At 42.9% G+C, this 576716-nt stretch overlaps 9 protein-coding genes, 2 long non-coding RNA genes and 1 pseudogene across 18 annotated transcripts in view; 4 read left to right on the top strand and 8 right to left on the bottom strand.

Annotated features, from left to right (window-relative positions):
- Positions 1-210182, bottom strand: part of RPTOR (regulatory associated protein of MTOR complex 1) — a 325607-nt gene extending 115425 nt beyond the window's left edge. For both annotated transcript variants that reach the window (XM_081180842.1, XM_081180843.1), the window contains exons 1-10: positions 208569-210182; positions 180118-180220; positions 173922-174004; positions 104139-104297; positions 99992-100138; positions 86549-86724; positions 61367-61426; positions 31959-32059; positions 31223-31367; positions 6063-6138 (exon numbers count right to left, since the gene is read on the bottom strand). In XM_081180842.1, coding sequence (XP_081036968.1) covers positions 6063-6138; positions 31223-31367; positions 31959-32059; positions 61367-61426; positions 86549-86724; positions 99992-100138; positions 104139-104297; positions 173922-174004; positions 180118-180220; positions 208569-208730 — 1212 coding nt within the window. In that variant the 5' untranslated portion in view covers positions 208731-210182. The remainder of the gene's footprint in view (positions 1-6062; positions 6139-31222; positions 31368-31958; positions 32060-61366; positions 61427-86548; positions 86725-99991; positions 100139-104138; positions 104298-173921; positions 174005-180117; positions 180221-208568) is intronic.
- Positions 35932-36585, top strand: LOC308579940 (cytochrome c pseudogene; annotated as a pseudogene). The gene has a single exon. The product of its transcript is annotated as a cytochrome c pseudogene (transcript).
- Positions 210183-249314: 39132 nt separating the features above from the next.
- Positions 249315-259278, top strand: NPTX1 (neuronal pentraxin 1). Its single transcript, XM_081181180.1, has 5 exons — positions 249315-249867; positions 250249-250456; positions 251484-251728; positions 252832-253011; positions 255285-259278. The coding sequence occupies exons 1-5, from the start codon at positions 249355-249357 to the stop codon at positions 255504-255506; spliced, it is 1368 nt and encodes a 455-aa protein (XP_081037306.1). The 5' UTR covers positions 249315-249354; the 3' UTR covers positions 255507-259278.
- Positions 259279-260706: 1428 nt separating this feature from the next.
- Positions 260707-282770, bottom strand: LOC308579915. The gene is made up of 2 exons (XR_014004634.1): positions 282574-282770; positions 260707-261377 (listed from the first exon to the last, which is right to left on the bottom strand). It is a non-coding gene; the product is annotated as an uncharacterized lncRNA (long non-coding RNA).
- A 23563-nt stretch (positions 282771-306333) lies between these two features.
- Positions 306334-323878, bottom strand: ENDOV (endonuclease V). Of its 2 annotated transcripts, XM_081180957.1 has the most exons (9): positions 323605-323732; positions 321963-322134; positions 321367-321501; positions 320111-320150; positions 319073-319185; positions 318027-318095; positions 317015-317143; positions 311218-311288; positions 306334-307417 (listed from the first exon to the last, which is right to left on the bottom strand). In XM_081180957.1, the coding sequence occupies exons 1-9, from the start codon at positions 323664-323666 to the stop codon at positions 307387-307389; spliced, it is 822 nt and encodes a 273-aa protein (XP_081037083.1). In that variant the 5' UTR covers positions 323667-323732; the 3' UTR covers positions 306334-307386. The 2 variants fall into 2 exon arrangements, with proteins under 2 accessions (XP_081037083.1, XP_081037084.1); XM_081180958.1 differs by lacking the exon at positions 306334-307417 and having other exon boundaries at positions 311257-311378; positions 323605-323878.
- A 1643-nt stretch (positions 323879-325521) lies between these two features.
- Positions 325522-417692, bottom strand: LOC308579837 (E3 ubiquitin-protein ligase RNF213-like). 4 transcript variants are annotated; one of them, XM_081180797.1, is made up of 68 exons: positions 417533-417692; positions 413150-413296; positions 410857-411047; positions 410511-410642; positions 408917-409621; positions 403817-403992; positions 401494-401652; positions 399493-399689; positions 395426-395718; positions 393518-393774; positions 389875-390084; positions 388612-388807; positions 386448-386503; positions 385776-385929; positions 383540-383668; positions 381905-382003; positions 380225-380347; positions 379397-379580; positions 378779-378952; positions 377484-377642; positions 376600-377177; positions 374620-374782; positions 372618-372835; positions 371598-371738; positions 370979-371140; positions 369086-370220; positions 368342-368535; positions 368018-368170; positions 362008-365604; positions 360664-360800; positions 359996-360091; positions 359566-359684; positions 358634-358762; positions 358430-358509; positions 356549-356696; positions 355861-355996; positions 353993-354184; positions 352907-353046; positions 351725-351879; positions 351101-351319; positions 349975-350156; positions 349073-349193; positions 348274-348374; positions 347263-347445; positions 346924-347081; positions 346733-346835; positions 346386-346500; positions 344784-345000; positions 344418-344614; positions 343717-343839; positions 342927-343037; positions 342397-342639; positions 342078-342159; positions 341012-341046; positions 340606-340700; positions 339581-339740; positions 338368-338548; positions 336565-336656; positions 335326-335574; positions 333658-333787; positions 332792-332875; positions 331010-331190; positions 330677-330878; positions 330471-330548; positions 329562-329759; positions 328114-328203; positions 327835-328013; positions 325522-327697 (listed from the first exon to the last, which is right to left on the bottom strand). In XM_081180797.1, the coding sequence occupies exons 3-68, from the start codon at positions 411004-411006 to the stop codon at positions 327544-327546; spliced, it is 15489 nt and encodes a 5162-aa protein (XP_081036923.1). In that variant the 5' UTR covers positions 411007-411047; positions 413150-413296; positions 417533-417692; the 3' UTR covers positions 325522-327543. The 4 variants fall into 4 exon arrangements, with proteins under 4 accessions (XP_081036923.1, XP_081036921.1, XP_081036922.1 ...); XM_081180795.1 differs by lacking the exon at positions 417533-417692 and having other exon boundaries at positions 410514-410642; positions 413150-413281; XM_081180796.1 differs by lacking the exons at positions 410511-410642; positions 417533-417692 and having other exon boundaries at positions 413150-413281.
- A 59-nt stretch (positions 417693-417751) lies between these two features.
- On the top strand, positions 417752-420992 carry LOC308579901. The gene is made up of 2 exons (XR_014004618.1): positions 417752-418421; positions 419606-420992. It is a non-coding gene; the product is annotated as an uncharacterized lncRNA (long non-coding RNA).
- On the bottom strand, positions 419885-504250 carry LOC308579838 (E3 ubiquitin-protein ligase RNF213-like). The gene is made up of 61 exons (XM_081180799.1): positions 504145-504250; positions 501286-501482; positions 499937-500208; positions 498236-498507; positions 497314-497523; positions 496458-496653; positions 495270-495325; positions 494573-494726; positions 494269-494424; positions 491442-491540; positions 490161-490283; positions 488870-489047; positions 487374-487547; positions 485962-486120; positions 484054-484643; positions 478119-478284; positions 477751-477968; positions 476329-476469; positions 474900-475061; positions 473461-474595; positions 472105-472298; positions 471562-471714; positions 466035-469631; positions 463423-463559; positions 462702-462797; positions 461769-461887; positions 461149-461265; positions 460573-460728; positions 458156-458291; positions 457281-457472; positions 456727-456866; positions 455975-456120; positions 454428-454646; positions 453520-453701; positions 450604-450718; positions 450178-450278; positions 448726-448908; positions 448072-448229; positions 447876-447984; positions 447479-447593; positions 445473-445689; positions 444812-445002; positions 444157-444279; positions 443339-443449; positions 442893-443135; positions 442587-442668; positions 440574-440608; positions 440186-440280; positions 439149-439308; positions 429897-430077; positions 427736-427824; positions 425721-425972; positions 424639-424771; positions 424135-424215; positions 423434-423614; positions 423103-423304; positions 422897-422974; positions 422439-422636; positions 421622-421711; positions 421328-421506; positions 419885-421203 (listed from the first exon to the last, which is right to left on the bottom strand). Exons 2-61 carry the CDS (start codon positions 501422-501424, stop codon positions 421050-421052), a joined length of 14040 nt encoding a protein of 4679 aa, XP_081036925.1. The 5' UTR covers positions 501425-501482; positions 504145-504250; the 3' UTR covers positions 419885-421049.
- Positions 504251-506456: 2206 nt separating this feature from the next.
- On the bottom strand, positions 506457-519518 carry LOC308579794 (uncharacterized protein). The gene is made up of 5 exons (XM_081180728.1): positions 519181-519518; positions 516105-516193; positions 514780-514964; positions 507921-508070; positions 506457-506583 (listed from the first exon to the last, which is right to left on the bottom strand). The coding sequence occupies exons 3-5, from the start codon at positions 514936-514938 to the stop codon at positions 506548-506550; spliced, it is 345 nt and encodes a 114-aa protein (XP_081036854.1). The 5' UTR covers positions 514939-514964; positions 516105-516193; positions 519181-519518; the 3' UTR covers positions 506457-506547.
- A 7640-nt stretch (positions 519519-527158) lies between these two features.
- Positions 527159-547316, bottom strand: SLC26A11 (solute carrier family 26 member 11). Its single transcript, XM_081180887.1, has 17 exons — positions 547210-547316; positions 545518-545891; positions 544826-545018; positions 543690-543775; positions 541988-542067; positions 541004-541146; positions 538297-538472; positions 537057-537129; positions 535824-535874; positions 535531-535591; positions 534509-534564; positions 534226-534366; positions 530431-530558; positions 529891-529996; positions 528985-529118; positions 528290-528362; positions 527159-527699 (listed from the first exon to the last, which is right to left on the bottom strand). Exons 2-17 carry the CDS (start codon positions 545707-545709, stop codon positions 527608-527610), a joined length of 1785 nt encoding a protein of 594 aa, XP_081037013.1. The 5' UTR covers positions 545710-545891; positions 547210-547316; the 3' UTR covers positions 527159-527607.
- A 52-nt stretch (positions 547317-547368) lies between these two features.
- On the top strand, positions 547369-555394 carry SGSH (N-sulfoglucosamine sulfohydrolase). The gene is made up of 8 exons (XM_081180901.1): positions 547369-547505; positions 549020-549180; positions 549297-549402; positions 551076-551229; positions 551617-551773; positions 552218-552299; positions 553134-553337; positions 554203-555394. The coding sequence occupies exons 1-8, from the start codon at positions 547394-547396 to the stop codon at positions 554760-554762; spliced, it is 1536 nt and encodes a 511-aa protein (XP_081037027.1). The 5' UTR covers positions 547369-547393; the 3' UTR covers positions 554763-555394.
- A 169-nt stretch (positions 555395-555563) lies between these two features.
- Positions 555564-576259, bottom strand: CARD14 (caspase recruitment domain family member 14). Of its 2 annotated transcripts, none has more exons than XM_081180857.1 (21): positions 576115-576259; positions 571247-571481; positions 570295-570432; positions 569642-569967; positions 568060-568230; positions 567429-567548; positions 566664-566789; positions 564703-564846; positions 564066-564194; positions 563720-563847; positions 562941-563035; positions 562239-562284; positions 561243-561432; positions 560830-560956; positions 560126-560363; positions 559915-559978; positions 559381-559492; positions 559004-559177; positions 558236-558339; positions 557960-558075; positions 555564-557008 (listed from the first exon to the last, which is right to left on the bottom strand). In XM_081180857.1, exons 1-21 carry the CDS (start codon positions 576154-576156, stop codon positions 556801-556803), a joined length of 3033 nt encoding a protein of 1010 aa, XP_081036983.1. In that variant the 5' UTR covers positions 576157-576259; the 3' UTR covers positions 555564-556800. The 2 variants fall into 2 exon arrangements, with proteins under 2 accessions (XP_081036983.1, XP_081036984.1); XM_081180858.1 differs by having other exon boundaries at positions 562941-563032.
- Between the last annotated feature and the right edge of the window lie 457 nt (positions 576260-576716).

The following is a 576716-nucleotide window of genomic DNA, read 5'->3' as shown; positions in this document are numbered from 1 at the left end:
ATAATTTGAATTAGCTCCGCCTATTATTTTTCCCTAGGTATTTTCATGGAGGTTGAAACTGTTCTTTGACCTTGGAAGACTTGCTATGACAATGTTTAAGAAATCCTGTGTGAGAACATTTGACATCTGAGATACTGACTCTGACGTCTGCCAGCCCAGTTACAAAACCGAATGACTAACCTTAATAATACTTAAATTCTCTCCCCCCCTCGTGGCGAACGCTTGAGCCTCCATTAAACCACAATTTCTTATAGGATTACCGCTGGCTGGCAGAAGCTAACTTAGTCTGCTGCACAATAATTCCTGATAGATTGGAGAGCAAAATGTTGATTAGGAAATGGGGGTTAGGATCTAGAATGTTCAGTCATGTTCAATTCACTGTGTGTAAAAGCAATGTAATAGAAAACTAAACCCCTCAATTTTACAATACACAGAGTTTTAGGATGCAGCTGTAACGCAAAAGCTGACTAACAGCTAGAGGCCAGCAAAGCCAAGGATTTAATGGAAAGATGAACTTCTTTCCTAGTCTATGTAGACAAGCAGGAAACAAATAGGAGTTGGCAAAAATGGATTAAAAATGCAATCCAGTGTTGAGCTGTTTGTTTACTTTTAAATGTCCACCAGTCCTTCAAAAGAGAAGTAAAGAGAAAAATATAAATCCTTATGCAAAGTGTGTGTGTGTGTGTGTGTGTGTGTGTGTGTGTGTGGTTGGTTCAAATCTGGTGGTTTGTTAACCACAGAGAATATTTAGCAATTGTGTAACATTATTCTGTAGTGGCTGAAGGACTGGAAACAAAGTGTCCCTGATGAAAGCAATGTTCAAGCACAGACGATAAAAACTAGAAAAGTAAAGGGCAGTACTTATTCCAGATTAGCCAAAAGAGTAATTTTTGAACACATTTTTGTGAGTTCTGCAGTCAGAAATATAAGCAATGCAGATGCCATACTACAAAAGCTTCGGAAGGACATACTTCTCGTTCAGACATTACACAGCTGCTCTAACAAATCACAGTTTGTTGCATTGTGTCTGAACAAGCTCAAGCATTCCTTTTCCCAATCTTATCTCCTCCTCCTCCTCCTCTTGCATGCCCGACTTAAGTGGAAACTTGATTTGTTAAATTACAGCTTCCGACGATGCTCACACCAACCTGGCATTCAACAACAGCAGCCACAGACCTGAGGCTGGCTGATATGACAATCACGATTCCCAAGTTGGAGGAGGGGCTGGCACATGGCACAGTCACTAACTGCCTGTGCTGTGTGCCTCTTAATATTAAAACTATTATTTAACAAACCAGAATGTTTCCTCTGATGTCAGGCATGCAAGAGGAGGAAGGAAGCGAGCCCTCACACTTACTGTCTGTTCATATAAATTTGGATACACTAATTTATTATAAAATGTTCGTTTTCTGAGAAATTTCATTTATTCAAATTATCCAATATTCTCTCCAATGGTTTGACTTCGACCCCAAAGGCACACTCCTCCATTGTCTCCTGAGACAGATGGATGCCAACAACTCAAGTAAACTAAAGGTGAATGCCCTTACTTTAAAAGGCCTAGTAATATTCTGAGTCATACTTGTTTCTCACACAATTAGGCAAGCCAAGTCACATTAAAACACTTGCTACTGGCAAATCCCGAAACAGCTTTTTCAAAGCTATGTTAAATAAATGATGCCTAACAAACACATTTGAACAAACAGACAAAGATCCACAGCTGTTTTTAGAGATTGTGAGGGAGAGAACACGTTTTATTCCTGTAACCAGAGTGCTACTCTCTTTCAGCCACAAAAGGCAGGAATATTATGTGCCAAGTACAGGTTGTATTGAGGAATCTTTAAGAAATGTCAAAACACTCTCCAGTAGGTTACACATTAGTTTTTCCCTCTGGTCATTAGCTTCAAGACTTTAATCATTTGTATAGGAATAATTCATTTTTATGGCCGTAGATGGTTGCTGTCATTGCGAGAGAACTTGACTGCAATTTTTCCCCACTCCAATAAATTTCTATTGGGCTCTCATCCAGTCAGTGTAATATATCTAGATACATTTGTCCAAAAAGCTCAGTATTGCAATAGCCACCAAGATGGAGCTTATCACACATACATCACTGCCTTGCCTGTAGGTGGCTGCCCACCTCAGAGTTCTAGAAACTGAAACAGACTGAGAAATCATTTTCACCCCTTCAGCATTCATAGAGTCCTTTGTTCTATAGTAATCTATTTCTATGGGCCTTCTTCACACCTACCTTTATACTATCAGACACATTCACAGCTCTGACAGTCTTCCTGGCCTGCTGCTAAGACTGAGTCACCCACTCTCCTAAACTCCGGAATGATTTCCCTTATTATACTACCTTCGTTATTATTCCCGGCCCAATAGACAAAGGCCTCGGGTCTTACATATTACAGCATTCTGCAGGTGATGCCAACCATTATTGACATTTCTCTCTCAAATACATTTCTTGCTGTGTCAACAGTAATATAGATATAGCGTGGTCAAATGACTCAATAAATTACGCATTCCTACCCACCAAAGATAGCCACAAACAAACATTGGCACACTGCCATCTCATCAGATTGGGGGGGGGGGTTGTTCTCATGATGCTTGCCTGGTGACAAATGCACCTTCCTCTTGACATTAATATGCCCACTGCTCAATTACCTAAAGATCAACCACAACAGTCCATCTGACAAGAAGAAAGAAGTGATGAGAGTGTATTTGCAGGTGCTTATGTTGTAGAGCTCTGAAATACAGATATACCACTTCAGACTGTATGTGAAAAAATACTTGTTTAGAGCCTCATACTAAAATCTCCCTCTGTGTGGAAAGATGTACATACCAACATCACATAGAGAGAAATGTTGACTGGGAAATAATTCCAAATAAGCAAGTCTCCACATAAATTCTGAGGTGGTAGTGCCATGTGAAAGGAATGAATACAGTGGTACCTCGGGTTGCAGACACTTCGGGTTACATACGCTTCAGGTTACAGACTCCGCTAACCCAGAAATAGTACCTCGGGTTAAGAACTTTGATTCAGGATGAGAACAGAAATCGTGCGGCAGTGGCGCCGCGGCAGCAGGAGGCCCCATTAGCTAAAGTGGTACTTCAGGTTAAGAACAGTTTCAGGTTAAGAACAGACCTCCAGAACGAATTAAGTTCTAAACCCGAGGTACCACTGTATGTGAGATAAAATTTTGTGAATTGAATATTTAGCTATAACAATTGCGTGAGTTTGGGGCCAATTCAGTTTTGCTAAAGTATTCCATTAAAGAATAATTTGCATAATACGTTATTTCAGCCTTGGGAAACTGGCAACCACAGTTTAGGGTGACACCAAGCATGGTAGATTAATAGCCTACTTCTCTATTATGAGTCCCCTTATGGCACTCTTCAGTCAAGTTCTAATAGTAGAACTGGGCTCAGAGAAAAGAGCTGGGGAGGAGTGACTATAGCAGGCTTCCTCAAACTCGGCCCTCCAGATGTTTTTGGCCTACAACTCCCATGATAGCAGGACCAGTGGTCAGGGATGATGGGAATTATAGTCTCGAAACATCTGGAGGGCTGAGTTTGAGGAAGCCTGGACTATAGGCTCTCTTCACTATGTGGCCCTTTTGCTTTTAAAACAGACCCCCTCCCTCTTTATACGTAATTGAGGCACAATGACATTTTAAGACACCAGTCTGTCTGAAATGGGACAGCTTACTTTGGTCACTTACTTTTTTTTTGGAGAGGGTATGACAAACTAAACATTACATGCTTTGCAAATGCAGGTTTATAAACCTCAATATCCACTTTGTTATGAAAAGGCAGCTTTTGGAGAAACCCATTAGAGTGGAGAAGAAGCAAAGTAGGTGCTTTAACCATTTCTCTGCTCAGAATTGCTCCCCTGGCCTTGAAATCGTGTTTCTCCCCCTAGGGCAGAACTTTCCAAACTATGTGCTGCAATACTTTAGTGTGTCAGCTGCAGCATGAATGCTCCTGGGGCTGGAAAGGTTTAGTTTAACCTCCAGTTTACTAGTAAAACTGAGTTGCTGTGTCACAAAATGATGCAAAGCTGAATTACTGTGTTGCGAAATGATGCATGTCCAAAAAGTGTGTCACCAACTTGAAAAGTTTGGAAACCTCTAGAAACCTGTGGCAAAAGTAGCTTAGGGGGGAATGAAAAGGTGCAAAATGCTAGCTGACAAAGCATTAAACATTTCTCCCACAGTAGCTTCTCCATTGCAAATCACACTTCCCAAAGCTGGTTTCCATTTAAAAAGTGGTGTGTGTGTGTGTGTAACACAATTTTTCTGCATGAAAGAATGTGGAGATAAATGGTGAGGACAGAAAAAAGGAGTATCGTATCTGAGTATAGCATTCTAGGTAACAACTAGTTATATGGCCAAACACAACTTGAGAAAACAAAACATAGGTTTTCCATTTAAAGCATCTTTAATGGAGTTGAGCCCAGAATCTATCAGAGTATTTGACCAAGTAGGCTAATGAGCCTATAAAAGAGCTATAATTTAAATGGTTCTGTCCATAAGATGGTAAAGAAATAGCCTAAGGCATCTGATGCTTGAAGGGATAAATAACAGTTTTCTCCTTCAAAATCACTAAGCCAAAACAGAGAGGAACAATTTCTCTGCATGAGATCATTCTAAAGAACAAAGCTAGGTGTTCCAACTTTCCCAAAATATAATTCTTCAATGCAACAGTTGTAATCATGCACGTTTCAGGAGCGCTAGTTTAAATAAAAGCTTCTACTGTAAAATCTTGGCAGTGTAGACTTGTTACAATAGTATGGGCCTCTGTGAGCACATAGCATCATTATACATGATTATTTCAGGAAGCCAATTCTGTTCAATAACAAGAATTCACAATTTGCTCTCTCCTTTTCTCTCTCGGAGTTAGCAGTAAAGAAAAACAAGTTCTCCAACCAATTCTATAATGCTCTACATTTTATGGTGCACTCACCACAAACATATGGTAGAGATATCCAAAAACATACCATTCAATCTTCTCTGTACCCAAGTTAATCTACCAGTTTTAAGTGCTGGTTAGCTCTAAGAAGCCAAATGTGACAAGCTGCTAGGAAGTCTAGTTCTTGGTTTGTTTGTTTTTCCTTTGTACGGAAAGAGCATCATCACAACATAAATTTCTGCAAACCACTGTGGCTTCAGGTGCATTTCTAGCCCTGAGAAACTACCATAAGCAAGAGAAAGTGTTTATTCTGCTCTGGGACTGGGAGAACAAAAAATTGTGGCAGATGGGGGAAGAAAGGGTAGAATTCAATGTCACACTGATCATTATGTCAGCACAAGTATTTCTGCTTGTCAGATCGAACAATCTCTCCCCTCCTGCCCCTGCATGCTGTACTGGAGGTTCTCCTGATCTTGAGCAGATTTGTGGGACATTGTGGGGGTCTGCAGGGGGCAGGGAGATTTTTTTGGGAGGGAGTCCTGTTGCACTAGTGGAAGTCCTTGCACAGGCTTCTACTAGTGTACTTGGTTAGCTAAATCCAGCCCAAAACAGTGGTGGCAGAGGGATTGCATTTAGCCTCTTATGATGAAAGTCACATTAAACAATGTTACAGTAACTAGTCATTATGGACCGTAACCCTCTATTTCCCATGTCTTTCGGTAACTAAACCTAAGTACATGGAACTGAAATAATTCCACACACTTCTTCTCACTAACCCTGCCTTTCCTACCCTCCTCGGTTGTCTTCTGTATGTAGAATTTCAGACTGTAACGTTCTGTTCTTTTATACCATAAAAAGTAGGAACTATTCCTCCCTTGCAAGCATAGCCAGTTTTCTAATTCTTAAGAAACAATACACAAAGATGATTTAAATTAGACTAGACTCTGTATTAGCTATGCAATCAGAATTGACTCCTCAAATGTTGAGCAGCTCCAATCCTCCATTAATCAATAACTTTGACTAGAACTATTTGCATTTGCTGGGAAACATCTTTGGGTATAAGAAGTCAAGAATGAATATGAGGTTTGAAGCACTAGCTGATTCCTCTGGAATGGCCCGTGTATGTTTCAAGAGAAAAATCAGTAACTCACCCTGAATGCAGTTCCTTCCTCTATAATGGTGGGCAACTGAGAAAGGCAGATATCCACAGCGAGGTCCCAAGCTTGCCTAAGGAAAGATAACATGACAACATCAGAAGTCTGACGTAAATGATTGTATGAAAACGTGTGTGGAACCAGAGTAGCAAATTGTATTTGAAGGCGGTGGTCTTCAACAAACCTTAGTTTGGTATTTACTTACTTGCTTCCAATGTATTTATACCCTGCAGTCCTACCCTAAAGGGCTTTCTAGACCAGCAAACAATTTAAAACCAAATAATTTGAAAACTGAATTAGAAGATTAACATTATTGAAAATCCCATGTCAGTAAGGTATCACCCATGTATCACGCATCTCAAACAGGTAATGGAAATATAACAAGACTGGAGTCAGATGATTCTCTCTGGGGAAGAAAATCTAAAGATGGGGTGTCTCTATTGAAAATGCCCTTTACCACCTGTGTAACCTTAGAAAGTAGTGGGGCGGGGGGGGGGGGAGAGAGAGAGAGCCTGCAAATATGATCTTAGGAGATGAGTAGGTTTGTGTGGCAGTAAATGGTCTTTTCAGGAAGTTCCAACAAAACTAATGGAGGCTGATTCTCTTCCTATATGTACCAACCCTGCAATTATCATTTCAGGTCTTTCTTCGCATGCCTCCTCCACAAGAGCTCCAGCGAGTGGCAACACAGAAGCGTGATTTTTCTACCGTGGCTCCTCGCTTGTGGAATGCTCTCCCCAGAAAGCCTCACCCGGCACATTCAATAATATCATTAGGTGCCAGGCAAAAACATTTGTCTTCTCCCAGGCCTTGGCTAATTAAAGAATCTATGTCATTTTAAACTGTATGTGGGTGTATTGTTTTTGTTTGCTACTACAGTGGTACATCGGGTTACAGACGCTTCAGGTTACAGACTCCGCTAACCCAGAAATAGTACCTTAGGTTAAGAACTTTGCTTCAGGATGAGAACAGAAATCGTGCTCCAGCGGCGCAGCAGCAGCAGGAGGCCCCATTAGCTAAAGTGGTGTTTCAGGTTAAGAACAATTTCAGGTTAAGAACAGACCTCCAGAACGAATTAAGTACTGAACCCGAGGTACCACTGTATGTCATATATTTTGTGTTTCTATATTGTAAACCACCCTGTGATCCTCGGATAAAGGGCAGTTTAGAAAGGGCAGTATGGACTTCTACACTAATCGAAAGCCCCCCACAGCTCCAGAAATAAATTTTATATTGGGAGATATACCCTGTGGCTGGTTAGAGATACACCAGATTATACATGTTCTGAATCACCCAAATATAAGGACTCAAGCATTATGCAGTTTAAACAGTTTTGAGCAACTGCTTCTCAACCCACCCATCGGGAAAGGGAATCAATCATCTCCCAACTATATAAAATCCTCACACAATTGGCTCCCCTTCCCCTCACTTCATTAAGACTAAATGGGGAAAAGATTGTGGAGAAGAATTAAAGGAACAACTCAGGGAACACATTTGGAACAAACTACGATTTGAATCCATCTCAATTAGAACTTGAGAAAAAGCTATAAATGCTGGTACATGTGCCCAGCGCTATTATATAGAATTAACCATAACACATCCAACCTTTGCTGGTAGGGATGCAATTTACCTGGCTCTCTAGTATATATGTGGTGGTTTTGCTCCTAAATTATTCCCTTTAGGGAAAAAGTTTTCAAACAATCAAACAATACAGCCAGACCCAAAATTAGCCCTACTGCCTTATTTTACTCCTCACATTTTAAAAAAATAACCAATAAAGATCTCATCCTCCATTTATTAACTGCAGTTAGATTAGCGATTGGGGAAAAAACCCCTGGAAAACTTTAAATGCAAATCTTTTTGAAGCCTGGATTTTGCAAGTATGGGACATTGTGCTTAAGGACAAATTAACCACTTCACAAAATAATTATCGATCGGAGAGGCGAAAGGCTCACAACTTCTTCATGACATGGTATCCTTTTATTGACTTTGTTAAGACAATCAAACATGGTTTTCACCCTCCATTGACTCGTGGAACCTTATGGAGAGACACTTTCATCTTATTGCCTTTCTTGGAATGTTTAAAATTACAACCATCAGCTGCTATTTTTCTTTCTTTTCTGTACAACTACTAAGCTCTGTTTTCCTTGTATGGGTGTGTTTTGATACTTGATACTAAGAATCAATTAAAAAACAAAAATAAGAATCAGTAGACCTAAAGATGGACCTTTTGAAAGCTCTACTCAGATGCATGGGGCATATTCAATTAATTTCTTTGTGCTAGTGCAACAGGATTCTCCTCTCTCCTTCCCCCCTCTTCACTGTCCCCAGAGGGTTGGAGAAACCCCTGGAACCCAATGTGGCTGGGGCAACCCAGTCAGATGGGCAAGGTACAAATAATAAAATTGTTGTTGTTGTTATATTTAAGGGGCATGTGGGGGGTGAGAGAAGGTGAAAGAACGGTAACAGAGAGCAGTTGCTGAACAGCTTGGCAGGTTTCTGGAGGAAACATTGACTTTAGAGCCATTTCAGTCCAGTTTCCGTCCTGGTTTTGGGACCGAGACGGCTCTGGTTGCCCTAACAGATGATCTCCATAGACAACTGGATTGAGGCGGGTCGGGACTGCTGGTTCTCTTAGATTTGTCAGGAGCCTTTGATATGGTCGATCATGATCTTCTGGACCACCACCTCACCAATGTGGGGTTACAGGGCATAGCCCGTAAATGGCTGTGCTCTTTTATCTCTAGTCGGGGACAGAGGGTAGCGCTAGGGAGGGAGATGTCGCCGCGCCACTCCTTGGTGTGTGGAGTGCCGAAGGGCGCAATCCTCTCCCCAGTGCTTTTTAACATCTTTATGTGCCCTCTTGCCCAGAATGTCCAGAGCTTTGGGCTGGGTTGTAACCAATATGCTGATGGCACTCAGCTCTATCTGCTGATGGATGGCCACACTGGCTCGGCTCCGGACACACTGACCAGATGCTTGGAGGCTGTGGCTGGATGGTTTCGTGGGAGCCAATTGAAACTAAATCCTTTGAAGACAGAAGTCCTCTGGCTGGGTCAGGATGGCATGGGGATGAGGGACCAACTCCCTTCTCTTTCGGGGGCCCAATGAGTGCCAGTGCCTTCCATTAAGAGTTTGGGTGTAATCCTTCTCAAATATTGTTTTTACTTTGGAATTATTCTAACCAATTCACTCCCCTCTCTTTTAATTCTTCAAACTTCTTCACTGTCGGGCAATCATTTATCTCTTCTATGAGTTCCCTATATCTGTTAGCCAACTGTCTTTCATATTATTTCTATGCATGGCTGATGACTCTATAGGCGATAGCCACCAGGGAGTTTTGGCTGTTACTTTTGTTTTGTTTCTTTCCCAAACTTCGAATAGGGCCTTTCTCGCCAAATGATTAGTGAAGCCTCTATGTGCTTTTATTTTATCATGAACCAGGTAACCATGCCACCCAAAAACTTTGTCCCAGCCCTCCAGGTCTAGGATTTCCGTATCTGTCAATAACTTCAAATCTTCCATCCATGTCATGCATGCGGCCTCAAAATACAGCTTGAGGTCTGGGACCGCAAACCCGCCCCTTCCTCTAGGCTCCATCAATACTTTAAACCTTACTCTTGGCTTCTTACCCTGCCAAATAAATTTAGAAAGATCGGGCCAGGGCCTTTTCAGTGATGGCTCCGACCTGGTGGAATGCTCTGTCCCACGAGACTAGGGACCTACAGGACCTCCTTTTGCCAGGCCTGTAAAACAGAGCTATTCCACCTGGCCTTTAATTTGAATTCAGCCTGATCTTTTATTTCCCTTCTCTTCCCTCCCCCTTCCCTTTTATGAAGATTACCCACTCTGGGACCCCACAGCTAATTCTCCCCTGGCCTCCTTACTGGCCCAAGTAGGACTAATTCAGCCAGCTAGCCCTGGTGACTATCTAATGCTTATTGGTTGGATTTCCCCCAAATTGATTTTTGAATTTTATTGTTATTCATGTTTTTATACTATATTTTATGCTGCTTCTATGTTGTATTACAATTAAGTGTTTTAAATTTGTGTTAGCTGCCCTGAGCCCAGTTTTCTGAACTGGGAAGGGCGGGGTATAAATAAAAATTTATTATTTATTATTATAACCTTGGGCTGGTGAAATGTTCAGGGTAGTTGATTGCAACCCTTCATATTTCATATGTAAGGCTTCTTAAAAGACACCCATCCAAATATAGTCCAAAGCTGCAACCCTAACTTCACTTACCTGGGGGTAAGCCCAAATGAATTAAATAGGAGTTACTTCAGTAGGAATGGCTAGGATTAACAGAGTGAACCTTAAATAGATCTGCAATGTACTGTAGTTCACAAGTTTCTTACAAAAATAAAATGAAAAGGCTGAAAGTCTTTCTGGAGAGAATTGAACAGAATTCCTTCAGCACTTTGAAAGAAGGACCACAGTTAAGCAGCCTGCTCTGCATATAGAAGGTCCCACGTTCAATTTCCAACATCTCCAGGTAGGGCTGGGAATGCTCCCTGTCTGAAATCCTGGTGAATGCCTGTCAGCGTAGACAACACTGAGCTGGATGGGCCCATGGACTGACTCAGTAAAAGGCACCTTCCTATGTTGACGCACATGCAATGAATGCATAGGGTGAAGGGAAAGGGAAAGCAGTGCAAAATCATGGCACAGCATTAACAGGTCTGAACATGTTCTGTGTCACTGGAGGCAGTCTGACTCTGAGTGTCTTGACATTGTCTCTGAGACACGGAGCATGCAGGAAGCTAGTAATACCTACCCTCTGCCAAGCAGCGCTTCACCTCTCTCTTCAATCTATGCATTCTGTATTCAGCTGCCCCTGTGCTGAAACTGCTGTGTTTTAATTCAGATGCCTTTCAAATACCTTCTCAAGTGTTGGCCACAAAGAGATAAAAATTGGTAATCTCCAACAAGCAGGCAAACTACAATAGTTTAGGAAGCATTGCATGAATAGTCTGATGCACAGTTAATCTCTTGAGGGGGGAAACGTTTATCCCACACTTGTTAAAAGCCTACTAGCTTGACCAATTTGCACAATATTTTAAATTGCACGTTGGTTTAATTGTCTATTTTAATTTGTGTTATATGAAGCAACTGAACTGGGTGGAGAATGAGGAAAGCAATATAAACATGGTTTTTAAAATTATTATTGCTTCCCATGAGGCATCCTGAAACAATTTACAGTTACATATTTTAAAGGAGTTTAAACAACTGCATATATAATTTTGTAAAAAGAAAACAATAATATAAAAACAGCTTAAAACATATACATAAAATCAAGTCAATTCCAAGACAGATACCAACTGGGACAACATTTTAAAGGTCTTGTTGAAAGAGGAACATCTTTAGCAGATGCCAAAAAGAAAACAGAAACGGTGCCTGTCTGATATGCAATGGAAGAGAGTTCCAAAGGGTTGGTGTTGCCACACTAAAGGCCACATTGCGACACTGTGCAGAACTGAATTTTGTGTAGAATGTTATCTGCAGGATACCCTCTCTTGCAAAGTGTAGTGATCAGTTGGGTATAAAAGGGATGAGATATTTTAGGTATCCTAGTCCCAAGCTGTGTAGGACTTTGTACACCAATGCCATCACCTTGAACCTAGCTACCGTAATTCTCAGTCAGTGTAATTCTTTCAGCAGCAGCATAATAGGATGGTGATAGTCTGCTGCAGTGAGCAGTTGAGCTGCAACATTTTGCACTAGCTGCAGCTTCTGAGTTAGCCTCAAGGGCAGCCCCTCATAAGAGTGCATGGGGATAATCCAATCTGGAAGTTACCAGCACCTGGACAAAAGTGGTCAGGCTATCCTGATCCAGAAGCGTCTGCAGCTGTCTTGCCAACGCAAAAAGGCACTCCTAGCCCCTGAGGTCACCTGGGCCTCTAGCAACAGGCTGTCAACTTGCTCCTTCGGGGGAGTACAACTCCATCCAAAGCAGGCAATTGACCAGTTATTTGGACTCAGAATCCACCCACCCACAGAACCTCTGCCTTCCCAGTTTACTGGGCATCATCCTGTCCACCACAGAGTCCAGGCACTGGTCCAAGGCTTGCACAGCCTCTCCTGATTTAGATAAACTAGGTTGGGTATCATCAGCATATGATGACGCCTCACTCTAAATCTCCTAATGTCCACTCCTGAAGTCTTCATATGTAGATACTAAACAACACTGGGGACATGATGGCACTTGATAGCACGACTGCCAGGGGGCTAAGAGGCTAATCACACAATATTGTTATCTGAAACTGACCCTGGAGATAGGAACAGAACTACTCAAAAGTGGTGCCCTTAATACGCATCTCAGGAGGCTATCATGGTTAATGGTATCAAAAACCCACTGAGAGATCAAGTCAACTAACCGGGTTGCTCTTCCCTTTGATAAAGGTCATTCACTAAGGTGATAAAGGCCTATTTACTCCCATAACCAGGTGTGAACCCTGATAGGAATGGACTAAGATAATCGGTTTCATCCAAAAATATTTTAACTGTCATGGCACAACTGTCTCAAGGACCTTTCCAAGAAAAGTGGTATTTGCGCTATTACTAAGCCTTATTTTCTAAATCTCTTTTATTTGAAACACTTTCTCTTCCAAATACTCTCTGCTGCAATAAGAGAAAATAAAGAACTCTCGCTTTTTCTGATTTTCTAAATATTTCGGATGCTTCCTCTCTACACAGCCACAGTAACGTTAAGAAACACTGTTCAGTAGCACTGACTGAAGAAAACAAAATAGCAAAATATGTTTGCTCTGTATTAGAATCATAGAATCATAGAATCATAGAATTGGAAGAGACCACAAGGGCCATCGAGTCCAACCCCCTGCCAAGCAGGAAACACCATCAGAGCACTTTAGGTTTCTGGACAGGTTTAAGTCTACATGCTTCCGTAAAAGGTACAATGAAAGCTGATATACTAGGATATATTAATTTTGAACTTAACATCAGTTCTGCTTCACACGTTACAGATCAATTCACCAAACACCACGGAACTATTGCTGATATGCCCAGGAGCCCCACCAAAAATCTGGAGAGGTTGCACCTCCACAGGCACATACCTCCACATGTGGTGGGAATGTCCCAAAATCCAACTCTTCTGGAAATCAGTCATACATATGCAAAATAACTGAGCGAGTATTAGAAGTCACCCCAGAACTGGCCCTACTGAACATCTTCCAAGATAATAACGCTCACTCACATTACAAAGAGCTAATAACCCACATACTCTCAGCAGCCAGAAACATTATAGTCAGACACTGGAGAGACCTGTCAGGAGTAAATATGGACCAATGGTATCAAATAGTATGGGAAACAGCCTTACTAGAAAAACTAACCAATAAACTGAAACTGACACGGGGACAAATAGAAGAGACGCCTTTACGCCGGCATGGTTACTCTTTATCATGTATATAGCCCAACAAGGCAACAACAAGAATCCGCCGACAGCATACGAATCAATATAGCTAATCTGACCCCAAAATCCTCCCCCACATAAACAAATCTCACTACAGCCAACCAAAGACAATCAACCACACCCTAGGAGGCCAAGCACTCTCACCACCAAGGAAATAAAACAAGCAAATTGAAAGAGAACCCGTACAAGTGACACTGACACCCCCCCCACTAAGTAGAAGAATAGAAGCACTGCCACCCAACCCCATGCACCATCCCCCTCTTTCCCCTTCATTTCTTCCCAACCTAACACAGTGGTACCTCGGGTTACAAACACTTCGGGTTACAGACTCCGCTAACCCAGAAGTAGTACCTTGGGTTAAGAACTTTGCTTCAGGATGAGAACAGCAGGAGGCCCCATTAGTTAAAGTGGTACCTCAGGTTAAGAATGGTTTCAGCTTAAGAACGGACCTCTGGAACGAATTAAGTTTGTAACCAGAGGTACCACTGTACTGCATGCCACACTAATGTCTTAAATTGATCTGTAGAAAACACAGCTTGAAAAAAGAGACAAGGCATGTATTTTTGTAAACTAAGAAATCTTTAATAAAAATATTAAAGATTCACAAGAGTTCCTGCTGTGCTAGCACAACACTGAGCCTAGGAAAATGCCAAGCTAACATAGGAATGGGAGTCCACATGATCTTGCTGATGTGCAACAGTGTCAGTTGTTGTGACAACTGATCCACGTACTTGCCTGGGCTCTACTCCTATAAATAAAGGTGTCGTCACGAACCAAAGTTCCTCATGTAGATTTAAAGAACAGGTTGGTACTTTTATGGATGTCCCTTCTTACAAAAACTCACCAATTTTTAAATGCTTGCACAGTGCACATGCCCCTCTGAATCTCAGGCAAACTTTTAATTAAACCAACACACATAAAGTGCACAACTCAAATAGAAAGTTTACAACTCTATGATTCTATGAAAATGCTAACTACAAATGCATTGAAACAGTTTTGCCAGTATACCAGACAAGTATTTATATTCACTGAAGCTTAACCACCTTTTGTCTCTAACGATCATGAACTTAACTCTCGTTGTTATCTTAACATACCGTAATATAATGTAACAGGATTGTGAGCTACACATCACCCTTTTGCTTTAAAGGAGCAGGGAGGGAGCATTACCTACATGCAATGGATTGGAGCCATGGAAATAAAAAGATGTTATTTCCAAGAGGCTTTACATACTAATATAGTACATAATCAACATACAGGGCTTTAGCTGCTTGTTTGAATACCTCCATTAAATCTTAATCAACTGTGTTCCACCCAAGAGACTAGCTACTGCAAAGCAGCCAAGTAACAGGATTCAGGCTGCAGATAGAAAACAAAAACTACACACAAAATAAAGGAACAGCTTGCAAAACACACAATTTCTTCTCTACTGATTCACAGCATACACTTTGTCTCATTTGCTCCCTCACCTCCTCATCCCCATGGCTTCTTCAGTAATGACCTTCACAATAGGCTGCCTATATAATTATGAGGTAATCAGGGGATAATCAAAACAGCTTCAAAGCAAAAGCAATAAATGGCTCCCGCGTGCTCAATAAACGCCCAGGATGCAGGCAAAATGGTTATAGAGAACAGTTGTGGGAGATATTTATTCCAGATTGTGACAAGAGATAAAGTCAATTATTACAATTAAATCTATATCCTATTTCTGAACTCTGCCTGCAATGCTGACTTGATGTGAAAACATTTAACAGAGGCTTGGCTCATGCTTTTATGGATGGTTCCCACTCTGCAGATATATAGAAAAATAATTTGTGGTGACAACTGGCTCCCCAAAGGTTCCACCAAGAGACTCATAGAATTGAAACTGAAGCAGCTGTTACTACCTCTGAGCTGACTGATGACCCTGAAAAAGATCTGGCTTCTTCCCTAGAGCAACAGAGTAAATCAAAAACACCCAGCAGTGCTGTTACTTTCTGGGTGCTAGTTTTACTGGCCATGAGCTAGGACTATAGAGGAGGCCCAGCTACTAAAGGCAAAATGAATCTGCTCTCCGATGCTCAATGTTGGCTTGGCTTTGTTCAGCTCCTGCCTGCAAAATTTAATCATAGCATATCCTTAAGCTAAAGAACCAGGGAATCCCTCTCATACAATCTTGGAAGGGAACGGACACTTTATTCAAGCCACTCCGATAGCTCTTGTTATAGCCTTTGGTTCTCTGGTTGGAAAGTAGGACAGCAGTAGGAACCTGGATGATAAAACAAAAACTCAGTTCCAGAGATCGGGCTTCCACTGGTCTTCTGGCTTGGACACACTGAGTCCCAAATGGGGGCTGTGAATAAAACTTGCTTGCAAATCTTTTGAGGCTTTACTACTACATTAATATTTTTAAACTTCTGTCGAAGGACTAATAATATTACCCAACTTTCAGGCCAGAAAACAAGGAGGGACAAAAACTTGCAAAAGAGAATAATATCTCAATAGTTTGTGAGAGCCAATAACACCAAGGGCTTTGAGATGAATGCTATTTATCTATACTTTATTGCTTAGAGGTGAAGGAGGGTCATGGGAAGAGACACATTTACAGTCTTGATTTGTGCTACTTGCAAATTGCAGGAGACACCAGTGTAGGTCATTAGCCGATAGAGGCAGATGTTGCTAAGATGCTTAACTCCTCAAAGGCATTTCAGGTAAAAACCACAAAGTCTTCTAAAAAGAAAAGAGAAAAGAAGCAGCCATTCCTACAAGGTCAAATCTTGGAACGCTTTAAAAGAAACGTTTATCAGAGAGAAACTCAATGGTATTTGAAAAGAGATTTCAGCAGATTAAGGCCAAATCTCTTTTCCTACTTCTACAAACACATCATTAAAAATCAATGTGGTCATATCAGTCAATATTATTCACCCTTTCCGAAAAGCATAATCACCATTATCAGAATGTAATATGACTGCCTTTAGCAATGTAACGAGTCAGTGATTAACCTGAATTGCTCCACAGGCGCTGTTCAATCCATTTTCTTACAGTGCTACCTACCCTCAAGAACATTTTCTCCTGCTTTGTTGGGGAGGGGGAAAGCACTGCAAAGCAGGGCACGGCTTGCTAATATTTCATCTGTGTTAGTGTTTAGAGAACAAATGTTAAATACTTATACAAACACACAAGTAAAATGGGCCACTGCCCAAGAAAAAGCACTGTAAACACTCATAAAAAGAGAGCAGGGGAACAGAGCTATTCAAATTCCACCCAAAGGTAAAAGTGAAAGGTAAATTAAATGATGGCAAAACAGGAGCCAGGAAGGAAAGCCACCGTTCTATCTTCTTAATTCACACGGAGGAGGAGAAGATAAAGGCAGGGGTTCCACTTCAGAAGGATTTCATAAGAGCAAGACCGTGACAATACATAATATTTTATTAGATTAGTCTATTACATAACATTTGCATGGATACAAAATCTTGTATACATTAGCAGAAGAGCTCTCTCTCTCTCTCTCTCTCTCACACACACACACACACACACACACATATATACACAGACATAAAATCACTGTGGAGGGATATGCAATTCTTCAGATCATTGTACGGTGTGGCACAGGCAGTTTAACCAGAGGAGGGAAGAGATTGCAAGTCATCTGTGCACTAATGGAGCTTCCCCTCATGCCAGATGATGTTTGGATCTGTAGAATTATTTTGCAGGCTAACTTCTACTGCCTGAGAAATAAGGAACGCTAGACAAAAGATTCCATTGTTTTTTAATTGTAAGTTTCCTAAATAAATACCTGCAGTTGTGAATCATAGTCAGCCTTATTTTAAAATACCTCGCCAACAAATAGAAAGCATAAAAGCGTCGGAGAGTCCATCAACAAGTTTTGGGTATCCATCACGGATTTCATGCTTCAGTCTTTGCTGCTGCCTCATCGTCTTGTTCTGAAGGACAAATGTGATTCAGTGCAGAGTCACTGGTACCCAATCTTTGGAGAAGGGGCATTCTGAATCATTTCGGTCTTCCGTGGTAGAGAAACGGTTGCTGCCCAGAAAAGCAACAACCGAGAAATATTGGGAAGTAGCACGTCCACACAAAAAAGTTGGCACCAAAGACGTTCTTCTAACACAGGTTTAATTTCAGGCGCGCGCGCACACACACACACACACACACACACACACAGTCATTGTTTCAGCATTTGTAAACATTAAAAAATACCCTGCTGATGCAAATGAGGTCCTTAATTAGCATACACATATATGCAAGGGCATTGTGGGTGATGAAGTATAAGTTACACCAGTCCTGAACAGTAGCTCAGTATTACCGTATTCTCATGAATCTAATGTGCCATCAAATCTATCACGCACCTCAATTTTCACAGTGTTATTTGGCAAAAAAAGGTGTGCATTTGAGTAAATACGGTACTTTGTATTACATATTGGATGTTGTGATGAGGAGAAAGAGCAGTGTATGAGAACCATGCAATGTAGTATCCAGACTCATGCCATTTTTTAAAAAATATTTTTTAAAGAGGGAAATTCAATTTTGGAGGCTGTTAAGTTACCTGTAGCAGCAACATGGTGGGGGGAGAGAAAGGGAGTGATTCCCATGGCGGGGAACAGGAGGACTTTTTCCTTTGACACAAGCATTCGAGTGGGTATGATGCATGTCAAAGGCTTAAATATGTTTTGCTCAAAAGAGAAAGGGCAACTATTTGACCTGCGCTGATAACACTGCTGTAGTTATTATGAGGTATAAATAAATAACCACAACATATGCTCTTAGAATATACTATCTGCTTTTCAATAATTCAGTACTGAATTTATTCAAGCATGGGCATTTGAACTTTGGTAAGATATACATCTTAAATGTAAGATCAACGGATGAAAAATGTACAGTAATATAGCTAGTTTACAACCAACGTATGAAACTTAAGTTCTTTGCAAGCACTAGGGTTACATTGGGGAAGAGCAGGGCTCTTTTGTCTTTAACAGCTGTGTGGCAGGCAGAAATTTAAGAGACTTAGCCTTTCTAGTATAGAAATACAATTATGGGGACAACTTCAACTGTTCCTATCCCTGCCTTCTACATATCAAAGCAAAGGTCATAATCCTTCCTAATATGGTGCCTTGCACTGCTGTTTAAATTGCCTTGCACTGCTATTTAAATTATCAGATAAGGGCCCATCACACTTTTATCTTGATTCAGGTAGGTAGCCGTGTTGATCTGATGCAGTCGAAATAAATTAAAAAAATAAAAAATTGTCCAGTGCTACTGGACAATGTTTTATTATGACAGTAGACATACCAGATTAATCTGCTGACCCCCCCCCCACTCCTTGAATGGAAGTGCACACCTGTTTTCAGCCAAGCTGAAGACATATGAGAGCAACAGGGAGAAGAATATGCCAAAGAGGGTTGGGAGAAGAACACAGCCCTGTATCATACTGTTTATAGGGAAGGCTTCTGAGGATGAGCCCTCATATTGGACGGTGCCACACATGTTCTTGTGGAAGGACACAAACATCTTGCAAAGCTTAGGTGGACATCCTGTTTTCTGGAGCAGTGTGAAGAGTCCTTTTTGGCTGGCGAAGTCAAAGGCCTTCATCAGGTCTATGAAGGCAGCACTCAAGAGGCGCTTCTGCTCTCAGCATTTTTCCTGCAGCTGGTGCAGTGAGAAAATCACGTCCACTGTTGACCTCTGAAGCCGCATTGTGGTTTGGGACAGACCCTGTCAGTGAGTGGTTGTCATCTGTTGAGAACTACACAGGCAAAGTACTACACAGTACTCAGAAAGGAGATTCCATGGTAGTTGTTACAGTCATGGTGGTTGCCTTGGTTCTTGTAGAAGGTCGCAATGCTGGAGTTTGCTGTGTGAGAGACTATGTTTCCCCTCAAGTACAGTTCTTGATAGTGCTCTGCCCTTTGCTGCATCTGCTTGCTGTGGTCTGTGATGATCTCTCCCGACAAGGTTTCAGCAGTGCACTTTTCCTGACTGTGTCGGGAGCTGGCTTCAGGCACCAGGCTTGTTGGCAGACCAACTCTATGTTACAACTCTACATTTGCAGATGTCTGCAAATGTGACATGAAGGCTGGTAACATCAACCCCGCTGTGTGGAAATCCCTTGTAAACAACTACAGTGCCTGGGGAAAGTCAGGTTGTGCATACAGATTAGTGACTAGAGGAGGAATGACTGCTGGGAGGAGTGCAAAGAGACGAAACTCCATGGTCCATCTGCAGCAGCACAACTAGACGCCTTCATCTGCCCCAGCTGCAACAAAACATGTCTCTCCTGTATTGGTCTCTACAGCCACAGCAAGTGTTATAAACTTCCAACAGTTCGACTTCATCCCCAAAGGCACATTCCTCCATTGTCTCTCAAGACAGATGGATGTCAACAACAACAACTTCTAAAATTTTCATCTATACATGTAAATTAGTATATGCAAATTTGTATACCCTTTCATGGATGGGGCAGAGGGCCCAATTCACACGTGAAGCACTAAAACCACAAAATCCTGTTAGGACCTCTGCCTCATGCAATGATTGACTTATTTTTTATTCCGGCACTAAACAATATATAAATCAAAACCTCATTATCCAAAGAACGAAGACACTAAGGGAAACACCAAAAGGAAAGCACAAAAATCTAGGGCTGCACCAAAGAGGTAAGGGAGTATTTTGTGGAGGAGAGGGGATTTTTCAGGGGAGAGGCTGTGATTAGGGTGAAAATGTTCACCTATTTAGATTGAGGGTAGGAAACACCCTCTTCACTGTGTCATCACATAGAAAATTTGACTGGCTACATCACATCACAAGGAAGCCAGTTCAGAGTGAAGTCCCTGAATGTGAATTTGACTTCATTGTGTTGTACCATATCTGACTAGCCACATGACAACTTGATGTCACTGTACTGATTATATGATATCTGACTAACTGATGATCACTTCTGAAAAAGACCATTAAAGATGGTACAGAAACTGCAGATTGCTGAAGGAATAAGCTCCAAAAAGGACACCCAAAAACCTATGAATTTTTTTTTGGTGGGACTTAAACTTCCTTCCTGAAACCTACCCCTTTGGCCTGATTTTTCTGTTGCCAAAAATTTAGTAAAGCCCTAGGGAATATGTTTGCACTTATTAAGCAGCCAAATAAGGCACTGTGAATGAAAATGTGAAATACAGGGTATTACTCTGTAGGAACACTGGTATTTTAGAAGGCAGACAGAATGATTCCCCCATGACTTCACATCAAAAATGAAAGTATGGAAAGGCCTCTGTGATTCTTGTCATTAACTCCCCACTCATCCCCTGGAGAAAATGGCAGCAATGTTTTACTTTAAAATATAAAGTGTTTATTTCCCCTACTGAAATTCCATCTTCCTTCACTCTATACAGCAAAAGTATAATATACTTCTGAATAATTTATCCCAATCTCCTCCAACTTGCCTCTAGTTTAAGTCTCTTGAGGTACAGCAATGCTTGACTTTATAAGTAAGAAAAGGAAGGCAGAGAACTTCTAGATTTCCTTAAAGACCACTTTATTATGCTGGCTGTAAATTGTTCCGGATTGTAAACCTACACTACTATGATCTCAAAAATGAAGCACAGTTACAAAGGCTCACTTTGGTCCTCACTCTTTCACATCGAATTTTGGAAGATACCGTGTGGCTTTGCTTTAGTTTTCTGAAAATGCTTTTAGTACGACTCAATGTTTTGGCAAAAAATTACTTATTTCTTACTCCAATGTTTTCTACTAAGTTTCCTTCTAAATACTGGAATAGGTTCATGCTACAGGAATGTGAATGCAAGGCACCTATATTCTGAGAGCAATGTCACTAGTCTGTCTTATTGCATGATAGATTTTGTAAAGAATTTGAGCATTTCAGTCTGTACTGAGTACACCGGAAAAGTTCTTACCATGTTCGTTGTTTCTGCAGCAATCCATCTGTGCTCTGTCCTATTTGGTTCCCCACCCCCCGCCCTGAACTGGTCAATTACATACTGGTATAAGTGCAAATCCTGCTGTGGGCATGTGCACACACTTACAACCCAGAAAATCTCTGTTCAGATTTATGATGGTGGAATTAAAAAGTATGTGAAACAGGTTCAGGCAGTGAGTTTGGAATTATCTCTGGGAAATCACCTGCTATTTTTAGGTGTTTTTGCTGTTTAGTCGTGTCCGACTCTTCGTGACCCCATGGACCAGAGCACGCCAGGCACTCCTGTCTTCCACTGCCTTCCGCAGTTTGGTCAAACTCATGCTGATAGCTTCGAGAACACTGTCCAACCATCTCGTCCTCTGTCGTCCCCTTCTCCTTGTGCCCACCATCTTTCCCAACATCAGGGTCTTTTCCAGGGAGTCTTCTCTTCTCATGAGGTGGCCAAAGTATCGGAGCCTCAGCTTCAGGACCTTTCCTTCCAGTGAGCACTCAGCGCTGATTTCCTTCAGAATGGATATGTCTGATCTTCTTGCAGTCCATGGGACTCTCAAGAGTCTCCTCCAGACCATAATTCAAAAGCATCAATTCTTCGGCAATCAGCCTTCTTTATGGTCCAGTGCTCAATTCCATACATCACTACTGGGAAAACCATAGCTTTAACTATATGGACCTTTGCAGGCAAGGTGATGTCTCTGCTTTTTAAGATGCTGCCTAGGTTTGTCATCGCTTAATTAATTGATGCATATGCTGCCTTTGTGCTGACTTACCGGAAATCACAAGAACATGAGACACCGCCTTATACTGAGTCACACACACTGTTCCATCCAGTTCAGGGTTGTCTACACCAACCAGCAGCTACTCTCTAGGGTTTCAGGGCAAGGGACATGCACAGCCATACTTGGAAGATACTGAGGATTGAACCTGAGGCCCTCTGCATCCAAAGCAGATGCTCTGCAACTGAGCTATGGCCCCTCCCAAACCATCTAGCTCCCACATCAAGAAAAGAAAAAAAGAATGCTCTGCTACCTATAGTTTGTAAGCTAAAGAAATAAACATGAAATCAGATGCTTCCATGGTTCATGCATTTCTTCTTGCTGTTGCAGTAGGCCTTGCCCCTTGGTAGCGCAGTTTGGGATGCAAGAGTCCTTTTGGAGGTAGTGATGGCAGCAGCTTTTAAATCATGCAGCTCTGTTCACTTTGATTGTGCTCAGAGGCCCACAGTCTGCTGGGCAGGCGAGGATCACAGGCAGATAATAAGGGAGCAGTGTCCCATAGAACATCATTTTTATCTTAGCAGCAACCAAACTACACATACAGGTAGTTTCCCTTTGGCTTTTCCTGTGTCTGCCCACCTCACGGGAAGTTAAGGTCAGCTAAGATCATGTTGCTGAGGCCATCTTGATCTGACACAGCTTCTTGAGGAGCAGCTTTTCCTCCTAATTCGAGCAGCTGCTGTACAGGGGCAGAGCTTATTTAGAGCTGAATCGGAATTTGTGTTTTCATTGGAAGCAGCTCTCACAGCTGTAGGAGCTATTCCAATGCCACTTTTCTTACCTCCCTTTCTGACCAAAGGTGGGAGGGAGATGGGAGCTTTCCCAAGGTGCAGGGAGCAGCCAGCATGTCTCTACAGGGAGGTTTGTACTAGCATTTCTATCTCTCAGTCACCCGCTTTTCTTTTTATTATGTATCCTCTACCAGCCATGGAGCAGCATGTCTGCTATAAAACTGGAATGCTCCAATGCAAAGTTTTTGATAATAACTAAACAACTTTTTTACTCTACAGTCATGCTGTAGAGTCAAGCAGTCAAGCAGTAACTTAGGAAGCCTGCTCCAGCATTGTATTGAGAATAGCCACCGCTAATAAGGTAATGATCACCATCTGCACTTCAGCATTTCATTTCCCTGAAACCTCACTGCTTACACACCCACATCTATCCACCCATCCATCAGTCCATCCATCCACCCACACACTTCTGTAACTCAGGACAACACTTCATGCATATGAAGTAAACTGTAGTCCACAAAAGCTAATGCCTAATAACCTTATTATTTAAATGTGCCAAAAGACTCTGTCACTTTTGCCAAAACAGATTAATGTAGCTACCCCTCTGGAAATTGCTCCAGAGCCCAAGAGACCAGCAGCTCACACAGATCCTCCAGCTGACGCATCCAATGTAAACACAGAGCTGCTGCCCCGCATGACAGCAGTGTGCAAGCAGCTCACAAACCTGACCTACTGCTTGGACCTGCCACTACTTTGCTACATGCCCTGCAGAAAAACCCCTGAGCAGGAAGGGTGGCTAACCACACAGATTTGGGCAAACAGAATGGTTAAGTAGCAGTAGAGGGCAGTCGTGATAATTTTAGGAATTTCCAGCTACGTTAGCCTAGAAAGACAACAATAGGCTTAAAGACTAACAGATTTTACGATGACCTTTGTTCATAAAGCGTAACCCTCAGTTGAAGATATAAATATACTAAGTGGAGGTGGGGGTGTTGTAAGCAATGAGGTCCGAGAGAAATGCAATGCAAAAACACAGGTATTGACAATTCAATTACATATAGAGTGCATACAAGGTAAGCACAGTGACTCTTTACAACAGTAGTGATGCAACCATCAATTTGGCAAAGCTGAGTTTGTACTAGGGAAGAAAACCGTTTCCTCAATTCAGACCCAAACAAACAGCTTTAGGGAACAGGATGTTTTAAGATTATAAATGGTGAAGGAATCACAAAAACTAAGATTCCGGCAGGATACACGTTATTAAATAGGAACTGAGAAGTAAGGTGAAGTAAAGCCATCAAAGGTAATCTCAAGTGATTTGTACTGAAAGTAGAGAGAGAAATCCCTTCTGCATTGTGAGTGAGCAGAAAGGAGATAATCCCCTTTAGGCACATATTGATACACAAAAACAATAGGGTGAAATGGCTTCCATCCAACTTCTATAAGGGGGCTGCTATTATTATTCATGAGATAAAGAGATGCTCAAGTCAAGTGGAAAAACATTCACAGCATATGTACATCCCTCTAGCACCCTCACAGCTGAACAGCAGACTGTCACAATAGGCTGTCAACTGTGCTATGTTTTCCTTTTCACAAAAGCTACTAAACAGCATCTAACACAGCTCTGGAACTCAGGCAGGTGGCATTGGAGGAGCAAACAGGAGCTAGAAAGAAGTTGGTGGTCCTGGTGAGGATCATAGAATAATAGAATCGTAAAGTTGGAAGGTACTCCAAGGCTCGTCTAGTCCAAGTTCCTGCAGTGCAGGAATCTCAGTCCCCCATCCAATTTAAAATCAAGACACCAGAGCAGTAAAAATGACATTATACAAGCCCCATGTGTATTAATTCTGCAGTATGTTTCAGGCAGCTTCCCAAGAAACAATGCCTTTTGCAATCTCCCATGTTGTGGGAACACAGCGGAGCTGAGCTGTTCAACTACATTCAAAGTTCAAAGAGCCCTACTTGCCAGCACAGCCGTGTCATTTTATATAGCAAGCACAACTCTCTGCAGGAAGAATCCTACTCTAGCAAAAAAAATGCTGCAATCTGGATAGTGGGCAAATGTGATATACCTGGAAAAGAGCCTGAGTGAAAACATGTGGAAAATATGCACCTACCAATGCAAAACAAACATGTGCCACCTGTATCGTGAAAAGCCCATTTTGTAATACTACCCTGAAATAAGTCAGATGATGGGTAGGTATGCCCATCATTTAAATTTTTAGTGAATGAATCACTCTCTGAATGAAGAGCAAAAAAAGACGAAAGCAAAACAAGTATCTGTGATGGAGCATTAGCCACCCATTTCAATGGGAAGGGATGCTGGTCCCTCAAGACTGAAAACAAACAAAAGATAAACTACATTTTTCCCCAGGTCTTAATTGCAATGCCATATTTCCTTAGCATTAGCAAAAGGATGATGTTGCATTTGGCTTCACTGCATTTGAAATACAAAGCTTACATGCCCCACACTAATATACACTTCCAGCAATGTAGAGATGTGCATGCTTATAACAGACAATGCAGTTAAAATAGAGGCACACCATCAGAGGCAGAATCAGTGGTTTGGCATGCACTAGCAAGAGATGTGGCAATTTGTGTACACAAGAAAGAGCCATATGATCTTATAAAACACTGCACCAGAAAGATGTCGAACAGGTGAAAAGAATATAATCTAGAACAGAGATTTTTAGCACTGGGCTGCTAAAAATGATGCCTCATCTGCAACTGAATTGCCAGATACAGTGGTGCCTCGCAAGACGAAATTAATCCGTTCCGCGAGTCTCTTCGTCTAGCGGTTTTTTCGTCTTGCGAAGCAACCCTATTAGCGGCTTAGCGCTATTAGCGGTTTAGCGTCTGTTAAAGGCTTAGCGGCTATTAAAGGATTAGCGGATTAGCGGCTAAAAGGCTATTAGCGGCTTAGCGGTTTAGAAAAAGGGAGGGAGCGAAAAAAAATCGGAACACTTGCAAGACGTTTTCGTCTTGCAAAGCAAGCCTATAGGGAAAATCGTCTTGCGAAGCAGCTCAAAAACGGGTTTTCCATCTTGCGAGGCATTCGTCTTGCGGGGCACCACTGTAATAGCAGCGTGGGCTAGGGAAAATATATTGACAGGACTGATATGATTCTGAGGTCATGTGTTACCTATCCTGCTCTAGAGCGAAGACAGAAAACAATAGTTCACTCAAGAAGGCATGCTGGGATAACCACCCTCCAATCTACAAATATATTTTATTTTATAAAAGATTGTATATATAAACACACATGAAAGAGCAAGGGGGCAATAGGAAGAATAGAATATCTTTACATCAGATCCCCAAGGAAAGCAGATTAATGTGTTGTAAACATAACTGTCAGACCAAATTACCCATTTATACTGTAGCAGAGAATAACCATTCCTCATGAGAGAACTAGCCGCATACCTGCAGTGCTCCTAAGCATTCAAAATGCAGTGGGCTCAACAAGCATGATTTGGGCTGCTGTTGGTTGTTTTCTGTTTTTGCTGGGTTTGTTACTCAGCAAAAGAAAAATAAGGTTTAATATTTTCCCAATGTGTGGATAAGGAAGGAGGTAGAAGTGAGAGAACTCAATTTCTCCCTCTCCCTGCTGGAAAAGGTAGCCCAAACAGTTAAGGCAACATCTAGTGAAGCCATCCCCAACACACTGCAACCCCAGAGTCCAACTTCACGGCTAATCGTCTGGGATGATGGAATTTGTAGTCCAGAAACATCTGGAGTGTGCCAGGTTGGGGAAGGCAGGTAACACTGCAAAGTTAGCATTTATTCACTGCAGGTAACCAACCGTGTTCCAATTATTCTACATTGAATAATATATTATTTTGGGTATACTATAACCTTAAGCGGGGTCGAAACTAGGCTTTCTATCACGCAGGGCAAAGACCCAGTTTGTCACCCCCACCCCCACGTGCGTTTGCATACACACACACACACACACACACACACACACACACACACACACCTACCTCAACACACTTGTTCATAAAGGGCATAAAAAACAGTTTGAAAGACGATGGAGAAGAGATAGTTTCTCCAAATAGTAAAATTGTGTATTTATCTGACTTTCATTCAAGCTTAAGTAGATCTCCTCAGAGGGTAATAGATCGTTTGAGGAATTATAAGAAGCATTATGACTATAGTAGTAGTAGTAGTAGTAGTAGTAGTAATAATAATAATAATAATAATAATAATAATAATAATAATAATAATAATAATAGAAACTGTGATAGTTATCAGGCACATACCAACGAGTAAGTCCTATTGAACTCAGTGGGACTTATTTCTGAGTAGTAAAGGCTCTAAAGAATAAATACTGTGCAAGTTTCCTTTAAAAATTGCTGGCTGCTGAACCATTGCAATTAAAGAATTTAAAATGGATCGGCTACATTTTCCTCCCAAATTACAGGAAGGGATAATATATAATAATAATAATAATAATAATAATAATAATAATAATAATAATAATAATAATGATGATGATGATGATGATGATGATGATTTTTTATTTATACCCTGCCCATCCAGCTGGGTTTCCCCAGCCACTCTGGGTGGCTCCCAACAGATTAAAAACAGAATAAAACATCAAACATTAAAAACTTCCCTGAACAGGGCTCGAATGTCAGCATCATATTTCTTTCATTGCAGTTATTTTATTTTCAGTATAAAGAGGACTCAGTTTTTGTAGCTGATTGTATGCCCTCTTTATGTATTCACATGGTGTAAATATGTATGTTGTCCTCACACACAGAGACGGGGGGGGGGGGGCGAGCGCACATATTATAAGCAAACAATACTCCAAAGTGCTTATCTTGTGAATTTGCCATTTAAATTGTTTAATCATAAGAAAAGCACCAGTTCCCAAAAAGGACAGGAGGTGGTGTTCTGATTTCTTCACCACTTTTATAGTGGTGCCTCGCAAGACGAAAAGAATCCGTTCTGTGATTCTCTTCGTCTAGTGGTTTTTTCGTCTTGCGAAGCAAGCCCATTGACGGATTAGCGCATTAGCGCAATTAGCGCTATCAGCGGCTTTTAGCGGCTTATCTGCTGATAGGATCAGCTGATAAGCGGCTTAGCGGCTTAGAAAAGGGGGGGAAGGGAAAAAACCCGCAGGAACTCGCAAGGCATTGTCGTCTTGCGAAGCAAGCCCATAGGAAATTCGTTTTGCGAAGCACCTCCAAAACGGAAAACTCTTTCGTCTAGCGAGTTTTCCGTCCTGCAAGGCATTCGTCTTGCGGGGCACCACTGTAATTGATTTCTGAGACGTTGAGGGAAGCAAAAGAAGAAAGCAACAAAACTTCCCATTTTCAGTGGTTGCCCTCTAGGGGCTTTACCCTCGGCTGAAACCCTTGCTAGCCTCCTGTTAGCCACGGCCCTGCTTTAGATAAGCTATTGGGATAGGGTGGGGAAGAAATCTAAATAAATTAAACTGCACACCATCACTACAGACTTTGCCAGAAGTTGGATTGACTTGCTTCTGAAGGAAGTACGGTATGTCTGTTTTTTTCATAGTCACATTTCTAGCGTCTACCACGCTATTCAGCTCAATTGAACTCCTGTTTCTAAGTTGCTTCCAAAGTTCTCCACCTCCCTTAGCATAGAAAAAGACCACACATTTGGTAAATGGATTGCTCAAAAACTTTTCAAATGTCAGATTCATGTGCTTTTCCATACAACATTCAGAAAAGACAGACAGTGAAACTTTGGTTCCAAAGCTGTAAATGTTTCTAAATTACTTGTATAAAAACACAAAGTTGGCTTGTTTAAGCCATATGGTCTAAGCTTGGAGCATCCAGCTTAGACCTCCTTCCTGGTAGGGCTCACATGGTGGAATGGGGAGAACAAAAAGGCTTGATAACCCTTCCTCTCAAGGTGAGGGGGGCAGCTTACTTACTCTATGGTCTTAACTCCTCCATACATTAATTAGACTTAAGCATGTTGGTTATATAAGGCTGAGTATCCCAAAGCATTCACATGTGCTTCCTGCCCGGTGGCTTACAGAAACAGATCCCATGTCAATGTGCATACATATGACTGCTACTTGACAGCAGGGATGAGGAATCTGTGGCCATCCAAAGTTGCTGGGTGCCAACTCCTACCAGCCACAGTAAGCACAGTCAATAGACAGAAATGATGGGAGCTGTTGTCCAACAGGTTCCTAACCCTGCTCCCCAGGGAAAGGGCCAAGTAACCCATAGTAACTATCACCTTCTCCAGAATTTAAAGCTTTTTGCCTTCATTCTCATTATCAAAATAACTCTGCTTTCTGTTAATGTTTACTTTCATTTCTCTCTGTCTGCTGCCTTCTGAAAATGATTAATTAAGGACACTCACCATAGCCTTTCCTCGTTATATCCCCTCCCCCCCATTAAATCAAACCTCACATGATATGCCTCCTGCTTTTCATCACAGGGCTTATAATGCACTAATTTTGTCATTCTTCTCAACAACTGCGTCAGAGAGATTCTATCAAAATCCTCTTTGGAAATCAAAGTAAACAGCATGTCCTTGAATAGTGTTATTTATTGCCCAGAAACCTTTCCGCATATGACAGAGCTGTGAAGTTTATTTTACTGCAACCATGTTGCCTGGACCTTCCTAGGTTATATGGTTTGTCCAAGCATTGAGTTTTTATGGCTGTAATTAGAGAGGCTTCGGAATCAGAAAGATAATTGCTCTATCTAATCACCCCCACACTTTCATTTACTGAGTGTTTGCTAATAGAAATTAATTTAAGAGACTCTTGATAATAACTGTGCCATTTACATTCTGATCCATCATATTAAAAAGGAGCAGGATGACAGGAAACAAATGCTGTGGACAACTCCTCTGCATTGCTTTACCCCCACATGAGACTGTTTTAGAAGCATCACAAAGCCAGATGCTCTGGGCCATTTTTGAACTATTTTAAAGCAGTATCATGGGAGGTTTTCCAGCTACCCCACTCTTTGCCCTTGGAAGCCTTGCAAGTGGCAGCAGGAGAGGGACTCACAGCAACAGCATGGGAGGGGTGTTTCTAGGACTAAGCTGAAACTGCAAAGCTCCCTTGTTATTTTTGCTACTGGGTGCTGCATGTTAAGCAATCTTGTTATATTTATAGTACTGGAATGTGGTTTTCTTTGATACGTTATTTTATTTGCTATTGCTCTGCTGTGTTATGTTATTGTTTTGCTATGTCATTATGAAATAGTTTTTGCAGTGTTTGTTTGAAATGCATCCCCGTTTCTTTGTTGTAAGCTGCTTTCAGGCATAACTCCCTTTTTTTGTAGAAAAGCAGCACACAAATAAAATGAATGAAATAATGGATTTATCCTTTATTTGTGTACATTTGCTCCCAATATTTTATTTCTGAAATGAAGGATGCCAGGGTTCAAGAGTTCCCAGAGTTCATGTCCTGAGCTCACCTATAATTCCAGAAAACTATGGAGAGGGGAAAACCCTTTGCACATGTCTGAAAGCATATTCCATTACCAGGACTCAGGCATGGCTATTGGCTATGCTTAAGGAAGGCCAATGGGATTTGGGAGCCCAGCAGCTCACAGGATTCTCACCACTGGCTTAAGCTTTGGTATTCTTTTATCAAAATAAGGGGTGATATTCAATGGCCATGTCCCATCAGGCAAGGATTTCTACTTGTGCAATGGGACCTTCTTTCGTTCTCTATGCACCCCACAAACACCTGAATCTGCTCCAGAGGGTTTGCAGAAAACCTTAGAACAAATTGAGTGAGGGAGGGAGAATGACAACATTTCATTGTGTAAGTGGAAATCCTTGCACTGACAAATTGTTAACAGATTGTTACATTGGATACAACCCATCGTCTATCAACTGGACATGAGCAATTGCTCTAGTTAAGGAATGCCTAACTTTTAGACCTAGCAAAATGTGATGCGACAATAATTCTGTTTAATTGGAAACTGAGGGAGTAAAGTGAAAGTTATGTCTCTGAGGCCTTTCTTAGAACCACAGTTTACTACATCCAGAACAAAAACACAAGGACAGCAGTAGCTGATACAACAGAAAGACAGGATCTCAGTCCCAAGAAAATGGAGCATCTGTACCAGGAAAATAAGACACATATCTAATAATATGATCTAACATATCTAGGAAAGAAGACATTTGGAGATGGGTAGCAGGTTCCCACATCTTCTTTCATACTTGATCCATGTATTAATCACAAAAAGCATTAAAAGGATTCAGGCAACAACATTTTGTGACAATAGCACCTGAAATTTCTGCTAAGCATCTGTGTAAAACCTTTACATCATGAGGGAAATTTCGGGTAGCAACTTACCACATGGCATGCATGTAAGTCGGAGGTAGACGAGGGCTGCTGACAGGTGTGCAATTGTAAGACCTCATTATCCTTTCTGCCAATAAAAAGTTTCGAAAGAGGCTTGCCACCAGTAGATCCTGCCTGAAGAGCTTTTGGAAAAGATCTGCAAGAAAGACAGAAAGATGGATGGCACCTATAAAGAGCTGGAAAGTAATAAAAAGCATGGGGGGGGAGGAAATGGGACACCTGAATAAATCCATGTCCTCTGGCAAGAATCATTATCGCAATAGTTAGGCCTGCCGTTGTATATTTAGTTTTAAAGCACACTAATAGATTCTGGATGAGCCTTCAACTGAGACTTTACACTTAGGAGTCAACATTTATTTTTTGTTTGCATAGTTTTAGTAGTGGAAATAATATCCACTGAATGTCATTCTGATACCTGCCATGCAATATCCTAAAGCCTCCAGAATGAGAACAGCTGTCAAAGGGCAGAACTATAGCATACCACAAGGGGTTAAAAAAAGGGGGAAATCAAAGCACACAAACACAAAGACACTTGACATGGCAAGGAAATGAAGTTTGGTAAGATCCTACTTTATCCGTTCAAAATGTTCTCCCTTTTTTGTATCTCAGTTCTCACTGCTTCCTATTTCCCCTCATTAGTGCTTCATTTCATACTCCTGCTCTCTTCTATTATGATCAAGCTATATATATTGCCAGTAATTCTGTAGCTTATATGCCATAGCTTTACCTCTGGGTAGGACGTTCCATGCAATTGTATCTGTGATGGCTGTAAAGATCCAATTCAATTCTCCCAGAGGCGTTCTTCTGTCATTGAGCCTCCCAGGAATTCTGCAAGGAATAACGAAATATTATTGTTAAAACAGAAACATGCTAATCTATTCCAATGCCCACAAAAGTGCTGCAAAAGGAAGCTATCCTTTATCCTTACGTTCTAAATGTAAAATGTACATTTTTTGGGACTTAGGCTACAATCCTATGTCTGCTCAGAAGTAATATTGTAAGTAAGCAGACACATGCAAAGCCTGTCTGACACCTGGGGCGGGAGTCTTGACCATGAGACGCTCTGCCGTGGCACCACTGCCTGATCTGATCTGACGCTACACGCTAATACGCAGTAACACAGGTCCATATTTTACTATCGAAGCCTTGCGGTGCATAAGGACAGCCATGGGTGTTTCGTCCATTAAGTCCTCAGTAGGCTGGGAGGCACAGGGTGTCCTTGGCATGACTGCAAAGTCTGTCAGGTCTCTGGCATGGCCCCCTAGCTAGCTTAGCCCTTTGAGGCCTTAGGGCAAGTGCACCCATCTGCCCCCTGCCTCTCCATGGGCTTGTAAATTAGACAGTTCAATGGGGTTAGGAATGCAGCCTTAGTTGACCCCTGAATATTTTCTTTCACATGGTCGTTCATCTCACTGTTCCCATCTCCCATGGCTTCTTGCCATCTCACAGTTCAAATAGTGAACTAAAAAGGCTTGAATTTTGAACTATGTTAAAGAACATAAAATTACTGGAAGCAAAATCTCCTGGATACTTCAGAATAAATGCTAATAAGCAAGTGGGGAATACTTTTATGATCTGTTTTCCAACCCCAACCCCTAATTATTCAGTAAGGATGAACTACACACTAAATCATTGAATGGATTGACGAATAAACCAGTGAATTTTTTTGAAAATGAGCAGCTTAGAAAATGTGGGGAAATTTAACAAATCACAATGCATAACTAAACATCTAAATGAAATGGCATAGTTGACTATAACCATCCCTCCAATAATCCAACTATAAAGTTACTGGATGAAGAAGCATAGTATCTTCCTGTGAAATAAAATTTCACAATAAAGGTCCTAAGGAAAAGTTGCACAAATTATTCTTATGAAAATAAAGCAAAGCAAAACAAATAGCTTCTTGTGAAGATCAAATCTTTGGTCTAACTTCATGTTATCTAGTGTTCTATGTCCTTACTCAAATATTCCATTAAAGGTCAGTGATGATTTCCCCTGATATTAAAAACAATCCAGTAGGCAAATCTAATGGATGCAGTTGGGACTGCTAATGTTTGCTAAGGAGGCCAACTGTAAATATTTGTAGTAGTAGTACAACTAGTAAGAATTATTTTAATAAATTTTAGTTTTATTTAAGGTATAGGAATGAATTTTGCTTTACTGCTGTATTCATTTATGATGTAAGCCATCCTAGAATTGCAGATCAGATCGAAGAAAGAAAGAAAGAAAGAAAAAGAGAGAGAGAGAGAGAGAGAGAGAGAGAGAGAGAGAGAGTTAGTTTTCTGTGCAATATGGCAGCCAGTTGTGAACATCATTTGATGCATAACCAAAATTACATTGAAGGAAGCTCCACTGAAATCAATGGGATGTTGTTCTAATGAATTAGCCCCAGGGAATTAAAAAAATTGCCCCCAGTTATTTAATATTTCATTTACTGTATTGCATTTTAATCCCATCCTTCGTTCAAGAAGCTCATAGTGGCATACATAAATTCTTATCCACTCCAAGTTTATCCTCACAATATATTCTGTAAAATAGGTTAGGTTGACAGAGATAGGCTCACAGTCACATACTGAGCTTCATGGTTGAGTGTGGATTAGAATAGTAACTGACACAGTTTGCTATCCAAGGTACTCTCACCTGTATTTTAGAGGTCATATCAAATTTTTAGATAGATACAAATTGCTATGCCTTGCAATTACAGATGCAGAACTGCATGTTAAAAAATAGTGTCAGGTGGGATCAGATAGGAATATTGTAGCACATTCCTACACCACCCATCTCTGTTATTCAGATTATATAACAGCATTTTTCTGGGTAGGTAACTGACCAATCAGCTAACATTTAATTGCTCATACTGCATCTGTAGTTTCTCAAAAGGTGGCATAGGTACAACTAAGGGATTTCAATATCGTAGATATCAGCACTCTAAGAAAGCATTAATGTAGATGGAACATTAAGTCCTTCACTAATGTGTAAAGTTTTAAAATACATATAACCTTCAGGGACATCTTATGAAGGAGACTGTATTCATTAAAAAATATTAGATTCATCAAGACAAGCAGTTCTCCCCCCTCCCCAAGTTTCAGATGCAAAGCAAATTTTACAGAAGATTCCCATTTTCCCTTCAAAGATTAATATAAAATGCTCCTTTTTCTCGAAGAAACTCTCAAACACTTCAGGGCTTCTGGAACACTAACATTGTAGATCTGGTGTCCAAACACAAGCCAAAACAAATGATTAGCAAACATGGTGAGCACTTAAATTAGGCTTAGCTTTCAGGAGCAGTATGCTGTAGGATGATGGAGAAGATACACCCATATGAGACTTAGTTTCAGCTGGTATTGGCTGGTTCTTAGATAAGGTTGTATCCACAAAATAATCTTGTTAACACAAGGACTTCTGCTTGCACAGTGGAGCTTCCCGTTGTTCTCTTTTGCCTGCGTACTGACGTCCGTTCTGGGGGTTCTCCCCACCCTCCGGAGCATATTTGGGTGGGTGTGGGGAGAGAAAACTGTACGGACATTCCATTGCGCAAGTGGAAGTTCTTGCACTAATGGGATGGTTTCATTGGATATAACCAATAGTGTTCTATTCAATTATGTCCCTCCAAACACTGAAGGCTCTTCAATTCAGTGGCGGTTTCCATGGACAGAAGGTGGGTAGAGCAGTGATTTTTGTTGATTCCCCTTTCCCTCTACAGACTGCTGTGCTCCCAGGGCCACATCTGTTCCAGAAATTTGGGGAACTCTAGGGAACAAGATGGAAGTGACATACGGCACAGCAGGAGAGGAGGAGGATTTTGAGGGGGGTTTTGTGAAAATCACCATCCTTCCTTGAGGCTTCTGCTGAAACCAAGAGTCTTCCATGAGTAGAGAAACAATTGAATACAATCCATATGAATTATTGTTACAGTGGTACCTCAGTTTTCGAACGAAATCCATTCCGGAAGGCCTTTCGGCTTCCAAAATGTTCGGAAACTGAGGCATGGCTTCCCGTTGGTTGCAAGAGCTTCTTGCACTCAGCGGAAGCCGTGTTGCACGTTCAGGTTCCGAAAAACATTAGAAAATGGAAGCATTTACTTCCGGGTTTTCGGCATTCACGAACTGAAACATATGACCACGGAGGCTTTTGGGAACTGAGGTTCCACTGTACTACTATATTTCTGCTGTTTTAAGGCTGAATTGGACTGAATAGTTGTGCCAGTGGAAACTAGCACAATGGGGCTTTCTACCCCCTCTCCTCTCCTCTCCACCCCACACCCTCTCAGATCAGCTCTGGGAAGTTGGAAGAAACCCCAGAACAAGCTGCGGGAGGAGAGAGGAGATTGTTGTGTCTGGCAAGCAGAAGTGCTTGCAAAGATGGAACAATTGTAACCGTGCGATGTTGAATTCCTCCCTTGGTTGTGTTTTACCACGTTGTATTTAATTTTATTGCAGGAGCAAGTGCACGTGCTTGATCTGAAAGGTGGAGTATTTAAAGTTTTAAATAACCAATTCTATACTACTTGACTAAAAAGATGGTTGTGAAAGTGGAGGTGGGAGTCAATTGACCGATACTTTTCTTTGTGGAATTATTTTCAGGTTTAGGAACCGCCCTACCATTAGGCTGAGTGAGACTATTGCCTTAAGCAGCTGATTTTGGATGTTAGGAAAGGGGAACAAATTGATGGACTATTTCATTTATAAGGTGTAGGGCTCAGTCTGTGGAACTCTTGACATGAGAACGCGTGGCGGCGGCTTTGCATCCCTCCCTCTACTTTGTGTGCAGTGGCCATGGGAGACGTTGAGAAGGGCAAGAAGATCTTTGTTCTGAAGTGCTTGCAGTGCCACACAGTTGAGAAGGGAGGCAAGCACAAGACTGGCCGTAACCTGCATGGTCTTTTTGGCCGAAAGACTGGTCAGGCCAAAGGTTTCTCTTACACAGAAGCCAACAAAAGCAAAGGTATAACCTGGGGAGAAGATACTCTGATGGTTTACTTGGAAAACCCCAAGAAGTATATTGCAGGAACCAAGATGATATTTGCTGGCATTAAGAAGAAGGGGGAGAGGGCAGATTTAATAGCATTCCTTAAGGAGGCCACTTCTAACTAATGGCTTCTGCTGCCTTATTTATTTCACCATACAAATGGAAATGACTCTCTGATGAGATTGGTTTTTAAACTTTCTATTTTTACATCTATCATATTGTAGCAGCTTCAAAAAGCCTCCTCGTCAGCCAGAGAACTTTTGATCATGCATGGTCCTTAACATATGTACTTATTCTTATATTATAATTTATAGAATTGTGCAATCAGGCTTGAATAAGTACAGTCAGGGTGACTGTAGCGTTTCCTGATCATGTAATTAAAAAAAACAACAACCCCTGTAAAAAAAAGAGAGAGAGAAGCAAGGTGTAATGCAGTCTAGAGACTCCTCTCCTCTTCCCAGTAAACTTCCAGAGTGACTCCCCTTACCTCTGCAAAATTACCATGGGTCTCCATTTCATGTTCTTAAAGAAAGAGAGAACAAAGTGACACTAATCAATTCCTAACTTGGCAGCTTCCCAAGTAACAATCTCTAGCCCACACTGTTCACATCCCTTGAGGCTTGGCGGAAATGGCACTAGCACAGATTCACAAGCTTGAGCAGTTGGGGTAAGAAATCAATTCAAATCCCTGCAAACAGTGAAATGTTTACCCAGTGACCCTTTCGTCAGTGAAGCAGAACTGACAGTAGCTCAAAGTAAGTTTAGTAGTTGATAAAGCATCCAATGATTCTGCAATTAGTTTGCTGGAGATTAGAAAGGCTATATCATGAGATAGTGTTCATTAAATGCTTAATAGACTGTGCATTCTCTGCAAATCACTACTGTATATCAAAAAGTGCACATGCAACAGAATGAACAACCTCCTTTACTGGTAGAACAGGTTCCATCCACTCAAGGGGACAAAATAAAAACCTGTGCTTTAAAAACCTCTACACATTTTTTTGGACAAACAGGCCACTGTCAGTCATTAAAATTGTTCACCCCTCCCTTCACTGTTTTGCCATTTTGGGCAGGAGCAAGGTTAAGCTTTGCTGAATAGAGGCACTGATTTTATAATGACCTATCCCAGTAAGCTGTAGGAAGAAATGGAACTTTTATTAAACTGCATTAACAGAAAGATTTTAAATATATATTAATGTATAGACATAGAGCTAAAACAAGCTCCTGTCCAAGCTCTAAGCCGATGCTAGGGGGAGCAGCCACTGAATGAAACTTCCATCCTTCCTTCACTTTTTTTTTTTTTTTTTTGAGGTTGTAGCAGAAGAGAGCAGCTATCCTATAACCTTGACCAAATAATCCTTCCAACAAGCCTGCAGTTTCAGGAGGGACACACATGGAACGAGCCGTGAGAGGAGAAAGGGACACCAGCCTAGCCTAGCTGAATCAATTCTGATGATCAGTGGTCTGAGATGTCGCATCCAGATCACCCTAACATCCTAAACACATAATAATAATAATAATAATAATAATAATAATAATAATAATAATAATAATTTATTATTTGTACCCCGCCCATCTGGCTGGGCCTCCCCAGCCACTCTGGGCGGCTTCCACAGAAACCAAAAAACACTAAGATATCATACATTAAAAGCTTCCCTGAATAGGGCCGCCTTAAGATGTTTTCTGAATGTCAGGTAGTTGTCCATCACCTTGACATCCGATGGGAGGGCATTCCACAGGGCGGGCGCCACCACCGAAAAGGCCCTCTGCCTGGTTCCCTGTAGCTTCGCTTCTCGCAATGAGGGAACCGCCAGAAGGCCCTCGGCGCTGGACCTCAGTGTCCGGGCAGAACGATGGGGGTGGAGACGCTCCTTCAGGTATACTGGGCCGAAGCCGTTTAGGGCTTTAAAGGTCAACACCAACACTTTATTATTATTATTATTATTATTATTATGCATGAAGGGAGCTGCTCAAGCCATTTTCAGCAACCCATAAATTGAAACGAGACAGCCTAGAGTTTGCATGGATTAGCTGCAGACTACTTTTGCTGTGCAACTCCACTAGAACTGAAACTGTTGCTTGCAAAAGTCTTGTTCCACAACAACAAGCTTCTGACTATCAAATGGAATGACATCAGGGCTATTGTTGCAATAATATACACCAGATTTTGCTGTGGGATTGTTCTTTAAATGGATGCACCCAGATGGTTCAAGTGCAGGGAGTCCACCTCTGTTACAGAGAACGGTTGATGTGTACGTTTACACTGCCTTAATGATCCTGTCCACTCTCTCCTGCGTTCCCCCAAATACTTCATGTCACTAACCTGCTTCTCATGGAATTGGGGGGTGGGAGAGCAAAAAGCAAACTCATTCAGAAATTGTTCCATGCTTTTATATCAAATGCTTGTGACCTGGCTCAGAGCTAACACGGCATGGCATCTTTCTGGATACTGTTTTCTCTGTTGAGAAAATCTCAGAGATTAGCAGTGCTAAAAGCATGTGAAACATGCATTCAGTTTGGTTAATGTGTGAATGCAGAGATAACAATGTAAATTTACCTCATTACAATAATATGCACTACAATGGCTCTTTTTGGAATGCAATAAAAAGGCAGATGGGAGGCTATCCTGGCGCTTTGCAGCTTAAAGTGGCACAGTCAAGCACTTTGCTGTCAGAAATAAATCTCTTTATAGGTTGGTCTTGTACTATTATAGCACTGTAATCAGTGGAACCATCCTCCGAATGGACCAATTAAACATCGCACAAAGATGTTCTTAGAGTTTAATTTCAGCAAAATCTCATTTGTTTGCAAAACTCTCTTAAAAGCCAAAGAACAATGTTCCTTTCTCCAACAATTATAACACCCTCCCTTTCAGTTTGGCAAGCAATATGGTTCCTCCAGTTCAGGGCCAAATTTTTTTGGGGGGAGAGAACACAAGATTATGAAAGCAAACATTTCAAATGAGTAAAAGGTAAAGATAAAGGACCCCTGACAGTTAAATCCAGTCGCGAACGACTCTGGGGTTGCGGCGCTCATCTTGCTTTACTGGCCGAGGGAGCCGACGTTTGTCCGCAGAGAGTTTTTCTGGGTCATGTGGCCAGCATGACTAAGCAGCTTCTGGCAAAACCAGAGCAGTGCACGGAAACGGCGTTTACCTTCCTACCAGGGCAGTACCTATTTATCTACTTGTACTGAGAGCCAGTGTGGTGTAGTGGTTAAGAGTGATAGACTCGTAATCTGGGGAACCGGGTTCATGTCTCCGTTCCTCCACATGCAGCTGCTGGGTGACCTTGGGCTAGTCACACTTCTTTGAAGTCTCTCAGCCCCACTCACCTCACAGAGTGTTTGTTGTGGGGGAGGAAGGGAAGGGAGAATGTTAGCTGCTTTGGCACTCCTTCGTGTTGGTTTCTGCTTCCTCACTGAGCAGCGAATGCTTGTCACAAGACAATTGTTTACATTCGACAGTCGGAGTTACTGTTAGGTTCCCACGGGAATGGGAGACTGGATGTGACGTACACTGGTTTCCTATTTTTCAGTGTTTTCTCGGTTTCTTTGTGTCGAGAGGGAGTTGCTTCTCTGCTCTCACAGAGGCAAGATGTATGCTCTCAGCATAGCTTGTAAATAAAAATTAGCATGTAGCACATACTGCCTTATCCTTTCGTCTGCGGATCATGCTCTGCTTGGGCTCAAGATAAGACGAGCCTGTACCAGCTCCAGATGGGCCGGAGCTGGTCGAAATCTCACACTTCGGGTAGTGATAAAGCGGGATATCAAATCCAAACTCTTCTTCTTCTACTACTACTACTTTTGACGTGCTTTTGAACTGCTAGGTTGGGCAGGAGCTGGCACTTGTCGCGGGGATTTGAACCGCTGACCTTCTGATCGTCATGCCCTAGGCTCAGTGGTTTAGACCACAGTGCCATCCACAGAAAAACCCACTTTAAAATAATTTTAAAATGCAACACCCAAGAAAAGTCAACCATCCACTGAAATTTCAGTAAAATCAGTTAAACTGATTTCAATGACTATACAGTATCACAGAATACAGTTTAAACAACCTCAAAGGGAATGCAGCATTGTCTAACTCAATCTCATTCAGAAGTCATTCATATCCACAGTCAGTAAATCAAGAAGGCTAGCTACATATAGATTGTGGTTCATATGAAGGGGGTGGGATTTTGGATCTTGAGCTCCATGATCACTGCAGATGGTGACAGCAGTCACAAAATTAAAAGATACCTGCTTCTTGGGAGAAAAGCGACGACAAACCTAGACAGTATCTTAAAAAGCAGAGACATCATCTTGCCGACAAAGGTGTGTATAGTTAAAGCTCCATTTTCACTATCTTGATTTCCCTAGTTTTTTGTTTTTATGACAACAAATTATAATCTCTATGGGTAGGGTCCTTTTGTTTCACTTCCCCCATCTTTAGATGCATTTGTTTGTTTCCTCCTCTGCCCTTTCTTCCATCTCTTTTTAATTTTGTTTAACTTAATATACATTCAACAGCTAAACCTTAAAAAAATAAGATTTTCCACAATCTTTCACACAAACACAGTCAAACACATTTCTACCTACATATCGCCATACACCAGTATATTATAAAAGGGTTGTGAAAAAGCCGCTTCACATGTTCCATGTGGCTTAGAGTCTTAACAATCTTATTTTTCCAGATCTCCTAGCTCCCAGACAGTCTATATCTTCAATTTGTCCTTTACTTTCTCAATAGTCTGTATATTTTTCCCATCTCATTTTCTTCCATATCTTAAAACTTCCCTGTTGCCATTTTAAAGTGAAATGCTCATTTGCCAATAAAGATGCTAAATGCAGAGATGGGGGGGGGGGAATCATTGTTTATATTGATCCCAGATTCCTAAACAAACATTTACTACACAGGATTCTTCTATGTAAACTGTTTTCCTAATCTTCTTATCCATTTGTCTTCTGCAATTTTCTTCTATGTTATACCACTGCCTTATACATGCTAGACCAGCAGCATCTACGTAATAGCTCCCTCTCTCCTACATCTTAGGGTGTCCAGCTTGTATTGCCTAGACACTAATATGTGAAAAAAATCACAATGAAAATGTAAACATAACCATTGCACTATCTTAATTAATCTGTAGCAAAGGCTTCACTACTACGAGAGCAATACGATATAGATGTTTTCGAGCAACAGCATGAGATTCTTCAACATTTTTTAAAGGAACTGGGCATGCTTAAAGTGGGCATGTTAAAAAAGATAACAAAGACATTAGCATGTTCTCTGCTTTTGATTTTGTGTTTCCCAGTTCCATGCTTTTGGATATACGAGCCATTCCTGAACATATAAAGGTGTGTGATATATATAGATACAGATATACAGATACAGATATATAATCAAGTTTTTGTGTTGTTGTTTTGCAAAATAATATGGCTGCTTCTAAAACACAGCATGATACAGTTACATGTCTAAGGCTGACAGCAAATTACAACTGGAATCTATGCCATATTCTGACATACTTCAGCCTTCAGAAGAGAAATGTAAAAGTAATCTAATTTGATTTCTCACCATGAGAATGTCTATGAGAAGTTCTTATTTCTGCTCCTGCTAAAAAAATGAATTAGCCTTAAGTCACAGTTCTGTACGAGCTTGTATTTTTTGAAAAATGTGATTTACAGTAATTACCTCTGCAAAGCAACATCAGACTGCCCCCCTTATGCTTTTGAAGTTCAGCCATTCAGAAAAGCCAAAGAGAACATCCTAGTCAAGTATATGACGAGTGGGAAAGGAAAGGGAATTGATTTTGTTTCCCCAGATATTACCTTGTCATTCACAGGAAGGTTTTTGACACAGAAGACCAAGTAAAATGCACTGGCCATGGAACGAGAAGAAAGAGGCCAGATTGACTCAAGCCATAAGGTACACTTTAATTATGCTGCTTCACTTCCATTTTTTAGCAAGTATTCCTGGCAGTCCTCTCTACAGAGCTCAAGTTCGTTGGAGACCATTCAGAGGTAACAACTATGGAAATGTCAGGGTCACTGAACAGCTTGTGCCAGGTGTCACAGACAAAAGATCCTCTTTGAAAACCTAGCAACTTTGGATGACTCACACTAATAATTGTAGAAGCATCTGACATCAACCAAAAATGCCTTTCTTTCCTTTATCTGGACACCACAATTGTCCTGGCTTCATTTGCTGTTGTATATATAAAACTATAACAGTTGCACAATGCTAGAAGTACTTAACCCAAACCAGCAATTTATTCTAATTAATATTATCAGATGCATCCATACCTAGCAATGTGCATGATTTAATAACCTTCTGCAAGAACTTTTAGCGATTTCTCTTAGGCCAATTGCACTGTCCCTAATGCCATTCACAACACAGTTTATGGTCAGAAACTTAGACTAGAAATCTGATGTCATGGGACTGAAGGCTTCTGGGACTGAGGCTAGTAAGCTAACAGGGACCATGTGCACTCAGGCCACAAAGTCCTTGGGGGGCACAGAAGGAAATACTGATGGTAAACAAATAAGTACAGGTGGGTAACATCAGCCGCTGCAACTGACAGACAGTGTGAAACCCGTGGAGTGACTAGGCCTGGTATAAATTCCTTCAGATCAGAGCATTGTCTTCTGCCTGAGGCGCCTCAGGCTTCAGCCCCAGCAACTACCGTAACTTTAGGGCCTACGGGGCAGAGAACATTAGGATGGCACACTAACCACAGTACCACCTCTGATACCTACCTACACTGAGAGAGAGAGAGAGAGAGAGAGAGAGAGAGAGAGAGAGAGAGAGAGAGAGAAGGGAAGGGTGGTAAGGTCAGTGGTAGAGCATGTACAAAAAGCCCTATGGGCAGGGCTAGGAAAAAACAAGCCCCTAGTTATTTTGGTGGTGGCAGCAGAAAGAAAAAACGGTGTTGAGAACTGCCCCCTTAATTATTGATTCAATCATCTGCTGGGTGAGAAGGGGATGATAATCCCCTTTAGTTGATCGGCTTGGATTAGCTTGGGGGGGGGGCTACATGTTTGTCCAGTGTGGACAAGAGTGTGCATACCCACCAATGGTACGTGGCCTCCAAAGGGGTGGCCAATGACGAATGTGACCCTCTGGTGAAAAAGCAATCACCATCCCTGGTGTAGACAATATGGACCTAGATGGCTCAGTGGTATAAGGCCGTGTTCTTAAGATTCTGCAGGCACTTTGCCAGATACACACAAGTCATAGTGGACTAGCAAGATCAGCACTAAGCCCACACTACTACTAACTCCCCAACACATAGCTTTTAGCTCACTAGCCAGTGTGGTGTAGTGGTTAAGAGCGGTAGTCTCCTAATCTGGGGAACCGGGTTCGCGTCTCCGCTCCTCCACATGCAGCTGCTGGGTGACCTTGGGCTAGTCACACTTCTTTGAAGTCTCTCAGCCCCACTCACCTCACAGAGTGTTTGTTGTGGGGGAGGAAGGGAAAGGAGAATGTTAGCCGCTTTGAGACTCCTTAAAGGGAGTGAAAGGCGGGATATCAAATCCAAACTCCTCTTCTTCTTCTTCTTCTTCTTCTTCTTCTTCTTCTTCTTCTTCTTCTTCTTCCTGTTTAGTACTACAGAAACTATAGTCTAGAGGCAGCCCTAATTCTCTGCAAATTGCGCTGAAGAATAAGATATCTGCAGCTTCTGTCTCCAGACTTAAATCAGCACCAATTTATCTACTAACACACAGGAGGATTCCAAGAAATATTGAACTATAGAGTTCAAAAAGCAGGTACTTCAGAATTCTGTAGTAATACTGTGCTACATAACAGCTAAATGAAAACCTAAACCAAACCTAAAATCGGGGAGTGGGGGACTAGATTTGTGACAATCTTGGACCTGGCCAGCAGGAATTATTTTCAGAACAGCTGAGGAAAGGGCCGCTTTGCCTATGGGCACAATGATCGTTCAGTTCACACATTCCATTTGTACATGGGAATGAAGAATGGCCATATGTTAAACAGTATATCGTATGATCCAACTCTTAGTGGATCAATGTGGATCTATTAAAGCTATTGAGTGCATATATATCATAGAGCAGATCAGAAATTTATCAACTATACTTTCAAAGCTAACAAACATGCCACATTCCGTGGCTCAGTCTATGCTTTAGGTCTCTGCTACTGTGTTCTCAGTTGGCTTTCTTGATTTTACAGCAACAAAGAGAGTTGCTCTTCCCTCCCCTTCTTTGCTGGGTATTCTCAACCCCCACTACTCTCGCCCTATATTTCTGTGGGTGGTCTCTCAATAAACTGATAGGCTTTCAGTACCACTTATAATACGTAGACACCCCACTATATCTTTCTATTATTTTCTCTCTGTCCAACAGGTATTTCTGTGTGAATGTCCCCTTGATGTCTCAAATTCAGTATGACTGGACTGCTTATATTCCCTTCCAACTGTTCCGCTCCTCAATAACTGCTACACTTTGACATCGCCACCAGCTTTCTGATTTCTCCTTTGCTTTTGCTCACCATATTCACTTTGTGCCATAGCCCATTCAGCTAACACAGAGATGGATGCTCAACTCCCACTTTGACATCTGCAAGCATGCTAGCCTTTCCTTATCACACCAGAGTTGTCTCACCTCCATCCATAACACTGCTTATAGTATTTACTTCTCTAGTTGTTCAGATCATATGATACCCCTACTCATATCGCTTCACCAGCTTCCCTTTTTTCTGCATTCTGCACAAGCTTTGTCTTTATCTTAAAAACTGCATTTTTCAGTGCTTCCATGACACAACCCCATATGTGATCTTCACTCCTAAAATTCCACCAGCTACAGACACCAGAATGTTTTCCACACTCAAATGATTTCGTTCATTCTCTCTGTCTTCTCCTTGTGCTGTGAAACCCCTCCAGTAAAACATATGTGGTTCCATCTTGCTATTTTCATTAGAATCGCTCCTCAAAACCATGCTTTTGTACAGAGCCTTTAGTATGACCCCTTAATCCCTTTCCTTTCCAGAAACAAAGCCTACCTTCCTGTAGCTTCATGTGCTGACATTCCTTGTTCATTTTGCCTTTCTCGTCTATCCTACAACATCTTTTCTTATCTTTCCACAGTCAACATACAGCTCTCTTGGGGACAGTGGCCTTCTTTTGTTTATTCTGTACCTCTGTAAAGCCCTATATAAACTAACAGTGCTGAATTAATATAACAAGAACCACCCCCAAAGTAAACATCAAATTAATGTCCTTTTCCCCTCTAAAGTGGGTGCTACAAAAATAAACAACCCTTAACAGATTTTGGCTGCATTTCAAAACCTGCCCCCAACCTAACTATGCTCCACAGTGGCCCAAGTATTTATTGTATAGGAGCCCCAAACTTGAACGCTTGTTTTCAACCATGTCATTAATTTATATGAGGAAATGGAACAGTGTTGCCATGAAAACCATCTTGTTGAATGCAATCCTTATTTTGCGTATACAATAGGCTCTTCTCAGAGCCTGGCTCCCTCTGTAACAATGGCAATAAAACTAAGTGCACCATTTCAATAAAAAAATTGATTTATTGCCAGACATAAACCTTAGAGAACATCATCCACAAAGCTGCCTCCCCACTGAACCCGAAGCATTAACAAGGTATGTTTTACACTGGACATTCGCCATCACTGCCCCCCTAGCAGTCAAAATGTAAACCCCTAAAATAGGTTTAAGCAAACTTCTACTGCGTTTTATTTAAAAGAAATTTACCAGCTTATTTAAATTGCCCTTTATTAGTCATGAGACTTGAGGGAGGTGCCCTCCCAAGGATAATAGTATTTCAGTTCACTTGGTTTTGAATTTATCTTAAGTATGAATGACTAATTAAGGTAATAAGCTCCCTGGGGCTGCAATGTTGTTGTCTATATACAGCGCTTAACCCTTTGGCGTAATTAAAATATACTCCCATAGCTAGATACCCTGAGGAATGTTACATTTATCTGCAAAATGGGGAGGGGAGTCTGCATAAGGCACATAATTATCTAGTAGGAAACATATTACTAATAAAGAAGCATCTAGATTACAGGGGTCTATGGAAGTGCACACTCAATGGGTGACAAGAAAGATGACAAAGATGCACCAATAAGAGTGACATATATCCAGAGTCTATTCTCATGATCTATACCTTCCTCCAGTTCAGGGTTACCCTCAGAACCTTTTGGAATCTGTAAGGAAGCAATTGCTCCCCACTCCAAAGAAGGTGCCATTTGTGATGGCAGGGGCCCATTACAGCTGCATGAAGCCTATTTTCAACGGAATCTTGCAGGAACTTGACATAAATGTTCTGGTAGGAACTTGTAAGAACTTAACAGCAGTGTCATTTAGAAGACAAGAAAAACCCTCCTCTTTAGGAAATCTTTCAGCTTTGTGTTTCTCTTTTTTTGTGGCCTTTAATCAGTGGCATGTGGTGAAACTTTTCGTAGGGGAACAGTTAGGGGAAATTGCAAGGGCAATTGGGGAAGGGAACATTGCACATGTGAGCATCATTCCTCCCTCCCTAAGCAGGGCAGAAGCTTCCCGGGCTTTGGGAAGGAGGCACCAGGAGAACATTTAGGGGACTAGCCTAGTCCCCTTAGTCCAGTGACTGCACACCACTGGCTTTAATTTGTTTTAACTATTATGTGGGTTTGTGTTAATTGCATTTACTTTTGGGATTTGCCTTGAGTTGGGTCTTGCCTAAATGAAATTAACGACAACAACAACAACAACAACCATCACCCCCACCTCCACCCACTGGCATTGATCAAGTGGTTCTTCTGTGCAATCATCTTTGGGGAAAATATATTGCCCTAGGCACTAGTAGTTAGCACTGCTGATTCTGCAGTGGTATGCGGCAGCTGAGCACAATGCATGGACTTTTCAGCTAGCACTACAGAGAGGACTATTGTCCTTGCAAAGCTCATACAAAATGTTCTCTGCAGTGGCTAGTGCAGGTGTACTTAAAACTATAGTGGAACATGAGTAAAACATTCCTAATTTTGATTCGCATATTCTGTTTACTGATGGATGGATGGACGCCTACCCAATACTTTTACTGTTTATAGATAACCATCCTAAAGCAAAAGCTAACCCAAGAAAAGTTCTGGTATTTTAAATTCAGTTTAGTGCCTGGCCTTCCCCTCCAGAAGATGCTTCTAATAATGACAAATTGCAAGGAAAATCTGCTGTGCCAAAAAAAGGCTATGAAGGAACCAGCAAACTCTGCTTGAGCAACTGACCCACATATACATTTTAATCCAATTCAGCAGAGGTGAAGTGCTGAGGTCTCAGACAACGACATCCCTCAGCCTACCTTCCAGATCTGCTATGATAAAAAGCAATGCTGCTTAATTACGCACCTCTGATGGTATGCAGGAGAAATTGGTTATTTCGTAGCACTGCAGTATGATTTTCACATTTTCTCCCAATTACCCACATTGTTCCTCCTGTGCAATCTCTGGGGATTTTGTTTTCCCCATTTCATCTCTAAATTAGCTCCTGTTGAATCATTACTCATCTTATCAGTGACTGGCAGACATTAATGAATTACTGATTTCCAGCTTGCCCCCCTCCATGATAGCTATAATAGAAACAAAGTGTAATTTTAGCATCAGACTTCTTATTTTGAATAATTTTAGGAAAGTGAATTTTGTGCTGGTAAAAAGTTACTGATTGACAGCATTAGATAAGTCCCCAATGAATGACTATAGCACAACTAGGAGCAAAGCTAGTGCTCCTTAAGTTACTCCTGCATATATAACCTTGGGACCTACAGCAATTACTTCTAGAAACTGGAAGTGGAATGCACATATTATTTTCCCCTTTGACATTGCTGGTCTTAACACACAGCTAGCAGTGGGCCATATGACCAAAATATGGAGGCAGATTTTCACACTACTCATGTTTATAATATTGGGTGGAATTCAACATCACACTATGTTGAACTTTACGTCAGTGTAAGCATACCAGCTTGACAGATGGAATAATCCCTCCCCAATGCTGTTCTGGGGGTTATTCCTACTCCTCCAGAGCTAATTTCAGGGGGTACAGAGGGTTACAGGCAGGGAGAGGAGAGAGGGACATGCCTCATTGTTCCAGTGGAAGCAGGGCTTCTGTAGATGGGGCTCGTTAGTTGCAGCCTGCCCACTGTAGTTATAATATCATGCTACCCAAGTTTTGAATTGCTGCGAGCACAGATTCATTTTGCAAAGAAAAGGACACAACTAGCGGACAGCAATAACATGTTTGAAGCTTTACTGGTAATACTCAAAATGTCCAACATCTCAAAAACAAGGATATTTTGGTCACTCCACCAAAGGACTTAAAATAAATCCACATGGCAGCTCCAGCAGCAGCGGAGGCAGCATTAACAACATGCTCATTCTGCCAGGCTGCTGGGTTAGCTTGGATAATGAGAAATTTCATCTCTTCAAAGAAGGTGCAAGGTAATTTGTTCAAAAAGTCTGCAGCTTAATTGGAAAACAAACTCCTTCTCAAGATTTTAAGACAGCTAAATTATAAATTACAATAGACATGTGTTGCCTTAACTGCCAATCTAAATCTTGTCTTCAGACTACTGAAGAAGAAAAACACGTGTCCTTTATAATTAATACATATAACAGATTAAGGTGAAAGAGGTTCTTTACATATTAAATTTTGAGGAAGCTTACTTCAAACAACTTTTAATGAATATATCTCCTTTTTACATTACAGTGGTACCTTGGTTCTTGAACTTAATCCGTTCCGGGAGTCCGTTCAACTCCTAGAACGGTTCAAAACCAAGGGGCGGCTTCCGATTGGCTGCAGGAGTTTTCTACAGCCAAGTGGAAGCCGTGTCAGATGTTCGGCTTCCAGAAAACAGTCGCAAACCAGAACACTTACTTCCGGTTTTGTAGCGTTCGGGAGCCGATTTTTTCAGGAGCCAAGCCATTGTAGAACCAAGGTACCACTGTAGTACAGTGGTACCTCGGGTTAAGTACTTAATTCATTCCGGAGGTCCGTCCTTAACCTGAAACTGTTCTTAACGTGAAGCACCACTTTAGCTAATGGGGCCGCCTGCTGCTGCCGCGCAGCCAGAGCATGATTTCTGTTCTCATCCTGAACAAAGTTCTTAACCTGAAGCACTATTTCTGGGTTAGCAGAGTCTGTAACCTGAAGTGTATGTAACCTGAAGCATATGTAACCTGAGGTACCACTGTATACTTTGTCCTGATCTGGCTACTTCTAATTGCCAAGCTACTGCCCTGATTACTGCAAACTATGGATATGTAGATAAGGTAAGCTTGGCTGTCTAGTACTAATGTTGCAAAACAAACCTTTCCTACAACTGGAACCAAAGGAAAGAAAGATGCCCCAAGAACTAAAAATTTAGCCATGATTCCATGAAACAGAGAGAGCATTACAAGTCTAGGCTCATTCAAGGTATCATGCTGGTAGCTGATATTCCTGTGGCTCACGTTTCTGTCCAGCCAGACTGGTTGTTTCTCCAAATTTGCAGTGCTGGCATTAATTCCCATTTCACCTATCTCTTTACAGGATTTCAGAGGATATGTGAAGGCAATACAAATTTCCACAATTACTTAATTTTTGATTTTTTAGTTCACTCAATCCCAGTCCCTCTGACTAAGTCAGTTGCCTACTTATCCAGAAACAGTGTATAGTCCCCGTCCCCCCCATGTTTGAAGAGACACAGTTGGGAACAACTGCTTTAAAGTTCAATGAAATGTCCAAAGGATATGCTGAATGGCGAGACAGATTTCTAATCTATCCTACAGCAAAGAGAAAATGCCCCATGGGCTGTAGTGGCCACAGTAAAAAGATCAAAAAGCCAAACCGCTCTTTGATCTTGGGAAGGTCGACTCCCCACACATCAACTTCAGCAAAACCCATTTTGAAAGCCTAAAATAAGAGTAAAATAATTATCAAAGTCACTGCAAAGCAGAGACCATCAACTCTGAACCACATGGTAGAGAATGATTATATAAAGCCTGAAGTGATTCCAAGATATCAGAACAAAATGAGAAACTTTGGGAAGGGCAGAAGCGTTGCACATGGTTTTATTCCATTTACTTCTTCTGTCTTCTGTCCTGCCATTGCTGCTGTCCTGAAGACTAACATGCTCAACACTTAAGCGTGCCTGTCTTAAACATAACAGCTGGCTCTTCCAAGCTTCCTTTCTAACCCTGAAGCCCCCCCCCCCGCTCCATATTAGCTTTCGACTACAATGCTACTACTATAATCCTTTTCCAAACTGATCTTTATACTTCCCCCCACCCTTGTAACAAGCTACAACTATTACTTGTAATTTGCAAAGGCCCCACAGAATCTGGTGATGGTTTTTGTTATTCCATTCTTGTGCTAATAGTAGTGTCTAAACTGAGAGGCAGTTCCTCCTCTGAATTTCTTTCTTCATTTACACTTTTTTTGGAATCCAAGCATATACAAACAAATCCTAATTACCTGCAAGACAGTGACTCCAACACCATCTGATAACCATTGATGAGCCTAATGTGGTTTGGTATTCAAATTGTACCAGAGGAAAACAAACCGCTATTCAATTTCTGGTTGGTTCCTTCAGCATTCTACTAACACTGACTGTGTGTATGTTAAGAGTTATCAGTTTTTAAAATATTATTATTTAAAAGCATCATCACCATCAAGAACATTAAATTTATTGTGTGTAATCCATGAACATATCACAGATACAATATTTTAAAAATAAATATTGAAACAAATTACAGCCACAGGAATAGGCTAGGCCATAGCTGTCAACCTTCCCTTTTTTGTGGGAAATTCCCTTATTCCAGTGCCATTTCCCGCTGCTTCCCACTGCTGTCCCAGATTGTTAGATATCCTGTCCCCAGGACAGGTGAGGCTGCTGATCCCTTATTTTCAAATCTGAAAGTTGACAGCTATGGGCTGGGCCCATGTGTGCATTCCCCTATCTGTGCAAGTAGGCAGCTGCTATTTGTATATGATGTGTTGTTTTTAAATTTCATTCTTCTACGATCAAACACTTTTTGTGATATTTAAATTAGATGCATTTAGGGGAAAATATATACCATGGACAGCTACAACTTATAGCGCATGCTGCATTTGAAACCTGCTGAGCCATGTAAGTACAAAATCAAAATGATTTACTGCTAGCATAGTGATTCTTTTTAACATTAGGTTTTAACACTGCAACCTTTCATAGTGTCCATTTAACTCCATTAATCTTTAGAGAAGGCTCAATGAATGTTTTGGTGCCACTGATTACTTCAGTGGCCCAAATTTTGCACGGGGGTTAAAACAAAAGTAGCAGGTAAAAATCACTCCTTTCCCAAAGCTGAGCTTTCCTATGCAGGCTAACATACTTTGACACTGCTTATTTCATTGTTTAACAAGGTTCTATTGCTGCATCCATGAGAATGATTGGGAAGAAACAGAAGTTGCAAGTGTCCCAGGTGGGCTAAAATTGATGTTGGGAGAGAGAAATCAGTCTTGTCTGTTTTAATAAAAAAGAGTTTTAGAAGGACTTCTTGGTTCAATCTCTGGGTTTTTTGGAGGGAGGAGGGAAAGGGGGGGGAATGACTGCCATAAGGACATACAGCAAGTCCCCCAATTACACAATAAATCCAGTTTGGCAAGTGCCCTGACAGCTTAATCAATACTTGGTGGTTTAATGATGAAGCTCCTCTCTTTGCTCTCAATGTACCATTTGGCAGCCTTGAGAATATTTTCAACCATAATGGCTATTTATAACACAAAAATGCAAAAGAAAGCTGCCCAATTTACACAGCATTCCCTGCACAAATACATTTTCTGTTGATTTCATTGGTTCTGACACATACCCACACCAACACCCACACCCCTGAGAAAACCGTCGAAAACCTTCAATTCCTCTGTCTAGAGAAGACCACTTTAAAAACACATAGTAGGATAAGCACTTCAATTATGGACAAGATGAGATAAGATAAAGAAGATGTTCTGAAGCAGCTCTTTCATCCTTTAAACTACTGCTGCTCACTTTATTAATAACATACTATTATGAGTTTGTGGGTAACTGGACTTCGCTTCTAATTTCTGACTCCCCTAAATTCCTGGGTGTCAGATCCTCCCCTAAATTCCTGGGTGTTTAATCTACGCTTGCACTAATGAGATGGGTTGCCAAACGCTGGATTTAACAGTGTCAAACCAGTTTTTCCATGCTCAGGATATCGCCTAGGAGAAGAGTCACCATGGAGAGCCAAAGGAAAGTAATGGGCGATTAACAATGCAAAGACTCTGTGCCAGCCAGAAAATGGAGGGAGTTGTTTCCTGAGCTCTGATATAGTGAGCAGAGCCAAAAGGGGGGCAGTTGTTAAGGACTGCAGTGGTGATGATGTGACCGAGGGAAAAAGCTTTTCAGTCTGTTATACACAGCAAGCTGAGCAGAGGGATAAAGAGCCTTCTTTTCTTTTCTTTCTTTCTTTCTTTCTTTCTTTCTTTCTTTCTTTCTTTCCTTCCTTCCTTCCTTCCTTCCTTCCTTCCTTCCTTCCTTCCTTCTTTATTTCCTTCCTTCTTTCTTTATTTCCTTCCATCTTTCTTTCTTTCTTTGATCCAAGACTGCAGCAATGGGAGAAATAGCACCCTCTTGGACTGTAATACTTTGAACCCCTCCATCATAGGCTCAGGTCATATGTATGTGTAAATAAACCATATATCAAAAAGACACCACAGTCTCCACTGTGCCTCATTTCCAAAAGGAAACACGAACCCTGAGTAAGCACTTGAAAACTCTGGAATCTCGCATGGTTCAGATTTTTTTTTTTGGGGGGGGTGTATGTGTAAAAATACATAAGGAGATGAAACTGTTACAGCTGCACCAATACTTTAAAGCTAACTATTCTAGAGTCAGAGCTAAATACTTAATAATCAATCTTTCTTCTGCCCAGGTGCAAGAACATTCCTTCCCCTCAGGAATATTGTAATCAAATGGTAACTCTTTCAGTCTCCATCATCACCAACCCAGGTGTGAGGGGTGAGTGCTGCCAAAGCCAGCATAGATAAAACTCCAGGCTCGCCGCCAGTTTCTGTCTTTTAGATTTATTTACAAAGTTCAAACGGTTTCCAGAGCTTCAAAGCATGTCCGTCCCTGTCTCATTAGATGCCTCGAATGGTTTTTTCTTACTCCTCCTTTCCCAGCAGGCTAATTGTCGGAAGCCCCGCCTCTTACTTCCTCTGTTCAATGAATAGCTAGTTCCGGGCTCAGCATCCCCCCTCCCTGTCTCTTCTTCACTGTCAGATGAGAAACTGCTAATTAGCTCTTTCGGCTCTCTAGAAGTGCTGGTCTCCCCCCTCGGCTCGCTAGCCGTTTGGACTTCCCTGACGCCAGGTGCTGCCCAAACAAGTGCCCAAACTCCAGCATGATTGAAGAGTATGTGCACTTAGATGCACTGAAGCCAACAATAGTCTCAGTACCGCTCCCGGGTCCTGACTCTCACAATGAGCTTGACATGCCGCCTCAGATAATGCATAGAACCTCAGGTGAGAGACACAATTTGGCATCCCCACAGAAACATGAAATGTATTTTCCCACTGTTAGTCAGCCCTGTGCTCACCATATTTAGTAATGCAAACTCACCACATAACACAAGAAAAAACAGACACCCCAAGTCTCTAGCCAAGGAGACTTCAGTGGAAATTCTTGCTAATTCAAGATGAATATTGGTGATACCTGAGACTGTGAGACTTCAACATTAAACAAACAACATTCCATGCAACCATGAGCTAAATTCTGTCCCCCAAAATGGAATTCAGGTGAATTAAATTATGTGATTTTAATATTAATGAGTTGTAGTTAAGAACAAGTTGTAAGCCACCCTGAGCAGGAGGAGATACAAATATACAAATATTTTAAATAAATGAATGAATTTACACATTTTTTCCTGTGTGTAGTTTCCTCTGTTGTTTTCACTGTTTTGCAAGACCTGCTTCTGCTATTTAAGGAGCTAGAGTGGGGTGATGCATGAAACTGTTCCTCACCCCCTGTGAATCTTACTCAGCAAGTCCTCTGGCTTCTGAGATTGCAAGTTTCAATCACATCTTTACTAGACGCTTAACTTGTTCCCTCTCTTTCTTTAGGGAGAGCTGAAATTCTTTGCTGTATTCTAGGTTTGTTAAAAAACAACAACAACACTTCCACAGAATACCAATATACACAATGCCTGGCTGTAGTCTAAATCCAAGACCTGCTTGCTGTTTCCTATCCAAACAAACAAGAAGATTTTTACAGTGGTACCTCAGTTTACGAAGTCAGATCAATTGTACATCCAGTATGGATGCTGACAAGCTTTTTGTAAACCACTTTGACTTTTTGTAAAATAAATAAGCAGCTGCTCCCCAGGGTTTTCTGTAGCCCTACTTGTAGATGTCGGGGGTTGAATCTGGGTCTTCTGTATGCAAAGTTGATGCTCTACCACTGAGCTACAGACAATAGGTGCAACTTACTTTTGAGCATAGGATTCACATCTTGTCCAATATGGGGAAGCAGAAGCTGCTGTCTCACTGAGATATATGATTACTGAAACCAACTAACGGTTATTGGGAAAACCTTCCCTGAGCTGGCTGAACTCCTCAATCACAAGACAAGAAAGAGGGAGGTACAAATCAGTTGCCTATAAAAGCAGATTATTTCAGGATTGCAGGCATTTCTCCCTTAAGCCATGCTCAGCTTTATGAGTTATTTAACAGCACATACTTTTAATTCTACAGTCTGAAATACAGATTGCAAAGAAAAAATTGCTGGAACCGTCAGAATAAAACACCAATGCAGAGCATGCAGTATGCGACCTAGATTACTGTGATGAAAAATACATGAAGCATGCTGCAAACAGCAGGAAAAATGAATTCTGATGTGCTCAGTGGTGGCATAAGAGAAACAAAGCCTGAAAAATCTACACAGCTTTTAAGTTAAGGGCCAAAGTTCATATGTAAAGCAGTCCCCAAGACAAATGAAAGAGCTGCAGTCACTCTGCTCTTTTCTTATTTACTTTACCAAACAGATTTGCAAGCCTGACTTAGCAGCAATCTTCTTTTTCAAATGTGGCGAGCCAAAGAGATTTCTCTTTGTCTTTTCCCACATAATCTGCCATTACCAAGAAGCCTTATTTACCCTGCCAGGTTCAGTCAGTCTGGGCAGGATTTGTACTAAGCAACAAGCAGTCTCTGTTATATAGATTAGCCTGTGCTGTGCAGGTCATGCAGTATCAAATCCAGGTCTAGGTATCCAACAGCAGACCAATCCAGTTCTTTTCTTGCAGTGTACAGCTGGGAGCAGACAAAACATTCCATGTAAGATTGTTTTGATTCATAAGTCCTGAGCTTGCTTTGAATATTGATCTACCCAGTCAAAAACTTCACAGCTAATTTCTCAGACGGTGTTCATATGGAATCGGGAAAGGGAGAAGATAAATGGAAGGGTTGTTCTGTTCTGCTCTGAGAGCCAGTGTGGTGTAGTGGTTCAGAGCGATAGACTCGTAATCTGGGGAACCGGGTTCACGTCTTCGCTCCTCCACATGCAGCTGCTGGGTGACCTTGGGCTAGTCACACTTCTCTGAAGTCTCTCAGCCCCACTCACCTCACAGAGTGTTTGTTGTGGGGGAGGAAGGGAAAGGAGAATGTTAGCCATTTTGAGACTCCTTCGGGTAGTGATAAAGCGGGATATCAAATCCAAACTACTCTTCTTCTTCTTCTTCTTCTTCTTCTTCTTCTTCTTCTTCTTCTTCTTCTTCTTCCTCCTCCTCCTCCTCCTCCTCCTCCTCATCTGCCAAGCCACTCAACACATTCTCAGCACACTGCTTTGGGAGTGAAGGAGGGCAATAGGGGGAATGACTATTTTCCACTTTCCGCCTGACCTTCCTACCCTTTTCTGGTGTTTGATGCAAATATCACTCAATGGGTACAGATTGCACACTGGATGTCAAAATGATAGTTGGAAAAAGAGTGTTTCATCTAAGTCACTGTGAATTTGGAAGCTCTCTTATACTGAAGAAAGAACAGTTATGGCTGGGCTTCCAAAGCTGCATTTGAGAAGATGATCATGTTATTACAAGCATCCAGTCTGCAAGGGTGAACAAATGTTTTCTTGGCTTTGTGGATGCACAGGGGATAGAGATGCACTCACATACACATGAAGCTTGCATATAAACCTTTAATTATGCAACTAAGTATGAACGCATCACAGACATACAGCTCTTGTATACTTGTAAATGCGGTTTTTAAAATTTCCTAGGCCATTGAAACGCATTTTACTCTACTTTCTAGATGCCCTCCAGTAAAAAGGAATGCTCCAAAGGCAGGGCTAGGGAAGAGGTCTGGCACAGGGCTCAAACTGGGTACAGTGGCCCAGGCATGGGCCCTATTCTTAATTTACCCCTTCAATCTCAGATGGCAGTACGGTTCCACTTGAAAATCTGCACAAGTCTGACACAGCTTCATTTTTGTCAAGGACCATTCACAGAAGATTTACTGATACTGAAGTAGATAAAGCCATTAAGGCGACAGCTTTCCATTTTGGAACTTGTTCTGGAACGAAATGGACAAATTGTTCGACAGAGATCTACTTGAGCAAATCAGCAAGGCAGAACTTGACATTTTATATAGGGCAATCCAATCTTCACTGGCATTCTTAGAGGTGCGCACAGCATTAGTTGTGGTCTGTAGGGTCGACTGCCAATGAATTCCTGGTGGGGTGCCAGTTTCTTCCTTCCATCCAACCTTAGAATGGTGATGCTAGGGCAAATTAGTGCCCAGTGCCATTTACAGAGAGGAAGATCTTCACACAAACACACACACCCATCCTGGGGTAGGAGGATATACCTTCTACTCCATGAGCGCTGGTGGTGGCAGTAGCAAACAATCCAGATACAGAGAACAATCCCTGGGTGCCAAGGCTACAGGAAAATTATGGTTGCCCTTATGCTCCGAGTCCTAAGCTGTTTCTTGGTTGCAGCAAACATCCTGGAATCCAGAACACCAATGTGCTATGTCTGGCAGTCGCCCCCCCCCCTTCCTTTTTTCCTTCTGTCTCAGAAAGGTACCATGGAAACAATCTGCTTATTTTATTTTATTGTTTTATGTATACATCAGCCTTCAATAGGCCGCGAGGGTAGCTTACAAAGAGTTAAAATTGTAACCGAAGAAACAAAATCATTCACACACCACAGCAAGAGCGGTTTTAAAAGCAAGCAGAATGAAAAACAAACGGAGCACGAAGACAGCAATGTGGCCGACTCTGGGGTTGCGGCGCTCATCTCGCTTTATTGGCTGAGGGAGCCGGCGTACAGCTTCTGGGTCATGTGGCCAGCATGACTAAGCCGCTTCTGGCGAACCAGAGCAGCGCACAGAAACACCGTGTACAGAGGATTAAAATGCCAGTGGGAGGAGGTAATAAAGCCTTTGCTTGGTGCTGAAATGACATCAAAATAGGAGGCAGGCAAGGCTCCCTAGGGACAGCATTCCACTGTCAGGGTGCCACTACCAAGAAGGCCCACTGCTCTGTAACCACCCAACTTAGCTCTGATGGTGTGGGTGCCAAAAGAAAGATATCCGCTCAACTTTGTAGTACAGGAGCAGCCACATGTGGAGGCAAGTAGTACTTGGCAGTCACAAGCCCTGAAGTTAAAGGCAGTGACTCACCAAGGTTTGTATTCCATTACAAACTTCAGCATCACTCTGAATGGCTCGAAGATGCAGTTTCAGTTGTGAATGACTGTGATCCCCCGATCAGCTAAATTGTTGCTGGCTCAGTTGAGGTTGAAGTCAAACACAAAGTAGATTGTTGCAAGGCTGAAGTTGGTCCACATTTGTTATTTATTTTAGTATTACATTTCTATTCTGCCTTTCCTCCAAGGTGCTCAAAGTGGCATACATGGTTCTCCTCCTTCCCATATTATAATTACAAGAACCCTGTGAGGTAGGCCCAGCAAACTTCATAACTGAGTAGGGATGTGAACCCTGTTCTCCCACATCTTAGTCCTGCACTCTAACAAGTCCTCCATACTGGCTCTATCTCAAATAGCAATGGTAAACCAATTAAGACGGCCTGCCAGTGGCTGCAGCTCTGGAGAATCCTCTTAACTAGAAAACCAAGAACAATGATCTAAAGTGGAAATCTTCAACAAAACATTCTAATGTCACACTTAAAAGCAACAACCCAGAAGATTGTGTAATGCAAGGAACTAAATTATGCAACAAGAACATGATTGTTCAATTATATTACTTTGTTGTAAATCTTTTAAACTGAATGAGAATGGTGACAGGACAGAGTCAGATGCGGCAGAAGAAAGGACTGGAAAACCAGAAGCACAATTTTTGTGGCAGGAAATTGCCAGGAAAGTTTGGACTACCCTTTAGAAATATCTGCTATTTCTAGTCAGTTATCTGCTATGAAGCTACTGAGTCTCAGAAGATTTGGGCCGGCTGCTGAGACTTAGTGCTTATTGAGTTGCAGTCACAGCTATTTCCTGCAGAAACTCTTTGAAAACTGTGGTATTTTGCATTAGCTGCCAAATTCTGCTGTGAATATCTTCTTTTTGCAGTAATAAAGAGAACTGAAAGAGGGCTAGAGCAACTGTTGTATCTTAGGAATCCTTGGCAAAGCATTTCAATTATGCCCATGCACCTGCACCCCTATTCATTACAATTATAATGCATCTAGGTGTCTTTGCTACAAAATTTTAGCCTTGATAGGTGGAATGGGTGGGTGCGGGGAGACTAATTGCTTTTGAAGAGGCACATCAGAAACCTAAATGAGTCCACAATATGTTCTTCCCATTTATCTTGCTTGACAGGAAAAGCTTCTAAGGGAAAGACATATTGAAAATCAAATTATCTCTTATTAATTGCTCCCACTCAATTGTACTTCGATACAAAATAGAAGTATAAGGAGAAAAGGTGCAAATCATCACTGAACCAAGATTCAAAAGAGCTCATCTCTTTCTGCACCAAAGCAACCTACAGGAACATTGCAAAAATGCACATGCGGAAGGTTTTAGTTTAACCTTTCCATATCCAGGTCAGGGTTGCATAAATCGAACCATCTTTGGGGAAAGAAAACCATATCTGTTTTTTGTCAGCTTGCCTTGAAATGTTTTTATGATACCGTGCAGCTTGGGTGGTAGGTTAACAGAGCCCAAAAGAGTGCAGCTAACCGATGAAAAAGAATAAGCTGTTGTTTGCCTTTTCACAAGTTTTTGGCAGATAGTCAAGATGCAGGAGGAATTTTAGACATTATAAGAGAGAATGATTGCAGTGGCTGAAAAGAGTCGTTGCTTAAGCAAGCACAGTGCAAACTTCCTTCTGTGCATTGCTGCAGCTATGCAACCCACATCATGATCTATGCCAGTGCACTTCATTAGGCCTCCGGCAATGCCATGCTACTCCAGTACTGGATAAAGGGCAGAGCTCTATCAATGCATATTCATCTGCAGGCATGCTGCAGTGCCAGTAATATCAGCTTTTCTTAACCCAAGCTTTCAGAAAGTACTAACACTGCACTATCTCACTACTTAACACTTTCCAGGCACCTTTGCGTACTTTAAAGGCTGGCCATTTTCCAGAGGCTAAAAGAAATGTGGTAGGGAAACACAACGTCACCCCACCAAAATCAATTTATTGGCAAGCAGAAACTTCGGCAAAATTCTTGTACAAATTCCTTAATGTCAACATGGACCCTTTTAAGTTCTGTGTTAAAAAAAGTCAATGCACACAACAATAATAAATATTCAATTTTCTTAAACCTCTTCTATGAGCGTTGTTTAAGCCTCCAACAAATAGTAGCTTCACTTTTTTTAAAAAAAAGGTCAATGTTGTATTGAGCTATACTTTGCAGTAATAACATAAAGCGACAAATACTTTAAAGTTGCAAACAAGCTAGCGTATGTAATTTTGAATCTCTGTGCATTTGATAAGTCCAAGGTAGTCTAACTGAACAATGCTAACCCTGGCTGAGGAGCCATGAGCTCTAAGGGGGAAAAGCCAATGTATACCAAGCCCTGGATCTTATGCCGGTCAGGGTGGAAGGTTGTGGGTAGTTTTGCTGTGCCAAATCCAAGCTGATGCGACAGAGGGAGCTTCTTGTGAGATTCATTTGCCTTTGGATGCAGCAGATACAAACCTGGAAGGATGGATAGTCACTCACCACATTCACCAAAGAGAGGCACCATCCTTAAAAATACTCAGGACACAATAAAGTGATGTTGCCAAATAAACAATCCTTCTGCTACCATAGCACTAGGAAACTCTCCTACCAAAAGGCTTAATGGGTTGCCCCTCTGCTGACAAAAAGCTCTTGGATCTAGGCAGAGCCTTAGCACAACAGGGACAGAGGCAAATTTCAGAGGTTCTCCCTCCCCTCCCACAGCCTCCTCCAGGCAACCGCCAATCTGCTCCAGAAGTCCGTGAGACCCTTTGCAGCAGCATGAGAGGTGGTGTTGGGGCTGTTGGGAGCCGCGAATCCCTTAAGACTGCCTTGGTCCCTGTTCCGCTGACAAAAGGCCGTCCAAAGAGCTGTCCAACATAGAACCGTAGCGCATGTCCAAAACAAGTGTGCCATCCGCGAGGGCAAATACAGATAAAAGAATACCATGCCTCTCAGTCACATTTCCTTTTTGCAATAATAAAGAGAACTGAAAAGAGGGTTAGAGCAACCGTGGTGTCTTAGGGTTTCTTGGCAAAGCATTTCAATTCTGCCCATGCATAATTATGCCCACCCTCCAAAAAGAATACTGGTAATGACTGCAGAGGTGGGTAGGGATCACCCCTGCAGCTGTGCTGTGATTCCTAGCTCTTATTGAAGGCCAAAACACACAGATCACCACCACTACACGTTGACTACAAAATGTAGCCTTACAACAGAGAAACACAATTGTGGTGTGTATCACGCTTATCTCTTCCTCTTTATTTTACTTAGTCTCAGGATACCTAAGCTCTGCTTTGGCTCATGTCCCTGCCCCTTTCAGAAAATAAATAAGCAGGTGTCTGACCTTTGGGGACTGCCTTTTCGCTACAAAAACAGCCTTTGTATTTGTGAGGTTGCTTTGACGAAACAGCCATATGGGATGGATGGACACACTCCAAGAAACCTGAGAATCTCCAGTTAAATAAACTGGAAAAAGTAAAGTTGGGCAAATAATAAGTTTTTAAAGGTCTCTGAAATCGTGCTTACTTCTCTATTAAATCCAGCGTGACTCCCGGTACCAGTCTCACACTCTTCTGCATACAAAACCTGCAGATGAAAAAAGAGAGAGTATATAAGTAAATCACGCTAATTAAACCTATAATGACAGGCTACCCAAAAGGTTCCATGGCAGTAATTGAGTTTCTCATTATTAAAACAAAACAAAACAAAACAAAACAAAGCAAGTTTGCTACAGCATAGCAGGAAGGAGCATTTGCTGCACTTGTGATTCTGCAGTGGTTTCCATCATTAGTGTCAAGCCTATGTGCTTCAACTACCATAGTGACAAGTTTGGAAGAGGGAGGGACAGCAAGAGGAGGAGAAAGTTTTGGTCATTTGCCACAACTTCTAGGGAGCATGGACAAAGCATTGAATAAAACTGAACTAATAGAGTAAAGTGGTTTGGTAGCTGGAGTTCCCCAGAGAACAGATGCTGAAAGAAGCAGCACTGGGGAATGAGTCAATAAAGAAATGCCTTTCTAAAACCCCTCCATTCATAGAAGAGTTTGCTGGGAAGGGACCAATAGAGCATTTATTGTAATTATTCCCTCCAATTTCAACAGTTTAACCTATTCAGTCCAGACAACAGTGCACCACACTGGGAGTGAACAGATGCTTCCAAATGACTCACTCAAGCAAAAAACACGTAAGATATGGCCTCCGGCCAAAGATTTGGCAAGTTGTTTCAAATCAATATGAACTTCATCTCTCCCTCCTGCGCCTTTCTCTGATGCCCTCACTACTCTAGAGCACTTCTTCCAGCCAGTACAAAAAAAATGTCCAGGTTCAAGCCCAAATAGAAACAGCAACTGTTACCAAGAGGACCTCATTCAATGGTGAGAGAGATGAATTCTGAACCTTCTCAGGGTCACATTCATCTAGTCTCACTTTATAGTCTCCAGGATTAAAGACTGAAAACAAATTTCAGGGTTTAGCAGAAGCACAAAGCAAGCTCTAGTTCCAGCTCTCCATTGCTCTACCCCCCCCCAATTCTCCCAGCTTCCTTTCGCCTGCTGCCAACTCAACCTTCATCTTCTACCTTTCCAAGACCCATGTTTTCTTTTATTTCCTTTTGTTTGCCACACCCCTCCATCTCCATAGAATCAAAACTATGATAGAGACCCTTCTATCTGCTCAGACCTTTTGTGTGTGTTTGATGTTAGGGCAGCTTAGCCAAATACTGCCAGTGGCTTCACCACCTTTGCCAAATACCTAATTGCATTACAATATACATATTGATTTCTCACTTCATCGTAAATGCAGCAATCAGAGCATTACTTCTGCTCTTTAGTATTTATTTTACACTAGTCATGCACTAACTGCTTTACAAAACATAAAGCCAATGCCATTCCTGTGCAGAAGACAAAAAAATTGTTAAGTGGCAGCCTCTCTGTCATCAGATGTATGAATTTCTGTACATTATAAAAGTGTGTATCTACTTTGCATTAATGCATAATATATTGTCCCTGCTTTGACTATATATCACCCGCTCTGACTATATATTCCATACCCTTCCAATTTCCCTTCTCATCTGGCTGACCTTGAAATGCTATAAAGCATTTTTGTGAGTGCAGTGATGACCAGTATACATGATAGGGTCTTTTAATTTTCTTATCTATGTGCATCTTTCACCATATTATTTTGTTTCTTATGTCCAGTGTTAGAAACTCAGATATATAAGCTAATCTCCATATGGCACATTAAACCTAAGTTGCAGTCACCACAATGGAATTTCTAGGCACCACTTCCCACCCAGTGGCTATTGTTGTTATTATTATTACTAGTAGCAGTAGTAGTATTTTAAACAACAAATCTCAAAATAAATAAAAAATCCAAAGTAAAACAAATTCAAGCTTCAAGGAAAAATATTTCAGATTCTTCTCTAAGTGACATTTTGCTTTCCCCAGTCACCAGCCTGGCATCCAGAGATCTCTGCGTGGTCACAGTTGGACCCGTGCCAGACACAAAATGTGCCTTGCACCTGGCTAATTTTGAAGACTGCTTATGTCTTTAGCTATATTTATACACATTTCTTGGGGAAAAAATAAAATTTATGTTTTGTTTTTGACAGCCAAAACTGGGAGAGGAAAAAGAGATAGGATGCAGACAAATGAGTAGTGAGGCTAGGAAGAACCAAGGCTGGCTGCTACAACAAGTCACATCCATTTAGGGAAGAGAACATAGCTTAGTGGAATAGCATCTGCTATGCATGCAGAAGGTTTCATATTCAATATCCAGGAAGGGCTGGGGGGAATCCTAGTGTGGTGCTGCCAGTGAGTGTAAACAGTACTGAGCTAAATGGACTAATGGTCTGACTCGGTATAAGACAGCTTCCTGTGTCCACGCCTATAGTTTTCCTTGATTGGTTTCTGATTCCACAGTACCAGCATCCATCTAATCCATGCTTTCCTCTAACACCATCCATTAAATTTCTGCCTTCAACCTACCACTCTCTACAGAAAAGATAAAAAAATTCCTTCCAGTAGCACCTTAAAGACCAACTAAGTTAGTTCTTGGTATGAGCTTTCGTGTGCATGCACACTTCTTCAGATACAGAAAAGATTACCAAGCAGAAGAATGTAGGTAACCTTTGGCAAGGATCACAAATGATGCATGTTCAGTGTCCTGAAATTTAGCTGCAACGTTGACAAGGATGTACTAATTGATATGCAGCTATAGGCACTGGCAAATGTTAAAGACCAGCTATTTGATGGTCAATGACACAACGGGAACATAGTATTTCCATGGAAATCTTCAGTCACCTATGACCTTAACTCACTCAGCTTATCTTTTGAAATCTGATGGAATGGCCTTAAAGGGGTACAACAGTTTCTGGCCGCCGTAGTTGCATTCTCTTTTATTAGGGCCCTTGCAGCCTCTTCCAAGCTATACCTCCTAGGCCTCAGGATTGAACGGCAGCCACCTGCCTCAATCCAGACAGCCCTTGTCATGAACTACCAAAACTTATACCTCGATTCAGTAGGCTTTTGATTAGGATTTGCTGGTTCAGCTTTGGCAGGCCTCCCATGTACCTAATGGAGTGGGGAAAGTGACAATGTGTCAAGTGCATCATTTGGTCTCTCTCTCTCTCTCTCTCTCTCTCTCTCTCTCTCTTTCTTTCGTTCTTTCTTTCAAATTATGGTGCACATCTGGGGTCAATGATATTTTCACACAAACTCTGCACATTAAAAAGCTGTCATTTTGTTCTGCCCCTCTAGGGCACTGAACAAAAGCGTATGAGCAGGATGTAAATAAAGCTGACTTCAGAAATTTCAAGGGGGCTTTCAGCTTCTTGAAGGAAACATAATAATGAATCAGGTCACTCTGCTTTTGATTAGTAAGGAAAACACCCTTTCTGGGGCATAGTCAGTTCACCATGGTATTCAGCATAATGGCACAAGCTCAGCAAGCACTCGCAGCTTTCATGTTCAGAGGGCTGCAACTGCCATGGGTCTGCTATCATACTTCAGAATAGATTAGTGGAGGAAATGCTCTTAGTGCTCTCCTTTAATGAGCCCCTGCTGTCTCCAGACTAAATCTTCACATGGCAAACTAGTTTATACCTGCCACTCTGTTAGGGACACCCTGCATTTTCTCTCAAGACAAAACACTTTTCTTGTGTTCCTTCTTCATCCATAGCTACTTCTGAAATAACCAGCTATGCAATAAAACAATGATGTGCTAGCATGACAGGAGGAGATAAAAAAAGGTCTAAGTGTTGTATAAATATCGCGGTAAACATGGGTGACTTGGAAGGCACACAGAGATATCACTCAGAAAAGCCTCAGGATAAAAACCTATATTGGCAATGTTTTTGTTTCAAACTTCTTAAACAGTACACCAAATGAAATGTAGAACTTGCCTTTCAGACCACTTATCTAGAGTACTTTAAAATGCAGACACTCAGCAAAAATTAAATTCCAAACGCTTCTTTTTACTAGTCATCAGTAAGTGGCTATAGGGAAATAGGGCTGGTTAAAAGAAGAAGAAAATAGTAAAAGTCAAAGTACTGAAGAAGAGAGAGAGAGAGAGAGAGAGAGAGAGAGAGAGAGAGAGAGCGAGCGCAGGGTCAGGAGTAAAATATATACCGTATTTTTCGCCCTATAAGACGCACTTTTCCCCCTCCAAAAATGAAGGGGAAATGTGGGTGCGTCTTATGGGGCGAATGCAGGCTTTCGCTGAAGCCTGGAGAGCGAGAGCGGTAGGTGCGCACCGACCCCTCTCGCTCTCCAGGCTTCGCGGACCTCTCCCCAAGCAGCGGGAATGCTCCCGCTGCTTGGGGAGAGTTGCCGGCATCCCGAAGCCTGCGCGCGCTGATCCCAGCGCCTGCAGGCTTCGCGGATCTCTCCGCAAGCAGCGGGAACGTTCCCGCTGCTTGGGGAGAGTTGCCGGCATCCCGAAGCCTGCGCGCGCTGATCCCAGTGCCTGCAGGCTTCGCGGATCTCTCCGCAAGCAGCGGGAACGTTCCCGCTGCTTGGGGAGAGTTGCCGGCATCCCGAAGCCTGCGCGTGCTGATCCCAGCGCCTGCAGGCTTCGCGGATCTCTCCGCAAGCAGCGGGAACGTTCCCGCTGCTTGGGGAGAGTTGCAGGCATCCCGAAGCCTGCCCGCGCTGATCCCAGCGCCTGCAGGCTTCGCGGATCTCTCCGCAAGCAGCGGGAACGTTCCCGCTGCTTGGGGAGAGTTGCAGGCATCCCGAAGCCTGCCCGCGCTGATCCCAGCGCCTGCAGGCTTCGCGGATCTCTCCGCAAGCAGCGGGAACGTTCCCGCTGCTTGGGGAGAGTTGCCGGCATCCCGAAGCCTGCGCGTGCTGATCCCAGCGCCTGCAGGCTTCGCGGATCTCTCCGCAAGCAGCGGGAACGTTCCCGCTGCTTGGGGAGAGTTGCAGGCATCCCGAAGCCTGCCCGCGCTGATCCCAGCGCCTGCAGGCTTCGCGGATCTCTCCGCAAGCAGCGGGAACGTTCCCGCTGCTTGGGGAGAGTTGCAGGCATCCCGAAGCCTGCCCGCGCTGATCCCAGCGCCTGCAGGCTTCGCGGATCTCTCCGCAAGCAGCGGGAACGTTCCCGCTGCTTGGGGAGAGTTGCCGGCATCCCGAAGCCTGCGCGCGCTGATCCCAGCGCCTGCAGGCTTCGCGGATCTCTCCGCAAGCAGCGGGAACGTTCCCGCTGCTTGGGGAGAGTTGCAGGCATCCCGAAGCCTGCCCGCGCTGATCCCAGCGCCTGCAGGCTTCGCGGATCTCTCCGCAAGCAGCGGGAACGGTCCCGCTGCTTGGGGAGAGTTGCAGGCATCCCGAAGCCTGCCCGCGCTGATCCCAGCGCGTGCAGGCTTCGCGGATCTCTCCGCAAGCAGCGGGAACCACCGCTGGGCTCCCACGGCTTGCAGAGAGCTGCCTGTTTGCGGGCTGGGGTCGGGGGAAGCTCGGGCTGCCCCAGCCCCGCGCCTGGGGGGGAAATAATTTTTTCCCTTTATTTCCCCCCCAAAAAACTAGGTGCGTCTTATGGGCCGGAGCGTCTTATGGGGCGCAAAATACGGTAGATAGGGTTGAAATCAGAACCTCTTTGTTCAAATCTCTACTCCACAATGAAGCTTTTGGGGAAGATGCAGTACACTTTTGCCCACAATGCAAAAGCAGGATATGAATGATTGGCATACACCAGATGACAGCTACTTTGTTCCTCCCACCATAGAATTCAGCATTTAAGCATAGTTTCCTGTTATATGTGTGCCTGGAAACTATGGTTAACAGCTTCAAAATAAGTCAGGATAGTTAGTCAACTTAAAACAAACATCCTGCTTTATTTTTAAGTCATTGGTCATAGGGTGTTAGGGGAGGGGTAGTACCTCTGGTGGGAGACACATCGTACTCCTGCAGTAGCTTGTCCACCTTTGGTTTCCATTCTGCACTCAGCTGTCACCTGTGGTTCTAAGAAGCCACCAGCACGTAACAGCAGCCACACCCCAAGAAGTGGCTTCGACTGGCTGGCTAAACCAGGTGAGGGTAGCTGATGGGTTTCAAGCCCTCAGTGAATTAGGGACTTCCCTGCATGCGAAGACAAGTTCCGGTGGATTGAGCGGATGAAAACAACAGGGGGTCCAATGGTCGAGAAGGAACATGTTGTGGAGGGAAATGTGGAGCAGATGGAACTCATCAGCCTGGGGAGGCAGTCACCTAGGAGAAGGAAAATTCTGACCCTAAACCAGGCTTCCTCAACCTCAGCCCTCCAGAAGTTTTTGGCTTATAACTCCCATGATCCCTAGCTAGCAGGACCAGTGGTTAGGGATGATGGGAATTATAGTCTCAAAACATCTGGAGGGCCGAGGTTGAGGAAGCCTACCCTAAACCTCTGCTTGCCTTGCAGCTATACCCATTCATGAGAAAGGCTTCGGGAGTAAACCCTGAGGAAAAATCTATATCCACTGCATGGTGGGACATCTTTGGGAGAAGAAAGGGCTAAGAAGTAAACACTACACAAATCTGGAGTGGAGTCCCTAGGATGGAGTCGTGCACACCTCCTTTCAGCAACTCCTGCAACCAAGTTGCTGCCAAATGTATTTCTCTGCTTTCATTTCAACCAAGGCCGAGGTGGGGGTGTCTTGGTGTCTGGTCAGCCCAGCACTTCCATACACAATGCCCAGGTGTGTGTCCTGGAAAGGTCACTTCGGTGCTGTTAATGCAGTGAAAACAATGCAGGAGACAGCAGTTACGAGTTATCAGTATCTGCAGACACAGCAGGCGCTGTGATTCTCCAGTAGCTCAATTTCACCCCTGGAGGTGCACTCCATTGTCTCTCAACGACAATCACAGCTCTGGGTTAACATGCAATGGGAAGCTATGGTGAAGTGCTGAATCCAGGCTTGTTTAACCATTCATGCAAAGGGAAGAGCAAAGAGGCTTCAAAGGAGCTCTGTGTACCTTTACATAGTTTCATGCATACACTTGCTTACTAAACCAGGATTTTAGGCTTAGTATTATGTATGAATATGGTTTCTGTCTATCAGTTGATTTTATTTCACAGTTTTTCTGTGATGATAAATACAACAAAAGCTATAAGAGAGGCAAATCACTTTGTATCAAAGCAAGGAAACTTACCTATGGTTTTTGCTCCCACCTACCTGCTACCATAACCACTGCTCTTTTCCACCCTATAGTTCAGGTGGCCTACTGTGGTTTATAGCCAGTCATGGTTTACAGCTAGTCATTCCAGTTAGTAACATGAATTATGGAACATATTTGATTTGAACTAATGTTTTGGGTTTTTTACCTTTACAAGTACTCTGACCACAGTACAGTACTGCAGAATTCTGCAGTTTTGATATGTCTAGAGGGTGATCCAGTTAAGTAATCCGCCTTTACATCTGATCCCAACAAATTCTTTTTGATCACCAGAAACCTATACTTAATTAATAATAATATTAAAATACTGTGATACATCAAACACTAAAAGTTTCCCTAAACAGGGCTGCCTTCAGATGTCTTCTAAAAGTCTGGTAGTTGTTGTTCTCTTTGACATCTGGTGGGAGGGCGTTCCACAGGGCGGGTGCCATTACCGAGATTTCTGCATGATTATTATTTTTTTTTGAATTTTTTTTTGCACCATATATTTGCAAAAGGCAGACAAAACAAGCTACCAATTTTCACTGCACCACCAAAGAAGAAAAGACAAAATATAACGGCAGCATAAGCTCCCTTTCCCTTTTAATCAGAAGTGACAACTTACGCAGATTTGACGCCCTTTAAAAATACAGGGATATGGAATCATGCTGAGAGAAGCAGTGCTTAGGAGTTAAACAGCCCGCTCAAGTACATTTTATACTGCTGTACCATGCAAAATGTCCTCACATGTATCATTTCCAAAACCAGTCATTAAAGAGGTCTGAAGCTGATGTTATTGCAGAGCTTTGAATCTCAACTTGCCTAGTGGCACAAAGCCAAGCCCCGACTCTCCTTCCATAATGCCAGTAAAAGGAGAAATCAGCTAATCCTGGGTTCTTGCAGAGCTGCAAAGAATTTTAAACAGGACTAGAAAACTCAGCACAAACCTAGCATTGCTGGTAGGCCTTTCATAATCAAAAAGCATCAGCAGGAAAGGAGGGGAAGAAGTATCTTTTCTCTTGCAAATATATATATGGATCTTATTTGTCTCTATTCTGAATCCCAATAAAATTTCCCTCTTAACAAAACAGCAACTGAAAACTCATATAACACAGAGCTTATAATAATCTTCATGTTCTCCTGTCAAATTCAGCCCAAATGGGAAAAGTTCTACACATTCAGCATTGCACACAAATGAAAAATCATGTAGATATGCTTAAACGTGGCTGGATTATGTCCTATATTACCAGTCCAAAATCCTGAAAACATTGAATTGAGCTGAAACTCAGCTCAAATTCAACTTGTGAGCCTGGCTAGCAGAAGCCAGTGCAAGGACTTCCTCTAACTTACTCTCGTGTAAGTGTACACAGCACTGCAACTTTAATCTATCAGAGTTGATCTGGAGTGGGGGCGGGAATGTTGAATGGTAAAATGGCAAGACTTCACAAACTAAAACAAACTTATCATTATGGAACTACAACTATATGTTACTTCGGTGTGGAAGAATCTTAGGAGTTCCTTCAAATTTCACCCAACAGAGGAACAATCAACAGTATAAGGTCCTGAGAGTGATGAACTGTCCCAGATTTCCTGTTCATATTGATTTCAGGCAAGCTGACATGAGGAAGGGGCAAGGGCCATGGAGAGGTGAATTAAAGTGGCAGAGAAGGTGACACGGGGCAGAAAAAAGAGAGCAAAAAGAAAAGGAAGTGGAGATGGAGACAAAATGCACTACTAGTAGGTGAAAGGAGGTACAAGAGGGTGAGGGAGGGAAGGGGAATACAAAAATATTTGGGAACATAATAGAAGAGGAGAGGAAAATGTGATAGCTTGACCTATGCCTTCGTAACCCTTTCCCTCAACTCATGCTAATACCTGCAGGGCTAAGAATGGGACTCATTTTAAGGCTTAGTTCAGTTGGGGAGCTTCCGTTCCTTTGCTCCAAAAGTCTGAGAGCTTCCATAAAATGTGTGCTGCGGGCACTGTTCTCCGGAGGTGTAAAAAGCAGAGAAGCACCTTTGTTGTTCAGTTTGCTTTACTGTTCCATGAAAGGTTCTACCTCATCAAGCATGCATATTTTGTCGCAAAAATCGATACTAAAGAAAATTTGGCTCAATTCTACTGAAAAACAAAACAAAAACAAAACCCCAAACCCATGTCCTTTCTCTTCCATCCTGCCCCCCCCCCCGGCCAATATTAATCATTGCCCTTGGATATTCACAAACTACTCTTTTCAAGGCAATTGCTTTAGATAAAATCTGCCTTTGAAAATTTGCCATCTCCTGTTTAGGAAGGGGAATATCAAGTTTTCACTCATTTTCCCTTGGTAGTTACTTCTTCAAAAGTTGATATGTATATTTGGTTTTGAAATATTCTCTAAAAAAGTAACAAAACTTTGCTTATCTCTTATCATATGCATGCCATTGCTCTTTCTTCATAGAAGTTTGATAAAAGTTTATAGGAGTAAGTTCAATTTCTTCTAATGTTAAAGAAGTTCCTATTCTCATGCTATGAAGCAGGAACTAATAAACCCAGGGGGCGAACAAATCATACAGAGACATTTACTGGCACTTAGCAATTAAGTATGAGGCGGGAGTTATTTTGGACTTTTCCAAATTAGATGCTAGCAATTTTACACAATCCTGAAAAGGGAAGACATCCTACAGGTGTCTCTCAGGCTGTCATTTTAAAGTTCTCATAAAACAATCAGGGGGTGGACTTGTGAGTAAGTATAATGGGGGGGGGAACATAATTCTGCTTTTTGCTGCAGTGCTGACTATACAAGGTGAAGCTCCAACAGTTTGCTGAAGTTTGGTCCCAAGGGTTGTAGCCTGAACTGCAGCTTATTAAAGGAAACAGCATTCCTTTCAGCAGGGTTTTTTTCTAGTTTTGCAGCGTTTTTACAGGGTGAAACTGAACAGCACTTTATTCAGAATGCACAAAATCATAGCAACTGGAAACATTGCAAAATTTATCATTGGTTATCCACATGACTTCTTTTATTTTACTGTGGTGCCTCGCAAGACAAAATTAATTCGTTCCGCGAGTTTTTTCGTCTAGCGAATTTTTTGTCTTGCGAAGCACGGTGTCGGAAAAGTTTTGGAAAAGCTTCAAAAATCACCAAAAACCTCAAAAAAGGCTACCACACCGCGTTCTATGAGTTGCTCCTCGAAGTCAAGTCGCAACTGTATTAACGGTGTTAAGAAAAAGGAAACAAACTTGCAAAAAACGCAAGACGTTTTCGTCTTGCGAAACAAGCCCATCGGGAAATTCGTCTTGCGAAGCAGCTCAAAAACCGCAAAACCCTTTCGTCTAGCTAGTTTTTCGTCTTGCGAGGCATTCGTCTTGCGGGGCACCACTGTACTTCTTAAAGATATCGGTTCGCAATCTTGTTACAGTCTCATCATTAAGTTGTGCTGAAAAAATGGACTTTCTCTTGAAGGCACACTAGTATATAGCAATTTCCACTAGTCTAAAAAACAGTAGCCCACCTCCTAAATTTGGTAGACAACTAAAAACATACCAAGTTGCCTTCCTTGGGCAATTCAAATCTTGTGGTTGCTACCTAAGGAGCTAGGCCTGTAAATAGCCATTCACCTTTGATAAATAAGAATTAATTCTAGGGGACTGGAAAGACACCTTAAAAGGGGGGGGGAGGGGAGAGGAGAGGGAGAGGGAGTGTCACTTGTGACCTAAAAGGAAACAAACAGAGATATTAGTCTGAACAAGTAACAAATAAGATTTTATAGAGAACTATATAGATATATAGTGGGACGCAGGTGGCGCTGTGGGTAAAACCTCAGCGCCTAGGACTTGCCGATCGCTTGGTCGGCGGTTCGAATCCCCACGGCGGGGTGCGCTCCCATCGTTGGGTCCCAGCGCCTGCCAACCTAGCAGTTCGAAAGCACCTCCGGGTGCAAGTAGATAAATAGGGACCGCTTACCAGCGGGAAGGTAAACGGCGTTCCGTGTGCTGCGCTGGCTCGCCAGATGCAGCTTGTCACGCTGGCCACGTGACCCGGAAGTGTCTGCGGACAGCGCTGGCTCCCGGCCTCTAGAGTGAGATGAGCGCACAACCCTAGAGTCTGGCAAGACTGGCCCGTACGGGCAGGGGTACCTTTACCTTTACCTTTATATAGATATATATGGAAAGCCTCTTAGGAGCAAGGGGTTGATGGGTCCACCCCATCTTCACCTAGAAATGATGTTAGGCCCACATGGTGCAGGTCAGGTGTCTGGGTCTGGATTGTGTAAAAGAGGAGCCATGGGTACTAACATAGCAGCATCTTCTTTCTGCCACAACTGGAGATACTTGTGAGCTTTATAATTGCTTAGTTCAGAATGCAAACTTCAGTTACTCATGTCTGCCTCAAATACCAGGCAAGAAGAACAATTCCCCTCCCACTTGCAAATTTTCAGCCCTTCCTCCACCTGCATCTACTCGCTGCTTCTTCTGTGAAAAGGGTGGGTGATGGACTCTGTTGATCCATCAACTGGAGAAACGGTTGACTCCGATTTACGCAGAATAAACTGAGCTATTTCCTGGTGCATTAGGGAACCATCTTCCAATCCAAGGAATACTATGGGAAGGGGGTGATTCACTCATTGCCAAACACAGCTTCTGTAGCCCCCTTCAGCTTCACAAGAAATAACAAACAGCAGAAAAGCTTTTTCTCAGAAAGAGAACACTCTGTGAAGCCACATCTCTCAAGATCCAAGCCCAGCCCTCCAATCAATGAATCACACTTGTTTGTGGATTGTATTATGTAGTTCGCTGGAATTTCAAGCTCTTTGAGCACAGCATGTTACGCTTATATGGAAAATGGAGACACACACAGCTTGGTGGAAGCAGTATTTTGATTGATTCTTTCCACTTAATAAGAGGGGAATTTCAAAACTTAACATTCATTGCTTGGTATGCAGGATATTCCTCACCCATTGCAACTGCAGTATCTTAGTGACCTACTTTTAGTAGAGATGGAGTTTATGCTGTGAGAATTTAGCACCAAATGCTTTGAAATGTCTACTGAAAGGTCTGTAGCCCATGTTATTAATGTGCATGCCATCCAGGCATGTGATAAGCAATGATCTTTATATACTAATCTCAGAGTGATGCAAAATGTAAATGGACCTCCAGCCTTACAGCAAGCTGTACCTGCAGAGAATGACTCTGTTGCAAAGCACTGAATATTAAGAGCCTGTAGCATAACATGGAAGAGAATGCTTTTCTCTACCAGAATCAGTTCATTTTGGTGTTACTCGGTCCCTGCATGTCTTTCAACACCAGAAAACAATAGCCCAATTTCAAAATAAAAGCTAGGCTTCCGTACAAAGATGAACACATTAATCTGGGAGATGCACTATGACCCCTCTACCCATCCTAAAAATGTCCAGTTTGTACATTTTTTTTACTGTTTTCTGAACACCTGATTTCTTTGCAGTTCAATGATACCAAGGACAGAAAAGTACTTTTCCAGAGACACTTTCTATGCCTCTGGTTGTGAGCTACGAAGCCTAGATTGGAGCGTGGGCAGCTTGACTCAATAGCTGTTAAACTCCCTTACACAAATAATAATCTTTTATAGCATTTTCAAGTTTGGAAGAGAAAGAACTGGCAAGGGAACTGCACTCCCTACCTTCTGGTTCCTTTGAGATGTACTAGGTTTATTAATTATTTATTAATAAATAACATAAAATAAAAATAAGCATTCAGTCTGCTATCATCAATACGAGGGAATTTCACCTTTCTGCCAACAGCTTCATCCTCCTCTCTCCAATCAATCCAGGCCTTAATTACTAAATAGAACAGATCCACCAACACCACCCCAAACTTATAAATTCCAAGAAAAGTTACATTTCATTATGTTATATACACGGATACATTCAATACAAATAACATACCTCACTGCAGAGTTGCACAAAAGAGGACTGATTACTACAAACAAGGGAGGATTGTTTGTTTGACATTGATCCATTCCTTGATGCTTCTTGTAGTGAATGCTGAGACAGGCTGGCACTAAATGTTTAGGGTTGTGGGGAGCAAGACCAAGATGATGATGATGATGATGATGATTTATACCCCACCCATCTGGCTGGGTTTCCCCAGCCACTCTGGGTGGCTTCCAACAAAATATTAAAAATACAATAAAACGTAAGACATTAAAAGCTTCCCTAAACAGGGCTGCCTTCAGATGTCTTCTAAAAGTCAGATAGTTGTTTATTTCCTTGACATCTGATGGGAGGGCGTTCCACAGGGTAGGCACTGAGAAGGCCTTCTGCCTGGTCCTCTGTAACTTCCCTTCTCGCAGTGAGGGAACTGCCAGAAGGTCCTCAGAGGTGGACCTCAGTGTCTGGGCTAAACAATGTGGGTAGAGACGCTCCTTCAGATATACAGGACCGAGGCTGTTTAGGGCAGGGCAGGCAACCTAAGGCCCACGGCTGGATGCGGCCCAATTGCCTTTGCAATCCGGCCCACAGACAGTCCAGGAACCAGTGTATTTTTACATGAGTAGAATGTTTTATTTAAAATGCATCTCTGGGTTATTTGTGGGGCCTGCTTGGCGTTTTTACATGAGTAGAATGTGTCCTTTTATTTAAAATGCATCTCTGGGTTATTTGTGGGGCATAGGAATTTGTTCATCCCCCCCCCCCCAAAAAAAAATACAGTCCGGCCCACCACATGGTCTGAGGGACGGTGGACTGGCCTACGGCTGAAAAAGGTTGCTGACCCCTGGTTTAGGGCTTTAAAGGTCAGCACAACACTTTGAATTGTGCTCAGAAACATATTGGGAGGGAGGAAGTCAGCAGACTTCCCTTAAACAAAGGCAAAATGCTCTTGGTGGGTCCTCTTATAAGACAGGGACAAAGTCACTCTCTCCCAGCCTAAGCTGCTCAAAGGTCAAAATAGGGAAGGGAAGAGCAAGTACCCTGCCTTGAATTTTTTGAAGGAAGGGCAGGAGACAAATGTAGCAGATAAAGAAAAGCAGTATCTGTTGCATTAAAAAAAAATGCAGATTCATTTATTCACTTAAACATTGTGGGTTGTAGCCAATGCTCTGTGGGCAGAAGTCCATTTGCACAATGGGACTTTCCTCTCCACTCCTCCGTACCCCCCCCCCAAAATCTGCTCCAGGGGGTCTGCTAATCCTCCAGAACTGATTTTGATGGCATGCAGGGAGTTACAGGGGAATGGAGAAGAGGAAAAAGTTCAATTATGCAAGCAGAAATATATTGCACTAACAGAAAAGTATGGTTGGATAAAAATTAATTAATTTATGACATATTCCCCCCCCCTTACCTTCCTCAATAACATGTAACAACCACTCATTTTGCACACATATTGAACACAAAGCAAAATGCTCCAATATCCATAATAAATCAGGAAAAATAAGCAGAGACTTTAAGGGTGTTTTGAATATTGCAGAATCCAGCTACAATCTAACTCCCCAATGTATTCCTTGAGCTGCAGAAATGTGCTCAAACAAGCTGCAGACTTAGAAACAATGAATATGGTAACTAGGCTTAAAAATTGTCATGGTTTATTTGCTGTGCTGTATTGACTCAGGCTCTCGTGTATAACACAGTATTATTTGCTCACTCTTCATTCACTGAATGATGTCAAAGCAAATTGAAGTTATATAAATATCATTAAGGTTGTACCACAAAACAAGACACAGAAAAGGAACAAAATATTCCATAAGACTACCTCATGTCGTACTAGAATGTTGCTGAAGTCACTGCGATGCTAGAGGTGTTATCTTTCAGATGATACAAACCCAAACCCCTTATCAACCCCGCCATAGAATCAAAGAATCAATCACAAAATCACATGAATTTATAATAAATGCAAAATCCATTTCTCAAACTCAAGGCTACCACAGAAGTATCCCTCCTTAAAAACATTATGGCGCTATTTCATTTATGCCACATCTTTGGATATAGATTGATATTTATGTTTCTAAACTGAAGCCACTAAATACAGATTTCTACCAAGGACAAAGGTTTTGCTGAACTGTATTTGTACTTATGCTTAATTTGGTGCACTAAAAGTCTTAAGATAATTATATGGGTTTTGGAGGAAAGAAAATCCAGGTGGGTTTTTATTCATCCTATTTGAGTTCCACAGAAATATAGCCATGAATTTCCTTCCTTCTTTATACAAAGAACTTGCTCACAGAAAAGAAAAATTTCCCATACATCAATCATATAACTTAAAAGGTCTCTCTAGAATTGCTTTTCAAAAAAATTACTGTATATATGATTTCCTTATAAGCACAGACCCATTTTATTGTTCCTTGTTTATTTCCCTCTCTGGGATGGGGTGTATAAAAACAGTCTTGCAAAAAAGTGACTGATACTGAGCAACCATCTCAAGGAAGTGTTAATATGGTAAAAATGGCAAAAGCGTTTGCTGGTAATAGTCTATCAATCCACTCGAACAATCACCTCCTACTGAACAGGTTAAGTGAAAGCAAACAACTGGTTTACTGTTCTGTTATTAAAATATTATAAAAACTCGCTGAATCAGAACAAAAGTCCCATCTAGTCTAGCATTCTGTTCTAACAATGGCCAACTAGATACCAATGGGAAGTCCAAAAGCAGGACATACCGTATTTTTCGCTCTATAACACGCAGATTTTTTCTCCTAAAAAGGAAGGGGAAATGTCTGTGCGTGTTATGCAGCGAATGTGTGGTCCCTGGAGCCGAAAAATGAGGCAAAAATCAAACCGCGCTTCAGGGAGAAGGGAGCTCCGTGAGAGAGGAAGTGGCGGCATTCCTGCATTCTGCCTCAGGGTCTTACTGCCCACCCTCTCTGTTTCGTTACTGTGTTTGCTCAAACGGAACAAAGAGCAGGGAAAGCCCCTCCCCTCCAGGCAAGAAGAGAGGAAAGGAAAGGAGCGTCCTTCCTTCTATCCTCTCCCTGCTCCGGAGGGAACAATGTTTGTGAAGGGAAGAGAGATTACAGGTTCGGCTTAAAATTCTGATTTGACTTCCTGCTTTTTGTTTTTGGAGATACACAGCATTCAAATATGCTTTCTTCCATTTAAAAGGATGAAATCCTTAAACAGTGTTTTGCCTGTAAATTCATGCGATCTGGAAGATTACAGTGTCTGTACCTCTTAAGGGATGGCAAAGCTTAGGTTTCGCTGCTAAATAGTTCTTAATGCAGTTAAAATGCTTTCTTCTGTCATGCTGGTGGGAGGGAGAGGGAGGGAGGGAGAGAGAGAGAGAGAGAGAGAGAGAGAGAGAGAGAGAGAGCACGCTGGCTGGCTTGGGTGGGTGGGTGGGGGGAAACTTTTGCCTTCCTTTCCTCACGTTATAGCCCTCTCCTGCATTCTTAGCCTTCTGTGTTTTTCCTTCCCTCCCCACTTAAAATGTGGTTACAAAGCATGGATCCACATGGATCCTCAGGATCTTTGCATTGGGTCACCCCAAATTCACCATCAGAGCACATGTCTGTGGCCACAGCATGAAGCACAAAAATGATACGTCCACTGTTTCATTCAGAATATTTTTTCCCTTGTTTTCCTCCTCTAAAAACGATGTGCGTGTTATGGTCAGGTGCGTGTTATAGAGCGAAAAATACGGTGAGTAAAATAGCATTATCCCACTCAAACCCCCCGCACCTGGTACTCAGAGGCACCACACCATCATATGGGAAGTAATATCAAGTAATTGAGGCTAGTAACTTCTGATATAAAATGTTAATATAATGAACAACGACTAACACATATCTATTATATGAACTGTGTTATCATTTTTAATGGCTTCATAAAAATTATCAGGGTCTATTGTAGGAAAGCAATAGGAAAGCATGAAAGAAAACCCTGGCCTATATATTATATACCATGCAACCACTCTATTCAGGTATTATAAATGGATTTCTACATTTTGAATCCTGAGACCTCAAAAACAAATTTTGGAGAAGTCAGGACAGAAATGTAAAATGATAGGACGATTGACACCGATGGTGAAAACAGCACATACATTACATTGGCTAGTTTATACACTAATTCATGTTGTCAGAGCTGCTTCCAGATCCTAGCTCACAGAGGATCACGCTAGCCAGCGATCATTAAGTAAAAGTCTTTATTGAATTACAGTTTCCATTTTCAAGCTGCTGCGTGCAACTCTACGTCTAGTGGCTAGATCGGCGAAGCTCCGTCTGAGTCTCCACCCCTTGTGCACCAACTTAATATCCTAGCCCTGCTCCACCTTTTCCGCCTGACTGTTCTCCTCTGGGTCCCTCTGCCCCCCGGGGTCTCTTCCTTCCTGGATGCTTCTGACGCCGACCCCCCGGACCCTCCTGTCTCCTTGCGCCGGGCTTTAGGACCTGGCTCTCTTTCAGGGCTGCCTACTGCGTCACTTTCCTGTGCATTTGAACTTGGCGCGCGCGCCCAACCTTCCACTTTCCGTCTGACCGTTTCTTCGCTCCCCGATGGAGGTGTGGCCACTCCTGACTCATGCCCTCCCCCCTGTTGTGAGCTGCCAGTGCTTGATCCCTGGCTCCCTTCCTCTTCCCTGCTCTCTGGTGGTGACGCTGGTCCCGATTTCCAACTGCTCTCCTCTGAGTCCCCTCTGGCTCTATCTTCCTGGGGTGCCCCCCTAGACTCCCCCCTTGCCCTGGCCACTGGTGCTCCTTTCTGTGAATCTTCTGATTCACTGGAAAGACTCGGAGATCTCGGGTCGTCGTCATCACTCATCTTTTCTTCTGCCTCCTCCCCCTCGCTCTCTGTTTCCTCCCTTGCTCTTGCCTCTGCTCCTGAACCCCTGACATCCATCCCCCCCTCGAAGCCCCCCGTTCCCCCCTCCCCTCCTTCCGGTGCGGGAGCTGGGTGCTGCTGTGTCAGAGGGACGAACGTCGGATACAGTTCGCTTCCCGTGGCGGGCCTCCATCTGAAGTCTCCCGGTTCTTCCTCCCTGCTCTCATCGACGACGGTCACCTCCGCTTCCATCTCTGTGCCGCCGTGCTCGAAACCAGGGTCGTCCCCGAAAACGTCCATGTCCGTCTCTCCCTCACTTCCTCCTGGCGGCGTTGCTCGTCCTGGACCTTCCTGCCACTTCCTGCGCCACTGCTCCTCTGGTCTATCGTCCCACCAATACGAGGGTTCTGAGGCAGATCCCGAGGGTGACCCCTCCGGGGAACGGGCGTCTCGTATCGGGTCCTCGTCCGAGTCGAACCCCCGGAACGTGCTGGCAGAAAGCGTGGGCGTGAAAAGCCAGTCGTCGAAAAAGTCTACTGGCATTGGTCTATGTGGGAAGAGGGCATGAAACTCGTCTTTGAGCAGAGGTTCGTCCAAAGCGTAGCCCGGCACCCAGCTGTTCGCACTGGCCGGGGTGCCCTCCTTGGCGAGAAGGTATTCTACCCCCTCTTCCCCCCATCTGGAGTCCAAAATCTCCGTGACTTCGTTGATGCGTTCCTCCTGTGCCACTCCCGCGTGCCCGGTTCTTTCTCTGAGCGGACTCGGTGCCGTTCCGGGTTCCTGAAACCTGTGCGGTGCCTTGTAGGGAGTGAGCACCGATCTGTGGAACACCGGATGCATTCTGGAACCCTCCGGAAGCGCCAGCCTGAAAGCCACCGGGTTGACCTGCTCTTCGACTTGGTAGGGCCCCAGTTGCTTATGCCCTAGTTTCTTCTTGGCCAACGACCTGGCTGGCACTGCGTGGGCTGCTAACCAGACCCAGTCTCCCACATGGATCTCTTCGCCAACCCTTCTGTGTTTGTCCGCTTGCACCTTGTATGCATGTTTGGCCAGCTCCAGGTGCCGCCGCAGCTGATCGTGGACCTCCTGCAACTCCGACGCGAACGCATCTGCTGTCTGCGGCTCCCCCTCCCCCATCCTTTCCAGTCCCGGGAAGGTCCTGGGGTGCCTCCCGTTGTTGGCGAAGAACGGCGTGACCCCCGTGGACACGTGCTTCGTGTTGTTGTAGGCGAACTCGGCGAGCGGCAGGTAATCCACCCACGTCGCAGGCTGTTGATTCGCATAACATCTCAGGTACTGCTGCATGATGGCATTGACCCGCTCCGCTTGCCCGTTGGTCTGCGGGTGTCTCGCCAACGCCAGGTTGATCTTGACGTTCAGGAAGCCCATCAGCTTCTGCCAGAAATTCGAGATGAACTGCCGCCCCCGGTCGGACAGAATAGACCGTGGCAGACCGTGAACCTTGAACACGTGGTCTATGAACAGTTTGGCGGTTTGCTCCGCCGTGGCCACCTTGGCACACGGAATGAAATGTGCCATCTTGGAGAATAAGTCCACCACCACCAGCACGGCCGTCTTGCCCCTCGAGCTGGGCAGATCCGTGACAAAGTCCAGGGCCACTCTCTCCCATGGTTCGACCGGAGTTTGCAGCGGTTCCAACAGTCCGGCCGGCGGTCTGTGCACCGGTTTGGCCCTCTGGCAGGTGTCACACCTCGCCACGTAGTCCGCGACCTCCCCTCTCATTCCGGGCCACCAGAAGTCCCTGGCGACTAATTCCACCGTCTTCTCCTTGCCAAAGTGCCCGGCAGTGGGCGCGTCGTGCAGCTGCTGCAGTACCTTGGCGCGAAGTTCATCTCCCGGCACGTAGATGGCCCCTTTACGGATGAGCAATCCATCTCTCAGCTGGAACCCGTCGGTCGCTGCCTTACCCCTTTGCACCTCTGCCATCTTTGCTTGCGCGAAGGAGTCATCCTGCAACGCTCGTCACACCGCCTCCAGGTCAACTGTTGCCACAGCGCACGCCCACACTGTTGGTGCGAAGATGTGCATGGCGGCCGCTGGCGTGGCGTCCTCCAGATATTGTGGCTTACGGGAGAGAGCGTCCGCCATGATGTTGGTGTCCCCCGGGACATACTCTATTCGGAAGTCGAAGTTCGCAAAGAACTCAGCCCAACGTATCTGCCTCTGGTTCAGGAACTGTGCCGTGCGCCAGTGCTCCAGATTCTTGTGGTCCGTGCAGACCTGCACTGTGTGCTTGGCGCCGATCAGGAAGTGCCTCCACGCTTTGAATGCTGCATGAATGGCCAGCAACTCCCTGTCCCAGATGGTGTAGTTCTGTTTGGACTTGCTGAGCTTCCTGGAGTAAAACGCTCCCGGCCGCCAAACCCCCTGCGGGTCTTTCTGCAGCAGGACTGCTCCCACGGCTCTGTCTGAGGCGTCTGTCTCGACCCTCATCGGCCTGCTGGGGTCGACATGCAGCAGCTGCTCTTCCGACGCGAAGAGACGCTTGAGTGCCTGAAAGGACTGCTCCGCCCGCTCTGTCCAGATGAACTTTTTTCTTGGAGCTAAGCATGTCCGTGATGGCCGCTGTCTGCATAGCGAAGCCTTTGATAAACTTGCGATAGAAGTTCGTGAAGCCGACAAACCGTTGGACCTCCTTCCGGTTGCGTGGGCTTTTCCAGTCCAACACCGCTCGAACCTTGGCGCTGTCCATGGCGAGCCCCTTGTCAGACAACTTGTAGCCCAGAAAATCCACCTCCGTCACGTCGAATTGGCACTTCTCCAGCTTGGCGTAGAGCCTATGCTGCTGTAGCCTGCTTAGAACTTCTTTGACGTGTCTGTCATGCTCCTGCTGCGATTCCGAAAAGATCAGGATGTCATCTAAGAAACAGACGCACGTCTTGTAGAGGAGCCCCGCCAACACGTGATGCATGAACGCTTGAAAAACGTGGGAGCCATTTTGCAATCCAAAAGGCATAACTCTATATTCGTAGGTGCCCAGTGGCGTGAACATGGCTGTCTTCCACTCATCTCCTTCCCGCATGCGAATGAGGTTGTACGCCCCTCGCAGGTCTAACTTGGTGAACACGCTGCCCTTCCGTACCTTTGCGAGGAGGTCGTCGATTCGGGGCATGGGGAAGTCCGACGGCTTGGTCACACTGTTTAAGATGCGATAGTCCACTACAAGTCTTTTTTGGGGCGTGTCCTGCTTCTTAACAAAGAATACAGGACTGCCCCCCGCTGCCTTGGACTCCCGGATGAAACCGCGCTCCAAATTATGATCTATGAACTCTTTGAGTTCCTGCAGTTCGTCCTCAGACATGGAATACAGCTTCCCTTTAGGCAGCGCCGCCCCCGGCAGCAGGTCAATTTTGCAGTCATATGGTCTGTGGGGGGGTAGCCTGTCTGCCTCCTTCTCGCAGAAAACCTCCAAAAATTCTGCGTACTTGTGGGGAATCGCTTGCAGCGTGCCTAGCAGCAGCTGTGACTCCTCTTCCTCTCCTTCTTGCCGGGGCACGATGCAGTGTTCAGCACAAAAGGAAGAGCCGAAGGTCAGCTGCCTCTGGTACCAAGCCAGCGTCGGGCTGTGCTTGTCCAGCCAACTCATGCCCAATACAATGGGCGTGTCCGATAGTTGAGTGACGTTGAAGCTGATGATTTCCCTGTGATTCCCAAGTCGCATCACCATCGGTGGCATCTGCTTCACCACTTGCCCCCCTAGCAGCTCCCTGCCATCCACCGTGACCACCTGCAGGGGCAGCGTGGCAGGCAGCAACTGTATAGCGTGCCGGTTGACAAAGTCCTGCCCTATAAAGTCCGCATTGCTTCCCGAGTCAATGGTGAGCGGCACGTCCACGGCGATTCCATTGGGCAGCTGGAGCGATGCGGTGAGCCTCACTACTGGTTTGGGCGGGAGGGGGTCCATGGGCTGTAAAATCTCCGGGGACTTCTTCACTGACACGTCTGGCTGGGCCCCAGTGCCTCTTACTCCAGCCAGACATCGTCGTTTCCCTGCTGTGGTTCTCCTTGCTGCGTTGCTGCAGTTACCATTGCTGAAGCTGCAGTGTGCTTGTGGAGCCTCTGGGGACACTCTTTCGCCATATGCCCTGGATCCTCGCAGATGTAACACTTCCTGTTCCCTCTAGGAGGCTTCGCTTTCACTGTTGTCGGTGCTAGGGCTCTGGCTGCTGACTGAGCCCTTGCACTTCCAACCTCCATAGGTTCCGCCCCACCTCCTGGCGGAGGCGTGGATTGCGCACACGCTGCTTCTCTGGGAAGGAAGGAGGAGCCCCTGGCTGGTTCGCGCCCTCCACGCCCTTCGTCCCTGCTCCATGGACGTTCTTCCAGCCGCACCCCCACCGCCAGCGCCCTCTGAACGATCTCCTGCGTGGTCCGGGGTCTCTCCCCCCTCGCAATTTCATCTTTAACAGAGCCGTGCAATCCCTCCCAAAACAGGTCTCTTACAGGAGCCGAATCTCTGTCCCATTCTAGGGCACTGACCAAAGCGAAAAAGCGGGCATGGTACTGCCTTACGCTGGCCCTCCCTTGCTTCAGTCCATGTATCTGCTGCCGAGCAAGATCCACGTCAATGCTTGATAAAAAACACCCATCCATCGCTTTAATAAAGGCATCCGCATTTTGGAGCGCCGGATCATTATCCCTCCATAAATTGCGCAGCCATGCTTTAGCATCCCCATGCAAATGGGACATGATGAATCCCACTTCCTCTTGCTCATCTCTAAAGTCTTTATTCAGCAGTTGCAGTGCGCACATTACATCTGCTCTAAAGTTGGGGTACTGTTGCAGGTTCCCATCGAAGTGAGAGACCAAACCGCCTGTTCGTCTCGCCAACCCAATTCCCTCCTGTCTGGGTGTCAGTTGCCCTTGCTTCGTAAGCATGTCCAACCTGACCTGGAGATCCCTGCAGGCGGCAGCTGCCTCCTCCTCTCTCTTCCTGGATGCGAGAGCCTCGGCATTCAGTTGTGACACTGCTTCTCTGAGTTCCGCTATCTGCTGTTCAGCCGTCATGTTGTCTGCCGTTCGTGAGCTCGCTAGTAGGCACCTGCTTCTCTCCTCTCCTCGAGGCTGTAGATGCCCACAATTAGGAGACGGAGCTTACTGTCAGAGCTGCTTCCAGATCCTAGCTCACAGAGGATCACGCTAGCCAGCGATCATTAAGTAAAAGTCTTTATTGAATTACAGTTTCCATTTTCAAGCTGCTGCGTGCAACTCTACGTCTAGTGGCTAGATCGGCGAAGCTCCGTCTGAGTCTCCGCCCCTTGTGCACCAACTTAATATCCTAGCCCTGCTCCACCTTTTCCGCCTGACTGTTCTCCTCTGGGTCCCTCTGCCCCCCGGGGTCTCTTCCTTCCTGGATGCTTCTGACGCCGACCCCCTGGACCCTCCTGTCTCCTTGCGCCGGGCTTTAGGACCTGGCTCTCTTTCAGGGCTGCCTACTGCGTCACTTTCCTGTGCATTTGAACTTGGCGCGCGCGCCCAACCTTCCACTTTCCGTCTGACCGTTTCTTCGCTCCCCGATGGAGGTGTGGCCACTCCTGACTCATGCCCTCCCCCCTGTTGTGAGCTGCCAGTGCTTGATCCCTGGCTCCCTTCCTCTTCCCTGCTCTCTGGCGGTGACGCTGGTCCCGATTTCCAACTGCTCTCCTCTGAGTCCCCTCTGGCTCTATCTTCCTGGGGTGCCCCCCTAGACTCCCCCCTTGCCCTGGCCACTGGTGCTCCTTTCTGTGAATCTTCTGATTCACTGGAAAGACTCGGAGATCTCGGGTCGTCGTCATCACTCATCTTTTCTTCTGCCTCCTCCCCCTCGCTCTCTGTTTCCTCCCTTGCTCTTGCCTCTGCTCCTGAACCCCTGACACATGTGAACGAGCTACACTCTGACATTTCTTCTTGGGACTTGTCAACTAAGCACTGGTTTCTTTTAATAAATAGTAATTATTATTATTATTATTATTATTATTATTATTATTATTATTATTATTATTATTATTAGGTTTCCCCAGCTACTCTGGGTGGCTTACAGCATATCTAAAAACATAATAAAAACATCAGTGTTAAAAAGCGTGTAGGACCTCAACATCCTTAACATTCTAATCCTCAAACTACTCCCCCCCCAAAAAAAAAAATTCCAAATGAACTTAAGACCACTTCACAGTAAATATTTTGAGTTCAGTGAACATAAAGACATAGCAGGATAAGGCTTTTAACTTCTGTTTATAGCAGACTGGCAACTTACCATGTGGGACTTTCACAGCTAAGGAAAATAGACATTGCAGATTTCACCAAAGGGCTGTTCCACACAGCACACCTGATTGCTCTATGCTCACCGGCACTACAGCACTGTTTCCTGAGAAAATATGCTAAGTGTGGATGGCATACCTTCACCTTAAATATAGCCATCTGGGAATCCTGACTGGACCAGAGCTCCCCACAACTATTTAAAAATACATGCATGCTGTTGTCCACACTTTTAAAAGTTTGCTACCAAAAGCAATTGGGTTTGTCATGTAAAGTGCAAAGCTGTTCAGAATGGAAAGCCAGGATATGCATACAAAACTGACACTGCAACTCAACTGCAATAATTTCACAAATACTGCAAAAGCAGAAGAGCTGACAAAAGAATCTTAATTCTGCAGTGTGACATGAAAAACAGAAAGAGGAAAAGAAAGCACTGGACACTCTTTCTATTTACTAAAGCTTTAAACCTGTTTGTGCATCAGAGCTATTAGGTATCTGGTGTTCCACTTGTTTTGGTAGTGTAAACTTCTTAGAATATGCTTTCATCTCTTTCCGCCTCGGCAGAAGGCCACATCACTTCAAATTATCTTCTCTTTTGTTTATGCCTGTGAATTTTTGTACTCCATGCTATTGCTTAACTAGCTTATTTGAAGCATTTTTGTAACATATGGGATTTACACCCCAATCCTCAAAGCGTAGTACCACTGAAAACCTCCTGTGGAATAAACGAAATATGCACAAGTAGAAGAACTTGAGGATCAGCGCTATAGCTTGTCTGGAAAATGGTCTACTGATATAACATTGTGTTGTACCATATGGTATTTCTGATTTGTGAAAAGGCAGACTATTTTAATTTCCAGCACAGTAAGTCCCTTAATCTGAGCAAACCCAAATATCCAGCTAGAATCCAAAACGTAATAAACAGAAGGATAATCAAAGCCAAGAAGGTGAAAGTATGCTTAATAAGATACTCTCCCAGATGAACACCTCAATCCTTGTAATTTAGTACTGCAGTGATATTTTAGAGCAGTTGAAGTATTTGGGTCAACAAGTCTATCAGTCCAACAGGCAAGGCTCATAGAACATGCAATATTCCTCCAAATAGCAGACAAGTCACTCACCATCTCAGTGCAATCTTGATTGGTGTAGTAAGACAGGATGTGAACAGGTCAGCTGGCAGGTCAGGGATCATCGGTAACAGCTCACTGGCTTCACATGCTGCCAGTTGAATGCAATTTTTCATTGAAGGAGGCAAGGGCATCTGAGCCAGTGGGTGGTTAGGGTTAATTGCAGCCACCTTCATAGGAAATTAAAACAAACAGCAGTTAAGTCTTCCTACTGATTAACTACCAGTATCTAGAAAATCTTCTGGAAACAAAACTAGTTAGGAGATGCCAAAGCTCAGAGAACCATTCAACTCATCAACAATTAAATTACTAATGATACTGGTGCAGATTGTAAAGCAGAAATGAATAGTTCTAGCCTATCCAAAGGGTAACTGCTTATCCAAAGGATGCCTTCCTATACTCTTTAGTCATGGCACGGGTCATTTATCTCAAAGGCACTACCTTAGTGGTTGCAGGAAGGTGGCTGCATGAGCTGCACAGCCTGAACTTCTGCCTGTATTGGCCACACGGGCAACTGAAAACCAAGATAGGGTTTAGAAATGAAGCCTAGGATACAGGCTGTTCAGGTGCCTTAAGTGGTATGTTATTTAATATAATATTTTTCTATTCTACCTACACATCTTCAGTGCCCAAGCTGGCTAATAGACAATAAACTATGAAGTTACAACAATACACAATAAAGAAGCATATTATAAATCACAAAATAAAATATAAATTCAGCGTTAATTTTACTTTGCTTTTAACAGAAGGGTTTGGGTTTGTTTGTTTGTTTTTGCATATTTTGTTGTGCCGAAGGCCTAAAAAAAGCATTAAGAAACCATTAGGGGGGAAATGAGGAAAGCATTTAAAGATCAGTCAGTTGGATTGAATCCTTTGAACCCTCTTTGCTAGCACCATCATCATACCGTAATGCCTAAGACCAATCCATGACGTCTCTACTCGTTTTTCCTTCATCACCCTGATTTTTTTAAAAAAAATTGTTTAATTTGAGACTATGATAATTTGATCCAATTTCCATCATAAAGACGTTGCTTGAGTACAAGTTTCTATAGGATGCTCAACAAAAGACTGGACCACCAAATTGGCCATTCAATGAACTACTGTAGATATCACCACCTCATTCATGAACAGTGTTATTATAACCTGAAGTAGCTCAACAGTATAAATATTAATTGGCTGAAAATTATTATGAAAGAAAAACTTCTCTGTCATCATTTGAAAATGCTAAGAAAACATACTGAAAACCAGTTTAACAGCCTTTCATGAAACTGTCTATATCTGATGCACAGTGTCTCTCCGAGAGAGTGAAAAAAGAAGTTTCTGGTACCTCATGGGATTTCTGGTGTTGAAATTCTGGCTGCAGGGAAGCAATTGTTCCAAATTACAAATGTGAGAAGAAATAGTGCTTCCAAACCTCCACAATGGAGATCAGAAATATTAATTAGCTAGGAAAGGTCTGTATAAACTAGCCCTTACTCATATTCATGTGCAAATTAGAAATAAAAAGGAGAATTGCAAGAAGATAAAACATTACGCCTGAGGGAACAGGGCAGAAGGGAAAGAATCCTTATGGGAAAATGAATACACAGAGAGAGAAAGAAATGAAAGGTCTTCTTTAACTGCTAAGATTGCATGTAGGCAGTTTGTATGGATCCTTTCTCAAAGCTCAATTTTAAAATGGGCCTTTGATGGTAACCAGCTTGGAAAAAAGAAAATGTTTTTTCGGAACACTCCACAGCAGTTGGTCACAGGAGAAATTTCAAAGCAAGTCCCTAACACTTCAGTAACCAGAAGAAGAGCCAACATAGTGAAACTACTCCAAAGCAGGAAATTGCTTCCCAAGGTCTGGATGACATCACTGGTATGAATTGAGAACGGTTCATTCCCTGTTTGCCATGAAAGCTGAGCCACAATGAGAGACAGAAATAACAGAAACGTCAAACAGCTTGCACATACTGATGTTCGAAACAGACTCTTATCCTAGTAACAGTGCTGTCATCATCCAACCAACCAGATTTCACTACAATACAACAGTTACTGAGAGCAAACAAAGCTAGGCAACGTAGCTATGCCTGCTTCCCAAAGGCCAAGTGCTGCTAACATTTTTGAGCCCAAGGGCACACTGGGAATTTTGAGAGTCAGCTGTGGGCATCACCACCTCTGGTTGCTTCTCCTCACCCTTGATCAATGTCTCCGACCCACAGACAGAGAGAAAACACATTAACATGATTGCATACATGTTTTTGGTCTCGTCATGTTTAAACAGTAAAGGTAGAACAAGTACCAAAGTACATATTTTTCAGTATAAAACTATTTTGAAGAGCAAATTTCTAATTACCCCTATGCATTTAAAGACATAAGCATCTTAAACCACTGTCTTTTCAGCAGTAGATATTACAAACCAGTGCAGTTATAGAAAAGTAAATATTAAACCTGCTAATTTAAAGGACATAACTCACAATAATGGCTCACTTAAAGAATTAAGCATTTTTCTGCAATGTGCTTTTATATTACTGTTAGGGAAGTAACCCCAACCGCACTTTGCTCGATCTTTACTTAAATAGTTTCTTAACCTGACTTTCAAACAGTAACAAGTAGCGTTGTTCCATACTAAGCTTGTAATACAAAGCAAACTCAATGAAAAGTGACTTGTTCCTATGGTGAATATTCCACATTTACAACTTTGCAAGGTTCCGAGGGAGATTAATGGTGGTAAGAGGATGCCGCTGAAACTGAAGAATGGGATTTGGGTGAGGTGGTAGCTAACTTGCATGTAGTGCTATGTCATGTAACCCACACTGCACTCCACTACGGAAGCATACCTTTATAGAGTCTTAAGGCTGCTCTCTGTAGTCAACCATCTGTTCTCCATGTTGGTCTTATCTGATAGCATCCTAAGTGCCAACACATTGTAGGTAAGGTACCTCTTGAAGACAGCATCAGATTCTCTCACAGCTGATGCCATGGTTTCAGCCATGTGTTCACATGCGCACTATGTCAAAACTTGACAGTTCTGAAATCTCTGTTGAGGTTTTCGGTCATCAAGCCCATAAAAAGTTTATGCAATTCTTTTTCCAGTGTCCTTAGTGGTCTTAACTAAATTCTTGGCAAGCTGCTGCTGATCCACCTTCTTCCTGTTCCTAAGCCTAGCTGACCTAGGTCAGTGGGCCTCCTTTGCAAAACTAGCGCTGCCTCCTCTTCAGCATGTTTCTCAAGGACAGTGCACTTCTCAGGTTCTTCTTGTTCATCTATGATACCTAAAGATCCTGTAAGAAAGAGGATAATGAAATAATTAGAACTGAGGGTGCTTCTGAGATGATGGTAAGTTGTTCTCTGGCAGTCAGCATCCCAAAGATGACTTTAGATTGGGAATGGAGTAAGCTTACCTTGAGAGAAATCCCTAGAGCGAGTATGCTCCAAAGCAGGAATGGCTCTCTGTTCAAATCCAAAGGTGGAGGCAGGGGTTTGTCTGTCAAGGCCTGCTGGATGTCAAGTTTTGCTGAGTCAACCATCTGTTCTCCATGTTGGTCTTATCTGATAGCATCCTAAGTGCCAACACATTGTAGGTAAGGTACTTCCAGTGGGTTGCCTTCTTGAACTCCCTTTTCCCGATACCAAGTCCAGCAAAATATGCTGATGTTCCTCCTGAGTCTCCTATGGCTCTCTCTTTTCCTCTTCATACTTTTAAGATAGAAGAATGTTGAAGTCTTCATTCTGGAGCAACACTGTAGACCCGATTGGTGGTAGAGCCCTTTGATACACCATCGCGATGTTTGACAGTTGCTCTTCTGATGGTATTATCTTCATATCCTCAGAGATAGAGCTTAGACTAACCTTGGGCTGCAGACATGTTGTCACCCTACACATGGTCAAACCAAGCAGCTTTGTCCACTTTACATGAAAAAGCCATGATCCAGGGACTGCTTTTGACCGTACAATCACAAGGCTTGAAGTTGTAAACGCTGAGGGACCGGAGTGCTAGGCAGTGTTGGTCTATGCAGAAGTGGTAGCTCTCCTTGGCCAGAGAATCCTAGGGTGGGAAAACGGGTCTGCCTTGTCTGGCCAGAGGATAATGGTGCAGTGATGGGGCTTGATTGAAGGTTTCCTTTGCAGTTGTTCTAAAATTAGCCCTCTGACACTTGATTGGGAACAATGTTGTCACTCCATGAGGTGTAGCAGAGTCACATCTTTCTTGTCTATAGAAGACTGCTAATCACTGAAGAGCATCATCCTGGACCCCACTCCTGAGTGTTTGCTGTGGGTAGTGATTTCCTTCTTTCTCAAGGCATTCATTTTCTTCCTATACTAGACAGCATTCTGATTGTATCCTTGCTAGCACATCTCATTGGAGAGCCAGATGAGCACAGTATCCTTCCTATACCAAGGAACCAATTCCTCTAGGACATGTGGAAATGGCCACTACCACCTTCTCTTCTATCCAAGATTTTGCTCTTAGCCTCTGGGAGGCCATCTGTTGTTGAGAATCCAAGGGTGTAAGGGACTAGGTTTCTTCATCCATCGTGGAGAGTGTCTGCAACTCATGGTATTTACAAGCCATAGCTGAGATTCACTGATGTGTCCTTGGGGTTCACTTGAGTGTGTGTGTGTAAAACAACAAAAACAAAAAACCCCTACCAGTGGCATAGAAACACTGTTTGAGAAAACCAGAAACAAATGAAAGCTCACACCAACATCAGGTGAGGGGTTGTCAAATAACAGACATCCCTGCACCAAGTGAATTGTTCTCTAAGTTCTTGAACAAAAGGTGCTAATTATCCTTAAGTTGCAAAGTGTAATCAACAGGTATGAAGGATGGGGGGAGGTGTCAGGCTTTGGTGCTGATTGAAAGTACAGTGGTGCCTTGCAAGATGAAAAGAATCCGTTCTGTGAGTCTCTTCATCTAGCGGTTTTTTCGTCTTGCGAAGCAAGCCCATTGACAGATTAGCAGATTAGCGCTATTAGCGGCTTCTAGCGGCTTATCGGCTTAGCAGATAAGCGGTTTAGCAGCTTAGAAAAAGGGGGGGAAGAGAAAAAAACCCGCAGGAACTCGCAAGACATTTTCGTCTTGCAAAGCAAGCCCATAGGAGATTCGTTTTGCGAAGCACCTCCAAAACGGAAAACTCTTTCGTCTAACGAGTTTTCTGTCTTGCGAGGCATTCGTCTTGCGGGGCACCACTGTATTCTTACCCTGCTAGGATTTCATGGTGCTACTTTCAGAAGTACAAATGTTTAAACCTTAGTAGTTTTAAATGTTTTAATGACTGCATTACCTTCACCCCAAAAGCTATTGTTTCATTTCCCTCTAAGCAGCTTTTAATAAAAGTACTTTTGGCTAACTATCATTATGCATGGTTCCATTGTGACCTGCTGCTTTCTTATTCATCCTTTTATAGATGCTAGCTGGACAGAGGTCCCTTTGCACCACAATATGAAACTGTCTGCCTTGCGGGAAAGGGCTTGTCATGGAGAAGTGGAGCAGGGAAAAGCAACTGTTGTTAGGCAGAGTTCGGAGTAAAGTCTTCTTCAGGCAAAGCACTACAGAGAGCAGCTTCATCTTGGGAGTGGTTTAGTTTTCCATTCCTTTCTTCTTTGCAAATCTGCAGCTCGGCGAGCAACTTGAGTGCAATGGCTGAACACACCACACAGTTTACATATCATGATAAGCCACAGATAAAAGTCAGAAATTGTAGGCCAGCAATAAACCATGAATTATTATCATTGTTTGTTTGTGCTTAACAAACCATAGTTAAACAGCTAGGCGTGAGTCAGAAAATCGAAACAAACCATGGTAGAATAACCCTGGCTGAGTACTACATACGAGCCAGGCCATTATTGTTCTGATCAATCAGAAGGCGAAGAGTTTGAAATAAAAGACACATAATAGGGCTGATTTTTTACAAGTGTATGCACCTATTACACATTAACCAAGATCCTATTATTCAAGTGAAAGTAATTATAAAAATAGGGGCACACATCCATTTATCTGTGAGCAAATTAGTATCCCCCATCATAATGTAAAGAGCCAATACTGTGCAATTCTAGCACTATTTGACCCTTGAATTAAGGGAGTCCTGATTCTTGAGTTTTTTTCTCACTCACCCAAACAACAAGCAATAGATAACATGCAGAGCAAAAGTTTTGCTCAATAGATGAGTTAACAGGCAAAATGAAGTTGAAAGCACATGCCATAAATACTGTAGTGACAACTCCTGGATTATGCTACTAACAACATCAATACATGAAGGCACTTCTAGAAAGCACATAGCAATCCTAGCTGAAAAGTAACCTATATGAAACCTGCTCACATGCCTGGCAGGGGCAAAACACAGCTCTGTAAGAGATTACCACTTTTATAAAGGCAACTCTCATATTACAAAATCAACACATTAACTACCCCCGCTAAAAGGAGTGGCACTTCTAGGTTTATTTTGTTATAGTAAAAATCCTTGCTATTTGTAAATATGAAGCTACCACCTGATGAGTTTTTAGCAGTTCAGAATCTGGAATCAGCCAAGTAGCTGTGGCATTTGAACTGAGAGGGAAAGGCTTTCTGATGAAACAAAATCAGCTGAGTAGCTCTGGGCTAAGATGAGGGAATAGTATTGCCGGCTTTCCAGGACAAGTGTTGACTTTGTCTGGGCAGCCTTCCATTGGATAGAACAATCTTCATTCTGAATATATAAAGACCAGAAATAATCTGGAGGGAGTTATACGCTTAAAGCACAGAAGCTAGCAGGACTTACGTACATTTAGATTTATTTAGACTGTGCATAGGATTGGAATTAAAAGCTATTTAAATACTCTTGGCTACTGCGCCTCAATTTTGCTGCTTCTCTAGTCTTTTTACTTTGCAGACTGCAGCAATTTCCCTTGCTAATCAGCTGACTGCCTGGCAGCTAATCAGTAGATCAGTGAAACAACACACATCTGATAATCTCATTCATTACAAGTGACAAGTAGCAGAGATGTGAATGGGTCAGTGATCTAGCATACACAGCTTCACTCTATGGTTAGGGTCCAGGAGTTGTTATTATTATTACTATTTTTGCAAAGGACTCTTGCACAGAGAACATTAATGCTGGCTGTTTCTTAGGATTTGGGGTGTTTAAAGTTTAAATATTGTGTCTATATTACTACTGTACACAGTTCTCTGCTTCGTGAGGATATTCTCATAAAAAGCAGGTTAAACTTCTATTAAATGTGTTCAGGTTCATGCTGAGTTTGACTGCATCGGGTTGTTTCAGGCAGGGTCCCCATTTTCATACATGATGTTTCCCACATAGGCAAGCACTGGTATTGCAAAACCAACATACATTAGTGTACAATATGCTCCGTGAAGGTGACACATGTGTATTCTGATGAGGAAAGTGCACTACATTTGGAAAATGCAGCTTTCCAAGTGCATATTTAGCAAAACAGATACATGCGCGATCTTCACACAGGTGTATGCCAGGCACGAGGAACATTTTTCTATGGAGGGCCACTGACTAATGAGAAAAGATAATGGGTGACTCTGAGCTGAAGAAGGGTGACATAGGCTTGGCTCTATGCCTTCCAGGCAGTTGGAGCTACAACAAGCACAGGGGCTCCTCAATATGAGAAAAATCTATTTGCCTAGGGACAAAAACAGACTCAAACAATGCTTCTTTATTTTTCCCCCGGTATAAAAAACAAAAACAAAAAAACAAAGTAGACACCTGAGACTCCACACCTATCAATGAACATGTTTTTCATTGGTGTACGAAACTGAACATGTTTTTTCCTACACCAGTATATTGTATTGGCCCAAATAAGACGCATCCGCAAATAAGCTACACCTTTAAAATTCAAGGCTTATTTGTGGGTGCAGTCCGCCTCCTGGCTCTGCCGCCCTGAACGGGGGGGGGGGGGCAGGAACCCACATCTTGACACTACCACCTCCTCCTGGCACTCCCGGCACTCCCTCCCCAAGCACCAGAGAGGCTTGGGAGCGGTGGGCAGGCTGTGCACTGTTGCCCTGCGTTCCTCTTTGGGGAGGGGGAGCCACGCTGCTTGGTCAGCAGCCTCCCCTGCTTCTCCTCGACGGCTCAGGGGAGGTTTGGGAGCAGGGGGCGAGCTATGCACCATGGCCCGTGCTCCTGGACTGCTTCCTTGGGGTGGGGGGGAACCACGTCGCTTTGCCAGCAGCATAAGGTCGCGAATATAAGCCGCCCTTTATCTTTTCACTGTCAGAATTTGGAAAAAAGTGTAGCTTACATTCGGGCCAATACAGTACATATTTAGGAGAAAAATCAAGTGCATTCAGATCCTCTCACTTGTTGCTGTTTAGATACTGGCTTTACTGTGCTGTTTTTGTGTGTTCTGAACAAGGGAAGAATTACTTATTCCTTGGCGTGATAGTGTCAAAAGTATTGGACGTGGAGGCTTGAGGCTACAATTCCCATCATTCTGAATGCTGGCACGGCTTGGTGATTTCTCAGAACCGACAGCATCCTGATCTTCTACGTCAATGTACTAACAAAGGTAAAGGAGAACAATTTCTTCTTTCCAGAAGATGATAGATTAGGAAAATTCCACACACCACTGACATATACCGTAACAGTGCTCTGGACTGTAACTTCAAAGATTCATCTGTGCTGAAGACGGAAAACAAACCAAAACTGCAAATTTGATCTCATTAGTTCTGATCAGAAGCAGTTAGTCATGTACCGTACTTCTGGCTAAAGGAACAAGCACTCCCACAGTAGCATTTAATTCCCACACAGAGAAGGAATAAACACAAGAAATTCTACTGCTCTAACATAAAATACCCTAGAGACTGAAAAAAGGACATGAAAATAAGGCTGTGGGGAGACTAAGAACCTAAGGCTCATATGTCACTATTAATTTATATACAGCCTGAGCAAAGTCCTATGATATGCACAAATTCTCCACCCCACCCTCTTTCCAGCTTCTCTTGACATGTAATAAGGCATTTCAGATATACACAATTATGTGGGATGACACAGGAAGATTAAGCAGCCTTTTGTTCCAACAGTGCACTTGAGCAGCTCATTTAGCTATCCAGAATTATGGTGTGTTTACAGACACACTCTGAACTCAATGAAGCTAGTTAATTAGATAATTGAGAGCTATAACAGGGTGGCTTTAGTCCTCAATAAGCGCAGCCAAATGACTGGAACACATGCACTATTTATTGTCTGAACTGCCCCAGCACCTGCCTTCAGAGTCTTTCCCAGAGTCATGCATTTATACATGCGTCTGGTCAAGCCTTGAGAGACAACACTGATATTCCCTGAAACTGCCAGTGTTCACTGCTAAGAGTCAGCATGAACAGACCATATATCTAAAGTTCAATCTGGTTTTCAAATGGCCACGATAAGTCTGAGGAAGAGGTCAAGACAAATGTTTAACAACAGAGACTGCTGCTTTTATTATTAATTGGACCACACAGCTTCAACAGTCATTTTCAGTTACCAGGGCAGTAAAAAAAATCAGATAAAATAAAAGTACAATATTGAAAGTATTAAAATAACATACAAAAAAACCACAGCAGCAGCAATTCAATTACGTTCCCAAAATGAGCAATCCTTCAAGCCTAAAAGCAGGCATAGGCAAACTCAGCCCTCCAAATGTTTTTTGGGACTACAACTCCCATCATCCCTGACCACTGGTCCTGTTAGCTAGAGATGATGGGAGTTGTAGTCCCAAAAACATCTGGAGGGCCGAGTTTGCCTATGCCTGCCTAAAAGACATCGATGCAAGTGCCAGGTGGGCTTCCCTAGAGAAGGCATTCCAAAGATAGTCTCTCTCTTAATTGCAACCCATCCAAGGGTGGCAAGGCACATTGGCCAAACCTCAAGAGGGCTTGGACAAAAGGATTATTGGAAATATTTGGAATCTGAAGTCCAAAGTTTCATGAGCGACCTATGTCAAACATCATGGTATATAAATTAACCATGGAAATACAAAGTAATTAAGCAGTCTCTGACCTTGCTTCTGATGGTAGAATATATTGCTTATAAGCAAGGATACCATAAAGTTTCCCCCTAATAGGATTTTGGGTATGATTTCCAGCTGGAATGGAATGGTCCCATTTCTTGTGGGTTTGAGATCTGACCCAGGAACAGCATGGCCAATGTTCAGGGATGATAGTAAATGCAGTCCAACAGTGCCTGGATGCCACCATGGTGACTGTCCCTGTTCAACAGTGTAAATCCACACAAAATCTTAATGAAGGGCTGGGGACCCGTTTCTGTGGGCGGACACAGTTTCTCAGGATACTCCTTCAGGGGTCACAGGGGTCACTATTCTCTCTCATATGGACTGACACACTCGCTCTCTTTCTCTTTCTCATATCACTCATTTACTCATCCTCCCCTCCCAAGAGGCTACTTATTAGGGGAGGAATAGTTTGCTGGTGTCAGAAAATTTCAGAACCATTTCCCACTCAAGAACTGGTACTGGCTGCCTGTTTCAATGGCTCATTTCATCACCGGAGACAGAAGAAATATATCTGAGGTATTGGTCTCTTGCAACACTGCCCTACTGTCCTATTAACTTGAAAAGGAAAAAAAAAATACGCCTGTACTGTTTGCACACCACTGAGTGGCACATTGCATCTTTTGTTTAGGGTCAGAACATTGCTAGAATCTTAACACAGAACTTTGGATTGTCCACTGGGATTCTGTCAAGTCAACAAGGCATTTTATAAAAGTGAAGTCTTCCCTTCTGGCTGATTAGAAGTGGAGTAACAAGGAAGATGTTCTCATCTTTGGTTTAACAAAACAGTACAAAAATAGCTGAATTGGCATTTAACATTTTCAGAACACTGAACTGGCATTTCTGCCCTTCATCTTCTTGTCCCTCAGGAGCACTATTCATGCTGAGGAAGAATTCCTCCTAATTGCAGCCTTCCCATTGAGGTTTAAAGACAAGAGCAAACGTTCCCAACCTGCACCCACAGAGGAAGCAGCTTCTTTTCATAATGCTGACAGGAACATGCTTGTGGTATGAATTCAAACCCATAATGCAAAAATTGTTTCCTATGAATCATAGCAGATGATGTAGTTCTCAACAGAGAGAAAGGTCTACATACGTGTAGTTGATAGCTAATATGTGAGTGAAATTCATATTCCATTTACATTGGGGGGGGGGCGAGCCTTAAACTATCACAAGTTTGGAAAACACTGGCCTATACTTATGAAGACATCTAAAATGAATAGAAGAATCCTGAACTGAAGAGGCCTCCCAGGCTGTTTAGCTCATTGATTAATGACTGTTAGAAGCAACAGGACAATCTATATCATAAGCTTCACATTGCTACTATTTCATATTTTTTAAACACCATTTATACAACTATTTCTGAACTGCCAGTTCAACACACCATCTGGCAATCCCTTAATCCTTACTACTATCACAGGCCAAAATTTTAAAAAGTATGTCAAATTACTCCATGAGTCGATAATCCAGTAGGTCAATCCCTTTTTAAAGGAACACAGAAAATAAATTTCAAACAGCACTGAATAAATGCAGCTTATAGCCTCCAGTCTCCACAATGCATGGGCTGCCTTCATCTAAATTAGAAGTATTTATATTTACCAAAAAATATTTACAAGTGATAACCATGGACATGTTTTGTCTTTTTAATATCCGTTATTTATACAAGCAACCATCTGAACAATAGCCAATAATATTAAGCCTAATGGGAGGTGGGAGGGAGGCGGAGACAGACAGGCATTTCTTCTTTTTAATTAAAAATAAAGTACCAAGATCAAAATCTAAGTTAATTATGAAACCTATAGTGCACTTTTACATTGTTGCACATTTGACATTTTTTTAAAAAGTGCAATCCTTGATCCACTTTTAAAAATTGCAGTGTGCATTTTTAACAGGATATGTAACATTTCCTATAAACAGTATACTCTGAAATTGAAAAGCACATTTCTTAGCCAGTTAATCCACAGCAATACTTGGCATGCGAAGGCTGAAGGTTATTGAAATCTAAACAGGCACCAAGAGGGAAATGTTGGATTAGCAGCCAGAGAGCAAAGGTTTTCCATAAACAAAGCAACTTACAAAAACCAGTGGATTAATATTAAAATGTTTTTCATCAGGCAATGTATAGATATTGTTTATCCCTCACCGTAGAAAGGATTTGTTCCCAGCTTTACAGTAGGTCAGCATCAAAGGCCGCACACATTTCCCTAGTTACAGTGGCTGATCAACCAAAGCCCCTTTTGGCCAAGTCCTGCCCTTACCTGCCTCATGGACAGGTGGGCATGGCTTTCTCAAAACAACCTGGCAGGCCAAATTTGGCCCACAGAGTGAAGGTTGCCCACCCCTTATTTACAGTAATGCTCTACAAGAGACCAAAGAGGTTATTAAAGTACCTGAGTCACTGCACATCTCTAAGATTTTTGTGTATTTTAAATTATAAAAGGATTTGAGAAGGAAAACTCCAACAGATAAGAAGATTATAGATAAATTGTGATGGACTGGAGCACTAGAATCATTAAGTGCTGTTACACTATGTCTACAAATTCTATGGGGAGACAACAGCCATTATTAGGTAGAAATTAAAAGGCAAGGAAGTCAATAAACATTCATTTAGCAAGGACTAGCTTTGGGAAAAAATGTAGTTTTGTTTCAGTAAAATATTAGAATCATGGACAACCTTGATAGAATCCCGTTTAGATCTGTTTGGCTCAGCTTCTAGCATTCAAAGTGAGAGTTTAAAAGATGGAAAGGAGTTAGCAACATAAAAATAAGAAATTGGTTTCTAATAAGGCATCTCTGGCAGTTACAAAGTACAGAGAAAATATTCAGCCAAATTCAGTGTCAAAGGCATAAGTGAAAGCTTCTTGAATTTAATGGCTTCATCTTCTGCTATTCACATTTGCCACAATAAATTTAATACTAAAACCACAAAATGTCGCCTTTTATTAACACCAGGGCACTTCTTCACACTGCAAAATTAATGGCAACAACAGCAAGTTCCTTCTTTGTAACTCTTTCAAGCATTTAGTTTAGTGGTTGCACATTTAGTTGCAAGAGTAAGGATACTGTAATAGATCTCTATGCAGATCTAAGTACGCAATGTGTAAGAGATATATAGACCTACTTCAACCTTGCATTCATCTCCAATGTAAAAACCATTAGGGCATAAGCAGATTCTATTAATGTTATCATTTAATTAACAGTTCTATTAATGGCCAGGGTTATACTGTTGGAAAGCAAACAGAAACAGAACTAAATTAAAGCTGCAAGACTCTTCCCAAATTAGTTTCTTTTTTCAGCTCAGTCTCCTACACGTTTGTTGCTAGACGTATCTTTCCATCAAGCACAGTATGATCTGCTCTCACTAGCTATGATCCCATGGTCCTTCCCCCACTTGATCCTATTAAAGTCTAAAAGAATAATGCCCTCTTTCACAATTTCACATTCCCACAATCTCACCTCCAGCTCCTGCTCCCTCTGCAGGGCAAACTGTTTGAAAGATTTGACAATAAGGCCAGCGTTTGAGCAATCATACACGAAGATAGAGGGACTGCCCATCCACGTCTGTAGATCATATATGGATAAAGGGATGTACTGCGTATAGTTCTGCAAAACAAACAAACAAAAAACCACATATATTATACTGCACAGTGAACAGCAGCCTTTGCCTACAATACTCAGAAGGATTAAACAAGCTACTTCTGTTTTCAGGGTTAAGAAGCAATTCCAAATATAATGAAAATAAATGATGCTATGGAATCATCATTTACCATCCCATAAAGTAATACAAGAGTTCATCCAGTGTGAAAATGTTCTCAAATTTACTCTGAATTCTGCTCACTTGTCACTTACTATGTATTATTATAATGCACGTATCAGAGATTGTGGTCATAAAAAGAGTCAGGATTTGAGAAATAAGCTGAACATGTTGTAATGTTAGGTGAAATTCTACCAAACACAGTGTGTGAAAATAATATATGTTAACTATTACTAGCTGTTTATACTGGGTATGTCCCTATGCATATTTGTACTAAGCAAAATAAATTCACATCCTTGTACGGAAAATGCATTGTTTCCTGAATCATGAACGAGAGACATCTTATCTCAGAAGACTCACTGAATTGTCATCAATTTTGCAAACTTATGGTTGCCTTGAAAACTAAGCACAAAGATAGAGCTGAGACCTCTGGCAAGTAAATGAATCACCACTTCTTTTAACCTAATTACTGTATAACCTATGAAGTTGCTGAACCTATCAGAAAACATGGAACAGCTTCCAGTTACTTACATGGTAATAAAACAGATTTCTGCCTTACAGTTTAACTTAATTTGCAAATTCTGTGCACCTGTGGTACTGTAGAATTGCTTGGCTACTTTCTGAGTGATTAACAAAGATTACCAACAAAAAAAGCAACCAAGGAAAAAGAGCAACCATTAATATTTCTGGTGTGCCCCCCCCCCCCGGCAGTACAGTGCATCATTTTTCTTTAATATACAAATCACTGGCATGTACCTGAAATACTGTAAAGCCAAAATAACAACTTTGAGGGTTTCTTGACTTTACGGTCAAAAATTGTGATTTTAATGGAATCATAAAATATAAAAGAAAGCAGCGGAGGGGGCTGGGAGAATGTCAATTTTCTTTTTCTGTGTAATCCATTAGCATCTCATTAGCTGCTTTCCTTTGTCTGCCAAGTTGCAAAGCAAATTTAGAGCACTGCAAGTCTTCAAAAGAGTGGGAAATCATTTTATCATACTGCAGTGGAACATTGGTCTTGTTGCAGCAAGAGGTGAATGGAAGGAGAAGAATGTACCAATAAATGTTCTCCAAATCCTTTTGAGGTGCTCTCTCCTCCTACATGTGCTGAAAGTACTGTACCAAAGTGAAGTCCTTGAAGACAAACAGTACCTTTGATCCCTAAATGCCCCATCTCAAAGCAATATAATCTGGGGGCAGAAGAGGAGAAGAAACACATTGCAATTGTCTCTCTTTCTCATGCTTAAATATACAGAGGATGAAAAGCAAGTTCTCCTTCCAACTAAGTGAACATAGATGCGCTGCAGATTATTTATTTATTAACTTCCTCTTTATCTGTCAGACTAGATTAAACATCCAAAAACTAGGCTTGCTTTATAAGGCAGTCCTGAAAAATTAAGCTAGCCACCACATTATGCAAAACATGACAAGAGGAATAAAAAAAATCAAGTTAAGGGGGGATGCATGGCAGAAAAGAGTGAAGTGTGTGTGTGTGTGTGTGTGTGTGTGTGTGTGTGTGTGTGTACGCATACAGAGAGAGACACCAACACACACACTTTTTTTTAAAAAAAGATCAACTCAATTTAATGATTAACTTTTTTAAAGTGACTTATTCAAACTATGCCACACAGTCCTTTTTCACTTGGATCCCTGTGGAAAATAGAGTCTGCTTAGTTAAACAAAACAACTGAGACCTGGCTTTTTGGCTGAAACAAATCAGACAGAAATAATACTTCCTGAAGGGTTTATCCTTTTTAATCTATGTATCAGAATATATTATCCTTAATCTCTTATAAATATAGCACAACTAGAAAATGATGGGTGCTTAGACTTGCACAGACTCACTGAAAACTCACAGGTCTTCCACTGAAGGGCAAAGAGATAATTTGCAGAGCCTCTGATCAGAAGCAACAATTCTACAGCTAAAAAAAAAAAAAGGTCACAACTATATCTCGACCACCAAGGGCATCTCAGGGACACTCCGTAGTAGGTTGATCCAATTGCTAGTGAATGTGCAGTCACTGGATTTTAATGCACTACCTAAGAGGACCACTGGGAGAAGTTATATTTTTTAGAATTCGTCTTAAAACAAAACAGTGGCATTTACTCTGCATTAGAATCTTTGAAATTTCAAGCTGTACAGAACATAGCTGTTTGGAAGCAGAGGGCAAGAGCATTTCCTCCCTCCCTTGTCTTGCTTTCTTTTTGTTAGAAAGAAAGCACACTTCCCCTTCTGATAGGGAAATATATCATGTTTCACATTCCACCTATGCAAATCCAGTCCTCCTTCGTAACATGGGCTACAAATCTTTAAGACATCTCCTAATAATAGACAGTGGAGTCTTCATCAGATTACCCCAGCTGATAAGGCAAGATAGCTGGCAAAGGCACAATAAATAAATACTTAATAACGCTGTTGGCACAACATCCAAATTTCATTCATCAGTAATTTATTTCCCTCATTCTTGTAGCACATTCAGCATCACATTATTTCTATCTTATTTACCGTTCAGAACTCATTAAGATCTCTTTTTATTGTTTTTAAACACCAGATCTAGATTAAATATTTGGTGTTGTGTTGGGATGAATGTTAATTGAGTTCTGAGCTCTATTAGGAAGGAAGTTGCCTTATACCAGGTAATATGCTCCAGTATAGTCTTCCTTCAGCAGACAGTGGCAATTCACTACCACCTATTTTACTGGACCTTTTTAACTGGAATTGACTTGAATTGAACATGGGGACATTTTGCATGAAAAAAACATGATCCGTTTGCTGCCAAATTACTAGCCAGCATCATTAGTAAACTATGACATAAGTCCTTGAGGCTACTCCATAGAAGGAATGAAAGAACCTAAGTCCTCTCCTCCACACAGGGCTGAAATGGTAACTTTTTGCAAAATGCACTGCAAACTGAACAACTACATTTTTGTACTTGGAACAATAAAACAAAAAAATTGAAACTGAACTGACCATATAAACATCCAAGAGCAACTCTCCCTCAGCTATATGGAACCAGCTATAAAACACAGTTAGGAGCAACCCCAAGGCGGTAAATAAACTGCTGAATAAAAGTCTCTGTTTCACTATCAGTCACCTGTTGGAGGTAGTAAATGTGTTACTTAAAAGGCAAAACACATTTGGGTAAGTGCAACTCGTAATCAATCATCATAACCTATCACCCACTTCTCATCCCCATGCAAGTGAGAAGACATCTTGATGTCTAGTACAAGCTCTTGTGGCAGATTTGCTGTCTGGAGTAAGGCTAATAAGGATTCTGAATGCAAAGTGGGTTACGGCTTCCAACACCACAAAGGCAAGCTGAAAATCCTGGCAATGCATTTCATGTTTCATACATTTATAGCATACACTGCAAGATCATAATGACCAAAGCCAAGTGCATTAAAAGGTATGCCACTGAAGACTTGTTCAGTGTTGGGGAGGGGGAATTTTCCTTAGAAGGTAAGGTACCATGCCCATTGCTGGCTCTGTGTAACAGTGTTTTATTAGCTTATGGAATTTGAAGAGCAATTTCTGGAATCCTCTTCAGGAGGAAATTTGGACATGCACATTAATTATGTATCTTAGCTAGCATCATTATTATCTCTGTAATCTAGCTCTCTTTATGTGCACACACTAATGCAGAGAGAGCTCCTCCAGAAGGACTGCAGGTACCCTTTCAAAAAAAGGAGTTACAAGAAGTACATAACAACTTAATGTGGGGGTACATAAAGGTGTGAACAAACTGAAGCTCTAAAATCAAACATTAGCAATAATGCTTTTATTGGTAAGTGTTGAGCAAATTTGACATGAAAGGGACCATGATTTAACTCCATCTGCAAATCGTGTACCTTGTTGAAGACCCATATTTCTCCATTTACTGTTGGTCTGGGGACACCATGCCCATTGTAGTGGAAGAGAACTCTCTCTTCCTTGGCATTTCGACGCAATGAGGTGCATAGCTTTTTAACTTCATCCACTGTAGGATCAAGACTCTGCTTGTATCGGGCCTGGTTGGAGAGAGGAAGGAGAGAGAAAGAATATATTACATTGTTTTATTCTTGCATACGGATGAGAATTAACAATAATTTGACATTTTTCCTGTATACAAGAATGAAGCTCACTTCCATTTAAATAGAGCACATAAATCAATAAGCAGCATGTATCTTATAATGTTTAAACTACATTTGTGTGCCCCCTTTGACAATTTCCCATGAAATCTTGCCTCTTACTCATTATTAAACAACTAAATAAACTTGGACAACTTTAAAATATCCACCTGCTATAAAAGCATCTCTCTCTTCATAATGCATAAACCCTCCTACAAATTATATTGATACCAAAGGAACTATCCGCAGTCCTGAAATGATTACAGGGTATAGCTAGAGATGCTGCAACAATTTAGACCTAGACAATAGGTCATTAAACATTCAAGAAGATAGAAATCCCAGATGAAAGCCTTGTTCAAATGAAAGTTTATTGTAAGTTAAGCCCCTAATTCATTTTTCAAACTCACTAGCAGACAATAGCCAGGGCACAAAGAACTACTTAGGCTCAAGCAAAAGGTATATACCATTTTCAGACCCACCCCTCCTTTGAGTTCTGCTGGATCTAACAGCAGCCTATAAGATGTCTCTTGGAAAGCCCACAAAGCAGGGCAAGAAGACAAAAGATCTCCCTGATTTTTGTCCTAGCAAGTGGTATTTAGTGCTATACCGCCTCTGAACACAGAGGTTCCACTTAGCTTGTGCCCTATACTCATGTATACTACTCGAAAGAAAACTATGTGCCAGTTTCATGTAAGAAACCAGAAAATCTACCATTGACACAGTATGTACAGAAGATTCATGCCCCTCCACAGATAGCTCCAACTTTATTCCGCCACTTCTCCAATAACGTGTTGCTTCTTATACATCTACAGTGCTATTAATATGAAACCTCACTGAAATGCTTGAAAACAGCTAATAATTATAACAATAAAATAATAATAGAACTTGCTTATTAAGGATTTGTTCATAACCTGAAGACAAACAAAATTTAAAAGACAGGTATGCACATGGCATCACTTGTGATAATATTCTCTTGCACAACTGCCACTGAAAGCTAGTGGAAACTACAACAAAAGTGCAGTGCCAATTCTAACACATTTTTCTTCCCAAGATGAATATCACAAGCACAAGTGCCTGTTCACTGACATTTTCTGCACTCGCATACTCTTAATGTAATGTTTTTCATGTTTGCCCCCCCCCCCACCGCTTACTGAAGAAAGGCAGAAAAACACTGGTACATAGCAAAGTTCTTGTATCAGTCCATTCATTTCAGCAGAGCTTGAATCAAAACAGAGAACAAACGTCCTTTAAATAACTTCATTAGGAAGGCTTATAATAGGGACAAGGGGAGAACAACCAAGCATAGCTACAAGTTTAAAGGGTAAAGAGCTACTTCTAAACAAATATATACTGTATAACCCCATTTCCTGTTTTGTACAGTGTCCTTTCACACTGTTTTTTGAAAATGCTGTACAGTGTCCTTTCACATTTATTTATTTTTTGCAAACTTCTAAAAGGTACTGCAGCATTTTCCCGTAAGAAATAGTAACCTTTCACTGCCTGTTTTTCTTTCACATTTTTTGTGGGTTTTTTACAGGAATAAAGCAGCAAGTTAACACAATAGTGGTTCTTGGCAATTCAGGGTGTTCTGTTAAAACTGTGCCTTGCAGTGTAATATTTCATTCCACTCATCTGTGTTTATGAGCAAGAGACAAGCAGCTGCAGGAAAGATGCTGCTAAAGTCTGTCACTCAAGAATGCTGCTCACAGTAGACTGCATTAATGCAAGCATCATCTTCTATCTCACTATCATATCTTACAGTGCCGTTATGAAGGTGCTGATTTGCAAAATGCATGCCTTAAATCACATTCTGCCTGTTGGCGCATTTACAAGACGCTATAACCAAGCCCTTGAGTGGTAGGCAATTTTTCAATTCTCACTTTGAAGAGGGGGTAGGGGCAATTTCCTTGCTGGAATCTCCGTCGCATCCCCCTAGCATAGCTATTAGACTGAGTTCATAATTAATAGTGGTGAATGGAAAGAAGAACTCTACATAGAACACCACTTTCACATTTACAGAGCTGAGTTGTAGTAGGAGGAAACAGGGGGGAAAACAAAGAGCCACTAAATAAGCAGTTATATACCTATCTGCCAGGCAAGGAGTTTTAGCCTTCACTTCCTTTTTTGGGGAAGTTTTTAATATTTGATGCTGCATTGTTTTTAACACTTGATTGGAAGCCGCCCAGAGTGGCTGGGGAGACTCAGCCAGATGGGTGGGGTATTAATAATAATAATAATAATTTTAAAATAGCATTCTGATGTACAGACAAGCCAAATCTCCATTCATGTTGTCCATGATGAGAGGTGTAACCAGCAATTTGTTTTGTTTTGACAACACTGTAATAATATTTCCTTTAGAGAGAAACAGAGAAAAAGCAGGAAAGTGATTAGGGAGAACTTTAAGGATAAGCTTGCAAACATTGCCAGTTCTTCTTTGTTTGGTTGTGTTGCATACTATGAGGTTGTATTCAGCTCAGGGGCAGAGCATTCAGTTTCATCATTTGAGGTGAAATGAAACATGCCCCACAACCCAACAAGCCTGTGTGGCAGTGCCAGCTCGTCCGGCAAAAACTTGCCCAAATCTCATGAAATCTCACCGGAAACTGGTGCTGCTGTTGGTGCCACTTCTCTGGAGACAGCAGAGCGCCCACGGGAATGCTACCTGGTGGGTTTTCTCTGCTTGAGGTGGTCACCTAATCTTGTCTCATGGACAGGCCATACCTGATTCAACTAACTTTTTACTCCAGAGTAGTAGTCATGGCCACTAATAGCAGTGGGCCTACCAAGAGTAAGCTGAATACACCCCTATATTTTTATCCCACTTTTTAGAAAATTATTTTCTCTTAAAGGGGCTCTCAGCAATGAAAACGGGTTCACAAAGACACACAAGGGAAGCAAAGTGTGAGGTAAGAGTTTTCCATGGTAGCAGGGAACAGTATTACTGGCTGGGCATTTAGAGTTTGACCTGGCAACATCCTGGGCTGGGACTAGATCTGACAAAGAGTCCAGTATCAAAAAACCAAATGTGTGTGAAATCGGTGTGCCTTGACATGTCCTGCCAAGTGGTGGAGACAGCTAGATCAAACTGGGTTCAAGTACAGTATTGGCCTGAATATAAGCAGGACTTTCCCCACCAAATTCCGACTGTGAAAAGTTAAAGTGTGGTTTATATTCGCAACTTTACAGTATTCAGCTAGAAGCGTGGGGCAAACAGCGCCAGGAATGTGTCGAAGGGACACTTGCTCCGCACATTGTCCCCCATTCTCTCCCCCAAGGCTGGGAAGGGAGAGGGGGGGAGGGGAAAGGCTGCCGGCGACGCAGCTCTCCCCCCCCCCCAGTATGCAACCAGGAGCAGCGAGGAAGGGAGTGGCTTATATTCGGCTATTTTTTCTCGCCCTCCCTCCAATTTTAAAGGTGTGGCTTATATTCGGGTGCGGCTTATATTCGGGCCAATACGGTATGTTCTAAATATGTATATATTTATTGGGTAGAATATCACTATAGGACCACTAATGCTATTGGGATCAGAGAGATGAGGCATTGCCTCCATTCAGAAAAAAACTAAATTCCAGCTTCAGAATTTTGTCCTTAGAAACATCGGAAGTTGTCTTATATTGAGGCAAACCATTGGTCCAAAGAGCCCATCTACACTGACTGGCAGGAGCTCTCCAAAGTTTCAGTCAGAAGTTTTCCCCAGGTCTACCAGCAGATGCCAGGGACTGAAGTTGGGACCTTCTCCATACAAAACAGATGTTCTACCATAAGCTATGCCCCTTCCTAAAACAGGCTTCTCAGATTTCATCAAAAATATTCTCTCTTTAAGCCACAGTTGCAACTCTATAGTTAGTCTCTAAAAAGATTTGATCACATGCCTCACTTGTCAGCTTCATTAACTAGCACAGGTACATCATTTAAAGATTGTCTGGCTGTTACCACTGCCCCCTTCTAGAAGGCAAACCAAACCTTATGTTTTGACTATTTACATGCCCCCTGTGATTACAACACCAAAGAAAAAAAGCAATGTGAAGAGCACAGCTTGGTTCTTTTGATTCATAGTTATTTCCCCCCAGATGTTACTCTGTCAAAATGAGTTCTCTAAGACAGCATTGACAGCTGTTATGCCATTTTAATGACAGTACAAACATTGTGCAAACAGTAAATCGGGATGCAAGATTCCTTATAAGCAAAAAATAAAATAAAATTGTGTGTGTGTTTAAAAAAATATCTATCTGTCCTGTTTTCATCTCATGAAACTGCAGGTAAAAACTGCATTTCCTTCCAAATGAATGCTATCCTGTGCCATAAGCCATTTTGGTTGCTTTGTGTCTTAATACCCAATCAGACCTATTTCCTGAAACTACTGCCTATGATCTTATTCTTCTCCCACTCACTGTACTTCCCTCCCTCCTTCAAATCAGCTATGAAGAATAGGCAATACATCTTGAAGAAATGGCAGTGGGGATTATATTTGTCTCAGTGCATACAAGAAAGAGTATGCAATACAAAATGCTTACAGGATTTCTACAAACTGAGGGTGTAATTCAACCCCCCTCCGAGCTGTGCTGGACTGAATGGAGGTGTCCCTCTGCCCAGCCCACTGACAACAGAAAGACCCAAAATTAAGCATTCAGTGGCAAGGAGCACCTGAGCTGCTCTGGGATCCACTGGATCCCATGATGGCATTGGGCCTGATAGCTGTGCCAGCTACAGGTAGATACAGTAGTCTGTCTGACCTCCCTTCTTTCCCAGCTGGCATACATGGCAGAGATGTAGCCCTGATGTTGTTAAACTCTGCTGGGCAGTGACCGGGTTTAGGATTCCACACTTCAAATTTCCCATTATTTTTCACATATGTATCACACCCCTTCTTAAATGAACTCAAAACATGAGATGTGGAAGTTATTTTATGCTCACAACAACTTGAGGGCACATTTATTTTTAATTTTATTTGTTTTATTTGTATTCTCCAAGGAGCTCAAAGTGGCATACATGGCTCTCCCTGCTCCTCATTTAATCCCCACAACATCCCTGTGAAGTAGGTTAGTCTATGAAGCAGTGACTGGCTCAAGGTCACTCAGTGAACTTCAAGACTGAGTGAGGATTTGAGCCTTGTCAGACTAAACCACATAGGCTGAAGAAATGGTGGACAGCCTGTCTCACTTTGCCACTAAACTACAAGCAGGGCCAAGCACTTACCTGAATTCACTATGCATCTCACCCCACGTGCAGCATGATATCTGTGTCTTATGTACCCAGTGCTCCCATTTACATAAAACTGATTATCTATGTGTTTCAGACGCCCCATAGGTCATTTAAACAAAATGGAACATTCTGCATACATGTGGGAAGATTCTAAGGACTATCACAGAAACAAGAGATCAAAGAAAAACTTCAAGAAACAAAAGCACAGACTGGTAGGTCTCAGTGCATTTGGGGATTGAAATTCAATGAAATTTAATTTCTAGTTCCCTTAGTAAAATTTATTTAGATTTTTTTTATGGTGCAGTGTTAGGAACTGCCAAATTGTGCACAGCCTTTTTGTTTCTCAACTGTAAAGAGTCGTTCCACTCTTCAAGACTACACAATTTCAGAAAGACCATGTCTTGCTAACACTTGAAACCCAGAGCACAAGATTGTTTCTAAAAGTCATATTGATTGATTGATTGATTGATTGATTGATTGTATTCCAGAGTAATTATGAGATAAAAAGGAAGCACTTTCCCCAGCAACACAAGGAAGAATTGCTCAATACAGTTTGGGAGCAATTACAGTGGAAACAGAGTACGTACCTTCCCTAAACAGAAAAGCAGTAGTTTCTACAGGAGTTGCCAACTAAATTGCTTCTGGAAAAAGGTACATCAAAACAGATCCTTCAATTGACAGAAAACTGACACATGCTTAGAAACAGATTCTAGCAAAGAAGCTATCTTCCACTGTCAACCACAACACCATTATCGGCGCTAGACAGAATATCCTGCTGGCAGTATATAATCAAAAAGCAGCAAATTGCTTGCATGGAACCTGAAATGGGCAGATTACTCTACAATGCTAGTGGACAGTACAATTTCAACTCTGGATCCCTGTAAACCACTGTTCACAAGTTGGGAGTCAGCTTCAGGAATGCATGCTGTTTCCTTTGAAATTTGTGAATGGACTCTTCCTCCTCCTGTCAATCTTAACCAGAGTTTAGTATAAAATTGTCACCATTGCTAACCATGATAAATGCTAAACAGTGTTCCCTTCTCAATCAGAATTTGAAACCAAGGTTTGAAATGAGCTTGCATCTGGGTAAGATGGGAACCATGGTTCATATTAATGTACTTGTAATGCTAGCCCACATTTAAGCTTAATAACAGCAGGAAGTGAAAAATTCACATGAGAGGAAAAGGAATGAATGCACAGTCTCAAGATTAACTTCTACAGTGGTGCCTCGCAAGACGAAATTAATCCGTTCCGCGAGTCTCTTCGTCTAGCGGTTTTTTCGTCTTGCGAAGCAACCCTATTAGCGGCTTAGCAGATTAGCGCTATTAGCGGTTTAGCGGCTATTAAAGGCTTAGAGGCTATTAAAGGCTTAGCGGATTAGCGGCTAAAAGGCTATTAGCGGCTTAGCGGCTTAGAAAAAGGGGGGCGGAAAAAAATCGGAACACTTGCAAGACGTTTTCGTCTTGCAAAGCAAGCCCATAGGGAAAATCGTCTTGCGAAGCAGCTCAAAAACGGAAAACCCTTTCGTCTAGCGGGTTTTCCGTCTTGCGAGGCATTCGTCTTGCGGGGCACCACTGTAATTCGTAAAAGAATGGTGTGCAGAGAACCAACATTGCTGTTGCCTTAACTATATGTAGAAAACAAAATCTAATACTCTCTTGCTGAAGGAATGGGAAACCTGAGGCCTTCCAGTTGTTGCTGAACTACAACTCCCATCATCCCATCCATGCTGCCTGTGGCTGGTCAGAAGATGAGAAGGGCATAGGTTTGTCAAGACTACAGTTAAAAACATATCATGGGTCACAAGTGGTCCACTGCTGCTCTGAAAATATAGTTGTTTCCCCTCTGTATGCATTATACCTGGAAAAATAGGCTACCATCAAAACTTTCAAAAGGAACTTAGAGAGACCTTAAATTGAAAGGCCTAGCACAGGGTAGCAATTTCTCACCAATGTCAGTAGTAGATTCATATGACAGCAACCGAGAGGAGAGAAACACATCATTTCACATGAGTAATTCCTTTTCTCCTCTGTCTCCACACCCAATCTCTCACATAAACTGCATATTCCAGCTCTTAAAGGAAGAAATCTGATGCATTTCATAGTGAAACCATTCTAATTTTCAGACCACATAGCTTTGGGGGCCCAAAGCAGCACATCTTGTTCCTCCAAACTGCCCTGCATTTTTGCTGTGCCACTCTTTCAAGCTAGTAGCTGACAGATTTACAACTTTACCCTCCTCACACGAAGATTTACCAAGGGCACCAATGCACAAGATCATATTGGTTTTGTTAAGATTAAGTAGACTGAACCATATCGCTCCTAGGTACTGGGAGAGTGCTTAAAGTTGATTAGCTTTAAAATGTTATTTTAAATCACAAACAACTGACACCTAAATGAATTTCCTCTATTGGTGTTAAATGTAGCTTTTTGATAGTAGAAAGACCTCACTATGCAGTCAAGATTATGGGTTGTATCCAAGTCATACTTTCTGTTGAAATTAATACACAAGCTAGTAATGGCTAACAATGCCGTTTATTTCAGTGGCTCTACGGACTATGAGTGAGTCAGATACAACCACATGTTTAATTTTATGACCTTTCTTTTTGTCTACAAACTGATTTGCTTACTTCCCATTAAAAGTGTTTAATGCCAGTGTTCGTTCCTTTCATAAAGCCTTTTTTATTCCATTATATCCTCTGTTTGTTGTCGGTGTCAGTTATTTTCCACTGTTAGATGTTCCTGTTCCACGTTTTCAAGGCAAAATATCTGCTTTAGCTGAGGATGAGTGCAAAACTAATGGCATCTCTGCAGATGTATAGATTGGCTTTTAATCCTTCAACAACATTTCACTGTAATAAAAGAGCAATTAAAACTTTAGTGGATAAGGCTGCACTAGCTTCTTTTTGCCACCTACTAGCTGCAGAGTAGGGGGTGGGGTGGGGGAAACAACTACTTACAGCAAACTCTACTTGACCTAGCAAATTCTTCTTGATTTTTTATATAACATTTCCCTCCGTATTTCTGCCTGGTCCTTGGCAAGAAAGCTTTCCTTCTGATTATGGTTATCAGAAAGGACACTCTCAATTACAGCTCCTTTGCTGATGGTATTCAGCTGTATCTGTCATTCCAAAGCTGACACCAAGCTCAGAGTTGTCAAAATGCCTTGTTGATGGGCACCGCAGGACAAGCATGAAATTGCTGGTGGTGATGTCAGTCAGCTGCTTCAGTGGTGAGGATCTGATTTTTATTATCGCTTTAGTGTGAGACTCAAGACGTTATGTCTACAAAAAAAGCCTTGGGGAACTCCAAATTGGGAACAGTCTCAATTCCACTTACAAAATTAAGACAGAACACTTCTTATTTCTTTCAATACTGCATCCATCTGAAATCTGAGTAAAGATGATGACAATACCAATTAATTCATTTCTTCCTATTGATTAGTTGTAGACAGTACTTCAAACAATCTGGAATAAATGCAAGTGTGACTATTTACACAACAAAACAAAACAAAACAAAACAAAACAAAACAAAACACCACTACAAAGGATTAAGTAAATTTTTATTTGTGCATTTGAATGCCAAATCTAAAACAATTATAAAACAACAGGAACTTAAAAGTAGAAGTCCAGGGGTTTTTTTTGCATTTAACTGGCTATGATTTAGAATAGAAGAAAACTCAAAAGCTGCAGAGTTTTAATCAAGACTATGAAGCCATTTTTGCAAATCCTTATTATAATATGCATAACCAATTCTTTTGTTTCTCTTGTGTACCAGTACAGCTGTCAGGGATTTCTGTGGCAATTTTATTTTGATTAAAAATGCGACAAAAATATGAGAAAGATAACTAACATAATATCCTGTTATTTTTCCAGAATAATTTGACTTTTTGTGTTACATTGCCACTCTAATTGCCCTATGCAGGTTTCAATATGCCAAAAGCTTTTTCTTATAACAACATAAACATATGAAGGGGGAAATCGCTTGACACTGAGATTTTCCAAGGCTGTGGAGAGATGACAAGAGGCGCCTCTGTCACAAGCGGAGGCATGAAAAGCAGCTCACGGTTTTTTCAGCCTTTGGAAAAACAAAAAACTGCCATTCAAGTCAGTGAAATGAATACATAGGAAAGAATTATGCATGCAGGTGGAGCAGCACTTACTCTTCCTGCTGCCCCTGTGGTTGCATCTGCAGTTAACTTCTTTGAATTACAGACTAAGAAAATACTTCATTGGTCTAATTTCAAGCTATCTTCCAGGTATTCTCCAAAGGTAAAAAAAAGTAGCAAATATTTGGTGCAGAGCAGGTATGCCGTTTCCCCTTCTTAAAGAGAGTAACGGGTACCCTAAAGCAAGTGCCAAACTGCCCAAGCTTTGCACACAGCCAATAAAGCATATTGTGTGCACGAGAGAGACAGAAAATGTTGGGATCTACCCTGTCGGACTGTGTGCGCAATTCTTCTGTCTTAAGGGCTGTGAGAACCAGCAGGAGCCTGATTGAGCCAGAGCTCTCAGCTTTGTTTCCCAGCCAGGAATATGCAGCAGAGCTCTGGAATTTGCCTGTGTCTTCTCCATCTCCATCACCCTGATAGAGAGGGAGAATGTGGAGCAGCGACAGGGCAGAAAAGCAAGGGGATGTAGATGAGCAGAGATGGAGATGGGTGTCCACCACTGTTATATTACATTGAGATTACTGGAGAGTGAAGGCTTTAACCTACCTCAGCAAACCCAAAGCAGCCCAAAGCACAGTCCTTGCACTGCAAAGCAGCTGCGTTTCCTTCTCTCTATAAGCTGCCTCCAGCCCACTGGTATGTGGCCCTCAACTACCTACATGTGGCTCTTGGGGGACCAAAGTTTACAAGAAATATGGTGGGTTAAAAAATAAAGTCCTGTTGCAGATTAAATATTAATAAAAGGTGTATGGTAGCCAATGCTTTCCTTTCGAAAAAGTAGAATTCATTTCAACCTGTGCATGCATGGACATAGACATGGCCCTGGAGACAAAAACTGGGTGGAATGGCAACAAAATATAAAAAATTAGTTTGACAAAATTCTAATCTATGTTAAGAAAAGTGGTTGTTCAGAAGAGAAATTACTGGCAACTCTGCTTTAATAGACTAACACTGTTCTCTTCTGAACAATGCATAAAATCTGTTTTTCATCAACTGCATCACCATTTCCCCTCGAGAAGGACCGAGGTTCTACCTTCTGTCAAGCACATAAAAAGAAAATAATGAAAAGTATGCAACATTTATTTTAATTCAGGATTTAAAACATTTAAACAGTATCACTAAATCAAGAATTTGTGTAAACTGTGCAGACACTCAGTGTCAATTATTGATGTAATTGAGAAGTTCTAGCTCACTGAAATATTTTGCATTAGACCTGCAATCAATTGCCAAGCAGCAATGTTTTTATCTTATTCCCAGTTTGCCACACATCCATGTCAATCGTCCTTTGTTTCCAAGTGCTATGACAGGGAGCCCATCCTGATGACAAGCCATAAAGACAACATCCCATCTGTCCTCAGCATCTAAAATATGAATCCTCCACCCTGCTTTATAATTTAGAAATGCCTGCTTACAGCATAAATATTACCGTATTTTTTGCTCTATAGGACGCACCCGACCATAGAATGCACCTAGTTTTAGAGGGGGAGAACAAGGGGGGAAAAATCTCTCCCTCTCTGCGCAGTGCCCCTTCAGCGAAGCTGCAGGAGAAATGGAGCCCCTTCCATTTCTCCTCCCGCTTTGCTGAAGGGGTGCTGCACAGAGAGGGAAAGCTGTGCAGCGCCTCTCCAGCGAAGCGAAGCCAGGTGCGCACCGACCCCTCTTGCTCTCCATGGTTCAGCAAAAGTAACGCGAAGCCTCCGGAGTGCGGTGGGAGCGCTCCCGCTGCGCTTCGGAGGCTTCGCGTTGCTTTCACTGAAGCCATGGAGCCTGCATTCGCTCCATAAGACGCACACACATTTCCCCTTCATTTTTGGAGGGGGAAAAGTGCGTCTTATAGAGCGAAAAATACGGTAGTCACTGTTCAGTTAGGCAGGATATAGGATCTGAGCAAGACTACATCATAAACAGGAAAAAAGCATGTGAACATACAGGATGGAATCCAAATGGTGTCTGTGCTGACAGAAAAAGGGGAGGGAATTTTGCTGATTTCATGACCCCCAGCAGCCTCCTGAAACTCAACTTGGGAAACTTAGGAGTTCCTCCAGAACAGGGTGGAAGGTTAGCAAAGAGTGGGCTGCAGGCGGAAAGAGGAATATCAGCAAAAGATTCATCTCTTCATCTTTTAGCAGAGCTGTTCACTGGACCAAAAACACTTCCATGGGAACAAGGGCACTAACTGGATTCTACCTGTAGGGTTGGACCCAAACTATGTTAATTGCATTTAGTTAAGTCAAGGTTAAACCAATGGCAACAAAGTGCAATTACAAATTTGGATCCAGTCCAGACTTTGCAAATCAGAATCCTAGAAACTATATTGTGTACTAGACTTAATCCTCAGAAAAAAACATAATCAAATTATGACATAACTATAAAACTGGAGGGCTAGAAGGGAACCATGAACACGGTAAGATCCAAACCCCAGACAGAAAGGATTGTATAACAAAAACTAAGACTCCCAAATGTGGCACTAGTGAGGACCTCTTCAGTGCAAAAAACACAAATACAATTATGATGGGAATGTGTCTCTTTCAAAAGCAGATTTCCCTTTTAAAAGGCGTGGAAGTGTGAGCCCAACTTTAGCATCTCATAATATCTGTATATGTTGCAGGGAATAGATAGCTCTTGTCTGTTGTTATAAAGAGAGGGAGCCTTGTGTATTTATTTTGCCTACATGTATTTTGAAGCCAGGTACCTTATTTGAAAGCAAAGGATCTTGCAAGAAGTGGTGTAAGACAAGTTGACAGTTACTTCCCACATTACTTTTAGCTGACATGTGTGCATGGAACTCCATGAAATAGAACCCCTGGGGAACCAAAACAGGTTTCCTTAGCAGCTATCAGGACCATCTATTGTCTTAACAAAGAAAGAGAGGCAAAGCAATGTGCATTGTCCTGACAGTAAGAAGTATGATGGGGTAAGCACTTACCCAATGAAGGATTACAATCTACATTACTAAATGCTAACCGTTTGGACCCAGTTTTCATAAAAGAGCACTTTCTCCAAATTTTCCTGCTATGATTCCTAAGACTAACCCCTTAACCCTGAAACTCATTGTCTTGTAGAATCATCTTTTCAAAGCACTGTTTTCTCTTTTTTAAATTGATTTCACATAATGCAATAAATGAAGATCCATTTTAACATTTGTTGCATTCTGTTTCACTCATTTTAACTAACTATTGTTTAATGTTTTCAATGAATTGGTGCTCATCCAAAGTCTTTAGAGTGAAGCAATTTAGAAATCTTCAGTATATAAATTATGAACTCCTTTCTAGTACTGATTTTGCTGCCAGAATGCTGTTCTACAATCAGTGCCTTTAATTAACCCAAATAATTCAGATTATTTGGGCTCATTAAAGTCCCTGATGATAGAAAAAATTGGTTTTTATAAGAGGGTTGGCCTCTCACCTTCAGAAAACTCTGGCATGGGAGTTCCATGATCCTACACCTGCCAAGCCTCAGAGGTACATCTCCCATGTGGAAGTCAGTTATTTAAATAAAATTTTGAACCATGTTCAGGAATAACAAACTCTAAATGTTGGAAAGTTTAATTTTCCATTTCAATTCTGCTTTCTCTTCTATTTAAAACTTTCAAAAGAAAAAGTAACAAAAAGAAACAGGAAGCTAAACTTGTACTTGCAATTTCATTCTTCTCATGACAAAACAAAAGAAAAAGAAAGTAATCTACACAGGAGATCACACCTGCCTCTCTGTAACTTTTATATCTCCAATCTATGAATATAGATACCTTTCCTCCCCTAGAGAAGTGGGGCCACCATGGCATTACACACTGTGGGTTTTGGCACTGAATATTTTATCTACAGCATGTCATTTCCTGTCACACTTCATCAACTCACTCACTCAAGAGAGACGCTTTTTGTGTTTGTGCAGGCTTCCATTTCATCATGCTGATTGTGCTGGAGAAGCCACACACAGCATTTCTAAACCAATTAACAGGTCAGTGAAAACAGCTGCTGAAAGTCTTGAATGGGCAATAAAGCAGCCTGCTGGTAGATTAGGTTTAGCTAAAATCCACAGCAAACGTAGCAGTGCCACTCCATGTCCCATAACACAGCATCCCTATCTTTTCTTTGCATTTCATTCTTTCAAAAGATAAGGGAAACATTCACATCTGCAATAATTAGTTGGTGAAACATTCAGTTCACCAAGGAGTACTTTGCAAAGAGGAGGAAGCAATTTCAACCTCTGAACTACAGAGATATGCCCCTGATTTCACTGGCCATACAGCATAAAACCCCAAAATCAATGGGCTTATTAGATTTTAAATTCTTACTCTGGGGTAGTCCTCGGAGGAATCTGCCTTATACCAAGTCAGGCCACTGGTCCATCCATCTCAGGATTGCCATCCTTCGCTGACTAGCAGGCGCTGTCCAGTGTTTCAGACCTAAATATTTCCCAGTCATACCTGGACACACTTGGGATTGAAATATGGGACCTTCTGCATTTAAAGCATTGGCTCTGCCACTGAGCTACAACCCCTTCCAGGTAAAGCTAAGTGGGTGCAGCTGAAATGCCTGTAAAACTACTGCATGGTTGGGGATGTTCATGTGAAACAGCTGCAGGCCTGGTAAGTGTGAGACTAGTGCAGAAATACATCTTGTGAACCACTCCAAACACATTATGGCTTTTTTTTCTGAAGCACTCAGGTAGACCCTTTAATGTCTGAACTGATCTTGAGGTAGTGCATTTAAGATCTGCTGCCAGGTCTTAATACTCTAAAAAAAATGATGCCCTTTTCTCAGCCTTAGGGTAGGGAAAAACAAATGCAAGTTTAAGTAGACTATTAGATACAAAACAATCACTTTGTTCTGACAAGGGATGCAAGGAAACCACAGGAGAGCCAAATTGAGACATCTGTTATAAACGGACAATGTATGTGGCCATTACTGAAGATGACAAACTTATTCCAACTCTTGCTTGTCTAGTAGATCTGAACCTTACAAATGCTGCAAGGAATTCATCTTAGTTAACTATAATTCTTTCCTCTATCACGTGACACTGATCAGCAGAATTTTTCCAAGCAGGGCAAAAAAAGGAGCTAGCAGCTGAATCTTCCTAGGCAAGGTGGACTGCAATGTGCATGTTTTCAATATTGCAGCCAATACATCCCCTTTATGTTTCCCCTAAAAGCTTCCCCAGAGGGTCAAGGGCAACTACTGAACCTTGTGTGTCTTAAAAGCCTGCAGTGGGGGTGGGGAGATAATAAAAAATCAGATGGAGGACTCTTGAACAGCTTGGGCAAAGTTCCTTATTTTTGGCAAATTTCTCCTCCAGTTACAGCCCTAAATGTTCCGTAAGCCTGTTTTGCACTGCACAGGGGTGGGGCACAGGAGGCTAGAGTGGCAAGGAGAGAAAAGATCACTTGTGTGAGTTTGTACTCCATAACACAATATTGGATGCAATCTTGATGTACATTTTTTTTTTTGCTACAGAACAGCTTAAAACTGGAGAGCAAAGGAAGGCCCAGAGGACAAAACATCAGAGAGCTGTTCAGACACATTTGGCAACTAGTTCCCAGCTCTCTGTCGCTGTGTGGATGCCTGTACGGTGCAATAAAGAGAGGAGTTAAAATATGACACAACCACAATGATCTAAGTGAGTAAGTTAAGCCAGCTGTAATTGTTGCTAATTGCCTTGCACCTGCTTTAGCCTTGTTGTCACTTCTTGGGCTGGGATCTTATCAAGAGAGCCCATTGCATCTGGATCTTCAAAGAGGAGACGTCTAGTGGGCACAATATATCAGAGCTGGTGGTATTTGACATTTAACCCCCAGCTCTCTGCAGGAAGAAGAGGAGTTCATGTGCAACACAACCATGTTATTTAAGTGAGTGGAGCCGGCTGTGATTTTTATTCTTCTTTCATTAAAAAGCCTTGCACCTGACTCATCCTTGGTGAGACTATCAGAACTGGAACATTATCAAGAGACCCCACCATGTGCAGAGGCTATACTGAATTACTGCAGCTGATGGATTTCTGTTTATTACTGCACTATAACATCCATATTACTCCCCTTGAGGTTTAGAAAGTGCTGGGTGGTTTTCTTCCTTCCAATACTGTGTCTACAGGGATACAACAAGGAGGGCCACAGGAGCGCTTCTATAACAATGATTCTGGGCAGAGGGAGGCATTGATACAGAAGGTTGGAGTATTATTCCATAACAAGACAGCTCTCATTCATTTAACTGCAGGTGAAGGAACCCACCTAGCATGAAACACTGAAGCCTGGGTGAAGGAGATGCATAGGGGGGCATGTCTGTAACAATTGCATCTGCCCCAGAATTCAGTGCAGTACCATGCCAGGTTTGAGGGGCAGGATTAATCATTGCCCATAAGGGAATAAATTTGAAAGTACTTGACACGGAATCAGAGAGACAGAATAGGGATGTCACTGGTATACCACACACACTGCTGGCCAGCAATCTATCATAGCTTGTAAGGGTGATCTAAGAGGTGTTGGAGAATACCCAGCAGATTGTTCTGAGTGGCTTCTATACCACACAGAGGCCCCTTCGGGTGGGCTGGCTTAGACATTTCTGGCCACCATGACAACTACAGGGCAGGCTCAATGCACTCCTGCTCCCAGTGCATAATGTGGATCATGCTTTAAATCTAGTCTTTGCTACAAGGTGAATGACCGATGGTCTGTAATTGAGAGCTGGACAGTGAAACAGGCCAGACAAGGGCTGGAGTACAAGTGGTATAATGCTTGCAACAAGAATAGCTGAATAGTGGTGGAGCAATAAAATTGCTAGCACATTTGCAAAGCTAAGCAAGACCGCATGATCAGGTCTACTACATGGTGGCAAGTGTGGCAAAGAAAGCTTACTTTTTCACCTCCATTGCAACCTCAAATATCCTTCCAGCAGAATTGCTCCAAGCAGGAAAGACCTATTGAGATATGTGATTTATTGATTTATTTATTCAAGCAGTTATATACTGACCTCTCCCAGAATTTCAGGGCAGTGCACAGCAATATTACATATTTTTAAAAGCAACATTAAAAGCAGTACAGAGCCATCATTAAAATGACTGGTCACTCAAGAAAATTTTAAAGCAATTAGATCAGCATGTGAGCATAAAACCAAGTCTTCAAGAGATGCCTGAATGCCAAAAGGAAGAGTGCTTGCCAAATCTCTGCCAGAAAAGCTTTCCACAACATGGAACTGGCAACATTAAATGCCTGACTTCTACTTGAGGTCGGTTGGGCCACTGTAATATAGTCCATGGAGTGTGGTTTGGAACTATCAGGCTCCTGTTGTAATAAATGTGTGAGACACTTCAAGAGTAAAATTGCTCATTCATGTTGAAAATGATGTCTTGGCTGACTCTGAAGTGTGGTATCCTGCGCACTGTCTGGTCAGATTCTATGAGGCTCTTGTGGCCTGAGGATGTGGACAAGGTGTTCAGCCAACCATGAGTTCCCTCAATCATTGCCCATCTTGGTTGATATGAGTCCAACGTGGATTTGAACACATATTTGCATGAGGAAATGGTGTCTATTGTTTTAAAGAGGCAGTAGTGTGACCACTCCTAAAGGTCCACTCCTTGGATCCCAAAGTCTGTAACAGCTACCACCTAGTTGCAAATATCCCCCTCCTAGGATGCTTTGGAAGATGCAGGTTATTTGGACTGAGAGAATAAGAGAGAAAGGGGAAGTAAAATCCCATTATTTCTCCTTGTTCCCTTGATAGCTTTTGAAACAACCAACCACAGCATCTAGGTGAAGGCATAATGAACCAGTGCTTCCACTCTAACCTGCAGGACCAGTTCCAGAAGGAAGCATTGGAGAATTACAGCATAATGGCACTTGAACTGTGGGGTTCCAGCCTGCTCCCCATGCTTTTTAACATCTACATGAAGTTAGTGGAAAAGGTCATCAGGAGATTTGGAGGAAGCAACCATCAATTTGGGGAGCAGTAATTGGGCCCAGAAGTAACAGTTGTTTCCTAACTTTTAAGAAAATGACCAGCCAAGCCATTGTAGGTTCATTGAACAACAACTGAAAACAAGCTCCCCTTAGACCTGGAGCAATGTGCAAAACAAAGTTTAGACAATAACAACCTCAGGGTGATTCATCCTAAAATTGCTCCATTTTTTTAAACAGGCATTTCAATCAGCTTCTAGATTAGTTTTGAAGTACTAGAAAGGAATTTACCATAAGTGGTTTCCTTCTGTCATTGTAAAGCTGCAGAGATCACAAATGTCATATAGACTGAGCTCAGTCCTCCCAAAACAAGTAAAGACACTGCAGAGGGTTGTACAAGCTACATTGTGTTGCATAGCAAGGGACATTACATGTAAGACCAAAAGCTTAAAAACAAAAGAAAGTCCCCTGCAGAACTTCTACCAAGACTCACACTGCTATGGAAACAAATAGATGCAACTGCTATGGAAACAAATAGATGCAACATTTTCTCCATTGAAACAATGACACGGTGGAGAAGCATCAATATCGCATGCAAAAAGAAGCTCGTCAGGGTTATGGATGAAAATTAGAACATAAAACAAAACATTCAATATTTATATAGCATTCTTTAGGCGTTCAAAGTGTTTCAAGTACATTATCTCAGTAATCTTTATAAGCACCAAATAAAGCAGTACAGTAATTATCCCCATGCCACAGATTTGAAGTATGTGGTTGAGAACAAGGGATAGTAGATTGGTTAAGATCACCAAGTAAGTTCATGACCAAGCTGAGATGTGAACCATGCATTTCCAGCTCATAGCTCACACTGCTGCCTAGTGTTATAAAAGCATTTAAATTTTTCTTACAATGCGTTTACTAGCAGCAAAGTTGAAGCTGTCATTAGAAAACTTCCAAACAGTAAGACTAGCACTGGCAAGGAAGAGGAGAATATATGTCAGACCCAGCTCTTATGCAATCAAGATTGGATGGTAGCAAAAAAAGGAGGAGGAGATGAACAGGAAAATTGTGAACAGGAAAATTCCAGCCTGACTGGAAGATCTTATATGGGCACAGGAAGTAAGTCCTTCTCCAACATTCCTCAAGATGTGAGTTCAAGACCCAGTGCAGACTCAAGTCCTGACAATAAATGCTGAAATGGGAAATACTCCATTCCACACACTTAAGTAACTGAAATAGCCATAGGTCATTCCAACTTACACACACACACACACACACACACACACACACACACACCGTATTTTTCTGTGTATAAGACTAGGGTTGTTGTTTTTTACCAAAAAATTTGGTTTAAAATTGGGGCTCATCTTATACACAGGTAGTGCTGAGGGATGTTTTCTTAATTTGGAGTCCCCCAAAATAGGGGGCGTCTTGTAGATGGAAAAATATGGTATATATTGGATAACTTTCAAAACAAAAAGTCATGACGTAGAGTGAAAATTTCTCCAGTACTATAATTTCCCATGGATTTTTTCCCACTTTTAGAAGTGCATTATTTCATAAGAATCATTAGTAGCATAATGAATGAAAAAATATAAATCAAATTAGGCATTTGGAATATAAAACACACACATCAAATCTAAAATTCAAATAAGGAGGACCAGTGGTCAGGGATCATGGGGATTGTAGTCCAAAAACAGCTGGAGACCCAAGTTTGGGAAACTCTGCTTTAAAGGATGGTATTCAGCAGAGACCCATTAGAATTAATGGACATGATAAGTTAGGTCCATCAATTTCAATGGGTCTGCTCTAAGTGAAACTTAGTTCAATACCATCCAGTGAAAGAATTTTATTAAAGGTATCAACACTATTAAAATATACTTGTTCTTCAAGCAACAACGTGATTAGATATGCACTGTACCTCTCTCTCCTTTAAAATGCAATTATAAAGATTTCTAGATGTATTTCTAATGAAAAAATGTCCTGTTCTCTTCAGGCCACAAAGGGGACATGAATACCTGCAGGCAAGAACACTCACAAAGGGCACAGTGGTTTAATTATAATTACCTCTAGGAACCTTCTAATCACTTGTTATAAATTATTGTGCCAGCTGAAATAATGCAGACCTTCTTTCCATTAAAAGCTGCAGTGCATCATGCACTACGCTTTGTGCTGCAAATTGTTCTAAGATGCAGTGAGAACAGAGTACACTTCAGCAATGCCACTGCCAACAGGCTCTGCATCAGGGCAACCTGAGCTACGGATTGAAACTTTGGATACAGAAATTTTCAACCTGGATAAGAGGTCTAGGAAATGTTTCACTGCTGTAAACATGCAAACTCCTAGGAGCCATGCACAGCCAGCCAGAAGATCAGAACCACTCTCAAAATCCAACGGCAGAATAGAGTGAGCAATCACAGAGAAAGACTTTAAGCTGAGGTGATTCACACTCCCCTTACACTGATTTCATTTGGATCATAATCAAGACCCTATTGTCTGTGTCACATCATGAGAAGAAGCAAACAAGTAATTAACTGCATCGTGTGTCAAGTAAACTTAATTTTAAACCAAGTTATGAACAGGAGACGAAGGAACATATTTACCTAGAAAACAGAACACAACTGCAGGATCTCATCTGAGGATAATCTTGTACTGAATAGAGTGCTCAGACAAAATACAGGGTGATATAGGACCATGGAAGAGTGGGAAGAGCAGCTCAATATACCCACTGGTTACTTGTGATTACATCTGTCCCTGCCTGGCAAAGGGATGAAGAAGAAGAAGAGTTTGGATTTGATATCCCGCCTTTCACTCCCTTTAAGGAGTCTCAAAGCGGCTAACATTCTCCTTTCCCTTCCTCCCCCACAACAAACACTCTGTGAGGTGAGTGGGGCTGAGAGACTTCAAGGAAGTGTGACTGGCCCAAGGTCACCCAGCAGCTGCATGTGGAGGAACGGAGACGCGAACCCGGTTCCCCAGATTACGTGACTACCGCTCTTAACCACTACACCACACTGGCTCTCAATGCAGGAGGTTGTCTTCTCATGTAAGAAAGTCAATGTCAAGACCTAGATTTTTTTAGACCACAGATGTATTGAGGGAGTTGCAGTGGCAGTACCTGAAAGCAACTATTGGGAAGGTCACAGAAGGGGCAAAGTGCATTTCTGAGCATGTGAAAAGTGCTTTCCCTTCAGGTAATCACAGGAAACCTTCAATCAGAGCAATGGGGAGCAGGGACTACTTGTCTGGGAGGATGCTCAAATCCCTCCTTCCTCTCCTCTGTGGCACTACTTATGGGCTGTTGCCTAATCCTAACCATCTAGAAACAGAAGAAACAAAGTAAGTTTGAAGGTCTATTTTAAAACATTCAGAGAAGGTGATGAAACAGCACAAAGAATCCCAGTTATTCTGTATTATTTGTAGACCCAGAGGAAGGCTGGTGGACAGCAAACAGGTATTCATGGGTTGATTCAAAACCCCAAAGAATGGGGGGGGGGGGAAAGCATCTGATCAAGCACTTATTCTTGTCCATTAAGGGCCTGCTCAGTCAATTTGTTTGAAGGAAAATTGGGATATCCGTTTATATAAATCTTTGCCATAATTCTTCCCAGAAAGTATGAAAATAAAAACGCACACATGCATATTCTGTGTGGGCTGCAACACATTTAGCAGCCGGGAGTATGTCAAAGCCAAATGGGCAATTTATCATTGTTGGCACCACAATAAGGCAACATCACCTTTTGAGGAGGGGGAGGAAGGGTGAATCATTATACCATATTTAATCACTGTTGCTATTGAAAAGCCGGCAATTGATGGAAAGGTTGCTACAGCCTACAACTTCGTGCTCTCCAGATGCTAACTCCCAATGCCCTGGCCAGGATGGTCAACAGTCACAGATGATACATAGCCTAAAAGCTCAACAACTTTGGTCAATCCAATGGGTGGATCACTGCCAGTTTTTTTATAGTGGGAGTAGATTGCAGTCTCTTGGGAGTTGGACATGCCTGGCCTAAAACATCTGGAGGGCACTAGGGTGGGAAAGGCTACACTAAATCCAGCTTTCCATTAATTTATTATAATATTATCTCTCTATACATGTACCGTATTTTTCGCCCTATAAGACGCACTTTTTCCCCTCCAAAAATGAAGGGGAAATGCGGGTGCGTCCTATGGGGCGAATGCAGGCTTTCGCTGAAGCCTGGAGAGCGAGAGGGGTCGGTGCGCACCGACCCCTCTCGCTCTCCAGGCTTCGCGGATCTCTCCCCAAGCAGCGGGAACGCTCCCGCTGCTTGGGGAGAGTTGCCGGCATCCCGAAGCCTGCGCGCGCTGATCTCAGCGCGTCCAGGCTTTGCAGATCTCTCCCCAAGCAGTGGGAACGCTCCCGCTGCTTGGGGAGAGTTGCCGGCATCCCGAAGCCTGCGCACGCTGATCTCAGCGCGTCCAGGCTTCGCGGATCTCTCCCCAAGCAGCGGGAACGCTCCCGCTGCTTGGGGAGAGTTGCCGGCATCCCGAAGCCTGCGCGCGCTGATCTCAGCGCGTCCAGGCTTCGCGGATCTCTCCCCAAGCAGCGGGAACGCTCCCGCTGCTTGGGGAGAGTTGCCGGCATCCCGAAGCCTGCGCGCGCTGATCTCAGCGCGTCCAGGCTTCGCGGATCTCTCCCCAAGCCGCGGGAGCCACCGCTGGGCTCCCACGGCTTGCAGAGAGCTGCCTGTTTGGGGGCTGGGGTCGGGGGAAGCTCGGGCTGCCCCAGCCCCGCGCCTGGGGGGGGAATAATTTTTTCCCCTTTATTTTCCCCCAAAAAAACTAGGTGCGTCTTATGGGACGGTGCGTCCTATAGGGCGAAAAATACGGTAATTATGTTTCATGTATTACTGCAGTTATACATTCTGCAATTTTCAACAGGGTACAGGGTAAGCTACAAATATAAATGAATAAGTTTTCCAAAATAATTTTTAAAATAGGACCATGACTTCAAGCCACTTGTACACTTTGAAGGCTGTATTCTGAGATACCTTTCCTGTACCAGGGCAGGAAGACATTTGAAATTATCATATTTTTTGGGATAGCACCTTTGCCTTAGAGAAGTTGGTATAGTCATTGGAAAACTGGTAGCCTATGCTTAAGCAATGCATCTTCAGCCTTGCTGGTACAAAATTTATTTAATTATTGATTTCCCACCTTTTTCTCAGTGGAGCTCAAGGTGGTGTACGTGGGTCTACCACTCTTCATTTAATCCCCACAACACCCCTGTGAGGTAGGTTAGGCAAAGAGACTGTGACTGGCCCAAGGTCACCCAGTGAGCTTCATGGCCCTGGTGGATTTGAACCCTGGTCTCCCAGGTCCTAGTCCAACACTATAGCCACGACACCAGATTGACTCTGCAATACATGCTGATGAAGTTGTCTTAGTCATAACCCCTGCAATGTATGTGTCAAGACCACAGTCCAAATCTAAGCTTAGCTGTCATTATGATACATTATCCACCTACGTTTACTTTGTTTTTTATTTCCCATCATCAAAAAAGCTTCAAAAAATGTTTTAAAAAATCAAGTCAATCTCATTATTATGAGGCAGTTTGTATATTAAACTCAGCTAATCATTTGAACTAAGAATTATATAACTTGTTTACATTTTGTCCTACAAATGATATTAAAGCAGAGTGCAATTTAGAAACTGAATTAATGTAGGAACACTGCTGATTTTCAATCTTCAGTGGAACAGAATGGCTTCACCACACAGTACAGAATGGCTTCACCGTACAGAGGTGTGCGTGTGTAACACATCACACACAAAGGCCAGTGTCATTGACTAAATGAATACTAGGACCAGTTCTGAATGCAAGTCCCACCTCTGACATGCACTAACTGGTCAGGTTTATATGTTATTTCTGCAACAGCTGCTGCCAAAACAAACCACTTGTATGACTGTCACAATGGGAACAAATAGACGCGCCAATCATGAGTGGATGCCTGGATCATGAAGCTACTTCAATAAGGGCTAATAGCAAAACACTCACTCTAAGTCTCATTTGCCCATCCATAAAGAGGGAATAATAGTGCCCTATCTCACAATGAAAAATATTCAGCAATTCAAACAATTAGTACTTGTGGGAACTACCTGCTACTTAATATATGTAACAAGATGTAAAAACATCTATGAGGAGGATTCATGACTGTTTTGCTCAGCGTTTGGGACACATGCTATTTAAAACAAAAACTAAATATTTTTTTATTAGCAAGAATAAATGTGGTCCCTTGCTTTGAGGAGGAATTGATCAAGGCATCTTTTACAATGTTTATACAGTACTGACACATGGCCAAAGCAAAATGCCTAAGAAATCGCATAATGCTGATGTTCTACAAACCATGATTTTCAAATTGAGATACTGCTTCAAGGATGTTATCCCCTCTCCCTTGACATTAACTACGGTGTTTTGTTTTTCATACACTGACACTAATAATGGTAAAAACTAATCAGTTTCCCCACAAATCACATGTCAAATCATAGTTTCAAATGACCATTAACAAGGGAAGCATTGACTCTGGCTGGGCATGGTGCATTTGTAATTTTAAACCATGGCAAAACAATGCCAAGGGAATGGGGAAGGAAAACGTCTAGGGAGCGGAGAGGAAAGAGAAAGAGTCTACAAGGCCATCTCCCAATTTGTAAAACAAGTGTCAATGTTACATTTCAGGGGAGGCCTATCCAGTTTTGCCACCTGAGGCGAAACAGGAATTGCCCCGGGGATAATCAATGACGTACACCGGAACACCTCCCTGTGGTGTGGGCAGAGCCTCTTGCACTTCTGCCGCTTGAGTGCTCCACTGATATGTTCCTTATATTCTGTCATAATAAAAAGCTTTTGCAAGAAGAAAGACCTCTACAGAAGAAAATGTTTTAATAACGACAACATTTATTAAAGCTTTAGATATCACTCTTCATCTTTACTCAACAGCAAATGTCACAACATTGAATTTTAAAGGATTTGGAAGTTAAGCTAACTATATGGACTCTCATTCATTTTTAAAAATAAGAACCACAAAGCAGATACAACAACTAATGGAAGTGTGCCAACATTTCAGTAGAAACAAACTCTCTACCAGTAAATCATTGGTGATGAACTTTTTTAAAAAACAACAGGGGTCATAATTTGAACTGTGGAAGGGCCAGCAAGATTGGCCCCTCCATTGACATTTGAATGCGAGCTGTGCGACAGGCAAAGGTCTCTTGCACACTGGGGGAAATGGTGCAAACAGTATTAGGCTGCTATTCTACACCCACTTACCTGGACAAGTAATGAGCTCAATGACACCTAACTTTGAGTTGACATTATAAGAGAATGCTGTTAGAGGGCTTAAGCCAGTGGTGTCCAAACTTTTTTCAAAGAGGGCCAGAAAATATACTGCCACAGGGGTTGGATTAAACCGGCCAGCAGGCCAGATTATGCCCTTGAAATGAACTTTGGACATGCCTGGCTTAAGCAGAGTAATCCCTCCTTGCCACTTCAGTTACTCACACCTGGGAGCCAGACCTGATGCGTATAGAAAAGGGAGAGCTCTAACCGAGAATCTTTTGCTAGTCAAAACTGAGGAACAGGGAGAAAAGAAGCTTTCCCCTGTGTTTTGTCTGGGAAGAGAGCTTCCATTATATGAATCTTCAGGACCAGGAATATGCTGAGGGGCTACATTTTACCCTTTGGGCACTAGTTGCCTGTTCCTACTATATATATATATATATTTTAAGGTGATTTCTACTAAAATAAAATCATTCTGGTAAAGGAGGGAGAATCAGGTCTTCTGAATTTTCGTAATACAAATTAAACTTCCAACATTCCATTTGTAGGAAGTAGCTGGAAAATTAAAGTATTTCACGTAAAAGTTTTGAACAGTCTTGTGAAACATATACTCTCACATTCCTGTGTGATCACATTGTGCTGGCTTTCTGCAGTGGCCTCTGCCCTGAACCACTTTCTCCTTCCCCATTTCTCTTGCGGTATACAGGGGCAGCTCAGTTCTTATGCATGACATTGGTTCAATCCTGCCGTTGTCTGATTAGCATGTTGCTGCTAGGATGCTTGTGCTAAGTCAAGTGAACTATGCAGGTAAGAAGAGGATGAAGACAGTTCCAGTTCTTTGATGGTAGAACTTTCAGGCAAGTTCCTTGAATGGGTGTGTGTGTCCCAAGTACAAATCTTTTCCAATGAAAACTTATCATATCACTACAGCTCCTGTTATCTGTAATTTATGTAGGTCAACCAGGTCAATAGGTAGGCACGGAGCACTATTGTGTACTAGGTGCCAATCTCTCTCTTGCTCATGTTATGTAATCAACACCACCTCCATTGCCTCAACTGTGTTTATTGTTAACCTAACTGGATTATATTTTATTGGCATATTATCCAAGTTATCCATAAACCTTTGCACCCTGCCCTATTTCAAAGGGGACTTGCTTAGAAACAGGTAAAGCACATATATGAGATAGAACTATTAAAAGTCAATTGAAATAATGGCCTGTGCATGAGCCACAACTAAGAAGTCCCATAATTGTGAACAATCACCCTATCTCTCTTCTCCTGAGAATCAACACAATATATAGATGATAATACTTAAAAGATACCAATAAAATATTATTGGTCAGAGTAGATCATATGAAAGGAAATGGTCTCTAGGTATGTTTGACTCAAGATGGCTAGAGCAAAATGAACATCTTGCACCGATACCAGAAAGCAGGCTGCAACACCAATATAAAAGATGTAAAGTTTATGCCAGTTAAGGTGAGTTCAATGTCATTTTAGGGATTCCTCTTATACTCCCACTGTGCTGAAATACTTAGGAGCAAGACTTAATGAGATTGACCAAGAAAAAGAGAGATGCATCAGTGCTTTTATATCAGAAGCTCATTCTCAAGGGCAGCTGCATAAAGATTCTTATATGTATTTTCTGTCTTTTAGATGCTCCACATATCTTGACAAATAGCAGCACTGCTGGGTTCTCTAGCGTGTGTGTGTGTGTGTGTGTGTGTGTGCGCGCACACACACACACACACACACACACACAATCAATTAGTAATTCAATGATTCTCAAAGCAGCTGTGGCCCAGATTTATATCTTTATACAGAAACCACATTCTTTATTAAAAATCATGTAAAAAGGGCCATGGTAGAAACCCAGAGTGCACCAGCTGGCCCTATTTTTTTCCACTTGGAGCTGAGAGGTAAAGAAAGTGGTGCTCTCTACACATTGTTGGACAGCAACTCCCATCAACCCTAAAACTTTATCAATGCTAGTTGGAGGTGAAGATCTACTACAGTTTTTCCTTTAGCTCACAGTCATGCAAAGCAAATCTCTCAGAAAAATAAAATTTGTTTAAGAATAAAAGTTTAAAGGCATCCTTTTATGATGATATAGCATGGAGCAGAATGGAAGAAATCCCTGATGATACTTTTTTTCTTTAAAATCAAAAGACCATTTGATCAGAAAATCAAAATGAATGTCAAAACATTTGAGGACAAACTGTGCTTTACATACAAAGCACTGCTTACTTCTGATGTTGCGAAAAGGCTGATAAATGTGTTCTCTTCTGAGATGACAAATGCCAATTTATGCAACTGTTTCATGCAATTAAATTCCTGATTGATGCTCCCTTTCATTTATTTTCTTTAGGTGAAACATTATAGTGGTAGATCAGGGGGCTGCAGATGACAAGGAATCAGTGAAGTACATCAAGATCAGCAGCTCTACATAAGGGTTTCAATGTCCACATCACAGCCTGAAATGAAAAGGGAACGAAATATGCCAATGGCGGTTTGCAGATTTTCCTTGGCACATTTTATTGTGAGCTGCTCTGAACTTATTATACATTTTACTTCCCGAGGAAAACAGGAATTGCTCTTTATAGTGAAGTCATTTTGTTTCTGATAATTCAGACAATGGTAATGATGTGTGGTCCCTTTCAAGCTCATTACACTAAATTATATGATTTTCCCCTTTTCCTTCCCTTTCTAAAAGCTTACAGAAAATCTGGACTCAATGCAGTATCTGGATTTCTTGGTCAATCCACAATATTCATTCACATGTGATTAGTGCCGGAAAAGCTTTGCGTCCTACCATAATTCCCACAGCCACAGGAGCATCATACGTGCCCTCGGCTTTCATTTGAATCAAGGGAGGCTTAAAGACATTAAGGTTTTGAGAGGGGAGCCTTGAAAACATAAGTATTTACCAAAAGGATCAGATAAAGAGAAGCAGAAGCACTTCCTGGTGGATGCAGAAGAAAAATGTCTCCCTATTGGGCTTGCTTTGATAATTTCAGAATATGTACTTTGAGTACACTGGTAGAGATGTGTTACACAGATATAGTTAAGAGCAAGCAAAATATAACTTGAGCTACTAGACATTGACTGGGCTGCTGGGATGCCATCTAAAGTTCACAAACAAACACCAGGCTAGCAGTGTTGGAATCTGAATGAAACACTGACCTTACAGAACCTTTTTGTGATGCTCTCAAATCATTCCTGTGCTCTCTTCTATATGGTCCTCTGAGATGGAGGCAACAAGCTCCACAAATTATTCAGGTTGGTGAAAACTCAAGTGCACTGCAAAGAGCTCCAAAAGGATCTTTTTGAACTGATGCATGCCAGAGCAAAAAAAAAAAAGTAACTTCAAATGTACACTAATGGGATATGAACTAAATCTGAGCTGAAACACACACACACTTTTTTTTCTGAGGGGCAGTGGAACAAAATGGAAAGCAGAAACAGCCTATTCTCTTAGCGTGACAGAAATAAACTCTCAAAATTATTGAGGGCTTATAAGGAAAGCGTGTGGTGGTAGCGCCTGTTTTCTTCTTCTCTTCCTTCTAGTTTTAAAATTAATTGCTCCATTGTACCTTGTAATGGTCAGTGGCCATTCCTTCCCTCCCTCCTTCCCACAATTTCACACAGATATTTATGGAATGTATAGCACTTGAATGTTGCTATGGCATAGCATAATGTGGAAGAACATGGTGGTCCACATGGCCACTGTTTATGGAAGCAGTATAATGAAGTTTAAAAACAGCACCCCTTGCCTCCCAGTGAGATATTCTGAAATTCTTAAGCATTTCTCTCACCCACACAAAATGCTTTAAAGTGCTTTCCCATTTTCACAGCATGCAAAGGTGGAGAGGAATTCTCAACTCAGTGTTAGTTTGAGCTCACAATGACTAAACAGGAAATGATGAATAGCTCACAACAGGAGATATGACTCAAAGGTACATCCAGGTTCCCATCCAATATCACAGGTGAATATTAACCTAGGTAGTATATTTTGGTGCTAAGGATGCCTTCCTTGCATCTTCTGAGGGATTCGTATCAAAGAGAGGGAGAGAGACTCATGTTACACATATACTTGGGTACTGTTGCTGGCATCCATCTTGAGAGACAGTGGAGTGCGCTTCCGGGGGTGAAGTCAAACCACTGGAGAATCACAGCGCCTGCTGTGACTGCTGAGATGGGTAACTTGTAACTGCTGCCTCCCATGTTGTTTTTGCCATGTTAGCAGCACCAAATTGACCTCTCTGTGGTGCAAGCCTGGGCAGTGTGCATGGAGTCCCTTCGGTATAGCCTTATGAATACAGTGGTACCTCGGGTTAAGAACTCAATTCATTCTGGAGGTCCATTCTTAACCTGAAACTGTTCTTAACCTGAAGCAACACTTTAGCTAATGGGGCCTCCTACTGCCACTGGGCCGCCAGGAAACAATTTCTGTTCTCATCCTGAAGCAAAGTTCTTAACCCGAGGTACTATTTCTGGGTTAGCGGAGTCTGTAACCTGAAGCATCTGTAACCCGAGGTACCACTGTATACGTTTTGGCTATATTGCTTAACTCAAATTATTTGAGTCACGCCAGCTTCTCAATGCCCCTCTCATGTACATCCTACCTGTCACTGTTTTCACTTTCTGTTCAATTACCTTCTTTGGATCCAATCAGCAACACTGAACCCAAAAAGGTAGGCAAGGCAAGTTTTCCTTGCTGTTCCCACACTTGGGATACTGGCCTCAGGAAGTGCTCCACAATGGCAACCCCTGGCACCAGACCTGTAATTGAGGCTTCTAGGAAAACCTTTGTTGGCTCCTACAAGCCCTGGGTTTTCTTGCAATACTATTTTCTTTAGACATACAACATTTACTCACTGGGTGCGTCAACCCTTCTTTAATGTACCATGTCATTCTGAGACAAGATTAAAGACACCACTGGTGGCATCTCTGAATGCCTTATTCTGTTCAATTTATGGAGGCAACGCAGAAGTTCCTTTCAGTGGTCAGGGTTCTTTTCCAAAAAGCTTATACAAGAATCCATCCTTGCATGCTGCCTTTATGAATATTCATCGAACAGAGTACAATTCACTGGAAGATGAGGCAAAAAGCCATGGCCATTTGTTGAAGAGACCTTGTTCCCACAGCTGTGCCATACCTTGAAAGTGACTTACTGTGCTACAGCTCTTTGTGGGGAGGCGGTGTTAAAAGCCAGCCAAGAATTGTATTGGGTGAATTACACCACTGGTGGGGGGGAGAGAGTTTTCCTGTCAGACACAGCTAAGACAAAAGAGAGGTAATAGAAGGTCTTCTTCACAGTTTTCAAAAGAGGAAGAAGGAAGAAGGAACTAACCCACCACTGGAACCTACACTGGATACAAGAAAAATCTAGCCAAGAGGAGGGGCGCCTCATGCCCCTGTCTAAAGCTTTAGCCAGAAACAGGAGAATGGCCCCAAAGAACAACTAAAATAAAAGAAAACAATGCAAAAGTAATGAAAACCTTTATTCTCATGAATTGTCTGTAGCATTTTGTGTTTTGTCAGTTTCCCATCCCACAACCCAAAGATGATTTTCATTGAATTTGGATTCTTGTGCCAACAAGATATTTCCAAATCATTGTTGGGCAATAATGCAAAAAAGCAGATGGAACTTTCACTTCCATAAAGCTCCAGGAAATGTTTGGAGAAAGTCACTATTGTAACTGAGGTGACTCCCAATCGAGCAAAAGTCAAGGCTCCCTGTGACAGATTACAAGCTTCACGTGAACAAGGCTCAGTCTCCGACATCTGCGGTTCAAAAGAACTGCAGGGACAACAAAAAAATAATAATGCCCGAGACTCTGGAAAGCTGCTGCCAGGTAAAAGAGTATGTAATTACTAGTTAAACACACCAATGAGCTGCTGAAATATAAGGCAGCTTCACTGCAAGATTCCATAAAAGCATTTATACAAAACTAAAACTTGCAAGTCACACAGATTTGTTCATTTATAAATTTAAAATACATGCGTAGGTTTAGAACTGGAAATTCTGCCAGTAATGTTATTCTAACATGAATCTAAATCATTTTACAACAAGGAAACCTGCATATTGGGCGGGGGGCAGGATAACTGCTATTTTAGATCACTATAGAAGCATTAAAATTTTCACCACGTTGCAAATATTCCTGTTCAATACTACAAAACTGTTAAGCATTTTTAAGTTCCAGTTATTGTAATGGAAAGAGATTTAAGCTTAACACTCCCACTGAAGTTAATGCAGGTGCTTAGCTTGGCTGGATTGCGACCTTTGCTGTAGGGTTGTTGTTTTTAGCAGCATTTCAATAAATAATGTACTGAGATTACTAAATTTTTAAATGGTTTCTGAAGGCTGCAACTCTAAGCACTGGAGAGTAAGCCCCAGTGAAAGCAATGGAACTTACACTAAAATTCTAAGCATTTTCATGCTGAAGTTAAGTCCTTAACTTCTACCTCATTTTGCTTTGTAAAGGAAATTACTAAACCACCACCACAGTTATCAGGGAGCATTAGCAAGGTTGTCACATGTCTGTTTACAAGGACTAAAAAGTCTTGTACAGTATGTCTCCCACAAGTTCTCTCTATTCTATGCCCACTATAATGCCTTCCTCTAAGACTAAGCACTCCAGTTCATCCATCTTGGCCCAGAAGCTACTAGCATTAGCATATAAACACTTGTATACAGTCTCTCTTTTCAAGTGTCTTTGGCACTTAGACTGTGGCCTCTCTGAATTGCTGTACTGCGCCCCTGTACTCACAATCAGTGTTCGAAACTCCCATTGTTCCAGGCACATTTTGCGACAGGGACTGTTGCAAGCACAAGCAGTTTCTGAGCTCTGGGCACAGTACTACGCCTAAGATTTCAAATTAAAACTGCAGAGTGGAAGGAAAGGAGGACCTTTTTCTGCCTCCCACTTCCAGCTACTCTCTGAAGGCTGGAGAAAAGACCCTGTTAAGAATATTAGAGGGGTGGGCAGGGAAAGGACTAGACCATTTGAAAAATGAACATAATATTTTAGCTGCAGTTCATTCATTTTCAGCTTTGTATGCTTGTTATAAAAAAGTGCACCTAGACTTTCCGTTGTTGTGCCCATAGGTAAAGGTAAAGGTACCCCTGCCCGTACGGGCCAGTCTTGCCAGACTCTAGGGTTGTGCGCTCATCTCACTCTAGAGGCCGGGAGCCAGCGCTGTCCGCAGACACTTCCGGGTCATGTGGCCAGCGTGACAAGCTGCATCTGGCGAGCCAGCGCAGCACACGGAACGCCGTTTACCTTCCCGCTGGTAATCGGTCCCTATTTATCTACTTGCACCCAGGGTGCTTTCGAACTGCTAGGTTGGCGCTGGGACCGAACGACGGGAGCGCACCCCGCCGCGGGGATTCGAACCGCCGACCATGCGATCGGCAAGTCCTAGGCGCTGAGGTTTTACCCACAGCGCCACCCACGTCCCTGTTGTGCCCATAACCTAGGTTTAAGGTGCCATTTAGCTCCTAGCTTTCATATCTCAGTTTCTAACACTGTTCACCATGCCTAGTTCTACGCTTCCGTATTTTAATTTTCATCAGTTTTATCACTCTCATCCCAGAGGAGAACTTTGTTCCAAACTGGACCCTCCTCAGCTCCTGTCAGCTCCCCCCCCCCAAGATCAATTTAAAAGTTGCTCTACCACTTTTTAACACTTTAAATGCCAACAGTCTGGCTCCATCTTTGTTCAAGTGGAGCCCATTCCATTAGTAAAGCCTGGCTTGTCACAGGATGCAGGATGTCCCCAATGCCTAACATATCCAAACCCCTCTTCCTGACACCATTGTCTCATCCATGCACTGAAACTACAATGCTGCGCCTGTGTAGCTGGCCCTGCACATGGAAAAGGGAGCATTTCAGAGAAAGCTACCCTGGAGGTCCTGGCCTTCAACGTCCTTCCCAGCAACCTATATTTTGCTTCCAGGACCTCACAGCTACACATTTCGCCATGCCAATGGTGCCAACATGTACCATGACCTCTGACTTCTCCCAACACTATCTACCAGGCTATGTAGGTGACAGTCAACATCCACAAGCAATTCACCCTGCATTCATGCATACATGCTTTGTGCTTTACCATACAGGATCAGATTACTAACACAACTGTATCCCTATTCAGGGAAGCTTTCATTGTTTGATGTGTTTTTACTCTTCTGCTGGGAGCTTCCCAGAGTGGCTGGGGGAACCCAGTCAGATGGGCGGGGTATGATGATGATGATGATTGTTATTCATACACAGTTTTACCATACCCCCTTATATTTTATCTTCAATTAGTTATAGAAAAAACTTTTAATTTATGCATCAAAAATTAAATTCCCCTCTATCACTTCAGCATCATTAAACATGGCCAATCATCCCCTTCATTACTAATAATTCATCATAATGCGTAACTTTTAGTGAAAACAAGTCATCAGGTTGTCCCATAATAAAACAAATGTGTAGAACTTGAGTCAGCGCCCTTTCCCTAACGAGCAGAAAAACTTTCTTTGCTGTGGCCACAGTGAGACACATCAACATTCAAGTAATATTTCATTCACATTTTCATGAGTTTATATTATTAGTGCTTTCTAACAGCTCTTGGAAAGTGTCATTATTCTCACTATATAATTTCATAGGGCTGAAATAAATAGTTAATGGGGCACAAAAATAGAAATAAATCTTTATAGAAAATGCTCTACATTAGCCAATTTAATACTGTGCCTGGTATGTTGCCATTTGACTAGAGAGCCTATTATGAATTCTGATGCAGAAACAGCAATTATAGCTCAGCATTAGAAGTGCTATAATTGCCAGTTTAGAAATAACATACACAGATAAATATTATACTATTAGTAATTATGTGTAATACCAAAGCATTCCAGAAAGAGACTAAACATGGAACTAAGTTCTAAATTTAGTAATGGGGGAAGGGAGAGTTGGATATGCAAGTCCAGAAGTATTAACACAATTCAAGCAAGTGGAACTTCAAAAAAGCTTTATACAATCTATAAGTAGCAAGTTCTTATTAATTTAAGGGAGACAATTATCCTTTAATACTACTGATACAGGTAATAATCATCAATTGTTTCATGCCTTCTTGCATGTTTAACTGAGATGTGTAGCTAAGCCAGATTATAGAGTTAAATTGTAGGTGCCTGAGGGATGAGGCAGGCAAATTTACTACTTGTTATATCTTCCAATCATCTCACATTACAGTTTAAATTAATCTACAAAATTAAACCAAGTTTCTTTTTCTGTATGGCTGTGAATTCTCTTTAGATCACCCCTTCAGAGACTCCAAAGCCAGAGGGAAATCTTGCTTAAATGAGTTCAAGCTAATTATCCAAGAGAGTGAAAATTAGAAGGAGCAATGGAAACACAGTAAATGCTTTGGATTTTTCCCCTTCACTAGGCACACAGAACATCATGGTTACAGAACAGAAGCAGGCAAGGAGGCACTTTTGTTGTAAGGATATATTCTCTAACCCAGAAACATTGATTATTCCACAATACGTAGGAGAAATAGTAAAGGTGTTTGCACAGCAGAATCCAATATAGTTCCATGACCTTCCCCTCACTGCTTAGTCATGACATGTATATACTTAATCAACACTGGCTCAAGAGAAAGTAAAAGAACAAAAGGTAACTAGTCAACTGACTCTCTCTTTTAAAGGGTTGATTCTTTACTACAACATTATAAAACCGTTCCTAGAAACACGTGCTTTTTCTAGCTTACAACACAGTGGGAACAAGTTCACTGGGATAGCTTTTCTTACAAACATTTCTGTTCGACAGTGAGCACAATTCTCTCAAAAGCAACATAAAATAATGGTGATATTCTGCCACAGTGAGCATGCAAGTCACCACACTGTGCACTAGCTGCAGCTTCCAGGTCATCTCAAGGACAATCCCAAATAAGAATGCAGAATTCAATGTGGAGCTTATCAGTAGATGGACAATAAATAACTGGCCAGGTTAAGCCAGTCCAGAGAACCTCCATAGTTGTATTAACCAGTCAAAACTGGTAAAGGGCACTTCTAGACACTGATATCACCTGTGACAAAGATGCATCCAGATGCACCCCACTGTACAAACCTGTTCTTTCAGGAGAACAAGACCCCAACGAAAGCAAGCAGCTGATCAATTATCTGGACTTGGGAATCGCTCACCCACAGTGCCTCTATCTTGCCAGGACTCATGAGTCAGTCTGCTTGCATTTCTCAAACATCACAAACGTCAAACTACTTTTGAAGGTCAGGAAGCTGTAGTTTTCAAATGCAATTTGTTACATGGCATGGTGTCTGGTGTTCCCAGAAATAGAAAAAGAATGTTCTATATAATCCAAGGTATAAATTAAATGTAGTACTATGCATTCCCCCCCCCTCTGTGGTCTTAATAATCTTTAGGATGTGTAACCTTTACTTTGGAAAAAACGTTACTGATTTAATCTGTAATATTATTAATACAGTGGTGCCCCGCAAGACGAATGCCTCGCAAGACGGAAAACTCGCTAGACGAAAGAGTTTTCCGTTTTGGAGGTGCTTCGCAAAACGAATTTCCTATGGGCTTGCTTCGCAAGACGACAATGTCTTGCGAGTTCCTGCTGGTTTTTTCCCCTCCCCCCCTTTTTCTAACTCGCTAAGCCGCTTATCAGCTGATCCGATCAGCAGATAAGCCGCTAAAAGCCGCTAATAGCGCTAATAGCGCTAATCCGCTAATCCTTCAATGGGCTTGCTTCGCAAGACGAAAAAACCGCTAGACGAAGAGAATCGCAGAACGGATTCTTTTCGTCTTGCGAGGCACCACTGTACAAAGATTAGTATAAATGATAACCATCTGTTATAATGGAATAAATTTTAAAGTTTTTGTTTAAAAGAACGGTTTAAATGCTTGCTTTTATAGCTGTCCCTTCAAACATTGTGCATCACAACAAATTTATTTGAACATCTTCAAAGGACTCCTTCCTTGCCTCACATTGTTGCCTCCTCTGATGTTTTGTTTTCTCCCATTGTCTATTTTTCCTTCTTTCTTTCAAATAGACATTTCAATTGACCCTTGGGCATACAAATGTTACATGAGGTTTTAAATACTCCTAGTCCAAACTGTAGGCAAACCATAGCAAATTCTACCATTTCAGCCTAACCTCTACCAAAAGTTTACCCCATAACCTTCACAGAAGTAATTTGGTATGTTTTTTGGATGACTTTGTCTATGAATGTGAGGATAATTTAGTAACCAAATTCAGATACCTACTAAGACAATTCTGGCTACTCAAACTTTCATTAAAAAATCCAAGTCATTAATGCACTATTTTAAAGTATAGGGAACACTCATCAATCGGACCAATCTTGCTTAATAGCATCTTGTGATTGACTATAAGAGCCAGTTCTCATTAACTCACTACTTTTAAGTTATTGTTCCAAAGAACACTAAAGGAACTTGCTTCCACTTCACTATACAATCAAACTGAATATTTGTACCAATTGTATTTGGCTATTGACTCAGAAACACCTTAAGACCCATACAACTGCCCTTTCCCACCAACAGAAAAATGAATAAAGTGCTGGCCACTCTACAGTGATTTGGATATTACAGTTATGACATGCTTCATTAAATCAGGCTTGTAGATGAGCCCACAAAAGTTATAGCTGGGAGATGGCAGACGACAGACTGAAGCTGCATTTCTCTGTTGGGCATGAAACCCGTCTGGTTTCTATGCTGGGTGCAGTGGAAGGGGCAAAATGTTCCACCCCTCCTCCAAAATCTCATTCATTCACCTGTGTGGCAGTCCATGAACTTGCTTACATGTGATGCTAAAGACACGTGTAGGACTGAAGAGACAGCCTATTACTGTTGCAAAATTCGATGGGAAACAATAAGTAATCTATATGGAGGGCAGCACACATAGCTTTTTGGCTATATCATCTTTTAGTATTTAATGTAATACCCTAACCTTATTAAAAAAAAAAAACTTCTGATAGCAGACACTGTGTTAAGAATTCATCTGCTCTATCTTGAAAGACGCTGCAATTCCTGTATCTCAAGAATTCAAGGTCTAAATTTGATAGCACGGCTGAAAACCATTTATTTAGTTCACAAACCATATTTGCAACATAGAAAAGGTTAAGGAAAGTTCATTAAGACCTGGGTTGATGCCCATACAAAGGACCTCTGAATCCATGTCTGAAGCGATTGCTTGATATGATAAATTTCTCCCTCTATGAGCAAAGGATATTCCTGCAGGAACCTGCAGGAATCTGCAACAATAGGGGAAAGCTTGTAGGTCTCCCCAAAATGTTTTATTTGTGCTACCTATAAGTCCATTTTTTTCTTGTTGAATGAAAGATTACCACACCAGATTTTGAAGCCATATATGGCCTGAAATTTGAATATATGTGAACACAGAGTAATTTCTAGGCAAGACCATGCTAACGTTTTATCAAGGCCAAAAGATCAATTGGGCTAAAGAGGTAGTAAGTCAATAGGCAGTGTGTACCAAGTAACTCAGCACCAAGAGACTTAAAATTTAATCAGTTTACTTCCAAGTCTCAGTCATGATATCTGTGAACATCAGCAATGTGATGTGTTAATATAGGCATCACCTACAAATTCTTATTAGGAGTGCAAACAATTCAAACTGAGCTCTTATTTACTGCCATTTGCAGGTGGGAAATGGACATAAAGCATATGTGACTGCAGAAAAATAAATTGCTTTATCTTACTCAGATTCAAAAGTACAAATTGATGTTACCTGGATGGTACATGCAATAAGGCACTTCCAATAATCCTCATCCCAAATATGATAAATTTCTCTTTTCATAGCAACTATTTTTCTGTCTTTTTTGTGATATGGAAGAACAAAGGAGCAAAGCAATACATTATGTTATATAATTCCATTCATGTTTGTAAAATCCTTATCACATGCAGAATTGTCAGGGGCTATTGCCAGGTTTACTATGGTATGGCTTCAGCTAAAAGATTCTGCAGCTTTCTCCTTAGCAACCCTCAAATCCTGCCTTTCTGCTTTTGGTAAACAAAGCAATTTTTCAAGGCCTGACACAATAAATATATTTCTTTCTTTCTTTTTAATCAAGCAGGGGAAGGGGGACAAACTACAGAATCTACTTCTCCTGTCTCATTATTCTCTAGTTCCTAAGACATTTGGGACCCTTGGAGGGATATATAACATGAAACACCATAACAGGATTTTAAGTACACACCAGGACACAACTTTAAAACCTTCTTAGTCAGTACACTGCATAATTGCCACGCAGCTGTGACATTTTACCCTTCCTCTTTTATTTTTCTATTTTAAGAGCTCTTTAAAGTTTCAGGCTACATGTGGCTCCTCATTTCCTGAATGTAAACTCATCAGTACTGTAGATTCAGTTCAGGCTGTGAGACTGCATGCAGCTTGATGCAGACACATAGCTCACCGGGGAGTCATTTTTTCCTCCTTAGACTGCAGGATGGACCAGCCGTCACCAAGGAACACTTCTAATTAGAATTTGCTTCAAAAAATGCACCTTATCATCAATGCTAGAAATTTTACAATAGCTGTGTTAGCAATCTACAAAATGCAAAAATGATAAAAAAATATTTATATACCACTACAGCATATAAAATATCAAAGCATTTTACATTATTATCTCTATATGCTAAAAACACATACAAATAAAAACTCAGAGTTGTAGGGGAGGGTCTTGAGGGTAGCTATAGTGGGAAAATGTACAAATAAATGGAAAGTAATTAGGAGACAAGCAAAGAATGATTACTTTGTAGGAGAGTGATATGATTTTATTACCTTTGTTGCTGCTAAAACTAATGATTTATCTCCTCCACGTAATATGATGGTTTGGATGTCTTGAAGTAAGCTGCTCTTTTGATACATTTTGGTATGCATTGTGATTTGTATGTAAACTGTTATTTCTTTGCCACACTTATCTGCTGAGGAGTAACAGGGCTTTCAAAGGATCTGTTGGTAGCAGGGGGAGGAAGGGGGTCTAGTTTTGTTTCAATTATTTTATTTGTTTATTTGCTATAGTAGTTTATCTGTATATGTGTGTTTGCTGAGTGAGGTAAGTATAAATGATGCATTGCAGTTGTATCAACGTACTTTATTGAACAGATAACTTCCTCTGCTTATGTATTTACTTATTCTTGAAAACCCAATAAAATTATTTCAATAAAAATAAAATAAAAACCAGAGACCCTCAACTAATTATTATGGAAATATGCTTGCATAAGTTTGCCAGAATGGAAATGTTTTCAGCAGGTGTTTAAAGGTGTCTGCTGATCCTCAATTGGCAGAGCATTGGCCCTCAATTGGGCCAATTACACTAAAAGGCTCTACTTCACGTTGATGTCAAATAAGCCTTGCCAGCTCAGGGGACAACCAATGAAAATCCTGCAGATGATCTCAGTGGTGAGGCTGGGATAGAAGGGTTTTTGGCCATGGGTAGGCAAACTAAGGCCAGGGGGCCGGATCCGGCCCAATCTCCTTCTAAATCCGGCCCACGGACGATCCAGGATCAGTGCGTTTTTACATGAATAGAACGTGTCCATTTATTTAAAATGCATCTCTGGGTTATTTGTGAGGCATAGAAAATTCGTTCATTCTTTCCCCCAAAATATAGTCCAGCTCCCCACAAGGTCAGAGGGACAGTGGACCAGCCCCCTGCTGGAAAAGTTTGCTGACTCCTGGTTTAGGCAGTCCTGGGGTGCCCTGGACCTAAGTTTCTTAGGGCTTTGCAAATTAGTACAAGGAATCTGAACCTGGCTCAGCAAGAAGTGGGCAGCCAGTGCTCATACATGGCAATACTGCAGAAGAAAGAATGCCAAAGGCTGGATGAAGTTTAAAGACAAAAGCGCATTACTGATGTCGGAATAAAACAACAAATTTAAAGAAACAAACTTGGTGGTGGCGACAGGAGAGGGGGGGAATTATATTCTTCAAATATAACCCCCCCCCAAAAAAAAAACACAAAAGAGGGTAACAGAGGAAACTGTAGGTCTCACGAGCTTTTAAAGCAAAGGAAGTTGAATAATTCAGTCCAAACTTTGCTACCATTTTCTCAATTAGATTAGTAGAAATCAGCATAAACATTAGGTAAGACTTCAGAGGCCAGTACACAAAAATGGTGACTAATGTTACTGGAGGTTTGAAAGGAATCCAAGATAGCAGAGCCTGATAAACTATACTTTCAATGTGCTAAAAGAATTCAGTGGATGAAAACATAGCAACAGCTATTAATGCAATCAATTTTTAAAGCCTTTAGTGACTAAGTATTTGACCTGACACGGCTCTCTCCCTCCTACCCCTCGGATACTCTGTGCAACACCAGTTCAGACGAGATGGGGGGGCTACATTCAGTATTGGGCCCAATGTAACAGAATTCCCTTCTAGGTGAGGTCAGACAGGCCCCCAATTTCTGCATCCTACTGAAGATAGTTTTTTCCCCAGCAAGCATTCTAACTGAAGTTTGATCATATAGTTTTAACAGATTTTTACTTTTTCTATATTGCATTTTCTGCATACCACATACAGATTACTGCAGTTAAGTGGTATATAAATTGTTGAAATCAATCAATCAATCAATCAATCAATCACAAAGTATGAGTAACATAGCAGAATTTTAGGTCAGCTTTCATAACTCTCAAAATGTACATTATCCTAGAAGGTTATAGAGGACTTTTGGGGGAAAGCTGAATGGACATTGGTCATAAATGGCTCAGTTGCAACAACTTGGCAAGTTCTAGGGTAAGGGTTGGGTTAAGTGAGCTCATCAGTTCTCTAAAAAAGGTATATTCAACCTATTCAGACCGAGGACCCAAACATGAATTTGGGGGTCCATTGCTTAATCTTTTGCCATATATTTGCATGTTGGTACGGCTCCTGTTGTAATCCACCTATAACCCACTAACGGATCTCAGCCCATTTGTTGAAGACCAGTGCTCTAAACCACAGTAGAAAGGAAAAGCATGCACATTTTCTGGGGAGAAAAATCCCTTGTGCTGAGTGGGGCTTAATTTCTGAATAAAGACATACAAGAATCAGCTGCACACCTAGCTGGGATTTTTCATAGCATCAAAGGAACAAACAGCTTCTAGTGCCCATTCCTATTTGAGTAGTATTTAGTTTCATTTACCCTAGTTGGCTATTACACACACAAGTCACAGTCAGAGTAGCTCCACACCAAATACATATTTCACCCACAGTTTGCTTTGAGACCTTCTTTTGCCACAAAGCAAAAGTGTTTTAAAACACTAAGAGGCTGGAGTATAATTACAGGAAAATGTGGATCAGATTCAAACTACTTAACCCTTTCACTACATTCTTCTGATATTAAGCCTTTCCACGTGTCTTCACAAGTGCAGAGTGCAGAACCACACAGATATGCCCTCTCAGCTGAAAATCTTGATTGGATATCAATCCATCACTGTCCCTGACCACTAAAAACAACATATTAGCAGCTTTATAATGAGGCAATTTATTACAATGAAATCTTAGGTCCTTAACTCAGCAGCCTCCCACTTACACATTTAAATCAACCTTTGGTCAACAAAAACAGAATCCCAAGACCAGTAGAAATGAGTATTTCATGTACATAGTGGAAACTGTGATTTACATTACTAAATTTTATGACAGAAGACAGTACTGTACAATAAATAACGGTTACTCTAGCCTGATTATGCCTTCTCTGAAGACAATCCACTCTTTAGGGCTTTATAGGTTAAAAAACAACAATAAACTACTTGATTGCTATTGCAAGAAAGCATGGCGGAACCTATTGCACTTACCCTGGATAAAAAAAAACAACTAAAAGAACTTTAAGAATGACTACTTAAAGACAAAACATAGTTGTTATGGTTTAAGCATTTGTGGACTAGAGTCCACTTCAGCCAATGTATCTGGTGAAAAGAACTGTGCTCCCTGAAACCTTATACAGTATCATAATAAATTTGCTAGTCCTCAAGGTGCTTCAAGACTCTTTGCTTCTGCTGCAGTAAACTAATATGTCTCTGGAAGTTCTTCTTAGAATAAACATGTCCCACGTACCCACGTGCCAGCTAAGCTGTCAGAGGCCCATAGACTAGCCCAGAAAGCAAATGTAATTGTGTGTAGCCTAAATGGTTGAAGAAAGCATCACATCCGGCATCCTGTTCTCACAGTGGCCAACTAGATGCCTGTGGGAAACCAGCAAGAGGAACACGAGAACAAAAGCATTCTCCCCTCCTGTGGTTTCCAGCAGCTGGACAACAAATATTAAACTGTTACCTGTACTATATATGCAATCTTGACCTCAGCTTTTATTAAGAAATAACTCTGGAGAATTTCAAAACCTCAGCACTGTAATGATTCAGCTGTTTTATCCAAAGGGAAAGCACCTGCAAGATATAGATGGGTCAGTTCTGAGTATCCAATAACTACTTTAGTGGTTTACGTTAAAGTGCCTTTTAAATGCTATTATGCTTGCCTCCCAAATTCCCTTATACGGAGCTTTCAAATTCTAACAAGAATACTCAATTCTTTAAACCAGAAAAGCTAACCCCAAACAAAACTCCTTTCGAGCCTGGAGAACAATGACTTGTGGTTATTGGTCACTCTGTCCTTTTAGACTTTGGCACCAAACTTCCTCTTTGCCCCAGATTCTTCCATCTCAAGGTCACTTTGCCTGCAGTGCTTGCATTTGTCAGCTGGACAGCAAACCAAGAGGATTTTCCCATTAAAATGATTTTGCAAGTTTCTTGGTTTGGTTCTAAGATGTCATATCATTGCTGTAGAATGCATGAAAAACAGCACACAACAGCCCAATGGCTATATTTCACTCTTGTCCAGCTCTTTCCAATAAACCCTCCAGAAATGCTTTCCTTTTTTGATTATGGAAGCATGCCTATATTGCAAGATTTCTAGTTCTACATTTTAAGCAGTGTTTCTCAGTGCACATTCAACATTTTAGTTTGTGTGTGTGTCCCTCACCCCCATCTAGCATGTACTTTCTTTTTCACAAAAGTGAAAACACAAATGTAAACACAGCAATGCTCTCTAAATGTTCTCTCTTATAACAACTCAGATGTTACTGGAGGCACCTCACTATATTACCGTGCAGGGGGGAGAAACCCTGCTTCAGCTAACTTAGTTAAGAATTATAAATAGTACCAGAGAAATAGTACTAAAAAGATCAATATATTAAGATCTTGCCATTGAATTGGGGGGGGGGTCCATTTAGCTATCCTGGCTCATCACCATCAAAAAAGCTATTTTATACATACATACATACATACATGAGAGATTTTCCGATATCATTCCAATAACCGCCTCATTATAACAATACCAATTTTATCCAATTATTATTATTGATGTCAATTATTCGAATGTCAAATTATACAATTAAACTGGCCCCCTCACATGTTATAGTTGATTAGTTCATTCTTCTACATTTTTTCTGCATTCCAAAATTTTAATAATTTCCATTCCATTCAGATACAAATTCCTTCCAGTAGCACCTTAAAGACCAACTAAGTTAGTTCTTGGTATGAGCTTTCGTGTGCATGCACACTTCTTCAGATACACTGGTGTATCTGAAGAAGTGTGCATGCACACGAAAGCTCATACCAAGAACTAACTTAGTTGGTCTTTAAGGTGCTACTGGAAGGAATTTTTTTATTTTGACTATGGCAGACCAACACGGCTACCTATCTGTAACTGCATTCAGATACAAGAAACCCTTATATAACAGCTACCATCTTGTGATTTCAATTTGTGTTGGTCGGTAATTTATAAAGTTTCAAGTGAGGAACTTTAGCTGTAATCCTTATTCTTTCCTGCATGTGACAATTTTTTCCATGTTTCCCATCCTTATATAGTATTGTATCCTTTATTCCTGCAACTGTTGGCGGTTATTTGATATCATGTCTCGGGAGAAGCTGTTATCCCACATTTTCAAAAAGTCACTGCATCGCTTCATCCCATGATTTGGCTTCTAATAAACAAGCTGTCTTCACCATTTTTTCGGCCTGTTCTCCATGAGTTTGTTTAATCCACTTTTAAAGCCATACACTATAGGCCAGCAGCAATCATAGATTTTTGTGGTAAATATGTACACTAGCTTCCTGTCTGCTCCCAGATCCAGTACAGTGGTACCTCGAGTTACAAACGGCTCAGGTTACAAACTCCGCTAACCTCGAAGAGTTACCTCGAGTTGAGAACTTTGCCCCAGAATGAGAATGGAAATTGTGTGACAGCGGCACAGCGGCAGCAAGAGGCCCCATTAACGAAAGAACGCCTCAGGTTAGGAACAGTTTCAGGTTAAGAACGGACCTCCAGAACGAGTTAAGTTCGTAACTAGAGGTACCACTGTACTTATCTTCAAAACCCTCCATACCTTTCCCCTCTCCTTTATCTCTCTACTCTTATACATCAAGATATGTCTATCCAAGGCCTTCATTCCTCCAGCTCCACCACTTTCCATCAAGGGACTGTTCTTTCCATGTTACTGTCCCATATGCTTGGACCCAACTCCCACAACAATGCTAAGCCATTGTTTGGAATTAGAAGTGAAACCTTCCAATCTCTTCCCATCCACTCCAGAGGGGAGTGGGGAGAACAGAGCTCCTTCCCTCTTCAAAGAATTACCTGCACACAACCAGATAGATACCCAAAGGCCCCAGTGGAGCTCTTCTCTATACTGTAACCTTGCACATTATGCTAGTCATTAGCCAGAATGGAATGTTGAACTTCATTTTCCATCCAACCCAGTCCTCGCTTTCCAATCAAGAGCATAGGACAGAATCTGATTAGAGCTTCAGGGTTAAATGAAATTCTAACTGGAGCTAGAAGGCTGAGTGGGGCCACAAAATTTGGGGTAATGGTTGGTACATGCACACATCCTACACTGCCATGCTAAGGGAGGAGAGCTCCACTGGGACTCATAGCAAGTGCTCCATGCTGCTACACCCTCATGCAGCAGGAATCAGACTCTAAATTGTTCATTTGGTATTAAACACTTAATAGTGGACAGACATAGAAATGGTGCACTGATTTAAATGGGATAGAGAAGTGATGCATTTACTAAGGCTAGTTCTTGTGTTTTCGAAAGCTAGTACGAGTCTTTTGAATACGTGTGTGATTGAATACTGAAAGTTCAAATATTGGGAGCTTTAAATTTCACTAGGAAACTTGTGATCCAATATGGGAAATTGCTGAGCTTTGGCCAAGCCTTGCACTGAAAGTTTTTAATCTAACATGTACTTAATTCAAAACGTCAACCTTGGGAGAGAGTTATTAGAATGGAGGTATATGCTGAAAATCTTTGAAAAGAAAGCCATTTCATTTCCAAACCATGAACATTAGGCTGATGGAAACATTTTCCCCAGCATATTTCCCCCTTTCTTTTACAACAGTAATTAGCATTTGCTATAGCTTTAAAAGCAAAAACCCTGCAGAAATAAAGGAAAAGCAATGGCTTGGAGACTATCCAATAATTAGGTCATGTGTTCAATTAGCTTTCATGCTTAACTAGTTACTCTTTAGGAAATGCTCAGCCTTTGATGTACAGTAGGCAGTACACCACTTAATTAGGAAGGAGAGGGGAAATGCAAGAGAGCAAAACTTCAGAAACCATATCAAAGTCCACACCGATATCTAATAAGGAGTACAACAGCATCAAGAGAAGACAACATGTGGAAAGGGGAGGGAAGTGACTTTTCAATATACAGTAGATGCTTCAAGCAAAAAAGAAAATCTCAATTACTTCTGATATTAAGAAAACATTGGTGAGATGGGAACAAAGAAGATATCTTGATGGATAAATGCATAAGCATTTCCACTGAGCCATGGTGCAGGCAACAATGCAAGTTTATACATATTATAGGACACACTGGAGTTCCATAGAAACAGGGAGTTACAATGCTACTTAGCATTTAGATAGCACATTTCACCTGTTTCAAGTGCTTCACACGCATAATCTCTGCAACAACCTTGTCAAGATAGAAATTTCTTACCTACCTTTCACAGCTAGGGTGACTGAGACTTAGGGAACTGTAGCTTGCCTAAGCCCACCAAGTGAACTCAGGGCAGAGCAAGATTTAAACCAGGGACCTCCCTGCTAACAGCTCTTGCGATTCAGTACTTTGCTACACCAGCTCTCAGTTGGTGAAAGCAAAGAATGCTGGCAGAGTCAGACCATTCACTGATCTAGCCCAATATTGTCTACACAGACTGGTAGGTGGCTGTTCAGGCTCTTGAACACAAGTCTTTCCCAGCTTTACCTGGAGATGCCAAGGATTGAAGGGGGGAACATCTGGAATGTTTGCGATAGATTCTAGTTCGAGGCAGAAGATCACTTCAAATGACATTGGCTGAGAAACACATTATTTTAAAATTTGCAAGTATAACCGTATGAAATTGAACACATTTGCCAAGCTGGAAACTTTTCCAAAAGGTTTTTATGCATAAGAAGTTAACTGTATCAAGTTTCACAAAACTTGTCAGCAGAAAATGAAAGCCTGAATACTGTTAGCCTTGATCTGTTTACACATCTAAAAACACAGTGTAACACATACTCCAAATACCTTCACTCCTATACTAAGAATTAAGTTGCTTTACTTTCTTCCATTTCAACTCTATGACCAGGTTCAAATATTAAGGTTAGGCAATGCTTGTAATAACAGTATGATGGCCCCAACTGTACTCTCTGTATCCTATTCCACCAATACCTCATTTGCCCAATTTCTCCATCTTAAAAGCATATAGAAGGTTAGAAACATGTAAAGCAGATATCTACATAACAGGGCATTCATAGGTCTCAATAAGTGAAAGCTCCCAGCATGGAGGATAGAGAAGACTTCTACCATGCTTAGCACCTCCCATCACTCAAAGTATGAACTGGAGCCACATTACAGAGAATAACCAACACAGTTTTGAACTGGCCCTATCCAGTCATGGATGCCAACAAAGGTCCATATAGTTAAAGCCATGGTTTTCCCTGTAGTGATGTATGGAAGTGAGAGCTGGACCATAAAGAAGGCTGATCACCGAAGAATTGATGCTTTTGAATTATGGTGCTGGAGGAGACTCTTGAGAGTCCCATGGACTGCAAGAAGATCAAACCTATCCATTCTTAAGGAAATCAGCCCTGAGTGCTCACTGGAAGGACAGATCCTGAAGCTGAGGCTCCAATACTTTGGCCACCTCATGAGAAGAGAAGACTCCCTGGAAAAGACCCTGATGTTGGGAAAGATGGAGGGGCACAAGGAGAAGGGGACGACAGAGGACGAGATGGTTGGACAGTGTTCTCGAAGCTACGAATATGAGTCTGACCAAACTGCAGGAGGCAGTGGAAGACAGGAGTGCCTGGCGTGCTCTGGTCCATGGGGTCACGAAGAGTCGGACACAACTAAACGACTAAACAACAACAAATCCAGCCATGGAAGGAACACTTCTGATAGTTAACTCTTTAATGACAAGAAAAGCACTTACAGCCACTTCCACAGTGCTCCAAATACACATGCATACACGCTTCTAGGTTATAGGCCGCTGTCCATATGTCTAGGCCCTGCAGAGCAGTTGCATCAACAGGGAAACTCCACCTCCCTGCTAGCTTATATACCCTCCCCGATGGGCTGTGCCCCATAACCTGAGACTTCCTGGTTCCAGGAGACAGTGGAGCAGGAGAAGGTGGGGAGTCTACTGGCCTGTCTGTCAGCTGAACAGCCTCTTCTTCTTCCGTCACATCTGGCACACCTACCTCCGTCTCAAGACTGCCCTGACTCTCCCTTGTCCCCTAGCTCCTGCCTTGCAGGCAGCATCTAACCCCATAAATCACTGGTACCCTCTCCTGGGTCACTCTCCTGTTCCCTAGCCTCTGCCACACACACTTCAGAGTCCTGCCAGCTAGATTTCTTTTACTGTATAGCATTTACCCATTCTTTTTAGTCAAGTGATTATTATAATATGGATTTTGTAATATGGATTTGTACAGGCATGCTTCTCTGGGTCTGCTTCAAACATGACTAAACTCTTACATGGAAAGCACTTGGAAACAAACAGCGACATAAGCATCACAAACAACATTTACATGCATATTATGAGTTGAGAAGGAACAATAAGATATGGTTTTTCAGGATAGTCATCTGCAGCAAATCATGCACATTTGCAATCACACAATGATTTACTGAGGCATGGAATCAGCTGTGTTTCCTAATCTCTTTACCCAAGGAAATTTGTTTTTTTAGCATGTACAGTGGTACCTCGGGTTAAGAACTTAATTCATTCCGGAGGTCTGTTCTTAACCCAAGTTACCACTTTAGCTAATGGGGCCTCCCGCTGCCACCGCGCCGCCAGCGAGCGATTTCTGTTCTCATCCTGGAGCAAAGTTCTTAACCTGAGGTACTAGTTCCAGGTTGGCGGAGTCTGTAACCCGAAGTGTTTGTAACCCGAGGTACCACTGTATTTCCAAACGTTTAAAAAGCCATCTTCAGGAAGGTGGAGCAAGCTTGTTTTCTCCTGCTCCAGAGGGAAGGACCAGAACAAATGGATTCAAGTTACAAGAAAGGAGATTCTGACTAAACATCAGGAATAACTTTCTGACAGAATGAGATGTTTGGCAGCGGAATAGACTCCCTTGGAAAGTCATGGACTCTCCTTTATTGCATGTTTTTAAGCAGAGGTTGTAAGGCCATCTGTCATGTATGTCTTAGTTGACATTCCTGCATTGTCAGGGTCCCTTCCAATTCTATGATTCTATGATCATGTTACGACCTTAGCTGCACATTGTTTCCTACACAGAAGGACATTCCATTGAGAAAACTAGTACTGTTTGAAGCAGCTCTTAAGCAGCTCTTGGTCATCTCTCTCTTCCTTTCTTTACTCCTAGGCATTCAATCTCTGTAATAAAACACTGTATGTTACTAATACGTTGAGATGGGGTGGGGGGGAGATGGCTAACAGACCAAATAATTGCTCCTGTCACTCTTTCCGGATGAATCAGCTCTGTTTTTATATTCCTTGTCTATCTTTTGTTAACAAACAGCAAAAGCAAAGGGGCATTACTTAGCTATTCAAATCTATATAAGATCAAGCTGAACAGAACATACCCACATAGAAATGTTCTGTTCATTTAGCCCTTTCTGGAACTGTTCCAGAATGCAAGCTTATTAAGACCGCGATCCATACTCATGTACCTGGGAGTAAGCACATGTAGACATGTGCAGTCTTGCTTCAATAATCTGTGCAGGCTTCAAACAACTTTATTCTGAAGTAGCAAATTTCAATCCTCTGTCCCTCTAGTTCTTAACACTGCCTCCTTCCAGTCATGCTTACTAAAACCAGGTTGTGATGAATGAATGTGCTCCAAAAGGGACTGAACTAATCTGGTTCTGCTGAAATGTTACTTTCAATTTCTCAGTATTAAGTTAAGACTGTAAATCCTTTAACATGGCCACACAAAAGTAGCAAAAACGACATCATCTGAATAGTATGTTAAATGCAAGAATATTTAAAGATCTTGTAAGGGCTTGACAGATTTAAGACGAGGGCATCGAGGTCCTTTTATAGAATGAGTTTAAAACTAATTGGGGACATTGCTGCTGCTATAGTTGCTGTAAGAACACAAACGACCTTCAGAGCTCCTAGCTTGGTGCTACCAGAGAGGAAGATGGAATGCCATAGATTTTAATGCGCTTAGATCCCAAAGACAGGAATCTAACTTACCTCTCCCACTTTCTACAGCAAATGTTTATGCAGTGCAGATGCTAGTGCTGAGCATGGTACAAACAGAGTAATTTTAAATTAAAAGGACATATGTTACAATTGTTTTTAGCCGCTCTCTCTTTGATATGCCATAAGAGATAAGGAATACCAAAACATCAGTTATACAAGACTCCAGCATAATGTTGTGTGCGTTTTTTTAATAACACAGAATCCTCTCCCCTCAACAGGGCATAATATTGTTATGCAAATAATAATGTCTGATATACTTGGCCTTTTCTCATGTGCAGAGAAGGTTTCATTCAGAGCACAGTTGAGACTTTCAGTACTACTGTTTCTATTGTCTTTCACCTTCTGCAGATAGGAAGGTGGAATCCAGACATATAAAAAACGTGAAAATGCTTTTTGTAAAAAAGTTTTGAAAATTATATTGAGTTTTCCATATCTCATTGTTGCTACCTAGTGTCACATTTGTATAATGCACTTTACAACACACTTAAAACGTTTTATTTGCAGCTGTATAGCTGAGTCCGAAGTCTAGTGTCTCCCAGATTCAAATCTCTCTCTTTGCTAGAGTCATCTTTGGAGCACCATTTGCAATAGTCACCTGCTGCTTTTGTTCATTTCCACTCACTCAGCATGGGAAGTTCCATCATTTTCCCACATGAGTAACACAGTAATGAACTGTGAAGCAGGACACTGCAATGTCTTGCTTGCTGAGCACTTCAAACCTTTCAGCAACTCATTAGGTCAGAACACCTTTCCTTATCTAAAGTCATTCAAGCTTCATACACTGCATTTTACTACACCTTTCTATGTAAGGGAATTATACAGAAATCAGACCGGTGGCGTTCGTGCATATAGCTAAATATTTTTAAGCATGAAAATTATAAACATCTGAAGCAAGCAGCACTTAAAACAGTGTTTTACTTCATCCTAAGAAATCTGTAGTCAAATACCTAGAGAACCTTTGCCAAATGACATATACAGTATAGTACATCCAAACGACACACATAAAATAGCTACTATGTTGATGGAAATGCTCAGGTTGACCACAGGGATCATTCAATGGATACAAATAGCATCTTGGGCTCATAGAAGAGAATACCAATGTCTATCCATATTGGGAGCTCCGTGGTATGTACTGCTGGAACTCAGTCAACATTTCCTGGCCTCAGATTTCCATTAATAAAGTCAATAGAATATTTGTCACAAGATTGGGGGGGGGGGATGAGATAAAGCTTCTTGAGCACACCACACATTTAAAGGTCCACTGGAGATTTGTAAATTATTCCTACAGTGCCTCTTTAAGATTGTGGTAGTACTTGCAATCATTGTTTTTTTTAAAGTTTGCCAAACTTTCTTGCCATAATATTAACCAATCAATTAATTAACCAGCTAAAACGTATTCTCTCATCTCAACACAGGCTATATTTTGGGGATATTTAATTACTATAACAGTTTCTCTTGATTAAATAACACAGGCAAATAATTTATTCTTTGGAAAGCCATCTCAAACACATTGCCTGACTTCAGGGATGTACACACATTGTTTATGAAACTGCTATCAGCACTGAACTTCATCAATTAAAATCCAATTAAAAATCCACATTTAAAACCTATGATGAATGAACTAACTGATTAGTTGCACCAATTAATTTGCAAATGATTTCAGACTCGAACACTACTGAAGGTAGCTTCCCAACACAAAGAAAACACTCTAATGTTAAAAAATAATAATACATGAGATATAACTTTTTTTCGCTGCACAGATAGCCATAGTGGAAAGTGCCAGTAGGGCTTGCAATTTTCCCAGTGCTGGATCTACAAATTTTTCCATAGAGGGCAGTCTGCACTGCTTTCCTCTACTCCCTGACTGTGAACTTCAAGTGATGAATGTTATGTATCACTACGATACCAAGGCACATGACCACATTAAGAGCAAAAACCTAAAAGCAAAACATGTTGTCACAGGATATTGGAAAAAAGAACAAGCTTTACCTTACAGCTTAGGGGTACACAACATGGCAAGCTATAACTGCTATTCAATGCTAGTCATAGACAGAGTAGACCCATTGCAACTAATAGGCATGACTAACTTAGGCTCATTAAATGCAACGGGTTTACTCTGAGTCTTCTTCTTTAGCGATCACTCTCAGGTGCCACTTTTTCAGGGCCTCATGTTCAGTTTTTGAGGGTCAAGCAGACATTTGGGAAAGAAGGCCTGGGCCCCTGGCAGAGTATGTGGAAACGGATTCCGTGATGAATGGCAGAGTAGTGCATGGGAGTGGAGAGGTAAGGACAGAGAGGTGGTAAATGTGTGTGCAGAATGGGAATGGTACAACCTAGGCCATCAATCCTGATGGGTTTTTATCCATTTAGTTATGAAAAATTACAGTTGGTAAAATGGGCCTCATAATTGATGATAGGAATGCATATAAAGATTAAAGATAGCCTAAAATAATTAAAATGCCAAGTTTATAAAGAACTGTCACTTGAAGAAAATTATTATGTTAATATATTAGTCAGTGTTCTGTTTGCACTATTGTTCAGTAGCTTGATTCAATTTTTTCTTTGGCAATTTCAACAACAGGTAGAAACCAAGCACACTGTTTACTTTTTTTGAAGCAATATGAAGAACTGAAATTCTTTGGTGCAAGTACTTAAAAGACACATTACAAGTAGTTTCAAAAAACTGCAACTGCATACTCAAGCCTCAGATGTTCTATTCATGATGATCAGAATTATACAACCATCAAGCACTAATATGTATAAAAAAAATATTGCTCAAGTAATTAATGGAGTATTTCCTATTCAAGTTATTAATAAACAAGGACCAATTAAATGCCAACATACTTTCGTTTGATGATCCCCTCATGCAGCTGAATAAAATGTGCAATTGTAACTATAATAGCTATACTCCCGACATTTTGCAGCCATTCTGTTGAATTGGGAATTTTGCTGATTTCCCATTATTTAGCAATGAATGTTCTAGCTACCATTAATAAATTTAATATTATCGCTGTACTTGAGTAACAAAAAATTGTTTGAATAAGAGTACCATCTTAGGATCTCCCATACTGACCAACATTTCACATATAACAGGATCTTGCTATGCATGAGTGTGTGAGACTGCAGATGGGATATTAAAGAGTCCAATAGCAGGACCCAATACTAAGGATGCATGTACATGCCTCTAATTGCTCCTTTTCCTGATAGGAACTGGACTAGGACTATAAATCCCAACAATGCAAGTGAAGACATGATTTTCTACATGCAATTCCCACATAGGAATGAGGAGAAACTGAGGATGCAAGGACATATAGCCTCAAATCAACTTGTGACTCCCCGCCATGGGAAAATATGCTCTTCTCAAACTGGGAGTGCCTTTGCCTTCCTCTTGGACCCAAGATACACTCCTAGGGAGTGTTGGGAAGAGGAGGCAACAGCAGCTTGCAAGATATTGGAGAGCAAAGCCCTGATCAACACCACACACACCCTTGATCCAATGCTTGAGACCATCTCTAACAATCTCTACATCTGATCCTGTAAATTTAATATCTGATGAAACCTTGTATATGATCAATGATACACCCATATCATCAAAGTTGCATTTATGATAACACTCTTTCTTCATGTCAAATCATCTATGCATTGTCTGCAATTAGACAGGATTACACTCATCCTGATTATCTGTTACCGAAATCTGGCACTGCTGGTAGATGGTTAGGAGGTGATCAGGGTACATGACTATCAACTTTAGTCATAGAGTAGACCCACTGAAATAATGGACTTAAATAACTTGAGTCCATTAATTTCAATGGATTTAACTGTAAGTATGACTTGGTTGAGTATCACCTTTTAATTCAAATCTACTTGAAATTCAACTGAGGCATGCTATCAACTATCTTAATTCCTTTTTAAATAATGATCTGGCTGAAAATGAAGACTGAATTTCATATAAGGCATGTTCAAGCCTACATGTTTCTTACAATTGAACCATGAGCATCACATTATCTTAAAGGCATACCAAAAAAAAAAAAAAAAAAAGAACCACAGGGAAAATGGTTAGGAGGTGATCAGGGTACATGACTATCAACTTTAGTCATAGAGTAGACCCACTGAAATAATGGACTTAAATAACTTGAGTCCATTAATTTCAATGGATTTAACTGTAAGTATGACTTGGTTGAGTATCACCTTTTAATTCAAATCTACTTGAAATTCAACTGAGGCATGCTATTAACTATCTTAATTCCTTTTTAAATAATGATCTGGCTGAAAATGAAGACTGAATTTCATATAAGGCATGTTCAAGCCTACATGTTTCTTACAATTGAACCATGAGCATCACATTATCTTAAAGGCATACAAAAAAAAAAAAAAAAGAACCACAGGGAAAATATCTGCCTTCTGAGATAAAACATTATGACACAGTAAGTCATCTATTTATAATGGTGGGTTTCTTACTGAATTTGTAGTTACTGAACTGTTTCTCAATGAGATATAAAGTCAATGGTCATGGTGTTTGGTTAGCAGAGTGATAATTGTTTTTATTTTAAGGATTGAATAGATTGCAGAAAAAATGCTATTTTAAAGGTAAATATCAATAGTGCAAGATCATACATATGGGCACTCTATATGTTGGTGATATATAAGATAGCATCCTATGTGAAAATGTGCTAGTCTCTGGGCTCTTTCTTTCTGAAAGTTCAGGAAACAATCCTATGAATGTTTAATAAAAATTAAGCCTAATTTTCTTCAGTGGGCCTTACTTCCAAATAGTAAAGGTAAAGGGACCCCTGACCATTAGGTCCAGTTGTGACCGACTCTGGGGTTGCGGTGCTCATCTCGCTTTATTGGCCGAGGGAGCCAGCGTACAGCTTAGTCATGCTGGCTAAGTCACTTCTGGCGAACCAGAGCAGCGCACGGAAACGCCGTTTAACTTCCCGCCAGAGCGGTACCTATTTATCTACTTGCACTTTGACATGCTTTTGAACTGCTAGGCTGGCAGGAGCAGGGACCGAGCAACGGGAGCTCACCCCGTCGCAGGGATTCAAACCCCCGACCTTCTGATCGGCAAGTCCTAGGCTCTGGGGTTTAACTGACAGCGCCACCCGCGTCCCTTTTTACTTCCAAATATTTTTTTTTTTTTATAAAATTTTTATTGGGTTTTCCGCTTTTATAAAGACAATACAAACACAACAATAACACAAAACACAAACATATATAAATTCAGCAGATCCTCTTCTCATAACCTTGTTCCCGGACTTCCCCCCACCCCCCCTCGTGCATCCCAATTCCCAAGATTATATCAGCAAGTTGGTATTTCTCCTCTTAACCATCTTATTCATTTTGTTGCCTCTTTTCCAATAGAAAAATTTGATTTTCCTAAGTTGGACTTAAGTTCTCTTCCATCGATTTTTCATTTTGTCTTGAATAAAAGTCATATTAACCAAACATGAAAGTCTTAAGAGTTTTTAAGAATCTCCTCTTCCCTCCCTCCCATCCCCGGTTTTTGTCCCTTCCCAATAAAAGTCCAAAGTCAAGATTCTCAGCCTGGGTTCCTCACGTCCGAGGCTTTCAAGTCCCTTTCAGTCCCTCTCCGGCGGTCTCGTTGGTAGTCCTTTATGTCAGTCGTCGAGTCTGGAAACAGATCTTTCACCATCAAAACATATTCTCTTCCCACAAGGAGATTTGAAAGCAACTGCTGGAGTATTTCCACAAAGCCTGTATCCTCAAAGTCAAAGTCCAAACGGAGGCCCCAATCATATTTCTTTATTTTAAGTTCCTGTACATATTGTCCCAGAACCTCCTCCTTCTTCTTCTGCATCTTTCGCAGACTTGTGGTAGATGTGTTCCCAGAGTCTCCTTGCTTATGTTCCACAGATGTCAGCTTTTGACTGTTGCTTCCCAAGGTTACTTTCTCTTTTTCTTGTTTAGTCTCTTCCACCTCTGTAGACATTGTTTCCCATTCAGCTGTGGATTCTTTCTCATTCAAGTCCTCAATACAAACAGCAGAGTTGCCTGTTCCCAAGGTCATAATGTTAAGTTGTTTATTCATGGCTAAGCTCTGCTCTTGTAAGATTCCCACCAATTGAAACATCCTTTCGATTTCCACTAGTAACTTTCCATCCACAGCCATTGTATCCATTGTAGTTTCACAGAATTCCCCCTAGAGGGAATCTGGTTACTTATTAGTCTTTTCTCCAACAGTCCTTTAGCTTGTTATTGTTACTTTGTTTCCAACAATTTTAACTCAATTATAACTCGTCTTAATCCAGAGGGATCTTAAATAGTGATTTTTCCGCTTTAAACTGCCCGTTTGACAGCTTTGACAGCTGTCAAACTCCGCAGCTCTTACACAGGCACGAAGGCAGGACGTTCCCGAGCCCGGGAGGGGGGATTGTTCAAAACATAAAGAGGGTCTCCAAAACTCCACTCCAGCACAAAATTTCCTTTAACTAAATCTTGGAAGTTAGTGTCCTTTTTAACTCACCCCACCAAGGGTAGGCTCTCCAGCTTAGCTCTTATGTCATTGCTTAGATCGTCTGCAGGGGGGGGGGGTGCGGACTTCCTTTTAGCACACACCCCGGTCGTCTCCAATTCAGGGAAGAATTTTTAAAGTCCCAATCCGTCTTACTCACGGGTAATTCTTTCAGTCCAAATTTTCAAGGAAGCAAGTCAGCGCTCTTCAGCCATGGCACACGGCTTCGCTCCGCTGGGGTAGCGGTTTACTCTCAGCACCACGCCACTCTCCGTATCCTCTCCGTAGCCTTTAAAAAGGCTCTTCGTGAATCGGGGAGGGCGCTTAAGGTGCCCACCGAGTCACCAGGTCCTCAGGCATCCGCGCCTGAGGTTTTTGAGGGTCCCCGCGTCGCCGTCGCGGCAGGACCCGTCCCCAGCGGAGCCGATTCCCTCCGGAGCTCGGAGGGAATCCGCCATTAGCTGTCCGCGCCAACCCGGAAGTCTTTTTACTTCCAAATAAGTGTGGATAAAATTGAGCTTTAGGCATCGGGTGATCGTGCTTTGTATCCCTGTATGTGTTCATAGTCAGCAAAACATAAACCTGCTTTTCCCTAAGCAGATGTAGTTCTGTAGTGCCTGTGGGCTGCATAGGCAAAGATTTTGGATTATGTTCATAGACTGCACAAATGCTCCATTTAGCTGCAAACTAATTTTTGTCATTCTACTCAGTTTTATTTATAAATGCATTTCTATACTGCCATACCATTAAATATCAGGGTGGTGTACAACATTATGGCATAAAACACCATTAAAACAATACAGACAATCATTAAAGTGAATGGCTAATGAAAAAGTTAAAAATTAAACAGCTGCAAAGGCCTGTCGTTAGTATGCATGGTTCATATTAAAAGATCTGCAGAGGTGTTGAGCCAGTAATTTCATGTTATTGTTCTGCAGTTAGGGAACATTTTGCCAAAGAAAGCCACCTGGCACTGTCCTGCTATTGGTGCTGGAAACACATTTATGTTTTTAGCCAGGTACTTGGCACTATTTCAATGTACCAATAAAGAACTTAAGAACAACCAGCTTCTGGGAAGCCCCAGGGCATTAAGGCAGTCGCTCTTTTTACACTGTTGTTCCCTCTCCCCAAAAACTGATGTCCAGTGCGTCCTACCTGTAAACACGTAAGTCACTGACTGCTGAGTTCACCACTAGGTGCCTATTTCTAGTCCACTTCAATTTTGCATGTGATCATTTTGATTTCATTCCAACCAATTTCTGCATTGAGCAATTTAAAAAACAATATTCACAAAAGTGCATGTTCAAATACAAATGTGCAGTGTTACACAGTGATCCAAGGACCTTATTTTAATAAATTTTCCCATATTGATTTACAGGTTAGTAACTGCTCTAACTGGCAAAATAAAAATAAAAAAGGCTTGACAGGAATCACCAAAGATTCCATGAACTATTTAACTGGCTGGGGCAACCCTGTCAGATGGACATAATGAAATTGTTATTGTTCAAATTGGTATTACTATTATTATTATTATTATTATTATTATTATTCAGACTGGGGCCACAAATGCCACTATGAGTGACAAGAAGTGATAGCATGCTATCCTTTCTAAGGCCATTTTACACACACACACACACACACACACACACCAAGATATATGATCCGATTAGGGAGCCCTGTTCCACTACTGCAAGTCTTCTCTGGCTCAAAATACTTTCAAACACTATTGGATGCAACACTTTTTAAAAATTCTAATCAAAATTATTTATTGTGAAACACTTATTTTTAGCCACCCTCCTCCAGAATCAAGGATATGACGTCTACCACTTAAAAGTAGCCAGCACCACACCATAGAACAAACCAAGGCACAGATGGGATTGGCTTTTCTGCTGTGGACAGTCAGTTCCCTTTCTACATACTTTGCAGTGGCAGCATGAAACCTGTATCTGAAAATAGGTCAAGCCACACATTCAGATGATTTAACAATTTTAAAGATTTACGGGGGTGGGTGGGTGTCTGAAGCGACAGCAGGGAGACTACCAGGGGTGGGGGTGTATTGGTCAGGAGTTGCTGCTAGGGTTAAGATTTAGTTTTAGAGATGCATTATTTTTTGTTATTATCTGGGTTGTGGTTTTGCATTTTTATTGTTGTACCGCATTATGAATTGTTTAACTTTGTTGTTCTTTGCAATGCAAGAATCCTGCTCACACCACAACCATTCTTGGGTGGACGATGTGAACCACAAACCTTCTGGTTAGCAGCCAGATACACTGACCCATTGCGCCACCTGAAGTAGATGTTTTCATTAGCCTACCATGACGTATTTAAATTTTGTTGTGTCTTGCACCCCTCTTGAATTATGCAACCACTGTGTTGTTGTGAGTCACCTTAAGCGTGGTTTACCAGAGAAAGGTAGTATAAAAGTAAGATGATGGTGGTGCAAAACGCAAGCTATAATGTCCCCACTGTGGAAGGATGTGTGGATCCAGAATTGGCCTCCACAGCCACTTATGGACTCATTGTTAAAACCGTGTTTGCGGAAGACAATATTACTCGGCTACAAGTGATTGCCAAAGAAGAAGAAGAATACTTAGTAGCATAGTTGTGTGTTCAACTTTGAATTGTCTCCAACAAGGAAACATCAATCTCAAAGCCCACTTCCGTAGTGCCAAGTATTTTTTAAAAGCCTAATCCTCCTTTATTATTGATAAGATCTTGCATAGATTTTTAGGAGCCCCTGCTTTTTTACCATTCTAAATGCCCATAACCACCAATAGCAGCTATTTCAATGCTTTAAAAGCTAGCAAATAAAAGACAAGTAACTAACCAATATGATTATGAGCCACACAAAATTTTACTGCTGCTGCTTAATTTTAAAAATTGTTCAGGCCACCTTAACAAAAAGGAAATCTGATTGCTCAACAGCATTATAACAATTAGCAATAAAATAATGAAATGCCCCATAATATTTTCCGGTTCTAAAGAAACAAATGAAGAACTCTAGAAACTGCTGAACCAAAAACAAGGAGTGAATTTCAAAAAAACAAAAGTTCTGTTCACTTAATTTAGTCACCCACCCACTCACACATACACACACTGTCAGCCCTGACAAACAAGAAGCTGGTGCATATATTCCAAGCCTAGTTATAAAATCACAAACTAAGGATATTTTTAAATCTTTGCTCTTGGAGCTGCTAGATAATCTTTGTAATAAATAGGTCTCAAACTTTTTCCATTGCCAGAGGGAAATTCAACTTCTGAATACAGTTTCAGTTTATTAAAAGAGGGACAAAATCCCTATAATGTCTCCAAAAGAAAAGTTGCCCAGCCATTCATCATTTACATTAATACGTAGGTCTTCAGCACAATCCTGTGGTCTGCTGTGCACCATTCGTTCACATGCTAGATTAACAACACCTTGTCCCCACTGCAGACCTGAGAATTACCTTTCTGGTCAGTGCTTGGGTTAACTACCACCAATGGAATCAGATTCAAAAGTTCTTTGGGAAAATTCTGGAGCGGTACAGCTTTTCAACTGTTGCCACAGAGCACCAAGGATGTAAAGAAGGGTTACAGTAATCTTTATCACCTTGCTCCACATGTTTCAAGACATCAGAACAACCCTTTGCATAAAGCACTTCCTAGGCGCTACAGATTCTGGGGTGGAGAACTGAATCAGTCTAGTAATGACAGATACCAGAATGTGGAAAATTAACCTGACCTATATTCAGAAAGACATACTGCCAGCAATGTAGTCTTTGTAAGGGCTATGCCCTAAGAAGTATCCTAAAAATACTCTTATAAAATAAAAACAATTGAACTAGGGAGAATTGGGAATGTTCTAGGATCAGAGTTAGATCAGTGAGAACATCCATAGTGTCATTCAAAGGCAAAACTGGTAGGAACAAGGAAGGGAGATTGCTAAAGCTAGAGAGATATTTAAACCTATTAGTCAGGGCTGGCCCAAGACATTTTGGAACCTGCCACCTCACCTTGCCTCATGGGTGGGCCAGTCCTGCTATTAGTGAATTTATATAGAATCATTCAGTTAAAATATTTTGGATAATGAGGAGTTAAAATGAAATTGGAGGTGGGTGAAATCATCAACCAAAAGCGGGGGGGGGGGGACTAATTTCATACAAATTTAATGAGCATATGCTGCAAAGTACTTCACACCAGATTCTGAATTATGTAAACTGTGTGCCATCCAGCCTACAATTTTGCCTTTGGCTACACGACCTCATTTGCAGTTTGTCACAAATACATAAACAACACGAACTAGGCGAAAGCTCAGAGTCCAGGGGAAAAGGAAGCCAGGAAGTAACCATTACAACTAGAGTCAGGGATGATATCTGGCTCCCTGTCAATGACCCTGGGAAAGATCTATAGCAGGGAAGCTTTTGTTGACGGTTCCATGCTAAAACTGCCAAAATATGGAAGGAGGAGCTAATGTTTTTTGGAACAAGGCACTCTAACTCAATTCCAACTGGCTGCAGAGAAAATGCTGGTGTTCTCTAAAGCCAGAATACTGGAAATGAAACACTGGCATGTAAAAGCACAACTGTACCAAGCAGCTCCTGTGCTTCATTTCCCATGTGACTCCATTGCTCCAGGAGTACCTTTCATGACCCGTGGATGCCTTCTAAAGCATCTTCTCTTATTGCACTAGACTGTTTACAGATGGAGGGGCATACGGGAGCAAGAATTGTTTTCACACTTTTGTAAACAATTACACTGTTGCAATACGGGAAATAAATCAGCAAGTTCCCAATTCCTCAGATAAATCAGTGTCTCAATTCCTCAGACACACAATGGTTTTCAGAAAACGTAACCAAACTGCTGTGTACAGACAATTTACAACAGCACTGACAAAAATATGTTGATGAAAAAAAGAGCTTAATCTATTAAAATTAAGATATGCTATTTTATTCATTATTTCTGACATTTGGTTATTCTAGCATTTAGAGGGACAAGAGCAAGAGTCTATTTCCCCACATTAATGAGGCAACGGTGAATACACAAAATTTGTATCAATTTACCCAAAAAGCAAACTGGGTAAACCAAAATTTTATCTAAGAGTAAGCCCCACTTCAATGGAACTTCCAAGTATAAAGGATTTAAAAGACTACTAGCAGAAGGCTGCAAACATAGCATTTATATATAATGCACATGAATCTTTGCCTTGCTGTAGCGGACTGCTATGTTTATCATCTGGTCAATGAATACAATCCACAGTCCAGTGAAACAAACAGCAAATATATACAACAGATGCTAATGGATTATGACTGCATCCAAAAAATATTTATTAAAGGAACAAAGCAGACACGTGGCTTGGAATGGACTTCACCAAAACTGGCAAAAGCCAAAAATAAAGCTTCATCAACTGCCTCTGTTGACTAGTGGTTTATTTCTATGAAAGGAATAATAGGACTAGAGTCCACCTGGAAGCCCTGGCCTCTAAAATGCAGGAGATGTTGCCACAGTTTATCTCAAGGAACACAGAAATGCTTAAATGTAAATTGGTGTGTGTACAATATTCTGCATTTCAAGGACGTGCTACACCTCAATCTATCCATCCACTTTTAAGGGAGACTGGAAAGACATAAAACACAATGCAATCAGATACCTAACTGGAGGGCTGAGATCAGAATGAAACAAACTACGCATATTGAGACAAAATGTAAAATATATTGTAATGCTACAAATTACAATCTAGTAGAATATATTGTACTACAATATATTGTAATCTTGGATAAAGGCGTCAAAATGGATGTCAGGGAAGACAGGAAACTGCCTTATATTAAGACTACTGGTTCCATCTTTGTCCGTATTTTCTACACAGAATGACATTGGTACTCGGGGGTTACAGTCAGGCTTCCTTCCCAGTTCTACCTGGAGATGGCTAGGATTGAACCAGGGGTATGTGCTCTTAGACGCCACTGAATGCTCAAGACAATTCTATATTTTATGTTAGTGCTCAAGTACAACCATACATACCTGCTTTTAGCTGGCCTAAAAACAAGCGATGCCTCTTACGCACGGGGCTTCATTAGTTACTGCCATGCATTTACAAGGCTGAACCCCATTCAAATAGGAGCTGGAGCTGCATCCTGGCTTAAATTATTATATTGTACAGCATAACTAGAAAAATACTGAATTGTCATCTCATTGATCCACCTGCTTTGAATCTGTCAGTCCTGACTGATGATTTCATATAACCAAAAGTCTTCAACCTTGTTTGCTAATAATTTTGTTGACTCTTATGAGAAAATTGCTAAATGGACATTGAAAGTTTTCATAAATTAAAACCAATCTACTTCCTATTATTATTATTTTATCTTTGGCAATCTTCTCTTTCGATAGTAATTTACTCCCATTAAATTTAAACTAGACTATCTTCCTCTTCTTGCAAATTGTTCCTCAAATCAATCTTCTGTAGACAGAGCTGCATAATCCTCCATATTAAACATACCTGAACACAAAAACAGTGCAATACCAAAAGTAGTTTCATAAAACACTTCAGCGCTTTGCTTGACCTCTAGATGTCATACTGCTAATGAAAAAAGTAAGCTATGCTCTCTACTACAATTAATACCCTGAAGCCACATGGGTCCTCTCTACCTTATTTAAAATTATGTCGCTATGACCTTTCAGTGTTCTTTAGATCAAACAAAAATTTCAGGTAAATACAGTGAGCCATGTGAAATACCAAAACAAAGGGACCTCTCAAAATATAGTAAGGTCAAGCACAGTCCAGTAATACGTGGGCTTCTTTGATGGTAGTGTAGTCACATAGCTTTAGGCCTTTACTTACAATTGCATTTCCATTGCTCAGACATAAAAGTAGCTAGTTCTGAGGAACAGACTTCAGCCTATTTGTACATTTCCTACTTCTAAAGGCATTTGCACAGGAATGAGGATACAGTGGTACCTCGGTTTTCGAACAGCTTAGTTCCCGAACAACTTGGAACTCGAACGCTGCAAACCCAGAAGTCAATGTTCCGGTTTGTGAACTTTGCTTTGGAAGCCGAACATGCTCCTAAGCTTCCATTTTCACCGTTGCGCTGCTAATTCCCCCCCCCCCAATTATAATCAAAGCCTTCCATTTCTGATTGCAGTGTTCTGAGCTGATATTTGGTGCTTTTGTTTTTGCTATTTTTTGTGTTTTTGTTTGTGTGGCTTTTCCGTTTTTGTGACTGTGACTTGTTCTTCGTTTTATGATTGATTGATTGATTGATTGATTGTGTGACTGTGGAAATGGGTAAAAGCCCCCCATCCAAACAATGACTATCATCAGTGCAGGTAAGGAAAAAAAGTAATTTTAATTTTTATCATCTACAATACTGTCTTATTTATTTTATAGTACAGTACATTGATTATTGCTTTCATTTTATGGATCAATGGTCTCGTTAGATAGTAAAATTCATGTTAATTTGCTGTTTTGGGGGTTGTTTTTAAAAGTCTGGAATGGATTAATCCGTTTTGCATTACTTTCTATGGGAAAGTGTGCCTTGGTTTTGGAACGCTTTGGTTTTGGAACAGACTTCCAGAACAGATTAAGTTTCAAAACCAAGGTACCACTGTATACAACTTCTCAACCAAGATTATCAGATATTAGTGCCCCTTCGTGGCAACTAGTATTCCTAAATAGTCTCTCATATGTGTGTGTGTGTGTGTGTGTGTGTGTGTGTGTGTGTCGCATTGAAGAATTTCTCATGCTTGATTGCAGAAATCTAATTTGTTTGAACTTTCTAAGCCTCTATACTTGCTTCCCAATAAACAATAATAATTTGAGCCTTGTAAGAAATGGCTTACTTAACTGCATGATTCTGCAGATGAAACAGGTTGAAGCATTTTTCACCCTTGCAGCACAAGAATTTATATAGCTGTGCAACATGAAAAAATATTTAATTTTTAGAAAACGTGTAAGTAGTTACAAACTAAAGAGGCATCCCATTCAAGCATGGAGCAGAGTTGGTTTTGGAAACTGTCAACATTGTTTCTCAGATTCCCTCCAAAATTACTTCCTAAAATCTTTGCACTTACCCAAGCAGATATTTCAACTAATGTGTTTACTGAACAAATCCTATAAGCAAGATTGCATTAAACACTGAAGCCTCATTACTCCACATCTTATTGGATAATTATTCCAACGAAGCTCATACGCTCAGTAGCAATTTTCCAATAATCAATACTTGTCATGAATTCATGATAAACTATTTCTAAGCTCTGACCCTAGCCTGGTTATTTCAGTGCCCTGGCATGTGGTTCTCTTCAGCCTCATAGACCATTTAAGCAAGTGTCTGGGGGTGGTGGGGGTGGGGGGAATCACAACCAAAGTAGGTCTATTAGTATTTACAGCAAAGGTCTAGGAGATTCAATCATTCTCCTATTGTTTTATTGCAGATAGCCCAGCAACCTCTCTTTATTACTGCAGGAAAAACTCAAACGCTGGCTGAATGCAATCAAGTAGTACGTGTTCAGCTTTGCAATGTTTCAAAGGGCAGTGATTTACCGCTACGAACCAAGTATCTTGCACACAAAACATCTGAGCTCGGTAATTGCCTCATGTTTTGTACAAACTATACAAGGCAGCATGAGGTCTGCCCACACGCAGAGTACCTGCTGCTACCCGAAGCCAACTCCCCTCCCCAACCCACCCTCTTCCCCCAATTCCATGGGCTCTGTCATTAAACAGCAGAGAGACTCGCTTGTTTTCGTTGTGCCCTGAGGTTTTACTATACCTTAGGTTCCACATGCTGTGTTAAAGCCTCATGTCAGCCAGCCAATAGGCTGTGTTCCACGGGATTCATTATTCTTGTTACTGCTGAAAAGAGAAGGGCTCTGGAATGGCACGTAGCATGGATACGAGAAACTGCATGACTCATCAGTATACGCAGTAATGTGGTATCATTGCAATTTTACTCGTAAAATCCATTGTGGCCTTTCATGCTCTCATAGATGTTACCACTAAGGAAATCAACAATCTTACAACAAAGGTATTTACAGAAATTACGTTTCCTAGCTATATATTTGTCCAAATATGCCAGCAGAAATTGCCAGGTCTGCTGTATCTGGACAGAAATAATTTGAGTGGAAGTGAGAAGGTATCAACCCTTTCCTTTTATCTTCAGTACTTCCATTATACCCAACAAGAGTGTTTCAAAACTGAAGAAACCAACATTTTATTATGGTTTATCTTCTTATGCAAAAAAGTATGTCACTAATACATGGTTATGCAATCAAGCTTGTATTTAAACCGAATCTCCCCTTGAATTCACATTGTTGTTTTAAAAAAGTCACTGGTTTGCTTGTTTTTAACCTAGTGGCTTATTCAGTTCTGCTTTCCTTTTTTATCACTATAACACAATCTCACACATGTCTACTCAAAAGTATGCCCCACCGAGTTCAGTGGGGTGCACTTCCAGGGAAGTATGTATGAGACTGCAGCCTCGAGCAACTTTCCAAACGCATCAAAACAGAAACTAATAATCTAGTGGCTCGTCTTGTTCTTTTATTTCCTACTTTCTTTCTTTGGGGGGGGAGGCCATCAGAAAATGATAACAACTGTGAAAAGTGGTTAGTTTTTATGTTTAAAATACAGATAAATAAAAAATAACCCTCAAAAAATTAAAGAATCCAAAACTGAGCCATAACTGAACAATTTCAAAACAATTACAGTAAACAAGTTATCATGCTGAAAGAAGGAAATGCCAGTATGAAGAATTAACTAGGACTTAACTAAAACAGGGTACCTTTTGCAAAACATTTCAGTAGCAGCAAAAGGCATCAAACCTGTGATTGGGGGTGGCGGGGTGCTACAAAGGGAATGCGATGCTGATTCAAGAAGCATTGCTCTTGCTCTCAATTGGCCTTGCGTTACCTACCACGTAGGCAAACCTGAATGTACGGCGCCTCCTATATCCTCACCACATGATCCCATAAACTATTATTTGTAGGAGCTGACTGACCTGGTTTAAAATAAAAGGCTGCTAAAATAGCAAATTGGGGGAATATTTTTGTCCTCCCTAAAGGCACTACGGTGGTACCTCGGGTTACAGATGTTTCAGGTTACTACGCTTCAGATTACAGACTCCGCTAACCCAGAAATAGTACTTCGGGTTAAGAACTTTGCTTCAGGATGAGAACAGAGTGTCTTCAAAGCCCATATGACACCTTTGGTAAAGGCTGTTCTCCAATTGTAGTGCTAGCAGGCAAGTGTTTCCCATTTGTGGGTGTTTATACTACATTTTTTTAGATTTACCTTGAGACAGTCTTTAAACCTCTTTTGTTGACCACCAACATTACGCTTTCCATTTTTAAGTTCGGAATACAGTAGTTGCTTTGGAAGATGATAATCAGGCATCCGCACAACATGACCAGTCCAACGAAGCTGATGTTGAAGAATCATTGCTTCAACACTGGTGATCTTTGCTTCTTCCACTACACTGGTATTAGTTCGCCTGTCTTCCCAAGTGATGTGTAATTTTTTTTAGAGAAACCATTGATGGAATTTTTCGAGGAGCTGTAGATGGTATTTACAGTGGTACCTCAGGTTACAGACACTTCAGGTTACAGATGCTTCAAGTTACAGACTCCGCTAACCCAGAAATAGTACCTCGGGTTAAGAGCTTTGCTTCAGGATGAGAACAGAAATTGCACGGTGGCGGTGGGGCAGCGGAGGGAGGCTCCATTAGCTAAAGTGGTACCTCATGTTAAGAACAGTTTCAAGTTAAGAATGGACCTCCGGAACGAATTAAGTTCTTAACCCAAGGTACCACTGTATAAGTGGTCCATGTTTCACAAGCATACAGTAAGGTTGGTAGTACAATAGCTTTGTAAACAAGCATTTTGGTTTCCCTGCAAATGTCCCGGTCCTCAAACATTCATAATCTGGGGAAACTATATAAACAAGTTCCTACTTTCCTTCCCAGATCTAGGCTAGAAAGGGCATGGTAAGGACAGGGTGCTCATCCCTGTTGTGTTGAGATTCTCTGAAGTCAATGCATGGTCAAAGAGAACCATCATTCCTCAACAGGCTGCGGTCAAAGTACTGTAAAACTGAGTTTATCAACCCTGCTACACAAGATCCTTTTCAACCAGAGAAGCCAAGTTATATGCAAAGCTAATGCCCGTAGCTCTCTCTCCTGACTTTAGCACGCTTCTGAAGCAATTCACATCCCACGCTTTAATATTCATACCATCACAAGGATATTAAATCCATATTTAAATCTGTTCTGATAACTAATCATCTTCAACGAAGATTTTATTCTGAACTGCTCAGAAAGAGATGCTGCCTCTCTCTACTCTGAGCTCATGTTACCAAAGAAAACGTTTGCTGTGGCAATTTATTATCCTTATTGATTTTATAAATTATACGGGAACAAATAAATTAATGATGAAACAGCCACCTGTCTCTGTGTAACCAATTTCACTTGAAAGTAGAATGACTAGGAATAAATTTACCTAAAGGTATTGCTATAGCCAGGACAAGCTAGTTCTCATCTGAGCTCCCTGCTTGGGAAAGGAAAAGAATACTAAGATGGTTTTCAAAATTCTGGAGCATACCCTACAGCTGTCCAGTGATCAAGATTTCAGGCAGAGAAGATTGCTATCTGTATTTGCACATGTGACAATAATACTGTAAGTTCAACAGAACAGAAACACAGGAGTTCTCTTGACAATCAACAATGCATGTGAAATCCAAAACACAGTTACTGATCAGAATACTGAAGGTGAAAAATGGAGGAATAAAAAAGAGCCTTGGAGTTTGAAAGGTTTGTGAGATTATAGATAAGATTTCCCCCCTTTTTATTATTGTATATTTTTCTTGTAGTTATTTTTTTTAATACTTTCTTGTTACATTTGTTTCATAAAGATTTTTAAAAGAAAAGAAAAATAGTCTACCAAATCTTATGCAACCGGCAGAAAAACACACAAAGCACGCGGAAACCTCAGGCTGTAGAATATGCACACGCAGAATTAGGTTCAACAGTAAAATGGCTTTAAACCTAAGCCAAGGGTTCAGAAGCAACATCAAACCATAGTTTGGTATTGTATTCCCAAACCTGGATTGAACCTACCTCTCACACAATCCTTTAGCCTTCCTCACACATGGAGATGCCCTATTCATTTTCCTGATTTGAGCAAACTATATTTAACAGTTTAATCCCATTTGGTCACAGGTTACAAACCATACTTTCATGGCTCAGACAAAAGAGCAAACTATGGTTTTCCTCAAACCAAGAAGTCATGAACTGCCACACACAAAAGAGAGGAAAGAAAAGAGCCAAAGACATACTCCAGTTTTGTGCACAACAGGGCAGTCCCAGATGGAACTCAGGTTACAAGGGTGTTCAAAGGATTGATGGTCCTTGTGACCATTGTGTACATCAGTTCTCATAGCTACTGTAGCCTTGTACCTGAACCACCACTATGTGTGATAAAGCACAGCACACATTCCATATACGGAAAGTATTGGGTCGTCTTAATTGTGCAAAGGAGTTTTTGCTCCAAGCTTGCAGGTACTTTCACCAGGACGTTCACTCACACACAACAGACACACACACCAGCATGGTGAGAGTAGCTTGAACCCATGCATGTACATTTAAAAACAATGAGCTCAGCCTGCAGGATTCAGAATTAAGTAACCTAAAGATTTTGAATTTAAGTCACCAATGTATCAAGAATCTTCAAAATGTACCAAAGCCAGAAAAATGATATAGACAGAGCATGTTAAGTCTGCTCACATCTTCCATCCCCAATATGTGGTCACAGTACAGTGGTACCTCGGGTTACATACACTTCAGGTTACAGACTCCGCTAACCCAGAAATATTAGCTCGGGTTAAGAACTTTGCTTCAGGATGAGATCAGAAATCGTGTGGTGGCAGCGCAGCAGCAACAGGAGGCCCCATTAACTAAAGTGGTGCTTCAGGTTAAGAATAGTTTCAGGTTAAGAACGGACCTCCGGAATGAATTAAGTATGTAACCAGAGGTACCACTGTACTTAAAGAGTGACTGTGCCCCCTGAATATTTATGAACAGAATTACTTGAAATGATTATTTTGTACAGAAACCGAATGTGCCAGCTTCAGACATATAATGTTTATGGAGCACAACAACCAAAAAATGGAACTGGGTGATAATCTTTCCATATGAGAAGACGTTTGTAAGTAGCAGATGCCCACACGGGTACAACAATTTTAAGCTCACTGAGCATGGTTTTGCTACCATAATTAAAACTTCCAAAGCCGTGGGGGCATTACACAAATTGCCACTTCCATGGAAAGAAGCTAGTGTAATCTCTGTTTCTGGCAATTACCGTACCATAAATCTAAAGTCTAACAGTCATAAACAGCATAGTTGAGCCAGTCAAGATTGCAGAAATTCACCAAAAAACTGATGGTGTAGAAAAGACCCCAACCTACACAGAAACTAACTACTGAATTCCAACTACTCAGAAAGTTATATCGATGGGAGCCATGTTGAATACAAATGGCAGTATAAAAATCTTGACTGAAAATTATTCCTGTTTCAAAGTACATTCACCCAACCAAAGCCTAATAGCTTTTGAGAACTTGCAAGGTTCTATCCACACGAATGGACAGACAAGTTATGAATATTGGCAAGTCATTAAGTTATATAAGGGATGTTCCATACTCCAAGCTGAAACCAGGGTTTTTTCATGTAGTACAAGTAGTACACACAATTGATTGGAAAAAGGAGGCATAGAACTCCTCTCTAACACAAAAATTCTACTTACCCTTGGTTGCCAGTTTTCATACTGTTTCTGCAGATTTGCACCAATAGTTTCCAAAGCTTTCTGTGGCCCCATTGACAGAGGATCTAAAACACATAAAAGAATCATGAGATTTTTGATCAGTTCCTCAAGAATATTCACATATTTTCTACTTCAGCCAAATGTGTATGGAGGGAAGGGTATTTGAATACAGATTATAGCCCACAACGTTACTTTGCACCAACCTTGCGCAATCTCCAAGGATGTAACGTAGCAAACCAGGCAATTTGCATAAATTCTGGATAAAAGGCCCTGGAGCATGAGACAGCTGCTTCCTTTAGGACACTGATAGAAAGGGAGCGTGGTGCAGAGACACTAACATGCTTAGCATTTCCACCAGTCTTGCCCTGTCCCAGCCAACTGAAGACTGCTACCTTAAAACAGAGGTAATCAACCCAGCAAGGTGCCATGGCACCCATGAAAGCTTACTTAAGTAAAAACAAGTATATAGCCCCCCTAGAAAGGAAGTTACGGGATAAAATGTGCAGGTACCTTCTAAGTGATTTCTGTGGAATAAGATTATGATGTGGCCATGTAGTATATTTTTCGTGGTACTGTTATTAGACAGCAACAACACGTACGTGTGTGTGTGTGTGTGTGTGTGTGTGTGTGTGAGAGAGAGAGAGAGAGAGAGAGAGAGAGAGAGAGAGAGAGAGAGATCTCCACAATCCAGACCAGCAGGTCATAGCTGTCTTCCCATGGTAAGCATAAAAGTTATCAAGGTGGCTGTCTCCCTAATTTTCATCAAGCTCAGCTCAAATAGAGGATTTTTCACAGATAAAAAGCTAATGCCCATCATCACACAGCAGTGCTCTCTGCTTAAAACGTCTGAAAAGCTGTATTTGAGGTTCTCTAACAATCAGGGTTTAGTGCAGTGAGATACAGGAAATTATATTTCAGCACTACAGCTTCAGAACATCAGGATTTTGATAGGCATGAGGATCACCAACAGAAGCGATTAGCATTTTTATTATAGTAGCTGATTTATTTATTTTCAAAATAAGAAAAGAACAGATAGGTAAATGGCAAATGCTTGTCCAAGACCAAATCAAAATATTCCAAAAGACACACAAAGAAAAAGTAATCCCTTCAGCTGCTCTGCTCATCTTTTATCAAAACAGAGGTTTCTGGAGAAGCATGTGGTCAGTTGTTATCAAGGCTAGTGCAGTTCAAACACAGAATTGAGTATCAGAGTAGAATTTAGTATTCTGAACATTTATGGATCCCACTTTTCAATAAAGGAACACTCACAAAAAGAAGTTCTCAACACAGTTATGGAGAAAAACTGCTGAAGCTGGGGAGGAAGTAATGATTTCCAGTAATAGCAATTCCTCAGAATTCTGCAATCAACTTGTTGCCCTCCAGATGCTGTTAACTCCCAACTTGCATCAGCCTCAGCCAGCACCATCAATTGCCAATGAGACAACAGATACAGTCATTTCCAGATGTTGCTAATGTAAGCCAAAGGGAATTCAGCTACTTGCATTCACTCATGTGTTGAGCCCTAGCTGTACCTATATTAAAGGAACAGGCTTCCCCATTTGGGGGAGAAGAATATTGCCCCACAACACTAAAAACCAACATGAAAAGTTCTCACCTATTTTTAAGCAGAAGATGGGTAAGCTAGCATTTTTGTCTCCTGACACTTAGAATACACAATTCAGACAAAAGCTTACATCTCCCCACTTAACTGCCTGTATCTTCCTCAGAAGGCCCTTCTCATTCTTTAAGAACCGAGCTAAAAGCATCCTTCCAATACAGTACCATGCTTTTGGCAAAGCTAGGGCTGAAAAACTGGGTCATTTCCAAATTACTCCCTGAAGCACCAAGATTAATTTGTAAAAAATGCATGCAAAGAAAGACTAATGAGTTACAGTGCAAGTCCACCCAGGGAAGAATCATGTCCTTGTGGAATGCCAAAGGAACATTTGCATGCTTAATGGAACCCACCTGACACTATGGACAAAAAGAATAACTCTAGTATCGACTGGTGAAGCAATAGCTCTAAGGTGAAAAGAACTAAGAATGGGTTAGACATATTCCCTATTCAATTTTTTTACAAAAAAAATACTATAAAGAATTATTGCTTTCTGAAGCCTCCTATTAGTCAATGCTTTTAAAGCTGGCTTTGGACTTGACACAAAGATAACACCCAAATCAGTAACCTACACAATCAACACAATGCTCAGCTGAGCCAATCTCATTCTTCATGAAAACATTTTTCATCCATAAATGTAGTAGCTTAATACAGTTTAATACTGTATCTCCCAATCACCAGCATGGTTTGTAAATTCATGGAGTGAACTCTGACCAGTCACTGTCTCTCAGTCTAAACTTACCTCACAGGACAGTTGTGACTCTCATCAAGAGGCAAATACTTTCAGGCATTTTGTCTAGATAAGCAAGTTGCACTATGGAACACTGTTTCTTGGGTTACACATTCAGAATCAAAATGTTGGAATAGCCTGCTCTATGCCCTTGTAGTAGACCTCCAAGGTGACCCAGAAGTGATTATCAAGCACATCTTCCAGTTGCTTAACTCTGATGTTTTCTCATGCATCCTTTCAGACCCACTAAAATGCCCAGGAAGGATCCAGCAAAAGCACCAATAGCAAAGAAAAGTAGTGGTAAGAGCTCACTTCAGACAAATGACTGAAAAGATTGGAGAAATAGAAAGCTGTGCCACTGGCAAAATCAAAAGGAAAATGAAGGGGATAATAATAATAAAAAAAAAAATAGACAGCTGTTGTGTAGTTCTTGCTATGGCTACTCAAAAGAGCAGCTGCTTAAGACGGGCCAGAACCTCCAAGGCTCCAATGGAACGGCTAGTTCTTGTTAGCCTCAGAACACGTGTTCTGGTTATATGGGATTCCTTTACCATCAATTTTATTGTACTGAAATAATAAATGCATTGTATCTGCTCTTACCCAGACATGAAATGCTATCTTCATCAAGTATAGGTAAAGGACCCCTGAATGGTTAAGTCCAGTCAAAGGTGACTATGGGGTTGTGGTGCTCATTTTGCTTTCAGGCCAAGGGAGGTGGCGTTTGTCTACAGACAGCTTTCCAGGTCATGTGGCCAGCATGACTAAACAGCTTCTGGTGCAACAGAACATTGTGACGGAAGGCAGAGTGCACGGAAATGCTGTTTTCCTTCCCGCCACAGTGGTACCTATTTATCTACTCACACTGGCTTGCTTTCAAACTGGTAGGTTGGTAGGAGCTGGGACACAGCAACAGCAGCTCACTCCGTCATGGCGATTTGAACCACCAACCTTCTGATTGGCAAGTCCAAGATGCTCAGTGGTTTAGACCACAGCGCCACCCGCATCTCTTTTACCTATACATCATTATTACTGGCTGGCATGGTTTCCAGACATAGTGGAGAAGTAACTGTCCTGGGATTGCTGTTTTCCCTTTTGCTAAAATTAACTCTTAATGATGCATTGTGGCATTTGGATCACATTTAGGGGGAAAGAACAGTCTTATTTTACAGTTAGTCCATTTCTAGGGACTGTAACAAACCATGTCACATTTCCTGCCTTGTTTTGATGCACTGCCTCCATTAGGCAGTGTATAAACAGAGAGATTTCAGTTGAATTACATTGCTTCTATTCAGTATTCAACTCATTTACACTACTGCTATAAACAGATCCCCCCCCCTTTGAATGCTACAGGGCATTCATCTTTCTTAATGACATTTTCTACACACTTATTGTGACATTTAATGCCAGGTCATAAAGCAAAACCAAAATAAGAGACAGGTGTCATTTTTCTAAGAGAAGATAGGAAATATTACAGGAACACTGTCTATTATCTGGAGTGAAAGCAGTACACCTAACAACCGTATCTTCTCAAAAATGAATGTACTAGTGCTTCAAAGCTCATTCAAGGCAAATTACAGAAGATATGCACACCTATTCTTCACTCAACCTTCAAAACATAACCGCATTTTGTTCACTCCAGTTTTAATCCCAGGGAGACAGATTTAAGGTACAGCAAAAGGAGAAGAGTGCAAAAACATTACTTAGTGGCTATTAAAATATCACTGTGTTTTTTAAAAAGTATAAACTGTGTGGGGCTCACATATATAAATATCACACACAGTGGTACCAGGTGACAAAACAGGGAATGCTCAATTCATACATTGTTTCACTGCAGGGATGCAAAGCCCCTTCCTTCTTTCTACCTCCCAGTTACTCAATATGTAGAAGAGTCTAGAACACAGAGTGCAGGGGGAAAGGCTGTATCACTTCTCACTATTCATCTTTCAGTGGCTTGCTGCGCTGCATGTGTGGGGAAGGAGATGCAAAGTGTTACTTCTTTCAACACTTCCATCTTCTTAGCAGTGCTATAGCAGGAAAACCTATGTATTTCTGTAGCTCTCTGCTGCTCTGGCCAGTAAGCAGCAGATTGGAGCAAAACAAGTTCAGGCTCTCCTGGACATTGGAAAAATCATGCCTGGGTTTTCCTGGTCCTCTGCTACTTACAAATCAGACTGAGCAAGCAAGTGGAAAGTACCCCAGTACGAAATGCAGACAAGAAATGATTATAAAAGTGTGATGTCTTCTCAGCTAGTTGGGAATGCCAGCATGCTGAGTCAAATGGAAAAGCACGACTCCTCACAATTATTTCCTATACTCAGTGCACTTATTTCTAAGAAATAAAATAAAATACACAGTTGTTGTAGCACCTCAAATACTAGCATTATACCACGGCTGTTATAATACAAGGAGAAATCATCCATACTTATCTTCACATAACTGAACATGCATGCAAACATAAGTCTTGGTTAACAGCTCTGCAGTAAATGCTGAAGTCACTTTGTAAAACCTTCTGTCTTCTTAGCAATTAAACCTGACGTTGCAGCTCTTTTATAGGGTAAGAAAATACCCAGACAATACCAATATGAATGCCTCTGGCTTTTTGTTCATTTCAGACAAGACCTTTCCACTGACTGCAATATTCCAAAATGTTGGAGCAATCCAACATTTCCTAGATTTTGTTTGTCCATTAGAATACATGCTCTTAAGAAAGCCATAGACCCACACAGAACAAGTTAATTATGCATACAAATCACGGGCACTGGGAAATACCTGATGTGTGTGGGGACAGACTGCATTCATACTGAATATGTGACATTATAAATGACATTAAATTGTCATTTAGACAACAGCAGTGCACAGAAAGTTTTATCTCTCCCTCTCTCCACCAAATTCAATTTATCAAAATTACTGTCAGAACCCATACTTTTGTGACATTTGAACTAAACTGAAGTTCTGGCAAGGAGCTGCTGCTTTAATGAAACATTTACATACACAAAGCACCCCTGTTCAATTACAATTAGGGTCTATTTGTCAACAAACAAGAATTAATGCCCAGTCTCAATTAAGATACCAGGAAAATGAGGTGGACTAACACAAAAAGAAACGGAAAGAATTATGGTTGTGCAATTTCTTCAACAGACATTTCAGTTTGAGAATTATTGCCCCCAGGGTCCAGTCACTCGGCCATGTCAATATGTCTTCTCAGCAGTCAAAAATCACAATGTAAAATTGTAAGAAAATAATTTGGCTTGGGGTTTTTGGTGACCTATATCTAACCTGCATTATGAAACCTCTTTCTAGTAAACAATGAAATGCAAAATGCATACTATTACACCCAAATCCTTGCAGATATCAAAACTTCACTACATTAACTCCAGTTATATCCAGGGACATACACAATAGAGGGACTATAATGTACAACTAATCACACACTATTCATAACAGGATATTCAAAGTGGCCCCGAAAATGTGTTGCGGCCCATGTGCCTCTGAAATCCTCTAGAATAGATCAACTATGAGCAGCATGTTTCTGGTTTCACACAAATAAAAGTGGCCATGCAGAGAAGTGTTCTTGGGATCTGCTCCACAATTCTCCCCTGCAAAGCTAGCCTGAGGCTGAATCGCTCTCAGACAGATAAGCCCTTTTACACTAGGGTTGAATTTCAGTGGCTTAAAATTAAGCTGCCAGGAGGAGGTAGTGTGGCATTTAGTAAATCAACCTGCTTTAATCTGCATTTTAACACAGGATTTGTGTTTAATGTGCTGTTACCTGCCTCCAGTCTCAAGACAGGGCTGGTTAAAAGATTAAACAAATAATATTCAAATGGACTCACCTATCCAGCACTCAAGACGGGCACATGGAGTTGTCTTCACCACATCAGGAGGGTCCACTCCGACATTTAGACACAACACTAAGGCAACACTAACCGTCTTCATCTGAAAAAAGGAAGAGAGATGATCAGTACATTGTTTTAGACAATCCTTTAGCCTTTTCAGACCAAACATACATTTAGGGACCAGTTTCTTACTGTTTTACCATATAATTGCATGGTGGTAGTGCTGCTGTTATGACCCACATCAGATCAGGCCACGATCACTAGTAGGTCCTGACCCAACAGTGCTGTAGCATACATGGCCTAAAAACTCATGTATATATCTACAAATACTAACAAGAGAAGATAAAGGCATCTTTACTGCAATTTTGTTTCATCATGTAGGATAGCCCTCTGAAAGAATATTAGCAGGTAATGTAATTGCTTAAGCTTCTAAAATGAAAGGTTTTGCCCATTAATCTCTGTTCTAAGCAACAACTGGTGGAGGGTATTTCTACTGCAATTCTTTAAGCAAGTTTAACGGCCTGCACAAACAATAAGTAGACATTTCGTTTGCTGTCACTGTAGGAAACTGAGTCCAACATTCAGCATGAAAATGTGTTCCCGTTCTCCAATGGGAAATTCCATCTGTGCAATGATTGCTGTGATTAATATGCAGACAAAAGCTTCTCAGTTCTGCTATAGCATCTATAAGAACCAAATTAATTTATTAGACAAGTTAGCAAAAAGTATGGATAACCTTCTGCACCATAACCCCAAACTCCCAAATGCACTCTCAAAGTGCTTGTGCTTGTATCTGTACCAAGTATTTAAAAACAGGCACTTGCCTGGTAACCTTTGTCAAGAAAAAACAATTTCCAGCTGTATAGGTAAGAAACCTTTTGTAAGTAGAAGAAAACTGCTTCTTTCAGGCCACTGATGTGCACAAACAACTAACATGGGTGGGTACACCAGCACAAATGTTTGCTTGGTTTGCTGATTTGTTTTGTGGACTTATTGGAAAAGCTGGTCCTACCATTCTGAAATGTACAAATTAGGGAAAAGGTGGCATAAAATATTTACAATAAATTTTAAAAATTTAATTGCAACAATTTTGCTGAAACGTATTTCTACATGGTTTTAGAGAAAAGTCAAATGTTGTTTGTGGCAAATTGCTGACTGACCCTATTTCTAATTATACTAAGGAACTATTAAATACAATGTTGCACCCTAAACACTCATGTATTGATCTCCAAATCTGTTTCTTGATTAGGGAAATCTGCCTCAGGTTATCTTTTGTTCAGAAAACACATCCTGGGGCTGCATATGTGTCTTAAATTCCTAAAGCTGCTGTTTCTAAAGCCCTTAGTGCAGTTCCACTGAAGACTGATTGCCAGTGGATCTCTGCCAAACTTCATGGATTAGGCAGAGTCCAACAGAAATGCTTTATTAAAAAGTAATGGAAACACATTATTCAAGATTTGCAAATCAATAATGCAACATAGCATGCCTTGCTTTAAGTGACCACTCAGGAAGCCAGATAAACAAAAAGAGCCTTAAATGTGTTTTGGATCTCTTAAAATAAAGCTCATATATTGCAGGTAGATCACAAGACACAGTTTCACCATACATGTTATCACTGAATAAAGGAATTTGATTCTAAGCATACTACATGGTTTGTGGTAAAGAATATCTGCGCAATATTCTTACTGCAAAACTGGGTAATTGCATGCTCTCCAAAATATTATACTTTAAGAACTCCCACACTGTACAGGGGCCAAACTATACCACTTCAATTTGTAGCTGTCTAATAATAGCTGTGGGACTTATTACAGTGGTGTATGAGAAGAGTTAATGATGCCCTTAGGCTCATGTTGTCTCAGTCCACTATTACAACAGCCTCTTCTCCCCACTCTTTCCTGTTCATTACACATCTTGGCTATTCCAGTCTCACAGGAGCATGCATATATATATATATATATATATATATATATATATATATATATATATGCAGGTTTTGGTGTCTTCGGGTGTCTTCCCGTGTAAGAGTTGGGGTGTCTAGGCGACGTTTCGACGAGGTCTCACTCGTCATCTTCAGGCTGGTGCTTTCGGCTTCTTGTTACTAGAACAGAGCAGGATCTCAGTGTTTGAGTTCCTATAAATACTGTTGAGGGGGTGTGGTGTATAGCCTCCAACGTTCTGGGCAGAGAGGGAGTTCCCAGGTTAGTGTGCCTTTTCTTCTTTTGTTCCTTAATTACTTGAGGGATATCTTGAGTGATTTCTTGAGTGATATTCTGAGTACCACTTAGGAGGGTCATTAGGTGTGGATTAGTTGCTAAAGCTTTCGTGTCTTGACCTCTTGAGCTTGTGAAGAGTTTTTCTGAGAAGATGGCTGTACTGCACTTAGTTGTGCTCTGGCTTGGCTTCGTGTATAGGGGCGAGCTGTGGTTTTGTGCCCTGTGCCAGCCAGATCTGTGTAGGGATTGCAGGGGGGTGCAGCATCCGGAGGTGCCACTATGGTTTGGCTACTGGATGGTGTCTGTACTTTATCTGTGGAGAGGGTCTGGGTTTGGGTCTGGTGTGGTTGATTGGAGATGGCGTTCTGTGTGTCTCTGGTTCTGGTGTCGGTTTTTGTGGGGAGGGCTAATTTCCAGATGTCTGGCAGGCGGGACGTGTCGTCACGCTTGTTCATGTTGTGAGGGTGTTTCTCTATCTCGATGGCTTCCATGATTATTCTCTTGTGGTGATGTTCCATGTTAAAGAGCAATTTGGAATCTGCAAAATTAATTTCGTGTCCTGTTTCTTTCATGTGTTGGTAAAGAGAGGAAGTTTTTTCTTCTTTTTTGACGGCATTCTTGTGTTCTGCGATACGTGCATTTATTCGTCTGTTTGTTTGTCCAATGTACGTGGCTGGGCAGACTTTGCAGGGTATTTCATAGACCCCTTGGTTTTCTAACTGGATTTTATCTTTTGGGTTTCTGAGGATATTGGCTATTTTTTGGTTGGTGCAAAAGGCTGTTTTGATATTGTGTTTATGGAGGATTTTGCTAATTTTATCTGTAGTGCCCTTGATATAAGGAAGGAGGGCCATGCCATTGTTTTCTTCTGTGTCTTGGTTTTTGGGGGGTGTTTCTTTTTGGATTAGCTTCGTAACCCTGTTTTGTTGGTATCCGTTGGCGATTAACACATTTGACACACATTAACACACGAAATTAATTTTGCAGATTCCAAATTGCTCTTTAACATGGAACATCACCACAAGAGAATAATCCTGTACCCTAGAAAATCTACGAAAGCAAATATATATATATATATATATATATATATATATATATATATATATATATATATATATATATATATAAAAACTGGGACATTGACAAGAAAACTATGGCCAAAGAATTGCACAGGGACTTTGGCCTAATCCAATATATGCAGACAAAAAGCAGAAGAAGATGTTACATGATGAATCTTTTGTAAGAAGCATGAACAAAGACAAATAATACAAGTTCAGTGCTGATACAGCCTGAAATTCCACAAACCAGACATTTCACCTTCTTTTAAACACAGCCTCTGAGCAAGAAACCTCAAGCTACTGAAGATAAAGTACCTGACTCAGTAACAGTCTCAGAGTTGAATTACAGAACTCCAAAGCAATAAAGTGTAACAAAAAAAGCTGAAAAGGAATAAAGCATTTCATAATTTCATAATAAAAACCCAACAAGAAAGGTGTGATTAAATGATGCCGCCAAGGACCAAAGGCAAGTACCGTAACAGTTTCTGCAGGGAAGGTCTACTGCGGTCAGTCTAGATATGATGTAACACATGCAATAAAACAGTAACATTACAGCCCGAGGAACAAGACCATTATAAAATACAGAATACAAAAAAGTGGATATTTTACTAATTTTAGAACACCAAGGAAGTTCAATTGTCAACCCTATCTCCTTAGATTTTTCCAGTGTGATAAAACTTTGCTGAATAAACTACCGCCATAAGAATACAAGATGAAGCCAAAGGTCCATCTAGTCCAGACATAGGAAAACTTGGCCCTCCAGATGTTTTGGGACTACAACTCCCATCATCCCTACCTAACAGGGCCAGTGGTCAGGGATGATGGGAATTGTAGTCTCAAAATATCTGGAGGGCCGAGTTTGCCTATGCCTGATCTAGTCCTATGCTTTCACAGTGGCCACATGGGAAGCTCAAAAAGAGGACCCAAGAGCAAACAGGATGAGTGTGAACCTCAGCAACTGGTAATCAGAGGCATGCTACCTCTGACACCAGAGGTAGAATGTCGCCATTGTGGCTAATAGACATGGGCAACCTTATCGTCCATGAATTGGTCTAGTCCTCTTTCAAGGCAATCTGCACCTCTTGTGAAAACAAATTATATTTTAACCACAAGCTGTGTAAAGAAATACTTTATTTTGTCTGTCCTGAATTTTCCAACATTCAGCTTCACTGGACATCCCCAAGTACTGCTGTTAGAAGAGAGGAAACAAAACTTTATATTACTGACTTTCCCCATGCCATGTATAATCTTATACACCTTTATCGTGTCACCCCTTACTTGCATTTTCACTAAACGGAAAAGCTCCAAATGTTGTACAGGCAGCAAACGTTTTACACGGGGGTTCCATCCCCGGCCGCCGCAAGCAGCAATGGAGCATGCATAAGCACATTAAACCCCATTACCGCCCCCTATCTACCCTGTTCCGGGTCCAAAAAGACCTGCGCATGGGTGATCACGTCAATTCAATGTGCCTAAAATGGTCACTGCCTGTAACCTTCCCTTGAAAGGGATTTGCGCCACACCCCTTGATTCTTCTTACTGTGCTTTTCAGAACCTTTTCCAGCTCTAGAACTGTACACAATGTTCCAAGTGCAGTCTTACCATAGATTTGTATAACTCCATTTGTTCAAACATGTGACCCAAAAGCAGAATCAGATATGAGCATTTGCATCCATTCATAAAACATACATGGAAGTACAACAGGTTGCATGGATACCATGGTAGTTCCTTTCTCTTTGGAAAAAGAATGCATTAAATTATAAAGTTTATTCTGTTTGCACTGTGATAAGATATTAAATATAGAGAACATTTATTGGATGCTATCCTTTGCCTCTATATATTTGTACTACGGGCATTAAGTGTTTTAATTATGAAGATGAAAAGCTATTAAAATGGGCTTTATTATATAATAAAGCAAGATTTGTAGTGTCGAGTCAAGAACTGCCAGTTGGCTTCACATCTCTGTCTTGCCTAGGGCTGCTAATTCAATGGCAACAGAAGAAAGTTTGGATCAAATACATGCATTCTGATATATCCAGGGCAAGGAGCGGGAGGAAAAAAATCAAAGATCAATCATTAATAACACTCTAAAGTTGCACAAAACATATTTCTGGGATGGTATCATTCCTTGATTGTTGTTTACCACAATTCCTTATTTTAAAGTTGCATATATAAGGGACCTCCTCTCACAAATATTTACATAAATAGTACTCAGCATTCCCATGCCTTTCTAGAGGAAAGCCACCTGGATCTCCACATCCCTGGGGTGCTCATTAAGATTCAGAGCAGGAAAAAAACTTTCAGCAAAGCTGAAGCCATACAAATGTATAATTTATAGAGAAAGCTAGAAACTGGAGCACACAGCAGAGAGACTGTATGAAGAAAGAATTGGAGGGTGGGACCAAACAGGGAGAATCCCATGTATTTTTAGAGTAAAAACCCTGCAGTCTCTACTATCGCCTCCCTCTCCCTCCATCCAAAAAGCTTCCTGCAAAACACGTCAGCACAGGGGCTACATCCCAAGGCAAATTGTTGATCAAAATGCATTGCTATCATAGACGTTATGCATGTTTCACATTTCCTCATTTTATGTTATCAAGGGGTTAAGTAATGCTTTCTAGGATACAGGAGGAAGCTTCATGATTTCTGAAGCAGTTCCTTCTATCAGCACTTTACAGGAATTCCCAGAGGACTGAACAGCCCTTAGGAAAGGGGAGAAAGCAGTTTCACAGTTACCAGGTATTTCAGTTTAGAAGCTTTATTGTGCAACAGAGAAAAAGAAAAATTGGACAAAGTCTGATTCTATCTTAACACACATAAATGTGAACTATGTTATGTACAGGCATTTAGCCCTATGGGAATGCACTTGGTAGTGTAAAGCAGAACGAAATGCTATAGTCTTGAATTAAATTCTGCCCCAACTAGCTCAACTCTTATGCTGCTTGCACACAGAAGATGACAGGAAGCCAGACCATGGTACTGAGAAAAGCAGGGAACAGACATCAAGTGCTCACCCATTTCTGAACAAAGATGAGTAAGGGTCTGGAGACCAAGCCTTATGTGGAACAGTTGAGGGGGTGGGTATGTTTAGCCTGGAAAAGAGGAGACTCAGAGGAGATATAATAGCCATCTTCAGATATCAGAAGTGCTGTCACATGGAAGATGGAGCAAGCTGGTTTTCTCCTGCAGTGAAGGCTAAGACCAATGGATTCAAGTTAAAAGAAAGGAGATTCTGACTAAACATCAGGAAGAACTTTCTGACAGTAAGAGCTGTTATGTTGGTTTCAAATCGTGCTTAGCAGCTATGTCATTTTTAGATTTTTTTCTGTTTAAATAATTGTATTTGCTGTTTAAATTCTGATACTGAAGCAGTAGGACCCTATTGAATTCCCACAGTAAAATGAAGTTGTCTGGGGAAGAAGCAATGACTGTATTCTCTCTAATTTTGTGTTGTACCACTGGTCCCTGTGAGCCATTTTGTGACTAGTATCCATGACACTTTCTCAAAATTCAAGAGGTGCCCACTGGTCCTTAAGAGTGGCAACCTTCTCAACTAAGTGATCCGTATCAGGGAACTACCAGAAAAACACTATGAATAGGAAGGAATACGAATAGGCTTTTTTAAAGGGCTACCAGAGGCCATTCTCATATAGTCTCAGACCATACAAAAACATTACCAGTTCTTCACACTCCTCTTAAAAGTGTGTTTTTCAACCTGGGAATGGACATTGATAAGCTTTTGAGCTGCATGCATATTCTTGCCCATGTATTAAAAGTAACATGGATAACCACCCTATTAATCCTTTTCATACTAATTTACTGCTGGGTCTGGCTAATCTCTTCAGGACTGAAGGCATTTCTAGTTCTAAACATGGTCTAGACACTCAGTTTACAATAATAACTTTTGGTTAGAAAACTTGAGTGTCATGGGAGATTTTTCCAATGATTGTCTTCTAATATGCAACTCATTCAGCAAGAAATAAGAAATCTGTCTATTTTATCTTCGATGTAGTTACAAAACCACATTCCTTAGGCAAATAATTATTTTAAAAAAAAAACAAATGCAGAGAAAAACATACCTAAGGCAAAAATCATAAGAAACTATGAAAGAAGAGAATGGCATTTTTTCATCAATTTAACTATTGCGCAAATACTGAAACCTTTGGGAACAATCCACAGAATCAAGCTATCAAGACGTTGAAGCAGCTTAGTCAATAGTGAGGAAAGCAATACAAATGAAAGGCGTACAGTATTCCACTATTATCCAGCCATACAGCAAGCCGTCCAATGAAGGAAGCAGCAGCAGCAAAAAGGTACTGCAGATAAAATATATTAGCTGCATAGACTGCCACTTGCCCAAAGGTGAATAGCAATTTCTTCTGAGAAAGAAGATTGCCTGGATTATAATTCAAGCCTAAGAAAAAAAACAAAGATTGAGAGGCTCCTGGCAGAGATGTCCTCCAGCGGTACAAACACCGCAAAAACCAATGTATCACAGCAAGGCTGTTGACCTTGATAAATTCTAAAACCAGTCTGTTCATATCCTAACCTGTGACAGCAAGGCAACTCCCTTTACCTGCAGAGCAGCAGCACCAAATAGGGAATTATTCCCACGTATTATAGCCCAATGTGTATTGAACCCTGAGAGAATGATATCCTTTTGCCTCAATTTATAATTGTTTATCAGAGGTAACAATCAAAAAAATTGAAAATATAACCCCACACATAATCTCCCCCTTTCCTCAGGAAGGGACATGGGTGGTACTGTGGTCCAAACCAACCGGCCTTCCAATCGAAAGGTCAGTTGTTCGCATCTGCCCAACATGGTGAGCTCCTGTTGCTTTGTCCCAGCTCCTGCCAACCTAGCAGTTTGAAAGCATACCAGTGTGAGTAGATAAATAGGTACTGCTGCAAGGAGAAGGTAAATGGCGTTTCCATGCACTCTGGCACTCATCAGTGTGTTCTGTGCGCCAGCAGTGAATTAGTGATGCTGGCCACATGACCTGGAAAGCTGTCTGCGGATAAATGCCATCTCCCTTGGCCTGAAAGTGGAGATGAGCACCACACCCCAAAATCGAATTCAACTGGACTTAACCGTTCAGGGGTCCTTTACCTTTACCTTTCCTCAGGATTCCAAGGTAACACAAACTTCAGGGTCTGTACAGGATCTGAGCCTCTAAGTGTATGACCCAGAAAATTCAAGCCCCTTAATATTTACCAACCATCATTCCTTGTTACAGATTACATATCAATTTGAAACCACACTGCAAGGATTAAAAAGGAAAAAAGTATGAGGAATGAAGATATTTATTTACATCAAACTGTGTTCGGACATATATTCTCATACTGCTGTATTTTACTCCAGCAGTAAAGCTTATTGCTTATTTTTTATGTTTTTGTATCCTGTTCTTCCTCATACATGGTTCAGGACTGCCAACATCTCATATACTTGACTTCTGTACTGCCAACTGATTTAATGAGAACTACATTACTGATAGTAGGGGACACGGGTGGACTTGCCGATCGCATGGTCGGCGGTTCGAATCCCCGCGGCAGGGTGAGCTCCCGTCGTTCGGTCCCAGCTCCTGCCCACCTAGCAGTTCAAAAGCACCCTTAAGTGCAAGTAGATAAATAGGTACCACTTTATAGCGGGAAGGTAAACGGCATTCCATGTGCTGCTCTGGTGCCGGTTCGCCAGAGCAGCTTCGTCACGCTGGCCATGTGACCCGGAAGTGTCTGCAGACAGCGCTGGCTCCCAGCCTCTAGAGTGAGATGAGCGCACAACCCTAGAGTCTGTCAAGACTGGCCCGTATGGGCAGGGGTACCTTTACCTTTACCTTACATTACTGATAAGAGTACCCTACTGCTGTTTCACAGCATGGATGTGAACAAACCCATAACGTCTACTGATAAACTTAAGATAAGCAACAGAAGTGTTTAGCGGACTCATATGGACATATGATCACTTTTTACTCATTTAAGATGTACCCTAAAGCATCCTGGCTCCCATCGCAATGCAATGACAGAGGTTCTCACATACACATAATAAATAAAGCTTTATTCAAGGCTTACTAGTACGGGTACAGATCACCGGCAGCATGGCTAAGTGTTCAATAAGAACATCGGGGTCTGAAACTGAACCAAACCTAGGATGATGTCTCGACAGATGGGCATGCTCCCCTCACCAGCTTTTAAAGGCAAGAGATGATGCGCTCACTTGCAAGACTCTTTCTCCCTATGAGATTGGAGGCATGCACTTTTCCATGGGGTGTGTGTCTCCCACTGCAAGGGAAACCCTTTGCTCCAGAAAAGGGAACTAGCAGGAGTGGGAGGGGGGAGTGCGTCCTCTCCAGCCCCTCCAGCATCCTTTCCACTCTCCTCCTCTGAGCCAGTCAGACTGACAAATCCCACCCTGAGCCAGTCAGACATGCCCTTTCATTGCTATGAATTGCCCTCTCTTATATTGGCACCAAAAATGTGTGAAAACAAGTTTCCTATGACTTATGTCCAGAAATGTGGGGGTGATCCTTCTTTTTGCAATTTAATAGCATACTCAATTCAACACAGCACCACCTTAGCATGGAAACAATTGCAAATTAGACACAAATGACATCTAAACAATTCCATGTTCATGCAAAAGCCTGAATGAGCTGCAGATCTCCCTTTGTGATTTCACACTCTGTCAAGGTGATCCCATGCTGCACAGCATTTAAAAAAATATTGCCTTAATTCTAGACTGTCAAATTGAAAATAATGGCAAAATACACATTATGATTTATTTGCAATGAGCTCTAGTTTGTGACAAAGTTGTTTTAATAATGTCAATGTAATTGATTCATTTATGCACTCACACAGCAGGATGCATCAAAAAGAGTGACTCAGCTGACAGTGAAAGATCTTTCCAAATCAAGGATATATTACTACAGGATTATTAAAGATGAATTTCATTTTCCTTTTAAACTATTGTCACATTAACAAACAAATGCTATGCCCTGACAGAAAAAAGGAACACTTTTTGAAACTTTCATAACCGTCTTGCATACATTTATATCGTTCTCCAAAACAGTAAATGAAGGTAATATTTGCTAGAATACAGATTAGGTTTCCAACTACGCTTACTGGAAATTTGCAGAAAGAGCTTTACAAGTGCTTTATTTGTAATCAAAACCATCATTTAATAAACAGCCACAATTCTGCTCTCAAAGGAAAGAAATGCATGGAGGAGAACAAAACAGCTATAAATTACAGGTATGGTGCAAGAATCATGGGATTAAATTGTAGACACAAAAAGCACACTGTAATGGCACAATAACACCATAATAAACTAACCACTGTTCAGTTCCAAAGGCCAGAATGGAAATGTATAATAGCAGGTTCTATAGCTGCATCAAGTATGCAAATTTTAATTTGCCATCGATTGGAAACTCAATAGTAAAAGGCATCACTGTGCCACAGTCACACTTAATTTAAAAATCTACTAAACCTGATTGTAAAAGATTGTGGAATGTATCCAATGCTGAGCCAGCAAGCTCCATTGGTGCAAAGAAATTGCCATTTATTGTACTGTATTCTGCTTCCACCTGTACACCCCCAACCCCCAAATCCGCTTTGGAGAGTCCATCAAACCTCCAGAACTGATAGCTGATTTTGAGGGTGCATAAGGGGGCTGGAGGGGACAGGAGAGGAAACAAAAGTCTCACTGCTTGAAAGTTCCTTGCACCAGTGAACCAGCCGTGTTTGATGCAACCCTATGACTTGCTAGTAAAATGCAGATGAGAGAGAGAGAGAGAGAGAGAGAGAGAGAGAGAGAGAGAGAGAGAGAGAGAGAGGAGAACTTGAACACTGAAACTAACTCTTGGATCCTTTGAATGCACTCTGTACCAAGCATGGGTCTCTAGATGTTGCTGGAGTACAACTCCCATCATCCCTGATCATTGGCCATGCTAGCTGGGGCTGATGGGAGTTGTAGTCTAAAAGTGGCTCACAATTAGCTAAAGGAACACCAATGAATCAAACATGAATCAAAATTTATAAATTTATTGATTTTAAAAAATATTTTAGCATTCTTTTTCTATTCTTTACCTTTTGGTTGGGTTGAACCATGTATGATATTGAAAGGCTTTGTTTTGAACATTTTGCAATGTTATTCACCTGTATAATTTCTCTTTTATAATTCAATAAACAATATTATTTTTTGAAAAAAATAATATTTTTTTAAATAATAATAAAAAGATGGAAAGGCAATTCACTGGAGAGCATATCTGAAATTCTATGCCAAACTCTGGAGGCAGCTGAGAGATCGGTTCTAAAAACCTTCCTGAGACTTCTTGGTTCAAGAATTTAAAGTGTTTGTCACCACAGCTATTATGTTTTCTCTTTTGCTACAGTGTTTCCCAAGAGTCAATGCCCGCCCAAGCCAGCAAGAAGGCAAGCAACATTATAGCTTAATCACTTTTTAATTAACACTCAAGTACATTACAACTTGGCGGTTTATTCTTACTAAAGAAAGTGTGATGGTCTATGACTAATACAGGCTTGCTTTTACTAACGAGCTGCAGTGATTTAGTACAGCAGGAACATAATGCAATTACAGCAGCAAAATCCAACAACCATGTCTCACATCCAGTGATGACTTGTATTCACTAGCAAAAAATACCCAAAGACATTTTAATAGATAAAAATTAAATCTTCTAAAAAGTTTTGGTTCTAAAATATCTATCTTCTGTGCAAATCAGAATCTTACTTTAAATTAGTGGACAAATTACTATGTGTACTCATTTTTTAAAAGGTACTGCTAGGTAACAAAAGAAGTTTGTTTTAGTACTGATTCAGTTAAATAGATCAATTTTTTAAAAAAATAATGCTTTCCCATTCCTACCAAACTAGGAACTACACTACTGAGATCATAGACATTCTGAAATAATTTAATAAAGGCCTGGCATTGATCATTACAAAGGCCAGGATCCAAAGACGCTTTGTGTACCCAAAAGCCTATAGATGAGTTTCTACAGAAACGGGCCTTTTCTGCAGTGGCTCCCCATTTGTGGAATGCTCTCTCCAGAGAGGTTTGCCTGGCATCTTCATTATAGAGTGGCTGGAGAAACCCATCCAGGGGGGCAGAGTATAAATAATAAATTGTTGTTGTTGTTGCATCTTTCGGCACCAAGCAAAACCATTCCTCTTTAACCAAGCCTTTGGCTGGCTGATATCCAATGCCCTTTTAAAATGTGTTGGAGGGGTGGTTGCTATTTGGTTTTTTTTTGTTGTTGTTTTTTTTTTGATAATGTATTTTGTGCATTTATATTGTGATTTCATCTTGTGAAGTGCCCTGAGACCTGCGGGTATAGGGTGGTAAACAAATTTAATAAATAATAATAATGTTTCCATAACAGTCACTCCTTCCTCCGGTACCACACAAACTGGAGTTTTTTTAAGGTCGAGTTTAAAAGGTAGTTTATGATATTGCACAATGGTTAGTTATTTACATTATAAAAAACCTCTAAATTCCTCTGGGCTAGGAACCTTGAAATAGTTAACCTCTTCACCTTTGTAAGCACCAAGGCCCTAAGCTGTTATTTGGGTCCATGCCAGATTCCTATAAGTGATTTCTTAGTTATCTGCAGATGCTATCTCCATTGGGCCATAGAATCATCCCAGAAGTAACTTCTTAGTAAAACGGATATAAGCTATATAGAATACTAATCATATTACCAATAATGGCCCAAAAGTTAGAAAAAGCTAATTTATCCAACATTACCAAATTAGGTTTGATACTAATGTTAAGAATCGAAGACTAGTACCTAGGTGTGAATTCAATGGTTTTGTGAGAGAGAGAGCAGGATGCTGCCGTTATTAAAATATTGTCTCCCATTTCACCTGCTGATGCAAACTTTCAAGCCACAGAGAATCTGTGTGTGTATCAAAGGAACCCCCTTAAATTAAAAGCTGGCATGCTTCCATCAATAGAAGACGGTTCAATATTTTTTATCTCATACTCTCAGACTTAAAAGGAAACACTTGTAAAACAAATTCAAGTGCTATATTTGTTGAGATAATGTTAGCATTCTCTTCCAGTTAATGTAAAACTGCCTTTGCATGCTTTTCTATCAAAATCCTATACAGTAAGGGAAAGCAAGCTATTGATCACCACAAGCCAATTATGGGAAATTAGAACACAACAAAGGACTTGCACCAATTAGCCATTTTACCTGCATGTAATTTGCATGAAGTTACATATAGTTTTTGAAGCTGCTGTAAAGAAAGGCTCGTTAACTTAAATATATTATCTACTGCTAACCATGGACAAATTTAGAGGAAATAGATTTCTAAACTACTTGTGAAGGAACAGTTTACATGTCAATTTCAGAAGAAATGTGTCATTTTATTTTTATCAAAGGCTCAGCTTAAACATAACAGAAAACTATTATAAAATTCTTTTTATCAAATGGTTATATATGCATGATCGTATAAGATCTATAAACAAGGAACAGATCAATGTTGGACCAAGTGCAAAACAAATGCAAATGATAGACTTGTCCTAAAATTACACTGTTGTGGAAGAGGACTAATTATACAATTTAATGCAGTATCCTTAAGCTGCCTCATAATGTTGTTGTTAGGATACTTCAAGGACAAACCATGAATTGGCTTGGAATTTATAAGCCACCACAAAGATAATAATAGCTACTAATTAGAGAAATAACGAGGTACCACCACTGAAATTATGTTCAGCTAAATTGTAAAGCATAGTAAGGATGGCATAGAATACTGATTGTATCAAATGAAGAAGAGGTGAAATCTGTACCAATAAAGCTGTATCAATAGCATAACACTGCACATGTAGGCATATACTATACCGTAATCAGTATCAGCTGGAGCTTAAGCACATAAATGTAGAAAGGGGCAGTGCTATTTCATAGTAAGAAGCTAGATCTGCCTTAACAGAAAATATAGGAAGCTTAAAGTTAGGCTTCAGCAAAAATAGGAAGAAAGGAATAAAATGGTACATGTATATTGTGTTGAAGAAGATGTTATTGTCTGAAACAAGTAAAACAAGAGAAATGTCAGAGAACAGGGGAGTGAGGATTAGGGTTCAATTGAGAGGACACTCATGTGCATGTTCAGGTCAAATAAAGGTGGAGGACTATATCTATTGTTTCAAATGCCCTTCTCTTCCATTTTCACTTTTATCTCTATCACCAACAGGTGAGGACCTTCAGGGAAGACAATATAAATGAAAATCAATATTCTTAGGACACTAACATCTGCTCACTTGAACCGAGATACCCAATGCCTCCTTTAAAAAAAAAAAGACATACTTTATTTCAGATCACAAGTCACAATGGAAATCACATAACTCCAATTCTACAGCACATAAATAAACATCTTACATATGCAGTGTCCTTTCTTCTTGAAGTTTTAATATGGCAATGCTCATTTATGTTGCTATGCCAATTTAAAATGGAAATCAGATTAATACTGAAGGTTTTGTATGAAACAAGGAATGTAATGCGAGAACTTCAGGAGAGAGTACTTGTTGAAGAACATGGTGCCATGTTAGCCATGAGCTTTCAGGAACATCAAGCTGCCCTTGAGAATAATTTGCAATTCCACTACAAGAGTAGCATACTTTAACTATCCCAGCTCCTGCATCCTGGTCCTTAACACATTTACCATGGAGTATTGCTAAGTTCAAAGAAACACATTCATTATGTGGCAGTGGATAGTCTGCTAACATGTGCTGCCCACAGCATAAATCCAGTGTTTTAAAAAAATCATCACTGGTTTCTAATTTGTTTCTGGATACAATTCAGAGTGCTGGTTTTAAAGTTTAATTCCCTAAGCAGCCTGGAGTGAGAATGCTCAAAGAATTGACTTCTTCCACATGAACTTCCCTACCCATTAAGATAGCACTTGAACAAGGGCCTCTGAAGACTATCAGCTTTTGAGTTCAGGTAGGTGGAAAAAGAAGCTACTTTTATGTAGGTACACCGAAAATTATGTAACCCATTCACCTGACTCCATCTCTTAACTTCCATTTATTGATTTAAAGTATTCGAATCTTGCCCTTCATTAAAAAAAAGAAAGAAAGCCACACGGGCATATATACTATAATAAATCAACATAAATACATTAAGATTATAAATACAAAAGCCACAGTAGAGGGGAAAATCACTGAAAGCTTGATATTAAGAATCAGCAAATGCTTGGGAAAATGCTGGATCACAACCAAGCTTAGTGCTTGTCTTATCTAAGGCAAGATTTTAGGCTCCAAAGGTTATCCTTTGCTCTCATACTTTGCATTTATGGTGATTTAATGGATGCAATAGTTTTTATCTGTTAGTGTGCTGCTGTTCTCTATGTGACTGTGGCTTATTATTATCTAAATGCTTATTCTTATTATATCCAAAGTTGTCCTTGTGCAAGCTCATTCATGAGTGAAGTCTCATGACTGGCGTCCCCTCCCCCCCTGCAGCCCCCATGTACCTGCATAGTCTGCTCCACAGGGTTGTGGGAAGTCTGCTTGCGCAATGTTGGATTTGTCTGGTTGTTGCTTTTTTATTATGTTTTATTACTGTGAGCTGCCTTGAAGCCACTCATGGTAAAAAGTGGGATGTAAATCCCACAAATAAATAAAATCTCAACATTCTAGAACATGGATTCTCTTCTAATCACACTAAATTGTCCAGCTTGAGTCAAACAGTAAACAGGAAATGTGCAAGGGATGACCCACTCTGACGACATCTTCCGTGAGTATATTTTACAGTCATCATCCAAAGATGAATAAAAAAAGTAACACTTGGAGATCAACATAAACTGAATCAGATCCAGCTAGCTGGTGTTTCATACCACATCCTCCTCACCCTGAGATCAAGTATGAACATTACTCTCCCACAGTCAGTTTCAAAATACAGACTGTCTATAATGCCTGCTACAGTTACCTGCAATTCCAACTTTAGGATACAACAGATTTTAAGCAGCTTATGCAGCTACAGTCACTATAAATATGTTAGAAACTAGTGAGTGAACACAGAATGTATTTCTTCAGGCATCAGATTCAAATTCTGAAGCAAGCAGGATGATCTGCATCACCTTCAGCAGCACATGGCTCAAAAGAGGCACCTTGGAACCAGTTTGGAGAGTCCAAGGAAGAGAAAGCAGTAAAAAGAAGAGTCAGTGTGCTAGTCTTGGATCTGAGAGATCTGCTCACCACTAAACTCACGGGGCCATCTAAGAAAGGTCAATTCATTTCTTAAGCCATTTCTACACAATTGCTTCCCTGTACAAAGCTAGACAAAACACTTCCTGATCAGGAATCCCTCACCTTTGTCAAGCAACCCTTTGTCAACATTTCTTCCAGTCTTGTATTCTGCTCAGATTTCCAAATGATAACAAACACAGTGAGCTGCCTCTACTAGTTCCTTTTGTTTAACTGTTTTGCTTATCAGGTTAGATGTCTGTTGACTTCCAAGGCATCCTCCAAACATTATTGACTCAATTTAGCATCCCACTTCTTAGTCTTGTGAAGATGACAAATCAGCAGTAGGGAAATCCTCACTCCTTTTATCAGTTTCCATGCTAAACTATACCAGACTTATTATACTGAAAGAAAGGCAGCCCAGATCCTATATTCTGCCCATAAATTCTCTTAAAATCCTTCAACACATTATTTTTTAAAAGGGCAACAGTTTCTGTTACTAAATTAAACAAAAATACAAATAATTTGGTAAATAATCTCATTTATAACCACCACCACTACTAGTCTTTTTCACTACTTCAACCCTTGAACTACAAAAGGCAGGTTACTTGTTATAAAAAGGTCTGAGTTCTTAAAAAGGAATCACAGTGGGGAGGGGGGCAGAGCCGACTCTACCTATCCCTTTCCACAGATCTTGCCAGACATGCAAGGGACACTATCACCAATAATCCTATTACCAGGTGACAAACCCAGTTCAGGGAGAATTACTCCATCCACCCCTAGAATAGGATTATATTGCACTCTTTTACATAATTGAAAAGCATAACCCAAAGCAAAAAGACTGCAAGCATGGTAGGGAGGGTGTTAATAAAGTTTAATCATTATGACGAGTCATTCAGGACATGAAAGACCAATAAAACCCATCATACTGGAAACCAAGAGCCATTTCAAAGGTTAACATGTGTGCATTGTGGAACACAAGTATTGGGCAATCTGCTAGGAAGGATTAGAAGTGCTTATTGTACTGGTTTTTATCTGTTAAGCAATCTTGCTAAACAAGAATGGTATGAGTTCAGACAGTCTAAGAGAACACTCTGTTGGAGAACATTAGCATATTACAAGTAATAATATACTGGGAAAACTGCTACTTAAAACCTCACAAGGGGGGGGGGGGCTGCCTGTTACATGACAGATCTGCCCATTGAGACAGATGACAAGCACAAATAATTCTTCTTAGAGAAAGCATGCTGCCAAATAGTATTTTCTTCCGCCCCCATTTATTTGCTACTTTTCCTTTGTGGCCTAACACTGCCTTATCTTTCAATATTTCACTTCAAGTGCCTGATCTGTGACCAGCATTGTGCATGCCAATATTTACTGTCTATTCCTCAGTTCCATGTGTTTTAAAGCAGCATTTTTTGCTGAAAATTGACACCAAACTGGCATGGATAAGCAATAGTCTAGCTGGCTGTTCCTGAAGACTAATAGGGTTATTTCCCTTCTGTGTTCCCCGCCCCCAACACACACACACACACACACACACACACACACACACAGTATGGGACTCCACACTACAGCTATTTAACTCCTTCAAAATAAATCATTCTGCTTCAGTATATATTACTCACTTCGTACATCCTTTCATCTGATTCCTTTTTCCAAGGTGCTGAAATATAATAATTTCAAGGAAACAAGCTGAGGCAACAAGAAAGCTGCTGCTTACAGATTCTGAAGTACTTTTCCAGATATAATAGCCCTAACAAATAAGAAAATGCATTTATACTTTATGACTCAAATGTTGGCAACATTCTGGAGCAAAATTCCTTCTTAAAAGCATATTCAGATGGATAGGTTCTACAGTTAGTTGTTAACACAACACTTCCTGAATGCAATTCCTTTTATAGCAAGCATTATTCGTAGGCAGAATAAAAAGAACTATCAGGCTGGGACCAGGTGTAGATTTTTACATTTTTAAAACAAAACCAATGATCAACCTCCAGCAGAGGCAGCAGCTGTCTGTGCAACATCTGGACAGGAGCTGCAGAAACAATGGCTTGACTAAGAGCAGGGTGACTAATCTTCTTCAGCCCATGGCTCAACTTGAAGGTTTGGCACCTCTCCAAGAGCTGCATGCCAGCAATGGCAATAGCCAAAGTGTCATGAACACACATACACACCACACACCTATAGCTATACAGTGGTACCTCGGGTTACGCACGCTTCAGGTTACATACACTTCAGGTTAAGAACTTTGCTTCAGGATGAGTACAGAAATCGTGCTCCAGTGGCGCGGCGGCAGCAGGAGGCCCCATTAGCTAAAGTGGTGCTTCGGGTTAAGAACAGTTTCAGGTTAAGAACGGACCTCCAGAACGAATTAAGTACTTAACCTGAGGTACCACTGTATATGGTATTAGATACACAAACACAAGGAAAGGGGAAGTAGGTGTGCAACACAGAGCAGTGGCAGGACGCAGACAGTTGAAACTCAGAAGCTGCCTTTGGAAGTGCAAGGAGGAAGGCTATACCTCTCCAACACATTATCTCCCTTTGCCGTCATCAGATTAGGGTGAAATACAAACTTGCTTTTATATATTAACAAATACGTGATCTAGTCACCTAATCAGTCAGTTAATATTTTACTCAATTCATTACCTAACTATTTACAGTGATACCCAGTTGTAATCCATTTTGCAACAGAATACTCAATTTAGCAGCACTTACTTTGTTCCAACTCTGTTAACTGTACATCATTTACAAATAATAGCTGTCCTTAATCAAAGGAACAGTCTTAACCCTTGCTGGTTAAACCACCACACAGGCTTAGTTGTGTTCTGATACCTCATTTCCTTATGTGTGCTTTAAAAACTTTCTTTCTAGGGCTTCCATAAAGCATAGCTTCATTTCTTTACAGCCTAATTATCTGAAGTCTTTTTTTCTAACACCCCCGTGTTCATATGATACCTTTTATTAGTTTGTCAACTCAAACAAGCCATCATAAGAAGTCTGACAGTTTAGTTCTGTTACACTAATTCCTAGTTAACATGATTTCACAGCACCATGCACAAAGCCAGTCAATGGATATCAAAGATGCTTACAAAGTTTATCGCAAAGCGTAAGACAGGGCTATTTTTTTGAACTAAAAAAAGGACAGCGAAAATAGGATGGGTTCTGCTGAAGCTGCAAAGTCCAATTTTTTTCCCCATCCAGCTCTCCCAAATAATTAACATCCCAGAGGTCCCTGGAATAGAATACAGAATTTTTAAAGGAATCTTCATTCCATGAGCCTCTTGGGTCTTTTCACTACAAAGGGTTGCTAGGGAACTCCTGCCATTTTAACTTGGCAAAGCTTTATACCCAACTTAAGGAATTTCAGTAGTAGATAGGTAGCCGTGTTGGTCTGCCATAGTCAAAATAAAAAAATTCCTTCCAGTAGCACCTTAAAGACCAACTAAGTTAGTTCTTGGTATGAGCTTTCGTGTGCATGCACACTTCTTCAGATACACAGATATCTGAAGAAGTGTGCATGCACACGAAAGCTCATACCAAGAACTAACTTAGTTGGTCTTTAAGGAATTTCATTCTAGTGAAAGTGTCGATACAAGACAAATCAACAAATTTGCAAACCAACAAGTCCTGACCTTCCCCAGGCTTCTCTATCCACAATGGCAATGCCATCAGGCAAACATATACGTTCTGCTATTTGGCCCTGACTCAAGTCAAAGAGGTTTGTATGCTGGTCCAAATAAATAACAACATTCTATTCTTAACAAAGCATTAACGAGTATTTTCAATTAACAAAGATGTTCACATAAACTCTATCTGCATTTTACTCAGTTGTTTCCGAAAGAGCTCGAAAAAAATCTGTAAGAGGCTTAGATAACATTTAAGAAAAAGGAGATCAAATATTTCAGCATTGATGAATTAAATAAGAGCATAAAAAATGAACAAAACCATGAAAAATATTAATAATTCACATGACTCTTCAGGTAGTCCACAGCCACATGTATCCTGAAAGGTCAGTTCTCACTGTGGCTATGGTGACAATGTGCACTAGATTCCTCAATCAGCTGCTTGAGACTGCTTGGTTTGCTTTTTCAACCTCCACATTTCATAATAGGGCTGGGCGATATTAGGTTTTCAGCATTGTGGTGTGTCACCAGCAAAAACATCGCGGTTTGGCAATAAACCGCGATGTGGAAAGAGCTGCATTCACCCCAGCCTGCAAGGCCCCGGGTGAAACTGCTTCAACAGGTGTTAAGGTGCTTTCACCCCAGCTCCTTGTAGATTGGGGCCAACGCAGCTGGTCCCAGCCTGCTGCTCAGCTGGGGGGTGCAAAGGCTCCTGCTCCCTAGCTGAGCTAGCCCTCCACTGCCGAAGACGGAGGGAGGCCAGCGTTGGATCTTGACAGGCTCGGTTTGCAAGCCTCCCTTTGCCTTCGCCTTCGCCAGAAAGGTGCAAGGGGCAGTCAAACAGCCTTCTTTTCTTGGGAGAAAAAGGCTGCCTGCTCGCCAACCCCCCTTGCCAGTGAAGACGGAAGGATTCATGTGAATGGAGCCTGTCAGGCTCCGTTCACAGGGTTCCTTCAGCTTCGATGGCAAGAAATGGGGAGCCTTTTTCGTAGGAGAAACAGGCCACTTGCTCCCCCCCCCCCTCGCCAGCAAGACAAAGGAAGCACTGCGAAGGAACCTGACAGGCTCCATTGTCAGGGCTCCCTTCATCTTTGCTGGCATGGCCCTTTCAGCCAGGGAGCACGAAGGCTCTGAGCAAAATCTCCGTCCATCCAGAAGGACAGGGTCTTATCCGCACACCTAAGCCTGGGAGTGCAAAGCCTTCTGCTCCTCAGCTGAGGGAGCCCCAATTCTTCTCCCACTTGCATACTAGCAGGAGAAGGATTAGGGCTACCTCTACGGCTCTGCGTTCCTCTGCCTCCAGCAGCCAGCTGCAGCTTGTTTCACCATCACTGCGCTGGTAGCAATGGGACTCAGGAGCAGCAGCTGCTTCACTAGTGATATACCACTGAGCAAAACTACCATCACCGTCTGCCCCCCCCCCCCAATTCCGGTCCTGGGTGATATATCAATACATTGCCCAAGCCTATTCCACAGAATGTTTAGCTTTCAGGAAATTGCATCATGGACATCCAAGTGCACCTGCCTTCCAAAACTCCTGACTTCATTCAGATGACTAAAACAAAACAAAACAAAACAAACAGCTAAGCAATGCTCAAGTACAGACCGTAATGCAAATATTGCTCCTGATAAATGGCAAAGCTGATAGATTCACCATTTACTAAGCAAGCACTTATCTGAACAAGCAATCAATATTGAAACTATATTTGTATATATGCTTTCCATTTTCTGGCTCCTGCCCAGCAAGTTGCCCATTCTTGAAAATATAAAAGACAGACTGAACCACTACGCTCAGGAAAGTTCACCATAGTTGTGTAGAGTAAAGCAACACATCAGCAATGAAGTTTGTCTCTTCCTCCAGAATAGCTAAAGATCATTAGGTCTTTTTAAAAAAATATCATTCTATAGTAGGAAGAGTTTAAAAAGCAACAACACACATATTCTACAACAGAATTATAAAACTACAGTGGTACCTCTGGTAACGTACTTAATTCGTTCTGGAGGTCCGTTCTTAACCTGAAACTGTTCTTAACCTGAGACACGACTTTAGCTAATGGGGCCTCCCGCCGCTGCTGCTGCGTGATTTTTGTTCTCATCCTGAAGCAAAGTTCTTAACCCGAGGTACTATTTCTGGGCTAGCAAAGTCTGTAACCTGAAGCGTCTGTAACCCGAGGTACCACTGTATAGTCTCTTCAACCATTTTGCAGTGTATAAAAAAACCTGCTTATTCATAAGTAATATCTGCATTTTTAAATCTTACTTCAAAACATAAGCCAGGATTGGTTTTTTAAAAAATATTTTGCCTACCTTTACCTTAAAAGGCAGCTTATATGACCCGAGCTATCTCTAAAATATCTCACAAGAAGAAACACAATGTATTGACAATGTCCTGACTGACAATTTATAAGCATGTTTTAACATGAGTTCCAGCTACTGTTATCAGCTACCTCAATGGAATAACAGAGAAGGTACTTCTGGGATAGCTCCACTGGTAGAAGAAGAAGAAGAGTTTGGATTTGATATCCCGCTTTATCACTACCCGAAGGAGTCTCAAAGCGGCTAACATTCTCCTTTCCCTTCCTCCCCCACAACAAACACTCTGTGAGGTGAGTGGAGCTGAGAGACTTCAAAGAAGTGTGACTAGCCCAAGGTCACCCAGCAGCTGCATGTGCAGGAGTGGAGATGCAAACCCGGTTCCCCAGATTACGAGTCTACCGCTCTTAACCACTGTACCACACTGACAAAGAGACTCTTAATCTTGGGGCTGTGGCCTATATGTACCATTCTATGACCAGGGGACAAGAAAAGCTGGCACTACAATGCATTATCCAATCACTGACTGGAGAAGGGTAGAGTACAGCACAATATATATTTGGGGGGGGGAGGGAGGGAGTAGGCAGCAATGATCCTTAAGAAACACCTGCCTTCCTCCATACAAAATTGTTGTACCGCTCTCCCCCTTGCCAACAGTATTTGAACAAGTCCAAAAACCCCAACCAAAGGTACAACAGGAAGACTTGTACTGGCCAGCAAGGAAGGTCAGGCTATAAATCAGCAGGACTATTATAACCTTCAGCAATAATCTTTTGAAATGTGAAGGTTTCTATTCATAGTTCTGATACTGAAATGGCAGGTAAATCTATCCATTATGGTTGGCTCTAAGGAAGATGTTGTGTCATTCAGACACCAGTCAGGTCTATTAGTCCATTAAAGCAGCCCTTTCTATTTTTTTGCTTTCCCATAGAAACCCACGGTCTGCCTGTTCCCATGAAGGGAATATTTTAATTCTTACTTAGGAGGTAAGTAAGGCAACCGGCGGGGGAGGGGGGGATTGTTAAAATGAAACCACTACAACCAAATTTTTTTACTTCCGATCTGTTTTAAAAATCAATATAAGTAAATGTGGCTCAATTTAAAAGCTCTGACTTTGGTAGCATCTTGTCAGTAAAAATCCAACATATTCAAGACCCTTTTATTTTAATGAAGTCTTTGCTACCAGAACTATGAGATTTAATTCCACATTCAAAGTGAAATTCCTACTCTGTGTGATAAAAAAAGATTCTTTGAATAAATAATAGATCAAAGGAGTGTCATTCTGATCGCATACAGATACTTTGGATCTAGGCTACGAAGACCAAACCCTCTGCTAAGTTACAGAATTCTGGGCAAAGAGTAGTGAATACTTAACTATGTTGTTTAGATTTATCAATGACTTTTTCTTAAAATGGAACTGTGCCACCAAACAGCAGCACAATGAAAAATTATTACATAAGGTTTCAGGTTATTTGTCAGTCAGGCAAAAAAACACTGCTAAACTGACTACAGTAGTGCCCCGCAAGACAAATGCCTCGCAAGACGGAAAACTCGCTAGACGAAAGAGTTTTCCGTTTTGGAGGTGCTTCGCAAAACAAATTTCCTATGGGCTTGCTTCGCAAGACGAAAATGTATTGCGAGTTCCTGCTGGTTTTTTTCCCTTCCCCCCTTTTTCTAAGCCGCTAAGCCGCTTATCAGCTGATCCGATCAGCAGATAAGCCGCTAAAAGCCGCTAATAGCGCTAATCCGTCAATGGGCTTGCTTTGCAAGACGAAAAAACCGCTAGACGAAGAGAATCACAGAACGGATTCTTTTCGTCTTGCGAGGCACCACTATACCACCATTTCAAGAAAGTATTACAATTTATTGTCATGAGGCTGGTGTTATAGCATTATCACTGGATTGCTAACAGTTTTACTCAGAATCTATTATATATGCAGAATTACATATGGGAGGATTAATCTAATGAGGGGCGGGAAAGGAAAATCTGTGGCCATAGATCCACCCAATCAAGAGAGCTGCCAAGAAGGGGAAGCAGTACAACAAGGCTGGCATTCGTCTCCCCCATCAAGGCTGTGTGCCAAAGGAATAGGAGAGCTTTGGATCCACTTGATCCAAAACCTCTTATGATATAACCCCAGAACCTGGATTCTGCCCTCTCTGCAGAACACCAACAGTGGTGTCATTAAACATTTTAAAATTATTATTGGCAGTAGTAAATTAAAAATGGTGTCTTCCAAATTGGTGCTATATAAACTCTGGATTATATTCCAAATAAAAAATAGGATATAGTTTATTTTTAAAATCAAATGTATCAACTATCGCAGGGTTCGGCAACCTAAGGCCCATGGGCCACAAGCAGCCCATGGGGGTCATTTAACAGGTTCATGGACCCCCATGCCCGCTCAGTAGGCTCCCATACACTGCGCTAAACCGGCGCAGAGCAGAACGAGGATCACCTTCTGCAACGCTGGCCGGCTTCCCATTGGCTGCAGGAAGCTCCTGCGGTCAATGGGAAGCTGCACACGCCTCCTCCGCACCAGAAGGAGTGCCGGAAATAGCGTTTGCGCATGCGTGCATGCATGCGCACTCCAGCCCACCACAGCGCCTGCAGGACCATGAACCAGCCCAAGCCACAAAAACTTTGCCAACCCCTGAACTAGCTCAATACTCAGATAATTTAATCTTGCAAAAGAGCACAATATAAAATTACCCCATAACTATTCCAATATTATAACCAGGGTCTCATATTAATTATTTCACTAAAAGATAAATGTAGCTCAAGTATAACCTAAAGGCTAGAGAGAATTCCTAAATCAAAGCTTACATAGGTTTCAATGTGTCCCATTATATCATAGCTCTAGGTTGTGACCCTTCCTCAACAAAAAACTACAATGCTACAATTACATGAGTGGCAGAGATATAAACATAGGAGAAACAAAGTTTTCAAGAATCCACTCAAAGTTCTACTCCAGCTCTAAGCATTTGTATCCATGAATCTACCCATGACTGACTAAAGTAATATTTTTTTAAAAAAATAAATACTGTACTGAACTAATAGTTAATGCCTGCCATGTGACACTCTTAAGGATAAGACAATTAAAATGAAATATAAAAGAGCAATGGAAATAAAACAAAACAGCTAAATACAGGGAATCTTCCTAATCATAGGCTCTTTATGCCAATTAAAAGTCAGAAATGAATTAGCTGTAATCCACAGAGAAGCAAGTTAGTAGTCGAGATATGCAAAAATAAGCAGCAGTGAACTGCATCTGTGGACTCAATTCACACTGATGTCACCTAAATTCTAACAAAACAACCCACCACACATCCCAAAATAAAGATAGCATGTTCCAAGCTGCAAAGTTCCAATGTCAACGAGATTTCTTTGGGCTGGCAGGTTGATGCTACAAAGAAATTTTGTTTGCTTTTATCTTCTTATACTGTATTACAAAAATATTTCCCACACTATAGATTCCGTGTGTAAGTTTAAGCAAAACTTGAAATGTACCCTCAATTTTACCCAAAGAATGAAATGATCTTACAATAATCTGCTTACTAAAATTGTGCTTCATAAATGAAACAAGTGCTCAGGTAGCATAAAAATGACAATGATTTCTTATTGCTTTGGAACCCATAGCTTAATCTATACTTTTCAGATAAATAGCAAAAACGTAACTTTATCATTAACTAGTCATCTGAGCAATCTTTAATGCTGAATGAACTCCTCAGGTTTTTATTTATTTATTTTTATTAAAGATTTTCTTGGTTTACAAAAGTACATGCACTGTCTCTTTTTTCAGGTTGCACAGTCTCTCTTACAAATCAGTTACATTTGTTGTGAGACATTAGTGTTGAGTATGGTATAAGGTTGGGGGGGAGAGGGGGGTGGGGTGATGAGGCTTATATTATTTTGTATGGGGTTTCATGTCAGCTTCAACTGGCTAGTTTCTCTTTCTATTCGTTTTAATACAAATGGACCCATTGTTTCGTCTCATCTTCTAGAATAAACAGGATTATGTGGCGTACTTGGTTGGCAATGTAACATGATTCTATGTTGGGGGTTCACCCCATTCTCCTTCTGAAGGGAGGTGCAGGTATTGGGGGCTTATTCTTGGCTTTTTGTGTGAGAAAATAAACAAGTGTAGTTTTTTCTGCCACTTCTGGAGTTGGTTTGGGGGAATCCAGATTGGGAGGATTTGGAATAAATAGGCTAGTTTTGGGAGGGTGATCATTTGGATCATGGTTGTTTTGTCTGAAAGGGTGAAGTTGGTGTTGTTCTATTTCCTCAAGTCTCTGTTGATTTGTCACCACAGGGACTTGTAATTGTGGAGGTATAGTTTGTTGAGGTTTCTGGTTATTTGAACCCTTAGGTAACTGAATTTGGTGCAGCAGAGTTTTATCATTGTGATGCTGGTGAATTCCTTTTGAGTGTACGTGGTGGGGTGGGGTGTTGAAGCACATAGCCTCAGATTTTGCAAAGTTTACTTGTAGGCCTGACACCAATGTGAATGTGTTGAGTTCTTTAATTAGGGTGGTTGCTGTGTTATGGGGTCTGGTGTTGTGACCATCAGGGCATCTGCAGAGAGCCCTAGTTTGTAGGTTTTACTTTTTATTTCCGCACTCTTGATATCTGAGGCTGCTTGGAGTCAGATTGCTAGGAGCTCCAGGGCCAAGATGAATAGGGATAGTGGGTATCCATTTTTTGTGCCTCTTTGGATTGCTATGGTATTGGAGTCCACATTGTTAATTCTACATTTTGCTAAGGCTTGGGAGCAAATTTGTTTGAGGGTTTGTAGGAAGTTGGGGCCAAATTTCATGTTAGTTAATACTGCTAACCGATATTTCCATTCTAAGCAATCAAAAGCTTTAAGGATGTCTAGGGACATGATCATCATTTTGCTGTGTTCCATCAGATTCAGGGGTTTCCTAACAGGGTCTGTTATGTTGCAACCAGGGACAAAGCCTACCTGGTCCGGGGTGATTAGTTTGTTCTGAAAGATTTTTAGGCGGTTAGCTAGGATTGATGTGAATATCTTGTAGTCTTGGTTTATCAATGAAATTGTGTGGTATGATTCTATTTTGAGGCTATCTTTCAGAGGTTTAGGGATAGAAACTATTTTGGAAGAGGTCCAGGTTTTGGGGATAGGGGTCCCTTTTATGATGTCGTTAAATAGGTGGGTCATGTAAGGCCTTTTTATTTTAATCTTCTCATAGAAAAAAATCTACCTTCTCACTATCACTACATCTTATTTCTATCTTTTATTTTTTTAGATTCCAACACCTCAACATTTTTAATTATTTAAATAAACAGTTATGTGTAACCTGATTATTACCCAACTGTGGAGCTTTTTCTAATGGACCAAGGGTGGAATTCAGTGTCACACTACGCTGAATATCCTGTCTGTGCAACTATATCAGTTTGTCAGATGGAAAAATCCCCACGCCCACCCCGTGCAATATTCTAGGGGTTCTTCTGACCTCCCTGAGCCAATTTCAGGGGGCTTCCACTGACAGTTTTTGTTAGGTGAAATCCCCCCAAGACAGCTAGCTATGTTTCTTTTATGCATAAGACTACAGTGGTGCCCCGCAAGACAAATGCCTCGCAAGACGAAAAACTCGCTAGACGAAAGGGTTTTCCGTTTTTGCGTTGCTTCGCTAGACGAATTTCCCTATGGGCTTGCTTCGCAAGACGAAAACGTCTTGCGCTTTTTTAAAAAAGCCGCTTGAAGAGGCGCAGTTGCGATGGACCGTGCTTCGCAAGACGAAAAACATCGCAAGACGAAAAGACTCGCGGAACGAATTATTTTCGTCTTGTGAGGCACCACTGTATAGACAAATGACAAACAATTTAAAGCATTATTAAACCAAATGCATAATTTATCAACATGACTGTATCAATTTAATAAGTATTCAAAGCTAAACAAAATTATAATGGTCCAGGGGTGTACCCAAGGACAACGTGCAGACTTCAAGCAAGCAAAGAATAAAATTAGAATCTCCCTTTCAAATAAAATTTGCTACTATATATCTTTACCCGGTCTTTCATCCGCCAACTCTGAGCCAGTGACTTAGAGCCCTCAATTTTCTCACAGTGCCTCTTCTTCATGAAGGCCAAGGGCAGATTCCAGTCAGTCATGTCCGACTCATCTTCCTCCCCAAGCCCTAGGAGGGGGGACTGCAGCATGTCAGATTCCATCAGAAGAAAAGGAACTAATGTAACCAGGGATCAGAAACCTCCACTCCAACACAATGTCCAGAAAAAAGTAGTTGGAAGGACAAAGGAATCTGGCAAGTCTTGTTCCCAGAAGATGTTTCCTGGGAAGGAGCTGTTTGCAGGGAAGGAGCTGTTTTCAAAGTGGATTTGCAAGTGCTACTGTTCCAGAGAGTTTTGCAATATTCCCTGCTCAGCAACTGGGGGTTTCCTGTCTGGGTTGAGAAAATTTAAGGAGTGCTGCAACCCCTAAACAAGGGACAACTAACAGTATCTGATAGCAAATGGATTATCACCCTCTAGCTTCATGGGTCAGAGATATGTATGTAAATCCTTTGTTGTTGTCGTTGCCTTCTTCAGGAATAAGATATAGTTCACTGTCACTGTTATCTCAGAACTAGGGAGATATGTGGTTCTTGGTTGCAACAGAAATTATGACATAACCCAGCAGAAATGATATCAATGAATATTCATTCAGAATAAAGTTTTAGAAGATGGGCATAGAACTATTTTCAGTAGAAGAATGTGACGTAAGATTGGGAATCTAGCCAAGTGGTCTAAACATTGCAAATCAATGGGCAAGATGCAAATACTACTATAGTTGCAGGATGTTTGGTAGTCTTGTTTAGGTTAAAGGTGGCGCCTTATACCACACAAAGAGACTGCAGGCAATGTAAGAGACGTTGAGTGACAAAAGTTCTTATCCAGGGTAGAGAATCAGATTAGGAACCTCTTGTATCTCTAGCAACAGTAGAAGTTCTTTGTGGGAACTGCTGTTCATCTAAGTCCTCGTTAAGGCAACATTTGCAGGGGGATGTACAGAGTTTCAGCAGGTCTAATTTGGATTCAAATATGGAGATTACTAGCACAGGATTCTTGCCAGAAGGGAACCGTCAGAGCGGGATAGGCTTACAACGTGGTACCCTGTTCAAGGCAGAACTTTTGAGAACGTGGGGTCGGGATGTCTGTCCTTTTACAGACAAAATAATAGGAAGCAAAGATGGAGCTTGCAGCTTTAGCCAAAGTCGCCTCTGCTCCAGGCGCGGCTATCCCTATCCTCGGAGAGGATGCAGGGGAAAGGGGGCTCACTCACGACAAAGTCCAGCCCTTGGCGGTGCAGTCGGGCTCAGGAGCAGGGTCTGGGCCTGTTTCCGAGAGCTTATGGTCTCCGGTGGCCGAGAAGGAACGTCCTACCCCCGTGGAGGTACTTGCCCTGTGCCCGGCTGCCGCGACGGGCGCCCACTTCGTCCCATCGTGTCCCCCGTCTCGGGACAGCTGATGGCTCCTCTTCGCGTAAAGAAAAGTCCCCCAAGACAGCGGGGTTCGGGAAGCTTAAAAGGAAAACGTCCCGGGTTGCCGGACAGTCAAACTCCCCTCAGCAGCAGCGCACCAAGGAGGCAGCCATTTTGCCGAGGCCCAGAATGCATTGCGGCGACGGGCCGTCGGCCGGCTCATATCGCGTCAGGCGCCTTTTAAATACGAAGGAGTTGGAGGCAAAGGTGGTGGGAGGGGCCGAGAGCGCAGGGGTTGCCGCGGCAACAGACGTGACGGCGTTCAGCCGCGCGAGCTGCCGCCTGGCGCGAAGACCCGCCGCCGCCGCCCGCAACAGGCAGAGCTACGGGGGCGGCACAGAGGAAATAGCCTTGGCCCAGCTTCAGAAATAGGGCAGCTATTACTGGGTGATAGATAGATTAGATAAGGCGATGAGATCACCGTGATCTTCATAATTTAATATGGTGGGGGGGATTTGTCAAAATGAACCAAAATTCGTTTAATTATCCTTAATTGGGGGAAAAACATGCCAACTTCCCAACTTAACTGAAAACACGCCAACATATTTTTATTTTATTTTTATTGTAGTGCTGGTTAGAACAATGCATCTCTTTCTCTGTACATTTTTTTATTGTTCCATGGCAATAGTCAAAGTTCCTTTGCAGGTGTATCTTTCCGAGGCATGTATATTACAAAAGATGTGGTGAGCTCCAATTTACTTTTATCGTAAAGTCACAAGCATGGGCGTAGCCCGGGCAGGGGGGGGGAGCAGGGGGCTAGCTGACCCCACCAAATCAAATAAATAAATAAAAATACTTAACTGACCAATTGCCCTGCAGATAACTCAGTTCTGCCCCCACCCCAACATACAGCCTGCCCTCTCCCCCCAATAAATCCTGGCTATGCCCATGGTCACAGTCACACCTGTTTGACATTCTGTTGAAGCATCAAATTGCTTTAAATGATATTTTTATTTTGTCTATAACTTGTGTACGTGTAAGACTTACCCTGCCAGGATTCCTAGTTCAAGGAATAGAGATAGTAGGTATGTTTGGGACTGTTTAACAGTGGAATCTGAAACTACATTGTGCCAAAATGCCTGGCTTCAAGTATCAGTGTTTAAAATTAATTCTTCAAGATCAAGGTTTTGTTTTTGTTTTTAAAAAGAAGCCTGAATAAAATGATATTATTTGGAATTGCTTGAGCCACTTAAAATAAGTACAGTGCTGGAAAAAAATAAAAAGCTCACTGTACCTCCAAAAATCAAGAAGTTTGATGTAACTCCCAATTTTTGGCATTTTGCAGAATGAAAAATGATGTTCCAATTTTTCTCATTTGAAAGCAAGGCCTTCCAGAAGCTCACTGGGTGATCTTGTGCCAGTCACTGCCTCTAAGCCTAACCTACCTCACAGGGCTGTTGTGAAGGTAAAATGAGGAAGAGGAGAATCATATGCACCACCTTGAAGGAAAAGGTGGGATATAAATGTAATCAATCAATAAATGATATTTTTTAAAAAATAAATTAAAAATTAAAATGCTCACTTATCATTGAAGATAACCTAAAATATACCTCAAGCATATGGCAAGAAGGAAACAAAAAGGCCAGTTAAAAATAACCAAATAACACCTCTAGAAACAGCAACCTACAGAACTATGTAAATATCTTTCAAACCCTTTCACAACTCTCAAGTTTATCCTAATATATTCTCAAATTCAATAAACAACCAGTAATATCTCTGAATAACTTAAACAAATTCTCACTTTCTCACCACAAGAATCATCCTTTAGCCTATCCAATAATTGACTAGATGTTGTCATGAATTTCATACTTGGCACTGCTAGGACTGGAATAGAATTTTTCTTGTTCTCCTGAGACATCATTTTTATTAGCTTGTGCAACTGACAGCAAGGAGCAATGAAAACTTTTGCCAAACCCAAGGAGCTCCGAACAGTACTATCTACTCTCTTGTACTTCTTCAGCTACTAAATACTTAACTGATAAAGGATATGGTTTACCTGCTTTTCTACAACACATTATAAATGACATACTAGAACTGGAGAAGGTTCAGAAAAAGGCGATAAAATTGACCAGAGGTACAAGATAAAATTGACCAGAGGGACGCGGGTGGCGCTGTGGGTTAAACCACAGAGCCTAGGGCTTGCCGATCAGAAGGTCAGCGGTTTGAATCCCCGCAACGGGGTGAGCTCCCGTTGCTCAGTCCCTGCTCCTGCCAACCTAGCAGTTCGAAAGCACGTCAAAGTGCAAGTAGATAAATAGGTACCGCTCCAGCAGGAAGGTAAACAGTGTTTCCGTGCGCTGCTCTGGTTTGAGAGCCAGTGTGGTGTAGTGGTTAAGAGCGGTAGTCACGTAATCTGGGAAACCGGGTTCGTGTCTCCGCTCCTCCACCTGCAGCTGCTGGGTGACCTTGGGCCAGTCACACTTCTGTGAAGTCTCTCAGCCCCACTCACTCACAGAGTGTTTGTTGTGGGGGAGGAACGGAAAGGAGAATGTTAGCCGCTTTGAGACTCCTGAAGGGGAGTGAAAGGCGGGATATCAAATCCAAACTCTTCTTCTTCTTCTTCTTTGCCAGAAGCAGCTCAGTCATGCTGGCCACATGACCCGGAAGCTGTACGCCGGCTCCCTCGGCCAATAAAGCGAGACGAGCGCCGCAACCCCAGAGTCGGTCACGACTGGACCTAATGGTCAGGGGTCCCTTTACCTTTGCCTTACAAGAAAAATAAAGAAATGTCAGCTGAAAATGTAAGACAGCACAAATGGTGGGCCAAAAGGAAGAAGCAACTAAATTAGCTTTCATACTAGGGTTGCCATATTTCAAAAAGTGAAAAGTTTCGAGCTATTTTTATAGAAATTTGCCAAAATCTACACTTCTGACATGGGTTGCCATATGTCCAGATTTTTATTAAATTATTTTCCCAGACGTTAAAGTGATTTCCACCCGGGCACTGTTTCCGACGGCCAAATCCCGGCTACATCCTGGAAATTCTGGATGTATGGCAGCCCTATTTCATACACATTTAGGGATGGACGTTCCTCACAACATTTCAAATCTGGTACGATGAATATTTCTAAGGGGCACATATGTCTCTAGCCAATTCAATGGTTCTACCATGTCTTCTTCTTGTGGAAAAGTAGGAGCATTTAGCTAGCTATTTTATTTTTATATCGCATGGTAACTGCAGCAATGTTATCAAACTGTCACTTTCTTACATAAAAGGATTGGCATGTGTATCTAGGACTTGATCCCATCTCGTTATCAATATATACAGGAGCAGGAGCTACTGGAGCTTGCTGTGAATCTCACCCACATCACTAAAATCTCCTTGTCCCTCCCCTCTGCTGAAATCTGACTAGAGCTGCTTGGACACAAACTAGGCACTTTCAGATGTGTGTACAGTTGCTCTATGTTATGTGAAGCACAGGTGAATCTCGTTTGGAGCATCTGCATAAGCAGTGAAGTTTTATTCTGTTTTTAATGTTCTGTTGAAATCATCATCATCATCAAACCAAGGTTTATCTAGCCCATCATCTCCCCCCCAAAGCAATAGGAAGCTACATGCCTCTGGCATGAAGACAAGGTCCCTGACCTATTGTTTATCCATAACAGTGGCATAGCATGGGTTGCCAGTTCCGGGGCTGTGTGAAGGGGGTGGGAGGGAGGGAAATGGACAGAGTATGCATGCACATTCAACTATCTAATGGCTTCCGTGTCACCCAGGAGATTGCAACTACAAAGATTAGAAAAGAAGAGTCGTTCTCTTGTCTGGAGAGGTCATTTCCTGGTCCACATAGAGAAACCATTTTCAATGGACCCCAGTGACACAAGCACACAGCTGTATTGAGGCATCACTGGGTGTTGAAATTTTGCACCCAGGGCAACCACCTCTATGTCCCCCCACATGCATGCACACACTACGCCACAGATGCCAAGCATCTGATACTTACAAGTTTACAGCTTTGGTACATGGAAGGTCAAATATCAGGACCAATAACTATTGACAGATGCAGCCTCCATCCAGTTTTCTAGGGGTTTTTGTTTTTTAAAGAAGCTACCTAAGCTAGCAGCAATCAACACATGCTGTTGATTCTTTAAGTTGTGTGAAGTGCTTTCTTTTGTTTGTCTTGGACCTATTTCCAGTCCATTTTACTAGATGACCCTGACTTCTCGTATTACAAGAGAGAGACACAATTCTCTCTAGTTGCTCTCTCCCATGTGCCCCTCAAGCCACCTTTTTATGAACTAAAAAGCCTCAAGCTCTTGTGGTCATACAAAACAGTCATAAGTGTTCTGTCCCAATTCAGCACATCACCACAAACTACCTTGAAGTAGATTTGAGCCTTGGGCACTGAAAAGCAGCTTGTGTTTGTGAAACAGTATTCATACAGTTACCCTTCTGGGAATACACTTGAATCCCCAGCTGTCAATGTGACACAGAAAAGGGTAGTCCACTATCTGCCTACAAATGGTATAAATCAATGGGTACCAAGCATTAATTTTTGACTGGCAGAAACTTGCAATGGATGGTAGGAGAATTTCATTTATGCTTTCCCTTGCCTATTTATCTAAAGCATTTATATCTCACCTTTAAATCTACATAGATGGCAAAAGTGGCTCATGTAAAAACAACAACACCAGATACAATATAAAATTAATATAACTTCATAAAATAATATACTAAATTGAGTTCTAGAATTCACCTGGAGAAAGCAGAGGAAGTTGGCCCAATAAAAAATCTTTTGCGTACACCTTAAATGTAAACTTTAAAATGTCTCTTATACATCATTCAAATTTAGTGAAGACCTGTTTCTTCAGCCTGTGACTCTCATCTGAATCCTAAGCACATTTACTAGAGAGTAATTCATTTTGCTCTCAGCAGACTAGAGGGCAGAGAAATCCAAACCTCAGCCTGGCATCAGCGGGGCATGATGAAGCAGCATAGCCACTACCACATCTGCATCATTCACACCAACAAGGGATCAGCCTAGAATTGGTATAGTGACTGGGCATGGATGGCAGCCAGTGTTAGCAGTGGCACCAGCCAAGGATCCTGTGGATTTGGTTCTGTCTCAGCCTGGAACACCCTGCTTGGGGGTCGTCTGAACTACCACCCATGGGAATGCCGGCAGTGGTGCTGCCACCTACCTACATCTTTTGGTGTGTCAAACAGGAAGCTCCATGCCCAAAGAGTGGCGCTTGTTCCCTCTGCACTAGAGTAGTGATGCTGCAGAGGCAGGCAGAGCTGTTTTGGGCTTGGCAGAGAAAACCCTCCACCCCATCCAAAACAACAGCAACAGCACAATGGATCAGGGCTCTGAACGGCAGCCTAACCCATTTGCTCAATGCTTGAAAATTATGAATACTTGGGGTGGGATTCAACTAAGAACAGATCAATGGGCTGAGGAGTCTTCAAATAGCTTTTACATAATTGGTTCCACTCCTCTGTGTCTGCAATCTCCCTCTTCAAAGCTTCACCTTCACAAAATGCAAGTCCTTTACCTTATTTGTTTTGGCTGGAGATGATACTCAAAGAACTGCTGTTTAAATTTATTTATTTATTCATTTACTTATATTACTCAATCCTTCGTGACACCATCTTTGTATAAAATAAAACTCCTTGACTCAGGATTAGCAGCAGCTCTCTCTCTCTCTCTCTCTCTCTCTCTCTCTCTCTCTCTCTGTGTGTGTGTGTGTGTGTGTTGTGTGTGTGTGAGAGAGAGAGAGAGAGAGAGAGAGAGAGAGAGAGAGAGAGAGAGAGAGAAATACTGAAATCTCCAACCCTCATGTTGTATTATTGTGTTACTCAGTCTGAATATTTTGTAATGTCTTCAGGCCTTGCTAGTTTTTGAAGTTTCCTTGATTTCTGAAGCTTCTGGACTGATGAAGATGCACACAGCCATAAAGGTGTTTTTCTCTCTAACAGGTTTTTATACTCCTCCCAAACTCTCTATATATTTTTCCTAATAACATACCATAGACATGCATGCCAGCCATGTTTCATACCATAACCTTCCAAATCTAATAACTGAATGTTGGCCAAATGTCCTGTAAAAAAGGGGGGCATATAGACCTTTTGCTAAGATTTCCCATATCATCCTTTTGAGATAATGCATTGCCTCTAGAATGCCTATGTTCTGAATCCACAATGAAAAAGTAAAATCCTTGATAATAATGAGTTGACTTGGTGAATTGGTGCCTGATGTTCCCATAGCAAATTTTCCTTCTGAGTTGCTTGGCCACATAAACCAGGCTGTGTCCTATGCAACAACGGAGCTACTGCCAATTCACATGTTCCATCACAATATCTCATCTTCATAAAACTCTACAGCCTCCTAAATATGCATGCAGCATATGGTGTAAACACGTGCTTGTTACATCCTTCCCTCTGCAAAACTAATGCTTGTACTTTTGTTTTTATGCTACCACTGTAGAAACATAAATCTTACTTAGAGTCAATTACCTGAACATATATGGGATTTACAAAAGGAACAGAACTAAAGCTAGCCGTGCTCATTCTGCCTTCAGGAAGGAATGTGCTATCTTGGATTCCTTCAGCAATCCAAAACAGCAGCAGCAAAAAAAGAAAAGAAAATAAAGTAAAGGACAAATTGAGAAGGGAAAAAACTGGAAAACTAAATGTTAAAACGAGGATGCAGTGTTGTTGTTGTTTTAAAAAAGAAAATGAGAAAAATAACCTGCCTTGAAAATCAAACCAGCGAGGACTTAAGAGCATGGGTTAGTGCCAGACAAGATTGTCAACAACCTTCCTTTGCGCGTCTCTGCTAATGCATCTCAATTCTGACCTGCAGCACTTCTTTCTCGCTGAGATATATGCTCCCCTTGCAGCTTGGCAATATTCCACAGTCTTGACCTGGAGCTGTATTCCAGCTGAGAGGCACACTGTTCTACCAATGCAACTTAATCCTCATTTGCACTCTTCCCTCCTATTCTGGCCTTGGACTGCACCTCTCCCCAGCTGTTCCTTGCCACAGGCAGCAGGCAGTTCTATCCATATATATGCTTCTGCTGTCTTGCTAGTCCTTGGTGTCTATGAAAGTTGGCGAAAATCAGCTGCAGTCCTTAAAAGGAGGGGCAGAACTGAACAAATGTAAGCAGGGTCTCCAGTCCAACCTTGCCAGATGACCCAACCCCCTAACCCCCTAAGTATCCACTGGGCCACAGCTGAACTAATATTTTTTTAAAAAACCCCAAAACAAAACAAAACCTTGCCAGCTATATAACCTTATGGGGCTGTGCATCCATGCTTATTTCCTTAATGAAAAAAAATACTTTTACATTGGCTATAAATGGTTTTAGTCTATTTTGAAACTCAAAACCGCATTATGCTTTAAGGAGAAGTGAAGTGTGTGTGTGTGCACGCGCATACACTTGAACAAATGTGCTTTACTGGTAAAGTAGCCAAATTAGAATTCCAAATATAAGTGACATTTTGGAGTTCTTCTATTTGACATAAGATACATCAATCATATTCTGTGGGGTAGAGATTTCTGGAATAAGGAATAAAACCAAGGCTTGATTTGAATCCTGGTTTTGTTTGACTCAAATAACTTTAGTTTACACTGTAAGACCCAAGCCAATTCTCAGTTAACAGTCACCACACTCCTTTTTCTATCTTTGTATGCTGGATCCTCAATTACATACAAGCTGTACAAAACAAGAAGATACAGGAGAACTGTAAAATTGTACTGCTGGAGCGTAAAACCTCTGGTATTATTATTCATTAAGCAGGATCCGGGATCTATGCAAATAAAACCATAAACAGGTCCTGCTGACAGGTTTACACTCTAAGGAACAATTTGGCATCACAGAGTGATGATTTAGGGCAGTGAATCAAGGACAGCACATGTTGCAGTTGAGCTAAGCTGGTTGGTCAAAAAAGAGGGCTTTGCAAGAGCTCAACTGTCTTGTAAATTAATTCACATAACCAGCTAATACTCCAGGCCTAGTAACGGGAAAATTTGAAGATGCATGTGCTGAAATTAATGCGCATGGACAAACTAGTATCCCTTCCTGCCGCCTTTAAAGAGAGAAGTGGCAAGCCCAGAATGACTGCCCCACTGTTACACCTTGCAGATCATACATTTGTTACAGGATAACACCTCAGGCTTTCAGGCCCAGGTATATCCCATGGTGTGGTGTTTGGCCTCCTAAAACAAGAATAAGAACATGGAAAAAGATAAAACATCAGTCTGAAAATTAGCCAGAAAACATTGCTGAAGAAAAAGAAACAAGCACCAGAAGAATGGAAAAGAGCAAGGCAATCTCTTCACACCACAAACTTATATATAATTCACTCAGTTATCCATCCAGTCTCGCAGTCCAGGCAATGAAAGAAGATTGGCTGTTATGGGACTTGCTTGGCACAGGCAGTGTTTTTATTCATTCCTGTAATGGGTGCATACCTTCCAACATTTGACAGATGAATATAGGTACATTTGTTTCACATTAGGCAAGAAAGTAGCTCATGGTGCACAAGGGACCAAGAGAAATGCATAGGCTAGTTCCTTGCCTTTCCAAAATGCCAAATAGTTTGTTCCTACAAAGAATTTTTGAAGTGTCACCTTCAAAACGTAAACTTCCCCACAGCCTAGAGAGCAGATGTTGAGACAATGAGATATTACAAACCTGCTTATTTCTAATTGCCAACCACACAAAATACCACACTCAAATGTCAAATTGTTTAGAATTTCAAGCACAATCTACCAAATATTGATCCCACAAAAACCCTATTTGTTTCAATGGATGTTTGTCGGGAGTAGCAGCAGTCAGTGGGTTATAGCCTTCAAGGTTTTCCATGGGGGAAAGAATACTAGAAAAGATTAGAACAAATCTGGTACTAGGTTAAGACAACCAGTTGGACAGGAAGCTGAAGTATTGGGTGCAAAATGCAGCGAATGTGAACAGATAAACTCACCAGAGTGTATCCAGTCCACTCAGGGGAGATCAGCAGTCTAAATCCTGCAGTACCACTTCAGTAAAATAATGTTGCTGCAGCACTCTTCAAGCTGAGGAAATAAACTAGTGCCAGGCATGGGGGAGTGAAGGCAATGGGATGTTCCTCCACTATTGCCGCTGTCTGTCTTGGCTAGTGAGAGAAGCCAGCACTGGCCCCCGATAACTGCCACCTTGTGCAAAACTTGAGGTATATAGGCTGCCATCTCTCAGCAGCAAGGACCGGCAATAGAATCACTCAGTCCTTGCACTCATCTGCTTCCAGTCAGCAGGACTGATCTCTCAGTGGTGCAGCTAGGTCATTTCAGAGGCCTCCTTAGACAGCCATGTGTATTACTTCAGTTATGAAGCATACAATGGGCATTTCTTGCCTCACTGTCGTTCCACAGAGCAACAGACAAAGCATGTGCAGTTTTGCACTTGAAACATACTTAAATCACGGCACCATTGTTAACAATAGGAGTAAAATGGGGCTCGCCTCTGTTGATAAACACATTTACTTGGGAATAGGCACCAGTTTGTTGCAGTTAACATTGCTATATTTTTGAAGTCGACATAATAAACAAGCTTCTGTAACCATGTACATGGCAAACGGGTTTCCCCCTATTAATTAAAAACAATAACAAGCAGAATGCTGCAGCAACTAGCATTAGCCCCCAGGGCCCTGGCACACCAATGTTAGTCCAGGTGCAGACACCAGACTTATGTGTCATCGCCCTCATTATCTCTGGCACTCTGGGTGCTCATTTGAGGGCCTTAGCGGCAACACGGTCTCCACTATTTAATGTCCCAGGCAAATCAGATACTCTGGTTAAGAACTTAATTCGTTCTGGAGGTCCATTCTTAACCTGAAACTGTTATTAACCTGAAGCACCATTTTAGCTAATAGGGCCTCCTGCTGCCACCACCCTGCCATTGTGCGATTTCTGTTCTAATCCTGAAGCAAAGTTCTTAACCTAAGGTACTATTTCTGGGTTAGCAGAGTCTGTAACCTGAAGCATATGTAACCTGAAGCATATGTAACCTGAAGCGTATGTAACCTGAAGCGTATGTAACCCAAGGTACCACTGTAGTGCCATTCACTTCTCGGCCTTTTGGCTAAGATCTAGTGTAGTTCAAGAGGACAGGAACAGCAGCAGTGAGAGGAGCACGTTTTTGAAAAAGGCAAAAGTGGCTCCCATTTTGGCTCCTTTAACTATAAAGGGCAAATTCCACCTGTTTCTGCAGTGTTGCAAATGAGGGCATACCTAAGATAGTGGAACCACATTGCCTTAGCAAAATTTAGGTTATAATAGCTCCTGCCAGAGCAAAAGACAGCTTCTCAGCAGGCCAGCGGCTCAGTGGCAGAACTGATGCCATTGTTATGTGGAAAACTGATCCCTGACGAGGATGGCAAGGTCACAGCTGTGGATGCACTTTACTTTTTAATGTGTCACGAAAAGGGCATAACATTTACTTCTGCAAATCTCCATCTGGGGCTCAGTGATTAACCAAACGCAGCAAATACAAAGGTCCTTTTATAAAAGGAGGAAATAAAATATTTAACAAGAAATTTACTGGGTTGGGGGGGGGGGACGTTTCCAGCCTCAGCCCTGTTACAGAGGCCAACAATTCACCTTTTTAAAAGTACATAAGCCAAGAGGGTCAGAACAGAGACAGTTTCTTATTTAACAATTTTAAGCTGAAATTAAAACAATGCACTTTGCTCAGGCAGAGGATTGGCCAGACATGCAACCCAGTCATTCTAGCATGTGCCGATGTCAGAGCCGGACAAAAACATCAAAATGAGTATTAGGCTGGCTGCCCATGGGCAGATGTGGAGCTAGCTGTGGAGCTACAATTAATCCAGAATGCGGCAGCTAAACTGGTGACTGGGAGCGGCCGCCGAGACCATATAACACTGGTCTTGAAAGACCTACACTGGCTCCCAGTACATTTCTGAGCACAATTCAAAGTGTTGGTGCTGACCTTTAAAGCCCTAAATGGCCTTGGTCCTGTATACCTGAAGGAGTGTCTCCACCTCCATCGTTCTGCCCGGGCACTGAGGTCCAGCGCCAAGGGCCTTCTGGCGGTTCCCTCGCTGCGAGAAGCCAAGTTACAGGGAACCAGGCAGAGGGCCTTCTCGGTAATGGCGCCCGCCCTGTGGAACGCCCTCCCACCAGATGGCAAAGAGAAAAATAACTACCAAACTTTTAGAAGACATCTAAAGGCAGCCCTGTTTAGGGAAGCTTTTAATGTTTAATAGGTTATTGTATTTTAGTGTTTTGTTGGAAGCCGCCCAGAGTGGCTGGGGGAACCCAGCCAGATGGGCGGGGTATAAATAATAAATTATTATTATTATTAGCTGCTCCAGCATCTGGAGCAGCACACATGATGTGCACGTGGGGGTGGGGCAAGCATCCTAGGGGGTGGGGCGAATGTCGCAAGGGGGCAGCGCAGCGATGTCACACACCCCTCAGGGATGACACCCAGGGCGGACCGCACCTACCGCACCCCCCTTTCTCTGCCAGTGCCCATGGGTACTTTTGTTGGCCGGGCACAACCAGCAACGTGGACTTCTGTCAGACTTTCCTTTACAAGCCATGACTGCATCTGACGATGGTGGGTTTCAACCTTTCATCTGGAAATCGTTGCTTTAGATTATTCAGTACTATTCAGTACTGATTTATGAATCATTAGTGAATCAATAAAGGAACTAGATGGTGCAGAATAAGGGTCTTTCAAGTATGCCAGTAATTTTAGAATGCTCTGACTCCCGTCAAAGATAATAGAAACCATATATTTGAGGCTGTGGGAAGCAGGATAGAACCCTCACTAATCAGTAGCAATAATAAGAAGTATCAAGCCAGTGTAAAATAGGAAGTGGATACATTTTGTAAGAGTGTGCAAAATGAAGAAGTTCCCCACCTATTAGTCTCTCTAGCCACTCATCTCCAACTATTTTCTGTCACTTACAAAAACCCCTAATGAGTCCAGTCTTCATTTCCAAGGAAACTAGAGATAATAGGAAATGCATGTCTCTTCACACTGAAGTATCAGTTATGTTAAGTTTCTTGAAAAGAAGCCTTGAAACTGAAAGAGCTTTGGCTTTTGCAATTGTTTGGGGTATCACAATTGAACACCATGGAAACTGGGACGGATGTCACAAAGCCTGGTTTGAACAATATCAGGAAGTGGAACACAGAGGTGCACCCGAGAAGCACACAGACAATGATTAACCGATTGGGAGTAGGGGGTGTTGTTGTTGTTTAGTCGTTTAGTCGTGTCCGACTCTTCATGACCCCATGGACCAGAGCACGCCAGGCACTCCTGTCTTCCACTGCCCCCCGCAATTTGGTCAAACTTATGCTGGTAGCTTTGAGAACACTATCCAACCATCTCGTCCTTTGTCGTCCCCTTCTCCTTGTGCCCCCCATCTTTCCCAACATAAGGGTCTTTTCCAGGGAGGGAGTAGGGGGTAGTTATTGTCTATTTCTCAACCTTGGTATGGGGAAAACTCGCTATGGTAGAAAGGTAAAAAGGTAAAGGACCCCTGGACAGTTAAGTCCCGTCAAAGGCGACTATGGGATTATGGCGTTCATCTCGCTTTCAGGCCGAGGGAGCTGGCATTTGTCCACAGACAGCTTTCTGGGTCATGTGGCCAGCATGACTAAACTGCTTCTGGTGCAAGGAATACTGTGACAGGAGCCAGAGTGCATGGAAATGCCATTTACCTTGAACTGCTTGAACTGCTAGGTTGGCAGGAGCTGGGACAGAGCAACGGGAGCTCATCCCGTCATGGGGATTCGAACCGCTGACTTTCCAACTGGCAAGCCCAAGAGGCTCAGTGGTTTAGACCACAGCACCACTTGCGTCCCTAGCCATGGAGAAGCATTAAGACCTTTGAAAAAAAGGGTAATCCATTAGCTTCCAGGCCTGTTATTCAGGCTGATAATAGTTTAATTATAAAACCTGATATGAACAAATATTTTAAAGAAAACAAATTAACAAGCATTTGTGGATGTGAGAGCAGCTTTTGTCTATTTTATTGTGACCTCAATATTACAGCCATTTATTCATTCATTCATTCATTCATTCATTCACCATCCCATGCTTGCTTGTGCAGGCATGCACACATATGCAAATCTAATTGTCTGCCCTTCGTTTGAGCCACTTTCAATAATCAGCAAGGCAGGATATGACACTCAAAACACAAAATCACTTGCAGAGATATGCATTCTAGAAGAGCAGCCACATTAATATGTTGTTTTAGAAGGACAAAAGTGGCACACACGCCATACATTTAGCAAATGACTTCCCTCTCACCCCCAAAAAGTCATGGTAACTGTAGTTTGGTAAGGATACTAGGAATTATATCTCTAAGTTGTAAACTGCAATTCCCAGGGATTCTTTGCAGGGAGCCATGTGCCTTAAATGAACAATATGTACACAGCCAAGGAACCCAGAGGCCCTGAAACCAGTGCGTCTTACAAATGGATAGATTGGTGTCTCAAGATCAACAGAGCCATGAACCAAAAGCACCCTGGCAAGCGCTTTCTTTGGAGCAATGATTTTTTTATGTCTGCTTGGCACGATTGCCCTGTCCAAAACTCCAATGCTGTTTACAGCAAAAAGTTCCAGACTAAGCTACACAGTTAACATGATGAACTTGATGTACAGGAATAGTAGCACACTGATCAACTGCAAATATTTTTTGTTGTTGCCATGCCTTTAAATTCAAGTTCAAGGTCATAAGTTTACTGTTCTAGCCAAACTTGTATTAGGCAAATGTATTAATAAAATAATGCAGAACATACATCTATAAAAATCCATAATATAAAAAATATTTTGCCAAGTTCCTGAGCATTAAAACAGTTTCCCTTGTGCATCTCTGACAGCTCCAATTCTAGTATTATTTTGCCTTTTTAAAATCCAATTTGCCAATATCCATGATGTAAGAGAGAGAGGTTACCAGAGACACCAACAGACTCAATTCCAGCATGATTTCAGATCCAACCTCTGAATCAACACAACAATTTCTAGCTATTCTGTCTTACTAACCTATTTTTCCTCTTCTTTCTTTCTTTCTTTCTTTCTTTCTTTCTTTCTTTCTTTCTTTCTTTCTTTCTTTCTTTCTTTCCTTCTTTCCAGCCTGTGCACAAACGGCTACTCTGTGTGTTTCGAAGTTACTGTATTACTGTCACTTAAAAGAAATCAAACCATTTCTGCCAGGATATGCCTGCTTTCTTCTGTGAACAAGGGTTTCAGAAAGTAATCTCTAGGATCTCTATATAAGGGAGAGGCTAACAGATAATGAGTAATGCCTTCCACCTGAGGGTTGACCACAAATACAAGTCTATCTGTGTATGGGGCCTTGTTGTAGAGGTCCTCCAAGGCTGCAGTGGGCATCACTTGGAAACACAGATCAATAAAGTCATTTCTTAAGGAAACTGGTAAGAGTTTGGTCAGGTAACTAGCTCTAAAATGCTCTCTTCTCAAGAGAGGATACCAAGGGGGAAATTTGGTGTTTCTAATTAGTTGTAGATTCTGGATTCTATCAAAAAGAGCCAATTCCTTCATTGACAAGGTCAAAGAAGAGCTCAGCAGTTCTGGAAAATAATAATAGTCCAAAAGACCTTGACAAACTGCTTTCTATAGTTGGTTATCACCCAATTCCATATAGCACAGTGCAGGAAAACACCCAATAGGCACAGTAGCAATTTTTAAAATATACTTTAACTGCAGAGTTAATCTGCAGAGTTCCCAAAACTTTAACAGAGTTCAAATCGGAGCCCCAGATTTCAACACCATAGACTATTGGAGTAAGTCGTTTGCTACCAAAAATATTTAGGACAGGTTCAATTTGCTGGAAGATATCAACAAGATTTGGAGTTTTGCTCATAGAAGGTTGACACAAGCTCATCAGATGATTACGATACACTGCTCTGTCTGTGAAATCATTTCAGTGTTTTCACGCCCTGTATTTCTCTACACATTCTTGCAGATCTGGGTGTTGGTATGCATTCTATTACAGGACATAGGGTCACTGGTGTTGGAAACTGTTTGTTTACCTTTTAAACAAGTAAGCCAATCAGTGGCCTAACATCTATTTTAGGTAAGCTACCTCAGTATGTAAGCTCTAATGCCTCTTCAATTATAGTTTAGCCAGGTCCCAAGAAGACCTGCTCCAGCACTCTAACAAAGTCTTTTTTCAATATCTTGTGCTCTTTGGGTCTCTGCAAGTTATTGATATCATCTGCTTTCTTGCTCTCATTTTAGACAATGGACCCAAGGAAAAGAAAAGAACTCATAAACATTCAGGATACGTTTCATTATGAATTTGCATCAGTTAAGTACAAAGGTTACCCAAATTATCCACCAAATGAGAAGCTGCCCTTTAGTCAAACTGACTCACCATTATATTTCAATAGTTTAAAATATTTGCGCAGCAAGGATTTCTAGTTGCCCCCCCCCCAACCCCTGGTCCAATAATAGACATTAAGAAAGAAAACAAAGAGAGTCTTTTTAAACCAGTCCCATGTTGTTTGCAAAGCCAGAACTAGGGGTAGTTTTAAGCTCTTTGGGCAGAAGACCAAGGTTTCAGTCAGGGGAGCTTTATATCCTAAAGACAGTAAGTAAAATATTTATTAAGAAGAATATCTATTTTTAACTAAGGATGATTTCAGTTCTATTATTTATGCGTCTGCAGCACACAGACACCAGCACTTGCCTCCTTGTAGGAAATGTGAATCAGAGCACTGAGGGGCGAGAAACAGGGCAAGATTGTGAGGGGCGTGTGGGTGGGTGTTCAGGAGTGTTGAGCTTTGGCACTGGTTACACATCACAGTTGGCGGGTACCCTCTGGGAGAGCCAAATGACCAGCTTCACTCCTTACAGGACCTAGTGGCACACCCTTCTCCTTAAGTGGCAGAGAAAGCATGATGTTACTTATGTTCTGACTAGTCCCCTTTAACATGCACATAGCTTGCAAACACACAGCTTATGTCTGTGGCATTTTAGCAAAAAGAGACAGCAGCCCAAAAGCTGCTAGTCTGCCAAAGTATACAGCACCAAATCGGAAGAGCAAACATATTTGCCCCGTTCCTAACAAATGGAAAATTAATAACATGCTATGTGCATGTTAAAGAGGACTAGGCAGAACATAAGTAACATCATGTATTTTTCCATCTATGAGACGCCCCCATATATAAGACACCCCCTATTTTGGGGGATTCCCATTTAAGAAAATGGGGGGAGATCTATCCATGTACAGTGGTACCTTGGGTTACAGATGCTTCAGGTTGCAGACACTTCAGGTTACAGACTCCGCTAAGCCAGAAATAGTACCTCGGGTTAAGAACTTTGCTTCAGGGTGAGAACAGAAATCGTGCGGCGGCAGCATAGCGGCAGTGGGAGGCACCATTAGCTAAAGTGGTGCCTCAGGTTAAGAACAGTTTCAGGTTAAGAATGGACCTCCAGAACGAATTAAGTTCTTAACCCGAGGCACCACTGTATAAGACGCCCCTCAAATTTTGGACATTATTTTTTAGGGGGGAAACCTAGTCTTATACACGGAAAAATACCGTATATATACATATATATTTCACGGCAAAGGAAATATTCAGAATTAGACGGCAATAGGTTTCAGGACACACCAAAAGGAAGTATTTCTTTTCACGGTGCATCATTAACATGCAGAATCCACTGCCACAAGATGCTAGATTATAGTTTTTAAAAGGAGTTAGACACATTATTTCAGACATAGGTGGGTAATTCTACCAACACATTCCATCAGTGAAAGGATTACTGCTACTGCCATGGGACTTCCTCTCCTCCTCTTGTGTGCACCCCACACCCTCCCTTAATCTGCTCCAGAGGATTGGGGGAACCAGTGGTGGACTTTGGGCTCTCAAATTTCAGCTGCACCCAGTGCGGCACTAAAATTTGGTGCCCGCGCCTCTCACACTCTGTTCTACAGCATTGTTTTGGCACCCCCTGCAGCACTGTGCCCAGTGCAACTGCTCTGGTCACACTACCCTAAAACGTCCTCTGGGGGAACCCCCTAGAAGAGATTTAGGAGGTGCATGTGAAGAGGGGGAAGGGGAGGTCTGATGATGTTAGCTGTAATCCTTGCACTAACTTAGGGGCTGGATGCAACCCATGGTGTTTGGGACAATCCAGAGGAGAGAGTGAGCTATTGCTTTCACACTCTGATTGACTGGCCACAAACTGGACTGAGAATGCTCCAAATCCAGCAGTTCACTCATACGTGCCAGTGTCCTGGGGCCCTGGGTGCCCGATCACCCACAAAATTCCTCATGAAGGGGCTGGGCACCCACAAATTTCAGTGCCAGGGCCATGCATGCTGCATGGCACTCACGGCCCTGGGCATCTATGGTCACGGGGCCAAGTTGGCACTCCTGAGTGCACTTCTTGTTTTCTTATGTTCCACATGGTGGCCATGAACTCGTTTGGAGCCAGGGGGAAATGTTTACCTTGGAAACATGCCACATAGGACCAAAGAGCTGATACCTTCTAAGAGCTCCATGAAATTTTGCCTATCCCACTTTTCTCCTTTATGCCACTGCAGTGGTCTGGCCAACCCTCTCCCTCCCTCCCTTACTGTGGAATACAAGGTGTTGGTGTCTGCCACAGAAATTTAGGCAGGCAGATCATTGCAGCACTAGTAGGGGTGGGAAGTAGGACTTGCCAGAATTCTTCCCACCACTGAACAGTTAAACACAGATGAGCCTTCCCTGGATAGAGAGCTCACATCAATAATCAATTGGTTTCCTCCAGATTAATATCCTGTACTGGTTGCATTACACATTCCTTTATTTGTACGTTTTTGCACATTTTGTATAATATAATGGAAAACCTGGCACAGTTTGCTTTAAGTTATTGCCATGAGCACTCAAAAAAAAAATACTACTGATAAGCAAAGAATGCAACATTCACTTCCAAATAAAGACAGCTTTGTAAATGGGGCTCCTTTTAACTCCTGGATGGTGCTCACTATCAGAGAAAGAAAGGGGGGGGAGATATAAAATGGGACAGAAACACTGTTTTTAACTAAACAGTGAAAAATGAATCTCTTGTCTGCTTTTTTAATGACACTTTAAACATGATCATGCTGGCTTTCTGCTCATCTGGAGCTGCTTTCTCTCTTGAAGTATAAAGGGAACATTTTTGGGGTATAGGGACAGAGGAGCTATTCATTTTCTGGAGCAAACTGACCTACTGCAATCCTGCACCCTGTAAACGTGCATCTGTTCCATCTATTTCAATAGGACCTGGGTGAGTATTGAAAATGCAGGATTTCTATCGCTGTGTAGAAATAAATTCCAAATTATTTAGGTACTTTAGGCTGCGATTCCATACTCCCTTACCTGGGAATAAGCCCAATGGAATTCAGTGGGGCTTCTGAGTAGACATGCATAGGATTACACTGTTTAGGCTGGGGTGTAAACTGGAGGAAAATCTCTCTAAGATGGTCTAGTTAGCATAATTAATCCTGCCTCATTGCAGCAAATTGGAGAAAGAGGCTTCCTGGATCCCTGTCCAGCCTCGTGATTGTACACTCTCTCTTGATAGCTGTCTGAATAAGATGTTACATAAATAAAACGTTAGCTCATTTGTTATATCACTATAATTCTGTGCTTGTTCACAACACTTGTTAAAAAATTTCCCCCTCAGCTCCACCCCATGCATATTTATAAATAGATGTACTGTGAGTGGTATCATACAAATTTCTGAACAGACTTTCTCCTTCTCCAGCGTAGGAATGTTTCCCTACATTTGGTAAGTTCTATAGAGCAATATCTGCTCTGGCTTGGCAGCAAAATAGCCCCTAATCCGAGGAAACTCAGACTCAAACGAACCCCAGTTAGCCATGTCTAGGTCTGCCAGAAGCATTCAGGCAAAATGTCCAGTTTGCTGACATGTCTGTTGTGTCAAACACAACATCTCAAGAAGGGAGGGCTGGAGGGCTGGCATTCTGCCCATCCAGCACAAGAGTCACTTATGAGGAAGGCACATCCTGCAGTGAAGAAAGAAATGCTGAACTACATGGCCTCCTGCCTAAAATTAGGTCTCCCTGAGTGCTCCTGTGCTTAGGGTCTACTGTAAGCTTCTCACAGGCATTCTGGATGAGACGGGCCACCAACCTGATCCAGCAGAGCTCTTCCAGCAGAGAGCCAGTGTGGTGTAGTGGTTAAGAGTGGTAGACTCATAATCTGGTGAACCGGGTTCGCTTCCCTGCTCCTCCACATGCAGCTGCTGGGTGACCTTGCGCTAGTCACACTTCTCTGAAGTCTCTCAGCCTCACTCACTTCACAGAGTGTTTGTTGTGTGGGAGGAAGGGAAAGGAGAATGTTAGCCGCTTAGAGACTCCTTAGGGTAGTGATAAAGCGGGATATCAAATCCAAACTACTACTACTACTACTTCTTCTTCTTCTTCTTCTTCTTCTTCTTCTTCTTCTTCTTCTTCTTCTTCTTCTTCTTCTTCTTCTTCTTCTTCTTTTCTTCTTAGTTGAATACGAAAGATTACACAAACACTCCATTGTCCTCCAGACTGTGGTCCTGCCATCCACATCGGGCTGATGCAGGCACTGCTTCTCCATCCCACAGCAGGGTGGGAAGATACATGTAGAAGCTGAGAGAAAGAGGGTGGTTTGCTTAAGGTGACCTAGGGTGAAATCCTCTGCACAGGAATCATAGAACTGTAGAGCTGGAAGGGACCCTGCGGATCATCTAGGGTCCAGGACTACACAGCTGTTCCATATGAGGATTGAACCTGCAACCTTGACATTATCAGCACCACACTCTAACCAGCTGAGCTATCCAGCTGACACAGGTGACCCCTTTAAAGAGGATAAAGCTGATGGCTTATTCTACCTCCACTGTTGGAAGCCGTATGCATCTGAATACCAGTTGCTGGAAACTGCCAGAGGGAAGAGGGCTGTTGCACTTGGGTCCTACTTACAGGCTTCCCATAGACATCTGGTTGGGCACTGTGAGAACAGGATGCTGGACTAGATGGTGTTAACAGTCTGGCTACCAGTTATAACCTGGGAGAAACTCCACCTCAGTATTGCCTATGTGATTTGAAAAATCAGTTTAGTTCACTTTGCAAGGAGATAGTGCCAGATTAAACCACGTGGAAGCCCCTAGGCAGTCGAAATATCAGGGCCTCCCTTGCAAACTATCTCCTAATACATTTTATTTATTTAACTAGATCAATATTATTTTGATCCGTTGTCAAGGTGCACCTAAAAGGCATGGGCAATACCAATCATCTTTGTGGGGGGGGCCTGACTCCCTCAAATATTTTATTGGGGGGACTTCAGCCCCTAGGAGTTGGCTCCTCTAGTCATCCGTCATATGCACAGGATATGATGACCTTTTGCAAACCAGTCGATGTGATCCAAAAATAATGGCAATATTGTGGCTCTGGGAGACAAGCAGATTGTTCAAACCTAGATCTAATCAAAGTAGCTGAAGAGTGAATACCACCACCAGTCTCCACAAAAGAAAATCCTATCACTCTAACCGCATGGCTCATACCAGGTAGAGGAACTGGTGGTGATAACACCTTCCTGATCCAATCAATGCTGGTATCTCATGTACATTAACTTCTCTTCTAAAGCTGCTTCAGGTCTGCCAACAAAATCCACTTCAGCTACACACTTGCAAAAGCATTGGGGGGGGGGCATTGCAGCTAAAGCAGCACCCCAACTTAACCAACTCACTAATGTCTGCAAAGACCTAAGAGTGCTGGTGTAGTGTACAGTTCAGTGGGTAAAGCCTTGGACAATGCACTTGAACAGAAGGAACCTGTCTCACGGGGCTGTTGTGTTGATAACATGGGGTGAGCCCCATATATGGAGCCCTGTCCTCCTCATTAGGGTAAGGGTGTGTGATATTAGAGATGCTCCGTGTTACAGGGATCCCCATAGTTGCTGCACAGATGCAACATATCCAGGGCTGATCTCCTGATTCTTTGGATCCACCAGGAGTACTTTATTCCCTGCTCACACACGGGAGCATTCTGCACTGTGAGACATATCTCAGGATTACTGGGGCTGGGGGAGAGTTCCTCTGCAGCAGCACTGCTGGCTGCAGCTGTGCTGGTGCCAGGGTCATGTCCCAAGGAAGGTGCAAGGGAATGGATTATTTCTTCTAGTGCTTAGTTTTATGTGCAGCTGTCTATGCATAGCACAGAAGGGGAAAGGGACAGTTTTATCTCTTGCAGCTGGAGACAAAGATATAAAACAGGAGAAGCAGCGTGGTGACTTCGGCTGCAATCCAAAGCTCCAATCTGCCATGCTGGGGAGGGTTTGGGTGGCAGAGGAGAGCTCTCCCTCCACCCAACCAAAAACAGCTTCCACAGCTTCCTATGCTCATGAAGTAATGCTTTTCTGGTATAGAGTTCCCCATTCTCCACACCAAATATGTGGATGGGGGGGAAGTACTGCCAGTGGGATTTCTACCAGTGGCAGCCCTTAAAAAAACAACCCCCAAATGTGGCACTTCAGGGCCAAGGCAGGGACTGAACTGGCTGAAGATCCACCAGATCCCAAGTCAACCCCACTACTACTTGACAGCATTGGGTCCAATCTGTGTCCAGTTGTTGCACCAGTTCCAGGCTGCCAGAGCACAGAGGATGGTTTTGCCTGGCCTCTCACCTTCCACCCTGGCCAGAATGAGCAAAGGGACTGTGGCCCATCGTGCCTTGCTGCAGCCTGACTGAGTTAGGATAAATGGAAACAGCAGGTGAACTCATTTAGTTGAAGGAGTCGCTGAACAGGAAGCACATTAGACAGACATTTAATTTGTTGAAAATAAGTGTTCCACTAACTGGATTGAAAATGACTGATCTGTTCCTCCCCCCCCCCCCCATGCAAAAACCAGTTGGGTGACTATGAATAGCCAGACCTCACAGATTAGAGAGGAGCAAACTGTAGACAGACCGTCTGGAAGAGCTTTGAGCATTGCAATTGTTGGAGGGGTTTTCAGGATCTATATTGCTGTGATTGCTATGATTGACTACTGAAGTGCTGTTCAAGACAGTTTGTTTCCTTCTACAAAGCAGCAACCTCAGCTTTTTAAAAAACAAACCAAGGCCTTTGATAGCTTAACTTGTCTCGAGGCTAAAGATGAACCAGAATGCAATTAAAAGACCTAGGTTGCAGCCATGAAATTGAGAAGTGATAAAAGCCAGTAGAGTACAGTGGCTATAGCAGCTTTGGGCAAGTGGCTGCTACAACTTCAAAGCCTGAGGCACTGCCTCTCTGCTACAAAGCGTGCAAGAAGCTCGCTGTGTCTTGGGAATGCATAATATTTTAACGCAGAGCCTGTTTAGGAGTCACCAGCATGGCCCCTCAGTAAGCAGTGCAAGCAGTAAAGTAGGCAAAGCAATGCCATCTCCAAAACAATGGGTTGTTCTGCACCAATCCAGGTTGCTACAAACTCCCATGACACTTATATTATAGGATTGGTTGCTCGTGGGTTGTGGCGACAGGTGTAGATTTGGGAGACTAAAGTCACAGCCAACCTCAGGAAAGACACTACATTGCAGGAGTTTTGTAAGGGCAATGCAGTAGCTCCACTTACTAGAACTCTGGGGACAGAAGCTGCTCCCACTGTGGAATGGTGCCCTAATTAGTTACAGGACAGCAGATTCCCTGATGGAAGATGATAAGGGAAGAAGAAGGGTGCAGAGACAACCAAACTGGAATGCAAACCTAGGACTATTAAAAATATTGCCTTTTCTATGCAGGAAGATAAGGTGGTGTCTACTAGTTTAGAGGGCTCCATTTCCCGAGGGAGTGGCTCGACTCTTTTTGTGGCTACTTCGTTTTCTCCCTGAGCTGAGCGAGGCTGGTGGGTCATGAGTCCTGCAAAACAGATCATCATCACCTGTATTTCCTTTACAGTGAAAAACCGGACCTAGAACTGAAGTCAAATTAAATCTTGATCTTTCTCCTGCTTCAGTGAAGACAGGACTTTGTTTGCCTTTCCTTTTCAGTTCCTTGCCACCATTGTTTGCTTGTCTGTGCTGGTTATAGGGAATGTTTTCTACCTGTTCCTTTCCTTTAAAGCAGAGGGGCAAGTCTCTGCCACCCACCTCTTCGAATATAGTAGCTGATTGGCACAAACAGGTACAATGACATGTGGTGATTGACAAGTGGGTGGCCCCACCCATCAAAGTTGAGTGGGGGCAGTGGCTGGATAAATTTCTCCACCACTGAAATATGAAATTTGCTTTTAAAGGTGCACACATACCCTAACAAATAAAATGAGGTAATGGCTATGCTGTTTGGAAGAATGGCAAGATACCCATTTCCTTCAGAGTTGGTAAATTCTGAAGTTTGGGTGCCCTTCATGACAATCCCCACTGCCATGCTTCCAACAACAAAAATGCATTTTTGACTAGTACAGAAGCAGCTTGTTTATTCACTTAACATCCAGCCTGTTTAAGAGTTCCAGTGGTTTTAAAGTTTGTTCTCTACTTTGTGACATTTTGGTAGGTCTTAATAAAGGGACTTTGATATTTTAACAGAATAAAAGCAGAAGTTTAGGTAACCCAAAGCCATGCATGCTAATGCAGCCTGCCTCTTCCTCTGCTTAGCTTATTTGGTGGGTTTCTCCCCAAGAAAAGCTTTATTTGATATGCAAAGGACTTGCAAATAGCACCCCTGGAGATGAAAATAATTGCCGCTGCTGTGAAATAAGTGGTTGCACCTCATTCCTGCTCCACTACTCAATTGCTTTTATTGCCACCAATACTTTTTACTACTAAACCAAAGTGGCTGGGGCAACCCAGTCAGATGGGCAGGGTATAAATAATAAAATCATTATTACTACTACTACTACTAGTAGTATTAGTTATTAATAAATAGCAAATGCAGGAACTTCTATTTCTACAGTATTAAGCATAAATACCTTTGAATCCTTTTTGTACTACTGTTACTGCCATGGATACTAGTAGTAGTAGTAGTTAGTAATAAATAGCAACTGCTATTTCTAAGACATTGAGTATAGATACCCCTGAATTCTAAACACATTTACTAAAAACATATAAGTGCAGCTAGAATATTTTCTCTCTTAAAATGTCTGTAAAAAGCTAGGTGTTGCTGATTTGTTTGGGGAACTAAAATAAGAAATAGCAAAGCCTTTGTTTTCTGCTGAATTTTTCATTGCAAATGTTTATTCCTTACTGCAACAGCTGGGTTTGGAGAAAAGCTGGGTATGTGAAGAGGATAAAGAGCTCTGCAGAGCCCAGGAATGAACTGCGTGTCTGTGTTTTGTGCGTAAAACAAAAGGCTGCCAAATTTAAATGTATTTCTTTATTTTAAAAAATGTCCTTGCTTTACAACAACAACAACAACAACATAAATATTTGCAGGCTCTTTCTGTTCTTGCTTACTTGGAAGTAAATCCCTCCGAGTCAGAATGCAACTCACTTCAGATTCAGCCTCAGTGGGAAAAGACATGTAAATACTAAGGGCGCAATCCCATGCCAAACTTTTCAGACTTTGTATAAGCCCGCTGAATTAGCAGACTGTGGAGATCCACTGGATCTGGGAACCCAGTCATGTGGGGGCTACACCTTCATCACATGATGCCAGCATATATCCTAGCTTATGGAAGCTCATCACTATTGTGCTCCAACTGTATCTATCCTGAGCTACAATGCAAGAAGAGAGGGGGGGGTATACTATATTGACCATAATGCTGTCTGAAACAACTGAACCTGCAATTGTCTTCTCCTTGCTTCCCTATTACATGCAGCACCACAGTGGACATTATTCTGATACACTGTGTGAAATATCCTGCCCTGACTATATGCAGGAGCTTATGACGCACAGCACACATCTGAGGGTGGCTTAGTTGGGCGGACAGCAGATCAGGTAAGGCTGCAGCTACAGGACCTTGGATAGCTCCAAGGAAACCACTTGCTCAGAGTGCTGTTCAGGCATGATGCCTCATGTGACTAGGGCTGCGCTTAGAGTACTAAATCATGCGGTGAACTTAAAGCTACCCCTCTCCAGACTTTTCCACCCACTCAACAGCTCAAGAGACTCATAGACGGCAGTCTTCAGCTCAGGGCTGGTATTGGGGCTGGTTTCAGCACGGTTGTAGCTGTGCAGCACTAGTCTCACCAATTCAGCTACAGTGGTACCTCCAGTTAAGAACTTAATTTGTTCTGGAGGTCTGTTCTTAACTGAAACTGTTCTTAACCTGAGGTACCACTTTAGCTAATGGGGCCTCCCGCTGCTGCCGCACCAGTGCACCACCATTTCTGTTCTCATTCTGAAGCAAAGTTCTTAACCCGAGGTACTATTTCTGGATTAGCGGAGTCTGTAACCTGAAGCATCTGTAACCCGAGGTACCACTGTACTTCAATACATGTGCCACCCTTGCTCCTGCTCAGGGTTGGGATCATGACATGGAGAGGATTCATGTTACTGTCATGCCTTCCTGGTGGTCTCTGTCGCAGGTATTGATTAATGTGATACACCAGAATCACCTGCAGAGCAAAGCAACATGGAAAATGGGTAGTATATATTATCTAGGTCAGTGTTTCCCAACCTTGGGCCTGCAGCTGTTTTTGGACAACAATTCCCACTGGTCTTGCTAGCTAGGGATGATGGGAGTTGTACTCCAAAAACAGCTGGAGACCCAAGGTTGGGGAACACTGATCTAGGTAACATGTTAGGCAACCCTAAATCCCAAGGCATGTAAGTGATTGGCCCTCTCTAGGGTTCTCAGCTTCTAACACAGGCTTCCTCAACCTCAGCCCTCCAGATGTTTTGAGACTACAATTCCCATCATCCCTGACCACTGGTCCTGCTAGCTGGGGATCATGGAAGTTGTAGGCCAAAAACATCTGGAGGGCCGAGGCTGAGGAAGCCTGTTCTAACACAACAGTATACCAAGGATCTATGAAAGCCATTCTGACTTGGAAGCCCTTGCTCATCACTTCGCATATGTAGAGTGACTGGTTGTGGATTCTCAACAGTGATGGAATGGATTTCTGCATTCTCAGGGGTCTAGTAGTGCTCAGGGGTTCTGCCTTCACACATTCCAAGATGGAGCTCTGGCAGTGAAAGATTAATCTAGAGCAAAGCCAAAGTGAGATTTGGCTCAGAATGAAACTTCAGCTGGCCCTAGTAGTGAGGGACAGGAGGACACAGGTGTTATAATATGACTTGACTGGCAGCCCTGCTGCCCTATGATAGATGGTTTGTACTTGTGGCGGTGGCAGCAGCAGCAGCTATGATTTATACGCATTTAAGCATTAAAAGAGTCAATGGGGTGTTATGCAGATCATGAAACTCATCACTTTCCAAATGACTTATGATTGACGTGGGGAGAGGGTAGAAGTCAGGGTTTGACAAATGAGTAGAAAGGGTTACGAGAAGTCTAGGTGCCAGTGGTGATGGACAGGGTAGTGAAAGAAAGGCAGGCACAAGAGGATTTGTAGCCTTCACTCTTCCTTATTCTGTTCCACACTCCCACCCTCCCCCTCCTTAAAGTATCTGAACTTTTTGTGCCTCTAGTTTTTTGGCAGTTCCTTCCATTCAGCGTCACCCCACTCCATCCTACACCCACTGTGGTTTCTTTGCTAGATTTTTAAAGGGAATGCTGCAGTTTTAAACCACAAATTAAATTTTTAATGAAACTTCATAACTCTGGTACCCAAATGCAATGCAATATTGATAGGAGCTGTGCATCCAGTGAGCAAGAGATTGCCCCAGAAAGCTTCTTAGGATCTTATGCAATATGTAACAAAATTAATTATTTGTAATGAAAGGATCCATGTCCCTGTAGCATTGCTGGGACCTGGCTGGTATAAAGAACCCCCTGCTTTATTACTTGGCTGCCAATGCCAGGCACCAGGAAATATATTGACTTAGGAAAAGGGGACAGTTAAGGGAGGAAAAGGCATCCTAGATGGAGATCTGCAAAAGGGGACTGCAGCAAAATGCAGCAGACTTCAGACTGAAATCTTTGCCTGCTGCCTCCTAGAGTGAAGGAGCTTTCTGACTTAAAGGCACAGAGAGACTTTTGAAACAGCTGCGTGTTTGCAAGGTGCACCGCCACTGAAACGGATCAGACAGACCCCCAGTGCAATTGTGCTGAAGGCCTCAGGAGTCAAACAAGTATCAGTTTCACTTATTTAGTGGAACAAAAAGGCTTCAGTCCAAACTTATTGTGTCAAATGGGTTGTGAATCAGGCTGGCTGTACAGATTTGAGAGCTGAAGAGATGTTCATCTTTACATATGAAAATTGGATTGCAGTCCCACATCCACAGTGCTACATCTACAAGGGAATATTTGTACTAATAGGGAGCCCGTCCTAGTATAGAGTTACTGGCATAGTGGCATTTGATGCTAAAACATGGTCAATAAAATAAGTTGTTAAGGAAAGTAAGAACAAGAAACAGTAAAACAGACTGCCATTGCTTACAGCCTTACAAGGTATAATAAAAAGGCAAAAGATAAAATGTGCCAAGCCATCCAAAAGATTTTACAAAAGGAAAAAACAACACACTATACAAATCAACCCTTATCTCCCAGTCAGCGCAAAGTTGCTTTGACCTGCAGCATTACTGGGAAATGCCTTTGGGAATCAACCCAGGCACAGCGAGAACCTCCATTAGCACAATCTGTGTTGGAGCTCTTTGAAGAGAAGCAAATTCCTGCAGTGCGGGTAAGGACTGCTTCAAGCTTGACAAAAATCTCCATATGCAAACCTCTCTCATGAAGAAAGTAGCGTGCATACCATCAGGCTGCTGCTGTGTGTGACTATTTCATGTGCATGCATTTCACTGGATATAATGTGCTCACACATTAGGAAGCTGCACCTAGTTGTAATTTTGCAGCACACAGGCCAAGCATGCCATGCAGAAAATGCAAAATGTGCATGTATGCCTGAACGCTGTTTCCTAAACTTAGGCATTTATCACATTGGAAGCAAGTCTTAAAATTACAGGCGAATAAGTTTGGAGAGAGACACCCTCAAGGCCTTCATTGCCATCTGTGCCCTGACTGCCATAACTGTACAGGAAACACATGTGTTTGCCAGTCCTTGTACACTTGCTAGCTACATCATCTGCTGCCTAAGCCGATCAACCATGGGAAAGTACCCATCTCCACTCCAGGAGGTATCTTGGCTGTTCCTGGTGCAATTGCTTCCATCTGCAGCACTAATTTGTTGCAATTGTACTTGATTTTTCAGAAAGAAAAAGAGCAGAAGATTCAGCTGATGGGCAGACAAGCAAGCATTGCCCTCACTTCCTTGAACCAGACTAATTACTCTAGGATAAATCTAAGGTGCATGAACATCAAGGATAATGAAAACGCAGATCAGATTCAGTAGCAAGTTACAGATAAATGCTATTTTAAAAGAAGGCAGGGAAAATGATTTATATGCTTGGGGTTTGGGGAAAGGGAACCGTATGTGCTTATTCAGCATGCAGCTGGAATCAGATTTAAAATGGACTGCACACATCATTTCTAACCTCCAGAACCAAACAGAATGAGTTAAAAAGAAGCAACTATGTTGTGGGCCAATTGGTTAACTGCAGAGGGTGGGGTGTGTGACCTTTGATATTTTGCCATTTCCCAGGCAGCCCTGCAAACCTCCTATCTCTTCTAACTGCAGCTGATGCAAACTTCTGAAGATCGCATGAATATACAGCAGTTGCTGGAGAAGTTTGGGATTGCATGAGGCAACATTGAGGTGTTGCCATACCCACCACCCACCTCCACGTCTCCAGTGCCTTTAAACAGCTAGATGACAATAGAAATTCAAGAAGCTACCCTTTCCCCATTACTGTATCTCCATGCCGGGGAAAGCTGCCGCCTGTGGATTTCTGCTTGCCTATGCTGTTAGGGATGCGGGTGGCGCTGTGGGTTAAACCACAGAGCCTAGGGCTTGCCTATCAGAAGGTTGGTGGTTTGAATCCCCGCGACGGGGTGAGCTCCCATTGCTCAGTCCCTGCTCCTGCTAACCTAGCAGTTCGAAAGCACATCAAAGTGCAAGTAGATAAATAGGTACTGCTCTGGCGGGAAGGTAAACGGCATTTCTGTGTGCTGCCCTGGTTCACCAGAAGCAGCTTAGTCATGCTGGCCACATGACCCGGAAGCTGTACACCGGCTCCCTTGGCCAATAAAGCGAGATGAGCGCTGCAACCCCAGAGTCGGCCACAACTGGACCTAATGGTCGGGGTCCCTTTATCTTTAGCTTTATGCTGTTACAAGCACAGAAGCCTCATTGGAAGAAGGTGACACTCTAGTAAAGGCATGCCGTGGTTTTGCAGAGGTAGCTGTGCTCAGGGATAGAATAATAATAAAATTAATATAATAATAATAAAACCTAGTCCTATTATTTCCTGAGCATTCAAGCATTTTACACACATTGTCAGCAGTCATTACAACAGCTTTGTAAGATAAGCCTTATCTTCATATGGAACAGTGACGGGTTGGGGGAGAGACTGAGAAATAGTGGCTTGCCTAAGGCCACCACTGAGTCCACAGATGCTCTAAATGTTGTTGTCGTTTATATTTCTGATGTAATCTTCCTTGAGTATGATTTCATCATAGAAAAGAAGGATATAAATGTCCCACTTCAAATACTGGAGATTTCACATGAATGTAAGAGCCTTCCTGTATTAGACAATTGGCCTATGAAATTCAGCATCCCATATCCCAACCATGGACCATCAGAGAAGCCTACAGCCAGGACATGAGTGCAACAGCCTTCTCCTGCTGTACTCCAACTGCTTCTGATTCTGAAGATAATGGTGTACAGCTATAATAACTAGCAGTTGCAGTTCATGGGTCAGGGGTACCGCCTCTTGTCAGCAACAAACCGTCCTGCTAATGCACAAACTCTTATAAGTTCTGCCCTCGTCCCCAACCTCTCACCCCAAGGAAGTTCTCTCTCTGCAATCCACACACATTTCTCTCAGCTGACCTTCATAATGATGGGATGCTGATGTGTCCAACCTTGATCAATTGTGCCTGGCTCACTTTTCCTGCAAAGAAAAGTCAGCCAGGAACACGAACCTTTTGTTTCAAATGTGGGGAGAATTGCTAAAAGCCCTGTTTTCTTTCCCACTAGATAAGTCCTCAAAAACATACCTTTGTGCATAAAACAATCACTCTGAGAAAAGTGGTAATGCAGCTCACTCAGCTCTTCCTTTCAGGGGGAAATTCGTTCCATTCATAATAGAACAGAGTTCACGTTTTTGATACGAATCTTTTTATCTATCATATTGGGCCCCTTTTCATAATTTACAGTGGAGTCCTACAATATCATGTTCTCCTTGTGGACAAGCACTTGGTACTCATTTGCCATAAGCAGTTTATGCTGATGGCAAAATGGCCCCAATCCAGCTCCAGCTGTAGGTAACAGATAAAAACAAATAGTGTCTCATCCAGATGGGGGTGAGTCAAGCCTCCACATCAGCAGCTGCCTCCAGTCACTTCAATGAATCCCAGATGAGCAACCTCCTTATGCACAGGGATACCACTATCAGATTGGGATGAACAAGCTCATGTTGTGAAGAAGTTTCACTAACTCTCCTCCCCACCCCAAACCCCCTCGACAACATGCAATTCTGTGACAAGAAAGCCAAAGTTCCACACCCATAGTTAATAGGCAAATTAAGTAAATTTGAACACATGCATTTCTTTAATATAATATTTTTCTCCCTGAAATGCTGCATTTTATAAGAACTAAAATATGCTCGTAGTAAAAAATGATATTGCAAAAACAGAAACCACCAAGAATGGTAAGGAAGGAATGGATGGACAGATGGAACAGAAGCTTGGAAGGGGGGGAGACAGACGGACTGTAAAGTGTGCTGTCACCCTACCTAATAGTCTCTAAAAGCCCTTCAAACAAGTGTTGCCAACATGACCCAAGCCACTCATTAGATACCATGAAGACTAGATACATTCTATACAAAAATGTGATGAAGGGATCTGAGAATCTCAAGGTATTGAATTCTGATTCCATATATGGTGGGTTTGCACAGAGAACCCACAGATAAACAGTTCTGTCAAGTCCCAATCAAAAACAGCTCCAATAAAAGAAACAAATCTCATCTGTGTCTATTCATCCTTCTGTGTATATTTCACAGAGCATGTGACAGTGGAGAGGATTTAGGAAGCATATAATAATATTTGTACCTGTGTTAAGTGTTCTATAAAGATATTCTTGTATTAAAATTGACCAACATCAGCCAGGGGAATCCTATCAAATAGTAAACCGTGTCTTTTGATCTCTCCTAGCTTATTTCATGCAAATTGCAAATCACGGCTCAGTTGAAAGGCAAGACGCCCATTTCTTTTCCGGGAACTAAAGTTTTTAGGCTTCAAAGCCCTTCTATAAAAGCTCTAGAGAGGTTCCCATTTTAGTTTCTTATAGCAAAAAATAAGCCTCGTGACACATTGCATCTGCCACTTTATTAGATACAAGAAGTCATCATCTCAGTGGATCGGGGGGGGGGAGTAGAGGGGGAATTGTGACCCCCTTTCTCAGTGATGCCACAAGATTAAGCAATGAAAGAGATTGCTAGATGTTTACCATCATACTATTTCAACCCTACCCCCCCCCCAAAAAAAACTTTTATCAGGTGTGTATGATTATCCTTTTGAAGAAAATTGATTAATTGTCCCTGAGGAAGAGTATCTAAGATGAAACATAGTGGATCCTGTCAAAAGGATTCATCTGTAACTTTGTGGTATTCTCTTCTTGCAGCTTACAGTACCATGCAAAAGCACAAAGGAATCCAATCAAATTAATGAATGACGTCCTAGCATGCTAGTTATGGGCAATTTTGGTCACATAAACTATTTGTTGTTTTTCACACTCCCATCATTAAATCTGTTTACCAAAATAATTACATTTCTTCACATGGAAAATTAGGTTTCATAACCAGTTGACCATGGGAACAGGATCAAGTTGATCTCAGAAACTCAATTCATTTGCAAGCCACTGTGTTGAAAAGTGGGATAGACAAATCCGGAATAAAATATATAAACTAGCCAGAATAGCTGCTCTAGTTGTTAGGCACACTTTTTCGAACATCAAGATGGGGAAACACACTGTGTCGTCCTGCTGTGAAGTGTACTGTCAAAGTTTCCTGTGGCTATTTTGGGGTGTGGGGTATGTGTATGTGTGAATTATAGGTTTCTATATGAGAACACTAATGCTTTATATGAATTTTTAAAGGTATAATGTGTTCATGTTATTATTTTTAATAATAACATTGGAATTCCAATGTAAATTTAAGTTTCCTAAAAGATCTTCAAGAGACTGCTAACCCTAAAACATCACCATCATACATGACACCTGTATGACCTACCCTTCCACCAGTGTTTTTGCACAATCAAGGACTGAGAAGGACTGGCCCTATTAGGCAGAATGAGGTCATGTCCTCTGGCGGCAGATACCCCTGCCCCTGTCCCATTCCATACATTCCACTCCTTTAGAGTTCAGAGCTATGTAAGCACTGGAAGATGCTAGCCCATTACCAGCGTTGGAGGAAAATTTGACTGCAAGTCCAGTACATGGAATGGGAGGTGCTTTCTTGTACATTGCCTCAGGCTGCAAAGTATCTTGGGCCAGGTCTGCTCAGAAGCTGTGTCTAACATCCACTGCAGCTGTTTGCTGTAGTAAGTGATGTAGTGAGGCAGAGCCAAGGAGCTGCCTTCCTGACACTAGTGTCACTACAGCTTACCTGCTGGGGTCAGGGCAGCAGTGAGCGCTAATACACCAGGGGCTGCACCACATTGCCTCTGCTAGTGTGCCCACACAGCCTCGAATTTGCATCTACCTTGCCCCAGCCCTCTCCAGTTAAGTTGTGTAGCCATGCTGGGGTCAGAAGGGTGTGTCTTCAGCTCCCCAACACACCAGTCATTTGCCATCTTGCTAATAACCTTCTGTGGAGATGTGCCTCAGGATGATGATGATGATGATGATTAATTTATTGCACACCCTTTACCTAAGGTCTCAGAATCACATAAGGGGAATCATATCACTGCCTTGGACACTGGGCTGTAGGAACATCTTGATTTTCAACAGTTCTTCCATTTTCCAAAAACAGCCAAAGTAAAAACTGAATAATGTACGCCTGGATCATATATAACTTGCAATTACTGGTGAGCAAGCTCAGGTCTGAGGCCTGTACATGTGCATTAATTAGCACATGTATGATCTTGCCAACAGGACAATTGTCTGACCTTACCATCAATATTTTTTTGTCCTGAGACACTAAATCTTTTCTACATGGACAAACGATTTTGGCCTCACAATCTTGGGTCATTGTGCCAGCAAGGAACCTTGTGCTGCACAGCTCATCCTCCTCTATGTAGGGGGAGATATTTAGGCTGCTGTTTGCATGGTCCTTAGCAGAGAAGTGGGCCAGGAACCTTTGATTCTGTCAAGGATTCAGTTCTCTCAGTGTTTGAATAGCTCACCCTCTGAATATGTAACCGAACAAGATGTTGATGCAACTTAAGGGCTTGTTCTCCCAAGATAATAGATGATGTATACAGGCCTTCCGTTTCTATAAACTTGTGTGGATCCTTAATAGCATGTTACTCTGTGGGCCTTTGTATGCATCTGCCCAAAGGAGTAGAGCACCCATCAGAGCCTCATTCATTCATCTCTGTGATTCTTGCAAAGTGTTGTGGCCTCTCCCAGGTTATTACAGCCAATGAATCACAGGCAGAGCTCCAGTAGAGCACTAGGGTCTGTTGGCGCATTGCCCAGAACATGTGCATTTGATGGGAGGCTACGCTCAGTGTTCTGCTTCCCGGCTTTGCATTTCCCTTGATGAAATATTTGGCTGCTATTGGCATCTTACCCCCTGGCAGGTAGGCAAGTTTCTGCTCCCTTGCGGGGGGGGGGGGGCGCGGCTGCTCAGTGCAGATGCTCCTAGTTAGCGCCCGAGGCTGGCACCATTCTGCCTCCTCTCCCTCTTTTCCCTTGAAGGATATGTCAGAAGCCCTCTCCCTTCTCTACTTGCCTTGCCTCTGGCTTAGAAGCAGTGTGGTTTTCCAGAAGCTGATTCTCCCTGTTACAACCAGAAGCTGCTCTCCTTTGCTAATCCTTTAAGCAAGCAAGTGAAATTCTTACTCAGGAAATGTGGAGGGCGGAAATAAAGGATGTGTGTTATATTGCTTCATCCGGATTTAAAGCTCTAAAGGCGGGGGCTCTTGTGGGGAGGGAGCAAGATATCTGCCTTCAAAGAGGGGAGAGTGGGGTAGATATTGCCAGCGACTGAAAACTGTGGCGTTGCAAATACAGAAAGAGCTGCCAGTGTTGTATTATTGATCTGAACATCCGGCATGGCAGTTCTGAAGTCACTAGGTTGGAGGACAGCAGAGAGGATTTAAGCGGAAAATAGGGAGGCCTTGAAAAAGGAAACTGTCTACCTGTGGTTAATGCCATGCATGACTCTGCCAGAGATACCTTATACCTGAGGCATGAGCAGGGATGCCTGGAGAAAGGAGATCGCCTTTTCACGACTAAAGGCCTGGTCAGGGCCAGCACAATACAGTTTTCCTGCCTAAGGTGAAGATCAAGCTGCCCCTGCAGTTCAACATACAGAAGCAGATTGACCTGGCAGCTGGTGCACCTGAGGGCAGCAGCCTCAGTCAAAGCTACACATAGCCTTCCAAGCCTTCCCTACAGCTCCCAGGTGGCCACTTCACTCTGCCTAAAAGGAATGTGGGCTAGGTGATGACACACCTGGCTTTGGTCCAGATAAGAAAGTGGGACTAAACTAGGGGTTCTTGATGGGAATGTCTTTTCCCCCCAAGCCTCAAAATGGCAGCCCCCATCCAACCCCGCTTTACTACTCCAGCTCCTCCCGAGAAAGCCCTGCCCGCTGGAGCTGGAGGGGAATCTGTCAGAAAGCCGCTTTGAGGAGGCAGGAGCCCCGCTACTCTCCAGGGAGCGGCGAGCTGGCGGGCCTCAGCGTTTGCACCGCAGAGCCGGCAGAACCCGCCCAGCGTGGGCTCCCGCAGCTGGCCTCGGCGGGATTACTCCAGAGTAACAGCAGCCGCACCCACCAAGGCCAGTCTTATCCGAGGCGTGTGGGCGGCAAAGGAGCTTTCCTCGCCCCGCCTGACCCCGTGGGCTCTGCAAAGGTGCTAAAGAGCCTCCCCGGCGCAAACGGGAGCCCCGCCACCACCGCCTCCTCGCCAGGTGACTCGGCCTCCGATGCCCAGCCCGAGGAAGGGGAAGGAAGAGGACACGGGGTGGCAGCACACACAGCCACGCCAAGCCGTTTCTTGCCTCCCCCGCTTGGAAAGGCAAAAGCCAGTCCGGGGCTGCCAGCCTTGGAACGTTTAGCCGCAGCCGAAACTGGGAGTCGCACTGGCTTAATAATCCCCAAGCAAAGAAGCGCCTGTTCTTGAGGGGCGGGGTGTGCGTCCTGCGTGGGCGGGTCGGCGGGGCAGAATTGGGGCAGGGAAGAAGGCGGTGCCACCGGATTCGACGTCATCTCCTGGGGGCTGACTTGTCCAACCTCCGCAGGCCAAATGAATGGATGGAACTTTTCTCTCTGAGCGAAGCCCGCTAAACAACCGAAGCAGAGGGAGAGAGGAAGGGCATGGCGCTTTGGGTTTCGAAAAACGCCAAAGGCCAACCAAAATGTCACAAATTAGTGAGCAGAGGTGGTCGTTTTTGTTTTTTAAGTCTACCATAACTACTACTTAAAAAAAAATATCAGGATAGAATATTAAAGCAACCCCCCAAGCGAAGAAGCGCCTGTTTGTGTGTCCAGAAATGGAAAGAAGTCCCAGCGAAAAAATGGATACAAAAACTTATGGATTGTGCAGAAATGGCGAAACCTACCGGAAAAATAAAAAATCATGATAGCAATCTTTTTATAAAAGAATGGAAATGGTAAAGGACTCCTGACAGTTATGTCCAGTCGTGAATGACTCTGGGGTTGCAGCACTCATCTCGCTTTACTGGCCGAGGGAGCCGGCGTTTGTCTGCAGACAGTTTCTCTGGGTCATGTGGCCAGCATGACTAAGCCGCTTGAATAAATGAGCAAATTAAATTAATTTGGAAATGCAGAAAGTATTAAAAATAAATGTAAGGAACTGCAGAAAGAGGAGGAAGGAAGTCGAGTTTCGAAATGTTAAAATGATTGTAAAATTATTGAAATGTATAAAACTGAAAAATCACATATAAATTAATGAGAATAAGAGTATTAAAGCAAAGCTGCCTGGAGGGGAACCCGGCTTGTTACTGAATGTGTGCTTTGGTCAGAAGTTCATTTTTGCTGCATACTCTTCAAAAAGGAGCAAGGTATAGCTTGCAGGGGTTGTCGTGAAGAGGGCCTGCCCCTTACTCCCTGAACACTACAACAAAGGAATGGAAACCAGAAAACTCTTACTGGTCAACACTTTTTGAGACTACAGAGTTGAGGCCAATGATAGTCTTGCTCGAAGTAGACCCACTGAAATTAAAGCGTAATTACTGTAATTTCAGCAGGTCTGCTCTTGAGTAAAACTTGGTTACAATCCATTTGTGTACATTATCCAGTCAGGGCCGGATTTAGGTTTGATGAGGCCCTAAGCTACTGAAGGCAATGGGGCCCTTTATATGTCCAGCTCCCCTTTGTCAACAACAAATTGTTGCTGCTTTTTGTGTTGAATATGTGCTGTATGGTAATTTATGGACCTAAATGGTATCTAAAGCCATTTGCACATAACAAATAGGAGCCTACACAACACAAAACATGTTGTTGTATGTAGGTTTTATTTTATTTGTTTTTTATCTTATATTTTGGAAATGTAAATCCAGTTTTTTCTCCCTTTAAAATTTTTTTATACATAAATCCAGCACTGTATCCAGTGCCCCTCCCCATCTTTCCCTAAAGTCTCCTCCTTTCCCTTTCCATTTGTGATTATTCTTCAGGAACACCAAGAGCTCTTCTGAACTCTGGTGTTTATTTATTTTTTAAATCAATCAGAACCAATGTTCTAAAAACCTGCTTGCTGCAGTTTCTCCTAGTCTAATACCCACATGCAGGCCTTTCAAGCTTGCTGTGCGAATCTTGCCCTCCTCTCCACCACCACTGAATTCGATAAGAGCAGCTCTGGAGGGGTAACTTTTGTCCGGGACACAACAGCAACGCGCATAGGCCCCTCCTCAGGCCTCCAGCCAGCGCTGGCGCGTCCAAGATCTCCGGGAGGGAGGAAGAGAAGGGGACATGAGGCTGAGATCGCCTCGCTCGCTTCATTCTCAGCTCCCAAAGCCCCAGAGGCGCCGCGGTGCGGGAAGGTATCCGGTGCCCTGGCAAAGGAGCAGATTATCCAGTCATTCAAGCACTCAGTCGGTGCCACTAGAAACGGGAGGAAATGAGCCGCTTCCGCTGTCTGCTCCGGAGGCGCATCCCTCGGGCGGATGCTTCTTGCGGGAAAGCATGGACTGCTTTACTGGAAGCGAATCTCCTGGCTGGGAAGAGGAGCGGCAGCAGAAGGGCCCTGAGCAAAGTATCCGGGTGTGTTTCGTTTATTTTTCTTTCCCCGCAGGCCGCATCATCACGCTCCTGCTTGGCTGGATGGCTCCTGCGACCCAGAGCCCGTGAAATGGTCCTCCTCGGATCGGAAAAGGGGGGCAAAGAAGGAGAAATGAGAGCGAGCTTCCCGCGAGAGGCCGAGGGGGAGGCGGTCGCTGCTTCCTTGAGCAAGCGCGGCTTTGGGAACAAATCCTGCAGCAGCTGCCCGGTTTTGCTTCCCAAAACAGGGAACTTAACTGAAGCAAAAGCAGCGACCAAGTACAGCGGAGTTGGATTGAAAGCAGAGCTTCCTTTGTGTCAGGGCGCACAGTCGTGGGCCTCTGAGCATGAGCAAAATTCTCTCGCCACTGAGTGATCACAGAGAGGGTTTACGCTCCAGAGAAGCGAGCAGCACGAGGAGGAAAGGATTTTAGGCCAGGGGCGATGCTTGACGCACTGGCACCTCCTTTAGGATGTAACTACTGACGAGTTGAGAAGCTGGGAGATTGAGGGGTAGCAAGGGCTGTGGAAAAGAGCTCTCACTCCCTCTTTCCAGGTACGGATGGACTCATTCAGACGTGTCACGACAGCTTCCTCTTTTCAGACGCCTGCCATAGTGACACACATGAAGAGCTGTGACACACCACAGGCTTCTGGAAGGCATGCAAGAGTTTTGCGTGTGCGTCATTGGTGCACAGATTCCCAGGGCTGGATTGCGCCTGAAAATCGTCAAGTGGCTAGACGACTCCTATCCTAAAGTAGCCTCTTCCAGCGTTAAAACATAAGCACACCACCTCCAATCAGCAAGGGAAGGGAGGGGGGACTTGTGGTCCTCCAGACCTTGCCGGATTACACAACACCCATGCTTCTGACCACTGGCTATGCTGACTGGGAGTACCTGAGTTGGCCTTCAGCACCACCTGGGGGCCCACAGGTTAATCCCCGCCGCCGCCAAATACAACCTTATCCTGATTATAACATAGTCGTCCCTTTCTTACACCCCCTATGACTCCTTCGAAAACACAAGTACACCAGCTAGTGACTATTGCACACAAGGGTGCCAACATGAATAAAATATGGGGGGGGGGGAGAGGTACACCTTGCCCTGCATAATTGATCACATGATGCGGTGCACACACCATTTGAATGGCAATGCCCATCAACTTGGGGAGGGGGCAGTCCCCTCAATTATTTTATGGGGGGGGGCTGGTTTCCAAAGACCGCTCAGCCCCTAGGAGTTGGCTCCTACGATTGCACACATACTACACACGCACGTGGACACACATTCACACACACACACCCCACTACCACCGCCCGGCGTTCTCTAAGCCTGCAGCCTTAAGTTTTGCTCCAGCGCGGCGCGAGCTACCGCAGACATGACCTTGCGCACCCCTTCCTGCACTTCAGCACCCTGAAGGCACACGCCGCGCTTCTTCTCAGCCTCGCTGCCAGCCGGGCCGAGGAGCGCTGCCTCTCTCTGCGCCGCACACGTGCAAGCGAGCCTTACGCAGCGGCCACAGCGAAGGCTCTTCTTTCCCTGTACTCCCTGGGCGCCCCCGCCCACCGCGGGCTCTCCCAGTCCACCGTTCCATTCGCGACGCGAAGCGGAGGCGGCAGAGGCAATTCCCGGGCCCCCTCGGTCAATTCCACCGGGACCCCTCGCCTTCCACTTTCGGCTGCCCGGAACAGGGGAACAGGGCGCTCGCAAGGCAATTAAACAGGGATTCCACCCCATTGTGACGTCAGCGGGCTCGTAGCCCCTCCCGCGCGCTATAAAAGCAGCCCGCGTACCGCAGTCGGCTCAGCAGTTCGGCGGACAGTTCCATGGTGCTGAAAGTAACTCCAGCGTTCCGGGGCGCCGCGTCTGTTGGGAACTTTGCCCCGGCCATGTTCGCAGGGGTGCGGTGCAGCCTCGTGTTGGCCTCGTTCTTCTTTTTGAGAGGATGCGCCCAGAATTTCGGGCAGACCCGGTTTATCTGCACCTCGGTGCCGTTGGATACGGACATGTGCACTTCTTCTATGCAGAGCGGCGGCAGCACGGAAGACCTGAAGACCACCGTGCTACAACTGCGGGAAACGGTGCTTCAGCAAAAGGAGACCATCATGAACCAAAAGGAAACCATCAGGGAACTAACCACGAAGCTGGGCAGGTGTGAGAGCCAGAGCTCGCTGGACACGGTCCCCAGTGAATCCAAAACGGGAGGGAGCTCCAACAGGAAGCAGACCGGCTCTTCGAAAAACACCATGGGGGATCTGTCCCGGACTCCGGCTGCCGAGACCTTGACCCAACTTGGGCAAACTTTGCAGTCGCTTAAAACAAGACTAGAAACCTTGGAGGTACAACTTTCTCCTTTCTGTTTTTCCTTAGAACTAGAAAAGGAGACACGTCAGACGTGGCTTTGGGATGACCGGCCCCTGCCGTCTTCGGTGTTGATTTAATGCTGCACCCTTTGCCCTGTTCCCGAGGTAAAATGTCTGCAGCAAAATGTGAAGTATTCTCTGCCACTCCCCCCCCCCCCACTCTCATACAGTAGGGTTCTGTGGCAATTTGGGTGCTTCCCTTTGATAAATCGGTGCTCCTTTGTTTGGAAAGCTGCCCGTGAGTTTAGCTGCCAGGGTAGCAAACATCAGGATGAGTCTGTAGTAAATAATGCTGTGGTGTTAATTTGGTTTGCAACAATCCACTTACTCTCTTTGCTTCTCCCCCACCCCGTGCAGCAATTCAGTAGGATGAATTCTTCCAGCCAGACCAATTCCCTGAAGGAGATACTCCAGAATAACATCGATGACTTAGAGAAGCAAGTCCTGTCCCGAATTAACAGCCTGGAAGAAGGCAAGTACAACCCCAAGAACGAGACTGAAGAAAGAGGAAAAATAGAAAGCACTTTAACTTCCCTTCACCAAAGGATCAGTGACCTAGAGAAAGGTAAAAAGAAGCTGAGAAAAGCTTAGATTTAAATGATCAGCATTTTGTTCCATTACACATTTGGAGGCAGCCTGAGAAAAACAGCTCACCTTCGCCCCCCCCCTTACAAAGCAGTTCTCCCCCCCTTCTGTTTAAAAGAGATGAAGAAATTATTACTTTTCATTTAAATTATGAGCAAATGCAACTCTGATCCTCCCTGGAATTCATGGACAAAAGTGAGTGTGTCTCTGTGATTGTGTATTTATGTGTAATGGGAAAGGACAGTAAATAGGTAATATCTCGTTCTTCCAAAGTGATATTGGTAAAGTAGGAAAGAACTACCTAATCTATATTAGCAAAGTATCTTTGACTCGGCACACCTATGTAGAAAAAATGCACCTTCAATTTGCTAATATAATTCATTCGTCTATATGCAATGGGGTCTACCCTCTAAGTGACCTAGGACAAGCTGTTTAACATTTTCTCCCTCCTCTAAGCAATTTGTGCATCTTAAACTTCAACAGAACCAGTTGTTGTGTCCAGTCAAATACTCTGCTCCTTTCCTTTTTTGGTGTTCATTAGCGCTTTTTAGCTTTGTGGTAAAAAATAAATAAGGGGGGGGGAGAGGAAAGGAGAGAAAAGACCCTATTCCCCAAGCGCTGTCCATGTGACTAGGATTAGAGTGCCGAAATGTGCTGGAGGGATTTAAACAGTGCCATCTTAAGGCTCATTATATAATGAAGAGAGAGAGACAGGCAGATAGACAGACAGACAGACAGACAGACAGACAGACAGACAATTCTATGCAAAATTCCACTGAAGGAGACTCAAGACCTTCCTGTACATTTTAGAATTACATCTATGCTATTATTCAAATAGGAGCACCCTATTTCACGTGCAATCCTATTGAACAGCACAATCCTATGCATGTCTACTCAGAAGTAAGCCCCACTGAGTTCAATGGAACTTACTCCCAGGTAAGTGTATATGATTGCAGCCTCAGTACCCTTCAAGACCTCTGACAAACACCCTCTCTATCTTCCCTCAGGCCAGAAAGACAATCGGCCAACAGATAAGTTTCAGCTGACTTTCCCCTTGAGAACCAACTATATGTATGCCAAGGTGAAGAAAAGCCTGCCAGAGATGTACGCCTTTACTATTTGCATGTGGATAAAATCGAATGCCTCCCCAGGTGTGGGCACACCCTTCTCTTATGCAGTACCTGGGCAAGCCAATGAGCTAGTGCTTATTGAGTGGGGCAATAATCCCATGGAGATCCTTATCAATGATAAGGTAAGTGACCAGTATTCTAATCCTTTAATTGCCATGGCATGATTTTAAGGGTAAGGAGGGGAGAAATGTATTAATTAATAAAACAAGTGGCAACAAAACCAGCATTTAACATAATGGCTAAATAATGAAAACTCTGCCGCCTTTCTGCAAACACCTTGTGGCATCTTTTGCACATGGTGAGTATGTATTTGCAAACCACTGGTGCTGGTCGATACTGCAGCCAGCAGTATTGGAATTCAGCAGCTTTGCTTTCAAAGTGAAAACAAAGGAAGTGAGTTAAAGCCCCCCCAGGCTCCAACCCCCTTTTCTGGAGCAACTTAAATAAAGACACCCAGGGATATCTGAAAAAAAGAAAAAAGAAATGGAGGAGCTTATATTTAGCTTGCCCTCCAGAGAAATAAGTGATTTTTTTTAGAAGCCCCAGTTCCCCAATCCCTTCTCCAAAATTTAAGGTCATTATATAGCACTGTGTATGTTACCAGGCAGACATTCAATATTTTTCTTCTTGTGGCCCAAAATGAAATACAAATGCCATTAAAGAACAACCTTTATATATGCACAGTATTATTATAATTATTAGTTAAAAACCCTAGCTTGTGTGACAGCACCTCCACATTTTGACAAGTGTGATCGTTCCTTTTGTGTTACATTTTTTTCAATGGGCATGCCATCCCAAGATATATTCCAGCACAAAGAGGTATCCTTCTTGTGGTTTTCAGGGAAAAAGAAAATGAAGAACCCAACAAAAATGCCCTAGTGTTTACCAAAATGTAAAATAACAGAGATGTCATTTTAGAATCCTACTAATTCAAGTTAGGGTCAGAAAACCTGATCCTGTGTCCTTGAAGTTAAAATAAGCATTGTCATTATCTCCACTTACTGGAGTTTTAAGAATCTAGAATGCTTGCCACCCCATCAAATCTTCATCTCTCTATCAATGGGAACCAGAAGGTTCTGTGGTTCATGTGAAAATCGAATGTATTACATAACAGGGCAGGTTCGGGAAGACCACCAGCTTGGTGAAGTCTCTAGTACTGTACAGTTCATGCTTTTGTTGTTATAGGGCATGCCTGACTGCAGCAATCTCCCTCTTCTCTCACCAGGTAGCAAAGCTTCCTTTTGTCATTAACGATGGGAAATGGCACCATATCTGCATCACATGGACAACCCGGGATGGTGTCTGGGAAGCTTATCAAGATGGCACACAACGAGGCAATGGGGAAAACCTGGCCCCTTATCATCCTATCAAGCCACAAGGGGTCCTTGTTTTGGGACAGGAACAGGTAAGGTAGCATGGTGGCAGCGGAGGAGGAAGGGGTGGCCACTGGAATTTATCCATGGTCTGTACAAGGTTTGCAGCAATTTGACTAGAAAGACTGGTAGAGAAGGTGCTTAAGCATTATAGTTAAAACCTGCAGATTGTGCAGCTCTGGATTAAGTGTAGTAGACCTAGATATTCCTCTGAACACAGGAAGCTGCCAGAGTCAGACCATTGGGTCCACCTGGCTCATGATTTTCAGCACTGGCTGGAAACTGCTCTGCAGGGTTTTGAGCAGGGATCTCTCCCAGCCATACTAGGAAATGCTGGGGACTGCAGCTTCACATGCTACATAGTAGAATCCGCCTTGTATTCCAGATGCCTGTTCAGCAGGTCTCATCATGCATATGCCAGGGTCTCCAGTGCCAATGTAGCATGGTTATGTCAACCTGCCATACTGGCGTTCCATACCTTCTGAACCTACAGCATAAGGTTTACTGCAGCGATAGTTTCATAGGTTGCCTGTCAGAGTCAGCATTTAGTACATTTGTTAGATGAATGCAAAGTGGTTCCGCCACGGGCAGTACAGGAAATTTGCCTCTTAAAAACAACAACTGTGGCAAAATTTGATGAAGTTTTTTAGGCATCGGATAAGAACAGAAGGAGATTAAAGAGAGGGAGGGAGGAGACCAAATGGTATGGGGGTGGTGGTGAGAGAGTTCTAAAATGAGTAGGAGACACAGAAAATCACCAATCTGTTCCCTTTAGTCATGCACATTAAAGAACAATTGAACCATGGGTAGCCAACATGGTGTCCCCACACATATTGCTGGATTTCAGTGCCCATAATCCCTGACCATTGGTCATGCTGGCTGGAGCTGATGGGAATTGGAGTTTAGCAACATTTGGAGTGCACCACATTAGCTACCCCATGAACTACACACGTTTGCATACACAACCACTCATAATTTTAAAGGAATGGGGATTGACGTTCCCATGGAACAAGTGGGATCTTCAGGGCACATAATAATTTTGACAGTGGTAGAGACAACAGTGCTGCCTAACATCTACACCTGCACATGGATACACACACACACACACACACACGAATTATAATTCAAATTTTACAGGGTGATATGCAAGTCCTGGAAAGGGTCCTGTCCTCGTTGCTTCTATGTCTAAAGCTAACCAACTATTTCACACTGAATTACACACCACAGGGCATCTAAATTTCCTTCCTGCGTTTCTCATAAAAACAAGCAGTTATTTTCCCCATCACTTATCGCACAAGTGACATAGATCAACTCTGCCTGCCAGTTACACAACATGCTCACTCAGATACATTGCCATAGTCAGAAAGCGAAAGTCATGGTATCCAATTATTCTGGTGCAGGCTTTCAGTTTTTTAAAAAATATTTTCACATCCAAAAAAGTCTCAAGATGGAGGATCATAGCAAATCACCACGGCCCATTTCTTTAAATGCCACTTGTCTTCTTCCTCTCTCAAAACAACATGCGAGGCCTTCGTTTACATGTGCATACAAATTTACATTAAAAAATAAATAAATCTGTACTGCCATTCAAAATTCTCAGAGTGCCTTATACCACAGAATGAAAGGAGAATAGAAACACTGCAAAATTTAACACTACTAATTAGAGACAGAGTTATCCAGTACTGTAAACAGCATGGGAAAAATAGAAGGTCTTTTCCTAGCACCTAGAAGATAGCAGAGCAGGCTGCAGGCAAGTCTCCTCAGGGAACAACTTCCATCTCCACCCTTCTCCTTTCCAGACATACTGGCACTGCTGGAACCAGGGGCCTAAGTTTCTATTTTTGGAAGTTCCATCCATGGAAGATGCACTTAAAAGGTTGCACGTCGCATCCTCCTTATTGAACTTCTCTGTTGCAGTTTATTCCTGCTGACCTTTGCATGCTGCCACGAAAGCTTTCTGGCTCATTTCAAGTGTTTACTCTGTCAAGACTGTAGGATTCCCAGTGTTGACTTACCTCTTGGGTCTTCTTTTTTTTAATATAAAATTTTTACAATGTGCATGCCATCTTAATATATATTCCAGCACAAAGAGTTATCCTTCTTGGGGTTTTCAGGGAAAAAGAAAATGAAGAACCCAACAAAAATGCCCTAGAGTTTTCCAAAATGTAAAATAACAGAGATGCCATTTTAGAATCCTACTAATTCAAGTTAGGGTCAGAAAACTAACTTTTAGATAAGGATATATATTGCATATTTCCAGGGTGAGATGTTTTCAAATCTTTTATCTTCAATTTCTCTCTTCAAGGACACACTTGGAGGTGGATTTGATGCCACCCAGGCATTTGTGGGAGAACTAGCCCACTTCAACATCTGGGATCGGAAGCTCACCCCAGGGGAGATCTACAACCTGGCCACGTGCAGCACCAAAGCCCTGTCTGGTAGTGTCATAGCCTGGTCCGAGACCAACATTGATATTTATGGTGGAGCCACCAAATGGACATTTGAAGCCTGCCGTCAGATCAACTAAAAAATGCTGCTCTTCCCCGCCCTTCCCATTCCAAATCCATTTAACCCTTGGTTAACAGACATTGTCCTCACCCAGGAATGAATTATGGACAAATCTATTTCCTTTCTCTCTTCTGTCTTTCTTTTAAAAATTATCTTCTTTATTTGTTCTAAAGAATCAATCATTTTTTTTTTTTTAAATCTAGGAGACTTGGAGTTTTTCAGTCAACTCTAAGGCAACCTGGGACTTTGCAACCTTACAATTTTGAAGAGAGGGTTCATTGTCCCCCCCCCACCCCACCCCACCCTCTCTCACTCTTTTGTCCCTTTCTCCTTTGGATCGAGACTTTATTATCTTTTTTCCATTTTGCTTTATGAAGTCTCGTCATGAATGGTCTGATTTTTCTGGCTTGCCAACTTTGTTTCAATGCCTGAGTGCCTTTGGGCTGGTGCGACTCTTTCAGCACATTTGTCTTCATTTGCATATACTTTTTAAAGGATATCTCTATATTCCTACTCTACTCTATGTCTTTTAAGCAGCCAGTCACCTGTGGGCAGATATTTATTTTTTATTACGAATTATTCTCTGAGTGATAGGAGGATAAACGCTTTTTGAGAGACGCATGATGGTGGCTTGACTAGGAGATTTGAGGGGTGGGGGGGTAGGACTGTTCTCTGAAATTCTTCAGGTCTCTCGTTGCTCCCCCACCAATTGTGTAAACCTCTGGCTATGGCCGGAGCAAACAGAGCCATCTTTGCCCCCCAAGGGTACATGTGAGACTCAGGAGCATTGCCAGCTCAAGGATCCAAGACGACTTGTCCAGATCCTTGGTCTTTTGTAGGAGCAGCTGGCTCCTACCTATTTTAATGGAGCTGCAGAGCAGCTCCCTTCCCTTGTCTGCCTTCATTTTGCTGTACAGCCTAAAGGATCTGCCTCTGTTAGCCATCACAAAGCCTATGCGTAGTCCAGAAAACCTTCCTTCCACAGGCATTGATTACTGCTTCTCCCAAAACTCTGTGACCCAAAGATGGCAGAAAATCACCCGGTCCATCCCCTTACCTCTCCCTTCCTGGTTCCACAGCAGGCTCCTACTTGCCTTCCCCTCCAAAGGTAATGCACCCTGGGCCTTTCCCAAGAATACTTGGCTTGAAGATGGGACTATTTTCTTATGACTTTATGAGGCATTCCCAAACCCTTACCAATGCTCCTTTACTCTCACTAAGAGCCATAAACCTGAAGGGCTGGGGTAGGGGGGAGTTTTAGTGGTAGTCGGATGCAAAGCATGTGGTTGCAGTCCGATTTCCATGGCCATACCGCTGAGCTGAGATTTTTGCCTTTTAAATACAAATTGGGTTCACTGCAGGTGGCAGGATGTATAGCGCAAGGAGCCTTGCCTGCCCTGTGCTTATTGGACCCAATGAGATTTGAGGTATACTTCACTTTCATAAAGGTTCATAGCTCTTCCTTTGTGAAAGGAATAAGGAACTGCTTGAGAGAGGTTTTAAGCCAATGTGTCAAGAAACTGAATAAAGTGCAAATCCTGGTTTTGCTCCAAAGCCCCAGGGAATTAAGAAGAGGCTGTGACCTCTCCATGCATCTGTTTTGCCCAATAACCAGAAAAAGAGCCTGCACTATGTTTTGTTTTGTTTTTTTAAAAAAAGAACAGCACAAGGGATACCTAACAGACTGTATGTGGAGCCTTCAGATAAACCTCTGCAAAAAGGCAAAATGTGCGTTTCTTATCGTGCTATAGACGGAGCTGTTTGCATCCTGAAGGGCACCAACTATTTTAGGAGGCTGGGAAGGTGTAGCAGTTGGCCTTTCTTGCAAGGATTGTGTTTTGGTTAGATAAGAGTGCCTATTTTACCACCTTTAGTGACAATGGGTTGCATAGTGCTCTTTATAGATTCCGTCCTAGTTTATGGTACCCTTAGATTTCCTGCAGGCTTATAGGGAAGGCAAGGGGTGTACTGTCGTTTCTTGCATGTTTTCAGTAGGTGCCTCAATCGTGTTTTACCTGGTCTAATGCTTGCCTGCTTGCATGGGCTAATACAGAGCTGTGGGGGGTTTGCTGAGTGATAGTTCATGCTTTAAAAACAATTCAAAAACTAAAGTCATCCAAGCACGATAGTATAGGTCAGGCATGGCTGGAAAAAGGTGGCTAATGATACAGCATTCTTCCCCATGATAAACAGCACTACACATTTTTGTATTAAAAAAGAGAAGAGCCACCAGTTAAAATATTGGTAACTTTAAAAGAAATCAATCCATGGGAACTGCTCCACTCAGCTTTGTCTTTTCCTATAAGTCCTGGAGAAGCCAGAGCTCTTAATCCAGTAGTTGTGCTGTCCTAAAAAAGCAGCTATAGGAGCTGTTCTTTAAGCATTTCTGCGGTGCAACGTACACTGTGCTGCTGAATCAGTCCTGTTGATGTTTACCAACCTGGATGTACTTGGAGCTGTCCCTTCAGCACCACCATGGGTGGGTATTTTCCATGCCAGACTCCCTGGGAGCTGTCCGTTCAGCACCAAGGCTTCTCTAGCGAGCACAGAATAAATAGCTGATCCAGCCAAACTCAAGCCTACTGCTTAATACGATTGATGTCCCCTCTTGCACTGAATAATACATGCCTCTCTCAGGTAATGCCCTTTTATAAAAACATACAAGTAAAGAGCACTGCACAGGCAGTGCATGTGTTTGCCTAAAGACTGTCTGACAGTTCCCAAAGGCCTCCTTCTAAAGGAGGTGTTTTCACTGGCCATTTACACAGGTGTAGTTCCACTGACGAATATAAGGTCACACCAGTTTAGGTAATCAGCGAAGCATTCTCCGGCAAGTGTTCCTAAACATGGGTAACTTAGAAGTCCTATTCACTTCCCTAGGACTTAACTTACAATCAGTGTATAGAAATCACAGCTCAAATGTGATATTAGTTGAATCAGCATTTTCTCTCCCTTGAAGGGTTAGCTACTCTTTGAAATGTCAAGCCTTTCTGCTTTTGTAAAACAAAATACACACAAATTATTTCTCTTGTTGTAAAAGGAGTTTACTACCAAGAAAGGTATTTTTATTAGAAAAGAATATATGTAGAAAAACAGGTATTCCCTGAAAAAAATACTTTTGAGCTACAGATGAAGGATAAAAGGATGATAAAGCTTATTTTGAGATAAATAATATTTTATATGGTTTCTTTTTTTAAGAAAAAGAATTTCTGGTTTGTACTAATAGTCTGCAGCCATCACCCCTTTAAATGACCTCGCCCTCTCTCATCCTGGTCAAGGAGTTTTTCTTGGCTGTGAGTGAAAAGGGAGGCGTGAAGGATAGAATTTTTGAGGCTCACTGAGCCATTTTGACCAACCCTAAAGCTGTGGCAAATGATTATGCAGCATGGATGGGCATGTAATAAGCAGTTCAAGGTCGATGTTGCACTATTGAAAGGTTGCTGCTCATCAGATATTGAAGTGGGTCATGTGACCACCCTATGAAATCACAATGCTAAAGCACTAGGAGAGGGGGTTGGAAATCTATCTAAACATAATCAACACAAACCCAGCCTAGTTATCTTACTTTTAAATCTTGGCTCAGGGCAGCATATTTTAAGCAGTGCTCTTTAAAAGCAAAACCAACCAATCCCAACAAAATTCTACCTTGTAAGATCGATCTGCTAACGACCCTTATTGGAAACCTTCTTGTAACTAATAATGAATGTTAAGTGTAAACTGATGAAGGGGGAAAAAACATGTCAAGGTAAATAAATCCAGTCCAAATTGCGCAGGATTTGCCAAAATAAAAAGGGTGATAGTGATAAAATTGTATATACTGTACAGTGTGAAAGAGGATAAATGTTTCTTGAGTTGTCATTCTGTTAACCAAAGCTGTATATTTTTCCTATTTCTTGCTATCAGTCTTTACTGGGTTTTGAATGAGTTGATGTTATATCTTACATCCACAGTCCACATCAGCAATTCTTAAAATGCACTGTTTCTACTGGTTCTTCATGCTGTTTTTTTTTTTCCTTTCCTTTTTTCATTTTATTGCTTAAACTACATGAATTGTTGAATTTATTTTTACACAATAAAGAGTGATGAAAGACAACACAGCTGCAGTCATTTCCCCCACCAAACTTTCCTCTCCCAGAAAGGACCCCAGTACAGCCAGGAACTCCCAAAGTCAGCTCCACTTGGGAAGAAGCATGTCTTGTGCTGCTGAGTCGGCAGCAGCAGAGATCTCACACCTGCAGCACAGATTGTGGCCTGCTGCCATGGTTCTGCAAAACCAGTCCTGAAAACAACTGCATATGCTCTCTAGCCAAGTGAACCAGCTGACCATTGCCTGTGGTAATCTCCCTTTTCCTGCCAGTTCTTCTGTCTAAACAATTAGGGTTGCCAGCTTTTGCTGCTTTGGGATGCCCAGTTTTGCTTTCATCTCTATCCAGCTGATCTCCTGCACATACCTCTTACTTGTTTTTTTCCTGGCCCAACCCTATATTGGGATAAGAGGACTGAGCAACATATCTTCTCATCCCCTGTCTCAATGACTTGAACCCTTTACAGGGCTGTAAACAAATTGGTTGATCCCTTGGCGCTTGTCTCGTGCAGCCTGCCCCTGTTCTTGACCTCTTTCGCTGGCACTGGTATTTCAAGAGACCAGAGGGACAAAGCAAGAGGGGTGAACTAGCATTTCAGTGATGATATTGCGTATCTCCCTCTCAGCAGCAGAGACTAGGAGATGCAAGTGAGGGAACACCAAAGAAGTGGGTGGGATCTCCAAGTGTGATTTAGGACAGCTATGGTCATGCTACACAGACAAGCCCTAGTCCTATTATGTCCCTGAGAGCCCCAGAGACTCCACATCAACTTCCACTTTGGCAGAGCCAGTTAATGACATCTCTGAAAAGTCACCTCCCGTCTCTCTCTTTCATCCCTGCCTTCTGGTTGTCAGGGAAACAGCATCTTGAAACCTGGCTCTCCTTCATTATGTGCATGTGACCCTAACGTAAAGCCTCTACTCTCTAAGAGAGCTTGATGTCAGAGTTTGCCCTATTTCTTTTTTAAATGGTTCTATGCACATTGCTCACTAAGGAGGAGGGATTTTGGTGGAGTGAGAGGAAGGGAGAAGGCCTCTTATTCTTAGGAAGCAAAGCAGTGTATATTTCTTTCCTGAGGAATAATTCCAAACAAATCTGCAAATGCTTGGAGCACATGCAGCCAGAATTTCAGCAACAGGTGCAAATTTAATTTATTTACAATATTTGTATGCTGTCCAACAACAAATGTTCTCTGAGCGGTTGACAGTCAGCTTAAAACCAGCAAAAGGAAAACGCCAAGCACAACATAAAAGCAAATTAAATAAAGCTACCAGCACTAAAACATTAATACAACGCAGCATAACAAAACACACACAAAGATTAAAACACCCGGGCAAATAAAAAGGTCTTCACCTGGAACCAAAAATTAAAACCTGGATGCCAGCAAGTCTACCTGTGGAGGGCAGTGGCTATGAGGATGAAATGGCAGGGATAGCCAATGTGGTACCCTCCAGGTATTGTTGAATTACAACTCCCACCAGCTCCAGGAAGCATGACCAATAGTAAGGTATGATGGGAGCTGTCCAACATCTGGAGGGTACATCCCTGGTTGAATGAAATAGCCAGTGTTGTCAGCTTCCTCCCTTTGGTGAGAGGAAGGACAATAGGGAATGTACTCAGTCCTACTCAACTCCAATTATTACATCCGCTAATAGAGGTTGCACAAGTCATTCACCCAATAATAATGGGCCAACAGAGGGAAACTGAGGATTCAGCAAAGGGATGGAAGACCTCGCCAGAAAACAACTTTGAGAAAGTGGATTCCTGTGACTACTGCCCAGTATGTAGCTGTCTTGAGGAGATCTCTGTAACAGAAGAACGTTTGCTTTATTAGCAAAAAGGAGCAACTTTTCTTCCTTGGCACCACCTTTGCATGTTTCTGCTGCTCAAGAACCAGAAGGATTGAAGACCATAGAGGATGGAACAGAGGAGTTTGCAGTGTTCACCATTTCCAGGATATAGTGGTTTGGGTACATTTTTCGTTTCACCCTGGGGCTTGCAATGCCGACTGTGAGTGGCACACTCAGTGGATGCTGGGTGTGTTTGTTAACTCCATTAATCACACAGTTGTTTCACACGAGAAGCTGGGCAGCCAGGTGAGCAGTGCTGGCCTGCAACAGGGAACTGGCATGTAATTAAGAGTAAGCGGTCAGCCAGGCCACCTGATATTTTGAACACAACCTTCTCTTGACATGCTTTCCTGAATGCATACATATATTGAAGATGTGGCAAGATTTTAGTTTTACAGGGGAGCTTGTGCCTCTGGGTAAAAACACAAGTGTGATTCCATTGAGATGGTCAATGATATGATATGGTTTTTTCAGTATCCGTGATGCCTTACATTTCTTGAGAGTGCAAAAGAATGAAAGGGTTGGTGTGTCACTTTAATGATTCCAATTGCCTTTTTTTGGACCATACCTTACAACTGAGATAGAAGACTCAAACATGTTGTCATAGTGATTCATGGGATACTAGGACCTATGAGACCAAAAGCAGATGGCAATCGTGAGAAGGAGAAATGAATGTGAGCAACCCCTCTGCTTTTTCTAGGTATTTACAGACATGCTTAAAGGTAACGCAGACACAAAACAATTTACAGACAAATATAATATCCACATCTCAATGGCTGCCTCTAAGCTGTGCTCTAAATTGAGCACAATTCAAAGTGTTGGTGCCGACTTTAAAACCCTAAAGAGCCTTGGCCCCTTATACCTGAAGGTGCCTCTCTACCATCATTGTTCAGCCTGGACACTGAGGTCCAGCTCCGAGGGTCCCTCACTGTGAAAAGTTACAGGGAACCAGGCAGAAGATCTTCTCAGTAGTGGCACCCTCCCTGAGGAACGCCCTCCCATCAGATGTCAAGGAGATAGAGACTATATAACTTTTAGAAGACACCTGTAGGCAGCCCTGTATAGGGAAGTATTTAATGTTTGATGTTTTATTATGTTTCTATGTGTGTTGGAAACTGTCTGGGGTGGCTGGGGCGACCCAGCTGGATTGGCGGGGTATAAATAATAAAATTATCATTAATAATAATAGTCAACTCAAGTGGTAAGTGCTGATAGGACTGGACCCGCTGAAGGACAACAGAGAGGTATCAGCATGCTTAGGGAAACCCCAAGGTTTGCAGTAGTACATTTACAGAACAAAACTCACAAGGGGGCAACTTCCTGCCCCCAGCCCGGTCCAAAAGGGGACTGGGCATGCTAAGTAGGCAAGTAGGAATGTACCAGAAAACCTGCAGGAAGGCATGATTGACTGGAAATATGAGCAGGCACCCTCCTGCTAGGATGTGACGGTGTACTGCAACATTTTGCTGCAGGTTCACGTGGTAATCCTTCAGAAAAACACAGCTCAGTACTAAACATGTTTACTGAGAAGTAATCCCTGGCGTTTCAGTGGGGCTTACTCCAAGGTAAGGGTGCACAGACTTGCAGCTGAACCACTGTTGCTGCTTCTCTCACACAAACATTTATGGCCAAACAGGGCCTCAATAAGATATATCTTAAATAATAATTTTTAAAGTACTGTTTCTAAGGACAGCCTTTTCATGACCAGAAGGAGTGGTTACTTTTGCAACTAAAATGCTATTTTTATGTGGCAAAATGCAGAGCTTATTTTGTTTCTGACAGAGCTCCCATCCGCCTTCTCTTCTGCCACCGCCACCCCCACCACGCCTGTTTGCTTTTTCTATACAATGGTGTCTGGCTTCCAACCAGATGATTCTCCACAGAATCTGGGGGAGAGAGGGAGAGGGTTGTTTTTGTTGCAGCCCAGTGTTCCATCTGCTGGGAAAGAATGCCAGTCACATGCACCACAGCAGAAGTCACCCCGTGATGCTTTAAAAGTGCACTCTTAGCCTAGCACTGACAAGGGTTACTATGATGAAAAGCATGCCGTCTTCATCCCATGGACTAATACTGTACAGAGATGGGAAATCCCCCTAGCCCTCCCACAGAGATCCACATTCCTGTGGGGGCAATATGTTGGGGGGGGGGTCACATGCTAGTAGTGGCCAGCGTCAGAGCCAAAGATGAGTTGAACCAGAGACTAAAGTGTTCTGGATTAATTAATCCAGGCTAGACTAATCCAGGCGTCAGTTTTCACCAAGGTTACCTCAGATTAGAATTTCCAATACTACACAGGGTTGCTCAGAAGCAAGCATTAATGGGTTTGGTGGGTCATTTTCAAATACGTATACAAATGATTTTTGTTTTGTTTTTTAGTACAATAGACCAACACAACTACTGTTCTGGAAAGCAAGTGAAAGCAGTTCCTGACTTTAATGTTGCAATGCATAAATGCATATGCAAGCACACACATATAGCAGAAACCTAACCATTTGTTCCCAAACAGCCAGGAGGGGGATTCTTTCTCTCAAGACATGGAACCAGTAAACGAATTTTCAGAAATCATTTAATTTTTACTACCCAAAAAATACTGTCCCTCCCAATTGTTTGGAAACTATGTAGAAAGAAAGAGGAACACTTTAAAAAAGCTGGGAGAAGTAAGGAGGAAATGAACAGGACAGAGAGAACTATTGTGGGATGGAAGGGGGCAGCTTTAGGAGGAATTAGCAGTTGCATAAAATGAGGCTGGGGATGCAAGTTAAACGATGGGCTGCGTTCAACTAACCCAGTGGGCCACCAGACGTCGGCACAAGGGCTCCTGCTAGCACACTGGAGCTTCCCCCCAACTCCCCCTAGTTCCTCACCCCCCAATCCACTCTGAAAGGTTGGAAGAGCCCCCCAGAACAGTGCACAGGGAGAGGAGAGGGGAAAGCATTCCATCGGTCAAGCAGAAATGCTTGTACTGATGGAACAACTGTGATAGCATTACGTTGGATCCAACCCAGTGAAATTTGTTATTGCAAGATGTGGTGATGACCACCAACTTAGATGACTTCCAAAGAGGCTGACAGTGCAGAGGTAGAGACCTATCATGAAGAGGCACTTGTTGTTGTTGTTTAGTCATTTAGTCGTATCCGACTCTTCATGACCCCATGGACTAGAGCACGCCAGGCACTCCTGTCTTCCACTGCCTCCCGCAGTTTGGTCAAACTCATGTTTGTAGCTTCGAGAACACTGTCCAACCATCTCGTCCTCTGTCGTCCCCTTCTCCTTGTGCCCTCAATAATCTTTCCCAACATCAGGGTCTTTTCCAGGGAGTCTTCTCTTCTCATGAGGTGGCCAAAGTATTGGAGCCTCAGCTTCAAGATCTGTCCTTCCAGATAAATCTGCATGCCAACCATTTTATTTCTCACTGGCAGGAAATAAAAAGCTATGGCCTAAATGTTTGTGTGCGTTGGATGATTTTAGTTTTTTAAAAACTATATACCTCACATTTGAATGAATAGACCACTTGTGTACACATTAAATGCAATACTTTGAAATATTGAGGTCCTTCTAAAATACACCCCAAGCCTTCCTTTCCTTATCTACTAGCAATTTCACTTCAGTCCTGTCTTTTCATGTTTCCTCCACGAAGTTCCTTTCCTTCCACTTACCCCAGATATATGTGCAGCACTCATTACACTGTTATCAGACCCCAGACACTCTTTCCCTATAGTCAGGTTGCATGACACTATTTCCCAATTATTTCAGTGCATAACCATACTACACTTTGACTCTCATGCCACTCGTTCAAATGAGCAGAGCCTGAAACATCCAGAATTCACAATGACATTCTCATCACCGGTGTAAAAATATAGATTTCTTGCTGCCTTGGAGAAGAACAGACACTATGGCACTCAGATGAAATGATTCCATTGGCATAGTGAAGCTTGGAACAGTGAGTGCTTTCTCACATCATGAAAATGGGATTCATTCAAAGCTGGGACCTTTAAGCTTTGCAAAACATGTAAGAGTTAATCAGTCCACAGGCTGGGTACGTTCTCTGTATATTCTTCTAAATGACTGTATGTATGCCACAACAAAAGGTAAAAACTCTTGTTTCCTAGTAATCGCCAGCTGTATAGGAAGGTTTCATGACAACCTAAATGGAACACTTGCTGATCATCCTGTCTCCTGCCCACATCACATCTGATGATTGGTGTTTTATGAGTCAGATGGAGTGTGCTATCTTCACGACCCCAGAAGCGATATCTGGAAGGTGTCACCAAGTATTTAGATTGTATTTTTAGCACCTCAAAATGCAACCGAATACTGACATGTTCAAAAGGTTCATGCAATCCTGTGTCTCCTCAAAATTATTTATTCCATTTTGACATACCAACAAGTCTTAGGAAACAAGACTGAAAGTCAAAATGCTTGGGAGCCACAGAACTAGCAGACTGATTCATGAAACATAGTTACTGGAATGTGCTATTCCATTTAATTTTTTGCTCAAGACTCCTGCCAGTAACTCTTACTTCTGATCTAAGAACCTTTCCCCTCACATTCTATCTCTCTCTCGCCAGCATTCATTTACACTTATTTCCCCGGTGCATGATTGTAGCTTTCTGAGCATCCACAAGCATGCTCAACTATGTGATACTTTCTGCTAGGAAGGAGCTATAGAATCAGAGGTGGAAGGGATTTAATCAAGTCCATTCCCTTGTCAGACATATGAACGTGCTTAAAACTACCTTTGTCTATGTACATTCAGCTTCAGAGTTGAACATATGGCTGGAAATGGTATGATCCAGTCCAATTATACTGCTACTATCTAAACTAATCTAGCCATAAACTTGTCTAGCCTGCTCTTCTAGTGATGATTGTACCACATTCCTAAGCAACCCATTCCAATGTACCTCCACTCTTAACAGGGAGTCCATTTCCCCTGACATCCAGTCTAAATGTGATCAGTAACACTTTGAGCCCATTCTTTCTTCCCTTGTCTATTTTAGACAAGGAGAACAGCGGATAGTCTATACAAAACCCAGCTTTTCCATTCAAAGGAAGCTCTTGCTTATTTCTCTCCATGGGTATTCTCAAAGGCCTTTCACCAGCACTGGATATCTGGAGGAAACTCTCCCTGCAGTGGGCAAACTTGATCAGGTTTGGGACTTGACTTGCTACTGAATTTTGCCTCAAGCAAAGTTTCAAGGTAGCTTTGAAGGTTCCTCTTCAGGAGAAACACAAGAGGGATTTCAAGGAAAGCTAAACAAAGAAGAATCTCAATAGGACTAGCATTGTTTCTCAGAGGGTTCTAGTTACAGGTAGGTAGCTGTGTTGGTCTGTTGTAGTCAAAACAAAACAAAATAAATAATAAAATAAAATAAATCCTTCCAGTAGCACCTTAGAGACCAACTACCGTATTTTTCGCACCATACGGCGCACCGGACCATAGGGCGCACCCAGTTTTTAGGGGGGGAAATCAAGAAAAAAAATCCCCCCCAGCCCCAAAGAGCAGCGTACAGGCTGCACACAACCTCTCCCTGCCGGAGGGGTTGCGCGCAGCTATGGCACAAGCCAAGGCAGCGAGCAGGACGGATCCCGCTCGCTGTTTTGGCTTCCGGGAGAGGCTGCGTGGGGCTAAAGAATCCATAGCCCCGTGCAGCCTCTCCTTGCTGGGAGACGCTGCACAGGGCTTTCCTGGCTTTACTGGGAGGTGGGGGAATTCCCTCACCTCTCGCAAAAGCCCGCAGAAGCCGTGCAACCCCTTTAAAGAGATTGCGGCTTCTCCTGGTTTTTCTGGGAGGTGGGAGAAGGGACTGATGCGGCCAGTCAGTCCCTTCTCCCTCCTGTGGAAAAGCCCGCAAGAGCTTTTCCCGCCTGCCTCCCCCCTGCATTCGCTCCATAGGACGCACACACATTTTCCCTTGCATTTTAGGAGGGAAGAAGTGCGTCCTATGGTGCGAAAAATACGATAAGTTAGTTATTGATATGAGCTTTCATTTTATTTATTTTATTCTCAAAGGGTGGTGAGGGTGGCTTCCTCACATCCATAAACATTTCCCCCTGAATTTGCTCATTCCATCCTTTGTTTTCCTTTGCTTCTCTCATCCCTGACCTTCCTCTGTCTATATGCTCACCCTTTAGACTGCAAGCTCTTTGGGTCACTGAACTCTGTCTCAATTGCTTATACTGTGCAGTGTCCTGTACATTATACTAAAACAGCACACTTCCAGGCAAACTGATAATATGACAAAATAAGCAAGCATAGCCCGTGTAGGCAGGGGGTGGGGTTGCCATTAGGATCCCATCAGGTATTATTGGCTATTAGGGCTGGTTCAGCTGGGTTCCTAAGCACAACCTCCCTACGGAAGTAGCCAATGAAATTATTTGGTGATGCAGACTTTGTTGCTGTCAGCAATCACCAGCCTATTGTCACTAGTCCTAAACAGGCACTTTGTCCTTCCATATGCATAGAGGGAAGGCAGTATTACTGTTCCCCATCCATTCCCCCAGTTGTCAGAGGAGCCAAGATTTCTACACCATGAGGATGAGAAATGTTTGGGATATGGGATGGCTTTTCCACTCTAGAAGGAAGTGGGCAAGCAAGGAGGAGAAATTAGTATGGAAGTGAGAGGCAAAGAAGATGAGAAGGTTTGGGGAATGCTTTGAAGAGGGGGTTCTTTTCATGTTTCGGCTTTCTTCCCTTCCCTCCCATTCCCTTCGTCTACAATAGCAGCACGACTCGCCTAGCAGCTCAAATAATACTCCCCCCCCACCTCTTACATCAATATTGTTATGTTTTATACAATAGCACCAGCTGGTAGCCATCATATACAGTTAAAGGCATCGGTAGGAATCACTTGCAGTATGCAAACACCTTGCCATTGATCGGTGAAGCTCGGACACTCAAAATCAGTGTGAGTAAAGGCCAGTGCATTTGCAGGAGTGTCACCAGGGCAGAAGGTCCAGGAGCTCTTTCAGAAGAATGAGCAGGACGGCTCCCCAATGCAGCAGGGCTGGGTTACTACATTTTGAAATGAGGCAATACAAGTAACATCTGAAAAGCCTCTCCTCCCAGACCCATAAGACTATTAAGTCCAAAGTTTAACATTTCCTAAGTGCACTGCTGGATATATGACCTGAAGGCAAAGTGCAGACCAGCAGAGGGCCTCTGTTGAATAAGCTATATGGCAGATGATTACCTGACGCTCTCTCCTCCTTCTGCAGCAACAAGCAATACAGAAACCAGAAAGACATCCTTGTCAGAGCCATAGGTCTATTAAGAAAGTGGCAGAGAGGGAGGGAGGGAATTTTACTCTCCAGAGCTAAAGCCCATTAAATCTGGGGATGGCAGAGCAGATGGAAGGCTTCGGTTGAGTGAGGACAAGACCCAAGACTTGGGGGGAAGGGTCAAAGGAACAGACAGACTCTTAAGAGCCAGGGATTTAGTCTGACCTGACTCCCTTTACTTGGCAGCCCATATGGAAAAAAATAACATTTCCCCAGTACGGATTGGCTTTTACTGTTAGACTGAAGAAAATTAACCAGAATTGAAAGGGAAACTGGTTTTTCTATCCCTCGAAATATTATAATTTTGTAATAAAACAGTTTCTTATGAATATGGAATTTTTTAAAGAAAGCAAAACTTGTGGTGAAACATCAGAATCAGCCCACCTATCTTTCTTTCTTTCTTCTTTCTTTTTGTTTGGTCTTATTGTATGCCAGAGTCTTACCAGCAAATGACAATTTACCAACCAATCATAAATTACATGACATTTGTTATGGAGCTTGAGGGATTTCAATAGGGTTTTTCCCTCCAGGCAATCTGAAGAATTCTGACATAGCAAATCTACTATAATGACACGTCAAGATTTTTTTTAAAAAATGGTACGGTTCCAATGGGAAAGTTTTCCTGAAGTTTTTCTAATCAGGGGAGAAGTTAACTTTAAATGTTATATTTATAATAGTTTTTTCCTTCAGCGCATATATATGTTCTGTCTTAAATAAAATGAAGCTGTCTTTACAAAGGTCAAGGTAACTTACTAATCAATCATAGGCAAACCTACATTCTCAAGAATTTAAGAGAAGTCCCTAAGTATCATGAATACTCAGCCTTTCTAATTCCAGATCCTCAGGCCCAACCAAGCTATTTAAAATTCTGTTCAAAGTGCTGTTTATTGAATAGACATAATTAAGGCACATTGATATCTATGATTTATCTGAAGTACAAATGAATAAAGTTTATTGTGTAAGTCCATAGATCATTCCAGGACATACAAAGTACCCAAACTTTCCTAAAAGCATAGCAGTTACATAAAATATATACATATCCTTAAAATAAACAGAGCTTTGTTTAAAAAGAAACAGAAGTATGTTTGTGTGTGCGCGTGCATGTGCACATACACACACACACACATATATATGGAGATGACATGAGAAGATGTGGGATAACTGGCCTCATATAACCAACATGATTAAGTCTAATAACTGCACGAAAGGGTTAATACCATAGAGTAAGCTGTCCTGCCAGGGTTAGCTATATCCACTTCCCCTCACCTTGGGATGAACTAGAGAAGCTCATTGCGTGAAGAGGTTTGAGCTGGTTGCTCCAGCTCAACCACATGGCTCTCATTAGCCACTCTTGAGTTCCTATACTAATAATTTAGGAACCTTCACTGCTTTTTAACTAAGCCATGTTTTACTGTCTGTGCAACCTTGTCTGAAGCGCATGAATCTGACCTTTGGAGAATTTGTAAGTAAACCATTTTGTAACTTACCAAACATGTGGTCTTTTTCCTATGCTGGGGGAAGAGGAAAACTATGGAAAGAAAACTTTTAAGGGGACATTTTGGAACTCACTGGGAGGGGCACATATTTTAAAGGTCTAATAGCCTTTATCTCCATGATTTACTTTGCTGCATATTTTGTGACTTTAAAACTCTGCTGGGGTTCTCTCACCTCAAACTTGGATCTTGACATCCAGGAATTCGGATTCATATCCATCCATCCATCCATCCATCCATCCAACAGGAGATACATTTAGTATTTTTGTGTCTTCATATCTCCTTGACAAATAACAGAAAAAGAATCCAAAAATTCTTCTCTGCATTTACCTGCCTTTACTGCGAACGAAGCAACCCTCCAAGTCCCATGCTGGTTTGGTGCTTGCAACAGAAAGCCCAATTTCTCTTTCACTTCCTAGTATTTCATTCTTTTTAAAAGGGGCTCTAAATAATGTTGTTCTATATCAGCACACATGTGACATTTGAGGACCAAATCCTCCAGTACTGGTTCCCTCACCGAAGAAGAAGAGGAGGAGTTTGGATTTGATACCCCGCCTTTCATTCCCTTTAAGGAGTCTCAAAGCGGCTAACATTCTCCTTTCCCTTCCTCCCCCACAACAAACACTCTGTGAGGTGAGTGGGGCTGAGAGACTTCAGAGAAGTGTGACTGGCCCAAGGTCACACAGCAGCTGCATGTGGAGGAGTGGAGACGCGAACCCGGTCCCCCAGATTACGAGACTACCGCTCTTAACCACTACACTACACTGGCTCTCACACAGATGCCTTCTATCTTTTAGTCCCACTGGCGGGTTACCCACCAAAATACTAGGTAGAAGAACATTGGGACTTCATTCTAGAAAACATGTTCTGAGGCACCACATTCCCTCTTGTGCTTCAACTATAGAAAAGTCACTCTGCCTGTCCATCTATGTTTGCAGGAATTCAAATTCTGCTAATGCGGTTTAGCGAACAACTTTGATCTAAAACAGGCTAGAAACTAGTCCTTCCGGGTTGAGCTACAGTGGTGTTACAAAACAGCCACAAAGACCCCATTTGCTATTTCTAGTAACACTGAGTAATTTCTAGTGACACTGAGAATGCTGGAATGCACTTTTACTTCCGTGACTTTGGCATGGGGGACAGATTTCACACAGAGTCTAGCAACATGGTGACAAGGAATTAGGAAAAAAAACAAAACTGGAAGCACCTCAGTGCTGAAGAAGAGCAGGGGCTGTGGGCTTTTTGGCAAAGATTTGTATGAAAGGTTGAGCTTCACATATTGATCCAAAATAACCAGAGAACTCTTTAGCCAAAGAAGCATTAGACGGTACATACTATGCAGTTGGGAGATAATTAGAACTATGCCGTGTTTTTTAAAAGGAGACCAGTCCTGATATGCCCGGTACAAGTCGTACACCTGAGTAAGCACACAACTGCAATTTCATTACAGGAAGAGACTCCAACTGGGCTGTATAGGATATCTCATCAAATGGATATAGGAGTGCCACATCCAGGGCCAAAATTGGTTTATATTCCTTTACATCCAGCTGCAGTAGAGGCAGCAAGAGGAGGGATGCAGGCACAGTGGAGAGACTAGCAACTTTTGGACTGTCTCTTCTTGAACTGTTTCCATCCCATCCGGTCATTAAAACTCGTAACTAAGAACTTGTATCTGAATTTGCTTATCTCCTCCTCCATCCCAATCAACAGTCCTTTTGTGCTGTGTCTTTTTAGACTGTAAGCCCGAGGGCAGGGGCAGGCTTGTGATTTGTAAGCTGCTCTGGAAGCTGTTTTTTGTTTTTGTTTTGCTGAAGAATGGGATTCAATAAATAAATAAATATCCCCCCTTTAATAGCTGCTTCGATGGACACCATTTAGCAGAAGCTGCCCTTCCACTACATTACAGCATTAATGGGAGATGGAGAGACTGCCAGGTTTCTCCATCACTGAGCTATTAAAGGCAGAGGGAGACCCTTTGAGGCCAGGAGGTGGCAAATCTAACTGCATCGGTTTTGACTTGATGAGTTTGCACAATAGACCCTATTTCTGTGCTACTTGCTGCAATAGCCCGTCAGTACCTGGCTGCTGCTGGGAAAAGAAACAGGAGCAGCATCTGAGGACTGCTTCACACATAGCAGATTTCCAGCAAAGGATGTATTTCTCTGCAGGGAAATAACATAAAACCTGCAAGCAGCTCATAAAGTGCAGCAGCGCTATTGCAGAAGGCAAATGTACAATTCTGGGAAGCAGCCATGGCGGCTGGTGGCCCCCAGACCTCTTGGGGCTGCTAGGAGGTCAAAAGGGCATGGCCTCGTCATCCTGTTTTTCTCCCCATCCTCGTCCCTCGCAAATATAACTGTGAACATTTAAGCATTGCAGTTCAGTTAGCAGCTAACCAAACTGAAAAGTGTCTTATCTTGGTTCAAAAAGAGTCTCTTCTGTCACAGAACGGCTCCCCTTTTTGGAGGGGGAGCCCGCGTTGTGGGCAGAGACCCAGGACCTCCCAGTGACCCGACTGTGGACGGAGGAATGCTGCCCATGTCATTAGGACTCCCAGCCACCGTGTCACACACATCCCCGGCTGACCAATCGGGTTAGCTGGGGTGTGTGGCCACATGGCGTTTAAACGGCAGCACAGCTGGCGAGGGCAGCCTCCATTCGTCTCCTCCGTCGGTGACCCTGTGGGTGCTCAATTGATGTACATCATAGGGCTCCCCCTATCAGTGGTTGACCCTTACGGGACTCCTGCAGATAGGCAGGAGTCAGAATATAGTCTTGCTTCACCCAATTGCCTAAGCCAAACTGCTCACATCTGTAACCAGTAAAGTCGTGGCCTAATTGACCCCATTAACCCAACATTTTCGTGTCTGTGTGTTTATTTCTGAGGGAACTGTGGGGCCTCGCCACACAATTGCATCTCTGCTGGGAGAAAAGTATAACTAAAAAAAAACAACAAAAACATTTATAGTACAAAGAAGAGACTGCTTGAGCCCAATGGTGTGGGTGTTGCCTTCAAGGAAACAAGACTGAGCATGCTCAAACTGCACTTCCAGGCAGCCCTACTCATTCTATACTGAGACTGCTGAATAGGCCTCATAACAATAGATGGAGTAGGAGTTTTCCGAGCAGGGGCTTGAAAAGAGGCAGTCCTTCTAACAGTCAAATGTCAGCCACATGAGACAGATGGGGGCAACCTCTTTGGCATAGCTATACTTTTGGATTAGAACTTCTAGAGTGATGCAGAGACCTGATTGGCCAGAGAACAGGAGAGTAATTAGCAGTGAGCTATAATAATAATAATAATAATAATAATAATAATAATAATAATAATAATAATAATTTATTTATACCCCACCCATCTGGCTGGGTTTCCCCAGCCACTCTGGGCGGCTTCCAACAGAATATTAAAATACAATAATCCATTAAACATTAAACATTAAAGGCTTCCCTAAACAGGGCTGCCTTCAGATGTATTCTAAAAGTCTGGTAGTTGTTTTTCTCTTTGACATATGGTGGGAGGTCACTATACAAGCAACGTGCTACAAGGCTTGAACTCCTTAAGATGCAGGCATGATACACATAAGCAGTATTAGGGTGGCACCTTGAAATTCAGGTTACAGGTGAAGAAGATGGCGGTACTTGCTACCGAGTTTTGCTGCACATGACAACTCCTAAATTGTTCCCTCTGGGAACTCACCACTTCCCCTCCAGTACGTGCCCTTTACCCTAAATTTTGGAGGTTTCAGTGGACAGAAAGCCCCAGCTTGTTAAGATCCATACTATTTAAGCAGGGTTAGGTAACCATCACATTTCAGCCGCAAGCACTGTTGAGTATGTACCTCTTGCCAGTTTCTCTTGCTCAAAAGCTAATGAGAAGCTACAAGGCCTGCAAAATTGCTGGCCTTTCCTGCCATAACTCATTGCCTGTGACATGACTGACCTCATCGCAGGGGCCTGACACTTGGCAAGGGACTAATTACTGAGCTAGGGACTGTGAGGGAGTTCGGTGAAGGAAGCGCCGGAAGATGGGTAGAGGAGTAGGGCGATGCTAGGAGGAGAATACATTAAGTTCAAGAGAGGAAGTTTCCTCCAACTAAACTTCTTCCCTCCTCCAGGATTGGCAATCACAGGTCCCCTATACTCCAATTGCAGAAATACCGCAAGAGTCATAAGGCATCTAAAACACCATCTAGTCCTCATCCATTCTTCTTCTCAGACAAGCATCACTAATGCATTTTCTTATTGCCTCCGCATTTGTCATGACATTAAAGTGAAGCCAACATTTCAGAAAAACCTCTTCCCATCCTAAGGCTCTTGGTGACTAGGCTATTCTCCTGATACTGATATGCTGAAAGCTTTTTAACTCTCTGCAGCTTGAAAATTTGTTATTATCTATACAGGCTGGGTCATGCATGCATTTTCATTACTTGATGACAGCAGTTCTTCATGAACAAGCCGTCACAAATCATACACCCCAGAGAAAACATCACCATAATGCAGAGCTTTCCAAAATTTTCATGTTGGTGACACACGTTTTAGACATGCATCATTTTGTGACACAGTAATTTTGTTTTACTAGCAAACCAGAGGTTAAACTAACTCCTTTCCAGCCCCAGGAAGAGTGCAGGGAGTGTTCATGTGACACATCTACACACTGCAGCCTACACACTAACATGTTACAACAGACAGTTTGGAAAGCTCTGCCATCTGGCAGTGAAGGAACCGCCAGAAGGCCCTCGGCGCTGGACCTCAGTGTCCGGGTAGAACGATGGGGGTGGAGACGCTCCTTCAGGTATGCTAGGCCAAGGCCTATTAGGGCTTTAAAGGTCAGCACCAACACTTTGAATTGTGCTTGGAAATGTACTGGAAGCCAATGTAGGTCTTTCAGGATGGGTGTTAGATGGTCTCGGCAGCCACTCCCAGTCACCAGTCTAGATGCCGCATTCTAGATTAATTGTAATTTCCGGGTCACCTTCAGAGGTCACCCCATGTAGAGCGCATTGGAGTAGTCCAAGCGAGAGATAGCTTGAGCATGCACCACTCTGGCAAGACAGTCCACGGGCAGGTACGGTCTCAGCCAGCGTACCAGATGGAGCTGTAGACAGCTGCCCTGGACACAGAATTGACCTGCCGCCTCCATGGACAGCTGTGAGTCCAAAACGACTAACATTGATTCACCCATGCTAACTGCAATTCCCACTGCGAGCCTTTCCAGCAAGCATAGAAAAAGAGATGCTTTCCTTTTCAAATGAGTGGAGGGTGGCATGCTTGATATATTCTCAGATATCAATCAGGAATGCGGGTCTAGATGGAAACATGCTTAGTGATCAAACACCATTCTGTTGCCACTGAACAGCCGCCAGTAAATGGATGATATCAATAAAAACATGAGGTTGGAAAGTATCCTTCACCACCTTTTTAATACCTCCAGTTTTGGCAGAACGAGGCATCAAGTCTCTTACTTGCCAGCTTATGTCCCAGTCCTCACACACAGGAGAAGTTTTCACACACATGTTCCTCACACAATGACTGCAGCATTGAGGAATGACTCACATGTGTGAATGAGCCCTCTCACCAATCAAACGGCACAGACGAACTTCCATATCACCTCAGACGCAATGCTTTTTGGTGGAGGCAGTGACACATTCAGCTGCATCAATCGATGAGGAATCAAATGATAAACATGCAGGTGTGAACACTCACAAGTCTTCCCTGCATTTCCCTCAGTTTTGTTCATCCTCATTAAAACAAAAAGAGCTGTAGAGAAGAGGGAAGAAAGGGAATTACAGGTAGTTTTAGGGAAGTTCATTTTAAAAAAGGGATTCGTTCCAGTTCACCTCCCCAAAAGGAATTAGTTCCATTTCAACTTTGCCCCCCATCAAAAATAAACTAATTACATTCCAGTTCAATTCATAATTCATTCATGTGGTCCACAGCATTTTTCTCAGCCTTCAGAATTTTACAAGCTGCTTGCTAAAGTGTGTAGAATATACTGAAAGCTTAGAAACATCAGAACACACACACACAATGTAATTTGAACAACTGTTTTAAATATTTCCCATGACAATTATGATATTTAAATTTAAATAACAGAATCACTTTTCAGAGAGGTAAAAACGGTAAATGCAATGGCCACTGTGGTGCAGTGGTTAAGAGTGGTGGACTCGTAATCTGGGGAACCGGGTTCGCGTCTCCACTCCTGCACATGCAGCTGCTGGGTGACCTTGGGCCAGTCACACTTATTTGAAGTCTCTCAGCCCCACTCACCTCACAGAGTGTTTGTTGTGGGGGAGGAAGGGAAAGGAGAATGTTAGCCGCTTTGAGACTCCTTCGGGTAGTGATAAAGCGGGATATCAAATCCAAACTATCAAATGCAAAGTGTAACAAAACCTATATATCCATATATATTAGAATTTAAAAATAAATTTCAAAATGCCGAAAGTCCAACTGCAAAATAAACTTAATTCATGTTCAATTCACTTGGAAATAACAAGAACTATTTTCAAGTGTAATTCAGAGACTATTGAATAAACCCAGTAAATTACTTCAGTTCGAACGTTGGACACAGAAGGTCTAGTGTATTTATTTCTCAAGTCGATATGATTTCAGCATGGTATTATTGCTTACAACATCAGACAAATGGCTTTATAAACCAATTCGCTTTACTTAAATAAATATTTTCCACAGCTATCTGAGCTAGTGGCCTCTAACTCCCTGCTCCAGCCAGAAGGCAATGTTGGCTTTTAACTAGTTTCTAGTACATCCCAGAAAGCACAACATACTCAGGCTGTATATAGTGACTATTTCATATTGGTAAAGATGTGCTGCTGTTTCTGGCCAAATAGACTTCAAAGAAGCTTATTCTAGCCTATGTTCTTGTCCCAAAATGGCCGCCAGCTGGGAAATGCTTTCCCTTCCTATACACCTGAATTTTTATCTGGCTGTCCATCACCACATTTGTTTTTGTTTTTTTTTGACACAAATTTACTGTCTTGTTCAAAGCTGCTCCAGTAGCGGCGAGATAAAAGGGAGCCAAGTTTCCAAAGGTACTGAGGGAGGAGAGCAAAACAAAAACACTCTGGCTCAAAGTGGCAGGTAGCTGACCCAGCAGACAGGCTTCTTATTAATATTCATGGGGTGAGCAAAGTAGACTAGTGGTAGCAGGAGAATAGAGGCCACAGGGGAGCTTCTGGAGCTTCCGCTCAGATCTGTAGGTTCCAGGGCGAGGGGCATTGGGGATTTGCTGGAAGGTAAATCCGTTCCAGCATCTTCCATTTAGCAACTCAAACAATGCATTTTAATGAGTCTCTAAACAGCCTGCTACATCCAGTTAAATAATATCCTTGACTGAGAGAGTCTCGGCCACGGATAAAGAGAGGGCAAGCCAAACAAGGAGGACATAAGTAGGCCAGTCAGAATTAAACCCATAAACCCATTCCTGTCTCAATATGTGGATTTATTGGAATGTTTCTTACTTGAGACCAGTTTTTGGCCCATGAGCTGCAAGGTGCTCACCCTGGGTGTTCAATCAAGGTTGAAGCCTGAAACTAAGGATCAGGGTCAAAGCCAGTCCTGGAACATATGGCAGACCCTCCAAGTCTCTCTATTTTCCGGTGACAGTTCCGGATTTACAGAAGCCGTCCCGGTTTCTGATTTAATGCCAGAACATCCTGCTTTTCCTTAGGACATCCCTGTTTTCACTGGAGAAATGTTGGAGGGGATGGAGTTATGCGACACCCAAGCCAAGCAGATCAGTAACTATACAACCTTTAGTAAATATCTGAAGGCAGCCCTGTCTAGATAAGTTTTTAATGTTTAATGTTTCATTATGTTTTTATATATGTTGGAAGCCACCCAGAGTGGCTGGGGCAACCCAGTCAGATGAGTGGGGTGTAGATAGTATAATAATAATAATAATAATAATAATAATAATAATAATAATAATAATAAATTATTATTATTATTATTATTATTATTATTATTATTATTATTATTATTGAATAGGACATCCCTATTTTCATTGGAGAAATGTTGGAGAGTATGCATACGGTATCATGTACACCTGACTCATGTGTAGAGTGGATTTCTCTTGTCGTACCCCCATAATGTCCCTATCTACCGATCAGCCCTCCACAACTGGGATTAGAAAGAAGGCTCATTAGGTCAGACTTGCTAGCTGGTTCTTTACAAAATAATAAATAAACTGAACGTGACTTACAATAAAATTACAATATATTTGGCTGCCCATCACCTGCTATTTTTGACGTACATTTCCTGGCTGCAGCATATTTTTGGAGGGGGGGAAGGGGGGTTAATATGTTGGATGAATGAATCTCCCCCCTCACTATAGTATTCAAGTATTCCTTAAATATTTGTGACGATAGCCTACTGCTGCCTCATAACTGTCCAGAAATGAGACATGGTTCAACCTGCAATTACTTAGGAAAGTAAGATTAACTGTTGTGTTGTTCACAACCAGTCTTCCAACTAGTACATTTCATGGAGCGAATTCTGGAACTTTTCCATCTCTGTTGCCTTGTCTTCCCTTTCATTTCTTAAAAAAGTACCTGTTCTGCCACTGACTGACTGCCAGGTATCCTGTTAAGCCTTCATGTAGCTGAACTAGATTTAAATCTGCTCATTAGGGGAGCCAGGTCAGAAACCAATAAGTACAGGCTGTACATTATTAGGAAGAGAGGTTAAGGAAGACAGCTGGGTCAGAAACCATGCAAAGGATGGCCTTTGGAAATAAGGCAACCTTATCTCAAACCATAGCCTTTTAAGTCTGCCTCGCCTCTCTTCCAGAGCAGAAGCAGAAAAACATACTTGCTCCTTTGATTGTAGTCGCATGAACCTCGGTGACCTGATTCTACTTTAGTGGCAAGTTAACTGATCCTGTTCAGCAACATTCACAATCACAAATGGCTAGCCATATTTTGTAAAAGCTCTGCATCAGATATGGCACAAAGTGCAAGGCTGATCTTACTTTTCTCTCCAGAGGTATTCATTCATGTAGAATTAAAACCATAGCATCATCAAGCCACAAAGACAACCGAATTCAGACCACCTTTTGTTTACATTGCCAGAGCAGTTTACTGCCTTTCCCCTCTTATCTTGTTTGAAGTAAGATGGGTGGGGTCTGCTTTGCAGGCCACCCAATGAAAGGAATGGGAGCAACAGGTCCAGAGCAGCAGTAAGTTGAGCTATACAAGGTTCTGTCCTTTGCTGGTAACAAAGATGCAATTGATTGCATCACTTTCCTTTCCAGCAGCAAGTATCAGTGGTGCAGTTATGGACTTAGCTATATTAGTAAAACACAACGTTTCAAATTCATTATAAACATGCAACACCAGATGGTGCCAGAGAGCAAAAAGAATTTCAAAGCGATTTTTACGTAGTGTTTTTTTTTCTTCCTTTTGTTATAATGATTTAATTTTTGACTTATTTATAGTGAGTTTTCCCCCTGTGTGTAGATTATTTCAGACTCTGAACTTCTTGGCCTGTGGATGGTAGTGAATATTACTTCAATCACTTCTAAATGTGGTAAGCTAGCCCTGCTGCATTTGGGCATCCACTGTGAAGCGAGGCCCTGGAATTCTGCCTCAAATGTTTCCTATGATGGCACCACTGGCAAGCATGGCAGCCAGCTCCAGCCATAATATGCTATGGCCAGATAGATTCATGGGGTCAAATATACACAGAAACTGCCTTGCTGGATCATCGAAATTTAGGGAGCTTCTATATATAGAGTCATGCCACTGGCCTGTCTCAGAATCGTCTATGCGCTAAAGCAGCTTCCAAGGGTTATACATTTAATACACAAATAAATGCTGGAAGATGCACAGTGCTGCCCTTCAGACATCACTCAGAAAACAACTCCCATGATGCTCAGCAAAGCTGATTCCCTAGAAAATGTGTTTAGGGTTGCAGCCTTAATTCTTAGTACAGTGGTACCTCAAGTTACAAATGCCTCAGGTTACAAATGCTTCAGGTTACAAACTCCGCTAACCTGGAAGAGTTACCTCGAGTTGAGAACTTTGCCCCAGGATGAGAACGGAAATCGTGTGCTGGCAGCACAGCAGCAGCAAGAGGCCCCATTAGTGAAAGCATGCCTCTAGTTAGGAACAGTTCCAGGTTAAGAACGGACCTCCATGAAGTGAAGGACACGAGTCAGGTGAGCTGTGCATAAGCAAGCCGCCAGCTAGCTCTGCCAAGGCTCTTTTTATTAGCATAATATGCAACACCAGTCAGGTACATTTTGGACTGTGACCTTTACACATCTTCCAATCCTGAGATCAAGAGGTGGTACAAAGTTATTTTGGCACCTGTTTCCACTGAGTCACTTTCCCCTTGCACAATGTTTAATTGAAAGAGACAAAGGTCACAGACAGGGCAAGGCAGACTACTAAGAGAGCTAAAGGTTAGATAGAGGGCATGATGTTCAGACAGCTGTGGCTTGTCTGCTGGTGGAAGTGTGCTCCACACCCGGTGGTCATTCCTTCACCTCCAGAACGAATTAAGTTTGTAACTAGAGGTACCACTGTACAAGCACCACCTCCAGAGCTAGAAAGCAACACTCAGCCTTCTTGTAGGGCGCTTCCACATGGCATATCATTGTGGAATCTGTGCTGCTCATGTGTGCAAGTTATGAGCAGCGACAGCATCCTCATCAAAATACCACCACCACTCCGTGTATAGCGCCCCCCCGATAGCAATAATGTAGTAGCATAACAAACTGAAGCAGAATATAAATCCACCACTAAGGCTGTCACCACTACTGCACTGCCCGTGGGCCAGCCTTTTTGGCACCGGTTTGGAGTCATACCGACAAGGTTGGGTTTTGGGTTGTCCCTGTGGCCCCCAGTTTGAGCGTCACTTGCTCAGCTTGGGGGGCTGCAAAGAAAGCAGGGTTTGTGGCACAAAACTGTGCAAAACCAGCACACCACTTGGGCACTGGTTTGGTGCCAGTCGGACAAAGTTGGGTTTCTGGCCCTTTACTTGTGACTCCAGTTTGAGTTTCAGCACACCACTTTGGCACTGGTTTGGCATCAATGGGACGAGATTGGGTTTTAGGGTCGCGGGTGGCACTGTGGGTTAAACCACAAGGCCTAGGGCTTGCCGATCAGAAGGTCAGCAATCCCCGCAACGGGGTGAGCTCTCGTTGTTTGGTCCCAGCTCCTGCCAACCTAGCAGTTTGAAAGCACAAAGTGCAAGTAGATAAAGAGGTACTGCTCTGGCGGGAAGGTAAACGGCGTTTCCGTGCACTGCTCTGGTTTGCCAGAAGCGGCTTAGTCATGCTGGCCACATGACCTGGAAGCTGTCATGGAGCCGGCTCCCTTGGCCAATAAAGCAAGATGACCGCCGCAGCCCCAGAGTTGTCCACAATTGGACCTAATGGTCAGGGGTCCCTTTACCTTTATGGACACCTGATTGTCAGTTACTCAGCTTGAGGGGCTGCACACTAAGCAGTGTTTGTGGCACAAAACCATCACACCACTTTGGCACTGGTTTGGAGTCATTCTGACAAAGTGGGATTTTTTTGCATTAACTTATGACCCCGATTTGCTTTGTCAATTACTCGGTTGTGGGGGGGATGGCACAAAACCTGGGGTTTGCAGCACAAAACGGCTCAAAACTAGCACAAAGCTTTGGCATTATTATTTGGGGGGGGGGGGGACACAACCCGGAATTTCAAGGTCACATGCTGATGAAGCTTAGAATTCTGAAAACTTTGCTTTGTCCTTGGTTCTATTCACCATCCAAGCTTTTTGTTTTATGCAACAACCATTCACCGAGTTCTTAAAGCCTGCTTGACATAATTATGTTAATTCCCATTGTTGTTCTACTTGATCTGGCTGATGGCTCTTCACAATGCACGAGCGATTTCTGTAAATGCCAGAAAGGTCCCACAGAGAGCTTTGGGGAAAGTGAGCAGGAAAGACGGAGACTGCATTCTGGGGAGTTGGAAATGGCATCCGCGAGCTCGATTTGATACCGGGCGCTGAGGAACATTTCACCCTTCCAAAGACTGTACTTTTACCCTATTCCCCTTCCACTGCCAACCAAACAACTTGTTTTCATAGCACCTTTTCCCTCCATCTCCAAGATGCCCTTTGCCTTGCCTCCAAAATATGAAGCTGATTTGTGGTTTTCTTGGAATATCATATTCACCATTTTTTCCTCAGCCTTAACTTTTATTCATTCACTTGTGGGAATGAAGAAATGGCTTCTCTTCAATTCCTGCACTGTGCTTTGAAGCAGGAAGGCAACTGGGACACATCTCTTTCCTTTCCCAAAGGAAAGCTACTGGATTGAGTATCAAGGGCCAATTGCAAACACTATAGGGGGTAGGAATATGACGGCAAGAGAGATTTCCCTACCTTTATACCCATGGGGGCAGGTGGTACTTCTTCAGACAGTTTTGTTCGCTGACAGTCTCATCGGGCAAACGCTGTGCTGTGCCAAAGGGAGAACACACTTCTGAAGACCCTTTTCCACAATAGATTGAGATTGGGAACTTAATTAGAAATAAATGCAGCTACCTCCTCAAAGATAAAGCTGTCAACCCTAGTGATGCATGACAAGCAATCCAGCAAGAGGATATATATATATATATATATATATATATATATATATATATATATATATATATATATATGTAGGTTTTGGTGTCTTCGGGTGTCTTCCCGTGTAAGAGTTGGGGTGTCTAGGCGACGTTTCGACGAGGTCTCACTCGTCATCTTCAGGCTGGTGCTTTCGGCTTCTTGTTACTAGAACAGAGCTCTGTTCAGAGCTCTGTACAGAACAGCTCTGTTCTAGTAACAAGAAGCCGAAAGCACCAGCCTGAAGATGACGAGTGAGACCTCGTCGAAACGTCGCCTAGACACCCCAACTCTTACACGGGAAGACACCCGAAGACACCAAAACCTACATTCCTGTACCCGTGAAAATCTACGAAAGCAAATATATATATATATATACACACACACACACACACACACACACACACCATCAGTCCACTTATGAACCTTGAGCTATCTGTGCCTCAGATAGTCTCATAACAACTACTGGCAAGGTTTCTCATCAGGGCTTTATATAGATCCAAAAGGAATTAGATGTACCCCCTTCTAGTAAGGGGAGGGGAAAGCTGGCTACCTGAATTCAGCAGCCAGCCCTTTCCACACCAAATATGGGCCATTACAGAAGTCATCCAAACAAGCTCATAGAGACTTTAATGGCCTTCAAACAAGCAGGTCATACTCAGAGCTTTCTGGGTCAGACCTTGTAGCACCTGGTCCACCATGTTTTCTTCCCGGTCTCTAGATTACCTCCACCCTGGGGAGCCACAGAGATGTGGCTATGAGCTGCTACCTTTTACTCCTCGGCAGACCTGCATGATTGCCCTCAATGGAGGGCTGTCCGTTAGGGAAAATAGGACTCTGCCCCACCAAGCTTAGCCTGCTCTCAGCCAGCCCCCAGCTGTCTGCCCTCTTACTTGCACCCAGTTCAAGGGGTTGAAGGGATTGCCTTCCTTCTCCTTAGAGTCAGCATTTCCTATATAGAACTCGGGAGCAGGGAGGAGCAGGAGGGCAAAACTAGAATGAATTGGCTCTGCCTATCCTAGGACTTGCCGATCAGAAGGTCGTCGGTTCGAATCCCCGCGACGGGGTGAGCTCCCGTTGCTCTGTCCCTGCTCCTGCCAACCTAGCAGTTTGAAAGCACGTCAGAGTGCAAGTAGATAAATAGGTATCACTCCGGGGGGAAGGTAAACGGCGTTTCCATGCACTGCTCTGGTTTGCCAGAAGTGGCTTAGTCATGCTGGCCACATGACCCGGAAGCTGTACGCCGGCTCCCTTGGCCAATAAAGCGAGATGAGCGCTGCAACCCCAGAGTCGGGCACGACTGGACCTAATGGTCAGGGGACCCTTTACCTTTACCTTTATCATTGACTCTGGCTCCACACTGTTGATCTCCATTTTGTGTAGAGCAAAATATACACCAGGAGGCTTAGTTTGGTCAGAACTGAGTATCTACTTCCAAAGTTAATGCTAAATACATTACTTCTGGTAAATGAGCCACCATAGCTTCTAGAGGGCAAATTTGTGTCCCGGGCTTTTTAGACTCATCTACCCATGTACTGTTTGAAACCAAAAGGGCGCATTGGTAGCCTAATGTGAAATATATCAGCATTATTTTCAGCTTGCCTACCCCTCTGTGCATGTGAGGCTGAGCTTGGTTCCTAGTGATTTAACACAGAGCTGCAGCAGCCTGAATTAAGGAGCTGAAGTTGATGCACCTGCATCAGAGAATAAGCTTTGGGCTATACCCCATGACTCACCTCCATGGCCAGGAGATGACCCCATTCACACAAAAATCCTCTCCTTGCAAAAGCATTGCTTTTGCCCAGAGCACTTCAACACTGATGACCCCAGGCCCAAGATGCCCTGTTTTGCTTTCACAATGTTATTATTTAGCTTTCCTTTCATGGCCTTGACAATATCATAAAGGCAAACGTTCCACCTTTCATCAAGTCTGCTCCTTCCTTCCTTCCTTCCTTCCTGCCTTCCTCTCTCCTTCTCTCTCTCTCTCTCTCTCTCTCTCTCTCTCTCTCTCTCCACCTGTTCTCAGGCCTGTATTCCCAGGGCATCCTTTCTCTTGCCTGCTCTTAGGTCCTTGTCAGCCCATCTAGGCTGAGGCAACAGGAAACCAATGACAAGAGCCACAGTGAACTCTGAAATTAGGTCAGTGATTGCCTGCAGCTGACATTTGCATTTGTCAGCCTGGTTCCATGCAGGGCTGCAGTAGCTCTCACAGCTGCAGGGCAGTCTCTAAAGCGAGGGGCCCAGCACTGGACCACTCCTACAAGCAGGAGTAAAAGGGTAAAAGGTAAAGGACCCCTGGATGGTTAAGTCCAGTCAAAGCAGTTGCGGTGCTCATCTTGCTTCAGGCTGAGGGAGCTGGTGTTTGCCCACAGACTGCTTTCCAGGTCATGTGGGCAGTGTGACTAAACCGCTTCTGGCACAACAGGACACCATGGTGGAAGCCAGAGCACATGGAAACACTGTTTACCTTCCCTGCCACAGAGGTACCTATTTATCTACTTGCACGGGTATGCTTTCAAACTGCTAGGTTGGCAGAAGCTGGGACAGAGCAATGGGAGCTCACCCTGTCAAGCGGATTCGAACCACCGACTTTCCGACCAGCAAGCCCAAGAGGCTCAGTGGTTTAGACCACAGCGCCACGCGTGTCCTGCAAGCAGGAGTGACTGCAGGTAAACATGTGGAAACCCGACCAATCCCACCTGCAGCCCTGGAGTGCAGGCTGCTACAAAAGAAAAAAAATCACACATATACACACACATTACATGTATAGAGGGCAAGCGGACTGGCAAGTAGGCTCAACTGAAGGGCATGGTGCAGCTGTGCCACCTGCAAACTCACCGCCACTCCTTATCCATCCACCCCAGCATCTGCTCTGCTGTCTCAGGTGGCAGCCTCCTCACTATGTCTAATGGTAGGGATGGCCTTGTACACTGTCTGCTGCCTGCCCACCTCTCTTTTATCTCCCTTGTCTCTCACCTCAGGCAATCCACATTATTTATTTATATTCATGCCACAAATATTCCTCCTAATTCATGTCTGTGGCAGGATGCTGGAAGGCTGTTAAAGGCTTGGGAACATCTGTTTGGGAAAGAGCTAGTAGCTATCCATCTGAGAGTATTTGTCTGCCTGTGTGTGCCTGCACATTTCCGTTCTTAAATGTCTTTGTGCATGCATATGCAAGTGTCGTTTGTGTGTGATTCTTCTCTGGCAGTGACTCCTGACCGACATTGCACAGGCAAGGTGGTTTCATCACAGCAAGTTCTCCATCATGTGTCCTGGAGCGAGCACTAATATTTGATGGTTCTGGAACGTGGGATGTGGACCACAGAAAAAGCAACCCACTACTGCCTCCCATTGAAGAAGACTGGGGTTCTAAAATAAGCAGAGGAGCAAGGAAGGTTAGGCAATGCTAGCCTTTAGGGATACACACCAGCTTCCTTGAGGAAGTTTTAAGAGCTACACTATTAAGTTTTGGGGTCCGAATTCCCCACACTGGGCAATTATGTTTGCCATTCAAATAAAGGCATAAACCTCAGTTTGAAGGGGAGGGGGGATGATCTAGATTTTTGTTCTCCCTGGGTCACAGGGTTGCCCTAATTTCCCCATTTTTTGCAAAGCGATTCTTTCAGTAGAAAATATAATCTTGCAACAGAGCTACCAGAATCATCAAAAGTGGGACTCTGGTTGGCAGAGAGGACTCCTCTTTTCCTTCGCAGAAATGCGTACATGGAAATATGAGATACCGAGAGAAACCAACATTCTCCTATCCTGACCCAGGGCTGGTACTAACTCCACAGCTGTTTTCAATGAGCCTTGCAGTTCCAAGCAGCTTGCCGAGGGCTGTCAAATGTTTTCAAGGGGTACCTTCTTGGCATTGGACATTACAAAAGTGTCAGCCTAAATCTTGCATCTGTGAGTAGGTTCAGCTGAACTGAGGTGCTGAAGGTCCTCCACTTGTACTAGGATATAGGAGAATTTTTGTTGATCTGTTGAATGCAATATTCCTCAATTTTGAATACTTTGGTGTGTGTGCATGTGCACATTCAGATTATACACAAGCACACTTTAACTTAGATGTGTAGCACACTGCTGGGAGTCCCTTCGTAGCTGGTGCCTTGCTGATGCACTCCACACAGGAGATTTCTGGCCAGGGGGTCTCTAGCAGCCTGCAGTGACAATGTCAGGCTAACTGGATCTCAAGACTTCTGCAAACAACTACATACCAGGTGACATTTACCTAACACTAATTGATATATGAGCAATTTGTCACAGCAGCCTTTGAAGTTGCCAAGTGGATCCCCTGCAAGTGCAGCCATTTCCTACTCAACCGAAACAAGGTTTGTGTGTTAACCAGAGAGCTTTAATCATATTGGCTCGCTACCGCTGTTTGGAGGGAATTACAAAGCTAGGCATTTTCTCAAAGACTTTCCAATCCCCACTGCTCCCTTAAGAATTGTTTTTTTATTTCATTAGCTGCTGGAAACACGTTCTGGAAAAGGAGCTGAAATTTTAGCAGTTAAGGGGATCACGTGGAGTGCAAAACCTGAGCTTTCCTTCCTTCGAGTTATTTCTAGACCTAGTGCCTTTCAGTGAAACTGTTGTTGGGCTGGTGTTCCTACTCCACCTTAGGCATTCCTTGGCTCTCTGAATTCTGTAGATGTTTGAAAGATTTATTTGGAAGGCAAGGAAGTGAGAAATTGGGGGGGGGGTGTATAGAGAGAAGGAGGGAGGGAGGGAGGGAGGGAGGGAGGGAGGGAGGGAGGGAGAGATGAGGAGGAGGGGCAGGGAGATGGGGAGGGAGAACTGTATAGCCTTGGAAGCCTTGCCCCTTGATTGCATACCAGACTCTCTGTGTGTTTTTAAAAAAATACTCATTATACTACCTACTCCTTGTACACAGCCTGTGGAAAGAATGAAGGTGCTGTATTTCTTGTGGATAGATGAGATTTGCACCACTGTATTCCACACGAGACCTGCCACAGCTTCCCAAGCACAAACATTGGGACTGAATGGATGGGCAAGGTTTGCAATCAAGCAATCCATCTACGTCCATCTCTTCTGCTGGCCAGCTTCAAGGTGCCAGGAGACCATGCACGTCACAATACCATATCTACCCCTATGCAGCTTCTTGCCTTGCCAGCCATGTTGGCTCTGAACAAAGATAATGCAGGGATGTAGGCCACCCACAGTAGCAGCTTGAGAGAGACACACAGCCTGCCTGCATTTCCCTTGTATCACAGAAGCCCAGCTGCAGCAGCTGAGGCTAAGATAAGGTGCAGATGCCATTAGGAAACCAATAAATCTGGGACCATGAATCCACCTGAGGATTAGGACAACCCAAGTTTCCAAACACTGTTAGGTGGAGACACTTTTATTGTCTTAGGTCACTAACAGTGACCGGAAGCTAGGCTTGTTATAAAACCAGATGCTTTCTCAGCCTCGTTTTTTCTCTGCAGGGATTTATTAAAAGAAACTCTTGCTTTTATTGTGGGTCAGATAAGGGTTTATTTAAAGGTACTGCCTACCAAAGGGGTCAGGTATTTGAGCAGCTTCAGTTTCCCACTGGACAATGTTCATACATTCATTGTATAATGTATTAAGACTCTTAGTGTCTTTACTGGGGATTAAAAAACACCTGCTTCTTGGGAGAAAAGCAATGACAAACCTAGACAGCATCTTTAAAAAGCAGAGACATCACCTTGCCGACAAAGGTTCATATAGTAAAAGCCATGGTTTTCCCAGTAGTGATGTATGGAAGTGAGAGCTGGACCATAAAGAAGGCTGATCACCGAAGAATTGATGCTTTTGAATTATGGTGCTGGAGGAGACTCTTGAGAGTCCCATGGACTGCAAGAAGATCAAACCTATCCATTCTGAAGGAAATCAGCCCTGAGTGCTCACTGGAAGGACAGGTCCTGAAGCTGAGGCTCCAATACTTTGGCCACCTCATGAGAAGAGAAGACTCCCTGGAAAAGACCCTGATCTTGAGAAAGATGGAGGGCACAAGAAGAAGGCAACGACAGAGGACAAGATGGTTGGACGGTGTTCTCGAAGCTACCAGCATGAGTTTGACCAAACTGAGGGAGGCAGTGGAAGACAGGAGTGCCTGGCGTGCTCTGGTCCATGGGGTCATGAAGAGTCGGACACAACTAAACGACTAAACAACAACAACAAAGCCTCACTGAGTAGCAGATAAAGCTATTTCCAAAATGCCAGTGCTTAGCGATAAACAAAAATAAAATAAAATACCTGTTTAATTCATTGACAAAATTACAACTGCACATAATGAACCAGGAAGGTCTTTCTTCTGGTGGTTCTTGCTCAACCTGTACTGGTTCATTTTTTTCTTTCAGAAGAACAGGAATGGGAAACCTAAGGCTCTTGAGATGTTGGAGTACAACTGTCACCACCACTTACTATTCACCATGCTGATTGGAGATGCTGTGCGGCAACATTTGAAGGCCACAGTTTCCGCATCCCTGCAGGAGAAGACTTTGATAGCCAATGTTCTCATTATGGCTGCCATGTGGGGAACACTTTTAAGTCATCCCACATTGTGTGTGGTTTTGTGCAGTGGCTAAGTTACCTTAGTATATGATGAACTGGGGTTCATGAAAAAGCATCCATTCATGAAAAGGCCATATATTATGACCTTCAAGAAAGGTCTAACATCTCCACAGGGAAGCTGGAAGGCATAACGTGTCCCCTTGGAGCACCCAACATTTCACATGAAAGTTACTTCTTGAAAACTGTGGAAGGCAAGAGGTTGTGGTACCCTTCAAATCAGGGGTGACTAAACTATGACCTTGCAGATGTTACTGGATTCCAAATTCCATCAACTTCAGCCAGCATGGCCAATGGTCAAGGATGATAGGAGCTGTACTCCAACAACATCTGGAGAGTCACAGGGTAGACACCCCTGCTTTACATGTGACCCAACCTCTTTGGCAGAGGCCATTCATGCAGGCCCCAATTATAGACCCGGCGCCTCGCTGGGGAGTTAAGTACATGCTGGCCAGTACAGTAGCCAAGACCCACATAGTTAGCTCACTTAGTTGGAACATTTCACCAATACCCACGCTATACTCATGTAAAAGTTGAGACTATCTGGTCTGGGGGACATTTAAAATGACCATGTCATTTATATAACCATGAAAAGCATTTAATCATTTTTATATTCAAATCATCTTTTTTCAAGAAAGGAAAAATTGGAAAAAATTGTTCCTTAGCCCCTCCGGTAATGTTAAATCCAGAAAAGCTGGGTTATTTCAGGCTTTAGGAGACAGGTATGCCTGAGCACCAGTTGGAATGCAGATCCTGTGTAAAAGGTCCAGCCTATGTTCTGAGAGTGAATTCTGTCTGGCCCTTAAGAATGTGGAAGCTTCCTAATGTAAGTTTTCTGTGTGACTGCCTGCCTGCCCCTCGAAATAAAGAAAGTGGGACATCTGGGCTTCTTCATGCCATGGACAATCGAAGTCAGGAGAGGCAGGGGGAACAGCTCTTCTCATTCTTCATCAACCTGGTGCCACCCTCCAGATGATTTGGACTACAACTTCCATCAGACTCAGGCAGCAGAGCTATGCTGGCTGAGGCTGTTGGGAGTTTTGATCCAAAGGATCTGGAGGGCACCAGGTTGGCAAAGGCTGCTTTAAGCACACTTATTTCCCTCAGCCACAAAATATTTGCTGAACAAAATGAGGTGTACCAGAAAGCCTCCCTGTCTTAAGAGTTTCACGAACGAAACCTAGGAAAAAACACACACTACATTGCCCTACCTATTAGGTAACTCTCTTCTTTTCTGCCCAATTATTTCCCATATATCCCCTGTTCCTACCAGCCTGCACAGTCTTTAATGTATTTCAGCTTTTATCCCTGCAAGGTGAGCCAAGGCTGCTATTTCCAGCTCTCCTGGAAAATGTGGAATTATTGCCTACAGCCAGGAAAGCAGCTGTTGCCTGTTTATCAAGATAGCAGCAAATGAGCCACATATTGATTTGCAGACAGGGTTGTTTTCTTGAAAACATTTGCCCCATTAGAAACATGTAGGAACTTCTTTGCTGACCCCTAAGCAATCACACAACTCTTTCCTAGAGTGTTTGCCCAGTGCTAGCAGAGCAGCTGTAGTAAATGTATTGACAACAGGCAAGTGATTTGGTATTGCATCCTATTAGGGTTATTGGGCTGTAACTCAAAGATCCTCATTTCCCCTATACACTTGTTGGGCAGCTTCCATCCGTTCTAGTTCGCCTCTCCCTTTGTCTGCACTATCCTATCTGTGTCAGACTGTCTATCAAGTCAGGGCAGTTGAAACATATAGAAAAGCATTTTGGTTTCCTACAACGATGGAATGGCTTCCCTTGGGAAAATGCCAGCGTCTGATAATAATTTGGCAGTGCTGCTAAGATCTTCTACATCAGGGATGCGGTCCTTCAGATGTTGCTAGACTACAGCTCCCATCATCCCTGACTATTGGCCATGCTTGCTGGAGCTAATGGACGTTGCAAGTCCAACATCATCCATATGGTCACAGATTCACCATCTCTGTTCAATTTGAACTGGTGGTGGTGGTTGGCATTAAATTGAGGAAAATATGACTGTTGAATCATTTTGCTTCATTTGTTATTTAATTAGATATTTAATAATTTTTTATACTGTTTTAAAAAATGGAGACAAGGCAGGCTATAATATTTAAAGGAAGAGCTGGCCTTGCCCTCAACACTGGCACCTTCCCACCCCATCTCAGATTACCAGCTACAGGCTGGTTTGTGCTGCACAGAATTCCTATGAAGTCAATCTTGCCAGTTTTTCTACTCTCCCCTGGGCCGGGCCAGTGCAGACTCTTCCATCACACTAATGGCACCTCTCATAATTAACTCATTCACTATTAATTTGGATGTCAAAAGACATGCGTCACATTTGCCCTTAATTAATATGCCCTTAAAATAAAACTAAGGGGCTTCGCCGGCAAACTTGAAAGGGAGACACTGCCCTACAGAGAACTTGGCTGGCATCAAGCCGCAAGAATAATGTGAGCACATGCTTTCTTTCCAGGGGCTCTGATGATATATAAAAAGGGAGAAAAGGTTAGGACAATGAGGGAATGACATTGGTCCCCAGGTGCTCATTGCAGTCCCTGCCACCCCATTACATTTTTTACAGGCAGGCATCAAACATAGTCAAGACCATCAACGGTGCAACACACACAGGCCAGTGGGGAGCAGCTTTATGAAGGCTGTCCCATGAATCGGTCTGGTAAGCTCTTACGCACTTGCTAGAGCTGTGTTGAAAACAGACATGCAATGTGATAGCTAGGGTACATCAAAGAGAGATAGAGAGAGAAAACATGAGTATGCCGTAACTCCAACAGCTGAATTTATGGTTGCTGTCCAAGGAAAGACACATCCCACCAGGTAACTGCATTTTCCCAAAATTGGATGGTTGCCAGAAACATACAGTTTTGCAGCCAGATGAGCTGCTTCTTCAGGGATAAGTTGGGGCAGCAAATGAGAATCTGCCCCAGTCTTAGAGTGACCAGAAGCAAGAGAGGCCAGGGTTCCTGTGCTTTATGAACTTGCACAAAAGAAATAATTCCGGAAGGTGCCAATTTACTCACCCCAGCAGATGTAGTCCAAAACCATGGGAGGGCACCACACTGATAACCCCCATCATCCCTGACCATTAGCCATCCTGGGTGGGGCTGGTGAGGGTTGTAATCCTCAACATCTGACGGGCACCACAATGACTATTCCTGCTTGACTAAGAACTCAGCTTCCAGTTGACCAGGAGATCCTAGGTGGCAGGACATTTAACATTTGGAAAAAACCGCTACAGTGGTACCTGGGGTTACAGACACTTCAGGTTACAGTGGTGCCTCGCAAGACAAAATTAATTCGTTCCGCAAGTTTTTTCTTCTTGCGAGTTTTTCGTCTTGCGAAGCACCGTTTCCCATAGGAATGCATTGAAAATCAATTAATGCGTTCCTATGGAAACCGCTTGCCAGGCTTGCAGTGCGGAGAAGGGCTTTTCTCCCCACCGCAAGCCTTCAGGACAGGTACGGGAACAGAGGGGAAGGGGCGCAGCGCTTCTCCTCTGTTCCCGGGGCTTGCGGTGGGAGGAGGGTTTTTCCTCCCCACCGCCAACATCCAGAACAGCATTCTGAATGTTGGCGGTGGGAAGGAAAACCCTCCTCCCACCGCAAGTCTTCAGGACAGCCATCCGAAGGCTGGCGCGGGGAGAAGGTCTCTCCGCCCCACCGCCAGCCTTCGGAGGAGCCTTCCGAAGCCTGGCGGCGGGAGGAGGGCTCTCCGCCCCACCGCCAGGCTTTGGAGCAGCCTTCCGAAGGCTGGCGGTAGGGCGGAGAGAGCTCCTCCCGCCGCCAGCCTTCGGAGCAGCCTTCCGAAGCCTGGCGGTGGGGCGGAGAGCCCTCCTCCCGCCGCCAGCCTTCGGAGCATCCTTCCGAAGCCTGGCGGCGGGAGGAGCTCTCTCCACCCCACCACCAGCCTTCGGAGGAGGTCCAAGGACAGTGGGGAAGACGCGCTGCGCTTCCCCGCTGTCCCGGAGATTTCCCTATGGGCTTTCGTCTTGCGAAGGAAGCCCATAGGGAAATTCGTTTTGCGAAGCACCTCCAAAACGGAAAACCCTTTCGTCTAGCGGGTTTTCCGTCTTGCGAGGCGTTCGTCTTGCGGGGCACCACTGTACAGACTCTGCTAACCCAGAAATAGTACCTCGGGTTAATAACTTTGCTTCAGGATGAGAACAGAAATTGTGCGGCAGCGGCAGGCCCTATTAGCTAAAGTGGTACCTCAGGTTAAGAACAGTTTCAGGTTAAGAATGAATTAAGTTCTTAACCTGAGGTACCACTGTACAAGCTTCTTTGAGCCTATGGGTTGGAACAGTATAAAAAATAAATGTTCTTCATTGAATAGTCAATCCGAACGAGGATTAATGCAGATCAATTGCATTGGCAAAAGTCATCCCTCTAGTCTCCATCACTCAAAAACCCACAATAGTTCACAAGACTGGGCTACTGAATGAGGAATCTGAATGTATTTTCCCAGTACGTGGCAAGTTCTAAACTGGATATTGTGGATTCTCTCCAGGCCTTCTACAAGCATACCTTACGCATATACCAGCACAGAGGCCCCTGCAATACAAGTGCTCCCAAACTGGAAGTGTGGTTATAACTCAGGAAAAAGCCAAGTCATTCTGTTTCCATATGTAGTCCAACAGCAGTGTGGAGTTAACTATCCTCTTCCAGTAGTTGGTACTTGTAACATGCTAAGAAATTTGGATGTTTGTGCCATAGCATAAAGAGTAGACAGGGGCAACCAAGACCTGTTAATGGGAGATGAGATTATAATTTTTGACGGAGAACACTTTCACCAGTGGAGGATCTTGGGGTCTCAAATTTCAGTGGTGCCCTGTGCAATGCCAAAATTTGGCACACACACCAGCTGTACCTTCCATTCTACATCACAGTTGCAGCTCCCCCTGTGGTGCCCCTGAAGCTCTCTGCACACAGTGCGACTGAACTGATCATGTTTCCCTAAATCCACCTCTGCTTCCATCCACACTAATTGATATCAGTTGCATGAGCAAACTCAGAAGCAGCAGCCATAAGGCAGCAACTGGCTCACAAAGATCAGAGAAAGCCAGAATCTGACTTTCCCCAGGCACTGCTGCCACCAACCAACTGCGCAGGAATCTAATTAAAGCCCTGGCATCTGAGCCTTATTTGCATTTGGACTGAAACATAAGCGAAAGGAAAGTGCCGGCTATTTGGCCAGCAGTGGTGCCTACTTGCCCATAAAAATATGGGCAGCAAAGGAGGCTTCCAAGCCAGTTCTTTGCTCTTGCCTGCAGGTCATCATGGTCCACTGTCCTCCATCTCCAGCGATGTGGCATTTAAATAGTATGGTGTAAGCTTTAGCAGTGCTATCTGAACAACGGCCCTGACATTCTAAAATTAAGGACATCATTATGTTCTGTGGAGTTACAACGCTATGGAACATGGGCACCATTGAAAGCAAGGAGGCAAAGACGTTAATTCCATCTCCCATGGATTTCCCCAAAGTACCATAAGAAATTCAGAGCTGTCGCTTGCTAGATTAGAACTGACAGAGCTAGTGGTTTAGAAAGAGCAGGCAATCTTGTTGCCTACCCATGCAAAGCAGGATGGGCTTCTCCCTCCAAAAGCAGATTTCTTATTTGATTGCCCAAACCTCACACCTCTGCTGTCCCCAAATACCATTGCTTTACTCACTTAGAACGGCTGCGACAAGGAACAGCATGTTTACAACTTACTGAGCCATGGAACCAAAGCCCTGTTGCTTGGGCATCACGAGTCACCCCTGAAAGCTGAGCTGCAACCCTCCGTCATTTAATTCTCTATTGCTACATAATCATCTGATAGTGATTCATTATTAACAAAAGCAAAACAAAATGTTCAGAGTTGAAGGTCAACATATTTCATAAAGCTGCATAACAACAAGCTTCATTCAAAGCTTGCCTTTACTCTTAAAATGTCGCAGTCATAGTTCGTGGAGATGTTTATCAGAAACTGGAGCACCTAGGTAGATGGTGTTGAGAATTTGCTTGTTGGAGCAACTTCCCTGTGAGAAAACAGCCTCAAATGTTTGCTTTTTTGTAGTTTAGACAAGGTGGGGAAAGGGCTTTAAGGTATGTACCTTTGTGAATGGTGAACAGCACACCCTCCAACATGTTGAAGGAAAATCAGGACACACATCTTTCACCTGACTCACATGAGAGCACACCCCTAAAAACACACACATCTTTGGAGGCCATGCTTTCATGGGAGCCAAAACAGGCCATCTAATCACATACTCTCCAACATTTCTCTGATTAAAATAGGGATGTCCCATTCCATAAATAGTAATTTTACTATTTATACCCCACACATCTTTACTGGGTTGCCCCAGCCACTCTGGGCGGCTTCCAGTATATATTAAAACATACAGCTGGTTGTGAATTACAATAAAACTAAAGTCATTGTGTTTTCAAGAAACTATAGGGCCCATAGATGGTATATGGATAATCAGTTGATAGAACAAGTTAAAGCCTTTAAATACCTCAGCCTTATTTTTCAGTCAACAGGGTCATGGGGAGCACATCAGAAATATGCAAAGGAAAAAGCGCCTCAAAGCACCAAAATTCTAACAAACTTCTTCCATACAAAAGGTGGCAATCAAAACACCATCAACCCTTGAAGTGTTTAAAGCTAAACCCCTAGCACAGTTGTTATATGGGGCTCAGATTTGGACAGGCACTCACCTTGGATCTACAGAAGCTGTTCAATCTTCTGTAGGCAATTTTTTTTCCTGTTCCATCCTGTGTTCCAAAATGCTTCATTGCTCGAGGAGGCTAATCTCCCCTCTGTTGAATTATAGATTTGGTGTAGGACATTTAATTATTGGCTTCACCTAAATTTAAACCCCACTGGTCTACTACCCTTAGTATCGCAAGATTGTCATGAGAGCGCTTGGACTAAAATTGTCAACCAAAAGCTTTACTTTTCTGGTTTATCACTACAAAGAGTTATTAACACTGGGCTTCATTAAAGCAAATAATTTAATTAGACAGAGCTCCATATCCTCCCTGAATATTTTTTGCCTGGCTGGAATGTGTCCTTGAACTCTGATAATGCCTCTTGCTTGCCTGGACAGAGGATAGAGGGGTTATTGTGTTTATGTGCAAAGCTAGTCTACTCTAAAAGGGTAAATTATGCATTCTTTGCTCTGCCTACTTCTGCCCTTGATCCCACCCACAACTAGCACATGGTGCTCAGAAGATTGTCCAGGAGGAAATTTTGCTCTAAAAAAAATAAATCCAAACCCTGTTCTATTTCCCTCTCTACAGCAAAACACAGAACCCTCTAATAACTAATAACATTTATTGGCAGCTGGTTCATGAGAGAAAATCTTTGCTCTCTCATGCACACACATATATATAAAACCGTAAGATTATGAGCTGAGCAGAAAAACAGTGGTCTGGCCTACTTGTGTGCCTTTTAACAGTTGCTTGAGTTGTAGAAATCAGGAGGGGAAGCTTTACATGCCACCGTGATAATATCACCACCTGCTAATGTCTGTACAGCAGGTGTTCAAGGCATCGCTAAAGCTGCTGGCTGAAAATCTGGAAACACTTGATTTGATCTGGTGGCCATTAGCTGCAGCCTGGTCTACTACACATGCAGAAGAACGAGGCTGTAGAATGGACTGTGCCCCTTCAGACTGCTGCTATTTTTTAATATGTTCCCATGTTCGTGGAGGAAAAGGCCATCAGTGGCTGGCTAACAGCTATGCCCCGCCTCTGCAGTTGGAGCCAGTAAGTCACGGTCCAAGTCAAAGTCCCGGCTGAGGATGTCGGGACCGGGGGCAAGATGGCAGGGTGGGAGCAGGAACGAGAGTCCAGAATCCAGAAGTCAGGAAGCCAAGAGTCTGAGGGTAAGAGAGCCGGGAGTCAAAAAGCCAAGGGTCCGAGGGTCAGGAAGCAAGGAGTCACAAAGTCGAGGGTCCGGGGATCAAGAAGCAAGGAGTCACAAAGTCAAGGGATCAAGCAGCAAGAAGCAAGGAACCAAGGAGCCAAACGCAGTAAGACAGGAAATGTGTTGATGCGGCAAAGAACCGGAAGGGAAATGCTGACCTTATATCCCTTCCCGGCTCTTACCACCAGGTGCTGTGAGTTACCAATCAGCCTTGCCTCCTCAGAATAAACTTAGGAAGGCCTCAGTCCTGCTGGTCACAGGGCCTGGCTCCTGTACACACTCCTGACACAGTGATGCTTTTGGATACCAGTTCTTGGAAGCTTAAGGAAGAGGAGAGTGCTCTTGGGTCCTGCTTGTGGCGTTTCCAACGGCATCTGGTTGGCTACTGAGAGAACAGGGTCAGGACTAGATAAGCCATTGGCCTGGTCTTCTTATGTTGTCATCTGAGCTGCCCTACCCATGAGGTGGGGTGGAGAACCTGCCTCAGGCGGTGGAAGTGCAAGGGGCGCCGCCGGCTCCACCTGCCCCGCCACTTCCCCCGCAGTGAGGGAGGTGTTTCGGCGTGTGGCATTTCCACTCATCTGCCCTGTCCCTGGCTCCCGCTGAACCGTCAAGTTCAATGAGAGAGCCAGGGTGTTCCTGCACACCTCGGTGCTGCTCAGCTCCCTACCCACCTCAGGAAGAAGCTGAACAGCAAGGCTTTCAGGAGTACCGAATTTGGCAAGAGCTGGGATGCAGGGGTGGCGATGGTGGCAGTATAGAATCATAGAATCATAGAGTTGGAATAGACCACAAGGGCCATCGAGTCCAACCCCCTGCCAAGCAGGAAACACCATCAGAGCACTCCTGACATATGGTTGTCAAGCCTCTGCTTAAAGACCTCCAAAGTAGGAGACTCCACCACACTCCTTGGCAGCAAATTCCACTGTCGAACAGCTCTTACTGTCAGGAAGTTCTTCCTAATGTTTAGGTGGAATCTTCTTTCTTGTAGTTTGGGTCCATTGCTCCGTGTCCGCTTCTCTGGAGCAGCAGAAAACAACCTTTCTCCCTCCTCTATATGACATCCTTTTATATATTTGAACATGGCTACCATATCACCCCTTAACCTCCTCTTATCCAGGCTAAACATGCCCAGCTCCCTTAGCCGTTCCTCATAAGGCATCGTTTCCAGGCCTTTGACCATTTTGGTTGCCCTCCTCTGGACACGTTCCAGTTTGTCAGTGTCCTTCTTGAACTGTGGTGCCCAGAACTGGACACAGTACTCCAGGTGAGGTCTGACCAGAGCAGAATACAGTGGCACTATTACTTCCCTTGATCTAGATGCTATACTCCTAGTAGCGGGGGAGGTGGCAGCAATTCCTGTTTCGCCTCAGGTGTCAAAACGAGGTGGGCTGCCCCTGGGGCTGGTGGTTTTAAACCTCCTGTAGATAAAGAACTACCAAACATTCCTTGCTTTTTGCAGGGAGCTTTATACATGGTGACAGATTGCATATGAGAGACTGCAAGCTACTGCTTGGAAACCCTCTTCTTCGCAATTTTTATACGTGCAGAAGCCTTGTCCTCTTCCCTGTTATGGCCGTGATACTCCTGTTTTGTGTTTCACCCAAAGCACCCACTGCTGAACTCAAAGCACTGGCTCAGATGCGGCAAATGAAAGGGAGGTTATTGATTGGCTGTTTTAATTTTTAATTATTTGCTGCTTTTATCCTGCACTTTATTCTGTGAACCACCCTGAGATCTTACTATGAAGGGCGGTATATAAATCTAATAAATAATATAAATGAACAGAGCTCCAGGAAAAGAGCATGGCTGTGCTGTGGTCTTCTGGGATGCGGGGAGGCAGAACAGCAATTCCCTTTGCCTAACAGGATATTCTTTCCCCTTCTAGTAGAGCCCGTGTGCCTTTAAATAGCTGCATGATAGGCAGAAAGTTAGCAGATGGAGCTTGTCTTGGATGTAGTAAGCTGAGCCAGAGCATTACTGCATCCAACTCAGTATTGTCTTCCACGGGTAGCCACCATGGACTCATGGATGTTTTGGGGCTCGGCCCCAGCCAACATGACCCAGTCAACACTGATGGGAACTGCAGTCCAGCAACATATGGAGGGTGCCATATTGGCTACCCCATAGTGGCTGGCAGTAGCTGTCTGCAGAGTTTCAAGCTGGTGTGTCTCGCTACTTGGATATGCCAGGATTGAATCTGGATACTTCTGCATGCAAAACAGATGCTGCAGTGGTCCAATGGTTCTGCTACCATTGAGATATAGTGATGGGAATAACCACCATCTATTGAGTTTTTGCCCATCGCTAAGCTCAGTTTCCAGTAATATCTGTTGCCTTCCTTGGGTCAAATTTTAAACTGCAAGATCCTCAGGGCAGGGACTTGCCCTTCTATCATCATATGCACCGACAGTGCCGTATTGCTGTTGCAAAAGAAATATTAACGCTAATAAAAGCCAAAGGGGCACTGCTAACCAAGAACCAAGACTGCAAATGATAGTGCCTGAAATTAGTTCACGACTTGGCTCTGCAAATTTCGGGCTGGGTTATCCATGCTTGAGAGGTCCTCTTTGCACAGCCAACCTTGTAATCAAGAGCATGATGCTACCCAGATGCTTGGGAGCCTCTCTCCTCCCACCCAGCGGAAGCTTAAATGTCATTCTTCACTTTAATTACCAGTTTTCCAGCTGAAGGAGGATGCACACTCCACGCAGCTGTGGTTCAGGAAGGCCACATGGGCACCTCATGAATATGCTGGTGAAGAGGGCAGTGCAAGGAGGCAGCCTGCTCTGAAATATATAGCATGGATGGGAGGCAGAGTGGGGACAGGCCAGGTGGGTTTGACTCATGCCAGGAACACGCTGCTGAGTCAAAGTGAGGAGGGGTTCCAAAGAGAGTGCCAGTTGCCTCTTCTACTGCCTCCATTCAGGCAGATGGAGCTCTGGGCTGTGTGTGTGTGTGTGTGTGTGTGTGTGTGTGGAGAAGCCTGATTTATCTTCACACTTTCAGGGTCTCTAGCCAGAAGTTATGGGCTGGACTAGAGGACAGGGGGGGGGGGGAGGTCAATTCCTCCTGGCCAGAAACACATCTGTTTAAGAGTTATTGCTCTCATAAGAATACACTTTTTAAAAAAAGAGGAAAGAGAATGGCATCTAACAAAGCAAGATATTTTGTGCTTATAGAAAAGCTAGTTAGTTTTTCCTTTGGGGCTCTGGGGCTGTTAGGGAGATAGGATGGTTTTTTGAGTTGGGATGGGACGTGCCAGAAATGGCCGGTGTTTAGTTAGTGATGCTGGCCACATGACCCGGAAGCTGTACGCCGGCTCCCTCGGCCAGTAAAGCGAGATGAGAGCCGCAACCCCAGAGTTGTCCGCGACTGGACCTAACGGTCTGGGGTCCAGTTACCTTTAGTTAGCCCCAAAATGGAAAAGCAAAGTCCCAACGAAAGAAGAATGGCAAATTAAACTGATGGAATATGCACAGCTCACGGACCTAACATATAGAATAAGAGAACAAGAAGAATACACGTGTAAAGAAGATTGGAAAATGTTTACTGAATATATAGGGGAAATTGTGTACATTTAAAAACGTGGCCAGCATTAAGATAAATTCAACAGTGTAAATAAGTTTTGATGGATGTAATAATGGAATACTGAATGGCTTAGTTTATATAAAATATGCAAGGATTATATTATGCAAAACAAACCATGGAAAGAGAAGAAGGGAAGTCATTGATATTGTAAGATTGTTTGAATGAATATTCTAAAATGTAAAAGAGAAAATTTAATAAAAATTATAGAAACGGACCCAGCCCTGCCCTGCATGTGGTTCAGCCAGAGACCTGGCAAATGATCCCTCTTTACCATGCAATCCTAACAGTGTCTGCTCAAAAGCAAGGCCTACTGAACTCCCTGGGACTTACTCCAAAGTAAGTGGGGTTAGGGTTGCAGCCTTAAGCACTTTTGTGTATTTAATGTAGGGGAAGAGAGCCTGCCAAATAGGTATGCAGAGGTGCACAAAAATCTCTCAGACACTGTTGGAGAGATAGGTTTACTGCTAACAATCACCGGGCATAATATAATAAAACTTGGCCAGGGATTGTATCCAGTGGATAGGAGTTTAAAGGGTCTCAGGGGTGGAGGAAAGTTCCAAACATGTGTCTTTCCACTAAGGCTGGCGATCCACGAATATTGAATGAGGTTTTCCTGTTTCTTGTTTCTAAACCAATTAGACAAAGACCAGGCTAATCCGCCATTGTGTCTGCAGGGTCAGGAATAGAAACCAAACAATGGGATTTATGTACTGAGAAAGTAGGTGTGCGTTTAACTCAGCTGAGTTAAACGTAGCTGCTGCATTGAAACGTATTTATTTGTGAGATTTATAGTCCACATTGCATTAAATATAATCGGGGGGGGGGGGCCAAGATGATAAACTAAAAACACAATTAAAATCAACACAACCTTAAAACAGCAAATAGGAACAAGTCAACAGGTTTGGTGGGGGGCAGACAAGACCAGCTCCACCAATAAACAGTTTAACCAAAAGTCTGGGTGAAACTGGCACTGAAAATCCATCAGGGTGGCACCAGTTGAACTTGAGAGGGAAGGGTAATCCATAACTGGGGCACTAGCACTGGGAACACCCTCACATGTGTTGCCACAAAGTGGATGTTTGGCAAATGTGGCAGTCAAGAGGACATCCACACAAGATGAAATCATGTGGGCAGATGCCTATGGGAACAAGGGCTCCGTCAAGAATCCTGGTCCAGGATGGGGAACCTGTGGTCCTCTCGATGTTGCTCGATGATGTCCCATAATTCTGCAGCCGTTGGTTATGCTGGCTGGGGCTGATAGGAGTAACATTGGGTGGGTCACTGATTTTCCCATCCCTGTTCTAGGTCCCTGATCTGGCTTTATATGCCACAACAAACATCTTGAATGTGGTTTGGTAGCAAACTGGCAGCCAACAAAGCTCCTTTGGAACTGGTGTGCTATGCAAGGACTTCTGCGGCATGTTAAAGGAGGTAACAGCTGTGTAACTATGCAGAAGACAGGGGTAAGGGGAATGAATAGTATATCCAAGTGATGCCTTGGTTATTGGAAATTCACCCAGACATACACAGTCTCAGTTATCCTAAGCTTTGCAAAAGCTGCCCCGTTTTTGTCTGCAACCAGGAGTTAAAAGCTTATCCTTTTAAAAAGGAATTAAGGGAAGATACCCAGATTCTGCCACACCTACAGGACTTTGTATTAGATGCTAGATAATAATTGTGCAGTCCGATCGACTCCTACAGGTTGGGGATAGGAAACCTGTGGTCTTCCAGATGTTGTTGTACTCCCAACTGCGAGCCAGCATGGCCAATGATGCAGTGGCAGGCTTTCAAATGTCAGCAGCGCCCTGGGTGACACCAAAATCCAGTGCCACGGCACCCCTCCCCTTCTTGCCTTTCATTCTACATCATTGTTGTGGCACTCAGTGTGGGCAAACCGGTCCCACTCCCCTAAATCTGCCTATGAAGGGCGATAGGAGGGTGCTCAGGGGTGGGTGGTCTGATGTGATGGAAGCTCTTGCCTGACTTCCTGGCAGGTGTGTTGTTGTTGCTGCTTATGAGGATGGAGAGCGGGAGGACATGGCAGGGTCAGCATGTGGTACAGACACGTGCCAGCTGAGCCAACCCAACGTTCCTGCTGGTGGGCTTCGCATCACGCCACCCTCCCCTGCTCCCTCCAGATTCAACACACACTAATGAAATAACTAATGTGACAGAGGGAAGGTTTTGACTAAAAGTGGGCGGCAGAAGGGAGAATTCTGGAGACAGAAACCAGCTCTGGGGGGAAAAATGAACATTCTGTTGCTCTTCGTGGCAGGCAGGAGAGAACTGAGTAGGAAGGCACTTTCCCATTCTCCTGCTGCCGGTGCGGAGAGCAGGCAGAAAAAGAAAAAGGCATCTAGCTGACACTGTGCTGTGGGGTGGGTTCCCTCCTGTCTTGCCCAATGTTCCAGAAGGTTCCCTTCCTGCGTCCTCAGAAGCCACAAAGGACTATGGGAGACAGTGGTCTTTTTCTGTTGCTTTCCAGGTTGCATCAGCTGGGTCCATGAACCCCTTGCCATTCACTCACTGTTGCTCTTCAACCTCTTGCTAATTTTGGGCTCTGTTCTCTAAGAAAACAGAGTAAGCGGGGTATCCCATTCCTTTCTCACACCCCTCTCTCTGTTTTCTTTCCTTCTGACAGCTTGCAGGCTTTCTTCCAAGCGGCCCTGCTATATACCTGGGCAAGAGATCTTCCCTTTCCAAAGCAACCAACAGAACCCGAGTAGGTGAACAGGTGGAGCAGTGGAATGATGGATGGACCCATCTGGCGGGTGGCCTGGGGGCTCAGGCACTGCCACCTCAACAGCTGTGCACAGATGGCACCATCTCACTCAGCCAGAGTGAATTTGCTTTTGCAGGCAGAGCTCGCCAATGTCACTTTCTGCAGATCCTTTCCCGTTACAAGATGCTTGGGTGGCAGAAGCTGCTTAACACCCCCTCTTCTCCAGCCCTTTGACTTCCACCCCAGCTTTGAGTCACAGCTGAGCTCCCCATCCAGCTCACATCTGGGAGCTGAGACTGTGGCTGCTGCAAAAGGGAAATGCCAGCTGGAAGGTCTCTCCCCCCCCCCCCCGGTCTGGCTCCTTGACAGCACTGGGCCATTGTGCCACTCACTAAGCAAAGAGCTAGCTCCCAGGGAAGGCTGGCGATGGCAAGGATATTTGCAAAGCTGTGTTGGGTACCCAGGCGGTCTCAGATGCTGTAAGGACCTGGATTGCCACTGGAGAAAGGGACTCAGGCCCAGGATTTGGTGCCATCAGCATGAGCAGAGATGGCAGAGGAAAGCCAAGGTGTTGGAAGAGGAGGATGCTGCAGATTGGATTTAAGAGGAGAGAGGGCGGTGGTGGAGGAGTTCGAATGGCACATCACGATAAATGGGAAAGAGGGAGAGAACCAAAGCTCAGGATAACAGATGGACTGTGGGATGGGATTGAGGAAAAGGGAGCCGAGAGTTGGGCTGTGCAGCTGGGGGTGAAGTGGGGGCTGCAGGTCAAAACGAAGAGACGTGGGGCTTAATTCAACATGGACGGGAGGAGCTCAGGCCTTGCGTAACAGGTGGACTGTGGGATGGGATTGAAGGGCATTAGCAAACCTGAAGGGTGGGGGTGGGGGCAAGGAGGGAGAGATCCGACAAATGCACTCATAGGTCAAGGCCAAGTGCCATTGTCAGAGTTGATCTGGAGTAGATCACAGGACCGAAATAAGCAGAGGATGAGACGAATGCTCATGCTGGCGTTTCTCTTCTCCTGGGCATGGTTGGCCAATTGGTGCCAAAGAAGGACAGAACTTTATGTAACAACAGCAGCAAGAATACTTATTGCAAAGTATTGGAAGACACAAGATCTACCCACTCTGGAAGAATGGCAGATGAAGGTGATAGACTATATGGAACTGGCGGAAATGACTGGCAGAATCCGAGACCAGGGAGAAGAGTCGGTGGAGGAAGATTGAAAGAAATTTAAAGACTATTTACAGAAACACTGTAAAATTAATGAATGTTAGAATGATGTTGGAATGAATCTAGGTGATTTTAGCAAAAATGTATCAAAGATTTAAGAAAAATAGACTGTTAATTGGTGAAAAGAGGGAAAGTAAACTTATATCAAGATCAAGATAAATTTTCAGTATAAAAATTTTGAAGAGAGGGAAAGGATTTGCTGAAATGGATAATTGACTTAGAATACAAAAAAGGGAGGTGTGAGGAGGTCAGGGAAACAAGCAAATGAAAGATAAGTTATGGGAAGGTTCGATTTGGTTTTTTTGTTTTGTTTTTTCCTTTGTTTTTATTTGTCTCTATTTTTCTGTTTTTTATTGTGATGTGTTGGTTTTGTTATTGTTCAATTTGGTGTTTTTTCTTTTGTCTTTTTGTAAACTTAAAACTTTAATAAATACTATTTAAAAAAAACAAAAAAAATGCTGGCGTTTCTCCTGAGGCCTGTTGTTCCAGTTGCCACAAGAATAAATAGGTATACAATATACGTATTATTTCTACAGTAGTTGTTTCGCCTGTTAATACTGAGCAGGGCTGAATGGTTGAGTCTCTACATACACCCTGAGCAACTATGGACTAATTCCATAAGGCACAACAATTAATGAAATAATGAAACCTATTATTTGGTCTGACTACTAACAGTTCGCTACTATGGACAGTTACTTAGATTTAACTAATGCTTTAATATCACGCAAAATAAAGTTAGCTACATAAACATTTTTTATATTTAAAAAAACCTCATAGGTCTGATGCATTTCTTGGAGTTTCCTGGTCAGGCTCCCGCTAATACGATGCCAGACCAGAGCATGTGACCAAGGCAACATGAATCTCCTTTTTCCAGTTCTGGCTGCCATAAGACGCTGCTGGCCATTGCAAGCCCAACTCTCAAAGGCAAAACACTGTCACCCTTGTGGGCTAAGTAAAGGCTGCTTAACTGAGGCACCCGGCAAGATTCTGCAGCCTGAGCGTCGCCCGGGCCTCCTACAAAACAAGGAGGCAGATTGTTGGCTTCCTCAAGCTACACCCACCCACGGGATACACAGAGTCCTCTCACTATCCATCTGCTGGGACCATCAGGAGTTGGGGATTCAGCATCTGCTCCCAAGGGAGGTGTGAAAGTGGCAGAAACGATCACGGCAGAGCGGAGAGCAGAATGAGCCAGGAGGCTGAGTGACTTGATGTCGCTAGAAAAGCTCAAGCAAAAGGGCGGGAGGTGGGGGGAGAGGAGAGAGAGAACACTGCCCAAATGAGTTGAGCCATATTGCTTGGCTAAACTCACAGCCTTTAATGGAATCCCTTCCCTTGGAATTCCCATTCCTTGCCGTATTATTTCCCCATTAGCAGCCCTACACAGTCTGGTTTCTTGCTGTAGAATTGAGCACAGGTTCTCGGACGCCTCCTTGTTGGCAAACCGCACATGTGTGTGCGTGTGTGTGGGAAATACAATCATTCAGAGATTACCAACAAAGGTTTATTTTCGGCACTTTGAAGATCTCAAATATGACTAAGATCTTACAAACAGAAGCAATGCTTTCTTTCTGACCTATGTGAGGCTGTGTCAGGAAAGAAGACATACAGGCACAGGTGATTCTCTTGCATGCCCACTTCTCAGTTTCCACTCCTTTCACAGCAGGACTTCGGGCTTCTTCTTCACACATTGCAAGCTTAAGACAATGCTCTCTAAATGTGTGCATAGAAAAATGTAATATATGGACCTGCCCAAATTTTTATTGAGAGCAACCGGGGTAGAATGCAGTTTCCCAATCAAGGGCTGAACTAGAGGCGATGCAAGTTGTGTGAATGCAATTTGCCCGCAGGGAAGAGGGAGCAGCCTCAAGACCATGAGGAGGAAGGGGACCTGAACTCTGTTGTGGTTCCGAGAAGACCTGCTTCTTCTATATAACTATTTGCATTTCTATTGGTGCCAGTGGGAGCCTGAGGCTAATCACAACTAGGTTTGCTGTTTGTTCTGATTTAGCACCGAAGAGTGCGTCTTTCAGGGGAAAGCTGCGGGACAAAGGTCAAGTGCAAAACTGCTTTCTAGGCACAGGAGCAGTGGAAGTGTAAACAAGTCCTTCCTCCGAAATGCAAATAGCAGCTTTGGGGAAGAGGTGGGACTCTGGTAGGCAAGGAAAGAGTTGCACTTCACTCCCAGGGTCCCCACAAATGCTGTTCCCATTGCCCCGACACACAGATTTGAACTTTTACCTGTTCCCAGCAGTAGTGCTGTGTACATTTTCTTCTTTGTGCAACTAACATTGCATCTAGTCCGGGCTCTGGTAACCAACAGAGTTTTTCCTGCTACCAAAGGTGAGAAGCAGCCCCGAGATTGCCCCAGCTGTACGACTGGGGGATCAGGGCCACAATGTTGGTGGCACTGAAGCTCCATTGTTCCTTCTGCTGAACGTCTGCACAGGGGAGTCAACAGAAGTCACAGAGCAGCTGGGAGGTCGTTGTGTCACTTGTCCCGGACAAAGAGGTTTCAAAGAACGTCCTCAATGCTGCATTAATGTTCAGAGTCTGTGTCTTCACTCATCCTAGAGAGGAGAGGAGGTATTAAAAAGAGGGGGAAAGAACGAACATTTCCACGGCTGCCAAACAAATTAGAGTTTTGTTTTTTTAAAAAAATCTCATCAACAGCCTTGCTGTTAGCTAATTAATTAGCCAATTTGTGTAACATTTTCAGTATCTCAACAAAAGCCACTATTTGGAGATTACTTATTGACGGGAACAGTTCCTACAGTCACAGGTTTCTGTATTTGTAGGCGGCTGCTGTGATACCTGGAGGAACAGAAGCGGCAATCCTCAGCTCATTTACTTTCTAGTAAAGCCCTTCAAAATGCAGTAGGACTTCTCAGTCAAAGTGCACTGGCTTGCTAAAGAAAAGTGCCCTCAACACCAACCTCCACTGGGGGGGGGGGGGGACTCAGGCCTTGCAACTTGGCACAGCTCATACTAGACAAGGAGTGGCTAAGCTAGGCCCTGCAGGCCGTAGGCTGCCCTGCCCCCTCACAAAACTCACTACCACAAAGTTGTATTTTTTATTTTTTTAAGCATTATTTATTTTCTCTATGCGTGCATGAGTCCCCCACTATGAGTCCATGACTGCAAATGTTTTTTCTGGGTCCCTTCTCAATGCGCCCATCTTTTAAAATGGCGGCAGGCATTTGCGGCCCGCTAGGCCTCTCTAGCTATCCCTCAGAACTCTACTTCTCCCTTGTCCTGCTTCGTACTCCCGCTAAAATAAATACTAGAACTCTTGTTAGTATCTCTTCCTTGTCTGGATGCGGGATAGAGAAGGTGTGTGTGTGTGTGTGTGTGTGTGTGTGTGTGTGTGTGTGTGTAGAAACAAGCCTAATGCACCAGGGTAAAATTTACATTTCCTCATTTTTCTCTCAAGTCCAACCTATCACAGGGATACAGACGGCCCTTTGAAAGTTGCCCAGAGGCGAATGTGGCCCTCAGACTGAAAAATGTTCCTCAACCCTGTTTAAACACACACACATTGCTCTTGAAGGTGCTAAGAGGTTTTTTTGCAGACCCCACAACCTGCCACATTTGACCCAGCCAATATATATTTTTTAATTTTGAAAAAAGCACACACAGTGAAGGACGTTTTTCCTTACTGGCCTCCTGCTGCGACACCATGATCTAAAAAGCTTTTTGTGATTCCCCAGGACACTGCGCCCTCCGCACCCCCACCCCTACTTGTCCTTCAATAAAAAATTAATCTGTTTTTTCCTGAACTGAATAATCAATAATGAATGATAAGGCATGATTTAAGACATCGTGGAATAGTTGACGGTAAAGGCTCTCGGAAGGCAGCCTTGAGAACTGCAGGCGTCACTTGTGGCCTTTTGCATTTAAGCCATTCCCACTTCTGAGATGTAGCCCCCACAAGATCAGCCATAGGGCAGTGTGCCTTTGGTGGTGGGTGTCCCCAGCATATCGGAATTGTGCAGAACAGAAGCCCTGGAACTGTATACCCACATCCTCCCGGGCACTAGAGAAATCAGGGCCTAAGCAGAGATGGCATGCAATATCTTTCTTGGTTGGAACAGGATTTCCATCGCGAACATGTGCTGCTGCCCAGTTCTGACCCTGCAGTGTGAGCCTCGTTGGAAACCTATGACCGGGGCAAACAGCAGCAAGAAAGAGGTGAAATTCAAGGCATCAAAATAGCTTGTACCTTTTGGAAGGTGTGGGCAGAATAAGCACCTACATCTGAGTCTTTCCCTTTTTAGGCTAGAATGTGTAAAAGGAGCATAGAACCAAAAGCACCGAGGAATCCATGATCTGGGGTGGAGAGAATCCGCCGCTCATAATAATAAATAATAATAATTTTGTATTTGTACCCTGCCCTTCCCGGTTCAAAAACCGGGCTCAGGGGGGCTAACAACAACTTTAAAACACTTAATTGATGCAACAAAAAACAGCATAAAATACAGTATAAAATGTGAATAACAATAAATTCAGAATTCATGTACCTTTCCTGAATCTAGAATAGATCAAGCACAGCGCCATTTGGGGGTTACACTGAGCAACGCAAACCTGTTAAAAACTTGCAGCCCTGGTAAACACTCCCAGCACATGCACACACACACACATGCAAACACAACTAGGTGTATCATAAAAAGCAGGAGCAGCATGGGACGGGAGGGCACAAGAGCCTTGGCCTGGGGCAGCACATGCTGGGGGTGTATCCTGCACTCAGCACCCCTTGAGCTGAACAGAGACAACAACAGCTGGGATGGTGGCAGATGGTTCTCAAACCCCAGTGCCCTGAACGAATGCAGAATCCTGCATGCATCAGGCTCCAAAGGGTAGGAGGGCAATTTGCCAGCTCTCTGCAGAGGGACTTGGCCTGCCTCATCTTCACCTCTTCCATTATCCCGCCTTCAGATAAATGCTAATAGCCTTTCAGGGGGGTTGACACTTGCACTCACTTAAAACACCTATCACTCCCTCCCTGCCAAGATTACGATCCCTGCTCCTCCAAGAGCTTCAGCCTGAAGGCAACTGTCAAGATTACGGAGGGGAAGCATCTCTAAAACAGCTTCCCTGCTGCCTTTAACCTCTAAGGCAGGGCTTGCGTATTATGAATGGAGGTGGTCCCAGGGTCAGTGGACATTCTAGGCTGAAAATGAGACTAGGGGCTGAAAATGAAGCCACTACAGATAACAGGCAGGTCATAAGTGCGGCGAAAGGACAATAATAAGGACAGCATTTAAAAAAAAACGGATTCTGGTTTATTATTTGGACATAGCATCACATTTGGATTGCAGATCTGGAATGAAGCAGAAATGAATTGGAATGAAAGCAGGGTTTGGGGCAGAGTGGCAAACAGGGCCAGACCAAAACATTTTGCCGCCTGATCCACAGCACCTAATCTGCCCCTCCCCACCACACTAGGGCAAATGCTTTTTAAAAGTTCTGCTGCACCATTCAGAGTTTAATCCCTTTCCTCATCAACTATCCTCCTAAACGCCACCCTCCCCCTCCGAACAGAGCAAATCTGCCCTGGCTGCAAGGCGGAGTGACGTGGGTTGGTTTGTAGGAGCAAAACATCACCTGGGCGACTGCGGATTTAACACAGCATAGAAGATGCAGCGGTCTCAATGCCCAGAGCAGCCAGAGTCCTGCAACTCTGAACTGGAATGGGCAACCTCCAGGCTTGCAGGATCAACTTTGGTTTCGTTACAAGAACCAACTGAAAGTGGGTTCAACATAGTGGCAACAGAAAACCAGGGAACAGGGTAGTGCAGAGCTCACGCTCAGCCCAAGAATTGGGTTTCACTGTGCCAGAAACTGAGCTACACAATCCTGACACACAAAAATCCACTTTCTCCCCAAGCTTTCTTCATCTTTTCAGTAGCCTAACTCATAAGGGCAGGTTGTGCGAAGCATTTTTGCTGTTGCGATTGTAGAAGAAGTGAGAATTGGGAAAGAAACTGTTGGTAAATCTACTGCAGAGCACCCAGACGTCTACCTTCTGCCTACCCCATCCATTTCAGGACTTGCATTTTTCTGCAATACCACCACCGGCTTCTGTTGCATTTGCTCAAAGGACAGCGAATCCTGTGACCTTCTGAAGGCAAATGCGAACCAAACGCATTTCTGCCATGCCCAGCCACGTGATTCCCCAGAGAACACATGGCGCAACACGGTGCTTTGCTGGAAATAGCCTGCTCCCGGAGGCTGTGTGGGCCCTGCAGTCATTTCACCTTGCCAAGTTACCCTAGCTGTCCCTTTAATGCCATTACCGAAGAGCATTAAAAAAGCAGATTGCCCGAAGGGGATGCGCGGCCACGCATCCCACCCAATCGCCCACACCTACCTCTCTGGCTGAGGTGATGCAGAGACGGCTTCCAAATGTTTCCGGATGTACTCTCTGGATCTTATGTCGGCCTGGAATCAGGGTAGAAAACAGAACCGGGGGGGGGGGGGGGACACACAGTTTGTTTTGGCTGGCTGATGTCTGCGGTTGTATCTGAGGAGCTTGTGGTAGGACGAGAGGGAATAAATAACACCCAATAAACAAGGAAGAAGAAACGCCCAAAGCCCAGTCCTGCCCATGCTTAGGCCAACCATCTGAGAAACATTTTCTGGACTGACCTCTCACCCAACAACTCACCACAAGGCCTCCATATTAATTCCAGGCTACGCTCCAATCTGGCTCAAGTAATTAGGCAGCAAAACACATCCCTGGCACCCGTCTACGGCCATGGGTGCCATTTTATTATTATTATTTTTACAGAACGGGCATTGAAATCAAGGAACAAATCCAGAGGCCTTGTAGAAGGGTCAGGCTACCCTGCGCCCACTTAGCCTTGGGTGTTTCCACTCTGGAAGCCATCTTTCTCATTGTCACTTCTGACCTGACCCCTTCTAAAAGTTAAAATGATGGGGATTTGACCTTTTGCACGCACAGAATGCAGAAGACCCTGATGTTGGGAAAGATGGAGGGCACAAGGAGAAGGGGACGACAGAGGACGAGATGATTGGATAGTGTTCTCGAAGCTACCAGCATGAGTTTGACCAAACTGTGGGAGGTAGTGGAAGACAGAAGTGCCTGGCATGCTCTGGTCCATGGGGTCACAAAGAGTTGGACATGACTAAACAACTAAACAACAACAACAACAACAATGCACAGAATGTACTCTGCAGGCATGAGCTGCTGTGAGCCTTCCCTAATCCATGTCTTGATTCAATGGGAAGTGCCTTCTGAATAACTTGGAGAAAACGGTCTTCTATACCTATGACTTGTTCAGCAGGTTAGAGATTTCCCAAAGGCGATTCAAGCAGTTACTTCTAGGCTATGAATATATTGTATGTGAGCATGTGCATGTATGTATGTGAGAGTTTTTGACTGATTCGCCGGCTCAAACAGCAGGTGTGCCACTTCAGTGTTCAGAATGAAGTGATGTGAGCAGGCGCATGCTGCCAAAATGGCTGAGCTGAGTGAAATAGCAGAGAGCCAGTGGGACAAAATTCTCATCACGGGTTGTCACATGCTTCCTTGGGAAACATATTTCACTAGGCTTCCCAGGGGAATCACTTCCTAATTCTAGAACAAGCCAATACTTGGTGGAGGATTTGTGGTCTGGCTGGGTTTATTGATATATATATATATATATATATGGGGGGGATTATAGATTGCTTACTCAGAAAAATATTTAAGTGGTGTATACAATAAAATAATGTCAATAATTACAGCAATGCTTTTAAAAACAAATATATCTGACAGCAAGACCAGGGCTGCAACAGGATCATCAGCTTTCCTCATTGGAAAGATTTAGGAACCCATGAGGTCCAATAAATCTCCAAGGACGAACCATCTGAATGGGCTCATCACCCTTGCAGGGGAAATTGCTGCCACTAACTCAGAGCTCACCAGATGGTAGACAATAAAGACGTCCCACAACCCGTCCTTCCCAATTTCTGACCACTTCTCACACCACTTGGGGCAAAGACTTGGTGTGTTTGACCAGCAGTCATTTGAGATAGTCCCTGTGCCAGGGCTGAGAATGGGGTGGAGGGTTTATCATTTCCTGTGGTTGGCCAGCCAGGATTCAGAACAGATCTCACCAGGCCACCTTAGGCCTGCACACAAGTCTCCAGCCCCTCTGAATTGCCATTGGCCTTTGCCAGGGCTTAGAGCTGCCTATTGTAACTTGCATGGTACAGCTCAGACTCTCCCTGCCATGCCTACAGAGTTATCTGAGGAAGGTCTCATTTCGTGCCATGAGCCAGCAGAAGGCCTGGGGCACAATATACCCCATGCATGCCCTAGATCTCCCAAGCCTGCATGTTGTAAACTGAATCCATGGAGGCAGCAAGGGAAGGGCTCCATTTGCAATGCTTAGGCCTGATGTACAAGCCAATACCCAGTTTCACCATCTTCCAGGCTTCCCAAATATCACAGAATAATCTGCCTCCCCAACCCCTATCACTTGGGATTGAGTTTCTGCAGCACTCTGCAGGACAAACCTGTCCATATTTGGACAGGTTAACTTTCTTTCTGTTGTTGTTAACCACTGGTTTTCGTTAACTATTTCAAACCAATACATGGCATTCAGCCGTTGTCCTTCTTCTCCCCCAAACATAGTGCAGCTGCTCCTATTAAAGCGTCCCTGGTAGAGTCTCCCTCCCATCACCTTGGCAATTGGGGGACCCAAGCAGCCAGGCTCCTTGCCCTCTGCAGAGACGGCTCCTCCTGTCCCCCAGCTAGGCATCTTTCCCTCTCCTCCATGTAGCTACACAGTTGTCCTGCACACCCTCAAGCCTCTTCTCCTCTTTTGCCCAAGGTAAAGCTGGCCCCCCCACTTTCACTGGGGAATGCTAAAAATGAAGATTTCCTCTTCTCCCCCTATAACTGGCTAATATTCTTTAATACCACTGCAGCTCAACTAATGCCTTTGAAGAGAGAGAAGCTTACATGTGTACACAGAGGCAGCGTTAGTCTTTGTATGCAATGGGAACTGTGGTCAAAAATGACATGGCTGATTGTATCAGGCCCTCAGCCCAATTGCTTCTTAGGTCTCACTGTTCCATTAGAGCTTGTCAGGTCCATACTGAGACGGTACATTTAATAAGAGTTAGATTAGGGGAATTTCGCAATGTGCTGCTTTTCAATGCCTGCCAGCTACCAGCATCTCTCAACATTGGGAAGGTTCATTATGACAAACTTTGAGACTCCTTCTCCTACACTTTTCATTAGTCCCCATCATTCAGCTCCATACCAGAATTCCCTTTGGGACAAGGGAATCTAGATGGCTCAAACAAGTAAGTTGTATATGCTACAGTAGAAGCTAAAAGCCACCCTGTTCTTCCAAAATAAATCCATCCATTTGGAGTGAAAATGGAAAATGGCTCTAGGTAGAACTGCTTCACTGGATGAATTTCTCTCATCTTACACCCAGCTGACAAATAACTCTTGCTTCTTTGATTAAAAAGCTGGCTTTGCAATGAAATTCACGACCAGGGACTTCCAGTCCCTAGTGGCCCAAATGGGTTCATAACCAGGGGATTTAAATGCATTCCAGTATATTTCAATAGAACATGGGGCATTTCATTTCTAGTTTATCAAGTGTTACACTAACTGGTAGCAGCATCAAGAGCTACCTTCATTTCACTTTTGGTAGCCTGGGTTTGGGAGACACTCCCAAAGCAAGTTTATCTGATGCATCATTAAGTGTCCTTTTATATTGCAAAAAAGTCTTGCCAATCTTCACTCCTAGCACTGTGCTAAGAGTCAGCTTAACCCGGCTTATTAAACCAAGAGGCTAATCAATAAGATGGATCATGTTGCCTTAATAATCCCCCCAGATCACGCCTATTTTTGGAATAGACTAGCTGCAGCAGCAGCATTAGGGGCTGGAGGTTATGCCGGGAGTATTTTGGGAAGAGATTTGGGCATATCAGCCCAGGGCATGGTTGGAGACTGTGGAGCATGGAAGTTCTGTTGCCACTGGACTGGAATCTGTTTCATTCCAGTGCTGGGAAGCATGGAAAGAAGGGCCTAAAATTACACAGCAAGCTTTCCTCCTGCCCTTTTTTGGACAGGGGACTTTCTCCTGTGTAGCAGTGAGAGCAGGGGTAGGGGTGAAGCAGCCCACCATGACTAGAGGGTTGTGAGATGTGGGGCACGCTGCAGCAGTCAAACAGAAGCACTGGAGCAGTTTTTCTTTTCAAATATACATTGGAATGAGCTCCATTCTCAAGCGCACATAAAACCTTGGATCACTGAGCACTTGGTGACTTGGAAACGCAAACCGATCACACCGAAAGGCCTTGTGTTTGTGCTGATGTGGTGCAGCACAAGCATTTTTCTCCCTCCCTCTCGTTCCCTCCCTCTGATGCTTGAACTATTATGGCTTCTTAGGCAATGCTGTAGCCAATAAATGATGAGCATGTGCAAGTTCGTGCGAAGCAACCACAGATCAAGAGGGAGCCCCAACTACGCACACTCCGCCAACTAAGAAACGTTCCCTGCGGTTTTGGTAGCTGGGCCCTGCTACAGAGAAGGGAAAAGCCGCTTCTCCTGAACTTTTTCCTACCTTGCAGTCAGCAAAGGCACAGGCTATTGGCATGTCTGATTGCCCACACACCACTCTACAATCTCCCGCTGCTCAAAGGCAGCCTCCAGGTTAAGAAAGGTGGTCTAGCACTGCCACCTTCTGGCTGCATTCTCAACTGGTAGCTTCTGCAGACCCTCTTGCAGGGTCCTGAGCCGGAGGCAGCACCGCAGTCTGGTGATGTGAGCAATGCCGCTAGAGCTATTCAGCCAGCCAGCCAGCGCACAGCCTCTCAAAGGGGCTGCAGCTGGCAAGGCATTTCCATGTCAAGAAAAGAGAGGTGGACAATTTAGCCTACTCCTTTTATCATCGTGCTTGCCATTTAAGTCTGCTGATGTGCAGGTTTGCCAGTTATTTGTGGGCAACCTCCACCTGCATCGTAGGCAGTAACATATCATGCAGTGATATCAAATCCTGCACTCCAGGAACACCCAGGCATGAAATTCGGATGGGAGACTTCATCCACCTATAGTTGGGCACCCTATAGTTTTCTCAGTAAAAGCAAATTGCTCCCCTTATGCAGTTAGCTATTGGGGCCTCCCGCTGCTGCCACGCGATTTCTGTTCTCATCCTGAGGTAAAGTTCTTAACCTGAGGTACTACTTCCAGGTTAGCGGAGTCTGTAACCTGAAGTGTCTGTAACCTGAAGCGTTTGTAACCCGAGGCACCACTGTAGTTTGGAGGTGGGCAGACCAAGATGGGTCTCAGTGTGATAAGAAAAGTCTTTGTGAGAATAAGTGAGAACCAGCTCTAGTGCATGCAATGAGAGAAGAGGAAAAGAGGATCACATTTTAATCTATTTTGATATTTTGCTCCATTGGGGAATATACTGCTTTTCTGTAACTTTTCCTTGTAATACCTTTTCTTTAAAACACCATATTTTTTTCCATCCAATCTTAGTCATTTCCTTTTGCTTTTTCATAAATCGGCTGAGCAGAGGATTACACTCTGTGTTAGCCAGGAAGACCCTCCCCTTAGATGGCACAGGGCCCAGAGGCTGGCTAGCTGGCAGGCGGCCATGACAGGTGTAATTTGCTGGTGGTCACATGCCAGGAGTGGGCAAGGTAGTAGTCAGCAGTGGATGGGGCCAGAGCTAAAAGTGGTCCATAACAACAACAACAATTTTATAATTTATCCCCCTGCCCATCTGGCTGGGTTGCCATGCCACTCCTTGTGTCTGCCACCCCATCCCTCTCTGTCTCTCTGCTAATCCTGCTAAAGAAGAGACAGATTGCTCTTGCCCAAGTTCTGAGTACTTTGGCAATTTAGGTCAAAACCAGCAGGCTACCACCCCCTGTCATGGAGGACAGATCTTCGATGGCTATCACCAGCCAAGATACCTAAACTGGAGCCTTCGCATATACAGGACATAAGAACACAAGACTGAGGACAAACAACAGGACGATGGTCATCGCCATGTTTGCAACCTTCTAGCAGCCATCAGGTCAACCACCACTCGAAGCGTTAGCCTACAACTGACGCGGCAAATTGGCAGATCAGCTGGTCCCTTGGCCTGAGGCTGCCAGCACCACCCTTCCACCTGAAATCCTGTTCTCACCTGCCGGATGGGCTCAGGAACCCGATACCTGCAGCAGGAGTGCACTAACTGCACAGCAGACAGAAGGCTCATTTTGTGGCCCACAGAGACGTACACGGGTTTGGTGCTCTTGGCGTAGCTGCGCAAAGCCTAGGGCAGATTTAAAAACAAATGAACAAAAGATGGTATAAGTGACAACGAGTTGGGTGCAAACGCCAAAGCAACTGCAACCAGTTCAGGGCTCGTTGTTGCCAGATGGAGGAGCATCATCATCATCATCATCGTTTTATAATCTATGCCCTACCCATCTGGCTGGGTTTTATTTTGCTTCCACCAAAATACTTTTTTTAAAAAATCAAACATAAAAAACTTCCTGATACAGTGCTGCCTTCAGATGTCTTCTAAAAGTTGTGTAGTTAAAGACCTCCCTTGACCTCTGATGGAAGGGCGTTCCTCAGGGAGGGTGCCACTACCGGGAAGGCCCTCTGCCTGGTTCAAGTACAGGCAAAGGATTCACTGTTAGGATTTTATGTAGCCGATGCTGGCTAATGTGATTAGTATAAATCACATGAGATGTCTGAGAAGGATGTGGGAACGGAAGACTGTCTTATCTCTTCCATCTGAGAGTGTTATTGGACTGTACTTTCGCTTTTGCTGTATGCTTTCTGTTTCTGCCAGAGTTTGGAGAACACAGACGTGATTATGGATTCTCTGTATATATTGTGAGTAAAACATAGTTTAGATCTACGAATGTTTCTATCTTCTTGCTGTGTGATGCCAGAAGACTTGTGTGCACTTTTCATATGAGAAGTGTCGCAGAGGGGCACTCTGGAGTGAAGGGACATGCCATTCCAGAGACGTGCCCACTGGGAGATGCTCGGAGGTACTGGGGGTCTGCCATCCCCCCCAGGAGTGTTTGCCAACATCCACCAGGGCCTACTCCCCATCTACCTGATGACGCCCTTGGCAGGGGCTCAGTGCTTCCTACTCTGCTCACTATCAACAGTGCTCCTCTCTGCACCCCAGTACTTACCATACCCAAGATTTTCCCTGAAGTACTCAATAGGGGGAATGTGTCTCCTCCTGCCTGAAGGTCTTGGATCTGGAATACAATAGGTTTGTTGCAGCTAAAATGAGTCCATGGGGTTTATAAACTTGATCGTAAGGGGACTTCCTAGAATTCCTTCTGCTTTAAGAGGTTGGGATCCAACAACCTAATACTCCCCCTCACCCCTACACATACATACAAACAAGCCACACTGCAAGCAACTGAATGCAAGCAACCAAGCTCAGGACCCCTAATCTCTTGCCTTATCAATAAAAATAAATATATATGTAAATGAAGGACCTACCCACATGATGGTGAGACACAAATCCCTACACTAACCATAGGCAACAGAATGAAAGAACAATACCCCCATTTCTCTCCCCACCTATTCCTTTCCCCCACCCCCAACTGCAAGATGTCGATGACAAAACTGTCTCTCAATAAATGTAAACGAACTGTGAAAAAGTCTATGAATTGTAAGTGGAGACAATTAAAAAAAAGAGGTTGGGATCACACTCGTCAGGCATTTCCTTTGCTAGTATCTGTTCAGTCCTGCAGCTCTGTACAGCAAGTCCCTGAAGGAAGCATCTGGGGCAGGAGGAGCCTGGGTGGAATTCTCACTTGCAGGGATCACGCCAGGCAAAGAGGAGTGACTTCCCTTTGGGGGCCACTTCACAATGCGTAAAACGCATTACAATTACCCATGAGACCGTTCTCAGGTGCATGCAACAAATGCATGTCTATGCACACACATGTCAGGAATCCAAGATTGGCTGTGGTTCCCTGACACAGTGCATGTTGGTCAATGCATCCCTTCTAATGGAATACACGAATACACACACACACACACACACACACACACACACACACACACGTGTACATAGTTGGAACTGCAACTGCAGTGCAGAGAAACCAGCAAAATCTTCTACAATTCCTACAAAAGGCTCACTTGATCTACGATTCATAGAAAGCTTCCTTACACTGAGCCAGAGAATTGGAACGTGAGCTCAGAATCGCTATTGCGGACTTACCTGTTCCTTGTGCAGCTCATCATTGGCCAGACCATCAACTTGCAGGAGGTTTTTGGCTACACCAACACAGGGGAGGCCTGTGAGCACACCGAGATGGCAGGCAATGCCAAAGCCTGCCGAAGGAAAAGTGGGAAGAAGACGCTGAAGCAAAGAAGGCAGGGAGAGAGCTTTCCAACTTGCTGTGGGTCTCTTCATGAGGGTGTGAGATCCAAACTGTCAAAGGAAAGCTAAAGCACGCCAAAAGAGGCAAGCCCACAAACTTTTGCAAGGAGCTGGACCCAGGGTCAGGGGTCAGCATCAACAGGGTACCCATGGAGGCCCCCACCCAGTTGTGGGACTGGTGCTCCTCTCCCATCTTGCTGCTGCTCCTTCACCTGCTCTCCTCAAGCATGCAAGCAGTGATAAGCGCAGCCTTTGGGAGAACTGGGTCCAGACTCCAGAGGGAAAGGGTGAGTGAGGGGACAGTGGCAAGGAATGTCATGTGACCAAGACACATGAGAGCAGAAGCAGCAAAGCAGGCTGGGAAGTGCTGGGACTGCACAATCATTTGGGCCTACTAAAGTTATTCAGGCCTAACTGCTACCTGTTGAGTCACTCTGACATGTGACTCATTCTCCTTATAAGTAGCAGCCATTTTCTCTCTGTGTTCTCAGTAAGATTTCAGTCAGAGTCAGTCTGCCTCAGTTGTGAGCAGAGTCAGTATGTAATCTCAGTCAAACTGTTTGGAACCATGTTGTTTATGAAGAAGTTTATTTTAACTCAGTAAAGCTCTTATTTTTTCACTTAAAAACTCTGCATTATTAATTTACGCTGCGCGTCAAGGAAGTGGTCTGCCCGCTTTGAGTGGGGTGTTTGTGTGAGAGAGGGTGTAAACTGAGGGCGTCTTTCCCAAGGGCACTGTAAAAGATGGGAGCAGGCGCTGGAGAGAAGCTCCCCATGCTGGCATCTCTAGAATTCCCAGGCGCAACAACAGACCAACCAAATATGGAAGGGAAATCTGATTGTTGCTAGACTAAAAAGCCAATTCAAGAGTCTTACCTCTGTGGTGGAGAATGCCATTTCCATCTACGAGCAGGACCTAGAAAAGCCACAAAGAGGGACATAAGTGACAGGTGATGTAGGGTGGGAGATTTTTGCAATAACTGAAGGTGTGTGAGAGAGAATGCACCCACATATTCACACCATCTTCCCCCAATGCTAAAAGAGATGAGATGCAATCACAGAGTCATACCCCAGGAATGCCTCATTGAGGATGTAGAGCTGAGGGGTAGGAAGTGAGCAATGTACACAATTCCCTCACCTCAGGTTCAGAAGGAACATGTGGCAGAGTGCCTGTTCCTCAGGCCTCACCATCCTTTTGGTTCCAAATATTCCTCTCCAGTCTTACCTCTTTTGTGAGGGAATTCCTGTAGCAGTTGTGGATGACTCCACATAGGCCGTTTTAGAGATCCCCTGGATCCCTTCGGCATGCGCTCAGAGATGCAGCAGCTCCTTGCTTCCCTGCACATGCTTCAATGGGAAGTGTAGCAGGAGAAATGTGCTGAGCAGGTAAACAGACAGGTGTGGGTGGCAGTGGCAGCTGGCTGGCTACTGCTACATCACTCAGATCTAGCAAAGCTCACTTAAGTCCCACTGATTTCACTGCGTTGATTGCAAAAGCATGATTAAGTCTGGATCCAAGTTATTATTCTTACTTGTTGCTAAAAGCAACTTGTTTTTTTAAGAAAAAGATTACAACAACTCAGCAATATAAAAGGAAACTTAACCAAATATTAAAACAGGAGCACATAAAATCAAGACAGAGAGCAACAGACTAAATCAGGAGCAACAAATCCTGATTTAGCAATCTGCATTCATTTATAGATGCCGTATAAATAAGCATAGGTGGCATCCCTCTTTTTTTGCACAGATGCCTTGTGGGGCTGGTAGCCTGGTGAGCTCTCCTGTGAAGCAGATGTTGGCACTAAACTGTTATGCAGAAAAGATGTCCTTAGTGGCAATTTCCCACAAAGGAAAGAGAAAAGCAGCCGCTGATACCAATAGGGAAACTTCCACCTTCAGAACCAGTATGCTACCTGCTTAGAAGATGTTTCAGCATGTAAGCAATATAAAAATTGGCATGATGATGATGATAGAATATCAGCTTCTGGGGAACCACAGCAGGAGAGGGCTGTTGCTTTCTAGCCCTACTTGTGAGCTTGTTGGAGGGATCTGGTTGGCCACTGCAGGAAAGAAAATATCCTGGACTAGATGGACTCTTGGTCTGATTGAGAATAGGGCGGGAAATATCACACCTGGGGCCTGAGACCAGGCTCTTTTTGCTTTAGCCGCTGCAGGGCCTCCACAAGAAAAGGGACTTCTCTGAAGGCCAGGAAACCTGCCACGTATGGGGCATTCACAGCTACCATGCAACAGTCTTCATACAGGACCTAAAAAGATCAAGGGAGAATGCAGAGTGAAATATTTCCTCATAAGAGTCTATAGCAGGCAGAGGCAAACTCAGCCCTCCAGATGTTTTCGGAGTACAACTCCCATCATTCCTAGCTAACACGACCAGTGGTCAGGGATGATGGGAACTGTAATCCCAAAACATCTGCAGGGCCGAGTTTGCCTATGTCTGGCCTATAGTGATCAAGCGATCATAATTTGGCAGAAACTCCTCAAACTCACGTGTCTTGTTGAATTACCCCTGAACTGCTGCCATAATCTTATCCTCAGCCTTTCAATGCTTGGAAACAAACAGAACTACTAATTTAAAGTTACTCAGGCAGCAACTAAGAATACTGTAACATTTGACATTTATTATCCTTTCTATGCCAGCTCTACCAGAACTCGAAGAGCCCTTCCTTCTGTTGTCAACTTTAGAACCTGGGAGATCTATGATGGTTACCTCAAGGTCTGGGTAGCTGAGCACCACCAGTGAAGCACAGGCACTTGTGTCATCTCCTTTGATGTAAGACAGGTCCACTCCTCCAACTCTCTCCAGTCCAGCAAAGGAGGGGTTGCTTTGCCACTCCTGGGTGTCCTGGTCAATTACATCTGCCTTCAGCTGTGCTTGATCACTATGAAACATAGGAGAACTAGGTAGCATCTGTTTGTTTCCAGCACCAGAACAGGCCAGGAACAGGCAATTTTCAATGTGTTGGAAGAGTATGATAGAAGCATAATTGCTCAGTTATCCCTTGATTGCCTCTGGTTCAAAGGTTCTGCAGGTTTTTGTAGCCTTTTGAAATCCTGCACAATCTGTTTAACCCTGAGATAGTGTAGGGACAGTAAATGTATGCACCAACGATGCCTCCACCATACAAATTAGCTCTTTTTAAAAAACTCAAACATCTTCTCTGTCTCCAGACTAATAAGAATATACAGTACAGGAGACCTTTGTTGGCCCAGAATGCTTATGAAACCAACTCATTTTGCTTCAACATGTGTCCTTCCATAAATACAGGAACATCTCTCTTCAACCCGCGCAAACAAATTAAGGCCTAAAGGATACCTTTATCTTTTAATTGTGTGGGAGGGAGATGGTGGGAGACAGTGGTCTGCTTTTGTTGCTTTCCATCTCAGGGAATGCATATTGACATTTGGAACAACACATAAGCAGACAAACCATTCTGCTTTCAAATATATATATCCGTACCTTTCACTGCAAATTTACTATCTGGAGTCAATCCTCCAAAGTTTCTCCACCCACTTTCTCACCAGTGACCCTGCAAAGCCAAATTCAGGGCTGGGAAACCTTTGGCGCTCCAATGCTGCTGTACTCCAATTCCCATCAACCCCCAGCCAGTACAGCCAATTGCTAGGCTTGATGGGAGTTGTAATCCAGCCCAAAGGTATCAGATGTAGGAAAGCTGGCAAGATTAGGTAACCTGAACTTTTTGCCCTACGGAGTGTTGTGAAACACAGCCGTCCAAACCCAACCAACTTCTTTTGGTAAGGTTTATCAGGCACCTTGTAACTTTTATTCAGCCCAACAGCAGGAGGCACTAATCCTGCAATCCTAAATTCATTTGCCTGGGGAATCAGACCAATTTAAGTCAGCGGGTCCTGCTGCTAATGAGACACGTGTAGGACTGCACTGCAGGAGTGGGCTGTTTATTGACCAGCAAAGATAGCGCTAAGGCTCAAATCCTAAGCAGCCTCGCTCGGAATCGAAGGCGCTGGCTTCCCAGTATACCAACCAGCTTCTGGTCGCGCTGTTAAGGTTTTTACTCGTCGGGGCGAGAAGGTGCTTTGTTGCTGCTAGGCGAGAAACGTTGACTAGTTCCTAACGCACTGCAGTGTTAGGAAAGGCATTTTATAACCATGCAAAAGGGAGCTAAAAACGACGTGCGCGCTCGTCGCCGGGAGACAATTAGGTAAGCCTGTGAAATAGCAAGGACTGCAGCAGTAAGCCCAGGAGGTGGCGCACGAGCGAGCCGCAGCCTCAGCCGCCCGGAAAGCACAATGCAAATCCCGCAGCCCCCAGCGATAGCGCGCTTCCGCTTGCCGCCTTGGAAGACAGACTTGACGTCTCCGCTGCAGTTTACCGTTCCCAGGCGCGCAACGTCTCCTCCGCCACCCGCGCCTCGGATTCAGCCCTGTCCGCCATTCCAGCCGGACCTCCCGCCTTACTACTTCCTGGGCTGCTCCTGCACTGATCACGCCCCCACCGAGCGGACCCAAGGGCGCTCGCTCTCCCTGCACTGCAGTTCAGTGATGGAAAGGAGCGCACGCGTCCCGGGATAGGGAAAGGCGCGCCTTAGGGTTGGAAAGGGCAAGTTCTGATGATTGGGTTGCCACCTTGTTGTGGAAAAATACATACAGGGCATGGCAAGGAGATTGGGAGGGGGTTCTCCCCCCCCCCCCCGCTGAAGTGACTTCAAAGCAGTGCCGGATTTATGTAGAAGCTAAACAAGGTGTAGCTTGGGGCCCCACAAAAATTTAAAGGGGGAAAAACCCCTAAATTTACATTTCCAAAACATAAAAAACAAATAAAATAAAACCCACATCCAGCAACAGCGTTTTCTGTTGTGTAGCTCCTATGATGTAAGTAATGGGCCCTGCCTGCTCCCTAAAGTATCACTGGTTTGCTCATTTCTTTATATAGGGTGCCTACATTCTGCATGGGCTGCTTGCATGGCAATACAGTGGCACCTCTGGTTACAGACTCTGCTAACCCAGAAGTACTACCTTGGGTTAAGAACTTTGCTTCAGGATGAGAACGGAAATCGCATGGCAGTGGGAGGCCCCATTAGCTAAAGTGGTACCTCAGGTTAGGAAGTTTCAGGTTAAGAAAGGACCTCCGGAACGAATTAAGTTCTTAACCAGAGGTACCACTGTATGTGCAAATGGCTTTAGATACCTATTAGGTCCATCAATTACCATATAGCATAAATTCAACACACAAAAAAGCAACAATTTGTTGACAAAGGGCAGCTGGACATATAAAGGGCCCCATCACCTTTCAGTAGCTTAGGGCCTCATCAAACCTAAATCTGGCCCTGCTTCAAAGCAACCCATTACAATCTATTGCAGCCTAGCAGGATTGCCCCTCTAGAATTCCTGTCTGCCACACACACAAATTTGTAACACTGTGTATGCCCAGAGCTTCTGTTGTAAAAATATTGAACTACTCCTTTCCCTTGCAGAAGGTACATGCAAGGAGCCCATATAGAGATCGCTGAGGTTCCCTATCGGTCGGAGAATGAACAGAGACCAACTAAAGATAGGATAAAGCAAAGCGGCTAGTAAGCCTGATCTTTATTGTCAGGAAAACGAGCTGTTAAAACAGGGTCCTCACTCGCAAAAGTGTAGGGTGCAGAACCCCGAACAAAAGGAAACACACACATACATAGTTCTCATTGCATACTTCCTACAGGGAAGGTAGCAGTTCAATATTTTTACACTTCCCAGACTGAGCCAGGGCGGATGGGAGCGGGAAGTCTAACTGGAAGGCTGCAGGTTCCCCACCACTATGCTAGACGCAGCAATATGAAATTTATTTCCAAAAGATGCTTGATCATTCTAGAAACTATCCGTTGAATATCTGGAGCAACTGCAAAAACCCTATACATGAAGAAAGATGGCAATGATAAGCCAACAAGCAAAGCACCCATCATTATAATCTTGCCTTGCCTTTCAAACCCAGCTCCAAAATGAATGAACCTTTAGGTCATTGAATTTAAAATTTTCATGCTGAGCAGATAATCAGCCGATAATGTATTGAAGAGATGTCCCTCTTCTGTGTAGAAAAGCATCTCAGACCTACTGTATTGATTAATAATTGGGAAACGCTTATGCTGATTTGCTTTTGAATTGCAAGTTTATAGAAAACCTCACCCCTGCCAACCCAAGAAATAATGGTGTAAGTAGAGATCTGCTGTAAGTAGCAAGGAACACAATCAACTTTCCAGACTGAATTCATCATGATAGCAAAATTTCAGGACAGTTAAACACAATACAAGTCTTGTGTAGCCATTTTTTATTAAAAGGAGGGGAAAAAATACAAAATAATTTTTAAACATTTGTTGGTTATGGTCCCCCAACTCAGTATACTCGTAAACAAAGCCACAGTTTACTGTTTCGCCAGTACAGTGCTAATTTTATTACAGCCAAATGCATCATCCACAAGGAGAATAATGGATTTTGTTCCTTCACTGTGTCCTGTCCCTTGTATTCTTGTTTGGAAATAGATCAAGTCTAAGCAACTCAGCCCCAGACTCAGAACTTTCTAGTAATAAGGTAACTGCTTACGTAAATAACGATCAGTTGGATCAGCAGTGACTCAAACTGTATTTAGTACCCAGTGTAGATTATCAATAGATTATGCATGTTGAACAGGTCAAGTTTAGGGAAGTTATGCAGATGGCCAGAAATGCAAGTACTCAGAATATGTGAAATGAGCTTTTGATAGCCCTTTAAGAAAAAGTTCAGTGAACTGAAGTACGTGCAAGCACATGTGGTATGATTACCTGTTAAGAACCCTGTTATTTATAAAGCACATAAAATTTAGAGCACCAGCAGAACTTGGCTAGTATCATTTACAGCAGTGGCAGATACTACTTTACTTTCACCCTGAGAAATTCCTCCCAAAAATATTTTGGGTTGTCGTTGTCATCCGCCTGTCAAGACAAGAATATTTTGGGAAAGATGCTTAAAAATCCACATGAATACAGTTCAACAGAAATTTGAAAAAGTTCCTTCAATTAATGGTGCAACAGTTCACACAGGAGTAAGTGGTATTTTCTTCCTCCTTCAAGAAATCTTAATCACTTTCACAGAATCTCCTCCTTTTGTTGTTTTAATGAGGCACAGCATCTCAAGCTGCTAAATGTGCTGTATATAGCTGACAGTTTAAACATAACATTATTTAAATGAAATAAAATAGCTATCTTATTTTTGAAAGCATCCTAGTTGGTCCAATAAATTCAAAACTGTTTCCTTCATAAAGCTGAGCAGAGAAATGTGCTTGAGCTATTTTTCGGCCCGAACAGAAATTAAGATGGCATAGTTAATCATGATCACAGTTGCAAATTTAACATCAGCAGCAAATCAGTTGTTATATTCAAAGCACTAACATCAAATAGAATATCTAAGTCGTGGAGGTCAAAGAAAGGAAAACCAAGTTTATGCATACAAGGGTCCAGCGGCAAAACAAGCAGATTTTGACACTCGTGTGACTATGAAGAAGGCTGCCTAAGTGAGTGAATATAACTATTCACAATGGCCAACAACAGGCAGGTTAGGCAACCTTGACTGGCTGCTTCTCGTGTAGGCAGTGACGTCAAGCTAGTTCTGAGTCTGTGCCTGCTGAATGGCTTTAAGAAAGCCACCTAGAAAACTTCCTTGACCAAGCTTTGACAATTTTTGTTTGGGTGTCCTGATTCAAAGACTAACAGACACACTATGGCAAAATAAAAGTTACAAACAAACAATGCCTCTAGTAGTAGAGAAGGCAGCTTTGGTAGCACTTAGGAAGACTAAGAAAAAACCTGAGGGAAAGAGGATTGGTTCCTTGTATCTTGCCGACCTGAGTGACTTAAGGGGAAAGAGACATCCCACAGAAAGGTGACACACAGCCCCTGCTCTATAGCCCCATACTGACCATTTATATCTTGGTTTTTTTAAGGACCTGTGTTGCTAGCCACTAAACTTGCCACTGAAAAGGTCTTTTTGCCTTCCTCTGAATATGACTTGCATCTTTCGGCTTGTGCTCTACTGGGGGATAAATAGCATTTTTATTTTGGCTTCTATGGCTTAAATTAAGATTTGCACATTATAGTTTATTCTTAATATCGCGCAGCGACACTTTCCATTAGGAACTCCTTCAGCAATGAAAGGGGGTTTTTTTATCCAAAAAGGTGCTTTTCGTTTTTGCTATGTGCAAGAAAAGCAGCACCTAAATCCAGTGCTTTGCTCTCCAGGATTATTATTTTTTCCAGAAAGTGGCTTGGCCAAGAAGAGAGGAAACAGCACAGTGTCTGCATTTAACCAAGCCTTCGGTCTCGTTTAAGAGTGGCAGCCACTTTCCAGGCAGCGATACACTGGGAGAGCAGGATCTCTTCTGGGAATGTATCCTCTAGTTCTTCTGGTATGTTGCTCCCTTTTGTTTCGAGGTATGGAACAAGTGTTTCTTTAAGGCTGGGAAAGAGAGAAAGAGAGTGAGCACAAAGTATAATCAGCTATTCTGCAGTACATGGCACTGTTAACGAGCACAAAAAGAGTTACATTCAGGTGATGAAGAAAATATGCAAAGTTTGGGCTTGACAGGCTCTTACCTCCACTTGGGATCGAACACCTCCTGAGCTTTGGGATGTTTCAGCTTCAGGATGATCATTTCGTGCAACTCTTGGAGGAAGGGTTCCAGCCCAGCCTGCATAAGGAAGGCATTGAGGAGTTTTGTGTTCTCTGGAGTGAGCTCCTCTTTATAGGATTCACTGACCTCTGCGAAGGGATCCTGGGAAGAAACACACAACAGCATCATTAGGGGAAGAAGGGAGAACAAGAGCACAGAACATCAAGTTATCTCATCCTCCCCGCCCCTTTCAGATTCCTACCTTTTTCAGATGCAGCAGCTGTTCAGATTTATGGCTTGAAAGGAGCTGCCACAGTGCAATAATGTGCTTTAGGTGACATCGGCTCAGCACCTGTAAGAAACACACAAATGTTTGACCATTTTTAAGTTTACTATAATTCAGAACTAGGTATACAACAGCTATGAAGATGAGGTGGACATAGCTAAACATTCCTTTAGAAGAAATGCAAATATATTTTTAAAGTTGTTTTTCATTAATAATGTTTAGTAGAAGGTGGTTGTTTTACTGATGATTTGTAATTATTTTACTGATGATTTGTTAATTATTTTGCATGATTTATGTTGCAATTGTGATGTTCTACTATGTTATTATTTATCTATGTAAGCCGCTTCATCACTCGTGTGAGTGAAAAGCAGCAAAGAAATTAAATAAATGAAATGAATATATACATTCTGTTACACGTATATTCTCTAGAGACAATAAATTTGCAACCAGCAACATCTTTTTTCTTTAAAAATAGCTTTAAGTTTCTGTTTTCACTGAAACTCATCCTAAAGTGCCCAAGAGTTTATTGTTATTCAACTCTTGTGTATACATAACTGACTTTTTATCTGTATCAAGTTAAACTGAAACCAGCATCCCCTTCTGTGACATTTTAACACCCCTTGAAGCAGCAGAATGTCTTGGACCAGTAAGGTGCTAGGACTTACTTTTTGCCCAGTGCTTTCCAGGCACAGGCCTGAGCTTTAAAGCTCTGTATCTGAATGCTCTCTTTCCCCCATGAAAATCTGCTCTTTAAAGCTGAAGCGCAACTAATGGCAATTCTGCTGCAATTCAGAGCAAGTGGAGCTTTAATGCGAGGACCATGCCTGGAAAGCGTGGCGTGTGGATAAATCATTAGGCTGTGTGGTAGTTTTAGGTTCTTGCAAAAAACGGTTTGACTGAAAACTTGCAATAGCAAAAAGATGTTCTTTTTAAAAGTCAGAAACAGCCAAAATAAATAAAAAAATTCCTTCCTGTAGCACCTTAAAGACCAACTAAGTTAGTTCTTGGTATAAGCTTTCGTGTGCATGCACACTTCTTCAGATACGAAAGCTTATACCAAGAACTTCAGCACACGAAAGCTTATACCAAGAACTTAGTTGGTCTTTAAGGTGCTACAGGAAGGAATTTTTTTATTTTGACTATGGCAGACCAACACGGCTACCTATCTGTAACTGGAGCCAAAATAAAGGGACTTAAATCATAAGCTGGAAGACAACAGTTGCATTGTGCTTTCTCCAATGGACAGTATAATTGTGGGGATGGTCCCCCATTCCATCTCAAAAGGTCAAAAGAAAGGCCAAAGGTGAATGGAACTTGGACCTCTGGAAAAAAATGGGTGGAGAGAGCACCTCCTTTAGCTTGGGGCATGTAAGACAGTCATCGCGTTCAGCCTAGTCTACTTTCCTCTTTTCCCCTGCACTCACCTTCATCACGTGGTCACTTATCTGATGGCCCATTTGCAGGATATCTTCAACATACTTAGACAAAGTCATATCTGGGTCTCCTCCAGCCACAGCTAGGAATCCTAAGGTTATTTCGGTGACAGACAGAGCTTCACAGATGTCACTGTAGGATAGCAGCTCCCCACTGATCATGCCAATTGTGGAATTTGGCAGAGAGCTCTGTAATTCAAGGGAATGAAAGCCAGTCAACGCCCATCATTCAGCACAGATTGTTGCAAACACTGCAGTCAGTCTCTATATAGTCCACTCCTTTTCTCTGCAATGATTCTTCCACGTTATAGAAGCTGTTTGCCAGGCCCTGACTTGGACAGCAAACTGGGCACACACCTACAAGGAAGTGTCCCAATGAATTCCAAAGGGCTACCAATGTACTTGCTGCCTTGTGGGACATCTTGGGAGGCTAAGGAGTAAACCCTACACAAATCCGCAGTGGAGTCCTTAAGATGGTTGGATGGCATCTTATCCACCCTCCTTCCGACAATACCAGCAGCCAATCTGGTGCCCAATGAACCACATCAGCGAGGCCAAGAGTGGGGTCTTGTCCTCTGGGCAATACACAGAGTTGTTTGACCTCCATACACACTACCTAGGCTTGCACCTGGTGAGGGTCACTTCAATGCTACTAACACAGCAAAAACAATGCAGTTACTGGTCTTTACAGCCACAGCAGGCGCTGTGATTCTCCAGTGGTTTAACTTCACCCCTGCAATGCACTCCATTATCTCTCGAGACAGAAGGATGCCAACAAAAACCAAGCAAGCACAGAATCAGGCACTGTGCAGCAAGAAGCTAATACTAATTATAACAAAACTTTACTGAAATGCAATCAGCCACTTTTTGTATTCTTTCTCTCCCATCTCTGAAGCTCACCTGGCTCAGCTTGGTTCTGATATCATTGAAGAGATGCTCATAATTTTGGTCATGCCTGTATACCAGAGTGGGTATGCCCTAGTGAGAAAGAGAGAAAAAATATGCCAGTGAGCAGGCCTTTGCAATAATGCTCTCTAACCTGACAAATGGATCTCGCAAGGCACCAGGAAAGCTATGTGGCAGCATTAAGCTTCTATGATACATACTGTCAATGTGATTAAAGGCTTTCCCTGTAGGAATCTGCTAGTGATTTGATGCTCAATTTTTTCCAGTTCCAGTTCCTGGAGGGCTTCTCCTCCTTTCTCCACGCTGTATTGGCAGTTGGACAGGATCAGTGGGATCAAGTCCCTCCCCACCTCGTAAGTGATCACATGTAGATCCGTCACTTCGGCAGGGCTGACTGAGTATCTGTTGAGATGGGGAGGGAGAACACAAGAGAATGAGAAATCTTGCTCTACTGCTGATTTGGCACCAGATAAGGCTATCTGTCACCCTGCAGGAAGTAGTGGGGATTCTAGCACATACACACACAGGCATACCTTTCGGCATCTGTTGTATATTTTTCTACGGTGTAGACAAAGTCATTGTGTAGGCCAATGAGATAACTGGCCAAGGCAGTGGAACAGAGGCCTAGACCATGTCGGCGAGGCAGAAGGATCTCAAAGTCACTATTCAGAGTGAGGTCAGAAGCACAATAATCTTTGGGGAGTTTAATTTCACCTGCATTTGGACCAGAAAACATTAGTGAGTGTCCAGGTTTCTAATTATCTCTTGTTCATTACCAAGAAGATAGAAGAAGAGGAGTTTGGACTTGATATCCTGCCTTTCACTCCCCTTAAGGAGTCTCAAAGCGGTCAACAATCTTTCCCTTCATCCCCCACAAAAAACACTCTGAGGTGAGTGAGGCTGAGAGACTTCAGAGAAGTGTGACTAGCCCAAGGTCACCCAGCAGCTGCATGTGGAGGAGCGGAGACGTGAACCCGGTTCACCAGATTATGAGTCCACCACTCTTAACCACTACACCACGCTGGCTCATTTTAAGTATGCCTCAGCACCTCGACTCCCACATTCTTGTTCTGTCTTAGAAAGTGGTGAACTAAGCAAACCTGTTGGAAAGCAGGGCAAAGATCACCTTCAGCATGTTCACAAGGAATGACTCCAAACAGTTAAGCAAAGAGAAATGCACACTCCATAAAATGAAAATGCCATTCAAGGGGTGTCCACTAATATGGCCATTACAGAGCCCTGACTGAAGATGTTTCGTGCCTGAAGTGCTGGGAAACCAACTGGTAGACATCAGAGTCAGCCATCAGCATTGATTAGCATTAATGAAGGATCAGAATCTCCACCCAGAATTACATGAGTATTTCTCAAGCTCTCTCTCTCCACACACACTTTTTGAATTTGCCAGCTATGGTGGGGAAATTTGCAACTTAAATGCAGTTTCCTCTCCCTTTGATCAAAGAAAACTTCTCCATTAGATGATCAAGCCTATTAGAGATTCCACTAAGCCTTCCGTGTACAATCCTGAGCTGCCCAAGCCGATCCTTTTGGTTCAGATCAGTCTAAGTCACTCCACTCCTAGTTAGCTTGACCTCCACCTCCTTCCCCCAGTGTTCCCTCCCTTAGTTCCATATCCATTGTTTTTATATATTGCATATTTAGGTCTCCAAGAGAGGCACATAATACATAAACTACCCATCACCATTAAGACTAGCTCCATGCCATAAGGAGTTCAAGGAGATCTAGAAGGGATCAACCTGCCCTCAATTGCCTATTACTTCCATCTTCCTGGGTTGATGACAAAGCAGCTGTTAATATAAATCCAGGGTGTCTGACTTCCAAGCACTCATAATGGATAGACCCAATGATTGCTACCACCCCTGCGTCCAAAGGCCAGAGAAACACGATCCATCCCTCTTTCCCTTCTATTGTTCTGGAATAGGTAATGCCTTCAGCTTGGTACCTCTCTTTTTAGTTCTCACATAACACTGGGTCCCTCCTATCTATTGCCACTGAAATATAATCTCAAAGTTGCCAATCCAACCCATTCTTGTAATAAACTGCACAGTCCTTTGCTCTAAACTCAAATGTCCTATGTTATGTTCTACTAGTTCACCCTGTCCTATGTTAAGGGTGGGTGGGGGAGTACTGTAAAAGGAGAGACTGCTAAATGGAACAACCTTTTCAGACTCTTTTCAGGATACAAGACTAGAGAGTGTTTCTTCCAGCATTAAAGACCCAAGTTACCATTAGATGGTACCAGGTGACCTCGCAATCTTACTATTTTTCTAGAGTAATGGTGTAAACTCGCCACTCACCACTGGTTTCCAAGGAAGATCTCAGTTTGTTCCAAACAGTCAGAAATATCTTCACTCTGTTTGTCATAAGGCACCTCTTGCCTTCTGGAGAATGCAAGAAACAAACAGCATGTGACATATGCAAGATTGCAAAGTTCTGCATGTCTTTCTAAGGGAGTTATTGCCCAAGTAAGTTTTGGTTCAGGAAGTTAGAATGCAAGAGCAGCCTACCTGAAGCAGACCAAAGGTCTGCCTAAACCAGTACCCATAGCTGCCAGCCACGTTTCTATGAAGCCCCAGGCATGGCACAAAGTCAACACCCTTTCCGATGTTTATATCTAGTTTTTGGTTTCAGGCAACCCCGTGTCACTAAGATGCCTAATTTTCAGGTAGACCTATCCTCTATGAATGCCATCGTTCAAAGCCATCTAAGCTAGTGTCCACCATTGTATGTTGTTGCACTGAATCCCCAAATTAATTGTGATGAAATACTGCTACAAATATAAGCAAGTTCTATCTCCTGGTTTAGCTAGCTTCCCACTGCTAAAATGGATCATGATCCAGGTTGTGTTAAACACTTCTGGATCCCAATGATTTCAATGGCAGAAATTTAAGCATGGCCCTAATGTTTCCACTGAAATCAGAGGGACTTCAAAATGCTTAATTTTAGTTGGATCATGTCCATTATGTCTACAAAAACAATGGCTGCGTTTTCCTGAAGGATGCATTGCCACAATGAGGTGACCATTTTAACCAGGAAGTCACTCGACTTTCTCCTCTTTTTTGCTCTGTGCAAGGTCACAAAACAGGGATGACTTATATAAATGTGAAGCTTGGTGTTAACTACACGCCTTAATGCTCTGCTAACTTAATATGGAAGAGTCTACCTGCGGAAATGTTGAGAAAATCTTCAATCTTTCGGTATTCCAGCTCTGACACGTTCTGGAACCTTTTCACCAAGTATTTCTGCAGGGCCAGAATTTCTGGCAAAAACTTTACCAGTCGCAATTCAGCTTCCTAAAATGAAGCAGAGTAGTGCTAATGAGATAAGAGGAGTTGAAAGACTACAGAAGCATGAGTGGCTTTCCCCTTAGGAGGCAATTGCTTCACCTGGCCCAGACAGTGGTATCATTGCCACTTACCAGGAGAGCCAGGAGCGAAATTGCAGTGAGGCTGGGCCCGTGTAGGTGCACTAGTGAGAGCACCACATTGCCTCTGCTGGTGCTGCTGCTGCACAGCCCCCCACCCCATTGCTGTCACCACACAGTGATGCTGCTTCCAGGAAGCAACTGTAGCTCTGCCTCACCGGGTGAGCCACTCCCATGTAGAAGAACCAGCACTGGTGGTTGTAAATAAGCAGAAATTAACATATGCACAGAACTCTTCATATCTAGCAAGTCCGTAGAACATGGTTTCCCACAGGTATAACTTCATTGTAAAGCAAATTGAGTAAGGGGTTACCAGAATTAGAAATAAGCAGGACCCCTGCACAATCTCTCTCCTGGTTTCAGCTTTACACAATTTTATGCATCCCCTCTGGCTTTCTGCCTACTTCACTTTGCCCCTTATTTTTCTTCAGCTGCAAAAAATATATTCTCAATTCTAGTAATATTTCCACCAGGAAAGGGTATAAATGAAGCATTTACTTTTAAGTCATTCTGGGCAGAGATCTGCTTGGTGCAAGTAGACCTTGCTCTGTGCAAAGCTCCTCTCATTACATAAGACTTCACACAATATTTTTAACACAAAATAAACTGAACATCATTCTAACACATCTCCTTTTGCTATAAATGAGTACTAAAAGTGGTCACGAAACTTTTCTTCAGCTTCTTGGTGAAGCCTAAGTCTAAGCAATTCTACTGCTTTGCCAGAGGCTAGTAGATGCTAAAAACTGGGTTGTACATCGGGGTGGGGTGTAATTTTGTGTCCATTTCCCCCCACCCTGCAATGAAAGCTGGGAACCCCCAATGGATGTTCATCCATCCAAAGGAAGAAAAGATACTGTGACCCAGTTTATCCCCCCACCCCACAGATGGTAAGGCAAGTGGTATCCAGGTGCAGAAAAGGGTTAAACAGCTAGGTGTTGGATCAAGAAAAAAACTTCTAACAGTAGAATTTGCCCCTTGTCCTTATGTTCCTCTCAATCTCAGCTCCAGAAACATGCATAATAGTTCCCTTAATCCAGTTCTCACAGCACTCAGTACCTTTGGATGGTAAAGTAGATTTGGGTCTCTGATAGTCATTACCTCACAGATACCAGCACAAAGTTACCTTATGCTATGACTGTGATTGTAATATTTCAAAGCACCTGCCTGGTTTGATGCTTACTGATGTACTTCAGCTTTTGACAAGTAGCTGACAGGAGACTTCTGCTCATAAGAACAAAGTCATAACATTCATAAAACGAAGGAAAAGAGAAAGGAAGATGAAGGGCATATATTGGGGTTTCCCCTTTATTAATTATGAAGAGCAGCATACACTTGGGTCCCTTGCATGGCAGTTTCTGACTCATGTATTCCTGTATTAGGGCCAGGCAAAAATCTGGGCATGCTCACCTTTTGCAGAAACTTCCATAAGATGGGCAGTGTGTCCTTGCCACCTTTCTGCTGGACAACGTGCCCCAGGTACTCAATGGAGATCCTCTTCTTGCAGCTCCACATCCTGGAACAGTGTACAGGGCTGTTGGTCAGTGTGAACAGGAAGGCTGCAGGGTCCCCATATACAACTTTCACTACTGGGTTCGAAGAGATTCTCTCATCTTCACTGATTCGTCGATTCAACTCCAGAAGTGTTTTATCCAGAACCTGCATGGGGGAAATGAGGGAGTGAGGGTTATAACCATTAAGATGCAGCCTCTCTCAACACACACACACACACACACACACACACACACACACACACACACTTTAAGGCAGGGCTGGGAAGTGGGGTTTAATGCTGATCTAGGAATTGGTGTGATTCTAACTGCATCTTGAATGATTGAATCTGGTAGTTCATCTGAGGGTTCTGAACACCTTAGCTCTCAAAAGGTGAAATGCTCACTTCCTTAGAGCTATTATGAAAATTGCAGGTGTGGGGTATCAAGGAGAGTTACTTCTGAAAGAGAAGTCTTTCATTTTTCTAATTAGTAATTGTTCTTTCAAATGTACTCCTATAAGTATAAATAAAAAACTAGCTTCTAGAGTCCTGAAGTAGCATCACAGCAAGAAACTGAACCCAGAGTGAAGCTTTGCAGAGGACAACTTCCTCAGTCCCTAGGAACTCCCAAACAATTTTATGCAGTAATCTGGACAAGATCTGGTCCTCATGTCGGACACTAAGAATGGATGGGGCTAAACCTGCCCTTGCCAATGTCTTCCCTGAGTGCACACCATTACTTTATCCACTAGCCTTGGAAGGAATTACTGGGCACGTTAGATTTCAAAAATAGGATTATCGTGCTTACTTTCTCTTCTGCACCACAAATAGAATGGGGAGGTCAACGTAGCATCTGCTAGAAACCCCACTACTTCCTGCTGCTGACAGGTGGCCTTATCTGTTGCTAAATCAGCAGTAGAGAAGGATTTCTCATTCTTGTGCTTTCCCTCCCCTGCTCAACAGATACTCTGTCAGCCCTGCAGAAGTGACAGACCTACCTGCATACACATCCCTGCACAAACAGGTACAAATACATGCACAATGTTCCACTGTAATCAGGATAATAATGTATGTTGTATCGGCTGCTAATGAAATATACACAGGGCTAGTCTGTGTACTGTCAGAAAATACAAGTTTTTGAGTGTGTTTTATGTTACCTCCAGTTCAGGAAGAATGATGTGTGCAACAATTCCCTCCCAGTTGTTTCTTTGCTCTTTTTTGGAGAGTTGACCATCAAAACGCACTGGCCCTGCAAAAGGACATTTATTGCATGTAACACCTTCTTATTATCTCTGCTTCCTTGCATGCAGTTCAATTTGACATGGGTCAGCTATGGAAAGTGGCAGCAGCAGTAACAATTAATAGTTCTCTGTCCCTGCTTTTGTTAAAGGGCTGGAGATTATTGATAGCAATTCCCAGTTTCTTCTGCCTGTATTAGCCTCTAAAAGGAAAAAACCTAGTTCCTTCCCCTGACTACCACATAAGCTACACATCCTCCCATTGTCTAGCCTGGTTTGCACAAAATACTAAGGCTATCATTCGTTTAACAAACCATGATGTAACAAAGAGTTGCCCCACAGATGAACAAACCATAGCTTATTCTGCCAAAGTTTGTTTTCCTGTTGTTCCTGCTTTATGCTTGGTGAGTTCCTGGAATGGGATGGTCAAACAAACCATGATTGAGGGAGGGTGCCAGACTCTAACATAATGCTAAGCCATGTTTAACAAATCAAGACTTATAAGTCAACAACAAACCATGGTTTCAGATCATAGTTTGTTGCTAGTAAACAAACCATGGTTTAGCTGCTGAACAGAGTTCACACATGACACTAAGCTGGGGGCCAAACTTGGCCCATAAGGCAATTTCCTCCAAACCACACCCAACTGCCCTACATCTGGCATCATATGTGCTTTCAGGTGTGGGACACATAGAGACCCAGCTGCCAGTGCAGAATATGGAAACTTAAAGTATGCTCCCAATTGCACATTGGCAAAGGAAGGCACATTGCCTATTCACTGATGAGTGGGAGAACCAAAGCCTGTTGGATCAGCAGTGCATGAGTGTTTCTCACAGGAGAATTCACACGAAGAACTGATGTCTTCAAAAAGCAAGCTTTGGCTATACAACCCATCAGCTGATGAACCAGACAGCCAATCTCAGGAGCTTTAAAGTACTGTGCACGAGTCTTGGCAAGTTTGCCAACCACCCTGCACACAGCTTTGAAGTCTCAAATTTGGGACTTCAAAGTGCCAAATCACCTGATTTCATCGTGACATTTGTGGCATCGGATTATTGACCGGTGTCCACCTGCCAAATTTGGCTGGTGAGGTTAGGCCTGATAAGTATCTGGACTGTGAAGCCAAGGAAGTTCCCCGACCATGGCTTAGTATTATGTGAGAACCATAGCATTAAGGGTGTAACAGCTCTAAAACATCAAAATGTGTCAATTTGGTTTAGCTTCTATATATGTTCCATGGTGATGCACAGGCCTATTCTGTGTATAGACATTAAGTGACTCACACTAAGTTACAAAAGGAGCCAAGCCGATTCAATGCGGGCAGCATTCTTGAATATAAATGAAGACTGCACTACAGTGTATATTCTAAAAACAAGATACTCTGTGTGCATTCTTCACTTTATCAGTACTATGATTCAATAATGCAAAGCCCAATAAAAGAACTTGCCCAGAACCACCAGTAATGCAAATAGGACTATTTTGAAAAGTGGAGACTTAAATAATAAAAGCAATGAGACTATGAAATCAGGTTAAGAGCAGACATGCCACTCACAAGAAAAAAGTTACTTATTTTTAGAAATAGGTACAATACAGCTCTTCTTGAGAACTCTGCCATGGCTGCCTCAATCAACTCTGAAATATAACGTCACAGTCAATGCTGTGAATTTATGTCTGCTTTACTAGAAATGTAAGCAACCACATTTTGCAAGCTGCTCTCCTTACATTGGCCTGTCTGTTGGTGAGGCTCCTTGAGAAGGCTACAAAGAATGAGATGGACAACGTTGGTGGTTTCATCAGCACACTTCCCAAGAGTATTCATCAGTTGCTCCAAGTCCTTAAGAATATGCTGCATGAGAAAGCTCACTGGATCCTCAACTGGTGGTTTTATGATCTGTAGCAGGGACTTCAAGAACAAAATGCAAGGTTCAGAGCGATCAATATGCAGTTCTATTGCAAGGCATGCAGACTAACAGTCAGTCATTTATTTATTTCATAAAATTTATATGCTGCTTGATTAGTGAAAAATCTCAAAGTGTTTTAAAAAAGAATAAAACAGGAAGATTATTAGTAAAAACAATCAAAACATTTCTAAAAATTAAAAACCAGCAATACGTTTCGGGGGGTTTTAAACTCACCATTCTAAATACCTGAGAAGGCTTGTCTAAACAAAAATGTTTTTAGGAGGTGCTGGAAAGAGTATAGTGAAGGCGTCTGTGTGATGTCAATGCCACCTGATGCCAAATTGTTGGACAACTGTGATAAATGATTTCATCCCTGAGGAAGCCAGAGGTCTATTGTAATGAACTGTCTACCACAAGTGTCCACTATAGTATGAGAAACCGAGTACAGTGGTACCTCGGTTTAAGAACAGCCCTGTTTACGAACTATTTGATTTACAAACTCCGCAAAACCGGAAGTAGTGTCCTGGTTTGCAAACTTTACCTTGGTCTAAGAACGGAAGCCGAACGGTGGAAGGGTACCAGCGGCAGGAGGCCTTATTAGGGAAAGCGCGCCTCGGTTTAAGAACTGTTTCGGTTTAAGGATGGACTTCTGGAATGGATTAAGTTTGTACACTGATGTACTACTGTACCTTTTCAGCTTCTAGGAAACATTTATCCATATATGAAGCTTGTTAACAGTCTTACTTTCCCTCCATATATTACTGAAATGTAACAAATGCATTTCTGCATGAATCGTTAACAACCACATTTTTTTAAAAAAAAAATACTTTAAAAAAAACCCAGTGGGGCACTTTGCCTCAAGTGGAAACACGTCCCAGGCCAGTCCTGCTGGCATCCAATCATCTCCTTCACATGATACTGAGAGTAAACCTTTTTTTAAAAATTGAGCTCCGTTTCAGATATGCTTTCTTAGTTTCCACGCAGCAATGCTTTTCAGACAGAATTGTGTGGTTCCTAGTTTTATTTGAAAATACCTGGCGATCTTTTGTGGCTCCCAAAAGCAGCGACAAATGAGTGAGCAAGCGAATCAGAATCAGGACAGCTGGAGACATCTCCCTCTCAGATGCAACCTTAGCCTCTCTTTTTTCAGGTGGTCCAAGCACATGGCCGGTTTGTGACCTGTCTTGAATATTCCTGTACAGAATAATATATACAGTGTGTGCACACTTGCTACAAAACAGTACTTTTGCGCGCTTAAAAATTCTGATTCCCAGACATCCAGACAGTAATTATCATCACACTAAAACAAGAGATACAAACATATTACATACGTAGTATATAAAATATTAAAATACCATTATTTGCTGTTATATATGTTTCCACTTAAAATACCCCCTTGACTTGTATACACTGCTTTAATTATTTGTTTTTAATACCGTTGTTGTATTTTTAGTGAACTGTTTATCCTGTAAATTGCCTTGACATGCCTTATATAAAGAGATGTAGAAATACTTCTAATAAATAAATAAATAAAAATGAGGGGTGGTGGCTCAAAGTTAAGAAATTCGGAAAGCCATAGTACGATCCTGGCTTCTTTCTTGTTTGTTAATGCCTGTTCTATACCTGCCTACTCAGAAGTAAGTCCAACTGAGAATTACGCTCAGATAATTGTGAGCAGCGGAAGCCACAGTTCTCCACTTTGGACATAAATTAGGGAGTGCTAGCTCAATACAAGCCCGGGTCTTTGGGTCAAAAGTGGAACATGATAGGGGAAAGGATAGGGAAGGGGACAGCCACAACTTCCTAAATAGAAGGTTTTGAAGCCTTGGTTGTTCTTCTGAACATGGCCATTGAAATAGGTGAACTGGAAATCACTGCAGTATTCTAGGAAGGTAAATTAGTTTTTTCTACCTCTAAAGTTGTTATACCTTGATGGGGCAGAGCCCTGTTCTAGAATAAATTCACCTTAAATAGCTGCAAATATCCCACCTCCCAATCTTTAGGGAATACTCTAAAAAAATGCCACTCCACATTCCAAAAAGCTAACATAAAAACATACCGTGCTTCTTGAAAGCCTGCCACTGCTCTGTGGTTGTCGCCTCCTATTTCAACACCACAATCAACACACAAACCACGCTGCATGGGACGGCCACACTGAAAGGAGAGAGGGGTGGAATATTAGAAGCAGAAAACTGAAGTAATTCTGCTTGGTAAAGCTTAGGCTAAGGTTCAACTATTTTCCAAAATGTTAAGCGATTGCAAAACTAAACTAAATTAAACTAAACAAACACACAAACAAACAAAAGCCACACACACAGCAAAGTTCTGCTTTAGTTTGCTTTACAAGGAATTCATTGAAAACATGACAGAATGTTGAAGGAGAATGAAGTGCTACACAAACTGTAGCGCAGACTGCTTTTAAAGAAATAAACCAGAATACACCCACAATCTGTGAAAGCTCTTACCTCTCCAATAGTGCAGGGATGGCCATTTGGACATGCTGATTTGGAAAAAAAAGAGAAAGGATTTATTTACTTATTCATTCATTTGTCCTTTACCTGCAGGTCACAGGGCAGTTCACAATATAAAATCTCAAAATACATACCAAAATAAAAACAAAAACAACCCAATAACCCCCCCCCCTTTTTTAAAGAGCATCGGATGTCAATCAACCAAAGGCCTGTCTAAAGTGGAGAGTTTTTGGCAGGCGCCTAAAGGTGTATAATGATGGTGCCAGGCAAACCTCCCTGGGGAGAGAAAGAAGTGTGCATGCACACGAAAGCTCATACCAATAACAAACTTAGTTGGTCTCTAAGGTGCTACTGGAAGGAATTTTTTTATTCTCTTCAAGCTAAGTTACTGGGCAGTAAAATGGCAAATGCAATAAAATGTAAACTAGTGCAAAGTGATGCATGATGGGGCAAATATGAACAAATTCCTGCTGATTCTGACAACAGAATCTGATCTCAGAACACCTCTGGATATTTCTATCAATCTGCTACTTGTTCCCATGGTACACATCAAAATAATTTGGATTTTAGGTCTGCTTATTTCACTTACATTACATTACAAGTACATTTAAAGTTATTTTTGATAACTACTTTACATTTCTGAGAAGTTAACACTACTATCAAGATTCTTTTTAAAAAGTCCACACTGGGTGGTATTCAACAAGCTCATTCTGTCAGCACAATGACTGTGGGCTGTTCTGGGGTTCCCTCAACCCCCTGAAGCTGTTCTGAAGAGGTCACGGGGGTGCATGGGGAGGAAAGATGGGGAGGGGGGGAATCTGCTGCGGAAGTGGAAATCCTTGCACTAAAAGAATGAGTGAATTGGGTACCACCCACTGACACTTAACCATATGTCTTTGTGCCTAAATGGATAGATACAACACAGTAATTTGACAGGAGAGTAATATATGGAAGCAATCCCCATTATACCCTGGATTATTTCCACTGTTTTTGGGGGACAAGACACCACTGGGGAAAAATAGCTCTCTAGACTGCTCCCAAGCTTGAGCATGGTACTTACTATACCATCGAAGTCCTGCTGCTGCTTCCCATCTCACAGCCTGAGCCAGTAAGTCTTCTGGCATTGTTGGCAGAAAAGCACCCTGGAAGGGGAGAAGGAGAATATCAAAGTGGAACTAGAATAATATGCAGTGTCCTCCTGCTCATGTATTAAGATCTTCAGTTGAAGTCTTTTGCCATGTGCTAAAGTGTGTTATGCTTGCATGCAGGAGAGGACTGTTCCTGTGTGATGGCAGACAAACAGGAAATGCAAGTAAAACAGTAATGAGTGCAGGAACTGATGGGAATTGCAAAGGAAAACGGAACATTCACTACTTTACCTGCATGGTATGAGGTGAGAATGCCAGATTCCTTAGAGGTTCAAGGATTCGATTCTGGCCAGACAGCAAGACAGCAGCAGTGTGAATTGCCATTTCAATCACTACCCTCCTGTGGCTGGAATCTTGGGGGCTCAGTGCCAGTGAGGGGAGATGGTTATCCATCAGAGATTCTGCAAATCTCTCCAGCTCTGGAGAAGGAAGAACGTTGGAGCTCTGGATGAACTCCTTGATAACATCACGTTGCTGAAATAAGAAGGAAATTGTTTTTCAAAAAGTAAGGTGAGATTTGTCAACTAGACTCACTTCAATCTTCATATGAACTATGGCCAACTAAGATGATCAATTGTTTGGAAGATGATTAATAATGCATATAGGTCAATGCCTTTCAATGGATTTTTAAATAAAAGTTGGGGGAAACGACCACCTTTGCTCAGTTCTATAATTGATATCCTAAATCTTCCTTTCTCCTAAGGAAGCAGCACTTGTGCACAAGGCAACATGCAAACTGGCACCAAGACAAAGGCATTTACCTTCTGCTTCGGATGAAGACTCTGCTCCTTGCATCCATACAGAGATGTGAACTCTCTGAAGACAGCCAAGAGAAAATGAACAGCCTGGACAGACTTGGAGACATTGCATGCCTGAAAAAGAAGGCACAAGTTACAAGGCTGGGATTGGGGGTGGGGCAGTGTGGAGAAGAGGGCAAGAAACGAGAGATTATCAATAGTTAAGCTTTCATCTTTGGCTATTAGCAGTCATGGATATTGCTACAGAAAACACGCCCACACGAAATGGTACCAGGTCACAAAGATTTCATCTAGTGCATCAGTCCAAATATATCTCTAGATGTGTCCAAAAAGGACACTAAAGGCACAACTTTTGTAATTGTTTCCCTGACACTGTTCCAATCTGGTAACCAGTAAGATTCTATCACCTATGGCAAGGGTATTTCAATTGGGATTTCTTTATTTGCCAAATTTCTCCTGTAGGTAGCAGACCCACCCAGATCTGGATGAGAACATGTGAAGGACACTACAAAATGGCACAGTAAAGGAAGTCCATCACTTATTAGCAGAGTCAATGTTTCTAATGCAACATGTAGCGCTCTGAAATTCAGCCCCGATAGTTCAGCCAATGCAAGAATGGCTTGTCATTTGAGAAGCACAAGAAGTAAACAGTAGAACACAGGTGAATATTTGGGCTTTGGACAACTTAAATACACCAAGCAAGAAAACCTTGTTAATAGAGCTGAGATATACAAAGGAAGGAGGGAAGAAAAAAATCATCAGGAATATATGAAATCAAAAGAAATGGCTTTACCTTCAGGGCTGCTGCAATACCATCTGCCTGGCATTCTATTATTGCTTTTCCCAAAGCATCACGAACTACTCTGTAGTTTTTGCCGCATACCAGGAACCGATCCATCTGATTGTGCTGATGACTCTGAGGCCACAAAATACCAAGTCCCATTTTTAAAAAGTGTGAATATGAAAGCACATTCTAAACAATGTGCTGTAACTACAGAATCTGCCCAACAAATCTGCAGTTGAATTTCAAACTTCAGAAGGGTAATAGATGCCTGCTCAATCATTCTAAGTTATCACGAGGCTCTCTAGCCAAAGCAATATATTTTGCTTATTAATATTACATATATTTGTTAGTTACATTTTTTTACAAAAAAAATACAAGTGACATACAAGATAAAAAAACTGATTAAAACAACTAAAACCAGAAAATTTAAAGCATGTATAGCACAATATACCTAAAATGCTCACTGAATAAAATTAGTCCTACCTATCTCACAAAAAGATGAGCACCACCATAGAAACCAGCTTAGTTACCAAAGGCCTGAGTGAATAAATCTTAGCTTAGAGGGTGAAATCTCAATGTAAGCAAAACAAATTCCTTTTATTTTTGCAAATTTCTTCTTAAGAGCCATTCCATTTGGCCCTTGTGTACCAAGCCATAGCTCAGAAATAAACATCTCAAATTTATTAACGATAGAGACAGATATGTATTACCTGTTGCTGTTTAATTACTTCCGATGGAAATACCCAGAGATACTGTTGTTCACTGGAAAGCCTCTGTGTGAACTCCATTCCATACTGATTAGTAAGCTTTCGGACAAGGTAAACTCTATACCAGTCATTTTTAGTCTGACAGCAGAAGCGCTTCACTTTCTGCAGGTAGTGTTGCTTCTCTGTTTCTTCACTACCATCTACAGAGAGAGAGAAAGAAAACAAGGCCTTATTCCCTATGCCGTGCTATAGAAAGGTCACAATTTAAAAAGTGTATAACAGATAAAAATCATCTAGCACCAGGAACTCTTTCACATGCCATTTCTTTGTACATTTGCATTCCTGTTTGGTTACCATAATCCCACTTGCCTGAAGCTCCATGAAGCTCAAAGAGCAGCTCTGCAGCCCTGTCCATGCACAGCTGGATGTGGGCCACACCCTGCAAATACTCGATGGTGGCTTCTTGACGGGTGTCACCGCTGTTCCTGCTCCACTGTAAGTAGTTTTCCAGGAAACGCCCATCCTCTCTTAGCCGGTTTGCTTTGCTTTCCTCAGAGGAGGCTCCTGATTTCTCACACATAGAATCCTGAAAAATGAAACCATGTTTCCTGGTTACAACTAAGTTTCCATACCATACAGTTTAAGCTTTTTAAACTTCTTGCATTTGTAGTTTGGACCTTTGGGGACATGCAAGCACACACACACCATTTTGTACATGGAATGCCACTGTGACAGGTATGCCAGCTTGCAAAGCTTTTTCTGCTTCCTGGTGGTGCTTTAGAAATAAATAAACCAATCTGGAAATGTTTTGGCCATCAGTTACAATGCAATCCTAACCATGTCTACTCAAAAGTACTACTGAATTCAATGGGGTTTACTCCTAGGTAAGGGGTTAGGAGTGCAGTCTTAGTCCAAGCAAATGCTCCGAGGGCATGTAAAATACTCAGGTAAAAGCAAACTAGTAGGGACTGTGGCAATTTTAGGAAGCTGAACAACTACGAGGCTTGCTTATCAAGAAGCAAGTCACATAGTTCCAAATGTTTCAAGAATGACTCATGATCGTCATTATGGCTTTTCACTCACTGCTTTTCAAAGTAGTATCAGGGGGTGAAATTGCTACCATCTCCAATAATCAAAACACACAGTGCTAGTTTGTTGTTGTTGTTGTTTAGTCGTGTCCGACTCTTCGTGACGCCATGGACCAGAGCACGCCAGGCACTCCTGTCTTCCAATGCCTCCCACAGCTTGGTCAGACTCATGCCGGTACCTTCGAGAACACGGTCCAACCATCTCGTCCTCTATTGTCCCCTTCTCCTTGTGCCCTCAATCTTTCCCAAGTGCTAGTTAAGTTTGAATTTGGGTTTGATATCCCGCTTTATCACTACCCGAAGGAGTCTCAAAGCGGCTAACATTCTCCTTTCCCTTCCTCCCCCACAACAAACACTCTGTGAGGTGAGTGAGGCTGAGAGACTTCAGAGAAGTGTGACTGGCCCAAGGTCACCCAGCAGCTGCATGTGGAGGAGCGGAGACGCAAACCCGGTTCACCAGATTACGAGTCTACTGCTCTTAACCACTACACCACACTGGCTCATTTCAGTTTTGAAATTTTTTAATTTGATGCTAATGCAAAAGCTGTGCCAGGCTTTGTCGAGTAAGGAAAGGTATTTCCCTCCTACCTGATCCATCAGCTGACAGCTTGGTAAATATATAAACAAAATGTGGTGTGTAAGCTTAGATGATGAGGAAATCCTGTTTGCGCCACAGAAGTCAACTGCAAATGACTAAATCTAATCGCAAGCACCTTCTGATCTAGTCTATTTCCTTTCAGTACACATGTGCAGCAGGCAATGATTGCTCTATACTATCTCTTCCATGTCTCTGAAAAGTTAAGATTCTGGAATGACTTAAGATTCTACCACTGGGCCAGGTCACCCCTGCAAAGTAAACAAGGAAACTGGAAAGTATACTTACTTCAAGGCAGTTGACAAATAGCACGTACACTTTTGTTTTATCATCTTTGTCTAGGATGCCGCTTGATTCTACTTCTGATAAATAATTTTGTACATGGACTTTCACATCGTTGAAGCTATAGAAAAAGAGAAAACTCTCCTTACTCAAAATGAAAGATTTCCACTGTCAGAAGTATGCATTTCAGTTGTACAACAGAGCCGAGGTGAGAGCCAACAAGAGTTTCTGAAAAGCAATAGCTGAACCCAGGAAAGAACCACAAGGACTTCAATTTAACAAAAACATGCATCAGTGGGATAAACGCTGAAGAAGAAGCAGGGTAGTTGAAAGTCCCAATTGAAAGTCCTTACCTGTATTTTAGAAGCAACTTTAGCACGACGGAACGAATTACAGGAGTTTTATCTACCACATCGTTAAAAGGGGACAGAGATTTTGTATGCACCCTGGGGTTTCCTAAAGAAGTAATAAAACACTGCATAAAGACATGGAAAAGTCTATTTATTCAAGACAAGACAGCTGATAAAAGATCTTGTGCACGTACCTCTCAAAGGCTTTGTATGGAAAAACAGGAGTTTCAGTAGCATCTGGATCACAGCTTTTTCTGGGGGTTCATTGTCTTTGAAGCACATAGTAGAAACCAGGTCTATGAAAAAACTGTTGCAAAACTTACGGAACTGGGTGTTTTTTTCTATGCAAATACTGTGAAGAAAATGCACAAGCCATTACATATCTGGTCAACTCCGCAACTTGCACCACAAAACACATGTGTAAATGCTAAGAAATGCATAGCTAGTGGGTTATATTAAGTCCTCAGAAATTAAGGCCAGTGTCTCTAAATCATTACCAGTATTATAGATTGTTAATCAGAAGAAGGCATTACCTGAGCTCCTTGGATACTTCAATAGAATATTTTTCTGGTAGTTCAACCAGGCAAAGCGGACAGGACATCTGTCCTGCCACCAGCCACTGTTTGATACAACTGTGGCAATATACGTGATCACAAGGTAGGTTGACTGGGTCCTTAGGATCTCCCATACATATTGGACACGGTCTTAAGCCATACCTGTGAATTCAAGAGCCACAGTTAATGTGATCATATATTTAATTGTAGAGCCCATTGCCTAAGTAAGGGATGCTCCAACTTTATACCCTTCCCCTTTCAGGGTCCACTTGAGAGGACTGAAAATTACTGAGCCCTGCCTGCCCTTGCAATCACAAAATGCTAGCGTAGGGGCTGCAAGTCATAAAAAGGTGAAATTTGGTGTAATCACTTGTCAATTGCTGACAAAATTTTCTGCCAATACAGTGAAACCTTGGTTTTCGAACAGCTTAGTTGCTGAACTTTTCGGCCCCAAATGTCGAAAACCCAGAAGTGAGTGTTCCGGTTTTCGAATGATTTTCGGAAGCCGAATGTCCGTCACTGCTTCCAATTGAGTGCAAGAAGTTCCTACAGCCAGTTGAAAGTCGCGCCTTGGTTGTCAAACAGTTCCAAGAGTCAAACGGACTCCCAGAACAGATTAAGTTTGACAACCAAGGTACCACTGTATCTAACTCCTCTTTGGAAATCACTAGACTCTTCATCACCGCAATTTTTTTCTTGCAGGGAGTTCCATAGTTTAGTTTTAATCAATAAGTATAGACATTGGTTCTGGAGGTGTTATGAGTCAGTCATCCCATTTTAGGCAAAATCTGCTCACCCAGAGATGCCAAACAAATAAGGCCTTTAATTTAATTTTTCCCCTCTCAAACTCCCACAGCTCTCAAAAGATTTCAGTTCACCTCATGTCATTTTTTTTATCTTTCTCCTTTCACATTTAACTTATATCCCACTGCTTCCCCACAAACTGCCTTTCCCCCAGCCCTCCTCACACACTCATCCCAAAAGCTTTACTTGCAAAATGCTGAACTGATTTCATCCTTGCAGTCGCACAGCACTTTCATCACTGCAGTGAATGTGTTAAGAGTTTTGATGTCAGAATTCCACTGGAAACACTGAAAAGAATAAAAACAATGCGAATGGGAAGAGGCCCTCAAATGTAGGCAAACAATGCAGTAACCACAGGAGTCTGCACATTTATCGTTCTGGTAACTGCAATAGCAGAACATGCATTTGTTCTAACTGGGTTTAACAAGCTAGCCAAATAAACTACTCCAACTAACTTTATTACATTATTTTTACTACAGCAATGATACATGTCTTTGCAGAAGGGCCAAGTTCAATAAGACTTAAGATGTGGACACACTATACCTTTAAAGAAGTTTTGAAACACACTTCCCCTAAAAGAATTCTGGACACTGCAGTCTACCACTCACAGGGTTACAGTTTCCATAAACCTTTAACAAACCACAGTACCTAGAATTCTTTGATGGAAAGAATGCATTTCTACTGTGCTTTACAAGTATTATGTGTACACAACCCCTCTCCCAGCTATAGAATGTCCTCCCGTGAGGCCTGCCTGGCATCGACATTAGCAGATTAAAACATATCTCTTTTTTAGGCATTTGAGGCACTATGCTTATTGCTGTTTCTGTCTTACAAATTGGAAGTGCCATTCTACTTATGAACAGAAAAGCAAGTTCTGAGTGCTGAAATAAAACTGGTACATATTTAACTTGCTTATGGCCAGCCAAATAAGCAAAGGATGTTTCTTAAAGTGATGTTTCCCTCCAAATGCAAAAAGGGTCCTTACCTTTCCAAGCCTTATGGTGTATTGCTTTATCAGATCCACCATCTCTGGCATCGCCTTTTCTGCTCCAAGTAGCACATGTTCCACAAAGAGAGAGACTGAGAAAACCCGATTCCATCGGCTCCTGTTTCAAAGAGAAATGTGAGTTATGGCTTATTTATATATGGGGGGGATGACGACAAGAAAGTAGGAAGAAAGTACCAGATGACTGGATTGAGGGATGACTCCTGCTTAATAAGAAGGGATCATCACTACCTTTTGCAGAGCACGTCATAAAATTCAGTGGCACTGAAGACTTGATTTGGAAAAGACTAGTAACCCACTAGTAAAATGTAACTAAGGAGAGGGCCAGTACTCAAGTGAGTGCAGCAGCACAGATGCACAGCCTCTCCATTTACTATTCTTTTACTTAACAAGCTACATCTGTTCCACTGAGCTTCAATTCGGAGGCTCACAGAGCCACTTGACTACTGTAATTTTTTCATTCCATATTCCTTTGTAGATTCCATAATAGCATTTTACTTTTACTATTTATTGCATTTATATCCCACCTCAAGGTGGCATACAAGGTTCTTTTCCCCTCCTTGATCCCTGCAACAATCCTGTGAGGTAGAAAAGGTGAGCTTCAGGGTTGAGCGAGGTGATGAACCCTGGTCTCCCAGCTCCTAGTCTGACTCTCTAACCACTATACCACTTACTAAGTTATGTGTGCGTGTGATAACACAGGAAACATGTAATCTGGGATTTGACGGTATTAAGAGGGAAGCAGCTTTGCAAATGGGTGACTACCACAACAGTTCAAATGGGTGAAACAACAATGTAACCAAGTGACAATGTCATATGCAATTAATCTCAAGGAAAACATTACTATACTTTTAAATTCATATTTTGCCTCTCAGACCTACCTGACTTCCTGGAGCAGCTGGTCACATTGGCTCTCATTGCTTTGAAAGTAGTTTGCTGTACACACAAGTTCAATTGGCATTTGAAGCTTCTTCACCTGCTGGAGCCATGTTTGAGATTTGCAGTTCAGCAGTTTTTCTTCCAACATCTCAGTACAAGCAATTGCGGCAAGCACGTCCAAAACCTAAGCAATCAGGCATGAACAGGGCTTTAATACAGACATGGATAGTAAAGAAAAATACATTCGCTTCAGGCACTGGTAAGGCTGTATGCCCCCCTTAACTAAGCAAGTTACAGAAAATAAATATTCCTCTCCCTTGAGTAAGTTGGCATCAGAACTTGAGAAGAACTATGACGATATCCGCATTACCAGTTTCATAAACACGTAATGACACTTCCGCAGTGTGTATAGTTGGTTTCCTTTCTGTTTATCCCATCTATTTCTTTTAAAACAAATGTCCTACTTTACCCTCTATTCTAAATAGGGCACATTCCATCACCCAACCTTTAACACCTGTATTTTCTTCCTTCCATAGAATTTTACACTAACTATTCAATTTCACCTTATTGCTCTCAGTCCAGCAATTTTCACCATAATTCTGCCTTGGGAGTATTTGCATAATACCCCATGCATAATCTCTAATCTTATCTTCCACAGACATCTCAGGAGAGTTGTGGAATATGCTCACTGTACATATGTCCACAACAGATTGATTGCACGGCTGTTTGGCACTGCAATTATGTATAAATCATTTGGTTCACAAGCTCATAGAAGATCTTTGTGTTCTCACAGTAGGGCAGATACACTGTTAAGACAGAGGTGCCCAATGGGACGCCCTCCAGATGTTGTTGGGACTGCAACTCCCATCATCCCTGGGAGAGGCAATGCTGGTTGAGGCTAATTCAAGTCAGAGCCCAACAAAAGATGCAGGGCAATATGTTGATTAGCTTTGTTATTAGGAGTATAGCAGATACGAACGTGTTAAAGCCTTGTGTGATGTTTAGTACCTCTCCTTAAAGGCAGTATAGTTTCTCCTAATACTTTAGAAAAGCAACGGAAGAATACCATGTACTTCAGAGGCTGTGTTTTTTTCTAAAATATTACCACCCACCCAATATGATTCCTACCATTTGGCGATGCAAGAGGCTGCCTCCTTTCTCAATATGTTCAGTGAGAGCATTGAGCACCTCAGGGTTCACAGCAAGAATCCTGGAAAGGTTTTGCAGACGACTACTAAACTGATGGTAACCAAGATGGATCCAGGAGATGGGCAGCACCTCCTCCTCCGCGCTGGGCGAGGCTGCCTTCATTTCCTCTATGCATGATAAGAGAGCTGTCTGCAGCAACTGGAAATTGAACAACAAGTCTTTATAAATAAGTGAATTCTTATAGTAATCACATATCCGGTTGAAATAATCTAATTTCTTCAAAGTTGCTTTTGTGTTTTTTTCTTAATAACCAAATGGTTATTAGATAAATGTGCTAACAATCTCAGTGTTACAATGGCTATAATCTCTTATTTAGGTTAGGTTTTTGTTTTAAAAATAGCTTGGTACTTACAGGGAAACCTTGTTGGTAGGTAATTCTGGTGGTTAACGCTTCCAGTATCTTGACAAAGCAGACTTATATTTATGAAAGACAACTACCAGCAATACCATTTCTTGCAGATGCTACAGCACACAAATTGTGAACGTAGCAACCGACACATGCTTTCTTCCAAGCAGCTCAACATCCCTTACTGGTATACTCACATTTAGCTCCTTCGGAGAGGCCACATGCATTATCAGACGGATATAGTCTCTGATAAAACAGTGGAAAATGATGTTTCTTTCTTCAGCAGAGAGACCAGCAATATGCTGCCCCAGTGGTGTCTTCTGAAAGAGTCCTACAAACTTCTCCGCATGGCCTGCAGGTCAGGAGTACAATGGGAGGAAACTAGATTAGATGGGAATTTTAAATGCCATAGTATCTCTTTATGCCAATAGGCATGAATCTTCTTGAATTGCCAGTCATTTTAAAGGTTGTTTTGTATTGCTTTTTGATGGTATTTTGTTTTTATATTGTTTAAAATGTCCTGACATTTTATGATAGGATAGTATATAAATGCTTCAATAAATAAATATCTCCCAGTGGCACGGCCCTATTTCAAAAGTTAAAAGTATGATGACCCTTTACTTTGTAAGACTCATAACCCAAAACATTGAAAGCTGTTTGTCGTTTATGAATAAGTCCTTTGGTAACTACTGAGAAATAGAAAATTTGACATTGCACCAGAAATGTGGCCCAAATCACTCCTTTAGTCCCAAAGCAATGCTCTTAGCAGCTAGCAAGTCTAGCAGCTAGGACTGTCATGTCCTGGACATAAATCCAGGACATTCTTGGATATGCAGTAAATTTTCAGTAGGAACATTTGTCTGTATACTTTAGGATATGCCTATAAAAGCAATTAGAAACAGAAGATGCTCAGGGACTAAAAACTTGCATAAGCAGAACCAAAAGCCGCTGAAAGATCAAATAAGAATATAGGGTTGCACTCCCCTGTCCTCCTTCTGATAAAGGTCATAAATTAGGATGACCAAGACCAAATCAAGTCACATAATCAGGCCTGAATGCAGATTGAAATGGGCTGAGATCATGTTTCATCCAAGAGCACTTGCAATTGTTGTGCCACTGCCCTCTCAATCACCTTCTCTACGAAGGGAGAATTTGCGAACAATGGGGAAAACAGAGCCCGGGGGGAATTTCAGAAAAACGGCAAAATGTCCGTTTTGGTGTTTTTTTGGCAAATAGAACCACAGAGGACAGCAGCTTGAACCCCATAACAAACATCAGAAAGGGATGGTGCCTCATTATTGCCTTCAGATCCATTTGACATATTTATCTAAATGTTCCTATGAGTGACACCAGTTTCAATGTCATCCCTGCACTCTCACCTTCATCACCAATGACATATGGGGCTTGAACCCAAAGGTCTTCCAAAAAATCCTTTATCCTCCAGCTGAAGGGTAGTTCATTGCCAGCATCTGTAAATACCTGAAAGGAATTCTCCACCAGAATTGTCTTGGATTGGGAGCTGGGCAAGAAACATGCAAAATCAATCAGAAAGTTGGTAGAATTGCATTACCAAGCAGGGAAACTTACTTTTACTTTTCTTTAATCTATTAATCATTACTATTAAAAACCCACAAAAAATAGATCATAAGGCCAGCCTTTAATCAAGGTGCATGTAAAATGCAATCTGTTTATATAGAAAAAGAAACAATGAATGCAGAATGAATGGATTACAGGATACAATTAGTATGAGGGCTGCCTCAATAACTTATTCCATAAGGATGGATGGATGGATGGATGAATGAATGTAATGGATGCATTTCAGAGACACTATAATTAACACATGGAATAAAAGGATACTACAGGTCTGGAGAACTCTCTTTGGTCCCACAGGATAGCAATTCACAACCCCTACACACACACCCCGACTAGCCTGGTACTGTACTATGGGAGCAGCTGGGTAAGATCAGGTCCACCCAGCTCACTCACCCAAGTCTCATGGGAGAGAAGATCATCTACTGCCTAGATTTCAAGATAGACTATTGCTTTTTTCAGACCCCAGGGTAGAACAGCGAAAAAACCCCAACAAGTTGAGGAGCAAAGAGGATTAAATTGTGCCAAGGATGGAGGAAAAAAAGGAGGACTTCTGCTAGGATAGACAAGAAGACAAAATGGGAGAAGCTCCTGGAAATGGAGGAGACAGTATTCAAATTTGCAGCAAGGTTCTCCTGTCTAGGCTAGAAGTACGTGATATAACCTAGGTATTAAAGAGTTCTGCTGTAAGCCAAACCTACTGAGAAATGGGAAGCCAAACTGTCATGGCCTTCTACTGGCATACATGGTTGCCAAAATGAACAAACAGCTTTCAAAATATTCCTTCACATGGGAGTCAAAATCACATTCACCATTTACATTTAACAACAAATCAATTCACCAGCAACCATTGCTGCCTTGGTTGTGCCACTTACCTTTTCTCACTCATAATGTAAGGGATGTTCAGAAGATTGAGATCATTGAAGATGAACATCCACAGATCTTTCACACAACTTTCTGTTTCTGGTCTAACCAGCAGGTCCAAGTTGCCGTCTCTGTCTAGGACAGACACCATATAGGCCAGAAATGGTATAACTGCACTCTGCACCCGCTTCCACAAGGTGTGCCTGCAAGTTTCAAGAGAGGTAAAGGAAACAAAACAAAAGAAAGAAAGAAAGAAAGAAAGAAAGAAAGAAAGAAAGAAAGAAAGAAAGAAAGAAAGAATACCCAATATTAAGAAGAAATTGTTCAGACACAATCACACACTCTTTCAGGAGCATTCTGACAGACTGAAAATCTCAAGGGAGAATGTTATAAAGAAAAAGCAATCCTTTTTTTGACTTGCGTATATACTTCTTTCTTCTTTTGAAAGCACCTTTCCAACTGTGAACCATGGTTTTGAAGCAAAGTTTATACTATTTACATATGGAATGTTACCACCTGAAGCAGAGGCAGAAACTTTGAAAGACAGTCAAACATTATTGGCCCACACAGCTATTACTGCAGAAAACAACAACACCCAGTTTTATTAAGAGTTTTGGTTCCCATCTTGCACCAGCTACACATGTAAATGCTCTGAACTCAAAAGGGCCAGGATATTTAACTAGCTGTACTACTGCAGTTGACTGCAGAAAACAAAAAATGAAAAACATGTGAGACTTTTCAGATCCTCCACCTCCTGGGAATAAAGCAACAATGCTTTGCAGTAAGTTACCTGAACCATTGTGGTGATGGTGAGGGAAATAGACAAAATGACAATTTATTCTTCCTCTGCTTATTCTTTCTTAGTAACCACTTGTTGGTGAAATAGATTACTTCATTTGAGACTTTTATTTCCTTCCTGTATTTTCTCTGTATTACATTTGCTCAAAACAGATTCAGGGCTCGCCCTCATTTCCACTTGTCCTGTGCTTTCTTAGGCACGTGACCCTAAGACTGTCTTTAAGAATCCATGGAAAACCTGATTGCTGTTTGTTCCAATTCAGTGCTAAACCGCAGGTTTTCCCGGGGGAAAGAGGTAAGGAAAAGGGAGGTGTGGATAAGCCCTGTGTGAGTTAGCATGTGCTAGTGACACTACTTTTGGCCACATGCAAAGCCTGTACATGGGGATGTGGGTGGCGCTGTGGGTTAAACCACAGAGCCTAGGGCTTGCTGATCAGAAGGTCGGCGGTTCAAATCCACGCGACAGGGTAAGCTCCCATTGCTTGGTCCCAGCTCCTGCCTACCTAGCAGTTCGAAACCACGTCAAAGTGCAAGTAGATAAATAGGTACCGCTCCAGTGGGAAGGTAAACGGCGTTTCCGTGTGCTGCTCTGGTTTGCCAGAAGCAGCTTAGTCATGCTGGCCACATGACCTGGAAGCTGTACGCCAGCTCCCTCGGCCAATAAAGTGAGATGAGCGCGTAACCCCAGAGTCGTTTGTGACTGGACCTAATGGTCAGGGGTCCCTTTACCTTTAAAGCCTGTACTCAGAATGACTTTGTCATGACTAATAAACCTTGTTTTATTTCTCCTTTCAACCAGCTGTTTTACTAGATTATTTCGCTCTGCATACCACTGCAATATATTTATCAAACTCTTAGCACCACCTTGATTCTGCGGCCCTTAAACCCATCTGAAAAGTTCCCAAAGCTCAAGGGGACCCTCTGGAGAAGTATCAAATGTAGCTTGTGGGGCCACAGCTGGAACAATAAATTTATAATTCCTCTGAGTGCATGGAACCATCTTAAGAGAGGTGTACTCTTTAGATACTGGCCTATATTTTTAGATTGCTGAAATATGACTAGTTTCAACTAATGTGTATACCTGAAAGTTCCCGCTTCTTGGAGGGCATTGAGGTTTGATGCCTCCCGAAGCACCCACTCTTTCATGATGTAAGAGTTCTCCTCTTGCTTTCTCAATAGGGTTAAGAGGCGATTCTTTGTTATCTTCAGGAAGGAAGCTGAAAAATAGCAGAAAGTGTGCTAACTGGTATTCCTTAAGGCTAGATTTCAAGTGTTGAAGACAAAACAAAAGGTATCTATTTCTATTGGACCGATAGCTAATTTAGTCCGATTTTATCATCAACACCAGTTAAGGTTTCACAATCTTCTGCAGTGCTTGACTGTCAGCTATAAAATGACAAATATACAGGGTGAGTCCTTTAAAAGAGGCCCCATGGATACAGTGTACACATGTTCCACGGGGCCTCTTTTAAAAGACTCACCCTGTATTATCTATATAAAATTGTTGCGAGTCGTCATCTGGGGATGAGTGAAGAGTTTCGAGTATGCTGAATCTACAGAATGCTCAGCATGAAGTAGGAGAGGTTGCAGATGTGCTGCACTGGTGTTTAGAAACTAGACTAGGTGACAGTAAACTACAGCTGTTATCTTGGCAAGATAACAAGCTTTAACTGATATGATTTTGCCTTATTGCCACATCTTGTGGCACATCTGGGCCCATAACCAAAAGGTACCACTGTACAAAACAAATTGCTTCTAGTCATCCATACCTTTCAAACCACTTTCCTCAGAAAGAAGGCTAAGGAGAATTTCAATCCTCCTAGTGCTGCGGCTGGAACTCTCATTTGGGTCTCTTAGCATCCCCACAGCACTTTGCACGCAGCTCCTCAGAAGAACGGTGGTGTCCAAGATTTTGGGCTTTCCAGGAGTAGAGAAAGAGAGCCTATTAATTTTGTGAAGCAACACAGACTAACCTGGTGCACATTTCTTCTCTGAAAAAGGGAACTGATGTAAACAAGAGCTTTCTGCCTGTAATGACTCTCTTGCTTGCTGGCCAATACAGGAGACAAAGATACAAGATCTCCCCTGCAGCCAGGAATCAGCATATTTATCTGCCTGGAAAAGAGCAGTCATAAAAGCAAGGAAAAGGGATAGCACAGCAAGGTCCTATTAACAAAAACCAATAAGTACTTGTTTTGTTATGGTGGAGAAGTGAGAAGAACCCACTTCCTGCATTGGAGATCTACTCCACTTGCGATAATTGGTGTCCTTGATCTCTTTGGAGTGTTTAAGACAAGACCCAGCATGGGATCTATGTTTTATCAGTCCAATAATAGGCTTAGTGCTAGGAGCAGAGGGGAGAGCAAGAATTGAGTACAGAAGCATGGAGACACTAAAAAGGAGCTCCTGTAATGTTCTGGTAAACAGATGATAGTGTGGCTAACAAAATGACGGCCACCAGGAAAATGCTGGGCTTACTCTCAGTGCTAACAAGGGACGCCTGCAGACTTTGTGATTATTTATTCGTTAAATGTCTATACTGCCCTTCATCCGAGGATCACAGGGCTGTTTACAACACATAACATAGTAGCAAACAAAAACAATAACCTGCCCCCAACCAAACACAGACAATTTAAAAGGCCATAAATTAGCTAATAAGCCAAAGGCCTAGGAGAAGAGGAATGTTTTTGCCCAGTACCTAAATATACTGTATGTAACAAAGGTGCCAGGCAAGCCTCCCTGGGGAGAGCATTCCACAAATGGGGAGCCACTGCAGAAAAGGCCTGCTCTCATGTTGCCACCCTCCAGACCTCTCATGGAGGAGACACACAAAGAAGGACCTCAGAGGATGATCACAAGGTTTGTTAGTTCTTAGGGAGAGAAGAGGCCCTTGAGGCGATACCATTCACCACTGTCTTTGAGAGGCTCAGTAGAAGCCCAGAGATGGAAGCTGGCTGAAATGAACCCTAACTAATTGTTTAGTGTCTAGAAGGGGTGTCTAGAGTTTGGAGGTAGCCAACCTGTTCCTCTGTGATGAGGAAGACTTTTCCTTAGGGATCAATTGGAATGGTAGGCCAGAGCGATCCCTGTGCTCAGAGGAACACATGTTCTGGAGAGACTTGCTTTTGGAGACTCCATGGCAGCAGCAGCAGCCAGAATTCCCAACCCTTAGGTTTTCACCATTCTAACATGGGTGGTCATTTTTACTACAGATCTGCCTGTTTGTTCAGGAAAGCCACAGAAACAATGTACAGGTGAGAGAGCAGAAATGGACAATAAGGGGAGCAAGAAAAAAGGCAAAGAAGGCTGGGAGGTGGGGGCAGAAAACATGCAAAGATAGCAGAGCAGACGGGAGAAGGGCTGAAGCCCAGGAAAACAGGGAAAGGAACCCAACCTCTGGTATGAGGAAGCATAATCCATGCTTATTAGATGTTTCCTCACTACACCTGAGAAAATTTGGGGATATGCAGGCTCCCATACCATTGGGGGGGGGGAATGGAGGGGAAACCATAACAGAGAACAAGTACAATAATACCTCTGGGATTTTTATGATTTGTCCTCAGCATGAATAAGGGGAGGGGGGGGGAAGCACTCTCTGTTTTCAAAGGTAGCCAAATAAAATAATTAAAGTGAGATACATTGAAACTTACAGCCAATCTTTCTGTTTTGGGTGCTGCTGATACCACATCCATCTCCTCATCTTGTTCTTCTTCCTTTGCCATAATCACAGCTGCAAATAATACAGAAGATTGCATGGGTTGAAATTTGCTTACTGATAAAATTAAGGACACCGGGAATGACTACAAGTTGTCAGAAGTTAATGCTACATCACTTATTGAAATTCTTACACTCACGTTTTTGTGCAGACTTCCCCGTATCTTCATAAAACAGCTGGCTGAGGGTTATGTTCCTCAGGGAAGTTACATCAGAAACCATATCCTTGGATCTCCTTAGATCATCAATGTGCACAGACTGCCACATTCCTAGCAATAGACAGAAATACTTTCGGTGACTACTGCCATGAAGTTATCATGGCTCAGCACCTGAGGGCCCCAGTCCTGCCACTCACCACCTGGCCCAGGATGGGGCCTGATGGGCTCTATAAAGGACTGCTGCTGCTGCTGCTAGGCAGAGAGGGCTCCGTTTTGTTTTGTTTTGTTTAAATTGCTGTTATTTTTTACCTATGTCATTTTAAACTGTGATATTCATGCTGTATTCTTAGTTTTAGATTTTGATTTCTGTGGAAATTGTTTCCCATTTGGTTGTGTATTTTTTAATGTGGTTTATTTATTGTTTATGACTTTTTTAATTATGTAAATCTTGTTACGCTGTAAGCCGCCTTGAGAATTGTTTTTTTAACTGTGCAAAGGCAGCATACAAATAAAAAATGATGATGATCTAAAAAAAGAAAGAAAAATCCAGTGCAGGACAGATAGGGATGAGCCTAACTACCTAGAGGCTCAATAATACTGATTTCTTATTTATTAGACTTATATACCATCCTTCATCAAAAGGTATTCACAGTATGGGCATCTTTTAACTCCGTCTGCTCTCTTTGTATTGTTTTCAAAAGAAAGCAAAAGACAGCAAATATTGCATTTATTAGAGAAGTGTCCTGACCACAAGATTCAATTTGGACCTCAATTTGATACTTCACAAAATAGCCCTATTTTCTTCTCTATTTGCACCGATATCAGGCATTTATTCAGAGTTGCAACAGCACTCCAAACTCACTGAAAACCTCATATTTATTCTACATCCCACTGCACCAGTCGTGCAGTCCTACCTCCATGAAATCCCACATAGGAACTTCCTCCTTCAATGCGAGATAGCTTAGTGATGAAGAGCACAAACACTGAGGCTTCACACAGATCTATTTTGTTAATTTCATTAACAGCTGAGTATCTGTAAGGGAAAGGAAACACTTGTCAGCAATTTCAAGCGGCAGTACAGAGGACGCTACTGCCTAATCACATCTCATTATAGCAACACTTACAAGGCTTACTTCTCCACCCCATCCTAACACCAAGCTTTAAACGTTCACTATGTTCATATAGCCTCACACAAAAGCTTGTCTTCCCTCACACTTTCCTCAAGTGTTTTACTAGACCTTGAAAAGGGTAGACCTTGAAAAAGATTGTGGTAACTGTTAGCCATGAGTTCAATGCTGCTCTAATAAAGAAGCTGGAAAATACAACACATGCTATACAACATACTTGGCTGAGGCAACAATCTGGGCACTGAGAGATCCATTTTCAAAGTCAGTCTGAATAATCAGTATTTTAGTTCCAGGCGCAACAGAAAGAGAATTCCTGGGAGAAAACAACAGATGTCACAAGAATGGTTAAAAGGGTATTGTATTTCAGGCACAGAGTGGATCAACACACACAACAGTACGGTACCCAGACTTCAAATATCTGAAAGACCACCTCCTTCACTATAGACCATCTCAGGTGCTGAGACTGGCAGAGGGGGTCCTCTTGGTAGGTTTGGGTGGTGGTGGTAGCCTGGGAAAGGGCATTATCTGTGGCTGCCCCTAAGCTATCAACTCCCTCCCCACAGATGTGTGTCTGGTACCTTCATTCTACAGCTTCCAGACAATGCTGAAGACCCAACTCTTGTATATTTTTAGGCCCCACTTTTTATGACTATATGTTGTTTTTAATATTGTCACACACCACGGCACCTTAGGGTGAAGGGTGGGTGATAGATAAATAAATATCAACTTCCATCTATCCCAGCAATCTGAATCTATAACATAACCTTAAATGCTACCACAAGCCCATGCTTATTCTCTACCCATCTGTTTCACTCAAAAATTTTGTTACTGTCATCTTCAATGTGGTCTACAAACCAAGTGGACTGAGAAACGCAAGCCACTCACCGAATTTCTTTCAAAAAGGAATGTTCTGTGTCAAACTGTTGCAAGAAAAGAACTTTTGGAATGCCTACATTGCCCCATAGTTCTGTCTTCAAAGTCTCTGTGTCTGCCGCAGTCAAGAGTCTAGAGAAAGTTGTAACCTGAAACGTAAAGAAAAATACAAGATTTCTCTGTCAGAGATGTACAAAGCCTTTTAAGATTTTTGCACAACTGCACACAGCAAACCCTTTTGAAACAAAATGAAGCAATATGGCATGGTAGTCTCATGTCCAATAAAATTAAGGTTAGCCCCACCAGCACCACATACACTAAGGAGGCCCTTGAGTTGCTCTTAGGATCTGAGTGATGTTGACAGCAATCAAGAACCCAACATTTCTGTCAGAACAAATCCCCAAAACTTGGTTGTCAACTACAACACCTATTTGACAACAAAATTCTATTAGATCTGATGGGAATGAAAATAAAATTAAAAGGGAGGCAGAGAGGAAAAAAGAAATGAAACTGCTGTTTGAAGGAAAAGGTATAATCTGCTGAGTAGTATTTAGATGCCTTCCTCTTAACCCTGACTTAAGCAGTCTAGACGTTGCTAATTTCTTGGACAGTCTTTCCACTGCCAAAGGAAGCACTAGGAAATCATTCCACCAACAAACATGGGCAAAACAGATCTTATTTAGATTCTCTAGATCTCTGGCCACATATGAGACACCAAGAATGCTGGCATCTGAGTTGCCAAAAAAGCAAAATTAATTGTATCACCTGCCACCTGTATCTGCTGTTTGAACTTTTAATTTCAAAATGTTTCTGGCACATGGAACACCCATGGCGAAGCGGATAGCAAGATATTCACTGTTTCATATTGAATACGATCAAATAAAACAATACAACTTGGTTTGCTGTTATGAGAGGCATCTACAGTATGCTTTACATTTGCATTCTCTCTTCCCTACTCCTTCACACACAAGCCCAAGGCTTGCTGTAGCACATTCTCTTTACAAACCGTATATCGCCATTACACCTGAACTGGACCAGTAGCTACATTTTACCTTGCTGTAAATACTGCTTGATGGACAATTTAATGAAGGTACGCCTGGTAATGGCTGCTTCACTTTTACCCATGAGGAATATCTTAAACCTTTGTACAACCAGTAAAATATAGCTTAGACCAGACTTTTGACTTAACATTTTCTGACAATATAGAATAATGATCTCCAAGGTGAAGAGAAATATATTTTCTGATCCATATGCTTCCATGTGTAGTCTAGAATTATTAAAGTTCTAATGCCATCTCAGGAGAGCAAAATTCCTAATGTATTAAAAAAAAGAACAAAGAAGTATTTCAGAACTCACCTCAATAAAGGTTGTGTGACCCCTAGACTCTGTCTCAAGGCAAGCATGAAGGAACTCTGCAAGCGAAGTGTGATGTTGCTGCTGAAAGTATACCTTGGCCAAGTCATCTGCCAGAAAGGAACCCAGCCGTGAATCACCAAGGCGGACTACAGAATCGGGCGTTGCACAGTTTAACAGGACCAACTTGGCTTCTTCTTGTACTTTTTGCATCAGTTCCTGAGGGGAAGCATCCATTTTCAGCTTCTCCGTCACCTGCAAGACAACTGAGGCACAGGTGTCAGGATGGTAGCCAACGAAGACATCAGAAGGGGTATATTTCTGCTGGCCCATAAAGTATTTTTCTGTTTCAACTGTTGTGAAGCTGCCCACCCATTTCTTCAATTCTTCCACAGTGTCTCTTTGCCTCCTGTCCAACACAGTATTGATGTCTAGGTAGTGCTTTTCAAGCCTGTTGATCAACGGGATGGGGAAATGTTTGTAGACCACCTCTTTCTCCTCAATGACAATCAAACGGAACTTAGGGTGCACTCTGCATTTCACTCGATGGGTCCCCAAACCCAAGTCAACATACTTTTGACCAGCAAGTTGAACGTAATACTGATTGAGGGCATCATAGAGGCTTTCATACAGATTTTGCAGGTTGAGAAGAATGACCATCTGCCCTGTCTCCATACAGATCTTCACTCGGTTGATGTTTCTGCAGATCTGGGTGTATTCCTGGTCTTTGGGAAAACTGGAACCAAAAATAATTTCTGGCTGCTGTGTACCTTTGAAAAAAGCCTGCTGCAGGATCTGGAGGGCTGCATAATTTTCCGTCAACACCAGCAGGTAACGGCATTCACCATCCTCATAGTCACTGTAAATGTTCTGCTGAACTAGATCAATTGTACCAATGTCCTCACGGATGACATATCCTTTATCCGAGAACCTACACATAAAAATGTTCAAGGCCTCAACACCTTCTTTACCACTGAAATTACGGAGAACTATCTCTGCTAGTTCACGGGAAGCTGGCTCTCTTTTCAGTTTTTTGGTTAAAGCAAACACCATTTTTATGAGACTGTAATAATCACGCAACCCAAAGAACTCCTTGCCTTGGGTCTTGCAAATTTCCTCATAAGCACTTGCAAAGATGGGAAATAAACGGTCAACTTTGTGCAGGACGGAGCGTTCTGAAGAGCAGATACCCTTTGCGCTTTCTATGAGTTCTTTCTTGTTTGGTTCTCCACGGGATACAAAGATGCCTCGATTCATCTTAGCTGGATCCAGCGCCCAGTTAGAGATCCCAATGAAGCCAACTTTTTTATGAGGGAGTGGATCATCATCAACACAGCCATCTTCCAAGAGCGGGTGAAGGGTCTTCAGAGGCATTTTGGGGGAGTCTTCAGCCAAGCCAATTTCATCTAATACCACCACAGAGACATACTCCTTTAGGTTCTTTCCTTCTTGGAAGCGAGCACAATGCTTGAAAGTGTTGATGATTCCCTCAGGCGTAGAGTGTGGGCTGCACTGAAAGGACACCAAATGGATTTGCTTCAGTTCTTTATAAAGCTCAGTATATGCAGCTTGGCCTTGCATGGCATCAGCCACAATCGTTTTGGCAAGAGATTTGGAACTGCCAGGCTTGCCAATGAGAAACAAGGGGATTTTAAGTTCAATGCAGATAACCATCATAAAAACATTTTCCTTCAGTGCCAAGTTCTTGGCGATTGTTTCCCTCAGAGGTAGGTCACTCAAGAAGAGATCCTGAACTAAGCCAATTTCTTCGAGGATTCCCTTTTCATCATCATATGGCTCTGGAAGGATGGTGCTGATGACTCTGCGGTACTCCCTTTTCCTTTCCAGGGAAGCATGGTAGCAAACACCCACTGAAAGAACCAAGGACCAAATGACTGGGTCTCGCTGGACAAAACCTTTAGCTGCCTTCCTCTCTGCAACATGCTTCTCCAGATGTTTCATTAGTAGTTCACTGTGGCTGTGGAACCACTTGAAGACTTCCACGCAGCGTTCCACATCCCTGAGGCTGATAAAGCTGCATTCATCATTCCTTTGCCTCATATACGTCTGAGACTCAAAAAGCACATCTGTTATTAACTGGAGCTCAACGTCAGACATTGGTATTGACCTAGTAAGTCTTTGCACAATCTGCTGTATATAGAGTTTTTCAGTAACGTTGTTCAACTGTCCGAAATCCCACACTAGAGGGATCATGCTAGGAGGGAGCGCATGGACACGGTATACCAGCTGCCTAAGAGGAATGGAGCCAAGCTTTTCCTTGGTCTCCTGTGCTTTGACACGGTAGCCTAAGCCAGCCGATTCCAAGCGCTGAATCATTTCCCCTGTATGCTTGCGATAAGGATTGCATGCAGCTATGATTTGCAAACCTGAGTTGTGGACCAAAGGCTGTCCTTCAACTGTGCGATCACACAAGACTTCCTTGATGCTGCTGACAGCTTCAGTGGTGTTGGCTTCATCAAAAAACAGGATGGTGTCAAACTGGTATTGTTGTTTATTGTCAATAGCAATGTCTTCTGCTTCCCTGACTTTGGCATAGATCGCATCCGCTGTGGTGCCTCCATGGACCTTGACAAGCTTCATGTTATCGGCATCAGCACCGCTCCTACGTAGTTCGCACAGGAATTTTATTAGCCTGGTTTTCCCACAGCCAGTTTCTCCCATGAGGACAACAGGGATACCACACCTGAATCGCATTTCAATGGCAAGGATCTTTAGCATATTGTCTGTTGTGAGCTCATATGTATCATCAGGATCAATTGGCCACTGTATTCCTAAAACCATGCAAAGTTTCTCAATTTTGTCATGTCTGGGCAGTGCATCAAAATTAATGTTGAATGGAACTCTCTGAAGGCACAATCCCTGGTATAGCTGAGCTGTCATTACATTTCTCTTGATGACACTCCCATTCAAAGGATTGATGGCATCAATACCACCATTAGCACTGGGTTGGAGATGAAAGCCAATGAATGTCATAGATACAGAATCCGCATTGAAAAATATATATGGGTGGGGTTCTGACTCCCACTTCTTCCGAATACGAAATGGAGCAAGATCTTCTTCTGTGACTCCTTCCATGTCAAAAAACTGATTCCCAGGGCTTTCATCAGAAATGTTTAGAGATGGTGTAGCAAAATCCTTTGCCATTAAAATCATAAATGTGACCACGAAATTTTTGAAGCCATGTAAAGTGTCGTTGACAAAATCAGCATTACAGAACACCGATGTTTCACAATTTCTCAGTTGAACGTTCAAAAACCAAGCAAAGTTTCTCAGTTCTGACCATGAAGGATCTATCACTCCACAGTGGATCAGGAGCATCTGCAGGCACTCCGCTGGTGTCCCTTCAACAGAGCCTTTTTCATACTGGAATGTGTCAAGACAATCTCCTCTGCTAGATCTTCTCAAGTACTGGTAGGGTCTCTGAAAGGCTTCACTACGGAACACTTCCTGATCTATACCTGGGTCTGAGCAATCATAGGACAGATTCCTCTGCATGTCCATTTCTAGGACTTCCTTGGGAGATCTGCAGATTACTTTGGGGAACACATCCATGAAGTTGTACTTCAATCCTGGAAAATACTTTTTAAAAAAGAGAGAGAGAGAGAGAGAGAAAGAAGGGAAAGGTTATCCCAATATCACACATCTTGGTCACTCATACTATTTATTTATTTATTTATTGGTTTTGGTAACTTTTCCACAGCTTTTAAACTTTTAAACTGACGAGTTAATACTGCTTCTCATTCATTCTATTTTCCTGGATAATTAAAAAAATATCAGTTATCTTAGCACACATACAATTTTAATATCAACATTCCATAAATACATGATTATGTTAGAAATCATTAAACTCATTAAAAATGGGAGCTTTGCAATAGGGTTTTTCAGTGGTGTACTAGCAAAGTACCATGTAAGAACCATGAACCTTGGTAAGTTGGATGTGATCAAAAATGAGATGGCAAGAATAAATACTGACATCCTGGGCACCAGTGAAATAAAATGGACAGGAATGGGCGAATTCAGCTTGGATGACCATCAAATCTACTACTGTGGGCAAGAATCCCGTAAAAGAAATGGAGTGGCCCTCATAGTCAACACAAGAGTGGTGAAAGCTTTACTGAGATGCAATCTCAGAAATGATAGAATGATCTTGATACGAATCCAAGGCAGACCTTTTAACATCACAGTAATCAAAGTTTATGCACCAACTACTGGGGCTGAAGAAACTGAAATTGACCAATTCTATGAAGACTTACAACACCTTATAGAAATGACACCAAAGAAGGATGTTCTTTTCATTATAGGGGATTGGAATGCTAAAGTAGGGAATCAAGAGATAAAAGGAACAACTGGCAAGCACCAGTTTGGAATTCAAAACAAAGCTGGGCAAAGGTTAATAGAGTTCTGCCAAGAGAACAAGCTGGTCATCACAAACACTCTTTTCCAACAACACAAGAGACGACTCTACACATGGACATCACCAGATAGGCAGCATCGAAATCAGATTGATTATATTCTCTGCAGCCAAAGATAGAGAAGCTCTATACAGTCAGCAAAAACAAGACCTGAAGCTGACTGTGGCTCAGATCATCAGCTTCTTATAGCAAAATTCAAGCTTAAACTGAAGAAAGTAGGAAAAACCACTGGGCTATGCCAAAGAATGCTCCAACTACCGCACAATTGCACTCATTTCACACATTAGCAAGGTTATGCTTAAAATTCTACAAGGCAGGCTTAAGCAGTATGTGGATTGAGAACTCCCAGAAGTGCAAGCTGGATTTCGAAGGGGCAGAGGAACCAGAGACCAAATTCCAAACATGCGCTGGATTATGGAGAAAGCTAGAGAGTTCCAGAAAGACATCTACTTCTGCTTCATTGACACTGCAAAAGCCTTTGACTGTGTCAACCACAGCAAACTATGGCAAATTCTTAAAGAAATAGGAGTGCCTGATCACCTCATCTGTCTCCTGAGAAATCTCTATTTGGGACAAGAAGCTACAGTTAGAACTGGGTATGAAACAACTGATTGATTCAAAATTGGGAAAGGAGTACGACAAGGATGTATATTGTCTCCCTGCTTATTTAACTTATATGCAGAATTCATCATGTGAAAGGCTGGACTGGATGAATCCCAAAATGGAATTAAGATTGACGGAAAAAATATCAACAACCTCAGATATGCAGATGACACAACCTTGATGGCAGAAAGTGAGGAGGAATTAAATAACCTTTTAATGAGGGTGAAAGAGGAGAGCGCAAAATATGGTCTGAAGCTCAACATCAAAGAAACAAAGATCATGGCCACTGGGCCCATCACCTCCTGGCAAACAGAAGGGGAAGAAATGGAGGCAGAGATTTTACTTTCTTGGGCTCCATGATCACTGCAAATGGTGACAGCAGCCACGAAATGAAAAGACACCTGTTTCTTGGGAGAAAAGCAATGACAAACCTAGACAGCATCTTAAAAAGCAGAGACATCACCTTGCCAACAAAGGTCCGTATAGTTAAAGCCATGGTTTTCCTAGTAGTGATGTATGGAAGTGAGAGCTGGACCATAAAGAAGGCTGATCGCCAAAGAATTGATGCTTTTGAATTATCGTGTTGGAGGAGACTCTTGAGAGTCCATGGACTGCAAGAAGATCAAACGTATCCATTCTGAAGGAAATCAGCCCTGAGTGCTCACTGGAAGGACAGATCGTGAAGCTGAGGCTCCAATACTTTGGCCACCTCATGAGAAGAAAAGACTCCCTGGAAAAGACCCTGATGTTGGGAAAGATGGAGGGCATAAGGAGAAAGGGACGACAAGAGGACAAGATGGTTGGACAGTGTTCTTGAAGCTACCAGCATGAGTTTGACCAAACTGCGGGAGGCAATGGAAGACAGGCGTGCCTGGCGTGCTCTGGTCCATGGGGTCACAAAGAGTCGGACACGACTAAACGACTAAACAACAACTAGCAATTAAGGACACAGTAGTTAAATACCCATAGGTACTTACAGATCTAGTTTGTTTTCTTGGTGATGAAGATGTTTGAAGAATTTCTACGACATACAAATGACACTGTTTCCGCAGCCAGAGTTTCCCATGTATATCTGCCAGGTACTGTAAAACTAAGAGCTTGAACAGAAATTCTGGAATTCCAGAATGAACCTAGGAAAATACAGGAATGTAGTACGTAATTTTAAAAAGAAAAATGAAATTTTCCTCCTCATTGAGTTGCTTAGTTTAAAAAAAAACCCCAACCAACCAATAACAACCAACTTTATTAAGTGAGGGGTAGGGTAAGGAGACAAAGTTCTGCCAAAACCATGGTATACTCACTGAAGAAGTGATATCAAAATGAAATATCATAGGCTGTTTCTGGTACTTATGGTGCAGGAATGGGAGAAGAGACTTCAGCACTTTCCCTTCATCCACGTGGGGGTCTATCAACCTAATAGTTTTTAATGGCACTTCAGAGTGATGTAGTTTTGCTTCCATTTTCTCTTGCAGCCTCTTTACATAGAGAGATTTTCCTATTGTTAATAATAAAAACATATCTGAGTTATTAATGGGCACAGCAGGCACACGATGGATTGGTTTGAAACTGAGAGCACTCAATGGTCTGGGCTTCTGCTGAGCAACAAGTAGGAAGAATCTGGGTGAGGGAGAGAAACTGATCCAATAAACACTTGGATATAGTCTTCAGCTAGAGCTGTACTAACTGTTTATCCCAAAATGTACCAGTCACAGCTGCCACCACCTGCCACCACCTCTGGTTTTCATCTTGGAATCATCTCTGTAAAAAGAGGTACTATTCCTTCCAACATTTATGTCTAAGCTTGGGACAAAAACACTAAACAGCAGGCTGAAATACTGTTCAAGTATAACTACTCTTTTAGACAGGCACTGAGCCTGCTGTTTAATGTGCCCCTTGCCCCTCATTATTCCTGTGCTGATCTTTCCAGTCACAAGCTGAAAGAGCATCACAGAAGGAAAAACAACAGACCATGTTTTATACCCTCAAGTTTTAGTCTACGCATTCTGAAACATAGATGGAAAACTAGATGTACTTAGTTCACTCACCTGCTCCAGCTCTTTCAGAAGCTACAATCCCAACACACATTTGGTCCTTGAAGACAGAAGCCGATGAACTTTGTGTTGCTTTGTAATGATTCCCAAGGTAGCCCTGAATGTCCTTCAGGGGCTGCTGAGGGATCATGTGAACTTTGAACTGGCTGAAGACAGAAGGGACATAGCAGTGCTCTCTCTCACAGTTGCAGAGAATTACTAGCCTATAATCATCCTGATGCTTTAAGTGAAGACTCTGGAAAAGTTCCTCAGACCTGTAGCCAACATCGTAACTCAACTCATCTGCAAACAGCAAGGTGTAAATCTTTTCCCCCTTATAGCCTGAAGTGAGGCACCGCCTCAAAAACAGTGCCACTTGTTCATAGCTGGTTTGTGGTGTGCAGAGCAGCACTTCATCATAAGAGGGTAGCATCTCCCCTGGACTGTTCATGTAGATGGCCAGTCCCGAAGCCAACACCTCAGAGCGAGGACAGAGAATGAGGTTAGGCCTGCCAGCATGAAGACCTTGTGGCAATTTTCGCATAACACTCTTCTTCTCCAGATCTGCCAGGGTGGCCAAGTAAATGCCAAGGGTTTCAATGTCCAGGCAGCCTGGAAGGAATGAGCCCATACTTCCCATGTACGACTCCCAGATGTACTCCAGTTGTACAGCCAACTCTTTCCCTCTTGCCACTGGCCCAAATAAATCGGCAAAATTCCTCTTTGCTTTTTTAGACGCTACTTGGCTGGAGACCTCCTGGATATCTTGCTTGCTGCAGTTGTGCTTTATAAATGACAGCATCGTTAAGGCAGCCTCACTGGGGCACTTTGAGCCAAGCTCCTTGCACAAGTATACAAACTGTTCTGCTGTATAGTAATTCAAATAATAGTACTGGGTTCGCTTCTCCGACATAAACTGGTTCCACTTTTCCAGGAAACTCTCCATCTTTCGGCAAATGAGTGGCAGAACATCTGTGACATCTCCATTTCCAGTAAGGACAGAACTAGAATTTAAATTGAAATTCATCCTAAGGCAGAATTCATGGTTGGGTGAGCAATATACACTAGCGACCCAACAGCGGAAAAGCATGTTTCCAGCAGAATGAAGGTCGATGAAAGACAGTGCAAGCCTCTGGACACTAGAAAATACCTGGGTGCAGAAGAAACACAGCAGAAGACAGAACAATGAATCTAAGTATCACAACACCAATGAATGTGAAATATGCATTACCCATTGCCACCCTTACTACTAGAATGCCTAAACTAGCGTTGGCCAACTCCATTTGCTTAGAGACAGAGCTACACCAGCAGAAACTATGGCCAAATTGAACTTTTAAGCTGGTTAACCAAAATACATGAAGGCGGTATCAAAAACTGGTTCTCCTAACATTTATTGATTTAAAAACTGACACACCACTTTTCATTTATAGAGCTCAAAGGGGTTCACAATATGTATTAAAATAATGGGGGGGGGGGAGAGACATTTACTCCCTGAAATCTTCTTCAACCTTTCTCCCTTCAACATTCTGTACAGGCAAACAGTCAACAAGCTCTGGTCCAAGGGCATTCAGGGTGTAAAATTTTAATTGTTTTAAAATTTATCAGGAACACTGAAATTTAGAAAGGTCAAGTGAGCCAAATGATGGAGCTATTCAATTCCCAAAGGAACATCCTAATCAGCAACAAATCATCACAATTCAATGTGATGCAAACTTCTGTGAAGTTTCAAATTGTATTTTACATCTCAGGGGGGAAAACACTTACTGAAATCTCTACAATCTCTCAAAGGACACAGATATTCAGCATGACTGGAAGAAGAACCCCATTACTCTTGTCCCCCACCACACATCCCTCAAAGGACAATATGAGTTTCAAAATACAAACAGGAAATTATGCCTGAAAACTGACCTCAGAAAACTTCTCTACTTCTGCACCTTGTTCTACCTTGCCTGACATCAGCATCAGCTTATTCATCAATTCTCGGAGCTCTTCTAGGGAGTACTGCCGTTCCTCTTCTTGGCCACCGTGACTTTCTGAGATAGTCAGGCACAGGACAGTATCCAAAGAAACCTAGAAATAAATTTAATCATTGCTTTATTTCCTTATGATGTCATACAAGGTTCCCCCCTACTATATGTAGAGATAGCAGTTGTCAGCGGTAAATAGGTTTATGCTAAATACTGAGAGGGTTGCACCAAATTATGAGGGCAATGTCTTTGGAAAGATGCCAGTAAAAAGTTGTGGCAAATGCCACCAACAGAAAATAGCTCTGTGATAGTGAATTCTCAAGTTCACACTCATGAACACTATGGGAGGAAATCCTTGATCGACTTAATGATGTTACAACAGAGAGGCACCAGGAAATGATAAAGGAAGCAGCTTATTGAAAGAAACACTTAGAAAGGGTTATATCATTCACTTTATAGCAGGCTGTTTGTTGGGTGTGGTATACAGAAAAAAATAGCTACTGAGAGATGAGGAGAAAGGTTACAAAAACTGGGACAATATACTACAAGTATGGTCTTACCTTCCGGCCTTCTGCTGGCGCCCTAATTCGGTAGATTCCCTTGCTATTGATTTTAGTTGCCAGTGATATAGATGACAGTTCCACAGAACCATGACTCTCTTTTATTGTTTTTAGCCATTCCAAGTATCTTGCAGAATCACGCTGTAGGGTTTAGGGAGAAGATATACTCTGAACTAGTCCCATATTTTATCCCAGAACAAATCATATGCTGATAATAGCATAGCCATGGATGACAAGGGAGCATGGTGTGTTGCTAAATGACAACCCTCACTCAAGGACATGATTATTTGAATCTGGGACATTTCTGTTCCGCTATTCTGTGCTGTGAAGCCCAGAGATATTTCATGAAATTAAAAGTAGCTACTGAGCCCACCAGCTGGTATGATGCACATAACTGCAGTGTATGCGGTAGAACAGAGCACAGGCATAAATTATATTCACATACAAAGCACACACTACTCTGCAGAATGTAGGTTTAAGTAGCTACAAGGTGGATATCCCTACAAAATCTCAATGTCCACACCAATAATTTTCTACCCTTCAATATATCTACAGTAAACTCACACCAGGACACGGGTGGCGCTGTGGTCTAAACCACAGAGCCTAGGGCTAGCCGATCAGAAGTCGGCGGTGCGAATCCCCGCGACAGGGTGAGTTCTCGTTGCTTGGTCCCTGTTCCTGCCAACCTAGCAGTTCAAAAGCACGTCAAAGTGCAAGTAGATAAATAGGTACCGTTCCAGTGCGAAGGTAAAAGGCATTTCCGTGCACTGCTCTGGTTTCACCAGAAGCAGATTAGTCATGCTGGCCACATGACCCGGAAGCTGTCTGCGGACAAACGCTGGCTCCCACAGCCAGTAAAGTGAGATGAGCGCCACAACCCCAGAGTCGTCTACGACTGGACTTAATGATCAGGGGTCCCTTTACCTTTAAACTCACACTGGATGCAGTATCTTTATAAAATACACAGCTTAATAACAGCAGATATACACAGATGAACTAAGGTCCAACTGCAGGAATTACCAGTTTCTTTGGGAGGTTGTTGTCACTCTCCAGAGCTTTCCAAAGTTTCCTCAAGCACTTCATGAGCTCCCCAAATCCCGATTCCCGTTTCAAGTCATACAACAGGGAGGAGTAGCCAAGGACAGCATCATGGAAACAAGCCACACGATCCACATCCATGTCATTTTCTCCCGCAGAGATAGAAGCTAAGTCCACAAATACCTTCAGCTCATTCTTATCTAAGGCAAATAAACAAAGTGAAAGACACCCCAAAGTTTACTGTCTATAAGTTCCGCCCCTGGAAATACTCCATGTCTTTCTACTAGGACCTACATCTTTATTCAGTGCTTGACACAAAGTCTGCATTACTTACGTTTGTTTGCTTCCTTTGCTTTTTATGTGAAGTTGTGAAGTGGAGTAAACCACAAGGAGGCAAAAGAACTATTGTGATAATCTGAAAGGTGTTTCTCAGAGGTTCTGAAAAAATGACATTGTGGGCTATGCTGCCCTCTCAAATTAAAAACAGGAAATGCATCTTGCTCTTTGTCCATTGGCCATGCCCCTCAAACATTAGTCTGCTTCATGGCGACCTACAGGGAAAACCCTGATGCGCTCTCTGAACCTATATAAGGAAGCTAGATTGTAGGTTGGGCCCATGCCATGTGTTCAACACTTCTGAGATGCACCCTTCAGAGGAGAACAATTGTTCCTTCCAAAGGTGGCATGGTTGGATTGAATAAAGGTAAGATCTCAATTGGGTGGGCTCTCTATTCTATGACTTCCCCTTAACAAACCTGCTGGAGGATTTGCCTCCCAAAAGCCACCTCATGAAAAGCATATTTACCAATCTTATGATGCCTCATAAACATTGCTGAAGTTGCCCATGCAGCTTCCCCACACACCTCATTAAGAGGTACATTTGCTGAGAAAGCTGCCATAGTCACAACCACCCTGAATGCACTGAAATCTGATTTTTCAAACAGGAATTTTTGAGGGGCTCATAAGCTAGCATAATACATCAACCTTGCTAAAGTGGAACTGGGCACCTTCTTCCCTAGTGTGTTAGGATGAAAAATAATAAAATAAGGAGTTCATTAACAGAACAAAACCTGTAACACAGACATGCATTTTCAGTGCTCTCCATATGTCCAAGGAAAGCCATGCTTTTTCCAACGGATGTGAGGGAGAAGGACAAAAAAAGTTGTTACCTATGCAAAAAATAATTCACTTTGGAAATATATGATGGATCCATTCTTAAAACCACTCTGTCCAAGTAAAAACTACAAAAATAATTTGCTATGGAAAGTCCTGTTAGTTCAGTAATTTTTCTTGCTGAAATGATTGCTTCTCTCAACCTTGTGCATGTCTCATTTAAAGATAAGGCTGCCTGTACAAATAAAAATACGATGGAGACATGAAGTGGAAAGAGATCCTCCTTCCTATGCCCTGCCCACATTTAAGTTTGTGTGCACATGCATATGTGTCTTGAGTGTAGAGCTATGTGTTCCTCAATGTGTAAGGAAATAACAAATTTAAGGGAGAAAAACAGGAAGCATGAGACAAGGGAATGAGAAAGGAGTTGGTGGCTGAGAAATGGACAATACAACATCCCATTTTGGGGTCCCTCCTGCACTGAGACATCTTGCAGGTGCCAGCTTGTACAGAAAACAAAATGAGGAAATACATCATGTAATACACCTATACAGTGGTACCTCGGGTTACATACGCTTCAGGACTCCGCTAACCCAGAAATAGTACCTCGGGTTAAGAACTTTGCTTCAGGATGAGAACAGAAATTGTGCTCCAGCGGCGTGGCAGCAGCGGGAGGCCCCATTAGCTAAAGTGGTGCTTCAGGTTAAGAACAGTTTCAGGTTAAAAACGGACCCCCGGAATGAATTAAGTACGTAACCAGAGGTACCACTGTACATAATATAACAGTGTACACGTGTACATCATATGTCCCAGTAACTTTTTAGCCTTTTAAAACTAAGAAACAAGAATGTCAGGTGCACATCTGTTCTACCTTCCAGGGATTCTTTGACCCAGCTGACGAAATCCCTCCTGAGTGCCAGCTCCTCAAGGCACCTACGACGTGGTTCAGTTATGTCTTGCAGCGATTTTTTTACACGCATCAATTCAATACTCATGGAGGAGAGCTTCTCTCCCTGAAACTGGAATTTCTGTACCTGAAAAGGGAATAATAGGATTGTACTGCACATTAAGGATGTGAAAACCTTTCCCTTGATTTCCATCTCCCATTTTTCAGCCCCATGGTGCTGGGTTTCAAGAGGAGGCATCATGGATTGTTTCAGACACGATTCCTTCTAGGAACACTGCAATGGCTCCCCACACCTCGCCCCTCTCAGGAACCTGCAGCTGCACTCAGTGTTCCAATGGCAAAGGATCAGGATCACCCTACCGCTGCTGCCCCACTGACCGCAACCAAGGCTTTTGTTTGTTTGTGAAGGCATTGGGGGGGGGGTAGAAAGGAAAATGAATTAAATCATAAAATCAGACAGAAGCCATGTTTAGCTGTCCAAACCAGTGGAAGCACAATATCTACATCAGAAATTGAACCAGATATTACCATGGCATCCATACAGCAGGGGAACATTTATTTATATTTTTCCCTTTCGGAAAACAATGAGTTAGGCTGCTTTATAGAGAGACATTTGTTGCTTGTTGCAACTACAACAGATTCTATACAAAGTGAAAGGAAAATCTCCCAAGAACTGGAATCCCCTTGTCTTTACAAGGGGGGAAAAACTATGGTAACGTGCCATCCCATGATGAAACATTTTGGAGATGCTGCTCAGAGTATAGTGTAGATGGCAAGTGGCCTTATGACATAGTAGCCTCCTGTAACTCTAATGCAGAGTTTGTGAAAGCCATGTAGGTAAGATGAAAGCCTGTAGCACCTAGGCACATCTTTTATTCCGCTAGATTTAAATTCAACCCCTTCCTCCCAATCTGCCCACAATGGCTATGATTTAAATATCACCACATCCTTACTACTTCTGACTCTTTGTGGGGATGCAAGTGAGCTAAACTTGATTAGATATGGCAAATGAACAGCACATGCAGTTAAATTTGGAAACTGTTACCATGAGCTAAGTAGCTAGTTGTATCTGCCCTTTGATATCCTGATTGCACTGGTTGCTACACTTCTTGATCCACTACTCAGTAGATACCACATGGATGAATACTCATCAGGACACACCTGACTCCCAAAATTATATTGAGTAGCATAGATAGACTATTTAGTAGCATAGAGATTATTTTTCTGCCTGTCAAAATGTCCTTAAAAGTTTGTTATTTTTTTGTTTTGCTTTCTCCAGTTACACAATATCCACATGGCAAATTGAGCCATAAGTTATATGTGTCTTGCATACCCTCCAAATTGCATACCCTCTAAATTGCCTACTGCGTGTAGATGGTTCTGCAGTATGGAATAGAAACGTAGTATAGGGTTAGATTCAACTAAGTTGGCATGCTAGAGGAAGCCAGAAAAAGTTCCACCAATGCAAAAGGACTTCCCCCTCTCCTCTTCCTATGTGCCCCTGCATTTTATACAGTACACAGTAGGAGGAGAGAGGATTGTTCTGTCTTGCAAGCACCTACCCTGAATCCAACCCATACAATTGCCTCTTTAATATGATTATAAAATTCTACAAACCAAATGCCTGACAGTATTAAGTAGCTAGGAATTGGGGGGGGGGGCTAATGGCTGGACATCCTTGGGGAAAGCAATTCACAAATGGGGTGTAATTACAAAAAAAAAAAACCTCTCTTGTCTTCAGTGCAGAAAAACCATGCTAAAGAAATTAAAGAGATCCAAAATGCCAAAGTACTAAACAACTCTATATGTAATCCACATTTGGTGTTCCTGTGATAACATATAGACCCCAATGAAAAGTGCACTCTGTCGGCTTTTGAACAGAATGAAGCTACATAAGTTTACTGGATAAGCTCTCGAACTGTGGTTTCAAAGAAATATACTTACGAAGTTAAGTAACTGTTGCAGGACTCTGAAGTCACCAGAGAGATTCAAACCTTCCCTGACCTTGTCGATAACCTTAGCAGAGTCCATGGCCAAATGCAATTCATGATATTGCTGGATTTGTTGAATCCGCTCATCTATCCATTCTCCACCATCCTGACGCTGTAGATTGCACATAACCTGAAAATCCTTTTTCAGATCCTCGTAACGGTTAGTAAAATCTCTGAAGAGCATGTCTACTTCAGAAAACATGAGCTCCCCAGATTTCAGACTGTTATACAGCCTCAAGAATTCACTGTAACAAGGATCAAAAAGGGAGAGAGGCACTTCATCAAGATCCAGAGCAGGAATGTCTTCGTCAACGACAAGTTTTTTGGCTGCCCACTCCCAGCAGTACTGGAAGACGTCACTCTCTTTAAAGTTATTCACAATTTCCGCTATCTTCTTCAGGGCTGGACTCAGGTGGTAATATGTCTCAATTTTATCAGCACTCTGGGAAATGTCTCTCACATTCACAACATCGTCCAGTGCTTTTGAGGCCAGGTTTTCACTGTGCTTCTGCTCTATTTCAGAAATTTCCACTGAAAGTAAAGAGAAAATCAGAACTTGGACACACACACAAAAAACTTCAGTGGGTCTTATCTTTGCTGTCCAATGGTTCACATTGCAGCATCAAACACCAAACTGTGACCTTTGTTTAAAAAATGAACAATAATTTGCAATTTCTACCCAATTTTTCTACTTGGATCAATCTGCTTTTCTGTTGTTGGAGAGTTCTGGGACATTCTCATTCCATGGTTTATTTCCACTCCCAATCTTTAACAATCTTTGCAAAGGAAAACTAACAGAGCCAGAGTTTTAAAATTACCCTCCCCCTTTAAAAATACCTTTTATATACTCTTGCACTTTCCTGCACATGTTCAAGAGGGATTCCAAACAGTTTTTCTCCCTCTTGACATACAGTAGTTCTTGCAGCCTCAAGCCAAGTATTCCTTCTAGTTTTGATCTGTGCTCTTTTTCATCAAACAGCGAAATATGCTTGGGCCCTGAAATGAAAATTGCCAATTACAATCACTTGCACAAAATCCCTATTTTTTTTCCTTTTACAAAACTTGGACTCACTATCTCCCAAATAAGCTCTTAAAGAACAAGGGCATTCCAGAACTCTGCTTCTCAACAGCTGGTGTGCAAATACCACTAAACGGTGATTTAGCATTACATGCACAAGCCACCCCGAGCCCAAGTGAAGCTTCAGGCTTAAGTGCTTCCCTTGTCTCCTATCCCACGATTGGATAAAAACAAAGATCAACCAAAGGGTGCACTCATTTTTAAGAAGGAATATCTTTAATACAGCAGGAGTAACACAACACAGTGGTAAGCAGATTGCTCTGTCAGTGTAAGCATTTCTGCTTGTCTGATGGAGCAATATCCCCTCTCCTTTCTTTGCATGCTGTTCCAAGGGTTCTCCCAACCCGCTGAGCCAATTATTGGGGGGGGGAGGGGACAAGTGAGACACAGGGGGAGGAACATGTGAAAAAAAGGTCCGCTGTGCTAGGGGAAGTCCTTGAGAAGGCTTCCACTGGTAGGGCTCATTAGCTGAATCCCACCCCAACCTTATAAAAGGCTACAAATAGCAATCACTATCTTAGAAGAAATATTCTCCCATCTTTCACACACAATAGGCATGCTAATTGTATGTGAACCTAGTTTGCATGTCATGCTAAGCCATGACTTACTGGGACTCTGCAAATGTGTGGGCTACTGGAGAATGGAACGAACACTGGCTACAGTCTGTAATGAGGAGGAGCTTAACCATAATCCTGGGCTCAGGCAATACACTAAACCAAACCTTAGCTTAGCTCAGCATGGAATGGGAGTAAAATAGACCAAGCTGCAAACTCCTAATTCACAAATTCACATGGTCCTGGTGAGCAATAGTTTGGCTTACTACAAAATGTGAATTTGGCAAATGACAGCTACAATACATGTGTCAACTAAACACAAAGCCACTATATTTGCTTCAGAACTGCAGTTTTAAAACGATATGCAATTCAATGTCAATTCAAATTGACATTAAATGGATATGCTTTAATTGAGAATCATTTATTAGCATTTCTTAACTGGACTTCAGTCCTACATTTTACACATCTTTCCATTTATATATACAGATAAACACACTTACTTAATTCCCAAATGGACAGAAACTGCTTCTTGTGCTTTAAAACCAGCTCTAAATGTTTAACTAGGATATGGCCTGTCATGAGTTCATCAGAAACCTTTGTATATATAGAGTCAGCGCTGGCCATTAGCTCTTGGGCTTCTTCAGTAAGTTGGTCCAGAATGTTTCCAACCTCACCTGTTAGATCAGTCAGGTATTTTAAAAACAAGCAAACAACCTTTGTCCTTAGGTGCTAAAATAACTTCATCCCCCATGGCAGCTGGAAGCAAGGTGACCCCTTTAGGTTTCCTAACGTCTCTCTGTTCTACACACAGTTTGAAAGTTTGCTGCCCTCCTTACAACAACGGTGACCCATTATTCGTCAGAAGAAATAAAACATAAAAGAATTGCAATAGCCCGCAACATCATACTCTTCCAATACGCACAATATTTGCGTTTCAGCATAAATCCTCTACCAGTTACTAAACCTTAACTGACTTTTCCTTTCTACAATGTCCAATTCTAATTCTCCTCCTATCCAACTCTGTTTTGATATTAAATAACCCTCTGTGCTCCTTTCAATAATAAGATATTTCCCACCTGCTCCCAGAACTTTACCCATTAAATAATAGCTGCACTTACCATTGAAGATGAAAAGATGCTTGATGTCTGGCCAAACAAGCAGATGATTCAGCACGCCTTCCAAATCTCTTATAGGCTTCCCTGCTACATCAGTTGGCCATGATTTTATGATGGCAGCAGATACAAGTTTACCCAGCTTGCTCAAATTGTAACGAGATATCAGTTCAAGGAGATTAGTCTGTTCCTACATAAGACGCAAAATATGTAGAGGGTTCAGGGCCCTGGATGTTTTGCCGCTAGAGGCAATGCATATGTTCTGGATACCTGGAGAAGGCAAACACCTTCTCCAGGTATCCAGAGCCTGTCGCTAAGGCAACTGCCTCACCTTGCCTCACGGGCAGGCCAGACCTGACAGCATTAGATAGCGATGAGTCTGTCATTTTATTTTCACAAATTTGCTACATCATTTTAAAAAGTTTACTATTCATAATGCAGCCCAATCCAACAGATTCCAAAAGGAACTTGCTTTCACAGATCTGCTCATTGTGAGATTTGCCAAATAATTTGCTGTCCTTTCCCAAAGGGTAAATTATATGGCAATAGAAATCGATTTAAATTTGATGAGACAAAAATACAGTTGAGGAATGACTTTGTAATCCTAGGATTGTCACTGAGCAGGGATTATCCACACAAAAATGGCTCCCAGTTACATGATTTGTCAGCCTGCCTTGATTGGCAATCCAGGAAGTCAAGCTGGATTTACCTGTGGCATTGAATCACAAACCCATTATTGCTTACTCCCACAGTCAGGCACATGTAGCATAATCTCAACAAAGTAACAGTACTTGGAAAATAAGTGTAGGATTCAGAAGATTTTAGATATAGTACCTGGTATGCTAATTTTATAGCGTCTATGGCACAGTTTTCAAAAGCTTTGCTAATCATAGGGTCAAATTGTTCCATTTCCTCATGGCAACAGCAGTAGGCTTTAATCTGTTTAACAGCAGATTCCTATCAGGGAAGAGCAAAAAGAAAAACAAAACATTCTACCTGGTTCCAGTTATTTAAGATTATCAGATAAGGAAAACATGGAGGTAAAGTAATTTAGAACAATAAAACAAAGCAAATAAATTTTTCTAGTAATAGTAACTAATGATAATTTTATTATTTAAACCCTGCGCATCTGGCTGGGTTGCCCCAGCCACTCTGGGCAGCTTCCAACACATAAAAACATAATAAAACATCAAACTTAAAAAACTTCCTGATGATCCTCCAGTCTGTACTGTACTGTGGATTAGCATAACTGGAGGATTTTTGTTACTGATAAGTGGCACTGTCCATTGCAAAAAGGTGAGACTTTTTAAGTAATGACAAAACAGATTTTTGTGTCACCTTGGTGGATGGGAGGAATAGTTGCACTTTAAGAGGTAGGTGCTCCAGGAGTGGAACGTAAGTTCAGCTGAGACAGGTACTAAAGAGATCAAGGGACATACAATTCTGTTTCCACAGCAGCTGCTCTTGCTTGGGCTCAGAGTCATTATCTGATAAGGAACTGCATTGCCGCTACCCTACATTGCATTTGGCATCAGTGGTTCATAGGGGAAGGGAGTAAAGGGCCTGGAGTGTCTCTGTGAGCAGGGAAATCTCTCTCTGATGACCCAAGGTGGGGTCTCCTGATATGCAGAACTGGGGTACTGAGAGGAATGGGAGAGGCCTCTTCTTCACTAAGGCTGCTTTCATTAATGAGATCTGGGCCAGAGCTGTGGCCTGGTTGGCTTGATAAGACTGCCTTTCCCTATCCATTTGCCTTTGTAAGGCCAGGTGTTGACCCAGAAAAAAAAGATGGGGATCAGCAAAAGATGAGGATCGGCAAGGGATTGTAACTTGAATTTGGGTTACTCTCTCCTTGTCCCTGCTGGTCAAGCTTCCCAGCTCTGTTAAGGAAAAGGATCTTTCCTCAATATGATAGTGACATGGAGTGACAGCAGACATCTCCTGAAACAAGACTGCCTAGAAGGCGGAACTGACATGCAATTTAATTGAGACACTTCCTGTCTAGGCTGGTATGCCATAATTTTACACAGGCTACCTGGCTCTAGAGTCCATCAGGAAAAGGTGGTGTGTAATATTGTGGGGCTGGCCATGCCCACTTTCAACTCTGGCCACACATATTTGGCACTGCTCATTGCTGAAAAGTAGCCATGGGGAAAAGGTTTCCCATCCCTGATTTAGATTGAATGTAGTACAGTGGTGTCTCGCAAGACGAAATTAATCCGTTCCTCGAGTCTCTTCGTCTTGCGGTTTTTTTGTCTTGCGAAGCACGGCTATTAGCGGCTTAGCGGCTATTAACGGCTTAGCGGCTATTAACAGCTTTAAGAAAAAGGAAACAAACTCGCAAGACGTTTCGTCTTGCGAAGCAAGCCCATAGGGAAATTCGTCTTGCGGAACGACTCAAAACGGAAAACTCTTTCGTCTAGCAAGTTTTTCGTCTTGCGAGGCATTCGTCTTGCGAGGTACCACTGTAGTTTCCATTTCATATGATACAATATAATCCATTCATCTCAGTACCTTTTTGATTCTGCCTTCCATATCTGTGATTAAAGTTTTCTTCCACTCTTCTGTGAATGTTGTATTGGCAAAGTCTATTTTCAAAAAATGATCCCAAGCCTAAGAAAGAAAATTATTATTCAGTTAAATTAACCCAAATTAAGAGCAGAAGGGGGTTGTATTCATAGGCCCTTGGTTCTCCCTGGCCAAGGCCCTCTTTTCTTCTTGGCAGAAGAAAAGAACAGCATGCGACAACAATCCCCTACCCTTTCCCAGTAGGTGAGAAATACAAAAAATGGAATGATGAAGACGACAGGGATAATGCCTGCATCTTTAGAAGACAGGTTGCATGCTTCACAGGAGCTTTTAAAAAGTGGCAAAAAATAAGTGACCAGATCCCCATCAGCGACATCAGCTTCTGACAAGAGGCATTTCGTGAGGCCTCTGCAGGATCCACTAGGGCTGCGAACTTACCTCATGGGATTCTGGCAGTGGCAGACTTGTAGATGCCAGCCTCACCTTCCTTCACCTGCCAGCTTACCTGGTAGAGGCCCATTTCAATACTACATGCAAAAGGAGGACCACACCTCTCCTTGATGCTTACTGACTTGTAACTGGGATTACCTGGCAGAAATGGAACTGTAATGGGCTGTTTTCAAATAAACTGTCAATCAACTGTCCCACCTTTGCCCCACAGTGTTTGGCAAGCCTCTGGGGGAAACCTACTCAGGCCTTCTTAAAAAGCTGGGACCAGGCATGTACACCAGTCCTTAGCTAACATGCCTACTCCTCTATGCTTTCTCCTACTGAGCATATACTCCTAGCCTGTGACCTCTAAGAGAGCATACGTTAAGATCCCATCTCGCTCTTTCTCTCTCTCACACACAAACTTTCTGTAGTGGTTAAGAGCGGTGGACTCGTAATCTGGTGAACCGGGTTCGCGTCTCCGCTCCTCCACATGCAGCTGCTGGGTGACCTTGGGCTAGTCACACTTCTTTGAAGTCTCTCAGCCCCCCTCACCTCACAGAGTGTTTGTTGTGGGGGAGGAAGGGAAAGGAGATTGTGAGCCACTTTGAGACTCCTTAGGGTAGTGATAAAGCGGGATATCAAATCCAAACTCCTCCTCTTCTTCTTCCTCCCACCACTTTTATAATTAGGCTAGGAACTATGACTGGTCATTTTTGCACACCAATAAAGCACTTGGTTCTCAGAAGTACAGAATCCCTCTCTTTGAACTCAATGCAACTGCTGGGTTCAAGTGCTGGACTAAGGAGAAGCTTGGCAGTCCCCTGCTCTATGTAGAGGAGCCACCACACTAACTTGGATATATTCCCAGTCTGGAAATGAGTGGCACTCCACTATCTCTCTCTCTCTGCATGGCTTTAATGATTTGCATCTGAGCAACAGTGACTCTAGGGTGGGCTCTCTGGAACCAACTTTCGATGGGTAAAACCTTGTATCTATGGTGTGACAGAAACCACAGATCTTAAGCTATCAAACAATAAACTCTCTTACATTTCTTAACATGTCAGAAAGAGCACATAGGTATGAGAAGGAAGTAAGGGCAGCTGCTAAAAAACCCCTCATTAAGTTAACAGGAAAAAAAACACTGCATACTGACAAAGATTGGGATAGTTTTAGCTGGAAAATACAAACCTTAAGTTCTGCTGGAAATGTGAATGTAACTGAAGATGAATATGAACGACTTTCTAGCAAAGGTTTTGTCAAAACTTGACGAAACCAGATCCGGGTATCTTCACAGAGCCTTTGGAATATTTCTGCAACCTATTATGCAAAAGGGAAAGTTACAAACCGCTGAATACAAAAGCAACCTACCACTATTGAGATTTTTACATTTTGGTTTTTATCTCACAGTTCTCCTATCGATTCCATTAGTCTCTCTCTCCCCCCACCCCAGCATTTACTGCTCCCTCCTTCAAGTATAATACAGTAGGCATATTCTGGTATAATAAAGAGGTTAAGATAATACAGAATATTCTATATATTAAAAAAGAATGCAATACACAACCTAAATAATGAGAGATAGTACTGATACTGGAGAAAGATGTCAACCTTTCATTCTACTTTATGCATCTCCCATATTATTGGGCACTGGGTGGTATTTCACATGCAAAACTCCATTCCAGATTTTGGTTAGAATTAAGCACCTTTTTTAAAAAAAGGTAAAGGACCCCTGACAACTGTCCAGTCGCCAACGACTCTGGGGTTGTGGCACTCATCTCGCTTTACTGGCCGAGGGAGCCGATGTTTGTCTGCAGACAGTTTTTCCGGGTCATGTGGCCAGCATGACTAAGCCGCTTCTGGTGAAACCAGAGCAGTGCACAGAAACACCGTTTACCTTCCTGCCAGAGCGGTACCTATTTATCTACTTGCACTTTGACATGCTTTCGAACTGCTAGGTTGGCAGGAGCTGGGACCGAGCAACGGGAGCTCACCCCATCGTGGGGATTTGAACCGCTGACCTTCTGATTGGCAAGCCCTAGGCTCAGTGGTTTAGACCACAGCGCCACCCACATCCCACAAAGCACCTTTACCTGCCAGTAATTTAAAAAAAAAATTTTTTTAAGGCTCCATTCTAAACTACACTTTAGAACTATTAATACAAATACATTTAGAAGTGTAAGATATCAGAGTAAAGAGAATCTTCTTTAGCCAATGCAATTTAAGCAGATGTTTAAACCAGTTAACATCACATACTCAAGTTTGGGCTTATGTGCTCCTCCACTTCCAGTTAACTGCAGCTTGTTGTTATTACTAAAGCATGAACTATAGTTAGCGTCAATTAGTATTTATTGAAACAAGTCAGGATCATTATTACTTAAAGTTTGCTTTTTCAATAAACCGTAGTAAACACTAACCAGTTTGTCCATTTGCAGTTCATTAAAAACAGAAGCAAAATGGAGAGAGGAAAACAAAAAAAGGGGAGGGGAAGAAAATGGATACAAGTTTCCACACTATCACATACCTGCGGTTATTTTTCTTAATGCAGTTTCGTTTTATTGCCCTGTTTGTCAGTACATGATTTACAGTATCAGAAAATGGATATTTTGAAAACTAGTAATTATTTACAAAAGAAAAAGAGGTGGCCATCCCAAGTGAGGTCCACCTAGCATCTTCACTGACACCATCTGGTCCAGCATTCTGTTTCCAATACCAGCCAACCATGCACCTCTAGAACTCAAAAGGCATGAAGGTAAAGGCCACCACATTTCAATCCCCAGCATCTGGCCGTCAGGGGTATCATGTGTCTCTGAACAGAGAGGTTCCATTTGGGATCTTTGTAACAGACATTGACAGATCTAGAGTATTTCTTTTTTTAAAGTCACCTAAGCTCATACCCATCATATCTTATAAGGGATTTCGTGTCAATATCAGTTAAGAAGGAATCCTGGTTAATGCTGGCAAACCCCCCCCCCCAAAAAAAAAACCCACAGAAAGGCAAGAATTGCAGATCTTCTACTCTGTGATCTGCTTTTAAAATGGTGCTTGTTTGTTTCTAGTTTCTGATGGTTTTGCTCCTTAATTTGCTTTGTTTTTAGCTTGCATTTTCTCTTTGTTTTAGGTTGCACTGTTAGCTTATTTTATACTGTGTCAGTTTTGCATAAGCCACCTTTGTGTAATTCTGTAGAAATGTGGTGTATACATTTATAAATAATACACTGTGTGAAGGCTTTACATTTTTTCCTGAACCTACTGGGCAACAGTGAAGTAAGGCAATCAGACATAGGGGGACCAAACTTAGCCTCTTTTCCCCTTCCCTTTGAGCTTCCTTACAGAATCTCTTCCAGATGGCCTGGTGACTTGGTTCAGGAGAACACAGAAAAATATGCAGATACACAAAAAATGTGCAAAATCATATAGAAATTCTCACCTCTGAAGGTGCAAGTCCAAGAATCCTTGAAAAAATTACAGCAGATGAAGTTGGTATCTTGTATTGAATTACTAGTTCAACTTTGCTGCATATCATCTGATGAAGTCTTACACAGACTGACACATACGAGTTCCAAGAGTCCTGCTGCAGTATGCTAAATTGTGAAATACTTTAATTACTGTGGGTGCAGAAAGCAGTGTTTCTCTAATGCAGCCTTTACCTCTGAGAGTCTATGGAATGTGAATAATTACTGAAATTGTGCAGCCCTGCATGCAGATTATATGCATGTGTGGCGGGGTGAAAAGATACTAGATTACTGGCAGAAGGAGAAACACATTTCATAATCTGATAACAAGAGCAAGGATAAAACTAGCAATGAAACTGAAAAATTGAGATCATTCACAATTAAAGAACTAGTAAAGCAGAGCTAAGGAAAACTTGTACTGTACTTAGATTCTAAAGGCAGAGAGCATGCTATGAAAACTGAGGTAATAATGTTCTAGGTAATAATTGTAAGGACATAACTATTAAAATGATTCTTTAGAGACAGTTAAATGTTTTGTAATCCTTCTATAACTGTATCGCAATCTATATTCTCAGACTCCGTTTTGTGCTTTGAGGACTTTTTCCAAATAAGCATGTTTAAGGAAGGTATGTACAACTTTTACTTACCCATTCTGTGTATTACAGAGGATATTTATCACCATCTCCAGAAGCTTTTCTATTTCCTATGAAAGCAATACAAATTAAGCCAGAGAACCAGAATCATTTCTTACTAGAATGTTGTACAAAACACCTTCAAATCATGCAACAATGAAATTGATCTATCTGGTTACGTTCTTTGCTTACTAATCTCTCCTGCTTCAAAGCTCTTATGTAGGTTAGGGCTTTGGCTCAATGGTGGCCACTGCTCATTGGGTCTGGTGGGGCAGAAAGCAGGGCAGCTAATGAGAGGTGGAACTAATGGTAAACAGTTCTATAATAGGCACAGAGATCCAAAAGGTATTTATGCAATGGCAGCCATGAATTGTGGAGTTATCTCCAGCTGGCCAACTCCGGAGCAGTCTCACTCCAAACACGCCAAGCTGTTACCATCCAAAAGAATACTCAACATCCTCAAGAATTTCCCCTTCAACCACCTGGGAACTAGTTCCACAAATACTTTTAGTCACATATTAACAGTGGATTTATATACACATTACTAAAGACCAAGTCTCATTGATTTAGATAGGACTTTCTCTCTGATTAAGTACGTATACAGTCAAACCTTGGTTCTTGAACGCCTGCGTTATCGCACGTTTCGGCTCCCCAACGCCGAAAACCTGGAAGTAAATGCTCTGGTTTTTTAACGTTTTTCAGACGCGGCTTCCGTTTTGAGTTTCCCTATTGATCTGAAGCTTCCATTTCAGTTTTCAAACGTTTTGGAAGTCAAATGGTCTTCCAGAATTGATTACGTTCGAAAACCGAGGTTTCACTGTAGTAGGGATATGGACCCTCAGGCCCTTGGGACTCTCCCCAAGCCACGCCCCTCATCTTGCCTTGCTCTATCCCCTCCTCACATGCTTTTCCCTGGCTGTAATGCTTCCTTGAACTGTGATAATTTAGCCTCATTTGCCTAGTTGGGAGGATGGATGGACTGGTATAGAAAACTGGCATTTGAATAGCTAGAATGTACCTTACTGTTCAGAAGTTACTTATACAGTATCTGTGGTTTTACCAACTTTTTCCTCTGGTGCCGCCCACCACTGGCCTGTGGTCTCTGGAAGGTTGTCTATGTGGGAATTAGGCTCTCAGGCTGAAAAGGTTCCTCACTCCAGAAGTAAAGGATTTCAGCCTTAGTAACTTATTGATGCATTAAAATCAGTATAACTTATTAGATTTATTTATTTGCCAAATGAATTTGGCAATGTGGTTTGGAGTTATTAAAAAAGACCATTTGTGTTTTTATATTGTGATTTTATGTTGTAACCTCCCTGAGACCTGGGGGTATAGGGCAGCATACAAATTTAATAAACAATAATAATAATTTGGTTTTGAACTTTTTGCAGGTGTATCTTAACAATAACCATGGTTAGGTTTGTCAAATTTGGAATCTATATGGTTTGAGTTATTAAGTGTTAGGTGTTCTTTCTTTTTTTAAAAAAAATCAGTGTTAAATTTTAAGATTGCTGCACCTAGGTATGATTAATGAAAGAGAAGAAAAGGCTGGAATTGGGCATTCCCATGACACAGTCCTGACAGAGTAACCATGATTAGATTAGATTATAGATCAGTCAATACTAATCCTATACAGTTCTGATTAGGGAATCCATGGAATATCTATACAGTCATACCTTGGAATCCATTCCAGAAGTCCATTTGACTTTCAAAAGGTTTGGAAACCAAAGAAAGGCTTCTTATTGGCTGAAGGAAGCTCCTACAGCCAATTGGAAGCTGCAGAAGCCCCGTCGGACGTTCGGCTTCCAAAAATATTTCACAAACCGGAACATTCACTTCTGGGTTTGCAGCGTTCGGGAGCCAAAACGTTCGAGCACTAAGCTGTTCAAAAACCAAGATACGACTATTTTATGGAACACTATGTATGGACTATAACAAAGGTTCATTTGTTATAAAATATGCTGTCTCACTTAAGGCTGTTTTAATCAAGAGACCTCAATGTCCCTTTCATGCATAATAATTATATGGCTTCTCATTCAAACTATCAGGATAAAGACCAATGTTCTTTATTTTAAAAATAACGAGATCTGATTGATTGAAGGGTTTCTGTGGGGAGCTGAGGTATTATAACTTGTGCTGGTGTGATCTTCTATAAATGAACCAGAATTAAACAACAAACCTCAAAGTTACGGTAAGCGATTTGCGAATTCTTCAGTCGATGAAAGGTTCCTAGAAGACAATCTAACGGATAAGCAGAAAACTCGGAGATAAATTCAACCAAGTCCCCCAGAGGCAGCAAGGTGAACCATGACCTGAACAGTGCTCTATCTCCGTTCATCAAATGTTTCTTATTTTTCATTAGTGTAAGCAAGTGTCTACCAAAAAGAAAAAAAGAAAGAGAAAAAAGAAAATATATTCAATATATAGAGTTTTTTCAATATAGGTTTTTGCATGGTCAAGAAGATCAAAATGAAAAAAAGGTGGCTGAAACCAGGATAAAAACCTTCAATCCCTTAGGAAAGTTGCTTGAACAGCTTCTGTCCTCCAGCTTCTTGACTAGTCATGATTCCTTGCTGAGAATCTGACTTCCCTATGTGACCTTGGCCTGTGATTGGGCTTGGTTTCTCTTCTGTGATCTGACTTTGCTCTCTGGACTATTCTGCAAGTGGGTACTGGCTGCTGGCATCCTTATCCTTTTGAAGCAGGACATAGCTTGACCGCAATTGCCTATGTTTTTGGAACCCAAAATTGGACAACTACAATGTGTTCCAAGTGGGTTACCCTTGGAATTGGCCCAGAAGCTACAATTGGTGGTGAACACAGCAGGTAGATAAACTTGTGAAGTCAAAATGCTGCCAGCATATAATATACCTTTCTTATGGGATCTGCACTGGCATCCAATCTGCTATCAGGCCAAGCTCAATATTTTGGTACTAATGTGTAAGATACAGCTCAGGACCCAGTTAAGAGGCCACCTTTTCTTAACATACCCAGTAGGTCACCACCCCGATGTATTTTTTGAGAGGGTGGATGAATAAGGAGAGATATCTCAATTGCACAATGTAGAAGAGGAACAGAATAGGAATAGCAACCAGTCTCTCATGTACCACGGATTTTTGAAGGGCCTTTTGTATGTGCCACACATAATTGCGTCAGGGACTGGTGGGCACACTGGCACCTGTGGGTGCCACGTTGACCACATGTCTACCAACACAAGAAAATCCTGATCTTAGATGGTTTCCTTTATTGTAAGAAACATTCCCATTCTACTTCTTGCCATAAGAAAAGCTTTGGAAATCCTCTAAGGAAGGTAGTGAAGGAGGCTACAAGTCAGGGAGGACAGGAGGCTTGTTCAAATCATGCCACTTTTCAGTGCAGTAAGTGAATGTGACTACTGATAATTTCAGAATGAAATAAAGTAACAAATACATTAAAAACTTACTTTTTATGTTCCTGTTTATTCCTGCATTCAACAAATACAAGACCTTCCAGCCCTGCACACTTCTCTTCAGAGTCAAGCAGAGTATTCACAGGAACATGCTCAAGATCAACAGAAGCAGTAAATAGATGAAAAACTGGGATTGTCCACAGCCACTCATTAATTTTTTCTTCGATACAATGATTGCAAAACCTCTTCAAATATTGTTCCACACTGAAAGAGAAATAAGAAACTAATGCCTACCAGTAAAGGTTTTTTTCTAAATAAACAAAACCTGCATGAAAAGTACTTGTGCATGAAACTAAAGGCTTTGTGGTCCTCTGCATAGGGTGCTCTCTACAATACTTCTGCATTTCTGATATAGAAATACAGTGGTACCCCGCAAGACGAACGCCTCGCAAGACGGAAAACCCGCTAGACGAAAGGGTTTTCCGTTTTGGAGACGCTTCGCAAAACGAATTTCCCTATGGGCTTGCTTCGCAAGACGAAAGCCCATAGGGAAATCTCCGGGACAGGGCGTCTTGCCCACTGTCCTCGGACCTCCTCCCGCCGCCAGGCTTCGGAAGGCTGCTCCGAAGCCTGGCGGGGGGCGGAGAGGTTTTTTAAAAACCCCGGGACAGCGGAGGACTTCTCCTTTCTCCCGAGGTTTTTTAAAATGCTGGCGGGCGGCAGCGAAGGCTTTGCTGCCGCCCGCCAGCATTTTAAATTCGCCCCGGACAGCGGAGAAGTCCCCCGCTGTCCCGAGGTTTTTTAAAATGCTGGCGTCTTCCCCTTTCTCCCCGGACCTCTTTTGAAGCAAGGGGCGGCAAAGGGGAGAAGCGATCTTCTCCCCGTTGCCGCCCCTTGCTTCAAAAGAGGGGACAGAGGGAAAAGCGTGCGCCTTCCTCTCTCTCCCCACCCCTTTTGAAGCAAGGGGCGGCAAAGGGGAGAAGCGATCTTCTCCCCGTTGCCGCCCCTTGCTTCAAAAGAGGGGACAGAGGGAAAAGTGTGCGCCTTCCTCTCTCTCCCCCCCCACCCCTTTTGAAGCAAGGGGCGGCAAAGGGGAGAAGCGATCTTCTCCCCGTTGCCGCCCCTTGCTTCAAAAGAGGGGACAGAGGGAAAAGCGTGCGCCTTCCTCTCTCTCCCCGGACCCCTCTTGAAGCAAGGGGCGGCAAAGGGGAGAAGCGATCTTCTCCCCGTTGCCGCCCCTTGCTTCAAAAGAGGGGACAGAGGGAAAAGCGTGCGCCTTCCTCTCTCTCCCCCCCCACCCCTTTTGAAGCAAGGGGCGGCAAAGGGGAAAAGCGATCTTCTCCCCGTTGCCGCCCCTTGCTTCAAAAGAGGGGACAGAGGGAAAAGCGTGCGCCTTCCTCTCTCTCCCCGGACCCCTCTTGAAGCAAGGGGCGGCAAAGGGGAGAAGCGATCTTCTCCCCGTTGCCGCCCCTTGCTTCAAAAGAGGGGACAGAGGGAAAAGCGTGCGCCTTCCTCTCTCTCCCCGGACCCCTCTTGAAGCAAGGGGCGGCAAAGGGGAGAAGCGATCTTCTCCCCGTTGCCGCCCCTTGCTTCAAAAGAGGGGACAGAGGGAAAAGCGTGCGCCTTCCTCTCTCTCCCCCCCCACCCCTTTTGAAGCAAGGGGCGGCAAAGGGGAGAAGCGATCTTCTCCCCGTTGCCGCCCCTTGCTTCAAAAGAGGGGACAGAGGGAAAAGCGTGCGCCTTCCTCTCTCTCCCCGGACCCCTCTTGAAGCAAGGGGCGGCAAAGGGGAGAAGCGATCTTCTCCCCGTTGCCGCCCCTTGCTTCAAAAGAGGGGACAGAGGGAAAAGCGTGCGCCTTCCTCTCTCTCCCCCCCCCACCCCTTTTGAAGCAAGGGGCGGCAAAGGGGAGAAGCGATCTTCTCCCCGTTGCCGCCCCTTGCTTCAAAAGAGGGGACAGAGGGAAAAGCGTGCGCCTTCCTCTCTCTCCCCGGACCCCTCTTGAAGCAAGGGGCGGCAAAGGGGAGAAGCGATCTTCTTCCCTCCGCCCCTTGCTTCAAAAGAGGGGAAGGCTGGGGGGGGGCGAAAATCTTTGTCCCCCCTGGCTGCCTTCCCGGGAGGGCTTTTAAATCGCCCCGGACAGCGGAGAAGTCCTCCGCTGTCCGGGGCGATTTTAAAATGCTGCCGTGGGGGGGGGGGGAGCAAAGACTTTCGCCCCCCCCAGGCTTCAGAAGAGGTCGGGGGACAGATTGTCCCCGGACCTGGTCTGAAGTCGGTTTCCATAGGAACGCATTAATTGATTTTCAATACATTCCTATGGGAAACCGTGCATCGCAAGACGAAAAACTCGCAAGAAGAAAAAACTTGCGGAACGAATTAATTTCGTCTTGCGAGGCATCACTGTACATAGACCATTGCAACAAAAAGGTAATAACATAGTCGTCCCAAATTAATTTCTGGTTTTGTTGTATTTCTGCTGCATTCTGAATGAGGCACAGGAGCTGTTAAGGCCAGAACAATGGGCTTGGATTGAAAGTGTCTTTTTTGCAACTGCAACAAATCCAATGCAATGCAGGTCCCCAGTAGAAAAAGGCTGGGATACTTTTTTGCCAATCTCCAAGGCAGATTTTACAGGAAGGAAACATCCAAAGGGAATCAGCAAAATCATCTCTTCCACTTCTGCCAGTAGCAGAACCAAGCCAGCTATCTTTAAAATTGCACACAAAAAACGAGTCAAATTATATTTTTCTGTTGTGTCTCATAAAGTTACTACTTTTTCTTTCTTTAGGAGTACAGCATGCTGAATATTTCAACTTACAAATTACAAAACAAGGAGTACTAAAAAGTTCAGAATTCAAAAGGTATTTTAATATAGTAGAGTAGGAATAAAATTGCACAGAAATCATTAGAATTGATTGTCAAGTATTATAAATTATATATTAATATTTAATCTTACATGATGTTTTCAGAAAGCAAAACTAAAATCCTTTGGTTTTCCAAAAGCAGTTTATGTGTTACTTCATCTAATATACTTACCAAGCTAAATGGTGTCCAATCACAAAAATAGCTCAGTTGAATTCCTCACACCAAAAAACATATTTTGAAGCATGGGTAGGCAAACAAAGGCCCGGGGCCCAATCGCCTTCTAAATCTGGCCTGTGGACGGTCTGGGAATCAGCATGTTTTTACATGAATAGAATGTGTCCTTTTATTTAAAATGCATCTCTGGGTTATTTGTGGGACATAGGAATTCATTCATCCCCCCCCCACCATATAGTCCGGCCCTGCACAAGGTCTAAGGGACAGTGGACTGGCCCCCTGCTGATAAAGTTTGCTGACCCCTGTTAAAGACTGCTCACTGAAGAAATTTGCAAAGGTTAAATTTCACCCCCTAAAATGACATACCCTGTTCTAGGAGGCAAAAAAATCAACAAGTGCATCTTTATGGAGATATAGCTCCTACTAACACAATGGAAATTTCTCCCCTCTTACTCCCAAGGGTTGTTGCATTTGTCAATCAAAAGTGCTTGTGCTGACAGAAAAATCATAATTGAATGACACTTAATTCCTTCTAAAGTATAGAATTATGAGCCTGTTGAAGTTTTGCATATCAGTGAACTGCTAAAACAATGTCACAAACTTGAAACACTAGTCATTTAATTAACACTAAACCTGAATTTTCAAATCCAAAATGACATACCATAGCTCATGTGGAAACAGTTCTTTGAAAGATTTTGCTTCATCTGCTGGTGGTTTCTCCAAACAAAGAAGGCTACATAAATGCACCAGATCTTCTTTTGATGTTGGAAGTCTATAATATTCTCCTAGTACAAGAATGATCACTGCCAGGCCCAGCTTATTTTTCTTTGCCTTGTTCCAAGATGGACAGCTTGCATTGTTCTGATCAAGGAGGGGATGGGCTGTTTCTCTTAAATAATTGAGAATTAACTGCTTGATCTATAGAAAAGGATGAAAGTAATAAAAACCAACTCCACCTATTTTCTTTAGAAGACAATTACTTAATCTGAAATGCTTATTCGGATTATCATTAAATGGTTAGATTGGCACAGAATTCTGGCCACAAATCAGGGCTAATGCCATACATAAAACAGAAACCATTAGTTGTTTCCAGTGTCTTTAAAGGATTTATCTGCCTAGGCTTTCCATGACCCATAAGTCTGGAACCAGTTTTATGCACCTGAACTAGATGAATTCCAGTTTTATTTTTTTATATGTATTTTGGAAGTTTTTACACTACTGTTTCATTGTTGTACAATATTAAAGATCATTAAAACATACACCACCTAAGAGATGTTTTAAAATATTACGCAGTTTATAAAAGGCTAGCAAATAAATAAATAAGCAAGCAAACCTGTGCACAAGTTGGTTCATGCAGATCAAGAAGTTCCCACTTTGTCCCTCTAGAGTTGGGTAAACAAACCATGGAGTAGCTACCTTGGCATTACATGTGAACCAGCGCTCATGATTTGCTTCACACAACTGAACCATAACTGCCAATTTGCCACAAAGCTAAACAATGGAGTGGCTGACTTGTTTCCCCACTCTAGAAAAGGAGGAGCAAAGTGAGGAATACTTATACTCCCTGCACTACCACACATGATTTAACTATGTCTTATGGCCAGCAGCAATGAAAATACTATGTCCAATAGCACATTCCAAAATAATTATTCTCCTCTATACAGAAAACAGTGACATTTACAGATGTGATGTGTCCATTCTTTATGCTTAGTACCAAGGAACCTCCTCAGTGCCCAGCATAAATAATATGCCAGCTGAAAAAGAACAGAACCAGCAGTGTACCTAGAGGTGTAGCGTGGGGGTATGTGGAGGGGCCATAGCCCCAGGCCCATGCTTTTTAGGGAGTATGAGCCAGGTGCCCCCATGCAGGGATCCCCGTCCTGCCCTGCCTGCTGGTGGGGGTCTCTGAGCCCTCTCGCTCAGCCTGGCCCTGCTGCCGCCTCCCCAGCTCCCTTGCTGAATGGCCCAGCGTTGGGGGCGGGGGGTTGCCTACCAAGGGCTGCATCAGGTAGGCAGGCAGGGGCGCAGCGTGGCCCAGCTTGGCACTAGCTGAGCTGGCGTGCAGGCTTCATGAATCCTCTGCATCCCGCGCACCCAGGGGCATTGGCACCACGGGCTGACCTAGTGAGGTGGGTTCTGTTGATGGCACACACATGCGTGCTTGCATGGCCTAGGTGCCACAATGCCACTGAGTACCTTCTCTGCCAGTGCATTCCAAGTGAAGGTAGCAGCAATTAGTCCAGGGCTGGGTCAGCAGCTGCCTAAGAATATTGTCCCTCTAGCTCTGCAAAGGCTGCACAAAATGTTATAGATCCATCAGATTTATTACAGGCAACTTTGTATTAATGTGTGTTCAGTGTGTGCAACTGTGTATACACACATTTCGCCGAACACAGAAGTGACCCAAAAAGTCACAAAAAGGGGCAGAACAGGGTGAGGCAGCGGCTGAACAGCGTGCTTGCATATATTTGAAACACTATTGAAAAAGCCTGCAATTTCATTTAAACATGTGGTACCTCAGAATGTAGAAAATCTTGTTCTAGATAACTGCAACTTTGATTTACAATACCTCTTTTTCTCCAAACTGTAAATCAGTCCATTCCTTTGGCTTGCCCTCATATACCATTGGTTTCCAATTCACATAAAAAAACTGATGGAACTGATGGATGAAGCTGCTGACATTGAGAGGAGTCCAAGTGTTCAATATACTGAAGAGACTTTCTAGCATCACCTTTGCTGCTATTTGTTTTCCTTTCACAACCTCTTTCTCTGGATTTTTAAGCCCAGGAATGTTGTTCTTAATAGCATTCCAGAAAGTGTCAGATGGTTCAACACATACTATATCGTCATACTGATGCCAATCTGTTAAAAAAATATTTTAGGTTTCATTAACACAAGATCAGGTTTCAATAAATACATGCGCCTATAGGCCCATAGCAAAAAAGCGCCATCCCTCTGGCAAATACCCTCTTCCCTCCCCTTGCACATATGGAAATCTCTTTCACTAATTGCTGGTGTCTCCTGCAAAACCCCAACCTGGAAGAGAAAAACCACACAACTCCTTTCTGCCATGGGCAAACTCTTGAAGAAAAATAGATGTTATTTCCCACCTGGGAGGGACCTGTGGGCACTGTTATACAGTGGTTCCACTCCTTCCTCCTGGGCCGTGTTCAGAAAGTGGTGTTAAGGGATGAGTGTTCAGACCCCTGGGCTCTCATTTATGGGGTGTCTCAGGGTTCAGTCCTCTCCCCCATGCTTTTTAACATCTACATGAAGCTGCTGGGAGAGATTATCAGGGGGTTTGGATTGGGTGTTCATCAGTATGTGTATACCACCCAGCTCTACCTCTCTTTTAAATCAGAACCAGTGAAGGCGGTGAATGTCCTGTGTGAGTGTCCTTAGGCAGTTGGAGGATGGATGGCAGCTAACAAACTGAGGTTGAATCCTGACACGACAGAAGTACTGTTTTTGGGGGACGGCAGCAGGCAGGTGTGGGGGACTCCCTGGTCCTGAATGGGGCAACTGTGCCCCTGAACGAGCAGGTGCACAGCCTGGGAGTCATTTTGGACTCACAGCTGCTCATGGAAGTGCAGGTCAATTCTGTGTCCAGGACAGCTATCTACCAGCTCCATCTGGTACACAGGTTGAGACCCTACCTGCCCACAGACTGTTTCACTAGAGTGGTGCATGCTCTAGTTATCTCCCGCTTGGACTACTGCAATGTGTTCTACATGAGGCTACCTTTGGAGGAGACCCAGAAACTACAATAAATCCAGAATGCGGCAGCTAGACTGGTGACTGGGAGTGGCCACCGAGACAATATAAAACCGGTCCTGAAAGACCTACATTGGCTCTCAGTACGTTTCTGAGCACAATCCAAAGTGTTGGTTCTGACCTTTAAAGCCCTAAACAGCCTCGGCCCAGTATACCTGAAGAACTGTCTCCAGCCCCATCGTTCAGCCCACACACTGAGGTCCAGCTCCGAGGGCCTTCTGGTGGTTCCCTCACTGCGAGGTTGCAGGGAACCAGGAAGAGGGCCTTCTTGTTAGTGGCACCTGCCCTGTGGAACGCCCTCCCATCAGATGTCAAGGAAATAAACAACTATCTTACTTTTAGAAGACATCTGAAGGCAGTCCTGTTTAGGGAAGTTTTTAATGTTTGATGTTTTATCGTGTTTTTAATATTCTGTTAGAAGCCACCCAGAGTGGCTGGGGAAACCCAGCCAGATGGGCGAGGTATGAATAAATAATACTAATAATAATTACTCCTGTGTGGTAGGACAAAGGAAGGAGCAGCAGGAGGACTGGGTACCTTCCTTTCCCTTTATGCATCAATGTACATTTGCCATCCTCCATCCTCTCCTGTGATATCTGGACATCAAGACATATCGAGTCCCCATTGTGTGGCTCACTTTCACTCTCCCTCCTGCTGGCACTAGTCTGCTAGCCACAGTTAACACTTTGCAAATTGTTCTGCCTGCAAAGCAGAGCCTTTGGAGGGAAAGCCTCAAGTGTTCCACTTTCAGCTAACTGGCAGATTCACAGAAGGTAAACAAGTGCTGCATGGATTGTTTGCAGAATGGTTAGGCAAGTAGGTTGCATTAATGCCGAGTGTTTCTCTCTTTTCCACCCTGCCACTGCCATTTACATTCATACCACAATGCACACATCAAGAGAAAAAACATGAAGGCAGTGAATAAAGCACCTTCTGGTGGAAGGAATGGATATTAGATTCTTTGTCTACATCTGGTTCACATACCTGCAGTAATGGCTGGTGGGGCTGTATTGTTGGCCTGGTACCCCAATGCCACACACCACTATGGATTATCGAGAGGGGAAGGGCAGGGGGGAATCTGCACAGTGATGGAGTGATGGATTGGCTCTGTATTGTGCCCGCACTGAGCTCCCTTGCTCCCCCCCCCCTTCAATAACCAGCAGCAATGCAGGGAGTTGGGAAGTTACAGGTGAAACTCGAAAAATTAGAATATCAGGGGAAAGTTCCTTTATTTCCGTAATTCAACTTGAAAGGTGAAACTAATATATGAGATAGACTCGTGACATGCAAAGCGAGATATGTCAAGCCCTGATTTGTTATCATTGCGATGATCATGGTATACAGCTTATGAAAACCTCAAATTAACAATCTCAGAAAATTAGAATATTCAAGAAAATCAGCAAAACAAGGATTGCAAATCAAGCAAGATTGGACCTCTGAGAAGTAGAAGCATATCTCACTTTGCATGTCATGAGTCGATCTCATATATTACCTTTTAAGTTGAATTACTGAAATAAATGAATTATTCCACGATATTCTAATTTTTTGAGTTCCACCTGTAGGTCAGCAATGCAGCCCCACCTCTGGATACTTGCAAATACTGCAGCCCTTTATGATGATGGAAATGTATTTCCACTCAATCCAATCATAATTTGAACATCTATGTGTTTACAGAAGAGAAATTAGACTTTGTGTGACAAAATGTGCATGGTTTTCATTTAGCTAGCTCTTCCAAGTCTCTGTGCAATAGCTATTCCTGGTCTTCCCCCATGTCTCCCACTTAGCATGGAAGAAGACTGCATCTACCGCTACTGGGGGTGTTTAAGAAACATCAATTTAAGAAAAATTGTGCATCCTATGCACAGTTCCTTGGAATTAAACGCAATTAAGCTCTGTATTGCTTACTTATGAGTAAACATACATAGGATCATGATGTAAAGACACTAAATAAAGTAAAAGGGGTTTCTTGATAACTGAAGTAATGGAGAAACAATTACCCAAATTATGAAGCTGTAGACTTTTGCAATGTATGTACCAAGCATATATAAAGTCCCCTTACATTACTGCGTAATCCTAATAGCTAGCCCAATTATAATTGCTTTCTTCTCCCTAAATATTCCATAAGTAGGAATGTTTCTTTGCTATTTTATAATGGTCTAAAGACCATTTGAAGTTCAATACATGAAATTTGATGTCCAGGACATTGCCCTCAGATGATTTCAGCAACTGCTAAGTAGCATGAACAAATACATATTTCCATTGACTTCCACGGAGGTGCTTTCTGAATTCCACTGCTTCCATGTTCATTTAATTAATAGCCATATTCATTGGAAAGTTCTTCCCCGAGCAAATGGGGAGTTTTATATCTCAGTTTGGCATTACCCCCACAGAGAGAAATAATGTCTACTGCCAAGTCAGGAGGCTAGATCATACTACAGCAGCCCAACTTAGTAGCATCTGAATACTTTGGGTTACAACCCCTATCATCCCTGACCACGCTTGGTGGGACTGATGGGAACTGCAGTCCAATAGCATCTGGGGGGCTACAGACTGGGCAATGCAGTAGTACAGCAGTCAGAGCCAGTAGCTTCTATTAGGCTTCTTAATGATGGTTTGTGACCCGATGCTGGCCTGAGAAATGAAGCGGTGTTCAAACAGCCCTCCAATACTGGCCCTTCTCTCATCTATGCATTCCTTCTAGCTACTTGGACTCTGTTCTACGTCTAGCACTTGTTCCAGAACTTCAGAAACTTCCATGGAGAAATGGTTTTATATACCGTTTCTGTTTTCTTGGGAACTACACACACCCTGTTTATAAATTATTATCAAAACCACAATCGTACGGCAGAGATAGTTCCTTACCTGAGCCATATAGTAATGCTGACTTTATAAACAAAAAACGATTTACAATCGTTCCTTTATGATGAGGTTTGTAAATGAATTCCCACTCTCCGTCCTTCCCACGTGCAACATAGTATTTATAGGGAATTGGTTTCTCCATATTATCCTTATGAATAGTGACACAGCCTTCCATTAGGTGACCATGCTCACCAAGATCCCTAGTATTTTTTAAAAAACAAAACACAAATGTACATCTTAGCAGTAAAGCATGACAATAGGCAAAACTTTTTCAACTAACTTTTATGGAAGGAGAGGCCTCCAAATATTTACCATTTAATATATAGTTATATGCCTTAAAACATAATGACCTGGAATAAAGTGTTGCTAGATCAGATATGCATACATACTAAATTAAGAAGACACACACACACACACACACACACACACACAACTCACCACTTCCCCCCCATGTTGAACGATGCTATTCTAAACACTGGCCCCTATTTATACATGGTATTCTACTCTCAAGAGGTTAATAATGGAACAATCTACAAAAGAATAATGTAGCCTAATAGCTATTATTGAAATGCGAGGAACAAGCAAGTAGCCTTAGTAGCCAGAGGGCAAGAATTCAGTAGCCTACATAGCATGTTGATGTGCATATAAAGTAAGGGATTCCTAGAGGAGATGTATGAGAGTTCACACAGAGACTGGTGGGAGTGTAAGAAAGTGAAGGGTTTCTGGGAAATGATATATAATGAGTTGAAGAAGATGCTGAAATATACATTTGTAAAGAAACCAGAAGCCTTTCTGTTAGGAATAACAGGAAGAGGGATAAATAGAAGTGATCACAAACTTTTCCAATACGCAGTAACAGCAGCAAGAATCTTAATGGCCCAAAAATGGAAACAGGAGGAACTACCGACTCTTGAAGAATGGAGGATGAAACTCATAGACTATGCAGAACTGGATAAACTAACTGGGAAAATAAGATATCAACGGGACCACAAGTTCATCGAGGACTGGGGAAAATTTGCAGAATATCTGAAAAGTATATGTGACGAACAAATAACGCTAGTGGGATTTAAAGAGGCTTTGTGAAAGTGAGAGGAGTATTGTCAAACAGAAATAGGACAGTAAGGGTAATCTAAAAATGCAATATTAAATTTAGAAAATGTGTAAAAATGGGAAAATATGGATGATTGGCAGAAAAGCTGATGGAAGAGTTGAAATTTGTGAAAATTGTTTGATATGTCAAATTTGTATAATGGAAAATTTAATAAAAACTCTTTTTTTTAAAAAAGAGAGAGTTTACACAGAGACACATAATTCTCCCTTACAGTTGGTCCAGTATTGGCCACATCACTCCATATTACAGGGTTTGCCTCCACCCCAGAGTACATCCAGTTCAATACTTCATTATCATCATGCAAACTTTACACACACACAGAGAGAGAGAAATACTGCTCAAAATGGCTTACAACAAGGAGAACAGTAAAACGTTTTTAAAAATCAAGAGTCACAACTACCACTTCGAAGTAACAAGGATACTTGTTTGTATGCTGCTGTATTTATTTTTTAAAAAATTCAATACTGTAAATGTAACATCATACCTCCTGGCAATAATAAAAATAGTAAAGGAGTTTTACAGTTTCACCTTGCTAATGAGAGAATAAAAATGATGTTTGTTCTTTCTGTAACATCTTTCTCCTCTGGTCATCATGTTTCATTGTATACATGTTTAAAAGTAGACATCTGTTCCCAATCAGCGTGGCCCAATCACACAGTGGTTAATGAAAACTGCCTTAGCTGAACTAGGGGGGAAATTAGTAACCGCAGAGTTGGAAAAAGATAAAGCAAGAATGCTAGGACAGAGGTACTGAAAAAATCAAAGGGAAGACTAAATACCTTGCCAGATCTTATTATTTGTTACCATCATCTAGCACTTCTACATATAGCAATATTCTTTCTGGCCAATGAATCCATTCCAAAGCTTGAATGAATGCACAAAATTGTACTCACTTTGTGAAAGTCATCTCACAGACATTTTCCCTCCAGTTAACATAGCCAGATATGCCTTGTGCCCTGACAAAAACTTTGTGCTTCCCAGGATCCAACTTGAAGTCCTTGGAAAGTATAGCATGGAAATATACTGTAACGCCTTCATCAGAACTCACATGGCTGCAACAGTGAAGACAACAATGGTCAGTACAACATATTTTGATGAATTTATGGAGTAGGGCACCACAATGTATCAGAACAGAAAATGGTTCCATGGCGTTGAAGAGTCCACACCACAACTCTATATGTTAGAGGAGAGGAGAGGGAGAAAACTACCAAGAAGAGACACAAAGTATCACTGTATGAATAAAATTAGATAACTCTTTCAGAAGCTTCAAGGAACAGAGGATGAGATATCAAAACTCAAGCTTTTTCCTATAAATTTCAGCTAATATTCATTATACCAAACAGTATGATCCAGGTTCACAAATCAGTTCAAACTATTCATCCTATTCTAGACAAGATAGTTCCTATGGTCAGAAAATGCAGATACTCAAAGAATCCAAAATATGCCATTGCTGGGAACGACAAGCAATAGGCATTACTCAGAGCAGACCCATCTAAATTAAAGGACCTAATTTAGCCACTCTCCTTAAGTTTTACCCTGAGTATACCCGTTGAAATTAACAGTTGACCACCACCCAATATGTACAAGGTTCACGAATACTGTTCACCCCAACTGCCAGGGTGATGAGGGTGTCAGGGTTTGGCAAATGAAATAAACTACGGTACGTGCTTCCTTCACACCCGTGCCCTCCATGCCCCCCAAGCCAAAAAGTTCAACTGGAGATTTGTTTTGGCTCTAAGTGCAGAGCCATTAAGAAGCCTCCACCCTCCCAACTTCAGTTCCAAGCTGAACAGATATTGTTACTGCCAAGGGTAGGAACAGTTGCATCATGGTCTCCAAAGTTTTGGCAGTACCGGGTGGCGCTGTGGTCTAAACCAGAGCCTAGGACTTGCCAATCAGAAGGTTGGCGGTTCGAATCCCCGCAACGGGGTGAGCTCCCGTTACTCGGTCCCTGCTCCTGCCAACCTAGCAGTTCGAAAGCACGTCAAGTGCAAGTAGATAAATACGTACCGCTCCAGTGGGAAGGTAAACAGCGTTTCCGTGCACTGCTCTGGTTCGCCTGAAGCGGCTTAGTCATGCTAGCCACATGACCCAGAAGCTGTACGCCGGCTCCCTTGGCCAATAAAGTAAGATGAGCACCGCAACCCCAGAGTCGGCCACGACTGGACCTAATGGTCAGAGGTCCCTTTACCTTTGCCAATACTATATTACATCAATTATGTGCTGGAAAAGACATAGCAAGTCCATATGTGTAGCAGTACATAAGCGGACAGACTTCTGCCCAAATAAGATGCAAAGACTTTACACCAGCAAGGGTGGAGCTATGCCTGGGCTGGCATGGTACAACCTCAAGAGAAGCTGTGGCTGTCACCAATTTAAGGGAGCAATCCAAACACAAGATCCACTAGGATGAGTAATGTTTGGAACAGGCAGTCTCCTACACCAACTGAAGGCTTTCATGCTGGCTTAGCCGGAGATAGTCTAGGCAAGTCCTCCATTCTGGCTCAGCTAGCTGAACTGAGGCTTTTAGTCCTTGGGGGGGGGGCGTGTTCCAGGGCATGTTGGGGGTGTGGAGAGGCAGATTTAACCTTATTCCAAATTCTGTTCAGCTCAGTCATATGACCTAGCAACCCAGTGAGAGTTACACTGGCAAAAGGGGTAGAAACTCAAACTTTAAAGAGGCAAAAACTCAACTTTAAAGACTTCTTTCCTTCCATTAGGCTTCTGAGTAGAGTTTGGAATAGGGTTAAGTCACACTGGCATATTTTATCCCAAGGTAAATTAAACTGGCTTCCTGTAATCTGGATTGCTCTACCCTTAAGTGGCTTATGTCAAAAGGGAAAACAAGCAGGTTTGTTAAAAGGTGTAATGTTTATTATCTTCCGACTTCTTCCTAAAAAATAAAATGAACTGGTCAATACAGAAATAATGAGTGGGTAAAAATGATTGCTCCAACAGTTAGCTTATCCATTGCAGTCTTTTAAAAAATGCTTTACAGAAATCATAGCATTTTAGAAATGATACTCATGAGATGTTGGTGGCACTGGGAAGATCTATGAACAGGACATAGTGAAGCGCGTTAGATGAGTATTTGTGGTAATTTCAGATTTAGTAAAGCTTCGTGTTTCTAACCTTTCAGATCAGAACTATGCAACAACTGCTACTGGCCAATTCCAATTTAATACAACTTTTGAAATAAACAGAAATGCGCTATACCTCTGCTTGACTTCCTGATTTGCCTGCTGCTTCTTAGTCTTTTGATCTTTCTGTTGCTTCTTCTCATTGGTAGCAGCAGAAGTCTTTCCCTTCTCAGACCCTTCTGCTGGAGTTGTTGCTTCTTCTGTTTTTTTGCAGACATTTTCCGTTTTAGTCTGTTCTTCCAACTTGGCTTTCTGTAACATAGGCATATGTGATTCAAAATGCTTGAAAAAATGTGCTAGTCCCTTGTGGCTTGGAAAGGGGAGGGGGCTTAATCTTGTGCCCGGCTCCCAAGGAGAAAATTATGCTTGAGACAGGTCATCAGAACAGGTTATTTTAGAACAGTGTTTCCCAACCTTTTTTGGGCAAAGGCACACTTGTTTGATGAAAAAAATCTCGAGGCACACCACCATTACAGCCCCGTGACGTCAGCGCGCAGCGTCACGCCGGGAGGTACGCACGAAAGTATAAGTTTCAATTCCCCCCCCCTTGCCGGGGAACCTCCAAGCTTTGGGGGGGGGGGAGGAGGCAGCAAAGCGAGGGACTGAGGGACTCCTCCAACGACAAGGGTTGGGGAAGAAGAGAAAGGGCTATTCCGCTCCAGTCCTTTCTGAAGGAGCTGAGGGTGGGGGTCCTCCGGCGCCTTCGGCGAAACGGCGCCGGCCCAGAGCGCTTCTAGGAGGCTGCCTTTGTGTGCGACGTAAAGCCCTCTTTCCCTCCCTCCAGCCCCGTGTCACCTGTGGAAAAGGGGGCTGGATCCAGTGACGCAACTCGGAAAACTGTTAGGGAAGCCAGAGCAGGAAAGTGAGTGGGGGACGGCGTCGCCGCTTTAACCCACGTTTCCTTTTTGAAAGAGAAACTTAAGTGTTTCCCAACCTTTTTTGGACTTGCCCGCCTCCCTCCAGGCAACATCTCGCGGCACACCAGGCAACATCTCGCGGCACACTAGCGTGCCGCGGAACACCGGTTCGGAAACACTGTTTTAGAAGTTTCCGCAAGATGCCGAGCGGACTGTGAATATGACATCCCCTTATCAGATTTGGCCCTATGGAGCCTAAGGGTAAGAGCGCAAGGGCGACGCACCTCCCCCAAAAGCCCCAAGAGGAGCACTGAGGTGTCTTGAGGTCCTGCGACTCACTAACGGCCGCTTGGTATTGCCGGTCCCTGCCTTTGTGCCGAAATGCGCAGAGAGGGGGGGGGGGGAGAGAGCCAAGTGTGCCAGTGAGCTAGGCACCAACACGGCTTTGTAGAGAGCAAAGCCTCCAATCCAGCCACGAGCAGTTACCTTTCCAGAAGACCGAAGCCAATAGCAAAGGTAAGGAGTGCTCAATTTGATTGATTTGGTAAAAAACGGGAGTGTTAAAAGGAAGTCCGCTCCCGTTCCTGGTGATATGAGCACGAAATACATAGAAGTGAAGTGTTGATGAAGTTCACTTTGGAAGATATGTTAGCTAATGAATAATAAGGATTAAAAGATTTTACCAAGCTCTTATACCAATCACTCAAGATTTTCTCTTTTTTTAAAAAAAATACATTGAACTTGACTTGAATTTGAACTTGAATCCATCCTATGTTGCAATTGAACTTGACTTTAAATGGAGGCTAAACCGGAGAAGGACTGCACTGTTATTGTATGGAAGAATATCACAAATTTCCTCTCAGGAAGAAAGATTGGACTGACCCTCTGAATTTATGCTACTTGTGGGAAAGAATCATTTGAGCTTTCAGAGTGCTGAAGACATCTAACCTAACGGAATTATAATTGTGGACTTATTTTATTAAAAGGTAACAGCTAGTTAAAAAGCAAGATTATAAAAAAGGACTATAATATTCATTGCTAATATTGGCCTAAATCAGATTTTCAAATAATTCAGTTTTATTTATACAGTATTGGCAATTAAAAATTACTCTGATGTTAATGGATGTAAAGAAGGGGATATACAATTGTTAAATCTGCTAAAATTTGTTTTTGTGAGCAAAGTAGAAGGGAGGGAGGAAGGAGGGTGGAAGTACGGGGTTTTTTTATTGAGTCTAGTGAAACGGCCTTGACAAAGTACTGATAAAGCCAAAATAACACTTTCCCTGGTGGGAAAGGACTTTTTGTTTTGAAATTTAATCTTAGAAAGGAAGCTGGGAGAGAGAGAACTGCAGCCCCACCTCAAATTAGAATTGGCAGAAAAAATCTTAACGCTGAAACAAACCAGCAAAGCCGTAAGACAAGAGAAATATGAATTATTTGACTTACCGTATTTTTCACCCTATAGGACGCACTTTTTCCCCTCCAAAAATGAAGGGGGAAAGTGTGTGTGTCCTATGGGGCGAATGCAGGCTTTCGCTGAAGCCTGGAGAGCGAGAGGGGTTGGTGCGCACCGACCCCTCTCCCTCTGCAGGCTTCAGGAAGCTATCCGCAAGCCGTGGGAGCCCGCAGGAGTTCCCCCGGGCTCCCACGGCTTGGGCAGAGCTGCCTGCACCCCGAAACCCCGGCTCGCTGAGCAGTCGCGCCAGGGCTTCGGGTAGCTCGGCGCAAGCCGCGGGAGGGCTACCCCGGCTTGCGCAGAGCTGCCTCTTATCCTGAAGCTACCTGAAGCAACTGCTGAGCGCGCCGGGGCTTCGGGATAAGAGGCAGCGCTGCACAAGCCGGGGGAGCCCTCCCGCGGCTTGCGCAGTGCTGCCTCTTATCCCGAAGCCCCAGCGCGCTCAGCAGTCGCGCCGGGGCTTCGGGTACCTCTGCGCAAGCCACGGGAGGGCTCCCAGGGCTTGCGCAGAGCTGCCTCTTATCCCGAACCCCGGCGCGCTCAGCAGTCGCGTCGGGGCTTTGGGTAGCTCTGCACAAGCCACGGGAGGGCTCCCACGGCTTGCGGAGAGCAGCCTGTTCTGGGGGCTGGGGTCGGGGGAAGCTCAGGCTTCCCCCGCCCCAGCCTCGCACCTTAGGGGGGAAATAAATCCCCCCCCAAAAAAAAACTAGGTGCGCCTTATGGGCCGGTGCGCCCTATGGGGCGAAAAATACGGTACTTTTAGAATTTAAAAGAGAATTGTTCGATCAGACAAAAAAAATAAAGCAGAATGCTGATAAGGCAGCCTCTCTAGTTCGGAAAAATACTAATTTACTTTCAGAAATTGTGGGACAATTTAAAGAAGTGAATACACACACCACTAACATGGGAAAGGCTGAGGTACGAGGTTTGAGGAAAATGCAAGGGAAAGTGAGGGTGGTCTATGACAAAAATGACACCTTGTGTGAATTGATTTGGGAAGCTTTGGTGGTGATGGAGATGAAGCAGGAAGGGCAGGTAAAAGGTATGAGAGGCTACCATATGTGGTGGCAATGCAAAATTATTAAGAAGGCTTGGGAAGTGATATATAAAAATTTGAAGAGAATGTTGAAAATGACTTTTGTTTAAAAAAAACAGAAGCTATGATTCTGAAAGATACAGGACCTAACGGATTTACCATGCAAAAGACTTTGTTCCTGCATCTGAGAATGGATGCCAGGCCAAGACCAGCCCATCCCTATAGAAGGAAGAAGCCACCACCAAAGAAGATGGAGACTGGCAAAGCAAACTAATGAACTATGCAGGACATACTAGACATTTTGAAACTCTAGAAAGAAAAAGGACATTGTTTTCTTTCTTTTTTTAAAAAAAAGGTGGGGGATGTTCAAGGCATATTTAGCAAGCTTTATGTATAGGCTTTTACATTAGTTGAACTTTTAAAGGTCACTTGTAACAACATGAATAAGGTTTTAAAATTGGATAGTTAAGAATATAAGATTTTGTGGACGTGTATGAAGAAGTATAAAATAATGGAACCAGGAGGGGGAGTGGAAGGAAGTCAATTAAGATGTATGATTTTGATTGTGATGTTTGTTTGTTTTTGTTAATATAAAATTAATAAATTGTGCGTATACACACACACACACAAACACACACACACACACACACACACACACACACACACATATATTGGGGGGGGAGCTTAATCTTGTGTCCAGCTCCCAATGAGAAAATTATGTTTGAGACAGGTTACCAGAAGGGGTTATTTTAGAAGCCATGGACTAGGTGGGTAGGGGTATCTCCCCCACAATATTTTGTTTTCACGCAAATGAATCTCTTCTTTCAACAGCCTCTGGTGAATCCTGGTGGTAACACCTGGCGCTCCACTGGGTCAGGTTGGATGGGCTCCCTTTAAGTATTTTCCTCCTCTGTGGCCCTGTGCGCTATGCAACTAGATCAGACAAGCTAGCAAGTGATCCCTTAAGCCCCTCCCCAATGCACTTATGCAACATAAAATCAGGGGAATTGGGAGGACAGAAAAGGACAGCTTCCTTTTCAATCCCTCAGTGAATCTTACAGCCGTGGGCAACAAAGGAAAGATTCTGAAAGGGAACCATCCAGTCCAGAGCAGGGAGCTTGTCTCCATTAGGCTAAATGAACCCATTTTAAAAACAAAAAATCAATCCTAGCACCTAACGAAGCTTCAGCAAATAAGGGACTAACCCATCTTTTAACACCAGGGAGATTGGGGAAGGATGACGAGGATGATTTGTTCACTGTACTCCTCTCACTGCTGCTTCTTGCCCGATGCCTGATAAATTCAACAGGAGCAGGATTATTTTGCCTGGGGCCCCCTGAAACCTGGAACTAATTCGGTCTGTTGGTCCTATTTGAATTTCTCGGCAGCTTTTGAGAGTACCATTCTAGGATGAAATTAACAGGTAACAAGTGGTTTTAGCCCATCCTGGATTGTAGATTCCAGAAAATGGTGCTAGGACTGGCTGTGTTGGTGGATTTGCTCCATGCCAACCTCCATGCTGCCTCGCCCTCCCCCCCCCCCCCAGTAAGCAGAAGCGGCACAGCTGTCAGGAGATCAGGTAAGTGGCGTCAGCCCACCACAAAGTCCACTACCGCCTGCAGAACTCGATATTGCCTTCTACTCTGTTCAACAACTGCATGAAACGACTAGGGGAGGTCATCTAGAGATGCAATGTCTACTTTCATTAATAAGCAAATGGATGACATGCAGCTCGAACTCTCCTATTCAGGAAAACACCCAAGAAGGCAATGGAAGCAGACATATGCCCACACAACGAGACAGCCAATAGGACTACAGGCAACATACCTTTGAAACCGAAGCACTTGTCTGTTGCTTGGTCTCTTCAACTTTTTTCTTACGACCCGGGCTCACTTCCGATTCAGACGAAGTTGTCTTAATTTCCCGATTTTGATCTTCTGTACTTGATTTTGCAACTTTATTTTTGGAAGATTCACCAGTACAGCAAGGGTCCAAAGAGGCACTCTCTGCATCTCCATCAGAATTAGGTTGTGTTGCAACCAAAGTCTGGGTATCTGATATATTTCCCTGAGACAGATCAGTTGCAGTAGAACTTGTCTTACTTTGTTCTTTACTAGAACCTGTCTGTTCACCAATTACATCATTCTTTTCAGAGCTTTCCTCCTCCATCTTCTCTTCTGCAACTGCAGGACCAACATGTTGGTCTGCTGCACCATTATTACTATCCTGACTCTTGGTATCAATATCACCAACATATTTTTCTGCAACAACTGCTAGACTCTGATTTATGTCTAAGGGGCTACTTTTAATCTGACCTCCACTGTCACCAGCTGACTCCTTGTCTGATTTGGTCAATTTATCTTCTGGACTTTGAATTTCCTTTGGTTGGTTTTTTGCATCTGTCACTTCAGGGCTAAAGTGATCAAGACTTGGTGGTGCTGAACTAAAACATCTTGTCAAGGATGTCATTGAGGAGTCCTGAACTTCAGCATCTGAGGGATGCCTTTTCTTTTTCTTCTTCTTTTTCTTCTTCTGCATGATGGAAAAAATAAAATAAAATAACACTCACCTCTTAAAATGGAGAAACCCTGCTTTTAAAGGTTCAGAGGTAAAGCAAGAATAGATCATTCACCCTACACCCTCAATATTAACCTTCCCAGCATATGCTTCCACTCTTAGCTATGGAAAAGACCTAGGCACATCCGTTATTATTACAGTGGTACTTTGTAAGTCAAACATAATCCATTCTGGAAGTCCGTTCAACTTCCGAAATGTTCAGAAACCAAGGCACGGTTTCTGATTGGTTTCCGAATGTGGAGGCACGCCAGAAACAATAGCGGAAGCTGTGTTGGACATTCGAGCTTCCAAAAAAGCGTTCGAAAACAAGAACACTCACTTCTGGTTTTTGATCATTCGGGAGCCGGAACGTTCAACTCCTAAGGCATTCGGGAGCAGAGGTACGACTGTACTACTAATTACTTGTCCTTCAATCCATGGCAAGGAGCACCTCCTATCAACTGGTTGGTATGCAATTATGCACTTTCCTGGACAGAAATAACTTTCTGCTATGACTCATGCATTGGTGAACTCAAGATTGGATTATTGTAATATGCCCTTGAAACTGGACCTGAATCTGAAGATGGAACATAATGCACCCATGGCTGCCATTTTCCATGGGTGAGAAAACCTAGCTTTCATAGGAAGCTGCCTTAGACTGAATCAGGCCATTGGTCCATCCAGCTCAGTGCAGTGGCAGCAGCTCTCCAGGATTTTGGGCAGGGTTTTTCTATTTGCAAGAACTAGTCAAGGATTCTGACAAAAATGCATTTTTCCAATCAGCAATTCACAGCAGACACTTGACTGGCAACTGATACTTCAGACCAATTCACTTACTTAATTACTCACTGCACATAGGAAAAACTACCTGCTGCGGGCTTGAGCATGGGCTGCTGCCCTCATATAGGTCTGGTTTCTCCTTTTTCCTTTTTCTGGAAGGAGGGTTATCATCCTCATTCAACTCATTCCAGTCAACATCGTTCTCAACTTTTACTGCCTGTTGAAAAATAGCCTTGCTTTCAGAGAGCTTAGCATTTGTAAGCAAAATGTAACTGCTTGCCTATCAATGCAGCAACCTTTAACCAAGTGGCCATTTCAAGAAGCATCAGCAAAGCACACTTAACAGCTCCACCATAGCAGACAGCAGGAAGCGAAAGTTTGTATTTCTGAAATCTCTGCACTATGCCCAACCTGTTCTCAAATGTACTCACTTTTTTCTGTGTGAGAGAGGCTTGACTCCCAGGGCTCTCAGATAAAGATTTTTCTGGCTCCCCTTGTGCTTCCCCAGTTAGTGGCTGCTTATCAACGGAAGATCCCAAGGAAGGGGAGCTTTCCACTCTCAGTTCGCCCCCAGGCTCCATCTCCAGCACTGAAGTCAGTTTTGCATCTCTGTTTTCTGCAACTGAAACAGAAGAATTGCAGAAAGTTATCTATGGAGAAGTCTGACATTAGTTCAGAGGCAGGGCTGGGGGTCTCAGTGGTGAACAGGAACCAACATTTTTAGACACATTATTTAATTATTAAACCCCCAGGCATGAAGCCCAGGTTACACCTCTCTTTCAATGAAGAAATTGAAGAGCATATGCTTGCCTTTCTGATGCAACAACACATCTCAGATACTGTCTCTATAATTCACATTTCATTTTATTAGCGCATCCCATTCATCATACTGCAGAAAGTAATTCTTTTAATTAATGTACAACAACAAAGTAAGTTACACTTTCTCTGTGGCTATTGCACCATTGCCATTTTGGTCTGCAGTGGTTTTTTAAATCTGTTGCTGTATATATCTTAATGTTTCCACCAACCCATTTGGCTGTGCCTATTTGATTTTTTTATGTAAGCTGCGTTTGGCATTTTGTCTAAGACAGACAGAATGTTTTACTAAATAAATAAATAAATGGGTCACATAACAAGCCTTCTAACAGCTGTTTTCCCCCAGTGGTGTTATTCTAGCATGTTTGGGCCATAATTATGCTTGTCAAACTCCCCCCCCCCCCGCACTGCAGATGGCATGGTGAGAAGGAAGAGCAGCCTCTTGTTACCACCATTATATTCTTAAGATAGTATCTCTCAGGTAAGGGACAGAGAGGTGTTTTTGGATCTATGTTTGCATAGATCGCAGAGTGCTGTAGCGTTCCTCACCTCATAGCATAAGGTAAAGTAGATGTGTAATAAGAATCATGAGGTAAGGGAAGTGTTAGGAGTGTGCAGAAAATGGGCAAGTGAAGGACAAAAAGCTGGAGGGAGGAAAGCTGGACATTCATTTATTTTTTCCAAAGTGCAGCTGCAAGGGGCTTGTGGTTTTCTTATCTAGTTCCTGGGTGACTTATCACGTACTGTTGCATATGAAATATTCTCCCACATCCACATTCCTGAGGAAGAGAAGAGGGCAGTTGGGAGAACAGAGAACTGTGGGAAGTTGCAAGAGTCAGGCGTTTGGACAATTGCTTTCTGTAAAATTTGAGTAAGTTGGAACTGCTAGTGTTTAGAAGCTTGGAGAACTTGTCTTGTCATATGTGTGAAATGTATAATATCTTGAACTATGAATGGAGGCAATATAATCCGTAAAATACTGCTAAGCATGTGTCTTGCTGTTGGAGAAATTTAATCACTTCTTTGGACTTCCAGGAACACATACCCCAACACATTTACCCAGTTAAGGTTTGGGGGCATGAGTTTAGTGGTTTTTAAAACAGTGCATTTAACTCTACAACTAATACTCCAAAAGAGAATGAAAACATGGTATGGGAGAAAAGAGTGGAGAGAGAGACAGAAATAACATATGCACAAACTGGAACTTACATACATCTCATGCTATTATTTGCAGAGTTCATAAACTAAATCGTTCTTAAACAGGACTGTTCTTAAACTGAGGTACCACTGTACTACCAGTTAAATTTTACACTTACTCTCCAATACAGAGTTAAAGGTAAAGGTAAAGGGACCCCTGACCATTAGGTCCAGTCATGGCCGACTCTGGGGTTGCCGCGCTCATCTCGCTTTATTGGCCGAGGGAGCCGGCATACAGCTTCCGGGTCATGTGGCCAGCATGACGAAGCCACTTCTGGCGAACCAGAGCAGCGCACGGAAACGCCGTTTACCTTCCCGTCGGAGCGGTACCTATTTATCTACTTGCACTTTGGCATGCTTTCAAACTGCTAGGTTGGCAGGAGCAGGGACCAAGCAATGGGAGCTCACCCTGTCGCGGGGATTCGAACCGCCGACCTTCTGATCGGCAAGCCCTAGGCTCTGTGGTTTAACCCACAGCGCCACCCGTGTCAGAAACACAAAAAAACAAGGAGAGGTAAGGACATTGACTAGCCAGCAACAACTCTGCAATGTCCGGAACATTCATAGGCAAGGGGGGCAATAAACCAGACAGACACCAATGATTCTAGAACTTTCCCTGTCTTTTACATATTTTCATTATGTCCCTAATTCATCTTGGAAAGTAGTTGTACACCATTTTGTGATTCTTGGTTAAGGCTGTAAATCACTTACTTTGTGTGCTGGTAGAAGAAGCCTCAGCTAACTTCTTCCCACATTCACTGCAGAATTTGTGAGATGCAGGCTGAGCACTGCCACATTCAGGGCATTTAAAGCCCTTTTCATGCAATTGCTGATCCAGGGTGAAGTTTTCCCCCCAGCCTATTGGAAAGTAAGAAAACGAAAGACAAATGGGGTGAGGTGACATTAGTCATACAACTTGCTTGCATATTGTTTCACTCAGTGAAACGAAACTAACTGGAGTAACATTTCATATATTCATAGAGAATTAATAAATGTAGTTCTGCTTAATGATTCATCAGATCCGGATAAGTTCACTAGTTCTGTATTTTAACAGTATGTTCTAAACACAGGAACCCACCTCAAACACACACACAAAAATGCATACAGATAGGTTTCAATTACAATAATTCTAAAATTAACATCAGACATCAAAACGTAATCAAAGTTATAACTTGTATCTTTGTACTGAATTTTAATAGTTTTAAACTGCTTTGGCTTAAATGAACTTGACTGAAAAGTTCATTGTAAATATAATATTAACAATACTACTTTTAATACAAAGTATTTTGCCTCATGAACCCTAATGAATTCTTATAAAACTAACCAAGAACAGACATAAAGTTAAGTCATGATGTGTCAAACCTGCCGCAAGATGTTCTAATAAGTAATAATAAAAATTATTTATTAATTATACCCCGCTCATCTGGCCGGACCTCCTTAGCCACTCTGGGCGGTTCCCAACAGAATATTAAAAAAAACAATAAACCTTAAAACATAAAAAACGTCCCTAAACAAGGCTGCCTTCAGATGTCTTCTAAAAGTCAGATAGTTGTTTATTTCCTTGGCACCTGATAGGAGGGTGTTCCATAGGGCGGGTGCCACTACCGAGAAGGCCCTCTGCCTGGTTCCCTGTAACTTCACTTCTTGCAGTGAGGGAACTGCCAGAAGGCCCTCGGAGCTGGATCTCAGTGTCCAGCAGGATGGATAAAAATGAAAGATTTATTTTATTTAAAAAAATCTGATTTTTTAAAATTTAAATCGGATTTTTAAAATAAAATGCTTTTGGAGGAAAAATCTTTCTAAAGATAGTTTTCTATTTAAGTTACATTATAGTCCAAAGGCTATTCATCGGGAAATAAGGATTTGTTTTAAGTTTTTCATGTGTGCTAAAGCTCAGTCTCAAGTTTTTTGGGGGAAAACAACGTTTAACCACAACAGTTAACAAACATGGATACATATGCTATAATGTTATTGATTTAGTTAAATAAATTGTTTAAATTGTTGTTAAGAAAATGATTATGTTTCTCTTTCTAATAAAGTACAGAAGAAAAGTTGTCCAAATATAAACAGTTAACGTATTAAACCTCACAATAATTTCATAAGTATCTATGTATTTCTAATAGTATAACCAAATCAGTAATTTTTGATATAACTGTAAAGACTACTCTGAAAATTTATTATTCCAAAAATGAAAGCTTCCTTTGTTTGTAAATATTAAGATTATACCAGCAAGAACGAGTCTTTCTTTAAAAATAAAATAAAATAAAATCAAGTCTTACTGACTAGTGATTTAAATCGATTTGATTTAAATCAAATCCACCCTGGTGTCTGGGCTGAATGATGGGGTGGAGATTCTCCTTCAGGTAGTTTGGTGTCTAAGCATGTCAGTATTTTCAGCTAAACATTTATTTTGGCAGTGGCTGTGCAGTATGGTATATGTATATTGCTTTAAGTAGTGGTGATGGGCATTTACCACATCTCTTGCTCAGTTTCTGCCTTCAGTTTACCTACACTTTAATACTACAAAGTGTGCAACTAATCAAAGCTAGTAGTAAGTGGTCTTCTCACCCATGCTGTCTCTTCCTCAAAACCGGTTAGCAGGAGCAGTGATTTAAAGTCTCTCTTGCAGGTACTATTCTTCTTGTAGGTCCATCCCTGTTCTTTTTAGTGTGCCCATTTAGCATCACCCCCAACCTATCTCTGGTCATAATTACAGTATTTACATTTACATCTAGGTAAGATAAAGGTTTCTTTGAACATATACAAAGACACTTTCCCCTTCACCTATAAGTAACTAACCAAAGAGAAACTGCAGCCTGTCTTAAATCACACAAGAACCATTTCTCCTGTCCACCACATAAACACTGTGAGATAACACAATGCAGTTATGAAGATTTCAAAGCTTATACTGCGTTACTGCTAAACTTTATGTCGGTACTGTACTCCATTATCCACAATTTATCACTGACCAGGAGAGTGCTTTTGTATTGAACTACCAACCCACAATGGTCTCACTGAATCAGCAAGGCCCAATTCAAGTGTAATCTCCCATCGGTTTTCTCTTTCACTGCCTGATATTTTGCTAAATACAATGCAGCTTATTTGCACAGCTACTTATGTGCTTTAAGGTTATAGCAGTTTGGCTTACAAGTCCTTAACAGCAAAGGAACATATGTGTGTATATGTATGTATTTATTCTGAGGAGGCCAAACACAAATTGTTGCCTCACGATTCCACCTACACTGGTGATGGGAAAAGACAAAGTTGGCTCCATTCCTCAGACTCCTCCACTTGAGACAAGGTGCCGAGGACAGGAAGATCTTGTCACCTCACAACACCTCTGGTATTTATTTATTTATTTATACGGCTTCGCAAAAGGATCACACCTCAAAATCTCCTGGCAGAAGCCGTCCTTCCTCAGCAAAGAGACAAAGCGGCACTTACACCCACTTAACTTCTGCCTATGACATGCAACTGTTAAAGGATTGGGAAACGTGTCACGAAAACCCACTGAAGGGTGGCAAGGCACAAGCCCCCCCCCCCACTGGGCACTTGGAGACGGCTGCCATTTTAAAACTAGAATATTGGGGTCAAAATAGCCTCTTGGCAACATACATGTTGAGATAGCTTGGACACTACTAACTGAAATAGGAAAGAGAAGAGTGCAAAAGGTCTGTAAATTTTGCCTCAGCTCTTCCCCATATCTAATACTGTACTGTAGTGTGTGTGTGTGTGTGTGTGTGTGTGTGAGTGAGAGAGAGAGAGAGAGAGAGAGAGAGAGAGAGAGAGATACAAAAGCTTTCACTTCAGCACACACAACCCCTGGACTCCAGGCCCGGGGCCAGATAGTGCAATGGCCCAATCAGCAGCCACTATGCAAATATAACGGGTGATCAGTCTCTGTCTCCAGCCCACCTACAACTGGTAGATGCAGCTGGTGCTGCACTACAAACCCCAGAATTCATAGAGATTACCTTCTTTATATGTTTGCAACGCATTATTCGCTGGTTTCCAGCAAATTACTATTTTTACCACACAAATTGGAACAAATTTCACTCTTTCAAAAAAACAAACAAACCTAGGGCTTTCGCTTAGCTACCACAGCCAGCTGAGGGAGGGGCCCCACCTATTTGCCCCCTGGTACGCAGCCACTTCCTTTCTTACCTTTACGGCCCATACTTAGGCCATTATCAAGAAGTTGACCATTCCAGCCATTGAATCCTTGCCAGATCCAGGAGATTGTCTCCGGCAAGAGCATGCCATCAACATTATTTCTTTAAAAATAAAAAAGGAAAGTTCAAAAGGCCCAGCGTCTGCTCACGGAAGTGAAACAGAAAGTCGACGAGGGGTGCATGACCCCGCAGCCCAAAAGCAACGAAGCGGACTTTGGAGGGTCTGCCGCTTTGCTTAAATTCGCGATATCATCAGGGCAAAGGTGGGGACCTCTTCGTCTTCCCACCGCAGGAAAACCAACAGCACACCTCAATAGCGAGGGCAACAGCGGAGACCCAGGAAAGCTACCCGCCCCTCCTCGCCCAACTTTGCAAACTGTCCTATATACAGTGGTACCTCGGGTTAAGTACTTAATTCGTTCTGGAGGTCTGTTCTTAACCTGAAACTGTTCTTAACCTGAAGCGCTTTAGCTAATGGGGCCTCCTGCTGCCGCTGCACGATTTCTGTTCTCATCCTGAAGCAAAGTTCTTAGCCCGAGGTACTATTTCTGGGTTAGCGGAAGCGTCTGTAACCTGTAACGTATGTAACCTGAAGCGTATGTAACCCGAGGTACCACTGTGTAAGAGATGTAACAAACCGTGCCCCACTCCCCTTTGCAGTTCCACTCCCGTTTAATATCCACCCACGGCCGGGGGAAAAAGCAAACGGGCAAAAGAACACAAAAACGTGTCCCAGTCCTCCCCTCACCCCGAGCTTGCAAGAAGTTTAGCAGAAGCGACAGCAAAAGCCATCCCCCCTTCCCCGCTTGGAAGCGAGCAGAGGTTTCTATCCTAGGTGCCTGCAAAAGGTTTTAACGGGTCACGCCGCGAAGCCGGCCAGGTTGCTTCCCTAGGCGACACCTGCCACCTTCGTGTTACTCACCTCGGCTTAACTCCGCAATGGCTACCCCGCAGCTCAGCAGAAAGGAGGCTTCCCCGCTCCTGCGAAGCCCGCTCCTCTCTGACGCACCAGCAGCTGAGCAAGGCAAGGCAAGCCGGCAAAGTTTCGCTTTCCCCCTCGCCGCTCGGCTTCTTCTTATTGGAGGATGCGCATAGTTTCGTTTCCGAGCGCCACCCCACCCACCACCGCTCAGCCTCGCCGCTCCGTCCGTCCCTCCCTCCCGGCTGTAGCCGGAAACGGGGAATTCCCGATGGCCGCGAGACATCTAAGGGCAGGGCTTGGCTTCGTTCCAAACCGGCAGAACGGGGGAAGGGACAACGGGTCACCTCCGAATATCCCCATCCATCGGCAAACACCTTTTGACGCAGCCCAGAGCTACGGAAGAACGTAAGGAAGGGGTCCGCCGGATTCAGGCCGAAGGCCCGTGTGTTCCAGCACCTTGTTTTCACAGCTGCCCGTGGGAAGCCTCCTCTCGCAACACGATTCCCAAGATCCTGTATGCAGAGGCATCATAATATAGTGCTTCCAGTAAAAACATCGTTATCTTTTTTTTCCTGCAGCCATCCTTAACCTGTTTCTTGGTGCCGGACAAAAATATGGTCAGGCCTTTGTTTCTTAGTTAGGAGAGTAACTAGTTATGCAACCTGAACCTTTGACTTTCTTAGGAGGGTTCAGGCTAAATGTCAGACCTGAGTTGCACCACCAGCCACCAGAATTGGAAGGGACCACGAGGTTCATCTAGTCCAACCCCCCAGCAATGCAGGAATCTTTCACCCAATGTGGGGTTCGAACCCATAACCCCCCTGTGAACCTGTTGAGGAAAATCGTTATTCGGCATAAGCTTGGCAGTCTTGTTTTTTAAGGTGCAGCTGTAAGTGCTTTTGATCTGTTTGCAACCGGGAATCTTCAGGTTGCAACCTGGCTACCCTAATTCATTTATTGTATGCAAGAGATGGCATGAGCATTATTATTTTTTTACTGTGCTGCTGTTAATAACAGGCAAAAGACAAGAGCTGCCAGGTTTAAATTACAACTCTTGTGATCAAGAATGAATAATAAATCTGATTTAAAAAGAAGTACAAATTGTCTGGGGAAAATGTGGTTTTAGGAAAAATCTAGAGCTGTGTGTGTCTGGGAGGCATGATTTTGAAAGACAGGCCTACCAGAATAGAAAGCGAAATTAATGTTTTGTTCTGCAAGTGTTCAAATACATTAGGAGTGTGGGTTGAGTCTTCTTGGAAATGTTTACACTTCTAGAGTTATACTTAAAATGAGTACTCTTTAAATGCACATTTATGCACACACATAGGGTGGCTGGTGGCCTGGCTTCTTTTTGTCCTTCTAGTGCATTATTGTGCTTGAGATGGTCATTTTAAGAAGAATGGAGCTTAATAACTGTCTCCTATGGATTTATGTAACACTCAAGTTGTCTTAATAAACTGCTGTTGTGAAATGGCAGATTGTAGATCACCTGCCCTCCCACAGGCTTCTCTGGAGCAATTAAACTTTCTAAAGAGCTCTAGGAGCCTGTTCTAGAATGATAACCAAATGAACCAAATCTGTGTTTCTGACCATGCATAGGGAAAGGATGTTTATAGAGAAAGGTGCAAAAATTCACAGGCCATCCACATAATGGCAATAAGCATTATGTATAACCCCCTCCAAAAAAGAAAAAAACATGTTCATGGAACCACGGTCCATGTGTTGGCCTTTTAATGTTGAACAGAGAACAAGCAGTCACTTAATGTGGGACATTGTACACCTACCCCTTTGTTGAATGCCTTGCAGTAAACCTTTGCTTGTGATCATTTAAAAAGAGAAGTCTGCTGAATGGTTCTGTCAGTTCCAGGAAGAATGATGTGTGTACATCATGGGTAAGCAAACTAAGGCCTGGGGGGCGGATACCGCCCAATCACCTTCTAAATCCGGCCCACGGACGGTCCGGGAATCAGCGTGTTTATACATGAGTAGAACGTGTTCTTTTATTTAAAATGCATCTCTGGGTTATTTGTGGGGCATAGGAATTTGTTCATTTTTCTTTCTTTCAAAATATAGTCTGCTCTGCACAAGGTCTAAGGGACAGTGGACCGCCCCCCTGCTGAAAAAGTTTGCTGACCCCTGTTATACATACTTCTGTATCAAGAAACAATTTTCTGCAGGACTGGGTAAGGGTGCCTGCACCTATTGAATTGAGCTCATTTATGGTTGAAACAATTCAACCCCCATCCCCAAATAGTTTGGCTTAAAGATTATTTTATCAACCAGAATTTAAATAATCCAGCATTTCCCTAGTATAGCACATAAATACAAGTCATTGTTAATGCAATGGACGTCTTTTTGTAGCAAACATTTGGTTTATTAAATGGAGTGAGCAGCAATAGAGCTCTTAGACATTGGTGAAAACTGACCATGGGCTCATCCATAGTAGGATTCCAAGTCTACTGCTCTGTTAGCACAATGAATTGGAACACCACTGCTAATGACATCACTTTAGCCAATGCATTGTGTAAGCACAACTCTGAAGCAGACCATGAGTATTGCTTACTCATTAACAATGTGTAGAAGAAGTGTGAGGTTTGTTGTCTTCACATCAGATTCACAGCTCAATCACTCAGTTCAAATGTCATATTAAACACAATCATAATTTAGTGCAATGAAAATCAGGTACACATTTTTTTTTTGCATGCATGTTCAAAAATACCAATTAATATCTATGTTTTTATCCAACAGAAGTAAAAGTTCTTTCATAAGGGCAAGAGGGGGGATAGGCTAAAGGCAACTTAGGTCACACCTAAGTGTGTGCTTTTTAACTGAATTGCTTTTAAGGCAGCTACCTGAAACTATTTCCTTCACTAAGCACTGACATAACTTAGGGCCATGTTCACACTCATTTAACTGTGTACTTATAGTTTCCAGTGCTGGGCTTCTAATGTGTTCACATGTTACCCAAAATATGTATCCTGTACTTCTTTATAAAATGCTTATAAAAAACTACTGTTTGATGCACCGTCTCTGAAATCAGCTTCACACCCATCAGTGTACTTCAGCTGTTGCTAATTCATTTCTTGCCAAAGTGTGAACATCATTGCACAGAGTAAAATACCTGAGAGGAGGAGGATTAGTTCATTGCCTCTGATCCAGTGGCCTGTGACACTACACATCTAGTTCTGGCTATTGAATCCAATTGCTTTTTCTACCCCTTTCTTTGAATGCGATTGAATCACTAACTTGCATTTTATATGGGGAAAATGTATAGTTAGTTGTAGGGAGGGTGGGTGTTTCCTTCAGCTTCTGAAGCAGTAATTATTCCTAATATTGTGCAATTACACTTTCAGTTAGGATCTCCTTTAGTTTGTTTTTTTTTGAGTTTGTTTTTTTTTTGCTCAGTGCAAGGAAAGCAAGACCTAAAAATCCAGTACTTTGTTCTTCAGTATTTTTTTTTTTTTAAATTGGTTGGGCAAGAAGATAGGATGCACTGTCTGCTGTTGATGCTGCTGTATTAACCAAGTCTTCGTTCTCGTTTCAGAGCAGCAGCCACTTTCCAGGCAGCGATACACTGGGAGAGCGGGATCTCTTCTGGGAATGTAGCCTGTAGTTCTTCTAATATGTTGCTCCCTTTCATTTCTAGGTATGAAGTAAGTGTTTCCTTAAGGCTGGGAAATAGAGAGTGAAAAAGAGGGAGTGAGCACAAGTATAATCAGCTATTCTGCAGTACATCGCACTGTTCACGAGCACAAAAAGAGCTACAATCAGGTGATGAAGAAAATATGCTCTTACCTCCACTTGGGATCGAACACCTCCTGAGCTTTGGGATGTTTCAGCTTCAGGATGATCATTTCGTGCAACTCTTGGAGGAAGGACCCGAGCCCAGCCTGCATAAGGAAGGCATTGAAGAGTTCTGTGTTCTCTGCAGTGAGCTCCTCTTTATAGGCTGCACCAACCTCTGCGAAGGGATCCTGAAAGGTAGATGGTAAGGAAGAGAGACACAACAGCACTGTTAGGAGCAGAGGGGGAAACAGAGAAATGAATCATCAAGTTATCACACACTTTACCCCACTTTGTCCTTCCTACCCTTTTCAGATGCAGCAGCCGTTCGGATTTATAGCTCGAAAGGAGCTGCCACAGCGCAATGGTGTGCTCGAGGTGACACTGGCTCAGTGCCTGAAAGAAACACACAAACATCTGTTTTTTGAAAGAGAGTTACAAGTCAGAACTGGTTTTACAAAAGCTATGAAAGACAAATTTAGAACTGGGATGGGGAAGCTTAAAAGAACCCATATATAAGAACTTGAGCAAAAACAAGTTTTGTGGCACCTGATTTACAAATTCAGTACATTAGGCTGTCATAGGGCACTTGATTTTATGCATTTTTCCACTGTAGCAGGCTAACACAACTAACCCGCCGTAACTATAAGCAGGGAGACTGGCAAGAACCAGGTAACTGAAGCAATCTTGATGAGGAAAAAAAATCAACTAAATAACAAGAACAATTCAATAAAATAAGTCCCATCACTTGCAGTGCACTCTCTTGCATCACTGAAAGTTAACCATTGCTCATCACCATCCCCACCACACATCCTTCTAAGAATGGCAAAAAGGGCTGGGCATATTCCCAACTCTTGCCATACTGTAAGCCTCTTTTAATTAAATGTGTCTCAACACCGGCTGCATTAAGCTGTTCTAGGGGACTGCAAAGGGCTACCTAAGAACATGTGCCTGCAGTCACACCTACCTGAGGAGCAAAGATAAATTATGAAGAATATGGGGCAGGGAGAAAGGTAGCTGCCTTCCTTGAACTGGGGGCAAGTGATATATTTATTATTTTAGTCTAGCCTGGTTTACCCTCACCCCATAGAGACAAGTTAAGGCCCTGATCCCCTGAACTCACCTTCAGCACATGGTCATTTGTCTGACTGCTCATTTGCAGGATATCTTCAACATATTCAGTCAAAGTCATCTTTGAGTCTCCTCCAGCCTTAGCCAGGAATCCTAAGGTTATTTCGGTGACAGACAGCGCTTCACAGATGTCACTGTACGATAGCAACTTTCCACTGATCATGCCAATTGTGGAATTTGGAAGAGAAATCTGTAATTCAAGGGAACAAAAATCCACCATAATACATTCATCACTGCTTCCTTTTGCTCTAAAGAAAAGATGAGCAGGCAATCCTACAGGATATGAAACAATTATAAAACATAGCCAAATGCAGCATAGGCTGTCATAACTTCATGTTCAGGCTCCAGAGAGCAAATATAGTATAGTGTTGGACTAGGATCAGGAAGACACAGGTTCAAATCCAGCGTCTCCCTTATCTCTTTACCATGAAGCTCATCTCAGAAGCGTACCTGGCTCAGCTTACTGTTGATATCATTGAAGAGATGCTCATAATTTTGCTCATGTCTGTACACCAAGGTTGGTATGCCCTGTTAGGGAAGAAAGCAGAAAATATGCCAGTGAGCAGAGCTTTGCAATAATGTTCTCTGGGATGAGAGATGGATCTTACAGGCACCAAGAAAGCTAAGTGGCAGCATCACAATCCTTTTATACATACTTTCAATGTGATTAAGGGCTTCCCCTGTAGGAATCTACTAGCAAGTTGCTGCTCAATTTTTTCCAGATCAAATTCCTGGAGGGCCTCCCCTCCTTTCTTCATGCTATATTGGCAGTTGGACAGGATCAATGGGATCAAGTCCCTCTCCACATTGTAAGCGATCACATGTAGATCTGTCACTTCAGCAGGGCTGACAGAGTATCTGTTTAGAAGGGGAGGGAGAGCACAAGAATGAGAAATCTTGCTCTGCTGCTGATTTAGCAACAGATAAGGCTATCTGTCACATTGCAAGAAAAAGTGTGGATTCTAACAGATGCACACACAGGCATACCTTATGGCATCTGTTGTATCTCCTTCTATGGCATAGACAAAGTCATTGTGTAGGCCAATCAGATAACGAGCCAAGGCAGTGGAACAAAGGCCTAGGCCACGTCGGCGAGGCAAAAGGATCTCAAACTCACTCTCCAGGGTTAAGTCAGTATCACAATAACCTTTGGGAAGTTTAATTTCACCTGCAATGGAGGAAGGAAACACCAGTGAGCAACAAGCTCAGACCACTGGTGGGTGCTCCCCTTTTCTTTTTGATCATTTCTGGCTTTTTAAAAAATCATCATTTGTTGACTCCAATACTTTCTGAAAGCCAGAAGTAAGTCTTGGGCATTCTGGATGAACAAATGGATCATGTTACATCCTACCATTTAATCTCTCTATGTTAAAGGGAAACGAGTATTGCAAAGGGAGAGAATACTAGAAGGAATAGCTTATTTAGACCTCAACAGATAAGACTAGAGAGTTTCTTTCAAAGTTAAAAAATAAAAGGGAAAGTTTGGCCTCCCATGAATAAATAAGACCAGATCTTCACTTGGGTGATAGGGGTGGATGAAAGTTCAGTGTGCCCTGTTTCTATTTACATTTTTGAAGTCTTATAAGCAAAAGTCTGCATAAAAATTATGCACATTTCCCTAAGATATTTCCCAGTCTAACAGAATGCATTTAGTACATTAAATTTAACAATGTAAACTGACAATTTACCGTGGGTTTCCAAGGATAATCTCAGCTTGTTCCATACATCCAGAAATGTATTCACTCTGCTTTTCATAAGATTCTTGAATTCTGCAGAAAGCATAAGGAAACAAACTGCAAGTCAAGACTGTGAAGTTCTGTAGCTCTTTCTAAGAGTGCCTCAAGTGCAGTTAGATGTGTTACAAAGAATTAGAATCTACAAGCAGCCCTGCTGGAGGGGGTCATCTAGTTCAGCATCCTTAATTGTACTTCTATTGTGTCCTTTATGCCTATATCATGTACTTTGACTGTACACAATATGTCCAAAATCAGAAAAGTGATGGTTTCCCCCAGGAATCCATCTGACTTTCTCCTTTAGGCATGCAATGGGTATAGAGTGATAGATATACTGTACACAAGTTAACAAACTCTCCTGTCATTGGGGCTGTTTTGTAAGTTTAAAACTTGGTGTGAATCACTTGCCTTAATGCTGTTTATGCTTTGTTAACTTGATCTATGGCATGGCAGTCTCACCTGGTGAAGTCTTGTTGAGGAAATCTCTAATTGTTTGGTATTCTAGCTCAGAAATGTTCTGGAACCTCTTCACCAAGTCTTTCTGCAGGGCCAGAATTTCTGGCAAGAACTTCACCAGCTTCAGTTCAGCTTCCTAGAAATGAAGCAAAGTAAGGCAAGTCAGACGGAAAAGGTTGAAGATACCTGAATTAAACCTCCTCTGCACTTATTGAATTACTTTTTCTACTTTCTGCTAGTTTTTAAATAGGATTACATTTCCACTTGATAAGTATGAAGTTTGCTGAATTTGAAAAGGCATTTCCAAGATATGTTATGCAACAGGCCATAATTTTCTTGATGTAATAAGTATTGAAGAACATATATAGAACATTTTACACAAACTTTAGTTAGTAGTAGTATTAAGTGAAATAGAAGCTTTTATACTGAGCAAAAAGAATGCTCAAGGGTTGTCAAATTAATCAATTTCCCCATTGTGATTTATATTTTAATGGTGAAATCGGGATTGATCAAAATCACATTAATTTTTGAAAGGAGTCATTTTTATCTGAGGGCTGTGTATTAAAATTTGACAACCTTTCTCCCCTTCATATTATTTTTTTCTACTCATTAGTTGTAAATAAACTATAAGAAGTTTTGATTAGGTAATAGTGCAGTACCATACAAGTCCTTTCCTAACTCCCCAGAATCCTATTTTTATGTATCATTTAGCTAGTTAAACCTTTGGAGAATGTGCTCATTAAGGAGCCTCCAGACTAAGAATGATGTTTAATCTTCACGTGAACAGGTAAAAATAGTATTTGAGTGAGAATAATAGTACAGATTAATCTATGACTTAAAAAAGGTCAAACCACCTGCATTGTTTGAAGTTTATCAGCTTTTGACAAGTAGTTGACAGGAGAGCATCTGTTCTTAAGATCAAAGTGAAAGGAAGATGCAAGGCTGTGTATTGTATTATTCCCTTTATTTATGAAGATTAGCTCATATTCATTATGAAAAGCAGCCTGCACTTCAGTGCCTGCACTATGGTTTCTGACTCATATATCCCATGCCAGGGCCACTGATAAAGAACTCGACATGCTCACCTTTTGCAAAAACTTCCACAAGATGGGCACCGTTTCCTTGCCATCTTTCTGCTGGACAACATGCTCCAGGTGCTCAACTGAAATCCGCTTCCTGCAGCTCCACATCCTGGAACAGTGTACAGTGCTGTTGCTGGGTAGTTCAGACAGGAAGGTTGCAGGGTCACCATATATAATTTTTGCTATTGAGTTGGAAGCCATTGTCTTATCTTCACTGATCTGTTGATTCACATCCAGAAGTGTTTTATCCAGAAACTACATGGGTGTAAAAGAAAGCGAGTCAATATAAGAAGTGGCCTCTTTCTTAAAAAGAAAACAAAAGCCTCCCACCATGTCAGGCATTCTGATAAATAGGGCATTGTGTTTTACAAATATTCTTAAGTAAAAAAAATATGGTAGTTCACTGATTTTTTTTTCAATAAGCAAGTAGTAAAATGAAACATTGTTAATGTGCCCCCTGCCAGGGATACCAGGAAAAAGAACAGAATAGCACAAGTAAAATTTGGTGTTACAATAACAATAGTCTTCTTTATGTGATAGTGGAATTTCTGAAGGACAAAGAGCTTCCAGCTTACGGGTGTCCACTTGGAAGAACGTTAACTATGAATATATTCCAAAATCAACAGTTAAGCAATACCTTTCTTGGGACCCATCAAAATGTCACAGTTTTAAAGAACTCTTCATAATTTTTGTGAAGAACACAAAAGCTTGCCACACTTTTGTGACATTTTGGTTGGTTCCAACAAAGGTATCGCTCAATTGTTAAAAATGCCTGATTTCTCCAAGGAGATAACACTGGAGATTTTGTGTTTCACTTTATTTAGAAATATACAAGCAGAACCTAATTGAACCAATCGGGCAGGCCCCTTCTTAAGATGAAGTGGTATCATCTGTGATTCTACTGGAGCAATGAAAAGTTCTGACCTTCTTTTCCTTATTTTTGGAAGGATTTGAGAAACCCTTTCCATGTCAGTCTCCAACAATACAACTCTCTAAAAGTCACCAAAAATATGTTTGCCAGTAAACAGAATACTGGCTAGGTTGGAGCAGATTTAGCATCAATGCCTCAGTTCCATAACCTGCAATTATGTTTGGCAACTGTGTTAGCATTCACTAATCTAGCTTCCATTTGAAAGGCATTTAAGAAGGCAAGGAAGAATGCAGAGAGGTTTTATTGGAAGTGTAGCTGAAGTCCTTATCCATGTTCTCATGTTAAAGTAATTTATTGCACTAAGTGAAGAGAGCTCCAGTGATGGCAGAGCCAATGGATGAGTGCCATGAAAGAGGTATCAAAATCACCTTGAAAGTAGATTATGCTCTCCAACACATACCTTGGTCTCAGAGGGCAGAAGAGCCCTGAAAATCAAAACCACAACTGGGGCATCTATCTTGGGAGATGTATATATGACAATATTTGGAGAAATATTTCTCCCTAAAAGTACATATATGTGGAACAGATTTTAAAAGGGGGAGAAAATTATTGTTAATGGCTGCTCATTATTCAATCTTTTTTGGGGGGTGGGTCTTTACAGCTCCTTGATCCCTGTTTTGAAATTTAAGGGGAACATGGCAGGAGAGGTTTTACATGCCAAGGACAATATTGCCATGGATTTTTACATGTGCAACTAATAGTAAGGGCATACTGTTTCACTTACATTTGTCCTGCATATTTTCATTAAATCAGATTTTTAAAAAATGAGGTTCTCATGTTACTAACATGCATGGTAATCTCTTCCGAAAGATTATGCCTATTTGCACTTCATTGGCTGAATGTTATTGTCTCCCTTGAGATGTAGGTCCAAATCATATCACACTCAGCACTCACAATATTTCTTGTCTACATATTCAGATATGCTTCTGCATAAACAGGTAAAATACATGTTCAGTGTTTCACTGTAGTCATAGGCATACATCATTGTACTGTATACCTGTTACATGGCTTAGCAATGGAATACATATGATCCATTGATCAATAATTAAATCAGTATACTGTTAGTGATGCACTTAATTTTATTTACCTCTAGTTCTGGACGAACAACATTTTGAGCAACAACTCCTTCCCAATCATTTCTGTACTGCTTCGTAGAGAGTAGACTGTCAGATCTCCCTGCAAAAGAGCGTTTATTGTGTGTCATTCCTCTCTCTCTGCTAGCATGAAGTTACAGTACAATCATAAAGGTAAAGGTAAAGGGATCCCTGACCATTAGATCCAGTCGTGACCGACTCTGGGGTTGTGGCGCTCATCTCTCTTTATTGGCCGAGGGAGCCGGCGTACAGCTTCCGGGTCATGTGGCCAGCATGACTAAGCCGCTTCTGGCGAAACCAGAGCAGCACACGGAAACACTGTTTACCTTCCCGCCAGAGCAGTACCTATTTATCTACTTGCACTTGAAGTGCTTTTGAACTGCTAGGTTGGCAGGAGCAGGGACCAAGCAACAGAAGCTCACCCCGTCGCGGGTATTCGAACCGCCAACCTTCTGATCAGCAAGTCCTAGGCTCTGGTTTAACCCACAGCGCCACCAGTGCCCCTTACAGTACAATCGTACCTTCATGCAAAACTTGTGTGATTTCAACCTTGTGCAGCTGCAAGCCAGCCAGCTGAATTTGTGCAAATTAAGTGCACACAAGGCGGAGAACTTAAAAGCTCCTTTTGTGCTTGGTTTTCCTGGACCTGAAAGAGCCTTTAAGCTCTCTGCCTTGCTGACCAGGCTCTGGGATGCTCTTGTTCAAGCTTTTAAAATGCTCTCATGAGATCTGACAGGAAGTTGGATGGCCTTTTGAGATCTCATGAGGGGAGGGAAGTAGAGCCTTCAATGTGGGGTTCCTCAGGGTTCAATTTTGTCCTTTTTGGTGTTTAACATCTACATGAAACCACTGAGTGGAGTTATTCAGAGGTTTGGGGTATACTGTCAGCTAGATACTGATGCCACACAGCTCTACTCCTTTACATGTGCAAGTGTGGCAGTGGATGAGCTGGACCATTGAGATACCTTGGTAACAGACTGAATGAGAGCCAACAAACTGAAGCTCAATCCAGATTAAGACTGAGGCACTGTTAGTGGGCTGTTCCCTAGACCAGATGGATGGGACGTTGCCTGCTCTTGTTGGGGTTACACTCCCTCTGAAGGTGCGGGTATGTAGCTTGGGGGTACTTCTGGATCCTTTGCTGTCGCTTGAGGCTCAGGTGGCCTCAGTGGTATGGAGTGCCTCCCTTCAAATTTGGGTGGTGGCCCAGCTGTGCCCCTATCTGGACAGGGACAGCTTAACTTCTGTACTCTATGCTCTGGCAACCTCAAGGTTGATTACTGCAACATATTATACGTAGGGCTGCCTCTGAAGATGGTTTGGAAACTTCAGCTGCTGCAGAATTCAGCAGCCAGGTTGCTCACCAGGGCAAGACAGTTTGAGCATATTACACTGATCCTGGTCCAACTGCACTGGCTGTCAGTTAGTTTCCGGGTTCAATTCAAAGTGCTGGTTTTGACCTATAAAGCCTTAAAAGGACTGCAATACCTCAGTGACTGCCTCTCGCCATACAAACTGAGCTGTACCCTGCTATCATTATCTGAGGCCCTTCTTCATGTGCCTCCTCCACAAGAGGTCTGGATGGCAGCAACATGATGATGATGATGATGATGATGATGATGATAATCCCAGAACCCAGAGAGCAAGACGGAGAGCTTAAAAGGGGTAAGGCCCATTCAGCATGCTTGCTCCAGAAGGTAAGGATGGTCACATGGGGGTGGTTCAAGTACACCCTTTTTGCATATACACACCATCCCCAGAACGTAACCCCTGCACAAGATGTGATCATACTGAATTTAGGATGGGGCAACTATGTAAAGTGGGCAGTCATTTAAGATTATTTGCAGCACTTCCTACAATATAGTCTTAAAAACAAGGTGCTTTTAAAAGCAATGTATATATATGACCATTCATTACTACTACATCCTATAATTATTTGCTTTTATCATAATCAATATTGCAGTTCAACCCTACATAGCTCTGAAAGGGACTTTTGCAGCAAAATACAGAACAATAAATAACGCAAACTGGGCCATTTTAGAAAGCTGTGTGCTGTTGCCACTACCACCTTTGAAATACAATGCCGAAGTCTATGCTGTGGGTTTTATCACTGATTTATGTAAGCAGCCACATGATGCAAGCTGCTCTCCTTACATTGGCCTGTCTGTTGCTGAGGCTCCTTGAAAAGGCTACAAAGAATGAGATGGACAACATTGGTGGTTTCATCAGCACTCTTCCCAAGAGTATTCTTCAGTTGCTCCAAGTCCTTAAGAATATGCTGCATGAGAAAGCTCACTGGATCCTGAACTGGTGGTTTTATGATCTGTAGCAGGGACTTCAACAACAGAATGCAATATTCAGAGCAATCAATGTGCAGTGCTATTGCAAGGCATGCAGAGTAACAGTCAGTCATTTATTTATTTCATAAAATTTATATGCTGCTTGACTAGTGAAAAATCTCAAAGTGCTTACAAAAAGAATAAAACAGAAAGATTATTAGTAAAAACAATCAAAACATTTCTAAAAATTAAAAACCAGCAATACGTTTCGGGGGTTTTTAAACTCATCATTCTAAATACCTGAGAAGGCTTGTCTAAACAAAAATGTTTTTATTTTATTTTTTTTAAATATTTTTTATTACGTTTTTTCCAGATAGAGATACAAAGTCAAATATACAAAGAAATAACAGAAGAGAAAAAAAGAAAGGAAAAGGAAGTCATCCTTTCAAAACATTTTTCCATAACCAACCGGACTTCCCCACGTCTCCCTCACCGTGCGTTCTTTACAATAAAATTTTTCAGCAAATTATAACCTTATTTCGTGCATTCTTTTGTTCTTTCAAATAATTATAATTTAGGTTTAAAATACTTATTGTCAATTTACACTAAAAACATGTAGTATTATTTTAAACATTTTAAACATTAGTCCTTTCATTAATATAACTTAATTTACCATACCTTAATCTTATTGCTGGAGCTAAATTTCCCTAATCATGCGAATTCTTAACATTCATATAACTTATAAAATTTTTGTAAATAATCTTTAAATTTTTTCCAATCCTCCTCCATTGCTTCTTCTCCCAAATCTCAGATCCTGCCAGTCATTTCGGCCAGTTCCATATAGTCCATCAATTGCGTCTGCCACTCTTCCAGTGTGGGTAAATCTTGAGTCTTCCAGTGTTTTGCGATGAGAATTCTTGCTGCTGTAGTTGCATACATAAAAAAAGTTCTATCCTTCTTTAACACCTTCTGGCCGACAACGCCCAGGAGGAAGGCCTCTGGTTTCTTAGGAAAGGTGTACTTAAACACCTTTTTTAACTCATTATAGATCATTTCCCAGAAGACCTTCACTTTTGGACAAGTCCACCAGAGGTGAAAGAATGTCCCTTCAGCCTCCTTACATTTCCAACATTTGTTATCAGACAGATGATATATCTTAGCAAGCTTGACTGGGGTCATGTACCACCTGTATATCATTTTCATAATGTTTTCTTTCAAGGCATTACATGCCGTAAATTTCATACCGGTGGTCCATAACCTTTCCCAGTCTTCAAACATAATGTTGTACCCAATGTCTTGAGCCCATTTTATCATGGCTGATTTGACTGTCTCATCCTGAGTGTTCCATTTAAGCAACAAGTTATACATTCTCGAAAGTACCTTAGTCTTTGGTTCTAACAGTTCTGTCTCTAGTTTCGATTTTTCCTCCTGGAATCCTATTTTTTTATCCAACTTAAACACCTCTTGAATTTGAGCATAATGAAACCAATCTTGCACCTTATTCTTTAGTTTTTCATAGCTCTGTAACCTCCAATTGTCACCAGTTTTTTCTATTATTTCCCCATATTTCAGCCAGCCGGCCACCATATTGGGTTTTTTCCAGGCCTTGCCCTCCACTGGTGATACCCACCTCGGGGTCTTACTTTCTAATAAGTCTTTATATTTTGTCCAGACCATAAATATTGCTTTTCTGACAATATGGTTTTTGAACATTTTGTGAGTCCTTACCTTGTCGTACCACAAATATGCATGCCATCCTAACGTGTTATTAAACCCTTCCAGATCTAGGACATCAGTGTTCTCTAAAAGTAACCAATCTTTCATCCAGCAGAAGGCTGCAGCTTCGTAATATAACCTTAAGTCTGGCAGGGCAAACCCCCCTCTTTCTTTTGCATCAGTTAGTATTTTAAACTTTATTCGGGGCTTTTTGCCCTGCCAAACAAACTTAGAGATATCCTTCTGCCACTTTCCAAAACATTCCACTCTGTCCACAATCCGTAGGGTTTGAAACAGAAATAACATTTTCGGCAATACATTCATTTTTATAGCTGCAATTCGACCCAACAAGGAAATTTTCAATCTTGACCAAGTTTCCAAATCTTTTTTGATTTCCGACCAACATTTTTCATAATTGTCTTTAAATAAATTCAAAATTTTAGCAGACAAATGAACCCCTAGGTATTTCACTTTTTTTACCACACTTAGTTCTGTCTCCTTCTGAAACCCATCTATTTCTGAAGATGTCAAGTTTTTCCCCCAAAACCTTGGTTTTTTGCTTATTCAACTTAAATCCCACCACCCAACCAAACTCATGAATCAGTTCTAATACTCTTTTTGTACTAGATTCTGGCTCCTGTAATGTTAAAACCAAATCATCTGCAAAAGCTTTCAGTTTATATTGTTTCACTCCAACCTGTATTCCTTGTATAGACCGGTCCTCCCTAATCATGTTCAATAGCACCTCCAGGACTGAAATAAATAAAAGAGGGGATAGGGGGCACCGCTGTCGTGTCCCTTTTTCAATTTTGAACTCATCTATCACCACATTGTTCACTATCAGTTTAGCTTTTTGCTCAGAATAAATTGCTTCTATTCCATTTTCAAACCCCCGTCCCACTCCCATCCCTTCCAAGTTTCTCTTCATAAACATCCAAGAAATGTTGTCAAAGGCCTTCTCCGCGTTGATAAAAATTAACACAGCTTTCGTATTGATATTAGTTTGTAAAAGTTCCAAAATATCAATAATGTTCCTAGTATTATCAAACAGATGTCTCCCTGGGAGAAAGCCTGCCTGGTCCTTGTGAATTACTTCATTAAGTATTTTTTTTAAGTCTACTTGCCAAAATATCAGCAAAAATTTTGTAATCCACATTTAGGAGTGAGATGGGACGGTAGTTCTTAAGCTGAGTCTTTTCAGTTTCCAGTTTAGGTATCAATGTGATGAAAGCTTCTTTCCACGTTTCCGATGCCCTCCTCCCCTCCATAATCTGGTTACAAACCTCCATTAGTGGTTGTATCAAGTAGTCTTTTAGTGTCTTATAGTACTTGGAGGTAAGTCCATCTGGGCCTGGAGATTTGCCTAGTTGCATATTCTGAATGGCACCCTCGATTTCCTGTTGTGTTATTCTGTAATTCAAGATTGTCCTCTTCTCCTGAGATAGTTTTGGTAGACCATTAACTTTTAAAAATTGGTCTATCTCAGACACTTCCTGAGGCCCTTGTGTGTAAAGTTTTTTGAAATATTTCTGGAAACACTTTCTAATTTCTTCTGGTTTCTGAATATTTCTCCCTTCCACCTCTAGATTAGTAACAAAGTTCAGTTTTTGTCTCTTTTTCAACTGCCATGCTAGCAGTTTTCCACATTTATTCGCCGATTCAAATGATCTTTGTTTCATTTGTTTAATTTTCCATTCCACTTCTTGGTTTATCAATTTCGCATATTGTGCTTGGTGGAATTTGATTTCTCTTAAAACCTCTTTTGATTTTGGTTTTAGTCTCAGTTTTTTCTCTCCGTCTCTTATCTTCTCTAATATCCTGTCCTTTTTTCCATTCCAAAGTTTTTTCTTGATTGTGTTCTGTTGTATCAGAAACCCTCTCATTACTGCTTTACTTGCGTCCCAGATTGTTCTCTTTTCCACCGAGGTGTTCAAATTGATTTCAAAATAATCCTTTAAAGTTTTTTGGGCCTTCTTCACAATCTCCTGATCTCTTAGTAGGGTGTCATTCATTTTCCATCTGAAAGAACCGGTTGGAGTAAGTCTCAATTCCACTTTCAAGGCGTTATGGTCGGAGCAAGTCTTTGGGCAGATTTCCACTTTTCTAGTCTTGGGTGCCAGCCCTCTAGTTGTCCATATTTGGTCGATTCTTGTCCATGACAGGTGGGCCTCAGAAAAGAATGTTCCTTCTTTACCTAAGGGGTTCCTTGTCCTCCAGATGTCAATCAAGTCCATGTTGTCAGTTAGTTCAAAAAAGGTTTTAGGTAGTCTGCCGTCTTTGGTTAAATTTTGATTTTGTGACTTATCCATGTGAGTAGAAACCACCCCATTCATATCGCCCATCATTATGATGTTGGTATAGTCCAGATAGTCCAGCATTATCTCATGCAGCTTCTTGTAACATTCCGATTTCCCCTCATTTGGTGCATAAATTCCTAATATCAAAAATTTTTCTCCCTGTGTTTGTATTTCAATTGCCAAAATTCTTCCTTGCTCATCTTTAAATAAAAATTTCGGTGACAAGTTCTCCTTTGCGTAGATCACCACGCCTCTTTTTTTAACTCTATCTGATGAAATAAATTCTTGGCCTAGTCTTTTGTTAATTAGCACTTTCCTGTGGAGTCTAGTCACATGCGTTTCCTGCAAGCAGATAATATCCAATTGTTCTTTTTTCAAAATATGGAAAATCCTTCTTCTTTTTTCCAGGGAATTCCCGCCATTTATATTCCAACTGTACAGCTGCAGAGACATCCTGAATCAATCTGTTGTTCCTATAGTGGGGTGTCTTCCTTTTCTTCTGAACCCGAGGGTGTAGGTGTCGGTACTATTCCAGGCGGTGGCGGTGGCCAAGAAGCTACTGCTCCCTTCTGAAGGTCTTCTCCGTGGTCGTGCAGGAACTTCTGGTTATCTTCTGTTGTTTTAATTTTAACTTTCTTTCCTTTAAAGTTGAAAGATAAGCCTTGGGGGAACTCCCACCTATAAGGAATCGCGTTACCTCTCAGTAGTCTTGCTAGGTCTGTGTATGTAGCTCTGAGGTCCAAAAGTTGTTTAGGAATATCTCTGTAAAATTCTGCTCTTTTGCCTTGAATATCAAGTGATTTCTTAAAATGGAGGCCTAATATTTTGTCTCTCTCCTGCTTGGATCTCAGAATAATCAAACAGTCTCTGGGCCTGTCCCTCCTCACGACTCTTCCCAATCTAAACGCAGTTGTAATCTTAAAATCTTTGTCCTCTTCTATACCCCAGAACTTAGAAAATTCTGCTGTCAGATAACCAATCAAATCTTCCTGTTCAAGCTCTGGGATAGCTCTTAATCTCAGATTATTTTCCCGGTTTCTCAATTCCACCATAGCCAGGTAGGCCTGCTGGTCACTGATGTGCTTGTGTAGCGGCCTTACCTCCCCTTTTATAGCCTCAACTTTCTGGTTTGCTTGTTCTGCTTTTTCATTGGCTGCCTCAGCCAGTCTCCGATTTTCCACAGTTGCTTCCTTAAGATTCCCAATAACTTGTGTATGTTGTGCAACTTGGTCAGACAATTTAGTAATAGAGGATGTGGCTTGGTCAATTTTTGCCGATTGGTCATCCACCTTCTTGTTCAAGATTGCAAATTGATCTAGCATTTGTTTTAAGAAGGTATCAGATCCTCCTTCAGCCATATCCTCTGATGCAGGCTGTGCAGCTTCCTTTTCTTGTACTCCCAAGACAGCTGGGACAGATGATCTACGTGACTGAGTAGTCAAAGTTGTTTGCACAAGTTGGGCTTGTCTTGCTTTCATTTTAGCAGATCTTGTTTTCGGTTGGCCACTCATTCCACACCTGTCTATGAGTCAAGGTCAAATTGTATGTTGTCCCATGGGAAAGACAGTTCCAAAGTGTAAATAACAAAGCAGCAGAGAGTCAAAATAAAGTTTGTTCCCAGGCACTTGTAAATCCAAAACTCCACTAGGGGGAGTATTACTGTAGTTTATAGAAAGGAAAGAAATTTATCCGCCATTAAAGTCCCTGCAGCCCCAAACGGTTTACCAAAAGTCCTTCATAAACTTTTTTAACTTACAGAGCACTTCCCAGGTTGCCACAAAGTCTCACAAAAAAGGTGCCAATAACAGTTTCCTTAATTGTATCTTGCCAGTAACACTCAACTGTAACAGTTTCTATTTTAAATACAGTTTCCGCAATGACAGCTCTCTTTTTCTCCTGTCAGTCCGAGGTTTGGTGTCTTAATTCTTTGTAATCCATAAAGGGGAGGAAAGTCCCGTTTAAAATCCAATACGCTTAAAAATAAGAGTCTTTTCTTTTCCCTTTTGTAAGCCAATTCCGTCGACACACGATAGTCCCAAATTTATAATCCTTTTAAACTGCTTCCCGCTTGTTAAGCTCTTTGCCTTTGATCTTTAAAGCACTGCCGGAAGACGGACTTCCTGTTTATCGTCTCCCGCTTTCAGCCAAATTTAAAATTTTTAGTCCCGAAAAGATTAATCCTTACTCACGAGTAAGTAGTTTGGAGCCTGATGTTTCAAGAAGAAAGGTCGGCGCTCATCATCAGCAGCCGCGCGGCTTCGCTCCCGCAGAAAGAGCGATGAACTCACAGCACCGCTCCCCCTTCCACGTTTCCGGAGCCCCTTACGGGGTTCCTTCTTCGCTTTTGGGGTCGCTCCTGGTGCCCGCCGAGTCCCACAGCCACGGGCTCACTCTGCCCGTGGTTTTTCTTGATGGGTCACCGCTGTGCCGCAGCGGACGACCCTTTTCTGCGGAGAACCTCTTCAGAGACCGAAGAGGACCGCCATTGCTGTTTTGCGCCGCCTCCGGAAGTCCAAAAATGTTTTTAGGAGGTGCTGGAAAAAGTATAGTGAAGGCATCTGTGTGATGTCAATGCCACCTGATGCCAAATTGTTGGACAACTGTGATAAATGATTTCATCCCTGAGGAAGCCAGAGGTCTATTGTAATGAACTGTCTACCGCAAGTGTCCACTATAGTATGAGAAACCGAGTACAGTGGTACCTCGGTTTAAGAACAGCCCTGTTTACGAACTATTTGATTTACAAACTCCGCAAAACCAGAAGTAGTGTCCTGGTTTGCCTACGAACGGAAGCCGAACGGTGGAAAGGTACCAGTGGCAGGAGGCCTTATTAGGGAAAGTGTGCCTCTGTTTAAGAACAGTTTCGGTTTAAGAATGGACTTCTGGAATGGATTAAGTTTGTACACCGATGTACTACCGTACCTTTTCAGCTTCTAGGAAGCATTTATCCATATATGAAGCTTGTTAACAGTCTTACTTTCCCTCCATGTATTACTGAAATGTAACAAATGCGAGACTTCCGGGTTGACGCGATCTGGAAATGGCGGATTCCCTCCGAGCTGCGGAGGGAATCGGCTCTACCGAGGACGGGTCTTTGCCGCGCCGGCGACGCGGGGACCCTTAAAAACCGCAGGCGCGGATGCCTGCGGACTGAAGACTCGGCGGGTGCCTTAAGCGCCCCCCCTGATCCACGAAGAGCCTTTTTAAAGGCTGCGGAGAGGATACGGGGGTGGCGTGGCACTGAGAGTCGATCGCTACCTCGGTGGAGCGAAGCCGCGAGCCATGACCAGAGAGCGCTGACTTCCTTCCTTGAAAATTTGGACTGAAAGAATCACCCGTGAGTAAGACGGATTGGGACTTTAAAAAAATTTATCCTGAATTGGAGACGACCGGGGGGTGTGCTAAAAGGAAGTCCGCACCCCCCCCCCTGCAGACGATCTAAGCAACGACATAAGAGCTAAGCTGGAGAGCCTACCCTTGGTGGGGTGAGTTAAAAAGGACATTAACTTTCAAGATTTGGCTAAAGGAAATTTTGGGCTGGAGAGTGGAGTTTTGGAAACCTACTTTTTGTTTTAAACAACCCCCCCTCCCGGGCTCGGGAAAGTCCTGCCTTTGTGCCTGTGTAAGAGCTGCGGAGTTTGACAGCTGTCAAAGCTGTCAAACGGGCGGTTTAAAGTGGAAAAATCATTATCTAAGATCCCTCTGGACTAAGACGAGTTATAATTGAGCCAAAATTGTTGGAAACAAAGTAATAATAATTTGTTAAAGGACTGTTGGAGAAAAGACTAATAAGTAACCAGATTCCCCCTAGGGGGAATTCTGTGAAATTACAATGGATACAATGGCTGTGGAAAGAAAGTTGCTAGTGGAAATCGAAAGGATGTTTCAATTGGTGGGAACCTTACAAGAGCAGAGCTTGGCCATGAATAAACAACTTGTGACTATGACCTTGGGAACAGGCAACTCTGCTCTCTGTATTGAGGACCTGAATGAGAAAGAATCCACAGCTGAATGGGAAACAATATCTACAGAGGTGGAAGAGACTAAACAACAAGAAAAAGAAGAAGCAACCTTGGGAAGCAACAACCAAAAGTTGACATCTGTGGAACACAAGCAAGGAGACGCTGGGAACTTATCTACCACAAGTCTGCGAAAGACACAGAAGAAGAAGGAGGAGGTCCCGGGGCAATATGGAATACAGGAACTCAAAATAAAGAAATATGACTGGGGCCTCCGTTTGGACTCTGATTTTGAAGACACAGGCTTTGTGGAAATTTTTCAGCAGTTACTTTCAAACCTCCTTGTGGGAAGAGAATACACTTTGATGGTGAAAGAACTTTTTCCAGACTCGACGACTGACATAAAGGACTACCAACAAGACAGGCGGAGAGGGACTGAAATTGACTTGAAGGCCTCGGACGTGAGAAACCCAGGCTGAGAATCTCGAATTTGGATTTCTATTGGGAAGGGACAAAAACCGGGGATGGGAGGGAGGGAAGAGGAGATTTTTAAAAACTCTTAAGAATTTTAGGTTTGGTTAATATGACTCTTAATTAAGACAAAATGAAAATCGATGGAAGAGAACTTAAGTCCAACTTAGGAAAATCAATTTTTATTATAAAAGAGGTAATAAGATGAATAAGATGGTTAAGAGGAGAAACACCAACTTGCTGATATAATCTTGGGAACTGGGATGCACGAGGGGGGGTGGGGGGAAGTCAGGAAACAAGGTTATGAAATGGGGATTTGCTGATTTTATACATGTTTTTGTTTTGTGTCTTCTCTTTGTGTGTGTTTTGTCTTTATAAAAGCAGAAAACCAAATAAAAATTTTTTTTTAAAAAAATGAAATGTAACAAATGCATTTCTGCATGAATCGTTAACAACCCCTTTTTTAAAAAAAAATACTTTAAAAAAAACCCAGTGAGGCACTTTGCCTCAAGTGGAAACACATCCCAGGCCAGTCCTGCTGGCATCCGATCATCTCCTTCACATGATACTGAGAGTAAACCTTTTTATAAAAATTGAGCTCCATTTCAGATATGCTTTCTTAGTTTCCACGCAGCAATGCTTTTCAGAAGGAATTGTGTGGTTACTAGTTTTATTTGAAAATACCTGGTGATCTTTTGTGGCTCCCAAAAGCAGCGACAAATGAGTGAGCAAGCGAATCAGAATCAGGACAGCTGGAGACATCTCCCTCTCAGATGCAACCGCAGCCTCTCTTTTTTCAGGTTTTCCAAGCACATGGCCGGTTTGTGATCTGTCTTGAATATTCCTGTACAGAATAATATATACAGTGTGTGCACACTTGCTACAAAACAGTACTTTTCCGCGCTTAAAAATTCTATGATTCCCAGACATCCAGACAGTAATTATCATCACACTAAAACAAGAGATACAAACATATTACATATGTAGTATATAAAATATTAAAATACCATTATTTGCTGTTATATATGTTTTCACTTAAAATACCCCCTTGACTTGTATACACTGCTTTAATTATTTGTTTTTAATGCCGTTCTTGTATTTTTAGTGAACTGTTTATCCTGTAAATTGCCTTGACATGCCTTATATAAAGAGATGTAGAAATACTTCTAACAAATAAATAAATAAAAACGAGGGGTGGTGGCTCAAAGTTAAGAAATTAGGAAAGCCATAGTACGATCCTGGCTTCTTTTTTGTTTGTTAATACCTGTTCTATACATACCTACTCAGAAGTAAGTCCAACTGAGAATTACTCTCAGATAATTGTGAGCAGCGGAAGCCAAAGTTCTCCACTTTGGACATAAAATAGGGAGTGCTAGCTCAATACAAGCCCGGGTCTTTGGGTCAAAAGTGGAACATGATAGGAAGAGGGGAAATGATAGGGGAGGGGACAGCCACAACTTCCTAAATAGAAGGTTTTGAAGCCTTGGTTGTTCTTCTGAACATGGCCATTGAAATAGGTGAACTGGAAATCACTGCAGTATTCTAGGAAGGTAATTTAGTTTTTTCTACCTCTAAAGTTGTTATACCTTGATGGGGCAGAGACCTGTTCTAGAATAGATTCACCCTAAATAGCTGCAAATATCCCACCTCCCAATCTTTAGGGAACACTCTAAAAAAGTATATGCCATTCCACATTCCAAAAAGCTAACATAAAAACTTACCGTGCTTCTTTAAAGTCTTTCGCTGGTATGTGGTTCTCACCTCCTATTACAGCACCACACTCATTACAGAAACCAAGCTGCATGGGACGGCCACACTGAAAGGAGAGAGGGAGGGAGTATTAGAAGCAGAAAACTGAAGTAATTCTGCTTGGTAAAGCTTAGGCTAAGGTTCAGCTATTTTCCAAAATGTTAAGCAATTGCAAAACTAAACTAAACAAGCAAGCAAAAGCCACACACACAGCAAAGTTCTGATTTAGTTTGCTTTACAAAGCAGCCCTTGAAAACATGACAGAATGTTGAAGGAGAATGAAGTGCTACACAAACTGTAGCACAGACTGCTTTTAAAGAAATAAACCAGAATACACACACAATCTGTGAAAGCTCTTACCCCTCCAACAGTGCAGGGATGGCCATTTGGACATACTGATTTGGGGAAAAAAGAAAGGATTTATTTACTTATTCATTCATTTGTCCTTTACCTGCAGGTCACAGGGAAGTTCACAATATAAACTCACAATATAAAATCACAAAATACATATCAAAATAAAAACAACCCAATAAACCCCCCCCCCATTTTTAAAGGGCATCGGATGTCAATCAACCAAAGGCCTGTTTAAAGTGGAAAGTTTTTGGCAGGCGCCTAAAGCTGTATAATGATGGTGCCAGGCAAACCTCCCTGGGGAGAGAATTCTACAATCGGGGAGCCACGGCAAAAAAAGGCCCATGCTTGTGTTGCCACCCTCTGGACCTCTTATGGAGACGGCACATGAAGCAGGGCCTCAGTACAATGGTACTATCAATGGAACACAGGAAATTCTAACCTATCGAGAACTCAACCCCTGCCCTATACCTGATGGAGTTAAATATAAAATAACCAAACATATAGAACAGGGATGTCCAACAGGTCGACAGCGATCGACAGGTTGACCCTTGGTTGTTAGAAGTTGATCGCGGATTCATTTTCGTCCGTGGGTGAAAAGGATCATTCGGCCCCACCCCGTCCCTCTTTCCTCTATCTGCAGATGATTTTAAGAGCAGAAGACAGGAGTTTCCGCTGGCGGGATGACTTATTGCTTAGCTATTTTTGTCACCGCCCTCCTTAAAAAAAAGCTCAACAACTTTGAGATCACTGCCAGTTTTAGATCACAGTCTCTTGGGAGTTGGATGTCCCTGATATAGAAGAACAAGCCAGCATGGAATCAAGAGTCAGCATGGCTTCTGCAAGAGCAAGTCCTGTGTCATAAACCTATTAATGCTATTTGAGAGTGTGAACAAGCATATAGAGATTATATGGTTGACACGGGGGACCTGGACTTTCAAAAAGCTTTTGACAAGGTACCTCACAAAAGACTCCTGAGTAAGCTTAGCATTCAAGGAATTAGAGGAAAGCTCCTCTTGTGGATCAGGAATTGGCTACATAGCCGGAAGTAGAGTAGGAATAAATGGACAGTTATCTGAATGAAGAGAAGTAGGAGAGTCCTTCAAATATTGGTACTGGAACCTGTGCTTGTTCATAAGTTAACTAGTTACGGCTGAGCAGTGAGGTTGCTACTTTTGCTACTAAATTGTTCAGGGTTGTTAAAAAGAGATTGCAGAGAGTTCCAAAAGAAAGAAGTGTGCATGCACATGAAAGCTCATACCAATAACAAACTTAGTTGGTCTCTAAGGTGCTACTGGAAGGAATTTTTTTATTCTCTTCAAGCTAAGTTACTGGGCAGTAAAATGGCAAATGCAATAAAATGTAAACTAGTGCAAAGTGATGCACGATGGGGCAAATATGAACAAATTTCTGCTAATCCTGACAACAGAATCTGATCTCAAAACACCTCTGGATGCTTTCAGAAACAAATAGGATATTTCTATCTATCTGCTACTTGTTCCCATGGTACACATCAAAATATCTTGGAATGTTTCAGGTCTGCTTATTTCACTTGCACAAAGTACATTTAAAGGTGTTTTTTTTATTACTACTTCACATTTCTGAGAAGTTAACACTACTATCAAGATTCTTTTTTAAAAGTCCATACTGGGTGGTATTCAACAAGCTCATTCTGTCAGCACAATGACTGTGGGCTGTTCTGGGGTTCCCTCAGCCTCCTGAAGCTGTTCTGAAGAGGTCACGGGGTGCATGGGGAGGAAAGATGGGGGGGGGGGAGAATCTGCTGCGGAAGTGGAAATCCTTGCACTAAAAGAATGAGTGAATTGGGTACCACCCACTGACACTTAACCATATGTCTTTGTGCCTAAATGGATAGATACGACACAGTAATTTGACAGGAGAGTAATATATGGAAGCAATCCCCATCATTCCCTGGATTATTTCCACTGTTTTTGGGGGACAAGACACCACTGAGAAAAAATAGCTCTCTAGACTGCCCCCAAGCTTGAGCATGGTACTTACGATACCATCGAAGTCCTGCTGCTCCTTCCCAACTCACAGCCTGAGCCAGTAAGTCTTCTGGCATTGTTGGCAGAAAAGAACCCTGGAAGGGGAGAAGGAGAATATCAAAGTGGAACTAGAATAATATGCAGTGTCCTCCTACTCATGCATTAAGATCTTCAATTGAAATCTTTTGCCAAGTGCTAAAGTGTGTTATGCTTACATGCAGGAGAGGGCTGTTTCTATGTGATGGCAGACAAGTAAAACCGTAATGAGCGCAGGAACTGATGGGAATTGCAAAGGAAAACAGAAGATTCACTTCTTTACCTGCATGGTATGAGGTGAGAATGCCAGATTCCTTAGAGGTTCAAGGATTCGATTCTGGCCAGACAGCAAGACAGCAGCAGTGTGAATTGCCATTTCAATCACTACCCTCCTGTGGCTGGAATCTTGGGGGCTCAGTGCCAGTGAGGGGAGATGGTTATCCATCAGAGATTCTGCAAATCTCTCCAGCTCTGGAGAAGGAAGAACGTTGGAGCTCTGGATGAACTCCTTGATAACATCACGTTGCTGAAATAAGAAGGAAATTATTTTACAAAAAGTAAGGTGAGATTTGTCAACTAGACTCACTTCAATGGATTTTCAAATGAAAGTTGGGGGAAACTACAGCCTTTGCTCAGTTCTATAATTGATATCCTAAATCTTCCTCTCTCCTAAGGAAGCAGCACTTCCTTAGGCAATATGCAAACTGGCACCAAGGCAAAGACATTTACCTTCTGCTTTGGATGAAGACTTGGCTCCTTGCATCCATACAGAGATGTGAACTCTCTGAAGACAGCCAAGAGAAAATGAACAGCCTGGGAAGACTTGGAGCCATTACTTTCCTGAAATCAGAATGTGGAGAGGAGAAGAGGGCAAGAAAGAGAGATTACCAAGAGTAAAACTTACATCTTTAGCTAGCAGCAGTCATGGATATTACTGCTGGGAATTGCAGAAAACAAAAAAGTACCAGATCACAAATATTTTTAAAAGTGCATTGGTCCAAATATATCTATAGAATATATATGTGTGGCCAAAAAGGAAACAAAAGGCAAACCTTTTGTAAAAGGTTTCCTGAAACTTCCAATTTGGTAGTCAATAAGGTCCTATCAGCTATAGCAAACATATTTCAGTTTGCCAAATTTCTCCCTACAGGTAGCCCCACCCCAATATGGAACACAATATATAAAAGCACACTATGAAATGGCACTGTGAAGAAAATCAGCCACTAATAATGATTTTATAGTAGAGTCAATGTTTCTAATATGACATGCAGTACACTGAAGCTCAGATCCTATTTGCTAGCCTTAACATTCCAGTCAATGCAATAAAGGTTTGCAATCTGATAAGCCCTGGGAGAGAGTATCAGAATACAGCTTGGGACAATTTAAAGATAAGTACGAAAACCACTTTAATACAGCCCAGATCTAGAAGGAAGGAAGGAATGGAAAATCACCAGAAGCACATGAAATCCTAAATGCTACAAAATCAGAGACAGTCCTCTTTAGGTCAATATGGAAGAGCTGTTTTGGCCAGAATTAAATAGCTGTACCTTCAAGGCTGCTGCAATGCCATCTGCCTGGCATTTTATCACTGCTTTTCCCAAAGCATCACGCACCACTTTATAGTTCTTGCCATGTACCAGGAACTGATCAATCTGACTGGAGTGAGATTTCTGAGGCACAGAGCACAAAAAGTCAGTTGTTTAAAGCCTAAACACTGTATAGCATGTGATACAACTGAATATCAGACATGAAAACACTGTTGCTTAAAAAAAATAAAAGAGGGCATGAGGTTGGGGGGTGGAAGAAAGCTGAGAGGAGGGAAAGGGACTCTGCTGTTCTATTATAGCAATGTGTAAAAACCCTAACAAACCATAGATAAGAAATACGCAAACATCAAAGCAAATTGTATGAATATCATATCACTATGATAGGATCCATGGGTCATTCAGTATGAACTCTTTGGTACAAAGCAGGATTCACTATACTTAAAAGCATCTCTGAAAGATGCCCTTGTCATACCTTGATTCCATTTAATCACTACCCTCTCTGGGCAAGTCATCACATTCTCAGCCTAAGCAAAACACATTCGTTTAAAAAAATAAATCCCCCTTAACATACACACCACTTGACCATTTCTACTTTATCCAAACTACTGCCTAAGAATTAATAAGATGGTGAGTGCTCAAGATAGAGCTGTACTACCTGCTGAATTATTTCTACTGGAAATATCCAGTTAAACTCGGATTCATTAGAAAGTCTCTGTGTAAACTCCATCCCATGTTGTTTAGTAAGTGTGCGGATAAGGTAAACTCGGTACCAGTCATTTTGAATCTGACTGCAGAACTGCTTCACTTTTTGCAGGTAGTGTTGCTTCTCTGTTTCTTGACTACTAGCTGGAGAGAGAAAGGAAAAAGGAAAATGCTTCCAAATTATGTTTCTGTGCGCTTTGGCTTCCATCACGGTGCTCCGTTGCGCCAGAAGCGGTTTAGTCATGCTGGCTACATGACCCGGAAAGCTGTCTGCAGACAAACGGTGGCTCCCTTGGCCTGAAAGGGGAGAATGCCGCACCCCATAGTCGTCTTTAACTGGACTCAACCGTCCAGGGGTCCTTTACCTTGACCCAACACTTTCAGAAGCACTGAGAATAACAAATATCATACAAAGCTTTGCATTCAAAAGAGAGCACAAATCTACTGGTAGGAAAAAGACAACTACAGAAGCACAGAACCAGTATTCCCCCCCCCCCCATTAAATATGGACACAAAGGATAAACCCATCCTGTAATTCATCTAGCGGCAGGAACTCTTTCATACACCAGTTATTTGGTACATATTTTATTCCGGTTTTACAGAATCCCTCTTGCCTGAAGTTCCATAAAGTTCAAAGAGCAGCTGTGCAGCCCTATCCATACACAGACGGGTGTGGGCCACTCCCTGCAAGTACTCAATGGTGACTTTTTGAGAGGTTTCATGGCTGCTCCTGCTTTGCTTTATGTAGTTTGTTAGGAAGCGTCCATCTTCTCTCAGGCAGTTTGCCTTGCTTTTCTCTGAGGAGGCTCCCAATTTCTCATACATAGAATCCTGAAAAATGAAACATAATGTTTTCCAGTTATTGCTCACCATTGCTCACCATACCAATCTTTGTTAAATCTATTGAACGAAGCATTGCTAGAAAATAAAGTGCTCAGGGCTTTTCCACATTTCCCCTTGTCCCATGCCTAGAAAGTACAGGTCCAAACAGTTTTCTGTTTGTCCCATGCTTTGTAGGCACAAATCCAAGAGGTTCTGCCTTTGCCTTGCCATGGAAAACCAGCTCTTTAGCGCTAAATCTGAACAAACAGCAATCTGCAGAAAACTCAGTTGCTGTTGGTTCTGATTCAACGCTAAACTGTGGGTTTTCCCAGGGGAAAGTGACAAATGGAGGTGTGGATAAGCCCTTAGTATTGTAGGGAGAATCTTAAGAGACCCTAGTCATCCACTTCAGAAGGCAGAATTTGCAGAGGCATTTGAAACCTTGGCTGGGTGGACATAATTGTGATTCGAGGACCCGATCCCCGCTTGGGGAATAAAGACACGTGGACACAGAATGTAAGGTTAATGGGTAAGGTAAAGGCCACAACTTTATTGATTACAGCATGTGAGAAGGTATTGGCTTAGGCATTGGACCACGGAACATTAGACTCCACCCACTCGTAGAGGGGTGAGCCTGAGGAGGGGTTAACCACCAGTAGGGGAAGCCTGTTGATGCTAATCCAACTATAGGGTCTCTTCCTGATGTCACCGAGGGTCGTGCCATGGCCCCCCACCACACGGGCATCGGACAGGATCCACGACCGCCGGATTCCTTTAGCGGAATACCCAAAATTGTTGGGGAAGGCGATGGCCACACCTTGCCCCCCGAAACACCAACAACACATTCCAATGCCTAACCGCCAAATACCATGAAAGTTGTGGCGGTTGCTACGAGGTAGGCGAAAAAAACCAAGAGGCCGGGCCAATTTAGTCAATTGGAAAAAACTCCTACCAGGCCCCCTGGTTAAACAGGGCGACCAACCAGAGGTCCATAGCAAAGTCTCAGGAACAGCTAATCTAAAGAGAGTGGAGGGTGGGTGACTCAAAGAAAATGTGTGTACAATGGTGGGGATGGCTGGCGCAGCTGCGTTTGAGCAGCAAGCCACGCTCCCGCCGAGCTTCCCTATTGGGTGCCCAACCGGGGAGGGGCGTGGCATGCCAGCCCTGGAGTTGAAGCAGGGGGCGGAGCGCCCCCTGCATGACGCAGGAATCGTCTCCCGATCACAACCCCTTCCCTTCCTGGGAGGAGGAAAGGCTTTATTTGACTTTGTCATGCCTATATTGAAGGCTCTAAGGAATGGCTTCACTTTCAGAGGCTTTGCTTTTACCCTTCTTTAACCAGTTTGGTTAATTAGGAAGGGAAGGTTTTCCTAATTGTTCTTTATTCAAGTTTCACAAGTGGGGGAAAGGGCCACATGAGCCTTAAGTACTAAGAAGCATGTCACATTTTCCCAAATACTCCTCAAGCAGAACTCACTTAGTCACAATGAGGCACAGCAGCCTGTTCATTCATTTTTCTTACTGTAGCTGCTTCTCATTTTTCCACAGAAGACAATGGACCACTGCAATTTATTAGACCAGATAGCCAAAAAAATCTAGTCTAATCAGTTGCTTTACTGTAAATGTATACAGGCAGAGCTGGCCTTACAGATACTGCATCTCTGTTTCTGAAGAGCCACACAACCTGAGACTTTGGCAAAGCAAAAAGAAACTGAAAGTATACAGGGAGCACGGCACAGGTCTGGAAGTTCAAAACATCTGGAGGTACCTTGAAAAGTTATGGGGCAAATATACTTACCTCAAGGCAGCTGGCAAACAGCATGTACAGTACTGTCTTGTCTTCTTTGTCTAGGTTGCATATTGATTCTGCTTCTGATAAATATTTTTGAACATGGACTTTCACATCATTGAAACTATAGAAAAAGAGAAACCTCCCCTTATTAATGAACAAGGCACATGCTTCTCTATTCTAAAAATGAAAGGAGACCTCCACTGTCAGAAGTATGCATTCAGATGATGTTGCACAACAGGGCTAAGGGAGAGAGCCTTCAGAGTTTCAGAAAAGCAATAGCTGAACTCATATGAGGACCACTAAGACATCAATGAAATCAGAGCAGGTATCAGTGGGGTGAACACTGAAGGAGAAGCAGGGTATATTGCCCCCAAATTGCATGTCCCAGATAAAAGGTCCTTACCTGTATTTTAGAAGCAACTTTAGCACCACAGAACGGATTACAGGAGTTTTATCCACCACGTCGTTAAAGGGGGATAGAGTTTTTGTGTACACACTCTTATTATTTGAATCTAAAGAAATAATGAAATATGGTACAGAGACATGAAGAAGTCAATACCTTCAGGGAAGGGCAAATTGCTGGGAGCACATGAACATACCTTTCAAAAGCGGCTTGTGAACAAAGAGGAGGTTCAACAGCTCTTGGATCACAGCTTCTTCTGGGGGCTCATTGTCTTTGAAGCACATAGTAGAAACCAGCTCTATGAAAAAACGATTGCAACACTTGCGGAACCGGGTCATTTTTTCAATGGCAACACTGTGGTGGTGGAAGAGAATTGGGGAGAATTACTTATCTAATTGACTGCAGAACTTGCATCACATAGTTTGTGAGCAATGCTAAAAAATGCATGGCCAACAGTGTTATAAGCAGGACCTACAAATAAGGTCCAATTTAGGGGTCAATCCAACTAGCCATGCCTTCTTGCAGGATACACCATTTCATTACACATTGCTATGTTTTGAAGGGTTGCTCCTTAAGGCATTTTTCTAAAGGTTTTATGTACTTTTGCAAAACTTGGGGTACCCCTGAACCTGTAAATTTCACCTTGTTGTGTGTGAATTATGCCATTTTAGCTTCCCAAAGATTGTCCCCTCTCCAACAAACATTGATAATAGAGGAAATGATTAAATCCTCAGAAATTAAGGGCCAGAAGCTGAAATTATCACCAGAACTACCAACTGCTGTGGGATATAAATGCAATCAATCCAATAAATAAATAAATAAATAAATAAATAAATAAATAAGGCATTACCGGATCTCCTCAGATACTTTGGGAGAAAAGTCATCTGGTAATTCAACATTGCAAAATGGACAGCGCATCTCTCCTGGTACCAGCCGTTGTTTTATGCAATGATGACAATACACATGATCACAAGGAAGGTGGACTGGCTCCCTAGGATCTTCCAAACAAATTGGACATGGCCTCAAACCATAACTGTGAATATAACACAAACATGTATGTGGGTTTAATGTATATTTAATTATAGCTCACTGCCCAGGTCAGCAACAAGGAAACAGGCTTAGGAGCTACATGAAATTCTTTGACTGTTCCATTGCTGTTCTTGAGTCATCATAAGTGCCTATATATTTTGCAGTTACTGGCGTCCTACCCAAGATGCCTGCACACCAAGTGCTCCTTTGACTATGAGTTGGCAGGTCTCAAGGCACACAAGAGGGATGGGTGCTGCTGCTGACATGTCTGAGGCTGTTACAGCAGGGTGGGAAGGAAGGAAGTGAGGAATGGGAGGTCTGCAGGAATGCTACTAGGCAGATGTTAGTAGCCAAGGGGAAGAAAGAGCCAAAAGGGTGGGTTGGTCCATGCAGTCTATACAGCATGTTCCAAAACATACAAACAATCATGGGATTGTACTCTTAAATATAAAATGTATGGTGTTCCATCTGTCTAAAGCTCCTCCCACCAGCAGAGCTTCAAGCTCTGGCAGGGGGTGGGGTGGAGAGAAGGCGGGGGCATGGCTGGCATGCGTTCCAGAGGGGTGGCGTGTGTCCCGGGGGCGTGATGCACCGCCTGTGGGGGAGTGGCGCCCAGTGCAGGGGGGAGGAGCAGCCGCAATGGCACACCACTGGGATCGTGCCGCTGGGGGCAGTGCGCTCCCCCCACACCCCTGTTCCTCCGCCAGTGGCTCCTCCTGCAGTCCCTGCCCTCTTGGCATCCATCCATGGCATCCATGTGTGGGCACCGAAGCTGGGGGTGGGAGCAAAAGGCAAATGCCTCACAACATACCCAACACCTGTCTGTTGCTGTGGCTGAGCGATTAAGAAACTAGTCCTTGCTCTTTTACCTCTGTCATGACTGGTTTTTTTACTAAGCATGCAAAAGGTGCATGGGGCCATATTACCCCTTCTCCCGTGTACTCTGCCCTGTTTGGTGAGCCACTACCTCACAGCAGGTCTGTAAGCCCTGCACAGGGAGCTATGTGAGTACTGTGTTAAGAGGACTCTCATTTCTTCCCTTTGTGCACTATGTTCCAAGAATGACGTGAGCATGAAGGGACTTGAACCACTGCTTACAGGGATGCCTGAGAATTTGCACTACTGAGGTCATTTGGGCTTGGTAGTGGCATTTCTCTCCCCTTCCTAATCATAATGAGTGCAGGATTACATAGCCTGCCACCAATTCCAGGATCCAAGGGGAACCAAAAAGGCACTCTCATAAAATGGAATGGGCTCATCCCAAAGGCATTACCTGCAAAACACTGAACTGGCATCCTCCTTGCACAGACATAGGATATTCATGACTTTACAGAATGTGTTATGGGTTTTAATGTCTGAATCCCCTTGAAAACACTAAAAAGAAGAAAAGCAATAGTATCACATTCCAAAAGTGAAGTTTAAAAGTATAGGAACATACAGATAAAACTATCCTGTTCCACTCGGTTCTAAACACTTATCACCACAGTAACTACAATAACACTGCTCTGTTATGGTCTTTGTGTCGAATGCTTTTAATACTGGTTTCGATACAACAATTCTCATGTTTTATGTTATTTGCCTTCTTGAATTTTCGATGATGTTGATGCTCTGTGTTAAAAAAATAAAATAAAAAGGATGTTGCTTACTTCCTTAGTACAATAAATAGATGCTTTGCACCAAGTGAGAATAGAATTCTTACTTCTCCAAGGCGTGAGGTGAACTTTTTTACCAGGTTCTTCACCTCTGGAATTTCTACTCCAAGGAGCACATGTTCCACAAAGAGGGACAGTGAGAAAATCCTATTCCATTGGTTCCTGTGTTGTGGAGGAAATCCAGAGTTAGACAACCTGCCCAGCTCTTCAAAAGAATGTTTGTGCAAAAACAGCAACTTGAGAAAACGTGTGACCATTTTTGAGGAAGATGGAGCCTGGATAGAAATTGCAGGTGGATGAGGTGGAATTACAGTTCACCTACAATTCAACAGCAAATAAATTCTGCTACTGTAACAGGTGGAATCTACAGATTGTAAGTGAGATTTATTGAGGAGAGAGGCAGGCCAATGTAATAATCATTTAGTGTATCAGGATAGGCTTTCTAGCAAAGGAGGCATAAAAACCAAATGAGGCACAGGAAATCAAAACATAAACTTGAATATTAATCAAGGTTACTGGCAATCTCACATAGTTCTACCCATTAGAACTCCTTAAATAAGATCTTGTATCAAGAGTTTATAAGGAAAGAAAGCAAAAGGCTTTGGCCAGTACAGTGGCGTAGCGTGGGGGGTGCAGGGGGGGCCGGCCGCACCGGCCACAACATCTGGGGGGGGCGCTCGCACTCGCAGCTCTCTGCCCCTACCTGGCTCACTCACTCTCTCTCACTGCAGTGCTGGCTGTGCGAATCCGATCCGAGCCGCTGGGTTGCCGCCCACTGTGGAGGGGGTGGGTGCCAGGCGTGCAGTGCGGAGAGAGAGCGAGGGACTATCTGGGGGAGGGACAGTGCAGCGGCCGCCCAGCGCAGCGCTGAGCGCAGGAGAGAACCACACCAGACCAGACCAGGCAGCAGCAAGAAGAAGCTGGCAGTGGCGGCAGGTTAGGGGTTAGGGGGCGCAAATTACTTGCCTTGCCCCGGGTTAGGGGGCGCAAATTACTTGCCTTGCCCCGGGTGCTGACAACCCACGCTATACTGCTTGGCCAGTAATCTCCCAAATTGTTGGTTTAATACTGGGAATTAATGGTCTATACAGTGGTACCTTGGTTTTCGAACAGCTTAGTTCTTGAACTACTTGGAACCTGAATACTTCAAACCCGGAAATGAATTTTCCAGTTTTCAAACTTTTTTTTGAAGCCAAACATGACCCGTTCTGAGTATAACTTCCATTTTGAGTGCCACACTCAAGTGGCACTGCAAGTGAGTAGGCAGCTGCCACCACAACAACCACCCACTCCTCCAGCAGTCCCGGTGCTGAGTGAGGGAAGGCTGGGCCGGGTGGCAAGTGAGCAGGTAAGGGATGTCGCCGCCGCCGCCACCACCACCCAGCCTGCTCTTGCTTGCAGCAAGTAGGAACGGGAGCAGGGCTGCTCTGATAAGCAGCGCGAAGCCTCTCTTCCCAGCTGAGAGATCCCCACCCCGCTCTTGCTTGCACACAAGTAAGAGTGGGATCAGGCAGCTCAGCTGGGGAGCACCTGGCTGCCTTCAGGTGGTGCAGGGGCTCTCAGATGCAGCTTCCAGGCTGCCTCCACTTTCTCTGACCCCAGCAACTATTCAGCCCCGCTGCCTTCAGGTGGTGCAGGGGCTCTGATACTGAGGTGGGGGCTCCTTTAAACTTCTCCCTTGAGGGGAATAAAGCCATGAACCCCTCAATGGAAAATGTGATGGAGCCTGCACCTCCCCAGCTGAGCAGCCCCGATCCAGCTCCTGCTCTTGTGCAAGTAGCAACAGGTTGGTGGGCAATGCACCACTTGAAGGCAGCCAGGCTGAATAGTTGCTGGGGTTGGGGAAGGTGGAGGCAGCACGGAAGCTGCATCTGAGAGCCCCTGCACCACCTGAAGGCAGCCAGGCGCTCCCCAGCAAACCAACCAGAAATGAATCAAAATCACAAGAAAACATAAAACAACACTGACCCTGACCCTAATTCTAATCCTTACCCTAACCCTAACCCAGAAATGGTCTTGTTAAATAGTAAAATTCACGTTAAATTGCTGTTTTAGAGGTTGTTTTTAAAAGTCTGGAATGGATTAATCCATTTTGCATTACTTTCCATTGGAAAGTGCGCCTTGGTTTTGGAACGCTTTGGTTTTGGAACAGACTTCCGGAACAGATTAAGTTTGAGAACCAAGGTACCACTGTACTTGGCTTAAGAGAAAACAAAAATCTCTTTCCAGTCGCCTGTAACATATCTAGCATCTCATATTTAGCTAAGAAAACCAGAGTAGAAAGATGACACAGAATGTTGAATAAAATATTTCTCTGCATGTTCTGTCCTCTAACATTCCCAAACATCTTCCTGGCTCAGAAATCCATGTTGACTTAATTTAAGGTCCTCTAGTAAAATCCAAATAAACTCCTTGTTTTGCGGGGAGTTTATTTATTATTATTTATTTATTAACTTTTTATGCCGCCCTTCATCTGAAGATCTCAGGGTGGTTCACAGCATAAAAATACAGGATAAAAACATGAAATAAATAGTAAAAACAAGAACATTCACATGTTGCTCATTCCAAGCAAGAAGATTGTGTTTGCAAGTACAGTCATACCTCGGGTTAAATATGCTTCAGGTTGAACGCTTTCGAGTTGCACTCCGCGGCGACCCAGAAGTAACAGAACGCATTACTTCCAGGTTTCACCGCTTGCGTATGCACAGACGGTCAAAATGACGTCACGTGCATGCGCCGAATTGCAACCCACGCAGGTGCGGGTTACGTTCACTTCAGGATGCAAACAGGGATCCAGAACGGATCCCATTTGTATCCAGAAGTACCATTGTATACACAACTACAGGGGATGGGATGGCTGAGTCTGTTTGCCTCAACACAGATGCCAGCCTGTCTTTGATGATGGCACCTGGGTCCAACTCTCCAGTGTTTCCTCTACCTCCAGTTTGGTCCATGTGACCTACCTGAGTTCCTGGAGCAGATGGTCACATCGGCTCCCATTGCTTTGAATGTAGTTTGCTGTACACACAAGTTCAACTGGCATTTGAAGCTTCTTCACCTGCTGCAGCCACGTTTGAGATCTGCAGTTCAACAGTTTTTCTTCCAACATCTCAGTGCAAGCAATTGCAGCAAGTACATCCAGAACCTAAGCAATCAGGCATGAACAGGGCTTTAATACAGACATGGACAATACATAATAGTAACATTTATTTCTTTTTTTAAAAAATGGGTGTGAGAAATCAAGTTATGACTCTTCTCCTTTCATTAAGCAGAATAAATAATTCAACTGCCAATCTGGAAAATGTGAGAACCTGCTCTGAAGCCGAACTATGACTATCCACATTCCTAACTCAATAAGCAGATCATGACTCTTCTGTATTAGCCGCAATGTTCATAGCTGACTTCCCTTCTGATTATATCAATAGAAAAGGTGAAACACATTTCCACTTTGTTTTCTGTTATGGGGTGTGTGTTTTTTGGTTTTTGGCAAAACGGAACAGACACATTCCTTTAGTCTTTCTTTTTATGATGTGTGTTTTATTCCTCACTTGCTAAATTTACATACAATTTTTTACACCTTGTTTAGTAAGGAATTTTCATTGGAATCCTACTTCATTTGTAAGCTTTCCTTATCATAGATCAATCTAATTCCTGCACTTGTAAGGAGACTGTGGTTTGTGCTGATTGTATATATTTACACAAGAGACTAATTATCAGAGCATCAAAGAACAAATAAGACACATAAATGTTAAAGCCTTGTGTGACTTTTAGCAATCGCCTTTAAAAGATATTATCCTTTCCCCTAACATTTTAAAAACACACTTTTTCTAGTAGGACTAAAATATTACCACCCACCCAATATGATTCCTACCATTTGGTGATGTAAGAAGCTGTCTCCTTTCTCAACATGTTCAGTGAGAGCATTGGACACATCAGGGTACACAGTGAGAATCCTGGAAAGGTTTTGCAGACGACTCGAAAAATGACGGTAACAAAGATGGATAAAGGGGAGGGGCAGAACCCTCTCTTCTGCATTGGAAGAAGCTGCCTTCATTTCCTCCAAACATGATAAGAGAGCTGTCTGCAGCAACTAGAAATTGAAAAACAATGTCACTGGAAGCAAATCTTGTGCGGTAATATCTACAGATTCTTATGTGGGTGAGACTTTTATCTTTAGAATTATAACACATTTAGGAAAACTGTTCCAATCACAAATGCTGTATTACTGGGGTAAAATGTATCTCACTCCACATGTACCTGCAGGACTTTTTCTTACTTTTGTTTACAGTAGTTGGGTGTGTACACTTTGGAGCTAGTTTACCTGAAAACGCATTTCAAAGTTTAATTTTTGGTGAACTCATCTGAACACAGAAGACAGACATTAAACCTGTTTAGATGCAAATGCCTTGCTTAGGCTGCTGTCATTCCAAGAACCAGCTGACTGGGGAAACAACTTGTCAGAAACTTCTACCGTAGGGAATTTTCCAGTAGATTGAAGGTAGAGTCAAAATAAAGTAGGAGGGGATATTTTGTGCATTGATCTACTTGCCATGCTACTGTAAAATGAGAGTAAAGGGGAAGAAACCCCTCTAGTGTTGTAATGATTTCAACCCAAAGAAACACCCCCAAAGGTTGGAAGTCGAAATCACGTTTTTAAGTCATCCTAAGGGATAAATCCAGCACAGGAGGTTATATGTGCAGGCGTATTTAAGTAGCTACACCTCAAGATCCCCGAGCTAATGCAGTGAGAGAATACTGAACATGAAACAGCTAGGACAGGGAAGTGGGATCAAAATCCTACTTGTTGAGATCTAATAACATGAGCTTTCAAGAAGTCTGGAATTTTCTTCATTCAGATAAAACAAATGTGTGCAATCACCATCACATTCCATATCTGTGTGATATTCATCTACTTTCGTGATAATCAAATGCCAGCCATATGCTGCTGAAGTGTGTGTTTCAGTCAAACACTACAGCACACAACTCCTGGGCATTACAACTGGCACACACACTGTTCTAAGCATCTTGATGTCTCATGTTGCGGGACTTACCGTATTTTTTGCACCATAACACTCACTTTTTTCCTCCTAGAAAGTAAGGGGAAATGTCTGTGCGTGTTATGGAGCGAATGCCTGCGGGTGGCGGGGGGGATCTGCTGCAGTCGTGAGCAGAGGATCCATGGTTCCCCTTCCTTCCCTCCTCCGTGGTTACAAAGCATGGATCCACATGGATCCTCAGGATTTTTGCATTGGGCTACTCCAAACTTACTGTCAGATCACATGTCTGTGGCCACAGCATGAACCACAAAAATCATATATCCACTATTTCGTTTAGAATATTTTTTTTCTTGTTTTCCTCCTCTAAAAACTACGTGCGTGTTATGGTCTGGTGCGTGTTATAGAGCGAAAAATACGGTACCTTTAGCTCCTTATGAGAAGATACGCCCATTGTCAGGAGGATGAAGTCTCTGACGTAACAGTGAAAAAGGTGCTCCCTCTCTTCCTCAGGGAGATCAGCAATATATTGCCCCAGTGATTTCTTCTGAAAGACGCTTACAAATCTGTCTGTAGGACAACAGTAGAATGGGAATATTTAAGTTATATGAGAATTTTAATTACGATAGCATCTCACCAGTGCTACTTTATTAAAGCATGTTGCTGTATAATTTTCTAATCAATATCCCATAATACTGGAGACTGCTTTGTTGTTTACAGTGGCTGGTCAAGATTCCCTGCTAAATCTCCTAGAATTTTTAAACTATCTATTTTAATATAAAACCTGGCATGCCAAGTTTGGACAAAGATTTGAGCAGGAGGCAGAACTGTGTCTCATTTTAGCAATGTTTTTAGTAGTCATCAGTAACCCAAATTATTTTTAGAAAGACCCCTCAAGCCATAACAAGCTGCTTCTGGCTATTTCCATATGGGAGGGGACAAATAACCCCTCAAGGAATGAAAGTGTTGAGGGGGTCCACAGAGCTGTAGAGGCTAGCCTCACATACTGCCATTCTCCCACACCATCCCCATACTCCCCTCACAAATGTTTGTCAGAGAGTTTTCCCAGGTTATAGATGCATGTGTAGAAAGCTCATCTACACATGAGGAGAGACACAAGCCAATCCGGGATCCCTCCTACTGGTAATTCTCTGTGTGTTCCCTCTGAATTCTCACCTTCATTACCAGGGATGTATTGAGCTTGAACCCAAAGATCTTCCAAATAATCTTTTATCTTCCAGCTGAAGGGCATTTCATTGCCAGCCCCTGTTGATTTCTTAAAGTAGCTCTGCACCAGAATAGACTCAGTTTGGGAACTGGGCAAGACACAGGTAAATTAAGTTAGCAAGCTAGAGATATCCCATTACTAAGCAGGAAGCTCAATGTTTTGTTTCAGCACTTAGAAAGAAGCAGGGAAAGAGTTATGTTTACCAATCCTTGAGTTTTGAGCGCTCAAAAAAGCATTTGATAACCACAACATTATTCCTTTAAGGAGAGGAAAACAGCAGCTAGATCTGGCTTGTAAGTCATGCCCACTGAGAAATGTGCTGCCAAAACATCATGGCATACAACTGACACGTGGGGGGGGGGTTTGTTGTTGTTTTTGGCTAACTGAATAAACAGCTTTCAAGATAAGTCCCTCACATGAAATCAAAATCACATTCACCATTCACATTTTTGCAAGCCATCAATTCACTGGCAACCATTCAGGCTTTCTTTATGCCACTTACTTGTTCTGGCCCATAATGTAAGGGATGTCCAGCAGCTTGAGATCATTGAAGATGAATAGCCACAGAGCTTTCACACACTTCTCTGTTGTTGGTCTAACCAATAGGTCCAAGTTGCAGTCACTGTCTAATACAGACACAATATAGGCCATAAATGGAGTCACCACACTCTGGACCCGCTTCCACAGGGTGTCTCTGCAAGTGTCAAGAGAGGTAAAGGAAACAAAACGGCAATACCCAATATTAAGAAAGGCATACACTCCTTCAGGAACATTCTGATTGAACATCTCAAGGGAGAATGTTATGGAGAAAAGTGCTTGTGGAATGCTCTCCCTAGGGACGTTCATCTGGCATTTTCATTATATGTTTTCAGGCACCTAGCAAAAATGTTTCTCTTCAATCAGGCCTTTGGCTGATTAACATTCTACAGCCTTTTAAATGTGTTTGGTTGGGAGGAGGTATTTTTGTTGTTGTTTATGTTTATTTGTGCTTTTATTTTGAAGCAAAGTAAATACATATTTTACTTCCAGGATTAATGGTACCAGCAAAAATGGAATCAAATCCTTTGAAAGACAGCCAAATATTAACATAGCTTCCAGTGAACGCTTTTGATTTCAGTATTGTACCCAGTTACACTCACTGCAATGTACTGAACAGCTGAGATCTAAAGAATAACTCAGCTTTTTAGGCTCCTGCAAACACACCCAGAGATCAGGGGACCCCTCTGAAGCAGCACTTGGTATAGTTGCAAGTAAAATCAGCACCCCTTCCATGTACACTTAAAATATCCTAAACATGTATGTACAAAGAGCTTCCTCGATAATGACTTATCTTTTTTAGAGCTGGAAAAAGTGTAGTGATTTAACTTCTGTGTATACCTGAAAGTTCCTGCTTCTTGGAGGGCATTGAGGTTTGATGCCTCTCGGCGTACCCACTCTTTCATGGTGTAAACATTTTCTTCTTGCTTCCCCAAAAGGCTTAACAGGCGAGTCTTTGTTATATTCAGGAAGGAGGCTGAGGGGAAAGACAGCATGAAATTTGCCAACTGGCACTACTTATGGTTAAATTTCAAGTTTAACCATAAGTTAAACAGCAACAGCTCTGCACAGTGCAAATTAATTTTAGCTTCCCCCTTCTTCTGTTATAAATGTTCCCTATGAAATTATAATTTATAGAGCTGCAGGAACGGCTGTATAGTTAATCAGTTACATTTATCAATATTCTATTATAAAATATGAAAAATCTATGTAGGACATAAATATATTTATTTATTGCATTTATATCCCATCATTCTGTGAAGGCACACAAGGTAATTTACAGTTTTAAAATACTTTTTAAAAAACCTACAAATGAACAAATATTACAAAATATACAGACAATTCCCTATTTACATGGGGGTTATGTTCCAGGCCTCTGTGCATGTAACTGAAATCACATATATTGGGAGCACCCTGGAGAGTAGGCCTGGGCAATATATCGATATATCTCCAGCCAGAGATTATTATACAGCTGGAAATTATTATACTCACAGAAGCCAAAGGTGGGGAAGGAGACTTCTTTAAACTACTCCGCAATGAGGGTCAGGTGGTTGCATGAAGCCCACCCCCCACCTTGCGTGAACCTGAGAGGCACCAGAGCTTACTCAGTTGGGGGGCAGGAGGCTTCCCTCTCCCCCCCAGCTGAGTGGTTCAACGAAGCCCTACTGGAGAGTCCTCCTGGCTCACAAGGAGACCCTCCCCCAAGCCCAAAGAAGATACAGTGGTGCCTCGCAAGACGAAATTAATTCGTTCCGCAAGTTTTTTCTTCTTGCGAGTTTTTCGTCTTGCGATGCACGGTTTCCCATAGGAATGCATTGAAAATCAATTAATGCGTTCCTAGGGAAACCGCTTGCCAGGCTGGCGGTGCGGAGAAGGGCTTTTCTCCCCACCGCAAGCCTTCAGGACAGGTACGGGAACAGAGGGGAAGGCGCGCAGCGCTTTCCCTCTGTTCCCGGGGCTTGCGTGGGAGGAGGGTTTTTCCTCCCCACCGCCAACATTCAGAACAGCATTCTGAATGTTGGCGGTGGGAAGGAAAACCCTCCTCCTACCCCAAGTCTTCAGGAAAGCCATCCGATGCCCGGCGGCGGGAGGAGGCTCCCCCCCCCGCCCGGCATCGGAGCTTCGTTCCGATGCCCGGCGGCGGGAGAAGGCTTCCCCCCCCGCCCGGCATCGGAGCTTCGTTCCGATGCCCGGCGGCGGGAGAAGGCTCCCCCCCCCCCGCCCGGCATCGGAGCTGCATTCCGATGTCGGGCGGCGGGATAAGGCTTCCCCCCCCCGCCCAGCATCGGAGCTTCGTTCCGATGCCCGGCGGCGGGAGAAGGCTTCCCCGTCCGCCCGGCATCGGAGCTTCGTTCCGATGCCCGGCGGCGGGAGAAGGCTTCCCCCCCCCCCGCCCGGCATCGGAGCTTCGTTCCGATGCCCGGCGGCGGGAGAAGCCTCCCCCCCCCCCGCCCGGCATCGGAGCTTCGTTCCGATGCCCGGCGGCGGGAGAAGGCTCCCCCCCCGCCCGGCATCGGAGCTTCGTTCCGATGCCCGGCGGCGGGAGAAGGCTTCCCCCCCCCGCCCGGCATCGGAGCTTCGTTCCGATGCCCGGCGGCGGGAGAAGGCTCCCCCCCCGCCCGGCATCGGAGCTTCGTTCCGATGCCCGGCGGCGGGAGAAGGCTCCCCCCCCGCCCGGCATCAGAGCTTCGTTCCGATGCTGGGCGGCAGGATAAGGCTTCCCCCCCCCCGGCCCGGCATCGGAGCTTCCTTCCGATGCCGGGCGGCGGGAGGAGGTCCGAGGACAGTGGGGAAGACGCGCTGCGCTTCCCTGCTGTCCCGGAGATTTCCCTATGGGCTTTCGTCTTGCGAAGCAAGCCCATAGGGAAATTCGTTTTGCGAAGCGCCTCCAAAACGGAAAACCCTTTCGTCTAGCGGGTTTTCCGTCTTGCGAGGCGTTCGTCTTGCGGGGTACCACTGTATCCTCTTTGGGCTCTGGTGTCTCCTCACAAGCCTGAGGTGCAGAGAGGCTTTGCTGAGGCCTCCTGTCTAACAGCTGGTGTGTGGGCTAGTGCAGCAGCTAAAGTCGCTTCCCCACACATCAGCTCTGCAAGTTCATCCAGTGGGACAGGGAGATCCAAAATTACAAATTGTGATCCGGATCTGTGGAACAGATCAATCTGGCCCAAACTGGGACCCAACCCAAATCGGACTGAGGAGGGGGCCTGCACATTCCTATAAAATACGTTCCACTTCCAAGTGCTTCTAGTCCTTCATACCTTTTACGTCATCTTCCTGAGACAGAAGGCTAAGGAGGATTTCAATTCTCTTAGTACTGCGGCTGCCATCCTCGTTTTGATCCCTTAGCATGCCCACAGCTCTTTGCACACAGCTCCGTAGAAGAATGGTGGTGTCCAAGACTTGGGTCACCCCATCTAACCCCAAAGAAACAAGGGATAGAATTAAACACATTGGATCTAAACTTACGGTCAGTTTTTGGGTTTCAGATGTTGCTGACCTCTCCACCCCCATCTCATCTTCCTTTTCTTCCATTCCCTCCATTATCACAGCTGCAACAACAAAGAAGGTGTCATACAGGGATGAAAGTTGCCTACTTAGGGCAAGAATAGTCAATATAACACTGTCCAGTTATTGCTGGACTACAACTCCACCATCCCTGATCATTGGTAGGGTTGGTGGGGGCTGGTGTAGTCCTTCGTTCAACATTGAAACCTCAAATTATTCTGTCAAAATTTGATGCTGCATACATATATAAAACACAAGACATACAGACATGCCTCGATGTTTTCTCACTTGTGTACTGTCTCTCAACATGCATTTATTTACATTCTTACTTTCAGGAGGCTCTGCAGAAAAGAGCTGGCTGATGGTGACATTTCTCAGGGCAGTTACATCAGAGATAATATCCTTGGATTTCCTCAGGTCATCAATATGCACAGACTGCCACAACCCTAGCAACAGAAAACAAGAGCATTTCTTGGTTGTCGGACCTCTTTACATTGTCAAGCTGCAGTAACTGAAACTGATCCCACAAATCTCAATCTGATGTTTCTCTGTGCGCCTCTACAGGACCTGCCCTATCTGTGGTACCTTTTATTCACAACGTGCTTTGTAAATCCATTACAGCACTCCTAAGAGTGGTTAGCTGTTCATCATTTGCTGGGTGGTTTAACAAGGCAATGGTGGCAAAGAAGTAAGGTTTGTTTGCAGTTGCCACCGCCACATGGCAAGTGTGATTATGCACTCTCAGCAGAGCTCAGTCGCTCTTGGACTGAGACTTACACCACCTGACTAGCAGTCATCCAGCCTGAGCCCTGAGCTCCTTGGGAAATTAAGGCTAGATGTCCATCATAACTCAGCACAAGTCCACTGTTAGCATATTATATGATGGCAATTAATAATAAAAAATGCACTCCAGTAATTATTCTAAATCTCTGAACACAGATAGTTCTACCTCCTTGAAATCCTACATAGGAACTTCCTCCTTCACCTCGTGACAGTTTAGTGATGAAGAACACAAACACGGAGGTTTCACCCTGATCTGTTTTGTTGATTTCGTTAACAACTGAGTATCTGCAAGGGGAAGGAAATAGCTTCCATCAGTTTCACGCAGCAGGGTTAAATACCCATCATAAAGCACCCACCAATCAATCAATCAATCAATCAATCAATCAATCGACATCTCCCATCATGATTTCAGTATTCATAAAGCTTACATTTCCACTCCATCCAACATAAAGTATTAGGATGCCTACTAAGTATTACATACACCATAAGAACACAAGAAGAGCCTACTGGATCAGGACAATGGCCCATCTAGTACAACATCCTTTTCTTGCTGTGGCCCAGCAAATGCCTATAGGTAACATGCCTCGGAATGGCTTCCAAGGAGTGTTTCTCATTTTTTCCCCAATTAGATTTGCCAGCTGCCCTTTGATCCTCAGTTTTCGAAAGTTTCGGAAGTCAAACAGACTTCCGGAACAGATTATGTGAAAAAACCGAGGTTCCACTGTATTGCTTTTGGATCAACAGGGCCAGAACTGTGCACAGTATTCCAAATATAGTTGTACCTTAGATTTGTATAATGACATTATAATATTGGCAGTTTTACTTTCAGTTCCTTTCCTAATGATCCCTAGCATGGAATTGGACTTTTTCACAGCTTCCACACATTGGGTTGACATCTTCATATGGCCCATGGTTAGTCACGTCTGCCCAATCTTCACTCCCCTATATTTCTTAGAGCTTATGATAGACCTGGGGGGGGGGGGGACCCAACCCTTTATTTTCACTATATGTCATCTATGACTATTAGCCCTGTGCTCAATATTTCTCTAATTAAAACACTGAAAAATGCATCATGCATGCCACTTAACATGCAACATACCTGGCTGAAGCAACGAGCTGGGCACTGAGAGATCCATTTTCAAAGTGTGTCTGAATAATCAGGATTTTACTTCCAGATGTAGCATCTAGAAAATTGCTGGAAGAAAAACCCAAAGATTGCACAAAACTGGTTAGATGTATGTGTTGTTTAAAAGCTTTTTATTTAGCAAGAAAGCAGAAAAAATAATTGAAGTAAAATCCAGTGCCATTAAATACACATAAAAGAAGTCATCTTGTAATCATAGTCCAATGTAATGAAGACAGGTTAACAATAAAACTGAATAAACATCTGCATGACAAAATCATTCATATTGTTTGTTCCTAATTGACTGGGCATACTTGCCTCAGTTGCTAGTGTTTATGGAAGAGAATATTCTTAGTGTGGCCCTTTGTGTAAGCCAATGGAAAGGCTACTGGCTGCAGATGTCCCCTGGCACTGCAGGCAATTTAAGGTTGTAGCCTACCAAGTTCTACTCTGAAGTTAATGAAACCACTGAAGTTAATGAATATAAATTAGTCATGTCTATTAACTTGAATGTGTCTATTTTGAGTAGGATTAGGATTGGATGCAACTCATCATGTAGAATTCAACTAAGTTTTTCTCAGGGTATACCAACTGAAATTAATAAACAGGACTAAGTTAAGTCCATTAGATTCAGGTATACTCTGAATAAAAGTCAGCTGAACACCATGCTATGTCTATAAGGGCATTGGACACTCACCGAATCTCTTTCAAAAATGAGTATTCTGTGTCAAACTGTTGCAAGAACAGAACTTTGAGGCTGCCCAACTCGCCTTGTATTTCTGCCTTCAAAGTCTCTGTATCTGCTGCTGTCAGGAGCCTGGAGAAAGTAGAAATCTAACAGGAAAGAAGAAATTGAGTTTCAGGGGTTGGGGAAGAATATGGTTCAGAACACATTTAAAGGTGGACTTACATCAGTGTTTCCCAACCACTGTTCCGCGGCACACTAGTGTGCCGCGAGATGTTGCCTGGTGTGCCGCGGGAAAAATTAAAAAATTCAAAAGATTTTTTTTTAAAGTCAAATTTTCGATTGGGGCGCCGTCACTAGATGACCCCTGGGGTTCCCTCCCTCCCTCCCGCTCTGCGCCTCCCTCCTCCTCCGGGGAGGCCCTTCCTGGCTCTCGGCCAAGGCTTGGCGGCTGCCACTCACTCGCTCGCCCACCCGTCCCTCCATCCCTGCACCCGGCCTCTCCCCCTCCGTCCCCTGCACGGGGGCTGCCGGGATCCGTAGTCCCCTCGCCCTTGGGCTCCGCGCCCGCGTGGGGTGCGCGAACTACGTTTCCCAGCGTGGCCTGGCGGGCCGGGTGTTTTGTTTGAAGCGCTCTTCTCCCGGCCATGGAATGAGCGCAGCGGCGGCGGCCGGGCGGGCAGGGGCTCTTCCGCGCAGACCCCGCGCAGCCTGCCTGCGCCCCCGCGGAGATCGGGCGGCAGGATGGAGCCCGGGGATCCCCGCGGAGGCGGAGCGGCGGAGGCGGAGGCTGCCCCCCAGGTAGGGCTGCGTCGGGGGGGGGTTATTTTTGCAATGCTGCATCCACGCCGGAGGGGACGCATCGGACCGCGGGGAGACCCCTTGGCGGGCGTGCAAGGCAATGCATGCGTGCAGGCGTTGCATGGAGTGCAGTGCCATGCAATGGCAACGCGGCGCCCTGCATGCATGCATGCAACTTCCACCGGCACTCCGGACTTGGCAGGTGAGGGGGGTCCCCAGTGGGCAGCAGAGAGAGCCGGGAGGGCGAAGGGGAGCCGGGGGGGAGCAGTGCTGCTCCCCGAGCCGAGCCCGGGGGGAAACTTCGGCGTCGTTGCGCCGGGTGTTGGAAGCGGAGGCTGGCGGGGGCCCCTCACCTGCAAAACCTGGTCGCCTCTCATATATTTCGTGCATTGCATTCATCGCCCGCTTTCTTCTCCAAGGAGCTCCCGGGGGCGCGCGTGGTTCTCCCCGTGTTATCCTCGCAACAACAGCCCTGCGAGGTGGGTCAGGCGAGTGGCCCAAGGGAGCACCCAGGGATTGTCCTGGCCAGGTGGGGTGATTTGAACCCTGCTCTCTGCCCAGTCTTCGTCCTCATTTAGCCCCCACATGTGCATGACTGTGCATGACTGAGGTTTCCCCCCCTCGTCTTGGCTATGGTGTGAGTCTGTGCTGTTAATTAATGGGGTTCTGCCTTCGGAGAAGATGAGCCAGCCCTCAAGGAGGTGATTATGTAATTTGCTAGCAATTCATGTCCCTCCTGGCGTGACGCTGCGCGCTGACGTCACGGGGCTGTAATGGTGGTGTGCCTCGAGATTTTTTTCATGAAACAAGTGTGCCTTTGCCCAAAAAAGGTTGGGAAACACTGACTTACATGATTTGCAATTTCCAAGACAGTATGTGAACTGAAACACTTGTGTGAAAGTCACATTTGTCTGAATTTTGCAATGCAGTTCTCAAGCAAAGAAATGTGTACACAAATGCATATTTCAGGATTAAGTGTGCATTTAAGTACATATATTAGTGAAAATAATACACAAAAATCCATTATATTATGGAAAATGCTTGCAAAACTGTGTATATTTTTGTCAAAACTCCATGCAAAAATGTCTTCATTAGGAGAAATTACATTAAAATGCTGATGAATTTTCATAAATTCATTCAAGAATGGAAAAATGAGCAACTAAGTAACTAAAGAGGACGGAATGTGGTTTGTTGTGCAAATATTTAGTTCCTGATCTAGGTACTTTATTATTATTATTATTATTACTACTACTACTACTACTACTACTACTAATAATAATAATAATATAGCACTGTGTGTACTTTGCAAAGTACAAAAAGGTAAGTGCCTGTCATGAGAGCCATGCAATTAATGAAAGGAAATAAAAAGGATAGATGGGGAAAACGTGTTCCATTCAAACACACACATTAGCAGGTTCTGCATTTAGTATAAAGGAAATAAAAAGGATAGATGGGGAAAACGTGTTCCATTCAAACACACACATTAGCAGGTTCTGCATTTAGTATAAAGGAAATAAAAAGGATAGATGGGGAAAACGTGTTCCATTCAAACACACACATTAGCAGGTTCTGCATTTAGTATAAAGGAAATAAAAAGGATAGATGGGGAAAACGTGTTCCATTCAAACACACACATTAGCAGGTTCTGCATTTAGTATAAAGGAAAACATGGCATCAATGAAGAGATTTGATGTGGGAAATATTTCCATATGCCAAAATTCTCATGCATTTCTCAAAATGCAACCTCATGGCATCCTCAAGGAGTACAGATTCTTAATGTGCTTTAAAAAAAATTTACAAAGAAATATTATCGAACAACTCACCTCAGTAAAGGTTGTGTGACCCCTAGACTTTGTCCCAAGGCAAGCACGAAGGAACTCTGCAAGCGAAGTGTGATGTTGCTGCTGAAAGTATACCCTGGCCAAGTCATCTGCCAGAAAGGAACCCAGCCGCGAATCACCAAGGCGGACTACAGAATCAGGCGTTGCACAGTTTAACAGGACCAACTTGGCTTCTTCTTGTACTATTTGCATCAGTTCCTGGGGGGAAGCATCCATTTTCAGCTTCTCCGTCACCTGCAAGACAACTGAGGCACAGGTGTCAGGATGGTAGCCAACAAAGACATCAGAAGGGGTATATTTCTGCTGGCCCAAAAAGTATTTTTCTGTTTCAACTGTTGTGAAGCTGTCCACCCATTTCTTCAATTCTTCCACAGTGTCTCTTTGCCTCTTGCCCAACACGGTATTGATGTCTAGGTAGTGCTTTTCAAGCCTGTTGATCAACGGGATGGGGAAATGTTTGTAGACCACCTCTTTCTCCTCAATGACAATCAAACGGAACTTAGGGTGCACTCTGCATTTCACTCGATGGGTCCCCAAGCCCAAGTCAACATACTTTTGACCAGCAAGTTGAACGTAATACTGATTGAGGGCATCGTAGAGGCTTTCATACAGATTCTGCAGGTTGAGAAGAATGACCATCTGCCCTGTCTCCATACAGATCTTCACTCGGTTGATGTTTCTGCAGATCTGGGTGTATTCCTGGTCTTTGGGAAAACTGGAACCAAAAATAATTTCTGGCTGCTGTGTACCTTTGAAAAAAGCCTGCTGCAGGATCTGGAGGGCTGCATAATTTTCCGTCAACACCAGCAGGTAACGGCATTCACCATCCTCATAGTCACTGTAAATGTTCTGCTGAACTAGATCAATTGTACCAATGTCCTCACGGATGACATCTCCTTTTTCTGAGAACCTAGACATAAAAATGTTCAAGGCCTCAATACCTTCTTTACCACTGAAATTACGGAGAACTATCTCTGCTAGTTCATGGGGAGCTGGCTCTCTTTTCAGTTTTTTGGTTAAAGCAAACACCATTTTTATGAGACTGTAATAATCACGCAACCCAAAGAACTCCTTGCCTTGGGTCTTGCAAATTTCCTCATAAGCACTTGCAAAGATGGGAAAGAAACGGTCAACTTTGTGCAGGACAGCACGTTCTGAAGAGCAGATACCCTTTGCACTTTCTATGAGTTCCTTCTTGTTTGGTTCTCCACGGGATACAAAGATGCCTCGATTCATCTTAGCTGGATCCAGCGCCCAGTTAGAGATCCCAATGAAGCCAACTTTTTTATGAGGGAGTGGATCATCATCAACACAGCCATCTTCCAAGAGCGGGTGAAGGGTCTTCAGAGGCATTTTGGGGGAGTCTTCAGCCAAGCCAATTTCATCTAACACCACCACAGAGACATACCCCTTTAGGTTCTTTCCTTCTTGGAAGCGAGCACAATGCTTGAAAGTGTTGATGATTCCCTCAGGCGTAGAGTGTGGGCTGCACTGAAAGGACACCAAATGGATTTGCTTCAGTTCTTTATAAAGCTCAGTATATGCTGCTTGGCCTTGCATGGCATCGGCCACAATCGTTTTGGCAAGAGATTTGGAACTGCCAGGTTTGCCAATGAGAAACAAGGGGATTTTAAGTTCAATGCAGATAACCATCATAAAAACATTTTCCTTCAGTGCTAAGTTCTTGGCAATCGTTTCCCTCAGAGGTAGGTCACTCAAGAAGAGATCCTGAACTAAGCCAATTTCTTCAAGGATTCCCTTTTCATCATCATATGGCTTTGGAAGGATGGTGCTGATGACTCTGCGGTACTCCCTTTTCCTTTCCAGGGGAGCATGGTAGCAAACACCCACTGAAAGAACCAAGGACCAAATGACTGGGTCTCGCTGGACAAAACCTTTAGCTGCCTTCCTCTCTGCAACATGCTTCTCCAGATGTTTCATTAGTAGTTCACTGTGGCTGTGGAACCACTTGAAGACTTCCACACAGCGTTCCACATCCCTGAGGCTGATAAAGCTGCATTCATCATTCCTTTGCCTCATATACGTCTGAGACTCAAAAAGCACATCTGTTATTAACTGGAGCTCAACGTCAGACATTGGTATTGACCTAGTAAGTCTTTGCACAATCTGCTGCATATAGAGTTTTTCAGTAATGTTGTTCAACTGTCCAAAATCCCACACTAGAGGGATCATGCTAGGAGGGAGCGCATGGACACGGTATACCAGCTGCCTAAGAGGAATGGAGCCAAGCTTTTCCTTGGTCTCCTGTGCTTTGACACGGTAGCCTAAGCCAGCCAATTCCAAGCGCTGAATCATTTCCCCTGTATGCTTGCGATAAGGATTGCATGCAGCTATGATTTGCAGACCTGAGTTGTGGACCAAAGGCTCTCCTTCAACTGTACGATCACACAAGACTTCCTTGATGCTGCTGACAGCTTCAGTGGTGTTGGCTTCATCAAAAAACAGGATGGTGTCAAACTGGTATTGTTGTTTATTGTCAATAGCAATGTCTTCTGCTTCCCTGACTTTGGCATAGATCACATCTGCTGTGGTGCCTCCATGGACCTTGACAAGCTTCATGTTATCGGCATCAGCACCGCTCCTACGTAGTTCGCACAGGAATTTTATTAGCCTGGTTTTTCCACAGCCAGTTTCTCCCATGAGGACAACAGGGATACCACACCTGAATCGCATTTCAATGGCAAGGATCTTTAGCATATTGTCTGTTGTGAGCTCATACGTATCATCAGGATCAATTGGCCACTGTATTCCTAAAACCATGCAAAGTTTCTCAATTTTGTCATGTCTGGGCAGTGCATCAAAATTAATGTTGAATGGAACTTTCTGAAGGCACAATCCCTGGTATAGCTGAGCTGTCATTACATTTCTCTTGATGACACTCCCATTCAAAGGATTGATGGCATCAATACCACCATTAGCACTGGGTTTGAGATGAAAGCCAATGAATGTCATAGATACAGAATCCGCATTGAAAAATATATATGGGTGGGGTTCTGACTCCCACTTCTTCCGAATATGAAATGGAGCAAGATCTTCTTCTGTGACTCCTTCCATGTCAAAAGACTGATTCCCAGGGCTTTCATCAGAAATGTTTAGAGATGGTGTAGCAAAATCCTTTGCCATTAAAATCATAAATGTGACCACGAAATTTTTGAAGCCGTGTAAAGTGTCGTTGACAAAATCAGCATTACAGAACACCGATGTTTCACAATTTCTCAGTTGAAGGTTCAAAAACCAAGCAAAGTTTCTCAGTTCTGACCAGGAAGGATCTATCACTCCACAGTGGATCAGGAGCATCTGCAGGCACTCTACTGGTGTCCCTTCAACAGAGCCTTTTTCATACTGGAATGTGTCAAGGCAATCTCCTCTGCTAGATCTTCTCAAGTACTGGTAGGGTCTCTGAAAGGCTTCGCTATGGAACACTTCCTGATCTATACCTGGGTCTGAGCAATCATAGGACAGATTCCTCTGCATGTCCATTTCTAGGACTTCCTTGGGAGATCTGCAGGTTACTTTGGGGAACACATCCATGAAGTTGTACTTCAATCCTGGAAAAGTCTAAAAGAAGAGGGAAAAGCAGTGAATAGGAAGGTATCATAAAATGAAAGACTCTTGAATGTTATGACTGGACATTTATTTCTCCCTTATAAACTATGTTACTCCTCACAATATTTCTATCCTTAAAACTCTTTACTTCCTGCCAGCTATCTGTTCTAACATTTGCATGGGAAGGACTAATTAAAATTGCATGTATATTGGCTAAATCGGCCCCACAAGTCTGACAGGTAGAAATGGAGATCAAATTCCAGCCCTTCACCCAATTCTGGAGCTCTCTGCAAAAAGGAGAAGCTGGATTAAAGCTGTGAAGGTGAACAAACCAACATAATTAAATTCAATTTCATTTCAATTTTAAGTTATATTTAGTTAAATGGTTCAGGATCATGGTTGATAATGGAGTATGACAGGGTGGGTTCTTAAATCCCAATGTACAGTGGTACCTCGCAAGACGAAATTAATTCGTTCCGCAAGTTTTTTTTTCTTGCGAGTTTTTCGTCTTGCGAAGCATGGTTTCCCATAGGAATGCATTGAAAATCAATCAATGCGTTCCTATGGAGACCGTCCAGGGACAGAGGGGAAGCGCCGTGGGCCTTCCCCTCTGTCCCCGGACCTGTTTTAAAGCAAGGGGAGGGGCAGCGGGGAGAATCGCTTCTCCCCGTTGCCGCCCCTTGGTTCAAAAGGGGTCCGGGGACAGAGGGGAAGGCGCGTGTGCGCCTTCCCCTCTGTCTCCTCTTTTGAAGCAAGGGGCGGAGGGGAGAAGATCGCTTCTCCCCGTTGCCGCCCCTTGGTTCAAAAGGGGTCCGGGGTGCGGGGGCAAGCTTCGTTTTGCGAAGCAAGCCCATAGGGAAATTCGTCTTGCGAAGCAACTCGAAAACGAAAAAACCTTTCGTCTTGCGAGTTTTTCGTCTCGCGAGGCGTTCGTCTTGCGGAGCACCACTATATAATAAGTTTTAGGGCTAAATGTAGAGTGAGCTGTGCATTTGTCCCCAGAGCCTACAATAAAGCATAGTGTTGGGAGAAGATTGAGCATGCTGGAACCTTAGGCTGAACATTGCTCTCAACTTGTATATATAGATTTTTAACTTTTCCAGAGGTGAATTCTCATATAATAACCAAGTAATATAATCTAAATGAAATAGATAAATGAACCAATTCGTGCCTAAATTGCTTAACCACAGCTAGCTGCCTTATATGAAGTAAGACAGTTAATTCATCTTGCACAGTACTGTCAACACTGGCTGGCAGTGGTTCTCCAGGATTTCAGGCAAAAGTCTTACCAGACTACCTGGAGATGCTAGGGACTGAAGCTGGGACTTTTTGCATGCACAGAATTAGAGAGCCAGAGAGCACATATTAATTGGTTGGGTTGAGAGTTAAGGGTTCATCTGTTATTTTTTAAAAGCTATTTAAGTCCTCCTATGCTAATAATGCAGAATGAAAAATACAATATTAATTAAAGATTACTTTTCCTGCTAACAATGAGTGGTAGGTTTTGCTTATTAAATTGTAAATTAGACTTCTTTCAATATTTCCAAAGAGCCTCTATATTGAAAATTTGGGAACAAATAGTTTTATTTAAATATAATTGCTGATCAATATACAAATACTAATAATCCACTGTCTAGAAATAATGTCAAATGCAAGCAATATACTAGTAAAAAGCTGCTAAGACCATTATTTCTAGGCATCTGACAACCTCCTTTTTGATCACAGAAAACTACAAAGAAAAATTAAACTTCAGAATTTCCCTAAGTAATAAACACTACAATAATCTTGACATGCTGCACGATTGTGATGTATATGAAACAGTACAGTGGTTGTACTGTATTATCTATCTTAAAAATACTATCTCAAAACACAATTCAATGTAACTATATGATTACAGGTGGGTAAATATTTATATAGTCGTTACATATCTACATGTACTTACTGATGTCGTGTTTTTCTTTAATTGTGGTGATGGTTCAAGAATTTCTACAACATACAAATGATACTGTTTCCGCAGCCAGAGTTTCCCATCTATATTTATCAGGTGCTGTAAAACTAACAGCTTGAACAGAAATTCTGGAATTCCAGTCTGGACCTAGGAGAATACAGAAACTCAAGTAGACAAATTAGTGAGTAGAGATCATTTAATCAATATTTATTTATCCTGATTAGCCTACTGATATAATCCCAATTGCATTAAGAGATGTCTTCCTGTCCACTCCCAGATCCTGCACAAGCTTCCCTTTCTTAGCCTATGGCCCTTCAGATGATGCTGAACTTCAGTTCCCATCAGCTTCAAGCAACATGGCCAATATTCAAGGATGATGAAAGCTGTAGTCACTCCTGTTCAAAATCCTGCATGGTCTCCCTTTCTCTTATCTCTCCACTTAATATGCTCCTTCCTGAGACCTTTTTTAAAAAGCTAGTTATAAAAATGTCCCACAACATTTGATAACAACTTCTGCCAAAATAGCAATATACTCACTGAAGAGGTGATATCAAAATGAAATATCATGGGCTGTTTCTGGTACTGATTTTCTAGGAATGGGAGGAGAGTTCTCAGCACTTTGCCTTCATTCACATCTGGATCGATCAGCCTAATTGTTTTTAAGATTACTCCACGGCCTTGCAACTTTGCTTCCATTTTCTCTTGCAGCCTCTTTATATACAGAGATTTTCCTGTTATTAGTAACAACAACACATTTTATCAGTTCTTTTAACAGAGAGATAAAAACCCAGTGAACTGACTGGAAACTGAGGACATCCAGTGTTTGGACTTTTCCATCCACAACAAGCAAAAAGAAATCTAATTTAGATAAAAACATAAGAAAAGCACCGTTGGGTCAAATCAAGGGTGTACCAAGTCCAAAGTGGCAGTCAAGATACTTACAGAAAAACCACAATAAGGCCTGAAGACAGCAACCCTAACCCAGTGTCTGCCCTGATAATTCAACAACTGGTATTCAGAAACAGCAAACATGTGAAAAGCACATCCTTTTTCTTGTCTTGAATCCACTGCTAACCAATTTCATTGCATACCCCCAAGCTCTAGCATGAAAGAGGCAGAAAAATATATCTAACATCAATCCACTTTCTCTGTACCATGCATGGTTTTCCAAACCTCTATCCTGTCCCCCCCACCCTTAGTTATTGATTCTCCCAAAGAATGGAGAAACAAATGCTTTGTGTTGTCTGTTGAACCTCAGCTATGGGAACATCTGATAATGACCTATACAGATATCATTACAAATCAGTTTGAAACCAGGGGAAAGTAGATCTGGGAGTCTAGATGTACTTAAAGGAACAATGCATATATATTGTGCATGTATACAACACATACTGTTAATCCCTTTCTTAATCTCCTTTTTTAAAAAAAACTGCTGCTGCATATTGAATTGACATTTTTATTCAGAAATCTAAGTAAGACCCCAAGATGTCTTTATTTTCTGGGTATCCACCACCCATTCAAACTACATTAGAATGCACTGTGGCAGTAGACTTTTTGCCCCAGTGGAAATTACTCATTTGCTATTTTGTTGTCCATTCATTCAATTTAGTGGTAGTGGGGGACTCTTCAAAGCCATCATTAATAGTTTGGTGTCACCCACAAACTAGACCCTCTCATTGTTTTTTACTCTGGAGTATATATACTCTATGGAATGAAATGAAAGCTTTTGAAATGAAAGACCAACATGTTATATCACAGAGTGGGTATCATCTAACAGGCTACAAATTAGATCTACAGATCACAGACACAATGTTTTTATACTCTCAACCCTCAAGTTATAGCCTACGCATTTTGAAACGTAGATAGAATAGTATATGTACTTAGTTCACTCACCTGCTCCAGCTCTTTCAGAAGCTACAATCCCAACACACATCTGGTCCTTGAAGACAGAAGCTGATGAACTTTGTGTTGCTTTGTAATGATTCCCAAGGTAGCCCTGAATGTCCTTCAGGGGCTGCTGAGGGATCATGTGAACTTTGAACTGGCTGAAGACAGAAGGGACATAGCAGTGCTCTCTCTCACAGTTGCAGAGAATCACTAGCCTATAATCATCATGGTGATTAAAGTGAAGACTCTGGAAAAGTTTCTCAGACCTGTAGCCAACATCATAGCTCAACTCATCTGCAAACAGCAAGGTGTAAATCTTCTTCCCCTTATAGCCTGAAGTGAGACACCGCCTCAAAAACAGTGCCACTTGTTCATAGCTGGTTTGTGGTGTGCAGAGCAGCACTTCATCGTAAGAGGGTAGCATCTCCCCTGGACTGTTCATGTAGATGGCCAGTGCCGAAGCCAACACCTCAGAGTGAGGACAGAGAATGAGGTTAGGCCTGCCAGCATGAAGACCCTGTGGCAATTTTCGCATAACACTCTTCTTCTCCAGATCTGCCAGGGTGGCCAAGTAAATGCCAAGGGTTTCAATGTCCAGGCAGCCTGGAAGGAATGAGCCCATACTTCTCATGTAGGACTCCCACATATATTCCAGTTGTACAGTCAACTCTCTCCCTCTTGCCACCGGCCCAAGCAGATCAGCAAAATTTCTCTTTGGCTTTTTAGATACTACTTGGTCGGAGACCTCCTGGACATCTTGCTTGCTGCAGTTGTGCTTTATAAATGACAGCATCGTTAAGGCAGCCTCACTGGGGCACTCTGAGCCAAGCTCCTTGCACAAGTATACAAACTGTTCTGCCATATAGTAATTCAAATAATAGTACTGGGATCGCTTCTCCGACATAAACTGGTTCCACCTTTCCAGGAAACTCTCCATCTTTTGGCAAACAGTTGGCAGAACTTCTGTGACATCTCCATTTCCAATAAGGGCACAACCAGAATTTAAATTGAAGTCCATGCTAAGGCAGAATTCATGGTTGGGTGAGCAATATACACGAGCGACCCAAGAGCGGAAAAGCATGTTTCCAGCAGAATAAAGGTCGATGAAAGACAGTGCAAGCCTCTGGACACTAGAAAATACCTGGGTGCAGATTAAGCAAACACAATGGGGAATATGATGCAAGTGTTTTGAGTAAGAAGATGCTACCAAGATTGTCAGTGAAAAGGATATCATGATAATAAAATTATACCACTATCAATCAGAAAACAAAGCACTACGATAGCTTCAAATTACATTTTGGGAACTCTTGAGCACATTATTTCCTATTAATTTCTCAATATGGAGTCTAGAAATGTGGTGTGGCTAGAAGCAAAATACTATCATTCTGTCCTTCCCACCACACCCCTATCAAGATACACATAGGAAATTGTGATGGAAAACTGACCTCAGAAAACTTATCCACTTCTGTACTTTGTTCTATCTTTCCTGACATCAGCATCAGCTTATTCATCAGTTCTTGGAGCTCTTCCAGGGAGTATTGCCGTATCTCTTCTTGGCCACCGTGGGTTTCTGAGATGGTCAGGCACAGGACGGTGTCCAGAGAAACCTTCCAACACATGATAATGACTCCAAATAAATTTGATCTTTGATTTACTTCCTTATACAAGGGAAGCCCCTCTGGCTATACCTAACTAGGGCAACTGAATGGTATCAGTAAACAGAAGCATCAGCTACACCCAGAAACTATTACAGTGGGAAGCTCCAAGATCCTTGGAAACAATGATAAAGCAACTGGCAGCATTAGAAAGCAGTCATTATTTGCTGTTACATGTAAATACTGGAAGGAGGCTGCAGTGGTTAGCTGATTACTGGCATCCCCCTAATTACATGGCAGATCTGTTCTTGGCCACTGTGCACATAAGTGAAATCACATAAAATGGGGAGCACCCTCTAAACTCCCTTTAAATGCCCTCTCTGTCGGTCTCTCTTCAATCCACACCAAAATTACTCTATCCAAAAATATCCACAACTAGAATTGAAAATCTGGGGCCGGCAGGAGTTTAAACACCCCATGGTCCCCCAATTGGCTAGAGCGGATGAGATAACTCCCAGAAATGCTGGAAGAAGGGGGGGGGAGAGGGGAGGATGTTTCATCTGGCAAGCTGAATTGCTTGAGCTGACAGAACGGTTCCCATTGCACTATACTGAACACCTGACAGATATCAAAGAGTTAAACAGCTACAGTGGGACCTCGGGTTAAGAACTTAATTCATTCTGGAGGTCTGTTCTTAACCTGAAACTGTTCTTAAACTGAGGTACTACTTTAGCTAATGGGGCCACGTGATTTCTGTTCTCACCCTGAAGCAAAGTTCTTAACCCAAGGTACTATTTCTGCATTAGTGGAGTCTGTAACCTGAAGCATCTGTAACCTGAAGAGTTTGTAACCCAAGGTACCACTGTATATAATTTTTTGTAGAATCTGAGGGCAGTCCTGTTTCAAGAAGCTTTTAATGTTTGGTGTCCTCTCACCTTTATTTGTATTTTTGTTGGAAGTCACCCAAGGTGGCAGGGGCAACCCAGTCAGGTGGGTTGGGTAAAATAAATAAATAAAGTTATTGAATGTACATAAAACCAGCACTGCTACTTGAGAAGTCCTGCTCCCCCTTCCCTCTCAAACAGAAAGGAACGTGTCAGTATTAATATTGTTTGGAACACTGGCACTCACTTTTTTATATGAATACTATCCTTTGCTAGCTCTTTCAATTTACAGCTGGTTGTTTGTTTGATATTAAGGAGATAGCTAGAAAAATATGAGCAGAAGGGCTACAAAAACTGAAACAGCATGCAACGTACCCTTTCAAGCAATGTCTCACCTTCTGGCCTTCCTCTGGTGCCCTAATTTGGTAGATTCCGTTGCTATTAATTGTTGTTGCCAGTGATAAAGATGACTGCTCCACAGAGCCATGAGTCTCTTTTATGTCTTTCAACCACTTCAGGTATCTTGCAGAATCACACTGTGTATGTAAGGAGAATAAATTCACTAGATCTGTCTCACTACCCCCACACTGTTATTCCAGTTCAACACACAGAGTGAAACTAGGCAATATGACAAAGCTGGAGAAAAATATTTATTATTAATTATATTTCTAGTTGCTTTTTTCCCACAGAAATGGCTCAGTGCTACTTACAAAACATATAATGCATTGCAGTAATCTAAGTGAATGTTAGCATAAAATAAATATCAGAAGACAGGCTAACCCTGTCTGAATGGGGCATTGTTGGGCCCCCATCCAAAGCTGGTGGGAGGTAAATTGCACCACCAAGGGCACTTCAGCCTCATGATAATAAGGGATCCAGAAGTACTGTAAAGTTAAACACCTGTTCCTTCAAAGGGAGTGTAACCTCATACAGAGGTGGACAAACCCCATACTTCCATTCTAGGCAATCACTAACTAACAGCACCTTATCAGGATAAGTGCCAGTTTATTGGCTCTCATCCAGTCTATTACCAAGGCAAGACTTCAGTCTAGCACATCTGCTGCTACTCTTGCAAAGGTAAATGAGATAACAGAGCTGCATATCATCAGCATATTGCTGGCAACACACTTCAAAACTCTAGGTGAACCCTCTCAGCAGTTTCATGTAAAGTTAAACAGCACAGGGATAAAATCAAATACTGCACACTGAAGGCTTTATGGGGATGGAGCCACCACAAAGCAGTGCAGCTAACCCCCAACTCAAGACAGCTGCTCCAGAAGACCATGGTTGATGGTACTGAAATAGGAAGTCCCATTCTCTGAGTAAAATACAGCTTGCCTTGTACAAAATATTTCATTAAATCAGGCATGTCTAAAGTCTCGGGGGCCTAATCCGGCCTGCCAGTCAGTTTAATCTGGCCCCTGTGGAAGTTTATTTCTTGGGGTAAAATCCTAAAAAAACCTCAACAACTTCAATCCTTAAAAAAGGTCAACAACTTTGGTTGGCCCTTCACTTCACCAAATCTGGCCCTCTTTGAAAAAAGTTTGGACACCACTGCATTAAATACATGTAACATGCTGTTGCTTCTATAAATTGTGTATGAGTTACACTGGGTAGCCTTAAAACATAAGTAGTTAAAAGGCAGATATGCCCAGTAGCTGCAACTTTAATCTCTCTTCACTTGAGCCAATAATTTTATGCAGCATAGTAGTACATCAGCAGAAAATCACATCAGGCATGAAGCAAAGTTAACCTCTCTATCAGATATACAGCTACCTAAGAGCAGGTACAAGCTAAGGTAGTGCTAAAGAAATTACCAGTTTTTCAGGGAGTTTAGGATCACTTTCCAGGGCTTTCCACAGTTTTTCCAAACACACCAGAAATTCCTCAAACCCTGACTCCTGTTTCAATTCAAACAGCAGAGAAGAATAGCCAAGCACAGCATCATGGAAACAGGCCACACGATCCACATCCATGTCATTTTCTCCCGCAGAGATTGAGGCCAGGTCCACAAATACTTTTAGCTCATTTATATCTAGGGGAAACAAACAACACACTTTCAGGGCTGAACTAGATGCACAGTTAAAAGAGATAGATGATAGATAGATATCACTCCCAGGTTTTTTTTAGGACCTTCAGCAAAAAAAAAAAAAAAAAAAAAAGAACAGATATGTATCTGTTTTACCTTTTAGAACCTTTTTGACCCAGCTGACAAACTCCCTCCTCCATGCAAGCTCTTCAAGGCACCTACGACGTGGTTCAGTGATGCCTTGCAGCACTTTTATAGCATGTATCAATGAAGCGCTTATGGATGATAGCTTTTTTCTCTTGAAGGACTGGAGTTCATCTTCCTGAAAAGCAAATTAGATGAATGAACAATGACACATATGTCATTCTGCAATTTTTTATGCCATGTAGCCACCACGTCCACAATCTGTGGCAGATAACTGACAGGATGTGTGTGCATCTGTGCATGCAGTGGAGTTCCTAACCTTTTCCTACTGTGCCATTTTTCTGTGGAAAATAGCCCTCTCAACTGTTTTCACCCCATAGGAAAAATATATCGGTACTTTTTTGTGGGGAAAATGGCGTGTGGGGAAAGGATTATGTGCTTCTTTACACATCAAACTGCAGTCTCAGCAGCTGCATTGCTAAACAAACAAACCTGAACTACCCATAAGTAAGTCCTGCTCCCAATAAAAATTGTATGCTAACATTTATTGATATTCCTTTCACAGAGTCTTCTACTGTGCTGTGAAAACTGGATACTTACCCCCCCCCACACACTCTCACTCTCTCTCTGTCTGTATGCTTTAAATGTGCTGTGAATTTGCTTTAAATGTATGGCGTGAACCCGCCGTGAGTGTAGGATAGTTTGTTTCACTAACCATATGAATTTACAAATGACCATCATAAACAAACATTTGGACATTTGCATTTGTCCACTTATGTCTTGCTTTCACAGCCTATAACATCTGTCATGCCTCTGACACATTAGCATACATCTGACACACAGATCTGAGGGAATAGGAGGTTTGCATTATGATCCCTGCCTAATCCATCAGGCATTCTCCTATGTTTACATGTTCACACAGTAAGATTGGCTAGTGAATTATGGGCATATTTACTTTCATGCAATTGAGAACTGTTGGTGAATCACACAGAGCTATATGCTTGGAAAACAATTTCAAGAGTCTAGGTCTATTGTACAGCTGACAGCTTCTATGATGAATAATAAATTCCAAAAGAATTGCATCTGTATTATATTCAGATTTGCATGGTAGCAACCATATCTAGTCCAAAGAATAATGATCAAAGAACTCAAAACCTCTGAAGTGCTTAACAAACCTATACCTTACCATACAAACTGAGCCTGTGATAATAATGCCTATCCATCACAAAACAGCAGTGCCCCTACCTCTGACAAAACACAGGAAAACACACTATGAACTTCATACCCATTCCACCTTCTTCAGAGTACATTCAGTTTACCCACTCAACCCATTGGATAGGAAAGACCATTGGAGGTTTGGCCCAGCTCTACTAAGAAGTGCACCACTACAATTTTAGAAGCCCTTTAGAGACACAGGTGGATTCTGAATGCACTGTAGAATAGCCAGATGTAAGAGAGAACTGATTTTCTTGAAATAAGGGTCGCTCTGCCTCAAAGACATCTTCCTGGCTGTCTCATGCCAGTGGTTTGCAAGGCCACCAAAGGAATAAAATGGGTAGAACAAAGGATGGGGTTGTTGCTTTTTCCCCTATTGTAGGTTTAAACACACACAAACCTCCCTCCAGACAAGCGAGACATAATCACAGTTCAAGACACATTCCAGCCAAAGCACCTGCGAAGGATGCAGAGTAGGGTCTGGGAAAGAGGTTGGCCATGTCTTGAGGCTCCCTGCTCCATTTTTCATAGTTGTGTAAAAGAATGAATTTCAAAAGGGATAGCTTTTCATGCTGAAATTCCCTTTTCTGCACAACAATTTAAGGTGCAGAAGCCATATTCTTTTTTGCACCTGAACACCCAGGCTTCATGGCAGCCTTTTGGGTGGTGGGGTTTAAAGAGATATACTTACAACTACTCGGAGCAACAGGAGGCAAATAGTTTCAATATGGCTCTGCAACTTTTAAGTTGGAATTGTAATGGTCTGAACTTCACTCGAAAAAGAAGAAATGTGTTTCACTTACTGAAAAAAGAACATTTAGACTTGATTTGTTTACAGGAAACTCATGTGACAAGACTGCATAGGAAACTACTCATCAACAAGAGATTAGGTCAAGAATTTATTTCATCAGATAAAGTTAAGAAAAGAGGAGTGTTAATCTATGCAAAGGAAAAACTTTCCCTGAAAATTATGTTTAAGGATGAACAAGGGAGATATTTGGCAATTGAAATTCAAGTCCAAGGTGAAATTTTTTTGATATTAGGGATTTATGCACCCAATGAAGGGAAGTCAGAATTCTTTAAGAAGTTGCATGAGACACTATTGGACTATCTGGATTATAATCTAATTATGATGGGAGACATGAATGGAGTAGTATCTACAAATATGGACAAAGCACAAAGACAGGTAATTTCCAAAGATGGGAGATTGCCAAAGACCTTTTTTGAAATGACTGAAAATATGGACTTGATTGATATCTGGAGAACAAAGAACCCTCTTGAGAGAGAGGGAACTTTCTTTTCTGAAGCTATGATGACCTGGACTAGAATCGACCAAATTTGGATTACTAGTGGGATGGCTCCAAAGATTAAGAAAGTGGAAATCTGCCCAAAGACTTGCTCCGACCATAACGCCATAAAGATGGAGATGAAATTTACAACAGCTGGTTCATTTAGATGGAGGATGAATGACACCCTATTTAGAGATGAGGAGATCCACAAAAAGGCCCAAAAAACTTTGAAGGACTATTTTGAAATAAATCTAAAAACAGATGTGGAAAAAAGAGTAATCTGGGACGCAAGTAAAGCGGTGATGCGAGGATTCCTAATACAACAAAATTCAATAAAAAGGAGAAATCGAAGTGAAAAGAAGGATAAGATTTTGGAAAAGATAAAAGAAGGAGAGAAGAAACTGAGATCTAAACCAAAGTCCCAGGAGATCCTGAGAGAGATCAAGTTATATCAGACACAATATATGGAATTGATGAATCAAGAGATTGAATGGAAGATTAAACAAATGAGACAAAAGACATTTGAATCTGCAGACAAATGTGGCAAACTTCTGGCCTGGCAATTGAAGAAAAGACAGAAACTGAACACGGTTACAAGCCTAGAAGTTGATGGAAAGAATATATATAAACCTAATGAGATTAGAAGTTGTTTTTTGAGCTACTTAAAAAAATTATATTCACAAGGGCCAGAGAAGGAAGAAGATATAGATGAGTTTCTTAAACAATATGGATTACAAAAAATCTCTTACCAAAGTAAAGTGGATCTAAACCAGAAAATAACAGAACAAGAGATAGAGGGTGCCATCCAAAACATGCAACTGGGCAAATCTCCAGGACCAGATGGGCTGACTTCCAGATATTACAAAGCTTTGAAGGAGTGGTTGGTACAACCGTTAAAGGAAGTCTGCAATGAGATTTTGGAGGGGAAAAGGGCACCAGAATCGTGGAAAGAAGCGTATATTACACTCATACCAAAAACAGAGACTGAAAAGACTCAGCTTAAGAACTACCGCCCTATATCATTACTTAATGTGGATTACAAAATTTTTGCAGACATTTTGGCAAAAAGATTGAAAAGAGTGTTGATGGAAGAGATTCATAAGGACCAAGCAGGCTTTCTCCCAAAAAGACATTTATCAGATAATGTGAGGAACATAATAGATATTTTGGAATTACTAGAGGTGAACATAAACACTAAAGCAGTTCTGATATTTGTGGACGCGGAGAAAGCCTTTGACAATATTTCTTGGAGTTTTATGAAAAAGAATCTTCATGGGATGGGGGTAGGCCAAGGATTTGAGAATGGTATGGGTGCTATATACTCTGAACAAAAGGCTAAGTTGATTGTAAACAATGTGATAACTGAAGAATTTAAAATAGAAAAAGGGACACGACAGGGGTGCCCAATCTCCCCACTACTTTTTATTTCAGTTCTGGAGGTGTTGCTAAACATGATTAGAGGTGACCAGCTGGTTAAAGGGGTACAGGTCGGAGCTAAACAATACAAGTTAAGGGCCTTCGCAGATGATTTAGTACTTACTTTACAAGAGCCAGACACTAGTACAAAAAGGGTTTTAGAGTTAATTCAAGAATTTGGTCAAGTTGCCGGATTTAAATTGAACAAACAAAAGACTAAGGTTTTGGGGGGGAAATTAACAGTCATGGAAAGGGAGAAGTTCCAGAATGAAACAGGCTTGACGGTGGTTAAGAAGGTGAAATATCTAGGGGTTCATATGACATCTAAGAATCTGAATTTGTTTAAAGATAATTATGAGAAATGTTGGTCAGAAGTTAAAATAGATCTAGAAATATGGTCAAATTTGAAGCTTTCAATGTTAGGCCGAATTGCAGCTATAAAGATGAATGTATTGCCTAGAATGTTATTTTTGTTTCAAACATTGCAAATTCTTGACAAGATGGACTGTTTCAAGAGGTGGCAGAAGGACATTTCGAAATTTGTCTGGCAGGGCAAAAAGCCCAGAATAAAATTTAAGATATTAACGGATGCAAAGGAAAGAGGGGGATTTGCCCTGCCGGACTTAAAATTGTATTATGAATCAGCAGCGTTCTGCTGGATGAAAGAGTGGATGCTCCTCGAGAATACAGATATCTTGGACTTAGAAGGTTTTAATAACGCATTTGGATGGCATGCATATTTATGGTATGACAAAGTCAAGGTGCATAAGGCCTTTAAAAATCACATTGTCAGAAAAGTACTATACAATGTTTGGACTAGATATAAAGACTTGATGGAAAATAAGACTCCTAGATGGTTGTCGCCTTTGGAGGCTAAAGCTGTGAAATAACTCAATATGGAGGCCAAATGGCCAAAGTATTGGGAAATTTTGGAACAAGAGGGTGACAAATTGAAACTACAGAGTCATGAGAAATTGAAAACTAAAGTACGAGATTGGCTCCATTATTATCAAATAATGGAGGTTTATAAACAAGACAGGAAAATTGGCTTCCAGGTGGAGAAATCAAAATTAGAAACAGAACTGTTAGAACCCAATGCTAAGAATTTGTCAAGAATGTATAACTTGTTGCTGAAATGGAATACACAAGATGAAACAGTTAAATCACCTATGATTAAGTGGGCACAGGATATTGGTCATAATATTATGTTTGCTGACTGGGAACAGTTGTGGACCACCGGTCTAAAATTTACGGCATGTAATGCCTTAAAAGAAAATATTATAAAAATGATTTATAGGTGGTACATGACCCCAGTCAAGCTAGCAAAAATCTATCATTTGCCTGATAATAAGTGTTGGAAGTGTAAAGAAACTGAAGGTACTTTCTATCACCTTTGGTGGACGTGCCCGAAGATTAAGGTTTTCTGGGAAATGATATATAATGAAATGAAAATGGTACTTAAATGCACTTTCCCTAAGAAACCAGAGGCCTTTCTCTTGGGCATTGTCGGCCAATTGGTGTCAAAGAAAGACAGAACTTTTTTTATGTATGCTACCACAGCAGCAAGAATACTCATCGCAAAGCATTGGAAGACTCAAGATCTACCAACTCTGGAAGAATGGCAGATGAAGGTGATAGACTATATGGCATTGGCTGAAATGACTGGCAGAATCCGTGATCAGGGGAAAGAGACGGCAGATGAAGATTGGAAAAAATTTAAAATTTATCTCAAGAAATACTACAATATTGATGAATGCTAAAATGTTGAGGTTTTTGAAAAAGAGGAGATTACAGCGGCAGAAGATTAAGTAAAAGAAAAGAATAAATAAGGGACAAATTTGATAAAAATAAGTTAAGGACTTGCTGAAATAATTTTGGAAATTGGGATGTAGAAAGGGGAGGTTTGGGGGAGTCGGAGAAGTGAGGTTTATGAAAAAAGGATATGAAATTATACATGTTTGTTTGTGTGTTTTTTTTTTATTTGTTTGTATTGTCTATAAAAATTTGTAAAACCGAGATATACTTACAAATTTCAGTAATAGTTGCAGGTCGTTGAAGTCACCAGAGATGTTTAAACCTTCCCTGACCTTGTCAATAACTTTAACACAGCCCAAAGCCAAATGTAATTTATGATACTGCTGGATCTGCTCAACTCGTTGCTCTACCCATTTCCCACTGTCTTGAGGCTGAAGATGGCATATAATCTGAAAATCCTTTTTCAGTCCATCATAATGGTTCGTAAAATTCTTGAAGAGAAGGTCCACTTCAGCAAATGTGAGCTCTTCAGATTTCAGGCATTCGTAGAGTCTGGAGAATTCATTGTAACAAGATTCAAATAAAGATTCAGGATTCAAAATGGCAATGCTCTCCTCTTTGCTCAAATCCTCAGTACTGCTTGCCAGCTTTTTGGCTGCCCACTCCCAGCAGTACTGGAAGATGTTGCTTTCTTTAAAGTTATTCATAGTTTCAGTCATCTTCTTTTGGGCTGGACTCAGATGGTAATGTGTCTCTATTTTATCATCACTCTGCGAAACTGAATGCCTCACATTCACAACATCATGCAATGCTTTTGAGGTCAGGTTTTCACTGTGCTTCTGTTCCATTTCAGCAATATCCACTGAAAAGTAAAGAGAAACTCTGAAGAAACACTCCAAGTTTAACATCTTTCCTTTGCTGGGCAATGAACTATATTAGCATCAAACACATTTATTGGTAGTTTGCTAAAAGACAAGTAAACATTTTCCACTGCCTTTCCATCTAGTTTACTTTGAAGCCCATGAACAGTTTTGAACAAATCTAGTTTTTACAGGTTTTCCTTTTCCCTGAAATGATTTTTATTTTTGTTTATCTTCTTTATTCCCTTGTGAAGCTCGCACTTCATGATACCATTTTCCCTATATTTATTCCCTAAACATTTCCCCTGTATTTTTTACCTGAAATTCTCATTTGGACCATTCTGGATACTATACATGGTTCTTGGATTAATCTTTCTCAGCTTTCACCCTGAGTCTACAGAAGCCAAATTCTTGGATACTTACTTGATTCAAAGCTATAGCATACTCTTTTTACGCCAGTAAACTTTTAATTAGTTTGAAAGTTGGAGTTTCAGAAGGATGTAATTCAGAACTTAGTAACAGAAATGCTTTATGGATAGCTGTTTGATTAACTACCTTTATTTTAGAATTTACTATGGTTTTCCATTTATAAATTGCTCTCTTGTATTTCATTCATACATTATTTTTATTCTTATATTTCAGATATTCCTGGATTTGTCATTTCTATGCTTTGATTTAAATATATATTTCCAATTTATTTTATTTTTGGTCTGGCTCTGATCTCTTTCTGATTACTACCACTAGCTCACTGAAACATGCTCAACTGAGTGTAATTTAAAAATCTGTTTTCACTACCCTATACCTTTTCAGGCAATGAGAAGGACAACATAATTAGCTAGGGAAATGACTGTACTCTTCATCCCTCTCCTCCTCCCTGGAGAAATTTGAAAGTGATACAGTAAAGCAATAGATAACACAAAACCTCTGGTTATTCCATTATCTGCTCACACAAAATTCTTTAATTGTATTTTATGCTTTTTTTCCCATTATTTGGTGGGAGTAGAGTCCCAAAACCCATAATGGAGGATTGGAGAAGCCTTCCCTGGTTGCGTGTATTATGTCCTTTATATATGTTTGAGATGTTATCTTATATATGTGTATGTTTGTGGCACACACACTTTCAAAGTATTTCAAGATTTTAAGATGTACTGGCTAAGTATGTAAAAGAAATGAATGGCCTCGGCATTTGATGTAACAATTTTGCTCACTTATTGGAAACTTCTGCTGCCTTTTTATTCCTTAGTCTTGCCTTACTTTCATTCCCAACATTAGGAGCAAATATGAGCAAAAGAAAATCACACTTATCTTAGAAACCATTACCTTTTACAATGTCTTCCACCTTCCGAAACATGCTCAAAAAGAATCCCAACTGTTTTTGCTCCTCTTTGACAGATGTTAGTTCTTGCAGCCTCAACTGAAGTACTACTTCTAGTTTCGGTATTTGCTTTGGTTTCTCTATGGATGAGAGAGATTTAGTCACTGAAATCAGAATTATTATTTACAATAAGCACTGCAAAATCCTGCCCTCCTAATAGTGCAGAAGCAAATCCCTGCTTGACCCAAAAAAGGAATTCCCACCCCTCGCCTTGAGCACTGAAACCTCTCATGAGAGGATGTCCAGTGGAGAGTCTGAAGGCATCTGATGCTGTTTATAATGACTAGCTTCCTGGTAGGGCAGCATAAGCCAGAACAATGGGTGTGGTGCCTGAGGATGAACAGAACATTCAATCTCTCCTCAATCAGGGCACTCCATTTCTGTGCTGGTTGTGCTGGAGGGAAGCACAACAACAACAACTGTATAGTGAGCATAGAAACACTGGATGTTGGCCGAAGATGGGAGCATGTCAGCACAACCCATCACGAGCCTAGATACCAAGGAAGAGGGTATTTCTGCTCTATGACATACATAATGGGTAATACTAGTTAAGGAAAGATGAAGTGATCTGCCTCTCCTTGTCAAGCACATCCCACACCCAAAGCTTCTGTGTAAAACTTCTGTGGTTGGGGCAGGAAGGCTAAAAAGGTTTGGCTGTTTGGAAGGTGCCAGTGTGCCTGGTTGACAACAGGTCAGATCAGTGCCTTGGAAGGCTTCCCTTCTCTTGGTTAGCATAAATTGGAGGATGCTTCTCCTTTACGCCAAACAACAGAAGAAAAGCTACACTACTAAGCAAGGGATGCTAGCAATAATAACTGTGGGGTGGTAATGTTTTCATTGTTACTATGTTATGTATTTTAAACTGCCCTGTGACCCTCAGGGGAAGGGTAGTATGAAAATTTAATAACTTATTTATTTAATAATAATAATAATAATAATTTTAAAAATAATAGTAGTAGGGGCAGCATGACTGCTCTTCTCTTTTTCTGCTCTTCAGAATGGAAAAGAGGCACTTTCATGCTCAATAGCAGAAGTAAACCCTTCCAGTGTGCAGGTCCAGCTAGCTGTAAGCCAGGTGGATCTGAACCTCCTGCCTCGGAAGAGAGAGGTGAAAGTAAATGTGAGCCCAATTGAAGCTAAGGGGTGTTCTGCCTACCTTAATTAGCTAACACTTTTAACTAATTGAGCACCCCTGGCTAAATGCTCATTTTCTGCCTTTGTCTCTGACTTGGATTCACTATTTCTGATACTCTGATGCAAGCCATTAAGACAGCATAAAGAAAACATATGTGATATCTTTAAAAAGCCTATTGATTGATTTATATTTTACACATGAAGGGATAAAAAACTCACTTACTTAATTCCGAAATGGATACAAATTGCTCCTTGCACTTTATAATTAATTCCAAATGTCTAATTAAGATCTGGCCTGTCATGAGATTGTCATAAATTTCTTTATGTACGGACTCAGTGATCTTCATTAATGCCTTGGCATCATCAGTAAGTTGGCTCAGGAAGTCCCCACTTCCTCCTGTGAGATTGGTCAGATATTAAAAACAAGCAAATAAACAGTTTTCATTCTTGTGTTATAAACCAGTGCATATGGTACTTAGTAACTACATCGAAGGTCCCTTTTAAGTTTTGAAACATTTTACTTAAATATAATGGTGATACCTAGTGTGGTTTTTTTTAAAAAAAAACCACACACAAAAGAATTGTAACAATCTGGAAGAAATCAATACCTTCCTCTACTTACAAAAACTGTCAGTGAAAACAAACCAAATCATAAAAAACACACAAACCCCTCCACAAGTGGCCTGGAGGCTGGCAACATGAGAACAGACCTTTTCTATGGTGGCTCCCCATTTTTCAAATGCTCTCCTCAGGGAGGCTCACCTGGCACCTTCGTTACATATCTTTAGGTGCTGGGCAGATGCTTTCCTCTATAACCAGGCCCTTGGGCCTTTAACTATCTGTGGCCTTTTCAATGTGGGCGGGATATTTTAATGTACTATTTCTCTTTCTTCTTGGTTTTAATGTATCTATGTGGGGTTTACTGTCTACGTATTTGTTTGTTAAGTCACTTTGGATTGCGCTGGGGAAGATAAAGAGAGTAACAAATATAATAAATAAAATAAAACATATAACCTATACAGAGCAATAAACCAATTTTTTAAAGTGATACTCCTTTTCCACAATGTCAAGTTCAATTCCATTTTATTCACAGGAGTTTTTAATCTCACTTGCCATGGTATCCCTGGGGACTGCTTAGCCATTCCTCAGTGAGCCTGAGGATTTCCTCTCAAACATGGTCTCTCTCTCTCTCTCTCTCTCTATATATATATATACACACTCTGTTTGCCATGTGAAACAGAGCCAAACAAAACCTACCTCCCCACTCCTGCTTCAGCTCCAAGCTGAACAGGGACAGTGGAGACACACAGGCTGGTGGGCGAAGACATAAGCAGACACACTTCTGCCTCCCCTCACAGATTCTCCCCATGTCCAGAATGCAGGAAGGAGGCAGGTGTGTGTGTGTAGCTCAGAATGCCACAGAGGCAGAGCAAACAGACATGGCTCTGGCTCCTGTCACCAGCTCTAAGCTGGAAATGGGAAGTGGAGGCACATTGGCTTTCCTCTGCTCCCAAAAGTGACCAGATTGCCTGATTTGCCTGACTTTGGCTCTAAGCTAGAAGAAGGAAAAGGTACAGGGCAACTGTAAGGTTATTTGACTCTGTTTTGATAATGTACTTTTGATAATGTTTGTTTTGATAATGTCCATTGAGTACTACTAAAATATTTTTCCTGCTGCCCATAAAACATCCTTCCCAATTAAGTGCTACATGTGAATACCTCTGAAAGTGAAAAGATGCTTGGTGTCCGGCCAAACAAGGAGATGATGCAAAACACCTTCCAGGTCACTTAGAGGTTTTCCTTCTTTATCAGTTGGCCATGATTTTGTGATGACAGCAGATGCAAGCCTGCCTAGCTTGCTCAAGTTGTAAGAGGCCATCAGGCCAAGGAGATCACTCTTTTAAGACATAAAAATATGTAAAGAATTGAATGGCAATGAGTTCATCATAATGCAAGCTCTCAAATTTGCCACATCATCCAAGCTAATAGAGGGTAAGGGTTAATTTCATTATGCAGCTCCATTCTGTCCAAACTCACTGATTTCAGTGGAACGAATGCCCAAATATGTCATGTTAAATCAATAGTTTCATGAGGCATGCTTAAAAAACAAGAACAACATAGCAACCTGAGTGATTAGGTTCACAGCCATAGCAATGGAACGAATTTTTAATCCTTCCCTCTTTTGCTGCAGGTCTGACAAAAGTTGCCCCCACCAAAAACTTGTTATTATTAGTTATTTAGCAATGAAAACTCGCCAATGGTTTCTTTGACAAATGCAAATGAAACTTTTGGAAAATCTCACCCCACATTGCTTCCCTGTCACAATCCACAGGTTGATGGGTGACTGTATCCAGCAGGGAGCCTACTCCATATGTATAGTTGTCCCCTTGCAATGATTTCCCAGAGTTCTGCATTGTGTGGGAAGAATATGCAAATAGAAACAACTCCCTGCTACTACTGGACACCCTCCATCTCATGGGGACCAGGGGCTTTTCAAAGGTAGCATGCTCATTCCTATTTCCCTCTCATGAGCTGATTGAACACAGTAGACAAATGCTTGAGCAGGGCTACTCTTTGTCAGGAGAGCTGTGTTCTGTAACCTCTATTTCAAATGGCTGCTGCACCATAGAAATGAGAGTACCGGGTAGATCTAAGCCACAGTTAGCCTTAAAGGTAAAGGTAAATGGACCCCTGACTGTTAGGTCCAGTTGCAGTTGACTCTGGGGTTGTGGCGCTCATCTCACTTTACTGGCCAAGGGGGCTGGCGTTTGTCCGCAGATAGCTTCCGGGTCATGTGGCCAGCATGACTAAGCCGCTTCTGGCGAACCAGAGCAGCGCACGGAAACGCTGTTTACCTTCCTGCCGGAGTGGTACCTATTTATCTACTTGCACTTTGACATGCTTTCGAACTGCTAGGTTGGCCTTAGGGAGAAATATATATATCATGGTTTGTATTTTAGACTGTGAAAGTACTAATCATGGTTTGGTGCGGTGACCAAACTGAACCTACCTTGTATTCTAAGTTAACAGCTTCTATGGCACAACTTTCAAAAGATTTGCCAATAAGAGGCTCATATTTTTCAAAATCTGAAAGCAAGTAGCAGTAGGCTTTAATCTGCTGAAGTGGAGGTACCTGTCAGGGAAGAATATAAAAAATAGTATCACTGATTCCAGATATTTGCATTGATCAGAAAGAGAAAAAAAAGGAATGGGAAGAAAGGTACTGCAATAAAAGAAAGTCAATATTATTCTTCTAGCATTTAAAATTATTTCTATGTACAAAGACAAGAATACCTCCGCCCCTTTATGTTACGAACCATGTATGGAATATATTGGATTCTATCCAACACTGCATAAAATTCAAGCAAGAGGGATTCCTCTTCCTCTCTTCTCCCCATGCACCTCCCAAAATCTGCTCCAGAGGGTCCCCCAGCCTTCTGGAACAGATTTTGAGAATTCATGGGGGACTGCAGGAGAGTTCCATTGTGCAAGCAGAAGTCTGCTCCAATAAAAGAACAGCAGTTTTGGATACAGTCTCTTCTGTTTAAAGACAAACTAGGGAGTAAATCTGAGAGACATGTATACCCTAACTTATCTATCTATCCATTCATTAACTAAATTTCTTACCTGTGCTTTATCATATGGCCCCAAGACAAGTTACCATAATACAATATACAGCGATGAATTCAGTGTAGTGCTACGGCAACTGTTTTTCTACTTGCCAGATGGAACAATTCCCTTTCCCCTCCCCCTGAGCACTGTTCTGGGGGAGATAGTTTCAGATGGGGCAGGAAGAAAAGGAGAAAAAAATCCCATTGTGCTAGTGGAAGCCCTTGTCCTGGCTTCTGTTAACAGGATTTGTTAGTTGAATCCCACCCACAGTTAATAAAAGCAGATGAAACAATTAACTATCATAAAGATGAATAAAACTATACTAATCAGAACTTCAGACACAAATATAAGATAGCAGCATACCTGCTCTGTCTAAAAGGAAAGACAAATATTCATTCTCTGTCTGAAAATGTATGTATATGACCTGCAGAGATCTTTGAAGCTCTGGCACGAATAAGCAGTAAGCAATGAAAATTGGACCAAGTATTACTTTGATATAGTGGTGGCAAAATGGAAAAGGAAACGTGTCACAAAAATCCTATATAAGAGAGTTTCCAAATATGATAATGGAAGGTAACAGGGGCAGCATAACAAATACATTAAAATTAAATGTTCAATTATAGTCAATAGTCTCACATGAAAAGCTGAGCCTAAATACTATCTTTGTGTATCTTGGTACCTGCTTGATTCTGCTTTGCATGTCTTTAATTAAAGTTCCCTTCCAGTCCTCTGTGAGGTTTGCATCACAAAAATTAATTTTCAAAAATCGATTCCATGCCTAAAAAAGAAAATGCAATTTAATATAAAAGCAAATCACTAAGGATACAAGCGGATTTGGAAAGTTTATTCAACTTATATGCCAAGAGTTTCCCACCTTCAGCATCACAATCTACTAAGAGACAGGATATAGTCTAAAGCATAGGTGGCAAAACTTTTTTGACCCAAGGGCCACATTGCCTTGAGACAAACTACAGTGTTCCCTCTGGTTACGTACTTAATTCATTCCAGAGGTCCGTTCCTAACCTGAAACTGTTCTGCACCACTTTAGCTAATGGGGCCCCCTGCTGCCATTGCGCCGCCGCAGTGCGATTTCTGTTCTCATCCTGAAGCAAAGTTCTTAACCCGAGGTACTATTTCTGGGTTAGCGGAGTCTGTAACCTGAAGTGTATGTAACCTGAAGCGTATGTAACCCGAGGTACCACCATATAGGCTCTGTACAAAATGTAGATGGGACCAATAGCAAATGCCGTAATGGGGGCAACCATTCTCTCTCATACATACATACATACAAACAACACACACACATATATAGACAGACACACGTTGTTCCCCACTCTTCAGTGAACACATACAGCCCAGAAAAGGAGAAGGATGGTGGCAGGATTTTCCTTTCCATCAGTGCTGGGAGAGGCAGAGAAGTTTAAATCTTTTTTAACAGAGGCCTAGTGCAGCTCCACAAGACACAAAAGCAGTAACAGGACTAGAAGGAATAGGTTTTTTCCTCTTCCTCCTGCCTAGAATTCTCCAGAACTGCATGAGCAGGTTTTGGTCACTGTTGAAGATCGCAGAACAGCTTCATTATAGCTGCGCAAAGTGAAGACTGGAATGAACAGGAGCACTCCAGAAACCCAAGCAATACTGGAATGCTCTGGGGACAGTGGGCTTTGATGGTTGGGTTTCTTTTGTTTGGTTCTGCTGATATCACCATCATGGAACAGGAGATGTGGCTGTCAGTCCACTTTAAAAAGCTTTAGGGACCAGTTCCAGCCCATGGGGCAGAGTTTATCCTTTTCTCCCCTAAACATGCAGGTAACAGAGCAGCATAAGTTTCCAATTCTAGCCTTATGCAGGCTTACTCCCATTGCCTTCAACATCTGCAGGGCATATGGAGGTCAGCTTGTGAAGGGAAGAGCCTCCTGCACCCATGGAAATTCTCCATAAATTGGGGGTGGGGTAGGCAAAATCATGTGGTATCCCCTTGGTATGGTCTACCACTGTAGCTTTCCCTCCCAAGGCCCCCTTATGATCATGTGGACATGAAAAGAATAAATCCCCTGTCTTTCCCCAGCCTCTACAAATTTTTGACTGCAACATGTGATGGGTAATCTCCAGCCCAAAAGGAATACATGCAGGCCATGAATATCATGCCACTTCATCTCCCCCAGCCAATTGATAATGATGTTGAGTATCAGTACTCCAAAGACTAAAAATTCAAAACTGGCGATTCCAAATATGAAGTTCTCTTTGTGACATAAAAGCCAGCTAGAGGAAAGAAAACATTTGACAAAGAGCAAAGAACAAAGAGAATAGTATTGACAGTAGTATGTAAAAACGTAATGTCACTTTAGCAACTCCAAAGGAGGGAGGGATTTCCAAAAAAGAAAGAAAGAAAGACAATGTGCATCAAAGGAGAGGCAAGTAAGCCCTTACATCTTGGCTGAGGCATTTGTCACCAAAAGGTTAGTCAATAGGAGAGGAAGAAGAACTACATGCTCCAAGCTCTCTAAGTTTCCATGGGCTGAATTGCAAATACATAGATTCTCCTATGCAAGACTTCAGAGCCACCAAGGAGATGGAAGAGACCCAGAGAGAAACACTCCCTCAAGAGTAACACCCTGGAAAACAAACTGCTTTGCAGCACTGGCCTGTTTCTTGCTATGTGCAGGTAAGGCACAGCAGGCACCTCCAGGGCAGACAAGAGTATTTGGGCAACCATGACTCTACAGCAGAACAGGCTTATAGCCTCCCCTCCAACAGCCTTCGTGTATCATTTACACTTGAAATCAGCCTTGTAGTCACACCAATTGATGGCTACAGTCAAGCCTCATTGCAGTGCAGCCATTTTTTATGAAGGGGTGAAATACAGCTAGGGATGGAAGGCAAAAACCTGCCAAGACACACACACCAAATATGCCTCCCGTGCTGGACTTATGCTTGAAAATGGGACCTTTTTGAAGTCATGCATATCCTTGTTGACAACCCTCTGGGGCAAATGTGTCAGTGATGGGCTGAGCCAAGGTTGGCATGGGTAGGGTCTCTCTCTCTCTCTCTCCCCCCCCCCTCTCTCTCTCTCTCTCTCTCTCACACACACACACACACACACACACACACACACTGACATACACATGCAAACAGGCACCACACACATATTCAGATTCTCTCCCCGCCTCCCCTGTGATTAGGCTTGAAAAGGTCTTTTAACTCCAGCTCCCCAGCTACAGTGTCCACAAAGATTGACCATCCCACACACAGCAATTATGCTGGAAAACAGCCTTCTAGCAACATGAATAGAAGGCTATTTCTGCTCTAGAGTGATAAGCTCTGGAGAGATTAGCCTTGCATCTTCTGCAAAGCTACCCCAAAATAAAGCACAATCTTAATCCAAACAATATTCTCTGTGAGGTTGGCTAACACATCAGAAGCAGCAACTGGTATCTCTCCACAAAGGGCAAAAAGGGGGAGGGGAACATCTACAAGAAAATAGTGTGGAGTTCCAGATTACAAACCTCAAGCTCCACTGAAAAAGTAAGCTCTACAATTAAATGTGAACCAGGTTTCAGCATATGTGCTGGTAGAACAACACGAAACCACTCCCTGGTAGTATTACGAAGTCCTTGGTATACTGTCTTTGGAGTATTCTGCATAGCCTTGTTTCTTGAAGCCTATTGTGAAGAAAATAAAGAATTACAAACTGTTGAACCAAGGAACAACTTTCTGCTAAGCTAGCCATGTGAAGAGAGGCAATACCCAACCCATTGGGTTCATCAGCAACCACCTCGAATAACAAACAGCATACAGAGAGATGCTCACCTCCGAAGGTGCAAATTCAAAAATCCTTGAAAAAATGCAGACAGAAATAGCTGGTATCTTGTAATATTGTGGCAGCAGGAATTTTCTGCACATTTTCTCATGAAGTCTTTGGCAAACAGTCACATATGAGTTCCAAGTGTCCTGCTGTAACATTCTAAATTGCGGGAAATGCTTGTTATTTTTGCTAGATGGATTGGATTATGTCTAAAAATATGAGCACAACAAACAAAACCTGACAATCACTGTAGTGTGTCTAATACAGCTTTCATTTGTGCAATCCTGGAGAGTGCAAGGCTTTCCTTTGCACCCTATTCAGCTCACTTTTGGTGAGAGATAGCCTCAGAATGCAGCCAATGGGCGTTCAGATCTTTTTCACCCCACTTTGGAATCTGTGCTGTGTCACTTTCTTATGGTTTTAGAAGGAAGCAAAATATCACTGGGTGTGTGCATACAATTTTGCTAAATATCTGCTTTTGGGTGTGTGTGTGTGTGTGACAGAGAGATCTTGCAAAATAGCTTCCTGTGTATGAGAAAAAAAGATCTTGCACACATGGGCAGATATTTTGCAATATCCCTCTCCCACACACACATGGCAGATGTTTGTCAAAACAAGCTGTTGTAAACAGAATAATGCATTTCAGTAGAGTTTCCTCTGGTTGAACACTATAATGAAGGTATACACGTATCTTTTACTTACTCATTTTGTTTGTTATTGAGGGCATCCAACACCTTCATCAGGAGTTTTTCTACCTCCTAAGAAATAGTGGCAAAAATTAATGTCGGAGAACTAGAACACTGCATTATCATCTAGTCTAAAGGCCAAACTATACATTACATTACATCAGGGATCACCAACCTGTGTGTGTGTGAGAGAGAGAGGGGGGGGGATTATATAGGGGCTGGAAATACTGAGCTTTTCTGAATGTGTATGTGGGGTGCTCTAGTATGTTCTGTGTGTGATCAAGAGCAATGCACTTGGGCAGAGAGAGAGATGCATATGTGGCAGTGTGTATGTGAAGTGTGTAGACTGAAATGCATGTGTGTGCATGTGCTGTGCATCTTGTACGTAGCAGGAGGAAATTCCAAAGATTAGGTGCTTCCATGCTAAAGGTCTGATTCCTACATTCTACAGAATGGAGCTCATAATGAGACGGTATCTGCAGGAGGTCCTTTCCTGCAGAGAGTAATGATCAGATGGGCAAGACAATCGTTTAGGTTTCCTGGTTCCTACACAGGGCTTTGTTCACCACTATCAGCAGCTTGAATTTAGCCTGGTGGCTATTTGGAAGCCCATGCAATTCTTTCAGCAGTGGCTATATTCTGCACTAGCTATAGCTTCCAGGCTAATCACAGAGGCAACACAGAACACAAAATGGTAGTTCCCTCTGGAAGTTACCAGTGCAAGAGCAACAGCAGTCAGGCTATTACATTTCAGAAACAGCAATAGCTGTATTATCAGCCAATGCTGAGGTCACCTGGGTTTTTAATGACAGTGATTAGTCAAGGAGCACCACCACACTATGACCCTGTCTAATACCAGGGAGAGCAGGGAGGGCTTTTTCAGGAGTCATATCACCACCTCCTTTTTCAAGATGTAATAATTGTATGACTTCAATAAGGACTACCAGGATTCTGTTGGGTAGAACTTTTTATTTTAAATTGTCTCATTTACTGACTTAACAGGCATATCATAAGATGTTACATTTTAGGTCAGGGATGGGGGACCTGTGGCTCTCCAGATGTTGCTAAACCACAGCTCCCATCATCCCTGATCATGCTGGTAGGGGCTGATGGGAGTTGGAGTCCAACAGCATCTAGAGGTCCACAGACTTCCCACCCATTTTAGATGGATATTACTTTCTTAAAAAAATAAATCAAAGCATACCTCATAGGTATGATGAGTGGCTTGCAAATTCTCCAGTCTATGAAAAAATCCTAGAAGATAGTCCAATGGTTCAGCAGGAAAGTCAGAGATAAATTCAGCCAAGTCTCTTTGAGGAAGCAAGGAAAACCATGATCTGAACAGTGCTCTGTTTTCTTTCACTAAATATTTCTTTTCTTTCATTTGTGGTAGTAAGAATCTGCAAAACCAAATAATAATAACTTAAATATACATAATGTCTTCATACAATATACAAAAAGAATGCCATGTTCTCAGGAAACTGAACATTGTCAGGAACAGTGGAATAATATTTGTAAATGGAAAATTCAATCCTAAGTAGGGTTCAGGATGAGCAGATCAGCAAATCTACCACAACATCCCAAGCTTTGCTGGCTCGTATGGGCTAAGATGGAAAGGAGAAATGCAATGTGTTTCTAACTTCTGCATTATGCCTGCGCCATGTTGGTTCAGCTGAGTAGTTCAAGGATTGGGGCCTTCAGGTCATCTGTGGTGTTTTGAATCCAGTGAATCCAAAGTTACTGTTGCCCCCACCACATCTTCAGGGCTTTCTGCCAGCACAGCTTTCCAGCAGAGAGCTAACAGTGCACCATCTTAACCTCCTCCAGCCATAAACCTCAGAGACTGCATTCAAAGGCTACAATCCTAATCAAGCTTTTCTACACAGTGGGATTGATTTCTGAGTTAACAAGCATTGTAATGCACTGTCAAATCTCTTCTAGTGTAGCATATTGATAATGTATGTATCTATTTATCAAACAGGAACTCTAGACAGCTTAATCCACAGATGATAATATTTTTAAGAGAAAGGCAATAAGAATACTAACATATTCCAACTTACTTCTCAGAACCCTTTTTTTCTTCATCAATCCTATATTTAACAAAGGGAAGACCTTTCAACCTTGCCCATGCGTCTTCAGATTCAAGTTGAGCATTCTCTTGGACGTATTCAAAATCAGTAAAGAGATGAAGAACTGGGATGGTCCACAGCCACTGATGAACTTGCTGTACAATACAAGAATTGCAGAACGATATCAAATACAACCCCAACCTGAAAGAGAAAAAGAAAAAGAAAAGCCAATGAGATGGTTGAAGAGGAACATTGGGACCTTTCTCTGACAAAGTCTCACATGCAGAAATTCAGGAGGTGTACCTCTTATTAGGGAATTCAAGAGATGTAAATCTTATTGATGGGGCAGCTGTGGCCTTCCAGATATTGGTGGACTGCCAGATCCCATCTGCCACGGCCAGCATGGCCATTGATTAGGAACTATGGGAGGTGAAGTCCAGCAACATCTGGAAGGCCACAGGTTCCCAATCCCTGCGTTATGTATGGGGATGGTTGAATCCATTTAATTTTTGTCCAACACACAGTTGCTAAAGTCACACCTCTGTTTGGACAAAGGTAGCAACGCAATCATAATGCAATACTTTTTATTCAATACCAATCCCTCTACTTTTGAGCCCCAAATTATTATTTTATTTACAAAATTATTCATATCCCAAGGCAATTCACAGTATCATAAAAACAATCTAAAAATAAGCAAAACAGCTGATAAAGGTAGTAACAGTTATTGAAAAGGTCAATTACAACTGGTTAATAACTGATAATAGATATTTAATATGAAAACTAACAAAACTATATTCTGTAAGATGGCTCTCAAGCAAAAAAACAAAAAAGCAAACATGTAAGAAAAGATTGTTCAAAATAGGTGGGTTTTAAAAACTTGTTTAAAAATCTAGAGTGCGGAAGTCATACACACCTTTCATGGGATGGTTTCTGAAAGCCTGGGGGACACCATGAAATCTTTGAAAACACTTCTTTGACTTTATTCATTGCCTTTGCTGGTGGTTGCTCCTTCAGGCAAAGAAGGCTGCAAAATCTGATACACTCTTGTTTTGACTTTGGAATAACACAGAAATCTCCAGATAATAGAAAGATGGTCAATGTCAGGACTAGTTTATTATATTCTGATGTATTCCAAGCTGAACTCTTTCGGTAATTTTCCAAGTAATCTTCAATCACCTTTTGAAGCTAAATAAAAGAAAATAATAAATTCAGCTCCAAAAATAACCTATTTTTGTCTAGAAGCCATTGTGTTCTGTGTCACATTTGGAACCAGTGGTAATGGCTGAGTCTCTCCACCTTCTCCCTTCCTAGAGCAAGTCAGGAGGGGGAAAATACCTTGGCCAGCACTGCCAGTGCTAAAGCAACCAAAAATGAAAAATGTAAGCAGTGTGTTTTGTTTTGTTTTGTTTTGATCATTTTTATTAGGTTTTTTTTTAAAAAAATACCAATCATTACATTACATTCAAATTTCAATTTCCCCCTTCCCTGCTGACTTTCCTCAACTTCCATCCCTGGTTTATTACATCTCATATTACATTCTGCTGTTTATATAGACTTCTATATTGTCATACTATTAGGTTTCCTATTTTTTATAAATAAAATTGCAAATGTTTACTTAAATCCTGCCAATGACTCCATTTTTTTTGTTGTTTCTGCAAATATAATATAATGCAGTGTGTTTATATAAAGAGCGTGAATAGAGTGTGTACAGAGAGTAGCTGCTGCCACTGTAGTAGCAGCAAATACCTGAACAATAACAAGAAGTAATGGGAGTGGGGAGGTATTGCCATTATCACCATGTAGAGGAGGAAAGGAACTTAAAGTGCATTACAGTTTTTTGGCAAGTGTGGCTCACTGATTGGTTTTGATAGCAAGCCCCTTTGGTGTTGATTGTTCGTAGGCAAAAATACATTTTTCCTCTGCAGACTGATTTTGCAGATCACTTTGCTGGTCCAGAGAGAAAGAAAATCTGTTTGCAAGTCAAGTGTGAATCCAACCTGTGCCTGCAAACAGAAAAGGCAGGTCTCACGGTCAATGCCAGTCAGCTGTCAGCTGAAGATGTGATTGACAAATCTATCTGTCAAAAAAACCCATGAGGAGTGGGGGAGGTCAGGATCCAACCCATCAGCCAGTTATTTAAGAGATGGAGCTTTTTCAGGAGCAGCACCCACCAGATTATGGGATGCCTTGCTTCATGAGGTTTGCTTGGCCCACTTGCTTGTTGCGTTTTGCTAGCCGGTGAAATAGTTTTAATATTTCAGTGAGCATTTGCTTTGTTGAGTAGAAGTTTTTATGTTGCTATTATGTTTGGTTTTGTATTTTTGCTTTTATTATGGATTATTTGTAATGACTGTAAGCCAATCTGAGTAATGCAAAAGCATGAGAATATGCATTTACACAGTCCCAGAATATCTATTTTATCCCATGTCAGTTGGTAGGAAAAGCAGTTATAGCTGAAAATCTCAATCAATCACAACTGATCTAGTTTAGACTTTTTCATTCAATAAAATCAGCAAGCAACACAGTCACAGAGGACATCAAAAGATGCTGGTGATATAGTAATATGAACACTGACTCCTTAAGACAAGTTCCTGATAACTTGCTTTTACAATACCTGCTTTTCATCAAACTGTAAATTTGTCCATTCCTTTGGCTCTCCCTCATGTACCATTAGCTTCTTATTCACCAAGTAAAACTGATGAAATTGCTGGAAGAAGTTCTCGATACTGCGAGAAGTCAAGGTATTCAATACAGAGAACAGACTATCCAGCATTATTTGTAAAGCCTTTTTCTTCCTTTCCACAATATTGGCATTTTTATTGCTTAAAATATTCCAGATGCTTGAAGAGGATTCTTTACATATTATATCATCAAACTGATGCCACTCTGTTAATAAAACAAAAACAAAAAAGTTTCTCCCCATTTTTTGAACAACAACAAGGAATTTTCATGATACAAGATAATCCTGCCATCCTCCTATCTATATGGGTAATATACCAGTAATTTCATCATTCAATATTCTACAAGCCATTATCCCCACCCCTCAAAAAAAGATATTGATGACCTCAATTTTAGAAACTTGGTTGCTTAATATAATATACTTTCAGGTCTCAAAGATATAAGCATGCATTCACGTGAAGAAAAAATTATTTCCCCTGTAGGTTTTTCTGTGGTCCACCCTTCCCATGTATATAGATTATGCCTTTAGGAAATGGGATTTCCTGTTTTCCATCATGGCAGCAAGCCCATATACACAGAAACATGATGCAGGGATCAGGTACGCTGCTAAATCAGAATGCTAGTCAGTGCTATGGTGGGAGTCAATGTGGCATAGTGATTAGAGGTGCTAAGGAAATGCCTAGTTCTTTAAATGAATTCAAATCTCTAGGGTCTGATGCACCTAGCATTGCTTTCCTTTTGGGTGAAGACAGAAGCAAAGCAGTGGGCAGACACCATGTGCTCGCCCATTTCTGAACAAAGATGATTAAGGGCCTGGAAACCAAATCTTATTACGAACAGTTGAGCAAGCTTGTTTTCTCCTGCTCTGGAGAGTAGGACTCAAACCAACGGCTTCAAGTTACAAGAAAGGAGGTTCCAACTAAACATCAGGAAGAATTATCTGACAGCAGGAGCTGTTTGACAGTGGAACAGACTCCCACAGGAGGTGATGGACTCTCCTTCATTGCAAGATTTAAAGGAGAGGTTGGATGGCCATCTGTCATGGATGTTTTAGTTGAGATTCCTCCATGAAGTTTGGACCAGTCACCTTGGGCCAGTCACAGCCTCTTGCCCTAACCTTCCTCACAGGGTTGTTGTGAAGATAAAATATAGAAGGGAGAACCATCTCTGCCACCTTGAGCTCCTTGAAGGAAATATGGGTTATAAACCTAGTACATGCATACATACATGCATGCATGCAAGCACGCACACACCCACACCCACACCCTGGAAACAGTTCCTTACCTGTACCACTTAAATACTTTAACTGTATAAACAAACAGCGATTCACACAGAATCCCTCTGGAGACTCTTTGGGAATAACTTCATACTCTCCTTCCTCACCACATACCACATAATATTTATAGGGAATTTGTTTATCCATGTTGTCCTTTGAAATGGTGACACAACCTTTGAATAGGTGTCCATGTTTATCAATATCCCTGTTTTTAAAACAATCCATGTTTGTGATTATATTAAAAGCAAAGTACATCCATGGTTGAGCAATAAAACTTAAGCTAAAAAAAAAAGCTCTCTCAACAAAAACAAACAGAAAAGTAATGGTCTAAATGTAAAGTATCAGTTGCTGCATCAAAGCATAATCTCCTGGAGTAAATAGTGCTTCCAGATCACATGTTTACCACCTTTAGGAATTGAAAGGAAAACACACACAATTCATTGGTTTGTCATAGTTTTAACACTAGGTGGGTAGAGGGAGGGCAGGAAGAAGGTAGGGTCTATTCTTGGGATCTGTGAAAAATGGAATGCATCCTAGGTATAAAGGAAGTATATTAGGGCCCCCCAGAAGGCACAAAATTCTGACACATGCCTAGCTAAACCATTGGCTACTAGAGACACCACTTTCTGAAAGAGTAGTCTAAGAGAGATGGATCTCATGGTTGAGCTGACAGCTGCCATAAGCCCTTGAGTAATGTGTGGAACATCTATGTATATTGTCAAATAGCTCATGGGAAATGCTTGTCTCGGGAACCTTTTTATCATCCAGAATAATTTCCATGTTTTGCCTCATCCTCATTCACTCCTCTCTTCTGTTCATTTATGGACAAGTTAGAAGTAAAATACAGCTACTTAAGGGACCCCCTTATCATTGTGAGAGCTGTCCATTTAGTCCTACTTTCTCCTCCTCTTCTTTTATCAGTTACCAATCCATAAGAGGACCTATCCACTTACTGTATTCCATGACTGCTAAGTTTGTTTGGAAACTTTTGGTGAGGAACTTGGTAATTTGATATGTAATAATGTTTTCCACCATTTTACCCAGAACAAATGTTAAACTAACTGGCATATACTTTCCTGGATCCATTTTTTAAAATTGCTGTTACCTTGGCTATCCTTAGGTATGGATGTCAATCTTAGGGCCAAGTAATATATTTTTGCTAGAAAGTCAGTTATTAATGTTTGAATTCTTTAAGAACTGTCAAGTAAATATAATCCAGACCTGATGATCTGTTAATTTTTGATCAGCACTCTCATTTATTCAAACTCCCTTGCTAAAAAAGTAAATTCAGGCATAGATTTCTGCCCTACATCTTAGGCAGTGAAGACAAGACAGCTGATTGCTAAAATAATGTGCATCTATATGTCAGTTACATAAAAGAAATTATTCAAAACATTCACTCTAAGACAGGGGTCAGCAACCTTTTTCAGCTGTGAGCCGGTCCACCATCCCTCAGACCATGTCGTGGGCTGGACTATATTTTGGAGGGGGGGAAATGAACGAATTCCTATGCCCCACAAATAACCCAGAGATGCATTTTAAATAAAAAGACACATTTTACTCATGTAAAGACACACTGGTTCCTGGACCGTCCACGAGCTGGATTGAGAAGGTGATTGGGCCGCATCTGGCCCACGGGCCTTAGGTTGCCTACCCCTGCTCTAAGATTACACCCAACTGTTCTACTGTTAAACAATATTTTCCCAATCTTCAGACCCAAATATTTCAAATTCATTCATTTTCCTTTTCACACAAAAATTCCAAAAGGGGTTCTCGAATTATTGTTATTAATAAATGTCAGCAATGGTTTCTCTCAAATCAAACATATCAACTTGTCTCCAATATCTTCAACAACCATTTCTCCATATTAAACCAGAATAAATCTTTCTGTCTTTGTCCATGTAAGAGTCTCTCCTGTGACACAGGTAGCGCTATCGTCTAAACCACTGAGCCTCTTGGGCTTGCCGTTCAGAAGGTTGGCAGTTCAAATCCGCGCAACGGGGTGAGTTCCCACTGCTCTGTCCTAGCTTCTGCCAACCTAGCAGTTCGAAAGCCTACCAGTGTAAGTAGATAAATAGGTACCACTGCAGCAGGAAGGTAAACTGTGTTTCCGTGTGCTCTGGCTTCCATTGCACCAGAAGCGATCTAGTCATGCTGGCCACATGACTCGGAAAGCTGTCTGTGGACAAATGCCAGCTCCCTCGGCCTGAAAAGCGAGATGAGCGTCGCACCACATAGTCACCTTTGACTGGGCTTAACTGCCTGGGAATCCTTTGAATTTTACCCTTTTTACCTCCTCTGTGATCGTATAAAGTAATACCTCGGGTTGATGTAGCTTCGGGATAAGTATTTTTGGGTTCCGCGCTACGGAACTCTGAGTGAGAGGCAGGGATGGGAAGACTTCTCAGGGTGAAAGATTGGGAGAAGAAAGAAAAGCTCCCATGTGAGAGCTGGGAGAGTGCTCCACTTTCTGGGTGAGACAAGCTACTTTTGAGAGAGAACTCTGTCTTTTCTATTCTCTTTCTTTTGCTGTTTTTGATTTTATTTAGATTAGTTTCTTTTATCTTATCACATTATGAAAAAAGCTTTAATACAACCTTATTTTTTAAGGAAAGAAATATACCTCACCTTCCAAAAAATTATAAAAAGCAAGTATTAATACGTAATAAATATTATATGTATCTGCATGTGCTCTTAGTAACCTTAATTTTGAGAATGTAGACAGGAAGTTAAAATGCTAGTCTACAGAGGCACAGAATAAAAATATTAAGAGTTTCAGTAGAAACAAACAAACAAAAAAATCCCCAATTTTTAAAAACATGGTATGTGGGTGCTGTCTTTTCTGGCCACTACAGAACTGTACTTACTTTGTGCAAGCCAGCTCACAGATACTGTCTTCCCAATCATTATATCCAGAAATGCCTTCTGCCCTAATGAAGACTCTAGGCTTCTCGGACTCTCCTTTGAAGTCCTTGGACAGTATGGCATGGAAAAATACTGTAACACCATCTTCATAACTGACTGGGCTGCAACAGTAAGAAAAAGGTCAGAATAGCTTGTTTTGACAGATGCAAATACGTTCTGATACTTAGGGATAGAATTCAGGCTGTTGCCCCATCAGCATAAACATTTCTGCTTGCCTAATGAAATTATTTCCCCTCTTCTCCCCCATGCTCTTTTCTAGATTTTCAGGGCGTGTGAGGGGGCGCATGGAAAGAAGCTCTGTTGCACTAGCGGGATTTGTTGCGCTGGCTTCTGCTAAGGAAACTGGATAGTTGAATCCTGTCCTTAAACTGTAATCCTATGTTCACTCACTTAAAAGCAAACCTCACTGAACTCAGTAGGACTAAGTTCTGAACCGGACATGTACAGGATTGAACTGCTAACCACTGCAAAATTTGGAAGGAAATGTTAGGGTTTGTGGTTTTTTTATATATTGGTGGCATTTGAATGCTTTAAGAACACCACAAAATCACACATTTTACATGACCATTCTCGATAGTTTTACATTTGGTCAAATGTGGATTCCCTTCCCTTTCAGACCAGAATGAAAATGAAATCACTACTCATCAGTTCTTATTACACTTAATACCACTTCAATATATTTACATGAGTAATACCTTTGCTTAACTTCCCAGTTTCTCTGTTTCTTTGTTTGCTTATGCTTTCTTTTTTCCACATTCTGATTTGCAGGCAGCTTTCCCTTCTCAGGTCCTTCTAAAGGAGTTTCTGTTTTTTCTTCCTTTTTAAAGATTTGGGTCACTTTTGCTTTCTGTAACACAGCAATGCATCCTCCTATGAACCCATGTTTAAGAAGTTTCCCTGCCCAGCTGATGTGAGGAAATTCTTGCTTGCTACAGGAAAAGGCTGGAATAAGATACCACATGATCCCAGAACACACTGCTTTAATACAAATAAATTTCCTCTTCTACAAGATCATGCACAGTACATTGGACATAAAAGTAAATTATTAATTTAGGCACCCGTGTAGTTTGTCACTTGTCTGTGTAGAAACTGATTGCAGGCAAGAAGTTGTTGTCCTTTGTGGAATCCTAGCTTACACTGCTTCCCCTGATCTCTGCTGTCACCTCTCCTTACGTATTTCTCAGCAGTTACCTGGTCTATGGCACACTTTTCCTGCATTTGAGTAATGTGTGCGTGTGTGTTTCAACATTGTTCTGTTAATATGTTCTTCAAAGACCACCTCTGTGCACCTTTTCCCCAAGGGAAGTAGTCTGTAGTGCCTTCCTTCCATTGGAATGCCTTTCCTGTGTGCATTTTTTCTTATTTGTATATTATTTGCCTTTCTTTGGTCTCATCATGTAATGGACTGGGGTTGAGGAGGACTAAGCCACTTCTACTTCCTGCAACTTTGTGTGTATTCCCTGCCTTCAGACAACAGGTAGTGCCATAAACCATGTGATGGACCTTCATCCCAGATATATGACCTTCAGCTAAGGATGTTTCTATCCCATTGGGTGATGGAATAAAATTGGAAATTATTTACAGAAATAATATGCCTTTAAACTTTACTAAGGTGGAATCTACACACCTTAACCACTGTGGAAATGCTTTTTTTTTTTTAAAAAAAGAAGTAGTTTTGAAAAATATATATTGAATTTGCCATAGCTTACCATCGCCACCTAGTGTTACATTTGTATCTTGCACTTTACAACACAGTTAAAACATTTTATTTTTATTTATACACAAAAGTGTGATTGCTGCAGGCTCATCCCTTTGTTTCTTACTGTCAGGAAAGAGTTAGAGTTAGAAGATTCCAGTTTCCCAGAGGGAGAAAGCATTCCCCAAGGGGGGGAGGAGAGCAGTGAACTGAAGAGAAGAGAGCAACAGGAACAACAGGGAGGGACCGGCTGTTCCCAGGAAAGGCAAGGGTTAAGTTCTAGCTCAGATTCGGAGGAGGGGAGATACAAGCCAGCTCTAGCCAGGAGGTTAGAAAAAAGAGCGGGAAAGCGAAGGGAAGGGCGCCTTTGCCATTTTGAGAGTGGCTGGTCATGGAGAAGCAGAGCTCAGAAGGTATCTGAAAGAAGTGACTCTGAGGAATAATACTTAAGAACCATTTATAAGATTGTTTTGTTAATACACAATAAAAAGTTATAAAAGAACAAGAAGCGTTTGTGTGGTGATCTGAAGAGGACAACGACCAGTCCTGACACTTACTCTTCAGATATAAACCTTTTCCAGAAATCTTGTTCAGCATTAATCATCACATGTGATAAGAATTCATACTTTTAGGTAGTGTGACCCACAGATCAACAGCCTATATCAGTCTTTCCCTTCAGGCTTGCCTGTAATTAGTAACAACTTGTTTATAACAAACAAACAAACAAACAAACAAACAAACAAACATGCACCATTAAATATTTTAAAACAGTATAGCACTGTACAACAGCAAAACAATACAACTGCAGCAAGTAAGGGGGGGGGGGAGATGAAGAATTATAGAACAAAAGAAAAAGAAATCAGGTACTGGTTTATACTGTACAGCTTGGATCCAGATGTCCAGTCAGTGGAACTAATTAATTGGATGCTCCTACTGAAGGAAGTGATGGAGGTGTTGTTTTTGTCAATTCCTCTTTCCCCCTGCGAGCCCCTGTGTCACTTGCACCAAGAGAGCCTCTGGAAGAACATGGGATGTGCCATGCGATGTGCAAGGGGAAAGGAAGAAGTGGCAAAGGTCACCACCCCCACTTCTTCCAGCAAGAACCTCTCATAGATTGCAGACCATTTCACAAACAGGAAAAGTCCTTCTGTTCACGGAAGGGCAACTCCAAATTCAATCTAATCACTCCTGTGGTCCACTGAAAACAGGTTTTGCAACAGAGGCCTCAGTGTGCCTCATACTGGGAACAGCTGCATTGGCGACCTATTCTGAAAAAGCAGATGACTCCAATTTGATCATACAATCAAGCCAAGTTACAAATGGCAGAGGAGGCCAACAGGGAAAAGGAAAAGTGGTTTGTAAAACTCATTCACTGGATAACCCAGGGGTCTGTAACCCGCGGCTCCGGAGCCGCATGTGGCTCTTTTACACCTTTGCTGCGGCTCCGAGGCAGATACTAGCGAGGGGAGGAGGCGCATTGTGCGCCCTGACACTCCCCACTGTGGCGGGTGCTGTACTGGCTGTGACATCGCATGGGGGCAGTGCGTGCGTTAGTCACGCACCATCCCGACGTCACCTTTCCGCCCGCTATCAGATCGGAGGGCAGCGGCGCGCATGCTTTAAATGTCACAATGGTTTTGCGGCTCCCAGGTTTTTTTCCTTCGGAAATGGGTCCAAGTGGCTCTTTTTGTCTTAAAGGTTGCAGACCCCTGGGATAACCCATTCTATATTTTACCAATCCTAATTTAATTGTCCATACTGAGAATTCAACCCACCCACATTTTTAAAACTGGTAAAATATGCTCCCTCCACAGCAACTTGTCAGAGAAGAAAAACCAGTATATCCCATCACTCAGAAGCAGAGATTCCACAGAAAGGGTTCCATAGCACTATCACATTTAGTTCAATGGGGCCTACTCCCAAGTAAGTGTACAAAGGACTGAAACAATAGTCATGTTAATACACAATATTCTTGAAGGAAAAACTTAGGATAAGAAGGCACACAGAGGACCTAATACTCACCACTTTGTCAGTCAAACTTTGATCCTTTTCTGGGCTCTTCGTTGGCACATTTCTTTCAGCTGCAGAATCAAAGGCAGCAGGGTTTCCTTCTGAGCTTTCTCCAGCATTACTACCCTCTTCATAGTTTATTCCAGAGGTAGCACTTTGGTCCTAGAAATTAAATACAATATTTTTACACAAATATTTGTATTTTGGCAATTTGTTTCATCATGCATTGAGGGGAGAAATTCAAATTTATCATGACAAAAAACAGGGAACTGGGTAACTATGGTTTGAAAGCAATCCCTTTAAACCAAGATTGCAAACCACAGTTTGATCCTGCTTGACAATTGCATCTAGGATGGATTGCTTGAACCAGTATGCTGGGTCTGATCAAAAATAACAATGAAATGTGGCTTCTGCAATTCTGAAAGCGGGGCTGGCCTGCCCATTACCCTCACAGAAGCCTCAGGCAACAGACTGGGGAAAGCTGGAAAGGGCAGCAGATCCAGGCCCCAAGGATAGTGCAGCTTGCCACCTCCTCCACTCTCTCATTATGGAAGGAAAGCCAAATATCACAAGACTTTCATTCTCATTGTCTCTCTAAGGAAATGAGGAAGATTGGGATAAAAATCAAAGCATAATACCACAGTGGAGGTGGAGCTACTGTTCAATAGCCATTGTACAGCTGAACTGTAGCTGCTGTTCAACAGTTTTAATCCAAAATTCGTTTGTTTATTTATTTATTTATGTACATTTCTGAGCACTATTCAAAGTGTTGTTGCTGACCTGTAAAGCCTCAGCCATGTATATTTGAAGGAATGTCTCCACCCCCATTTTTCAGCTCGGACAGTGAAATCCATAGTGATATCCATACATAGTTGTAATTCACATTACAAAAAGTAATGTGTACCCAAGCTGTGTCCCATTATTAATTAATCATTTAATTAATTAATTCCCTGCCCATCTGACTGTGTTGCCCTAGCCACACTGGATGGCTCCCAACACATACAGTATAAAAACATAATGAAACATCAAACATTAAAAACTTCCTGATACAGAGGTGTATTTCAGTGACCAGGCTGGATGATGCGGGTAGAGACGCTCCTTCAGGGATACTGAGCCGAGGCTATTTAGGGCTTTAAAGGTCATCACCTTTGAATTGTGCTCGGAAATGTACTGGGAAGCAATGTAGATCCTTTAGGCCTCCTTGAGGAATACCCACCCATCAGATGTCAAGGAGATAAAGAACTACACAACTTTTAAAAGATATCCAATTCTGAAGGGAAGTATTGGAAAGTTTTTAATGTTTGACATTTTATTGTATTTTTATACTGTATATGTTGGGAGTCACCCAGATGGGTGGGGTATAAATAATAAAATGATGATGATGATGATGATGATGACACACCATTTCCATATATTGTTCACACAGCACATTTATTACTGTGGCTGATACTTCTTGCACTTGATTATATCTAACACTCAGGCCCAGATAAGTTAGTAATTATTATTTAATGTTTGATGTTTTATCTCTTTTTATTATTAATAATATTCTGTTGGGAGTCGCCCAGAGTGGCTGGGGAAACCTAGCCAGATGGACAGGGTATAAATAATAAATTATTATTAAATTATTATTATTTATGGGGTTTTTTTTAGTGACAGTGTGAATCATGAGAGCTATATACAGTGGGAGGGGTGTTTTTCTCTCTGAAACATGGAGTACACTCTGAGCATTTTCTTTTTGTTCATGTTTGGTGCTGTTAAATCAAATAAGGGGGGGATGAAGGTTTTATGATCGTATTTGCAGGGGGTTGGACTAGATGACCTTTGTTGGTACCTTCCAATGCTACAATTCTATGGTTCTGTGATTTTTGGGGGGGTTAATCCTGGTGTTTATTTTGCTCTAGGAGGCTTCGTTTGGTAAGAATGCCAGAGTTAATGCAAAATACATGACTTTTTGTTAAATGAGCCACCATAGCTTCTAGAGGGCCATGAAAATTTGTGTCCCGGGCTTTTTAGACTCATCTACCTATGTACTATCTGGAACCAAATTGGCGCATTGGTTGCCAGATGTGAAATATTTTGGCATTATTTTCAGCTCTCCCACCCCATTACCAGCTCCAAGGTTCCCTCACTCTCAGAAGTGAAAGTACACGGAGCCAGGCACCTTCTTGGTATTGACACCCACCCTGTGGAATGCCCTTCCATCAGATAGCAAGGAAATAAACAACTTTTTGACTTTCAGCAGACATCTGAAAGCAGCCCTGTATAAGGAAGGTTTTTGGTTTTTTTTAATGATTTATGCTTTATTGAGTTTTTTTGTATTTTGTTGGGAGCTGCCCAGAATGGCTGGGGCAACCTAGTCAGATGGGAGGCATATAAATAATATGATTATTATTTATTATTATTATTATTATTATTATTATTAATATCATTATCATTATCATTATCATTATCATTATCATTTGCAGTGTTTGTACCCAGCTCTTTAAAAAGGATCCCAGAGTAGCTTACATAAAATCAAAACAAGACACTTCCTACCCACAGGCTTACATTCTAATAAACAAACAAACAAAAATACAACACACAAGGGGAAAGGAAAATAAAACTGAAAAACTCAGGCCCTAATGTCTAGACAGCTGTTCCTATCTCTCCCACTGAGGAAGCCTGAGGAAATCACTGCCCCCAGATGACAGTTGAGAGAGAGGAGCCCTGATGGAGCTAGCCTGTCGCTGCAGAGCCAATGAAACCACTGAGGAAGACAGGCAGTGATTTAAACACGCACATACCAGAATATTTATTACTACCAACCTTTTTCAAAAATCAGGCAGATTATTGATCACAACCGAACACTGACTTAAACTGCAATCCTATAGCCACTCACCTAGGAGCAAACAAGCCTCACTGAACTCAGATGGACTTGTTTCTGAATAGACCTGCATAGGATTGCACTGCTACTGCAGGAATTGGAAGGCGATGTCAGAGTTTACATGGTTTATATTTCAGTGGCACCTGAAAGCCTTCCAAACCCCACACAGCCAGTCAAATTAATATGACTTTTCTAGACAGTATTACATTCAGTCGAATTTGGCTTGCCTTCCGCTTCAGAACTGCCTCACACCCTAAGACATGGATTGGGGGGTTAATTAATTAATTAATGGGACTTCTGTGACGGCGTGACGGCACTTTCCCCCCTGGCGCCATTGGGCCTGCCGTCACTTAAATGTAGTACACCCACCTCACAGAACACCACTTCCTCGAATTCCCACAAACTACCTCAGATTATCTTGTGGGGGGCGTGTGTGAGGGAAAACTTAATAATTTGGAGTCTCAGGCAGGATTAGATTAAACAAACAATAAAGATTTTATTTAACAAAGGAAGTTTATGACACGAGTGGGTAAAACATAGGATACTTCAAATTATAATGCTATTTCACTTCACTGCTTTCTCAGATGTTGCACAGCTGTTGCCACTTAATACTTTGATTCTTAAACAAGGTGGTACTTCCTGTCAGTTACACACCCCTTCGACAACCCTACTCCTGAGGTACTCCAAGTAACAGACCCAAGGGATCACTGGTCTGGGAGTCTTCTCTTTCTAGAAGAATCTCTCTCCTCCTGACTGGAATGAGACCTACATTGGTCTCTCTACAACTTCTACTTCTCCTGGCTCAGCCTCAGCCTCCCAGTTATTTCCTGGCCTAATTACTCTTACAGGACACCACACTTCACACTAAACTCAGAGACTCCTTTCTCTAGCTTGTGATTATATTCCTCAGAGTGGATGTTTCTACCCAGAACCAACTCTCTCTCCTCTCTCTCCCAACCGCAATCCTAACCTACTCAAACTGTCTCTCCAAATCCTCTCCTTTTCAACTCCCCCTCCTGGAACCCCAGCCAATCATAGGCTGCCGTTTGTTAACCATTTGCTGCCAGGGAAAAAGAAAAAGAAAAACACTTGGTGAACCAACCTGCCCAGCAAAAACAAACTTTTCTGTCACAACTCCCAGCACCCCAAAATCCAACAACATTTGGAGGACCACAGGTTCTCCACTCCTGATTACTTTGGATTAATTTGGTTCACTAAGGTTAGAAGGCAAAATAATGAATATAGTCATATCTCATGTTACGTTTGCTTCAGGTTGTGCGTTTTCAGGTTACGTCCCGCAGCAACCCGGAAGTAATGGAACAGGTTACTTCTGGGTTTCGCCGCTTGCACATGCACAGATGTGCAAAATGATGTCACGCGCATGCGCAGAAGCAGCAAATGCGACCCACACACGTGCAGACGCGGGTTGCATTCTTTTCAGTTGTGAACGGGCCTCCGGAATGGATCCCGTTTGCAACCAGAGGTACCACTGTATAATCAAACATGGGCTACAGTCCATTTTAGGACCAACTCTGTAGCAGTGATGCCACTATTGCATCTCTTCAGTGCTGTCTAGAGGAGTTTGTTCTGAGTGGTGAAGTTCTGTCCTATGACTTTGGGTGGGTTATATATGGATGCGAGGATGTGATTGCACTAATTTACCTGAAGCTCTCTCACAGTGTGTTCAAAAACAGTTACCAGGGTATCAGTTGGAACCGCTTTGCAGGGGTGAAGCAAGTGGGCATAAGGTTTACATGGACCTAGTTGTTCCTCAAAAGCAGGGCACATAAAGTGATGTTCAAAGACTCTTGCTGCACCCCATAGTCACTGGCCTTTGACAGTGGTTTTCAACCAGTGTGCTGTGGCATCCTGGTGTGCCTTGAATGATAGTAGGGGTGCCACAGGCAACACTAGCCTCTGTTCATCTTTCTTACCCTCCCTCCTCTGACACCCTGCTCTGCTTCCCAAAGGCTTGCACAGCTGCTTGTTGCAGCAGCCCTGGCTACAAGCTTCCCAGACAAATGGCGCCTCTAGGGCTGGCCAGGGGGTGCTGGTTGCCAGGAACTGAGGTGGCTCAGAGACCAGGGCATGCTGTCTACCAGGGTATCAGTTACCAGGGTATCAGTTGGAACCGCTTTGCAGGAGTGAAGCAAGTGGGCATAAGGTTTACATGGACCTAGTTGTTCCTCAAAAGTAGGGCACATAAAGTGATGTTCAAAGACTCTTGCTGCACCCCATAGTCACTGGCCTTTGACAGTGGTTTTCAACCAGTGTGCTGTGGCATCCTGGTGTGCCTTGAATGATAGTAGGGGTGCCACAGGCAACACTAGCCTCTGTTCATCTTTCTTACCCTCCCTCCTCTGACACCCTGCTCTGCTTCCCAAAGGCTTGCACAGCTGCTTGTTGCAGCAGCCCTGGCTACAAGCTTCCCAGACAAATGGCGCCTCTAGGGCTGGCCAGGGGGTGCTGGTTGCCAGGAACTGAGGTGGCTCAGAGACCAGGGGTGGCTGCAGCGGCTGCCTGGAGGACTCCCTAGGGGAAGGGAGAAGAGAGGAGGGCTTAGAGAACACTCCACAAGGGAGGGTGTTTGAAAAAGGGCAAGAGGCTGCCAGCCTGGCAGGCAAGGGGTGACATAACAAGGCTCCTGAACCCTACAGGGGTGCCCACGCAGAAAGAATGTAGTTGATCAAGGGAGCCATGGGCTCAAAAAGGTTGAAAACCTCTGGCCTATGAGGTGCCATCTTGTCCCTCATGCTTTTGAACTTTTACATGAAACTACAGCATATGATTATCCAGAGTTTCAGCTGAAATATCATCACAATGCTTGTATGCTAATTTTCATCAGATTGTAAGGAGGAAGTGAAAACCCTGAATCGAGGTCTGGGGGATGAGAAAACAAGGAAAATAATCAAGTAGAAGCTGGATACTTCTTTCCTTTGATGGAATGCCTACTTTATTCTAGTTTAAAAATCTAACATTTCTATGCATGATTGTTTGTACTTCTAATTAAAAGGGTTTCCGAGGCTTAAGTTATTTTGTTGAAATCTTACTGTGTTTTACAAATCGAACCTATGCACTCAGAAGTAAGCATCACTGAATTCAATGGAGCTTACTCACAGGTAAACTATGCATGAAAATACTGTTTTGCCACTTAACTGATCAGGGATATGAACCTAGGCCTCCCTGGTCAAATTCTAACATGCTGACTACTAAACTACCCTTTAACAGCTCAGTAATCTGTGACTGTCCACTATTACAGTTTGTGTAGGAGTCTGCATTTGAGACTCAGCTTGAGAATATGGTTATGTGGGCTGCCATGGTGACCTCTCCCTCTTCAAAGTGTACCATGACAGCACTGGTTTCTCCTGTCTCCCCTTTCTGGAAGGAAGCTTATTGCCTTCACCCAACTCATTCCAGTCAACATTGTTCACAGCTTTTACTGTTGAAAAATAACCCTGCTTTCAGAGAATTTGGCATCCTGAAGCAAAAGGTAAGTGCTTGCTTACTAAGGCAGAAGCTATAAACCAGTCCATTATTGCATCCACTGTTTATGTTAAAAGTGTTACAACCCAGCAAAATACGTTTAACAGCCCCAAGATATCAGTCATCAGTAAGAGGCGTGTCTATCATTGTCGGTTTTTAGAGACGGAAGCAGTGCTTTTTTCTTTTAAAAAAATGTTTAGGGGTACTCTCAAGAAAATCACCATTTTATAGTTCAAATTGGGAAAAGTAAATACAGTATATGGATGGAAGTACAAAGATTCACAAAATGTTTAGGGGTATGCATACCCCTGCTTCCCCCTAGAAAAAAACACTGGAGAGAAGGGACCTTAGAAGTCATTCAGTCCAACCACTTGTTCAGTACAGGACTCTCAACTACAGCATCTCTGGCAATACAACCTCTGTTTACATTCCTTCAGCAAAATGGAGCAATTCTCTTGCATCAGGGAATAAGAAACATTGCCAAAAAAAAAACACGGTATACAATCTGTATTGAAATATACTCACTTCCTTCTTGAGGTGTAGGACCTCAGTCTTAAGGTGCTTTACCAGAGAGCCTTCTGGCTTCCCCTGTTCTTCCTCAGTGGGTTGCTGCTCATCAACAGAGAATTCCACGGGAGTGGGGCTTTCTGCCCTTTGTTCAACCCCAAGGTCCATCTCCAGCATGAAAGTCAATTTTGCATCTCAATTTTCTGCAAATAAAACAAGCATTCCCTATAATATTATCTAATGGAAATCCATAGTTTTCCATAATCCATAGATAATATCCCTGTAATATTATCTAATGGAAATCCAGAGGAAGGGTTATGGTGGGTAATGATGAGCAAAAGCTCCCAGTTAATGGAGGAATCCTTTGGAGGTCAATCAGCCAAAGGCCAGTTGAAGAAGAACGTTTTCACCTGGCGCCTAAATGTGTATAATGAAGGCATTAGCTCAACCTCCCTGGAAAGAGAGTTCCACAAACAAGGAACCACTGAAGAAAAGGCCCGTTCTCGTGTTGCCACCCTCTGGACCTCACCTCTGTGGAGAAGGCACACAAATAAGGACCTCAGATGATAATCACAGGGTCCGGGTAGGTTCATAAGGGGAGGGGCGGTCCTTGAGGCATTGCAGTCCTGAGCTGTTTAAGGCTTTATAGGTCAAACCAAGCACTTTGGGGGGTTTTTAAAAAATAATTTTTATTGAATGATTTTATGTTACAAAAAACAATAGAGCCATACTACCACTAAATATAATTACATACATCAATATTTAGTTTGTTATTTGTTATTTACCGTCTTATTTCCTCCCAAACACTCCATACAAAAACACACATATGTGCAGACAGATAAAAGGGGGGGAAATATTTACTTTCATTATTATCATTTTGTGTGCGCGTGTGTGTGGGTGTGTGGGTGTCAAACCCAACACTTTGAATTGGACCTGAAAACTAATTGGCAGCCAGTGCAGTCGGGACAGGATTGGAGTAATATGCTCAAAACGTTGTGCTCCAATGGTTGCCAAATTCTGCACTAGCTTAAGTTTCCAAACCATCTTCAGAGGCAGCCCTACATATAACATGTTGCAGTAATCTAACCTAAATGTTACCAGAGCATAAACAGTAGTTAGGCTAGCCCTGTCCAGATAGGAATGCAGCTGAGCCACCAGCCAAAGCTGATGGGAGGCACTCAGTGCCACTGAGGCTACGTGAGTCTCAAGTGACAGCAATGGATCCACAAGTATATTCAAGATGCATACCTGCTCCTTCAGAGGGTGTGTAACCCCATCAAGAGTGGGCAACCACCCATCCAAACAGTATAGGGAACCACCCACTAACAGTGCCTCTGTCTTACCTGGGTTGAACTTCAGTTTCTTGGCTCTCATTCAGACAATTACCAAGGCAAGTCAATGGTCCAGTACATCCATTGCCTCTCCACCTCACCTGCAGATGTAAAGGGGAAGCAGAGCCGTGTCATCAGCATATTGCTGACAATGTACTCCAAAACTCTGGATAACCCACTCATTTTAAACAGGATGGGGGATAAAATCAAGCCCTGAGGAACCCACATTGAAGGAACCTCCATGGGGCTGAAGAATACTCCCTAAGCAAAACCCTCTGGAAGCATCCATCCAAGTAGGACAAGAACCACTGCAAAGTGGTACCATCCACCCGCAACTGAGATGACTGTTCTAGAAGGATATAATGATTGATGGTATCAAAAGCCACTGAGAGGTCAAGGAGACACATTCCCCCTGCCTCTGTCTCCACACAGGCCATTGTAAGGAGGCAATGAATGCAGTTTCTGTGCCAAAACCCAGCCTAAACCACAATTGAAATGGCTCTAGAAAATCAGTTTCCTCCAAAAGCACCTGGATCTGGTCCACAATTTATCTTCCCACTCCCCTATAAGATACCGGACTTTTCTGTCTATAAGACGCCCCCATGTATAAGAGCTCCCCTATTTTGGGGGACTCAGTTTTAAGAAAATGAGGAGAGATGGTCCAAAGCTGTTGAGCTTCTCCCCCCACGCAGCTGTGGGCAGGAAACCCTCCCTAGATCATTTCCCACTCGCTGCAGCACCGGGGGAAGTTGCGTTCCCACCAACCGGCTGGCTGGCGGGCGCACCGCTTCTCCCCCCCCCCCATGCCACTACCCGTGCATTGGACAACCCCAGTTTTTGGACACAATTTTTAGTCAAAAAACCTCGTCTAATACCCGGAAAAAGACGGTACTTTTTGGGCGTCTTACACAATTTTTTTAAGCACTACCTATGTCTGCCCTAAAAGGGGAATAAAAATGCAAGGGAAGATGCAAGCATGCAGTGAGAGAGATGGAACTTGGAATATACAGCGGTACCTCGGGTTAAGAACTTAATTCGTTCCGGAGGTCCCTTCTTAACCTGAAACTGTTCTTAACCTGAAGCACCACTTTAGCTCATGGGGCCTCCCGCTGCCGCCGCACCGCTGCTGCATGATTTCTGTTCTCATCCTGAAGCAAAGTTCTTAACCCGAGGTACTATTTCTGGGTTAGCAGAGTCTGTAACCTGAAGCATATGTAGCCCGAGGTACCACTGTATGCATGTGAGATGGACAAAGCCAGAAAGAAATTATTATCTTAACCTCCTTCACACAGTACAACCATGAGCACCTCCTTTCCCTCCCCCAAGGTACCATTTTTTAAAAAGGTGTTTAGACTGCAAGAATATATGCATTACCTAGAAATAAGCCCTACCAATTCACTTCTGAGTAAACATGCCTAGGATTGCACCAGAAGTCTCTTTTAGTTCTGTTCCTTTAGGCTCCTTTGCATGCAAATAGTCCCCCTGGTTGATTAAAAATGAAAGGAAAATGTCATAATACAGGTTAGATCCTGTGGTTCAGGTTTGAACAGCAACAGTGCAGAGTTAGAAGTACTGTACTGTATTCACAAATAAACCAAAGACTGGAACTGAGGTAAGTCGGGGTGGGTGTGTAGGAGGGTGGGGGGAGGGAGGAAAATGGGGAGAAAAATAAGGATGACATGTTTCTGGATAATATATTTTGTTTAAATCTTTAATAAAAAATTATTAAAAAGAAGTACTGTACTGTAGTAAATAAAGCTTTCCAGATGACAAAAAAGAAAAAGAAAGGAAAGGAAAATGTGTCTCCTTGTGGCTAGGCAAGAATGTTGTCTTTGACCATCTGCTCCCTTGGGCTTGCTTGACCACAAGATGGTGCACAAGAGCCTGGATCAGTGAGGCACACTAAAAGACTTCTGGGCTCAAGTGACTGGAACAGATCCTATAGTCAGGATAACACAGGATTCATTTGATTATTGTATGTAGGCTCTAAGACTGCAAAGGCCATAGTTTAAACTATCACCTGAGTTGCACAGATCAAGAATGGTGACTGCCAAAAAAAAAAACCCCAGAGACACCTTAGTCCATGCTTAAAAATCCTATGAGACAAGTCTAGTGCTGGGGTTTGATCCAGGTGTTCCCTCCAACAGGACTATGACGGAGGAGCATTTTCTATCTGATCCCTAATTACAGCAGTTAGTGCAGGCGCTTTGTAAACACAATTAAGAAAACAAGAGCAAAGGTTAAGAAATAACAATATGGAAATTAATTAAATGTAAGATGTAATTGAAAGAAAACTTGGTATAAATACGGTAAGAATATAAGAGCACTTAGACAAAAGATGGAAGGTAAGACATAATTTGCGCAGAAGTAGCAAACAGTTAAAGAACCAGAAGGGGAATTTGAGGGAAGTCAGGGGGGAGGTCTGTTTTACTGTATTTTATTTTCGTTTACATGTTAAATGTGTTGAATATCAAACTGTAAAATTCAATAAAATTTATTACAAAAAATAAAACTATTTCAACCCCTAGACCCAAGACCTACATACTGTACTTACTCACTGAGCTCATCCATGAAGTACTGTATCTTTCCCAAAATAAAAAAATTCCTTCCAGTAGCACCTTAAAGACCAACTAAGTTAGTTCTTGGTATGAGCTTTCGTGTGCATGCACACTTCTTCAGATCTTTCCCGTTTAAGGCAGAAACTAGCCTAGCTAAACTCATCGTCCACAGTACTGTAACATACAAAGGAGCTATTTGAATTGTGGAGACTCAGGAAAACTAAAGCCCCCACTCCCCAACCCCAACTACCTGTACCGTAAGTAAGCAGCATTGCAAAGCCCGCCATCTCCCCTCCGCTCGGAGGAGACTTTGCTGGTGTTGTCCTCCCCGTCTCCACAAAAAGGGCCAGAAAACAAAGCCGAGCTCCATAGCAAGAGTCTGCAAAAAGTTTGGCGCGATGAAGAACAAAAGCCACCCTCAACCCCACGCAAAAGACCACCGTCGTAACCGAGGAGCAGAAATAGTCGTTAGACGCTGCGAAACCAATTCCCTCCAGCGACGAATCTCCCGCCCTTGGCGTGCTACCCACCTCTGGAAAAAGTGGGGGCCCTTCACAGCTCGGCGGGACGATGGCTTCCCCCAAGCCCGCTCTGCTTTGACTGAAACGCCTCAGGCAGAAGCAGAATATAAGGCGTGCCATGCTCGTGTGCAGGACTCGGTTTCGCTTTCGTTGCCTCGAGGCACCTGCTTTTTCCTGTCAGGCCATCAAGACATAGCCTGTGGGAAGAAACTCGAATTTCCCTGTCCTTTGATGAACTTTCTCTTTCCATCGCTTCCTTTGCAAAGCGTTTGCGAAAGACCATTTAAAACTAAAGGTCATGGGGAACAGCTGCTCACTCAGTGGTCTTTACAGGAACCAAATGACCAAACGTAAATAAATGCTTAGCTTTCATATGGCAGTCTTCCTAAGGTGTTCACATTTCTGTGGCATTTGTGACCTTGCATGGTAGGCCATTTCTGTTTCCCCAGTGGAGGAAGGCAGGCCTGTGTGAGAGAGACACAGAGTGAGAAACCCCTGCAGTCAAACTCCACTGTGTCCTCACCACTCTCACGTTTCCAGCTGCTCCACTACAGTACCTGGATAGAGAATGTGCTTGTTTTCATTATCTTGGGAACTGCCAATGCTGAAATAAATGCAGAAATTTTTGAACTCAGAAGAAACATCAGTAGCTGACAAGAGCGTGCAGGAGAAATTCTAAATTAGGGGAAGAAACCTCAGAATGAAAAGGTGTGCAAGGACACTAAGTTTTTGTAAAGGCTTAATCCTATTAGTTTGTATAGAGAAGACTTGAGAAGAATGCCTCATGTATCAAAACAGGCACAGGTGGTAATTCTGACAACTATCACAGGCAGGTTAATAGATAAAAAATTATTAAGAAGGCAACCAAGTACAGGCTGTAGCCAAACAGTAGTGTATTGTTACAGGCCACCCCAATCCCTGCTGAGTTGTGCACAGAATTCCAGAGGTCATGGCCCTCAACCAGGATCTCTGCTCCTTTGGAGAATTGAAGATGTGGTGGAGACTGTCGTGCCTTTAGAAATATGGTTTCATTACACATATTTACACTGTTAGTCTACATAGAGCAGGCATGGCCAAACTTGGCCCTCCAACTGTTTTTGGGACTACAATTCCCATCATCCCTGACCACTGGTCCTGTTAGCTAGAGATGATGGGAGTTGTAGTCCCAAAACATCTGGAGGGCCGAGGTTGGGGGTGCCTGAATTAGGGTAATTTCTAACAAACCTACTTAGGTTTAGAGTGAAACTAGGCTTTATTTCACCTGGGTCAAAAACCCAGTTTGGCACACACACCGACATGCACATTTGTGTACACACACACAGAGGCTGGCAACCTCAGTGGTGCCCCTCTGGAGGTTTCATGCAGGGCAAAAAACCCAGCTAGCTCCCCTTGTCTAGCTGTCCATGCAGGGCAAAAAACCCAGCTAGCTCCCCACCCCCCGTCCCCTGTAGCTACAGCACTGCCTATGCACAGCTCTTGAGAACATGAGAATACCTATTTTAATCAGGGACAGACCAATTCAATCATAGTAAATAAAGATCTCTTTTTAAAGCCTGTTCTCATGTGCAAAGTCCTCACAATTCTGCCATGAGTAGAGAGCAGCCACTCCACCCAGTAAGGCAGCATGTCAGCAGATGGCACATTCCCAGCACAATGTCAGGTAATGCTTCACCTGATGAATTTGGGCTGCGAAACCAATTCCCTCCAGCGACGAATCGCCTGCCCTTGGCATGCTACCCACTTCAGGAAAAAGTGGGGGCCCTTCACAGCTCGGTGGGACGATCACTTCCCCCAAGCCCGCTCTGCTTTGACTGAAACGCCTCAGGCAGAAGCAAAAAATAAGGCGTGCCTTGCTCTTGTCCAGGACTTGGTTTCGCTTTTGTTGCCTCGAGGCAGCTGCACTTTCCTGTCAGGCCATCGAGATATAGCCTGTGGGAAGAGCCTCGAATTTCCCTGTCCTTTGACGAACTTTCTCTTTCCATCGCTTCCTTTGCAAAGCGTTTGCGAAAGACCATTTAAAACTAAAGGTCATGGGGAACAGCTGCTCACTCAGTGGTCTTTACAGGAACCAAATGACCAAACGTAAATAAATGCTTAGCTTTCATATGGCAGTCTTCCTAAGGTGTTCACATTTCTGTGGCATTTGTGACCTTGCATGGTAGGCCATTTCTGTTTCTCCAGTGGAGGAAGGCAGGCCTGTGTGAGAGAGACATAGAGTGAGAAACCCCTGCAGTCAAACTCCACTGTGTCCTCACCACTCTCACGTTTCCAGCTGCTCCACTACAGTACCTGGATAGAGAATGTGTTTGTTTAAATTATCTTCAGCTAATGCTGAAAAACACAGAAATTTTTGAACGCAGAAGAAATATCAGTAGCTGACAGGAGTGTGCAGGAGAAATTCTAAATTAGGGGATGAAGCCTCAGATCACCTCAGAATGAAAAGGTGTGCAAGGACACTAAGTTTTTGTGAAAGCTGAATCCTATTAGTTTGTATAAGGAAGACTTGAGAAGAATGCCTCATGTGTTAAAACAGGCACAGGTGGTAATTCTAACTATCTATCTAACTATCACAGGCAGGTTAATAGATAAAAAAATATTAAGACGGCAACCAAATACAGGCTGTAGCCAAACAGTAGTGTATTGTTACAGGCTGTGCTGTTTTGGGACTACAATTCCCATCATCCCTAACCACTGGTCCTTTTAGCTAGGGATATGGGAGTTGTAGTCTCAAAACAGCTGGAGGGCCAAGTTTGGCCATGCCTGACATAGAGGGTGTACAGATCTTACAGCATGGTCATCTCAAGAGGGGCTTGTTCTCCATAGCAGTGGAGTCAAAGGAATCTCTCGCCACCTGCCTTCAGCCAGCCAGCCAAGATCACTCTGCCTTTTTCAGCTATCTGATATCTTGTGCCAAAGGCCCCCAAAATGTCTTGCGACATCACACTGTTACCCTGGCAGCCTTCCAAATCCCGTCTCTGTTCATACCTCAGGGCAGAGGGAAGGAGTTTTCTTGTATTGCCAGTGGCCCTGTATTGTTTCTTAGTTTGGCCAGGTCATGCTGCATAGGCTAGCCCAGGATTTCCCCTGTAGCTTGTATTCTCCCTTTGTATCCCAAATAATCAAAATCCTACCATTTGTTAATTTCTAGGGGGAGGGATTGGGGGGGGGTCCTGAACCAGCCTATAGCACCATGCACATTAAGGTACATGAAGATCCTCTTCCCTCTTGGGAAGGGTCTAATTAGAATGGTTTTTTCCAAGGACTCCTAGCCACTGTTGTTTGCATTGCTGCTGCCACCAGAAAAATCCAAAATGAAGACCACAGAACACTGAGCTAGCCCAAGTGAAATCTGTGTGTCCCTCTTACGTTGCAGTTCTCAGCCCATAAAGATCAGAGTGATGCTCAGACCAACATTACCACCAAGAAGACCAGTTCACATGGGTGCAATCCACAACAATACTGAGCAGTGGAGATGCTGAAGTCAAGCTGTGTACTCAATTAAGTTGTAGCTATTTTTGCCAATAGAATTCTGGTTAGGACCAACTGGTCAGATTTCAAGCCCTGACCCACAAGATCAAACTTCTGAAAACCCATGAGCTAAACTGCCTTCTCTCAGCTTGGAGTCTCTCCACTGGTGAGCTCCAGTGGAACATTCGGAAGTCACAGTGGTAGGAAGAAGCAATCACTCTTAAGACTTGCACTGTTCTTTCCCCAGTGAAAGATTAGAACTACACTCTGGTTCCTCATTCCACTTGCAATGCTGCCAATGGAAGCACCAATCATAGTGTGTTATGTCAGCTTAGTGGCCAATAAAACCCATGGGGAGGTTATAGCTATGTGGGAGGGAAGAAAGAGAAGTTTCAGAGTGAAACAGGTTTAATAATAACAAAAAAGGTGAAATACCTGGGTGTGAACTTGACTTCTAAAAATATAAATTTATTTAAAGACAATTATGAAAAATGTTGGACAGAGGTGAAAAAAGATCTAGAAATATGGTCAAGGTTGAGACTTTCCTTGTTAGGCCGAATTGCTGTTATCAAGATGAATGTATTGCCTAGAATGCTGTTTTTATTCCAGACACTCCAGATCTTGGATAAGATGGATTGCTTCAAGAGGTGGCAAAAAGACATAACAAAATTTGTCTGGCAGGGCAAAAAGCCCAGAATAAAGTTTAAGATTTTAACTGATGCAAAAGACAGAGGGGGTTTTGCCCTGCCGGACTTGAGACTCTACTATGAATCGGCAGCTTTCTGCTGGCTGAAACAATGGCTACTTCTTGAGAATACAGATATTTTGGATCTGGAAGGGTATGACAACAGATTTGGTTGGCATGCATATATATGGTATGACAAGGTAAAATTGCATAAAGGCTTTAAAAACCATATTGTGAGGAAAGCACTGTATAATGTTTGGATAAGATACAAGGATTTGCTGGAAAGTAAAACCCCTAGGTGGTTATCACCAATGGAGGCTAAAGAGATAAAAAAACTAAATATGGAATCCAAATGGCCAAAGTATTGTGAAATTTTAGAACAAGATGGTGAAAGAGTTAAATTGCAGAGTTTTGAGAAATTAAAGTCTAAGGTACGAGACTGGTTGCATTACCATCAGATAAACGAGGTATTTAAACAAGACAGGAAAATAGGTTTCCAGATGGAGAGGTCGAAATTGGAAACAGAATTGTTAGAACCCAATACTAAGAATTTGTCGAGAATGTATAACTTGCTGCTGAGGTGGAATACACAAGATGAAATAGTAAAATCAGCCATGATTAAATGGGCACAAGACATAGGTCATGACATAATGTTTGATGACTGGGAACAGTTGTGGAATACAGGTATTAAGTTTACAGCTTGTAATGCATTAAGAGAGAATATAATGAAAATGATTTATAGGTGGTACATGACCCCAGTCAAACTTGCAAAAATTTATCATCTGCCCAGTAACAAATGTTGGAAATGTAATGAGACTGAAGGTACCTTCTACCACCTTTGGTGGACCTGCCCGAGGGTAAAGGCCTACTGGGAAATGATCTATAATGAAATTAAAAAGGTCCTTAAATGGACATTTTTGAAAAAGCCAGAGGCTTTTCTCCTGGGCATGGTGGGTCAATTGGTGCCAAGGAAGGACAAAACATTTTTTATGTATGCTACCACAGCGGCAAGAATTCTTTTGGCAAAGTATTGGAAGACGCAGCAGCTACCCACTCTGGAAGAATGGCAAGCGAAGGTGATCGAGTACATGGGAATGGCAGAGATGACCAGCAGAATCCGTGACCAGGGGAGAGAGACGGTGGAAGAAGACTGGAAGAAATTCAAAAAATACCTTAAAGACTGTTGTAAAATTGATGATGGCTGAGATGTCATGGTTATAAGAAATAGAGTTTGCAGCGGTAAATTATAACTTTAAAGAATGCATAACGAAAAAGACCGAATTAATTGAATGAAGGGTTGCTGAGAAAGGGTTAACATAAGGATGCAGAAAAAGGGAGGTATGGGGAAGTCCGGGAAAGAAGGTTTAGGAAAATAAGTTTAAGTAATTATACATGTTTATTTGTTTGTATGTCTTGTATGCTTTTGTTTTGTTTGTGTTTTATTATATGTTTGGAAAATTAATAAAAATCATTATAAAAAAAAAATATATAGCTATGTGGGAGGGGATAATCCTTGAATCTTTATGGATCACACACAACTGAAATACAGTGGTACCTCGCAAGACGAATGCCTCGCAAGACAAAAAACTCGCTAGACGAAAGGTTTTTCCGTTTTCGAGTTGCCTCGCAAGACGAATTTCCCTATGGGCTCGTTTCGCAAGACGAAAACGTCTTGCAAGTTTGTTTCCTTTTTCTTAACACTTTTAATACAGTTGCGACTTGACTTCGAGGAGCAACTCATAGAACGCAGTGTACATAGTAGCCTTTTTTGAGGTTTTTAAAGACTTTGGTGATTTTTGAAGCTTTTCCAGAACTTCTTTTGCAGCCATTTGGTAAGTTAAGTTTTTAAAACTTTTTTTGGGAGTTTTGGATTTTGGGTTGGGGTGTTTGGAATTCAAGGACTTGGTGTTGGGGAGGGGTTTGCAAGAATCTGGAAGCTTGTGTGTTTTTTTCTGCATTTTTATGATTTTTTGTGACCATTGGGGCACTCTGCTGTTTTTTCAAAAAAAATTCTGGATTTGAATTTCTGTGTGCTGGGTGGCTGGGGGAACAGTTGGGGAGGGGTTTGCAAGAATCTGGAAGCTTGTGTGTTTTTTTCTGCATTTTTATGATTTTCTGTGACCATTGGGCCACTCTGCTGTTTTTTTAAAAAAATTCTGGATTTGAATTTCTGTGTGCTGGGTGGCTGGGGAAACAGTTGGAGAGGGGTTTGCAAGAATCTGGAAGCTTGTGTGTTTTTTTCTGGCATGGAGAGGCTGCCAGTTCTGATGTTTCTGCGGCTGAAGACTTTGCAGCGGAGTTCCTGGAGGTTGTGAAGACGGAGGGCTACGTTCCACAGCAGGTCTTCAACTGCGACGAGACCGGGCTGTTTTGGAAGAGGATGCCCAAAAGGACTTTCATCACACAGGAGGAGGCCAAGTTGCCTGGCCAGAAGCCCATGAAGGACCGTCTGACCCTGCTCTTCTGTGCCAACGCAAGTGGCGACCTGAAGATCAAGCCCTTGCTGGTGTACCACTCGGAGAACCCACGGGCCTTCAAGAGACACAAGATCAACAAGGAGCGGCTGAGTGTCATGTGGCGATCCAACAGCAAGGCTTGGGTCACACGTGTGCTGTTTGTGGACTGGGTCAATCTTGCTTTTGGCCCTGCTGTCAAGCAGTACCTGCTGGACAACGACCTGCCGCTGAAGGCTTTGCTTCTGATGGACAATGCTCCTGCCCATCCTAAAGGCCTTGAGGTGGACTTGTTGGAGGAGTTCAGCTTCATCAACATCATGTTCCTGCCGCCTAACACCACGCCACTGCTCCAGCCGATGGATCAGCAGGTCATTGCCAATTTCAAAAAACTCTACACCAAGGAGCTTTTCAGGCGATGCTTCGAGGTGACTGACTGCACCACCATCACCCTGCGGGAATTCTGGAAGGACCACTTCGACATCGTCACCTGCTTGAAGATGATCACCACGGCCTGGAATGGGATCAGCCAGAGAAATTTGAATTGCGCTTGGCGCAGCCTGTGGCCGGACTGTGTGGCACCAAGTGACTCTGATGCACCAGAGTCAACAGTGGTGCAGGACATTGTTGCCTTGGGGAGGACCATGGGCCTGGAGGTCACGGAGGAGGACGTCTGTGAGCTGGTGGAGGAGCACGACGATGAGCTGACCACCGTGGAGCTGGTCGAACTGCAGGCAGAGGCTGCGCAGGAGCAGGCCTCACTGGAAGAGGAGGAAGCAACTGAGGAACGGCTGTCCTCCGAAAAACTGAGGGACATTTGCCTGAAGTGGAAGGAGGTGCAGACTTTTGCAGAGCAGCACCACCCTGAGAAGCACGTGGCACATGACGTTGGGAACATTTTTGATACGAGGGTCATGTCGCCTTTCAGGGAGGTGCTGAAAAGGCGGATGAAGCAGCAGACTATGGACAGGTTCTTGAGCAAGAAGCAAAGAGTGGAAGAGGAGCCTTCTTCGAGTGGTCCCCCAGAGTCTTAGAAAATGTACTGTACACTTTGTTGATTTTTAAATGTTTTTCTGTCATGTTTATAAAGTTAATTTATTTTCCCTTCAATTTTTGAACTGCTCTTTACAGTATGTGTGACTTTAAAGAGCAGTTAATAAACTGTTGTTGTACCAAATTTGGCTTTGTTTGGACTTTTTTTGACCATAGGAACGCATTAATTGATTTTCAATGCATTCCTATGGGATTTCGTGATTCGCAAGACGAAAAATTCGCTAGACGACAAAACTTGCGGAACGAATTAATTTCGTCTTGCGGGGCACCACTGTACTCCTAGTTCACGATGTACACAACAGAGACGGGTCTCATTCACCCTGGCATATTTCCATTTTTTAAAAAGTGCTTTATTTTCTTAATTCCCTTTCCTTATTAGTGTTCCCTTAAGTATGCCACTCAAATTCAATGTACATTAGAAATTATCAAAGGTAACCACCCTTCAATCTAGAAGCCCCAAAATCCCACAGTTATTTCAATTCTGCTGCCCCAGAGTTCGGAAACAATGGATGACCTTGTGCTTTTTTTCTTTTTTCAGATTCAGGGTTTTATACACCTGAAGGAGGTAAAGAGGTTACTATTCTTCACACTGAACAGTCCCGGAGTGTGAGCAACTTCTGAATTCAAGTTGTGTGGTGTCTGAAAATGCATGAATAAGGGTACAGAACATCTGCCCCTTAATGTTCATGCTCCAAAATGTTCATTGCCCAAAAGCTTCACTGTCAAGCCTGGGTCACTTCTATTGTTTGGTCACAGGCATCTATTACTTCTGTATCCTCACTGGATGATCCCAGATGTTGGCAGTATGCTGTCACTGCCATCCAACAAGGCTTCACCGGCATGGCTCAGTTCCTCTTCAAGGCTCTTCTCTGCAGAAAAGACAAATATGCATTTTGTTAAGACCATGCTTCATTTTATGTTTTCACAAGTCGAATCCCACCTATGATTTTAAAAAAGAGAAATGGGGGGTGAGGTTCCATAAAGACCAACAAGACATTCCTTCAAAAGGCTTAATGCTTGAGGGAAAGTGCAGAAGCAAGGGAATGATGTTGGCCAGAGGTTACAGCCTTCCCTCATGAGATGAAAGCCATGATAAAGGAAAAGTGAGACTAGCCATATTCATCAGAGATTAAAGAGATGCAGGGATCCCCATTCCACCTCCCACCAGAAGGAACTCTGCCCCAAATGCCCATTGTCTTGGTGCTGCAGAAGGAAGCAGGTGGTCATTCCAACCTTTGCCACTGGCTACAGGACTAAGAGGCACCAGGTAGTTCCAGGACACCAACCACCATTACAAGAACACTGTTTAGTGTATTTTTGGTTTCTATGGAAGCCGCCCAGAGTGGCTGGGGAAACCCAGCCAGATGGGCGGGGTACAAATAATAAATTATTATTATTATTACTGGCACAAGATGGCCATCATGGCCCCAGCTGGATAGAAATGCCTGACACTGCTCACCTGCATCCTTCAGGTTGGGGAAATGATGGAATCCTTCCAGACCAGCAGCCAGGAAGACTTGGAGAACATGTGTCTGTGGACAGGAATGATAAGGAAGAATTGGTCAGTCATATTCCAACTTGTCCCAAAGCATTCAGGGAAGCCCCTGAAGATCTCAAATACCAGAAGGGCTCTGGATGGATGGAAATGGTCCACTGCTCAAAGGTAGAGTTACATCCAAGCTTTTATATGTCCTGACCCTTGCATCTCTGGTTAAAAGGATCCTCTGGCTGATATTTATGGAACACATTGATCCAGGCACAATAGACCCCCCCCCTTTTTTTAAATGGGTGGGCTGTACTTAGAGGAAGATGTTGGACGCTTCATGTTTTTAGAAACTTATTGTAGAATAAGATAATTGGTTAATTTAACCTAGTGTTGTCTACTCTGAATGGCAGCAACTCTCCAAGATCTCAAGCTAAGCTCCCAATATCCTTTAAAGAGACAGAGACAGACAGACAGACAGACAGACACGACAGTGAGATGCCAGGGATTGAACCTGGTACTTGCTACATGCAAAGCAACAAACTCTACCGCTAAACAGTGCCCATCCCCTAAATAATGAGTACTGGGTCTTAAGCCTGCTCAGCTTGTTTCACAAAATCCAGCCACAGTGTGTGATTGCTCCTCTGAGGTTGCAGTTCTCCCCCACCTACCTGCAAGCCAATAAACACCAGAGAGAGTCTCCTATGCTGCAATTCCTGGAGCAGCTCAGACAGGCCCAGTACTGCTGTGTAATCAATGCTGCTGACGTGGGTGCAGTCCAGAATGATGTTGCACAGTCGAGACTCTGAAGGTAATCGAGAAACAGCGTGCTCAAGAAAGGGCGAACGCAGACAGGGCAGCTACTCATACCAAGAGAGTTCTGGCCGATGGTCAGTTTCAAGCCATGACCCCACTAACTACAAGCTTCTTGGACCCTTGGGCTGCACTAGTCCTCCCCATAGCTGGTGTGTTAGGAGAAAACAGGATATCCTGAGACTTGGATCATTCCTCTTTATCTGGCAGCAGGTAGGAACTAAGTACCATTAACATATAGCACCATTAACAAATTCCTGCTTCCACCTTCACTACTGTCAAAATGCAGCATGGCAGGTTACTGGCCCCATGAACTCCCAGAACAGCTGGAATCCTAAAGTGCTGGTAGCCCCATGTTACCAGCTTTATCAGTTTGGGTCGAAGAGAGGCAAGTCAGAATTCTCCCACATTTGGAACATGCTGTATCTCCCTATGCACCATGAGCCTTTAATCAAATGCCAAATTACGGGAGGATGGAGTTTGTTTCCTTATTGAAATTCATGGGTGGGGTGAGGGGCTCAAGCATAGACCTCACTTCTTTTTCCCCCAGAGGCACCCGTAGGGCCAGGAATATTAGTTCCTCTTAAACAGATCATCATCTCCTCAGAACAACACTTGTGTCCCTAAGGCACAATTCTATGCAAAGATTATCGCCCCAAGCGGTTTGGTCCTCTTGTTCAGATGGCAAGAGGCCTTTACTTCTGGAGCCAGTTCAATTCCTCACAGCCAGCACCACACCATGAGCTTTCAGTTCTTCATTTTACCTGACTGAGTCCGTTTGCGCACTGTATCCCTCAGGAACTCAATGGCTGGGAAATACAGGCCACCGGCAGGCTGTATAAACAGTGTCTCCTGCTCATGCTCCAGGACCTGCCAGAAAGTGCCGTGAGGAAAACAGGATGAGGCTTTGTTACTGTTCAGCCATTTCCCCCCTTCCTTTCTTGAAAGCCAAAGGAAACATGCCCCAGAGGCTCTCATAGCAAAGGGATGTGCAACACCTATTGTGCCTATATTAGATATTTCAGCCATATGAGGAAAAATGATTGGGAGATGAGGAGTGGGATATAAATGTATATTAAAAAATGTTGCCTTCTTCACTGTGCATTGCACAAGGCAACCACTCTCCAGTTTCAAACTCCAAGAGGGTCATGAGCAAGTTGTAGCAATTGGATACAAAAAATGATTTATTTATTTTCTATTACAGTATCACAAATATTAGAGCTGTACTGCAGTAAACCTGTTTTGTGTTTTATGGGTTTCCCTCCTAAGCTCTTGCATTCTTACTCAATGGGATCATAACAAACCTTTATCCGTGGCCTGGCAATGGGGTATAGCAGGAGAATACCTGAGACCAGCACCCCTGCTATGATTCCATACTGCACCTCCCAGAAGCAGAAGAAGAAGGTTACACACAGCGGCACTAGGTCCAGCCCTGAGAGAGAAGGGGGAGGGGAATGACTATGTAGGACTCAGACTTTTCCAGTCCTGCAGCAAGATGGCTGCTGCAGAGCACAGTGAAGGAGAGAAACAAATAGCAAAATAAAATTAATAATAATAATAATAATAATAATAATAATAATAATAATAATAATAATGTATTTATACCCTGCCCATCCAGCTGGGTTTCCCCAGCCTCTCTGTGCAGCTCCCAACAGAATATTAAAAACTTCCGACTTCCGGGTTGGCGCGATCGGGAAATGGCGGATTCCCTCCGAGCTCCGGAGGGAATCGGCTCAACGGTGGATGGGTCTTTGCCGTGCCGGCGACACGGGGACCCTTAAAAACCGCAGGCGCGGAAGCCTGCGGACTGAAGACTCGGCGGGTGCCTTAAGCGCCCCCCCTGATTCGCAATGAGCCTTTTTAAAGGCTACGGAGGGGATACAGGGGACGGCGTGGCACTGAGAGTCGACCGCTACCGCCGCTGAGCGAAGCCGCGAGCCATAACCGGAGAGCGCTGACTTCCTTCCTTGAAATTCGGACTGAAAAAAGAACCCGTGAGTAATTTGGAACTGAACTTTAAAACTTTTACCTTTTGAATTTGAGACGACCGGGGGGTGTGCTAAAAGGAAGTCCCCACACCCCCCCTTGCAGACGATCCAGAGCAACGAAATAAGAACTAAGCTGGAGTGCCTACCCTGTAAAGGGTGAGTTTTAAAAAGACAGTAACTTCCAAGATTTAGAAAGGCAAATTTGAGCAGGAGAGTGGAGTGTTGGAAGAGTCTTTGTTTTGTGGTAAACAACCCTCCCTCCCGGGCCCGGGAGCGACCTGATTTGGAGCCTGTATAGAGGAGCAGAATTTGACAGCTGTCAAAAGCTGTCAAATGGACTATTAATAGTGAAAAAAAATTGCTGTTTAAGACCTCTCCGGATTAAAAGGAGTTACAATTGAACTAAAATCTTGAGAAACAAAGAAACAATAATAGGACAGAGGATTGTTGGAGAAAAGGTTACTCAGTAACCAGATTCCCTCTAGGGGGAATTCTGTGGAATTACAATGGCTGTGGGTGGAAAGATACTGAGAGAAATCGAAAGAATGTTCTCACTGGTGGGAATCCTACAGGAGCAGACTACAGCTATGAGTAAACAATTGACGACCTTGGATTTGGAAACAAGTAGTTCTGCTGAAAGTAATGAGGGCCTGAGTGAGAAAGAACCCACAGCTGAATTTGAAACAATAAACAAAGAAGAGGAGAAGACAAAACAAGAAAGAGAACAAGTTATCTGGGAAAGTACTAACCAGAAGCCGGCATCTGGAGAACACAAGCAAGGAGACTATTGGATTAAATCCACTCTAAGCCTACGAAAGATACAGAAGATGAAAGTGGAGGCCCTGGGACTTTATGGAATTCAGGAGCTCGAAATAAAGAAGTACAATTGGGGCCTCCACATAGACTTTGATTTTGACTATCAGCAAGACTTAGGCCTTGTGGAAATTCCTCAGCAGTTGCCTTTAAATATGGGAAGAGACTATGGACTGACTGGATTGATTGTTAAGGAAATCTTTCGAGACTCGATGATAGACAAAAAGGACTACCAACAAAACCGGCGGAGAGGGACTAAAAGAGAATTGAGAGCCTCGGATATTCGGAATCCAGGCTAAAAACTGTTAATTTGGACATGTCTTGGGAAAGGACGCAAAGCGGGGAGGGGAGGGAGGGAAGTATTAAATTTAAACAACACTCAAGACCAGGGGGTTTAGTATTAAGAAAATTATGTAAGAAAAAACGAGAAATCGAGGGAAGAGAATTGGGGTCCAACTTAGGGAAAATTTATTTTTGTTTTTTATAAAAGGACTAATATTAAGATGGAAGAAATGCCAACTTGCTGACATAAGTTTGGGAATAGGGATGCAGGGGAGGGCGTGGGGGGAAGTCAAGGACTAGGGTTAGAAAATAAGATTTTCGGGAACTATTCATGTTTGTTGTTTTTTATGTTTGTTTTGGTGTGTTGTTTGTGTTTATATAAAATGTGAAAACCCAATAAAAATATTTTTTTTAAAAAAAAAAAAGAATATTAAAAACTTCCCTAAACAGGGCTGCCTTCAGATGTCTTCTAAAAGTCAGATAGTTGTTTATTTCCTTGACATCTGATGGGAGGGTGTTCCACAGGGCAGGTGCCACTACCGAGAAGGCCCTCTGCCTGGTTCCCTGTAACCTCACTTTTTGCAGTGAGGGAACTGCCAGAAGACCCTTGGAGCTAGACCTCAGTGTCCGGGCTGAACACTGGGGGTGGAGATGCTCCTTCAGGTATACTGGGCCAAGGCCATTAAATAGTTGCTTCTTACCAACGAAGATGTCACCAAGAGATTTTACCTCATTCGGGATGGGACCGAGGCAACTAGGAGGTCATATAATGCAATGTTCTATTTAGACTTGTACCCTCTTCACCCCGCAATATCTCTAGACTCAGAGATATACCATTAACCAAATCAGAGCCCATGCTGTAGCATAAACCAATAAGCTCAGGGTGAGCTGGGTGTGTTTGTAAGGGAGACCTTTCCCCTGTCACATTATTGCTGTACATAATTAACTAAACCAGAACCCATCCCATATCATAAAAATGGGCTAGACAGCTTTCTTTCCTACCAGGAACCACTTTCTCCTCAGGGGTAGTCTGTTAAGGGCTGCATGCTGGCAGCGGGTGGAGCCAGAGCCAGTGATTGGCAGAGCCAGGGGTAAATAGTCTTCTGGGTGAACTAATTCAAAATAAAAAACACCCCAATTCCATTTTCACTATGGTATACCTCAGACTGCAAGGGTTTGATGGGGTTAGTTTCAGCTAGTATATAGAGAATTTCATTTTGTTTTTTAACCTGTGCTTCTTCAAATAAGTGGTCTCTTTAAATTCTTTTTGTCACGTTTCTGGACAAAGAGAAAAACATCAACAGGCAGTTTTGTGGTGATGAAAAGCTGGACATTGGTTCTGAAAGGAAAGTATAGCTATTTATTTCTGCTTTTGGAAACACACAAAACTTTGATAGATACTCCATTTGTCCAGCAGATGCCAGCATCCTTTAAGTTGGTAACTTTCCATAACCAAGAAGATTATATTCTTTTTTTAAATATGAAAGGGACATCACAGAGAGATTTTTCAAATTCAGGGGGTGCTACCATGGGAGATCATGGAGTGAGGAATATATGATTTCCCAGAAGTATCTATGAAACAGGATTCTCAGAGCCAGAAAAGTTACAAGAATGAGGAAAACATTCTCTGTTTTATATGTTTACAACAACCTAGTGACCGCCTGGTTGCTCTGCTTCAGCGTTACTACTTGAAAAAGACCTATCCAAAAACTTTGAACACCACATCCAAAAATGCTCTAAGCATTTGAAAAGTAATGAATATCAACTCAAAACTCCTTGGATTTGCAGAGCTCTAAATCTGCTGCTAATCTTGAAAAATAAGGTGTGACTATTGGTGCAAATTATTAAAAATTAGTAATTAAAAATTGAATTTATGAATGATACTTTTGTTAAAGTCGTATGAATTGCACAACACATTTTTAAAAAATTCTAACCAGGTTCACTATTGTTAGGGAAACATTACAGGATCCCAGACTTTTCAGCTCTGGGAAGAAGAGGACACATTCATGCTCATACTTTTAACCTGCCATAACGTGTAGAAGATCCTGGCATCAAACATAGGAGCCACAGCACAGATGATGACAGCTGCCAGTGCAGCCTTGGGAATGTAGAAGAAGACAGAGGTAAGGAAGGCCAGAGACAGTAGCACCAGGACCCCTGTGGAGCAAACAAGGAAAAGTGGCATTAAAACAAGGGTGGCATTAAAATAGCACAGTGAGCCCCTCAGAGTTCTGTATCCCCACTCAGATACGAGTCCTCAATAACTCAGCAGGCACAAAGACACCCTTCTAGCTCCTACCTGTGATTAGACCTCCGGCAGGAGTACAAACACCTGTCTGTGCATTCACTGCTGTCCTGCAACATAAACAAGCTTTGTAGTTACGAGAACAGAAAACAGCCCCCTCATTTTCCTAGACCCATTTAAAGGACAGTAGTCAGCCTAGAGACAACAAGAGCTAATGATTACTGTATTGGCCCGACTATAAGCCACACTCCCCTCCCCAATTCTGACCGTGGAAAGTTAAAGTGCGACTTAAATTTGCGACCTTACAAAAATTGCTGTGGTCAAACCACAGCAGCCCGTGAGGTAGAGGGTGGTGGGGAAGAATCTAAGAAGTGGGGCCACAAGTGAGCGGAGCAAGGCAGGCGTTGTACGTGAGGGGAGAGAGATAAACTTCCCCTCACGAGCGGCCCAAGTTTGCTCTCCCCCTCCCTCCGTCTTTCTCTCCAGCGGTGCCTGGATGCCTTGAGCGTGTGAGAAAGTGCCTCAGACAGACACACACACTTATATTCGGGTATTGTCTTTTTTCTTTTTCCCCCTTGAATTTTAAATGTGTGGCTTATTTGCTGGTATGGCTTATATTGGGGACAATACAGTACTTCACACACTGCCCCACACAAGCAAATACTTATTTATCAGTATGGATTATCCGCCCAGCTCTTTTGCAACAAGGGCATCTTTCTAGAGACCACCAAAAGGGATGACCTGCTAGTAAACCTCGGATTCGGTCTCAAGCATTACCTGCAGCCTGCACTTATCATTATTTATGTGAAGATGTTATATACCCCACTTAAACTAACCCTAGTGGTCTCTTGAAATGGACTGCAATATACGTCAATAAGAAAACAAAATAAAACCCATACAGTAAAAACACAAAGGGAGCCCAAATTGCATATCTGTTATGCAAGTGGGAAAAATGAGTCCATAGCAAATGATTTTGCACATGCCCTTGCACTACTATTTCTGCGCATGCAACCTGCACTACTATTTAAGCTGAGCCACTGGGAGGCTAAGTATCATCCACAATAGGAGCCACTCACCGGCCAAAGCTGCCTGTGACGGGAAAGGATGAAATGAAGGATCCTAGGAAGTTGGTGAAACCTGGAGGCCACAGAGGGAGAGACGTTAAGGAACACAGACAGAAAAGATGTGGAGTCCTGCTTCTTTGGCTTAGGGACGAACCAGGAACACTTCAAACAATATATGGAAATAAAGCCATTTTCCTGTATGGGAATTTCGGCTCTTCCTTCCCAGGCTCATCCCCAACTCCAAAGTGGAAGGTCTCAATCCCACCCAGCCAACAGCATCCAATCCGTTCGTGCAAAAATCTTACCCATGGCCAACAGCTCCTGGTTGGGGTCAATTTGGTAGTTATTTTGAGAGGCTAGAATGAAAAGGGAAATCGAGAACACACGTTAACACCGAGAAACCTAGAAATACTGGTGTTCTTAATGGGTAAAAGCTCCACAAGGCACTAAAAATGTGTAACAAGAAATACAGGGCTGGAAAGGGGCCTGGATCCACCTAGCAGGACCCAAATCGTGGTTTTCTGCTCCCTGCAATCTCTTTTCTACTTAGAGTTCCACTACCTGAACAAAGTTATTCTTTTTGCCTTTCTAGGTAAAGGAATCTTACTCGGGGAATACTTTTAGGTTAAAGAATTTCCCTAATTTTAATCCATGGATGGGAAACCCGTGGTCCTCTGAACACTGTTGGATTTGAACTCCCGTAAACTCTGGGCAGCATGGCCAATGGTCAGGGATAATGGGATTTGTAGTCCAGTAACACCAAGACAGCCACAGGGTCTCCATCCCTGCTTTAATCCATGGTTCAGAAAGAGACAGAGAGTGAAGAACACCTAGGTGGGGATGGGATGCCATCTCGAGGTGCCCACTGGATGGGACCCATGCAATCAGTTCTACTGGGGCAGTCAATCACAGCACTCCTCTCTGTGGGATTACCGTATATACTCAAGTATAAGCCGACCCGAATATAAACCGAGGCACCTAATTTTACCACAAAAAACTGGGAAAACTTATTGACTCGAGTATAAGCCAGTTCACCACACCACAAACCTCCTGGTGGGCCGGAGTGCATGTGCGCGCATGCGGCAGGGGGGGCTTCTCTTTCCTCCCAGCCCCTCCTGACCCCCAGTCTACCTAAGGTGCTGCCAAGAGGCAGAGGCTGGTGGCAGCAGTGCCGGAGGAAAGCAAAGACAAGGGAGGAGGAAGGAGCAGCCTGAAAGAACAATCACTCGAGTATAAGCCGAGGGAGGCTTTTTCAGCATAAAAAATGTGCTGAAAAAGTCGGCTTATACTCGAGTATATACGGTATGTCAAATGGAAACAGGTAATTTCCACATCGCTGGGTGTTAAGGGGTCATTATTGGCTAGGTAACAAGTAGGATATAATGTTGCAGCTAAATTTATCATCACTCCCTCCTCCCTACAAGCATACTGTCCTTAGAAGGCAACAGGTTTTCCCAAACCCAAATCCCATTAGCTGCCATGTGAATTCTCCCCTTGACTCTATGCCTAGAGAAGCTGAAAGATTTGAGGCCCCATACCAAAAGCTTTGGCAATAGCAACCGTCTCCAGAAGTCCCATCAGAGGCACCACAGCCAGACCAGCTCCCATTTTCTGTAACGGGGGAGAAAAGAGAGAGGGTGGATTAATTCTACTACAAAGGTCACTTGTGCCCAACAAATGAAGGTTGCAGCAAACATAAAATGGCATCTCAGGATTCTTACCATGGCATCTGATCAACAAACACTGGACAACACAGGAGTCTACCCGTAGTTCAGCCTATTCACTCAAAAACTACCAGTTTTAGACAGCTGCATGCTTACCGTCAATTATGGTTTCCAAGGAAGGCACCGCCTCAGCACAAGAGAATGGGAAATAGTTTAATTCACATAAATTTAGCTAATAATTTTCTATTATTGTATATTAAATTTATAGGACACCTTTAAAACTCCTTCGATGTTGCCTCAACAACTCTGCGAGGCAGCTTATGCAAAGCAACACAATAATCTTGTGGTTTATTTGCTTATTTATAGAGCTATTTATATAACACCATGTCAGAAAAATATATCAAAGTGTTATATAACAATAACAACACCATACAATAAAAGCATGACAATTTAAAAACAAAGATTAGCAGATTCAGTCTGGATCATGTAACACACCATAGTTTGGTAGGTCCAGGAAAGCATAAATTAGTTGCTTGCTTTCCATCATTTCCAGCGACCAGAATTAAAAGATTGAACACCTTCAAAGATCGCAAGAACTGAGCAGAGGAGTAGAGTGCTAGCTTCCACCAGCACAGAGATGCACAAATGCAAAGGACTGCAGGCTTCATGTGCTGCTCAATTTAGTACAGGGACAGAAAGGATTACTTTCTTTGCCCACATGAAAATATCCAAAGAAAGAAAAGAGCTGTAGAGCAATTCTATGTAGATTCCAAGCAACAACTTGAAAGGATTTTTTCTGGGTTTATAGGAGAGACAGGGTTGATTTGAATTTGCAGTAGATATTCAGGTTAAATTCTTATATTTTGTTGTTGCTAGGAAGGGTTTTAAAAACCAATATTTATCTAAATACCTCTTCTTACCACATTCAGAGGATTGTGTTAAAATGTTGCTGTCAATTATTTCTTTTTAGCTGCATTCATAACTAAATTGGCTGTAGTTTTAATTGTAATTATTGTTGTGAACTGCCTTGGGGGTTTTTTTGGGGGGGGCTGTTAACTACAAAACAGGGTGTTATATCGGCATATAAACCTATGGCAACAACTGAAATACTCACCTGCACCATCCCTCCAAAGGAGATGGTTCCATTGGGCGTGACCTCGGAGAACGGTGGCAGCTGGAAGGATGGGAGTCCCTGGGGCGTAACCCCTGTGAGGGTGAAGGGCTGGTAGCCTGTTACCTGGAAGGAGTAGGCCACGAGACCAGCAAACAGGACCACAAGAGCATTACGGACTGCAAGGAAGAGAGTGAGACTCTTATAGCAAAGCTGTCATCCACTACCCAACGGTGAGCATAAATGGTAGACATAGAGGATAGTTATGGCCATTAGCAGCAAGGGCAAATCTCTTATTAGGCCATGAATACACTCCTGCCTAACCATTTGGTGTACAGACCCAATACACGAAGAGTGGGGGTTCCCCATGCTTAGATTACCACCAAGTTTTAATATCTGCGAGGTGGAGAGAGACCCCAAAGCGTATAGGCAGCTTCTGGTGACAGCTCCCATGTTTTTAAAAATTATGGAGAGAATTTGCAATATAAATTCAAAGGTAAATAAATTTTGTTTCCACAGTCTGAAAATGCAATTAGGAAAAACCTCAACTTTCTCATGAGGTTTAGAAGACCCTCTTGTATCCTCTATCTCAGTGTTTCCCAACCACTGTTCCGCGGCACACTAGTGTGCCACGAGATGTTGCCTGGTGTGCCGCGGGAAAAATTAAAAAATTCGAAAGATTTTTTTTTAAAAGTCAAATTTTCGATTGGGGCACCGTCACTAGATGACCCCTGGGGTTCCCTCCCTCCCTCCCGCTCTGCGCCTCCCTCCTCCTCCTCCTCCGGGGAGGCCCTTCCTGGCTCTCGGCCAAGGCTTGGCGGCTGCCACTCACTCACTCGCTCGCCTACCCGTCCCTCCATCCCTGCACCCGGCCTCTCCCCCTCTGTCCCCGGCGCAGGGGCTGCCGGGATCCGTAGTCCCCTCGCCCTTGGGCTCCGCGCCCGCGCGGGGTGCACAAACTACGTTTCCCAGCGTGGCCTGGCGGGCCGGCGTTTTTGAAGCGCTCTTCTCCCGGCCATGGAATGAGCGCGGCGGCGGCGGCCGGGCGGGCAGGGGCTCTTCTGTGCAGACCCCGCACAGCCTGCCTGCGCCCCCGCGGAGATCGGGCGGCAGGATGGAGCCCGGGGATCCCCGCGTAGGCGGAGTGGCGGAGGCGGAGGCTGCCCCCCAGGTAGGGCTGCGTCGGGGGTTTTTTATTTTTGCAATGCTGCATCCGCGCCGGAGGGGACGCATCGGACCGCGGGGAGACCCCTTGGGGGGCGTGCAAGGCAATGCATGCGTGCACGCGTTGCATGGAGTGCAGTGCAATGCAATGGCAACGCGGTGCCCTGCATGCATGCATGCATGCAACTTCCACCGGCGCTCCGGACTTGGCAGGTGAGGGGGGTCCCCAGTGGGTGGCAGAGAGAGCCGGGAGGGCGAAGGGGAGCCGGGGGGGAGCAGCGCTGCTCCCCGAGCCGAGCCCGGGGGGAAACTTCGGGGTCGTTGCGCCGGGTGTTGGAAGCGGAGGCTGGCGGGGGCCCCTCACCTGCAAAACCTGGTCGCCTCTCATATATTTCGTGCATTGCATTCATCGCCCGCTTTCTCCTCCAAGGAGCTCCCGGGGGCGCGTGTGGTTCTCCCTGTGTTATCCTCGCAACAACAGCCCTGCGAGGTGGGTCAGGCGAGTGGCCCAAGGGAGCACCCAGGGATTGTCCTGGCCAGGTGGGGTGATTTGAACCCTGCTCTCTGCCCAGTCTTCGTCCTCATTTAGCCCCCACATGTGCATGACTGTGCATGACTGAGGTTTTCCCCCCTCGTATTGGCTATGGTGTGAGTCTGTGCTGTTAATTAATGGGGTTCTGCCTTCGGAGAAGATGAGCCAGCCCTCAAGGAGGTGATTATGTCATTTGCTAGCAATTCATGTCCCTCCCGGCGTGACGCTGCGCGCTGACGTCACGGGGCTGTAATGGTGGTGTGCCTCGAGATTTTTTTCATGAAACAAGTGTGCCTTTGCCCAAAAAAGGTTGGGAAACACTGCTCTATCTATCTTCTCCCCACCAATTCTCCAAACATTCTTTCTTAGTAATGCTCTTTCTCTCTCCACTGCCGACCTTTCCTGCAGCCTCTTTGATCCTTGGCTCTCACTCAGTTTATCTGCAGGACCACTTCTCAGCAGGGCCAGAGGAAAGGGTGCACAGTGGGTGCGGGCCACCCCGGGTGTTACAACTGAGAGGGGTGACAAAATGCTGGGTGGCACTCACTGCAGGGCCTGCAGTGTCTCTCCTGGGAGGCTTGGGTGCACGCAGGCTCCACACGGCCAAATGGTCCGCCTCCCCCCCCCCCCGGCTGTAGGGCAGCTAAGTGGGAGGAGGCAAGCAGACTCCAGAGGCCCCGCGGTGTGCCCCGCCCCTATGGGCAGCTCACGCCACCCGAGGTGCCTGAATGGCTTCCTCCACCACAGCTTCTCAGTACTCAGCCATCCTTCATGTGAGATTTAAAATCCAGCCAAACTGACAATACTCCCTTCCCTCGCAGGACTGCAACCTATTTTTTATTTCCTAAGCAACTAAACCACTCTTAGCCATCGCACCACTTTACACAATTGGGTAAAGTCAAGACACTTTACCAATGAAAAAATAAGACAGATAATTCAACATACGTTACAGCACACCAAGCTGTGAAAGCAAAGTGCTAAAAAAGCCTAGCTAGTAGGGTGGGATAGACAAACCTGTAGCTGTTGTCCAGACAACAAGCTGGCTGATCCTGACAGACAACGGTTCCATCCGGTTGGCCTTAGGGATGCTCTCTTTCATTTGTTGTAGCCCCATAAGTGCTGTCAAGCAGAACAGCCCAAGAACAGCATCCGCAACCCTGCATATAAGTTATAACAATCATAGCTGAATTGAAAGGGGCCTCACTAAAACAAGGGGAGAAACCAAAAAAGTGGCCTCCATCACATCTGCTTCCTGAAAATGGTCCCTTCCTACTGAGCCAATGGATCTGTGCATGAGGAACATAACAGCCAGCTTAGCACTCAACACATAAATGTATGAGCCTCTCCTTAGCCCAAATTAAAACTTCCCTGACAGATTCTTAATTGGCTGTGGGAAAGATGCAAGATTTGAGGACCTGAAAAGTTACATCCAGATCCACTTTCATTCATTCTTCCAAGAGGTACATCCACATTTAGCATTGTTGCTCATAGACTACAGGCATAATATGGCAGATTCAGCTTTGTGCAAGAACTGCAAGCCCAACTCTGCGCACCTTGGAGACATTCAATGCAATACATGCAACAAGTGCACCCAATTAAAACATACAGCTCAGGAAGGCAATATGCCAAGGATCCTCTCAGTTGCTATAATTTTAGGACTACTCACCTCAGCCTTCATTACAAAAAATAAAAGAAAGCCTTTAGCTCTCAGGGATGAGGCAAAAGACTTTGCTCACCCCTGCCCCCCTCAGCTCTCTGGTAAGAGCACCCAACTTTTCAGCTCCATCACAGAATCCCATACCCCACACCACCCCAATGATGTGAAGTTGCATGACTATTACAAATCTCATAGAAATTCAAGAAAATAAACTGCTTGCGCAGTCCAAGGGTATCTATTATTCCCAGAGGTATCCTACGTACTGATTCTCTATTTATCATTCTTGCTACTTTTGAAGACTAAAGATCTTGTAGAGAGAAATAAACAAGGGGCAGACTTACCTTGTCTCTCCAATTCTGCAGAAGGTGTAGTACACCTGAAGGATAAACTGGCGTGGGATGTTCTGTAGGCCCAGGAGCGTCTATGTAAACACATTTTAAAGCCACAAGTCAGGATGATGAAAAAAGTTAGTGTGTCTGCTCTCTCGCTCTCTCTCTCTCTCTCTCTCTCTCTCTCTCTCTCTCACACACACACACACACACACACACTCACACACTACAATGTAGCTGCAGAAAGTGCATACTTGTGTCTCTGTAAGTGTTGTTCTTATTTCTATACTGCCCTTCATTCGAGGATGACAGGGTGGCTCACAATATAAAAACACAAAAATACATACTACAGTAACAAACAATAACCCCACCACACTCTATTTGGCCTATTGTGTTTCCTTTTAGGAAAGACATTAAATGCCTCACAATAATTTATGAGGTGCTCCATGTTACCTGCAACAAAGGGACATAGCTGTCCTGGAACCTTTATCCTAAAAATAAAGAGCTCTGTTCTTTTCTGCCAACACTGCCTTACTCTGTGGGTAAGCGAGTAAGACAAGGTATGTGAACAATAAAATCATATTTCTGTGCTCAGTTACACAAACTTCCAAGTCAAGTCTCTGCCATCCACAAAAATAAAAATCAAGAGATGTCCAGACAACCTCTGCTAAATGATTTGCCCATACAACAACAAAAGACGGTCTTTCACCTGAGGAGGCTTGCTAGCTCTTGCCTACTGTAACTGCTTTAAAAGCCTTCTGTGGAACAAGGAGCAGAGGCTTCTCTTTCAAAGGTACTTCTTGAAACGGGCTGTTGTTGCAAACACAAGGAGTTCAGCCAGTGATTGCTATCTGCTGCTGCTGCTTCCTGCCCCTCACCCCTGTGAATAGCTGACTGTGGCCAACCACAAAGGAAACATCGATGCCACATCAGACTGAACAGCGTTTTAAAGGTACTAGCTGGAACATGGTAGGCGGTTCAAGCATTCACACATCCCAAAAAAAGCCCCAAATCTATGGCAGCAGAAGGTGGGGTTAATCTGTCCAGATAACTGTCCGTTTCAGTACTCTGGGCAGTCCATGGCCCCTTCTTAAACCAACACCATGATTAGCTGAGATCATAAAAAAGATGGTTAGGCCCCAGTTACTTGTCTCTGTTTCAGGTATCTCTTGCCTGGCATGGATCTCTTAACACTTGCTGCAGGGCTGGGAAGGCAAATCAGTGGGGTTGTCAGTGGCCAAAACAGGGGATCCCAGCTAGCTAAACAGATCTGCCAGCTGCCATTTAGTGTTTACAGAATCCTTAGGTTCCATAAATTTAAAACAGAAGGTGGGAAAGAGGAAACAATGTAACCCAGAGGTGGTAGAAAGGGACTTAATCCCATGGATTGTTGCATAAAAGGTAGGAAAAGAGATGGCAGAGTGTATAGCATGTGAAATATTTACAATTCCAGGTTCTCACAATTGCCAGAGTTTTATCAACAATTCCTAAGTTTTATCAACAACATAAGCATTTTTGAGCCAGCCTGCTTCACCCTTGATTAGCCCTACAGAGCTCTCCTTAAGCCCTTTAGCAGAGATCTAATTACTTGAACAGGCAGCCTGGCCTCCATCCTATTCTTACAGAATGGGCAGGTGAGTTTTACAAGCAAGAAATGTCACTGCTGACCCTGGATTGCTGGATAAAGGCCAAGTGAGGGAAGGAAACCCCTTACCTTGACTTGATTGAAGCCAATGGTGACTGCAGCAGCTGAAGTAAACCCTTTAATGACAGGATAGGAGATAAAGTCCAGGAGGAAACCTGCCAGGAATGAAGAATCCCTATTAAGCCTTACAAAGACTGGGCGCAACGGACTTACTTCACTACACATTATACTCCATTCAGAACTACCAAGCTCCTCAGTCAAAAGCTATCCATTCATCAAGAATGCCAACACACACACAACGAGACAGAGGCAGTTGCAGTGTCCCACTCCCCAGTATCTTTCATTTGGCTTTGGTTTGGCCAACAAGGGTCTATGGGCTGCTGCTCTTTGAGCCACCTCTGCTCGACACCAGAATTGAGCCTACTGGATTCCTTTCTGCATTGCTCTGGCAGTCACTGGAAACTTTTGTCTGTCATTTGGTTGTCTCTTGCCTTCCTAGAGCCACAAGTCCTTCATTTCCTGCCGATCCCAAGCACTAATAGCAGGGGCAGCTGGACAAAGCTGGGAAGAAGCAGGCTGTTCTCATCTAGTGCTGCCTCAATGCACAAGGCAGAAACCCAAGTTTAACTAGTGCCCTTGCAGCTACAGAACTAAGCAAGGAAAAGAGAGATGAGCTGAATGTACGATACTTTTTAATTTTCTATGTATTTTCTTCTGCAGCGTTTTATTTTAAGTACTGCTAGTTCCCAAGTTTGAAAAAAATGAAGGTTAAAAACAAAACTGTACAAAATGGGCACATTACTCTCTTGCAATAAACACATACATGTGCACACACTGAAAAACAAAAACCTAGGATAGTAACAAATAATCTATAGGAAACAAGGTGGGATTTCAAATCACTATAATTCAATGAGCTGTGAGACTTAAGACTGCAATCATATACCCTCTTATTTGGGAGTAAAGTCACACCAAACTCAATGGGACTTACTTTTGAGTAGATATCTAAAGTCATAGTATTGTAATTAACGGAGGGCTGCGGTCACAGCATTATGTTCAGCTCCAACTATCAGAATCTTGTGGTAGACAACCAGTGATAATCTGCCCTGTCATCTCTCCAGTTCTGCCTCCCTGTTTGGCTATTATTAGCCATAAGTGGGCTTGAGGGACCACTTATTTGACCAAATATAGCACCAGCCAGGTCTTACCAAGATGTAGCAGCCCCATAGCTAACTGGATGCAGCCCGAGAGGAAGGTGAGCAGGATGGCATAGGAAGGGTCATGGAATGCGTAGGACGAAACCAGTAACGACATGATAGCTGTTGGGCCCAGTGTCACATCTTTCGATGTCCCCAGGAGGCAGTAGACAAAGCAGCCCATGAAGGAGGAATAGAGGCCATACTATAAGGGAGGAAGGCAGGCAATTAGAGACTGATCACAGTGATGTAGGAAGAAGAGCAGAATCAGGGAGAAAAAGGCTGTGAATGGCTAAGAAAAATGTAATCCTTGTCATACATAAAGGTCTTACATATGTGCTGTGTAGTGTGTGTCAACACTTGTATCAAATGAAAAAATTAGAGAAACAAACAAAAAGGTGTTTGTTTGATAACTTGGCAAAACACTTTTAAAGGAGGATGTCTGAGAATTTATTATCTTGGAACAACAGGAAGAAGCAGAATCAAACAACAGTAAAAAGTATTTCAGAGAACTGGTAATTCCCGCTCATTGACCTTTGATTTACTCCAGGCAGCCACAGTCTGCTAGAGACTCTCTGAGCTCATTAACTCTAAAGCTGCTCTCCTCTGGAATTGGATCTATATTTTTCAAGCAAAAATGGAAAATGAAATATTCAATAGATGCTACACTAAGGCAACTAAAGCTTCTGGGTCAATGGCCTCACCTGCACTGGGAGGCCAGCCAACGCAGCGTAGGCAAGAGCTTGTGGCACAACAGTCAATCCCACCGTCAGTCCAGCAACGAGATCAAGCTGCAGCCACTGCAGAGAATATTTGGGAAGCCACTTTAGCACCGGCAGCCTCTTCTGGATTATTCCGTAGCATCGTTCCCAACACTCATGGCTTCTCTCTGCCATGGCTGGAATCACAGTAGTTCAGGCCAATTCACTTGGGGCCCATCACACCAGTCATGATCAAAACCTCTTGCAGGCATATCAAAGTCAAGAGAGCAGACCAAGGAGAAGGTCATCTCACATGCTCATTGCCAAGGCACAACAGACAGACTCCCAAACAGGCAATAGGAGTCTTCCAATAATACCTGGGGGAGAGAGGGAGAAAAAGGACACCCACCGTTCTAGTCATTCAATCAGTTCTTCATTTCAAATATTAATGAGGTATTGAAACCTATGTGCCTGTTTCTTCCCCAAAAGAGAAGTATTGCTATGGAATCTTCTCATTCATGTTTGTGAAAACAAACCCAAGAAGTAATGGGCGTGTTTTAAGATGAAAACTACAAACAAGAATACAAAACGAAACCAATTAACATACCCTAAGATAACTGAAGTGCCAAATATTAGTACAATACAGGAAAATATGATAATGGGAAAGCAAAGAATGACCACTGGGCTTGACAAACTATGGGCAGCCTTCCTTGGGAAGCAGGTAAATCTTTGCTTCTGAAGAACAGACAACTCTCCCCTCCATTCTTAAGGAAATCTCCATTTTGCCTCAAGAAGCGAAGAGGGCAAAGCCAGCTCTAAACCCAAGCAACGGCACCACCCACCCACGCTAAGGGTGCACACCATAATATCTTGGAAGCTAATATCTTGGAAGCCGAGTGCACAGCAATCAGACTGCATGCTTCAGTTTGTGTGGTCTGCCATGACCTAGCAAAAGAGGAGGGGCTGTGTGGTTGTTACTTCATGTAAACAGTGTCAACGGGGTTATTTGAGGGGAACATTTTAGTATGTCCGTTCAAGCTGTTTTTATGACTCGGGAGGTAATCCTAGGTGCACTGGCTTGCAAGTAAACCCCTTTGAATGCAGAGGGGCTTATTTCTGAGTGAACACACACTAGGGCTGTAGATGTTGCATGCCGCTTTACGTATTATTCCAACCGGAAACTCATCCAGGAGTAAATGCCCTTTCCTCCTGGATTAAAGCAGCTGCTCTAACACACACATATAGTTGGTAATATCAAATAAAAGCATATAGTTCAAGCGCAGCCTCGCCTTTATGACCAAGAAGCCTCATTTCCCTAACCACAGGTATTCAGCGACAAGGAAAACACACTCTGCATACCCAGAGTTTACACTCTCACGTTCTAGAGCCAGCACCGAAAACGGGGCCTGGGGCTAAGCTACTCCTCAGCTTAAGGCACAGCGATGCTCCAAAGCAGTTAGAAGGTGCGAGACCAGAAATTACTTAGGGCTCTTCAGGGCGGAGGGGGCACCATCACCAGACTCGGCAGGGAGAGGGAGGGCTTGTCCGGTTTTTAAAACGAAAGCAGGGGGGGGGGGAAGGAGAGGAGTCTATTTGCTCCTGCTGCGTAAACCAAGGAGCTCCAGGGTCACAGCTTCCTCCTGGTAGTCGAAGGGCCCCTTCTGCTTTTTTCCCCAACTCCCAGGCTGGACTCACCCAAAGCAGCGCCGGCAGAAGGCACCGAGGAGCACGGAAAACCCAGATCCGGTCAGAGGCGTCTCATGTGATCCGGAGGTGGAGCCAGGTGGCGGCTGGCCCTTTTCCCAGCGGCGTTTAGTCTGGGAAGGGGAGAGGCGCGCGCTCTGCCCGGCGAGGAAGGGGCCTGGGCGGGTGTCTCGCCATGTCGATGCCTGCGCAGAGATGGGGGGCGCCGCCGCTGCTGTTTCTGCTTCTGGGTCTCTGCTGCGCTCGGAGGGATCCGGGCAGACCTCGCAACGTGCTGCTGATCGTCGGTGAGCGAGCAGATTCGGGGGCCCAGCCGGGGTGCTGCTCTCTGGAGATGAAACCCACGCCTCCCCCTGTTCCCCACTCAGTTCGCCCTCGCGGGAAATAGCCCTGAAAGCTCTGAGGAAGGAAGTGGGAAACTTCGGGGAGGGGCCGGACTTGCGCCCCCCCCCCGCAAACCCAGTATGGACTACTAGGCGCTAAGATATGTCCCACAACCACCATTCCCTTCTCATGCCCCTCTTCGTTGGGGCACTTGGTTCACCAGTCAGACCATGTTGCCAACTTCTTTTCAGCTAGGGCTACTGTGCTGTTAACAGAATTCAACAGGCGCAGCTGTTCCCAGACTGGAGATGATAGGCCTGTGTTCTGCTGGGGGGGCAGGGAGGCCTTGTGGTGGACACTGAAGAGCTAGACGGGTATTAAGAGATATTGGGGTTTAGCCCATAGCTGTCATCTTTCAGATTTGAAAATAAGGGATCAGCAGCCTCACCTGTCCCGGGGACAGTCTAGGGGATATCTAACAATCCGGGATAGCAGCGGGAAACGGCGCTGGAATAAGGGAATTTCCCGCAAAAAAAAGGGAAGGTTGACAGCTATGGTTTAGCCATAGGTAGCGTAAGTGAGTCAGTATGTGATAATAATAATAATAATAATAATAATAATAATAATAATAATAATAATAATAATAATAATAATTTATTTATACCCCGCTCATCTGGCTGGGTTTCTCTAGCCACTCTGGGTGGCTTCCAACAGAATAGTAAAATACAATATTCTTATTAAACATTAAAAGCTTCCCTATAGAGGCTTGGACCTATGCCTGCCTGCTCTAAAGCATACCCTCTCACATTTCTCCAAGAAAATAGGGATGTCCTAAGAAAAAGTGGGACATTCCAGGATCAACTTCTTTAAATCCTGGACTTTCCCTGGAAAATAGGGACAATTTGAGGGTGTGTCTACAGGATTTGGTAATACAGGCCCAGCATTAACCAGGATTGTGTGAGATTTGTGGTATTCGTTTCCCCTTTTTCTCCTGCTGCAGTTCCTCCTTTGTCCCACAAACTGATTCATATGGACCTGTTGGGTGGCTCAGATTCCAGGGTTGACGTTTCCACTGTGACTGCATGACTCATCCTCATCAAAATGCTGTTCTATAATATCTTCTCATTTAATCTGGATTTACCATTTTAGCAAAAAACAAAACAAAACCATTAAGTAAAGAAAAAAAAGAAACGGTAAATCCAGATTAAGGGCAGGGATGGGATTTTGATGAGTATAGTGTCATGTTATTGCATGCATTCGCAATAAAGGGTGCTGTGTGGAAGCACGCTGTAAATTGCTTGAGTATGGGGTGCAGCACAAATTCAGTTTTGTTAGGAAGTTGGGCACTGCTTGAGCTGCAGAACCTGGCCCCCAAACCCCCAGCTACCTGGTTCATAGCTACCATTGTTCATAGGCAACAGTGGTGTTGCAATGGGACACTGATCTCACAGCTTGACCTCTGACCCTTCCATGGCAGCTGACGACGGTGGCTTTGAGAGCGGCGTGTACAACAACACGGCCATCAACACCCCAAACCTGGATGCAATGGCCCAGCGCAGCTTGATCTTCCGGAATGCCTTCACCTCCGTCAGCAGCTGCTCCCCAAGCCGGGCCAGTATCCTCACAGGCCTGCCTCAGGTAACACTTGCCGGATGGCAATAAGGGAACTGCTTGCTCAGTCCTTTTCTATCACCTTGGAACTCCCTTTCCTGCCTGCCCTGCTCATATTGTGAATGGTTCTCTCTTATCTACAGCACCAGAATGGGATGTATGGGCTGCACCAGGATGTGCATCACTTCAACTCCTTTGATAGTGTTCGGAGCCTCCCCCTGCTGCTTAGGCAGGCAGGGATTCGGACAGGTAAGCTGGTGGGAGCAGGAGAATTCCTCCCTGCAAATTCACCTGCAGCTCAAGATACCACTCATCTTCTTCTATAGGGAATCTGGGAAGGGAGCCTCCATACCACACAAATAATTTTAGTTCTTTTTGCCTTGCAATCAGCTAAGAAAATGAAACTTACAAGAAGCAATAAAACCATTTTTTTAAAATGCAGGCAGTGCTTCTCTAATCCCTAGTTTATAATGTGTGTTGATGAGTTTTAGCCCCAGTTATGTGGTTGTACATAGATGGAGAAAGGATTCTATTTATTTTATTTTTTAAAAAAGTTTTTCTTGTTTTGCAAAACTACATGCCTTGTCTCTTTTCAGGTTGTACATTCTTTCTTACACGTCAGTTACATTTGTTGTGAGACATTAGTATTGAGTACAGTATAAGGTTAGGGAAGGAGAGAAGGGGAGGCTTGTATTCTTTTGTATAGTGTGCGTGTGGGGTTTTGCGTCAGCATCAACTGGGTAGATCCTCTTTCTGTTTGTATATTGCATTTCCTTGCTAGTGAGAGGTATTGTGGGGCAAGGTGTGCTTGGTTGTCTGTGGCCGGCTGCAGTAGGGTTTATTTTATTTACCACGAAGCTTTCACCAATATTTTTCTGCCAAGGACTGCCCTCCCATCATGGGAAGGGGAGGAACTTTCATCATCCGTGTTTTGGAGCATGCTCAGCCCACAACAGAAAAGCAGGTTGCATATACGTGTATACATGTCTTCCCTGAGTACCCCTTCATTCAGAACCTGGCTCACCTTGGCACAGATGAGAAGATGTGAGCCTTCTCATGTCATGCTTGGTACTGGGATACATACAACCCCCAAGTACAAAATCCCAACAGGGCAAGCATTGTATGTGGAAGGTGCTGCATGCTATATAAATAGTTCCTCTCTAAAATCCATGGAAAGTGTTCTTCTTTGTCACCACCTTCATGTATTCTAAATGAGAAACCAGCAATTGTTGCACAGTAACAATTCTTCCACATATACAAATATGGCTATTTACATGCATGTACTTATGCTAAGTACAAAATGTATTCCATGTCAAATATACCATATATGAAAGAGACTGGTTTTAAAATAAAGGTTAATCTGAACCAAGCTTCTCCAGAGCTTAGTCCCCAATCTTGTTTTCCATAGCAGAGGCTAAGCCTTGGCACATGGGAATGCATTCTGTAGATGCCTAGTCTCCCACCACCCAGTAACCACATTCAGGCCATACACCTGCATTCCTCTCCAGCTGAAACGAGGCCTACATTTATGCTACCGTATTTGCTTGCATCTCTCCCATTTTGGATTGAGATAGCATGAGCCTTGGCAGGAAGTGCTGTTTTAGGAAACCACAGTTCTTGGGAGGCAGCCAGTAGCTCTTAGACAACAGAGACTTTGTGTTGGATTCATCCAGGGCAGGCTTCCTCAACCTCAGCCCTCCAGATGTTTTGAGACTACATTTCCCATCATCCCTGACGACTGGTCCTGCTAACTAGGGATCATGGGAGTTGTAGGCCAAAAACATCTGGAGGGCTATGGTTGAGGAAGCCTGATCCAGGGTAACCACTAGCTTCCAAGTGCATCAGAGCACTGGTGGATTTTTATGTGATCTATTAGCTTTTCCTTGCTATTGCATCTGACTGCTGGCGTTTGTCTGCTTCAGGGATCATTGGGAAGAAACACGTCGGGCCAGAGGCTGTGTATCCCTTTGACTTTGCCTACACTGAGGAGAACGGCTCTGTCCTGCAGGTGGGGCGGAACATCACCCGAATCAAGCTGCTGGTTCGGAAATTCCTCCGCAGCCAGGAGGAGGAGAGGTAAGAACCCATTAAATGGTGCTGGTATTGCATTGCAGGATCACTACCTGTGTAGACCAGGGCACTCCGGCACACACAAATGGAATTTAAGGATGCACAGCCATCAGTCACAGTCTACATGTTTGTTGCAGGGAAATTTACACAAACCTGAGAGGCAGCAAAGAGAGCTTGGGGGGAAATGGTGGGGTTTATTTCATGGAGGATAAAAAATCAGCACAGAGGATCAGAGAAAAACTGAAGGGAGCAGAGGCTGAGGGCTGCAGTTAGCAGAAAGAGGAACCTCAGCAAAGCTGGAGGACGCCCAGAGTACTTTTGCTAAAAGTGGTGGAGGTGATGTTGTCTCAGGCGTTTGAGTGCATTCACACCACCTGCTTTTTCAACTGGCAGGCCTTTTTTCTTGTATGTTGCTTTCCACGATCCACACCGCTGCGGCCACTCCCAGCCCCAGTACGGAGCCTTCTGCGAGAAATTTGGCAATGGAGAGCCTGGAATGGGCTGGATCCCAGACTGGAAACCCCAGCACTACAGCCCAGATCAAGTGCAGGTGAGACATGGAATGTGAGATACAAGAGGAAGGGTGGGATATAGGTCATTAAGTAAAAACACGTGGGCCGGATTCAGCTAGCAGAAGCCATCACGTGGGCTCCTCTCTATGTGCACCTCCCCATAACAGCGCACAGGGGAGGGGAGGGAGATTGTTCAGCCTGGCAAGCAGAAATGCATGTGCTGATGGATCGATCTCCATAGCGCTGCATTGAATTCTGCCCTTTTCTCCTCTGCCATGAAACGCCGGGAACACGTGCAGCATCCTCTAGCCCTCCCCATTGCCAGACCGGGAGTTGTGCAGCAGATCATTTGCGCCCAATGGAGGGAGGTTAGCCATGGCCATTGCAATTTCTAGGTAGTTTTGTGGGCCTTTATTCCCTTGGTTTCCCTTCCTGATGTAGCTTCTGGTAACAGTTGCTTTTCTCCCCCTTTCTGCCCTCAGGTCCCATATTTTGTACAGGACACACCAGCTGCTCGTGGGGATCTGGCAGCTCAATACACAACCACTGGGCGCATGGATCAAGGTAGGGTGTTTATTGAATCAGAGCAATCCTGCCTGCAGGAGTGGAGGGCAAGGCTGGAGATGCAGCGCTCTTGAAGCAAGAGCGAGAGCTTAGGTGTGTTTCAGGGAGAGTCTGGCGCATTTTTGCACATTTGATATACTGCGTGGCATCTCTTGTGCTTAAGGACCTAAGGGAGTCCTTCTGGAGGAAGGGGTGGCAATCAAGTTCTCTTCAGCACAGGGATGCATGTGACCGCCAGTTACATACATGTGCTCAAGTTGCCCTTTAAAATCCTGGAAATCCCAGTGAGGAGTGGAAAGAAAGCACCAAGCGACTCCAGACATTATATCTATGAATTTCATTACAGTATCTTCAGTATTTGTGGTTAGCAATATCCAGACTTGGCTGCCCCAACTGAGTGAAAATATTTCATGCTGAGCAGCTGGATGAGCTGCTTTTGGCTGCTGGAAAACCTGGGGAAGCAAGTCTCATTCCAGTACAGTGGTACTTTGGGTTACAGACGCTTCAGGTTACAGACGCTTCAGGTTACAGACTCTGCTAACCCAGAAATAGTACCTCGGGTTAAGAGCTTTGCTTCAGGATGAGAACAGAAATCGCGCGGCGGCAGCGGGAGGCCCCACTAGCTAAAGTGATACCTCAGGTTAAGAACAGTTTCAGGTTAAGAACGGACCTCCAGAACGAATTAAGTTCTTAACCCGAGGTACCACTGTAATTAGATGGTGACTATGAAGCTCCCATCTGATCAGAGTGGTTCATGGTGCAGACAGGAGTTGTTGGTGAAGGCTACAGGCCTTTGGCGCAGCACCCTCAGGTCTCTTTCTGTGGCACATGTAGGCATTGGTCTTGTCCTAGAGGAGCTGAACAACGCCGGCTTCCGCAACACTACCCTTGTGATCTACACTTCTGACAACGGTATCCCCTTCCCAAGTGGCAGAACTAACCTGTACTGGTCGGGTACGGCTGAACCCCTCCTCGTCTCCTCGCCTGAGCATCCCGCGCGCTGGGGACAGGTTAGCAGTGCCTATGCCAGCTTGCTAGGTGAGAGCCACTGAGTTATCGACTTCTGTATTGACATCGGGGAAGTGTGAGGTAGGGGAGGGTTTTGAATGTGGGGGAGAGACTTTGGGGGTGTCCAGACAACTGCGAACTGGCTTCCATTTGCACTCATTTGTTCTGTGTATTTATTTTTAATTTACATTTATTTTTTATGCTTATCCAAAGCTATACAAAAGTTCATACCCAATACAAAGTATATTTTTATAATACACCATAACAAAAGAAACACTTTAAAAATCTAATCTAAAAAGGAACAAAAACAAAAAAGAAGAAAGAAAATAAAATAAGATTTTAAAAGACTTCCAGTTCTATGTCCTTCAGTTACATATAGTATTCACCTATTAATCTCCCAACTATTCTATTTTCTGTAAGCCAATATTTTTTTCCAATCTTAATTTTTTTATAAAATAATTTTTATTTCATTTTTCCATTTTTAACATCTAAATATTCAAATATTTTTCCCAATCTTCAAATCCAGAAATTACAAGTTCATTATCTTTCAAGCAAGAAGTCCATAAAAAGTTTCCAGTCTAAATGTGTTTTATTTACTATGCATACTGCTGGATTGCAAATTAAATCTCTAAAGCAGTTTAACAATAACAAAAAGCCGTTTACACTGGGTTGAATTGTGCATTTTAAATTGTTGATTTTTATTGTGTTGTTCATAGTCACTTTAGATTGTACGCCCTCTGGGGAGGAAATTCTTCTTTTAATTGCGGGATTGAGCCACCTACATTGGCAGGGCTATTTAAATAAATGTTGCTATTATTATTATTATTATTATTATTATTATTATTATTATTATTATTATTATTGGATGCTTGATGTTTCCCCTTCCTCTCTGTAGACATGACCCCCACCATTCTGGACTGGTTCTCTGTGCCGTACCCCAGTTACAGCCTCTTTGGGAAGCGGATGGTGCAACTGACTGGGAAGTCCCTGCTGCCAGCGCTATCGCTGGAGCCAGCATGGGCCACAGTGTTTGCAAGCCAGAGCCTCCACGAAGTGACCATGCACTATCCCATGCGGGCCGTGCAGCGGGGGCCCCTGCGCTTCATCCACAACCTGCAAAACCGCACGCCTTTCCCCATCGACCAGGACTTCTACGTGTCGCCCACATTCCAGGACCTGCTGAACAGGACCCAGGCAGGGCAGCCCACACACTGGAACAAGACGCTGCATGGCTACTACTACCGGGAACGCTGGGAGCTGTACGACCACAGCCTCGACCCCACGGAGAGCCGCAACTTGGCTTCTGACCCACGCTATGCCCAGGTCCTGGAGGAGCTCAGGGGGCTGTTGCTGAAATGGCAGTGGGAAACGGACGACCCCTGGGTGTGTGTGCCCGACGGCGTCCTGGAGGATAAACCCAGCCCCCAGTGCCGACCGCTGCATAACGAACTGTGATTTCCCCCCTCTTCCCTTTTGTGGTGGCTGCTAGTTCCTCATTCATATGAGCAGCGCTAAGGAAAGCTCTGACTTGCAAAGGCTTGCAGTTTGCAGAGCTAAGCACTGTTGCGTTTGCAGCTGTGGGAAGAGCTGGAGTCAACAAGATGAGGGTGGTTTCTTATGTGCATGCCTTCTTAATTGCTGCAGACATATCAACCGTCTTAGCCAGCCCCCTACTGCCAAAATGTTTGCTGCCAAAGGGAATGATGTCGCAAGTGCCTAATGGAACAGCCAGCAAATGCTGCTCTACAGAATTGGGCTGGTCCCATCCAGGCTGTGATTTGCACATTCAGAAACAGTGCCTTTTGCAGGAACGTGTACAGGAATGTGTTAGGCCTAGATCCGGTTGAAAAATTTAGGAGAATACACCGTACAGTCTTCTCAAGAGGTTTGCAAATGGTGGAGTCACTTAAAAGCACCCAACTCCAAAATCTGCCAGTAGGTGGAAAGCTAACATGCAGTTCCTCTCCATGAATTTCAGACTGCTACAGGCCTATGAGACAATTCTAAACAGTAAGTTTGAAAGAGCTTTTTATGTGGCTCCTACTGAATATTCAACCAACAAATAAAGCAGTAGATTACTTCATTGAGCTGATAGCCCTTCCCTTGTTACTACAGCAATGACAATTACTAGAATGTCTTCTAGTTTCTCCCACACTTGCTGTTTGTCTCTTCAAGTTGAGAATCTGGAAAATCCCACAGAGATTTGGGTTGGGGTCACCATAGCAGTGGTAGGCAATAAACATATATAAGAGTGTCCAACAAGGATTTTAGTTTAATGCAAGCAGCAGAGCTACCTAGCACTGTGCTGTTTTACAAAATGAAATAAAATCAGGAGATATAGATTTGCTTTATCTGTTGAAGTAATTAAAAACAGAAAGTGGAAGGTAAACCAGGTAAGATACAGCTTGAATGAATATGCAGTTGTTTACAAGTATTGTATCTACAGTCTCTGGATTAAACACCTTCAGTGTATTAATGTTGCAAGATGCTTGAGAAGCAGGTGCTGACAGAAGGCCAGAGAAATCTGGGATACCCAGTACATTAAAAGAGAGGCCACAAGGGTCCGGTATATTCTGGGGGAGGGAAATGTAGGGCATGAGCATAGCAAATCATACAACATCCCACCGTTCTTCATTTGTACATGTGTTAACAGTGTATAGTGAGTGGCATATTTATTGAGATCTGAAGGGTCGAATCCTTTGCCTACTTGCCCCATTGAAATCAAGCGGTCTCTCTCGCTTTGGCCCCAAAGCACCTTCTTTTCAACATTTTAAGCAAAATGTAGGGAATAATGCGAACAAGCCCATTGGGGACAAGCCACAGAATGAAACATGTCTGAAATTTTTTTAACTCAGCTGAACGATGTCTTGATTTTCAATGGAACAGAATCATAGAATCATAGAGTTGGAAGAGACCACAAGGGCCATCGAGTCCAACCCCCTGCCAAGCAGGAAACACCATCAGAGCACTCCTGACATATGGTTGTCAAGCCTCTGCTTAAAGACCTCCAAAGCAGGAGACTCCACCACACTCCTTGGCAGCAAATTCCACTGTCGAACAGCTCTTACTGTCAGGAAGTTCTTCCTAATGTTTAGGTGGAATCTTCTTTCTTGTAGTTTGGATCCATTGCTCAGTGTCTGCTTCTCTGGAGCAGCAGAAAACAACCTTTCTCCCTCCTCTATATGACATCCTTTTATATATTTGAACATGGCTATCATATCACCCCTTAACCTTAAAGAAGCATCGTCTTTCCTAGTCAACATCAGACTCTGCATAGCGGGGTATGCGGTCAGGGTTGGGAGGCAAAAGGTCAATTAAGCTTGGAAGTGTGTGTGTTTTGTGTGTGTGTGCGTATAGAAGAGTGTTCAGAAATTTTGAACAAACATGCCCCGAGTCCCACTTGAGCTTAGTTCAGAATATATTGCACCACTGTCAAGTCCTTCCAAGGCCCTGAGACAAAGGACCGCCACACGCTTGTCCATTTCCAAAAGGTTCAGTGAGGCATTTGTTCCACCCAGACCACTTTCTTCTGCTCCTCAGCAATAGCCATGCGGACACAGCTGACAAGAGTGTCATGGTCACTCCAGGCATCAGGGGCGATGGTGCCATAGAGGCAGGGCACCGTCTCCAGCTGGGCCTCCTCTTTCCGGGCAGTCTCCAAAAGTTGCTCCTCGGTTGCTCCAAGGCGCTGGAGGGCTTTCCTGAAACGCAGATCGTTTGTTGGGCTAGAGGTCAGCAATGTAAGACCTGGGAGCCTTACTCTCATAGGATGTTATCCTCCAAATCATGTCTGCTCAGAAGTAATCCCCACTAGCTTCAAGAGAGTTTGCTGTCAGGTAAGCGGGGTGAGGCTTGCAGTCTCGGTCCCATTTCGTGTAATATAGACTAGGAAAGGAGGCTGTAAGGGGCACTGGAGGAGAAGGAGCACATTTTCCCCAGGCTAAGTGCAAAAGGGATGAAGAATGGTGGCAACAGTAGGAAGGATAGCAAAGACTGAAGCCCAGGAAGGTGGGAGACGTGAATAAGTGGCAGAAGAAATTATCTCCCCTGCCCGTTTCGGTGATTGGCATAGTTGTCATCCAATACTTTTGCAGGGGGTTCAGTTATGTAATTATTATTTACTTAAATGATTTCTAGACTGTCCTATAGCACAACAACCCCTCTGGGCAGCTTGCTTCTTTTAAAAAACACAATTCAAAAGAACCACTTTTCACAGCCAATCCACAACGTGATAGGTGTGACTTTCTGCCGCACCCATAAATGCCACTCCAAATACATTATAGTCATACCTCATGTTGCATCCGCTTCGGGTTGCGTGTTTTTGTCTTGCGTCCCGTGGCAACCCAGAAGTAGCGGAATGGGTTACTTCCGGGTTTCGCCACTCATGTATGCGCAGAAGCGCCAAATCGCATCTGCGCAGATACAGTGCTTCAGGTTTCGGGTGTTTCACGTTACTGACGGGCCTCCGGAACGGATCCCGTCCGTAACATGAGGTACCACTGTAAAGGCTGCATCATTAACATTATGCAATTCAAATCCAGGCTTGAAAGGAAGAAGGTTGTCGTGGCTTTAGGATTACGCTAAGGAGGTCTTGGCCCGTTGGGTTTTGCTAAGCAGACAATGACCTTTCAGTGCAGAGCAACGGCTCTTACCTGAATTTCTTTGCATTCTTTTCACTGATGGTGACCAAGATGATGATGGGGTAGATTTCCATAGCCAGGAGTTCCTGCACACTTTCCAGGCCCAGGTCCAGCCAGCCATGCACATTCTAGAGGGGAGCAGGTTCAGGGTGCAATTATGTTCCAAATCTGTGCATGCATGTTTCTTAAGAGCTGGTGGGGTGGGGTTGACAAATCCTAGTTTCTCCTAAGAGATACTTGCATCTGCACCCCTGGGTCACATTCCCAGACCCCTTGCACCCCTGTTACCTTTTGCATCAGCCACTCCAGAGCCTGATGGGGAACACAACAGTTGCTACTCATCTCACTTTTTTCAGGGAGTGCATCTCTACTCTGTGTTTCGCCTTGGGGCTCTGCAGAGGGGAGAAACAGGTCAAGAAGACAACACGGCTTGGTGCCATTCTGAAGAAGCTTCCAAACTGGACCTTGCCTCTCAGGAATTATTGGTGACACTGCTGGGTGCAGGGGGTGGGGCAGAGTAGAAAATGAGAAAATGTACCACAAGGCACATTTGCCAAGATGTCAAGATGTGTGTCTTGGGGTGAGGCAGTACTTGTGACAAGAACTGGAGATGGACATCAGAAGACAACCTCTACTACCCTCAATTCCATTGCTTCAATGGAAGACACTTGTGGTGTAGTGGTTAAGAGCCCTGGACTTGTAATCTGGTGAACCGGGCTCGCTTCCTCGCTCCTCCACATGCAGCTGCTGGGCGACCTTGGGCTAGTCACACTTCTCTGAAGTCTCTCAGCCTCACTCACCTCACAGAGTGTTTGTTGTGGGGGAGGAAGGGAAAGGAGATTGTTTGCTGCTTTGAGACTCCTTAGTGTAGTGATAACGTGGGATATCAAAGCCAAATTCTTCTTCATTTACTTGCCCCCTCTGTTGAGTGAAGCCAAGCAAAAGTCCCTCGGGTCTCTGCTCTCTTGGTCCATGGCTTATCCAACCATTCCCCTGCACAGTTCCAACAAAGGGAGCCAGCTAGTTATGGGAGTCGGCCCCATCCCAAGGACGTACCTGCTGGACATTTCTCAAAGGCCTTGGACAGGCACAACTTGTCAGCCAGGATCCTTCCCAACAGCGTTGGCACTAGGAGGACTGGGCGCGGGCAGCCAGGCCTGCAGGGCCTGACCAAAGTGTATGGCATCAAGCTGACACAGCTCCTGGTGTGAAGACTGACTCGGCGGCTCACTAGAGGAAGAGGAAGAAGAGCCAAGGCTGGAGGAGGCCACTCATTCAAGGCCACACCCAGAGATCCCCACTGAAGAGAAATGAGCCATTGATGTAGTTCTGCAGAAGACCAGCCTCAAGACAATTGTCTTCTGGAACAACACATTGCTAAAGGACAAAGGGTAATTATCTTTTTTTAGAAACAGAAACTAGCCGGAACTCACTATGTGGCTTGCTGGAGTCCGACAGGCTGCAGTCCATCGATGACCAGAGCGGATTGATCTTCTTGTTGTCTGTGCTCACGATTCGCACCAGTTTGGGCTGCAACCCAGAATTCTGCAAGGCAGGAAGGAATGTCAAGCCTTCATTCCAAATGACTGTCACCCAGTATGTCTTCCACATATCAGTGCTGTTAAGGATATATGCTTCCTTCTCTCTGCCAACTTCCCCGGCTTACAAGGAAAATGGCACTGGCCCGCGTTTACTGGTGGAGCTGCATGTTTCGTCACCGGTGACTGCCGTTCACAATCTGAACAAATGCTTGCAGATTTAACTTCAGTGATGAGACGTCATTACCCCAAAGCAAGGGATGGAGGAAGAGGACACCGAGGTTTACAGAGATGCACCAGTAAGAATGGCTGCACAGAATTGCCCACAAGCTACTGCACAAGACAATTCCAGTGAGCTGTGCCTGCAACCATATGGAAAATATATTAAGATTCTTTCCTCAAATTATTTCATAGAATGCTTCCAATTACCTTGTGAGTGACGGTGCTCTTCTGGGCCATTTCCTGGATCAGGGTGATGAGTTGCTGCTGTGCCCTAGGGTGGAAAGAAGGGGACAGAGGAATGTGTTAGGTAGAAAAGAGTAGATGTGTTCCTCTCTCCTTGGCCATCATGCCATGTGGAGAGGACGATCTCAGATGCGCTAAGGAGGCCTTTCAGGCCTTCTCAGATGATGAATCTCACCGGCAGTAGTTGGGGATAGTGCCAGCATCCATGTCTTTCATGGTGTAGGGGTTCACCTGGCAGGCACTCCACTGCATTTGTCCCTGGCACACTGTGTCGGTGATGTGCAGGATGTCATGGCACCCTACTAGAAGTTCCCCAGGTGCCTGCCTCTCAAGGCAGAGGTTGGACCGAACGTAGAAGGAGTCTCCAGATGTCACCAGCTTGGAGTTCAGGTCACTCAGCAGCTTCTTATATCCTAATGGGTTAGAGAGTATTGGAAATGCTGTGCAGGAATAGCAGGAGTGCAGGATAAGAGTTGAGAAGCCCAAGGGGCATGGGGACAATGACGATGGCTTCCTGACTCTACCCATGGCTAGGGAGATGCCCAGGGTTGTCCCAAAACGTTTTGATGCCCAAGGTAGAAAATCTAAAAGAGCACCTCCTCATTCACACTATTTAACATGGGGTGCAATCCGCCAGAAAGTTGTCTATCTAACACATTCCTCCTTGAAATGCTCTTGCACAGCTTACAATCGTTTCAACTGGGTTTGTGCAGGAGAACTTCCCAATGGATTCTACCCATGAAGCAGGTCTGCCTATCTCCTAGTGTGCCACCCTTAGTGGTATCCACTGTTCACCTTACTTGATGGTGTGACCTCAAGCAATATCCATATCACTGATTGCTCATAGTGACTTTCCCTTTCCCATCAGGCAACCCTTACCCTCCATGTTGAGACGCACGGACAGGCAGCAGAAGCCATTGACCCTTTCCAGGACCCAAAGAGCCTCCTCAAGTGTTGCATCCTCCAGGACAGCCTTGAAACCTGGTTCCATGACTCCATAATCCACCTACAAATTTGAAGAATAGCTCAAAAATAAAATCAAGGAGAGTGCTTTGAAGGAGGGTTTCAAGAGACAGACAAACATATGATGGCAATCAGTTGCAGCCCGGTGAAGCCACAACACAGGAGGTCAGGTGGCCATTCCCTGGGCTCTACATGGGGACAGGGATGCAGCTAGGAGGAGGAGTAAAGCATCCAAAGGAAACAGGTTATCTCCATGGGAAAGAGAAAGATAGGCTCTGTAGGCATAACCAACGGAGTCTTAGAGGAGTGAGGAGATGTGCACGTCTTACCAGCACAATCTGATGGCCTGGCGACAAAGACATCTCATCAGCAGCAGAGCCAGGTGTGACTTGGTGAATGAAGATGCCCGTCTGGTTCCCCCCAATGATGCTGATTTGTTCCATCAAAGTGTTGGCTTGGAAGGCAATGGTTGTGATGCGGCTTGGGAAACGCTGTGCAAGCCGCCGGCGCATAGGCACACTGGGGAAGAGGAGAATGGAGCCGTGAGGACAGAGTGGGCATGGGGGCTTCTGTCTCCTCCCGGATATGCATATCTCCCCTTTCCTTCCCCTTGGCTCATTCCTTCACACGTTCAACTGAGCTTCATAGCATTACATGCAAAATGGGCCACTGTCAGAAATATCAGGTCTTAAAACCTTCCCTCTGAGAAAAAATATGTGTGCATGCAGACACACACATATACATCATGGTAGCAACTAACTCTAGATGACCCATACCAGGGGTGCCACCGTGAACAAAATATATGGGGGGGCAGGTAAGCCCCACCCCACATAATCGATCACATGACACAGTGCACACACACTATTTAAATAGCAATGTCCATCAACTTTTTTTGGGGGGGGGCTCAAATATTTTATGGAGGGGGAAAGGACCCCTTGGCCCCTAGGAGTTAGCTCCTATGACAGGTATCAATTATATCCTGGGAAGCCTACAGCTATTTGCCTATACAAAAATCTGTGCTGGCCTGCTACTTGCTACTCAAATGTTCCATTCTTGCTTAAACTTGACACCTGTTTCTCATTTCTGTTGCTCCTTCTTGTCACCACCTTGCTTCTTGCCCTGCCTTCTTCTCTTTCCTCACCCCTTGCCTTCAGATAGATTCCTTGGGTAACAAACTCTTTTTTCCCTTGATGTCAGCACAGCCCTTTTGTCTTTTGCCCAGGACATGCGTGCCTCAATTGTTGAGAAAATCCTCATTGACTTAGGCCTTGAGTCTGTGGATACTTACGACCTAAACTTTCTGCGGTTGGGAACTTGACATTTACCTCTCTGAGATGCAGGGGTCCAGGTGAAGCCACAAAGAGTTGCCATCTGGGATGAAAAAGAAATGTTTGAATAGGTGAGAGCTAAGTGACCACTTTGTTTGTCTCTAACCAGGCACCCATGTTAAGTTTGCAAAGCTGCACACCAACCAATCAGAATGGGGCAGTAAGTTCTGCAACAAGAGGCAGGATCTATTATTGCTGAACAAAATGCTTGGCTGGTAACCTTCAGAGTTTACTCATTGTGTCTCCTTTGCTTTGCTGGATATGGGGTGCCTGCTAGATGCGGGGTGTGGCCTGGGAAAGTCTCATGGGCTCGATAAGAGATCCCTAAAGGGCCACATTTGGCCCTGCAGGTCTGAAGTTCTCCACCCCAAAAAACAGGTAATCAGAATTCACCAAGGAAGCAAATTCTGGAATTGTATGTCCCTGCTTTTTCTCTTTAGTACAGATCTGACTTTGGAGTCACAGTATTGTACTTAAAATTAACACTTTGATAACAAGTTGCCTACTATTATTGATATGATTGGTTTGCCCTGTCCCAACTGAAGGGCCCCCTAAGATTGTGGACCCTTTGGAGAAAGGTAGTGAAGCTGCTACAATATGCCCAGAGCTAATGAGGTAATTATAAATACAACAACTCAATGGGAAGAGTTGTCTCCTCCCCTTAGCCAGGGACACACCAACCTAGGTTTGATCCCTTACCCTCTTTTTCCACCATCTCATACTCAAAAGGGGGGTCTTCTACTTTCTCTTCAGAAGCTGAAGGGAAATCATCCTCCAGAAACTCCAGGGAACTGCTGCAAGAGGAGACATAAGTAAGATGAAAATAACAGAGTGTGAACTGGAAAGTTAGATCAATCCAGGCAGTTGCAAGGTTATATTCAGGATGGTGGGTGTGGGTGTATGATAAACAGGATGAACAATCTTAAAATATTCCCTCCTTATATATTGTTTAGTTGAGCCTAGAACAGATTCACACATGTCCAGTGGAGCCTGTTAGCACATTATTTTAACTTGATCCCCCGCCCAACACTACATAATAAAATTGTCCTGCTGCAGTTTGCATGGCTGTCAAGAAGTGACCGTGGTAACTGCTGCCCAGAATCTGGTGGTATATGAAGACTTAAGGGTGCAAGTTTCTACCCTTCATGGCTGTGAAGAAAACATATGGAAAGTATAAGATCAAGGCTTATAAAGACTTCCAGTGGTGGTGGGAGATAATTGTCACATCTCCATATCCTACCTAATTGCTCTTAACCGCCTTTCAAAATTCTGCTAAAATCTGGATGACTGGAAAAAAAGCATCTGCGATAAACTAGAAAACCAAAATATTTCTGTTAATTGGTATTTATTTGCCTGCTTTGCAAAATGCACCTGTCTATCAAAATTGTGATTCTCTCTCTCTTTTTTAATAAGCACACATGCCCACATAGGCCTAGCTGGGAACCAGCAGTATACAGCAGAGCAGGGTCTGTACTCACCTTCTAGAAAAAGAACTTTCTTGCATGGCTCTCCTCTGTAGGGAATGCTTACATGGTGGGATTGGGCAGCATGAGCGGATGCTCCCAAGCAGCTCTTGGTTTGACCTGTTGCTTAAATCTGACCAAGACTGCGAAAGAAAAGAAGTAGGTCAGGCCACTCAGACACAAGGGAACTCCAATTTCCTCATTCAGGTCTTCCCCCCAGGTGCTCTGTGCCCTAAAGAGTGGGGGCCTGCAAGACAAGTGAGACCCCAGACCCTGAGGATAGCATCCTGTGGTGCCTCCCCCCTAACCCCCCCCCAGTTGGAAAAAGTATGGTGGGTTTGGGGAGGGGTGAGCTGTACACCTCAGACATGCTCAAGAAGCTGTCCTGGCTGTCACCCCGGGGGCAGACGGCGTTCATGCGCACAAGACGCTGCTTCCTCTTTGGACAAGGTTCCTTGGTCAGAGAGCTGGCAGGCCCATCCCACTGCACCTGATTAGAGGAAACAGAGAGAGAGAAATGGCTCATAAAACACGCAGCAAAGAACTGCCTGCAGGGCAGAAAATAGTGGCGGGAACAACACCATATAGATGATAAGGAGCTGCCATTTTTCTCCTACCCCAGTCATTTCCATGCTGTGTGCTGGGGAATATGAGTATGTTGCCTGCTAACAAGTAATTTTAACGTGTATTCCCCCCATAAAATAAAATTGTCGTTCTGTTGTCATGCTGCAGTTTGCATGGCTGTCAGTAGGTGGCTACGGTAACTCCAGTGTGGCAGTAGGCAAGCAAGCAGTGGAGGTGGCAAGTGGCCCTAGTGAGCTATTTAAAAGCAGGAAGGGAGGCGCTCCAGAGAGCAGTTTGGTAAGCCACTTTCTGAAATGCCTCCCATCCTCCTTTCAAAGGGGTTGGAGGTTTGGGCGAGCTGGGAGGGGATAGGCAAGGAAGTGGGAGAGGTGTAATGGGAGGGGGCCCTTGGTTACCCTCATCCCAAAACTCACCGCGAGCACTGAGCCACTTAGGCCTGTCTGCTTCCTGAGTTCACAGATCTTATCAGTGAGCTCAAAGACTTTGCGGCGGAGCGAATCTTTCTCCAGGAGGCTCTGAGAAATTTCCACCTGAGCAGCGTCCCTTGCGCTGTAGGCCTGGGGATGGGGGAGACGGGACAGAAAAACATCATCGGCAAGGGCTTTGAGAGACAGACGGAAATAAGCTATCGGCAGCAACAGTTACAGGGACAAGTGCAGGAGATCAAAACTATTCTCACAATAGCCTGAAAGGTTCCAGTGAGCCATTTGCTTTGGGGTCTTGAGAATCAACCCTAAATAGGGGCAGAACATACCACAGGAAACGCAAGGAGTACTCTGCAGTACCAACAGAAAAACCAAGGTGCTGCCTGAGTTGTCTTGGGACTGCAAAATATTAAAGTAAGGCTGGACCTACTTATTTGGAAAGTTTCTGCTAATGCAGGGTGCATTGCATTCAGGACCTCTTCCTTAAGGTCCTGCATGCAATGTGGGGAAGTCCAGGGGAAGAGATTCTGCAAACAGAATTAGTAATGCAGCCAATTCTCTGCTTAGACAACAAGCCTTGTTACAATTGCTGCTGTCTTTTTAACTACTGGGCTGGATTCTAGGTAAAGGTAAAGGGACCCCTGACCATTAGGTCAGTCGTGGCTGACTCTGGGGTTGTGGCACTCATCTAGCTTTATTGGCCGAGGGAGCCGGCGTACAGCTTCCGGGTCATGTGGCCAACATAGAATCATAGAATCATAGAGTTGGAAGAGACCACAAGGGCCATCGAGTCCAACCCCCTGCCAAGCAGGAAACACCATCAGAGCACTCCTGACATATGGTTGTCAAGCCTCTGCTTAAAGACCTCCAAAGTAGGAGACTCCACCACACTCCTTGGCAGCAAATTCCACTGTCGAACAGCTCTTACTGTCAGGAAGTTCTTCCTAATGTTTAGGTGGAATCTTCTTTCTTGTAGTTTGGATCCATTGCTCCGTGTCCGCTTCTCTGGAGCAGCAGAAAACAACCTTTCTCCCTCCTCTATGTGACATCCTTTTATATATTTGAACATGGCTATCATATCACCCCTTAACCTCCTCTTCTCCAGGCTAAACATGCCCAGCTCCCTTAGCCGTTCCTCATAAGGCATCGTTTCCAGGCCTTTGACCATTTTGGTTGCCCTCCTCTGGACACGTTCCAGTTTGTCAGTGTCCTTCTTGAATTGTGGTGCCCAGAACTGGACACAGTACTCCAGGTGTGGTCTGACCAGAGCAGAATACAGTGGCACTATTACTTCCCTTGATCTAGATGCTATACTCCTATTGATGCAGCCCAGAATTGCATTGGCTTTTTTAGCTGCCGCGTCACACTGTTGGCTCATGTCAAGTTTGTGGTCAACCAAGACTCCTAGATCCTTTTCACATGTACTGCTCTCAAGCCAAGTGTCACCCATCTTGTATTTGTGCCTCTCATTTTTTTTGCCCAAGTGCAATACTTTACATTTCTCCCTGTTAGCATGACTAAGCCACTTCTGGCGAACTAGGGCAGTGCACGGAAACGCTGTTTACCTTCCCGCCGGAGTGGTACCTATTTATCTACTTGCACTTTGACGTGCTTTCGAACTGCTAGGTTGGCAGGATCAGGGACCGAGCAACGGGAGCTCACCCTGTCGCAGGGATTCGAACCAGCGACCTTCTGATCGGCAAGCCTTAGGTTCTGTGGTTTAACCCACAGCGCCACCTGCCCATTAAAACCTTGCAGCTAGTAACAGGTAATGTCCATTATATGGCTTGGAACATTTGATTGGGCATTTCCTTAACTGTTGCAACATTCTAGAATGGTAAAGATCCCTTCTAATTGGACAAGCCACCACTTTTCTTACTTTGGTAACCTCCCTGCCGCCTGCCCTGAAAGAAACTCCTCTCTTTGCTGCGTTCAGACCTCTAGGTTACCTGATCTCTCTCTTTCTGCAGATCAGCCACTTGTGCCTGGAGGGCACTGATTTTGTCCTTGTAGATCTCACAGTCCACCTTCATCCTCTGGCACTGGATCAGAGTGTGCTCCTTTTCTTCCCAGCACTGAATGGTGACAAAAAATGTTAGCAAGATATTAACACCCAGTAAATGCATGATACTCTCTGCCACCGCCTTAATGCACGGAACGGAATTGTAGAGTCGGAAAGGACCGCGAGGGTCATCTAGTCCAAACCCCTGCAATGGCCAGAATCTTTGTGACCAGCGTAGGGCTCAAACCCACAACCCTGAAATTAAGAGTCTCATGCTGTACCAATTGAGCTATCCTAGGTCCTCTTGACACCTACATTATGCTGGTAATGTAACCCAGCTTGACAGCATTCAGGTGCAACATCAAAATATATTTGAAGCAGCCTTTGTTGTGAGACTCTGTCCTAAAGGTATTGGCTCCCACAGTTTTAATCAGATGCTGTTTGACATTTTAAATGTTCTATGGTTTATTTATTTTTGGTATTGCTTTGTGTCCTTAGATGCCCTGAGCTCCCCTAGGGGAGGAAGCATGGAATACAAATGTAAACAAACAATATGGGCTGGATTCTGTAACCTCATGCTACAGACTGAAGTATGGGCATGCAGCTAGCTATGCTATTTGAATTGTCCTCCTGACATGAGTTGGAAAGAGGCTTGATTCCTCTGCCTCCCACCTTGCCTAAAGGCAAGCATGGGTTGTGCGGCCCCCCTCACCTGCTTCCGCTGATTCTCAGCAAGCACCGCCTGCTCCCTCAGCGAGTGGATGCGATTCAGCAGCTCCTGCTTTCCGTCCAGAGCATCATCAAGGTTCTGCTCCAGGATATCCTTCTGCACCTGGGCAAATGAGAGAGGCTCATCAGAGGCGCATTTCTGCTCCCCTTACCCTTCCACCACACCCGTGCCCAGGTTGGGGAGGATGGGTGTGGAAACCCATATGTGGCGGTTGGATCTGTGACAGTCTGCCTCCTCAAAAGCTAAGCCTCCTGCAGCCAGTAAAGGAACGTTATGTAGTTGGAGGGGATTTGTGCAAGACAAACAATTTTGCTGAAATGCGAGGAAGCAACTGTGCAGTTGCCTATATAAGTTTGTAAGACGCTTGTATTTAGGGCAAACGCATTAAGGACATTGCAAGCCTACATTGGTTCTTACACCAGATGACCAATATGCTGCTGAAGTATCATAGAAATGGTTGTTTTGTGAAACTAAGAATTCTGTTAAGAAATCCCCAGCTCTTGTCACAGAACTACAGTTCGCTGGATTCTCCGAGGGAAGGAAAAGGACTGTGAAAAGAATCCACAGCACAGGCAAAACCAGTATGAAAGTATTCCTGGAAATAGTCTTTTACCACACTGAAGGTCCCCAGCTCCACCATTGACTTGAGACGCTCGTTCTCCTCTCTCAGTGTCTGAAGTTCATCGGCCTGTGGCTGTGTGTCCCCAGCTGGCCTTGGGGACCTCTCCCATTCACAATAGGATGATACCCGGGCTCGCTGCAATTCCTGCTTCATCAGGTACAGCTACCATTGATGGGAACACAGAGAAGAAGAAGAAGAAGAAGAAGCAGTAGTGAGCGAGCAAGACGAGTGATGGCAGCATGAAACACCTGGCAAGGTTTGGCTGCTCACTCTGAAACACGGGACCTGAGGGTCTGGTTTTAAGCATGCAGCTAGACTGCCAGTCCCTCTAACAGTGGAGTCAGCTGGGGAGGGACAACAGAACTGGAGCCAAAACAGGGCCACTGAGAAACAAGATGGTGGCACCAGCACATTCAAGGAAACTCCAAATTTAAAACAAAAACAAGTAAAACTAATGGGACGCACGTACCCATCCCCAACAGCCAAGGAAAGACTGAGCATTCTTAGTGCCCACAGAATGTTGAGGAGCATCTGGGGAAGAAAGATGGAAAACTGGGAGTGGGGAATGGCCTGATTGAGCACTTTACAGCTTATACAAGGTGTGGTGGGGGACCTTTGGCTCCCCAGATGCTGCTGATCTACAGCTCCCATCATCTCAAGCAATCATGGTCAATGGCCAGATGTTATGGAAGTTGTAGTTCAGCAACATATGGAGGGCCAATGGTTCCTCACATCTGGCTTATAGTATTCTAGAAGAGAGCATGACTGACTGGCTGGTAGAAACTCCAAACAGGACTACTCCTACTAAGGGGTGGGGTTACACTATCACTACCACAGAACCCTCAGTAAGCACTTACTGAGGGGTGTCTTCTACACTCCAAACCTATGCACGTTCTGCAAGAAGCCAAGCTAAATACATACTTAGGTTAATCATAGCACAGGAGGAAAGAGAAAAATCTGGACAACTACAAAGAAATTGGTGATAGGCTACTGGTTCTCCTAGCACACAATCCAATCTGCAATACCACTCTCTTCAGCTGATAGGTCCAATAAACCAGGCATTTCAGGAGTCATCTTGTAAGAAACCCTACTCTCTTCCAACAAGCAGATACCAAACAATCTTGGTCTGGAATCAGATTGCGTCATTTCCATGGAATTTTATGTTATGTCACTTCCAGTCAATCAAAATGGGTCATCATCTACTGGTAATTGTATTGGAGGAGGTGTCCATGGGGTGGAAGAGCTATGCCTTTCCTCTGAAGCTGCAGCATAAATCGTTGCCTCCAGTGGAGGCAAGGTGCCATGCTAGTCATTCCTCCGGGCAAGCTAATAATTCCTGCATTCCGAAACACCTAGCAGTAAAAGTGGGCATGTATAAAAATAGCTACAGATTACTGACAGGAAGCACTCTGGAGCTGTGACAAAACATCCCTTGAAACACTGCATTTAGAGGACTAGCGAAAGACTCTGGGAATTCCTTTGAAACACATAATGCACATCCATTATTCCTGATAGCAGCCTTTCACTCCTAAAATGATGTCACAACATCAGCTGAGCACGACATCCACCACACCTCTTCCTGCAGGCTCTGACAGCGGGTGATGGCCAGGTCCTTCTCCTGCAGGGCACTGCTGTAACGTAAAGACAGGCCATAAAGTTCATCTTTAAGCTTGAGGGCTTCATGGAAGTGGGCACTGAGCTCCCTCTTCATGCGGTTACATTCGGCCTCAATGCTGCTCAGGCTTTCAGCTTGTGCTTCCAGTCGGGCGGTCTTCTCCTTCAGCTTGCGGCAGTGATGGAGCAAAGACACCTTCTGCCGCTTCTCCTGGCTCAGTTCTTCCTGCAGGCTGCTCACTGCCTTGGCCAAGCATTCTGTCAGTTGGGAACTCTCAATCAAGTCTAGGGTAAGGGAAATAACAGTTAGGCCTTTGACTGGTCCAGGCCTACCATGAGGCAGACAGAGCAAGGCATCCACCTGAGGTGGCCAGATTCTGGCAGCAGTCTGGTGTTTATTGTATTTCTGCTAGCTGGTGTTTGTGTGAGGAAGTTGGTAAGGGGAAAAGGTCTGTGTGTGTAAAAGAGATACCATTTTGATTATCTGCTTTCGGTGCCAAAATATCTTGGGTCAGCCTCACTTCAGGGGCTGAAGATTGTTTTTAACACAACTGTCTCCTCCCAAGAAAGTGAGCCATGAATAGGTTGGGTACAGGGTTTGAGAAAACTCACCACTGAAATGATTGTGGTCTATGGAAGGTTCCAAGCCAGTGATGAGCACATAAATATCTGGGTTGTGGAGTTTCAGGCTTTCCAGAAAGGCAAGGGCTCCATTTTTCCCACGGAATTTCAAGAGATCCAGCATGTGACCTACAAGGGAATAAGAAAGAGCAACAATAAAGCGATTGAGTTCCTCTCCCATGGGGCTCCCTAAGACCCACCCTGCTTGATGGGTCAGAGGAACATGGCAGGTGATGTGATGTGCAGTATCTCTGCAAGTAATTTTGTTAGCCAGCTAAATGGCTTTCTATAGCACTTGCAGTACAGAGAAGCCAACAGAGCAGTCTTTAAGGACTTGCAATATAGGCTGCAATCAGTTGTCTTGACAGGCCCAGCTTTGGCTTCCTTCCTTCAGCCTTGGTCTGTGCAGGAATGATTTTATCCTACCTGTGGTCTTTGTGGAATGATTTGCCTATCTGTCTCTGGCAGCTTTCTCCAATCTGGTACCCTTGTGCTGACTGGGGTTGATAAGCATTGTTGTCCAAAACATATTGAGGGCACCAGGTTGCCCCTTTGTGAAACACCCATCCTCCTTTGACTGACACAGAGGAGCTCCTTCCCATTTAGTATTGCATTTATTCCCCCAGCCACAAATGATGCCCTAGTAGTCCAAATATTTGCATCAATAGCTAGCCTTCCCTCCAGTGGAGCACTACCATGTTGAGATTCTTTGGACACAGGCTATGTCTGCTTCTAAATTTGGTAGCCTTCCTCATCTGCTTATGGTGAGGATGATTGATGATAAACTTGGTGGTGTAGACAAAGTTCAACAGGGCTGTCCCGCCTCCCCTTCTGCATTTCTTCTAGAGGGAGAGGAGCAAGAAAGAAACATATCCCCTTTCCCCGTTATAGGTAGATGTGCCTTATGGCGTCCCATCAACATTGCCACACTAAGGCTGCTCACCCACTCTCATGGCGCTGTTTGTGAACTGAGGGCTGTGCAGCACCTCTTCCTCATCAAGTTGACCAAGCACCTTGGCCTGGCGCAGGTAGGGTGTAAGCCGGCTCGGGGTGACACCACGAACAATCCTGTAGCGATGACCCTCTACCATCTCCCACAAAAGGTCCTCGTCCATGTCACGGAGCTGTTGATCAACCAGGATGGGGTCATCTGCTCCTGCCTCCGCCATAATAGGAACCTGGAAGGACGAGAGGGGCTAGTAGTTTTTCGAAGGACACAAATCAAAAACTTGTTTTTCGAAGCTCTAAATGCACAGTAGGTAAGTGCTCCATAAGGTACACAACTCTTGTTCCAAATTGGGTGTGTGGCACAGCAGAGGCCGAATCCCAGTCTAGAAAACAGCATTGCACAATACTGCAGGACCAAAAGGATTCTTGGAGATCGAGTCCATAATCCTCTCTGCTTTTATCCAAACTAACACTACATGCATTATGCACCTGTCTTCATTATACACCTTTAGGCACCAGGCAAAAATGTTCCTTTTTAACCAGGCCTTTGGTTGATTTGATTGACATCCTATGGCCTTTTAAAATGTGCGGTGGTTTTTTTTTGGAGGGGGGTGTTACTGGGTTGCTGTTTTTATTTTGATTATATATTTTGTGGTTTTATATTCTGATTTTGTTCTATGAACCACCCTGAGACCTCTGGGTATAGGGCAGTGTCAGGGGTTTAGGAGCAGAGGCACGGGCAAGGGAGGAAACAGAGAGCGAAGGGGAGGAGGCAGAAGAAAAGATGAGTGATGACGACGACCCGAGATCTCCTAGTCTTTCCAGTGAATCAGAGGATTCACAGAAAGGAGCACCAGTGGCCAGGGCAAGGGGGGAGTCAAGGGGGGCACCCCAGGAAGATAGAGCCAGAAGGGACTCAGGGGGGAGCAGCTGGAAATCGGGACCAGCGTCACCGCCAGGAAGCAGGGAAGAGGAAGGGAGCCAGGGGGGAAGCGCTGGCAGTTCACCACAGGAGGGAGGGCATGAGTCAGGAGTGGCCACATCTCCATCGGGGAGCGAAGAAACGGTTAAGAGGAAGGTGGAAGGTTGGGCGCGCGCGCCAAGTTCAAATGCAGAGGAAGGCGGCGCAGTAAGCAGCCCCGAAAGGGAACCAGGTCCTAAAGCCCGGCGCAAGGAGGCAGGAGGGTCCGGGTCAGCGTCAGAAGAATCCCGGAAGGAGGAGGCCCCGGGGGGTAGAGGGACCCAGAGGAGGACAGTCAGGCGGAAAAGGTGGAGCAAGGCTAGGATATTAAGTTGGTGCTCACGGGGCGGAGACTCAGACGGAGCTTCGCCGATCTAGCTACTAGACGTAGAGTTTGCGCGCAGCAGCGTGAGAATGGAAACTGTAATTCAATAAAGACTTTTACTTAATGATCGCTGGCTAGCGTGATCCTCTGTGAGCTAGGATCTTCAAGCAGCTCTGACAGGCAGTATATAAATTCAAGTCATACATACATACATACTACAGATGCGACAGGTTACAGCAAATTATCCAACTGCCTGAAATGTGTCTATTATACTTTCTTACCTAAGTGTAGCAACAATTTAGTCCTGGGTGCATAATTTCTCCCCCCCCCCTTTTTTTTTCTTAAAATGCTTCTAGACCTTATGGAACATAGCTGTCAACCTTCCCTTTTTTGCGGGAAATTCCCTTATTCCAGTGCCGTTTCCCGCTGCTTCCCGCTGCTATCCCGGATTGTTAGATATCCCGTAGACTGTCCCCAGGACAGGTGAGGCTGCTGATCCCTTATTTTCGAGGCTGCTGATTCCTTATTTTCAAATCTGAAAGTTGACAGCTATGTTATGGAAGCAAAAAAAACAGAGGCTTGAAATAGTGTGAGCAATGCCTACTGACATCTCAGGTGCCGGAAGAGCAGTTGGAATAAAATATGCATTGGTAAAGGAGGGGAAGGTTCTTCAGTGTCACATACTGGCTTGCTCCTCCCCATGGCAAACACAATGTACTATGCAAACGTCATATGTGCATTTTTATTTTATTTTTTGTATTTTGCATCATTTACACAGGGCACAGAATTTGACCTGTTTTGTGTGTGCAGCGCAGAGAGTCCTGATTACAGTGTGTCACAAGCAAAGCATGAACCTGCACGCCAAAGATGCATATGAGGTTCAAATAATAGTTTATTAAAATCAACCACATTGGTTCATTGAGTCCAGAAGGAAAATCTATTTATGGTGTAAAACCTGCTGCCAGATTTTTTTCTTCTTCCCAGCCAGCTCACAAAGGATTGCTGGTTAATAATTCAGAATAGAAGGTTCCTATTTCATGAAAAGGGACTAATGGTTAGGAGATCTTTTCCTAGTAGGCTAGGAATCTCTGCATGTGTTTGAATGAGACACCACCTTGAGTCTGGATAAGGTGACACTCCTCCATCTGATGGCCAGAAGGCAGAAAAACAACAGTTGACATTTTCCCAAAGCATGTGTGTGATCCGGGTGGAGTGAACTGAAACTGCAGGATTGACCAAGCTGCTACCCATATATAGGGGGATTTCCTGTCTTGTTTGAAATGCATGCTTTGCCTCCACTTACACTTTGCTTGCACATTTGTCAACAAACATTATAAATGCATCCCAAATATCTTGAGCTGCCTTATCCAAAGGAAACTAAACCCGGAAGTATTGCCATTGGAACTTTTCCACACTTGAAGAAGTGGGTGGACGAACACACACACACACACACACACACACACACACACACACGCACCTTAATAAATTGTTATCTAACCTACACATTTATTTAACATTTACAGTGTGGATGTCCGCTGAATTCTGGAGTAAAGCCTGATGGCTGATAATCTGCTCCGTGTCAACTTACATCTAGAGCTGGAATTATTCCCATGTGCACCTCCCCTGTCCGTTCTGTGTCCTTCCAAGTGTCTAGCACAAATTTAAAGGTGAAGGTAAAGGGACCCCTGACCATTAGGTCCAGTCGTGGCCGACTCTGAGGTTGCTGCGCTCATCTCGCTTTACTGGCTGAGGGAGCCAGCGTACATGTGGCCAGCATGACTAAGCCGCTTCTGGCGAACCAGAGCAGCTCACGGAAACGCCGTTTACCTTCCCGCCGGAGCAGTACCTATTTATCTACTTGCACTTTGACATGCTTTTGAACTGCTAGGTTGGCAGGAGCAGGGATCTAGTGCTAACTAAATAACCACAACAACTATATAGTCCTCTTATGAACCACAATGGACTGTTAACACCACCAACCCATTTACCTAGAGGCAGCAGTGATTAAACATGGCAATAAAATTCCAATAAGGTAGGCAGGGATGAGAACATTATCCTAACCATCAAAACTAGAAGCTTCTCCTCCTCCTCCTCACTGCAACCAATTAGATTTGGCTTCCTATCTGAAAGTAAGTAGCACAGGGCCATATTCCAGCTAGAGCAGTTCAAGAAGCTGACGGGCTGCCCAAACAAGGAAAGTACAGTTGGATGAACAATCATGTCAATAGCCATTTCCCTTTTAGGCACAGAGTTTTTTAGGTGGTTGGGGAGAAACCATAATACTGGGCAAAAAAAGGTTTCGGATAATTTGAAGTGCCTGATAGGGGGCAAAACCTTTCCAGATTGGGGTAGAAATTTTGTTTTTGCCTTCCTTTCCTAAATCAAATAATAAAGCAAGCCGCCATCGCCACCACCAAGCAACAAACCCGATTGCTTGGGCTTGGCCCTACCATTTGGCAGGGAACAGCAGAGTGAAGCAGGGAACAGCAGCAAGGTGCTGGAGGATAGAGCTCTCTGTGTTTGTGTGTTCTCCTCCTCTCCCTTCTCAGGTGTTTTGGAGGATGCTGTCCCATCACTGTCTGTTGATATAAGATTCAGTTACCAGTCCAATTGGCTTCTGTACGGGGAATGGGGAGCACCAACATCTTTTGCCACAGGGAGATCTTTGGCTGGCTCTGCCAACACTACCCTCCAGGACCCTAGGTCTCCTGCTACATTAATTTATTTTGAGATTTCTGCATAATCCTTTACCTAACAGTCCTGGGCAGATTAAAAACATCAGAAATACATAATATGCATCATTATTAATTCAGTCATGTATGCAACGTTGCTGATTATTGCCTGACATCTTTAAAAAGCCAGAAGTGTACCCAGCCACTTAAATGCAGAGAGAACTCGAAACCCAACGTTCCATTGCGGAGAAAGAATGAGGCAATGAAAATAACAATCTGGAATTCCAAACTCTTCAGTGGTCGGAAGCAGGGAATTTAGGAGCAGAAATTGTTCACACTGTCTAAGTTTCTTTGGAGAGAGGCAAAATGCAATGAACAAACAAATAAACGAACTTCTCCAATAAGTAAACAAGGAGTGGGGACTCTGTGGGGTAAGAACATCTACGTCCTGTTCTCCACTGCTATTTTTCTAGAAAAAGAGGTGCCAGAACTCACCATAAACATCTCCCTCTTTCTCTTAGAATGGCAATGGCACCCACCTGAGAAGTTCTGGAACTTACCTGAGAGGTGCCAGAACTGAGTTCCGGTGAATTCCCACTGAAGAAAAGCCCTGCTGTTCTCAGGTGTTTAGTTTCTGGGTCTCCATATGGCTCTCTGTATAAAGCAATTTATCAGTCTTGAAGCCCCTAAAGGCCTGCATTTAGGGGTGTTGAAGTAAATGGAGGAGAAGGAGGACACTCAAGTCCAAATTAAGGACTTTAACTCACTGAGCAACCTACTAAACTCCTATTCTCCTCAGCTCTTTTGCCCTGGATGTGATTGAGATAGCAGCCCTTCCTTTCCTTCAGGCCAAGCCATCCCGACAGAAACATTGAACGCTAAAGCTGAGACCCTACTAGTCCTACCTGTTCCTGCTGATCCACAGAGGAGAATGTTTTCCTCGACATATTGGTGTTGCATGTCTTGGAGAAAGACTGTGATGTCTGGAGAACAGTGAACAGGTTTTTCAGGAGGACCAGCTCTGCTTGCCAAGGAGATTTAATGTATTCATCAGCAGTTCTTCCTCCTGGGCAGAGTGCCAGGCTAAGAGAGATCTATTATTCCACCAGAGGTGTATGGCTCTGTTGCATAGCAAGGCATCATTACCTCAGCAAGCTAATCAGACTTCCTTCCAGTTATAAGAGCTGAGAGTTCACAGAAGTAACAACATAGGCTCAGGTTGTAAACACCAGGGTGCCAAAGTTGAAGTCCTCCCTCAAGTAGTTTCACCAGTGTGGGTTTTGGACAAGCACTGCCCTTTCTCACCTTGGTTTCTCACCCATGAACAAAACTGTAAGGCACATAAATATCTCCTACAATATTTCAAATATCATGTGAATATACACAGTGACAAAATGCCAAAGCATATTGCTTCCTTGGAAATAACTTCGGTTGGCATCAAACCAAATACATCCACTCACATGTGCAACCAAGATGATCAAGGGTCTGGAAACCAAGCCTTATGAGG

Source organism: Podarcis bocagei (assembly GCF_964188305.1).
Source record: "Podarcis bocagei genome assembly, chromosome: 2".
NCBI classification, from domain to species: domain Eukaryota; kingdom Metazoa; phylum Chordata; class Lepidosauria; order Squamata; family Lacertidae; genus Podarcis; species Podarcis bocagei.
The sequence above is the reverse complement of the archived record's forward strand: the minus strand, read 5'-3'. Positions and strand labels throughout refer to the sequence as shown.

Coding starts and splice junctions, on each gene's coding strand:
- SLC26A11 (XM_081180887.1), bottom strand. CDS start 545,709: ATGGCAGAGAGAAGCCATGAGTGTTGGGAACGATGCTACGGAATAATC. Junction 541,147..541,987: donor TGCAGAATTGGAGAGACAAG/GTAAGTCTGCCC, acceptor ACTTATATGCAG/GGTTGCGGATGCTGTTCTTG. Junction 527,700..528,289: donor CCCCAACCTGAAGGATGCAG/GTGAGCAGTGTC, acceptor TCTTTTCTGCAG/AGAAGAGCCTTGAAGAGGAA.
- CARD14 (XM_081180857.1), bottom strand. CDS start 576,156: ATGTCGAGGAAAACATTCTCCTCTGTGGATCAGCAGGAACAG. Junction 560,957..561,242: donor CAGGCCATCAGATTGTGCTG/GTAAGACGTGCA, acceptor TCAAATTTGTAG/GTGGATTATGGAGTCATGGA. Junction 560,364..560,829: donor CGTGCGTCTCAACATGGAGG/GTAAGGGTTGCC, acceptor CTAACCCATTAG/GATATAAGAAGCTGCTGAGT.
- NPTX1 (XM_081181180.1), top strand. CDS start 249,355: ATGGTGCTGAAAGTAACTCCAGCGTTCCGGGGCGCCGCGTCTGTTGGG. Junction 250,457..251,483: donor GATCAGTGACCTAGAGAAAG/GTAAAAAGAAGC, acceptor ATCTTCCCTCAG/GCCAGAAAGACAATCGGCCA. Junction 253,012..255,284: donor TTGTTTTGGGACAGGAACAG/GTAAGGTAGCAT, acceptor TCTCTCTTCAAG/GACACACTTGGAGGTGGATT.
- LOC308579838 (XM_081180799.1), bottom strand. CDS start 501,424: ATGGATAAACAAATTCCCTATAAATATTATGTGGTATGTGGTGAGGAA. Junction 460,729..461,148: donor TTCTGCAGAGCCTCCTGAAA/GTAAGAATGTAA, acceptor CTTTGGGGTTAG/ATGGGGTGACCCAAGTCTTG. Junction 422,975..423,102: donor AGCCCTTAATCACATTGAAA/GTATGTATAAAA, acceptor CTTCCCTAACAG/GGCATACCAACCTTGGTGTA.
- LOC308579837 (XM_081180797.1), bottom strand. CDS start 411,006: ATGGAGCCTGGGGGCGAACTGAGAGTGGAAAGCTCCCCTTCCTTGGGA. Junction 386,504..388,611: donor TCGCTTACCGTAACTTTGAG/GTTTGTTGTTTA, acceptor TTGCTTTCATAG/GAAATAGAAAAGCTTCTGGA. Junction 371,141..371,597: donor CGCCAGCAGAAGGCCGGAAG/GTAAGACCATAC, acceptor ATTTATTTCTAG/GTTTCTTTGGATACTGTCCT.
- ENDOV (XM_081180957.1), bottom strand. CDS start 323,666: ATGGCGGACAGGGCTGAATCCGAGGCGCGGGTGGCGGAGGAGACGTTG. Junction 319,186..320,110: donor TGGCATTCTCCACCACAGAG/GTAAGACTCTTG, acceptor TTCCTTCGGCAG/GCTTTGGCATTGCCTGCCAT. Junction 307,418..311,217: donor GCATCACCTCAGCCAGAGAG/GTAGGTGTGGGC, acceptor TCTCCTCTCTAG/GATGAGTGAAGACACAGACT.
- LOC308579794 (XM_081180728.1), bottom strand. CDS start 514,938: ATGCTGGAGATGGACCTTGGGGTTGAACAAAGGGCAGAAAGCCCCACT. Junction 508,071..514,779: donor TCCTACACCTCAAGAAGGAA/GTGAGTATATTT, acceptor TTTAATTTCTAG/GACCAAAGTGCTACCTCTGG. Junction 506,584..507,920: donor AAAGTTTGACTGACAAAGTG/GTGAGTATTAGG, acceptor TACTAATTACAG/GCAAGCCTGAAGGGAAAGAC.
- SGSH (XM_081180901.1), top strand. CDS start 547,394: ATGTCGATGCCTGCGCAGAGATGGGGGGCGCCGCCGCTGCTGTTTCTG. Junction 551,230..551,616: donor CGCAGCCAGGAGGAGGAGAG/GTAAGAACCCAT, acceptor TTCAACTGGCAG/GCCTTTTTTCTTGTATGTTG. Junction 553,338..554,202: donor TGCCTATGCCAGCTTGCTAG/GTGAGAGCCACT, acceptor TCCTCTCTGTAG/ACATGACCCCCACCATTCTG.